Raw genomic sequence first — 477,480 nt, forward strand, 5'->3', positions numbered from 1 at the left:
GGGCTATCTGCGAGGGCAACACCAGGCTCAGGCTTAATCCTGGGTTTGACTGCTTGTGTGCACAGTCTCAATGTGTGGTTGTTACCAGAAGCTTTAAAAAAAGTGTGCTGTAATATATCCAGATTTTTCTGATGCATTCCATGAAATGAACCAGCAAAAGACTGTAATTCTGTACAGATCTTTCTATACTAGAATCCTTCCTAGAACTAAGAAGTATTGTAAAAATTGTTTTTGAAATAAGATAGTAAGTCCAGCTATTGATCAATGGTATTTATTGTGGTGCCAGATGTCATCTGAAGCAACTAGCTATCAACCACAAATCATCAGAAGATTCTGCAATCCTCAGCTCCCTTAACAATCATAAAGGGCTCCTTGATGCAGTCCTTTCATTGATATCTTTCCCCAGATCAGAGAAGCAAGTTTAGCTGTGCTTGCACTAAAGAACACGACATTGAAGAATTGCCTACTTCCATATGATGCTGCCTATTAACATCACCTTTTCAGTCAGGGTCCCTCATCTATAGAAACCCTACTCCAAGCAAATAGGCACCTGCTGTACTACACATAGATGGCAGATAAAGACATTTTCACTCACTCTGCCATTTAATTGTATTTGAGTTTATTGCTGGTTGCAAATCTGTTTTAGTTGGGTGGGGTTTTTTGCGATGTTAGTATACCTATTTGATAAATGTTGGTTCATCATCACCTTGTGAGTATTTGACAGAGATTCAGGATACAAATATTTGCTTACATAAATAGTGACTGGCATCCAGAATAAGTTACTAAATAGTACTTTTCAGGAGGTGTTAAATGACTACTGAATTTGGACGTTTGTTGAACTATTTAGTCAGAATGCCAGCCACTGTACTGACAGCTAGAGTGAGTTCTACCTAAAAGCTCATTAAGCAGAAGTACCACCACTCCTGCAAGGGGGAGGCAGGACTTGCACGGATCTCCCCTAATCGCTGCAGCCCCGTGTAGCCATCAAAAATCTCTCCTAAGGGTTGGGCGGGTAACTGCTAGGAGGCAGTTACAGATACAAAGAACAGAACTTCATGAAATAACGTCTCAGATTATCCTTTCATTGTACATCTCTTCTTCTGAATGTGAATGTACAAACCTTACATACGTCAACAATGGCCAGTTCAAATAATACCGCCCTCAGCACATGTGAACAGAAAGGGGGGCACACCAAAAGCGCTCCCTGTAGTATGCCCCTTGATTGCAAGTGGGGCTGTTTAGTCCAACAGCCCCTAAACACATGCTCCAACTAACTTGCTAAAGAAGGGATGTCCCAATGGGCATACTCTTGGCACACACCCTTTCTGTACAAATAGACCGAGGATGGTACCATTTGAACCAGATCCTTATATACAACGAACAGGGGCTTACTGTTACCTGTTAGGGCAGTGGCCATTTGTATCGTCATCTTTCCAAACATCATTGTTTGCTGCAGTGAAGTTACCCTAGTTTATTCAAGTTACATTTGGAGTTGTGATGAACACACACACTTGTATCCATTTAATCCCACAAAAATCTGTGTTACTGAAGAATACATAGCACAGCATAAAATCAGGCTGCGGTCAGCCCTGCATTGCTTTGGCAAAAAGTTTATTTCAGCTTTCGGAATGAACCCTTAATAACTACACTGTGTGCTTACCCACAAGAAAGACACCAAAACAAAGTGTGCGTTTCATATACATATTTATATATATTTCATGTACAAAGTTACATTCTGAACCCCCAAGGATTCAATAATAAATACTGAAATAACTTCACTGCTATATGAGCTTTCTGGCTCACAGAAAAGAAGCCTCAAGTTTTAAACAGACAGCAAGTTTAACGCTGCAGTATCCATCTCAAGGTTATAGAGCCAAGTAAAATTCAGCGTAAAGTGTCTAGACAACATTTTCAAAAAATTAAAGACCATAAAATGTTTTAAAACATGTTTAAAAGATTGAGAAATGTGCAGCAATGAAGTTTGTTAGAGGGGAGGGAAAATGTTTAGTATATAGAACAACGTTTTGAGGTGCAACATAGGTTGTTACAATATAGCATAACCCTGTTAGGAAAACAAAGTAAGCATCCACAATTCAGTGTGTTTTTCACTCTGTGTCATTTTTAAAATTTAGGATCTTTACAAGTTCCTATATGCACAGGGTCAATTGCAAGAGTGCCAAGTCAGTTTCAATCCTTTGGTAACTTTCATAATACTCACATGGAAATAAATATTCAGTTACATATTATCTTCAAGACACCATGTTCTTTAGAACAGTTAGCATATTAGAAGATTATAAAACATTTCTTAGTTACTAAGGCAGCCTATGATAAAGTGTCTACACTCTGCCAGCTCTAACTGATCCAACGCAGGAAGACCTTACAATAAATGAACATTATGGCAGGATACAGAAATTTCAAATTGACTTTTTACCATGCAAGACACATTTACCCAGACAAATCATGTGCTGCATATTTTTGTGCTCGAAATGCTCTTGAACTATTAACAAAGCTGCTAATCATCAAGAGGTTCATTCCTACTCCTGATTTTAGAACTATGAGGATGTGATACAGAAGACATTCTTAGGATTGGTTTTTCAGGCAGTTGCATGAAGTTTAGCAAGTTTTGCCACCTACCCTTAAAAGTGCTCTGGAACAGGGAGTGTATAAGTCTCAGTGAATGGTGATGACACCCACCTTCTAAACCTACTATTTCTTAAGGACCTTTAATAATTAATAAGGACAGCAAAATATGTGCCAACCCCTCACTTGCACAGACAATAGTGCTGAAGCCGCTGCTGGACTCTTCTCTCTTCCACTGTGAACTGCAGTTGATCCAAAGAGAACAGAATGGCACAGTTTACCCAATACACCTGGCAAGTCATTAACATGCTGACCAGATGCATCTGTCAGAGAGCAGTGAAGCACTTCAGAGCAATAGCTCATTAATCATTTTAAATTAAGTCACAGCTAAAAAAAACCCCTCTTGGATCCATTTTCAAGAACGTGCATGTGACAATGCAACCACCTCAGGAAAAATCTGAAGGAGATTTTTCAAAAAGGCATGCCAAAACACCATTAGGAATTTGGAGGGGCCAACAAAAGGGGTAGGACTCAGAATAATGGGCTCACACAACTATGGAGAGGTAGTGAGCATTTCATTTGGACACCCAACATTACAAGCGGCCTCTACAGCTGATAGGGCAGTGTAGAATCTAAATATCTTGGCAACAATCCTGTGCACCGCACTAGGCACATGCAGTGAAACTTTTGACTAATTTTTCCTCAACACCCTTACCAAATTTGTTTTTAAACAAGCCGATATTGAGAGAAAAGCAAGAGAAAGAGGAAGTTTGCTTTCTCAAAAAACAAAAGCAGTCAAATTTTTATCTCGATTCTTCACAGAACTTTTAGCTTGGGATTCATTCTTAATTTTTTTTAACAGTTCAGTCAAGTTGAATATTTTTAGAGTAAACTGATTACTCGTTGCATTTGGCATATTAGAGGAACAAAAAAAAATCTAATTACCAAGGTATTAGACATTCAATAATTCTTAACCACACATTTCATGGTCTAAATACATACTTACCAGAACTTATCAGTTATGTACAAAATATGTTGCGTAAAAAGTATTTTTACATATAAATCTATAACTGATAGACCTGAATGGAGTTTTACTGATTTTTCTCAGGTAAGATGCACATTTTTTTAAAAGCTGCCTAAATAAATATTTACACAATAGACCTCAGCTTAACATATTTTTAAAAAATTAATATGTATGTATATATGTATATATATATAAATACATGTTTCCTTGACAGATCACAAACTGCTCCTATTGCATAAAAATGTTTAGGCAGTTTTTCAAGACCATTTTTGTTTTTGTTCATGTTTTAAACTCCTCCGTTCTGCCACATAATATCATCTGCTCCCATCTAATGGGAATAGCCCCCATCTCTTGGTGGGTACTAGCTGAATGTTAATGTTTAATTCATACTTTCCAAGAAATGAACTGAAGTTGGGAATGACATAGAAGGAATTAACAATGTAGCATTCAACATAGTTTTGCCATCAACTGGGTAATCTGTAAAAAAGGGGGACATTCTCTCCAGCGCTTACCAAATTGTGTGAAGTTATTTCTCAGTTTCCTCAGGGACAGACTCCCACACTTCATATAATGTGGGAATTATTCAGTTAACATTAATGATGACACCAAACCAAATGATCTGCAATTATCCTACTTATTCAGTCTCCAGGAGAAAAATACCATATATAATTTTACTAGTTGGAAGGGCTAAGAAAAATATTGAGCTTTTAATAGCTATTTAGGGCAGATTCCCCACGCCCACTGCAATCACTTGAGCAGTGAGAGGCTGGTTATCTCCCTGACTGAATCTTCCTACAAAGAGTGCCAGGAATTTGACTAGCTGGGATCTAAGATCCAAGGTGTGCAAAATGTAACCTTACTTGTGCTCAAGGAGCATACAAAGGAGTAGGAATGTGCAGAACTGGTTTGCTTGCGAACCAGACCACCATGAACCAGGCTGGTTCAAGCAGTTCGATTGCAAACTGCTTTGACCTGGTTCATTGAGCTGACTGGCCCAGCCAATGGGTTCGATGAAACAGGTTTGCTTTGGTGCGGTTCAGTCCGAATTCCAACTGAATTCAGACTGAAACACATCCAACAGTCTATGCACACTCCTAACAAGGAGTTTGAAAATCATCCTGTCTAAGAATGTCCTTTGAGATTAATCAAGATGTTCCCAAGTAATCTCAAGTATGGAGTGGGAAAGGATTCTTCCCACAAAATATCACAATTCTCATTATTAAGGGCAGTACTTCTTCTAATCTTTAGTGCTATTAGCAATTAAAAACTTTGATTATCAATGTATTCCTATATAATCTCTTCTTAATCTCAGGGATCTTGATATGAACAACGGAAATCAAATACACCAAGGTAACAAGACTGGTAGAATTTAGAAATGAAAAGGAAATGAACTTGCAGCTTATTTTAGCCCTCACAGAATACACAGAGTGTAACTTGAGTATAATTCATCTGATATTTTTGAGATACTACACAGGAAGTAACTTTGCTGTTTTACTTAAGTGATGTGCAGATGAACTGAAGATGTTCTAACATTTAAACACGTTTTGTGGGAGAAAGTGACAGTGTCAAAGAAAATTAACTCTTCTAAAATCTAGTGGTGGGTACAGGAAGCTGCATTTGGGAGATAACACACAGCATGTGACTAGAGAAACAGATTTCTTGTTACATAGCACTGATGCAGTAAAACAGCACAAGCTAATTCCTGTATTGTCAAGGTTTGTGATATAAAGTCAAGTGGCAAAGAAATGCTCAAACTGTATGTAGTGAAATGGGTTCAAAAAAATAAAAACCAAAACCAAAGACATGCAAAAGCTTTGCAGTCTCAAGCCACTTTCCTGGCAAGTGGGAGTGGGCTATTCACTGCCACACATAACTTGCCACACTATCAGGTGGCTCCTCTCAGCTTTGGCTACAGAAGGCTCAAGTTGCAGTGCCTCTCCAAGGAGTTCAGATTCACCAACTTCATCACCTGGGAAATAAAATATTTTTATGTAAATATTACAAGGAAGGTATGCAATGTTCTATTACAAATTAAAGATGAAGGAGAAATAGCAGTCACTTCTCTTGCAGTCAGGATACAACCAACACTTATAAGACATACTAAAATGCATGCTTTATATATTTATGTAACAGCATGTGCTGTCAGAACATGTTGCCTTCTGCTACCCTCTTTTCTTCCAAGAGTACTACTAAAGGAAGAGACCTAGGAGAGCTTTCAAAAAGCAACAGAAGTTTGCCTCCAGCTCAGGGGGTTTCTTGTTGCAGGGTCTCTTGGCAGTAATCTGCATTAAGAGTGCTGGAGGAAGGTCAGAACAAATGAAAATAGCAAACATCTAGACTAATGTCACACACACAGAGAACAACATTTCACATCAATGGGGAGGGACGATTTTCACCAATTCCTCCTTCCCTCTGTAGCCCATCTGTCCTGCTTGAAAATAGGTCCCTAAGGTTTGTGGGACCCTCAAGGACATAGTTTCAGAAGAAACAGGTGGCTGCCGAGGAGGGGATTAGTTAAAAGCACCCCCTCCTGTGCAAAAATGTTATTCTACAAGTGTCAGCCAGCTCTAACGAGAATCTCTTTAAATTGGGGTGCTATACTTTGGTGGACACCTGGGTGATACACTTTCAGACTCTCTATATGGCCGATCATACCAGTGACATGCCCTTATCTTTCCATTTAGACTCTCTCCCTGTTTGGCCTCCTGTCACCATCCAAGAAACTGTTAGTTTAGTGCCACAGCTAAAGCTGTGTAAGGCCCCAGGAGTGGATCTAATTCTTGTGGAGTTATTAAAAGCAAATTATTGATTGGTAGGCCCTTGTCCTGGCTAATCTTTTTTCCTCTATCAAGCGGGTAGCCTGTATACAGGAGGAATAGGGTACTGCTGTTATTGTCCCTATTTAAAAGAAAGGCCAGCGTTCTGATCCATCAAATTACCCCCCATTAAGCTTGTTGCATATACTTAGTAAAATATATGCCAAACATCTCTGCCACAAGATTATAGATTGGATTGAGCAGAAAATTATTCTTGGGGATGAAAAGGCTAGATTCCAATTGGGATGATTCACTTTGGACTTGCATCTAACTGAAAAGTATTCAAGCAAAGCCTCTTTCCCCCTATATACAGCATGTACTGTATCATTTTTAAAGCCGATTTTTATTCCATCCTCAGGTCGTGACTGTGGAACAAATTGGCCAACACCTCCATAAACCTACAATTACTTCTGCTAATTTGTATGTTATATGACAACACCACGTTGAGAGTGAAGTGTAATAGCAGACACCCTCTGTCTGAATTTATATCTATATGGAAAGGGCTCAAGCAAGGACATACTCTTGCTCCTTTTCTGTGTAATTTTTCGATCAATCTTTTAAATTCTTTCTCTTGGCAATCCCGATTTCTGCCCTCCTATGCTAGCAGGCAGACTCATTTCTATCCTACTTTATGCCGACGATGTGGCCACACTATCAAGGACATTAGTCGCCATGAGGAGAGAGCGCTGTAAAGACACTGCTTTGTGATTAGGAGTCTTTAGTTATAAATACACACAAACAAAACCCCTCTAAGGTTATGGTATTTGCCAAAAGACTGAAGGAACATTAATGGCAAATTAATGGGAGTAGGACTGAGCAGGTCAGGAGTATACTTATAAGTACCTGGGTATCGTTTTTCGAGCTAATGGTGCATGGGGCGCACAATGTGAATAGTCACAAATGCACCAAGGAGTGCATCTACTGTATTAAAAATGGTTCAGGGGGGGGGGTGCATTTTATCCCAGCAGCTACCCTGTTTCCCCGAAAGTAAGACCTAGCAGTAATTTCTGATGTACCGCTAATTGCCCTAGTGCATTTTGGGGGGCTAAAATTAATATAAGACACTGTCTTATTTTGGGGGAAACACGGTATCAAGGTATACCAAGCCAGAGTATTGGCACAATTGTTAGATGGGGTTCTGATCTGTTCCATTTGTAATTACAAACCATGGTAGTGGTTCAATCTAGATTCCTTCGTGCAATATTCCAGGTGTCTAAGTGTGTCTCAAATGTCATTCTATGTTTAGAGGTGGTTTAAACCAGAGTTGAGGCCCAAGGGTGGCTTCACACATTTAGTTACTGGCTTAAACTGCGTGTTTGCCATCAAGGCCTTGTCCCCTGTTATTTTAAGATGAGTTCCACTTCGATTGCTGCAAGGGCCTTTATGACAAATTGGGTAGATATGAACTTTCACCACAGTCTCTACCTCCATTGGGATATGTTGTTGCTAAAGGGACCATTAAACAATGCATAGTGGATATGGAGAAGCAATCCGATTTTAAGTGTCACTGCTTTTAGCAGCATTACAGGTGACCTCTCGGACTACCCCCAGCCAGCCATGCACCTCACAAACCTGACTACTTTAAATCAGAGGAGAGCTTTTCCACTGGGGCGGTTCAATGTCTTGCTGTCTGCCCTTTTGGAAGGCAGATTTAAGAGAATACTCCTCAGGAACTGGTTATGTCCATGTGGCTTGGGTAATATTGAGTCTATTACACATGTCCCTTTATATTGTTTATTTTACAGAGATATTTGCACTGTTATGATTGAACCACTTTCAAAGGATATGCCAGGCATACTGGTTGAGTATTAGGTTTCTTTCCTTTTGGCAGACTTTCCTCAATGCACCAATCACAGCTGGGGTGGCAAGATTTGCGCTGCAGCATGTAAGCTGAGATGGGAGTTAGTTGATTAATTAACAATTGAGACTTCTGCATGTATATGTCTATCACCCAGTTCTTCTGTTTTGATTTTTAATTGCAAGGTGCTGACTGTAATAAAGTTTCATTCATTAATTATTCTACATGCACAATACATTAAAAATGTGGTATTAACTGGAAAGTCAGGGACTACCTGAGTGAGGCAGAAGAGAAAATTGTGTATCATATTTATAAAGAAAGTCAGATTCTGCTTTCTTTCCCTGCCACATTCTAGCACAATGGGAAACAAACCTATGCCGAGTTAAGCAGAAAATGGAACAGGATATTGGATGGGATTGGCTCAGTTCCCAAAATTATTCCCATTCATTTCATAGGACAAAGAAAACTGGATGCAATCTGAGATATAGCTGGAGGATGGAAGAGGAAAGCCAACCCACTTGCTAACTATATTTGGCTGATTTAGCCTGGCTAAATAGTCACTGGTGGATACTTGGCTAAGACTAAGCATACGAAGATGGAATTTAGGAAAATCTCAAAAATCCAACTATGCTTAAAAATCTACTTTCAATTCAATGGATACAGTAAGGAAGGATTAACCATTTCTTGTAGCATTTGACAGAACTACTCAAAGAGGACCATTTGGGAAGTTCCAAGTTCTTACCCATCCTGAAGTCAATGTACCCTTCTCCTCCACTTATCACCAACATCGATTTTAAGGGAGCCTGGCTGTTTGGTTCTTGTGCAGAAAGTGTAGCTCTATCACCTAACAGTTCTGGGCCGCTTCCCGTCTGAGGATAAATAACTTGGCCTAGATATCAGCAAAGAGAATCAATGGCATAATATTCTATTGAAGCAGTTTAAGAACACAAGATTTCCCTCTAACTAGAAGCTTGCAAACTAGCGACAGAAACCAAGCTTCATGTTGCATTTAAAGTGGCAAAAAAAAAAATTGATGGTTGACATGTTGTGCAGCACAATGTGGGCAGTTCAGACCATTGTGAGTGCCTCATACATCCCTTCAGTGCTACGGAACAGCCCTGTTCCACTACTACTTAAAACTGCACAACTGAGATTCTGCAGTGTTAAGTCCATTCTTTCTAACAGATTTGGTATCACACAACTGCGAGTTTTAAGTACATAGGAACATAGGAAGCATCCATATACTGAGTCAGACCATAGGTCCATCTAGCTCAGTATTGTCTACCCAGACTGGCAGCGGCTTCTCCAAGGTTGCAGGCAGGAATATCTCTCTGAGCCCTATCTTGGGGAAGCCAGGGAGGGAACATGGAACCTTCTGCTCTTCCCAGAGTGGCTCCATCCCGAGGGGAATATCTTACAGTGCTCACACATCAAATCTCCCATTCATATGCAACCAGGGTAGACCCTGCTTAACTAAGGAGACAAGTCATGCTTGCTACCACAAGACCAGCTCTCCTCTGTTCCAGTAGTAGGGAACAGGGTTGTTCCACACCACTGATGATGCTTTAATCACTCCCAGTGGCACAGGCAGTGCTGAACCGCCTGCATTATGCTGCACAACATGTCAGCCACTGAGTCTTGCTTCACAGCTAGAGGTGCATTACAATCTTAGTTTCTAACCAGCTTTGCTAAATTAATACCATCTCCCACAAGGTGTGAAAAGAAAGTCATGATTCAAGTTATTCAGCTACAGTGAAAGTTACCATAATACTGGTAACTTTCACTGAAACCAGCCAGAGCAATAATTTGGCAGGTAGAAAAACTAAGGATCAATTTAGACAAAACCCAGTATAGAAGTTGCCATAGCTGTGGTAATCCCATGACACTAAGAATACTGATAGCACTTCTGTTATGGAACAGGACAAACTGTCCAAACTAGGTTTTATCCATGACTTTAGCAACACAGGAGAAACCACAGGGCTATGGTGGTATCTGAAGCAGGCCCGGGTTTTCCCTTCTCATACATTAACCCAGTAGTTGGAGATAGTACTAAATGGCGGGGATTCAAAAGAAGTTTTAGGAGGGTATGAAATTCAGTCCCCTCAGCTGCATCAGTGCTCCACAGCCTTTTGCACCAGCAAGAGGTCATTCACTCAGTTCAGCCGTCTCTGAGCCTTCTGTTGAATGAACAGACAACTCTTGGTTCTCACATACAAGATAAATTAAATTGAATATCTTGCCAGGGCTCTAGCCATTTCTTGTCTAGATTTTGGTAATCCTTCCTTTGCTGGCCTCTCCACTGATTCAGAATACCGTTGTTGTTGTTGTTGTTGTTTACACAGTCAGACAGGTGTTATTGACTGGTTTGTTTTATACACACATCGAATCCTTCCCATGGACCTGGGTTGGCTGGATTTTATTATCAGTGTTGTTGCTGATATTATAGATATCATCGCAGAATATAGGCTGTTCCCAATAAAGTTACTTTTTGTAATTGGCTGATGGTGATTCCTGTGGCCCTGATGGTGTTGAGGTGCTCTTCAAGTTGTTTTGGAATTGCACCTAGAGCACCAATTACCACTGGGATTATTTTGGTCTTCTTCTGCCACAGCCTTTCAATTTCAATTTGTAGATCTTTGTATTTGGTGATTTTTTCTATTTCTTTTTCTTCTATTCAGCTATCCCCTGGTATTGCTATGTCGATTATTTTAACTTGTTTTTCTTTCTTCTCAACTACAGTTATATCTGGTGTTTTGTGTGGCAGATGCTTGTCTGTTTGTAGTCGGAAGTCCCATAATATTTTTACATCTTCATTTTCTTCAACTTTTTCAATTTTATGGTCCCACCCATTTTTGGCTACAGGTAGCTTGTATTTTTTGCAGATGTTCCAGTGTACCATCCCCTGCTACCTTGTCATGCCTTTGTATGTAGTCAGTCTGTGTGATCTTTTTACAACAGCTGATTAGGTGGTCCACTGTTTCATCTGCTTCTTTACAAAGGCAGCACCTGCTGTTTGTTGTTGATTTTTCGACTTTTGCTCTTATTGCATTTGTTCTTAGTGCCTGTTCTTGTGCAGCCAGTATTAAACCCTCTGTTTCTTTCTTCAAGTTGCCATTCTTAAGCCATTGCCAGGTCTTGGTGATGTCTGATTTTCCACTTATATTGTGCAAATATTGACCATGCAGGGGCTTATTTCTCCATTTTTCTGCTCGGTTCTTGACTTGTTCTTTCTTGTAGGCCTGCTTTGTTTCATTGGTGTTGAATAGTTTCTCATTATTGACCATTTGAAGTGCATCTTCTTCACTGTCCTTGATATATTCTTCAAGGCCTCTTTTCTCCTCCTCTGCTGTTTGATGGACTTGCAGCATTCCTCTTCCACCGGAGCTACGAGGGAGGTAGAGCCTATCGACATCACTGCGGGGGTGCAGAGCATGATTGATGGTCATTATTTTCCTGGTCTTACAGTCTAGTGTCTCTAGCTCTGCCTGAGTCCAGTCTATTATTCCTGCAGTGTATCTGATAACAGGTATAGCCCAGGTGTTTATGGCTTGTATGGTGTTCCCGCCATTGAGTTTGGACTTGAGGATTTTTCTAACTCTCCTGATGTATTCACTTCCAATTTTTCTTTTAACTTCAGTGTGTGCAATGTTATCAGCCTGGAGAATGCCCAAGTATTTGTAATGTCTTTTTCTCTTCCAGGTTCTTGATGTTGCTTCCATTGGGCAGTTCTATTCCTTCTGTTTTTCTTATTTTTCCTCTGTTCATTATTAATGCAGCACACTTGTCTAGTCCAAACTCCATTGCTATATCGCTACTGAATATACAGACAGTGTTTAGCAGTGATTCGATTTCTGACTGGGACTTTCCATACAACTTCAGATCATCCATGTACAACAGATAGTTTATTTTTGTTTGGTATCAGAGGCCTGTTCTGTTTAGTATTTTTGAAAGTGGGGTCATGGCGATTACAAACAACAGAGGGGATAGTGAGTCCCCTTGGAAAATGCCTCTTCTAATGCTAACCTGTCCAAGTGTCTCACCATTGATTGTTAACTGTGTACTCCACATGCTCATTGCTTTTTTAATAAATATCTGAATGTTTTTGCTGACACCAGTTGTTTCTAAACATTTTAGTATCCATGTGTGAGGCAATGAGTCGAAGGCCTTCTTGTAGTCAATCCATGCAACACTTAGATTTATTTTTCTTCTCTTGCAATTTTCTAAAATCATTTTCTCAGTCAGCAGCTGGTCTTTTGTGCCTCTGGTGTTCAGGCAATTTCCTTTCTGTTCAACTGGAAGCTGCTTATTAGTTAATAAGTGTTGCATCACTTCATCTGCTATTATTCCAGTTAATAATTTGAACATGGTTGGCAGGCAGGTTATCGGTCTATAATTACTTGGTACTGCACCTTTTGCTGGGTCTTTCACGATAAGATGAGTTTTCCCAGTTGTTAGCCATTGTTCAATATCACCTCCTTGCAAAATGTGATTGAACTGTTTTGAAAGTTGTTTATGGAGGCTTGTTAGGTGTTTAAGCCAAAAGCCGTGCATTCCAATTTTTAATTTTCTTTGCTCTTTCACTTATTAATTCTGGTGTTATTATTAGATCTTGCATTTGTTGGTTATATTTTTCGACCTCTTTCATCCAACCTGCTTTTTTATTATAATCTATTGGATTGTCCCATAGTTTCCCCAAAAGTGCACGGTTTCTTCTTTATTTGGTGTTTCTACGTTTCTTGCAGTTTCTCCTTCTATGCTGTGGTAGAAACGTCTCTGATTTGACTGGAGTTGGAGATTCTGCCTGTGTTGTGTAATTCTAGCTTCGTATCTGCTAATCTTCTTTGACACTGCTGTTATTTGCTGCTTTATTATTTCCGGGACTTCTCTAATTTTCCTTGAATCTAGATGGGGTTTTTTTGGATCAGATACTGTGTGGTGTTTTCATTCTTCAGCTTCTTGTCTTTCATATCTTTCAATTTACTAGCATCCAATCTAAGCCTGGCAATTTTATTTTATAATCTAATCTTCCATTTAGGTGATGTACTACTTTCTTTTTTTACAGGTCCACTGATCTTATATCCAAGCTCTTGTGTTGTTATTGTTGCTGCACTGTACATTAGTTGGTTTGTTTCTTGCAAATTATTGGTTGTTATTTCTGCAAGTGTAGCATTTACATCTTTTAATGCCTGAGCAAGTTGTTTTCTGGCAACTGCTTTTAGAGCTGGAAGTCGAACCCTGGTGGTTGTTTGGTTCATGTGCTCAGTTATTTTTTTGCTTTAGTTCTTGTTGCTTTTCTGTTAAACGGCATTTGGGTTTTTGAAGTGAAGGCAAAGGGGAGGTTGCCTGGTTTTGATTTTGAAACAGTTCAGCAACAATGGCATCCTCTATTTCCAACACCTCCTCCACCTGCGCCTGAGCAACTTCTTCAGTTGGTGGTAATTCTTCTTCCATATCTTGAGCCTGTGTTGCTCTTTGCAATTCTTCCAGCTCAACTCCTGTGAATACTTTATTTCTTATTATGAATCTTCTCTGGTCTGCTAGCCTTTGTTCTGTTATTTCTGTTTCTGGACGCTTTTCTTTCCAAATTTGGTACATTCTTTTTAAATAACCTCTTCTAGTTGAACTAGACTTGTAATAGCAGATCATTATTTCCTTGTTGGCATTTTTCATATATTTTTTCCGGTTAAGCAACGTTTCTTCCAGTAACCCTGCAGTCTCCAGCCCTGGCTGCTCAACTGAAGATCCTGAGTCCTGTTGCCCACTTGCCACCAGATGTCCAGGGACTCCAGCACCTGGCGCGGTCCTTGTTGACCCGGGCAACGACCGATCCGGTATAGATTTATTAAAGTTACATCTCACAATATTGTTGATGGGAGAGGCACTCTTTGTCTGGCTCCTCTGGTGAGATCTGTCCAGTATGGTTGGACCTCTGGCATAGCTCTCACCTTCCTCAGAGCACGCAAGCCCCACAACCACGCCAAGGTAGTTCCTCACTGGGGGCTAAGGTAGTGCCTCACTGGGGGGGATTATTATTACTACTACTACTACTACATTTATATCCCGCTCTTCCTTCAAGGAGCCCAGAGCGGTATACTACATACTTGAGTTTCTCCTCACAACAACCCTGTTAGACTCGACTGTTGCAGTTTTCATGTAATTCCTGTCCTCAAAAGTCTGCACAGGCTTTGAACATCAGCTTCCACCCCCCTTTACTCTTAAAGCAGACATTCTTCTCTAACCAGACTCTCATCCTCACCCCACCAACAACTCTTCTCACTTCTTCCTGCTACCCAACTCTTATTATTGGTTCTGTCTCCACATTTGCCAACCCACAATCTCTCCTCCCACCTGTGCCTTGTCCAGTGTCCAGTTTGGTCGATGACAAAAGGCCTGCCCACAGAGCTTATGTTTTGAGGAACAGAGTTGATGCTAAATAGCAATCAGTTTGAAGTTCCAGATAGAAATTTAGTCTAAATTGCCAAGTTGGGAGAGGCAATGCAGGTGTTGTTGGGAAGGACTGTCTAGTCCTATTTTGGATTCTTTTTCGCTTGTTCAGGTTGAGGAAGTGGACAAGATCCTTGGAAATGTGAGGGGTCTTTACATGCCCCATGACCCTTGCCCAGCCTGGCAGATAAAACTGCCCGGGGGTGGGGTGGGGGTGCGGGGTGGCCAATTGGTTTCAGACTACAATTAATGCCTCATGGAGGGAGGATAAGTTACCAGATCTTCTTAGGCAGGCAGTTTGAAACCTCTGTTGAAGAAGCCCTCCTTCAATCCATCTGTTTATGCAACTATAGGCTGGTTTATAATCTCCCTTCCTGGCCAAGGATATCTTAGCTGCAAAGATCCTGGATGAGACATACTATTTAGATCTGGTCCACCCTGGGTTTGGGACTGTAATTGATGTGGCCACCCTAGCAAATGATCAACCCTTGTGGAGTATGTCCCTGTTGATTCTGCTAGACCTGTCTAGGGGAGTCTATTGATATCCTGAATGGATGGTTGATGGCTCTGAGTAGTTGAGTGTAGGGCTAGCAAGCTGAGACTTAAATAAAGCAGAAGTGCTGGTGGTCAGTAGGACAGCTGATGGACAGGGATTACAACCTATTCAGCTCCCTCTGAAGCAGCAGGTACACAGTATGGGGGTTCCCTTGGAAGGTCAGAGGGTTATTGTGCCAACTATGGCCATTCCTTGTGATGGCAGATCTGGACATGACCTTGTCACGTCCTAATTAGATTACTGCAACACACTATATGAGGCTGCCCTTGAAGAGTATTCAGCAACAACAGACAGTGCAATCAGATTAATGATTATTGACTGGGACCGCTCACTGTGCACATATTACATCTGTCCTGAAGGACCTATGTTGGCTGCTGATCTGTTTCCAAGTGCAATTCAAGGTGCTGGTTATTTCCTTTAAAGCCTTAAAGAGTTTGGGCCCTGGTTATTTGATGGACAATCATCTTCCAACTGAATCTACCCACCTGACAAAACCTGTTGGGAGGGCCTTGCTCCACATGTCCACACCTGTTGCAGCGAGATTGTTGTGAACACAAGATAAGGTATTCTTTGAAATTGTCTCCAAAATATGTAACACGCTCCCAGAAGATATATGAATAGTGCTCTCTCTTCTAGTCTCCCAGAACACCTAAAGACTGTTCTGTTTGGCCAGGAAACATACAACTCCACTCTGCTCTTAATTCTGGTCCTTTCTGATTTGTGTTTGATTACAGCATCTAATTATTGATTGTTTAAAGCGATTTTTATTGTTCTTGTGGTCTGATTTGCTGTACACCACCCTTGACCACTATTTCTGAAGGGCAGTTCAGAAATGTAAACATAAATGAGGAGCGACTCCATTGGGAAGTTCCTTTGAAAGCTTTACAGGTGGGAGGTGGTGTGTGGCTCCACCCCTAAGCTGCCCAGTGACTCACCTCTGCCACAAGCTCCATTCACTCTCCTCAGGTAGAATCAGGAACTGAAACCAACAGTCAGCCAGAAACGGCACAATCCCATACAGCTTGTGACAGACCGGGGGTTATTCTATGCTTTCCTAGGGATCTACCCTCAATAGAGAGATTGCTATGATTCAAATTTAGGAGCACACCACTCCTTTGAGGTAGGAGTCACACCGTCACACATAACTTCTCCAAAGAAAAAATATCAGCCCCACAGACTCACTTCTCCTCTCACGAACACCCACATAAAACTCCTCCTGTTCCCATTCACAAGTTCTTCTAGTTGCAAATGCCTCTGACTTGTGTCTCTTCCTCAAGGAAGGTGGTTTCAAACTATGTGCTGAGCTCCCAGAGGCATCTGGTGGGCCACTGTGGGAAACAGGACACTGAACAGATAGGCCTTGGTCCTGACTTCATGTTCCAACATTGTGCCTCCCCCACACAAAAAAACCTACTCAGCGGAAGGAAAAGAAGAGCACTATTGTGAGGGATTCCAGAATCTGTAAAGACTTTCGCTCTATTTGCATATTATAAAGTAGGAGGCTGTAGTTGTGTATAGTCTCCAAAAGCATGACGGAAGTCCTGCCCAGCATGTCACTCATTCACCTATCCTGGCAGATCATTCATGCTTACAGCGTTTGTCTGAAGAGGTGAACACTATCAGTGTGATGGCAGGTGTTTCCATGATCCCTCCTTTAACACACTTTGCAGTCTCTGCTCTATGTATAGTCCACTTTGTCTGTTTTACCTAAAATCCATCATGAAGAACCCTTTAGGGATTCCATAAATACATCCAAACTATGCAGCAGAATAGCTCTTCTTCTTTTTCCCACTTCTTCCTTTAAAACTTGGACACACGATCTTGCCCAACTGAAATGCTGACGCAACGGGGTCAGGGGCAGGGAAGATAACATGCAAAGCTTACCAGGTACTGCAACAAAGAATTTGACAGCGTCACGATGCCCATGGAAACAAAGCTGTGCATGTGCCATTGAACAGTAAGGTATGAACGTCCCAGGCGTCACTTTGTCACTGTTTTCATCACCATAGACACGTATTACACTGCCTGGACGGTTGCCAGAACCTGCTGCTGCTTTGTTAGCTACAGAGAGAAGAAGAAAACATTTCCCTCTCGAAACTGCTGGTTGCAAAGTTGATGGTTCATTAAGAAATCTTAGGGGACCATCTAGAAGCTAAAGCCAATTCAAATAAATTAAACAGAAGGGGGCAACAATATGCCAATTCAAGACAGAGCTGGAAAGGAATAAGAGACAGCATGCTTCGTTATCTGAAGTACCTCAAGACAAAAAAATGGAGGCGCTTGCTAGTCTAGCATAACTGTCTTTTTTTAAAAGTCTACATTCACAAGGGACAGCCTTTTTCATACTGAAGACACTGAGTTTATCAAGGAGAATGCACAAGTATACAAGATCTAATGGGTTTACATGAAGTTTCAAAAATACTTCTGAGGGGAGTAGATATGTCAGTCTGTTGTAACACACAAACACACAACACAAAATAATAAACTGAATAAATAAAATAAATGAATAAATTGAATAAATAAATAAAATGTTGTGGTCCCTTAAGACTAGCAAATGTACTGTGACATAGGCTTTCATGGACAAATACCCTAGTCCACAAAAGCTTAAGCCACAATAAAGCTAGTCAGCCTAAAAGTCAGCCTACATGACCAGCACTGCACAATTTCAGCCCTCTAGCTGTCGCTAGACTACAGTTATCATCCCCGGCAATTGGCCACTGTGGCTGGGGATGATGGGAACTGCAGTTCAGCAACAGCTGAAGGGCCAAAGTTGTGCAGCCCAGTGACTGTTATGGAAAGGAAGTCTTGCTTAGCACTATGGCTCTTGGATCTGCGAAAGCTGGAGAGAGCGAGCAAGAGGCAATTGTGGGTTCTGAGGAGCCATATCCCGAGTACTTCATTTAACCTCCACAAAGTGATTTTAAAACCTGCAGATCAGCATAGTGCTTCTTGCAATCGTATATGCTAGACACACAAAACCATCTCCATTTCAAACAATATCAAAGAAAGGAAAGAAATGTGATTTTGTAACAAGAGAAAAACGATGCAGATTAATGATGGTTATAAGGTTATGGTATCACAAATGACACTGGAAGAAAAATAAGCAGCTGGCATGAAAAGTTCAACTGCAACAAAAGATGAAGGTATTAAAATGCTGAGCAAGACTGGTGGTCATTTAGCAAACAAACTGCTGCAATGCAGGTAACTGCAAGTGGAAAAAAGGTTTAGGAACATACAGGGGGTGGTAAATTTTTAGAGAAGTGGGAAACAGCCTCAAAGTGGCTATTAGAGAAGCCTGAGGATACAGATCTTTTTTGTTTGTTGGTTTGGGAAAAGCACTTACCCCTCAGCCCCAGTAAACGTCCCTGGTGGAGGATTACAGCTAAAGTAAGAAAGGAGGAAAGGGGAAAATTGATAGGTGTGACAGCAGAGGAGAAGGATTAATGAGAACCCACCACTTGTGTTCTGGTATTCGATATTGGTATTCAATAAGAAAGAGCTGCATAAATTAGCGCCTAACTACAGAGTAAACAATCAAATGAAGCTAATGAATAATGTCTTTCTTCTGAAAAGGTTTTAACTTAAATGGCCAAAGAAAATAGCAGCACTTACTATTGTAAAGTACCAGCAAACTACATTTCCCCTTTCTCTCGTTTCTTTAAAAAGGGACCCTATCAAAGTTGGGAGGACATATTTATGCATTTTGTCCTCTTGTGGGGTGGGGAGTAATCAATCCTAGCAAATGGGCACTACCCTTCCATGTTAGTTTCTGTACTGACAAGACAGGACCAGAATATTCTCTTGTGTGAAGTTGCACTCCAGCAACTGATGGTGACTTGGGTAAGCAAGTGGCTTTTGTCCAAGGCTTCTGTCTCTCAATACCACTACCCCATACTTACCTAGTCCTGTGCAGTTCACAGTGCTACTGATGCTTTCTAAGTGATAAGGATGATGTTACACAAGTTACCATAGGACATTAGAATACCTTCCACTGGGGTATGCAAATATCTCCTCTTTGAAGTTGTGGGCATCCATTGCTAACAACCACCAGGGCGTGTAGGGAGGTGGGGAAGAGAGAGAAGAGAATGAGATCTCTGCCCAGCTCAGCAAACTTTAAGTTCTATCCATTTCTGCAGGATGCTTGCTGCAAGTACAAGCATCCAATTTCTCTTTTCTATCTTATTGAAATGTGTCTGTGCAATTTCTCTCTCTCTAAATGTTAGATAATCTCATGAAAGGAGGTTTACTTAAATTGACTGCAGCTATTTTTCAGAAGCATTTTCACTATTTAAAAACCTGTAGTGATTTACTGAATACACATACTGCAACGCAAAACCAGACATTTAATGGATGAACAATGCAATGGCACAGCATGAAAAACAATGCAAGTGGTCTTCAAAACAATTAAAAAATAAAACCATTCATCTTTAGCAAGTTAATGTATTTCAGGAATTTATACTAGCCAATGATATACCACAGTATTATCCCCACTATGACGCCAATATTGAAAGAGCTACTCGAAAGTTATTTCTTATCTCAGCTGCAAGACAGGACATTTATAGATGGTTAATGTGATTAAGCCAATTGCCATTCAAGAACAGCAGAGAGTTTTGGGCCAAGATTTATTGAATGAAGTGGGCTGGATATTAAAAACAGCATAGCACTTTATAAAGCAGGTTTCCTAACCACACATGCATTTTAGGCAGCTCAAGAAAAACTTCACAGAGAGAATTAGTGCCCCGGCACTTATGTGCTAGGAACAGATACAGGTGGGCCTCATTTCCTGCAGTCCTGACATCCACGGCCGGGCAATGGAGACCTGACCTTGGCATGCATGGTTTACAAAAGGGTTCAAATCCACGGATCCACAGTTACTAGGTAGCCGGAAATGACCTCCAAACTAATTTCCGGCCACCATTTTGCTGAAATAAGCTTTTGTAAAAAAAAAAAAAAAATCCCTGCGATTTTATGCAGGAAGTTGGCCGAATTGCGGTGGGATGGGGGGCGCACTGCTAGACAAATGGCATATTACTTCCTTTCTCTTACTTCTGCCTTTTAGGGGATTTTTTTGCTTTTTTTGGTGTGTCTTCCAGAAACATAATCCCACCCCCATTTCCAATGACTTCAGGTGTCATCTGTGGTTCTAGCAGAGAATGGAACCCACATGGATAACGAGGTCCACCTGTAGTCTTGCCTCTTTTCACCTGTTTTTCAGGCCGCATTCAGGGACACTGGTAGCCAGAGAAAAAAAGTAGTTATCTACAGGGACTATCAGTAAGTTCAGACCAGGTGGAGAGGGAAGAAAGAAGCAGCAGTATGGCTGGGGACCGCTGAAGACAAAAAACTGATAGTGTGGTGGTGGGCGGAAGGGATTATAGGGAGGAAAAAGCTGAGGTGGCAAGAGGTTAGAAAGAAAAGGAGAACTACATTAGGAAGTGTGGAGTGACCTTTGGAAGGGCAAGGAAAATGGCAGCAATATATTGTGGCTCGTGTCCTTAAGAACTTTGGCCACTACATGTAACCAGTATTTCAAGTCCAATCTGTGCATGCTTCAACCCAAACAGGTTTTTAAACAATAAGCTGTTCAGCAATCATACACTGTTCCTACCACAATACTATATTGTATATTAACATATGAAAGAAGCCAATGTTCAGGAACTTTGATAAAGTGATGTCTTTGTAACGGGTCTTGCTCTCACAAATAATCATGTCTTCGCTGAAGAAGGCCATTATTCTTACTAGTATAGTAGTCGCATCATTGCTTAACTAGTTCAGTTTCATGCATATCTATTTGTGATTATTTATGTGAGCCAGCACTATTAACCACATAAAAGGATTCTGCAAGAGCTTAAGAGTCAAAAGATCTAGTTCCTAGAATTTTAAATGCAGACTTACTCCTCATAGGTCCATAACAGGCTGAATAAGGCTGCACACTTGCCTAGGAGTAGGTCCCACTGAACATAGTGGCACTTACTTGCCAAGTAAACATGTACAAGGTCAAGCTGCAAGTTCTTGAATCTCTCATAAGCTACCCTGCAGTTCTACATTCTTGCACCTCATCTGTTTGACTTTCTGTATCTACAGGAATACCATCAAGTCTTGACTAGGTTGCCTTGGTCTTAATATATGGTTGCTGCCAGCCAGAAAAATAGCTGAGGACTCTAAATTTGGCCATGTTTAGGTTTTACACTTGCCAGAGAACACTAGACACTGGCCTGGTTTGTCTTCCATAGTTTCATACTTTCTACAAAATAGATAAAATTATCATTTAACTAGTTTGTTCCTGCTGTACTTACTTTCTGTTAATGGTATGGAAATGATGACACCATTTCCTGTTCCAACCCACAAACGGTTACAGGATACCATAAGAGCTGTAATTCTCACAAATGAAAATCCCAGTTTTCCGGTACCTGAAACAAACACAGCAGCATTTGTTAGACACTGAAGTAAATGTGTGTTTCTTTAGAAACCATCTCTCACATCTCATAAACAAAAAGATGTTTGCACTTGTTAAATTAAGCTGCCATTTTGAAAATAGGATGTTTTCCCCCACTCAACATCTGAAAACCAGAGTTTAAGATCTCATGATTCTGCCAATTATATCTTTGGAGGTTGGGGAGGGCCAACTCCTTCAAATCCCTAGGATCTAGTAAGAAGTTAGGATTACAGTAAAATGAGATAGTGCCCATTCAAACAAGGTATCTAAATTTCCTGCTTGTTTATTCTCCAAATTAGAATATTTCCTCATCTCAAAAAGCTAAGAAAAGATATTTACTCTCTTTGTACTGGGTCTCGGGTCAATGCCCTCTCTACTACCCCTCCCTCAAAAACCTTACTGCTTTCTGTGGGCCCCGCCCGCTCCTTTCCTTTCAGCTTCCTCCTGAATTGAAGAGAGAACTGAATACAAGAAAAAACTGTGCAAAGCTAGACACAGGTGGACTTCCTTACTCACAGATTCATTATCTGCAGTTTCCTGTATCTGCAGTTGGGAAAATGACACCTGACCTCAACATACGTGGGGTGGGGAGAACATGTCACGTATCTACGGGTGGCCAGAAATGACTGTGGAGGTAATTTTGAGCTGCCATTTTAGGAATCAGAGCCACAAAATGGCTCCTGTTGAAAACAAAAAATAAAACGCGATTTTCGGCCAGTTGAAGGGCACAGTGCAACTTGGGGCCGGGGGAGCAGCAGAGACAGGTAAGGAGACGCCCCCCCCCCCCATGAAAATCAGCTGATTTATGTTCAGCCAACCGGGAACCTAACCCCTTAGGAATCAATGATCTGATATTTGCGGTTTCCATATCCGCAGTACAGCCACGAAACAGAACCCATGCAAATATCGAAGTCCACCTGTATAACATTGGCCTTTGCTAGCAAGGCTCAAAAAGCTAATACTGACTAAAGGAAGTTTATTATAAGAATGTTTGAGAATCCCTACCTACACACAAAAGTTATGAAGCAATTCATTTAAACTATTCCCATCTGTAATTCTTATCTGTAAAAGATTACCACCGCTTGTTGCATTTAAGATCAGTGACTTACCTAACATTTTGCTTACATAGGGTTCAATGTCGACATCCTGCAGATGCTGATATGTGTGTGCGTGATAAAGGCGAAGTGTGGAGTCTAAACGAATCGACACCCATACTCCATCTCCCACCCAAGCCAGCTGTCTCACCTGGCTTTCCTTCCTTGGGTGTGCATCAAATGATTTCTAAGATAAATTATAGGTTGATTAAGTTTACCTAAACAGTGCTTTCCTCACAATAATGTATCTTTACGGTGCTAGAAGTTGCCTTTTAAAAGTAGAACACATGCACAGTCAGTAAAAAGCATGTTGGACTCATTGTGATAAGTTTATTCTCTCCATTTGTATTCTCCTTTGGACAGCAGTAATCTTTGTGTGGTTACCCTACTCACTGGTTCAAGAAGGCAGTGGAGGTGGCCCGCTAGTGAGGTGTACCAACGAGGTTGCCTCAGACAACAGATTGGCATGTCCATGTGCTGCCTCTGGTTGCCTCACTCAGCCCCAACAATCTTTTCCAGGGGCAGTGCTGGCTGCCATCCTCAATCTTTCCCACTCCCACTTTAGCTTTTGGAAAGCTAAGCCAGGTTGTGCGAGTGTGAGGGCAGAGTGGAAGTATTTTGAGTCACAAAGCAGAGAATCTCCAATATGCTCTAGGCCAGTACTCCATTTTCCAGTTCCCTGCCACAGCTGGCCAGAGTTAAGAAGTGGGATAGGTACCCAAAACAAAATGCAATCCTGAACAGACAATCAATAAGTCCCTAACAAGTAGTGAAACAGGATATATTATCGATAGAATAGGAATATACATACAACAGTTAAAGACAAAAATGACACAATGTAGGTGATCCTTTTGATAGTAATACAAATAACAAAAAGCTGAGATTATATACATTGAATATGTGAAACTTGAAGCACTAAGATCAAGTTTCAGAAACTTTATCAATCAATGAAATAGAGTCGTCTCTCACCAACCGCAAGGATTCCGTTCCAGGAAAACCTTGCAGTTGGCGAATTCGCGGTTGGGGAGACATTGGGAAACAGGGGGTTAGGGGAATCGCGACTGAAAGAATCCCCTTGATGCCTGAAAATTGCCCCGATGGGGGGGGAGGGAAAGTTAAATCTTTTCCTTATTTTTGCCGCTGCTGCTATGTGGTGGCAGCGCGGCAGGGAAGGTGGCAAGAGCTCTGCCCACCTCCCAAATGGTCGGGCTCTGGCGATGGCAAAAGAGCCCCTTACAAGGGCCCAACTTCCTCCCAAATGCTACAGATCAGGCCATTTTCACGGCCACACCTGATCTGTAGCTTTTGGGAGAAAAGCGGGCCTGTGTAAGGGGCTCCTTTGCCACCTGCAGAACCTGACCTCCTGCCGCCTCCAGCGCCCAACCGTTTGGGAGGCGGGCAGAGCTCTCGCTGCCGTCCTCACTGCTCTGCCGCCACACAGCGGCAGAGGTAAAAGAAAAACAGATCCCCAAACCCTGCCAACCCCCCCCCCCACGAGTTGTTGGTGTTTTGTTTTTTTTAAAACACTCTCCAAACCGTGAATACTCTGGTCGTAATTTACGAGGGCAGTCACAATTTCTCAGTCACAGATACTCAAATCTGTGACCGAGGAACCTGCAATAGGAGAGGGACAACTGTACAATCAATAATCCAGCTACTTATTACATTAATTATAAATACATTCAGGGAAATTATCAATTTAAAAGGGAGCAGGTAGTCTTGAAGTTTTACTCTATAGACAAAGTCTTTCTCAGTCTTCAGATAGGTGGTACTTTCAAATTGTGGAGTCTTAAAAATAAAAAAAGGTACACATCTTAAATACCAATAAAATAAATTCAAAGCCAAAATGACAAAACCATGTATCTGAAGATTGAGAAAGATTTTGTCTATCTATTGGAGTAAAATTTCAAAACTATCTGTTCCCTTTGGATTTATGGGCGACTCTGGAACGTACTTATAATTTACATAACGTGGCTGGATTATTGACTGTATTTCGTTGACTGAGGAAGATTCAAAAACTTGCTCTTAGTGCTACAAGTTTCACATGTTCAATGTATATTTTCCCGGGTTTTTTAAAATCTGTATTACTATCTAAAGGATCAGCTATATTGTGTCATTTTTGTCTTAATTAAGTACTTATTGTCCGTTCAGGACTGCCCTTTCACAGCTGGAACAGAAAAGGTATATGGAGGAGAATGGCAATGGTTTGTGCCACCAGTAAGATAGGTGTTGAGGGAAAAGAGAGACGACTCCTCAGGATGGGGAGGTGGAGGTGATAGCCTTTAAGAATGGAACTTTCTAAGAAAAGTAATTTGAGAGAAATGGACAGTGTATGCTCAAGAGGAGGTTTTGTGTGAGGGCCTGAAAAACCTTGTGAGCTACCACAAGGAGAATTTGTGGATTGTAGGTAGGCACAGCATGTAACACTTCCTCTGACAAGCCCTGGAGTTCCTCTCTAACAGCAGCTGAAACTCAGGAGAAAGTCTGATTTCCTGTTTGTTTGTTTTTAATGTTGATAAGCCTCGGATTCCTTTTCCATCACGACTGGATAAACCAGGGAAGATATGGAGGCAGGGGAGAGAACTGGTCAGGTGCTCCCCCCCCCGGGAGCAGTTCTCCCATGAAGCCCTGGTTCTGCGTGCTCTAAGGTTCTGCCTTAGAGCAAGCAGAACCAGAATTGGGAAGACACCTTCCACACATGAGGACCACAGTAAAGCTAACCTAAATAGCCCTGCCTTCTGGAATGAGGAGGAGGCGCAAACCAGACAAGGATAACATCTTACACAGAAGGAAAAAGACTTGTTTTATTAGGACCAGTGATGCATTATGTATTATAATTTTACTGACCTTGAAATGTTTCTCCCTGCCCCTGGCCAAGGAATCAATACTACTGTTAAAAAGTAAACTATTTTCTAGAATTCATAATCATGTCTAAGTTTGATTATCACAGATATCTCTCTGTACAACACGCAATCTCAATTCCCACTAAGCCTTCCTTCTCCTAAGCCAGTTCTCACCCCAGGCTCTCCCTGACTGAATCCTGGGCCTCACAGCACACAAAAATGGCAGCACTGCAGTGAGCTCTAGAGCTTGGCCATTATCCAAATCAGCAGATTTCTCAAAGGAGACCGGCTCCCAGAATTTTCCTGCTTCCAGTCATCTTTAATTGTTCTCTGCCTACACATTTATCCTCATGGCCAGAAAGGTAGATATGGCCTCTCTGTTCACTTTATAATGCCCATCCTCATCTGGATAGACCAGGTATTTTTCAATCTATTCAGCAGAACAGTGTTCCAACGTAGTAATGTATATGTTTACATATTTGAGGAGTCATCCGGGGTACTTTTATACAAGTACCCTGTTTCCCCGAAAGTAAGACCTAGCAGTAATTTCTGACGTACCGCTAATTGCCCTAGTGCATTTTGGGGGGCTAAAATTAATACAAGACACTGTCTTATTTTCAGGGAAACATGGTACTGAACACCAGGTTGGACAAGTACGGTAGCTAGCATCAGCATCTCTAGTTTAGTAGTTTAAACAGGGATAAAAGGAACAAAAGCATGTTACTAAACACAGTCTGATTAAATGTTTGTTTTAACTTACCTCTATTTTCATGGCTTTTGGCTGAACCACATAAATTTTATTCCTGTAACCACACCAGACTTTATCATGTACCACAGTCATACACCGGATTGAATGGTGAGGTCTGCCCAGATCTAGAAGATGATAGTTGGTCAAATCCCACTGCCCATCTTTTTGAGAGGGAGAGAGAGAGAGGGAAATGGAGGGAGTCAGAAAAACTTGTACACAAATTAACATTTGCCAACACAATGATTTAGTTACATATACTAGTACATTTCTATTTGGTTTTAAAGACCTTTAGACTATTTGCATAACATATCACTCAAATTCATAAAGTATCAATAAACAGATGCCTTACATTCAAGAAATGCTATATTTATGACTATGATGAGTATTTATATAGCACTTTTCAACAAATGTTCTCAAAGCAGTTTACAAAGAAAATTTTTTGAAAAGGATGGTTCTCTGTCCCCAAAGAGCTCAGAATCTAAAAAGGAACACAAGGTATACACCAGCAACAAAACCACTGGAGGGATGTTGTGCAGGGATACAATAGTTGCTCAACCCATAAGAGAATTGCCACTTTAAAAATGGTTCCTCTTTGATCAGTTAGCAAAGTTAGAATACAATAATTGAACTGCTTGGATAGGCAAAACACACCCAAACTAGCAACACAGATAATTAAACACATTTTTAGAGACTATGAAACTGATCTGTAAAGCAGTAGGTTTAAGTCTATGAAGAAGAAGAAATCAAAGGAGATATTAAGCCATTCAGCATGCTCTATGGAGCATCAGTTCCTAGAAGGGAGCTTCCCACAGATCACAGCAGCCTGGGTGGCACCCCCACCAATCTTTCTCCAAACTACATGACCGACAGCAGGAGAAGCAGCAGTACCTGGCTATCCAAAGGACTGCAGGTGTAATGTCTCTCTAGGGTTCACACATTGTAAGGGCAAAGGAAAACAGAAAGTAACAGGAGAAAATCATCCATGACATTCATCTAAAAACCAAGCTCTATGTGAGGAAAAACCCTTGCATTTCTTGGAGACAGAATAAAGCAGAAATGAATACTGACCCCCCCCCCACACCCCCATAAAATGATTTCCTGAGAAGTACAAGATTTCCCATTGGAGCAAACAATCTCTGGAAATAAGGTCTGAAAAGAAAGAACCTTTCAGAGCCAGCGTGGTGTAGTGGTTAGAGTGCTGGACTAGGGCTGGGGTGACCTGAGTTCAACTCCCCATTCAGCCATGATACTTGCTGGGTGACTCTGGGCCAGTCACTTCTCTCTCAGCCTAACCTACTTCACAGGGTTGTTGTGAGGAGAGACTTAAGTATGTAGTACACTGCTCTGGGCTCCTTGGAGGAAGAGCGGGATAGAAAAAAATGTAAAATAAATAAATAATAAAATTCTTAAAAGTGTGTATATACACACACACACACACACACACACACACACACACACACACACACAGTACATACACACATACATGCATGTCCAAACAGAATCCTTACCTATTCCTCTGTGAAATATTGCTAAAGTTCCATCCGCTAGTGCAACTAATACTATTCCTTTTACATGTCTAGATAAAAGAAAAAGGAGGTAAAATGCATACTGTGAGCAAACAGGGAGTGCAGAAGCAGATTGCTGTGCTAATCAAATCCTCCCAGCCCCCCTCACTGCAACTTGGTGCTCTCTTTCCCTCATTTAACAGGATCAGTGCTGCACAGTGCAGGACCTCTGTCCAAGGTGCACATGAGTGGGAGTCAATGAAAAGAGATCAATTATGTGTCTACCCAGAAATAGTCATCACAATGCCTCTTCTCTTAAAAGTAGTTCTTTCCTCTCTTTTTTTGCCCAAGTCCAGAAAGGTTTCAATCTACTGTTTCATGGTGGGCGAATACTTTTTTCAACTTACAATTCTGTATTGCAACGCTCCTGACCACTAACAACACTCTTGGGATCTATAGATTAAGCAATGATCTATTTTATACCACGGAACAGGCCAATAAACTCAACCAAAGAACGGAATATGCATGTAAAGTACAACATGCAATGTAGCACACCCTAGAGACTTTGGTACCCCAAAGTACCATTTGTTGCTTGAGGTAGGAGAGATCTGGGTACTACACCACTCACAGATTTCTTGCACTGGTTGAGATAACTGGATCTCTCTCTCTTAGTAAGGCATATATGAACTTGGATTGTACACTTTTCCTTCTTAGCTTTCAAGAGCTATATCACCTAAAGCAATCCCTAGAAAATACCCTTATGACAGCTTCATGATAGGAAACATACCCTTTGATTTCTTTGCTAATCTAATGCCGGTTCATCATTCTCTTCTTCAACTAGCACTTCACAGAAGGTAAATTTAGTATAATTGTTTTCCACTCAGCAAACTATATTTTAAAATCATGGAAAAATAAATGTCATTTTGTGGTAACTTACACGATACTGAGTATAGAATCTTTAAGTTTAATTGCATGAACACACTTCCTCCACTGGGCCACTGAAGAATGAACATATAAACTGCAATGGAAGTCAGAATTAATTAAAAATCCAGTATTACAAAACCCATGCTAACATCTGAACATATCAGTGCTGGCTGATTAGCTTTAAAAATCACAATGGTAGAAAAAAGAATGTGTGCTAGCTCAAATATTACTGTTTTGTTTCGCTTTATTAAGTCATCCTACCAGCATTTAGTTTTGATCAGCTTTGCTGAGGTCCTCTACCCAGAAACCTATCTTGCTTTTAGTGCTTAATGTATCCTTTAACACAGGTAAATAAATGTGAGTTGTTCTACACCTGGGTGTATGGACAATGCAGCACAAGAGGGAGCAGCTAATGTCCCTGGGCTGCAGGGCGCAAAGTCCTGCCAAGATGCCCCCTCACGCTATAACCCCTTCCGCAGCTGCACTCCCCACCCATCCCCTACTGCTGAGGCAAGGAGCACTACTGTGTGACAGCCACACCCCTTCCTCCTGCATCATCACATCAATGTAGCGGGCGTGACCAGTGATGGGAAGCAACGCATGGCAGCTGCTTGTCCTCTCCAGCTGGCGACGCAAGTCTCTGTTGGCTGGAGATGGCAAGATGCCAGTCACGTCATCATGACTACACAGGGAGAAGGGGCGTGGCTGAGACATAGTAGGGCCTCGGCAGCTTCCCCCAAGGCTGCCAACAACCTTGCTATGCCTCCATTTTTAAAAATCCCATACCATACTATACCATGACAAGACAGACACCTTACTGGCTTCCTTAATTTATACTTTGCCCTTCTAAACAGAAGTGACCTTAAGGTGGCTCACATTCAAATAAAGTTGCAGTACATGAATATAAACTGACAATGCATGTGCGCACACACTCACACACACCTCCAAGCAGATTAAAATAAAATAAAGTACACAAAAAATACCCTTATCTAAATCTCACTTTCAAATTCCAGCTTATCTAGTAGCTAGTTGGGTCTCCCCTCATTATTAATATTATTTATTTAATTTATATACTGCTTGACTTCAAAGGCTCTAAGCGGTTCACAAAAACAAACACTGTAATAAATAATAAATATTATAATAATAATAGTAATAATAATAGTAATAGTAGTAGTAATAATAGTAGTAGTACTACTACTAGTAGTAGTAGTAGTAATAAAGCATTTCTATTTGCAAAACAGTTTTGAAGTTCTCGCTTTACCATCCATTCTGTGCTCCAAGCCACATAGTTGGTAAAAGGCTGCTCATTTTCTGTGCTTCTTCTCTTACAAGATCTTGTTCATTGGGCAATACAGCAACATCTTTATACAAGTCTGATTCATTGCTGAGGGTGGGGAAATCAAACGGTTAAACATTATATGAACCAAGAACATTCAGAATTAAAAGTTACACTGCTTTTACATTCTCATGTGCAGTGTATCGTTTGGCTGCAAAAAGACACAGAACCATACTCCACCTTTTAAGACTCTGTTCTGGCCCTTTTGAAGATCTGTGTGAAGTAACAGCTCATTTTTGTTCTGGCATTTCCACAAGAAGTTTATCTATCTATCTGTCTATCTATCTATCGTTAAATTTATATACAGCCTTTCATTAAAACAATCCCAAGGCTGTTTACAGCAAAATTTAAAGACAAGATTATAAAAATGATACAGTTAAAATATTAAGCTAAAAATATGAGACAAATCTGATTAAAAAATTTAAGACACAAGTATAAAAACAATACAAAATACAAAGTACAAAGAGCAGCAGCAGAGACAATCATATAAAAGCCTGGGTAAAAAGCCAAGATTTAACATGCTTTCTAAAAGCTGAGATGGAGACTGAGGAGCGGATACCCACCGGGTAGCTCTTTGAAGATACCTGAACCTTCTGCCAGAAAGGAGCATTGGTCACTCACCGTGAAGGCTTCTTCCAGCTGCCGAGTGAGGACCTCTCACGTGGGTTATCCTTGCCTGCACGCTCCAGAGACAGGACAATCAATTAAGCGAAGCCTTTAAAAGGCGGGGAAGGATGACCCCTCCCAGTTTTGTTTAGTCTAGCTGAGCTGCTAAGGAAGGTATAGGGAAAGAGTATAGTTAATCAGGTCCCTCAGGAAGAAAATACAGAGAGTGCAGAACCAGTAGCCGTAGACGATCTGGGTGGGTCGAGAGGTCCTCAACACCGGCAGCCAGAAGAAGCCTTCATGGTGAGTGACCAATGCTCCTTTCTCAGCTGCCAGGTGAGGACCTCTCATGTAGAACATGCCACAGCTGAAGACCCTGGGTGGGAGCGTTGTCGGCTACTGGGGCAGAAGAACCTGCTGAAGTACCCTCCTGCCAAAGGCAGCTTGGGCTGATTTGAAGAGGTCTAGTTTATAGTGTTGTGTGAATGTGGACGGGCACAACCAGGTAGCCGCTCTGCATACTTCATCCAGTGGTGCATTGGTTGAAAAGGTTGCAGACGTGGTGGCAGAGCATGTAGAGTGAGCAGTGAGTCTGAGAGGAGGAGGAATGTGTTGCACCTCGTAGGCCAACGCAATACATGCCTTGATCCACCGAGCCAGAGTTGATGAGGAAACCATGGAGGCCAGGAGAAAGGACACAAATAGGGATTCAGAGGACTTGAACGAAGCAGTCCTGGAAATGTAGGTCTTTAGGCATCAACGTACATCGCGTTTGTGCCATGGTTTTTCCTTCCGGTTAAAAGGGTTAGGGCAGAAAGACGGGAGCAGAACATCCTGGGATCTATGGAAGATCGAAGGGACCTTAGGTAGGAAGGACAGGTCGGGAATTAGACGAACAGAGTCCTGAGAGAAAATGCATAGCTGCGGATTGGCAGAGAGGGCTTTGAGTTCCGAGATCCGATGTGTGGAGGTGATTGCCACTAGGAAGATGAGTTTGTACGACAGGATCCGGAGCGGAATGGATTTTATCGGTTCAAAAGGTGGAGCGTGGAGGACTCACAGCACTTTGTGGAGCTCCCAGGATGGGAACCTGTGGACCACAGGTGGGGAGAAAAGAGTGGTGCCCCTCAGGAAGCGACGGAGGTGCGTCTGAGACTGAGAGTCATGCTGAACGGAGGAAGAGAGAAGGGGAAGGAGTGCAGCCGCATGTCTCTTAATAGTATTAGCCTTCAGGCCTTTGTCTAGGCCATCCTGAAGGAAATGGAGTAGTTCTGGCATCCGACATTGGTCGGAAGGAGTGCCAATCTTGTTGCACCAGTGGAGGAATACCCACCAAGTAGATTGGTAAATGCGGTTGGTAGAGGCCCGGTGAGAGGCCAGTATCGTAGACAGGACTTTTTGCGTGTAGCCTCTCTTGATCAGTCAGAGCCGCTCAGCCTCCAGGCGGCAAGCCGGAACCACGTGGGATCTTGGTGGAAGACTGGGCCTTGGCTGAGGAGGTCTGGGGCGGGAGGCAGGAACCAGGGACCTTCCACGGCAAGATGGAGTAACTCTGGGAACCAGGGGCGCCTCGGCCAGAAGGGAGCCACTAGGATTACTTGTGCGTGGAGAAGGCGGACACCCCAGAAAATTTGCTGAGGAGAGGTATTGGAGAAAAGGCACAGAGGAGCTCCCTCAGCCAGGGAGACAAAAGGGAGTCCACTGCCTCTGCTGCGGAGCACGGGAACCGGGAGAAGAATCTCGGGAGCTGAGAGTTTGCTGGGGATGCAAAGAAATCAACTGAGGGATGGCCTAGGCGGCGAGAGAGATGAAGGAAGATCTTGGGTTTGAGTCTCCATTCCGCTGGGTGAAGCTCTTGTCTGCTGAGCCAGTCGGCCTGGGTATTCAGAGAGCCGCTGACGTGATGGGCCAGGATCGACGTAAGGTGTGCTTCCGCCCAAGATAGGAGAAGGACCACCTCTGCATGAAGAGATTTGGACCTGGTGCCCCCCTGGTGGTTCACATGAGCCTTGGCGGTTGTGTTGTCTGTTCAAATCAAGACATCTTGATGTTGAATCTGGTGCTTGAAGGCTAGGAGCACCAGGCCAATGGCCCGGAGCTCGAGCCAATTGATACTGTGATTGGCTTCAGGTGGGGACCAGGAGCCCTGGGCAGAGATATTGATGTACTGCGCCCCCCAGCCTGAGAGGCTGGCATCGGTCATGATGATGGAGTGGGGAGGGTCCAGGAAGGGCCGCCCCTTGGTCAGGTTGGAGTCCAGAAGCCACCAGTTCAGAGAGAGACGTACTGGTGGAGGGAGTTCCACTTTCTTGTGACTCCTCAGGGCGATGGCACCCTGATGTGGAAGCAGGAACCATTGGAGGGAGTGGAGGTGAAGGCGAGCCCAGGGAACAGCTTCCAGGGAGGAGACCATCAGACCTAGGAGTTGTGCCACGGAGAGCAGTTGAGTCGACTTGGAACGAAGGGTTTGGTGAATCAGTGTCTGGATCTTGGTGATCCTGTCCTGGGGAAGGAAGAGGTGATCTGAGAGGGTGTCTATGACCACTCCAAGATGCTGTAGTCTGTTGGAGGGAGTGAGATTGCTTTTGGAGGTGTTCACCAGGAAGCCATGTGCATCGAGGGTGGAGAGGACGTGGTCCAGGTCTGCTTGGGCTGACTGAAGGGAGGGTGACTGGATCAAAATGTCGTCCAAGTACCAAAAGATCCTTATCTTCTGGAGGTGCATGTGTGCTAGTAGAGGAGCGAGGATCTTTGTAAATATTTAGGGGGCGGAGGAGAGACCGAATGGAAAGGCGGTGTATTGGTAGTGGGAGCCGTTGTAGGAGAAACGAAGAAAACGGCGATGATCTGGATGAATTGGGAAGTGCAGGTATGCCTCTGTCAGGTCGACTGAGGCTAGAAAGTCCCCGTGGTGTAAGGCCTCTGAGATGGAATGGACCATCTCCATGCTGAATCTGCAACGTTTGACGAATTTGTTCAAAAATTTTAGATCGAGGACAGCGCGCAGTGAGCCATCCCGCTTGGGGACGGTGAATAAGATGGAATAAATGCCGTGTCCTTGGTGTTCCTTTGGAACCCGTTCTATGGCTGAGATGTGAAGGAGGTGGAGTATCGCCTGCAGCAGAGCTGAATGTTTGCGGTGAGACCGGGAACGAGGGGTTGGAAGGAAGCGACTTCTGGGACGTGAAGTGAATTCAATCTTGCAGCCATTTTGGATGGAGTCCAGTACCCAACGATCGGAGATGGAGGAGTCCCACGTGTGGAAATAATGGGCTAGGCGGCCCCCCACGCGATGGAGCAGTGAGTCAGGAGGTCTGCCGTGGCTTGGGCGGTTGCCTGAACTGCTTGTTGGTTGAACTGTGAGGGTTGAAATGTTGTCGATTCCACTGAGGGTGGGATGTACGGAAATCACAGTCTCTGGGCTTGAAATTCTGGCAAAAGGAACGAAAAGGCTGGAAGTTTTTGCGGTTCTGGCGTTTATCGTCTCTGCGAAAGGAAGAGGGAAGAACCTTCTTTTTGTCCTTTGTGTCGATTAGGATCTCTTGCAGGGCCTCACCGCCAAGTAGTTTGGAAGCCGTAAAGGGCACAGTGATCAGGTTTGTGCGGGAGGTCTGGTTCACTTGCCAGTGTTTGAGCCATAAGGTACGTCGTGCAACTATGTTAGTCACTGTGGCCCTTGCCCCGAAGCACACCAAGTTCAGGGTAGCATCAGCAATAAAGGCCTGGGCCTTCTGGATTTTTAATGCAATCAGGCGGCGCGCTGGTTCGAGGGACGGAGTTTGAAGCAGTTCGTCAGACCACAGGAGGGCTGCCCTGGAAAGAATGGGGGCAGCAACAGAGGCCTTGATGGAGATCGATATGGCGTCAGTGTTCTTGCGCAGCTGCGCTTCAAATTTTCTTTCTGTGGGGTCCTTAAGGGAGGACTCCCCATCTCTTGCCAGAATGGCCCCAGAGGTAAGGGCGGACAGCGGGCCATCGACTGGGGGGGGGGGTCTGAAAAAGGGCTGTTGCTGAAGGAATGAAAGCATACTGCTTAGAGACGATAGCCGCCGTTTTCTTGGAGAAAGCAGGGGCTTGCCGTTTCTGTTTTACTACCTCTGAAAAAAGTCTCAGGAAGAGGAAAAAGAGGTTGGTTAGACGCAGCAGTAGGAAGCACCAAAGATTCTCTAGAAGGAAGAGGAGCTTCCTTAGGAAGGTCTGAATGAAGGCCCAGGGTGTGCAGGGCTTTCAGGAGGAGCTGAGAAAACTCTTCAGGCGGCAGGAGCCTGCAGGAGGATTGGAATGAATCCGGTTGCTGGCCGTCAGACCATTCGCCCTTTTCGCTGGGGGGCAGGGTCCTGAATAGGGATTCCTGAACCCAAGGTGGGTGGTAGTTGAGATGAAGGCCTGGCCAAAGGGGCCTGTAGTGGTAAAGTGGGAGGAAGTTCCACCGGCACTTCCGAGGGGGGAAGGCGAGGGTCTGGGGAATCATAGTCAGAGATATCAGAAGAGTGTGGATTAGAATGGCAGTGGCCACATTTATATGTTCTTTTGGATTTTTTGGCCTTGCTAAGTTTGGATGCCCTCTTTTTCCCTTTAGACCTGTGGGACCGCTTAGGATTACCAGGGGTCTCTGATGAGGAAGAGGAGGAACCCCCAGAAGAAGGGGAAGGCATCTCCTTGCGTTTGCGCTTTTATGCTTTGCATGTTGGGGCTTGAGGCTCTCCAATGATGCATGCATCGCCTCCACAGACCAAGCTTGCCAGGCCATGGGCATATCTTGGGGAAGGTCTAGGCTCACTGGGGCAGAAGGAGCGGAGGGAAGCCTAGCAGGATTGGATGGGCCCAGGAGAGGGGAGCCATGAGGTGCAGGACTCACCAGTCTGGCTGTATGGTGGCTGTTGGCCTCCTCGTGAGTAGGTGCAGCCACTAACTGGTTGACGGTCGCTGCTGAGGCCTGCCGCGTGGGAGGGATCAGCAGGAAAGAGTCAGACTGGCCCGTTGCTACGTGGCTGGCTGGCCACGTCGTGGAGGGGCCGCCTACCGAGGAGCCCAGGACATTGGCGACAGAGGAGACGGGCAGCAGTGTTTCCCTCTCCAGCGGACCCACGGGGGGGGGGGGGGGGCAGCAGGGGGCTCAGCTGGGTGGCAGACGGCCTCGGTGTCTGAGGGGGAAGCCTCCTCCAGCTCCACAATCTGGGCTGCCTGGAGAGCTGGGTCGGGGGAGAGCGGGCAAGAGTACTTCTACGTCCTGGTAAGGAACGTTAGCTGAGTTTCTGCAGCTCTCTTCTGAGTTCCGTGGCCGCCCCGCCCCAAAAGAGAGTCCGGCGCCAGCCACGGGGGCTGCGGCGGATCCCAAGACCCGGCATGGATTTGAGGGACCTGGATGATCCGTTTAGGCTGCATTTGCTGAGTTTTCTTTGCCTTGTGCATGCAAACGTGCAAAATGCCCTGATGGCTCTGCTCCATAAGAAAGGGGAGGAGGAGAGGGAGGGAGGAGACCGAAGAGTAGCCGTTTGAAAGAATAAATCCTTTTTTAAAAAATAGATTAGACAAGAAATAAAGGCAGAATGGACAAGCTGGGAATGGAGAGACTGAGGAAAGAAATAAAAGGAAAAAACGCTCGAGGGTAGAGAGGTAAGAAAGCAGCTAGCTAGGAACGACCTTCTCTGGAGTGAGGCAGGACAAAAAGAACTGGGAGGGGTCATCCTTCCCCGCCTTTTAAAGGCTTCGCTTAATTGATTGTCCTGCCTCTGGAGTGTGCAGGCAAGGATAACCCACGTGAGAGGTCCTCACTCGGCAGCCGAGAAAAGAACCTGGGCCAGTTCAAATGAGCAGCGGCCACTACACACGAAAATGTTGGGGCCACGTCAAAAATGTACCTGCTCTGATATTATCTTGGCACATCCTTTAACTCCAAGTGAGAGACGATTCCAATCAACACCCCCCACATACAATTAAACGACATGCCGAGATCACATTTGCACGCCATTTGGTGATGTCAGGGCAGACACATTCTTGCTGTAGTCTCAACATTAGTGTTTGTAGCAGCTGCTGTTTATTTGAACCAACCCTTTCACCTTAGTTGCTACATCACAACCATCTGCAGAAGTGATAAGCTGAATGAACCCACAAAGGCTTCCCTGTGTAGAATGCACTGTGATCTGATGAACTTGAAAGAAACTCAAGCAACTGGGTAACAGACAAAAACAAGCTGCCTATGAGCAAAGTGGCTCATGCCCCTACTTTTCCATGTCTTTTAAATTAAATCTCCAAGTGCCTGATCAATACCACAAACATAAAACATTTCTCATTAGAAATAGATTGTAATCTATTTCTGTCTTTACCAACTACTAAATGTTGCTCATGCAAAAATGGGCATACCTGGGCTGGTATGCTGGAGAGCTCTCTACAGTATCCTGAACGCCCAAAGGATCCGTGAAGACGTGCTCTGTGTAGACTCCAGTTTGGGCAACATCCACTACTTCTTCCCCTGAGCCAGGATTGACTTCTGTTGCCTCTGTTGCTTCCTCTGCTGTTTGGACATTCTCATCTACTGCATCATTTTCAGCGGCAACATCTGAGGTAAATATTTCAGTTACAGATGAACCTGAAGGATCACTCTGCTCCCTACTGCTAAGAAGCAGGTGTATATGCACATAAGTCATTCTTTGGCTTCTTCCTGCATACCTTTTTGTTGTCTTTACACCATGCACTATGCTACTTTACTTCCAAAGAAGTCAAATTTAAATTGTGAGGAGAAGGGATGCATATAGGAAGCCAAGCAGTGGAATCTACTTGTCTGAAACTCATTTGCTTTGTAATACTACAGTACACATTCTCCATCCTTACAGAAAACAAAACACTCTCTTCTTTAACTCCTCAGCAAGCCGCATTAATAAGTTCAAATGGGTTATAAGCAGGTAGCTATCTGCTGCTAACAGTTTGCCGTTTCAACCTCTGGGTGTACAGGCATATAAAAAAAGCTCCCCGATAGGGATGTGCATCCTTCCGAACCGGTTCGGATGGGCACGGGGGGAGGGGTGTAGCTTCAAGGGCGGGGGGGGTAGTACTCCCCCCCCCCGCTGCTCTTCCCCCTCCAGCGCTGTGACTTTTCCAAAAGTTTCTGGCCCAGTTTCTGGGTCCGGACCGGTTCGGACCTGGCTGGTCCGGTCCAGGTGGAGGGGGTTACTTTAAGGGCGGGGAGGGTTTACTTAACCCTCCCCCTCCCGCCGCTTTGCCCCCTCCAGCGCCCGTATTCTTTGTAGAAATTGGGGCGGCAGGATACCTCCCCGCCGCCCCTTCTTGCTGCTGCTCCTGCTCCATGCAAAAAGGAAGGCTGCAACAAGTCTTCTGCGCATGCGGCGCGCGAGCTTCACGTCTCTCTGACGCGACGGGTAGACTGGGCCTCGAGGCCCGGTCTACCCGTCGCGGGAGCTTCACGTCTCTCTGACGCGACGGGTAGACTGGGCCTCGAGGCCCGGTCTACCCGTCGCGTCAGAGAGACGTGAAGCTCGCGCGCCGTGTGCGCATGCGCAGAAGGCTTGTCGCAGCCTTCCCTTTTGCATGGAGCAGGAGCAGCAGCAAGAAGGGGCGGCGGGGAGGTATCCTGCCGCCCCCATTTCTACAAAGAATACGGGCGCTGGAGGGGGCAAAGCAGCGGGAGGGGTAAGTAAACCCTCCCCGCCCTTAAAGGAACCCCCTCCAAAGTGCCGGACCGCAGCTGTGTGGTTCCATGCACACCTGTACTCCCCGACTAAATCAATAATGGTCTCTTCAGTAATCTACTAGTGAACCTGTAATTTTGTTATTTCATATTATTCTACCCAATTTACTTCTGTTTGGAGGCAAGGGAATAATATGCTTCCAGTTTAGCAACAGTTGTTTACCAATGGAACCCAAGAAACTTGGGTTGCTTACCTGTAACTGGGGTTCTTCTGGTGGTCATCTGTCCATTCACAAAGATGGGCTTCAGCTGGAGAGCGAAGGCCTAATCGGGAGTTTGCAAACTTCCTCTCTCTCTCTCCTGACTGGTAGCTCCTCCCCTCTAGTACCTATGAGGTCACATGGCCAACCTTTACCTCCTCAATTAAAAATTCTTATGAGACACTGTGTCAGTGAAGATGGATGGGTGTGTGAATGAACAGCTGGCCACCAGAAGAACCCCAGTTACAGGTAAGCAACCCAGGTTCTTCTTAGTGGTTTCTGTCCATCACACAGATGGGCGCACTGCAAGCTTTCAGCATTGAAGGCTGGGCAGCAGACACACTCAATGTAATGTCAGGCGATGGAATCGGGAGTTAGGAGAAGATGGGCTGCAAAACCGTATGTTCAGAGTCATAATTCGGAGTAAGCGACTTTTAATTAGATTTATGGTTTTAAATTATTTTAATGTTTAAATTATTTTAATTGTTTAATTGATTTAGTTTTGATTTTAATTGTTTTTATTCTTTGTTTTTTGGAAGGGCAGTATATAAATCAATCAATCAGGCAGATTCCTAGCCCAAAAATCCAAAGCGTAATGAAGGAGCTAGGGGCCCCTGTGGCAGCTCAGCAGATAGAATTCAAGGACAACCCCCTGTCAAAGACTGTAGAGGTAGCTAGAGTAGAATGCGCTTTGACTGGGGTGGGGGTGGGGGTTAACCCCCACCAGGTGCTATGGATTGGATGATCCAGTTGGAGATAGACTGAGAGGAAGCTTGATGCTCCTTTTTCAGTTCCCGGCAGGTGACGAATAGAGAAGGTGACGTTTTTAAGGATGAAGTCCTGTTCATATAAAAGGCCAAAGCTCTGCAGACATCGAGGATATGCCAGGATCTCTCATCGTTGGTGGAGGCAGCAGGAAAGAAGACTGGCAATGTGATCAACTGAGATCTATGAAAAGAGAAGACCATCTTCAGGAGAAAGGTCTTATCTGGATGAAGTGCAACCTTGTCTGGGAGGAAGTTTAGGTAGGGAGGATCACAACGGAGGGCTTGGAGCTCTCCTACTCTTTGTGCAGAGGTTATCACTATGAGGAAAATTGTCTTAAAGGTCAGTAAGCAGATGTCACAGGTAGCCATAGGTTTGAAAGGCTTCCTCATTAGACTGGTGAGGACCTAAGGGAGGTCTCACACTTGTGAGATAGTAGGGGCATCTAGATAAAGGCAGGCCAGGCCCTTCAAGAAGCTTTTTATTTCTGGGAGTGTAAATAAAGTGGCATCAGTAGGACTAGATCAGTGTGCCATGATGGCTGCCAAATTAACTATAATGGACATCATAGAAAGACCAGACTTCTTGAGATCTGAGAGGATTAAGGATATCAGAGCCAGAGTCTGGTTCTGTAACTCATGGCACTGAGTGAACAGCAAGAACCTCTTCTACTTATCTGCATAGGATCTGAGTGTGGACAGTTTGCTGGATGCCAAGAAAGTGGTCACAATTTCAGGCATCCAAACTGACAGATCTTCTAGGTCATTAGGTGCAGGGAAGCGACGTCTGGATGCAGAAAAATGCCTCAGTGTTACATCAGCAAAATTGGGTGGTAATGCAGACAGTGGAAGCACCCCCATGAGAGCTGTAGGAGGCAAGGATTGATCATCAGGGTGCTCTCAATATGCAATGTCATATCTTTTTGATTTTATTTTTTTCAGGACTTGTGGAATTAATGGAATCAGAGGGGAAAGTGTAGTGAGTGTTCCACTGGAGTGTAAAAGCATCTCCCAGGGACCCCTTGTCTAGTCCAGCTCTCGTATAGAACTGCTTGCACTAGTGATTCTCAGAACTCACAAAGAGGTCTGACTATGGTGTTTCCCCACAGCCTAAAGATCTTGTGGAGCACAGCAAGGTTGAGCTTCCACTCGTGCGAGGAGGAGAACTTCCTGCCCAGATCATCTACCAGCACATTCTTGCGACCCTGGATGTGAATTGCAGAAAGATAGGTTCGATCATGAAGAGCCCATTCCCATATCTGCAAAGATAGCAGGAGCAGAGTCAGAGACTCTGTGCCCCCTTGGCGATTTATGTATGCTTTTACAGTTGTATTGTCTGTCATAACATGTACACCATGAGGCCAAACATTCATTGGATATTCCTCGCTCCGTGCAGGGGACTCCTTTGGAAGGAGGTGGCTAAACTTCTATGTGCACCATCCGCTCTGGAGGAAGGTAAATGGTGGGTTGAACAGAGTTGAAAATTGTCCCCAGAAACTTTATGATGTGGGTCAGTTGCAACTGAAACTTTTTGCAGTTGACCAAGAGACCTAAGCTTTGGAGTAAGTGAAAAGCCAGGGCAAGATGCTTACGTAAGGTAGCATGGGATTGCATAACCAAGAGCCAATAATCCAAAAATGAAAATATTTGGATACCGAGTTCTTGAAGGTGGGTAATCACTGCCGCCATGCACTTTGTGTAGAGTCTCAGGTCTCAAGACAAGCCAAAAAGCATGGCTTGGAACTGGAACTTCTGAAAGTTTATCTGAAAACACAGGTATTTTCTGTGTTGTGAGTGGATTGTAATGTGGTAGTATGTGTCTTCCAAGTCTACGGAGACGAACCACATTTCTTTCATGAGCAGAGGGAGAATCTCTGAGATGATGGACATACAAAACCTCTTGTGAGTGATGAAGGTATTCTAACCATGAGAGGATGTAGGCCGCCATCCTTTTTTGGAATGGTAAAGTAGGGGCAAAAGAAATCATCTGTCAGATGGGAAGGGACCGGTTCTATGGTTCCTTCTTTTAGTAAACTGTGAATCTCGTCCCAAAGTACCATGATTGGTTTGGAGGGCGCTCTAGAAACTCTATTCCATAACCAAGACTTATAACAGTGAGAAACCAATTGGCTGTTGTAATGCTCTTCCAAATGTCCAAATATGGACACAATCATGTCTCAGGCTGGAGATAGTAATGCCTTCTTATGGAAGGTCATAGATTTGGGCTTGGATTGGGCCAGGATGTAAAAGCGTTAGAAGGTGCAAAAAGGTTTCTTCCTATACTGGTGGAATCTTTGTTGGTGAAAAGAGTGGTCAGCTTGAGAATGAGGAGGAGTGTTGTGCCTTAAAGGGCTTGTTATATCTGGAAGTCGTAGAAGATGAAGAAGACCTGCTTATAGATCGTGCAATAGTGCAAAGCTTTTGGACCCATTCCATTGTATCATCTTGGATCCAAAAAGGGCTTGCCCATTGAAGGGTAAATCCTCACTCTCGCTTCTGGAGTAAGGCTGGAGGAGCGCAGCTATGCGTCTCTCTTTAAGGCTATAGAGCTGGCCATAGTTCTAGCAGCAGAATCAGGGGTATGTCTAGAGGTGTTACTAAGGTGGAAGGCTTCACGTTGCAAGGCGAGAGCCACATCCTTTTGGTCTGGAGAAAGGGAGTCTAGAACAGGTGAAAGGCACTCCCAAAGGAGATGGATGTATTTTGACATGAAGTCTTGGTAATTTGCGATTTTTGGTAACACAGAGGAAGTAGAATAAAGACGCCTGCCGATGGAGTCCAGCTTCCTGCCTTGCTTATCAATGGGCACAGACAGTTGTGTGTGGTTATGTGACCAGGCTTGCGCTGCTTCCATGGTGATAGAATTTGGTGTTGGATGTTTCTGGAGGAAGGGGCAATCTTCCAATTGTACCCTGTAAAAGTGGTTTGGCAGCAACAATAGTGAATGAGGATGCCATGACGGGCGACAGAGTTGGCAAAGGTGCAGGGTCGAGCAGTGTGCTGGCACTAGTTGATGGAGAGATAATGCGTTGGAAGCAGCCCTTGGCCTGCACTCGCGGCTCAGACATGGAGGGTAGCAGCACCTGTCATACAGCGCATGGCAACTGGAAAGTCAAGTTGCAGAGGGATGATGGCTTAGAGAGCGCGATCTCAAGTGCAATCTGGAGAAAAGGGATCTATTACAAGGAACCAGCATTATGATGTCTGTGTAATGGCCAGCATAATGATGTCTGTGGTGGTTTCCAACATAGTCATAAAGGTCGTAATAGTAACAGTGAGGATCCACAAAGCAAGAGGCGTAACCCTCAGAGGAGCAGGATGAATGCAAGCACGTGTTTGAATAAGTCTCAAAGATGCATCTATCCCAAGGAAGCATTGAACAGTATCGGTCCCAAGAAGGAGAGATCCAGTATTAGTCATGACCGGGGCAAGGGGGGCCCTCCACTTTGGAGAGAACAGGTTCTCTTTGTATAGAGGAACCGAGGGTACTGAAGCCGCATCTGAGAAGGGGGAGAAGGCTTGTCAAGAGAATGAGCTATCCAAGGCTTGTGCAGGTACAGTGGCCGTGGAATATGTCAACCTGAAGGCGGAAGCTAGGGATGTGTAAACAGTTTTGGAACCAAACCAGTTTGGTTCGAAGGCTCAGGGTCAAGCCAGACCACCCCTGGTTCATCTTGATCCCGGTCCAGTCCCGTTTGGGGGGGGGGGTCTGCAGACATTTTACGTTAACCCCCCCCCCAAAAAAACTTACCCCCTCTGGGGGGGTTTCTCTGAGGCAGTGGGGGGGTGTCCGCGGAGGTTCCCCCTTCCCCCGCCAGCTCCCCTGCCCTCCAGTTTTTTTTTTTTTTAAATTAACCTAAAAATGTTCACAAAGCCCTCCGGACTGGACTGGGGGGATGGTTCGAGGGGGTGCCAGACCAAACTGGCCCAGACTGGTTCAGACTCGAACTGAACCGGACCAGCCGGTTCCATGCACACCCCTAGCGGGAGCTGGTGTCAAAATATCAGGTGGCACATGGTGGGGCAGGGATGCATTTTTGAGTGTTTTGGCTGATGCATGGGACTGAGGTTCTTGTGGCAGAGGCGCAGTGCTCGCTGGGGCAGTACTCAGCACCAGAGAAGAAAGTGGCACCTTCTTATAATTTTGAGGTTCCTCCCGAGTTGAGCACAGTTCCTTCTGTTTAGGCTTGGAACACGGAGGTTTTGTGGGCAAGAGCCGAGCCGGGACAGCAGCCACCCATGTGTCAGACGAGAGCGCTGGTCCTGAAGGAACTGGGCTGACATGCTCCAGAGAGAGGGAGCAGTTAGCAGAGCTACCTTTTGTTTTGGAGCTGCCAGGGCATGCTTCGAGGTTCTGCACCTGTTAGCTCCATGGTGGGAAGTGACTCCACAGAGCGTTTGGAACCTGAGGAGTCCATTTCACTAGAGTGAACTCCCCCCACCCCCCGCCGCCAAGCCCGCAGTCTAGCAACCCTGTTACGGTGTGCCTGTCTAGTGAATTTCTAGCAATGCACGTATGACTGCATGATATAGGTTTCTCTGAGGCAGACCAAAGTTGATGACCATCTGAAGAAGGGTATTTCGCCTTGCATTTAAATGTGGCCTTCATGGCCATAAACTAACAGAAAGCCTTCCCAGAGGGAAAGTGAGGCAGACGCCAAAGAAGAGGGAGGGGGGCTAGGGTAAAACCAAAACACAAAAGGAGAAACACAGGGACAAACAACAGAGGGAGGAGAGAAAAATCCCAACAGAGGAAGATAATGTCTGTGGTTTTGTTTTTTAAAAATAGAATATGGATGAAGAAAAAACTCTGATTAGCCTGAGGTTTTAGTCTCTCAGTAGATGACGAAAAACTGAGACAAGGGTTGGCCATGTGACCCCATAGTATTGGTGGGGAAGAGCTACCAATCAGGAGAGAGGAAGTGCAAACTCCCGATTAGGCCTTCACTCTCCAGCTAAAGCCCATCTGAGTAATGGACAGAGATCAACACAGAAGAACCACCATTTCCTCCTTTCAATGCAGTCTCTCATTAAAAGACTATGCCTGTAAACCAGTCATGGGGAATGATTTTCGCATGTCGTCCCTGCCCCAAGAAGTCAAGTAATTCAAATAAATATGTTCCTGAGGGCTGTGCAACCCCTAAGAACATATTTATACAAGTGGGAAAAGCTTTTGGAGGAAAGGGAGAGATGTGAAAATTGCTTCTCCTTCCCCTCCATGTCCAGGTCACTGGACAAAGAAGCCTTCAGTGCAGGGATTCAGAAGGCTTCTTGTGGACCTTCCTTTCATTGCTGGAGGGCTGCAGAGAATGAGCCACTAAGATTATTTTTTAAAGAGAATCACAGGGGAAGAAATACAAGCTTCTCCCTTCTACTCACAATCTAATAGTGTTTTGCGTGTCTTGGCTAGGCATGTAAACAAAGTGTTGACTTGCCATCTCCCCTCCTAAGCTACACACATCCCATCCCAATTAAGGCATTATGACCTGCTGTGCATCATCCTTTGCCAGCCATTAAGACAAAGATCAGCCCTTATTTTTCCACTGGAAATTTTCCATTTCCGATACAGTTCAGGAGTGTGGAATGTCTCCCTTCACATACAAATCAATCCTCAGATTGGAGGAGAGCAGAATTCCAATGGCAGCCAGAAACATTCATGCATGAGAAATGCAAGCAATATTTTCTATTGGTTAATACAATGAACATTGGCAATTTAGTGATCATTCAGCACTTTATTGGGCTACACCAAGCTCAATTTTGAATAAAAATGACAAATGTTTTCATACCTGGTGTTTTATTCGTCTCAGGGGAGGCACCATTGGCACTGTGGGTAGCAGGAGGCCCTGTAATACCCTCTGCAGTACAACCAACCACTGTGATTCCTCCTAAGAGACTGTCTGTTTCTGTTGAGCTGTTACTGTTCACACTGCCACACAAAGATGATTTGTCTACTACACCAGAGTCTGGCTCCTGGGATCCTTCTTCTCCCGTAGGATAGTCAGTTTCCCTAGCACCTAAAACAAAGATAAGATTTCATTCAATTCCTCGGATGCAGTTAGAACATTTCAGTGTTCTTAGAGGGTGGGGAATTATTACAAAACACTTGCAATTTACAGCATAAGAATCACACAATAAAATTTGTTATCTGAACCAAAGTGCTGTATCGTATAGTTTGTCTATTAGACTTCTCAATGAAATATTACAGTCAGAAGTGAATTTGAAAACTGGATATTAAGAAAAGGTAACAGTCACATATGTGGTTGCTTTAATATAAAAGCAACTAAACCTTAGTTTTTGAAGACCCAAAGGGCTATTCCTAATACATTAACTTCACTTCTCTAGTTACTAGGGGCTGTAATGGATTTAGAGTAAAATAACTATGAAGTAACTCCAGAAGCCAAGGATTCAAATGGGGTTAGCTTGCCTCTGACCAACACAGGCTTGCATTTTTGCCCCTTAGAAATAATTCACAGAACTGTTTTAGTGGAATTGGTTCAGCCATATACGATATAAATGGCTCCACACAGAAAAACAACGTAATACCTCCAAGGTTTAGAAAGAGAATCAAGTAGCTCTCCTTGTCTCAGCTACAACAGCAAATTCTTTCTTTAAATAAATAAAAAATCAGTCACTAAATGGGAGGTGTCATGCTTTACTCAGCATCTGATGTGTTACCTAGGAACCTGCAGCAAGATTTGAATTGGCCAGGACAGACACTAAGGACCAATTAATACACTATGGCCATTATATGCCCACCTGAAACGGCTCATTATTCTAGCTGAATCTAATAGGGGTGGGAGGCATTGAGCATCTCCAAGAAAGGCATTAACAACTCCTTGTTGACTCAAAGAACTGATATCCCGAGTCTCTTACCTGGTACGCTAGCTATACAAAGTACATGAGAATTGCAAACAATGAAACTATCTAGGATGTTTCCTGGCTGGTTAGCATCTACAATGATAACTTTTGTAGCGGAGTGGGTACTAGTACAGATCCAAACGAGACTTGATAGCTCTTCCTGATTTCTCAGCTCTTTCTGCTGGTCCTGTATGAGGAAAACCACGGAAGAACAATGTCAATGTATGGGGATAAGCACCACCTATTGAATTGCCAGATGTATTCATTACAGATAGAGCCTAAAATCAGTAGGGGCCAGTGAGGGCAGTGCTGGGAGCAGCAGTGAGAGCCACCTTTAAAAATGAACGAATAGGTGTCTGCCAATGTTCGGGCAGCATCTGCAAGTTGCTTCAAGCAGAGGCGCTCCGCCCAGGATCCCTGCGGGGTGGCAGCATGGACCTGGACTCTGCGCACATGCACAGAGGCCAGGGCCATGCCACCACCCCGCAGGGATGCCGAGGGGGCCACCGCCAACCCACACGGGATCCTGGGTGATGCACCGCTGCTTGAGGCAGCTTGAAGGTGCTGCCCTAATGGTGGCAAACACCTATTAGTTAATTTTTTTTAAGGCGCCTCTCACTGCCGCCCCCAGCACTGCCCTCATCGGCCGCTACTGCCCCAAAGGAGAAAGCACTTACGGAAGTAACCAGAACTTCTGACCAACAGGGGAATTATAAGCAGCTTGTTTAGAATGTTACTTTGCACACATGATTTTCATAACCATGCAAAATGTCAGTCTACGCTTTCATAAACTAAACTGAACAGATAGGGCGTTTAAGAAAATGTTGGCCCACATCTTCATGGTCAGGCAGTGTTATAGAAGCAAGTATTTGTTTTTCTGTCCAAATGAGTGTACCGTGAGCAGCATAAAGGGTTGGACTGACAAAGGTTCTTGTGGAATCCAGAGGCTAACAAGAGCTAATCCAATGCAACAGCATGTTAAGACTGGCAAAAGAGTGTAAGGAAAATGCTGTAAATAAGCTATGATGCCTGCAACACACAGTAGTTGACATCTGGACAGTATGTGTGCAAGCAAAAGGAAGCACATGCACAGCACCAGTGGTCCCAATTCTGTAGTGCAGATGCTTGCACAGGTAGGTGTGTGTGTGTGTGATCCTTGCTGATCCCCTTCCCTGCTGAAGTGTTCTGTGTGACCCAGAAATAGATCCCCGAGGGCTGCATGGCCCTGAGGGACCTACTTCTAGACTGCACAGAGCGCTTCCGGAAGGATGGGGAATTGGCAGACATTCCCTGCCTCTCCACATGAATCCATGCTTCAGAAGCGGAACCCCTAGTGCTGTAGGCGCACAGCATTAGTCAGGATGTTAGTCAATGAATTCCCATGGAAATCAGTGACTCAACAATAAAATACAGGAAGTGATTTTAATAATCTATAGTGCTTTGCAAACTAAATATGATGGCCTCGCAGTTGGTGCATAACAGAAGACTGCCAGGCTCTTCTTGCAATGTTTTGCTGAGGCCTGGGCAGCAAAAGTGTCCGCTGCCTGTTGAATCTGTTTGGCTGAGAAGAGTAAGTGGGCACAGCACTGGCACTTCCTTACCTTTCAGCTACTAGGGATACTCCTGCAGCCCAGTCTTTATAGACCTCAGAACCAATAAAAAGCACAATACAAGCAAAGTTGGAAAGAATCTGGTGCAAGGTATGCTTGAGCCCAACACTGAAATCCTGTGCAACACACTTTGTGCTGAACAGTAAGCTGCTGAGATTTAGTGAAGAGCTGAGAACCAGCAAGCAAGTATGGTGCAAACTTTTTAGAGTTTGTACCATAAACTAAAATACTTGTGTTTTTATGAATTATAAATCTACCCTTACCTTGAGTTCTTGATCTAATCTATCCAAACTACTCTGAGATGCACTTCTCTGTTTGTTGCTGTCTGCATCTAAAGAGGCAACGTCGTTGTAGAACACACTGGCACCAACCACGGAACCTCCATCTCGCGTCTTCCCTCCCGATAAGTTGACTCCTACAGCGCACCACAGCTTCAAAGACAAAAGAACTTTATCAACCCTAACCCTTGATAAAAAACAGAGTATTATGTCTTATTAAAATGTACTATCTATGAGTGTGTTAAATATGTGAGACAAACACATTACTAGTCCCATTCAGATTGCTAAAGGTGCTATGTAGAGCTTTCTAGAAGATGTAACCTATAACAATTCACAGAATAAGGATAGGCAACAATACTTCTGCAGGTGTTTGCAGAAAGAGGCTGTGCTGGTATTTAAGCAGTTAGTTTGTTAAGCAACTTTTTTAAAAAAATCAGTTGTACAGAACTTGTAGAGATCTTTTTGTAGAGGGATATAATTTGCCCATAACCTAACCCAAAGGGTTAGGCGTGATCTAACATTCACAAATGTTTTAAAGAAGCGAACATCTACCTTCATGGATGTATCCTTTTCATCAAGTGGTCTCAAGTAAACAGGCACAGGTAAGTTCTTCATTTTGCTATCACCCTGGCCACCACCATTTATGACCTAAAATACAAACAAGTCTAATTATTTACTTTGCATCAAAAAGCTTCTGGTATTCTACAGGCTTGTTTATTATAGTAAATGTGTTACATTATTCCAAGCACACATCTGTGTTCTGTGGTTTGCCATAGTAAACTCTATGTGAAGATTTCATATGTTCAGTCATGTTAAGGCCACAATTTATTTATAAATAAATAAATATCCAAAGAGATAAAAAGTTTTCTCTTGTGAAAATGTAGAATTGTACTTCCTTTAAACACATTCTAAGAATGAAATGGGGTAATGATGTGGGGTTTACAAAGAAAGGAATACAAAATAATTTGAGGGAAGTGTTTTATTTTAAAATGTGTAGCCTGCCAGCCTAGCCAACAATAGGCTCTTGCAGAACCTAATCAACATAAAATCACAAAGTGTATATGTGCATGCATGAAAACATATAATTAAAAAGAACTGTATGCAAAAAAACCCGCTGCTTTGGACTTAAAGCTACACTTATTTTATGCCACCATCTGCATACTTCTAACAGCAAACAAGATATGCAAGACAGCACACTTTTCTGCAAACTTCAAAATATGTGCAACAAGAACATTCCATTGTAAGTAGTCTGAACATTTGGCCATCCCACTCTCTCTGTAGCTTAGTGACCTTTTGATGCTAGAATTTTTCTTACGTGGTAGTGTGTGTTGAACCGGGGGGGGGGGGGGGAGGGCTGCTTACAAACTGGATACGGAAGCCTAAACTTCCTAACTAGCTATTTTCAGCTTTTATGTTTCAGGTAAACATGACAGCTAATTTCCAGCCACTGTTTCTTACTGCATTTAGGGAAGTCTTTTCAGTTCTTCATCATGACTCCTTCCACATAAAGCATCCTATATATGCATTTTTGTCCATTAAGAACCTCAGATGGGACACTGCTCAATGTTCTCTTGCCACATGAAGCAAAATTTCACAAGAAGCCTTTTAGTTTTAGTAGCAGTTGTATGTTAGTTTTATATAATACTACTTGGTATTAACGGTTGGTTGTGTTTTAGCTTTGAGTATTCATCTGTATAGTCAGGGGTCAAGAAATGTTGGTTCTGTGCACCAGACAGGCAAACATTTTACTCATCGAGCTATATTGGTACATTATTTGTGAAGACTTTTTCCCCCTCACTCGTCAGGCATCATTTTTCACTTGCCACAAGCAAGAAGATTTGTGGAATTCCTGAGTCCTGTGTATAGTGGTGATGCCATTTTGTAACCATACAATTTTGCACACAGGTCTTTAACCACATGTTCTGTATCTAATCCTGTAAGTGAACATGCCTTTGGTGACTAGCTGCCGCAATATCCTCATTCTAAAAGGACACATGAACAATGAGGAACAGGTTTTACCATTGCTTTGCCATGAAGTTAGTGCTTGAAGGATATTATTATTATAAATATTAGGCCTGTGCATTGGACTCTGGCAAATGCACCATCTGCCCGGGCATCACATGGAAGTGGGTGCTCCTGGCTTAAGACAGTACTTGCCATTTCCAGTGTGTGGGAGGAAGATGCCCACTAGAATCAGAGGCTGCAGATGGGATGCTGGGAAGGTACACGAAGACACCTGAGAACTGTAGTTCCTCCCAGTGCTTTTCCCTCCCAAGAGAAAAGAGTCGGAAGGAACTACAGTCCTCAGGTGTTCCAGGCATCCCATTTGCACCCTTCCAACAATCCCACAATTGCCCAGTGTTCCATTTGCTCCCTTCTGGTATCCCATTAACACCCTCTAATACCAGTGAAAAGACCTGCCTCACCCCACCCCTATGCACACCCTCTGGAAATAGCAAGTCCTGCCTGGCAACGGCCACAACTGCCCGAGCACCATGCCAAAGGGATGGTGCATTTCTGTTGGAGATTCCAATGCACAGGCCTAATAAATATTTATAGCACTTTTCAATCAAAACAAAGTTCTCAAAGCAATTTACATGGCAAAATAAATAAATAAAATAAAAATCCAAATATGGTTCCTTGTCCCAGAGTGATGCACAATCTAAAAGGAGAAACAAACAGCCCTCAGAGAGATGCAGTGTTGATTTGATTTAAATCAAATCAATTTAAATCATGATTTAAATAGCTTCACAGAAGGATTCAATTTTAATGATATAAAATCATTAGCCAGGAAGATTCTGTTTAATCATCATTTTCTAGTAAAAGTACATTCTTGTGTCTGACACATTATGAGAAGACCCAGCTCCCTTGAAAAGTCCATAATGCTGGAAAAGGTTGAAGGAAAGAGAAGACGAGGACCACCAGCAGCAAGGTGGATGGACTCAATTACAGCAGCAAAGAATGCACCACTGAGAGACCTTGGAGGCCAAGTTGAAGACAGATCATCCTGGAGAGACTCTATCTATGTGGTCACTAAGAGTCGACACCGACTTGACAGCACTTAATCAATCAATATAACCTTAACATATATTCAGAGAGAGATGCAGGTTTAATTTTAAAAAGGTAGGTATACACTTCTCATAAAGCTGTTTCATCCAGGCAACCTTTTTTGTTGCACTGCTTGCATTTCCCAAATGGGTCTCTTTTTCAGCCTGCTGCCATGATACATGTTTCCCTTCTACAATGGAGGATACACTCCAAAAAAGTTTCCTCGGCATTGCATGAATGTTTTGTTCACTTTTGTTTTTACGTTCTATTCCCCTCCCCTCCCCGTGGATTTTTATCTGACTCCAACTCCTCATTCAGATCTTCTGCATCCCCCCAAATCCTCTATTCATTCATTGACCTTCTTTGTCTTTGCACTTTTGAGGGGCGGTGGCGGGAGCAAGGGCTCCCTTGAAGATTATCATCTCAGAACCATGGTGAACTCTCTGGTAACCTATAGGCTTGACTATTGCAATGCGCTCTACATGGGGCTGCCTTTGTATGTGGTTCAGAAACTTCAGTTGGTCCAAAATGCAGCGGCTAGATTGGTCTCTGGGGTTTCTCAGAGAGACCATATTATGCCTGTTTTAAAACAACTCCATTGGCTGCCTATAGGTTTCCGGACAAAATACAAAGTGCTGGTAATTACCTTTAAAGCCCTAAATAGCTTAGGACCGGGTTACCTAGGAGAGCGCCTTCTTCTGCACAATCCCCACTACACAGGTGGATGTTGCCAGCCCGTCTGGCAGTGACTCGGGAACAGGCCTTCTCTGTAGTCACCCCTGGGCTATGGAATGTGCTCCCTAGAGACGTTATTGGTTTAACATCTTTACCAGCCTTTAAGAGAGCCCTTAAGACACATTCTTTTAGCCAGGCTTTTAGTAATTTTTGTATGTTTTAAATTGTTTTAACAGCTTGTCTAATTAATTAATTGGGCTTCATGTACACCACCTACAGAATAGGATTGATCAGGTCTGTTATCTCTCATCCCCATATACCACTCTTAACATATTCATAGAATATAATTAAAAGTTATGATTAATATTCATGATCATATCTTTGACCTAGGTTCTTTATTTATTTGTTTTTTAAAATTCAAATCCAATTTAAATTTGAAAAATCTGATTTAAACCAAAGAAATTTGATTTAAAATTTCTATTCTGCAGGTGGTGTACATGTAGCATACACACACTCACTCACGCCCTTGCCCTCCCGCCACCCTGTCTAGAGCTGCAAAGACCAAGGTGGTCAATAAATGAGGATTTGAGGAGACTGAGTAGACCTGAGCAAGGAGGAGTCTGGATATCAATTTTTTTTAAATTGATTTAAATAAAGAAATCTGGTTTTTTTAAAAAAATAATTGATTTTTATCAACCCTGGAGAGATGCAATGCTAAGTCAAATAAGGACAGTTGCTCTACCCCTGCTAAATATAAGAGAATCACCACTTATTATCGAAGCATAATACCTGTTTGTATTTCTGAGGAAGACTCCAACCAAAGGCCTGCACTCTACCATCTTCCTTCTGAACATGTGCTTTCACTTGGCGGTACTGTTCTCTCTTCTGCTCTCTGCGCGTGGCAAGACTGGCCTCAGACCTGGGCGGAGGGGGAGGAGTTTTATTCCATGTCATTCTACGTTCTCCAATTCTCATTTGTTCAGAAGTGATTTCCCAACATAACACAGCTGTGGCAGGCTTAAAAAACAACAACCCAAGTACTGCAACAATTGCTTCTGCTAGCATCTGCAATATCCCTTTAAACTACCTTGGTATTCTGCCTCTATAAACACATTATTTAATTGCCAGAGGAACACTTCGAAGCTTTTAGGCAGTATGGTTCTCTGGGATGGCATGCTGGCTCAAGGCTCTATTTAGAAGCGAATCTGGATAAGCAGGGGGCAAGCAATGTATATTGTGGTCTGATGTCCCTACTTGATAATCGGGACTTTAAAAAAACACCACCACCTCACTTTAGCCTGAAGGTGTCAAATACTTAAGCTCTGCAGTCCAAAGATGATTTGACACAATAGGGTGCAATGTAATAGTGGTTGACAGGCCACGTGACCACAGGATGCTGGAATTTCCCATTACATCAGGTTTCCCTCCACTCCTTCGTCTCTCTGGTTCACAGCCCTGGGAATATTTCTGAATGCAAGCTCAAGATATAGTGGCAGTCATATGCTTTCTACCAATATCTCAAGAGAAGATGACAACACTTTTTATATGGCAAAGATTAGTCAAGCTTCTATCACCTAATGACTAGACTACTGCTAAATGCTCTATGTGGTGTTGGCTTTCAAAGCCATACAGATGCTTCACTTAGTGCAGATCCAGAGGACGGACCACTGGAAGCACGTTACACCTCAGTACTCTGAGGACTGCTCACTGTTCTTTTTCAAGGTGTGTTTCAAAGGGCTGCTTACAACCTATACAGCAACACATAGCTTAGATTCAGATTATCTGTCTCTTCTAATATAAAAGCAAGAGAGAACTGGACTGGGGGAAATGCACGGCCTCCAAGCAACTTTCAAAAATGGCATAGATTGTTTGACCAACTATTTCACCAAATGAAGGAATGCAGTTGTGGGGTGGGTGGGAAGGAGTAACGTTCTTCTCCATCTACACTCACAGATGCCAGCCAAGCTCTTGAAAATCCCTCTCCCTCTCTCTCCCTCTCCCTCTCTCACACACTCACACAGACCACCAGAAGGCTGAGTTATCTAGCAGCACACTGCATTTTCCCATTTACAAAATATAATGCATCAACTGCTTGTGACCTGGCTTTTTTAAAAAGCGTGCTACCCAGGTAAAACATATGCTAACTTTTCACTATGAATAGAAACACTGGCTGGCACCCTATCTAACGAAGCACTGGTGCTTGGTGTGTGATGCACCAGTGCTGTGGACAAGATTCCAACAGTTTCTGCAGTGGCAAATGGCACAAAGCACCAGTGCCTCATTTGTTAGGATGTCAGTCACTGTACTTAGAGCACACTATATGGTCATCATGGGACACGTATGTCAAAAAGCAACAAGGATATTGCTTAATCTTGCAAATCAGGATACTTCCATCTGATTGTTGCCATATTGTTATTTAATGGCATGGCAGATATTACTAAGTCATGAAAATCCAGTTGCTGACATCTGACCACCAGCTGTTGTTCTCATAAGTTGGGCCAATCTGGAGCAAAATTTCAAAGCCTTTAATACTATCGCTGTTAGTAAAACTCTGGTATCACTTTTATAATTAATGCTATAATCATATACCTGCACATTTTATTATGGTTCTACAAGCAAAATACATCTTACTCTTCACTGAGGAAGTCAAAGGCTTTCGATTTGTCACTAGGTAGTTGAGATAAAGTGCTGCTTCTTTTCTTGACGGATGGAGTAATGTGTGAGGTTGGAGCATTGTACTTAACATTAACTGGGGGTTCTGGCTTCTTAGCAGTGTTGGCTGATGAGCTGAATAGCCTGCTAAAACTGGAAATAGAAGAAAGCAGAAGCACACACGTCCATAAATACGACAGAAAGCACATAAATACGACAGAAAGCACAGAAAGCACTCCACACATAAAACTCTGCTCCAAGCAGTGAGTAAGGATGAGAAGTGGGAAAGGAATGGGCTCCAAACACAGCGCCATTAACTGCCCAGCACAGCTCTCCCAGTCAGAACACTGGCCTATGTTCAAGTCTCTCTAGCATATCGGAATCACTCCATGCACTACCAAGCCAAGAATGTAGAAAGAGACTAGACATTCATATGCAGGGGCTGGAGGATGACAAGCAGTCTAAAAATTGGTATCAAGGATGTTGACCCCTTTCCACATCCATCCAGGGCTGGTACCAAGAAGGGGTTACTAGCTCCTAGAAATTAGATATTGGCACTTAAGAATTTGAAATGCTGTTCACATTGATTGTAGATTGAGGATTCACTTTTTCTAACATCTTTCACGCACTTTCTGAACATCGGTCTTGAGTTGGTCCAGCTTAGTGGTTCAAAGAATGAGCTATGCACTGTAGGTCATACACCTTAGGGCTCAGGAGATGGCTCTAGGCAAGATGCTCTCTCTCAACCTCACCCAAATGGGCAGGGTGAACATGGACCTATTTGTTCATAAAGTTTATTTATAATAATCCTTATGATTTTCTAAGAATTATTGAAATAGTATGCTCACAGAACTTCACATAATTCAACATCATGTAAATTCCCCCTCAGTGGCATATAGTAGGCTACCAGACCCATGGATCTGTCCAGATATGGTGGGGATGGGGATGGGGATGGGGGGGTCTGCACCTGCTAATACACATCATTTCCCCACAGCAAGAGACAGGGGCAGGTTTTAGCGATCCAGCAGTTTAGCAGGCCAGCCCTGCAAATTCACAAGCCCAGTCTACTTTAATCTGGTAAAAACATGCCAAAACTTCACAGGAAAAGGAAAACAATTCTGAATACACACAGGGCCTGGAGATATTTCTGTGTACAATTTTAGTAATAAGAGTATTAAAACATAATTTAGCACTCCACAGAGTCTCACATGAATAAGGTTTGGAGTACTTAAATTTTATGCAAGTCACACCAAGAGTTACCCAAATTTCATGTTGCTTAATAGTCATAGTAAGCTGATATAAAGCTCTGAATATTTTTAAAGAAATATCATCCCTGTACAATATTTTTAAATATCAGCACAATTAGATAAAGGCAATTATGTTTCTCTGCCCAGTGCACAACCAACTTTGCAAGATGCAGCTTACGATATAATTCATCTTTAAAATCACTCTTACCCAGTTGGCATTCTAGATAGCAAAAAGAAAATAGGTATGCGATTATTGGTCCCTAGAGAAAGGTCAAGCATTATATACATAAAAACCATCTCTCTCTCTCTCTCTCTCTCTCTCACACACACACACACACTCACACACACACGAACGCGCGCACACCCCTGATTATAATTTAATACTTACAATTGCCAAAGGCTTGACCTCTTCTTCTCTTGCATGGCTGGATTTTCTCTTGACGCCCTGAAGTAAAAGAACCAAAAGCTAATTAATTAAGCAATAAGACAGCTGATGATGACCTAGAATACACTATACATCAAGGAAATAAATACCAAGACACCAAGCTATCAAGATGTTTTAGAATAGGAAAAAATGGAAATTTCTTGTATAAAGCAGCCATAATAATTTATTTTCCAAAATGTGCACTCTACTTAGGGATAAGAGATTAGCTTTGTAAGTATGCCCTCTAAAATTACTAGTCCAAAAAAAAAAGAATACTAGCCTACTTGCCCATGAACACCTACCTAAGTTATTGTGGCACATCAACAGCCAGAAACGAAAGAACCCACTCCTGTTTTACAACATAATTTCCTTATCTGCTTGCCTGAAATTCTTATTTGCTTTGGTGAGTAGGCAAGTGGCTACTGACAAGGTTGGATTAAGACAGAACTGTAGATCACTGTATTCGTACATAAAATAGCTTATTATATAACATAACCAGAATGCAGATATATTTATCAGTCCAAGAGAATTGCCAACAGAGAGAGAGAGAGAGAGAGAGAGAGAGAGAGAGAGAGAGAGAGAACTGCTAGTCTATTATAGGGATGTGCACAGAACCACAGAAGCGTGGTCCGGCACTGGGGGGAGTGTCTCTTTAAAGGGGTGGTAGTACTTACCCCCCGCCCGCCGCTCTTCCCCCTCCGGCGCTGGTGCATTTAAAAATCTTCTTGGGGCGGCAGAATTCCTCCCTGCCGCCCCTGCCCCCGATGTTGTCCTTCTAAGCCTTAAATGGAGTACAGCTAGCGGCGCGCATGTGCCCTGCGCAGCATGCGCTCATCTCCGCTGCTGGCGCGTGTGCCGCATGACATATGTGGCGCATGCACGCTAGCGACAGAGACAAGCACGCGCGCCGTGCAGGGCGCATGCATGCCGCTAGCTGTACTCCATTTAAGGCTTAGAACGACAATGACGGGGGCAGGGGCGGCAGGGAGGAACTCTGCTGCCCCAAGAAGATTTTTAAACGCACCAGCGCCGGAGGGGGAAGAGCGGCGGTGGGGGAGTACTACCCCCCATTAAAGAGACACTCCCCCGCACTTCCAAACCTCCGGACCGCCGGACTTCCGAACCGGTCCGGAGGGCTTTTAAATTGTGCCCGAACCAAACCATGCACACTACTAGTCTATTTAAGATCAACAAACACACCAGAGTGGGTGGGGTGACTTCCCATTCCACATGGCTTCTCCCAAGATCGGGCTTTGTGCTTTCAACCTTGGAGAAGCCACTGCCAGTCTATGAAGACAATACTGAGCTAGATAGACCAATGGTCTGACCCAGTATATGTTCCTAAATAATATAATACTGTGATCCTAAATAATATAAGCCACCAGAAAAAGGACACAGCTCACAAGAAATTTAGTTTACTTTGATCACACACACACACACACACACACACACACACACACACACACACACACACACAAGCTTCTACTGGCATTTATTTTAAGCAATTTGTCTTTATATTGCGAAAGAAGTAAACAGAGGGGCGGGGGGGGATCATAAGAACAGCCTTACATAGGGATGATGCTGTAAAAACAGCACATGGGACAACAATGATGGTGTAGTACTCAGTGTTGAACAAGGAATGGAGAGACCCAGGTTCATCAGAGTTGCCAGAACCTAAGGGGTATACTCGTGGGTCAAATGGGCCGTAAGCCAGAATTTTACTTTTTAAAAGCCAAATCTGACCACCTCAGTTCCAATCCGTTCTCAGTCATGATGCTCACTGGCTGTCCTTTGGTCAATCACTTTCGTCCAGGTTAACTTACCTCACAGGGTTGTTCTGGGGATAAAATGGGGGCAGAAAGCAACATGCATGCCACCCTGAGCTCCTTGGAGGAAGGGAATGATACAAATATAACGAACAAACAAGCCTGGCATATTGGGCAGATGGTCTGAGTTTCTTATAAGGTCATCTACTGTTAACATTTTGTACATCGCATGCATACATCATGCGACCAAAGAGTTGTTCCTGTACTGAACCTTAATTTCCTAAGAAGAGCAAATACCCAAACTTATTACTGCTGAGGATATAGTTGCACATGCTAGTAAGTAGGAACCTTTTCTTTGTAGAATGTCATAATAGATCCACCTCATGCAAAATAATAAAATTAGTCACAACAAGATAAACTAATTCTTCTACAATTAACAGATACAATTAAGATGCAGTGATTACATTAGGCCATTAGATGGCAGCAAGATGTGATGTTAATTCTAGGAGTCCCATGGGAAGAAGTTAAAAGGAGCTGAACCAGAGGAGTCTCCTTATTTGGGATGGGGGCGGGTATTGCCCCTCTGCCAGCCCCCCATTCTTTCACCAAACATACAGTCTCTCCCTCTGTGTATCTGTCTCTCCCCAATTTACACTGCTTGCCAGTAGATGGCACTGGCTCTTGCTCTTTTTTCTGAATTCCTTTGTAAAGGCATTTCCTCGCTCTTAGGGTATTCAATGGGATCCGTTGCCACCAAATGACCACACTTAGTCACTACCCAAATTGCATATTTAGTGCCTCAGCACCAATCAGGATGTTCCTTTCTCTTCTCTCCCCCCACCCCCACACCGCACTATGGGTGGGCAGGAGCTAGCCCAGCCCCTAACCAATCAGAATAGCTTATAGGCACCTATTCTGACCAATAACCAGCAAAACAAGAACAGGCCAGTAATTTGATTTCCCAGAGTCCTTCTAGGAAGGCTAATAAGATTTACATGCAAAATGGGAGCACCCAGTCTATAAGCAAATGGAGTTCAGAACAGGAAGGAGCCCTGGCTACCTTTCTCCAGCCTCCCCTTCTCCAGAGGGAAGCCAGCTCTTTTCCCCTCACCCAATACCCCAACCAAGTCCTCAGGAGGCATTGGATTTCTCCAGCATTTGCTGGGAGCTCTTTTCTTTTCCTTTTTGAAATGCCACTGACAAACCTTGGCAAAATACAGAGATCTAGAGAATGAGGGGGAAAGTGGGAGATATGATGTTTCTGACTCTCCTCAGGGTAGTTCTTTTACCAACAAGCAAACAAGCAAGGAGCCCCCTGCCTTCCCTCTTTGGGACTTTAAGTAAAGCCTCGTGCTAGCTCCTTTATCTTATTCTCTCACCTCTCTTGGAGGTGAAGGGGGGGAGCGTTTATCGCTTCCAAATAAAACAGGACATTTTAACTGAAATTACTAATTGGACAACTTCAAACATCCTGTTTGAAATGTGTGTGTCTTATGCAGAAATATGTTTATTTTTTTTAAAAAATTCTGAGATTATTGCCTTCTCTTCACGGGCAACTAAACAGGCACAGCTTGGACACCAGGCCAGCCCAAAATAGTCAAGTAGCTCCATCACTCTATAGTCCTTATGCCAGTTCTTGTCTGTGTGTCTGTCAGTAGTGAAAGGAGAGGTCCTCAGTGTAAATTCTTTGGACAGGTTTTGATTTATATGGCTTAAATTTTCAAATGTGATAAAGGATTCTCGCAATTAAATGTTGCATAGAACTGCAGCCAACTCTATGCCAGATTTCTATGCCAATTAAGTAAAGCCTTAATGAACTCATTGGTTTTTACTCCAAAGTAACTGGTGTGTGCATAGGAATGCAGCCCAAGGACATATCCCACAAATGTTTATATTGTGAGAAAGGGAGAAATAAAGCTTGTTTTTTAAAACTGAAATATGTACAGTGTGTGCACGTTTGTGAGAAGAAAGGAAAACTAGTAGGCTCTGCGTGTGGTCAAATACATTATGGTATTTTCAAGCATTGTGAAATGTTAACTTGTTAGAAGTGAAATCTAAAGCATTGCTATTAGCACTGCAGTAACCTCTTCTGTCCACTAAAAGAAGCATTATCTATATAATTAATTCCTGTAGTAGTCCAGGGGGATGCATGGGGATGTGGCAAGCCACGCCCCCCGAAGCTGCAACCAATGGCGGGCCCAGAGGGGGACACCACCAGCCGGGAGGAGGAGATGGGAGGTGATGGCGGCGAGAAAAAATGGCGGAGGTGGGAGGAGAAGGAGGCAAGAGGCGGGGGGGGAATAATGGTGGCAGCTGGCAGTGGCAGCTACTCCATGAGGGAGCCCAGCGGTGGCGGTGCACCCTGGCAGAGGAGACAGGCGGGCAAAAATGGTGGGGAGGAAGGGAAGGAGCCTGGCAGGGAGAGAAAGAGCTGCCGGGGGACAGGGAGAGAAAGCTGCTGGTGGGTGGGAGGAGGATGGGGACCTCCGGAATGATGGGGAACAAACTGGGGTGGAAGGGAGGAGGGGAGGCGGCGGGGAGAGAAAGCAGCGGAGCCCAGCTGGGCAGAGACAAACTAGCAGTGCAGATGCTATGCGCTGGATCTGCTAGTGAGTTATTAATAGGACTGTCTTGGTCAGTTACAATTTGTTAGAATTGTTTGGTGGTTGTTTGAAGACTGGTGCCTGTTAGGGTATGTTGTTCTACATCTCTCTCTCAAAATGTGATGTTTTGGTTTCTTAATAAATCTTGATTGGTTTTTTATACTCAACCTATGGTCTCCAGATTATCTCTTGGGCTAAACTTTACCAGCAGAGCATCATCTTCTGTGTGAGGACTTTAATGTTTCTCTTCACACACCTCAACAATACCTGCAAATAGGTGCTCAAGATTCAAAATCTCCTCCCGCACTGCACTAAGTTTATCTTCTTAGCCTAGTCCTGCATGGGGTGAGGTGGAGAGGGCTGAGATTGCAAAGAGGGGGAGAAATGGAGGCAATACCGATAGAAATAGGGATGAAGCTACTGAGAGGACGAAGGGGTATGGGGGGGGAGGAGAGAGAGAGAAGACATTGCCACTTTCCACACTGTCACCCACCATGAACAGGATTCCTCTATTCACATCCAGACAAGGGGGTATTTTAGAACTAAATTAGCACTAAATAGCCAGCTGCCATGTGTTGATGTGAATGATAAGAGATTTTGGTCAAGACAAGTAAACAACTTTACAGATGGAGAGAACCATGGGCTGGTGATTCACTTCTTTTTAACTCAGGGTTGCACCTGCTTAATATTAGCCCAGCCTATGGTTACCCCTGACTCCTTCCCCCCTCCCTGCCTCCAGTCCCAAGAAGCAACCACTACCAGAGTGAACTAAATGTAATGGTGGCAGGTCTAGTAAACATCACTCTGCTTCAGTCACACAGGAAGCAGGGTGTTGTGTCTTGACAGCCCATTCTTAACAGCAAAAAACAGCAAATATGGGTAAGTAGCTCAGAACCTCTCCCTGTCCACGGCTTATTTCCTGCAGGTTATCCTCAGGCAACACAGGAAGTGTACTCAGTTTAGGGAAATTGCAAAGCGAGCCTATGGGGACATAAGCAGAGGATTGATGTGGAGGGCCTTCAACTCCTCACCCAAGACCCCTTGTGCTATTAGAAGTTGGACACTGGCACACTGTCTTTCTGAATGATTGGGGCAGATCAGTTATTAAATACACAGATCTGCTGCCATTGTGTTGGGTTTGGCCCTAAGAGAAGCCATTTTAGTTAAGTAGACAGACAGGATCTATAAAAATTACTCTGAAATTCTGAAAGCTATTGGAAGCTTTTATATACACAGAGTGTGTGTCTGCCCATGTGCATGCGTGCACACGGACATACAGCGCATGTGTCAGGGGAGGAAGAAACATTTGAGCCCACTGCTCATGATGACTTCTCACTCTAGAATTGCGAAAACAAAATGACAAGGACTGTCTCCAGAGCTTGGGCTGCCTTACCCTCTGCTCCATCAGCAAGTAGCTACATGCATGCTACGATCTATTTTAATGTGTCGTGGATATGATTTTCAGTGCATCTCCTGCATTTCTTTAGCCATACCAAGCTTAAACCCACAGGCCCTACCCCACACAGATCTGTTAGAGGGGACAGGGGGATTTGTCAAACTTTTTGTACTAACTTTAGATAAAGAATTCAACTGCTACCATGCACCACAAACTAGTCTAACAAGACAGTTATCAGGTTTCTCAATCCCAACCATTTTCAGTTTAAGGTGGTCTAAAACGTGTTGGGAATAATACAAAACTCTCAGGTGGCTGAACTCATGCCAGTGGCTGAATAATACGAGCAATTGTAGACTTAAGCAAGAAGCAGCGGATGGATTGTCACCTAGATACATTAGCTGACATGATTACTAATCTGTAGATCTATCCAGACATCATAGCTCTAACACACCACTGAAAACCCCTATCTGTACTTGCCGTATCATCTCAGTCCATCGCACAGCTTCTTGGAGCTCCATCAGCCTCTCTTTATACTGATTTCTTTCCATAAGGACACGAGCCATCTCCACCCGAGTGAAACGCTTCCTCTGAGCAGTAGGAATATCACTCTGTTGTGTAGCAAGGGGTGAGGGAGAGAAGACAAGCATGCTTATTGTATGGCACCAGCACATATAAAAAGGTTTATAGTTCTGTTTAAGAAAGAATAATCACCAATACTGTTGAACAAACAAGGGACTAATTAAGACAGCTAAATCAAAATACTTCAAGAGGCCTTTATGGTTCAACCCAACGTGCGATAATGGATGGGAAGAAACTGGCCATAAGGCAAAGAAACCCATACAACTCCTTTGTGCCCAAAAAACAAAAGCAAAGAAGCTTAGCCTCTCCCAGAATCCCTGTGCCCTATCTTAACCCACTCTCCAACTGCAAGACAAGTTCCAGGACTGCCACAAAACTAAAGGGAAGCACACCACCCAGGCTAGGAAAAGGCACACCTCTCCTCAATTGTTCCATGGGGAAATTAGGCTATTTAACCCAGATTAAAGCAATATTACACAGAACAGCAGAAGTTTAGATAAAGGCATTGACTGAGCTACATACATCATCCTCTTCCTTTGCTTTTTGCCTTGCTTCTTCTGCTTCCGCTCGGGCTCTAAACAAGATGCAAGAAGTATCAAAGAAGTTAGACACCAAATCTCTTTTAGGATCCTCTCTGCTACATACATACACACACACACACACACACACACACACACACACACACACACACACAGTATTATACTCACTTTCTAAGTTCTTCTTCCAATTCCTTATTCTTCTCTTCAAGCTTTTGTTTAGCTAGCTTTATAGCTTCCAGTTCTCCTTTCAGTACATCCTTCTCACAAGTTAGTTCGTCTACTTTTGCTATTAAATCATTCTTCACCACATTCAAGGCATTTCTAAATAGTAGAGATATTTGCAACAGGTCATTTCGAACAGTATCACAGCAATACAAGCAAAACTTGACTCATCTTTTCTTCTTGCTATGGAAAGTAACTTCATGAAGAATTGTCCCCTCCTTTCCATACTGTGACCGAGCATGTTTCTAAGGGGGATGTAGTTTTTTTAAAAAAATTAGGTTTTCACTTTTAATCTGTTTTATGTTGTTGTAAACAGTCCAGAGATGGAAGTTTGGGGCAGTCTACAAATTTGAAAAATAAAGTAAATATTAGAACTAATTTCCTGTAACCATTTTGCTAAGAGAAATCAAAGTAATGTATACAGTTATTTGATCAGAAAGCTGGTACAATATAGTGGCTAAGAGCATGAAATCCCCAGTTCAAATCTTGCCACCCCAATGAACTTGGGGTCTTAGACAAGCCACCAACCAGCCTCTCAGCTCCACTCCCAGCTGTAAGTGCTCAACTCAAAAAGCTCCGTATAAATTATATTATTTAGATCATGTGCTCTGTTTCTGCTGCAGAGTAGAGTTGTAACCTATACAAAAAATATTTTTCCTATTTGTGAATAGCATCATCTGCCTTCTCAAATCAGAAAGAAGTCCACCTAGTTCAGCAACAGCAATTCACAAGATCCCCTTGGAAGCTCACATTCAAGGCATGATGAAAAGTCATCTCCTACTGTTGTGTGCCACAGCACAACAGTTAGATTTATGCAGCCCCAGAATCTCTGAACTTGAAGACTCAACTTTTTCCTTTAATGACTAAGTGACCATTTTTAAAATGACTATTCCTGGCAGTTAACAACTTCCAAATGAGTAACTATGTTACTCTGTTGCAGCAAACCCATAATCAGTCTTGAGGCCCCACAGAGGTTAATGAATTCATTTTTGCATAAGCTTTTGTGCACTGCAGCCCATCAGATAAAGTGGGCTCTAGCCCATGAAAGCTTATGCTAAAATATATTCATTAGTCTCTAAGGTTCCACAGGACTCTGGTGTTTTGGCACCATTAAGCCTATCCTCCATGGATGGGTCTAATCTATTAGAGTCAGTTTCCCCACAATGGCAACAAACTCCATAAGCAAGCATTACATGAAAGAACACAAATAAATTAAGATTCCTTTTGAGTGTACTGAAGTGACTGAGAGTCAGCTTCACTTAATGAATACAATTCTTGGTGTTCAGAGATTCATGACACCTTTTGTAATTTCAAGGTGACCTCATTAATGTGTACAAGATATTAAAATAGCTTACAAATTTTGCACAAAACAAAAAAATCCCAGTTGTATGCTAACTGATGTGAAGCAAGGAATTGTTCTATCTGTGAGGAGGATGAGGGCTGGTGTTAGGTGAAGGGGGTAGTGTATACAATATACTGGTCACTCAAAGAGTTAATCTCTTCTTGGCAAAAGGCTTGCCCTTTCTCCTCCCTCATGTGTTATCTATTATCTGTTTGCTGCTTTCAGTTCTCAGCTATTGTATTTAAGTGTCTTCAGTTTGCATGCTAAATGGAGCACGGTGGATGATGTATTACACCAAAACATTTGCTCATTAAGGAGGTCATTTTGAAATTTGTCTTTGGAGCAGTGCAATGTGTACTTCATTGCTGGTATATCACCTTTCATAGTTTTAAAAATCTTTCTCTTGTACTAGACAAATACACGCAAGATGATCAAACCAGGCTATTCTAAACGAAACCTTTCATTTTACACGAAGGATCCAAATACTACGCACATCTGAAGCATCAATTAATCTACATATTTTTAAAAATGATAATATACATGGAACAAGTACTTGGAGAACCATTATACAACAGCAACTTCACAGAGCATCATGTTTAATTAAAAAAACACAGACAGAGATGGGAAGACACAATTCCACATTTAAATGCTGAAAAGTGGTTACTCACTTGGTTTCTAGCAGTTGCGTGTTTTCTAAAATAAGGTTTTCAACTTCACGACCCATTCCTTTCAAAGAAAGAGTAGAATGAATGAGAAAATACTGAAAGAACTGCTACAAGTGTTAGAAGTTGTAGTAATTCTACAACTAGTTCCATGTATGCATCAAATTATGCTCCGATACATACATGGAACTATTATGTATGATGCCACATATTTTTCAATTGAGGGAACTGACCTGCACATAAAGGAATATGCATGATGATCAGTTTCGGCCATCGACTTCCGCACAAATGGGAAGGTTCTGAACATTTATTGGAGCATCTTTGCCAATAATTGTATCTTTCAGGCAACCCTTTGCTGAAAGGGTTGTATGGCTTTAGCTCACAGAAAAAATCTTCACTTTGTTTTCCATATAAATAAACTGTATTAATGTTCACATCCATTTAAGAACCACCGAGACACTTACTACATGTTTATATTACATATATTTAATGCTCAAAGTATGTCACATTGCACAGAAGACATGCTAATATGAAAAGTCCAAGGACAATGCAAAGCCCTGCAAATGTTCCCCGAATGAGATGATGCCTTACCAAAGAAATTATGGTCTTTAAAGCCCATGCATCCCAATGAAGAGCAAAAAGAAGAAGAAATATTTCATGAAAGGAGAACAGTATGGGAGAAGCTCAGCATAAGACTGGAGATTTATGAAATGAGCAGTTTCAAAACAAAGCCAGCACTAAACATTAAAAACCAAATGTGTTCTGATGTAAGAAGACTGAAGGCAAGACAGAAACAGTTAAGAGAGTAGTGTCAAAGACAGTTAAGAATAGAAGGCCAAACTAAAGACCCGTTTCAGTCTAGCACCCAGTTTCCAAGAATGGGCAGCCAGACATCTTGCAGGATTATGGAATACAGACAACCATCCTTCCCTTTAGTTTGTCTCTAACAATCAGTATTCAGAGATGCTGGACAAAGAGATTCTATGGAGCCATCATGATAGACCACTAAGTTAATATCAGTGACAAACGCCATATATTTTGTCTCAATGAATTCTCTATGAATTATGCCCTGTGTGAAGATGCTTTTTTTAAAAAAAGTCTCCCTTGGGTTTACTACCCATCAATTTAATTGTGTGACTCTTGAGGTATAGTATTTATGAGTGTGTGGGTATGTGTGTGAGTGAAACTTTTTATCCACTTTCTCTAAACCATGCATCATTTTATAAGTCTCTATCACATCCCCACCTTCAATCGCTCTTGAAACTAAAAATCCTCAAACGCTTTAGCTTTTTCTCACAGGGAAGATTCTGTTTGTCATTTTGGCTGCTCTTTTCTGTACTGCTTCAAGCTCAACGATATTCTTTTTGAGACAGGGCAACCAGAATACTTAACTGGAACAACAAGTATTGCGAACAAGGTTTTAATAACCGATTGTTACCTTTGCCACTTCATATGCAGGAGAAAAATATTTACAATTAAAGTACACTAACAGCTACACGTTTTAGATCTTCAAATAATTTTAAACTTTAACATTTCAAAAACCATATTTTTAGAAAGAAGCAGTATAACAACGGTGGTGTGACACTTTACTTTAGAAGGGAAGCAGTATTTAAACAGGGCTTTCCTACATGTATCTTACAACACAGGCCAAATAAAGATTGGAGGTTTCACAGCAGATCTAGAAAAACTGGCCCCAGATAAACATGTATAAGAGTATGACAGATTTGCTCCTTAGCTTGCAGTACATACTTGCAAACTGAGTCAATTATACCAACTCAAAACAAACACGTATCTTAATGCCCCCTTAACAGGGCAACTGCCCAAATCTAGAGCCCCAGATGAGGAGGCCAGGTTCACATATAAACTTTTTTTTGCACACAAGCAGCTTCACCCTAATTGGGTTAAACAGGTAAGTGATTACAGGGATGCAATGTTCACCCTGTGAATGTTGAAGTCATGCTGGAAATTCATGGAAAAAAGCAAAACTGCTTCTGAAATCTTTGTGCTTACTGAATCTCTTCACCATCTGAATGATAAGCGCCATGTTCTCTTAACACATGTAAAGATGACTGCATCTTGATTAAAGATAACAGAACAAGGTTTTTTACATGCAGCCACTCACACTGTTGCTAAAATGTGATCATCAGACCACCCACTATACACAGAGTCTCATTTCTGCACTTGCAGTGTGGAGGGCAGAAACTCTATGCTCCCATTCTGTCAGGGAGCAGTGCTGCATGGTGTTGTTTACATCCGCCCACTAGTCCCCACTTGCATTTGCATCCTACACCATGTTTGTGTTTAAAGACGAGAAGTGAAGTCCTTTGCCCTACACTCAATTATCAGAATATAATGAAGGTGATTTCAGAAGGGATACTCCAAGCCCTACACTTATTCCCAATCATTTCCCCATATCTACAGGGTTTCCACAGGCAGCACATTTGGGTCAATACCAACATCTGTCGAAGAAAATTGATCTTTTGTTCCTTGAATAACTGCAGCTATTCAAAATAAAATAGTAGAAACCTTTTGACAGACCCTGTTCAGAAAAAGACTACTAGAGTTATTTGCACTACACTTTTAACTGCTGCAATCTCCAAAAAAGCAAGTATCAGGCAAAATAAAAGATACTAGCACGGTTTAAAAAAAAAAAAAGCACAACACACATTATGAGAGCAGCAGCTAAGAACACTGAACTTTAAAGCAATTGCTTTCAAAATATATAAAAAGCATACACACCAGAATATTCCCCTGGGTATGCAGCCCAAGAGAAAGCAGATTAGAGAATTCCAATTAACTAAATATTGTGGAACTATGCACCATAATTAAAATGACATAGCCAATATACAGCATATTAAATGACTAATACATAGCATTTCTTATCAATCTAACATGAGATTAGAGCTGCAGTGCTAGGCACACTTGTTTCAAAGTATGTCATACTGAATTTAGCAGGGATTCTCTAAACAAGATTAGAATTGTGCCGTTAGTTCTGTTTTCACATAACATGTTACCCCAAAACAAGTACTTGCTAGAATTACTAAGAGCTGGTTAAGATTAAATATTGCTCAAATAGTAAAAAGGCCAGAGATTCTCTCTCAAATCCTACATTAGCCATAACAATGATAAAAATAGATATAGTTTTACAAATCTGCTACAGAGCAAATGGTCGATGATGACAATCCCTCTAATATGTTGTCTAAATATTGACTATAACATTTCTGAAGCAGTAGCATGGCCACTACAATTATGCAACATGTGGCTCTAACTGGCCATCGACCTTCTCAGCTGACTTTGCTGCACTTCTCCTCTCACCACCCCCACGCCGTAAGAAGCTGCCTTATACAGAGTCAGATTATTGATCTATCTAGCTTAGTACTGTCTACTGGCCGCGGTTTTCCGGGGTTTCAGACAGCCATTTTCCAGTCCTACTTAGAGATGCCAGGGATTGAACCTGGGACCTTCTACATTCAAAGCAGGTGCTCTTCCATTAAGCTAGAGATCCTTTTCTCTATCTACCACCTCATCTGTGTTCTTACCTTGGGCCCCAGACCTCTCTACAGCTCCTAAACAGTTATAACCCTTCTTTTCAGCCATGTTAATGAAACCAACACCACAGCTGCATACCTGCAACCACTAGGAAGAACGTACTGCCTTTATTATAGCAGCAGCCATTACACTCCACTCTCAACTCAGATCCCTTTGTTTCTGAGGCATGCTGAGGGTGGGATTGGTGTGACAAGCACCAGGAAGTCAATGCTTTTTCCTTAAACAGGGGAAAACAGTGCTATTTCCCTTTGCAGTTCCTAGAGCAGGGCTGCACAACTTTGGCCCTCCAGCTGCTGTTGGACTACAATGCCCATCACATGACTATTGACCACTGTGGCCGGGATGATGGGATCTGTAGTCCAACAACAATGGGAGGGCCAAAATTGTGCAACCCTGTCCTAGAGGAAGAAGCATTTGGGCAGCTCACTCCCAAGTGAAAGGTTACAAGTTTCCCCCGCATGGGACACCATCTAGACTATGTTAGTCATGACTGGGTGCCACTGAAATGAATGGAACCAAATGGAACCTAACTTGCCGTCTTAATTTCATTGGTGCTTAGTCATGACTGGATATTGCCTGTTATTTGTTACCTTCCTCTAAGCTTTCAGATTCTTCTTCACCCACTCACATAAGCAAAACAGTTCAGGACAAGGAGGTAGACAGACACACTTGCAGAAATGCATTGTTTTTAGAGAGCACAGTCAGTATGTTATCCAATATATGTCAAGAGTTATCAAAATGAAAGCTATGCAAAGCAAGTTCTGAATCTTACAAAAACTAGGAAGAAGTCACCATAATAAAAGCATTATCACAGTTACCACTACTATATGCAAACTCCACTACAAGGCTCAAAGACAACCAGAAGACTGATCCATAATAAGAGTTATCAGCACTATGCTTCACCATTTTTGCCAGTGTATGCTCTTTCTTAAACATCAATACCGTGCTTCCCTTCCACTCTAAAGCTATACTAGCTGTATTTGCTCTCTCTCTTAAATAGAAGTTCTAAAGTCAAGCTGAAAGCGCAATCAACTAATGAAGCTGAGGAAAGGACACTGCAAGAGCAGTATCACTTTCAGAGAACTGCCTCTCTATCAGTTAACATAATCCAACATGTATGAAGAAATTAATGCCAAGCTATTTACTTGGGCAGCCAACTAAGTTTCAGATGATCAGGAGGAAAAGATTGATGTCACTCCTTAAGTTACAGATATAACTTCCCTGTTCCCTGACATGAACAGATATGCTTATAATAAGTATAAGGAGAGGAGAGCTGGTCTTGTGGTAGCAAGCATGACTTGTCCCCTTAGCTAAGCATGGTCCACCTAGGTTGCATATGAAAGGGGGACTAGAAGTGTGAGCTCTCTAAGATATTCCCCTTAAGGGTTGGAGCCGCTCTGGGAAGAGCAGAAGATTCCAAGTTCCCTCCCTGGCATCTCCAAGACAGGGCTGAGAGAGATTCCTGCCTGCAGCCTTGGAGAAGCCGCTGCCAGTCTGTGAAGACAATACTGAACTAGATAGACCAATGGTATGACTCAGTATATGGCAGCTTCCTATGTGATCATCAACTTGTTTCCTTTCAAAAAGGTCAACCATATCTTAAATGCCTTATGAAGTGGGTGAATAAAATCCATACTACCAACTACAACAGCAGTTGTCAACTGGGGTACACATAGCTCTAGGGGCACTTGACAAGACTATAGGGTATATCCAGCAAGCCACAGCACGCCCCCTTCCCCAGGCCACTCTTCTCACTACCACCACCACCCCCATCCTCCTCCACTCAGGCTCTCTTTGGCAAAGTCATTGACTGAGGAAGGGAGTGGAAGGGAGTGTATTGAGGGGGACAGAGAGGAGAGTGCTGACCTAGGGCATAGCTGGAGAAGTGTTTCCTTTCTGTCCCTTCCCCAGTCTGCTCCAGAAGACAGGAGTGGAGAGGGAGGAGCACAGCAGTGGCAGGGCGGTGGAGAGCAGCTGCATGGCTGCATGGTGCCCTCTTACCCACAGAGCTGCCCACCTCCACCCCTGCCATCTCACTCTGCTCTGCTCTCCTCCCTGGCACAGCCAGGATCATCTGCTCTTCCCCCTCACCCAGAACAAAAGGACCACTTCCGCCTGCAGGGATCTCGACATGGCCCCAACAGATGCGTCAGGGTGACCCCATCTGCTGGATTTTACTGTAATCTCCGGATGGGCTGGTAGAAGAAACCACTGCAAGGGCCTTGGGTGAAAGAATGCCCATAGAACAGAATCTATGGCTGCCACCATCAGCCCCAGGATTCTGGAAGTGAAAGCAGTGGAAGGGATCTCTGTACTAGGGCCAGTCTCACTTTGTTCTCCAGAGTGATCTTGTGCTCTGGGGATAGGAATAGTTTTTGTTTTTATTTATTTATTTATTTATTGTTAAATTTATATACCGCCCTTCATTAAAACAATCCCAAGGCGGTTCACAGCAAAATTTAAAAACAAGATTGTAAAATAGACAATTAAAATATTAAGCTAAAAATATAAAACAAATCCGATTAAAAATTTCAAACGCAAGCATAAAAGCAATACAAAGTACAAAGAGCAGCAGCAGAGACAATCATATAAAAGTCTGGGTAAAAAGCCATGATTTAACATGCTTTCTAAAAGTTGTGATGGAGACTGAGGAGTGAATAGCCACCGGGAAAGCATTCCAGAGTCTGGGGGCAGCAGGAGAGAAGGCCCTGTCCCGCATACACAACAGCCGAGCCTCCCTCATTGTCGGCACCCAGAGCAGAGCCCCCTCAGATGACCTCATCAAGCAGGCAGCAACCCTTGGAAGCAGGTGGTCCCTCAGGTATCCCAGACCCAAACCGGTAGTTTGTCCCATTGCATGTCTATCAGAACATCCAGATGTAGCAGTTGGTGAGAGATATAGCAGTTGAGGTGAGCTGGATTTTGTCTCTACTAAACAAGAAGCTCTGGTCCAGGAGCACCCAAAGGGTGCTTTGTAGGTTCCTGTGGGCTGTCTGAACAGATTGTACAGATACGCAAATACCCCTAAACCCAGGAGGTGGAGATGTGCTAGCACTGGTGACCAGATTATTATAAATATGTGAGGTGCTGAGGAGAGGCCCGAAGGGAGTGCCTTGTATTGGCAATGCACACCTGCGTAAAGGAAGCGCAGTAGGTGGTGACTGCCCTGATGTATTGGGATGGCAAGTAAGCCTCTTCAGGTCTATTGTGGTTAGACAGTTGAGATGTGGGAAGGCCCCCACGCTTGACCTTAGGGACTCCCAGCAGAATTTCCACTTTTTGTATGTAACGGTTGAAAATTTTAAATCCAACACTGCCCATAGGGGGCTGTCCTTTTTCGGGAACCGTGAACATGATGGAGTAGATGCCTATACCCCGTTGAACTGTTGGGACATGCTCTATGGCCCCTATTGACAAGAGATGCTGAATTGCCCCCGTGAGACCCTTGTGTTTTAAGAGTAGACAGGAGGTTTGGAGTGTGTAGGAAGCAGTGAGGAGGATTTGTATCCCGCTCTTATGGAGTAACCCACCTTGATGGAGGTGTGTACCCAGCGGACCGAGGCAGAACACTCGGAGAGTGTGGAGAGGCAACCACCCAAGGGCACTGCCCACCCCCTGAGTCAGAATAACTGCTTAGACTGCTGATTTTGGGCGTTGAAAGTGGAGTGCTGTGACCTAAAACCTTGATCCCTACCACCAAGGAGGGACGAAGGAGCAAAAAAAGGGCTGAAAACAGTCTCCTCCCCTGTGTCTGCTCCGGTTTACATGTTGCAGAGGGCATAGCTTTCTTTTCATCTTTTGACTCTGAGGATTTCTTTTGAGGCCTCATCCCCAAACAATTTTTCCCCATTGAAGGGTGCTATTGTAAGGGTGTTTTTGGAGCATCAACCTGCCAATATTTTAACCATAAATTACAGCGGCCCACTACTGAAGTCTGCCCATGATGCAAAGCAAATTGCTGCCCATGATGCAAAGCAAAAAGAATCCAGGGTGGAAGCTGAGATAAAGGCCTGCTCCTTATGTACATTTATGAGTGTTTGCCTCATGTGAGTGGTACCAGAGTTTGGTTCTTGTATTAAGTCATCTAGCCAGATGAGTGATGCCCTGGCTACCATAGAGGCAGCTGCAAAAGCTCTCATTGCTAAGGCAGCCGAATCATGAGTGCGCCTCATGGCCCCTTCTAGGCATTTATCGGTGGAGGCTTTTAGGGTGGGTTCCCTGTCGCAGGGGAGGACCAATCTTGAATCATCGCCACCACTGAAGCATCTGTGGAAGAGGGAATACAAAAATCTCTCCCCGCTCTTGTGAAGGAATAGAGTTTATTAGCTATTGCAAAATTCTTTTTATTGGAGGTGGGACTTTTTCATTCCACCTTTGCTGCCTCCACAAAAAATATTTGGAATTGGAAGGGCCATATCATTCACCCTTGGGCTAGAAAATACCAGCGCACTTTTTACTTAGAGACTGGGATTCCAGAGACATGGGTGGATCAAGCCCCAAAGTAGGTAAAGACCTATTCATCAGAGGGGCAAAGTCCATTCCGCTGGTGGAGACAATGGCGGCAGCAGGGAGCTGAGTCATTCCCAGCAGTTGCGTGCTCCACGTGACTTAGGATTGCAGGCGGAGGTGGCAGCACCACTTCTGCTGATGCGGCTCAGGCTGCCCCCATGGCGGGGAGTGGAAGTGAGGCAGCCGCCTGGTCCACTCCCCCAGCTTAGAATCGCCTGTTTTTGTGGGCGTTCAGCCAAACTCACGGTCGGATGGCAGGCGATCGGGATTTCCATGCTCTCTGGAGCTCCAGGGGCTCTCTAGGTAACACGGCCACCTGGGAGGGTTACTGGCTGGCTGAATGGCCTTGCTGGTGCTTTCCCTTCAGAACTCTGCATTTAGCTTGGTCCATGCAGCAAAGGGGGGAAAAGACATCAAGAAAAAGCAGTGGGGAGGGGCGAGGGCAGCAAAACTGAAAGGAAAACTAAAGCTAACGTCTCCCCTTTCTCACTCTCTTCCCCTCCCCGTTTTGTTTCTTTTTTGATAAGATAGAGTTCTAGAAGATCTTTAAACAAAGAAACAAAGCAGACAGTCAAGAAGAATAAATGGAAGAAGGTAAAGAAACAAGGAAGCTATCAGAGAAAACCTGAGAGAGAACTGTCCAGAGCCAAACGCAGGACTAAAACAATTAGGTGGGGCCATGCTCCCGTGGCTCTAAAAGGCTTCAACTTAATTTGCATAGTCCTGCTTTCAAGCCATGTGGAGAGGCATAACCCACACTGAGACATCCTTGGATTATAGCAGCAGATAACCCCTATTACCCATCTCTATTTTGAAAGGTAGGGAACAAAAGGTTGTCTCTTAAGCACTTGGAGAGCAATGGAAGAAGGTAGGTAGGGGTGGGGTAGGTGGGGTGGGAGGAGGTCCCCCCCTTCTGGCAGCCTCCCATGACACCATGCCCCAGAAGGACCCCCAATGCTCAGGAGTAGTTTTTGGAGATCACAGGCAGCTGCAGAGGGAAGAGGAGATTGGAACATAGGAAGCTGCCGTATATTGAATCAGACCATTGGTCTATCTAGTTCAGTATTGTCTTCACAGACTGGCAGTGACTTCTCCAAGGTTGCAGGCAGGAATCTCTCTCAGCCCTATCTTGGAGAAGCCAGGGAGGGAACTTGAAACCTTCTGCTCTTCCCAGAGTGGCTTCATCCCCTGAGGGGAATATCTTGCAGTGCTCACACATCAAGTCTCCCATTCATAGCCAACCAGGGTGGACCCTGCTTAGCTATGGGGACAAGTCATGCTTGCTACCACAAGACCAGCTCTCCTCGCCTGGAGATTGGCAAAAATTCTCAGAAGAAATGTGAGCAGAACTTCTTTTGTTCAAGCTATAAGAATTTAGCCCAGCCGCCACCACACAGAATGGTGCACTGGGCAGAGTTCAATCATCTGGCTCCTTAGTGTGCATGTAAGCACAGTTCAAGCATGTGCACTGAATAAAAAATGGATTGACTAACTGGAAGAATTTTACCTGTACTCAAATTGTGGCAATCAACTCAAACCTCACCCTCTCACCTAGCTAGCCCTGGCAACTGAAGCAGAGGATTCTTGAAAAACAAAGGAATGGCTGGAATTTTTTCTGATCAGTTGGCAAGCCCACACTCTTTGCAACGTAGTTTCATTAGCACAATGTAAGTAGAATTCTCTGTTTATAAGAACCACCTTCTGTTGTCTGAATTAAAAATCTGTAACTAAGTCTTGCCTGTAATTCTGCCAATATAAAACTTCACAGACCCTGATGTCTACTGTGTCTGCAAGCAATCAGAACCTTAAGTTCAATGTCCAAAAGAAAATGTAACACAGGTGAACTCTGGATTTGTCTTGGTTGCAAGTCTTTGGTTTTTGTGACCAAGAGGCAGAAATGCTCTATTTGGGGGGGCATTATGCATTTTAATCCTTATCAAAAGATGCAACCAAGAGCAGAACCCAAAGACCCCTGGATTATTAATTCCATATACCAACAGTACAAAACATTTCTGATAACATCTGCTGACAGACTCAGACTTTGAATTCAGAAACCCATCAAATTAATTGGCCTAAATTCATACCAAATTGAATTCCACAGTCAGATAAGCTGGTTTTTCTTATCCAGAAGTAAAATTAGGCTTTTCTACTTTATCTAGATTTGCCAGTGAAGTCCAAATTCAGGGGGTTGACATCAATCTAGTCTGGATGAGGCCCCTTATATGTCTCAGGACATCATTTCCATGCATCAGAGACTGGAGGCTGTGACCTTGCAGGGGAAATGAAGCCAAACCTGCCAGAGATGGTAGAAATGGTAGTGGGAGCTCCATTAAACAACTGATTTGATATTTGGTAAGTTAAACTAGTTACTCTGGGTTTTCTTGGGCAGATTGGTGGAGGTCCAGCAATCCTCAAATCTACCTTATCTGAAAGCAATTTGATCTACTTGATATCCACCATATATGTAAAGCTTTAGAAATCAGCAACATCGGCAGCTGTGTGTCTTCCTATATTGTTGTGCCCTCTGTGGAGATCTCAGAAATCTTCCCATGGCACAATGCTTCCTTCTTGCCTGGTGGTTGGGCTCAGGTAAGTTCAGTCCCTCTGGACCTGAGCTACGCTTGGAGAGATTTGAACAAACCGGAAGGCTCGTTTTAGCAAAGTTTGAGATCCCTTGTAAGATAGCAAATGTTTTCATCTTTACGTTTAAACAATCTGCATTGTTTAAACAAATAGAATCATTATTATGCATGGAAGAAACATAAGTTTGTTATCTTAGTTCAGTACTTTCCCCAACATCCTTTAAAAACAACAACTCCATAGAACAATTACCTTCATTGTTCTTGAACAAAAAGAATAAATGGAATTTATCAAAAAACTTTTTAAAAATATTCACTTACCCAGCAAATCTGCTCCTTCATCCACATCCCCAATCAGACCCGAGCCAGCAGAGGACAACTCTTCAAAGAGCGATTCTGTATTCCGATCAAATGCTTTGTTCTCTATGCCTTTGGTAGGAGTGCTAGAAAACAGAATTGGAATTTAAGGAGAATGCACCTTTTAAGAGATAAGAGCACTGAGCCATTTCAACATGACAAGTTGTGCAGAATCAAGGCCATTTTACATCTGTAAAAGCGTATGCCACAATAAAATTGGTTAGTCTGAAGTACACAAGCTAGAGGTGACACTTCCCCGCTGTGGTTCTCCTCTGCCCCAACATACACACTCACCAACCCACCAAGCGATTTTCCATCATCCAACTGGTTTTCAACCTTTCCCCCGTCCTACTGCAAATCTAGCCCATTTCTCTTCCATATGGGAAGAAAGCTGGTCTTGTGATAGCAAGCATGACTTGTCCCCTTAGCTAAGCAGGGTCCACCCTGGTTGCATATGAAAGGGAGACTTGATGTGTGAGCACTGGAAGATATTCCCCTCAGGGGATGGAGTCGCTCTGGGAAGAACAGAAGGTTTCAATTTCCCTCCCTGGCAGCATCTCCAAGATAGGGCTGAGAGAGATTCCTGCCTGCAGCCTTGGAGAAGCTGCTGCCAGTCTGTGAAGACAATACTGAGCTAGCTAGACCAATGGTCTGACTCAGTATATGGCAGCTTCCTATGTTCCTCTCCCACCTGGTCCTCTTCTCTAGAGTACCTCTGATCATTGCAGAGAGCTCTAGGAAGTGCAGTCCTTCACTCGAGGCTGAGTGCTCGAGAATCCCTTGGAAACAAGCAAAAATGCCTCCTGCATCACATCAATCTGTGTTTACATGACACTAATTGAACCTTCTTGGTAGCTTAGTGCTCTTTGTGCTGGGCAGCCAAAGGTCAGAGGCAATGCCAAAGACAGTGATCTGACCTTCCTCGGCACCTTGTGCACAAGTGATAAAGGCAGCACCGTCCAGCCACTTATGGATCTCAGGAGGATCCGGATACCTGCTCAAACTCATCTATAGGTTCAACATACTGTAGTAACTTTTGCATTTTCCCAATTCTTCATAGACTAAAATTGTCAGCAAAATACCTTGAACCTTTATATCCACTAAGATCTTTATCCATGTCCAACTCTGGAGTTGATTCAATGATTGCCTGGACTTCCGATTTGTCTTCATTTTCATTAGAACCTTGGGAAAGAAGTAAAAAATGTTTTGTCAAAAGCAAGATATGTTATTAAGAATTAACATGTGATAGTGATAATCTTTTTCAGATCTGTCACAATTATTATTATTATTATTATTATTATTATATTTATATCCCGCTCTTCCTCCAACGAGCCCAGAGCAGTGTACTACATACTTGAGTTTCTCTTTCACAACAACCCTGTGAAGTAGATTAGGCTGAGAGAGAAGTAACTGGCCCAGAGTCACCCAGCTAGTTTCATGGCTGAATGGGGATTTGAACTCGGGTCTCCCCGGTCCCAGTCCAGCACTCTAACCACTACACCACGCTGGCTCTCACAAACACACACATGGCTCCTCTAATAGGCTGGCAAGGCTCTTGGACTGCATAAGACTATTAGTTCCACAACTACAGCACTGGTAGTACTTCTGAATGATCACAGGTTGTGACCCATTACTGTGAATTAATCTGAATACAGATTGGTAGGCTATAATGCTATTTTGTCACAAATGCAAAAGTTCCTTTGAATGACTTTTGCAGCTACCTCTTAAGCCTCTCCAGAAAAAAGCTTTAATGTAGATTCTTTATATCATGTGTGAAAAGGCCTTCAAACTATATCACTGTATCTGGATAGAGTGTGAGTGTGCGAGTGAGTGAACACACACTAACTAACAAGGCGCTTTGTCTAGCAAGCTGGTGAGTCCACCATCACTTACTTTGGTATTGCCCCAATTAGGCTACTGTATTTCTTTTTGCTCTGCTCCAAAGAGTTTGTGCAAACTATTACACATCCCTGTTTCATTTTATGTTCACAGCAATCCACAAAGCAATGACTTGCCTGAGACAACTAGTGAGCTCTAGAACTGAATGAGATTTGAACCAGAATTCCACACAGTCATCCCCAAAACGCTATCCGATAGAATATGGTGGCATCTATTTAAATAGTCAATGAATTGCCCCTTAAAATGTGAGCCACTTCACATGGACCACATTTTTTACATGGAAAGCACCTCTCTGTAGCAAACAAATATTTCACCAGAGTAGCAAGTTCAGTGACCATTGAACACATTTATACTTAATTGAGTGTACACTGAATTAGAAAGCCATACCTATTTCATCTTTCCAGCATGTGTAAAGACACCGAAATGTACTTGTGTGCAAGTGTTATGTGGAGAGTCAGTGCAGCATAGCAGAGTTCACATGGAGGAGACCTGGGCTCAAATCCCCACTGAGACATAAAAAGCTTGCTGGGTGACCACAGGCCAATCCCTAGTTCTCAGCCTAACCCACCTTACAGGATTGTTGCAATAAAGAAAGTTGGGGGTAACTGAACCCCTTAGAGAAAGGGCAGGATAAAACATAACATTAAATCATAGTTTAACAAGTTGAACCATCTTGAAATGAAAATATGTAAGCATCCCAAATATAAATTCATGTTATTCTTCTGGAATGCAACATACAACATTTCACACAATCTGATTTCTTGAGATTTGATATCAAAAATCTATTTGATAGATTTGATGTTTTAAATTGCTCAAAATGTTAACTTGAACGACACAATCTGTTCTAGTAACCTACCGATGGACACGCTTCTTGTTTCTTGAGCTACCTGCACTTCAATGTGCTTGCTTATATCTGATTGTTTGTTCCCTTTATCAGAGTTCTTCATAAGCCCTTCATTATCTTCATTCAGGGGAGTTTCAGCAGGTGCAAGCACATCTGAAGCAGCAGTTGAGGCTGGCGTAGTCGATTTGGAACCTGCTTGGCTAACATCAGAAAGTTCATCCTAAAGCGTAGAGAAGTTTGCAGTAATTACACAATCTTTGTACACAGTCTAACAATGTATTCCCAATCCCTGAATGGATATTAGGCTAGTTGGAGTTGGTTCATATATTGCTTTTTCCAGACAAGTGCTAAATAAGTGCTCACAGAAGTAATCTTAAGTTTAGAGATGTTCTTGTTTGTAGGAGAGGAACTGTGATCCTGTACAATTTAACTATTTTGACATTCCACTGCTCACAAAAATTAGTTAGCATATCTAGTCACCCCCTCCCCGGAGTCTCCTTTCCCTGATACTAAACAATGTCTTCCCTCAGAAGGCCCCGGCCCCCTATGTCCAAGAGCACCACCTCCCTCTTACTCCAGCACAATGCTCTGGTTCCTACCAATGTTGTAACATTACTGCACGGGGGCTATAAGGAAGAAAGAATGCATGAGAAATCACCTAGTACAAAAGCCTTCTCAATTCACTGCACAGAACTGCAAAAGCAAGTCTCAGTGGTGACATTTAAGTCGTCCTTGCCTAGCAATTCTAGCCACATTCCCGCCCCCTGCTCTACCAGCTTTCCCTGCCATGAATAAGTTTTACGTTGGCATAATATACCAGTTTATATATACTTTTCTCAGATCTTACTTCTGCATAAATACGGTTTAAGTTTACATGATGTTGTGGACATCCAAGCTTCCCCCATTTCCAGATTAGCAATTTTTGGTGTACAGTTACATACAAAATGGAATAGTATTTACTGGGATGCAGGGAGTGGGGGAATCCTTCTGGGTAGCTGCACACACTAAGAGCTTAAACTAAAGATGACTGGAGCAGCTATGGTTTATTCTTCATGCATCCACTCCATTCATTGCAGGAGATAGATGGGGTCTGCTCCGTTTTGTTCTACAGCAAAAGCTGAACCCTCTCAGCACACCTCATGGAGCTTTGGCTCATCAAATACTTCTCTCTTCCCAACCCAGTTCACTTCTGGTACTGGAGTTGAGCTGGGAGAAAAACACCATGCAACCATGTGGCACAAGGAGGTAAATACCTTTCGCTGTATGCAGCAGACCCTACCCATCTCATTTTAGATATAAACAAACATGTGATGAACAAATATAATAGTCTCCATCATATCTAGTGGAAAGCCTGGTCTGCATAGAAGCATATAATTTTAGAGCTGAAAGGAACCTTGGGGCATGTTTCGCTCCTATTATATAGGTCTCGTTGACTGATGGAAATTTAAAACTTCCAGTACAGTTGGAAGCAACTAGATACCAAAGTCAGAAGATTCTGTAAGTGCACTAGACTAGCTACCCACTACTAGTGAAGTCAAGGTTCAGATGGTTACTTGGGAATCAAATCAGTTAACAGCCCTGGCACATACCGTTTGGTTATTTTATAGCAGAACAGGATCTACTAAGAATATAATTCAATGGTTCAGAGTAAAATTGCTCTCTTCCAAAATGTATGGGGCTGACACCACAAGCAAAGTAATTCTAAATCCATTACCAGCTTGCTTTATTGAGTTTCTCTCACCCGAAAGAACTTTAAAGGTAGATGCTGCAAAGATACTCTGCCAAGAATGAACAGCAACAGTGCCATGGTACTACTAATGAGCACGTTCAGTTTTTCAAAGAGGCAGGTAGAACCATGATTCCTGGGACAGGATTTTCAGAATGTTGGTCTCTCTTTCCATAATAAAAGAACACTGAAGAACTACTCTTGAAAACAACTTTGATCTCAGAAATGTAACTAGTTGAAATAAATCTGGCAGTGAAGAATTCATTCAAACAAATAGATTACTTTATACATTTATCAGTCAGTCATTTTCAGCTAAAACAGCTCTGAGAGCAACTTGCAAAAAGTGCATTTATGTTCTGTTGGACTGCTCTGCCACAGCCCAACATGAAATGGCTGGTCAGAGTCTGAAAGGCCTGCCCTCCTGGCTCCAATGGAAAATGGTAGAACATAGCTACAGGCCAATCTCCAATCTCCCTTGGTTGGGCAAGGTGATTGAGAGGGTGGTGGCTGACCAGCTCTAGGCAGTCTTGGAGGAAACTGATTATCTAGACCCATTTCAAATTGGCTTTAGAGCTGGCTATGGGGTTGAGACAGCCTTGGTCAGCCTGACGGATGACCTTTACCGAGGAATCGACAGAGGGAGTGTGACTCTGCTGGTTCTTCTGGATCTCTCGGTGGCATTCGATACCATCAACGATGGTATCCTTCTGGATCGCCTGGGGGAGTTGGGGATAGGGGGCACTGCTTTGCAGTGGTTCCATTCCTATCTCTCGGGTAGATTCCAAATGGTGGAGCTTGGTGACAGTTGCTCCTCAAAACAGGAGCTGTTATATGGAGTCCCTCAGGGCTCCATTCTGTCACCAATGCTTTTTAACATCTACATGAAACTGCTGGGTGAAGTCGTCAGTAGGTTTGGTGCTGGGTGTTATCAGTATGCTGATGACACCCAAATCTACTTCTCCTTTTCATCTTCAGGAAATGGCACTCATTCTCTAAATGCCCGCCTACAGGCAGTAATGGGCTGGACGAGGGAGAACAAATTGAAGCTGAATCCAAGCAAGACGGAGGTGCTCATTGTGGGGGCTCAGAATCTGAGGGGTGAGTTAGATCTTCCTGTGCTGGATGGGGTTACACTCCCTCAGAAAGAGCAGGTGCACAGCTTGGGAGTACTCCTGGACCCAGGCCTCACCCTGGTATCTCAGGTGGAGGCCATGGCCAGGAGTGCTTTCTATTGGCTTCTGCTGATTCGACAGCTGCGCCCATTCCTCGAAGAGGATGACCTCAAAACAGTGGTGCACCAGCTGGTAACCTCTTGGCTTGACTGTTGCAATGCACTCTACGTGGGGCTGCCTTTGTACGTAGTCCGGAAACTTCAGTTAGTTCAGAATGTAGCAGCCAGATTGGTCTCTGGGGCAACCCGGAGAGACCACATGATGCCTGTTTTGAAACAGTTACACTGGCTGCTGATGTTTCCGGGCAAAATACAAAGTGCTGGTTATTACCTTTAAAGCCCTGAACGGCTTAGATCCGAGATATCTTAGAGAGCGCCTTCTTTTACATGATCTCCACCGCACGTTAAGGTCATCTGGGGAGGTTCATCTCCAGTTACCACCGGTTCGTTTGGTGGCGACTCAGAGGCAGGCCTTCTCTGTAGCTGCTCCTGGGCTGTGGAATGCATTCCCAGCAGAAATTCATAATCTTAATTCTTTACTGACCTTCAAGAGAGCCCTTAAAACCCATCTGTTTGGCCTGGCCTTTCAGGGTTTTTAATGAGTTTTAATTGTTTTAATGTTAACCTGGTTTTCAGGGTTTTAATTGTTTTGATAGTTTAATTGTTTTTTAAGATGTTTTTAAATTGGTGTTTATATTTGTATTTCTGTTTTAATTGTTTTTAATGATTTCTGTTTTTTAATTGTAAACCGCCCTAAGCCAGCTCGGAAGGGCGGTATAAAAATCAAACAAACAAACAATATTGAGCCACCTGTAGTTTTCACAGCAACAAAGCAATACAGATTCAGATCTCAAATAAGGAGAGCTAAAATTTGATTTTAAACAAGGCAATAGACATGCATCAATATCCAGTGCCAGATAAAGTTACCACCTCCTTAACCTCCAAGTTAGAATCTGCTAACAAAATATGATATGAAATGATTATTTCAGATTAAACAAAGAACAGGGCACACAAACAGGAGTAATGGATCTTCCACATAACTTTCCCTTTTGATGAACTGTGGCTCACTTCTAGTATTTAAGAGATGGTGACCCTGTAGTTCTAAGAACACTTGAAGGCAAGTTCCCTTGAAACAAATTGGATGGACTTCTATACTCAGGGCCAATTGATACTAATGAATCTCTCCATACGTTTGTGTATGTGAGCAGATGCTGACATGGAGGAAGACAAGCATGAACTTGCCAGCAGCGTTCTCAGTGACTGCAACTACTGCCACCCCACCATGTTTAAGCCCTGTTCCCATTTCTCTATTTCTGCTCTTGTAGAAGCACTTCCAGAGGAGATGATCGGAGCAGAGAGAAGGGAAAGTCCTCCCTGCCTGCTCCTTCTCCACTCCCAACTGAAGCAACTTTTCCATTTCAAAAAGGGCTGCCAGCTAGAGCTACATATGTTTGTAAGGTAACATACTGTTTGACTGTTGAGATTCCGTACCAGATAAAGCATTTATAGCCTAGTTTCCAGAAGGCTTATGAGATCACTCGGCATTCCGTGTGTGTGTGTGTGTGTGTGTGTGTGCGCGCGCGCGCACGCGTGATCAACTTTGCAATGCCCAGATCAATATGAACCAAATTGGGTACAGTTGTAGGGACACCTAAACAGCAGAGTTTGTGATTACGTCATCCACCCCAGTTCAAGATGGCAGACGTAAACTTTTGAGATGCAAGTGAGCTAACTTGTAGACCGCCTAACCAATTTGAACCAAATTTGCTACAGCTGCAGGGACACATAGGGATGGCTCAAGGGAGTAGTTTGTAATGTCGTCACCCACCCTGATTCAAGACAGCGAACACGTGAATGTTTGAGGTAAAAGTGGGTACCAATTTGGACCAAATTTGGTACAGTTGTACAGACACATAGGGACACCTCGAACACATAGTTTACAATTATGTCATCTACCCAAATTTAAGATGGTGGACACATGAAAGTTTGAGGGGCAAGTGGGCTAATTTGTGAACTACCTAACCCAGGCATCCCCAAACTGTGGCCCTCCAGATGTTGTTGAACTACAACTCCCAGCATCCCTAGACACAATTTTTTGTGGCTGGGTATGCTGGAAGTTGTAGTTCAGCAACATCTGGAGGGCCGCAGTTTGAGGATGCCTGGCCTAACTGATCTGGACCAAATTTAGTCCAGTTGTAGGGATAGCGAAAGGAAAGTAGGCAGATTTGTTTTTAATAGTACAACTTGTTTTAGTCTTTTATTGCACAGTTCAAAGTAATTTACCAAAAACAGTTCCTTATATAAGACATCACTGGTTGTTATTTTAGGTGACAGAGGAAGTACATCCTTTTTTCCCATACGCTTAATGGTATCAAAGACCTTTTCTATGATTTTTAGTTTTTGTTTTATCTGCTGGCTCAACTATTTTTATTTTGTGAGTTTTTATTATGGCTATATAAATATCAAACTGGATTGTTTTTGCAAAACATTTGTGGCAAAGGGCAGGATATACATTGTATCAAATTTCTATGTTGGTTATTTCAGAAAATTATATAGGCATACCTCGTTACTCGCGGGGGTTCCATTTCTTGCCCATAACTGCGAGTAACATTACGCCTATGAAGATTGGGGGGTTAGGTTCCTGCATGGGAGGGGGAGGCAAAAAACCAGCAAAACACAAAGAAAATAACGCGAAGTCAGTATCATACCATGCTCTTCAGGTCTCCATGTGCCCAGCAATACCCCCCAAAACTGTCCGTTTAGCCAATTTTCTGTAAAAAATTCTTTTTGTTTAAAACAGAGAAGACCCCAAATGGCCCCGTTTCTTAAAATGGCAGCCACAAATTACCTCAGAGTTCTTCTGGCCATCCTAAAACTGTGAATAAGTGAAATTAACTCCTTATTTGCCGGGAGTTAAAAAATACGTTTTTCTCACATATGCTGAGGTTGGGTGTCAATCACCCAACAGTAGATACACGAAACCATGGATAGCGAATCCATGTCTAGCGAGGTCCACCAGTACCAATTCTTTAAGTGAAAAAAATCAAGCAAACTTTGGAATGCTCAGGAGAAAGAATTAACTGTTATCTACAGATAACTGAAGTTTCTTTCCAAAGACTTCAAAGACTTTTCACTTCCAAGGAAAAACGAACAACACAACACAACCAGAACACAGAACTGAATGTTTTTAAAGATCTTTAAGAAGCTAAATAGTGTTTCCTGGTTGAGAAACATTTAACATTCAGTCCCTCATTTAAGGACTGAAAAAATTCAAGCTCAAGAACAAGCTCACACATGCATTTTAGTGTTATCACCTGCACAAATTCTTACATTGTTGCTGCACACTCTTTGCCAACTGATATGATGGAACTTTACAGATGAACCCTGTTATCCACGGGGAGAACCATAGATAAATGAGTCACTGAGTCAATGGGACTTGGGGGAGTTAGGAGGCTCCGAAAATGTAAAGCAGCAAAAAGGGCCCTAGAAACTACCCCAGAAGTGCCCTACCATGGTCCGCGGGTCTCCAGATGTCCCGCAACACCCCTTAAAAGCACCAAATCTGGCATTTTTAGTTAAAAAAAGAAAAACAAATGACCCACAAAATGGTGACCAGTGACCAGATATGACCTCAGAGGTCATTTCCGGCCACCCCGAAACAGTGGATAAGCAAAGTTAACCCTTTGTTAACACACACACCCATGCCAAGGCCAGGTGTCAATTAACCAGCTGTGGATACACAGAACTGCAGGTGTCAGATCATGAATAGTTAGGTTTGCCTGTATTGTGGAAACAGACCTTTCTCAAATGTAAAACACTTGATATTTCACTAACATAAAACAGTGCACTGTCCAACATTGCATTCCAAAGCTTTATAGAAAAATGGCTTTGCATGTACATACATTCAAGTGATATTTATGAACACAAATTTATATTGGCATATGGCAAAGACCCAGAAAGCCTCTGAGGCAAATACAATGTCAAAGTTTGCCCTAAGCTCCTTGGAGGAAGGGCAGGATATAAATGTAACCAGTGTGGGAAACAGGTATATACATTGTTAGCATCATGCAGTGCGTATCTAGATTAATTTTCCACCCAAGAGGATGATCACAGCAACTGAAAAATCGAACTCAAAGACAAACGCAAATGATACATTCCACTAGAGATCAAAATATCATATTACAAATATATACCATAAGACAAATAGATAAAAGTTTAATAGACAGAAATTTCCCCATGTTTCCTGCCCGGTTTAGCAATAGCAATAGCACTTACATTTATATACCGCTCTATAGCCGGAGCTCTCTAAGCGGTTTACAATGATTTAGCATATTGCCCCCAACATTCTGGGTACTCATTTTACCGACCTCGGAAGGATGGAAGGCTGAGTCAACCTTGAGCCCCTGGTCAGGATCGAACTTGTAACCTTCTGGTTACAGGGCGGCAGTTTTACCACTGCGCCACCAGGGGCTCTTGTCCATCAAAAATTACCCTGTCCATCAAAATTTAGCCAAATAGGATGGCTTTAAAATGCACACAAATCCTGGAAAAGTCTGAAAAGAGATAAACTTCTTTTGTTCTAAGATTAGAGGTTTCACACAGTATCTAGTTGCAAATGCATATTTTACCATCACATATACATAAAGCAGGGAATCTTGGTCATGCCCTGCTCCAGTATATGCCCTCATGCGATACAGACTGGTTATTTGGTATAGGATTAAGTGCACATGTATAAACTTGTGCATGTATATATTAAAATCATGATGAAGCGCTATGTAAACCTGTAAGGGTCTCTCTACATGCCCAGATCACTGGGACTTGGGGCACAGATGCTCTGTAAAGACTGATATGGAATTAAGCAAGGCAGTTCTCTCTCAAGCCCAAGGGATTTCTTAACCTTTGGCTGACTGCTAAGAAATTTAAGCCAGTCATTTGTAGTCAGCCATTCATAGTTGACAGTTGTGGAAACTCGACATTACCCATTGCAACTCTAAGATGGGATCCAAAACGCTACCTTAAAGCTAGCCCAAGATCCTGCTGGATTGTTGATATTGTTTGAACCAAGCACACATATACACACAAACACAAATATATAAACTTATAAGAAGAGCAGCAAATTTTAATTTTAATTAAGGAAACAACTTTTTTCAGGAGACACATTATTTATTTATTTTGGTCTTTAAGCAATACGTGCGCGCGCACACATCACCCTGAGTCCCTGTGTCGTAACACAAACTACTTTGGAAATTCCTCTCAGTTTTATACATCTTTTAGCCATGCAGGTGCAGGTTTCTTGAGCCAAAACACACACTTCGAACACACCCTAAAACTCACAGAATCAGTTGAGCACATCATGCAATCCTGGTCTAGGCTGCAACCAGTGTTCCCTCTAACAGGGATTCCCAGATGTCGTTCACTACAACTCTCAGCATTCCAGCTCCAATGGCCTTTGGCTGGGGATTATGGGAGATGTAATCAATAACATCTGGGAATCCCTGTTAGAGGGAACACTGGTTGAAACCCTCTAATGTAGAACTAGTGCTTACCCCACCCCTCGCCCTCCAAAGTACCATTCCAGACTGAAAGATCACAAACCCAAGTGGCTCCCCCATCATGTTCTGTCTGCCTAGCCAAGAAATCCTAGGCTTGCCCATTATCATTCAGTGACATGCCTTCACAGCATGCCTCAGCGAGGCACTTGTAGAAAAGGTTTTTATTGAACTATTTAGGACAACTACCTCCTCCCCAACTCAAACAATTCCTCTCCTGATGTAGTAGGTTTTCCTGCTATGCTCCCACCTGCCCCAAACCCTACCAATGCAGTTCTGCCTCTTGTTGAAAATTTATCCACTAACTAGTCATCACAAAGCGAGAGGAAACTGCCATCGTATCAAGTGGATCTAGAGCTTCCCTGGATAGCTGGGGGGGGGGGGGCGGGGGGGAGAGACTTGGCTTTGTTCAAACATTTCTCAGCCTCTGTATTCCAACTGCATCCAGGAAAGAATGCAACCCAGAGACCACTGATCTTAGCAGACAAAAAGCTCACAACAAATGGCCTAACTGCCAACAGCTAAGGAAAACCTCGGAGCTCAGTTTGATCTGTTTAAACAAATCAAGTGACTAACCCAGTTTTGTAATTACAGTTCTATTGATCTACTGCAATTGTGGCATTTCTGCTTCTGTAGTTGAAATATCAGAATAACCAGACAAATACCCATAGAGGCTTACTCTCAAACCGAGTATGTATTGATGAGACAAGTTACAAATGATATTATATTTTAGTTAAAGAACTTCTGGACCTCTTTATGGTCAAGGAAGAGTTTGAACCCATTTTGAATTGCTGGATTCTCCTCTTCCCCATGCCCATGCAGCTCCTTTCCACTGGAATATCTGGAACTACCATGCAGACAGACAGTTTACTGGGTAGAATATACATACAACGCAACAATATTTCCCTGGGATTTCTCTGTAGGCAGGTTTTGCTAATATCCTTATGTGGGGTTGGGAAGGAATCCCTCTCCCTAATATCATATAGTCTCAGAGTTACAAGGGAGGCTCAAGTAATTTATTTTTTTGATTTTTACAACTGCTTTATTGAAGGTAACATTTCTGTCTGACTGGATATTCTAGCTAACTCCCCTTCACGATCTCTCCCACATTAATATTCACATGTGACACAAAGGGGGAGAATGAGAGACACAAGTGTGCTTCAGTGACTTGCATGAAAACAACTCTCATTATTCCAGAGGTGGTCTTAAGCAGGTTTAATATTGATTTGGGGGATTTTATTGTGACAATGTTAATGTCATTTTAAAAGTGAAGAAAATCTGCATTATAAACCATACGCTCTCTAAAATGTAACTGCACAGTTTACTTTGTCATGAAATCAGACTTCCGTGTTTTCCTCTTATGCAGGCATAACCTTGTTTGGACTTAGGGAGAGCAACTACGGCAGAACTAATATGAGCATGCATCTAATACCGGATCATGGGCTACATTACATAGGGATCTAGGAAAACAGGAAGTTGCCTTATACCGAGTTAGGACACTGGCTCTATATGATCTACACTGTCAGCAGCTCTCCAATGTTTCAGGCAGGAGTCTCTCCCAGCCCTACCCAGAGATGCAAGGGAGCCAACCTGGGATCTCCTGCATGCCAACAGATGTTCTACCGCTAAGCTACAGCCGCATCCCCTAAGAGGAAGATCTTACCGGAGACAGTGCTCACATGTGATCACCCACTCAAAGGCAAACCAGGGCAGACCCTGCTCAACAAAGAGGACAATTCGTGCTCACTACCACAAGACCAGCTCTCTTCCACAATGCCAGAGCTAGAGTAATGGGTACCTTACAGCTGAGTCAAAGGGCAGACAAATCAAAGGAGAAACAATGAGCATACATTTTGAGGTTCTCATTTTTTCTGAGTTTACTTTACAGTCTTTTTAGTCTCAGAGCGTTTCAGTATTCAGGTATGCAGTGTCTTAGAATGCAGAAGATGCCCCTTCACCTTGCACATTACTCACATAGCAGTGTATATAGAAATGGCAAAATTATCAAGGAATGTCACCTTACAATTTGGTTAGTGGATAATCCAAGCCACTTAAGTTGCCTCCACTGTGCCAATTTCAAACTGCATAAAAAACTGTATGCATTTTAAAACTGAAAGAACTTCTGAGTCATCAGATCAATGGGTCTCTGTAAACCATTAAACAACTTAAGACTGCTAGGTGCTTAAGTGTACAAAATAGAAGAAAGAAGCTACCTTAAATGCCTCTAGAGGATACAGTGCTACGGCCTTAACATCAATGCACTCAAGCTGCAACAGCATCTGGATTCTTTTACAAGCACAAAATTGACTTTTCAGATATTTTACTGTAGATGAAAAGGCTCAGCAGCTACCTTATTATCAACCTTACCCCTATGCCCATTAGGTTTTCTAAGAGTCCCTCCCATGTGAAAAAGGTAGCACAAAGCTTTGCTCAGATTAATAATACATCAGAAAAATGCAGCTTGTACTACTAGTTTATTTGTAACGACAAGAAATGCAGGCCTTATAAAGCACTCTATCCATCTAGAAAACTAGCAATTGTGTGTATCTGAGAAACTAGAATCAAGGTTCTGGGGTGACCATAATCCCCAATGTGGCATGAGACTCATTCGTCAAAAACATATAACACAAAGACTCACCTTCAACTCACCTGAAATGACTCATTTAGAAGTCAAGAACTGAAGACAGACAGTTTGGTGTTTAGGTTTCAATCACACACAAGGTATCATAAGAGACCTCTTACCAAGAACTTCTCATATTTGAAAAATAAAGCCACTAGCTCACCTTTAGGCTGGTGTGGGAGCGTGGCTGACTTAATTCATGGAACTTCCAATTATCTGACCCAGGTGTTTCTACTGTTCCCCTCTGAGTATCAGGTGTAAGCAGTGCATCTCCTGGAGGTAGTGGGAAGATGCCCAGTGATATAGGACGTTCCTTTCTGCTGGGAAGCAAAGAATACAAGTTACTTGCTTGAGTCATTTATACTGCACCAACTTTTAAATCTCAGCAAAGAACTAAGATTTTTAGGATAGAAACTACTTTCTTACACAGAGAAATATATAAGTAGATCAAGAAGATCATGTTTAATGGGAGAGCTGACTGAAAAGCATGTTCACTGCACTGTGACTAAGTTTTAGCTTATAGCTATGTGTGGAGGTGGTTTGTCAACTTGCAAGCATAAAGAAAACAGTCTGTACACACACACATCAGATGTACAGAAGCAAATGGAGGAGCTAAACATCCAGTTTGAACAAAGGCAACTAATGAGTAAGAATATAGAACAACATTTGTTTTTTCCAGAAATTAAAGCCAAGTAACTGGATTTCAAATGACTTCAGCTAAGGATGCATAATGAACCAAAATCGAAAACTTTCAGAAAGAAAAAGGAATATCTTGTGCTTGAATATGACCTTTGTACCCTTGGCCATATGTATACTGACTACCTATAAGACAGCAAATATCTACGATACCAATGCTTTTTGCCCCAGGGCACTAGCAATTTTTTTTTAAGTGACTGGCTATTTCTTTATTTATTTAACATATTTTAATACTGCAAACAACATACGTCTCTACACAGGGCAATTGCTGGGGCAGGGCGAATCTGGACTAAGTGCTGGAATAATTGGGGGAACTTTCAGACACCCATTTCCAAAAGCTGAACTGCAATAACCTTTGATGTCTCGGTTCAAGTTTTCACATATGAACTAACCACCACCACCCTGGTTATTTCTTGACTAATAAATTTGCTTGCTTCGAAGAACTAGGTGCTTGAAAAATTGAGTCTGTCCTGAGCCATGTTCTTCCTTCCGTTTCTCTATCCATACAAATTCCTAGCACAATACAGTTTGTCCTCTATAACCTCTGGAAGATTGGTGCCTTGGGGAAGCAATCACTATTTGAGCTATTGCTTTGGTTAATCAATGATTCATATACACACACTAGGCATTTGCACAAATGAATATCTGATTGGATCCGATCAGATTAAAAATAAAGTGTCAGATTTGGGTCTTTAGATCCCTTCAAAACATCAGAGTTAGATGTTCTGTCTGGAAATCCGATATTTAACCAGGTTGGGAGTGAGCTTGGATATACTTTGTCTCCAACCCCACTCCTGACCTTGTTTTTAAGCACCAATTTGGGGTGGGGGGCAAGATAATCTACCAGCAAGCACCCTCTGGACACACTCTCTCTTTCTCTCTCCCCCTCCCTCTTTTGCAGTTAAGTTTACCAATAATCTCAATTCTGGATTGGAATTATATCCAATAGTGGGGATATCAGACTGGATCCGATATTCCTGATCCAATATTGCACAGGACACGGACATTGTCAAATGAGCCGTCAAACCTTGAATTCAAATGAACAGAAAGGACTAATTACAGAAGTTGTCTTCCAGAAGGTTCCAAAGTAGCCCTGCCCAGAAGCATAATGCCAGATCTTACAGAGGTCATACCTCACCACAGTAACTGCAGTCGTCTCTGTTGTAGTACTGACTCCTAGGCACTTGTGACACTTGTCATTGTGAGAACTGCTTTTGTATGGGTTTGTTCACACACAATCCTACTGTGTAGACTATGGTAGTGTATAGGAGCAAGGCTTGAGGTCACTCCTCTTTTTCTACATACACATAACCTTTAATGAGAACTAGCTTCTATGCAAGTTGATACAATCTGGCCCACAAGAAATGATTTAGCCAGTCAAAGGGTTTATTCAGTATTATTGTATTTGTACTATATTTATTTAAATGAGGAGGAGACCAAAAAATCCCCCTCACTTTCTTGCACTATTAATGCCACATTAAAATTCAAAATATTCTAGTATTCCAATAACAGTTTCACTATGCTAAATTTGGGAGATAAATAAAAGGAAACAAGATAAATTTGCAGGAGGAACTCTTCAGTTGACGACTCTCCTTTTTTGGTTCAAAAATGTAGCCTACTTGTTTACTACAAGGCATAATGTTGATATAGGTCAGTGTTTCTCAACCACCGGTCCCTGGACCGCTGCCGGTCCCCGAAGGGTTGAGTGCCGGTCCCTGACTGGGAGTCAACCCCCCCCCCAACTGAAATCAAGGCACTCACTTCCTCAGTTTTGCACATGGCACGGAAGAGGAAGAGTATCACGGAGGCATGGGACCCTTCTTGTGCCTTGCCTCCACTTGCTGCTGAGATCTTCCTACAGCTATCTTATTCCCTATCTTTACAGCTTCAAACTGTATGCGATGCGGGGGCATGGAGGAAAAAGTATGGCAGTGGGCGCCACTTGAAGGGCTGCTGGTTCTTGCATGCTCATTGTTTGCAGCCAAAGATTGGTTGATTGAAACCCAGCTGCCTGTTGTGGTCGAGGCGCCTTGAGAGGGAACGCTGTTTCCCTCTTGCATCAGTGGGGCTTGCTTGTATGTTGTTTTCATTGGCCCCATGTAGCTTTTGAATTTTTCTAATGGCCCAACATCCCCTCTCCATTGAGTAATCACAAGCACCTCCACTGCAGACATACTGGAGACAAATTTGTTCACCCAGGCTTTTAGATTCAGGGGTTCTCAACCTTGGGTACCCAGACGTTGGTGGACTTCTACTCCCATAATCCCCAGCCATAATGGCCAAATGCCATTGTTGTTGGGGGTTATGGGAGTTTAACTGAGGGACCCAAGGTTAAGAACCCCTAATATTCCATGTTTGCAAAAGATTCCAAATTTAATTATTTCAATGCTTATATTATTTTCATTCTAAACTGCCCAGAGATGCAAGTTTTGGGCAGTATAGAAGTCTGATAGATAGATAGACAGACAGACTTGAAACCCCTTTACTAACTGCTGGTCCGGGAAACTGCGCATGAAGAATGTAGCGGTCCTTGAAACTCTGCACGAAGAATTTAGCGGTCCTTGACTCCAAAAAGTTTGAGAAACACTGATATAGGTCACCATCATCTGAAGGACATTTGTTTTCTTGTACAAAGTGCTCCTTAAGAGAATGGACTATTTTTGAAAAGAGATGGGGGCTCTCGAGTGAATAGTGAAACTGAGTGAAGTTTTACTTAAATTAGCCATATCAAAATGTTCTGAAGGAATTCGAGATTGAGAAACATACACTACTTCACACAGTATTAAAAAGTAAATGCAAAGCTCATGGATCCTTTCAATTTATTTTAAAATGAGTTTCCATGTTTATCAGGAAAAAAATCAAAATTCAAAATCTGCTAAAAACATAGAAAACATAATGACCTTGAGAAGATTTTCCAGCCTGGGTGGTGCATAGCTTTGACCTTTCCTATAACTAATTACTAGTCACCTTTTCTACTCCAATCATTTTAATAATCCGAATTCTACAACAATACAAATACTGCAATCAAAAATATTAAAAGTAACCAAATTTATGCCAAACACATCCTTGTGTGGTAACATAAGCGTGGTGTAGTGGTTAGAGTGCTGGACTAGGACCGGGGAGACCCGAGTTCAAATCCCCATTCAGCCATGAAACTAGCTGGGTGACTCTGGGCCAGTCACTTCTCTCTCAGCCTAACCTGCTTCACAGGGTTGTTGTGAAAGAGAAACTCAAATATGTAGTACACTGCTCTGGGCTCCTTGGAGGAAGAGCAGGATATAAATGTAAATAATAATAATAATAATAATAATAATAATAATAATAATAATAATAACAACAACAACAACAACAACAACTATGGGTTGCACAAACTACAGTTTCCTGTATTTGAACACACACCCCACAAAAAACATTTTTCTAAAAAATAATGTTTCCTAGTGTCCTCCCTTCCAAGCATCAAGTGGGACAAGAAGGGAAGGGACAAAAGTGGGACTCTTGCTAGAGCATGTTCCCACCACAGCAAACTATGTTTTTGTGATATCTGAATGAGACCAATATATGGTTGGTTCACCTGTAAAGCTGAACCATGGTTTGCAACTATAGAAACGAGTCCTGTGCTTGTGCATTCCCATCTCTATTCACCAGTTAGGCAGTCCACTTAATCAACTCTTTCCTGGTTTGTGGCAAATTGTAATTTGCCATGATATTCAAAACAGCAAGACTATGGCTTGTACTTGTGCAAACCAGGAGCAGACCCTCATTCACAACCCTGATTTGCAGGACAAACCATAAGTCCTCGTTTGAATATTTGGATGCACCAGCCAATATGATCTGCTGCAAGACATGGTTTTGTGTTACATGAACTGATCTCTCTCTCATCATCATCTGTCAATATTTGACTCATCAATGGGCAACATCCAGACTAAAGCTGTGCTGGCACAACACATGTGGGATGGAAGGGTTGATTTTCAAAGACTGGTTGAGGGAGACCCTCAGGGACATGTTTTTGGGAGGTGTGGATGGCTACAGAAGACATAAAAAAAATTATTCCCCATGACAGAAAACCCATTGTGTCTGTGCATGCTAATTTAGGTGTCAACCAATATGTATCACCTTTTTCTCTTGCTCTTCTTCCTAGGTGCCCTCATTTCATCCTACCCTCTGTAATGTAGGGGAGGGGGAGAGGGAGGGAATGCGAGTATGTGTGTGTGGTGTGTCTGTCTGGTTCATGGTCACCCAGTGAGTTTCATGGCTGAATGGGGATTTGAACTTGGGTCTCCCAAGTCCTTGCCTGTCAAAATGAACAACCAAGACCTACACACATTTGTAATGTTGGTTGCAGTAGCACTAGACCAGGCTTGTAAAGAGACACTCGCCTACTTATGGCAAGTAAGAATTGCCTCCATGTGAGCAAGTAGAAAAGATACTATAAATTGTATGACAATAGAAGGTCTTCCCTCTCCTTCCAGATGTTAGTGTACCACAAATTACTTACACAGGGATGCACAGGCAGGCAGCTAGTAAAACCATATGGGATAGCTACATCTGTGGACTTACAAGATCACACTAGACCAATATAGTGGATTCAGTGACACTATATCCCAGACATCTTGCAATGAAAATGAGTGGAGGTAGCCTTGCCACCAAGGATAGCTGCTTGCTTGTTTTAACCTATCAGCAAACATCCTCCAAAATAGAACGGAAACCTTCAAATACAGGGGGAAAGATGGCAGGAAAAGATGTGAAACCACAGAAAGTGATGTTGCTGGCCTCATCGAAAAGGGTATCAGTGCCCCATCCGGCAATAGCATAATCATGACCCAGACAACAATCCTTACTGCAATCATGCTGTTTGCAAGGCAAGAGAAAAGGAAGTAGGAGATGGATTGAATTTTCTCAGCAACTCAACACTGCCATTTGAGTACAGAGAAAACAGCAATTTGAAGGAATTAATGATCTGGGCAGGAAAAATGTCATCAAGATCATGCTCAGCAACTGGGTGAATAATGGCACATTCTCTGTTGTTGTTTTTAAGTCTGCTTTGATAGGAGAGGGCCCAAGATTAAATGTATATTAACATTAAAGTATATTTAGTTTAGTATACTACCTCCCACATATCTGTAAGGTTGTTTTTTAATATATGTGGCAAGAGGAAAAGCAAAAAGTTCCTTTCATTCTAAAAACGCCATATCAGAAAACAAACCATTGATTCAACACAGTCACACATTCATTGCTAATCCACTAAAGGTAAATATCAGCTACTGAAACATAGCTATGAGATTTGCAGACAAATTATCTGTGTTTTAGGGAAACATAAAATTCCAGTTCTCTGAAGCCACTAAAAACTTTTGAAAGAGCAACTGATATAACCAATATTAAAATTTTACTCAACTTTTTTCTTTAAAGGCATGGTTTGAAGTACAGTACTAAATGTTTATCAAAACATGACATTTAAAAGCAATGTAGGTTCTTCAGAATGGTCAGTCTTCAACAACACAGCATTATAATTATGAAATATTATTTCATAATAAAGTTACTTCATGTTCTCAAAACACTGCGTTTTCCTCGACTGTTAGAATAAATCTAATCAGATTAGGTGCTTCTATTACATTGGTGGTATGGGAGTTGCAGTACCACTGCTTATTGTTACTCCCAGGGTAACATGGGAAGTCCAGAACCATGTGGGAGGAGCCTATGCTGTGGCTTCTCCTCTTGCTAAAGTTAATCAAAGTTCTCATTCTTGGAGAATGGACAATTTTATGGAACATGCCTATTGGGTGTCATGAGCAACTCATTTCACTTTTATTCGAACTGCGGAAGCCAAAATTACGAGTTGTACGGGTGCATCCAATTAAATCATTTAATTTTTAAAATACCTGCCATTTTTCCGAGTACCATAATATATTCCAATATATAAAATTGTAATAAACTGTAATAGTTGCACGCTAATATTTAATTTGATTTAAATGAGCATACGCAAACTCTGTTTCATATTATCACATGTTGGAAGACTGTCCAGTATATCAACAGAACTTTCAAGAAAGCTATGTTATTCAACACAGTTTAACACTGCGTGAACACTTGATTGAAAATAGCATACTAATAAATGCTATGAAATAAATATTAACTGTTCTGTATTTAAATCCTATTTTTCCAGTCTCAAATACTTATAATTACTTTGCATCCCAACAATTAATCTACAAAGCAGTGTAAAAAGGCAATTCGAATAGTTTGTGTTTGAGAGATTACCACTAGCAGATTCTGCAGAATTCTCTCGAGTAAAACACAGACTGAATAAATGGCAGGCCTAAGCTTCCACAGAAGCAAGGCTGCCCAGCATTAGTTAAGCACCTGACAATACAGTGAATGCAAGCTTTGTCCACAATTTTTTCACACAGTATTTTAATGCCATTTACAGTAATAGAAAGAAAGAATGATCACTTTCTCAGGAACACAATTGACTTTGTAAGGCCAAAGAAAGCACAATGAAAAATCTCGTTTTATGTTTTAAATAGATAGCTTTAGGATTTATACAGCCTACGAGGATCAAGTTGAAATTCTGATTTGAAACCAATCAGCATCCCACTGTCTTCGTTCCACCCATCCAAGAATAGGAATAATGGGGAAGCTAAGAACAAAGAATACAAAAAAGACAAAAGACTCAGTGGTCAGAATACCTGAGAATCCTTGGTAGGTTCTGCGTCAGGGCTGGCACGCCAGTGGATATAGAAAAGTGCACAAGCAGCAAAACAGAAAGAGACACTAAAATAGCTGAATTAATGACCACCGCCCCGCCAACGAAGCCAAACACAAATAGCAGCATGCATCCAGGACTCATGGCGCTGCGCTGGCATGGTGAAATGCAAGAACCAAGGCTACACGGGGGACAAGGGAGTATCTTTGTAGTGAAAGTCTGTCATTCAGCCGCTGCCACAAAAACAATGCCATCGGCAGCAGCTTTCCACTCTCTTCCGCAGCAGCTCCAAAGCAAAATGACATCACTTCACTCTCCTCCCCCACCTAGTAAGGAAAAAACCACCATAGAGCGGCTTCTCTTCTCCCCAGCATCTAGGCAGCAACCTAAAGAGACAAGCAAGCTTGTTGGCCGCTTTCTCCCTCCCGGCCACTTCAAACCATTATAGCTCAGCTCCAGTTCATTGGACGGGAAGCGCCGACATCTACATAATGTAGTCACGAAGCTTTCGTTAAGACACGCTGTCTCACAAACATGGGCACAAAAGTACAAATCATGCACACGAGATCCAATTATTTCAAATCCTTTAACTGCCAATTCTTTAACTGCTGCTTGTATGTTAGCTTTGTAAATAAAGTGTGTGTGGGGGGGGGGGAATCTTGCCATACCAGCTCTACAACGAGCATATGCACGAACCTGAAACAGTCATATATATAATTGCATTCAGGCCTTGCATTGACCTAAGAGCAAAACAGTTTTATCTCCAAAGACTTTTACATTCCAATTACACATAAACACATTCCAGTTCAACCAAACTGTCTTTGTTGAAAACAAAGATATATGAGAACAGATCATCATCATCATCATCATCATCATCAAAAAGTCAGTAAAGCTTACCTAATTCTACTGAGCATAATGGGCTCTAGCTGATCACCCCCTGTCAGTTGATGAAGCTTGGCTCTTTCCAAGTGTTCCATATAATTATGAATCATCTGTTATTAAAAAGGGAAAAATAAAACTAAGAATTATTTTAAAAACAATTCCATTCCTATTGTAGTATAATGGAAAGCAATGTAAATACAAGAAAATAATCCTCCTCTCAAGGGATCAAAGACACAAGGCATTCACTTTATGAAATGACTCAAATATCAAAACTTTTTACCATTAAAATTTAAAAATTGCCTTCTCAGTCCAATGCTGTTACTTCCCTCCTCCCCCAATCAGCATAGCAACTACACCTTAGCTTCATTTTTAGAGGGCAATTCACAGGTGCAGTCTTCAAGGTCACTACACCAGTATAAGCCATCAGTTACTGCCCCCTAATTTACACAAATGCTTCGCAGCACAATACAAATACACACACATAAATACAGAATTTGTGACCCAGGTGGAATTGATAGAATAAGCAGGAGTCCAGTGATTGAATAGAAAAGATAACAGTAAACTGAGAAAAATGCAAAACACCGATGCCACCACGCTTTTGTGCACAGAGAGAATTTGACACAATACCATTTATCACATTAGTATGCTGATCTTTTTAGGAATATATCAATAATATATTGGGAACTAAAATGATTTTAACATGTGTGTCTATGCACATTTTCACATAGTTTGGGCATTATATGCATTTTAAAATATTTATGAAACAAAAACCTTATCTAAAATATACTAGTTTGATAACTGACTAAAAGCAAAGCAGATGAGTTAGCAAGGAAAAATCTTCAAAATTTTAATTAATGCTTCTGTAATCAACCTCTAACAGAAATCATAATCCAGAACTATCACAGAACCAACTCAAAATACTTCATTCACTGTTGCTAAAAGCTGGGGGGGGGGGGGATATCCCATTTATAGTCTTTTCAATCTACTGCATTTTCATTTGCTCTGTATCATCCATCAATCATCATCATCAATATTGACTTAACCTTGAATAATCATTCTATATTTATGGCTCAGGTATAGATTAGAGTAGCCATACATAGAACAATATAATTTTGTCACAGCAGAATAGTCATTTACCCTTCTAACCACATCATCAACTATTTAATGAATGCTTAAACCAGCACTCAGGACTGAGATAGCTGGTTCATCCCATCCCCAAAAGTGAACTTTCTACAAATGCTGTATTAGCACAAGATGTGTGGCAGGGGAAGTACAATGAAAAAGAGGGCAGTACCCAAACAGCAAAGAAAATGAGGAAGCAGCCTCCTCCCAATAATGTGTAGGATTCCCACAAATTGGGAAGATCCTGGCAAGTCTATAGCTGGTGCGGGAAGGGGAAGAAATTTGATCAGCCCTGGTCACTTCTATGCTCTGTATAAGCTATACTCTGTATAAAGAGTCTCTGACATGAATGAAATTTTACTATGCTCTACTCTTCCAGCTAACCACATATTCATACATACATAAATGCATACATGCCATGAATGCTGACCTGGTTTAATTCTGGTATCTACTGTTGAATTCCCTGTACCTGCTATTCCTTCCCACCATTTTGAAAGAATGGATTGAATCGTGAGTCTAAGAAGATTGGAGGTACAAATAAATCCAGTGTTGTGAGAGTCCAGATATTTTCTAGCTGCAGAATACAGGGCAAGGGCATATGTAAAGTGAAGACTCATTCCACTCATATAGTAGATATAGTAGCAAGCATTTGACTAGGCTCCTTGTTGCATTTTAAAGCAAAAAGCATGAGGCAAAATAGCAGTTAATTTCTGAACAAGTGATCCGTTTTAATCCCAATGAATTTAGCCAACTGAACATCACTTTGACTGTCATCTTGTCCCAAATCCATTGCTTTCATGTATGACAAGATTAGTCACATTAGACTGCCCCCAGGCCAATTTCATGACACAAGAGTACCCTCTATTTCTAATTATTTTCAGGACACAGAAGTGTACTCTTCGTACGATAATGGCAACTTAGTATTCTTAAAATATGGACAACCAAGTGGACTAAGTAAATATGTAAGTAAAATAAGTTAGAATCAAAGGATACTAGGCTTGGGTCAGAGCAGTATTAAAAATCCAAATTAATTTACTCATCTACATCTCTTTTCAAATGGCTGGAAACAGCACATTATTTACCCACATATTTTAGGTAACATGGCATGTGAAATAGGCTTTAAGTACAGCTGAGATTTTTCTTCTGTGTTCTCAGAAGATGCATGCCAGAAACTTAACCTTTTCATACACTTAGGAGGAAAGGGTCCTGTGAGAAAGAAAGGGCAGATTTCCAACCTTGATGCAGGGCACAAAGATGCACACAAAATGTTACATCTCTAAAGGAATTGGGAATACTGTTATACTGTACCTAGATAACTAGCTTTCTTAAAATGGCTTGAGACTGAATAATCTCAATTATAAAAGTGTAAAAATAATATCAATAAGTGTAAAAAAAACCCTTCTCTCAGCTTCTTTGTAAGACACAACCTTAACATCAATGCACAAATCTTTCAATAGGTAGCACTGGAATACAATCACCTCTGCAGCAGAGCCAGTAAACCAAGCATAACACTGAAACCAGTGCAAATGTATCTTTTTGGACTTCAACTATTTATAGCAGTACATATCATCACATCAGATTATATCACACACTGGTCATGGGAGGTGCCAAAGGACTCTTTTTCCAGCCCCCAGGCCATTTTAGTTTAAGTTCTATGGCACATGAGCTTTGGAACATTATTTGTTCCAAAATGAATATGTGGGGAGCAAAAGGCACATGGATATTTATTTATTTATTTATCTGACATATTTGCATACCACCCAAAACTTATATCTTTTGTACTGACAAAAATAAAAAGGCTAAAAACATTACAAAAATTTATAATTTAAAACCATGCTAAAAAATGACTAAAACTGTATTTATTTTATTTTATTCTATTCTATTTCTATACCGCCCTTCCAAAAAATGGCTCAGGGCGGTTTACACAGAGAAATAATAAATAAATAAGATGGATCCCTGTCCCCAAAAGGCTCACAATCTTGAGTTGGACGGTAGAAGAAGCCGGCGCCCGGCCAGGCAGAAAGCGGTAGGCACTGGGCAAGTGAGAAGAAGCTGGCTGGCCGGCCCACCAGCCAAAAAGCAGCGGGGCGGGGGGAGAAAAAGGCGGCTGGTTGGGGGGGGAGGCAGAGGCGGTGGGTGAGTGGACTGGCCCACTGATGCCCTGCGCCTGACCCAGCTAGTATGTTTTTAATGTCCTGTGTAACATAAACAACAACAACAAAAAAACCCAAACAGATTTTGATTTGTCAGCATCCAGTTTATTTTTTTTTTAACCGAAAAGGGGGGGGGGCTATGACATTTTTTTCCTGCGCAAGGGCTGTCAGGTGAGGTTATTACACAAGTTACGGATTTATTTATTCCATTTATGTTTCACCCTTCTGCCAAATAGGTTCACAAGGTGACTTGCACAAATACAATTGAAACTGTATGTAACTGCATTATGTAAGATTTGTAGCAATTTCTAATTCCTTAAAATCTGTTCAGTCAATATATGATTGGGTTTTAAAGGCACTAAAATGTTCTTCATCATCTTAAATATAAAAACTCTTCTGTCCACAAAGCATCAAAGAGATTTCAACTGTAGCACAGCCACAAATTATTATAATGAAACGTCAAGATGTGCCATTTCAGATCAGTTGTAGAAAGATGGATCTAGCTGCCCAGAACTGAAGGAGCTATATATTTGAAGTCTGATTTCTGGAGGCATAAATATAAAATATTACCTCAGAATTCCTCACATAATGTTGCTCCCTCTCCACCATTTTTCAACTAATATAACTGCACATACCCACTACATTTTACAAACTCGAGCTATTTCCTATTGTTTTTGATGTAAGATTACTACAAGCTATAAAATAAAATTTGCATCAATCCAGCAAGTCAGATCATGCTCTTGCTCCCGTTGTCACAGGCAGGTTTGTCTCAGGACAAACTCTTTCATAATGGATGTTCAGAAGCTTCTTCTCCTGGATCTTGAACTGGTTTTCCTGATTTCCCTGAAGGAGCGTCTACTGAAATCCTTCTAGATGACAGATGTTCTGCAGTATGAAGAAATTGTGCTTTCTACACAGCAAGAAGCTACATATATTAAAGTTCACATTTCAGTCTTCTCAGGTACAGTACATACTGCTGGAATCCTATGGAAGCTGCTGCTTTGCTACTTTCACATTATGAACCCTTCATCTCATTCTGCATTACAGGTACAAACTTTCATTTCACAAAGTGTCAGAAGTGGAACAAGTCTTCCTTTTCATTAGCACTAACTGTACACACAATTGAGCAGAAATATACTTTAAAAGTTCATTCTTATAGAATTAAATAGTACCAATACCCATAATATAATGGTCCCAGCTAACTCACTCAATCAACCAGACTATTTACCAATGTTATCCCAACTCTTTAATTATTGAGCTGCAGAATAGGGATGTGCACGGAAATCTTCGGCGCTGGTGGGGGTAGTGCTTTAAGGGCGGGCCTCCCCCATCGGGCCTCCCCCGCCCCCGTTGGCCGGAAGTGGCCGGAAGTCGCGAGTGCGCGTGTGCCTGTCGTGCGCGCGTGTGCACGCAACAGGCGCAGGCACACATGACTTCCGGCTGACAGGGCAAACGGTGTGGCAGGGAGGAATGCTGCCGCCCCAAGGGGCTTAAAAAACCCAACACGCTGGCAGGGGAAATGCGGCGGGAGGGATGAGTATACCCTCCCCCGCCCTTAAAGCGCTACCCCCGCCGGCGCCGAAACGCCGAAACCGCCCCCAGTGCCGAAACGTTTCAGAGGCCTTCATAATGGCCTCCGAAACATTTCAGGCACATGCCTAGTGCAGAATATTAAATTCAAGATGTTCTCCTTCCAGTAAGCTCTCATTTCATAAGCCATATATTATGCATACTGATTTTATTTCAGAACCTTCCCACCCATACTTTCCCCCCAAAATTTTTAGCATAATGAGTTTCTATGCATTTGCCACAGGGAAAATGCAAATAAAAAGAATTTAACAAGATTCCAAGTGCTTTGAACTACACCATACTTGGCTCACTGCATCTATTCAAGATACAGTTATACAGTATTCTAAAAAAAGATTCTCGTAATACAATACAATTCTTAAATGTTTGCTACATGGTTCCAATTCAAGAGATTCATTGCTCTCTTAATACACTTTGCATGATTCTGTGCTTTGTGGGGAAAGCATTAAATGTTTTTAATAGTTCTACCAGGAACCCAGTAAGCAACATATCAAAAGCATATTCATTCATTCAAATTTGTACACTGCCCCAAAGTCTCTGGGCCATTTACAACATCAGACAAGTTAAAACACAGAAAATAAAATCCTTAAAACAATTTACAATCACAGTCAAATTAAAAAAGCTAGGGTGAAGATAAGTCTTTAGGAACTTTTTAAAAGTTGCCAGAGATGGAGAGGCTCTTATTTCAGCAGGGAGCGCATTCCGGAGTCTTGGGGCAGCAACAGAGAAAGTCTGTCCCCGTGTGGCCACCAGACAAACAGGAGACAACTGTAGATGAACCTCTCCAGATGATCTTAATGGGCAATGGGGCTCATGGTGAAGATGTTTTCTTAAATACCCAGGGCCTAAGCTGTTAAGAGGCGCAGCGGGGGAAATACTTGACTAAAAAGCAGAAGGTTGCTGGTTCGAATCCCTGCTGGTACTATATCAGGTGGCAGTGATATAGGAAGATGCTGAAAGGCATCATCTCATACTGCGCAGGAAGCGGCAATGGTAAACCCCTCCTGTATTCTAGCAAAGACAACCACAGGGCTCTGTGGGTGCCAGGAGTCGAAATCGACTCAATGGCACACTTTACCTTTTAAGCTGTTTATAGGTTATAACCAGCACTTTGTATTTTGCCAGGAAACTTCTCAGCAGCTCTTTTAATATAGGAGTAATATGGTCTCTTCAAGATTATCTGGAGACCAACCTGGCTGCCGCATTCTGTACCAACTGCAGTTTTCAGACTACATACAAATGCAGCCCCACATAGAGCACATTGTGGTAGTCAAGTCTGGAGGATACCAGCAGATGTACCACTGTTCTGAGGTTCATCTCAAGATGGACACAGCTGGCATATCAGCTGAAGCTGATAGAAAGCGTCTCTGGCCACCACCTCAACCTGAGATACCAAGGAGAGGTTTGGATCCAGAAGCACTCTCAGACTGCATACCTGTTCCTCCTTGGGAAGTGTGACCTGATCCAGAACTGGCAGATCAAAATTGTCTCCTGAGTTCTGACCCCGCTCAAGAAGTACCTCTGTCTTATCTGGATTCAGTCTGATGGTTCTCCCTCATCCAGCCCCTTACCACCTCCAGGCAGGCACTTAGGGAGGTAGTGCTTTCTCCTGATAATGTTGACACAGATAAATAGATTTGGGTGTCATCAGCATACTGATAATATGCATGCCAAATCTCCAGATGAGCTCTCCCAGCCATTTCATGTAGACGTTAAAAAGCACTGGAGTCAGTATGGCATCCTGGGGGACATTTTGAAGAGCAACAGTCTCCAAGTGACACCATCTAGAATCTGCTCAAAAGGTGGGAACGAAACTACTGCAAAGCAGTGCCTCCCAGCCTCAATGCTCTTGGACGTTCCAGAAGGATACTATGGTTGATAGTATCAAAAGTCGCTGAAAGATCAAAAAGGACCAACAGAGTCAGTCATCAGACCAACCAAGGGAGTCTCCACCCCATAGTCTGCCCAAAAGCCAGATTGACATGGCTCTAGATAATCAGTTTCCTTCAAGACTGTCTGGAGCTGGGAGGTCACCACCCTCTCAATTACTTTGTCCAACCACAGAAGGTTGGAGTCAGGCCTGTAGTTGCTTAACTCTGAGAGATCCAATGCAGGCTTCTTCTTCAGAAGAAGAAGAAGAAGAAGAAGAATTGCCTCCTTAAGACAAGGGACATCCTGCAACTCTCAGAGAAGCATTTATAATTTCTACCAGGCTTACCAGGAAGCATCTCTCTGCCAGATAGTATAAGCCATGTTGGACAAGGTTCAAGAGAACAGGTGGTAGGCTGCACCACTCCAAGCAGCTTGTCCACATCCTTAGGAGTCACAAACTGGAACTGATCTGGCCTAACCACATAAGAGGAGTTGCTGCACAGCTCTGATTCAGACACTGGAGGAATTTATTTATTTATTGTGAGGTCTGAGTCTATGTCGGACCAAATACGAGATTTTATCCACAAATAACTCATTTTTTAAATTCACAGCAGGTAACTGATGGTTCCAAATTTTGATTCAAGGGACAAGGGGCATGTACTAGCCCCCTCACAACCCTGAACAACTCCGCTAGATGTGAGCTTGTGGACACAATAAGGGCAGAAAAGAATCACTTATTTGCCACATGTATTGCCAGAGCATAGATCTTTAAGCATGCACTGTGTCATAATCTGTCAGATTCCAGTCTAGTCTTTCTCCATTTGCACTCCAGTCTAACTTTGGAGAGGACCCTTAGGAGCGATCATGTCTACTGCCCTGATGAGTTGGCTATTCCAGTTCTCCACCAGGGCATCAACAGGATCACCGGCAGAGCAAACACTAAATTCTTCCAAGGCTTATTGGAATCCTATTGGATCCAATAACCTTTTTGGGCAGACCATTCGAATAGACTCCTCACCCCTGCGGAAGTGGGACATGATCGTGAGTCCAACCTTAACCAGATAGTTGTCCATCCATGGCAATGGGGTAACCACGGGAGCCCCCATTCATGCAACACCACCCTGATCAGAGTAAAAGACCAGATCAAAGGTGAGTCAGTCCCAAGACCACTGGGGATAGGCCCACAGTTGTCATGGCCACTATGAACTCCTGATCTACCCAGACAAATTAGTCCCAAAAGTGAACAATGAAGTGCCCCAGCACCTCAGGTCTCGGAGACTCCAATGCCAAGTTCACAACCAAGTCCATGAGTTCAGTTAGGGACCGATGGGCAGAGGAGCGATTGATACACCAACGGAAGTCCATATCTATCCCTGGTCCCCAAACTTAAGTACACACATTTTATATGGTCAAATACTTCAACAAGGATGCTGGTAAGGGAGATGTTATTCTTATAGACCACAACCTGACTCCACCTCCTGACCCACACCCCCTCACCTGCTCCTCTACAAAGTACCCTGGAGGAAGAAGCTGGGACCAGTCGGGACCACCAGCCTCCCCCAGCCAAGTCTCTGTCATACATACCAGAGGTCAGCCCCTTTGTCCATAATCAGATCATGGGTGATTTCTGGTTAATTCTGGACCTACCTGGTGTTACAAAGGTCTTGGGTCATCAAACCTTTTGGCTATGAAGCAGAAAGATACACTTAATCACATTTTATTGTGACTAACCACAAAGTGGACTTGTTCCCTTCATCAATCAGTCAGTCAGTCAAGTGCTACATCCAGACTAGTGCTGCATGAAGAAACATGCCTCTAGATAGTTTGCGATGCTCTGCAATGCTGCAGAAACACTAGCAGAAAATATCCTATAGGACACATATGAGGTTGTGAACATGTTTCACTACTGCAAGAACTAGTCTGAACCAGAGGCTTCTTGCTTTGTACAAAGTCATAACACTATGTCCTTACACTAGCTCAACACTAGTCTGGATGCAAGCCAGGGTTTTTTGTTTTCAGACATAAAGATGTCCACACAAATTATTTCTATATCTGTTTTATTTATTGATTTTAAATTACACTTAGCTTTTCATAAAAGATATTCCAGAGTGGCTTCCATTAACATGAGGAATTATTTTCGCTGATCTCCCCTCACTTAGCAACCCCTCTTGGCACAATCCCATCCTACCCTGGAGGATCCTTCGAAGCTCCAGAGAACTTTCAAGGGCTACTATGGGGAAGCTCTTGTATGACAACTTCCTTCCTTCTCCTTGCAGGTTAGGATTAGAAGTCAGTCCTTAGTCTTTAAGACAGACACAGACACACACACAGTCTAGGTCAATAGCTAATATTTTCCCATGGAGTAATTTTAAAATATCACTTGTCTTAATTAAACTTTTAGAGCATATTCTTGTGTACATTTTCATGTATACAACAAAGCTTTTCCTCGGGGGAGGGAAATATGTGCCTCTTTTTCTGAAGAGAACAATAATTCTAGAATCTTCATGTTAAATTATATTCATTTTCTGTCTATATCTCTTTTGTGTTTAGAGCAATGTTTTATGGAACTCATTGAAATAGCCAAGGCATCCGATACCGTATCTGCTAAAACGCAAACTGTACACAAGTTTTTAATTATTGATGTTAAACACTGATTATTGTAAGACTGCAGCTCATTTCAATAGAAAGAGCTTAATTACTCCTGCAATAATGTTAAAGCACAGATTACTTTAAGGTCACAATTTTGTTGCAAACACACAGAGATACATTAGATGTATAATGATTCATGCAACACAGGACGTTGCAGCGGCTACCTTTTTCTGCAACATTTTCATAGCAAAACTATCAGCTGGTCTTGCGAAAGATCTCCTTTGTTCCCACTTTTAAAAGTAACTGTTTTACAGATACCTTTACCCACCGACCTCTTTCCCCCACCCCCGACATTCCTTATATGCTTTGTATTAAATCCTGTCAAAGCTCTCTCCAATTGAAACAGCGGCATACTTTTTAGCAACAAAAAGCTGTTATAGCAAGGTAATAGATGATTTCTGAATGGATGTAAAATGATGCCACAACTAGCTTTTGAAAGCTTGGTACCAATCATGCCAGTGATTTAGTTCTTATTGCTGGAATTATACAATAAAGTTATTTTTCATTTTTTTAAAAAACTGTGTGTCACTAATATACAACAGTTCAAGATTGTTTGGAGCATCTGCCTCACAACCTCCCTGCCCAAATTGCTTGAGGTAGTCTCGGATGCAACGTTGAGGACCCCAACACTGTTAATCATGGGGGACTTCAGCATGTGTACCGGGACTGCCTTGTCTGGTGCAGCTCAGGACTTCATGTCCTTCATGACAACCATGAACCTATCTCAACTGATTTCTAGACGTCATAGTGCTGTTGTCGTGGATGGACCACTATCTGTTGAAGGCTGGACTGAGAGTTGACCTAGTGTACCTTTTTAGGGGTAGTGGACCCGTTAGGATGGTCCATCCCCAGAAGCGTATGAATCCTAAAGGATTCCTGGTGGCTCTGGGGGATTTTCCTGCTGAGAGAACAGATGATCCTGTCAATACCCTAGCTTCTCTTTGGAATGAAGAGATTGGTTGAGCAATCAACACAGTCACTTCTAAGCACCCTCTCCTGACCTACCAAACCCAGGTGACACCTGCCGTATACATGAAAGCTACAGGCAATATGAATCAGGCTGGTGGACTGCTTAGGCACTGTTGATGGGAAAGCCAAAGCAAATATGACCAAAGACAAGCTAGAGACTACTCTGTAGCAATGATTGTGGCCAAAAAAAAAGTCGCTTCCAGAGCAACTGTTTATAGAGTTCTTCAGGGACTCCTGAATGATGGCTCCAGGGACCAGACTGAACTCAGTGATCAGTTTGTATTTTGTGATTTATTTATTTATTTAAATCGTTCATACCTACACCAACTTGGACACTAAGATTTTTGTAAAACTAGAACTGAATGCTTACAGTGTGCCATACGGTCCTGTTATATTAGATAAATTTCAGATTGTGTTGCCCAAGGAGATGGACAGGCTGCTTGGAAATCTGAGACTTATCACTTGTGCACTCAACACTTGACCTTCATGGTTGTTGAGGATGGCCAAAGATAGGGTCATGGTTTGCAGAGGAGGTAAGTGACTTCCCAAAAACTGGAAAGATGCTCCCCTTCTGAAGGAGGAAGCCAATAGGTGTCTCCTGGAGATGGGGTCCGTCTCTAGACCTAACTGTCCTGAATAACTTTCAGCCAATCTCCAACTTGAACAAGGCATTGGAGCACATGGTGATGTCTCAGTTCCAAGCTTAACCAAATGAAACAGATTACTTAAAACCTTTCTAGACGGAGACAGAAATCACTTTGTTCACCCTGGTGGATGACTTATGCTGGGGAACAGACAAGGGTAATGTTATCCTGTTGATATTCCTGGACTGTTCAGCAACTTTTGATACCATTGACTATGTTATCCTTCTGGGTCAACTCTCTGGGTTGGGACTTGGGGACACCATTTTATGGTGGTTCTGGCCCTGCCTGGTGTCTGGAGAATGTTCCGGCTTGGGAGAATCCTACTCTATCCCTTGGCCACTGGGGTGCCGCAGGATTCTATTCCATTTCACAAGCTTTTCAGCATAGGCATGAAACCACTAGGATATGTCCTAAATCAGTGTCTGGAGGCTGTTCTGGCTTGGGCAGGTGCAAACAAACTGAAACAATCTAAATAAGACAGAAGTGCTCCGAGTTGGTAAAACCAGTAATCCAAGTAGTGAGATAAATCCGGTCTTATACGGGGGCACACTCTCCCAAGAGACCAAGCTCGTAGCTTGGGGATTTTCCAGGACCCAGTGCCGACCCAGGTGGCAGGGTGCAGGAGTGCCTTTCACCAGCTTCAGTTACCTGGAGGAACCAGATCAGGCTTCAGTTACCCATGCATTGGTTATATCCAGATGGGATTACTGCAATGTACTCTATGTGGGGCTGCCTTTGAAGACAGTTCTGAAGCTTCAAATGGTTCAGAATGCTGTTACAATGAAGCTTTGGGGCACTAGTTGCTACACACCTATCCTTGGCAGCTCCATTGGCTGTCAGTTTCTGGGCCAGATTCAAAGTGCTGACTTTGATTTTCAAAGTCCTACATGGCTTGAGCCTGGCCGGGGATGGGTGGGTGGTTTCTGTTGGACCACATTCACCCATATGAATCTGCTAGGTCCTTCAAACACAGATGTTCAGGCTCTACTATTTCAGAAACAGATTCAGCTGGAAGGGGCAAGATAAAAAATCTTCCACATACATAAAATGTGCAACATCTTTTGCTGATGAACCATAATAAGCACTCACAAAATATACATTGGAATATCACCAGACACAGCATTTCAGCTCCATCGCAGCCTATATAATATCCAACTACCACTAACATACATTTGACTAGTCCTGCTGGTATTTTAATTGCTTCTCTCCAAAAGGCATAGGGCAGTGAAGATTTATCAGCTTCTTAAAATAATCCAGATGACTCAAAGAGAGAAGGTGGGTAACTAAATCAAACTACTTCTATTATATTACAACAAGATTTTAGTATTGTGGTAAAAGTTATCCTTAACAGTCACTGAAGACATATAGATTGATCGATGTGAAGAAATGGTTCACATATTAAGTCGTACTGCATGTCTTTACATTTACAAAGAAGGATGTATAACTGTCAACTCACTTTCCTGAAGAATTAATGCTTCAATTTCACCAACGAATTCAACCTTCACGTCCTTAGAAATAGCTATTCTATTCACAGTGTTACCTAGTTCTTGGCTGCTATCAGATAGGGATATCTATTTCAAGTAGCTTAGAAGTGTTTAATTCCTTTTCATCGCTAATCATTCTTGACTGACAGTCAACATGCTGGTCTCTTGTGGTACATTTAGTCTCTGCCAAGTTTGCAGTGCTGTACTTATAATCTGCACAAACCGACACTGATAAAGCCCACAGAGTCAGTCATCGCAGGCTATAAACTGGTCCTGTCTGTTGATAAGACTTCTCATTAGCACTTGTTTAGGTGCTTAGGTGACAAACCAGCCCCAAAATTTATCACTTCTCCACAAGAACAAGTAGCCATCTTCAGAACATTAGTAAAACTCTTTATTAGTTATTGTTAGTTCAGTTATTTGCTAAAGTATTTGAACCCATTTAGCATACAGTTAGCAACCAGATCTTGCAAAGGGAGCATATGTGATCAAAGTATACAAGTATAGAAGTTAGTTTCCAGTTGCCAGATCAAGGCTGATCTTTTAAGATGCTAATCACATTTATATTTTGCTATTCTATTGTCTGAGAACCCTCAAAAATTAAGATTTACACTTCTCAAAACTTCTGCTGAATATGCTTGCTTTGCATTGATGAAGCTGTTAAATCCTCATAAATGGCAAGTGTTTGTTTTAGGTTATGAAACTCTGTTTAATCGCTGAACAGTATTTCTAAGAGGATACCATATGTAACAGTACAGTAAATAAAAGTCAGCAAGACTATAATATCAAATCACTTGAAACTGCTTTACTGCTAAGCATGTTTTATGGAATTATTATCAGCATATATTGCTTGAGAATATTGGTAAGAACTAACTCTGACATGAGATACTGAATTGATCCATGACAGCTCACCCACGTGTGCAGTCCTTCAACCACTTATTTCAGCCTAATCTGTCAAACAAGCAGAACCTACCAAAACGGCTTTCCCACTAGTAGATTTAAGGTTGTCAAGACTGTTACTCCATACTTGCTTGTTTACTTATGAAGTGCAAGAGCAGTGTAGAAAAATTTGAACTGTAAAACAATATTGATGTGAAGATCATTGAAGACATTACACTATGCATCTCTTGATGCACTGATTGCATCCATCTAGGCCTGGATTGCATCCACCCGGCTTAGTCTGTAATTCAAGAAGCCATGAATCTTGCTACAATAAACCAACATTGCACCTGAAGATCTATTAACAGCTAATGTCCAAGTACAATGACAAACTTGTACTTTATAATTACCTTTAGACTAGTTCTGTGCATAACAATGAAATGCTAAGTTTCTAGCTTCTTTTAGTGCATCAACTCCTAGGACCGTACAAGGAACTGCAATCTTCTTCTTAACAGCTGGTATGATTGTGGATATGATTCCTGTTTTGTAAAAGGTTCTTTTACAGTTTAGATCAGGGCTGCACAACTTTGGACCTCCATGTTGGACTACATGTCCTATAATCCCTCACCCTTAACCACAATAGCAGGCAATGATAGAAGCTGTAGTCCAAAAACAGTTGTGCAGCCCTGCTTTAGATGGTAAGTGTCATTATTAATGTTGTCTGCAGCAACTAGCATCAAATATCTGAGATAAGGCCTGGGAATTTCCAGTACTGTTGGCTACAGATGCACATTTTTCATACATGACAGCCTCACAATATGGTGAACAAAAGTCAAGCACGTTCAAGGGAGAAATAAGGAACTTTGATTCAAACTGACTATGCATTTGTACAGCAAATACCTAATGCATTGGTTCCATAATTCCCTGAGACCTTCTAGTCTACATATTAGCTTGACCTATACTACTTTTGAACAAGTGTCAGTAGGGAAAAGCATGAAGATCAAAATAATGAAGTGAAGGTAAACACATCTCCTATACAGGAGACTTTTTCAAAGATAGGACACACAGCACTAGACTGAAATTAAAGAAAGACTCCGCATTTTTATAAGCCAGCTGCTATTACTAAGTTTTAATGTTCTTCATCAATATTGTAAAATTCAGTCTTGCTGAAATACTCAAGAATATCATGAGCACTTTTTCTAAAACAGTAGATCTTCAAAACCACTTTTAGTACTTATCACATTATTTCCCAGTTGTTCGACAGCTTTTCTTTCAAGTATGGCTGTTCTGGCCTGGATGGAGGCCAATAAGCTGAAACTTAATCCAAATAAGACGGAAGTGCTCTGGGTTGGTAAAACTGATCATCCGAGTAGTGAGGTAAATCTGATCTTCGATGGGGTCACACTCCCTCTGAAAGACAAAGTCCGCTGCTTGGGGGTGTTTCTGGACCCAACACTGTCCTTGGAGGCACAGGTGGAAGCAGTGTGCAGAGTATTTTCTACCAGCTACAGCTCATATGCCAGCTGCAACCCTACTTGGAGAAGTAGTACCTGGCCTTAGTCACTCATGCTTTGGTAACATCCAGATTGGACTATTGCAATGCGCTCTATGAAGTGCTGCCCTTGAAGACTATTTAGAAGCATCAGCTGGTCCAGGATGCTCCTGCAAGGATGCTCATGGGTGCAAGTCACTTCATGAGTTTCACCATCCTGTGGCAGCTTCATTGGTTACCAGTCCACTTCCAGGCTAGATTCAAAGTGCTGGTCTTGACCTTTAAAGCTCTACATGGCTTGGGGTTGAGGTACCTATCCAACTGCATTTGCCCATCTGAACCTGCCAGGGCCCTCCATTCTGCCTTTCAGGCCCTGCTTATGGCCCCGCCACTAACAGAGATCTGGCTGGCAGGGACTTAACGGCAAGAACTTTTCAGTTGTGGACCCTCAGCTTTGGAACACCCTCCCAGAAGAGCTTTGCCATGCTCCCTTCCTCAGTGTTAAAAAACACACACAATGAAAATACCTTTTTAAAGAGGCTTTTTAATGTTTTATCTGTTGCTGATATCTGGTAGATTCTTTAGTTTGTGTATTCCTCAGTTTTTAACTTTCTTAATCTTTTATTTTACATTGCATCTATTTTATTAATATTGTAAGCTGCCCCAAGCAGTAGAGGCACTGGAGGGGTGGAGTATAAATATGTTATACATTAAATATGTAGGCTCCACTGATTATTAAATGACCTTCACATATCAATGAATTGGAAAAAGGACTGAAAGGTGTCACATTAAACATCCAAGTCAAACATTTAAAAATACCTAGTAAAATACAAATATTCAAACACTCTCTGCCCTATTTGCATAAGTTACCAGGGCCACTAGTATCTGGAATACCACTCTGGGCACTAAAGTGAGTCTGAATGGCAATGCTTTAAACCTTTTAGGCAAGAGAAGCAAACATATTTCCTATGGTCTATTTTCTTGCATCATGAACATCTGTCTGAGACAAATGGAGGCAAGAGATTTCTGTTCATTTATGACTGCCACCATGAATTTTCCATCCTGAAGTGGTCCTTTCTGATAAACCCGTAGCTACATTCTCTGTGTCCAAGAAAGGTTGCAGCTTGCCTCCATTCATAGTGAGGGTGAACTTTCTGAGCAAGAGTGAACCAAGTGGTTCTGAATAACTGCTACTGTTACATTTTTCTGCAGAAAAAAATGCATTTCTAGAAACTGTCATTTTTTTAAAAAATCTATTTGATTTACATACTGCCCCTCCAAAGATGGCTCAGGGTGGTTTACATTAAAATAAAAAACCAATTAAACCAATTAAAATAAAAAACCAATTAAAATAAAAAACCAATTAAAAGCAGATTAAAAATTACAATTAAAACTAAAACTAAACATCATTAAAAGCCAGGCTAAAAATGTGTCTTTAAGGCTCTGCTGAAGGCTTCCAATGAAGACAATCCTCTTATATCCATGGGGAGTGCTTTCTACAACCTAGGGACAATAACAGAGAAGCCCCTTTCAAGGTCGCCACCAGATAAACTGGTGGCACCCAAAGACAGACCCCTCCTGATTATCTCAATGAGTGGTGGGTATCTTATAGAGATAGGCGGTCGCTCAGGTAACCAGGACCTAAGCCATTCAGGGCTTTAAAAGGTAATAACCAGCACTTTGTACTTTGCCTGGAAATATATTGGCAGCCAGTGCAACTGTTTGAGAAGAGGCATAATATGGTCTCCCCGGGATATCCCCGAGACCAATCTGGCTGATGCATTTTGAACTACATAGAAAGTTTCCAAACTGCATACAAAGGTAGCCCTACTGCATTACAGTAGTCCAGCCTGGAGATTACCAGCTGGTGCACCACTGCTCTCAGATCATTCTCCTCAATAAACAAGTGGAGTTGTCAAATCAGTCACACCTGGTAAAAAATGCTCCTGGCCACAGCCTCAACTCAAATGAAAAAAGTTAAACATATGTAATTGAATTTCCTAATTCATGTGCTTGCAAAAAGGGAAGCAACGGAACAGTTTGAAGTTTGCAGGATTTCAACTCCAAACAGCTTTCATTTTATTGAATAATGAGCACATATGGTAAATTTAAATCACATGAAATCTGAATCAGAAATATTTTCTGCTTTACTTGAGCATGATGTCCTTTCGGAATATTGATCTGATTGAGTGTTAATCTGTTGCGATAGGTAAAGGTAAAGTGTGCCATCAAGTCGATTTCAACTCCTAGCGCCCACAGAGCCCTATGGTTTTCTTTGGTACAATACAGGAGGGGTTTACCATTGCCATCTCCTACACAGCATGGGATGATGCCTTTCAGCATCTTCCTATATCGTTGCTGACCCATATAGTACCAGCGGGGATTCGAACTGGCAACCTTCTGCTTCTTAGTCAAGCATTTCCCCGCTGAGCCACTAAAATGTTATATTCAGAATTTCTTCTAAAAACTAGCTAAAACCTATTTAAATTTTCCCCAAGTATATTCCAGTAGAAAAAGTAGTAAAGGTAAAGTTGTGCCGTTGAGTCAGTATTGACTCCTGGCAACACATTCAGCTAATTTCAATGGCAGGATTGTATATGCAAAATTTGGTATCTGTCGGTCATCGTTAAGTATGACTTGCATAAACAAGCCAATTATTCAAAATATATAATAGATATTTTCATAAGGCTCGCGGAAAAATACTCAGAATTGTTATTTTCAAGGACTTCATTCTGGCTCAACAAGAAGCAAATTTAATTCAATGCAGCAAAGGTTTTCCATGGACAACATGAACCTGCTCCATGGACGCCAGGTTAAGAATATAAAGGAAGTGCATGTCATTTAATTGCCATGGCTTGAAATGTTTAGAAGTATTCAAAGAAAAATAATTTGAATACAACATTTAAGCTACACTAAATGTGCTTCATTAGGGGAAAAAATAAGTTCAAATACTTTTGGCTATTGGAAAATGTTTAAGATATTTATACAGCTTGTAGAATTAACATGGCAGTCCTTTTTAGTTTTCCTTACTATACATAAATTAAGTAAAGATGCCAAGCCAAATCTCTAATAATTAAGGGCATAGAAGAAGAAAATTTCAGCCATTGTGTGAATTAGATGAGGAAACAAGAAGAACAAGATCTGTTAACTCAGGAAGGGTGGGAGGGGAGAGAGAATGAAGGGGAAGAAAGACAGAGGGGAAGAGCGAGTGGAAGAGAAAGAAAGAGAGAAAAACAAGGGAGGGGGAGAGAGAAAGGAGAAAGGGCGAGGGACGGGTCCAAGCCTGTCAGCAGCCTGAGGGGAACAAGCAGCCATGGTAACGGCAGCAGCAAAGAAGGGCCCAATCAACCACTGGCTGCCAAGGCCATTGGCGGAGGCAGGCAGGCAAGAGACGGGCACAGGCCTGTCAGCGGCCTGAGGGGAACAAGCAGCCTTGGCAGTGGCAGCAGTGAGCAGGGGTCCGGTCAACCACTGCTGCTCCCTTGGGGCAGAACAGGGGCAGGGCTCGGAGGTCTCTGGGGATAGGGGGCTGCAGCTTGGCCATCAGGCTCCAGCAACGCTGCAGTCGCAACCAAGAGGGATGAGGGGAATGGAAGCAACGGGAAGGAGGAGGAGGAGGAGTGTGGCTCAGGTGAGGGGGGCTGTGGCGGTGGGTGAGGGGAGCAGCCAAGTACTAGCATGCAGATGCTAGGCAGGAGAGCAGGTCTTGTAGTAGCAAGCATGACTTGTCCCCTTAGCTAAACAAGGGTCTTCCCTGGTTGCAAATGAAAGGGAGACAGGAAGTGTGAGCACTGTAAGATATTCCCCTTAGGGGATGGAGCCACTCTGGGAAGACCATCTAGGTTTCACGTTCCCTCCCTGGCTTCTCCAAGATAGGGTTGAAAGAGATTCCTGCCTGCAACCTTGGAGAAGCCACTGCCAATCTGTGTAGACAATACTGAGCTAGATGAGCCAATGGTCTGACTCAGTATACGGCAGCTTCCTATGTTCCTATGCTCTGCGTGGGTTAAGTAGGAACGTCTATATTTCTGGACTGTCTAACCGATTTGGACCAAATTTGGTACAGTTGTAGTGAGTGACACACAGGGACACCTCAAGGTGTAGTTTGTAATGATCCACCTCAATCCAAGGTGGCGGACACATGAACATTTGAGCTGCAAGAGATCTAGCTTGTGAACCTCAATTTCAACCAAATCTAGTCCAGTTGTAGAGACAGAGAAAGGAAAGTAGAATGATTAGTTCTTACTAGAACAACTTGTTCTTTTAAGCAAAAATATAGGGCCACTTTATCCTGGCTGCATTCAGATGCGACAAGCCATGGTTTGTAATGAGAATGTCCAACTTGTCATTTTAATTTCAACTAGCTTAACCCACAGAGAGCATCTGTGTGCTGAGAACATCTACTCCCCTCACCTCAGAGTTCCCTCCACCCTCACCTGAGCTGCGCTCCTCCTCCTCCTCCATCCCATTGCTTCCATCCCCTCATCCCCTTACCACTCCTGGTTGCTCCTACATCCTGTTGCTCCATCCCCCTCACCCCTCTTGGTTGCGGCTGCAGCATTACCACGCCAGTTGGCCAAGCCACAGCCCCCTAACCCCAGAAACCTCCCCACCTTCTCCCGAGTCTACTTCTGCTCCTCCCTGCAGAAGGAGCAACGGCAGCTGACTGGGCACCTGCTCATTGCTTCCGCCATGGCTACTCGTTCCCCTCAGGATACTGACAGGCTTGGGCCTGTCCCTTGCCTGCCTCTCTCCACCAATGGTCTCTGTAGCTCCAAGCAGTGGCGACAGTTGACCAGGCCATTCCTCGCTGCTGCCGCCATGGCCACTCATTCCCCTCAGGCCGGTGACAGGCTCAGACCCATCCCTCACCCTTCCTTCTTTCTCTCTCTCCTCCATTTGCTCTTCCCCTCTGCCTTTCTTTCCCCCACCCTTTGCTTTCTCTCTCTCTTCCTTCCTGAGTTCAGATCTTGTTCCCTCATCTAATTCACACAATGGCAGCCTCCTTCTCCTGAAGGGGCTCTTTCCTCCCTCATGACCCCTCTCTTTGCAGACCCCTACCCACGATCCATCGTGGGCAGGGGTCTTGTATTTAGATAGATAGATAGATAGATAGATAGATAGATAGATAGATAGATAGATAGATAGATAGATAGATAGATAGATACTCCTCTCCCCTACAATCTTCCCACCAGTAACAGCTGCATTCCAACTAACCTTAACCATCACAGGCTCCTCTTCCCTATCTGCATATGGAATTCCCATGGCCCAGTCAACAAACTGCTTCAGCTATGTTACCTGCGACTGGTAAAGCACTGTGTGGGCGGGGCTTGTCACACACCATTTGCCACGGATCACCTAAGCCTTTTATATATATACTAGTAACTTTAAGCCCGTTAAAATAACGGGCGCTAGTAGACCTTTGGGGCCAGCTAACTCCGCCTCCTCTGGCCGAGGCCGCTGCTCCGCTGCCGCCTCGGCCACACCGCGTCCTCCTCCACTCAGCCGGGCCCACCGCCTCCTCTGGCCAAGAGTGGGGGCCCTTTTCTGAGAGTACTGCCCCACTCTCCCTCCCTCCCTCCCTCCCTTCTGCCCCACACTCTTGCCTCTCTTCCCCTCCCTCCCACCCCACTCTCTTGTCCTCCCTCCCCCTCCCCCCCACCCCTTTCTCTCACCCTTCCCTCCCTGTCAGCCTCCTGCCCTCCCCCCGCCCCACTCCCTCTTGCCCTTCCCCCTCCCCCTGCCCCAGTCGCTCCTGCCCTCCCCCCGCCCCACTCCCTCTTTCCCTTCCCTTCCCCCTCCCCCAGCCCCACTCCCTCTTGCCCTTCCCCCACTCCCTCTTGCCCTCCCCCCTCCCCCTGACCCACTCCCTCTTGCCCTCCCCCCTGACCCACTCCCTCTTGCCCTTTCCCCTCCCCCACTCCCACTTGCCCCTCCCCCTCCCCCTCTTGCCCCTCCCCCTCCACCCTGCCCCACTCCCTCTTGCCCCTTCCCCTTCCCCCCCCTGCCCCACTCCTCTTTAGGCCGTTATATTAACGGGCTCATACTTTGGGGATGGCTGTTCCCTTCTCTCTTCTGCCCTACTCTCCCTCCCTCCCTTCTGCCCCACACTCTTGCCTCTCTTCCCCTCCCTCCCACCCCACTCTCTTCTCCTCCCACCCCTCTGTCACCCTCCCCTCCCTGTCATTCTCCTGCCCCAGTCCCTCCTGCCCTCCCCACTCCCTCTTGCCTTTCCCTTCCCCCTCCCTCTGCCCCACGCCCTTCCTCCCCCTCCCCCTTTCCCCTCCCCCCTTGCCGTTCCCCTTCCCCCTCCCCCCTGCCCCACTCCCTCTTGCCCTCCCCCCTCCCCCACTCCCTCTTGCCCTTCCCCCTTCCCCCTGCCCCACTCCCTCTTGACCTTCCCCCCTGCCCCACTCCCTCTTGCCCTTCCCCCTCCCCCCCAGCCCCCCCCCAAATCACATCCATAATATACCCATACACACAATGCACGATACACATCAAACAACTCATTCAACCTACCCAGAAAATGACACTGAAGCCAAATATGAAATACTTGATGCAACAGCTGACTTCAGGGCCTTTATAGTGCTTCCCGGACATCCTTGGGGTTCATGAAGACACTTTATTTGCTGCCAGAGTTGGGGGGGGGGACCTGAGGAGCAGTAGCAGCAGCAGCAGATAAAGGATGATGCAGGAGCGAAGAGCCGGGCGAGAGCCGGACTGGCGAGGGCAGATTAGAGGCAGCGCGGGGGAGGGAGCAGGCTGCTTCCCTGCATGGTCGGTTTAACAGCTGTTCAGCGGCGAGCTACCAGGAGAGCGCGCAGGCGGCGAGAACCGGAGATGCAGACGCCAACGCCAAGTCCGCCGCCGGTGCAGACGATGGCGCATTAACGGGTGCTAAAGGAGTGCCGCTGTGGGCGGCCAGGCCGAGAGGGCCGCAGTCGCTGTGGCCGGCCGGGCTGAGAGTTCCGCCACCACCGTCAGGAGTGCTGCCCGCAGACGCCGCCTCTGGCCTCCCGGACAGGCGGAGAGTTCCGCCGCCTCTGCCCTCCCCGCGGCCGCCGCCCCTGCCCTCCCCGCCGCCGCCGCCCCTGCCCTCCCCGCCGCCGCCCTCCCCGCCGCCCTCCCCCCCGCCGCCGCCGCCGCCCTCCCCGCCACCGCCGCCTGCGCCCTCCCCGCCGCCGCCGCCTCCGCCCTCCCCGCCGCCGCCGCCGCCGCCTCCGCCCTCCCCCGCCGCCGCCGCCTCCGCCCTCCCCGCGGCCGCCGCCGCCGCCGCCTCCGCCCTCCCCGCGGCCGCCGCCGCCGCCGCCTCCGCCCTCCCCGCGGCCGCCGCCGCCGCCGCCTCCGCCCTCCCCGCGGCCGCCGCCGCCGCCGCCTCCGCCCTCCCCGCGGCCGCCGCCGCCGCCTCCGCCCTCCCCGCGGCGGCCGCCGCCGCCGCCTCCGCCCTCCCCGCGGCCGCCGCCGCCGCCGCCTCTGCCCTCCCCGCGGCCACCGCCGCCGCCGCCTCTGCCCTCCCCGCGGCCGCCGCCGCCGGCCATCCAGACAACATGGCCACCTGGTGCCTGCAGAGCGCATGCCCAGAACGGCCGAGGGAGACACGGGCGCAGACACTGGAGGACACGGGCGCACACCCAGGCACTTTATTATAGAGGACTAGCTGACCCCACACAGAGCATCTGTGCGCTCTTCGGGGCCGGCGGTGACCTCTTCCCCCCCACCTTCTGCCCCAGTCTCCGCTTCTGGGCCCAGCCACATCTCCTCCCCACTGCCACTTCTGCCCCCCTCCGACACTTTCTCCCCACCCCCCTGGGCCTTGCCTCCGCGGCCGGGCCAGGCCCGCCACCGCCTCTGGCCTCCACGGCCAGGCACGCCGCTGCAGCAACCAATCCTCCTGGGTGCGCCTCAGCCAATCAGGCACATCCATCGCCCAGCCAATCAGCTGGGCACTGGGACGCACATTCCAAGGCACACCCAGGAGAATTATATAGATAGATACTAGGTGGGCCGGGTGCAGCACATCTGAGCCTCTAGTTTCCCCCACCCACTGGCCCCCATTTTCTTCCCCCACCCTCCCTCAAGCCCACCACCATTTTCTTGCCCACCCGCCCCCACTGTTTTCTCACCCTGCCCCACCACCATTTTGTCATCCCCCAACCCCCCATTTTGTTTCCTACCTCACCTCCAGCACCACTTCCTCCTCCCTTGCCGGCAGCTTGCTCATGAACTCTCGTGAGAGCTGCCATGCATGTGATTAGTGACAGGTACGCCTAAGAGAAATATATAGCTAGAAAGGACTACTCTGTGTAATTTGTGTCAAAACTTCTCATTGCAGCAGCTAAGCCTCCCCAATTCATTCCCAAGGTCTTAAATTGAGGACAATTTGCCTATTGTCTCTAAAAACATAAACCAAGCATTCATATTAATATCTTCACCTAGAAGCAAACCCACATGGCTGGGTTTGGAGGAAGTTTGGCTGATGTTTTAGAAAACGTTAACAACTCACACTTAATAGCAAAAGGAGCAAGACACACATATGGGCAGCAGTCAGAACAAAGTTGAATTCCACCCAACAGCAACATTAAGAAAACAGAAAAACACAAGTCCTTTGAGATGCTGGTGCTGGGAGCATTAGGTGAGGTGGAGGAGTTGCCTAACCCTTAGTCATGTGCACGGACCAGTTCGGAGGCCATTCTAAAGGCCTCCAGACCTGTCCGGATATGGGGTGGTTTTGGTTCGGGCAGATGGGGTGGGGGGTTCCAAATAAGGACGGGGGGGCTTTACTCCCAAGAACGGCACCGTATTTAATTGAGCAAGCGGGTGGCATACCTCCCTGCCGCCCGCTTCATTCCCCCTCTCGGCGCGGCACGGCTCCCTCCTTTTGAATTCTGAATCGGGCGGCAGGGTATCTCCCAAAAGGCTTCCTAGAAGCCATTTGCAGCCCAGCCGGCGAAGGGGACGGGGACGGCAGGGGAGTTCTCCTGCCGACCCCTTGCAATGGGAAGGGAAGGGGCAGCAGGGGTCTTGGGGGCTCGAAGGGGGCGGCCTCCAGCCAAGCGGGGGCATTGAAGAGGGCGGCAGGGACTGGGAGATACCCTGCCGCCCAATTCAGAATTCAAAAGGAGGGAGCCGCGCCAAGAGGGAGAATGAAGCGGGCGGCAGGGAGGTATGCCGCCCGCTTGCTCAATGAAATACGGTGCCATTCTTGGGAGGGGTAAGTAAAGCCCCCCCCCCGTCCTTATTTGGAACCCCCCACCCCAGTGCCGGACCGCAGCTCCGCGGTTCCGTGCACACCCCTACTAACCCTTCTCCCACCTTCCCCTTTGCCCCGAAAGTGCTCCTCCAGTTTTTAGTAATTACCCCACCACCACACATACACACATGCAGGGGCGTAACTATAATAGGGCAAGGGGAGACAGTTGTCTGGGGTCCCACTGCCATGGGGGCCCCCCCAGAGGCAAGTCACATGACTGACTCCCCCCGCTGCGCACCCGCCTGGGCTTCCTTCAGTTGTATTCATCCTCTGAAACTGATGTGAGTGTTAAGACCTGGAGCTACCAGAACAGCATGTCTTTCTCTAGTACCATTAAATGACTTCCATCATCCACAATTTACAAAACCTTTTTAAAATAATTTAGGATGATGTTCCATTGTGGCACATAGGTTACAGCCTCATTTAAAATTTCTTTACTTCATGAGCTGAGCTTCAGTGAGGGGGGTCCCATTTTAAAATCTTGTCTCTGGGCCCACTCCAACCTTGCTATACCCCTGCACACATGGGTGCAAAGTGGTTACCAGAGGAGCATCAGTATATGCTGGAGGAATTAAGCATATCTCCCCATCATATCCCACTCATCCCCCGACTTGCCTATTCCCACTACTGTATTCAGTGGTTCAGATCACATATGTCCATATAACTTCTGGTTCTGTTCCTACATGTCCATTTAACCAAGGTTCTTAACACATGTGTAGCGAAAGCCACTTCCAAAAATGTAGGGCAAAAACCCTCAGCAAACTTCAACACAGAACACATATCCTTGATGAAAGATGCATTTACCTTCAGCCAGAGGCACAACAGCCTACAGATTAAAGCAATCAAAGGCAGTTCCCAAGAATATTGATTTACCTACCTCTGTATGTCTTGAATGAAGAGCATTGTATTCCTTCTTCAATTCTGCTTCCCTCTCTTCCAGCCTGCTAACTGAAAGAGACAATTCATTTACTAAAAAATAGACGCAATGCCAACTACAGAAACCGTTCGTTTACATCGGCTCCAGTTTCCACAAATCAAGGCTATTCATCACGAAACGAACTCAGCTCAGTTTTTAGTACGCCGTGCTCTTGCAAGGATTGGGCAGGTGAGTCAGGCTGTGGCCCAAGGCACTTGTAAGGCACCCCAAACCAAGCCCCAGACTCAACACCTAAGGTGTTCTCCCTGCTGCTCTTGCAGCAATCCAACCTGCCCATCAGCAAGAATGGTGATCACTAAAGCCCTCTATGAAACACTGCAGACAAGTATGGGTCTTAAGACAACCATGCCTTACATGGTTTAAGCACCCTGTCCTTTTGCCATCAACAAGGAGGCTGACTACTGACTGGCAATTGCCCAGTGCCTGTCACCACCAATATCCCAGAACCATGCTTGACTGTTTCACCACCTGGACTCCTGTAACGCTAGCGGTGCATTCCCGTGCTTGAAAATTATGAAAGGAAGCGACACTATAAAAGGCAATCAGATCAACAGGTTACTAACATATCATTATCATCTTATACGCATAACATAAGCAAGGGAAAACAGGAGTTCAGAGCAGCTGGAATGTCTGTTACTATGCCACCACCACACACCCTAATTTTAAAATACGTTTGCAATGACTGGAGAATGAATATCTTTATTACGGTACTTGACCGGATTTCAGTATTATAGTACAAAATTAACGTTCAATGCAGTTGGTACAATCCAATGGCTCGAGTGTTATTTCACTAAATTGGAATAGAGGTTTAAGGTTGGACAGCATTCAGGCTTGTACATGGGAAATTTACTTCTGTTATACTAACCATATACATTAAATCAGGGGTTCCCTAACTCTGGTACTCTCAACGTTGTTGAACTACAACTCCAATCATCCCCAGTTGCAATTTGTTGTGGCTGGTGGTGATGAGAGTTGTAGTTCAGCAACATATAGAATACCAAAAGCTGGGAAATCCTGCTTAAAATGACCTTGCATCACCTTTTCCCTCACAAAAGGGTTTTTAACAACCAAATTAAAAAACAGTTATAATAAGTATATTGTTTAAACAAGACCTTAACAGCATCCAAAAAAAGATTCATTTGTGAACATGTTCTCACCCATCACTTAAAGCTACTTTGCCCATACCTCATTAACACCACCAACACAGGAAAGGAGCAGGCAGTAACTACAGACTAATCTTTCCACACTGAGTCATTTTAGTCTCTAGTAGTGAAATGTGACTTTTATTATGGTCTAAGCCATCTGACAACTGTAGCTTCTGCTCCATCTAGTGGCCTAACAATCTGTCAACATACAGACTCATGCAGAATAGAAGCTACCAGTAACTGAGCACACTTTATATAAACATTGAGCCAGAAAGCTTCTCTGCAACTGGGTTGAGATTTCCTACATCCCTACCCCCCACCCCACTTTGGCAGTTAAATTACACCTAATTGCCTAGTGGAGCCCCACTCTCCTCTGAATGTCAACAGTTGTTGGTTGAAAAAGCAACATCTTAACAGTATAGTCCAACCACTGCTATCTCCAGTGCTCTCCAAAACCAGTGATTGTCCTCCATAATTAACATTACAGAATTATAGTATTGGCTGACAATAAATGGTCAGCATCAAGATGTTACACACAACGAGAGAATATTCAAAAGACACGGGTAGGATCTGTGGGAGAACTTTGCTCATGATTTTGTAGGTCTAGGTTTTAATGCTATCTTGGTTAACAAGGAAGAGATCAGGGCATCTGTTACTCTCATTTCCTCAAGAGCCCTAGCATGGTAACAGGTAGATCATGCATATTTCCTTACAAGGCAAAGGCATTATCAGTAGGTCTTTTTTGTTTTCAACTTGTCTGCTTTCAAGCAGAAATGTTGCCCGACAGGGGCACATTGCTTTGAATCTGGTTCTGAAAATATCTATTATGAACTAAGATTTCATGAAAGCATGGCCATTGATATCATTTTTATTTCAGTCCATCGGGGCTGCCCACTAACAAGAAGCTATTGTCTATGACAGGGATTCTCAACCTTCAGTCCCCAATTGCTACTGGTCTTAAACTCCCATAACTCCCAACCAAATGTTATTGGACTTCAACTCCCATAACTCCCAACCAAAGGCCACTGGGGCTGGGGATTATGGGAGTTGAAGTCCAGTAACTTCTGAGGACCCAACGTTAAGAATCCTTGGTCTATGAGACGTAAATAAATGTCATCAGTATGTCAGAAAATATGCTGCTGGAAGGTCATTTACAGTTTATTGACACTTGCTCCAAAAAGCCTAGAGCATAAAGACCATGCGACTAACAATGCCTTTGCCCATATGAACCTCCCCATTCTTTAATATCTTCCGTGGGGGGCCTAACATTGAGAGCTTGCACCAAAAGAAGTGCTATGCAGTTTCTTTCTTTGCTGTGGCTGTGAAGAGCAGTACAGAGGGCACATTTTATTGCTTCCAAATATATGACATTTGAATTTCAGAGAAGAACTGAAAGCCTCTGAGAAATTGAGAGCGTAACAAGGTTCACCTCTTATGGAAACAAATCAAGGTGATCAACAGACTGTGCTTTCCCCAACTTCAAAAGATGAAGAACCGAAAAGCAGACCTTGGGGGTGAGGGGGAGAAACAAGCTGCTGTAAACAACAGAAGTCAACCCAGAAGCATTTGGGCAAGACCCAGCGCTGCTACATTGGGCTTTATGCCAGGGCAGAATCCACCAGACACTAAAGCATACTTCAACAACAGGTTGCTGCTTTCCCCATGACAGAGCTGACAGAGGAGAGATCTCGTCACCTGTCTGAGGAACAAAATCACTGCCGCTTTTCTAAGGAGGAATTGTACTTGTATGTGCAAAAAAGTGATTGTGCACATCGAAGGTTGCTCCTGTGAGTACTGCAGAGATCACACCCACATACTTACTTAACATTATAAAGATGGAAAGACCCACTGGATCTAGTCCATCCTCTCTGAAATACATATAAGGAACCCCTCCCAAAGGACTGTCCCATCCTCATCTAAAAAATATTCAAGGAAGAAGTTGCCATAACCAAATTATCGGAACACTTTTTATCAGCTTCGGCTGATATGCCAATTGCTTCCTACCTGGTCAAAGATAGCTTGGCCACAGTTCTCATGCTCTGGTAACCTCTCACTTAAATTACTGCAATGCACTGTATGTGGAGCTGCCTTGGAAAACGGTCCAGAAACTGCAGCTGGTACAAAATAGGACTGCCACATGCACGCGTGAGCTACTTCCACTTCCTTCCGGTCTGAAGAGCGGACAGGGAGGCAGGGAGTTATGCTGCCGCCCCGCCAGAGTGGTTTTCAAGTGAGCACTGGTTGGGGGAAAGCCGAGCGAGGGGTAAGTGCACCCTCTCCTGCCCTTCAAGTCGTCCCACCCCCACCTTTGAACCCTTCGAACTTCCCATGTCGGACTTGTTTGGAGGCCTGCAAAAGGGCCTCCAAACAGGTTCGTGCACATCCCTGCTGACTCCCAGTCCATTTCTGGGCCCAATTCAAAGTACTGGTTTCAACCTTTAAAGCCCCAAATGGCTTGGGACTGGGTTACCTGAGAGAGTGCCTTGCCCCATATGTCCCAACCCGGACCTTAAGATCTTCTCTGAAGACCCTTCTCCAAGTGCCCCTGCCAAAAGAGGTAAGTGGGTGGCTACTAGAAGATGGCCTTTTCAGTGGTTGCACTCTGTTTATGGAATCGCTTCCCCAGTGAGATTCACCTGACTTCATTTTGTTCTTTTAGACGCCAAGTAAAAACCTTTTTGTTCACTCAGGCCTTTTCCATTTTTATTTTCAAATCAGATTTAACTGATTTTAAAGGAGTTTTAAAATTGCTTTGTATTGTATTTTGTAATTTCTTTTCTCCCCCTTTGGTCTGTTATGATTAAATGTGTTATGTGTTTATATTTCATGTTTTAATGTGGTGTTGTGATCCGCCCCGAGGACAATTTGCTATGGGGCGGCTAACAAATAAAGTGCTTGTTTTAATTATTGTTATTTTATTGCTCAGCTGCTACATTAACCACCTGGCAGCTTAGTCTATTGTTTCAATGTCACCCGATAGGATAAACAATCCCCACCCACCCTGCTTTCTGAGAGTTGTCATATTTTGCAATTGTCAGTTGACATACCAGTAGACACGCACCCCTCTGTGTTAAGAATACCAGAGAGAATGAGGATGTTTCTATAAGGCTAAGGTAAAAGCATAGACGGGTGGTTTGTTTTGGAACAAGCCACTGACTATCTTAACAGGTGGCCCAAGGAAAGCAAGTCAGCAGCCAGAGGCATGAGCAGCTGCCCTGACTCTGCCCACCACCTCTATCAGCCAGCACAACTCCCTCTTAGCCAACAGGGTGTCTTGTGGGTGGCTGCTTCCAGGCAGTGCCAGCAGATGCTAACCATTTGGGAGGGGGGGAAATATTTCCATTTACTCAACAACAGTGATGTAGCTTGATACATTTCTAACACCCATTAATCCAGGAGATATGCAAATGGAACTGGCAAGGCTGGAATTTCAGTCTCTGGAGGCCCTTACCCAGCATCAAACAAAACTAGCAAAGTAACTGCAAGAAGCAGCATGCTGAGAGATCTTTTGGCAACGTTCAGTGAAATGCGAAGGTTTTCAAAATACTCGTTTATAGCAGAAATTCCTCATTTGCATTATGATGCATTATTTATTGAGTATGCATCTTGCAAGCCTGAGAAGAGCAGGTTAAACATTTTCTAAATAAATTATTTAGTATGGCCTCAAGTCTAACAAAGCCTCTCCATTTCAGGCTTAAATATGGCAATAAGCTTACACTGAAAAATTGGACTGGTCAAAGCTTATGTTAATGTTAACAGGATTGTTTTGATTTCAGGTGTTCAGATCCACATTTGAGCAAGGAAGGGAAGAGTGGCCTTATTCCCCCCCCCCACCACCACCACCACTCAAACATTTATGTTGCCCTAAAAATCAAAGCAAACCTGACGAGTATCCTTAAGGTTCAGTACAAGTACACATCACAATTGCCTAACCCTTCCTAGCAACCCCCTCTCAAACAATCTTCATTCAATGTATATTTAGCACTAAAATAAGCAATGGTTTGTAGAGTAATTACAGTCTAATGTTCAGAAATGAAGTTAAAGTTATATTCACAGCAGGCACAGAAGCCAAGTAAACGAATAACCTGATATAAAATAGATGCTTAAGACAGATCAAAAATTCATTATATTTTAATACAATTCTAGAAATACTACAGATGTATGTAAAATCTTGTATTTCCTTTGATCACAAGTGAATGCATAAGGTCTGACTCCAGGTTTCAAGGGGTCCTCTCAGCAAACTGCCCTCCATATGCACCTCCTAGTCCCCGACTAGAAAGGTTAAATTTCTAAAGCAACCTTTTCTCTCTCTCTTTTTTTATTTAGGAAAAAAGAAATATTGGGCAAAGTTGGGAAAGATCCTTATCCGATCTAAACATTGTACTACCTTAATAACATAGAATGCAATGTATATTACTTAGCATGTTTACGAAATTTTACAGTATAAATGCCTTCGGTTCTCCCCCCACAACAACTACAAAGCATCCCTTATTAAAAATGGAGCATTAAGCTGCTGTAGTCGGGTATCTAAACATCTTAGTTCCTGCCAGCTGCAAAAATGGGAGGTAGGATGGAGAGAGTTGAATATACAAACTATCACACTATAGTAAACAAAAGGAAAGATTTATTTATTTTCTGGACTTATAAACCATCTTCCCTCCATTCTGGATAATTTCTGCATTATCCAGAAACAGAAGAAACAGAAAAACCTGCAACACCTGTTTACCAAAGGCAACAGTAGATTCAGTGTGCACATCACAGGCAACCATCCTCCTTTCAAACTGCATCCTGCTCTCTAGAGCATAGGTTTCCAATCTTGTGTCCTCACATGATACTGGGCTATAACTCCCATAATCTCCTGCTATAGTGGTCTTCCATCATTGTGGCTGGGATGGTGTGAGAGTTGTAGTTCAACATCTGGGAACTGGGTCTGGGTCTGCCTCTAGCCTAGAATATGGCTGTGCTGAGAAGTAGGTAAAGGGTGCCGTCAAGTTGGTGTCGACTCCTGGCAACCACAGAGCCCTGTGGTTTTTCTTTAGTAGAATACAGGAGGGGGTTACGATTGCCATCTCCTGCACAGCATGAGATGATGCCTTTCAGCATCTTCCTATATCGCTGTTGCTTGATATAGGTGTTTCCATAGTCTGGGAAACATACAGTTTCCCAGATATAGTGCCAGCAGGGATTCGAACCATCAACCTCATGCTTGCTAGGCAAGTCATTTCCCGCTGCGCCATTAGGTGGCTGCTGAGAAGTAGAGCTCACTCTTAATACTAAGTGAAAGTAAACATAATAGTACTAAACTCCTTGGGAGTATATTATTATTATTAGGAATTTACATCCCTTCCTCCTATTAACAGATCCAAGGAAGCTCATATAATTAAAAACAATATCAATATCTGAATAAAATTATCCACATGAAACCCATATTGTGTCACTTAAACAATTCCTAAGATAGCCTTGAAAAACTCTACTATCTCAAGTTTCTATCTCTAATCAGAATTGGTTTTCTGAAATTCAGCTCTTCTGAACCTTCATTTTTGTCTCCATGGACTTGTGAGCAATGAAGGTTTGTACAGACTGAAAAGCTTCTCTACTATTTCACCAGTTTCTTGATTTGGATTGCAATCCTAAACGCTCTTACTGGTGAGTAAGGCTCACTAAGGACAGTGGGGCTTACTTCTAAGTAAAAAGACATAAGACACTGTTGGGATGCATATTTTCAAATATACACAAGTTTTGTCCACATGCTGCAGAAGATGGAGGAATCTGAAACCTGTAAGAGGATTTGGAGAGCTATACGTACCTACACCATACAGGAACTGTAACTGCTGGTAACTGCAGGTGGTATTATATAGTGCTTATGGATATTTTAAGGAAGTACAACCAAAAACAAAAACTTATGACCTTTCTGATAAAAGGCATTTCACGCATCACTCGTAAGACAGAAACTATTTCATAAGAAAAATAATTTTTTTACAGTGGGTCCCAAGATTTCCAGTATTTCGACTTGGGGAAAAACAGTGGGAAACGCATATTTCCCCCTCCCTGCAATTTTTGCATTTCCAGCCCCAAGAGAGTCACTCCACCACCACCACACAAAGGCTTGGGCCCAGAAGTGGCATCAGGGATCAAACAGTGAGTCCTTCTGAAGACCTTGAGCAGCTGCCCAATCTCTGATCCCAACCCTGAAATGAACAGATGAAATCATTTCTAAAGGCCCCAGTCCTAAGATACATGCATGCAGCAATGGACTGCCAAACAGGTGGCTCTTGCCTACACCTAAAGGTAAAGTGTGCTGTCAAGTTGATTTCGACCCCTGGTGCCCACAGAGCCCTGTGGTTTTCTTTTGGTAGAATACAGGAGGGGTTTGCCATTGCCTCCTCCCATGCAGTATGAGATGATGCCTTTCAACATCTTCCTATATCGCTGTTGACCGATATAGTGCCAGTGGGGATTTGAACCGGCAACCTTCTGCTTGTTAGTCAAGCATTTCTCTGCTGCACCTACCCCTGGTCTAACACCACAATCCCTTTGACTGAAGAGGGGCAAGATGCATTGTGTTACATTTCCATGGGTAACTGGCATTATCAAAATTGAAAATGACAACTATTCAACTGGGGCATCAAACGTGAGATTCCTAGTTTAGCACTGGGAATACAGTGCTACTTACAGAGACCTAAAGAGTAGATATAGCTATCCAGCACTAGGAAGCAGCAAAGGGGTACGCATAAGCAGGCTTGATGGCACATAAGCATCACCCTCGTCATATCAAGATAAGAAGTATACAACTTCCAGCATGGGTTACATAACCTTGTCAGAATTGGAGGAGAACTTAAAGCAACATTTCTTAAACTATATTACTGGAAATCAAAGTAGGCAAGACAGATGGTTCTCTCAAAGTACTAATTGATCAAACTAGGGCTGCACAACTTCGGCCTTCTAGCTGCTATTAGACTACAATTCCCATAATCCTCAGCCACAATGACTAATTATCAATGATTGTGGGAGTTGTAGTCCAACAACAGCTGGAAACCAAAGTTGTTCAGCCTGCTCTAAGCCAAATCTAAGCACCATTACTAGCAAAGTGTCCAATTAATAAAAATCAGGTTTCACTGTCAGCACAAGAAATCTGTTCAACACTAACACTGCAATAAGCCTTCGGAGCAATAGGAACAACTACCTGCCACAGAATACTGCATGTCATCATGGACATTCTACATAATTTTTTGTCCTAGCCAAGCACTTTTTGGAACTTAAGGGCTTGCATAGCACAGCAAAAGCCACATCTTACTTTTTGCTATGTGCCACGTGTCATTTCTGTAACATATAAAATGCATTTGCAAGACCATAATGAACAGCCTCAGCCAACTGTGCATAAATAGGCATAATGGAAAAAGTAATGCTACCATGTTGATATGCAGTTTTCTGTAGATGCATGAGAAAATACTAATTCTGGGCTGCCACAAGCAGCTCTCCAAATGTCTCAAGTTGTAAACATTAGTTCATCACCTATTTATAACTTTGCAAAACAAATAGATAAAGACACAGCCCAAGTGGCATTTTTAGTTAATCCAATGCACAAATTCTAAATACACATAAGAATCTTTCAAAATGCAGCAGAAGAACCCTTATGCAATGTCTCAAAAAGAGCCAACAACTTGTGACAATATGTGAATATGCTGCAGCTGTGTGCTACAAAATCCTTTGTTAAGGACCTTAACATCTGCACTTCCTTTGATAGGATGCCATGAATGCAAATTCTGATAATGTCTACACAGATAATACTTCTTTGTTATTGGAAGCAAGCATAATGGCCAAGATCCAGGAGATCCTCTTTTCTTCAATGGGAGCTGGAAATCAGTTCACACAAGATACACACTGCACCAGTTAGTAGGATTAGTGCCGGTCACTACTGGTTAACAAATAATAGGGTTCCGCAGCCCTGCCTAGGCACTACCCTGATTCCTAAATACACCTATACTAAGCCAAGTGCTCTGTAACATCTCTGGCTTTCACCTGTGGATTCTGCTTACGCCCATTCCTTACCACCACGTCATATTTTCTTATGCTGGCAGGGTAGAAGGTATGTGCAAACCAGGAAGTGGCAAACTTCAATAGGTAGTTATGCTATCTCAAAGAAAATTATGGTTGACATTTGGCTTTCCAGCTCCTTGCCCCATTTTTAAGTACAGTAGTCTTGGCAGACTACTGTACTTAAGGCAAGGAGCTGGACAGTAGTCTGCCAAGAAGTCAACTTAAGTGGCACAGCAGGGAAATGCTTAACTAACAAGCAGAAGGTTGCCAGTTCGAATTCCCACTAGTACTATATTGGGCAACAGTGATTAGGTAGGTGCTGAAAGGCATCATTTCAGACTGCACAGGAGGCGGCAACAGTAAAACCCTCCTTTATTCTACCAGAGAAAACCACAGGGCTCTGTGGGTGCCATGAGTCAAAATAGACTTGACAGCACACTTTCCCTTTAGTCTGCCAAGAACTGCACATTCTGGAACCACATGACTAAGCCATTTGAACACTGTGTATCATCTTGGTGTGTGCTACTGTGATAACTTTTGGTTTGCATTTCACCCATGTATGCAGGTGAATGCTCACTTTGGTGATAAGAGTTTACAAAGTCATGTCACACATTTAAAAAAACAAATTAAATGCACAGCAGTACCAGCAACACAGCAAGACAACATGTATTTAAAGTATTTCTGTACAGACTCTCTTATGTATTATTTATTTATTACATTTATAAACTGCCCCATTCAAAGGCTCTTTTGCACTTCATGATAAGTATTGATCATGAAAAGTGCCAAAGAAATCAAAGTAGAGTACCATGTCCTATATGCACACAAAGACAGGGTTCCTCTATTAAACCAGATGATCACCTCCCCACAACAGCTTACAGATATTCGTACAAGTACAGGGACAGAAGCTAAGCAAAGCTAGTCTACCAGCTGAACTTTTGTGCATGCATTATATCAATTAGTTATGTGCTCTCTCTTTTCAAATGCATGTCCCAGCAATGTGCTGCTAATTTCAGACTGGATTTCAAATTTATCCTGCTAGCCTGGCTCTAACTACTTGTGAAAAAAATAATTCAAATGTGACTGCAACTTCAAACTAACAGATAGCATTACTTACAGCACAGCAAAGTAATACCTTGGCTTGAAATTTTGGGAAAGCTAACCAAGCAGGGCTCAAGCCCTCAAGTTCCACTTTGTAAATAACAACACTCCAGGTATAAAAGGCAGTCCTCTCACAGAATGAAAAACAACTCCCTGCAGTACAAATAGCCTATTCCACTCTTACACCAAGAACTTACTGCATGACAATGTAACTTTCAGTTAGATCAAAATCTACTCTAGTAAATTAACAGGAAATATTCTGATCAAACAGCCACATTTTTGGCTCCAGTCCTGCTCCTGCTCTCTTTATTAAAAGCCAAGCCTCCACTGCCCCCAATAACTTTACCATGCCCACTGAAATAAATGTAAAGAATGCACCTTCTAACAAAACCTTTATATTCAAAGGCCAATAAAGGTAAAGTGTGCCATCGAGTCGGTGTCGACTCCCAACTACCACAGAGCCCTGTGGTTTTTCTTTGATAGAATACAGAAGGGGTTTACCATTGCCTCCTCCCGCACAGTATGAGATGATGCCTTTCAGCATCTTCCTATATCACTGCTGCCCAATACAGGCATTTCCCATAGTTTGTATGGGGAAGTACCAGGAGAAAGTATTCAGGCAAAGAACTACTGTACTGTTTTTAAAAAATCATCGTTCCCATAGTCTGGGAAACATACTAGTGGGGATTCAAACTGGCAACCTCTGTCTTGCTAGTCAAGTCATTTCCCCACTGTGCCATTAGGTGCAAAGGCCAATACACAATCCTAAATAGATCTAACAGCAGCAAATACTGAAAGTGGGCAGGTATAACGTCAATATATACCAAGTGCAGTTTTTGAAGGCACATATTAAGATGTTTTTTAAATCAGCCATAAGGGTGAGCAATCAGATCAAAGAAAAAAGTATTAAACATTGTTCTCAAGTTGGCTAAATTACTTGGATTAGCGTTTTGTTCCCATTATGAAAAGCAATGCACTAATGTTCTGTCCAGACAACTTAAAACTTAAACTATGCTTCTACAAAAAAGTAGCAGGAGAACGTATTCAAGCAAAGAACAACTACTGTACTGTTAAAAAAAATCAAATCATTTTTCACTTCCCATGATTTATACAACTACCACATAACAATGTCTAAGCTACCTCAGAAAGAGGGGCTGGTGTTCCAATTGCTTAATCATGCCTCTGAGGTCACACACACCCTCCCATCACAGTCTTTCCTCTCTAGGACACATATTCCCCCATACCCATCCCTCTGGCCTTAAACTTCCTCTTAAGGTTTACCTCAGTACCAGGGGCAACTATGGTTAACACAAACCATAGTTTGCTCTTGAACAGGATTTGAAACCAGAGTCTGAAGCCAATCAAAAGTCCTAGTTAAGAACAGACGCTGAAGAGCATTAAACATAATGGTTAGAGTGTTTGACTAGGACTGGGGAGAACTGAGTTTAAATCCCCATTCAGCCATAAAGTTCACTAGGTGATTCTGGGCCAGTCATGTACAGTATCTCTCAGCCTAGCCAACCTCACAAGGTTGTTGTGACGATAAACATAACCATGTACACCGCTCTGGGCTCCTTGGCAGAAGGGTAGGAGATAAAAGTGAAAGTAAAACAAATAAGGCTGCCAAGAATTCACATGCAAAAGAGGAGGGAGCGCACAACCCTACAATAAGCCCTGATAGGAAGGCATGAAAGGAAGCACTCAGGCCAGGGGAGAGCATAACATCAGCCCCCATAGAGACCAGCTCTGGCCTGTAAGGACTGTTGGGGCAGCCCCTCCTCCACCTTCCCCAGAGTACGGAAAGACCTGTGTGTGCCCTGAGAGGAAGGCAAGTGAGGAGGCGCCCAGGCCAGGGAGCTCTTGTGCTCGGCTTCTGAAAAGATCAGCAGCCTGAGACAATGTTTTATGAGCATTCTGTAATTTGCTTCTTTTTATATTGTGAACCACTTTAGGCACCTTTGTCAAGGCAGAAAGGCAGTATGAAAATGTAGTTAGTCAGTCAGTCAGTAAATAAATAAATAAATAGGCTCCTTTAACCACTGTTCCCCCTAAGGCATGCGCACGCTCACAAGTTTTCTGATGTCCGCTCAGTTAATTTTAGATCCCACTCAAGCTGGATTACGAAGGCCCCATTCTGAATGCATGTGTGCACACAGTGCCTTGATACTGCCACCCAGAACAAAAGTCATTCTGCACAGAGATGAAAGAAATTAGAGGGACCACTGCCCTTAACCATAGTTAAGGATCTGGCATGTTACATTTGACAAGTCCACAGGGTGACTTTGAGGCTCACATACCACTTTAGGCTCCTTAAAGCAGGGTTTCTCAAATTTGAGTCCCCAAATGATGTTGGACTGCAACTCCCATCATCCTGGCCTGGGCATGATGAGAGTTGTAGTCCAACAACTTCTGGGGATCTAAGTTTGAGAACCCCCTGCCTTAGAAGAAAGGCAAGATAATAATTAAGTGTGATGCAGTTGTAAAGGGAATATGGATGTTAATCTAAGATCCTTGGAAGGAGGAGGGCATAAAATATAACAAAAAAACCCTCATCATCCATGATCAATGCTGAAGTAGCAAAATATTCACCATTAGTTAAATTTTAAAAAGACAAACAACATCAACCAAAATACGAAGAACCATAAAACTAGTTTCATCAGCCCAAAAGACCTTATGTTCCTTTAACTTACTGTGGTCCCAGAATGGGTGAGTCATATGGTTTTTCTGGATATGTAGACCAACCCAACCAGGAATCATTAATAGGTCTCATTTTTTCAAGTGCAATTTTGGAAATATATTGAAGTTTCCTGTAAGATGCAATCAGTACTGTTTCCCAGAGAAACAATTCAAACAGGATACCTGGGGGGTGGCGGGGATCAGTAGATCAATGATTAATGCAAATTAAGTTAAATCAGATGTACACATATCAATAAGGTCAACACACCCCAACTAGTGCATTTTCTTGGTGTAAAGCCCTGAATGAAAAGTTCATGTAAACCCTGTAGCAAAGGCCCAGTTAAAGTCTGTTAATAAATCCCTACTTACTTTGATCAGCGTAGTTTTTTGCTTTCAGTTCAAGCTGCCGTGTTTGTGACTCTAAAGCTTCCACTCTTATCTGCAAATCCTTTTTTTCTTGTTCTTGAGAATCTTCAAATTCAATAAATTTCTGATGAGTCAAAAGAAAAGAGTCAGAGCATACTTAGAATATGTAGTTTATCATAACAATCATGATTTAATACAGGTATTCGCTAACTTGGGTCTCCAGATGTCAGACTACAACTCCCATCATCCCCAGCCACAACGGCCAAAGGCTGGGGATGATGAGAGTAGTTATCCAGCAACAACTGGAGGCCCAAGCTTGAGAACCCAGTTTAGCATTTTCTGAACCTATTTAGCTGCACAAACAGAAGTCACATCATTTCTGTGTATTCTAGGCCCAATGCCAATAATGTTCACTAGGCTTTTGTGTAGGTGTTTGTTCATAGAGTAAGTTAAGCACTCCATTTTGGTCTTAAGGTTCCACCCCCCCCCCCAATCTAATATTATGTTTCTAACCTGCTTATAAACTCTATACTAGGCACAAATGATAGACTGAACACTTACTTGAAGTTATGCAATGCTACATTTAAGAAATCTTGTCATAAATTAAAATAGACAAATTGAGACCAGGTAGTATTTCCTAGCCTGAAACAAAAATCCTGCAACTTAGTTTATATATATATATATATATATATATATATATATATATATATATATATTAGGGATGTGCACGATATTTATCGGCGCCGGCGGGGGTAGGGCTTTAAGGGCGGGGGAGAGTGTACTCACCCCCCCCGCCGCGTTTCCCCCGCCGGCGCTCTCCGAATTTGAAGCCCCTCGGGGCGGCAGCGTTCCTCCTTGCCGCCCCGTTTGCCCCCTCGGCCGGAAGTGGCCGGAAGTTCCAAGCGCGCGTGCGCCCGTCGTGCGCGCGCATGCGCGCTCGGAACTTCCGGCCACTTCCGGCCGAGGGGGCAAACGGGGCGGCAAGGAGGAACGCTGCCGCCCCGAGGGGCTTCAAATTCGGAGAGCGCCGGCGGGGGAAACGCGGCGGGGGGGGTGAGTACACTCTCCCCCGCCCTTAAAGCCCTACCCCCGCCGGCGCCGAATCACCGAATCTGCCCCGACACCCGAAACGTTTCGGCGGCCTTTTCAATGGCTGCCGAAACGTTTCGGGCACAAGCCTAATATATATATATATATACACATATATATATACAATGAAAATGTGAAGTTGCAATACTGAGTAATTCTGTTAAATCACCATTACTGAAGGCACTTGGCATAACATCACTTCTCCAACATAGCTTGTTTTCCTTCCACTGCCTACTTCCCACTTCCCATTGCACGTGAAGTTGCCTTCTACCAAGTCAGACCATTGGTCCATCAAGATCAGTACTGTCTACACCCCTGGTTCCCAACCTGGAGTCCTCCAGATGTTGCTTAACTACAACTCTCAGCATCCCCAGCTAGAATTTATTGTGGCTGAAGATGCTGGGAGTTGTAGTACAACAACATCTGGAGGACCCCCAGGTTGGGAACCACTGATCTACACTGATAGAGAGCTGCTATCAAAGTTTTTAGGCAAAAGTCTTTTCCAGTCCTTCCTGGAGATGCCAGGGATTGAACCTGGAACCTTCTGTATGCAAAGCAGATGCTCTACCACTAAGCTATGGCCCCCACCTCCTAAAGGGAATATCCTACAACAGATAGTACTCACATGTAGTCACCCATCCAAATGCAAACCAAGGTAAACTCTGCTTAGCAGAGAGACAATTTATACTCACTACCACAAGAGTGGCTCTATTCCTTCTGCGTTGCATCACACTGCAAGCCATTCTGACAGATTTTGATACTTTAAACAGCAGTAACAGCATGTTACCATTAAGGCACATTTACACACAATATTATAGTCTGAGAAAGAGTACTTATTTTACTTATCGCAATGCTCTACTCGAGTCAAGCTTAATTTCAGACCTCAACAGGTGAGTTCTTTTTTTCACCATCCTCAATTCCTATTTCAGGACTTAGATTTTCTCTGAATCTATGAGGCAGCCCAAAAAATTAGGAGCGAGAAGGACACATGACAAAATAATCAGACTTGGTGCCGGGGAGGAATATTTAATGGGCTTCTCTTTATCCCCTTTACAACTAAGATACTGAGAACGGAAACAGGGCTGCCTGGGACAAGTAAAGATTTTATTAAATTAAATAACTATCTCTGAATATCCTAGTCTAGATGCCACAGCTCCCTGGCACCTGGGATTTGTCAAACCCTGTTCTATTTAACCAACAGTATGCAAATCCATACCATGATCCAATTCTTTTTTCTTTTCTAGAAAAGTTGCAAGCTAGTGAGAAAGCAGTCTCTCAACTACACAGATCAATCAAGCCAAACATAATCATGCATCTTAACCTTGCTTCTTTGTGAACGCTTATAAAATACACACCCAATGGTAACTATTTAAGCAACCAACTGAGAAAGCCATCAGCAAAAGCTCACAAAAGCAGGAGATACAGGGTCTTTGCCAACAAACCACAAACAGCAGTGGACTTCACTAGCACTAGTTGTTTAGCATAGACTTGTGTGGCTTTGAAGTATCTGTTTCTGACCTATGTTTTTCTGCACTGATAGCATCTAAGAGCCTGGTCCACACACACCATGTTACAGTAGTTCAATACTGAACTTGGTGGAAGAGGGGTAGAGTTTCTGCTTTAACTACCAATGCTTTAAAAACAACAAGGAATAGCCAGACATTGCCACGGCCACCAGTGGGAGGAGCTTGCCATGTTCTTGTTAACCACGTTTGCCATGTGCCAGTTCAAGTAGCAAGAATTGTCTGGTGGGGATCCAGTACATATTGTTCAGTTCTGCAATCTCACAGCCCACAGGATGATGGGGAAAACACATTTTTAAAATGCAAAATGCTTATATCTAAGCACATATGATTTGCAGTGTAAAATATGCATTGCCAAATGCATTTTTAAAAAGAGTAAGGGTCTAGGAGGCACGTTAAAACTACCGAAGCTCAACCATCTCTGGAGTCAGGTTCTCTCTCGCAGAATAAATAAAACATTTGCCGAGGAGGGGGTGGGGGGAAAGGTGGAGTTTCTAAATCAGGATCACTGGTCGGCACAGATAACCAAAGAGCCCCTGGTGGCGCAGTGGTAAAACTGCTGCCCTGTAACCAGAAGGTTACAAGTTCGATCCTGACCAGGGGCTCAAGGTTGACTCAGCCTTCCATCCTTCCGAGGTCGGTAAAATGAGTACCCAGAATGTTGGGGGCAATATGCTAAATCATTGTAAACCGCTTAGAGAGCTCCGGCTATAGAGCGGTATATAAATGTAAGTGCTATTGCTATTGCTAATTAAAAACACAGCAAGCACCACCAATTACCAACGTAAGAAAGCAGCAAGGAAATCTGCAGTATACAGAGATGCACAACTGGACCATATACATGGTCCATATACATGGTCCAGTGTGCTGTAAGAGCCAGTGTAAGTGGTGTAAGAGCCAACATGGTGTAGTGGTTAGAGTGCTGGACTAGAACCGGGGAGACTCAAGTTCAAATCCCCATTCAACAACATACTTGCTGGGTGACTCTGGGCCAGTCACTTCTCTCTCAGCCTAACCTACTTCACAGGGTTGTTGTGAGGAGAAACCTAAGTATGTAGTACACCGCTCTGGGCTCCTTGGAGGAAGAGCGGGATATAAAATGTAAAAAATAAGATAAGAATAACATGGTGTCTGCTCAATTCTTTGTTTTGAAGCATCTGAAATATAAGAACCCTTTTCCAGCTGAAGTTATTTCTCATGTTGCTCATTCTGAAAACACACATTGTTACTTAACAGTCACATGCAAATCACTGGCAGATGATCAAATTCTTCCATTTCCTGAAAATTCATGGTACACTAAACTATAAACCACAGTGTGAAAAGTTCTGCAAGAACATAGTAATGAAAAATCATAATGTGCATTAAAGTATTAGAGAAACAAAACCAATACCTAACCTGGCCTACATTTAGGTATCACCATCAAAGAATCCACATATTTTACCTGCAGTCATCACCACAGACACACACAACAACAGAAATCAATAGGGCAATAAGGAAACTGAGTAAAGAAATTCCATCTATTCAACCAGAGGTTACTGCAAAAACACAAAATCCAACCGTAGTAAATGGTAGTGGTGGCAACCTTCAGAGATGTAAACAAGAAGATATATGGAGCCCAGCAGTATCTACTCTGACTGGCAGAAGCTCTCTCTCTAAAGTCTCAGGCAGAAGTGTTTCCCAGTCCTGCAACTCAAGATGACAGGGATTGAACATAGGGACATTCTGCATGTGATCTATGCATTTTTCTCCCAAGGTAAACAATCAATCACTAATCTTCTTTTTAAATGCTGTACTCCACTAATTCACACAAGCTAGACAAAGCAACACCATCCATCTGCTTAAGATGTTTACATATATATTAATATTCCTTTGCCATTCAGTATATACTCCGTTCAACTTCTCTGCATGAGAGATACTGTACAGTTTTTGAAGTGTGGTTCAATACAAATGGAAAGTGTATGTTGCTCTTTCCCTCTAGCACACATTTTCACATTCAGTGTTGTCAGATGCATGTGCAAGCTGAGTATAAATGAACTTTGTTGCTTCCAAGAGCACTTGAGTCAGGATCTCTGCAGGAAATGAGCATTATATTGACCAGCTCACTTCAAGGGGAATACATAATGGCTTCACAGCTACTGTTCTGGCTTCTACAGGTTAGCTAAAATGCACATAGCATAATGCAACAATAGCAAAACAGTGATAACACACCATATTCTAATAACTGCATCAGTTCATAGACCTCACTGCTATATTGCCTCCTGATGTACATTTGAGGCTTGACACACCAACAGCAATGAGCAAAAATATATAAGGTATCAGAACTTCTCTAGACATGTCAACAAGTATATATGGAACTAGTAATTACCAATAAAATATCTATTTTGATCATAGTTTCAGCTCCATGGAGCATTCTTCACTTTGCTTTAAAGCTTATGAACTGGATTTGTCACACAGAAGAATGTAGCAAGCCAGGAATTCTGCTCCCTCCCCTAACCCTAAAGGGCTGCTCACCTAGCAACAAAGAAATTGTTCCTAAGCGAACAGGTAGAACTTGAAAAGTTGATGCACCACAGTCATAACTTAATTCAGCAAAAAAATTACTAAGAAATGCATTTAGTCTAATTACTTTGATCAAGTTAAGTACATAAGAACAGCCCCGCTGGATCCAAGGGCTATCTAATCCAGCATCCTGTTTCACACAGTGGCCCACCAGATACCTCTGGGGAGCCCACAGGCAAGAGGTATGTGCATGCCCTCCCTCCTGCTGTTGCTCCCCTGCAACTGGTATTGAAAGATATCTTGCCTCTGAGGCTGGAGATGGCCCACAGCCACCAGACTAGTAACCACTGATAGACCTGTCCACCATGAATCTGCCGTTTTAAAGCCATCCAAGCTGGTGGCCATCACCACATCCCATGGCAAAGAATTCCACAGATTAGTTATGTGCTGGGTGAAAAAGTACTTCCGCTTGTCGGTCCTAAATTTCCCGACCTTCAGTTTCATGGGGTGACCCCTGGTTCTGGTGTTGTGAGAGAGGGAGAAAAAGTTCTTTCTGTCCACTATCTCTATTCCAGCATAATTTTATACACCTCGATCAGGTATCCCCTTAATTACCTCTTTTCCATAGTTAAGAGACCCGGATGCTGTAGCTAGGAATGTGCATGGAACCGACGACTGCAGGTTCAAAGTGGGTGGGATAACTTTAAGGACTGGGGAGGGTGCTCTTACCATGCCCCCCCAGCCACATTTTCCCCACCGGTGCTATTTTCAAAAAATGTCCTGCCGGGGCGGCAGCAACAAAGCTCCTTGCCACCCCAGTACGTTGCAGACTGGAAGTGGCCGGAAGTAGCCTCTGCATGTTGCGACATGCGTGCAAGCAAGCATGACATATGCATGTACGGCGGCCACTTCCAGCCCACAATATATGTGGGTGGCAAGGAGTTATGCTGCTGCCCCGGCAGGACTGTTTTTGAGAACAGCGCCAGCGGGGGAAACGCGGGGCGGGGGGAGAACACCCTCCCCAGTCCTTAAAGTTATCCCCCTACACCTTCAAACCAGCCAAACCACCAGTCTTTCTAACCAGTTCAGAGGCAGAACCGGTTCCATGCACATTCCTAGCTGTAGCCTAGACTCATAAGGAAGGTGCTTCAGGCACCTGATCATCTTGGTTGCCCTCTTCTGTACCTTTTCCAGTTCTACAATATCATCTTTAAGATACAGTGACCAAAACTATATGCAGTACTCCAGATGTGGCCACACCACAGATTTGTACAAGGGCATTATAACATTAGCATTTTTCTTTTCAATCCTTTTCCTAATGATCCCTAGCATGGTTTTGGCCTTTTTCACAGCTGCTGTGCACTGAGTTGACACTTTCAATAAGCTGTCCATCACGACCCCAAGATCTCTCTCCTGATCAGTCACCGACAGCTCAGATCCCATCAGTATGTGTAAAGTTGGGGGTTTTGGCCCCAATATGTATCACTTTACACTTGCTTACATTGAACTGCATTTGCCATTTTGTTGCCCACTGCCCCAGTTTGGAGAGATCTTTTTGGAGCTCCTCACAACCTGTTGTGGATTTCACAACCCTAAATAGTTTAGTGTCATCTGCAAATCTGGCCACTTCTCCAATTACCCCAACTTCTAGATCATTTATGAACAAGAGCACTGGTCCCAGTACAGATCCCTGGGGGATCCCACTTCTTACTTCCCTCCATTTGGAAAACTGTCCATTTATTCCTACCTTCCACACATGAACCTGTCCCTTTATCCCATGACTGCTAAGTTTACTCAAGAGCCTTTGGTGGGGAATTTTGTCAGAAGCTTTTTGGAAGTCACCATTCTGGCATATTCTTGCCATCCCATAGCAATCTGCATCCTAACTTGTTTTTATTCCAAGTATCCACCACACCTAAGGCCAGAAATATTTTCTGTTTATAGGGTCAAACATTTCAACAGCAACATCACCAGCTGCCTGGAATTTCCCAGTTCTAATCACAAAAGGAAAGTTTACTATCGTATTTCTTTCATTTTCTAAAGTTTACAGGGAACAAAAACCAACAGCACCACAAATAAAATTACTTCCGCTTTCAGTACTATAAACTGCATTACTAGAAGTAAACATAACACATGTGAATGACAGTTGTACAGAGACCCAGCAGCAGAGATGTTTTAACTAGGCGTGCCAGGAATTGCACCTGGAATTTTCAACAAGTGCTGAATCATTGAGGACCAAACTACACATGATGCTCAGTTTCAGGGTTATTCCTTCTGATCATTTGGGAGAGATATGTGTGCACATGCAATGAAAAGAAGCCACAGACATTAAACTGAGAGCAGAAGACAGAGGGGCTGCTTAATCCTGTCCCTTTCTACAATCTATCTATTCAAAATCCACCAACACCAAGCTGCTTTCCTACCTGCAATGGCAAAAGATACAGGGCTTAACTTATTGAGTACTCTCTTCATACTCAACCATATCATGGTGTCTATTTGATTTCTAGAAAGACTGATACCCACTAAGGGAACAAGTTATCCAAGTAATCTAGAAAACCAGCAATAATGTCCTCTATTTTCACACAGGGTATCCTTATGTGCATGTTGCTCAACTATGAATCATGTAGCAATCACCAATGGATTTGATACTTGGTATATTGAGGGGCAAATGTTTTGTTAGATCACCTGTTACTTAGTTGAAGCTTTCCTCTGTTGGTCCTGAAAACCACCACCAGCTGACTACGAAGTCAGTAGAAACCTTCAGTATCTTAGACAAGCATATGTGTGTGTGTGTTTATGCTTAAGGCTGCATGACTAACATGTGACAACTACCCGCTACAGAAAATATCAGCTCCAGGGAGAGGAGGTGTGGAAGACAAACTGGACCTTTCACTCGTTTCGCCTTGTGCATCAAGAAAAGCGCTGCTGGGTCAAAGCAAGATCCTGGCCAGAATTCTGCCTCCCGAAGGAGCCAGCTAGGTGGCAAGGGACGCTCACGAGCACCTCTGCCTCTACCCAGCAACAGTATTCCTCACCGTTCTGGGGCGCCAAGCTGTCCTAGCGGCTTCACAACCCCTCAAGCAACACGCACCCCGTTAGCCATCTCGGGGTGCATTTTACTCCCTTTGGGCTAGACTTGCGGGCACCATCCTTGCCTTTGGCATTCGCCACTTCTTCCACCCTGCTGAGCATGGGTGCCCGCTGCCGCTGCTTCTTTGTCCCCAAGCCGACACACCCCGACCAGCCTCCGCTTCCTCGTCGCCCTCCCCAAACTTGAACTCAGCCCTGCTAACAACATCCCTCAGTTGGCACATCCCCCGAAGTGCCCTTTTAGCCATCCCAATCCTCCCTCCCACACACGCGCGCGCTCGCATCCAAACGAGACAGGACCGATTCTCCCTCCTGGTCTCCTCCTCCTCCTCCTGGCGGCCCTGCAAAGCGCCGCCGCCGCCTTGGCTTCCCCCACTCACCTCCTCGGCCTGCTTACGCAGCGCCTTCTCCCGCTCGTACTGGGTGAGGAGCTGCTCGTTGTCGTCCCGCAGCAGCTCCAGCTCCACGCTGGTCTCCTGGCTGTGGGCGCAGACGGAGTCCAGGTTCTCCAGCACGGCCACCACCAGCGGCATCAGCTCGGCCACCACCTCCTCGTCATACCGCCCGATGAGCCGCTCAAACTCGCGGTAGATGGAGCCCGCCAGCCCCGACACCCGCTCCGACATCATGGCCGGGCCGGGGCCGCCCGGGTCCTCCTGGTACACCACGCCGTCCGCCAGCTCCATAGCCTCAGAGCACGGGGCAGCACGGACCGGGCGAGCGGGAGGCAGAAGCGCCTTGCAAGAGCAGCGCCTCCTTCTGCAGCGCGGCCTGGATTACAGACCAGCACGAGCGGGAGGGAGAGCCTGGGTTGACAGGCGCGCGGCACTGACCTCACCCACAGCACCGGGGAGGGGACGCGGGGCAGTGACGTTGGCAGAGGGCGGGGCCTCACCGGGGCCCGAGTTGTCGAAGAACCGGCACGGCGGAGGCGGGGCCCAGCCTGACTGACGTAGAGCGGCGACCCAAGGAAGGAAGGAAGGAAGGAAGGAAGAAGAACAGGGTGGGTGGGTGGGAGGGAGGGAGGGAGGGAAGACGCCTGGTGGTGGAGAAGGGTGAGGGCGACCTGGGAGGTGGCCTCAGGCCTGACCTGTTGCATATTTATAGAGAATTTAGTGAGACAATTTCCAAGAAATGTAATAACGATTATTTCCACCTAATAATTATTATTATTATTATGTGTTCCTAAGCATGTTTGCACTGGGTTTATTGGGAGTTACTTCTTGATAAGTTCAGGAATAGCCTCTTGAAAATAAGGAGGGATTTACTTCTGAGTCTCCAAGGGGATCTGGAGAGCAATGTATGACTTGCAGGAACAGGTATTTGTTTAGTAGGAAGATAGGAGTAACAGAAAGGTATGGGCGTGATGAGGCTAAAGGTAAAGGTTTCTAGACTAATTGTGTGAAGACTAATTGCTTTGGTTAAACTGAAGCCTATCAGGGTGTGGATGGGAGAGGTTTAACAGTGCTAATGCTAGTTTCATAATGGTAAGGGAGCAAAACAAACCTAACATTTACTGTTACAATTCTGTTAAGAATCCCAGCTTTCCTGTTGTTTTCAAATATGTTTCAGTCCACGTTATTACTTATCGCAATGCTATTATTGTATTACACAGTAATGTAGTTGTTAGTTTTAGATAGGGCTCTGCCCCAAGGAGCTTGCAATCTGAATTTCAGCACTTGGAGAAGAAGTGACAATAACAAAGGATGGATGTGAACAAATGTATTTGTATCTGTTTAGGCTTCCTTTTGTTTAGGGCTAAAGGGTTATAGAAAAGATGGATAATAGGAAAATGATACAACCTTATATGCCTTAAAATATCAAAGGGCAAACTAGCAAAAAACACAGCGTAGGCAAGACTATGAGGTCGAAGCAGCCTCCTAATCACAAACAAGAAAAAATGACCCTGGGGTGCATATATACTTATAGTCTCTGAAGTAAAAGAAATGGCCTGACAAGGTGGTGAAAGGCTTTAGAGAGAGTTAGTAGGAAAAATCCTTTTCTGCATCTGAAGCTGAGGAGAGAAGTCAGATCCAGATTATGATGTGTCAACTTCTTAAGCAGAAGAAGTGGGATGGTAAGAGCAGTGGCTGGAGAAAGGCTGGGTGAGTCCAAATTAAGTCTTGTGATGTTCTGAGTGAGTTCCAATACCATTGGCATTGCCTATGTCACATGAGCGTGAAGCAATGAGGATGCATGTGGGAAGTTTGCATTGCTGCCAGTTTCTGCTTCTTTATTGCCTTTGTCAGCAACATCCTGTGAAAACTGAAATGGACACTTGGCAAAGACATAACTATTAAAACAATTACAAAAACAAATAATGGGAATTCTGTTTTTGGAGGTATGGCTTAAGATGTGGCAAACCATCCCATCAAATGTGAAATTGCCGACCTCCTTGCTAAAATATATAACTTATCCCTGCAATCGGGCTCTGAACCAGAGGACTGGAAAGTAGCCAATATAACACTGATTTTCAAAAAGGGGTCTGAGGTGATCCAGGAAAATTACAGGCCGGTTAGCTTAACGTCTGCTCCAGGCAAATTGATGGAAAGCATCCTCAAGGATAAAATTGTAAAACACATAGAAGAACAGGCCCTGCTGGGAGTGAACCAGCATAGCTTCCGCAAAGGTAAATCTTGCCTCACCAACCTTTTGGAGTTCTTTGAGAGTGTCAAGCTTTTGACAAAGTTCCTTATCAAAGACTCCTGAGGAAACTTAGTGGTCATGGGATAAGGGGACAAGTACATGTGTGGATTGCTAACAGGTTGAAAGGAAACAGAGGGTAGGTCTAAATGGAGAGTTTTCACAATGGAGGGAAGTAAGAAGTGGGGTCCCCCAGGGATCTGTACTGAGACCGGTGCTTTGTAATTTATTCATAAATGATTTAGAAGTAGGGGTAAGCAGTGAGGAGGCCAAATTTGTTGATGCTAAACTCTTTCGGGTAGTGAAATCCAAAACAGATTGTGATGAGTTCCAAAAGGATCTCTCCAAACTGGGGGAGTGGGCGAAAAAGTGACAAATGCGGTTCAGTGTTGGCAGGTGTAGAGTGATGCACATTGGGGTGAAAAACCCCAAATATACACTGATGGGATCTGAGCTGTCGGTGACTGACCAGGAGAGGGATCTTGGGGTCGTGGTGGACAGCTCGTTGAAAGTGTTGACTCAAATGTGCGGCAGCTGTGAAAAAGGCCAATTCCATGCTAGGGATCATTAGGAAGGGAATTGAAAATAAAATGGCTAATATTATAATGCCCTTATATGGTGTGGCCACACCTGAAGTACTGCGTACAATTCTGGTCACCATATCTTAAGAAGGATATTGTAGAACTGAAAAAGGTGCAGAAGAGGGCAAAACCAAGATTATCAGGGGCCTAGAGCACCTTTCTTATGATGTAAAACTACAACACCTGGGGCTTTTTAGTTTACAAAAAAGACAACTGTGGGGAGACATGACATAGGTCTTTAAAATCATGCATGGTGTGGAGAAAGTGGATAGAGAGAAATTATTCTCCCTCTCACATAACACTAGAACAAGGGGCCATCCCATGAAATTGATTGCCAGGAAATCTAGGACCAACAAACGGAAGTACTTTTTCATACAATGCATAATCAACTTGTGGAATTCTCTGCCACAAGATGTGGTGACAGCCAACAACCTGGATGGCTTTAAGAGGAGTTTGGATAACTTCATGGAGGAGAGGTCTATCATCGGCTACTAGTCGAAGGGCTGTGGGCCGCCTCCAGCCTCAAAGGCAGGATACTTCTGAATACCAGTTGCAGGGGAGTAACAGCAGGAGAGTGGGCATGCCCTCAACTCCTGCCTGTGGCTTCCAACGGCATCTGGTGGGCCACTGTGTGAAACAGGATGCTGGACTAGATGGGCCTTGGGCCTGATCCAACAGGGCTGTTCTTATGTTCTTATCCCTCAAGTCTACCATACATGTTCTTATCCCTCAGGTCTACTGTACATACATTTCCAAACATGTCAGATATCTATTTTTGGATTTTCATTTGGGGTCCAAAATCTTTTAAGGGGAAATCCTACAGCTAGTTTCCTGGGCAAATTATTACTAACACTGAGGCACTGGTGTTAATGGTCAGGATCCCAAGCACAGAGCAGGAACTTCTGAGTGTTTGGCAAGGTTTGATGGCTGCCTTTCTGATCATAGCCTTTGTGCTGCCTATTCTAACAAACTACTTCCAAAACTGATTGGGGGAATGCTTTTTAAGAGCAGCCTTGGATTCAGCACAAGGAATTGCAATCAGGAAAGGCAATTGGGAAAGCCCCAGTTTATTCTCAAGATCATTGGGCTGCCACACATGAGGCTCTTAATTCTGGCCTATATTTCTCAAGTAGCTTTCAGTAAAAAATGGAACTACTAATAGAGGCGAGGGAGAAGAACCCTTGCAAAAGCCAATCTGATAAACTGATTTATTGTGGCTATTGCATTCATTTCCACTAGAGAGCAGTCAAGGCTCATTTAATTGGAATAAAACTCCAAAAGGATGATAATATGCAGAAGAATCTACAGGGCCTCAGATGCAGGTCAACAGGCACGAGGCTGTGCGAGAAAACCATTCAAAGAAGAACACTAGACGTGTTCTACGCCGAAAACCCCAGACAATGTGAAGTCCTGGTCATCATTATTATTATTATTATTATTTGTTAATGTTTAATTCTCAATACTACATGATGTAACTATACAGAAGCTACAGATGTTTAAGAAAGTATTTTTGCTGTATTTCCCAAATATTTTACTCTTTTTTACCCAGTATTGTTATAGGCCTAGACACACAGGGTGAAACTAAAGTTGACCTTAGAACTAGGGGTGTGCATGGACCAATTTTCACAGTTCGCTCTGAATTCGGACTGAACCAGGGTCTGCGAACAGGTTTGGTTGCACTGACAGACTGGGCCAGTCAGATCGGTCAAACCAGCTTGAACTCATTCGAGGACCAGTGAGGGAGGTGCCAGGGGGACAGCAAAAGAGGCACCTTTAACAGTAAATTAGATAGTCTTTACCAGCGGCACAGACACTCCAGGAAGCTTCAATGTGCGGTGGCCATTAAATGACCTCTGTGAGGCCCTGGGTCATGCCAGGGCTCACAGGCATCATTTATGCATGTGCGGCTGTGGCCAGAATGGCCACCGCCACACACTACAGAGGCCTGAACGGGCCAAAAATGATCAATTTCCCAGGCCACAGCAGTGACTTCAGAGGCCGGCGGGGGAAAGGGGAACCCTCACGGACCCCACCCCCGCAGGGGCTAAAGGTACTTTAAATTTATTTTAAAATAACAAATTTAAAAATCGCTAAGTGTCCAGAGGTTCAGTTCTGGTCCGGACAGAAGCGGGGTGTGGGTTCGGTTCAATCCCAAACCTCCAGACCGAACATCCGGACTGCCGGACTGGTCCGCACTTCCCTAGCACAGAGGCTAGGTGAGTGCCATAGCCGTGTGGGCTGCTGGGGGCAGTGCCGCCACTGCATTTGGAAGCTGCCTGGAGGGAGCAGCAGTACCACTGGTAAAGACCATCTAATTTACTCTTAAAGGTGCCTTGCTTGCCAGCCCCCTCCTGTGCCACCCTCACTGCCCTCGAACTGCCGAACCAGTTTGCTTCAATCTTGGACTAGCCCCCTTTTCTGAAGGGCAGTCCAGTTTGGGATTGAACCGCTCGAACTGCCCCGGTTGCGGCATACTGGTTTGGGCCAAATTAGTTCTGACACATCCCTACTTAAGACAAAAATGAGTTATAACGTCAAATTTAAGAAGTTCATTTAATAAATGCTCAGATGTCATATTATAGTGAAATGGAAAGTGTTTCCATTTAAACAATTAGGGTGGGTTCAGACAACCTGCTTATTAAGCAGGAGGGAGCCAGAGGTTCCCGGAAAGTGTGTGCTCCCAGCGCAAGCAGCTAGTTCTGGTTGTTTCTGCGTTGCCTGAACTTGGAAATGTTGGACAGAGAATGTCAGGTTTCTACTGCCACCCAATGTTCCCCTGACTTCTGTAACCAAGAGTTGAAGGTGGCTGGAGAACTTCAGGCAAATGCTGGGGAACGGTGGGAATCCAACATTCTTCTCTGCCCAACATGGTGGTGTCAGATGAACTTAAACTGCGGCTTGCACTAAGAATGCATGCTCCCCAGGAACCCCTGGTTCCCTTCTATTTATTTGCAGTGGGTTGTTTGAACCTGCCTTTACTGTAATTTCTCCTCTACTGTATAGATTTTGGACTACCCATGCAATGGCAATAGGTGAAGGTTCAGGATCAAGGGATCACAGTTCCCTGGGCCATGCAAAAAATGGAAGAGATGACAGTAGCACCCAAACCAGCAGCAACAGAGAAAGGAAATTGACTTCAAAAAGCTGAAAATGATGTGTGGAATTTGTTACAAAATTATTGTCTCTGTGCTCAACACATATCAGCAAATTGCCTTCTTCAAGCTTTGAGTGTTCCTAATTATGGGGCTGGGGGTGGGATCTCTCTTCTGGCACCAACACTGAACTCATAGTGGTGCAAGGGTGGGGCTTCAATTGGTGCTGTAACCATACACAGTATACAATTACAAGAACACCTGGACAGGATTTTAGTGTTATGCGCTTCCAGCAGCAAAATAGAAATCTGAACTATAGGCTGGTTCGATGGGACAAGTGTCCTACCTTGCTTCAGGAGCTGTGCGTGCGCTGAGTTTTTGATCATGTGCAAGAAAAAACCTAGGTAGGAGGAGGGAAAAGTGATTGTGTAGGAGCATTGTACTAGGTAGGATGGCTTTTCCTCCTATCTTGTGAAACAGCTGCATACAGGTGCTAGTGAGGATCTCTATATGGATCCTATACTGGCCTACCCAGAATGAGGGTTCCACACAAACACTTCCCCCTCCAGCTACCTAGGTTTTTACTCATACAATTTTAAAAAATTGACATGCACACAGCACCTTAAGCTGGGTAGGACGCTTGTCCTACCCAGTTTATGGTCACGAGAAAAAGTGGTGTATCTTTAGAAACAACAGCTGCTGTTGTGACATTGGCAGCCATCCTCACAGCATCGTTGAGATTGTTATCGCCTACTAATCACTATCGTTGGCTGATACACCCCCACATTATCCTTGCAGAGAAGACCCTAGTCAATGTGCAACGACAGTGGATACCGTGATGACATCACAGAACCCAGTCCACATATACAGTGATAAGGCACACTCCCAGGAATAGACAGCACTCCATCCCCCCCCCCCACACACACACCCCAAAGTTCTCATAGCCCAGGAGTTAAGAGGCTTCCCAGTTTTTCTGGGAGGTCAGTTCTTCCACATGGACAATGTTAATAGTACTGAATGTGACACGTTTGCACTGGTGTCTGTATGAGGGAAACCAGCACCTTGCAAGGCTGTGGGACTGGAGCCATACACGACAATAGCAAGGTCACGGGAGGAGGTTTGAGCTGGTTGGTAGCTCCATAAGGATAGAGAGGTGCAATCAGAAACAAGAGTCGGAGGTTTAAGTGGTGATGGGGAAACTTCTTGCCAACTCAGAAAATATATTGGTTTATACAAGCCCAATTACTAGCTAAACTAGACCTTTAATGCCCCATGGTGTTACTTGGAGTACAATAGGGTCCAGTCCCAACCTTTCTGGCGAGCCTCCGAATCCTCCCCTCCCATCTGCCCAAGTCTCCTTCCATCTGGCTGCATTGGCAGCACCAGGAGTTTTCACCCACCCCAACAGGAGAACTGGAGTATATGGTGTTCTTTAACACTCCTTACAAATGATGCAGCACACTGGACGTGGTATTCCCGACGTGGTATTCCCAGATCTCCATACAGCTGGTGTGCTGCACAGCAACATACTAAGTGCTAGAGGGGAGGAGAAATCTCCTGCTAAAAATCACCACTAGTGGAGGTAATGGCCAGGTAGGTTAGTAGGAGGGAAGGAACTTGGAAGATTACACATGGGTGAGAGGGAGGAGGTTTAGGTCATGGGAGGAGGGAGGAGTTGAATTCTTCTCCAGCTGTGCTTGTTATGCTCTCCTTGTATCTGAGATGAGCATCGTGACCCCCAAGGTTAATATTTCTAAGCCAATAAATGCAAATCTCAGTAAGATCACCAGGGGTCCTCCCACCTCAAGGAGATGGAAATGTCTCCCTCTTGGATGTCCTGACCACAGCAATCATTTTAGATGTGGAAAATAAAGGCAGCAGGCAGGGGCGTAGCTAGGGGAGTGGGGGCCCGTATTCATCCCTCTCTCTGGCGGCCCCCCAGAGTGAGGGAGATAATGAAGAAAATAAGAAGGGATGGAGCTGGAGGGCCCTCAGGAGCTGGGGGCCCGTGTTCTTTGAACCCTTTCGCTCAATTATAGCTACGCCCCTGGCAGCAGGAATAAAACCCAGGCTTCCCACTCCACAGAGCAGCTCTCTAAGCATACAGTCAGAAGAGAACCACAAAAATTAAGCTTTTGTAGTCTTCAAGACTAGCCTTTCACTTTCCCTGCCCCTGGCCCTATGCATGAAACCCAGGAAGTGGTGTAGTGCAGCAGGGATGCAGTCACAATACGTTTTCCTCTCCAAGGTCTCCTCAGGGACGCAAGGCCTTTAACTTTCTACCCATTTATTTCCATTCTTCCTGTCTTAGGGACATAGGCTGCTGCCTTATACTGCGTCCAAGCCTTGGTCCATCTAGCTCAGTATTGCCTACACTGACTGACAGCAGGTTTCACAGACTCCTGCCTGAAACCTCTCCATGGTTTCAGGCAGGAGTCTTTCCCAGCCCTTCCTGGAGATTCTGCCAGGGATTGAACCTGGGACTGTCAGCGTGCAAGTTCTATGGTGGACTAGTGTCAGGACATCCTAAAGTGAATGGTGGAATGCCCACTGAAATGCACTGATTCATCCTAGTACATTCCCTGGAGTCTACATGATCCTTGACTGCTTGAAACAGAACCTCCCAAATAAATGCATCAATCTAAATAATAAATAATTGTGGTGTGGCCATTGGGATAAAATAAATAATTGCAGTGTGGCCAGTGGGATGGGCATGGCCATGGGATGTGGCTATGGGGACTTTAATGGGCAGTGCCTGCCCTTCTGAATTTGCGACTACATCACTGAACCCAGGTATCCCAGCCATATATAGACCCATACTGAAGGGGTCCTTTGTGGAGTTGTAGCTCAATGGCATAGCATAGGCTTGTGTACAAAATGATCCAAGCCTGAGACTTCCGCTCAAAGAGATCTGACTGCAGTCTTATTCCACCCAGCAGGGACAGGTCACACCCTAATCCACTTTTGCCTGCAGAAACAGAATAAGAAGCAGCTGGCTTTCAAGCAGGAGGAAATAGCAATTAATTGCATTAAGGAAGATTGCCTTCAAAATATGATTCCAGTAGGTTTGTAATGAAATGATTGAAGAAGTGTCTTTCTCCATAAGTAGTGTGAAAGAATTCCCCCCTTCCAAATAGACCACCATATGGCCTTTTCTCTAGTTTTCTACTACCTAATTCATCCATTAAAATAATTATAACACAGCAGGCTTGGACATTAAGAGAGCCATTGCTTAGTTAACCATTGAAGATGGATCTTTGATCTGATTGGAGAAAAGAAGGCTCCTTCCTATTCATTCTTATGACGAATCTGAGTTGGAGTTCAAACGCTGGCAGACCATGGGATCTCACTTCTTTTGCCTGGGGAGGAGGTGGAGTACTTCCCTCTACATGTTTCTTTGGCTTCTTACATGTCACTCCTAGCTCCTGAATTCCACATGAATGGGGAATACAGATGCTAGAAATACAGACAGTACCGTGGCTTGTGTTAGCAGGCTCAGCCACACTGAATTTCTGTTAGCGCTAGTGTGTCCAGGATCACAGTCAGCTAGGGTGTTAGAGGATAAAAGGATCAAGGGCATCCACAGGAGGGGGAGGGGGAGACCAAAGGTTGAAAAGCCAATGAGTGGATTAAAAGTTGAATGGCAAAAGACTGAGGTGTAAATAAAGATCATAAGAAAAGAGTAGTATATGCTATGCTATGCTATGCTATGCTATGCTATGCTATGCTATGCTATGCTATGCTATGCTATGCTGAACGGGGAAAGCAAATAGCATTCAAACATGCTAAAGGAAAAATTAAGAGCTTGGGCAACCAATTTTTTTTTAAAGGACATTTTGGAGAGTTTAACTGGGTGGAATATAAATGCAGATTTGTCCTGTTCCACCACAATAACAGGAAGAAGAGTATTAGTGGAATCTGCATTAATTATTATAATATACTAGTATTTTTAAGCCCGTTATAATAACGGGCGCTAGTAGGCCGCCTCCTCTGGCCGAGAGTGGGGCTCCTTTTCTGAGAGTAGTGCCCCACTCTCCCTCCCTCCCCTCTGCCCCACACTTTTGTCTCTCTTCTCCTGCCTCCCACCCCACTCCCTCTTGCCCCTTCCCCCTGCCCTATTTCTTTTTGCCCTTCCCCCTGCCCCACTCCCTCGCCCTCCCCCTCCCCCCACTCCCTCTTGCCCCTCCCCCTCCCCCTCTTGCTTCGCTGTTCCCTTCTCTCTCCTGTCCCACCCTCCCTCCTGCCCCACACTCTGGCCTCTCTTCCTCCCCCTTCCACCCCACTCTCTCCCTCTCCCTCCCCCTCCCACCCCGCTCTCACCCTCCCCTTCCTGTCAGCCTCCTGCCCCAGTCCCTTCTGCCACCCCACTCCCTCTTGCCCTTCCCTTCCCCCTCCCCCTGCCTAACTCCCTCTTGCCCTTCCCTTCCCCCTCCTGCCCTTTCCCCTCCTCCTGCCCCACTCCCTCTTGCCCTCCCCCCTCCCCCCTGACCCACTCCCTCTTGCCCCACTCCCTCCTGCCCTCCCCCCTCCCTCTTGCCCCTCCCCCCTGCCCCACTCCCTCTTGGCCCTCCCCCCTCCTCCCTGCCCCACTCCCTCTTGCCCTCCCCCTCCCCCCACTCCCTATTGCCCTCTTCCCTGCCCCAGTCCATCTTGCCCTCCCCCCTCCACCCCTCCCCCTTGCCGAGAGAGGAGCTCTTTTCATGAGCTCCTTTTTCCTCGCTCATCTGGGTTGGTTCTTCTTTGGGTAAGGAGGTCTCGGGCAGCTGGGTGGGCGGTTGGCGGCGGCGGCCGCGGAGGCATTTTCCTGGGCCATGTTGGCCCTTGTTCATGTGTGGGGGAGCGGGGAAGGCGGGATCGGGCTCCTGGGAGGGCGGTTGGCGGCCGCCACCATGGAGGCATTTTTCTGGGCCATATTGGCCCTTGTTCAGTTGGGGGGGTGCGGGGAAGTCGAAGGTAAGCGGAGCTTTCCCTTCTCATCCCTTTAGGGTTGGCAGAGCGTGAGCGAAGAGAAGGACCTGCCCCTTTAACTCTGCCCTCGTTGCCCAGCTTCCCCGTCCTTCTTTTTGATTTTCCCCCACTGCCATTGCTCCCAGTGTATTCGGGGCGGCCGCCTCTGGCCGTCTCATTGTTGTCTTGGCCGCGCTGCAGCTAATGGCTGAGGTGGCGGCTCTGCCGCCACCTCGGCCAGTGCTCCCCTCCGCCGCACACCCAGCTTCTTCTGGGCGGCCGTTTCTGGCCGCCCAAGATGTCCGCTGGTGCTGGCGGTCGTGCCTCCATTGCTCTGTTCTGGGCATGCGCTGCGCGCATGCCCAGAACATGCCAGGCAGGCACAAACACACGCTTGGTGTCCATCCACGGACGGACACCAAGCATTTTATTAGAGAGGATATATTAGCATTAGCATTACTGGTGTTATAATTAGGGTATTTGTCTGCTCCATTTTCTATTGTTTGAATCACAGTTACACTCTCCACCCATGAGCGAAATTTCTAGAGAAATTTCTGTTCTCTAGACATGATTGTGGCAAAATAATGAAGGAGATGTAAAGCCAAAAATCAGTCTCTTTGCTTCTTCACTAAACCTCAACGTGCTTTATCAATATCATTAGCCATGTCAATTTTATAATTAGATTTATGGTGAGCATTTAGTCTGGAGTGCAGCAAGAAATTAAATGTACGTGAGATAGTAAAACAACAACTCTCAAAAATCCCATATAAGGGACAGTCCACTTTATTTCTATGAGATTAATGTTCATGAGAAATACATAGCAAACTAGTATTGCCTTGTGGCCTATGTGAAACCTGGGTTCAGGTCCCACTTCAGGCAGGTTCTCATGAGCCTGACAATGCCAGTGAAACAGGAAAGGGGACATTCCTAAGGCAGAATCATAAGAACCTGAACATTTTTGGTTATGCTGGTTTGGCACTATGCTAACCCAACATGTAATGGAGCTCAACAGCCTTGATCAAATCCTAGATTTGAATCTCTGTTAAATGTCCAGTTGGTGTGGTGCCAGCCCGATATTGCCAAAAATTTCAGGAAATCAGGAGCATGCACACCTCAGGAATTTCCCCTTTCCAGTTTCAGCAGCGCGGGGCTTGTGAGTGCTTGAATTAGAAGAGAGCCCTTTATTTTTGTGATTAAGTTCCTTGACTCCATAGATTCCTTAACTTCAGACAAGTAGTCTGACTTCAGACAACTTCAGACAAGTAGACACCCTCAGTTCGCCCTCTGCAAAGTGTGTGTGTTGGATATAGGCATATACCTAAAAGGTAATATTTTAAAAGGGATTCTTACAGCCCAATCCTATTCACGTTTACCTGGGAATTATCCCTGTTGAACTCAGTAGGACTTGCTTCCAGGTAAAAATGTGTAGGGTTTAACTGTTAGTGAAGCAAGAATGTGGACCACAAAAAAATAAACTTATTTAGAGGCTCAGCTCATCAGTTTTATTTGTACCTTGTTTTGATCTTGCATTCTCACCTAATCTTCACCCTGACATTTAGTTTTCTATGATCAGTGACTTGTTGCTTTTTAAAATTTATAAGAGAATGTAGCTTCAGACAATTCTTTGTATGGAGGAGCATGTACTCTCAACTGCAATCTGAAATGGTATATAGTCGAGGCACAAGTTTACCAGCTAAGCCTTTGTCTGTGGGACCTTTACTCCTTTGTTCATAGTTAAAATTATATATTGCCTTCCATACATTATTCCAAATCAGTTTATGATAAAATAAATACAATAAAAACCTTTAAATCACACTTAAATCATCAATAGTACATTAAACGGGGAGACAAAGCAATGAGAGGAAGCAAAAACCCTTATCCCTAAGGGGCAAAGGCCTGAACAGCAAGGTCTATACTTGCTTCTTAAAGGCAGCAAGGGAAGCTAGGGCACAGACATCCAACAGAAAAGCAATCCAGAGTATTTTTCATTTGAGTGCAAGCTTTTGAAGGCATCAGGTGTGCCCGAGACACTGGGGACATGAACTGGTTTCAAGTCTTAGACAGATTAATAGGACATAATAGGCTTTCTGTCCTCTCTATACAGAGTGAGTAGACTCCTTCTATTAAGGAGTATATCAAGCCATATACTGAGTCAGACCATTGATCCATCTCAACATTTGGAACCACCAGCAGCTTTCCAGAGCTTTAAGCAGAGGTCTTTCTCAGTCAGCACCTTCCTCCAGAGCAGCTTGACTGAATCATTTAGACCAATTGAGCTAATTTAGATAAATAAACTGTGGGTTGTGTAACTGCTCATTAGAATGCATAGCTGCTAATTAATGTGCTATGATTTAACAAAGTTATACAACAGAATTGCTTTGCTGGATCAGACTAAGGCTCATCTAATTCATCATGCTGCTTTCAACAACAGCCAGACCTTTCACTAGCAGGGCATAAGGCTGATGGCTACCCTCTGATATTCAGAACTATACTAACTCTACATTAGGAACCAGAAAAGAAACAAGTTGCTCTAGTAAGAACTAATCTGCCTACTTTCCTTTCACTGTCTCTACAACAGGACTAAATTTGGTTCAAATTGAGGTCTACAAGTTAGGTCTCTTGCACCTCAAATGTTCACGTGTCCACCGTCTTGGATCAGGATGGATGACATCATTAAAAACTACACCACTGAGGTGTCCCTGTGTGTCACTCACTACAACTGTACCAAATTTGGTTCAAATCGGTTAGACAGTCCTCAAATTAATGCACTTGCACCTCAAACATTCACATGTCCGCCATCTTGGATTGGGGTGGATGATGTCATCACAGACAACACCAGTGGGGCATCCCTATATGTCCACACAGCTGTAGCAAATTTGGTTCAAATCGGTTAAGCAGTTCACAGGTTATCCCACTTGTGCCTCAGAGGTTTATGCATCCACCATCTTGAATCAGGGTGGTTGACATCATTACAAACCATGGTTCACTTGTGCTTCAAATGTTTACGCACCTGCCATCTTGAATTGAGGTAGATGACATCATTGCAAACTATGCCATTGAGGTGCCCCTATGTGTCCCTACAACTGTACCCAATTTGGTTCATATTGGTCCAGGCATTGCAAAGTTCATAGTGGGGGATATACACACGGACTCATGGACACATGGAATGCCGGGTGATCTCATAAGCCTACTCGAAAGTAGGCTAAAAAGAAACTGATAAACCATCCATGCTGAAGGAAGTGTTGGTGGGGAGGGTTAAAAGGACTCTCAAGGACTGGATTGGATTCAAATATAGTTGCAAGATGGGGTGTACCAGTATAGAGCATGAAAGGGAAGAATGCCGTTCCTGCACAATTTGGAATGGTTGCGGTGACTAAAAGTGGGAGAAACATACATTGTGACTAGTATAAATGGGATTAATTGAAATGAGAGATTCCCAAGAGATCATTAAAGCACTTTGAAATGGACTCCCCAATTTTAGTCATCTAGGCAGGGATCCTCAACATTGGGCCCCCAGATGTTCTTGGACTTCAACTCCCATAATTCCCAGGCCCAGTGGCCTTTGGCTGGGGATTATGGGAGTTGAAGTCCAAGAACATCTGGGGGCCCAACGTTGAGGATCCCTGATTCTAGAGGAGTGATTCCAAACCTGTGGGCCTCCAGATGTTGCTGAACTACAACTCCCATCATCCCCAGCTATAGTACATTGTAACTGAGGATGATGGGAGTTGTAGTTCATCAACATCTGGAGGCCCACAGATCGGGAACCAGTGATCTAGAATGACAGGCCATTTAATCATGTTTTGTAATGTTAGGATTACTTTTTAAATGTTCCTTATTGAAGATTTTAAATCAAGAACATTTATTGAAAAGTAAATTTTACACACAAAAAAAACACCCAAACAAATTTACAAACACTCAAGAACCAAAACTTCTTTACATTATAGATTATACTGTAGATGGTTCCAAGATTAGTTGAAAGATTAGTTTTGTAATTTGAAAGCAAATTCCCTCCTTTCAAATTACAAATAAAGACTGAACTAAGACACAAGAATTTCCTATGTGTTGTCTTTGCTGAGTCCATATATTTAATAAATGGAAACCATGTATTTTGTTTTAACTTGAAACTTTTAAAAAATGGTAATTGAAATGTGGTTTTAGCCTGTTTTTTTTTAACTTTTTATTTATTAATTGTTTATTTTACATTGTATCTGTTTTGTTGATGTTGTGAGTCACCCCAAGTAGTAGTGTACTGGAGGAGCAGGGTATACATATTCATAAACAAACAAACAAACAAACAAACAAGGATATGTTAGGAAAATGTATCGGTAAGGTAGTTATGATGTTTTGCATACTGTTGAGGGCAGGTGAAGTTGCTGCTTCAGGCAAGAGGTTGCCAGAGGGCAACAGATTGCCTGCCATCTGCCTACACTGGCTCACCACCTCCAGCTGCCTCACCTGGCCCACCCCCTAGCCTCACCCCGCAGCAGCGTATGCACCAGCTACCACTGCTCATCTCTCCCTCCCACCCATACACACTTATACTGCCCTCCCTGCCATTGCAGAAGGCAGAGGGTGGTCAGTCTGGAACAGCATGAGTGTCTTTGAATCACTTCCTGCTGGAGGTGAATGGTTTTAGGAGCAGTGGGCTTGATGGAGGTGAGGGGATCAAGCCAAGTGCATGAATGATGGTTGCAGAAGTCAAGGTGAGATATTACCAAGGCACAGACTTGAATATTTGCTGAGGAGGCAGAAAGGAATGCTTGTATTCTTGCAATATTGTAAAGGGAGCAGCAGCATGATTTGACAATAGGAAATAAAGGAAAGGGAGATGTCAACAATAAAGCCAAGGCTTTGGGCCTCCTCAACAGAGTAGATGATGATATTGTAATTCAATGGATAACAAGAGTTCAAGGAGAGGGAGGCTTGGGGAGTTTGGTTATGGAAATATTGATCTTGAGACTACAATGAAGCATCCAAGCGGATGTGTTGCAGGCAGTTAGGGATGTGGGATTGAATAGAGGGAGAAAGTTCTGGGATGGAAAGACAGAACCAAGTATCTTCAGTTATACAGATCAGATGGTACTAAAAACCATGAAATTTGATGAGGTCACCCAGGGACAGGTTGTAGAGAAAGAAGAGTAAGGGGTCAAGAATGGAGCCCTGAGGAGGAACCTGCAGAGGGCAGATGGAAAGAGGCAGAACTACTTCCCCCTGTGGATACCTTGATAGAATTATTAGACAGGTAGGAAGAGAACTGTTTGGGGTTCTCAAAGACCCCTAAAGCATGATGGGAATTGAGCAAGTAATCACTGCATAGACAATAAAGAGGACAAGAAGGATGAGAACAGACTAGAGACTGTTTGATTTGGCAGTGAGGAGATCAGTGGTGATTTTTGTGAGGGCAGGCATAGCAGAGTACAGGAGGCAGAATCTGGAATGGAAAGGGTCAATAGTGAAATTGGAGGAAAGAAAGTCCAGGCAGCAAGAGTAAGCAGCAGCGCAGTCCAAGAATTTGGAGGCAAAGGGTCCCAGTGAGTCTGGATGGTCATTGGAAGATAGGTCAAAGGCTGATCAGTCTGCAGTTGAGTTTATAACCACAGGGATGGTACTGTTGGTCATACTTGTGATGTATAATGCTATGGCCACAAGACTGTATGAGAGAGGATAAGTTGCTGTGGGGAGGGGAGAGCGCCAGCTAGTGTCCCACTACAGGCAGCAGCAACATGTACTTCCAGAAGTCCCACAACTACCCTAAGTTGTGAGAATCCTCTACCATAAAAGCCTTGGGCGTGCGGCCGTGCTGCCCGTGTCTTTTTCACCTGTTCTGGGCATGCGCGGAGCGCATGCCCAGATCGGGCAAAAAAGATACGGCCGCCCAGAGACGGGCGGCCATGTTGGATCAGGCAGTGGCCGCGGCGGAGCAACTGGCTTTGATGGCGGCCGCCGGCGTTACGGCGAGAGGGCCGGGAGGAACAGAAGCGGTGGGCTGAGGAGAAGCGGCCACTGCCAACGGCAGTAGGAGAGTGCGGCCGAGGTGGCGGCGGAGCCGCGGCCTCGGCCAAAGGTAGCAGTGGCCGCGACGGGGCGACTGGCCCCGATGGCGGCGGCCGCGACGCCGGCGAGAGTGCGGGTGAGGCGGTGGCGGGGCGACTAGTCCCGATGGCGGCTGCGGCCTCAGCAAGAGGTGGCGGTAGCCGCCGCGGCCGAACAGGAAAGGACTGGGCCCGCTTGCGGCCGCACTCGGGGGGTGGGGCCGTAAATAAATCTCTTTTCCCCTTAAGGCTAGCGCCCGTTATTACAACGGGCTAAAAATTACTAGTCTCTTTTATAAGCTGGTACTAAACTTCCAGATTAGATCACTGAAACCTGCCTTTATGCAAGGCCAGCCACCCTTAAAAAGCACTCCGTGCAAAACGTGGGTGCACAACTATTAGCCGGGTGTGCACAGTGGGAGCTCCCATTCAAGCTGCACCAGCTTCCTAGCCATTTCTGAGCTCAGTTTCAAGTGTTGGTTTTAACCATTAGAGCCCCCAGCAGCCTAGGAAGTGGGCACTTGAAGGGCTGCCTTTTCCTGTGTGAGCCTCCCCATTTGCATCAGACACTCTGCTTTGGGTGCCTGAACCATCTGAAGTGCAGAAAGCTCCAACAAGGAGCAGGGCCTTATCAGAGGTGATGGTGACTTTTTGGAATGCTCTCCCTGTGGGGATCAGACAGGCCTGCCCCGAGGAGGCTTTTTAATGCTGCTTGATGTTAACATCTTGAAAATTGAATGCTGCTGGAGATCTATTTCTACTGTATTGCAGCTGTTACATGATCATTGTAATGATGATAGCTTTGTTTTGATGTTGTTAGATTATTTATTTATTTATTTATTTATTATTTATAATAAATATAATAAATAAATATCCTGCTCTTCCTCCAAGGAGCCCAGAGCAGTGTACTACATATTTAAGTTTCTCCTCACAACAACCCTGTGAAGTAGGTTAGGCTGAGAGAGAAGTGACTGCCCCAGAGTCACCCGGCTAGTATCATGGCTGAATGGGGATTTGAACTGGGGTCTCCCCGGTCCTAGTCCAGCACTCTAACCACTACACCACGCTGGCTCCTGCAGGAGAAAAGGAAGGTTGCAATTTTAAAGACATTTTAAAAAATATTTATAAACTGCATTGTTAGTTTTTATAGCCCAGGAGATTTCAGCAGACACCAAGTGGAAGGCAAGTCTAAACTCAGTTTACCTGAATCAAAGACTAGTTTTTCTCCCAAGTTATTTGATGTTAAAAATCAGGGGTCGTCTTAAATTAAGAGTTGTCCTGTTCAGGTAAATATGGCAGGGGACTGTTCTTGTTAGTTGGTTGGCTGCAGTCCAAACAAATAACTAAGCTAAACTGTGTTGGGAAAACCCACAGCTATTTGTTGGTGGGGAAATATCCTGTTTTGAGAAAAGAACCCCGGGAATTAGTTGGTCCTGGGAGTTTTGCATGCAATATGCACTGAGGAAAGAAGGTTCCAGGTCTACCCCAGCTCAGTGGACGTGGTGACAGCCAACAACCTGGATGGCTTTAAGAGGGGTTTGGATGACTTCATGGAGGAGAGGTCTATCAATGGCTACTAATCTGAGGGCTATAGGCCACCTCCAGCCTCAGAAGCAGGATGCCTCTGAGTACCAGTTGCAGGGGAGTAACGGCAGGAGAGAGGGCACACCCTCAACTCCTGTCTGTGGCTTCCAGCGGCATCTGGTGGGCCACTGTGCGAAACAGGATGCTGGACTAGATGGGCCTTGGGCCTGATCCAGCAGGGCTGTTCTTATGTTCAGTGGTAGAGTATATGTCTGCATGCAGATCATCCTGGGTTCAATCCCTGGGAAAGACTCCGAGTCCTACATTGGAGAGCTGCTGCCAGTCAGTGTAGGCAATACTGAGCCAGATGGAGCAAGGGTCTGGCTTAGTATAAGGCCATTTCCTATGTTCCTAAATGCTACAGAAGAAGCGGGGACAAACACACATAGAAAGAGCCGTTATTGGTTAGGGCAGGGATTCTCAAAGTTGGGTCCCCAAATGTTATTGGTTAGGGCAGGGATTCTCAAAGTTGGGTCCCCAAATGTTATTGGTTAGGGCAGGGATTCTCAAAGTTGGGTCCCTAAATGTTATTGGACTTCAACTCCCATAATCCCCCAGCCCCAGTGGCCTTTGGTTGGGCATTATGGGAGTTGAAGTACAATAACGTCTGGGGACCCAACGTTGAGAATCCCTGGTTAGGGTATTTTCCATGGAGTATTGGGCAACCTGACGGGCTATAGAGAAGCATGCCAGGTAGGGCTGGAAGCAGACAGCAGAGGGCAGCCACCAGGAGGCTGGCTCGGCTTTGCCAATAAAATATCGACGAAGAGGGGGCAGCTAATGGGCACGGAGGTGGAGACCAGGGGGGCGTGCCTCTCGTCGGAGAAAGCCCTGCGGTGAGGTTGGGCTGTAGCCAGGCTGGGGGCTGCTGTAGCCACAGTGTTGCCCCAGCCGCCCGCACCAGCAGAAGCAGCTCAGCAGCAGCCGCCAGGCAGGTAGGCGCGCGCGCACCTCCACAGGCAGGCGCCGGGGCGAGAGGGAAGTGTGGAGCCGCCGGAGGACGCTTTAAGCTTAAGGGATCTCTAGAGACGCCGCGGGGGCTGCTTGGAGAAGTTGGGCAGCGCGGCTGAGGAAGCACCAAGCCAGGGAAGGGATTCGCGAGGTATTGTGGGGGTGAATGCAGGGATGTGCTCCTGGAGGAGAACCCGTCGAGGACGGAGGGCATCATAGGGCTGCGTGGAGCAGCGATAAGCGAGAAAGGGCGGCTGGAAAGCGGAAAGCGCCTCGGCATTTGTGCACCCTCCGGGCAGGCAGAGGCGATATGATGGTCGAGCTGCCGGAGGGCGTTGCTGTTTGAAACGAAAGGGTACCGAATGAGTGCGTTATAGACTTCGGCGAAAGCGCTTGACAGAATACTTGAGTTTGGAAACTCAAATGGCACAAGAAGAAGCGATGGGTCCCAGCAGGGCATGGCCTGAGGCGAAGCAGATTTAGAGCCCATGTATGCTGCCTTGAGTTTATGAGGAAACAGAAGGATGGGAAATAATTAAATAAACGAATAACTGTTGGGATTAATCTGCATGTAGGTTATAACGAAGAATTACTGATGGCTTCTCTAATGCACACTTGGGGAAAGGTTCCAATCAGAGCAATAGGATGTTCCAAGTACTTTGGTTTAGAAACAGGATGGGAGATTGGTTTGGTCTGGTCTGTGAACTGTGAACATGTATCAAATGCAATATTAAGCCACATTCAAACGTTGGGTCCCATACCATATCTGGTGATTCTGTACTATGTGGGAAATGAAGTGGAAGTAACATGTTTCAAGTTGAACAATTGCAATTAGTAGTTTTCGTCTGAAAAATGTTTCGAGGCAATGACTTTTGATTGATTGATTAAGTGCCGTGTCACAAGAATCTGTTGTATTAAAATATCAGCTATCAAAAGGGACCTATCAAGGGGTTTTGCTTTTGTGTGTGTTACATCTCCATTACTGTGCAGCTTGAAAAGCTGAGCTCTGTAATCTTAATTTGACTAAATTTCTATCTTCTTCATACTTCCAAATGACTGTATATTTTGCCAGCCACTTAGTATTTTTTTGTGTGTTTGCTGCTATGCTTGTTTTGATGTAATGTGAACATTGTGTTTACAGTGTACACTGTTCTTTAAGCCTGATTAATTTAGATGGGTTATCTCTCTACTGCATGGTGTTATGACAGCTGGTGTTTATACCATTTAGACTTCTGTTGTCATTGGATTTGCTTCTGGATTCTACTCTCTCTGTTTGCTTTTCTGCCTGGTAGGACGATGGCTTCTATTGGTGAAAGAACCTTCATTGCCATCAAGCCTGATGGAGTACAGCGGGGCTTGGTGGGAGAAATTATCAAACGATTTGAACAGAAGGGATTCAAACTGGTGGCCATGAAATTCATGCATGTAAGTTTTCTTCTTCCATAATACTTCTGTCAAGGTGCTGGAGGTAAATCGGTAGATGTATCAGTTCTTTTACAAGATAACGGGATATTTTTGGAGTCTCTCCAATATCTAATAGAAGATAAAGCCATCCTGAGTACCCTAATTTTAGTAAGCGGATATCCTTAGTCTGAAAGGTGTGTCCTCAGAGGTATATTTTAAACTTAATGCTACGACTATTCCTAGAGATGTAAAAACTGTTTCAGCACTGAATGAACTTGAGTGAAAAATATCTTGTTAAACAAACTGAAATAAATAATATTTCACATTTGTACTAGCCAAGTAAAGTGGCCCACTAACATAGTGCTGAGACAGTATTTATAAAGAAAGCATGCAATGTAAGGATTAATATTACTCCTGTGGCTAATCTTATGTGACATAAGATGCTCTTAAGTTCTTATGCTAAGCATTTGTTCCTGCAGGCTTCTGAAGATCTTTTGAGAGAACACTACATTGACCTGAAAGACAGGCCATTCTATGCTGGTTTGGTTAAATATATGCACTCGGGACCTGTTGTAGCTATGGTAAGTCTTCAGCAAATTAAGAAGTGAATTGTATGTCATGGACATTTAATGGGAGAAACGTACTCTGGACCACACTTCACCTATAAGTTCTTTTAGCATCCTTAAGATTTAGACACTTTAAAAAAAAAGATGAATTCTTGTGGTTGTGGAGAAAGCTAAGAGAATATGGTGGCTGATAACCAGATTAATGTTGCTGACAGAAGAGGAGTTTTCCATCATGCAAGGGGGCAGGGTAAATTGTTGGCCTCTCCCCCTCCACACACACACACCAGTCATCACTGCCTCTAGAAAATATGTCCCTGAATTCCACAACCCTCAGGGACATACTTTCAGGAGGCACAGAGGGTTGGAGAGGGAATGGAGATAGACAATAATTGCCCTTCCCCATTGCATGGCAGAAAACTTTCTTCTGCCTGTGTGATGTTAGTCTGGATGTTGGCTAATGTGTCTTGAGGCTCAGATGTTAAAGAATAAATATAGAAATAAACCAATAAAATGCCTGAGATCCAGAGAGAAAAGTGTACACATTCTGCCCACAAATGTTGGATAGTGGACAATCTGCACTTTAGTCTTAGAGAGGGAGAACAAACTTACTTCAAATAAAATGGAACTAGCTGGCCCTACGCCCTAGTTCTGTCTCTCACCCCTCCCTGGACAATCAGGCTCCCTGCCTTGCCTTACCCCCCTCCCCTCATCTTAAGCTGCCCCCTACCATCATGGATGGCAGTGGAGGTGGCGAAACCTCCCCCTCGGTGCACTCCTCGGCCGTCCTCCTCGTGAAGAGACTTGGCAGGGTGACAGAGGGTGCTGCTCAGTGTCTCTTCTTTCTTACTTGTTGCTGCAGTGCCACCTCCTCCTCAGCCCTCCCTCCTCCTCATTCTCCCAATCTCTCCCCCTGCATTCGGCTCCTTGTACTGCCTTCCCCCACCCCAGCCACACCCTGCCATTTGGGATGGCAGCAGAGGCAGAAAAACCTCCTTCCTACCCACCTTCCGGCCGTTTCAGCCCCCAGCCCTGCCTTAAGCCACTCCATGGCGGTGGAGAGGACAGGAGACAATGGGGCTTTGGCGGCCATGATGGCAGTGAAAGCTCCTTCCGTGGGCCCGCCTGATTGTATGTGAAAGCCCCACCTCTGCATTTTCATTGGTTGTGGCTGCAGCGGGGGCAGGGCTTGCCACGTAAGACCTTCATGTATTACTGTATATAGACAGATAGTAGGGTCAGATAGGGGCAATTTTTAAAAGGTCACCAAAGTGAAATGGCAAGGATGAGATTGTGTGGCTTGTTATTAATGATGTCACCAGCATTATCCAATGGTGTATCTGTCCATGGTGCTTGTGGAACTGCACACAGAATTGCTAGCTGCAGAGGCCCTGGTAAGCTGAATAAAGAATTGCAAATGAACCTTGGACAAAACGTTTCATAACACTTCCTAAAACAGAAGAGCTTTCTTGAAGATACTTGGATCTGGTGCAACAAATTAGTAGACTTGAAAAATACCCTAATACTAGACATTAAGCCCGTTACATTAATGGGCGCTAGAAGAGTTGTGTAGAGAACAGTCTTTCTTCAAGGGCAAGGGACGTGGACCTCCTTGTGCTTGTTGCCTCAGGTTTAACGGGTTGCTACGCGGACGTACGACGCAGAGACGGTAACTACGCACGCATGCAGTTGTGTGCGTAGTTTCCGTTGGTGCGTCCGCGCGCCACGCATGCGCAGAACACCTGCAAGAGACACGGACGCAGGTTTGCCTCAGGTGTAACGGGTTGCTACGCGGACCTACGATGCAGAGACGGTAACTACGCACGCATGCAGTTGTGTGTGTAGTTTCCGTTGCTGCGTCTGCGCGTGCTACGTATGCGCAGAACACCTGCAAGAGACACGGACGCAGGTACCTTAGGGTTTTATTATATAGGATGAGACCAGGGAATGCAGATCCTAGTCAGTATAGATTGTACTGAATTAGATGAACCAATGGTCTGACAAGGTAGTTTCATATGCCCATATGATCTGTGCTTACACATTTGTTGCTTGATAAACTATCCATAATACAGTGCAGTAATGTGTGCATGTCCTATCAAAATAAATAAGCTTAAGCCTACATAATGCTATGTTGGACCTTGGCCATTGTCTGTAATTTGCACACATTACTCTAACTCACTTTAATCTCCATTTTTTTTGTTGCTAAAGGTATGGGAAGGCCTTAATGTAGTTAAGACTGGTAGAGTGATGCTGGGAGAAACTAATCCTGCAGATTCCAAGCCTGGCACAATTCGTGGAGACTTCTGTGTGCAAGTTGGCAGGTTTGTTCTAAAATGTCCTCCTATATAATTAAATTGCTGACTGGTTTTGGCTGTATGTAACTTTAAGCAAGTGAATATAAATATTATATCTATATGATATGGATCTAATATTTCATATTAGTTAGAGCTACCTGAAGAGATCATATTATACTCATTTTGAAAGAACTATACTGGCTGCCTATAAGTTTCTGGGCGAAATACAAAGTGTTGGTTATTACCTATAAAGCTCTGAACAGCCTGGGTCTATACTAGTATTTAAGAGAACACCACCTTCTTCATGAACCCCGCTGCCTATTAAGTTAATCAGGGGAGGTCCAGTTGCAATTGCCACCACTCAGTTGGTAGCAACTCAAAACTGGGCTTTTTCTAAAGTTGCCCCAGGATTTTGGAACGTGCTTCCTCACCAAATTAGAGCCTCCCCTTCTCTGGATATTTGTAAGCAACATTTGAAAATATACCTGTTTAATCCGGCTTTTAATTTACTAGTTTTGAAATTTTAAGTTTTTGAGCTTTTATCTATATTTTAAATTGTGTTAATGTTTTAAGTGTTTTTTAGACTGTTCACTGCCCAGAGATGTGCATATGGGGCAGTATAGAAATGTGTCAAATACATAAATAAGAAATGTTTTTTATAACATTCAGACACCTGGCGTGTAAAGGAATATACAAGGACTGAGTTGTTGATGCTTCTCAGAAGGAAAGTTAAAATAATATTGGCCCAGTATATGTGAAGAAAGAGGGGTTGCACCGATAGTGTGCCCACTGGAACATGCTCCACGCACATCCCAACCGCCTCCTGGTACATCTCTTGATCGTTTGTGGGAGCTGTTCATCTAAATGGCCACTAAAGACATACTGCAAATATTTGTTTATGCAATAATTGTTTAATAATACCTGGCAACTGTGCCTGGGTGCAGCCCCTCTTTCTTCATATGTGCTGGGTAGTATAATTTGAACCGGCCCATAACCATTATTTTTCAGTATGTGGCCTGCAGACTGTTAACATCAATTGCTTTGGGAGCATCCTGAGTGACAGGCCTAGGGCTTTCATGTCCTGTTTTGTGGGCTACTTGGTAGCAGCTGTTTGTTCACCATGAGAAACACAAAGCTGGACTGGATGGATCTTGGTCTGAACCAGCAGAACTTTTTCTTTTGTTCAAATTGCAACAGACCAAAGGAATCTGACTTTCTTTATCTTGTTATGTTTCTTGGAGGGATGTGCATGAGTACTGATTTGAACAGTGATTCGAAGCACATCTCCCACACCTTTAAAAGGGAGGAGAGCAGGTCCATAATGGCTTCTCTCTTGCTTGTCACAACTTGTTTCGGTGGCGTTCCCTCCAGCTAGCATCATGCGCCGGTGGCTCTTCCCCCAGCTGCCCTTGCATGCACAACCATAGTGACCACGGAAATGGCCATCACACATGCTCAGAGGCCACGTGTGTGTCGGCATCGTGTGAGGACAGCTGGGGGAAGCACCATTGGCTTGTGGTGATAGCTGAGGGGAGTGCTGCCAAAACAGGGTGGCGACAGGTGGCGGAGAAGCAGGTATGGACCTCCGCCGGATTTAAAGGTGCGCGGGATGTGCTGTGAATCACTGTTCAAGTCGTGATTTGTGCACATCCCAAATTACTTGCATTGCCTCAGCACTTAACTGTTGCTAGTAGCTGCTTGTGATTTCTGGATCCATTAAGATACTGCATGTGATGGCCTCAGAGAGCCATAACTGAGGTGGGGGTGGAGGAGGCTATTCTATTCAAAAACTGGAGTACTGTTGGAGCATCTCAGTGTTTCTTTCTCAGGAATAAATTGTGTGATGTTCCCTCCCTTTCTTCCAAATTGTCATAACCTTGTGTAGTAATGTACAATTGCAGATTGTGGTTCGTATTGGGTTTCATAACTTGAATATGGCAAACGGGAATAGAAACATTATGTCCTAGATGGGTGTGAATGAAAACAAATAGATTCTTGTCTCTGACCTCGGACCTTTGAGACACATACTTTAAAGTTTGAATTAGGGATGTGCATGAGCTGTTTGTGCACTCCCTTGGGGGTGGAGAGGGGTACCCTTACGATGCAGATAAGGAGCTCCTTACTTGCTCACTTCCGCCCCGCCACTTCCCCGCTCACTGGCACTCATTTTAGAAATAACTGCATGGGACCTCATTGCTTCTTCCTGTAGCCCCACGTGGCGTCAGCATGCACATGGCTAGGGTGCATGCGCGTTCAGCAATGTCATGTGTGTGTGCTGTTGCTGCATGGGGCTGCAGGAAGTAGCCCTGCATGGCTGTTTCTAAAATGAGTGCCAGCAGAGGAAAAGTGGGGGGAGAGGGGTGAGCAGGTAAGGAGCTCCTTACCTGCATCTTAAAAGGTACCCCTCTCTGCCTGTCAAGCTGCCTTGAATGCTGGCGTTCGAGTTGGTTCGGTGCTTGAAAAAGGAAGCGCTGAACACGCTTCTGTCCATCCCTAGTTTGAATGGCCAATAGCATAACTTTAATCTGTAGGTGAAACAAGGTACTTGTAGGTGTACCGACTACTTTGAAAATGCTTTAATTTCCTTTCAAGAGTTAAATACAATTTCTGAAGAGGAGTTTCCTATTTTTCAGTATATTTGGATACGAAATTTCATTCAACTAGGATTGTACACGAACCAAGTTTCATGCACAGGTTTGGCACTGCCAACAGCAAGTGGGATCTTTAAAAAGGAGGTCAGGTCCTTACCCGTTCTCTGCCACACAATGCAGTTTCCTACTGCGGTAGTGCGCCTCCTAAGAACCTGCATGCAACGCTGGCACACATGGCGCCCATGCATGTGTGGACACCATTTGTGTGGTCAGCATGGTGTTGCTGACCACACAAATGGTGTATTGTTATTATTTCTTGTTTACACAGTCAGACAGGTGTTATTGACTGGTTTGTTTTATCCAGACATCGAGTCCTTCCCAAGGACCTGGGATGGCTGAATTTTATTATCAATGCTGTTGCTGTTATTACAGATCTCATCACAGAATATAGGCTGTTCCAGTAGATTTGCTTTTTGTAATTGGCTGATGGTGAAAACAAAAAGGAACTTTACTGGTAACAGCCTATATTCTGTGACTATATGTTCTTCTTCTTCTTCTATTTTATTATTAATAATTCAATTTCTATTCCGTCCTTCCAAAAATGGCTCAGGGCAGTTTACACAGAGAAATAACAAATAAATACGATGGATCCCTGTCCCCAAAGGGCTCACAATCTAAAAAGAAACATAAGATAGACACCAGCAACAGTCATTGGAGGTACTGTGCTGGGGGTTGATAGGGCCAGTTACTCTCCCCCGCTAAATAAAGAGAAACACCACGTTAAAAGGTGCCTCTTTGCCAGGTTAGCAGGGGTTGCATGCATGTATGCACATGCACAGATGCCATGTGCATGCCAGCACCACGCACAGCTCTTGCAGGAAGCTGCACTGGGTGGCAGAGAGCAGGTAAGGACCTGCTCTCCTTTTAAAAGATCCTGCTCGCTGCCACCCTGCAGTAGCGTCGAACCTCGGTTCGTGCACATCCCTACATTTAACACTCTAGATCAGTGGTTCCCGACCTGGAGGCCTCCAGACGTTGCTGAATTACAACTCCCATCAGCCCGCTACAATTTATTGTGCCTGGGGTTGATGGGAGTGTAGTTCAGCAACATATGGATGGCCTCTAGTTGGGAACCACTGCTTTAGATGATATAATTTGGCAAGAGCTCTTACCATCTGAAAATATAAAAATGTGGTAATGAATAATGAACTCTTTCTCCAAAATACATCAGCTATTAATAGATATTGAAAGGAATTACTTTAAAGCAGAGCTGCACAACTTCAGTCCTCCAGCTGTTTTTGGACTACAACTCCCATCATCCCTAGCCACATGGCCAAAAAATATGATGGAGTTGTAGTCCAACAAATGCAGGAGGGCTGAAGTTGTGCAGCTGTGCTTAAGGTTTACATGAAGTGGGAGAATGATTTCTGTCAAACAATACTAGCTGAAGTTTGGCCCTTTTTGTTTAGAGAAGGCTCTCAGTTTACAGTTAGTTTAACCTTCAGGGAAAATTGTATCAAGATGGCCACTTGATGAAATAAGAATAGCCCTGCTGGATCAGGCCCAAGGCCCATCTAGTTCAGCATCCTGTTTCACACAGTGGCCCACCAGATGCCGCTGGAAGCCTACAGGCAGGAGTTGAGGGCATGCCCTCTCTCCTGCTGCTACTCCTCTGCAACTGGTACTCAGAGGCATCCGGCCTTTGAGGCTGGAGGTGGCCTGTAGCCCTCAGACTAGTAGCCATTGATAGACCTCTCCTAGCCTGACATATAACACTTGTAAAACTTTAAACACATGTAAGTCTGGTAACGGTAACTGTTGGTTTTGTGGGAAGGAAAATGCAGACTTTCTCCATATGTGGCGGCAATGCATGCAGGCAAGAATTTCAGTAATCTTACTCATATGATGTCAATTTTTCTAAAGGTAAAAATACCAAAGGATCCATCCTAATAATGTTCCAGAAGTAGTTACATTTGAATTGTATGGTATTGTCTTAAATTATCTGGTTACAGCACAATTAATATTCACTAGATATTGGAGAACTCAACTAATACCTGCAGTTAATGTACTGTGGGAGATTCTCAGAATTATTAAATTAACTGTATATTTAAAATCTCAAGTAAATACACAAAATATAGGTCCCTGTTGTGCAATTTTATGGACTTTAGAATAAAACTGAAGTTATGAATAAGTAATGTGTATGTCTGTATTGCTTGTTTTTTGTGTGAAACTGGTTTGCTTTGTGGTTGTTCTGAATGATTATGTGTTTAACTTTTTTGTATCTGTTACAGATTATTTGTCCTAATGAGCAATTATCAAAACACAGAGACCTGTACGGGTGCATCAATCAGCTTTTTAAAAAATGTATCTTCATACATATATTCATCTTTGTAGGGCTATGTGCCTAGAGTCTTTGGAAGAGGTTGCATTTAAGAAAATTTTAATAAATAAATAAATATTAAAATGAAGGAAGAAATAGAGGTTGTACACACAATCTCTTTTCCTGTGGCCAGGAAGAAGGCAGTATTGCTCCTGCCTTCCCCCAAACACTCACCACTGTCGCCCCACCTATAAGGCTGTTCACATAAGCCTTTTGTGAACAGCCGGGCTCACAAAAGAGCGCAGCTGTGGTGAGTAGCGTGGCAACAGAGAGGCTGGGGGAAGAATGCCCAGCCTCCACAATGCAGCACACTGCATGTGTGGTGCACTGAAGGCATGCTAGAGGCTAGGGCGCTCCTTCCCCCAGCCTCTATGGTAGTTCAGGGCTGCTGGTAGACTGAACAGGGCTGCCAGCAATCTGTGCTACCACACGACCAGGGACTGAGGTAAGAGAGGGCACGCACACCCTCCTACTTCAGTAAAGGCCCGGGGAGAGGGGGAAACCTGGGCTACCTGGAGGAGCAGTGCTGGGATCAGCCCTGATCCCAGTGCTTCACATGAGCAGACCTACCCTGGTAGGGCTGTGCAAGCCTGGGTAGGGCTGCTCACGTGAAAATCTTTATAGTTTTCTTGTACTGTAATCAAAAAAAGAACAGAAAAGTAACTATTATTTTACCCCATAGCCTTTCACTTCTGTTTACCATAACAAAGTCTAAGTCCCCTTTTTTCCCCTTTAGGAATATCATTCATGGCAGTGATTCTGTAGAAAATGCTGAGACTGAAATTAACCTATGGTTCACTCCTGAAGAATTGGTTGACTACACAAGCTGTGAGGAGCCATGGATCTGAGTAAATACTAGTGTATGTCACTTCCTTATCCCTTGTTCCACTGACTGCTGATCTGGAAACCATTCCTACCTCCACTATCCTCTAGGGCAGGGTTTCTTAACCTTGGGCCCCCAGATGTTGTTGGACTACAACTCCCAGAATCCCCAGACATGGCCTTTGTGGCTGGGGATTCTGGGAGTTGTAGTCCAACAACATCTGGGGCCCCAGAGTTAAAAAACCCTGCTCTAGGGTTCCCCCCTCCCAGTGCACTTTCATGTACATCTGTGAAAATATTTCTTGTGTATTGAAGTATAAATTTAATCAGGTGTTTGTTTTGTGACAGAAGAAAATATGTTATTTATTGCAATGCATTATAATTCCAGTTTGAAAATGTCTTAAGGTGAATGGTGTGAAAGAAAAGCATAATTTTTGCTGCTGAGCACCTATTCATCAGTTGCTCAGGTGCACAAACTTCATTTTATTATCTTAAATGGACTGTATTAAATGGGCTCAATCCAATATTTTAGGTTAAATCTGTGTCTGTTTAAAAGATGGAAATCTCCTGTATGCAAACTATGTTCTTGGCTACAGAATGTGTTATGAGTGATTTGCATAAAGAACATATTATCTAAAATGGATCAGTACAGTGGCTGTTTTGCTGACTTTCATCTTAAGATACTAAGACACAGGTGTTGCTGTGTACACCACTGAACTATGAAATAATTTAAATGCAGCATCAGTCTTTGCATTGATGAAAAAAACTGTAGCAAATATTGGCAAAGTTCAACTTTGTTTTCATTCCCAATCAATATGCATGGGTTACAATTTCACTCCGAAAATAAAGCTTTATACAGATGGTCATTATACGCTTGTTATCTCTCCTTCCCAACCCTATTATTGCTCACTTGTGCCATTTTAGGCAGGATTAGTACGGCTGCTTATGAAATGTGCTTTTATGAGAAAAGGAGATTATGTGAGGGCTGTTCTGTAAGCTCAGCCTCCTGTCACTTATTTCTATCATTTCTGTTTGATAATGGAAAAGAGGGCATTATAGATGAAGCAATTATAGAGTTGCTTCTTCATCCAGCTGAGCTGTCCAGTTTCTTTACTACCTCTACATGCATGCTTCTTTCTCTGGATTACTTGGAACTCTAAAACAAGACACACAAACACACCAAATTATGGTAAAGGAAGCTGCTTGGTGTGATGTCTGAATTGACAAACCATGGTCTGCAATCAGTCAGAAAACCAAAATGTTGGTTTAAAATGGGTTTGCATACTATGGTTTGTGCTAACCATGAACTGACAAACTTCAGCTTTTGCTTTGCCTCTGGAGACGACTGCAGCTAGAGACTGGAATACCGAGCAGATGGAAGATGGAAACAGACAAGCACCTCTAAACCATGATTTGCCTGTACACTTGGAAGGTCAGATAATGGCTTGGGTTCTCTCGGCGTGAAGTCTGAGGATCAAATTACACTTTATGCAGGGCATCCATGATCACATCTCATGACATATTTTTTTTAAGACATAAAAGTTGCACCCCACCCCACCGTCAATAGGATGAAGGCTGCAGTAGTGGGAGATGAGGGTTAACACATCATGCCATATCCCCACTTAAAATTGTCCCCATAAAGGTGCAATTAACCATGGTGTGTGTGTTTGTGTTGTGGGGGGGAGACAGTCACAATATAAAAGTTTTAATAATAAATAAATAATAAATAAAATAATAAATAAATGTGCCTTTCTCCCTCATCATTGCAAACAGAAGCTGGAAAGGGGGACTTTGAGCTGAAAAATGGCACAGGAAAGATTAATCCTTGCATTCCCAGCATCATGGCCCTGAGCCAATTCATAGCTCTTATAGCAGCTTTTAATAAAATGGCAGGAGATCTGATTATATATCTCCAGTGTACCATATATAGAGTTTGGGCCTCAATTGATCTAGTGACTTTTCATGACAGATGATATGGGAATTGTATCCTGTGTTGAAAATGTTGAGTATTCAGTACATGAGGTTGCCAGTTCGAATCCCCGATGGTATGATTCCCAGACTATGGGAAACACCTATATCGGGCAGCAGTGATATAGGAAGAGGCTGAAAGGCATCATCTCATACTGCACAGGAGATGGCAATGGTAAACCCCTCCTGTATTCTACCAAAGAAAAACTACAGGACTCTGTGGGCGACAGGAGTTGAAATTGACTTGATGGCATACTTTTACCTTTACAATAAACTGCTTTAAAATCCTTTACTTGGTTAGCAGTCTTACCAAAGATTCTATATCAAGGCTGTCAACAAATGAAATATTTACCTGATTTAAAATCTGGATGATTAATTGAATAATTAGTCTAAATTGACATATTACCAAAACCAAGGGCCTATCTTGAGGAAACCAAAGGAAGGACATTGTTTCTGTTGGTGTGAGATAAGATTTCTAAAACTGGCTTGCCTATGTTTCTTCAGTAGTCTTGGGAAGACTGGAGGAAGGGGATAAAGATTGCAACAGATTAAGGAAAATTTAAATTTCTTACAAAACTAGCTTGTTAGATAAGCCCATGGATGGAAAATCAGCATACCTGCTTAGGTCCTGGCTGTGTAAACAGATCATAAATTGTTTATCTCTCCTTGGCAGGAAGGCACAAACCTCTGAAGTTTTTATTTGTTTTAAGTTTAGGAATCTCTTCTGTAATCTGTTGCAAAGCCTATTGTGTATTCTCTCTCTCCCTCTCTCTCCATTTGACAATCTTTGGACAGCTGTATCACTTTTGTTCTGGTTAGTAAGCAGTAATTAATTTTACTAGGAGCATGTGCCTTAATAATCTTCAAAGCAGTAAGTAGGGTAAAGTGAGGGGTATGGGACAGGTTTCTGTTCAGTTTTCTAATGAGAAGTAATGATGTAACCTTACTTCAAATAATGGTCTCATGGGTCACATAATTTTCTAGAAAAATTATAATGGAGGTAACAGAAGAAAAAAAGTTTGATTGTTTCAAAACCAAGCCTTTCAGACTCAAGTCAGAATCACAAGAGTACAGATAATTGCAGTATTGCACCAACAAGTGCACCTTTCTGTTTCTGATTGTCATTCACATCTATATTCCACCAAGTAGCTTAGGATGGCATACATAAATGAGGTACCCTTTCTTTACCCTCACAACTCTGTGACATCAGGCTGAGTGAAGGGGACTGGTCCAAGGTCACTCAGTGAGCACTGTGTGACCTAAGTCTGTCTCCACAGACCAAGTCCAATACTCTAACCAGTATACCACACTGGGTTTTCAGCAGGGGTGTAGTGGAGGGGAAATGGAGCGCCAGTACTTCTTGGCTTCTCTGGCTGTCAGGGTGGGCATGACCATGGGGACTATCATGGAGAGTGCCTACACTTCTGAATTTGCAATGACACCACTGGTTTTCAGATCTCTACTTCACTCTCCAATTTTTCTGCTGTGATAATTGGGGCATGTCCACAGATTAGAAGCACAGTGGCACACTTCACATGGCAATAGTTCTGGTTGGGTTTTGGTTAATCAAAGATTTAGTGCATGGTCCTCATACCCAAAATATTTTTCTCAAGAATCACTAACACATCCCACTGTTCTGAATATCTGTTTGAAAGGAGGTGCAACAATTTCAATTACAATTACTGTTCTAGCTTGAACTTTACAAGATCACATCAGAAGACCAGTGGAATTCTTCCAAGAATTGGGAGGGGTTGGGGGGGATTATTAATATGTCCGTCTGTTTGAGGGATCCTGAATTTTTCTAAAACAATTTCCTGTTTTATATAATTGTTTCTATGATGATTCTGTAGGCTAATGTGGTTATACAGCTATGAGACACAAGGCAGAATAGGAGCAGAACCAAGGGTATATAGTCTAATCCTATGCATGTTTACTCAGAAGTGTCCCAAAAGTTCAGTGGGACCTACTTCCTATATATGTGCATAAAACTGGAACACTAGGGACATTTACGTAAGAACAGCCCTGCTGGATCAGACCCAAGATCTATCTAATCCAGCATTCTATTTCACACAGTGGCCCACCAGATGTCTCTGGGGAGCCCACAGGCAAGAGGTGAAGGCATGCCCTCTCTCTTGCTGCTGTTCCCCTGCAACTGGTACTGAGAGGCATCCTGCCTCTTAGGCTGGAGGTGGCCCACAGCCCCTAAGCTAGTAGCCATTGATAGACCTGTCCTCCATGAATCTGTCTAAGCCCCTTTTAAAGCCATCCAAACTAGTGGCCATCACCACATCCCATAGCAAAGAATTCCATCGATTGATTATGCACTGTGTGAAAAAGTACTTCCTTTTGTTGGTCACTACACTATATGTAGGCAACATAACCTCCTTTGGTTTCGATCGCCTTTGAGGCGGGACAATCTATTTCTGTAATATTCAGAAAGGATGTATGCATTTAACGGCCAATTCTGAAACTTGTTTTTTTAGTGTGCGCCATCATCGAGATTCCGGTTGGGTGTCTTTCAACGCAGCGCGCTTGTTGCCGGACTTGAGGATTTCAGTCCACGTGCATGACTGAGTACAGAACTATTCAGTGAGAGTAAAAGGGCACTTGTTGCCCTGCTCGCATCTCTCTCTTTTTCTCTCGCTCCCAAAGGGCCTCCTTTTACACTGACTTCTCTCCTCCCAAATTAAAGGCTCGGGTCTGTGTCTATAGCACTCAGTCAGAGGAGCTGATGAACATTTCTTCTTCTCCCCGAGGAGGACAAAACGGAGCCGGTAGCTCTCTCTGGGACGAATCCTTCCTCTACCTGCGCGGAGGCGAGGGGAGCAAGACCCCCACCCTCCTACCGCGAAGGCGGGGAACGGGGTTTACGCAGCAGGCGGGGAAGAGAAGGAAGGAAGCCCTGCCCATCCCGAAGAAGACCGCCTCCTTTGCCCGCCCGAGCGAGGTGGGGTTCCGTCTCCGGCGGCGTCCGTCAGGCCTTACTCTGCCTCTTCCCCAGGAGGATTTCAGGCAGGCAGCGGCTGCAGCCACGATCTCCGCAGGCCGGACGACACCCTTTAGACCAGCGGTAGGCGACGTTTCCCCTCTCGCCCCCTGGGGATATGCGCGGGGCGGGGGGGCTAGGGGGTTGGAATAGCGAAGCCAAAGCCCCTGGGGAGAAGGCAGCAGGAGAGGGTTGCCGAAGAAAAGGGAAAGAGACCCGGAACCGCCGGAGGGAGGGAGCGAGGGGGGGCATTGTGCCGCGGGGGGTGGGGGTGGGGGGGTCCTTCCTTTGTAAAGCGTTTGCGACAGTCTCGGGGCCGGAGAGATCCCTCCCCCGCGCCTCAGGCTGCTCATAACTCGAGGAGACGGAGGCCCGCTAGGTGGACCCTTTCTCTTGCCGCCGCCAGCGCCACGTGGGCCGGCTGGTTAGTCCGCAGTAGAGGTGCCGGGTTGTCTGGCATGCGAGCTCTGAATGCGAGGCAGGAAGGGCGAGCAAGGGGCCTCCAGAGCAGGAGGGGAGCCTTGCCTGCCTGGAGAGCACTGCCTTTTCTTCTGGAGGGAAAGGGCCTCCTGTCCTTGAAAGCAAGTCTCCTTCCCAAACTCTCCATGAAACATAATAAGCGTAACCCCCGTGCAGAACTCCCTCTTACTTCCAGACCTGTATCAAAATGTGCTGTGGAAAGGTGAGGCACACACGCTGCTCAATACTCTAGAATTATTCGATAGGAACGGATTCAGTGGTTCCGGCCCCGGCCCGGGCAGCCTCCCGTAGTTCCCCTACCAGACTGGCAGTCCTAAAGGTGGGACGGACAGAGTCGTGTTTGTTAAATGCGAATAAAGACTACAGGCCCCTCCTACTATTTCTTCACCTATTAACGATTTCATTGGGTTTTGGTTTTAGTTAATCTTTGGTTTTTCAAAGCACATCTTGTATGGAATCACTTCGTACATTGCTAGCTGTATGATAAAAATGAAATATTTATTTACTTATTTTACAAAAAGAGTGTTACATGGAGTGGAAGTTCTGAAATCTGCCTCCTTAGTTGCTAAGCATAGAGGAGTGGTTTTATTTATTTATTACATTTATATCCTGCTCTTCCTCTGAGGAGCCTGGAGCAGTGTACATAGTTCTCTTTAAACTCACAACAAGCCTGTGAGGTAGGTTAGGGCGAGAGATACAAGACTGGCCCAGAGTCACCCAGTGAGTTTCATGGTTGAATGAGGAGTCAAACTCGGGTCTTCCTGGTCCTAGTCCAACACTCTAACCACTATGCTATGCTGGCTCTCTAGAGGTTTCCCAGTTGGCTCTTTCAGGATTACTATGAGCAGCTTGTTTCTTTAAAACTGATTTAATTTTTCAAAATGAACCTGTTTTGAAGCTTGCACTTTATTGTTGATGAGATTCCCCCTTGATGTTGAACAGCAGTCGCCATAATGAGCAGAAAGTATCTGCATTCCCTTTTGTGTGGTCTGCTTTAAAATCCTGCTAATCTGGTTTGTTGTCTTACGTCTGTTGGCTATCATCCATGGTCACTTTTTCTAATGTGTGGGGAGAATTACAATGCTAGCCTATAATTTGTCTCAATCAATTTATTTTGGTATTTTTCTTGCAGTGGTAAAAATAATGGCTTCCAACACAGAGCGCACTTTCATTGCTGTCAAGCCTGATGGAGTCCAGCGGGGTTTAGTAGGTGAAATCATCAAACGATTTGAACAGAAGGGATTCAGACTGGTGGCTATGAAATTTATGCATGTAAGTTTCATCCTTGTTTCCATAAAGTGTGGTAATTAGGCTTGCTAAACAGGTGCAGACATTTTTGCCATCCTTTAAAACAGTGCTGGGCCATGTGTCAATATTATTTATTATTATTGTTATTATTTACATTTTATATCCCACTCTTCCTACAAGGAGCCCAGAGCAGTGTACTACATATTTAAGTTTCTCCTCACAACAACCCTGTGAAGTAGGTTAGGCTGAGAGAGAAGTGACTGGCCCAGAGTCACCCAGCAGGTATTATGGCTGAATGGGGATTTGAACTCGGGTCTCCCTGAAGTCAGATAACTTCGTGGAGGAGAGGTCTATTGACGGCTACTAGTCGGAGGGCTGTAGGCCACCTTCAGCCTCAGGGGCGGGGTGCCTCTGGGTACCAGTTATAGGGGAGTAACAGCAGGAGAGAGGGCACACCCTCAACTCCTGCCTGTGGCTTCCAGCAGCATCTGGTGGGCCACTGTGCGAAACGGGATGCTGGACTAGATGAGCCTTGGGCCTGATCCAGCAGGGCTGTTCTTATGTTCTTATGTCCCCGGTCCTAGTCCAGCACTGTAACCACTACACCACGCTGACTCTGCAAGTGGGTCATGCGCCACGTTCCACCAGAAAATTGTTTTGTCACTTCATCTATATAGTGAGATAAAGATTTCCATAAATTCACCCCAATTATTTGCAATTTAGTTTTAAAAATGTGCCCTTCCAGTTTCACAAATACCAGTCTAGTCTTCACACTGATCAGTTTAGCTGTCTTCCATTTCTCGAGGCATAGAGAGTTCTATTAAAACTACTTATGTAACCTGATACAGACAAACTTGTGTGACTTTGTCTAGAAGGTTAACTGGATAAGATAATATACATCTTGAACAGCAACAGTATTGCTCTAGGATCCAACTGCCCAAATATAAATGGCCATTGGGTAGCTAAATACAAGCTGTGAGAAAGCTGCATGTGCTTTACTGCTTGCTGTACTCTCTTGGTTATACTGGAGTACTGATAGTGAGTTCCTACTGTGCTGTATACAGTACAGGAAGAAAAACTACTCTTTCATTGGTACCAGAAAGGCTTCAAAAGCAGGGGTGGTTAAGCAGCTGCTTTCTGTAGTTCGGCAGCATTAATTCTTTAATGTTTAATTTTTTGATTTGTGTACCATCTCTCTCTAAAGGCTTCTGAAGATCTTCTGAAGCAACATTACAATGATCTGAAAGACAGGCCATTCTTCCCAGGTTTGGTTAAATATATGAATTCTGGGCCTGTAGTAGCTATGGTAAGCATCCTTACAAGAACGTATAGCCACATAAGGGAGGAATATTGCTTATTTTTAAGTTTTCTAGACCTGAAGTTCCAACCCTTTGTGGGGAGGCAAGGTGAGATAAGTCAGCTCCATCTTGTAACAATATAGCAGTTTTCTTCTGCAACATGAGTATATTCATCCCTCCCATGCACCCATACACAATGCTGCAGGTGCATTGGAGCAGTGGAATGAGTGCTGCAGATAACATTTGTGGGTAGTTGTACCACTTTCTTGGTGTTCAAGGCAGGAGGGGTGGGGTAGCCATTGCACTGCTGTTCACTCTTATTTGCAATCCACTAAGTGTGGCAACCAGTTAAGTGATCACAAAACACCTTCCATCAAGAATTGCCCTGTACCACCAGCATGAATCCATTTTCTTGTATAGAAACTACCACTTACTGGTTTTAGTGGATAGAATAACTAAATGCTAGGCTGTTTCCAAATTAACATCTACTCTTGCAATGTGTTAGGAATATGCTTTGAATTATTGTGCAGGCTGTTCCTAACCATGTTGACTGGGAAATAAATTCTAATGAATTGTAAGGCTTTCCAAATAAACATACTTAGGACTGACCTCTTTCAGTGTGAAAATAGATCCAGTTAGAGGCACGATGCCTCTAAATAACAGTTGCAGGGGAGCAACAGCAGGAGTGAGGGCATGCCCTCACCTCTTGCCTGTGGACTTCCCAGAGGCTTCTGATGGCCACTGTGGGAAACAGTATGCAAATTATCCAAACCTCTCTTAAAACCATCCAGGTTGTTGGCTGTCACCACATCTCGTGGCAGAGAATTCCACAAGTTGATTATGCATTGTGTGAAAAAGTACTTGTGTTTGCTGGTCCTAGATTTCCTGGCAATCAATTTCATGGGATGACCCCTGGTTCAATTGTAATGTGAGAGGGAGAAGATTTTCTCTCTATCCGCTTTCTCCACACCATGCATGATTTTATAGACCTCTATCATATCTCCCTGCAGTCGTCTTTTTTCTAAACTAAATAGCTCCAGGTGTCGTAGCCTAGCCTCATAAGAAAGGTGCTCTGGGCCCTTGATCATCTTGGTTGCCCTCTTCTGCACATTTTCCAGTTCCACAATGTCCTTTTTTAGATGTGGTGACTGGAATTGTACACAGTACTCCAAGTGTGGCTGCACCATAGTTTTGTATAAGGGCATAATAATATTAGCAGTTTTATTTTCAATTCCCTTCCTAATGATCCCTAGCATGGAATTGGCCTTTTTCACAGCTGCCGCAAATTGAGTCGACACTTTCAACGAGCTGTCCACCACGACCCCAAGATCCCTCTCCTGATCAGTCACCGACAGCTCAAATCCCATCAGTATATACTTGAAGTTGGGGTCTTCGTCCCAATGTGCATCACTTTACACTTGCCAGCACTGAACTGCATTTGCCACTTTGTCGCCCACTCACCCAGTTTGGAGAGATCCTTTTGGAGCTCTGCACAATCAGTTATGGATTTCACTACCTGAAAGAGTTTTGTGTTGTCTGCAAATTTGGCCACCTCGCTGCTTACCTCTGCTTCTAGATCATTTATGAATAAATTACAAAGCACCAGTCCCAGTACAGATCCCTGGGGGACCCCACTTCTTACTTCCCTCCATTGTGAAAACTCTCCATTTATACCTACCCTCTGTTTCCTGTCTTTCAACCAGTTAGCAATCCACAGATGTACTTGTCCCCTTATCCCGTGACTGCTAAGTTTCCTCAGGAGTCGTTGATGAGGAACTTTGTCAAAAGCTTTTTGGAAGTCCAGGTATACGATGTCAACTGGATCACCTTGATCCACACACTTGTTGACAATCTCAAAGTGTCCTTGAGCTTTAAATTATTCCCATGGAAGATTATCTCAATAGTGTTTCCATTAGTTCCAGGATGTTAACTTTTAAATCTGCAAGTCATGTCATTAACCCCTTGTGGTTTTAAAACTATATACTATTGAGCTCTTGAGAGTTAACCTTTCCTTTCTTTTTTTGTATTGATCTTAATAAGAAGTTCTGATGTGTGTATAAAATAAAATATAGCCCTCTTCATCTTGCTGAAAACTTTGAGCCAGTTCTTAGGCCAGGAATAAGCAACCTTTGGCACTTCAGCTGTTGTTGAATTACAACTATCATCCCAGGCATGCATAGTAAATTGTGACTAGGAATCATGGGAGTTGTAGTTAAACTGCTGGTCTGCCAGAGGTTACCTGTCACTGACCTAGGTCTTGTCAGGTAGGGTTTGATAACATTCAGAACACTGGAAGTAGTTATCTCCTAGCTTCTAGTTGCTGTTTGTTCATGTGCTAATCTCCCCCTCCAACTTGTTTTGTCCATTGTTCTACACTTCAGTACTCTGTGGAGGAATTACAAAATGCTGGGGGGGCGGGGGGCGTCTGACTAAGCAGGACTTACTGTAAGGAATGCTGGGAACCCAGTTACTGCAACTGAAAGCATAGTTCTTGTTACTATGTTGATGAGTAATAATTTCTAAGAATATATTCTATCCTAAAGACCTTGTCTTTTCCCTCTGATAAAGCACATATTAAGTTTATTTATTTTTGTAGGTTTGGGAAGGACTCAATGTTGTGAAGACAGGCAGAGTAATGTTGGGGGAAACTAACCCAGCAGATTCTAAGCCTGGCACTATTCGTGGTGACTTCTGCATTCAAGTGGGCAGGTTGGTGCTGGAAACTTAACCTTGTGTATGTAGCCAAAGTTTCAGGTTGCTGCTTAAATAATACTAATCATACTGACATGCCTGAAGCAGACATAATGCATTTGAGTTATTGTTTGTTGGGCTAAATTGCTTGTTCAGTGTGGCTTTGGTTATAAATCTGCCTCAAATAGCTGACACATGTTCACTTCTCTTTCAGGTTTTGATTTTTTGTTTTAACACAATTTTGTATAAACAGCTATACTACCATTACAGTTGAGCAGTGACTATTGATTGACTAAAGGTGATGCAAGTTCATATTTGTGTATGTGTGATAGGCTGTAATTGAACCTTGTAGCGTGTGTAGGCTTATAGAAACCTAGACTATCCAAATAATATAGGCTTAGCTGTATACAGTCTATTCTGTATTTGTACCCTCAGAAGGATAGCTAATTCTATACCATTCTTGGTCTCTTCTTAAGGAACATCATTCATGGTAGTGATTCTGTGGAGAGTGCTCAGAAAGAGATCAACCTGTGGTTCAAGCCTACAGAACTCGTGAACTTCAAATCTTGTGCTCATGACTGGATTTATGAATAAATATCCTTTCAGTGAGTTGTCGTCTTCCAACAAACAGCTCATTCCAACCAATAATTTGACCTGGGAACAACTATCACAGTTACCTTTTGTGATTAGTGGCACTAAGAAATAAACATCATGAACTAATGGGTGTACTCTTTATTTTAAAGAAATAAAAAGATGGAAGCTTCCTCTGCTGTATAGCTACTAGGAAGATTAAATATTAAGGCTGTTCTTATGAGCAGCCTGTCCCAGCCTGGTTGGGTGCAGCACTGGGATTGAGGTGGATCCTAGCGCTACCATGGCACCCAACCCAGCGGCTGGGAGGTGCCTAGAGCACCCATCTGATGGGGGAATCTCCCAATTCATCACGCGGTGCATTGTGGGATTCCCAGAGACATTCTTCTGTGCACGGCTGAGCTGCATGACCAGGAGGTGGCTGGGAGGGCAAGAGGATGGGGAGGGTGGGCTAAGTTCAGTGCAGCCTATCCAGCCTCGTCGTGTGAATAGCCATATTTCCTTACAAAACTCAGTGGCAGATTTGCATAAGTCTGTGCCATTTAAGCATTGTTTTCCGCTCCACCAGTTTAGCTGGGTGAGGAGGAAATGGAATATGCACTTAAGTATTAGTGCTGTAGCTTTTAAATGTTTCAAACTCTTGGGAAACCATCATTCTTGCTTGTGTATATGGCAACACATATGGGAAGGGAAGAAGAGTAATTTTTCAAGGGCAAATGCAGCATTTTTCTTCTATTAAATAGCACAGACTTTCATGTGGTCTCCTAATTCACTGTTGAATAATTTTAGGATACTAAGGGTGGCTTCACAGGTAGAGGAAGGTTCCTGGTGGGCATGAGCACCCACTTCTGGAAAGGAGAGCTGGTCTTGTGATAGCAAGCATGACTTGTTCCCTTAGTTAAACAGGGTCCACGCTAGTTGCATATGAATGGGAGACTTGATGTGCAAGGACTGTAACATATTCCCCTTAGGGGATGGAGGTGTTCTGGGAAGACCATCTAGGTTCCAAGTTCCCTCCCTGGCATCTCCAAGGTAGGGCTGAGAGAGATTCCTGCCTGCAACCTTGGAGAAGCCACTGCCAGTCTGGGTAGACAGTACTGAACTAGATTGATATATGGTCTGACTCAGTATATGGCAGCTTCCTGTGTTCCTATGGTCATTTGTGTCATCCAAACCTAGAAATGTTGGGATTCCCTCTGCCACCCAGTATTTTCTGCCCAACTTCAAATGTTGGTTGCAGCTGTGAATGGTGGAGGCAATCCAGCATTGGCAAGCCAACAGTACCAGATTCAGATGACACAGAAATAGCCAGCAGTAGCCGGATGTGGCAGAAGCACATGCTTCCCAAGAACCTCCAGTTCCTTCCACCTTACTTTCAGGGGGTTATGTGAAGCTGCCCATAAATACATATAAGGCGATATTCAAGCCATTCAGTGTTCCTGTCGACCATGCTTTCCATACATCTTATGAGGAAGTTTGGAGAAGGTATACCAAAGAAAAGCTAGCTTTACTAGAAGGCTTCACACTTTGTGTGAGTAAACATGCTTACAATCAGGCTGCAAACCTTTAGTTGTCAAAAGAATAAACTCTGGAGTGATGCAACTGAAGAACAATTTTAGCAATTTGGGGACTTGTATTGAATTTATTCTTTCTGAAAAATCAAGGTTCCGGGAGTATGCAAGCACCAAATTTTACTAGACACACTATCAGAATTTTGTTACTTCAGGGAGTATTACTTATAACAGTTCTATTTACGGGCCAGCTTATGTAGGCAACAGCATACATGATTGAGCCTGCCAATGTACTTTTAGGCAGCACTGAAAAGCAGATTGTACAGTGAACTGAAAGCCATTTAAAGATAAGATTACGACTGACCTAGTCCATTAAAAATGCAGATAAGTTGCTGGTTTCAACCCTCTGCATTGCATTGTTAATCGTAATTGAGAAATATATAGTAAGAATCAGTCTAATGAATTACTGGTACTGATTTCATGAAGATCTTGGGCAGTCTGCAATCTTTGTATTTGACTTTATTTAGCAGAAGTTAGTGCAGCGATTAGTGCCTGCTTTGCACCTAGGGCCACTAGGAACTTGCAAAAAAAAACCCCACACACTCCTGTGTGTACTATTGAGTGGCCCAAAGCATACAGTAAAAGCACAGCCATTTGTTTTCTTGCCTCATTCTTCCACAGATAACCACTCTGCCACCAGCAGTTAATAATCCTGGAGAATAGGTGAGAGGACCAGATTTCACTGTATATTGAAAGCATTTTTATTTAAGTATTTGTAGATCCAAATATCTCATTCTTAGTAGAGAGTGCTCATGTGGGTCTAGGGGCTGTTACTGAGTCCTATGCCCTCAGAACTGATTCCATAGACACAAGGAATCCTTCAAAGTGGGTTTCTGTGTGCTGCCGGGCGGAGAGGTGTGTGATTCTACAAATCAAAGTTGGTATTAAGAATATTCCAGATAGAAGGGGGAAAAGGAAGGAGAAGGGAGAAAAAGTCCAACCAGGTCATGTTACTTGAACATTTTTATTTTGTGTAAAAAAAGGCAAATTTAGTGAATTATTTTCATCTTGTACACAAAGTTATAATTTTAATGCTTTTTCACAGCCATGCTTGAAAATCTGCAGTCTGGTAAAAATGAAAGTAACATTAATTTCTTCAAAAGCATTTTTCACTGAGTTATGTACATTTTATTAGAGGTTTTAAAACGCTCCCATTTGACCACACAAGTTACCAAGAAAATAAAAGATTAAATTTATACAGATATTGGTCTATATATCAAATACATACAGAAATTATGTAAAAACCCTATTCATTTTTTAAAAAAAACTTCTGCCCCAATATGTTTTTCCCAGGGGCAAAAGTTGATGCTTTTTTAAATTTTTTTTTTAATAAATGGCTGAAACGACTTAAATATGAAAATTAAAAAGAAAAAATTCAATTTAATCACAGTTTTTAATCCTTTTCCAATAAAGGATTGTAACCAAATATATTAGCACCATAATACAGATAGATGGGAGAGGGTGTTCACATCACATAAAAATTGACAACAATAAAAAACAAACAAACACTGAAACCCGTGTTAGTATCGATAGAACAAAGAAGCCAATAACTGCTTTCATTTTCAGATTCAGTAAGGAAATTTAAATCAACACAAGAAAGGGTCAGCTGCAAAAAAGAAGGAGCACTTAACAATGTAACCTACCTTGTCTCTGGTGCCGCCTTTTTTGAAAAAATCCTGCCATGTGCCAAATACTGACATTATTAGCTGACCCTTAGTATCAATATATGTCTCAAGCCTCTGACCAACTCCTCTCTGACCAACTCCTCTCGCCACACCAACCCATTTTGTGTTAAATCAGTTCACAGTAAAATAAAATAGAATGTTCTTAGAGCTATGTTATACCAAAATGCATGCATACCAAAGCAATTAAACCTGTACTAAGAAAGCTCACTGTCATCCAATTGTTTGCTGTGTTAAGAGGCCACAAGTCAATGTTGCTCAGAATCAACGATAAAGAAACAAAAATGACTTCTAAGCAACTAATCTGCAACAGGTATTCATTCGAGATAGTTTCATGGCATTTTAAATTAGAAGAAATTGTAAGAATAGGCATTGAGATTCTCTATTTAAGATTCTCTCATATGCATGTATCAGAATGTGAAATCTGGCCCACTGACAGAAATTGAAAAAGTCTAGAAAAAGTGGCAATGCCACCAACATGACACAACACACTGCTACTCACTTTGCACCACAAGGGCCATTTCCTTTTAAATATGCAGAACTACCTACCTCCAAAAACCTGAGGATTAGCAACATAGCACTAATCATGGTTATTTACTCTGAAGCAAAATCCCAGGTCTCAAAGTCCAGCTGGCTATTTGGAGACTTTCAGGTTCACTATTTGGGCTGATGTGGTAAGGATCAAGAATGGTTATGGATTTTCCAAGAGCTGCCATATTCAGAGGTAGAAGCAGGGTTTCCTCCTTTTATTCTGACAAAGGTTCTGTCCCTTAGCAGCTATATGGTTAGCAGAAATTCAGCAGGTGAAAATTTCCATGTATGACTGCAGTAATGGAGAAAACAGCCCTTGTGAAATTTCTTCACATCATGTAGCTGTTAATGATACAAATACCTGCCAGGAAAAAAGTGGAAACCACCTGGAGGGTGTGGGGTGTGTTGGTTCAAGCTTGCTCAGATTTTTTGACCATACACAAATCTATTTATACACAAATCTAAATTCACACACTGGCTTTCTCCTCATGTCAGAAAACTGTTATGGGCCTTGTTCTGTACTTAGTTTTCACATTAAGCAGTATTATGTATGCATGTGGTCCCCACTGAAATCAGAAGAAATACTTGTACAAGGGCTACTCAGTCCTTCAGAATCAGGCTCTATGAGAGCGTATGTATGACACGCTGGCCCTTAAGAACTAGACTTGATTCTACTTCTCCTGCATAGCTTATATATCATTTATTATGTGTGGGCAAGACTGATAGAATCACCCTTCCAAATTGAAAGAATAGTGGATCACTACCATATCTTGGTTACAGTTTCCTCTGGACTCTGCCTGCCTTTTAAGTAATTCCATCCAAAATGCTGGATCATTAGATGACATGGGTCATCTTTTCCTTAGCAGGCACTGGCTTTAAAGAGAGAATTAAGTAAACATAGTAAAAGAGAGAAGAAAGGTAGGAAAAGGAATAAGTTTCTGGCCAAATGGTCTTGACTATGACTTTTGAAAATACTGGTTGTGATCCAGTAAAGCCTGTTTTTGTGTGCGCAATACAGCTTTTTGCTCCCACTGCCCCAAGAACAGCTCCCTTGTGCTGCATTATGAACGGCTGTAAATTGGGCAAGTTTTAAAAAATAGCTGCAATGCAATGTTTGTGGAAGAAAAGGAGGGCAATGTGTCCAGAAATGGGGGGAAATGTCAAACTCAGTCCAGATCTCTCCTCACATTCCTTTGGATCATGTCCATAATCATTTTTAGAGACAAAATCTCATTGCCATTTAATTTTACAAGTATTTGACACCTGATAATCAGTTTTAGAAATATGTATACATGAAGCAGTTGTCAAAAAAAACGATCCAGCTATATGGGGGGAAAAATACTAGAAACAGTTCTCATACTATACAGAAAAAATGTACTTCCAGTAGTTACTACAAAATTTTACACCATTATCCCTTCTTGCATAGAATGTGGTAAACCTTTGCATATCACCAATGATATATACCCAACAATAGAGCAAGATAATTAAGAAAAGAATCAAATTGCTGGTTTTCAACTTTCTATGCGCTTTTAAAATTTCAAAACATTTCTATGCCAAAAAATGTCTCTGGGGCTTTATGGGTTGCTAGTCGTAAAGTGTCAGGCTTAAAGGTTGTAGAGGTTAATCTATAGGATTAATTTTTTCTAAGTCCTAGCCTAGAGTCAAGAATCTGACAAGTCATACTGCTCTAAAGAGGACCTGCTATGACCCAGAAGCACTTACAGAACATAAGCAGTTAATTCCTGAGAGTTTAGTTAATGAACCTTACTGGTAAAAGCAAAACTCTTGACACACATCATCCTGTCACAACACCGCAGAGTGGAAATGTCAACATGTTAAATTCTGTGAATGAAGCCGTCTGTTAATATCCACACAGATTTAACTCTCTGGGGAAAAATTTCAGGCAATTCAGCATTCTTGCCACACCAGTCACTACAAACTCTTGAAAACATTTTGCTCTAAAATGCTCTCAGCAGCCAAGTAAAATAAAATGTGATGCCTAGAGCAAGGCCCAAGCCATCTTTAGGGCCAGCCAATTCAGTCCGTAACAAGTTAAAAAGCTCTTCCAAACAGGTGGGAAAGCAAAATGCTGTGTCCAGAAGTAGATGTCTGTCCTCCTTCTCTGCATTTGTCTCTGTCAGCTGTATCTTTCAACAGGATGGAAAACAAGCTAATTGATGTTTTGGTATAAGAGGGCCTTTCAAGGCTGCCTGCCTTTCCTTGCACAAGGAAAATAGTCCAAGTCTCAAATTCTTCTCCATTTTATAATCTCTGCAGCTGAAACCTTTTGAAGCTTTGCCAATCATTAGCGTGAATATCCAAAGACTTTGAAATGCAAACCAGAATGCAGAGAGCAGAATCCAGTCCAACACTCACCGACCTCAAAAGAGATAGGACCAGAGCTTGAATCTCCCCTGAATCTTAATTCAGTCCTTGATCATTATGTTGTCACTTTCAGGAGCATCTCCTTTCAGATTCAGTTCTTTCAGCCTATTTAGGTATGTTTTCACCACCCTATGACTTGAGTCTCATGATTTCACTATGGAAAAGACAAGGTATGACTAGTGTAGCTTTAAATTCAGATCTCCCAGCTTGTATCAGAAGGTTCACTAGTTACAACAGTTCATTTGTGTTTTCAACTATACTACCACCTCCTCTTCTTCAAAGGGTTTCCTGCAATTCTGCTAATTAAGCTTTTAATTCTTACCAAAAAATTAGAATCTCATTTTTAACAATGCACAATAAATCTGAACTTGAAAATATTACAAAATTCTTTTAAAAGCTTCAAATACAACACAAAAGTGTCAATTTTTTTAATAAATTGAAAAATCTTTTTCACTAAAATAGTTTCCTCATCCTCCAAAAATTCTGAATTGAAATCTTATCTGCAGTTAGCAAAGTGCCCTTAAGTAGAAGCCATCAAACTGCATAATCAGAAAATGAGCATCAGTCTTGAAGAAAGGCTCTTTGTACCATCCTGCCCCACTGCCTTAGGGCTCCTGTTTGATGTAGTGACTGGCAGACCCATTGCTCTCCTGATCAGATGCTCCTTGAAGAAAGCTGTATTCTTCTCCATCTAGCAACTCCTCCTTCATCTGCAGTGAAGATACTAAACATGAAAAGGGAAGTTAAAAACAGAAACCCAGTGAACCTTTGAATACAAAGGGAACACTTGCTTTCAGCTCAGATAGTGTGCACTTCTTAACACCAACTTTTGTTGTTACTTCTGTACACAAAAAAATGTACACTACCCAAATTTAAAACTGAAATGTAATTTGGCAACATTTTTAAAGAAAAGAAAAGTGTGTTCAGGGATACTGTGAAGGGTTCTATGGGATTTTCATCCAGTAGTTCTTGAGAGATTTATTGGATTTCCCTTGCTACAGGATTCATGGCACCAAGTTATTATTTCAACATTTAACTTCATTTTACTATCAGCATGGATTCTTTCTATAGCATTTTTCAGCATTCAAAGTGCTTTATAATCTCTATAGTAAATAGGCTGACAGCTCATCCCTTCTGAATGGGAAATTGAGCCCGAGAGTTATTTCTCTCTCCAAAAACCACCTGTTGAGAACATAGCCAAGATACAACCTTGAACCCAGATCTTATTGGCTATAGGTGGCCAAGCCAAGGTTTCTTTATGCATCTACAGCTAAACTGTATCTATAATACCAATAAACCAATCTGTTAATTGGAGCCATCTCCCAATTAAAGGAACCTTGAGTACTTGCATAAATTTTAATATGTTAAATCTGCATAAATGTGCATATCAAGAAACAAACTGGGTTTGTACACATAATGTACACATCTGTTGTAGCTAGCATCAGCTCAGAAATGCATTCCTCTAACACAGGCATTTCGAACCTGGAGTACTCCAGTTATTGATCAACTACAACTCCCATCATCCCCAGCTATAATTTGTGGCTGATGGTGATGGGAGTTGTAGTTCATCAACATCTGGAGTACCACAGGTTGGGAACCCCTGCTCTAACACATAGGATAAAATACCTCTTTCTAAAATGGCACATACCAACTATTTTGAAATTGCATAACACCTTTGCACACAGCTACATTAAAGCAACTTCATGGCAAAAGAATGTGTAATGGGTTTGCCTTCATCCCATTTTCAAAGATGGGCAAAGTTAAATGCTGGGATGTTAGAGCTGCTAATGAAGGTTCTCTTGGGAATATTGCAAAAATACACATGCAATCCAGATTACCACAATCCCGTGTTCTCACCACAATAATTGTACAGTGTAAGACTCAAAATGACAGTGTCTCACACGCACAGGTTTCCACGAGGCTGAAATCCTGCACATGTTAAATAAGGGTCATGACTAAGCAAATACATTAATTGATAAATGAGTCAAATTTGCATAAACTTTGTTTTATTTGAAGGAAAAATTCTCCCTAGATTTAAGGGGGGAGTACTAAGGGAATGTAGTTTTAACATTCAAAAGCCTAGATTAGCAGAAGTTGGGAACTAGTGATGGGAAATGAAGTTCCTTAATCCAAACTTTTAACGAACATTGATTGGAGAAGTGTCCACAGCCTTATTTTGCACCAAGGTGGTAAACCTGTGTCTAGGCTATATAACTTCAGGCTGCAGCTAGGTTCCCATACAACTTTACTCCTCTATACCAAAAAAACACCCCCACATGCATATAGGCTAGAACCCTTCTCCCTGATATTCTTGTTTCTATGCACATGGAGTTCTATATAGAGGGACATTCAAATTATGTGAGCACCTACCTACACTCTGACAGGGTTACCACCAAGATGCAAAAGGTCTAGGACAGGATACTGAGCTTCGTGGACCTTTGCTCCAGGCCAAACAATACCTCATGATGGGTACTTTGTGACTTGATGAGCAAAATCATGCAGTTGGGATCAGCCACCAAGATCATCCCATCACAGACTCTTCCCACCGCCCCCATTTTCTTTTCTAAAAGACTGCCTTTTATGTATTTTAAAAGACTTCTTCGGTCCCTCCTTAATCAACTTTCTCTTAGTCTATAAACAAACCCAGTCTTTCCTCATATTTATTTTTCTAAACCTTTTCTTGTTACCATTTCTGAATTTTCTCTAAATGTTCTGATAACCTTCTAAAAATGGAATTACCAAAATGTAGCTATCTAGTCATGGCCTCATCCATGTTGAACGGAGCAGCACTATTACTACTACTACTACTAGTAGTAGTAGTATCTTGTACACAATGGCCAGATGCCCAAATTTGCATGTGCAGCCATGGAATATATTTGTATACTCATCAAATATATGACTGATGTATCCTGCTTGAAACAGAGCCAGCACAGATCACTGCATGTCTAGCACTAGGTGCTGCATTAAGGCTTTTGCATTGTAGTTTGCACACAGACCCCCTTCTGCATGTAGGAAATTCAATATAGCAAGGTAATCTGCATGCAGAGATCTATTTCCACCTAGGCTTTCAGTTATTTGGTCAGGACATATGTTTTTAAGAAAGTACCTCCAAATGGAATTTCTCTTTGCCAGATTTATTGCTGCCTTATAAATGTGGAGGGTTTATTGAGCCTCTGGGGGCTGCATTTGGCTCAGTAGTTCATGCAATCTGCAGGCCTGGTGTAGTGGCCCTTCTCCTTCTCTCCCACCTGCCTCCCCAACTATATCATGTCTGCATGTTTAACATTTCAGAGAGAGAAGGTGCTTAGGTTTTTCCTTCCTTGATCAGTGCATGCTGTGATACCTAAGCACTCAAGATTAGTGCACAGTTCAGGTTTAATTTCTTGGCTTGACATGTTTAGATACTCCCCTCTGTAATAGCAGCACTGTAATGGCTCAAGGCTCTACCTTAGCCTTTTCTTTCATGTGCCCATTTGTTTTCTCACACGGATTAGTAGTGAAACATGCACTCCTCTTCTAGTCCAAAGTGGTACACTCCCCCAAAGGCAGCACCAACACAATTCTGAATTGTAGGCTGGTTTTTAGATGAGCAGAGAGTACCCTTCTGATTACACCAAACCACAGGCACTAACCATGGGGGCACAACACAAAGGGTGGTTGATAACTGCCTTACACTTGTGGAACTCACTTTCCTTGGACATGCAGAGCTATATTGCTTTCTAGAAGTGGAATCAAATTTTATCCGTATTTTAAGGGGATGGATTAGAAATCTAAACTGATGACTAAATCTAAGAACATTGGTCAATATTCGAGTAGCGCTTTCAGGAGGCTCCAAATAAGGATATTTAATGTAAGCAGTTCAGTAGATATAGGTTTTGCTAAAGATCTATATCTTGACAATAAAACTGAACTCTCCAGGACCCAGTTGAGAGAACTGCTGCTTAAGGTGATTCATATTGATTACTACAGCAGTAAACCATCAACAAATCTAACACATTTAGATTCAAGAAAATAAACATAGTTCAGATAAGTTTCCAAAATAATCTCTTTTCTGTTTTATAGTATATTTTAAACAAATGGACATATAGACAGCTACATGAAACAAAAAAGTTGAAATTAGTTGTCCAAAGTGGCAGAATAAAACATTGACGTTTAATAAGCATAAATAGCAAAATAAGCCAAAATGAGCGATGATCAAGTAAAAAATAGAAATAATCAGAGGCCCTAGCTGAAAGAAAGGGTGTGTGAGAGAGAGAGAAAACAAATTACACTGTAACAGTTTTTTCTTGTACACTTCTGAAGCAGCAGCCCTCTCGATGACACGGTGGTAAGTTCAGTTTACCTTTGCTTCAGTCCAATATGGCAGCTTGCATTAAACACATTGACATAAATGTCTTTTTAAAAAGTACAAAAGGAGTTTGTTGCATTGTAGTCTCAAAGTACAACCTGTTGCTACTTGGAACCTTACTAAACCATACAGGTAACGTGATTTCTTTTAGCATGGTTCTATCATCTTCCTTGCTGACACACATTCCTCTGCTAAATAAAATTTAGAAAATTCAAGTATTAAAAAGTGATTATACATATTTTACAGAATGCAAATCTAATATTTATTCAATGTAAACTTGTGTTTCTTAAACACACCTATGTGTCTCCCTCTGACATCTCAGACTGAAGCAGACCTCCTGCCTCTTATTTTTGCTTCCTAACAGAGCAATAAATTGCACTAAACTGGTTAAGTCCTTTTGCCATTCTGCTAGGCTGCATAAGTGAAATCCATATCTTGGCTATAGTGTACCAGTTCAGGAATCTGCTTAAAGTCACAAGTCACACAAGGAGAAGAGGAAGGACAAGGCTACTCAACATGAATGGCTGATAATTTTATCACCCCCCACTAAGGGCACAGGATTCAGCGGGAAACTAAGTAAATCTGGTTTAAGTGATTCACCTGACTCATTCTATTCTGTGTGTATCCCAGACAAGAGGCCATTGGACTTCAGGATCACAGTTCAAGGAACCATATGGCTTGTACATCCAATGGGTTAGGGTCACAAATGAGCAACCATTTCCATATCAACTGCAAGTTAATTTGAAACTCAGCAGAAGTTTTTGGGTATGGAACTGACTGGATGGTGCCCTTTCAAAGTGCTGGCAGGGGCTAGAGCAGGAGTGTCAAACTGTGGTCTTCCAGCTGTTGTTGGCCTACAACTCCCATCATCCAGTCACCATGGCCAGTAGCCAGGGATGATGAGAGTTGTAGGCCAACAACAGCTGGAGGGCCGCAATTTGACCCCTCCGGGCGAGGGCATCTAGCTTTTGGATTTTTCAGTTACATCCCACCTGACAGAGCAACAGGGGAAGCTCTTGAAGCTAAAGCTCTTAGGAAAACACATCAGTTGTTAAGTGGACAGTGCTGCCCACTTTAAACACTGGGCAGACACACAACTTCAGGTGGGTTGAATACAAAGTAAGAGTTCATCTGTCAGACAACAAGTTTGCCCAGGACATCAAGGGCACTAACGCATAATCTTCATGACCATTACTGTTAAGGACATGGAAACAGGACCAGTTATTTCACCACCATAGTTTAGCAATTTTGTCCTTCCAGTGAAGGAAGTAACTAGGATGAAATTTTTAAAAAGAACAGGCCTATTTTGAGACAATAAGCACTGCAATTGGTCTTCAAACTCTATCTTTATTTCTCTATTTTTTATTTAAAGATAAAAATACTAGTGACTGATATCTCAAAACAGTATCAGGAGAAAAGAAATATTTTTCTTTCTACTAATGTGATATCAATTGGAGTCAAATTATCCCCAAAGGGAGATGAAGAAAATAACTTGGATGCAGTTACAAAAGTTAATTACTGCTTGGATACGTCATCCATGATAATTAAGTCCTATTAGTTATTAAAATGTTATCGTTCTCAACTGAATCTCATTTAGAGGAAAACATTTTTAACTTCAGTTTCATCTACATCTGTATGGGCAGTTTGGGTTAACAAATCCAGTGAGCACCAATGCCTTTAACAACAGTGCACTAGTACACATAAGAGTTTAGCAAAGAAAGCCTCTCTTACCATCATTACAAGAAAAGCTGCATTTGCCATGAAGCAGCAACCCTGCTGAACCTAAGCAGATCTGAGTCTGGTCAGTGGTAGATGGGAGACCAGCTGGGAACCCTATGTGTGTCACTTTCAACTCCCCAGAGTAAAAGGTAGGCTATAAATCTAAGTAATACATTAAAAACAAATAAATCTAATACGCACAGCAATGTGAAAGGGCAAGTCTACCTGACAGGTATCAAGGGCATAAAAGTTTTCTTCATGCTTGGGGACCACTCCTAATTAATACTACAAAAAGGCCTTTTACAAGGATAGTTTAGAAGAGAAATATAAGGTATGTTGCCATCTGAAATCCATGCTTAAATTGTTTGGCAAATTTAGAAATGCATATTGGAGCATTCCTGTAAGTCTTTCAGATTTAAAGATAGCAGCTATTCTGGATAAACATTCCTGTTACTCTGCATTTTTCTCTTTGTTTCTGGAATACATTTTAAATATATTAGGCTTAAACATGAACATATACTATTAAAGTAAAAGATGGCACCCACCACTTTAATTTCCTTAAAGTAAAGCCCATAATGCTATTTTCAGAAGTACATACTGAAGTTGGATCTCTTCTATGTAAATCCAAGTATTGAAGCTCTTGTGATACTTCTAAGCTGACTTAAGAATCTGTAAGCAGTTCAAAGAACTAGCCAAAGGTACTGGTGGTAGGAACAGTTTTACTTTATCTCTTCCATTAAATGCCTCTTTTGTTCCCCCTCCCTGTTGCTTGGTTTATTTCTGTTATGTAGTAAAACTTCTATAAACAGGTTATCCAAACTACATTAGTTATAAGACTAAGTCCCATTTAAATTAATGGTACTTATGTCAGCCATGACTAACTTGTCTCATTGGATTTCAATGGTGCTCAGTCATGACACACTTAGTCTGGATGCTACCCAATAAGATTTTAAAAACCACTGTTTTCTGCTCTTTCAATATAATTGCTTCAGTGGCATAGAAACAGGTTCTTCAGAATGATTATTTATTTGATTGATTGATTGAATTTTCTTGTATACTGCCTCCTCCCAAGACTCTAGGTGGTGAACAATAACAATATATATATTTTTTAAATTAAAGAGAAAAGCCTGGCAAAAAAGGTAGGTCTTGAGAAGGGCCTTAAAAGCTGCTAAGGATGGGGCTGAATGAATCTGGGGTGGGGGGAGGGTGTTCCAAAGAAGAGGGGTGGCCACAAAGAACGTCCTCTTATGGGCCCAGGAACCACACACTACACCAGGGGCCGGGACACTAAGGAGGATCAACTGAGAAGACCTCACAGGATGGGATACAACTGGCCGAGAGAGGCGATCCCAGAGATATACAGGTGCTAAGCCCATAAGGGTTTTGTAGGTGAGAACCAGCATTTTAAATTGGACCCAGAAGCGAACAGGCAACTAGTACAGCAACCATAAAAAAGGTGTGACACGATCAAATCTATGGCCACCCATAAGGAGGCGAGCCGCTGCATTCTGGACTAGTTGAAGCTTCCAAATAGTTTTCAAAGGCAACCCTAGGTAGATTAGAGAAAGCATGATTCAAAATGGACAGACTTTAAAAAATCAAGTCTAACTCTAGTGCTTTGGTGATTTGGATGAATGTCGGCTTTTGTTTTCCAAAGGAAGCAGACCATAAAAACTTCTTCCTAGTCCTCAAACTCAGTGAACTGCAGAAGGTTCCCACCACCTCACTCTGGAAATTCAGTGCAAGGTGATACCACTATAGTCCAAAGAACAATACATGTTCATTGAGAAGATAAACAGATTGAAAATTGGACTAGTTTGGGGACATTACACATTCTTGAAGCACTCTTGTAAAAACAATTGCCCAAAGGCTATCCATTTTCCATGCTGAAATGCATCACATTTTTATCACTCTTAATATCTTAAATACAAACAAATTCAGCAGCATAAATATACCAGGAAACAAGATCAGCATTTAAAGTAGCAAGATAAATTACCACGGAACAATGCACCCATAGAGATGTTTGAATGACAGAAAAATGATGATGTAGAATGAGCTGGATTAGGTTTCCTGATTAGTATTTTAAGTAGGGCATATGCCTTCAGTTTACTTACTGGAAAAATGGTACTTCATTCTTCTTTTTAGGAATATTTTTATTCCTGTTTTCCTTCATGCATTTCATTAAGGTGTGAGATATTCTCACTTACTCCAGCCAGGATGAGCACATGCTCCAGTAGCTTTAACTATCCAAGAAATAGAGATAGCAAGAACTGGGCGCAGAGAAATTTTATGGGTAAATCAATGTGGCCAAACTGAGTTGCTTTGTAAGACTCCATGGCTCCCCAGTGTCTAGCTGCCTCTATGCACACACCTTCCTTCACTATAAACTGTTCCTCCCTGCAATACGCCTGAATGTCTATGAGGGATTGCAGGGGTTGGGGTGGAGAAGAATATGCTATGCTATTCTATGCCATGCAGGCTGAACCTGTGCAGAGGCCTCTAGGGACTGCGATGCACGCATGTCATCACTGCATGATTGTATGTAGCCTAACTTACTTCACAGGGTTGTTGTGAGGAGAAACTTAAGTATGTAGTACACCGCTCTGGGCTCCTTGGAGGAAGAGCGGGATATAAAATAAAAATAAAATAATAATAATAATAATTAATAATAATAACAAAGTCAACTCTCTGAATACCAAATGGAGCTCCTAGAACAGGATGAAATCCACAATGGATTCCAACTAATGTTTCTACTCTCCACTCTCCCACAAAAATCTGGATCTAGTTCATGACTGCACAACTTCAGCCCCCCTGCAGATGCTGGACTACAACTCTCATCATCCCTGATTGGGGACTGTGGCTGGGGATGATGGGAGCTGTAATATAAAACAGCTGGAGGGCCAAAGTTACGCAGCCCTGATTTGGTTCCATCATCAGGAACTAGCTAGAATTCTGTGTTAGGTGGAATCTGTTAGAAGGGAAGTGCAGTCAGGCAACTACCTTATATCCCCATTGCCTATGTTTGTTCTATGGCCTTTTCAGCAGGAAATTTTGATTAGCCTCAATTCAAATGTTAGCCGAAGAAGTCATTTTAATGTTCAACAATGCACATTTTAAAGCCAAAACAAGGGCTTAAAAAAGAGTCTTTGGAAAAAAATCACAACTCATATCTCTTTGCTCATGTGGAGCTACGCCTTCCCCTAGAATGACTAGGGAAGCACTGATGGGTAGTGGCGATTCTGCATACACAGAGAGAGCCCTGGATTAAACTATAAGCAATAGCTTTCTGCAGTTTGGGGCATGTAGTTGACTACTATCTTCTTGTTTTACTGCTGTTTCTACTTTGATTATATTTTCATTTTATTGTTCTATATATTGCCTTGGTATCCTTTGATAAAGGGCAGGATATACATTTGTGCAATAATATTTTGAACAGAGTAAGCATCCAGCTATGCTAAACACTGTATAGAGTGCCATCCAATTCTCTAACATCTAAAAAGAAGACAAACAAACAATTTGTACTAATCTTGTGAGGTCCAATCCTTTTTATTATGATGTCTCAATACTTCATTTTGAGACATTTTAAAGTATAATTTTCTTCTGTTTGATTTCTCAGAATTATGCATTTTCATTTAATAAATTTAAAAAGGGATTATCTCGGGAGAAAAAAGTGAGACTGTTTTCCTCATTTTCAAATTTGCTTTTGGATTTAAAAAGTTAAGACCACTTTTGCAAAACCAAATGAATACAAAAAGCTTATTTTTAAAGGATTTGCCAAGCACGCTTGCCCTCCTCACAAAGCTTCAGCATACTGCAATCAATTCATTATCTGTTTGAATATGGTGTGTTCAGGCTACAAGCAAAGTAGCTAATTGCTAACCTCAATTTGTTGGCCCTAATTTTGCTTCAATGTATTTTTAAAAGCATTTCTAGTTTTTTTTTCCTTCAGGGAGAAGGAATTTATTTAATTTCAGCACAAGATAGCAACATTATACACAGCTATCAAAAATGCTTGCATGAAGTTCTGAAGCAGCTTTAGAAAGTGATTCAGCACTTATGATTAATTCAATGAGATGGGCAGATGCATATACTGGAGAAAATGAATGTTCTTTCTATTTTAAATGAAAAGTGAGGGCGGCAATGAGTCAGCATGTTTCATGCCTGACCATGCTTGGTCCCCCATCAACTTTGTCCTCCATAAGATGATTTTTTTTTTTTTTAACATGACCCATTACCTGTTTTGAGGCTGGGACTGAACTCTCTGCTAGTCCTTGGAGGCTGGCAGGCCTCCGGGGCTGTCTGTGCTGGAAAGGTTCGATACTGAGGAGGAGTCAACTCTTCATCACCAGAGAAACTCCTCCGTACCCCACCTGTCATGGGGACGCTCGACAAACTGACAGGCTTCTTCCCAACTGGTATCTTCCTCTCTAAACATCAAGTCAAACTAAAGTAAACACTTAGATCAAAGGGCATTAAAGCAACTCAAGACTAATCACTCACTGAGAAAGGCCTCAGCATGATGCTCATCTGACTCCTGGCAACTCTGTGTACGCCCAGACTTCGGACTATTGCCAAGGGAATTCTCCTGGAAGGTAAGGTTGGTGACTGATGGCACAGCTGTTTGATTCTACCAGAACCTCACGCATCAAGTATCTCCCCCACCGATGGCAACACATTTTAAATAATCACCTTAGTTTTACAACTCTCTTACAAATGTGAATCATCTTATTTTAAGAAATGCTTTAATAGTAAGGGTTTTTTTTTAATTAGGAAACTCATTTTATATTATTCTAATTTCTGATTTTACTCCTCTGTAACCACTTAGATATTTAATAATTTGTGTAAAACTTCGAGGTCAATGATATTTCCAGTCACAATAAAGCCATCCCAACTTGGCTGCTAGTTAGCCAAGCAGAGAGGCTCTGCAAGATGTCTGCAAACATTTCTTCCAAGCATATACTTTACCAGCCTTTAGCCATTAATGGTGTAAACATGTGGAACAGCCACACAAAGATCATTAAACAAGTATGTTCATATTCAATAAAGTGAACACAGAACAGTTCTGTGTTTCCTAAGCAGCTCTTGTATGAGTGGAGAGAAAAATATTACCTGAGAATTCCTGTTTCATTAGGTGGCAGAAGAGCATTTTGCTCTATGGGATGCTAGCCCCTTCCCCTTTTTGACTCAGAACGCAGAGTTGATAAGATCTAGATACAGCCCACTGTCTCCCGCAAGCACCTTCAGCAAAGGTGCTTTTGTGGTCCTCCTCACATCAGTCTCTTGAAAAGCTGTTCCAGAGGATTGGGGAACCCCTCAAGAATTGAGTGGGGATGGGGTCAAGGGGACTGCAGAAAGAAATTGCTGAACATTCAAGAGCTTCCATTTCACTTTTATTTATTTATTCATTCAATTTTTATACCGCCCTTCCAAAATTTTCCTCTTGTTAAGATGTTGCTACTAAGAAATATTTTGTAAAGATATAGCATGGAATCTATATATTTAATTCTCTTACGGCCAACCTGGTACAGAACTCTGTGGAGATGTCGAGACACGTCTGGATGCCTACTGGAACTCTCGTGAGGTCCTGCGACAGTTCCAAACATTGCCTTGGGAAGTAACAGGCAGGAACAGGAACATTGCCTGGGGCGGGAGGGTAACGGGTGGTGAGGTGTCTGTTGGAGGCCGATCAGGAGGGGAATGGGCGGCAAGACTAAAAGGGGTGTAGAGGAGGCAGCGGGCAGCTGAGCCGCGCCGCCAAGAAGATCCCGGCTAGGCAGGCGGTGGCGGGTTCCCGAAAATGGCCAGATGGAGGCTGGTGGAGCAAATGGGGCTGTTGTGGCGGGCATGGGGGCTGAGAGGGGGGGAAACAGCAGAGGAGGGAATGGGAAATGGACTGGGGTGGAAGGTGAGGGGGAAGCGGCACAGATGCTGTGCGCCGGGTCTGCTAGTTCATTCTGTTGCTTTAATGAGAATGGAATATGTTTTTTATTATTACTAACAAAATTATGGGTATCTTGCACCTTATAAACCATATATTGATTTAAAGCATCTAAAGGTTTACCTATTAATTACAGATTTTCCTGATGAAAGATCATTTGTGGTACCAAGTGCATTGGCCTTTTATCAATTGCTTTTATGGTGTGCATATTTTATTTTAACACATATTAATAATCATTCTATTATGTTATCACTCAGCTAGGGAATGCATCACACATGTCCAGAAGATCACTGTTGCTGTTCTCCAATATTTGTCTTCTATCATGTACCTGGGAGTACTCATGAACCAGCCCCTTGACATTTATTGTGTTTTAGCACATTGCACCTCACACTCATATCAATGCTCCATGTCCATTTGTCTGTGTAAAAGAGGAAGCAACTCCTCACTGGAAGCAGAGGTGCTCTTACCCCTGTGAAGTTCAGGGCCTTCACAGCCCCTGGGGCCCCCCAAATCCTCTTTAGTACTGTCCTGGGTGGTGTGGTTGCCCGGCAGAGCATGATGATGCCTAATTTTCAGGGGGTGGGGGGGACACTCCAAAAGCCTTTAGGTCCAGGCTCCAAAATTACCTAGGTGCACCTCTGACTGGAAGTTATGTCAGAGTTGATCTGGAATTAGACTGGGCCTTCTCCCCACTTCCCATTTAAACCTGACTATTGGTAACTGTGCTATTGTAAAACCAGGGAAAAACAGGGAACTATTACCTCCTAAACTTGATCACAGATCAGCTCTGCTTTCTTAGCCACATGGGTGAGGAATCTCAAGGACAAAATTCAAAGGCCTATTTCCAGGAAAGTGCTATCTTTGACAATGGTCACAACTAGCGATGTGAGGCCTGGAAAAAACACAACCCACCCCCCCGGAAAATAATGGGAAACCACTGCCCCCCCCATTTTTTTTCCAGTCCCTCATTTCTTTCATCACAATAGGTCTTACATGGTAATAGCATTGCAACACAAAATATTCTCATTGTATGTCCCACTGATTACTACAGATTCATGTTGTCCGCTTTAGAGATGTGGAAGATATAAGCAACAGCCTTCATCATTGGCAATTAGTGTTCTTTTTGGTCAGCGTTATCCACACATGAAGTGCATTGTATTTTGCTGCAACTACTTTAAACAAAATACCATTTGTAACATTTCAGTCTCTTTCTCTCTTTCTTTCTTTATAACTGGCCTTGTTAACCAAGTGCACTTTAAAATTACACTAGTAAGACTGAACTCTTTAATGAAAGAAGTTTGATGTCCATTTAATTTTAAAGCATAATGGAAGACATCCTGACTGATCAAAATGGCGTGCTAGTACACAGCAGCATCCCTTGCGCAATTCCCCTTGTCCTCCTGTGTACTGTTGTGCAATAGGGCTAAGAGGCCAGAGCGCTGCATCTGCTCCTTAAAATTGGAAACATGTCACTGACTCTCTGACACATGTTTACGAACTTACTAAGCACTTCTGGAGCACATGCACCACTCTGGACTCTTAGCCTTCTTGCACAACAGCGTGAACGCAGAACAACTGGAGAAGTTGTCCAAAGGGTGCCACTGCATGCCCACACACCCTACTTATAAGTGCGCTTCGTTAGGATGTCAACCACTGAAACTAATAATTTAGGTACCGAGTCAACTGAAGTAGGAACTTTAGTCTGTTCTTCTGTTAAGAGAGACACACATATTTTGTTTCCATAACAAGACTAATGGACTAGCCATATTTTCTTATAAAGAAAGCAGACGGGTGTTGCAATTCTCTTCAAACTAACTATACGGCTGTTCTCTGTAAAACTTACACAGATGATAATTTAATCTGCAGTGTTCTTTTTTGGGGGAGGGGATTAATGTTTGAAAAGTATTATAGAAGAAGCTAAGTTTGCAGAACAAAGTTAGATATATTACACTTTGTTTGAAATAGAGAGGGACAGATAATGAATCTCTTCACTATTACCAAGGACTATTCATTAAACGCACACACAAACACACCTCAGTTTTGGAAACTATTATTTTGAAATCCTGATGCAGTTGCTACATCCATTACAGACTCTAGCAAAGTACTATGGAAGTATAAACAGATTGCTTATCTGTAACAGGTGATCTTTCGGTGATCCAAGATCATTTACAACATGGGTAATGCACCTGCACAGTAGCCTCCACAGAAAAATTTCACAGCTCCCCACAGTGCGCTGTAGCTCTGCCTTTTGCATGCAAAAAGTGCTTGGTATTTTTGGTGTCAGAATACTATTTGCTCAGTTCTTGAACAACAATAAGTAGACCTGAAGAGTAACATCCGAGTAACTGAGAGGCCAGGTGGGTGTTGTGAATGATCCATGTTCACCCAAAAGTCACCTGTTACAGGGAAGCAATCTGTTTATCTTTCAGGTGATCCAGGATCCTTCCCAACATGGGTGTTTAGTGAGCTCACTGATGAAACGAGGGAGCATGCAAAGATGTTACTTAAAGCACCTTCTCTAGAACAGCCCACCCAAAGTTAGCCACGGCCACTAACCGGATGTCTATAGTTTAATGCTTTATGAATGGCATGTTCAAGGACCAGGTGGTTCACTGCCAATGTCACCCATACTGATCCCAGACATATGCACTGAGGAGGCTGCCATGGCCCTGGTGGAACAGACTCTGATGGCAGTTGGAGATTTGACTCCCTGTTGCTTAGAGCAAAGAAAGATTAGTTCCACCAGCCAGTTTGAGTTTCTTTGCCTGGAAATGGGTCTACCGTTATTCCTGCTTTTAAAAGGCAACAAAAATTCTACAAGACTTCCAAAAATCCTTAGTTCTGTCCATACACAAAAAGAAAGCCAAGGAGATATCCATGGAGTGGAGAGAAAGTTCCAGAGGAGTGGATGGGTTCACATAAAGATGAACAGCAGAACTATGTCTTGGTTGATATGAAAATCAGACACTACTTTTGGAGTAAAGGAAGGATCCACTCTCAAGAGCCCCTTGTCTGGGAAATATTTCATGTAAGGCGAGTTTATCTGCAATGCCATGAGTTCACTGACCCTTCTAGCCAAAGTGATGGCTACTAAAAAGGGGGTCCTTAGGGTAAGCAATTTCAGAGACGTAAATGCTAAAGGTTCAAGTGCTAACTATGTTAACATAGAAACAACCAGGGGGAGACTCCACGGTTCTATGGGTTTCCAGAAGGGAGGGAAAAGGTTTAGGCCCCTAAGGAACATTTTTATGTTGGGATGAGAGAAGAGAGTCTTTGAGTCCCACCCAGCGTGAACTGCCGAGAGAGCAGTCATATGCACCTTAACAGAAGAATTAGGCTGGATTGTTTTAGTGAAGTGAGATAGAACAGAACTTGTTTAATAGTAGATCTGAAAGGATAAAATCCCTTGATTCCAGCATAAGTGGCCAAGCACTTCCAGTTGTGTTCCTGGTGGATGCTTTCCTCTCCTTCAACAATATCCTATTCAGAAGATAAGCTTCCAAGTAATCAGGTTTTGAGTTGGTAGACTGTGGTGGAATACATGACACCCTCTTTGAGACAGAAATTGTGGCATTGAAGCAGGTGAAGATGTTTCCCTGGGACAGACAGAGGAGGGGAAAACCACAGTTGCCTCAGCCACCATGGGGTGAGTATGACGCAGACCATTTTGTTGTCTAGTATCTTGCTCAGGACTCTTGAAAGCAGCGGAAACAGTGCGAAGAGTTGTGACCCTTCCATGGAACCTGGAAGGCATCCCCTAGGCAGTTGTGTTCCACTGAAGCCTGGGAGCAATATTGTTCTCACTTCCTGTTGCTCTAAGGGGTGAAGAGATCCACCCCTGGTGACCCCCACTGGCAAAACAAGTTGGAGAGAACTTCCAGACTGAGCTCCCGCTGTGTTGATGCAGAATGTCAGTCTACCTGCTTAGGGAGTTGTCTGACCCCTTTATGTGGAGTGCTGAAGGGAGGATCAGTCCCAAAGTCAGACTGCTAAATTGCAAAGCTACCTGGATACTGTTAGCCTCCAATGAACTGATATAGGCAATTGCTATAGTGTTGTCCAGGGTGAGTTGAACAGTTTGATAATTAGTTGCAGAAAGTCTTTGAGAGCCAGGAAAGCCACAAGAAGCTCCATAAAGTTGATATGGAGAACATATTGATGAGAACTCCACAGGCCCTGAGCGTGAAAACCTGTGCAATGAGCTCCCCAGCCTGACAGACACCTCAGTCGAGATCATTATCATGGTTGTGGGAAGTTGAAAGGGAGCCCCTTCTAGGAGTTTCTCTGGGAGAGTCCACCAGCCAAGTGATTTGAGCACTGATTGTGGGAGGACTAACCACATGGATAGGCTGCCTATATTCAGCCTGAACGCTGTCAGAAACCATGTTGGAGGCGTCTCATCTGGAGACAGGTATACCTTACTGGGGCTGTACAGGATGCCACTAAACGTAAGACCATTTGAATTGCCTAAGTCTGCTGAGTCTAATCTCCCTCTAGCAGGGGGAGAACAACTGGCCCTATCTAACCCCAGCACAGCATCCCTCCAGTGGCTGTTGCTGGTGCTTACCTTATGTTTCTTTTTAGATTGTGCACCCTTTGGGGACACGGGACCATCTTATTTATGTATTTATTTTTCTATGTAAACCACTTTGAGAATTTTGTTGAAGAGTGGTATATAAGTATTCTTCTTCGTCATCGTAGTATGCAAGGGCTCTGGAGCACCTTTCATGTCCTTCTTCAGTGATCCCAGATGGAATACAGGTCATGTAATTTGTATTTTAATTGCGAGGCAAGAACCTGCACCTCAAGACATTCAATTTTCTTCCCCCTTTTTCTAGCAAGAGCAGAATGCTTCTTCCCAATTTCCTTCCAATGGTGCAGTCCACTACTAAGACGTTCGGGGGTGAGTGTTTGAAAAGGAAGGGGCGGTCATCGTCCTGAACTCTAGTTTCCCCCCAGACATTTAGAAGTGGAGGTGGTGGCTGTAGGGGCTTCCCAAGCTGACTTAGTTGAGTTGATTCGAACTGGCAGCATGGGGAGTGCTGCTAGTTAAGTCACAGAGAAGGATGACCAAGTCATATACAGGTTCTTCGACTTTGTGAGTTGTGGACTTTAGCTCCAGTCCCAGAACTCTGGCCATTTACATTACTTGCACGCGGTAAGACTTGATCTCCTCCTTAGAGAATTGTAGGGAAATCCATCCCGAAATAGATCACCATAGCAGAGCTCTGCATCATGTGGGATGTAGAGGCAAGAACCATGGGAAACAGTCAATACTGGAGCACAGTGTTCCTTCTAATTTTTTTCATCTTTATGTGGAATGAGTTTTGTTCTGAGTGGCAGCATCAAGGCAGTGTTTGTGCACGTACATTCAGAGTGGGGCCTTCCTGATTCAGCCTGAGCAGAAACTAAAATTAACTGAGCCAACATTTAAAAATGTATTGTGTATTGTGAGGCAATACTGCTGAAGCAGTAGAAAACTTCAAAGGCACCAGTGAAGGGCAACCCAAAGTCAAAGGTTGAGTTGATGTCACAGTTACCATCAGTGTCGACACTGAAGTCAACAAAGGCATCATCAACAGTACCAAAGGTTGTGCCAGTATTGACACCGGGGTCTATGCCTGTGCTGACAACAGTGCCAAAGTCAAGGGAAGTTCTTCAGAAATTATAGTAACTCCGTCAAGGAAGAGGGCAAAGATCTCGATGCAGTTGGTGTGATGTGTTGGACCACAGGAGAGGGAGTGTGGTGTTGAGCTTGAGAAGTTATAGCTGCCAGAACCATGCCTGACAAAAGTGATCAGGAGGACAACGGAGTAGTTGATGGATGGGTTTTGCCTTCAATAGTCGTCAATCTCGATTGATGAGCAGACTCCAGCATCAATGTGCATGACATCAATGCCCATGTTAAAGAGGAGGTCTTACAATGCTTGGAAGCTGAACAGAATGCTAAGTCATCCTCTTGGTGTTTCCGCTTTTTCTGGTGTTTATGGTGACCGTCCATAGAAGGTTCACACGGCTTCTTAAAAACCTCTTTAGAGTGCTCCGATTCATGATGTTTGGTATAGGAGACTCTCTCTGTTAACAGTTTAAGACACTGACATCTACTGGACATGTCGATGGTAGGTCAATACTGATGGGGCCGTTGCTAAGAGAACACAGCATGTGAGTAGGGGGGTGCAAAGCAGTTTCATACAAGGCAGCCCTCAGTCATAACTCCCTACTTTTTCAAGTCTGCTTAGAGAAGGAAAGACAGATGCTATATGTATGAACATTGTGGTACTCTAAGCTCAAGAGACATCATTTGTGTCTATCGGATGACGGGAGAGTATTGCCAGATGAAGTACACTTCTGGAAGGTTTTCTGAGTCAATTAGGCAAAAAAACCACTAACCAACGAAGAAACCTTAAAACAGTCTGAGTCAAAAGCCAAAGTGATCGAAACAAACCTTTTCTCTTCCTCAGAACCAAGTTCGAAAGAGAAGCAAACCTTCAGTGGGGTGCATGTACTGGTGGTTGACAAGGAACTGAGCAAATGCTGCTCTGCCTCAAAATACCAAGCACGCCTTGTGCACCAAAGGTAGAGCTACAGAGCACTTTGGAGAGCTGTGAAATCCTCCTCTGATGGCTACTGCACAGGCACATAACCCATGTTGGGAATCATCCTGGATCACCTCAAAGATCACACATACCTGAATAATTGTCAGATCCCCGCAGCAAGCCAGGCCACCATACTAAGACACTGAGATTTCCTTTACAGTTTAAGTGTTCAAAAGAGAAGCTACAGTTCTTTATTAATCCAAGGGCCTTGGTTTGCAACTTCTGAAATTTTATAGAAAAATAAGAATAACAGTTATATAAGATTTTTGTATTGGTTCTACTTTAATAGCCAAGGCACTCCCTGAATTATGAGTGTCTACCCATCTGATTGCTAGTTCAAAAGAGATTTATAAGCAAATTCTTTACGTCTTCTGATGGACACCACCACTTTATTAAGCCTTCAAAATTTTGCTGCTTGATACACTCAAAGCCAAGCTGTATTTTTCCAGAGAGATTAAAAAGACTGCCAATATCTTCCAATAGATAATAAGTATCTATGTTCAGCCCAATTTAAAAATAAGGCTATTTTTGCAACTTCAGTTATGGAAGTGAGATAAATAAATTTCAAATAGGGACTAACAGTTTACATAGCAAATCACATTTTCAGATAATGGGTTATTTGCCATTCCTTTTCAAAGCAGTTTAACAGAACAAAAATATTTGACTTGGACAATACCAACAGAGTTAGAACAAGCCATTCTACATTAGGACTAGTCAGGCTAGGTGCTTCCATCTTTTAGCATTCAGCTGGAAAGCCATTATAGTAAAAGCTCCACTTTAGATGGAGAATTTTTGCTTCAAATTGGACTTCAGTAACATGAGTTCAAAGAGGCCACATACAATGGAGCAAGTACACTATGTTACCCAAGCCTCATATGCTAACAAAAGTTGGTCAAGACAACTGTAATACAACATAGCAAGACAAACCATAAAGTAAAGCATCATATGAACTCATCAAGAAACTTGCTGCATTAGAGAGTAAGGATGAGTCTGCACCAGTGTTCCCTCTAACAGGGATTCCCAGATGTTACTGACTATGATCCCAGAATCCCCAAGCAAAAGACATTGCAGCAGGGGATTCTGAGAGCTGCAGGCAAAAACATAGGGGAATCCCTGTTAGAGGGAACACTGGAATAGAGTATCTGGCTCAGTTTTCTTCTACTTCCCTTTCTGTTCCTAAGTTACAAATACTTCCTAGGTTTTCTGTTGTTAGTGATCTTGTTACAGCAGTTCCTTTCAAACTTGTCTGGTTTTTTCAATGTAACGTAACAGAAGAGTCAAAGAAATGCTTCACAGCATATACCACTGGTTTCCAAACTGGGGGCCTCCAGATGTTGCTGAACTACAACTCCCATCAACCCCAGCTACAGTTTATTGTGGCTGGTGATGATGGGAGCTTGTCATGGCTCAGACTTTTGACTCAGAAGAGTCAGAGCAGGAATGGGAGGATTCGCCTGCTAGTGAGGGCTCAGAGGCATAGCAACAGGAGTTGGCAGGGAGACCATACTCTGGAGCTGAGGATTCGCAACAGCTGCCTGACATGATTTCTGATGGGGAGGAGCCTGGGATTTCCCCTGTCTTGAGAAGATGGCTCAAGAGGGAGGCTCAGTGGAGGTCACACAGGCACAGGAGATCACTAGAGAGGAAGCCAAAGTGCTGACTCAGGGAAGCCTGATTGACTGCTGGTTCTCTTGAGCCATATATATTTGGCAGTTTCTCAATTGCTCAGGTGCTGTTTGCAACTTTCGCTGGTCTGCAAACAGTGTGCTATTGAATTCCAAAACTTTGTCTGAGTTCCAGTTTGCCTTGTTTATACTTGCTTCTGTTGTCCTTCGCTATTTTCATTCCTTGCTCTGTGTTTTCCTTTCACTTATTACTCAGTTATTGTTAGAGGGGGGTACCTAGTTCAATTCAGGGGACTTAATTCATTTACTGTTTTTCTTTGTGACCCTTTTATTTTTCACTCATGCAATTCTGCTGCCGCTTTCTGTTAACTCATCGGGCAATGCTGAAGGGGGTTGTAAATCCTGATGGGTTAGCCGAGTTAACAGATTTACGACAGAGCTGTAGTTGAGCAACATTTGGAGGCTCCCAGTTTGGGAACCACTGGCATATACTCACCTCTTCATTAAGTTTCTACAGAAAAATTACAGGAAGGCAATAGGATACTGGACAAGGATTTTGATGCATCTCTCTCTGAGCCAGGATAAATTTTTATTATTGTAAATTTTCCTTGATAGGACCACTTTGAAATAAACTCTCCCCTAGAAGCATTTTAGCCTGGATGCCATGTATCTGGCACAGAATGATCTAACTAAGCAAACTTTCAATCTCTTTTGTTAAATACTATGACGACTATAAAGAGATAGTAAATGCTTATATAGCATTTAGCATATAATACATCATAACCACTCACCCTCAGGGACAGAAGTGGCAAAATACTGTGAGATTGGACAATTTGTTTTGTTTTTAAAGAGAAGTAGTCTACAAATTTTCTACTACAAGAGCCCAGGTAATAGTCAAGTCTGATGACAATGCTGCTGCAATATGGAACATTACTATGGCTATTATTGTTGATTAAGCAAAAGCTGGATGAAGTGCAGACAACTTTAAATTTCTTACAAAATCTTTGCTTCGCACAAAGCTATAAGAAATATCAAATAATTATAGGCACAATTTGACACTGCTCAGATGCAACATTAAACGTGGTTTATTGCTACAAGAGCAAGCCTAAGGGAATTGGGGGCTTGTGACTTCCTGTTCTCATGTATGCAAGATGGAATGTGCAATCTTTCACTTGGTTTATTTTTAAAGTTCCTCATCACATACAAACCCAAAGGAGTATTCTTGTTAGAACAAGTCAGGATATCAGACAACAGTTTTATCCTAGCTTTTTCTTAATGCAACTGCAGGTTGCTGATGAGGAACTGCAGTTTGTTCTGCTTTCACTCTTCTCTTGTGCACAAGAGAGGGAAGTGCACAACCCTGCAGCTCCTAGCTCATTTATGTAATGCTGAATCATGGCTTAGTGTTACTTCTGAACTGGGCCTGTGTCTTTTAACACTTTGGTTTAATGCATAATAAACAATATTGCCTGAAACTAGAGACTTAAATGCCACGAAGACTGAGCTATTATGTAGAGTTGCATGGCCCTACCCTACCATGTGCCTATACAAAAACTGAAGCTTTTACATTAAATTTTCATTTGACTATCTAGCATCTATTTCACAACATTTCTTACAAGCAGGTCCTCCCAATCTTCTTCAGACCCTTCACAGCTGTTACTCTATATAGTAGCCTTTTAGTCAACTAAAAGTACCACAAAAATACTATGCAGTATACCAACACAAAGATCAACTAGTGCAAAACATAAGAAAATGCCAAACTTCACAATTATAGTAGCCAATACAGGCAGAAAATTCACCTTGACATTCTTTTCTAGCCACCTCTAAGTCAGTTCTCCCTGCTAATTTCCACTATACAAGCTGGACATCTTTTAAGGTAAAAAAGGTAAAGTGTGCCGTCGAGTTGGTGCCGATTCCTGGCGACCACAGAAAGAGCCCTGTGGTTGTCTTTGGTAGAATACAGGAGGGGTTTACCATCGCCGCCTCCTGCACAGTATGAGATGATGCCTTTCAGCATCTTCCTATATCACTGCTGCCCGATACAGGAGTTTCCCATAGTCTGGGAAACATACCATTGGGGATTCCAACTGGCAACTTCTGGCTTGCTGGTCAAGTCATTTCCCCACTGTGCCATTGGGTGGCTTTGACATCTTTTAGAAATGTATTATTCTGCTTCAACTTCAAGGCAGCTATGTGAAACTAAAAGGTTAGCAGTACATTTTATAACTCTATGAACAAGAGGGCTCAGTGAAATATATCTTACTTATTTTGTTAATCAAGACAGTATCGAACTATTCACTCTGCTAATTTTGTTAGCAAAAATTTGTATAAAAATGCCTAAAACCAACCACCATGGTATGACGTGAGTGCAAACTGCCAGAGGTTACTAAAGGTGTTACAACTTAAAATGTACTTTATTTTACTCCTCACTACAAAAATATATTTCTCAGTTACAAAGGTCTCCTTTTTGCTGTAGTACATTATAAGCTTGAGAAACACTTTGCCTAAAAGCAGCATTTGCAGTTCCAACAAGCACTAACACAAAACTGCATCACTTTCAAATAGGAGAGTAAAAGTATAAACTATTTTGTTACCCACTTTTCTTGTGTCCTTTGTACTGCTGTGACTTAGACTTTTTCTTCTGCTTTGATGAACTTGACTGGCTCTCTCTCGATGCTGAAACATATTTTTGAAAATAAAATTCTTCTTTAACGTTGCTCCTCATTAATGAGGTGTTTTTTAAAACTGAATTGTAAAAAAGATACTGAATTTTTAAAAAAGGATATTGAACCAGCCTTCCATCAAGGAATAATGATAGAATCTAACTTATATTACGTTTGTGGAGATGAAGCCTCTGACACCAACTGCCTGAGCTGGTAAAATGGCATGGAACGTTCATGGGCACTCCGATGGAACAAAGGTAACAGAATATTCATTGTCCAGTTTCTGTGAGAAAAAAGGAAAGCTGCCTATTGGACAGAGAGGCCCTAGGGATAGCAGTAGCTTTGTAGGGTGTATAATCCAGAACAGGGTAAAGGTAAAGTGTGCTGTTGAGTCAGTATGGGCTCCTGGCAACCATAAAGCCCTGTGGTTGTCTTTCGTAGAATATGGGAGGGGTTTACCATTGCCATCTCCCACGCAGTATGAGATGCCTTTCAGCATCTTCCTATATTGCTGCTGCCCGATACAGGAGTTTCCCATAGTCTGGGAAACATACCAGTGGGGATTCGAACAGGCAACGGCTGGCTTGCAGGAATCTGTGGAGAAGATAGGTGAATGAAGGAGGACATAGGCTCAAGGAAAGGAAACTGAGGTGAGAAAGGGCCAGAAGAAGAAAAGACTAAAAAAAAGTCAAACCTTCGAAGGCTTTTAAAATATTTCAAGTCAAGAGGTACTGTTTGCTACTGGGGGGTGGCGATAGGGGGAGTGTTGCAGTCACTGGCCAAGAGGGACGGGGGAGCAAAAACATGACAAAGCTGAATCAAGAAGAAAGCAGGACTTCAACTCATGTTGTACCTAGAGATAGAAAGGCTGTGCAGTGTACTGTCATCAGGAAGCAGTAGACCAAAAAGGAAAAAGAGTTGAGGAACTGTGGGCTAGAAAGCCAAGAAGATAGAAGGGTGCCCTTTATCTGGTATCTAAACCCTAAAACCTGACAATATGGCTGTACTATTAGCAGATGCAGAAACACGGTACCCTGCTTTTTATAACGTCTGTCAACTGTAACACTGTAAATTTGGTAATCCAAAGAGGGCAACAGGGGTTAAAAAAAAAACCCAGAGGACTAAATTTCATTTTACAGTTTTGAACTAATCTGACAACTCTTTGGCTGCAGATTTAAGTATGTATGATCAGTACAGGAGAACCCTGTTATTTGTGGGGATTCCGTTCTGTGGGGGGCCCACAGATAGCAAATCTGTGAATAACAGGGCATTAAAGTGAATGTAAATTGGGGAGTTAGGTTCCTGCACAGCCTCAAATCTCTCCCCAAATGACATAACAGGCCAAATCAAGTGCCCTACCATGCTCCACTGCCCTTAAGGAATCCAAGGATGTCCCCCACGAGCAAACTCACCCCAAATCAGCCAAAAATTGTGTCCCCATCCCCGGGTTTTTTCCCCTTTGTTTTTTAAAGAGCCATAAAATTGCTCCCGAACTCAAAATGGTGACCAGGACATTTCTGGCCACCCCAGACCCATGGATACGCTTGTTTAACCCTTTTTCTGCCCCCCTAAAATCATGAATACTGAGGTCAGGTGTCCATTACCTGATTGCGGATACGTGAAAACATGAGTGCTGGACCCATGATTAATGAGGTTTTCTCATATAGTGTTTTAATTGTATTAAAGCTATGATACATTATATGCTGCTGATCTCTTTATATGAGATACTTTGTATTCCGTTACAGGCAAGCCTAATTTTTAGCAATGCAAATCCAGGACACTACCAGTAGTCTAGAGCAGGGATTCTCAACATGTGGGTCCCCCGATGTAACTGGACTTCAACTCCCATAATTCCCAACCAAAGGCCACTGGGGCTGGGGATTATGGAAGTTGAATTTCAGTAACATCTGGGGACTTCTACGTTGAGAAACCCTGGTCTAGAGTACATGGCTATAAAATCGCATTCCCGTAAGGCGCTAATTACACTAATCCAGCAGCTGGCATTTATGTTTTTTACCTGTCATGCTATGTAGGAAAATTGCTAGCTGGTCTACATTTATAGACATGTATAGTCAGTAGAGTTGTGGGTTTTCTGAATAAAAAAATTCCCATGTAAACTCCCTCCCTATTTGCATGAAAATTAAAAAAAAATTTCTCAAAGCAAGTTTCTATACAAATTTTCCAGATGTCCTAAACGGATTGTGATCTGATTTGGGATGTTATTCGGCCTATTTATACAATATATAAACAACAAAAGAACACTTCCACCATATTAACTTACCCTCACTGTATCTCAAAAGTGTTTCAAGTGGTTAAACAGAAATTTTAGAAATTGAGATTTTTTTCCCCACAGAAAAAAGCAAGTATGGAAAAAATTTCTATCCCACATCTCTGGTTGTCAGATGCTTTTGAATTCTACATATGTATTAATGGGAAGAATGGCTGCTTCCTTTCCACCCCCCCCCCTCCAAATTTCTGTGGGTGTTAGGGACAGAATTAGACTACAGTCACAAAATGCCTGGAAACATGAAGTTGACTACAAAGTAGAAAAAATTAAACCTGTAAGGCTTTGGAATTTTAAGCAAAGGTTTGCTTTGTTTTTGAGCCAGCTAACCTGACACAAATGAATGAAAATCTAACACGCTGATCACAAGGATGTTTCTGCTATAGAAGGTTCCCAGAGAAATATTTACAAATCCAAGGCTACTTACATTGTGATGCAGGAGGCTGTAGTTGGTATCCAGTTAACTGACACCACCCTACAGGATAGAGGTCAGGAGATTCACAGTCCACCCATTGATCATATTCATCTTCCCAGCCATCAAAATGTATCCTCAGCAGGCGATGGATAATGCGAGTTACTGTGGCTACACATACTAGCCGAGGTTCCATGAGATCCACAGCCTCCAGTTTCATTGCAACATGGAACCCATGGTTTGGAACTTCCTGGAAACGAAAGCATGAGAATCACAATTTCTCATCACAATATAAAGATCTGCTATATATTAGAATAGGTCTTTCTCAAGTCCCATCTGTATAAATATTTGTCTTCTGAAGTATTAGGGGAGCAAATTTTAGGCTTGTGGGCAAACTCATCCTAACAACCCCAGATAGGCAGTAACGTATTAACCCATTCTTGTGCTGCATCATCAATATGTGTGATCACCCAAAACCTGCTATCTATATCCATATCTCAAACTGGATATAGATAGCAGGTTCAACAAGATTCCAAGTATTTTTATTTATTTATTTAAATGAAATTTACATTTACATTGTATACTGCGCCAAACTGACTCTGGGCAGTTTACAACAACAAAACAAATTGTGACAAACTTTAAAACAATTAAAAAGCACAATTCTAGTTACAATGCTTGGGTGAACTAATACATCTTTAAAGGACTTTTAAAAGCTGTCAGAGATGGGGAGGCCCTTATTTAGCAGGGAGCACATTCCAAAGTCTTGGGATGGCCACAAAGAAGACCTGTCCCTGTGTAGCCATCTGACGAGCTGCTGGCAACTGCAGATGGAGTTCATAGTGAAGGAGAAGTTCTCTTAAATACCCTGGGCCTAAGCTGTAGAGGGATTTATAGGTTATAATTAGCGCTTTGTATTTTACCTGGAAACATATTGGTGGCCAGTGTAGTTCTTTAAATGTAGGGGTAATATGGTCTCTTTGAGAGGACCCAAAGACCAATGTGGCTGCCGCATTCTGCACCAGTCGCAGTTTCCCAACTATGTACAAGGGCAGCCTCACAGAGCACATTGCAGTAGTCAAGTCTGGCATTTACCAGCATACGTACTACTGTTTTGAGATCATTTATCTCAAGAAACCAATGCAGCTGGCATATCAGCAGGAACTGAAATGAAAGGTATTGTAACCTTGATGTGGGAAGCACACTTCTCTTGGTTCGTCTTGATCTCTCAGCAGCCTTGGATACCTTTGACCATGCTATCCTTCTGGAGCGCTTAAGTGCGTAGGGCCTTGGGGGCACTGTTCTTCAGTGGTTCCGATCCTATCTCACTGGGCGATTCCAGTTGGTGTAGATTGCGGGTGAGTGTTCTTGTCCGCAATCTGGCCACCTGGTAGGGAAGTCTAAGATGATAGTTCACAAAAGACCAGTATGGGTTGCAGAAATGAAACACGGCTCGGAAATCTCTCTCTCTGGCTCAGGCTGAAGGCTGCCGGCACTAGAGATGACGTACGTTGTCTTCCAGCGGCTAACTGCAAGCTGTAGATGTGCTTTATAGTCCAAGCTGCAAGAGGCGTTTACTCCTCCTGATAGTTTCCAGCTATGCTCTTCGCCTTGTGACACGCCTTTGCTGTGGAGTCAGTGGGGGCTGCCTGCACAGCTCATCTTCTAGTTTATCCGTCGCTGTCTCTGCTGCCTCAGACTGCTGTGCCTGCTCTGAAACATCAGCCAGACCTTCCTCAGCCATCTCTTGGGAACTGACAGCCGGGCTCTGCCCCTCAGGCACCCCTGCATTGGCTGAAAGGCTGTCAGCTTCCCCTTCCTCCTCACTATCTGAGATCAAGGGCGTGACACTGGTCTTTTCTCTATCCCTGTCCATACTCATGAGCTGTGGGTGGGGTTTTTTTGGTTTTTGGTTTTTTTTACAGTTCCGAGTTTCCAAATCCGTTGGGGAAGAAAGTAGAGAAGTTGTCTGTTCCATGGTCTTGCGAAGGTCCGAGTAAATTTCCTTATCCGTGGGTGTTCTGAGGAACGTCCATTTCCGTGCCAAAGGTCATTGCCAGAAGTATTTATCAACTTTAAAATCTAAAGAAATTATGTTCTCTGAGGAGCAACTGTTCTGAGGACTGATCGCTATGGTGGTCAGCAAGAAACTGAATGTGCCTGCTACCTTGTGACCTGTCTCTGCTGTGGAGTCAGTGGGGGTTGACTGCATAGCTCATCCTCCGGTTCGTCAGTCCCTGTTTCTACTGCCTCAGACTGCCATGCCTGCTCTGAGACATCAGCCGGACCTGCCTCAGCCGTCTCTTGGGAACTGACAGCCGGGCTCTGCCCCTCAGGAACCCCTACATCGGCTGAAGGGCTGACAGCATCCTCTTCCTCCTCACTATCTGAGAGTGAGGGCATGACAGTTCTGTGCCTTGGCCCCTTTCTTGTGGGTTCCACAAGGCTTGGTTCTTGCTCCCATTCTCTTTAATGTCTACATGAAGCTCCTGGGCCTAGTCATCTGTCTGTTTGGATCAATATGCTCATGATACTCAGCTTTATATCTCTACCCCTGGCCAAACAGGTGATGCCGTTCATGTGCTGGCTCAGTGCCTAGAGGCGTCAGGACCTGGATCGGCCAAAACAATTCCTCCAAGACTGAGTTACTCTTGTTCAGTTTGCGATCTGGCCAATTGCCGTGTGTGAGTTTACCTCTTGATGGGGTTGTGCTTCCTTTGAGAGTGATAGTTCGTGATCTGGAGGTCCTCCTGGACTCACAGCTCCTGCTTGAACAGCAGGCGGAGGCCGTGGCCAGGGGTGCCTTTGCCCAGCTTCGGCTGGTTCGCCAGTTACAGACTTTCCTTGACCAGCAAGCCCAGGCAACAGTAACTCATGGCTTTGTTACCTCTCATTTGGATTACTACCTAGGGTTGCCTTTGAAAATGATTCAGAAGCTTCAACTAGTCCAGAATGCAGCGGCCCGCCTCCTTATGGGTGGCTATAGATCTGATAGTGTCACACCTCTTTTACAGTCACTGCACTGGTAGACTGTTCACTTCCAGGTCCAATTCAAAGTGCTGGTTCTCACCTACAAAACCCTTATGTGCTTAGCACCTGTATATCACTGGGATCGCCTCTCTCAGCTAGTTGTATCCTGGCCTGTGAGGTCTTATCAGTTGGCCCTCCTTAGTGTCCTGGCCCCTGGTGTAGTGCGTGGTGCCTGAGCTCATAGGAGGACCTTCTCTGTAGCCACCCCTCTTCTTTGGAACACTCTTCCAGATTCGTTCAGCCCCCTCCCTGGCTGCTTTTAAGGCCCTTCTTAAGACCAACCTGTTTGGCCAGGTGTTTGTCCTTTAATAATAATAATAATAATAATACTTTAAAAAAAATTGTTATTGGTATTGTTCACCACCTAGAGTCTTTGGAGGAGGCAGTATATAAGAAAATTTTAACAAATAAACACAGAGAGATACCAACATTTTTATCATTTTAACTGATATTATTTCTTGTTCCCACACAAGTATTCTAATAGCATTCAAGTGGCATTATTTATGTATCAATATGACTCAACTGCAATGCTAGATTTTAGGCATAGATTCAAAGTTTTAATCCATTTTCCCTCCTTAATCACATTTCACAGCAGTATTCCCTCTAAGCTGTGCACATGTGTGTGCGCACACAGGTCTTTTGATGTCCGCTCAGTTGATTTTAGATTCCACTCAGGTTGAATTAGGAAGACCCCATTCTGAATGTATGTGCGCACACACTGCCTTGATACTACCGCCCAGAACAAAACTCATTCTTAGCACTGATGAAAAAAATTAGAGGGAACACTGTTTCACAGCCTGAAATTTAGGTGTTAAATCTATACAGAAAAAGAATTGCCATATAGCCATCACCTCCACCATTTTTATTTAAGATAAATAATCCATAAGTTCAGCCACAAGCAATTTCCATAATATCAATAATTTAGTCACGAGATGGCATTTTCTAGATCCGAAAGGGCAACAAAGGAATTAAGAACACATGATTTAAAAAACAAACACTGGTCTGCAAGCTAGCCTACCTTGTTAAAGAGCTTCACAGGGGCTGCTACTGAACCCATTTCCCTGAGGTAGTCAAACCATTTGAAAGGTAGTTTTGCATAACCTGCAAATTGTTCATCACAGAATTATTAGCATTAAAAAAATATGTCCGTCACATATATAATAAACACATGGAACTCCCATAACCCAAGTGAGACCATTTGTCCATCAAGCCCAGTCTTGCCTACTGCAACTGGCAGTAGCTCTCTATAGTTTCAAAAGAGAGCTTCTGCAGCCCTAAGGTCCATTTTTAGCAGAGATGCCCAGGGATGGACATAGAGCCTTCTGATTGCAAAGCAGTATGCTCTGGCACTGAGCTATGGACCCTCCTTATACAAAAGTTACAGGATGAACAGAGAAACCTCAAGTTCTCTGTATACACAGTACTGAATGAAAAGCAGCCACCCCATTCACATCAATATTGGGGAAAGCTTTCATGCACACTCCCTATTATGTGTGTAGAATGTTCTGTCAGCCAGTAGCTGTCAGTCAGTAGTGCTCCGGAGTGCACACATAACTCAGCACATAATTTTGGATTGTGGCCACTAGCTGACAGCTATACAAGTGCTGCATTCGTGCAATGAGAGAAACTACATGCATTTAAGAAGTCTGGAGCGCTCTGAGAATTTGCAGTGCTCTGTGATGCTGCACAACTGCTACTGGAAGACCTTCTCCAGGATACATACAAGGTTGTGCACCATGTCAACTTATTCTGGTAGTGCAAGAACCAGACTGGAACTGATATTCCTTTCTTTGCACATCATTGCACTAGTGCAACAGCATTATAACTAATGCACTAGTAGTCTGGATATAGGCCAGTACCCATTCTAAAGTCCTACTAAATTAGCATTCTATTGCAGCTCGAGATCAAGCATAGCTGCTCCTTTCATGCTAAACTTTTCATCCTTAAATGCTAAGTTGCCTAGCAGGGCTCACCTTGATTAAAAAAGATGAAATAGGTTTTTAACAATACAGAAGTTGCATTGTATAAGCTGCTGTCTATTACTTTTCCCAGCTTGAGTCAGGATAAAGAGAGAACAATTCTGGGAATTTCAATCCTCAAAAGTTCTCCAGCAATCCAGCTTTGCGTTTGTTTGAGAGAGGTGCTGTCTGCTCCTAAAAGAACCCTCCTCAATACAAAAAACTTAGGAGAGCTAAGCATAGAGGTATAGAAGAGGCTTTATTTCTTAATATGTTTGGATCACTGAGCAACACAAGCTTGTTTTCTAAGTGGTTGATAACTATTTACTGAAGAAAGGAAAAGCATCCAGTCCAGTGTTATTCTCTTACAGACGTGTGTCCTATCGATTAGTTTTCGATCACTAATTTAATATGACACTGGAGCAGAAGCTGGAAACTATTTTGGACAACAGCCACAGCAAGGTGGTGGTTAACAATGATTGGTCAAATCAGTTCATAGTGACCCCACAGTCTCTGTGCTCATGCTCGTCAGTGCCACCTTTCCTCCATCAAACCACCTTCAGTATGTGCTCATTCTTCTTTCAATTCATCTGCCTGGCCCCTTCCTGTGCACTCAATTCACACCTTTTGGCAACTGCCCCATTTCAATCAGGTGCAATTTATGAAGGGAAGGAGAGAGGGAATGCCCCTTCCTCCCCCAACCTAGTAGTTCCAGTTGGCTGTGAGTTTAAGTCACAGGAAGCAGCCAACAAGGGAGAAGATATAATGTTACTGGGTCAATTTGGCTTAGGAAATTAAGAGGAAGAGTCATTTTGAGGAGAAAATATGTAAGGAAGAAAAGACTGCGACAGTAGTGCACCTAGCCCAGTTCTCCAAATCCATACTAGTTCAGCAATACACAGAAGCAGTGTGACAATCCCCACACTCTCTTTAGTCCCAACTAGTCTAGCTGGATTGCACTGCTACTGACTGAAAAGGAATGAGGGGAAATGAGACAGAGGAAGGAAATGCTGCATGTGAAGGACACAGCTCAAATCCAGCCTAAGGGACACAGTCAAGCAGCAATAATGAAGCCCTGTTTTCTGCTAACAGCTACTAACTGAACAACTTCAGACTAGTGTCTGAACAGAGGCGTGCAGAAAACGATACACATTTTGCAAACAGGCTTAAGGAAGAGAACTGGATTACTTTGCACAATACTGCTGGTAAATTATTTAATACTTTTGTGGAGAGGAATACACAAATACCTCGGGGTGGAGTTAGTTCTATCATGTTAATTTCACAGAAACCAACTGGGAATATAGAAGGGGAGGTGGCATGGTAACAAAACCAGTCAGACCCATCTGCTGCCTCAGAGCCATCAATTCCAATCATAAGATATCCATCAGCTAATACCTTGATAATGAAAATTTAAAAAAAGAGTTAAGATGTATACCAGCTAGAAGTTAAACACAAGAAAATGCAAAAGAGAATAAGGCAGAAAATGCAGAGTAATAAGCAAAAGTTCAAGAGCAATTCGGCTGCACAGGGCTGCCAAATGCAACCACTATTTTTCTTAATGCAAACAAAGAAATGTTCCATATAGTTTGTGAATGTATTATAATTTATAACAGTGTGTCAGGACTAGGACCACATGTCTTCTGTGGCCTTAAACATGTCTTAAACATCCACCAGAAGTGGACCCTAATGTCATGCACTCTTTCTCCTCCACTGGTGTAAGTTCCTTCCCATTCGCTTTCATCATGGTTAATAATAACTACAGTTTGATTTTAAACAGGGTTTAAAAATAAACGTTTGAAGCTCATTTCAAATCCTAGTTAATCTTAGTTAGCAATAACCATGGTTAAGGGTTGCTGCTGACAATCTTTAATCATTGTTACGATGGCAAGAGAAGGGTAGGGCCAACGGCAGCGGAGAAGGAAGAACATGTACAATTTGCCAGCACAACCCCAATTTTTAAACTTTGACTAAGGGATCAGGAGTGTTACATGTGTACCGGACTTCACTAGGGATCTGTAGCCTTGAGTGCCTATGAAGTTACTCATTATATTTTAGTGTTATTAGCCAAAGAGTAAAACTCTAGGCTTCATTTAAGAGTTGCTCTCAAACATAGGTATGACATAATTACACTTTCAAAGGTGGCTCTGGATTGCCCTTTGCAGGGGTGTGTGAATAATTCTGCTTGAATTAGCATCTGCTAACATACTATGCAACTGACCCAGCACAACTTTGTATATGTATCAGTCTAGGGCCACATTTGTAATATAGAACATGAAAATGAAGTAGTCTTAGATGCTAGGCAGTATGCTGGCATTTCTCTTATTTAAACAAACTGGACTCTGAACCAATTTGTTTGTTTTAGGATGCAATGCAAGTGTAGGGAGAAAAATGGCTACGCAGACTTCCCCCTTCCAAAGTTAATGCCTTTACCTTTCTAATTGTTGCCACACATATTGCAGAAAGGTTTAACGGATCTATGGCTTCCAATTTCATTCCCTCCTTGAACCATTCTCCACTTGAATCAGCTTCTTTTACCTAAAGAAACCATAGCAGACATCCTTCTGAGGCAAAGTAGGAGCATTACAAAGCCATATAATATGTACTGAATAATTATTATCTACAGCAAATGTAGAGTAAAAATCTTTAAGCTTTATTTTTTGTATATGTCTCCCAATGCCTAATTTTTATTTATTTTTTTAACAAGTATCGCATGGTAGAAGAGCATCTCTCTCAATGCTGAAGGACTGCAACATTGCTTCTCATATGTCAATACTGATGAAAAATTCTGTTTTAAATAAAAGTTCAATTCTTTATAAAATTATCTTACCTTAGCAAATAGATGTGGGGGCGCATCAAAATGAGAATCCTGCTTCTTGGCAATATCTGTGAAGATTAAAAATGTAGATCATTAGTAGGATACTGTGAAAAGAGTGGCACTTCTATTTTATTACTTCAAATATATAATCCCAAACAAACAAACAAACAAACAAACAAAATATTTTATAAACAGACAGCCCAATGCATCCAAGAAAATATATCAAAACACAAGCAGTTAATCCCAGTCTCATATCCTAAGAGTTATGGTGAACAAAGTGGGCAGGAATATTCGTGTTATTTGGGGAAGTGGGCATACTATCTATTAAAATATGCCCATATTTAAGTTCACTTTATCCAAAAGCCTAACTACCATGCTATTCAATTCTGTACCATCTTTGCCAGATGAGCTTACCAGATCTTTTGAACCGATGTCCTATACTTCGAGACCAACCAATGGGATGGATGAGTGGGCTGTACATATGGCACCAGAAATCATCTGTTTTGTCTTCGCTTTCTTCATATACCAATCTTAACCGGCCTCCAATTACGCTGTCTACAATTGCTACCCGTGTTCGGCAGAGATGCGTTTTATCCACAACTTCTACTCTCATAGAAGGTTTGAAAGGATATTGCATACTTTCTGACACCTGAAAACATGGAAATATGTAGTATTAGCACATGTCCTAAAAGGTCTTGGTCTAGGTTTGTTAGGAAACCATCTCTTAGCATACAAGGCCCCTGTAATTAGCCCCTTCCTTACTAATCCTCGATCTCTATTGAAGACTTTTCTTTTTCGCCAGGCTTTTGTCCTGTAGTTTACTTATTTGTGTTTTTGTGTGTGTGTGTTAGTTAGTTTAGTTTTTAATTTAGAATGTAATTTTAAATGTTGCCTTGTTTTGCATGTTTTTGTGCACCGTCCAGAGTCTTTGGAGGAGGCGGTATATTAAAAGTTCCTAATAAACAAACAAACAAACAAAAAACCTTCCCTTGTTTCAGGCTGTCCATGGTCATTCAAAAGAGAGTGGAAAGAGGCATACTGAAGCTGTGTCCTCAGGAGAGGCAGGAGAAAGACTAGCTCCAGAAAGGGAGTACCTCCTTACCCAGATCTGAGCAAGTCTTTCCTCAGAACAATCTGCCTCCTAGTGGATGGATTGGAAGCGCCTCCAAAGCCATGAATCACTAAAAAGTGATAACGAATATTTCGTATGAATCTCTCTCATAACTCTGCACTAAGATCAGAAGGGGCCCTGCTCCAAACCCATTTTTTATCTGAAGTTACACTGATGGGAACGAGGAGCAGGATCTTCTCAGTGTTGGTACCCTCACTATAGAACTCTCCCCAAAGCAGCTTGTCAAAATAGCTTTAACAAGATAGCAAAACCCTTTGTACTTTAGTAGGCTTGAGTAATGGGGAGAAGCTTTTTAATGAGCTAACCTTATTTTCAGCAAACACTTATCAAACTCATGAATTTAAATATGTTTAATCTGCTGTTGAGATGCTGTTTTCTGATTTAATTTGGGGACTGTAGTTTTAACCAATTACTTTTTAGTGACTGTTTTTCTGTTATACTGTAATCTGCTCTGAGGGCTCTGCAGAACTCTGTGGCAGCATATACAGTTTTTAAAAAGCATATAGCCCACTGTCTATGTAGTAATCCACAGAAAACTCTACATAAGCAAGGCATGCATGTACACATCACATTTTTGGTCAAGATGTCAGTCATCTGTAAAGGCGGCTCACTTTTAGTTTTTCAATACCACACACAGGCCATTCTTTTATCTACAGTCATACATTGCATCAGATATATCTATGTTCATCACAGCTTAAATTCCTACTTCATGCAAACTTCCTTCTAGAGCATCTAAAATATTGTTGAAAGTTTACAAGGAAGATCCAATCAGGATGTGCAGTGGAGGATAAGGAGCTATCAAATAGATGGTAATTTAGACCTTTAATTTACTGAGGATCTGAGGAAGCACATTTCCCCTTACTTCACTCCCCTTCGTGCAGGCTTTTCCAATGAAGTCTTGATCCCGGTGCCATCACTTTCAGATGTTAGATTGACCATTGAATTATGTAATTATCTCTTGTGAGACTAGAATGACTGTTCTTTTGTCTGTTTTCAGAAATGGGTGAAAAGACTAGCTATTCTGCCAACCTTTAGAAACTGAGGTTTGAGTTTTCAGTTGGATTTTTGCTGTTTTGTCAGCTTTAAGATGTCAGTTTTTAATTCTGATTTTAAAATACTGGATAACACCCAAACAAACATTGCACAAATGCAATAAGGAAGGAAAGAATTTTGCCGACCACCCTACTTGCTTCTGCAGTCCTCTATACCTCCCAATAATTTATCCCAGCGTAGGGATGTGCAAGAACCAAGGTTTGTGCACCCGTTTGGCTCAAAACCAGTTTGACAAGTTCCAAAACAGATCGGTGCTGCAGGGTGGTGAGCAGCGAGCAGGATCTTTAAGCAAGAGGAGAACAGGTCTGAGCCCTGCCTACACGCCTTCAGCGTACTATTTAAAGGTGGCCCAGGAGCCTGTTCTTCAGTTCTTGGATTACCGCTGTGGAGAACGATCATTTGGCATCAGGAGAATTTATCATCAAAGGCGAATAGCTTGCACACTCAACAACAAATATTTATATTAAAATGTTTTAATAAATAAATAAAATAAATAAAATATACCGCTTTCCAACAAAAGTTTCCAAAGCAGTTTACATAGAGAAATAATAAATAAATAAGATGGCTCCCTGTCCCCAAAGGGCTCACAATCCAAAAAGAACCATAAAGACAGACATCAGCAACAGTCACTGAAAGTACTGTGCTGGGGTGGATAGGGCCAATTACTCTCCCCCTGCTAAATAAAGAGAAACATCACATTTAAAAGGTGCATCTTTGTCTAGTTAGCAAGGGAGACATAGCGTCAATACAAACATAACATAGCACTATTGCGGAGGGGTGGTCCGGGAAGGTCTTATGGATATCAAAGGATCTCTACCAGATCAATAGTTACAGGTGAGCAACCTGTTTATCTGGATCCAGATTCGTCAGATGTCACCCGGATGTCTTAAAGATAGTGCTGCTAGATGCACTTTTAGAGACACATTAGCCAATCTCTGCGATTTTAGATCAGTTAGGTACAAGATCATGTCCCTCATTGAGGCCTGGTCAGGTTGAAAACCATGCTTTCTTGAGAAAAATAGAATTTCTTCAAATTCTTCATAGAATTTGAAGCTGAGCCATTTGGTCCTGTAATTGCATCTGGTGGAAGATTTCCTTTGGTTAAGGAGGATCTTATTCAGGAGTTGATTCACCATGCTGTTTGGCGGAGTGCGAGAATGTCTGGATGTAGTACACTGCCATTGTCTAAAGTCAGGAGATCTACCGCTTGTGGTAGACTTTGGTAGTGGTTCTTTCACCGTTTGAGTACCTGTGGAAACCATGGTTGCCTTGGCCACCATGGAGTCACCAGGATACACGATGTAGGAGCAACCAGAAAGCAGGCAACTACTCGGATGATCAGTGGTCGCAGTGGAAACATATTTTATTTATTTATTTAAAATATAAGGGATCTGCTGCCAGTCCAGCTGCAAGGCATCGCCCAGTAATCATGGGTCATGTCCTCCCCGGAGCAGAAACGCATGAACTTTGTGTTCTCCACGGTGGCAAAGAGATCTATGGTCGGCTGCAACCAGCCCGTGAAGAGAGGTGCAACGTATTCTGTCTTGATTTCCCACTTGTGCTGATGTTGTGGGAAAACTTGGCTCAAGTCGTCCACCCAAATGCTGTCTAGACCATATGTATGGCCATTGGATAGATTTGCTGTCTGATGCACCAGTGCCATCGCTGTAGGCTGAGTGTACAAAGACTCTGAGACACTGTCCCTCGCTGACAATTGATATAGGCCAGGGCTGTGGTACTGTCTGACTGCACCTGTATAATTTTTTCCTGTAGAAGTGGTAGGAAGGCTTTTACTGCTTTGAAGACAGCCAGACGCCCCAGGAAGTTGATATGTAATTTTTTGTTGTTGAAGTGTCCACTTGCCCTGTATTTCATGTGCTCCACAGTGGGGCCCACAGCCTAGTAGAGAGGTATTTGTTTTCAGTCAGATAGAAAGAGTTATCATTTGAAAAACAACTCCTTCCAGCAGATTCCTGCTCATTGACCACCAGGAAAGTGAGCGTAGAATTTGATCTGGGATCACCAAACATAGATCCTGATGATCCACATTCGAGTGGAAGACCGACAGAAAGCAAAGTTGCAACTTGTGCATCTTTAACCGGGCATATCGTACCACTGTGTTACAGGATGCCATGAGACCTAAGAGTCTTTGAACGAATCTGGCTAGTTGAGATGGATGCTGCTAGACATAGAGAACCAAGCCTCTCCTCCAGGACATGGAGAACCAAGTCTTGGAGAAGAGATAGTATGAATTTCGTCTGAGAACATAACTCTTCTCTGTCTTTAGAAGTCAGCGAAGTTCAGATGCCGTTCCAATTTGAAAATAACACCAGTGAAGTTTGAGAGCCGTTCCAGTCAAAAACCCAATAAATCAGTCTGGTATTTTGATCTCGTAGATAAACTCAGAAAGAAGAACTTAACTGGCGAAGAGCAACAGCCCGAGGACTGAACGCAATGGTGGTCAGAAAAAAACCTGAAGAACAGGCGCCCAGCCCGCCTTTAAATAGCACGCTGAAAGCATGTGGGCGGGGCACGGTCAGCTCGACAAGCTGCGGCATGCTACCACAAAGGTCCTGCGCAGGCGCATTACCCATTCCTATGGATCTCAATCCCGATCCTATGTATGGCACTGGTGTGCACATAGCGTCCGTGCACACGCAGGCCCCATTTGCGTGGTCAGCATGGTGTCACACACAGGTTCTTGGATGCAAATGTGGCAGCAGAGAGCAGTTAAGGACTTGCTCTTCTCTTTCTTAAAGATCGCACTTACCACTCCCCTCCCCACAGCGCCGAACCAGTGCACAAACCTTAGTTCGTGTACATTCCTATCCCTGGGGATCCTGAAGTCCTCAGGGATATAATTACAGGAAGCACAAAAGGCTGCAGAAGGGGAGGGGGGCTGTCAGCAAAAATCACCCCTTCCCCATTACGCATGTGCAACATTATTTGGAGTGTGCAATGTGAGTCTAGATCAGAGATTCTCGATGTTGGGTCCCCAGATGTTATTGGACTTCAACTCCCATAATCCCCAACCAAATGCCACTGGGGCTGGGGATTATGGGAGTTGAAGTCCAATAACATCTGGAGAGCCAACGTTGAGAATCCCTGGTCTAGATGTTACTGTAGTTCACAGTGTTTAGCCTTTTGATACAAGTCACTTTGATAATATTCCTGCAGAATAATGGAATTATCAGTAAGGTTTTTTAAAAAGCCAAGTTCTTATTGTAATCAGCCTTACCTTCTGAGCGAAGTCAGCAGGAAGAGTTTTGGCACCAGTGAGTCGTTTCACCAGAAAAGCTTTCCAGTTTGTGTATTTGTGTTGAATGGCTGTTACCATTCAGGAAGAGAGAAAAAACCCATGAGTTGATCATTAAACTAAGTTTTGAAAAGATTTGTACTTTGAAACATCTGTGAGTGAGAGAGGTGAGAATATCCTATCTTCACACTTTCCTAGTATAGCCCAGATCCATTATCTGTTGTACAAGTATCTTAACAATTTTGATAACTACATGATAAAATATACATATAAATATACATATACATATTTATGAAGCGTTATAAAAATTAGAATCTTGCCACTTCAGGCTCATATTTAGTAACATACTTAATGTTTAATAATAAGGATTTTCAGTACATGTTCAGTACAGAGATGAGATGAATTACTGTTACATACTTCGAGGTGGCACTAGAGGTTTTCCACTGGTTGCACACCAACCAACTGGATGGATATCAGGACCACAGACATTACACCAGAAGTCAAGACTTGAATCACCTTCAAAGCCTTCATATCTTAGTAAAGCATTGTAACCTGAAAGAAAAAAAATACGCATGTTGATTCATATTATTTTTCTGATGGAACTCTTGAAGCAAACCCCCTCCATTTGTAAAAGCTTCCAAATGAAGGAAGCTAATGCAGAAAATTCCTCCTAGCTGCCATCACCTATATTGACTTGCTTGGTAAGGCAATTGTCAAGCAACCAATAATAGATATAAACAGACCAAACAATCTAGCCACAGCATCCAACTGCATTAAAATCTGAAGACAGGAGCATAATACAGAGCCATCAACCTATGCTGCCTTGTTTACAATCCCTAGTCATCGCAGAGCCTTAACGATGGCGAGGTTTGATATTCTCCTTTCAAAAGTGCTCGAGGAATGAATTTAAAATACCATATAATGAATGTGTCTGCCCATGTAGTGTGGAGGAGGATTGGATCCTTAGGGCACATTTTACTTTATTGCCCATTTTATAGTGATCTTAGATGGTCCTTTCCTTAATTACTCCCCTAATCTGGCTTCTTTCTGATAAATATCTAGGAATCACATAACACTGCAAAATTCTGTGCTGCCATATGGAAAAGACAAATTGAGCGAATTAAGGATAAATAAGGATTGCACTGGACAAAGACTGTATGCACCTTGTTGTATTTGTACTTTTATTGTATTGTATGTATAAGGTTGTGAAGCTGGTCAGAGACCAAAATAAAGATGAGATGAATATTGACCTGCTGAAGGCTCCTCCCTTATTTTTGATGTGAATGTACTCACTGACTTATAGGCAAAAGTCTTACAATATTACCCCACTACACCTAATGAAGCAGCAGGGAAGTAACTTGCCTAGCAAGCAAGAGGTTGCTGGTTCGAATCCCCGCAGGTAGGTTTCCCAGACTATGGGAAACACCTATATTGGGCAGCAGTAATATAGAAAGATACTGGAAGGCATCATCTCATACTGTGCGGGAGATGGCAGTGGTAAACCCCTCCTGTATTCTACCAAAGAAAACCATATGGCTCTGTGGTCGCCAGGAGTCGACACCAGCTCCCGGTCTATTTTGGTACCAGGGGCATAGCAAGGTTGTAGTGGGCCCAGAGACAAAATTTTAAAATGGGCCCCCCTCACTGAAGCTCAGCTCATGAAGTAAAGAAATCTTAAATGAGGCTGAATAGTGGTAACAAAAAGCATAATAAAATATCTCTCTCTCTTCTCCCCCACCCCTCTCTATATATAACCTATGTGCCACAATAGAACATCATCCTAAATTATTTTTTAAAAGGTTTTGTAAATTGTGGATGATGCAAGTCATTTAGAGAAAGATGTGCTGGTAGCTCCAGGTCTTAACATTCACATCAATTTCGGAGGATGAATACAACTGAAGGAAGCCTGGGCGGGTGCGCGGCTGGGGGAGTCAGTCATGTAACTTACCTCTAGGGGCTCCCCAAGGCAGTGGGCCCCCAGACAACTGTCTCCCCTTGCCCTATTATAGTTACGCTCCTGTTTGGTACCCTAATTGCTATCCCAAGGTAAGCATGGCATGGGGGGAGGTGGAGGGAGAGAGAAGAGTCAAAATCATTACCTGCTACAAATATCCATAGTGTCTTGCTATGGTTTGCTACGTGCTGAACATGAAATAAACTTCTCATAAGAAAATTTTTAGAGAAACAATAAGCAGTAACTCAACACCACATTCTAGGAGCCATCAGAAATGAAGCAACCACACAGAAATAGTCCTACAAACTCCTGGAGTTGCATTTGTGTGCACACGGCCCATTCTCAATGGAGTCAAACACCATGAAGACATCTAATAAAAGCAACATATGCCCCGCTTTAGAAAGAAGTAATTGTATCAAGGGCTTTGGGTAACTATCTTCATGCCATTCATTACTCCAGATGCCAATGAGGCAGGCTTTTAAAGCCTGTATTAACACTGCTTACAGTCAGGGTTTCAGAGACCTCTGCTGTAGTAATTATTAAGGAGTAACATTGACCTTGGACAGCTCTAAGGGTGAAGAGTCAGAAGCTCAGTATTGAGTAGGATCATATAAGCTGGGTATGATTACGTTAACAAAATGTTGCTCCAATGGCTTCTTAGAGCTATCTGCCAGCTTTTATGGCTATTTTCCAGGCAGAATGACCTGGCCCTTCCTCAACCCTTGGAAAGTATCTGTTAAAGGGGCCTTGCTCTATTATGTAAGCACTGGCTCCAGCAACGCTGGGGAACGTGGGGGCTTCTGTCAATACTGATAGGTCCTCAGGGGACTCTGACTGAGGATGAAAGCAGAACTGTGAATCAAGGAGGTGTTAGTCTGGGTTCCCACAATGCTTCTGCTGTGTGTGTGTGTGCGTGTGTGTGTGTGTGTGGTGGTGTTCCAGCAGCAGAAGATCACTTGGGATCCAGATAAGAGTTTCTTCCTACCCCTCTCATCCCTTGAGCTGTCCATCACATTTCCCAAGTGCAAGGGTCCTGAATCCAGGGTCATGACAAATTTTTACACAGTTATGCTTTAAACTCATGACAAAAAACTAGTAACCTGCTAATTTCACAATCCCAGCAATCCAGAAGACTTTGGTAGGTAGGCTGCAGTCTGTGTTAGGGACTTCTACACGCACACCCTCTGAGATATCACCCCAGCAAGTCCCCATGGGTGCCTGCAATGCAAGTCCGAAAAATGTTACATTAACAATATAGTTGGCTTGTACAAATACAAAGAATAAGAAATACAATGTACACCCTTAAAAAAGAAAATAGACAGCTCCTTCCACAGATGACGCCTATGGCTTACAGAATTGACAGTTAAACAGGTTGCTTACCTGTAACTGATGATCTGGTAGAGATCCGTCGATATCCATAAGAATGGGTTCTGCGCCTGCGCAGGAGTCACGCGGTAGCCATGCCTGAGCTTGTCGAAGCGCCGAAGCCACGCCCCCACGCTGAGCGTTCTATATAAGGCGTGTCTTTGGCGCGAAGTCCCTCAGTTCTTGGACGACCGCCGTGGAGGACGACCATCCAGAAGACGAAGGTGAGTTCATCCAAGGTAAGTGCTCAATAAAGGACGTTGCAAAGGGCTGCACACCGCAATGCACATAAAGGTAGTCCTACTGCAGAGGGGAGGTCGGGAGGGTCTTATGGATATCGACGGATCTCTACCAGATCATCAGTTACAGGTAAGCAACCTGTTTATCTGGATCGAGATCCGTCGATACCCATAAGAATGGGTGTCTAGCGAGCTCCAAAAAAGGAGGAGGGGAGCAGTAGGAATTAAGGCAGCACCCTTTTCAAGATGCTTCTCCCGAATGAAGCCTCTGCAGCAGAACGTACATCTATGGCATAGTGTTTGATAAACGGGGACTCAGAGGACCATGTAGCTGCTTTGCAGATGTCCGTGAAAGAAACCCCTGCTAGGTGTGCAGCCGAGGAAGCGTGGGCTCTAATGGAGTGGGCCCGTATAGCTTCTGGAGGTGCTTTGTTTTGTAGTTTGTATGTGAACAATATCACCTGCACCAACCATCTCGACAGTCGTTGTCTGGAGACTGGGGAACCTTTGGAAGAGCCTTGGTAAGACACGAAGAGACGTTTGGAGGCTCTAAAGTCTTGTGTTCTGGACATATAGAACAGCAGAGCACGGCGTACATCCATAGTGTGCAAGGATCTCTCCAAGGAAGTGGAAGGAAGTCTGAAAAACGTAGGCAGGATTATATCCTGATTGAGGTGGAAGGAAGACACTACTTTAGGTAAAAAAGAAGGATCCAGACGCATTCGGACTTTGTCTGGATAAAAGATAGTATAAGGGGAGTCTACTCTGAGTGCTGTGAGTTCACTGACTCGTCTAGCAGTAGTAATTGCTATCAAAAAAGCAGTCTTCCAGGAGACCAGTTTCAATGAACATGTGGCCATGGGCTCGAAAGGAGGCTGAGTGAGGGATGAAAGAACCAGAGATAGGCTCCATGGTTCTACAGGAGGCTTAACTGGCGGGTACACATTCGAGAGACCTTTTAGAAAGGCCTTACTCAACGGATGGGAAAACAAAGTCTTTCCATCACTGCCCGGGTGTTGTGCGGAGAGAGCAGCCAGATGGACCTTAAGGGAGACATTTGCAAGACCTTGAGTTTTTAGTATCGTTAGGTAACGTAAGACTTCCTTGATCGAAGCCTGCTTGGGTAAAAACCCTCTAGACCTTGCATATATTTTAAAACGGTGCCATTTGCTCTGATAATTCTTACGAGTGGATGCCTTCCGTTGGTTGAGCAAAATTCGTCTTAGGAGAGTATCCGCCAGGCGGTCAGATGAAGGGTGAGAACGTCTGGGTGCAAGATCTGGCCGTCGTCTTGTGTCAGCAGATCTAGGCACTGAGGTAAGTGGTGGTAACAGTTCTTGGACAGTCTGCGTAGCCGCGGAAACCAAGGTTGTCTTGGCCACCAAGGGGTAATCAAGATCCCGTCGGTCGGTTGAGACAGCAGACGTGCCACTACCCTGGGTATCAGTGGGAGTGGGGAAAACATGTACGGAGTCTCTTCGGACCAGTTCAGCTGAAAAGCATCCCCTAGAGAACGAGCATTGTGGCCCGCTCTCGAGCAGTAACGGGAACATTTTGTATTCGTGGAGCAAGCAAAGAGATCTATGGAGGGAAACATCCATTGGTCGAAGAGCGGGGTCAAGACTTCTGAATGTAGTTCCCATTCGTGTTGGTGATCTTTCAAAAAGACCCGACTGAGGTCGTCGGCTAATACATTCTCCAGGCCTTTGATGTGTACTGCTGCAGGGGCAATCTGGTGTTGGATGCACCAGTGCCACAGCTGGACGCTGAGGGCACACAGGCTCCAGGACACCGTTCCGCCCTGACGGTTGATGTATGCTTGTGCAGTTGTGTTGTCGAGCTGGACTTGAACAATCTGGCCTTGTATGATTGGAAGAAAAGCTCGCAGAGCCAGAAAAACTGCTAGTAGCTCTAGGAAATTTATGTGTAGTAGGGCTTGTTGAGGAGACCACCTGCCTTGGATCTTGTGCCTGTTGCAATGTGCACCCCAACCCTGTAGAGATGCATCTGTGGTCAGCCAGACAGTAGGGGAGGGATTTTGAAAGGGGACCCCACTGAGCAGATTGTTTCGGCGCGTCCACCACGTTAGAGAACGAAGGACTTGAGGAGGCATTAGTAAGCGTTTGTCTTGATTGTCCCTGCATGGGTGAAAGACAGAAAGAAACCATAGTTGAAGCTTGCGCATTTTTAGGCGAGCGAAGTGTATAATCGCATTGCACGAAGCCATCAGCCCTAAGAGGCGTTGGACGGCAAGGGCTGGTTGGGTTGGTTGTTGCTGGAAGAGACGAATCAGGTCTCCAATACAGTTGAACCTGTCCTCTGGTAAGAACGCTTTCTGCACTCTGGTGTCCAAAACTGCTCCTATGTAGGAGATAACCGGAACCGGTTGTAGATATGACTTTTTCCAATTGATTTGAACACCTAGGTCGTGGAGAAGATCTATCACATAACGGATATGCGAAAGTAACTCTTCTTTGGTCTTTGCTGCCAGAAGCCAGTCGTCTAGGTATGGATAGATAGCAATCCCTCTGGTATGTAGGTGTGCAATCACCACAGCCATGCATTTTGTAAAAACCCTCGGTGCGGTAGACAGTCCGAAGGGCAATACATTGTATTGGTACACTTCCCGTCCGACGGTGAAACGTAAGTACTTTCGGTGGCAAGGTCGAATACTTATATGAAAATAGGCGTCCTTGAGGTCCAGCGTTGCAAGCCACTCTTCTCCCTGAAGGAGAGGTAGGATGTGCTGTAACGCCATCATGCGGAATTTTCGGACGTGAATGAATTTGTTCAGGCGACGGAGATCCATAATGGGTCGTATACCCCCATCCCGTTTGGGAATTTGGAAGTAACGGGAGTAGAACCCGTCTAGCCTGTCTGCCCATGACACCGGGGATATTGCCCCTTTGCAAAGAAGATCCTTCACCTCTTCCCTCAGGAGATCCGATGCAGGAGTGAGCTTCATCCCCATAAACCGAGGAATGGTCTTGAATTCGAGTGCATAGCCTGAGCTCACAATCTTCAGGACCCATTTGTCTGATGTTATGTGGTGCCATGCGGGGACATGGCTGGCCAGCCTGATGGTTGGCTGGGACAGAATAGTCGGTGGTGAGGACGGTACCCGCGCTGGCTGGGAAAGGGAGAGAGGAGGAGGTGTCAATGGGCAATTGCAATTTTCAAAGACGCTTTTGGTTGTCCTGCGTCTTGGAACGCTGGGGTTGAGAAGCTTTATGCCTCTGCTGGTAGGCTCGCTTTTGATATGGGGTATATGGCTTTCTGAAATCCCGGCGATCTTGGGTTCGATAGTTGGGCCTGTATTTTCCATAATTGGGTCGGTATCTTGATGACTGCCCGGAGGATGATTGGGCAGCGGTGAAGGTTTTTGCCGTGAACTTGGATTTTTTTAACTGTTCCATTGTGGTGTCTGTGGTGGTGCTGAAAAGACCGGAGCCATCGAAAGGGAGGCCTTCGATCTTTTCCTTCATGTCCATCTGGAGATTAGTGGACCGCAACCAAGCATGCCTGCGTAGAGTGATAGCTGCTGTCATGGCCCTGGACTCACTTTCCGCTAGGTGTTTAGAAATGCTTAGCTGGCGACGAGTCAAATCCCCAGTGTTTTCCAAGGTCTGGCGGAACTTAGCCCTAAACTCATGTATAGGCAAAGATTCCAGGTCTTTTTCCAAAAGTTCCCAGAGGCCATGTGTGTATTTGGCCGTGCAGGCCGCATAGTTGGCCACTTTGATTGAAAGGCACGAAGTTGAATACACCTTCCTGCCTAAAAGGTCTAGTTTTCTGCCCTCTTTATCCGGAGGAACTGTATGGCGTTTGCCTGACTTAGAAGAAGTGGCGCAATCAATAACAAGAGAATTGGGCGCCGGATGCTTCAACAAATATTCATTGTCCTTATCTTGTACCCGGTAGAGGCTCTCAAGTTTCTTGGAAGTTGGTGTGGAGGTGTGGAGTACTTCCCAAGCGCACTTAGCCGCCCTAGTGATCACTGGTAGCATAGGGAGTGCCACTGGAGCGGTAGATTGAGACTGAAGCATAAAGTTGTATACCGGATCATCTATTGTCGCCAAAGGAGAGCGAATGTCCAGCCCCAGGGAATCCGCCATCGCACGAATGTGCTTGTGGTAAGCTTTTAGCTCATCATTCGGAGATACATACGTGGGTGGAGCCACATCCACTGGAGGATCCGCAATATTACTGTCCTCATCCGAATCCGACTCAAAATCGGACGAACCATAATGTTCAGAGGGGGAGCAAGGAGACGGTTCATTTACATTAGTTTGAGCAATGGTTTGTGTCTCTTCAGTGCTGACAGATGAGTGTGGCAGGACATCTGTCTGAATGGAGGCAGATCTTGTGCTCATAGGAAAAGTCTGTGAAGCGCGGTGAAATAGTTCTGGGCACTGCGTCTGGGTAGATACAGTAGACACAGAACGCAGTGGCAATCGTTGAGACCCGGTGTCATCAAACACATATGGTTCTCCAGGTGAAGTTGTACCCATGGGATCCTGGGGTTATTCACAGGTGTGCCATGTTAGCGGGGAGCGTCCTTGGCTGGCGGATTGAGGTCTGGAGGAGTGTGCTGTGGAGACTGAAGGTTGAGATGGGCCTGCATCTGTTGGCAAGAAACCCTTAAAGGTAGAGGTTGTCCGTCTACTCGACGTTGAGTCCAATAGCGAAAGCAGTGAGCGAGTCGCTGATGGTAGAATATCCTCGGCATCGACGTCTATGATCTCGAAAGCAGGAGGTGGGCAGCGTGGCGTCACCTGAGAAGTGAGGACCGGGGTGTGCAGTACAGTATCTAGAAGACCGACCGACGGTGTAGATGGCGAAGCCGAGTGTAGTGGGGTCGGAGCTGGCGATAGAGCTCGAGCAATCGGCATCGAAATCGACGTCAAGGCAAGCACCGGTTGAACAGCAGGAGTCAATATCGAGGCAACTGTAGATGCTGAAGGAGCCGTCGACATCCAAGGATTTGTCGGCATCGACTGAGCTGTCGACATCGAGGGAGCAGGTAGCGCCGACTGATCAGTCGTCATTGGTGGCACTGCAGTGGTCGATGGAATCCCCGATGTTGATGGTAAAGCTGACGACTTCGATACTCTTGGTGGAGATGGAGTACGAGGAGGCAGGTCTGGGGATCTTCGACGTTTTCTAGGTGGAGAACTATGCCGATCTGTGTTTCGACGCCCAGAAGGAGAGTCGTTATGTCCACTTGAACGAAGATCCGGTCTCGATGGGGAAGACGAAGAAGATGTACACGGCGTCGATGTTGACTTTACCGGTTTCGATGTCGATGTGGATAACTTGGATACACGCGAAGGAGCTGGAGATTCCTTCGACTTAGAATGTTTCTTCGGCATCGAAGTAGGCTTCGAAGAATCAACTTTCTTCGATGCTGAGGAAGACTTTCGGTGGCGGCTCGACGTTGATGGAGGCGCCGACTCCGCCCTCGGGGGCAATTTTGAAGACGAAGTTGATGTCGAGGGACGAGGAGTACCCGGAGTGGAGGGGCTCAGAACCTCGTCATAAATAGCGGCCCGAAGGCGTAGCGCTCGGTTTTTTCTCATTTGCTTCGAGAAAGAGAGGCAAATCTTGCAGGAGGCGACATTATGTTCCTCACCGAGGCATAATAAGCAAAGGTCGTGAAGGTCCTTGGAGGGGAGTTTCGCCCTGCAGCCTTCACACCATTTAAAAGATCTTTTCTCCTCAGTCATATTCTCACTCGTAGTGGAGTCCGTTCCGAGGTCGAAGAGCCGGGATCGTCGTCAGTCAGTCCGCGTCGAGAACCGGGAAAAACCGAGAAGTCACTCCGAGTCAAATTCCAAACAAAGGTCGCTTTCCAGTCCGTCGTCAAAACCAAAAATCAGTCAGTAAAGGATGAACTCGTTCTTAATGTAGAGAGGAACTTTTCCAACAGCTGAGGTGGCAGACCGAGGTCCAAACGCAAAGGCGGTCGGAAAAGAACTGAGGGACTTCGCGCCAAAGACACGCCTTATATAGAACGCTCAGCGTGGGGGCGTGGCTTCGGCGCTTCGACAAGCTCAGGCATGGCTACCGCGTGACTCCTGCGCAGGCGCAGAACCCATTCTTATGGGTATCGACGGATCTCGATCCAGATCATGGCTTACCTTTGTTGAGGACACTGAATCTCTGTTGCTAGTGGAAATGTTTTACTTTTCTCCCCCAATAAATGCACAGTTAAAAACTTTAAATCTTATATTTTGGTGGTCCTTTGCTGTTTGAGGGGAAAATACAGCCTAAAAGTGATGGCTGAAGAAAACAGGTGGCACAGTTACTCTTTGCTAGCAATGACCAATTGCGGGGATTATTTGTTAACAGTTATCTTCTATTTTTATTTATTTTTTAATTAACTACGATCTTAAAATAAGTCAGTAAACCAGAAATTACTATGAATTAACTCCCTGATTATTGTAACTACAGCTTAAAACAAACATTATGTTGTTAACCAAAAGCGATATCGGACCAAACAGGAAGTTAGCAGACTACCTAAGGGTGCGTTATATCATGAATGAATTTAAATCAGGATGGACTGATAAAATATACTCTGTGATTTAATGAATGTTTTGGATAGTGGTATTGTAAAAATGCCTTAAGAAAATGTCCATGTGTGCTGCAAAACCACAAATCGGACAAAATACAAAGTGCTAGTTATAACTTATAAAGTCCTAAACGGCTTATGCCCTGGGTATCTAAGAAAGCATCTTCTTCACTATGAGCCCCACCACCCATTGAGGTCATCTGAGGAGGTCTGTCTCTAGTTACCGCCAACTCGTTTGGTGGCTATACAGAGACGGGCCTTCTCGGTCGCTGCCCCAAGATTGCAGAATGCGCTCCCTGCTGAGATACAATCCTCCCCATCTCTGGCAATTTTCAAAAAACACCTGAAAACTCATTTTTTTGCCAAGCTTTCTCAGCTTCCTAAATTCGTTGGGTTTTAATCTCTTGTTTATTTTTAAATCATTAAGTTGTTTTAAGTTTTTTGTATATATTTCTAACTGGTTTTATGCTATTGTAAACCGCCCAGAGATGAAAGTTTGAGGCGGTGTACAAATTTGATAAATAAAATAAAATAAAATAAAATAAATAAAAATCAGTTATGATTAACTTCAAAAGTAAGGAACACAACACAAGTGCCTAAATTTATTCTTAGGAATCTACAAAAATAAAGCAGACTGCTTGAAGCTAACAGACGTATTACTTTGGGGTGTTTTAGAAATATTCCATTTCTACTAAATATTTGTGTCAACCATCTGGAAGTTCTTTCACACAAGGTTTTAAAGCCTTCTAGCTCATGTCTCCTCCAGAATAGAGGGTGTGCGTTCACATATTAACTATTATTTTACATTTATATTCCGCTCTTCCTCCAAGGAGCCCAGAGCGGAGCTATCAGGGAGCACTTTACACACAATTTGAGTTTTTCACTGCATGTTAGGATGCAGCCCAATTTATATCAAAGGTTTTAAAAAATCCACTTTTTGCGTCAGATTTTTGAGGTAACTTTTGAGTTCGCAGTCAAGCCTCGCAGAAAACTTGCGGCAAAGCCTGCTGTATGGAGAACTTCCTGGAGAACATATAAGTCAGGAGAGGACAAAATTGGTAGCAATTGCAGATAATCAATTTTGTTATCCAAATTAAGAGTGCAATCCTAGATATGCTTACTAGAGAATAAGCTAAAATGTATGCAGTGGGAATTATTTCAGAGTAAAACTGTTTAGGATCGGGCTGCAAGATCTTGGCTATCTAGAAGACTGGGCTGACAAAAGAATTTCTGAGACAAATATACAGTAGGACATAAAATAAATGCATCTGTTGAACAATGCACTATCCCTAGAACGAATCTGATTCATTTGTGAATACGACTATTCTGGTTTGAATTTATTCTGGCTTTAATCAACATCTGACCATCAGAGTTCCTAAAGAATCCTAGGAATAAAATTTCCATGATCCTTAGCTCAAAGACATCTGGGAGAAACACTAAGCTAGTTCAGAGTACTATGGGTATATATGAGGGTGTGTGTGTGTGTGTGTGTGTGTGTGTGTGTGTGTGTGTGTATACACACACACACACCACACACACTGCATCTCTTCTCTAAATACTTCACAGCTGAAGTACAGCAGTAGGTGCCATATTTGCAAAAAGGAGGTATGCTCTGTCACTAAGGGAAAAACACAGCTTACTTAAAAAGCTGCCATAAAGGAGGGAAATTGTTTTTGGATAAAAGAGGGGGGGGAAGCAGCAACATGCTAAGTTTAAGAAAGAGAGGCTAAATAAAAACATTCTTGACAGCAAAACACAGATTTTCTATCTTTCACTGCCAGTCTTTAAGAACAGAATAAATAGTGATCTGTGCAAGAACAGCAAATGTACAGTAGAAAGTTTACCTCAGCACAGGGAATGAATTAAAGTAAGCTTTAGGGCCCATTACAGTAAAATAATGTAATAATTTGTAATAATGTAAAAGCTACCCCTGCTAACTTGGCAAAGAAGCATGCAGGGGAGAGTAACTGGCCCTATCCACCCCCAGCACAGTACTTCCAGTGACTGTTGCTGGTATCTATCTTATGTTTCTTTTTAGATTGTGAGCCCTTTGGGAACAGGGTTCCATCTTATTTTGTTTGTTATTTCTCTGTGTAAACTGCCCTGAGCCATTTTTGGAAGGGCGGTATAGAAATTGAATAAATAAATACATACATACATACATACATACATACATACACACATAAAATAATTGAGTGTGATCAATATTGAGGCAAGATTACTTTTATGAAGGTATCCAGAGGGCGGGAAAGTTAACGTTAGCTGAGTAGGCAAATACTATGTAACAAAAATTTGGGAGGACACAGCAGAAGACTAATATTTGGATTCATTGCATAAATAAAGAGAAAATTTCCAAATTTTCATGGTACATGGTTAAACTTGATAGCAAGTTGCAATAAATTTGTTTTTTGTTTCTACACACACAATGCTGCCCTCTAACTTATGTTAATCATGACTAACACTGCACTCCTATGCACATTTACCTGGGAATAAGTCCCACTGAACTCAGTAATGACTAACAAGTGGCATTGCTTTCAGTGGGATTTAGTCACAGTTAATTGTAGCTGAAATGTGGCCAATAAATTTTTAACAAACCCAACTAAAGCTAGAAATTATTCAGAGAACAATACACAAATAAGAATGGCCAAGTCTAGCGCAACTTGTTCCCCATTATTTTTACGGCTTAAATATCAGAGAGGAGTTAAGTTCACTATTTAGTGGGGCAGATGCACTGATTCAACATATCCCCAAGCCAATATGTCAGTCAGATCGCAAACTACAAAGGTCTACAATCTATTTAAGTTACTAAGAACCACTGTAGATTGCACATGCTGCCAGACATTGGTTCCTGTCACTGCAGTGGTTACATGGGGCAAGTGCGGGGGGAGGTACCTGTGCTTTATTTTCCTCCATTCAATTGACACCAGAGCTTGAAACAGACTTGAAGAATGTGGATTGGTATAGGGGTACAGCAGAAAGTTAAACTTGTCCTTGTCTGTGAAAATAGTGGTTCTGCTAGTTCCTCCTACACCAATCCATACGGCTTTCACTTCTGAAGAAAGCAAGCCATAAAAGGGTATGGATCTCATGGCCTTGAAATTATGGTATGCAGCAGAGCAGTGCAACTTCAGCCCTCCAGCTGTTGTTCAACTATAACCCCCATCTTCCCGGTTAACTGGCCACTGCAGTTGAGGATGATGGGAGCTGTAGTCCAACAACAGCTAGAGGGGCTAAAAACATGCAGCCCTGGTGTACAGTGTATCAGTATACTATCCTCTCTTGCATGTTACGTTCACTAGCAGAACCATAAGCATACAGATAAGAACAAGTTTACCTTTCAGACTCATGAAGAAGGCATCCACCTCTGGCTACTTCCCAATAAAGGAAGGTCTGCCTGGCCACCACTTTGATCCAACGCGCACTCTGGAGGAATTATCTGTGAGGGACAGCCGCCTTCCCTGCAAGGTAAGTTGCAATCAGGAAGGTCTTGGTGGGTGAGGTCCAGATTTAAGTAAGTGGGCTTCCCAACCCAAAAAAAGGCTGACCCTATAGTTATCTGCCTGGAACAGCTAAGGAGTACTCCTTGATCTCAAAGTGTACTTTAAAAAACAAAAAACCTAGCACAAGTATTTCTGAAGCCTACTGTGGCTTCAAGAGTATGCTACAAATAGAACTTCTGTGCAGAAATCTTGCCTCGGCCAGGAGAGGCAGACAAATGATGTCCATGATGACAAGGTTTGCTTATCTTGTGCCTGTGCAGTGATCATGATCCAGAGTACATGTACAATATATACCTTTCATTATCCAAGAGCAGCCACTCCCAAGCCTCCTGAATTTTCCAAGGCTCACTTAAGTGAGCTTGGGGAAGTCTAAAGAGCTGCTTATGATGATTGTGATGAGAAGCTGCTGCTTGGAGTCAAACAGAAAAACCCCACTGCACATGCAGAACTATTCATGCACTTATCTGGACTAATGGCAGTATTTGCATCATTTTGGGGAAAGGTGCTAGTGAACTGGTGAAAGCCTATCAGTGCCATCTAGTGCAAGAGGTGAGAATATCTATGTTCTGTAACTCTGTACAGTTTACAACTATTGTAAGTAGAACATGAAAACCAATTTAGCACAGCAACACTTTGAATACAATTATGACCATCAATGAAAAGGTGCATGATATACTTTAGAGAACAATGCTAGCAACTTTCATATATGCTTGTGTAATGGTCCGGTTAGCACACTGAGCAAAGCGTGATCAAGTTCTTGTTGGTACTTCAGAAATCCAAATCCAATACATTTTCCATCTAATGAACAATTTAATACCTATACAAGTGTTCCAACCAACAACAAAAATTAGCAAGGAATCCTGTATAACAAAAGGAGACTTCCCAGAGGATATCCACGCTAAGTATGAGCACAAGCTTGTTTGGTGCTTCCTTTTTCAAACACCAGCTCGATGAGTGGGGAGGGGTACCTTTAAAATGCAGGTAAGGAGCTCCTTACCTGCTCACCCCTGCCCCATAGCTTTTCCCATGCCGGCACTCATTTTAGAAACAGCTGCATGGGGCTGCAGCGCTGCTTCCTGGGTGCATGTGTGCCGGCCATTTGCATGGTCAGCATTGTGTTGCTGACCACACAAATGGTCAGAATACATGTGCCCCGGCCATGTTTGTGCTAATGCCATGAGGGGCTGCAGGAAGTGGCATGCTGCAGCCCTGTGTGGCTATTTCTAAAAACAAGCGCCGACGAGGGAAAGCAAGTAAAGAGCTCCTTGCCAGCAACTTCAAAACGTTCCCCTCCCCACCCCACAAGGGAGTGCACAAACAGCTTGTGCACATCCCTAATCCAAACCCTCTCCCAGCTTAAAGGGATAAAGACAGGCTGCTTACCTGTAACAGGTGATCTGGTAGTGGTTCCATACCGATGGGTTCTGCGCCTGCGCAGATCAGCTTCAGTTGGAATTCGTTAGCAACTCACAACTCCGGCAACTGCCAGATGCACGTGACGGTAGTATTCCCTTGTGGTGGTTGGGCGTCCTTACATTCAGTTTCTTGATGGCCGACCATGGCATACAGGTGATTAGTATGGCACGAGCTCGTGATGCTGACGACGGAACAGGTGACGCAGTAGCCAGCTAGCCACACACTTTGCGGGGACCAACAGATGGGTTTTATGAATGTATGGAATCACTACCAGATCACCTGTTACACATAAGCAACCTGTTTATCTGGATAGTGGTTCCAGACATTCATAACTGATGGGTGAATCATGAGCTGCACGTATGGAGGTGGATAAACTCTGAAGCTACTGCAGCACCCTCTTCAGAACTGCCCATCCAAATTCTGCTGCAGCCGCCGCTCATAGGTCTAAGGCATAATATTTTACAAAGGTGTGTTGAGATGCCCAGGTGGCTGTGGTACAGATGTCATTAAACCTGATACCCGCCAGATGCGCAGCTGAGGTGGCATAGGCCCTAGTGGAGTGTGCATGTATCGAGGCCGGTGGGTTGACACCCTGTTGGCTATATGCCAACCTAATAAGTTTCACCAACCAATACGAGAGTCTCTGACAGGAGAACAAACAACCCCTCTGTCTCCCCTTCAGGCACACAAACAAATGTTCCATAGTCCAGATAGGCCAAGTATCCTTCAGATAATACAGCAAGGCCCTATGAACATCCAGCAAATGCACTGCACGTTCCAGACGCATAGTTGGGATACAGGAAAAGGTGGGAAGTACTATTTCCGTGTTCAGGTGGAAGTCAGTAATTATCTTAGGTTTGAAATCTGGATCTAAGCACATGACCACATGATCCGGATAGAACCTCGTGTAATGTTCGTCATTTCAAAGCGCCCTAAGCTCACTTACCCACCGTGCTGATGTGATTGCCACTAGAAATAAGGTCTTTAAAGATGTGTGCTGAAAGGTGCAGACCCCATAGGCTCAAAAGGTGCCTCTGTCAGAGAGGAAAGCACCAGGGAGAGGCTCCATTTTTCCATTGGCGTTCTCACGGGAGAGTATAGGTTATTTATTCCTCTCAGAAATCCTTGCATCTTGGGTGGGAGAAGACCATCTTGCCATCCCACCAGTCATGACAGGAGGATATGGCCGCCATATGTACCTTGATGGAAACATTTGCAAGTCCACTCCCTTTCAGGTTAGTCAGGTACAAGAGCACTGCTTTCAGGCTAGCTCCCTTCGGGTCATAACCATGAGCCACTGAGTGTGCACAGAATCTGCGCCATTTGGCCCTGTAGTTGTGTCTAGTAGTTGACTTGTGCATATTAAGAAGGATTCATTTTAGAAGCCTATCTTCCACGCCGTTAGATTGAGCACCATCAGGTTTGGGTGCAGAACGCAGCCATGGTCCTTAGTTATCAGATCTGCCTAGTGAGGGAGTCTCTTATATGTGCCATTGGTTTGAGTAGTTGCGTGAACCATGGTTGCCTTGGCCACCATGGTGCAATCAAAATTGCTCTCATTCCATCCTGCAGTAACTTGTCCACTACCCTGGACAGTAACGAGGTCAGTGGATAGGTGCAGAATGTGCCCTGGCTCCACTGATGTTGAAAAGCATCGCCCTTGGAGCGAGCACCCACTCCCACCCTGGAGCAATAAAGGAAGCATTTCCTGTTTCCCTTCGTTGCAAACAGATCCACTTTTGGTTGACCCCACAAACTGAACAGCTGTGTCAGGGTGTCTGGGTTTAGCTCCCATTCGTGCTCTGGAAGAACCTGGTCCCTGCTCAGGGAATCTGCCAGACAGTTTTGAACGCCTTTGATGTGGATGGCTATCGGATAGATTTGACGCAGAATACACTAGTGCCAAACCTGCAGACTGAGGTTGCATAGGGACCTGGACAGGGTCCCGACCCGCTTGTTGACCGTTTTGTTGACGATCTGTAGCTGAATGACCTGGCCGACCACCTGGTTTTAGAAGGCTAAATGGGCCTTGTATGTTGCCAAAAGTTCCAGATAGTTGATGTACAGCTGTGCCTCTTGCGGTGTCCAACAGCCTTGGACTCTGTACCCCGCCAGATGTGCACCCCAGCCCAGCATTGAGGCATCTGAAGTTACCGCCAAGGTGGGCACTGGTACGAGGAAGGGCACGCCCCTCAGCAGGTTTGATTCCTTTGTCCACCAGTGTAAGGAGGACAACACCCTGTCCGGAATCACAACCCCCTTGGACTGTGGTTCAGTTCACGGATGCAAGGCGCACAGAAACCACATCTGCAGTCTGCGCATGTGTATTTTTGCAAATGGTACTGTCGTTGTGCACGAGGACATCAGGCCCAGCAGAACCTGTATAATCTTTACTCCCTGATGTGAACGGGCTTGGATTGTTTGCACCTTTATGTACATGAAGTACCTTTATGCATACGAAACGGTCCTCGGACAGATAAGCCATCTGCTCTGCCATATCCAGCTGCGCCCCAATATACTGTAGCCGTCTTGTTGGTACTAAGAATGACTTCTTCCAATTGATCTGGACCCCGAGGTCCCGTAGCAGCGTTGTCACAATGTCTATGTGTTCCAACAATTGTTGGCATGTCCTGGCAGTAAGAAGCCAGTCGTTCAAGAACGGGTACACTGACAGGCCTTGTGTCTTGAGACAGGCAATTATCACTGCCATGCACTTTATGAATACCCATGGGGCGGTGACGAGGCCGAAGGTTAACACATTGTACTGATAAATCTCTGACCCCAAGGTGAACCGGAGATACTTGCGGTGACTTTCTTGTATCCCGACACGGAAGTACGCATCCTTGAGGTCGAGCGTTGCAATCCAGCACGCCTGATGGTGAAGCGGAAGGATGGCTTGAAATGTTGCCATATGGAACTTCCATACTTCGATGTACAGATTCAGGGCCCACAAATCCATTATTGGCCGTATTCCCCCGTCTCGTTTGGGTATTTGGAAATACCTGGAGTAGACTCCTCTTAGGCTGTGAGCCCACTGCACTGGCGATATGGTTTTCTTCAGCAGCAGCTGCTAAACCTCCTCTTAATATTGGTGTTTTGGGAGTAAACTTCATGCCCGTGAATGGAGGATATTTCTCAAACTTCAGCGCACAGCCCGTTGTAATTATGCAGAGGACCCACTGGTCTGATGTTATACGGTGTCATGCTTGGGCATGGCTTGCCAGTTTGATGGTTGTTCTGGCTTGCGGTAAGGTGATGGTATCCCTTGTGCTGAGATTTATTTGTGGTGTGCTGTTGATGTGGGTGGGAAGCGTGTTGCAGTGTGCTGGTGGGCTCTGAACCAGATCAAAGTTGCTGTTTTGATTGCTGGGGTGGCTTATTATGGCCAGCCTGACCTGATTTGTTCCTGGGGTAGAATGGTTTCCTATTAGTATTATAGTATGGCCACCGGAAGTCTCTGCGGTCAGACCGGTGATAACTAGGTTGATGTTTTTGATAATTTTGTTGAAATGGTTGATATCTCAGATTGGAGTACCTTGGGTGTGTAAAAGAACATGCAGTGATCTTAGATTTCTTCCACTGCTCCATAGTTCCATCAGTTTTGTCTGAGAACAGCCCTTTCCCTTTGAAGGGAAGGGATTCTATGTGGTCTTTCATGTCTTGCTGCACATCCATCGTCCTCAGCCAGGCACCTCTCCTCAAAATTATGGAGGAGGTCAGAATGTGGGACTCTGATTCGGCTAAATGTCTGGCATTTGCCAGTTGCTGTCGAGTCGCTGTAGTTGTCTTATTAAAGGTCATTTCAAACTTTTTCAGGAATTCTGCTGGCTCTAATGTTGCCCATTGATCATAGAGTTGTTCCCAAAGTGAATGAGTATATTTAGCTTGGCATGCTATGTAATTCGCAATTTAAATTGATAGAGATGCAGTTGAATATGTGCGCCTGCCTAGGACATCCAGTTTACATCCAGTTTCTTTGTCTGCAGGTGTAGTATGTATTTTGTCTCCTTTTGATGTCGTACCGCAATCCACCACCAAGGAGTTTGGTGTTGGATGGCGTAGCAGGTACCCATTTTCATCCTCCTGTATGTGATATAATGTTTCCAGCCGCTTGGAGGTGGGCGTTGAGGTTTGAATTACGTCCCACGCTAATTTTGCTGTGCGAGAAATATGTGGAGGCATAGAGATATAGACAGGTTGTAACCCAGTAGCAATACTCATCATATTGTACACAGGGTCATCTAACCCTGTCATCTTCTGTTTCAGGTTCAGACTGAATACATGAGCCACATCCACCACTTGGAGATGATATCCCTTCATTTCCTCCATGGGGAGTTTGACAGGACGGGTGCCACATCAGGAATGGGGCCCGGAAGTACCAGTTCCTCTCCATCTGGTTCTGTAGAGTCAGATTCATAATTGTCTTCCCCGTCATCATCAGAAGACGGCGCAACTGGGGAAGCTGGGGGTGTCGCCAGTGGCAGCTGAATGTAAGTAGTACTTGCAGTCTGAGTGCCAGCCTGACACAACCTGCGCAGCGGTGGTTCTGGTGTTTGGGGTTTAGGTGGGATATTAGCCTGTAAAGAAACAGATCTCTGTCCTGTGTGTATTGGTGTGGTCAAGATGGCGCATTCCATCCTACGCCCTGCCATAGGAGCCGTGGTCACCCTTTCTCTTTTTCATTGAATGCAGAGAGTGTACTCCTCTGGGGTGATGGTATGGTTTTCTTCTGTGGAATGGGTGGCTTCTCACCCTCCCTGGGGCAAGACAGCTCTTAGGGAAGGTGCACTTTCATTGAAGGATGGTGTTCTCAGGATCGTTGTGTCTCTGCCTCTGTGAGTTGGGCATGGAACCCAGTGAAGGTCCCCGTGGAAGGAGTACTCTCTTCTGAGTGCAGCAGACGGAAAAGTTTTGAAACGGTTCCTTGTTCCTACATGTTGATTCCCTTCCTCATTGTCAAGAAGTTCAACACCGTCAGTAATCAGGTCATGCTCGAGGTCGGGCTCGGCATTGAGCTCGGTGTCACATATCACTGCAAGTGGCATCTCATTCTGCCTAGATGTTGATGTCGACGTTGAAGGGAGGTGTTGTGGTTTTGATGTTGACATCAATGTAGTGGATTGCTTTGACGTCAACTTTGATGTCGAAGAGGAGTGTTTCGGTAATTCTCTCGACGCCTAAGGAAATGCTTGTCCCATCGGAGCTGTGGAAGGTGTGGGAGGAGATTGCCGAGGCGCTGGCGCCAAGGATAGAGAAACTTCTTAATGCCAAGGGCTTTGAACCGACTGTAGACCAGAAGGGGAGGGGAAGGCACTCGCTGCACCATCGCGGTCCCACACATGGTGACTCTTGTGCTTTTTCAGCTTAGGCTCCTTCACCATCCCCCCGCCCTTTCTTTTCGGGCTGCATACTAGACTGCCTGGCTTCTTGGCTGGAGCCTTGCCCTTCGGCGCCAAAGCGGTTGATGTTGAGGCTAGAGTCGGCGCATTCGAGACTTTAGACTGCACAGTTTTAGCAGGTCTCTGCGCCACAGGAGAAGTCTTTTGCCTCAGAAGTAAAGCCTCCTCCATTAAGGCTACTTTTAGCCTAGTGGCTCGGTTTTTCAATGTCTGCTTACTGAAAGTGGAGCAGACAGAACAGCCAGCTGTATTGTGGGACTCTCTGAGGCAGAACAAACAGAGTTCGTGCCCATCAGTGGAGGGGAGCTTACCGCGACCATTGCAGCACCTCTTGAAGGTGGTTTTTTCCCTACCCCTGTCCATACTCATGAGAGATGGGTGGGTTTGTTGTTGTTGTTGTTGTTTTACAGTTCCGAGTTTCCAAATCCGTTGGGGAAGGAAGTAGAGAAGTTGTCCGTTCTGTGGTCTTGCGAAGGTCCAAGTAAATTTCCTTATCCGTGGGTGTTCTGAGGAACGTCTGTTTCTGTGCCAAAGGTCGTTGCCAGAAGTATTTATCAACTTTTAAATCTAAAGAAATTATGTTATCTGAGGAGCAACTGTTCCGAGAACTGATCACTATGGTGGTCAGCAAGAAACTGAATGTAAGGACGCCCAACCGCCACAAGGGGGTACTACAGTCATGTGCATCTGGCAGTTGCTGACGTCACGAGGAGCTAACGAATTCCAACAGAAGCCGATCCGTGCAGGCGCAGAACCCATCAGTTATGAATGTCTGGAACCACTATCCAGATGAGGTCATGCTGTTTGATATGCAAAACATTTAAAACTTGGATGGTAAAAAAAGTTTACAATTTTTTTCCATTCTCAAAACAAGAAATAAAACTTGTTTTCCAATCTTCTGCAGCTCCATGTTCCAGATAAGCCTGAATCGTAATGAGGTTAGATGCCCTGTGATGATCAGTTCCCCAACCCTGTGAAAAACTGCTGTTGGTCTAAAATAAAGCTGCAAGATTATTAACTGGGGCTGGGCATTTTAATTGGATCATGCCAGTGCTTCGTTAGCTGCACTGGCTCCCAGTCAGTTTCAGTGCTGGTTTTAACCTTTAAAACCCTAAATGGCTTAAGACCAGGTTACTTAAGAGAATACTTTGCCCAATATGTCCCAACTCAGACCTTAAGAACTTAGACAGAGGGCCTTTTCAGTGGTGGCACCCCATCTACAGAATTGCCTCCCAAGTGAGGTTTGCCTTTGTTCTTTTAGACACCCGGTGAACAACTTTGTGTTCACTCAGGCCTTTTAAAAAGTTTTTTTAATGTATTCTATTTTGTATTTTATATTATAATTTGCCTGTCCTGTTTTCTTTGTTTTTATTGGACTTTTTAACCATTGTATTATTGGGAACCACCCAGAACTGTGTTATTTGTGAACCCAAATTGTAATGGGGTGGCTAACAAAGTTGTTTATTATTATTATTATTATTATTATTAGACCATTTTAAAATTGCAGTTTATACTTTGATGAATTTGGGGATATATTCTATTCCTATTGAATACCTTGGGAAACAAGGTATTATACACTCACCATGCTAGGGGCTAAAGATACCCCACAATGTGCTCTTTTACTAATTTAATACTCCGTATTGATATTTAATTGATTTATATTTAGAGCAGAATCTTGTCTTTCCAGTTATGAGAAAGGTGCACATTTGTTTTATTTAGTACGTTTGTATACTGCACCATACAAAAAAGTCCCTGGGTGGTGCACAATATTAAAAAATCAGATCATGCCACATTGCCTTGACAATATTAGTTCTTCATTCATTTTGTGTACTGTACAAAAATATCACTGGAAGATGGTACATATTTATTAGAATCAATAGGTAGAGTAAATAACGCCCCAACAATCAAGTAACACCTATACAAATATGAATTGTAGTTGTGTAAAGGAGGCTTCTGGTTGCCCATGTTTCACTCCAAAACTTTCAGAGATGATAGAGGCAGCAAGTGTCTCTGTCTGGGAGGAAAGGTAACAACTATGACTGACATCTAGCAAGTACTCTGAGGGAGAAGGTATTACAAAATCTTCACACCTATAGGTTGAGTGAGTGGCCTGACTAAAGCAGGGTGGAGAACACAATCTCCTGTAGGGTAGTACGAAGTCTGAGGTGATGAAGAAAGGTTTTGTGAGAAAGATCCCTAGCTTAAAATCAGTACTAGAAGTAGATTTAACTGTTTTATTTTTACCTTCTTTGCCTCTCATTTTCCCTCTTTACCTTTGAATTCCCTGTTCCCGTTTAGTATCCAACAAACTGGAAGGTTTTAATTGTTAAATGGGAGTGTGCTGGTGTTGTCTAAGCACTCTGAGGAGAAACTCTCCCCCTCTTGCCCACCACTCAAACACATTATCCTCCACACACCCAAACGGTGGGATAAGTCAGGGGTGGCTTGAATCTATACGTGACACAAGTCCTCCCAATAGAAGGAGGTAGTGGCAGCAAAGTGAGAAAATAATTGAAATGGGGTATGTGGGGGCTTTTAGGAGCTAAAGTTCATACACACCATTTCTCAACAGTAGTCATATGTTTTTAGCTGACTTTTGTTAAGGAAAATAAGATCACCCAGATTCTGTGCCTGTGCCCACGCGGCCCCTATCAATTTCACAATGCCTGGACTAATATGAACCAAACTGGGTACAGTTGTAGGGACACAAAGGGATACCTCACCACGTAATTTGTGATATCATCCACCCCAATTCAAGCTGGTGGACCCATGAATGTTTGAGGTGCAAGTGGGAACCGATTTGTACCAAATTTGGTAGAGTTATAGTATTAGGGTAACCCTAGCCATAAGCCTAACCCTACAACTGTAACTAATTTGGTCCAAATCAGTTCCCACTTGCACCTCAAACATTCATGGGTCCACCAGCTTGAATTGGGGTGGATGACCTCATCACAAACTATGCCTTTGAGGTGTCCCTATGTGTCTCTACTGCTGCAGCAAATGTGATTAAAATCAGTTAGGCCATTAGGGTTATAACTAAATTGTGAGGTGCCTAACCAATCTGGACCAGATTTAGCCCAGTTGTAGGGATAGTGAAAGGAAAGAGGTAGACTAGTTCTTACCCATACTTCTTGTTATTACTCAAAATCTTCTTGGAGATCAAAACTGTTTTCTTCAACATAGCTATTTACAGAATTTATATTGAACAATATTTATTCTGTTTTGAGAGATTATTTTGACCTCAAACGTTTGCAAGGAACTTGTAGCCTCACTAGATGGCCAGATTTAATGGCACCTCTCTATCAAGAACCATATGATCCTTACAACTTGTTCACATACATATTATCTCTAGACAGAGTGCCTGGATGAAAGTGCCCTGTGTAGGTCACTAAAGTCAACTTGACTACAGAACAGAAACTACCTGGTTAGAATGAACTGGAAGGGGCATGTCATAGCTTATTTGAAGAAAACACACACACAAACTAATTTCTACAGTGAGTCATAGATATAAACACAGGTGGACTGGCTGCTTCTTCCATATTCCTGCTGTTATTGCTGCTACTCTTGCATTTACCTTTGGCACTTGACGAGCAAAATAAACATTACAGGAAATCTTGCCAGAGAAGAACTTGCCTAAATATTATTGGAAGATAGTTCTGAATAAAATTATGGGGGGTGGGGGGCATATTTTAGTGACCTGACTGCATCTGAAGAAAAGCAGATGAAGCCATCTACAAACGTGACCAGAAATCATAGTAGTGCTATGCTTCTTGTCAGCTTTCTATATGCTAAAGTCATGCAATGGTGAAGCATGATATTGATTGCAGGCATGGTTTGGAGGCATATTTTAGAATATAAAACGATATGTATAAATGGCCTCAGGCATGCAATCTGGAGCTAAAAATCATGACTAGTTGATTGGCACAATCCATCAAGTAGTTTAATCAATAGCAGATTCAAGACATGTAATTTAATCAGAACTGTGTTGCAAATTGTTCAGTGCTGACTACATAGTTGTTATCAACACACAGATCTTCATTTAGGGGGCCCTTAAAATTAGTTTCCAAATGCACAGTTCATCCTCATTAAGCTACTTTTGACAGTCTCAAAAATTCTCCAGTATTTTTGATGTGGCAGTAGTTATTTTGAAACCCAGTGAATTCAAACCTGCACATCTATCATGAAAGCTGCTACCTACTAAAATCCTTCATGGAAGATTCAAATTCTATCTGCAAGGAAGCATATTACTAACATACAACATGTTGCTAGTGCACCGGGTCCATCTGAGGGACAGACATCACCGTTTGTGGAAAGAATATGATCCTCATCATTGCACAGTTCAACTGGAGGAGTGAATCTGTAAACAGGATGAGATTTTTGAGGCATGTGGCTATCTGACCATACTGGACTAAACTGAAATGGAGCAGGATTGCCACTCAGAGGTAATGCTATGCGTTCAAATTGTGACATCTACAGGTAGGGCTGGGAAAGTCTTCTGCTTGAAACCCAAGAGTGCCACTGTCAGTCAGTGAGCTAGTATATAATTAGATGGGTCAGTGGTCTGACTTAGTTCTCTTTCAATCATATGGGAACATATGTAGCTGTCTAATACTAACAAAATTCATGGTGTTACTGACATGCAACAACATGCACAACTAAGCTGCCAAAAAGGTTGCCGATTCTCCCTCTCCCTATGCATGGGCAACTACTTCTATGATTAATCCAATATACATTAAAACATGTTTCAAAATGATTCCAATTCATCAAGAGCAAAATGCTAACAAAAGTCACTAAAGTTGCCACTTACCTACCTACTGTGGCAAGTAGTAATTGCTCCTTGGTGAGCATTCAAAAACCAAAAAGCACTTGCCCACCCTTCTACTACTACCACAGAACTATATGCCATATTTTCCTAGCTAGGGCAAACACAGAGCAGTACATTAGCAGCTACATTCATGGCTCTCACTCATCTGCCCTTTTTCATATTTAAGTGGGGGTTGGGAGCACACAGTGGCTGCCCACAGAGCGACGGCTTCTACCCACTTGAGAAGAGACAGCAAAACTGCATTGCCTGCATATGTCCCTCTTCAGCTAAATATTTGGAGATGGCAATGGCTGGCGATAGCCAGCAACCATAACAAGCCACTGTTACACTGGTTGGGAAAACCAGCAACGCATGGGCACCTGTATACCTCCCTGCGCATCACAGAGAGAGAGATTACCAATTGTCATAGCTTCATTGAGGCCAAAGGAGAGTGAGTCAATGAGAATACAAAGATATCCAAGTTAGACAAACATAATGTTGTGCTAAAACGGCATGAGAGGAAGAACTGAAGGCTGGCAAACAGAAGCCGGTTGACATAGTATACTTGGAAAAAGCTTTTGACAAAGTTCTCCACCAAAGGCTCTTGAGTAAACTTAGCAGCCATGGGATAAGGGGACAGGTTCATGTGTTGATCAGTAACTGGCTGAAGGACAGGAAACAGAGGGTAGGAATAAATTGACAGTTTTAACAATGGAGGCGAGTGGGCTCCCCCAGGGGTCTGTACTGGGACTAGTGCTCTTTAACCTGTTCATAAATTATCTAGAAGCTGATAAACAGAAGTTGCCAAATTTGCAGATGACACTAAACTATTCAGAGTAGTGTAATCTACAACAGATTGTGAGGAGCTCCAAAAAAATCTCTCCAAACTGGAGGAGTGGGTGACAAAATGGCAAATGCGGTTCAATGTAAGCAAGTGTAAAGTGATGCATATTGGGGCAAACACACTCAGTTTCACATATACGCTGATGGGATTTGAGCCGTCAGTGACTGACCAGGAGAGAGATCTTGGCGTCGTGGTGGACAGCTTGTTGAAAGTGTTAACTCAGTGTGTGGCAGCAGTAAAAAAAGGCAAATTCCATGCTAGAAGTCATTAGGAAGGGGACTGAAAATAAAAATGCTAATAATATAATGCCCTTATACAAATCTATGGTGTGGCCACATCTTGAGTACTGCGTACAGTTCTGGTTACCATATCTTAAAAGGAGGATATTGTAGAACTGGATAAGGTGCAGAAGAGGGAAATGATCAGGTGCCTGGAGCACCCTCCTTATGAGGCAAAGCTACAGCATCAGGGGCTGTTTAATTTGGAAAAGGAGACAACTAAGGGGAGACATGATCGAGGTGTATAAAATTATGCATCAAGTAGAGAGAGAAATTTTTCTTTCACAATACTAGAATCAGGAGTCATCCCATGAAAATGAAGGTCGGGACATTTAGGACTGACAAGAGGAAGCACTTTTTCTTCTTGTCACAGCACACAATTGATCTATGGAATTCTTTTCCTGGGATGTGGTAATGGCCACTAGCTTGGACTGCTTTAAATGACAAATTCATCGAGAACAAGTCTATCAATGGCTACTAGTCTGGTGGCTATGGGCCACCTCCAGCCTCAGAGGCACAATGCCTCTCAATACCAGTTGCAGGGGAGCAAAAGCAAGAGTGAGGGCATGCCCTCAACTGTTGCCTGCGGGCTCCCCAGAGACATCTGGTGGGCTGCTGTGTGAAACAGTATGCTGGATTAGGATACAGCAGGGCTGTTCTTATGAACCTAAGGTACCTAAACACATTTGAAAAGCCATCTGAAAAGTAGGGTAATCTTTAAAACAGTCTATATTACTATTATTTCAAAAGAAGCCTAGAACATAACCAGGCAACATTACTAGCATTGTTAGCAGTTCCACAGACACCCATCCAAAGTGGTCAAGATACTCAAAGACCTACATAATAAAACACAACACACTATGCTACAGCATACATAAGATCTGGGTTGTGATCCATTGAATCCATTAGAATGGGTTCTGCGCTTGCGCAGAAGCCTCTTGGTCTCGAGTTCTACAGCTCCTTTTCGGTGCCTGCACCCCGTCCCACATGACCACGTGGCTATTTAAGGCGGAAGGAAGCACAGGCACCTTAGTTCCTTTGCGACCACCGTGGAGATCGGTTCACTCGGTTTCTACGGCTCCTCATTCTGGTTCCTTAATTTTTTAAAAAAAGTTCTACTATTCTTTTTCGACTTCTCTGGCTTCTGACCTTGGATCTCCTGTTAAACCCTTCTGCCTTGCGATTCTGTTTTGCCGCCTGATCGGACTGTTTTTTCTGGCTATAAGACCCTGGATTGCTTAGCGTTTCTGTCTACTCTTGAAAGATTTTGTTTGACGAATTGATTGGACTGCTGCCTGGCTTTGACCTTGGACTGCTGCCTGGCTTTGACCTTGGACTGCTGCCTGGCTTTGACCTTGGACTGCTGCCTGGCTTTGACCTTGGACTGCTGCCTGGCTTTGACCTTGGACTGCCTAACAACCAAGTATTTGTGAGTAACGAACTGTCTTGTAGATATGGATACCCCAAAGGGAAAAAAGACTTTTAAACGCTGTGAGAAATGCAAGGCAAAATTGCCCTCACAAGATGCTCATAATTTATGTTTGCTCTGTCTGGGTGAGGCGCACGTTACGTCCTCCTGTACAATTTGCCAATTGTTCTCTAAACAAACTTGGAGAAATCGAGAACTCCGTTTGAGGGCAGCGATCTACGATGATGTTCTGGCAGCGCCTTCATCTGCGTCAAAAAAATCGCCTCAGGCACATGGCTCAGGGGCCCTGGTTTCCACCCAGTCTAAAACCCCGTTGCCCTCCGTGAAAACCCATAAGTCCTTGAAAAGATCCAGTGAAAAGATGGCGGCTGTTCGAGAACCCGCCGCAAAAACACGGAAGCTGTCGACATCGAGCTCAACTCCATTGCCAAAGTCCGCTCAAGATGTGGTCTTCATGTTGATATCGAAGCCCTTGACGTCGACCACTCTGCCAGCATTGATGACAGCTAAGCAGACAGAACCCTTGACACCAAAGCCTCCACCACGGTCGACAACAAGAGAACCCTCGGCATCGAGCCCATTGTTCGTGGCATTGTTATCAACCTCGACGTCGAAGAAGGCTCTGACATCGAGTCAACCTCAAAGCATTGCGATGATTTCAACATCGACAGTTGCAGGAGTGCCAGCTACACCAATATCAACATTTTTGGTGCCGAGACTGTGGGATTTGCAGCCGACGCTGACCCCGATACAGTCCCCTTCGACATCAGGGGATGGAGCACAGCCTTCGACGTTAAATACACCGATGAATATTACCACTGTTACGCCTCGATTCCGGGCACCCCTGACGTTTGCAATGGAAGAGTCTGATCTTTCTGATACGGAGGAGACTTCCTTGGACCTGGGAACAACACAGTCTCTCCTTACGATGTTAGACTCCGAGGCTAACACTCCATCTACATTCCAAGGTTTTCCACGGTCGGAAGAGGATGCTCCGCAATCCAACCCCCAACAGCTATTGACTACTGAACAACTTACAACCACTGCGCCGTGGCACACGTGTGAGTCATAAAGTATGCCCATCAAAAGAAACTGCGTTACCAGGTGCGACTTCACCAGGTATGGCAACATTCAATGTCGTCAGCCGCTATGCCTCAGGTTACAACTGCACCACCACTCCATTCACTCTCTGTGGGAAGAGACCCTCTGGCTCTGAAGAAAGTACTCTCTAACACCTCGACTCAAACTTTGCTGTCTACATCTACGAGATCAACACAGACTACAATACAGGTCACTGCGATAGCAATCCAGACGGAGGACCCACCTTTGACTGCTCTCCCATGTGTGGACTCACCAGGCGGAGGACCCTCGCACCACTCTCCTTCCGATCCTGCGTTGGATGACAGCCACCATGGCTCTTCTGATTTTGAATCGGACGCAGAGACTATAGAACCTGACCCGTCACCAGATGTGGCTACACCTGCACACGTCTCGCCGACAGAAGAATTAAAGGCGTATCATTCTCATGTAAAACAGATGGCTTCCACCTTGGGATTAGATTTATCTGCACAAGTCAAAACCACTGATGACCTAGTCTACAATTTTATGGCCCGGTCTCAGACGGTGCAACCGGTGGCTCTGCCCCTCCTACCCATCATCTCGAATGCTGCACAGTGTGCTTGGCAAATCCCACACACATCCACACCAACATCAAAAAGATTGGAGGGTCTTTACAGGGTACAGGAACAAGATAATATCTACTTGTTCAAACCCCCTGTCCCAAACTCTCTGGTCATTGATTGTGCTACTACTTTGAGGTCGGGGAAACGACACACCACCCCTGCAGATAAAGAAGGCAGGAAATTGAACGTTATGGGGAGGAAGTTATACTCCACCTCTTGCCTCTCTGTCAAAGTGGCTAATTAATCGGCCTGCATGGCTAAACAGAGCTACTGCATCTGGGAGAATTTCGAAAAGGACCTTGATACATTGTCTCCTGAGGAACTCAAAGTTCAGTTCCGAAAAACTCTACAAAAAGCGGGTGATCTCACATGTCAGCAATTGAGCACCACAAAACACTTAGCGGAGTCAGAATCTAGGTCTATTACCACTACAATTACCTTACGTTGTCATGCTTGGCTGCGGTCTGCAGCCCTACAGCAGGACATGAAGGACAAGATAGAAGGCCTACCTTTTGATGGTAAGGGCCTTTTCTCGGAAGAGACAGATACAACAGTGGAAAAAATGAAGAAATCAAAATTCACAGCAAAAACGTTCACCTCTTCAGCAATGTCAACATCCTATTCTAACAAACAACAGACCTACTACTGTCCCCATACCTCCTACAGACCACAGGAGAGACAGGACTACCATAAGAGTTAACAACCCTTCAATAAGCGACCTGGACAACAAAAGGGAAAATATGCCTCTATGCAACGCGGAAAACAGGCAGAGGGCAACAAGCAGCAACTCTGAGGTACAGGACAGCCTGTCGCACCCTCCCGCTCTATTGCTCTGTCAACTTTCCTCTCCCTCTCAAAACATTAGGGAGATCGACGACCCGGCCTACACCATCAACCAGCCAGTCCCCTTAGCCAACAACAACATGAGATTGGCAAGTCATGTGCAAGCATGGCGCCACATAACATCAGACCAGTGGGTCTTGAAGATTATCACATCAGGCTACGCAATAGAATTCAAAACACTCCCATGATTCAGGGGCCTTCGCTTTACAAGAGCAACACCTGCCTTACCCCAGGAAATGCGGGAACTCCTGCACAAGAAAGCAATAGTCAACGACAACGACAGGAGAAATTTTACTCCCGTTATTTCCAAATCCCGAAGAAAGATGGCGGGATAAGACCAATCATGCGTCTCAGACATCTCAACAAGTTTGTCCAAGTGAAAAGGTATCGAATAATGACGTTACAGGACATCCTACTGCTGCTACTTCGGGAGCGGTGGCTTGTGACGTTAGACTTAAAGGATGCCTACTTTCATATAGGGATTTGGCCATCCCACCAAAAGTACCTAAAGTTCACAATGGGAACATCGATATATCAATATCAGGTCCTTCCGTTCGGTCTCTGCACTGCCCCGCGTGTATTTACCAAGTGCATGGAGGTGGTAGTGGCTCACTTAAGGACAAAGGGCTTAAAGCTGTATCCCTATCTAGACAACTGGCTGCTGACATCCAGATTTGCTGGTCGAATGACTGTAACAATAAAGATTTGATTTGATTTGATTTGTTGACATCCAGAGACAAAAGAGAGTTACTTTTGCAGATTCAGTACCTGTTGAACCTTCTCCAGGACCTAGGGATACAGGTCAACTGGAAGAAGTCTCACCTGACCCCAATATCCACCATATCTTACATTGGCGCAGTGCTGGATGCCGAAGTGGGAAGAGGTTTCTTGCCAGAGGAACGCTACCGGACCATCACACTCATGGTCCATCAATTTCAGAACAATTCCTTACAGACAGCGCGTCAAATACAACGCTTGCTGGGCTTGATGGCCTCCTGCAAATTGACTGTACGCTACACCCGGTTGAAAATGCGGAAACTTCAGCTGTCTTCGTTTTGCCTAAACAGGGACAGCCCAACAGAACAGCTACGTGTGCCTCTACCGATCCCGCGATCCCTATCTTGGTGGACACAATGGCTCAACCTTCGTAGGGGAATACCTTTTCAAGCTCAAGCCCCAACAGTGTGGGTCACCACAGATGCTTCACTCCAAGGTTGGGGTGGACATTGCAATGCCACGGTGATGCAAGGTCTCTGGACCCGCACCCAACGTCATTTCCATATAAACTTCCTGGAACTATTGGCAGTTTTCCAAACCCCAAAAGCCTTCCTCCTGATGCTGAAAGGAAGGGTAGTACAACTGCACTTGGACAACACTACCACCATCACCTACCTCAACAGGCAAGGCAGGACAGTCTCCAGGTCCTTGTGTTCCCTGAGCATTCAGATCTGGCATTGGTGTATCAAGAACAGCATTATCCCAGTGGCCATCCACATCAAAAGGCACGGACAGCGTTCTGGTGGATGGCCTCAGTTGCTCATTCTCGACAGAACTCCAACACGAGTGGGAACTGAACAACACTTACCTGCACAGGATCTTCGATCTCTGGGATCACCCAGAGATTGACTTATTTGCTACAGCACAGAACACAAAATGCAAGCTGTTCTGCTCAAGAGTGGACCACGACCCCCTATCTTTGGGGGATGCCTTCCAGATGGACTGGTCGGAACACTGGACCTACGTTTCCCCCTTTACCTCTTGTGAGTAGAGTTGTGGCGTGAATACTAACAGGCCATGTGAAGTGCATCCTGATCACGCCTTGGTGGCCCTGCCAGGCATGGTTTCCACATCTACTCAAACTAGCTTCGAACACTTTTCAGAGGCTTCCAAACTGTCCAGATCTCCTGATTCAGGAAAACAGGCACCTTCTAAATTCAAAAGTGCTCACTCTACAACTAACAGCGTGGAAGATTGACTGCTGAAATGGATCATGCTGAATCAATGTAAACCATCTACAAGGAGAAACTATGCTAGCAAGTGGAAGAGATTTGCTGTCTACGCTTCTCGCCATGCTTTCCGCCCTAAGGAGACCAGCATCTGTGAAATCCTACTTTATTTGACCTCCCTAAAAAAAGGCAAAGCTTTCAAATGTGTCAATCAAAGTCCACCTGGAAGCACTGTCGTCAAGGCACCCAGGATGGGATGGGAAAATGGTGTTCTCCCATCCCTCATGCAAAAGTTTCTTGAAAGGCCTCACTAATCTGTATCCTCCTAACTGTAAGCCTCTTGAGCAATGGAGTATCTCGCTGGTCCTCTCTGCCCTGACCGAGGTGCCTTTCGAGATGCATTTCGCAACATTCATTCATTCATTCGATTTCTATATTGCCCTTCCAAAAATGGCTGAGGGCAGTTTACACAGTTAAATAAAAAATAAATAAGATGGATCCCTGTCCCCAAAGGGCTCACAGTCTAAAAAGAAACATCAGATAGACACCAGCAACAGTCACTGGAAGTACTGTGCTGGGGGTGGATAGGGACAGTTACTCTCCCCCTGCTAAATAAAGAGAATCACCACATTAAAAGGTGCCTCTTTGCAAAGTTAGCAAGGGTGTTAGCAACACTGAAGCTAGCGTCCTTGAAGACTGCCTTCTTGGTGGCTATCACCACTGCTTGCAGGGTGAGTGAACTTACGGCTCTCCGAATGGATGTCCCTTATGCCCGTTTCTACCCAGACAAGGTTCTCCTGCAGCTGGACATCACCTTTTCACCAAAAATTGTGACTGATTTCCACATCAATCAGGACATTGTGCTGCCCACCTTCTTCAAGTCACCAACCACACCACTGGAGAAAGCTCTGCGTTCCTTGGATGTTCGCAGAGCGCTGCTCTATTACCTTTCAAAGACTAAGCCTTTCCAGTTGTCAAAGAAACTATTTGTCTTCTTTCCCTTTAAATTGTTAACACTTCAAAGGGTATGTTGAGGAAGCTATCTTATGACAATGAGGCATATATCAACTTTACAGTCTGATCCTATGCATATTTACTCAGAAGTAAGTGTTACTGGCCAACATGAGGGAAATGACCCAAAGTAGTCCCAATGAAATTGAAATTCAGCAATGCCCAGCTTGTCTTTTTAGTTTCAGTGGGACTACTATGGGTAATTTTCCTAAACTTGTCAGCCACTGTGTTTAATGGCGTTTACACCCAAGCAAGCCTGAATAGGATTATAACCTTATAATTTTGCAGCCCCCTGACTTGTCAATCACTTCCACATATTACTTTTTAAAGTTAAAGTTGAAAACCAAAGTAACCAGGAAGGCAGCCACACCGTCTCTCACACATGCTGTAAAGCACAGTGGCTACACTGGTTCCTTTGGTTGCAGGCAAATTTCTCCTATTGCTGACACAGATAATTTCTCCCTTTGCTGCAGCCACACCCTCACAGCTTGCTTAGTTTGTCTTGTTTTTTTTTCAGTATGCCTGAAGACACACCAACAATGCATGATAGAAGAGGAGTGAATTGGACAGAGAGAAAAAGTAAATACGTAGGTGGCAACAGCAATAAACGATTACAAGCAAAAGAAGAGATTCAAAGCTGAAAATAGGTATCTTTTGCTCTATTTTATTTCCCCACTTCCTCCTCTCACTTAAGTTTGCTTCTCCTCCTGATCCAGCAACCACAATGTGCTGCAGGGTTGGAGCAGGCTTGTTTTTAAAATGTTATGTCGCGAAAAAGAAGAACAAGGACAGAGCAAGGTGCCATCCCCTACTCTGATAATGCCCTATAGTGTCAGCTCACTTAATGTTAAAGCAGACCATATATGCAGCGCAAAACAAATATTGAACTCTTGCAAGTAAGACTTTTTAGAATCACTTGTATCAAATTCCAAATGCAACATTACTATGGCTGTATCAGCTACTTTTCTACTAAAGCAATTTTATTCTTTATCTCTAAAATAGAAGGAACTCTTAGTATACAATGCATCTTACCAATGACCAAATATCTTATGGCAAGTTGCTTCTTGTGAAATCAACCTGAAAAACATGCTTGTTCTGAACTCCACTTGCACAGAAATAATGCAGATTTGCTACACAGAAGGTCCTCAGGGAATTTAGAGTCCAATAAAGCAAGTTACTGAGCAGAGCTCTCCACCCAAACCTGGTATGATCCCAATAGACAAACCGAGCTTCAATCAAGGGGGTTTATGTTAGCAACTTTAGCTGGGATTGGAAGATGATGTGCATGTGCAAGCAAGAGCCACATCCACAACTTGCTATGACGTTTGTCACAGTTCTGACTAAACACTGAATAGCAGGGTGTCTCCTTGGGGTGGCAGCTCCCTGGATTATAGCCTTTGGTTGCTTGCAAGGGTGGGGGGCAGAAACAATAACTCTCTCCAAAATAAGTAACAGGGATGATAGTTTTCCATTTCAAAAGGGAATGTGCAAACATGGTGCTGGCAAAGTATACATTGTAATTATTTCACAATCTATTGAAAAGGTAGTAAGTAAATTTATTCTTGTAACTACAGGTCACAGTTCTGACTAAATACTGAATATTTAGTCAGTAAATATTTAGTCAATATTTATTTAATATTCATTATATTTATAATATTTAATATTTATAATATTAAATAAATATTTATAATATTTATTTAATATGTGAAAAACATTAAAACATAATAAAACATTAAAGCTAACCATGCTTAAAGAAAAACATAAGTCATAATAAGACAGTAAAACACACAACTAACTAAACATGCTTGAAAATAAAAAGATATACAATTCCAAATCCCTAACTGTGTTTACAATTCTGATGGGTACAACTTGAATAAGAGAATTAGTCCTGGAATTACAGCTTAGCCAGATGTGTAGCAGGGCTAGTAGATAAAGTTATCTTCCTAATTTTAAAGGACAATAAAGCAAAAATGGCCGCTTGATAAATAATATAAAGAAACACATTCACCAGCAAGTAATTAACACATTCTGTTTCAGAACCCGTAAGTTTATCAATGATCTGATCCAGTGTTTTTTTCTCTTATTATTCCATAAAAGAAGCAGTGTAAGATGTAATGTTTAATGTCCTCCACTTAAAAAGTAGTAAAATAAGTATACTTACATGTTTGAAACAGTTAACAGGAGCTGCTGAGAAACTATTGCTGTTGATGTAGTTGCCCCAGCTGAAACCTTCCAATGGAACCGGAGCTGGGAAAAGAGATGTTTTGCATAAACAATCTGTTATGTTTATTTAATATTAAGAAATATGGTTCCTGTCTATTGAAAAAATAGAAAAGGAGAGTTGGAGGAAAAACTTCAAAGGGCCTGCAGCAGTAATCCTCTGTATTGAGGCATAACTGACCATATTTGGGGGTGTGTGTGCTCTGATTCTCTAGCAGATTCACTCATTCAAACAAAAGCACAAAGCTTTTGATGAAAACTAATTAACATGGCCCCAAAACAGATAAGTGCACCTATCACTTATATTAGAACCTATCTAATAACCTTTCAGAGAACACCCACAAGCCCCACACCCGCTCCTTCCCTTCTGCCTAACAACTGTCAAACACTCGTTTTCAAATTTATAAATATGTGCTTTGTGTGTGCGTGTGTGTGTGCGCATGCTGTCAAGTCGATTTCAACTCCTGGCGCCCACAGAGCCCTGTTTTCTTTGGTAGAATACCGGAGGGGTTTACCATTGTGTCCTCCCGTACAGTATGAGACAATGCCTTTCAGCATCTTCCTATATTGCTGCGGCCTGACATAGTACTAGCGGGGAGTCAAACCGGCAACCTTCTGCTTGTTAGTCAAGCATTTCTCCACTGCTCCACTTAAGGTGACAAATATGCACTTTACAGTACAAAATCAATATGTATTTCAACTGTTCTGTCTTGTCAACAGCTAGCAGTTAAAACCAGTGGATTGATACCATCAGTGCACACACGACAAATTGCTAGAGCCAAACAGCCAAAATAACATCGGAAAGAACACCTCTGTCTTCACCAATCAATGTGATTAATATAGTTAAAAAGCTACAAGAAAAGCCCACTAGTTACATTTCTCAGGATGTCTTTTTCCTTTGCATGTTATCATAGGATCACCCTATAGAGTGTCCAGCTCAACTGGAGCTATTCCTAATCTGAATATCTGAACACCTTCAGTTTAAACTGATACTTAAGGGGAGTGTTATTTTTGCTTCTGGTATACAATGTATAGAAATTCAAACTTAAATTAGTCTGCTACAGTTCACACACAGTAGCAGTAGCCATGCTACTGTTCATGCACTCTCAATATTGCCCTTCCTTTAAAAATTATCCTCTATCCAGCCACACTTTGCTTCCTCTTTCCAGATTCATCTCAGTAGAAAGAGCAATACCCAAAAATTCAACACACATATTTTCACTAATCACCATTATGTATACAAAGTTATTATTGAAAGCGTATACATTGAATTCTACCTCTTTCTGCTGACATGAATCTGAGCATAAAAGAAGGTGGCAAAATGTGGCTAGATAAAGGCTAATTTTTAAAAAGAGAATAATACATAAAGAGTTTGTGAAGTGTATATGATGATATAAGACTGAAGGGAAGACTACCACATTCAATTGGAATTTCCACCCTTTGTAAACTATGAGCAGAAGTAAACCTTAAACCAAAGGTTTTTAGTTATTTAAACTTCCTTGTTTTTTAAAAATGTGGAAGGAGGTTGCAAGAGTGCTTGGGGAGAAGGAAGAGGGAGGGACTGGAAGGAAGGCAACAGGAGACTGCTAAGAAGGCCAAGATTAAACTTGAAAGTTATTGTCAGGAATGGGAGGGGGTTGCAAGGGATCGTGGTGGGTAGGGAGGCTAGGAGAGTGTACTCAGTTGCATTAAACGTGTTGGTAAGGTTTGGACTGCTCCTGGCTTCAGCAGTAGTTATGATTGTAATCATGTGCAGAGTTCTTGCCTCTCCCCAGAAGTTTTATTTTCTAAACTGGTGGCAGCTTTAGATTTTTAAAAGACTTACATTTTGCAATCTGTCTCAGATGTACTTTGTTCTTGGAGCCCTGGTTTTAGCTAATATTGCAGAAATATTAATGAAGAGGGAAGGGAGACTCCACCCAACCAATGTATGTAGCAACAAATCAGGTGCAACTGACAGAGGTGCCATTTTTGGTGTGGGCAGAAGTATCACATGACACACCTCAGGGTTTACTGCTGCACTGCAATGCATACCCAAAGTTAAACAGGGTCTTCAAAAAGAACTGAACAAATCTGAAAAAAATTCCCTTTAAGAAACCTCAAAGGTCTTAGCAGGTGATGGACTTGAATTCTGGATAAAAGAGTAAGTAAAAAACAGAAAGAAAAGAGAGAATATTATGTAAAATCTATGCAATTTTAGGTTGCTATTATAGAAGAATTTTTAACACACTATATTTTTGGCACTTTGGGACCAATCTTGAAGACTGAGTCTTCACCACTTCTAGACTATGGATGTGAGAACAGTTTGGGAGTAGTTCTGGTTCTACGTTTTTTGGTTTGACGGTTCTGGGGTAGAACCAAATCACCCCCGTTCGGTCCGACCCCAGACCAACCCCCCCCCCGACGATTCGGGGGGTCTGCGATTAATTTTTTTTTTAAAAAAAGTTTCTTCTACCTTTAGCCCCTTTGGGGGGCTTCATCTAGGCTGCCAGGGCAGGGGAGGTCCGTGAACGTTCCCCCTCCTCCACCGGCCTTGGTCATCACCGCCGTGGCCCGTTCAGTTGCTTTTTGGGCCTCTGTAGACTCACGCAGTGGCTGTTTTGTCCACCGCCGTGCATGTGCAAATGACCTCTGCGAGGCCTGGCATGGCCCAGGGCCTCGCACAGGACAATTGTGCATGTGTGGTGGTTGCCGCGCATGCGCAAATGCCAGGCCTCGCAGAGCCCATTTGCGCATGTGTGGCAGCAGACAAAATGGCCACGGTGCGAGTCAATGGAGGCCTGAACAGGCCATGGCGGTGATGACCGAAGCCAGCGGGGGGAGGGGGAATCTTTGCAGACACTTCCCGCCCCTCCCACCGGCGGCCTAGAGGAAGCCCTCCAAAGGGGCTAAAGATAGAAGAATTATTTATTTATTTACTTATTTATTTACCTATTTATTTATTTATTTATTAGAAATCACAAACCGAACTGGGGGCGGGGACTAAGGGATGCCAGACTAAACCAGGCCAGCTGGTTCTGTGCACATCCCTAGTCTAGACACTAGTCCTTGTTACCTACTTGATGTGCACTACATTTGATGCAAACTGACAAGTGTTGTCAATTTTACTAATTATAGAACATGGAAATTTTGAGAGAAATGTACATGGGGAAATGGGCTGATTTTGTTCTCACCTAAAATATAGACGCATTAACATCCTCCTACAATGCTTTAAATGAAGACCACTCCCGCATATTCACAAAATATACAGAAACACCTCCTGTTCTTAACTTGCAGAACTTCTTCTAAAATGCATGCTTCTCTGTTGAAAAACTGGTCATCAGCAATATGGTAACTCAGAGACGCTTAATGCCCATGTTACCTGTTTTAGTCTTTGATTGGTTCTGTACCGTTGCTTGGTATTGAGCATATGCAGCTAGTTTAGCAACTAAAGGTTGTTTCTGTAGCACTTTAGCCTTCTTAGTTGGAGGTTTTCCCTAAAACAACAAGAGCTAAATAAGGTCCTTTCCAAATCCACATCAGAAACTTTACCACTAGCAACTTCTGTCACTAATTACATAAAACAGTGCAATGCTGTATAGTTGTGCAAACAAAATTTATCAGGAAGCAAATACATTTTTTTAAACAGACTTAAAAAGCAAATAACATCTTCCAGTGAAGTATAACTGAAAAGCAGCATCTCAAATTCACAGGCAGGGGATGATTATGAGTTGACCCAATTTTCTGTATAAAACCAATCTGTCTCTATCAGACCATTTGCCTAACATTCTAGCCAGCTGCTCTTTTGCCATCCATTTGAGTTTAAAGAAGATCAATCTACTGCAGTCAGGTAGCAATTGTATAATACCATAAATGGTAATACCATATGGGGGGAAAGCACAGGTTTTCTGCACATAATACACAGCTCATCTGAGGAATTCTATCACAAGACATGGTGATAATAATACAATTTGTTTTAGGAAGAGAACTAAAACTAATAGAAGTTGATCAAAACTACCAAGGCACAGCATCATCTTGTTTAGAATTTGGTTCAATTATCAGCTATAGGAAGGTAGCAAAAAACGGGGGGGAATGTTGCTCAATAGAAAAACTCATGATTCTGAGCTTTTTTTATTTAGGGTAGTACAACGCATTCCAAAACCACTTACTGTATAACCCATCCTCATAATTCAAAACTCCAAATTAGTTATCCAGTGGCCAAACAATTTAGGCCTTTAAAAGAAGGTTACCACCAAATCAGGAGAAAAACAGGTTGCTTACCTGTAACTAATGATCTGGTAGTGATCCATTGAGCTCTATTAGAAATGGGTTCTACACCTACACAGAATTCCTTGGTGTGGAGTACTACAGCTCCTCATGGCATTTCAACCCCGCTCCATGTGACTGCTATTTAAGGCAGGAAGAAACACCACTCCCACAGTTCCTGGATGACTGCTGGAGCAGGCGGCCATCACTGCAGCAAGCAACAGGTGAGTTCTATTACAGAGATTTGAACTACTGCAGTGGGGATGTTTGGGAGGGTCTAATGGATGTCAACGGATCACCGCCAGTTCATTTGTTACAGGTAAGCAACCTGTTTATCTGGATTGGGATCCATTGAGCTCCATTAGAAATGGGTGCTTAGCTCATCTAGGAAGAGAGAGCAGTAGTTACTGTAGTTCCCTTTTTAGTACACCTCTCCCAAGATTTACCTCCGCTGCAGAGCACAAGTCAATGACAGAATGTTTCACAAAGGGCAACTCAGATGACCACGTTGCTGCCTTGCATATATATGTCTTTGGAGAATATGCCAAATAAATGGGCTGCTGAGGCCCATTGTTGAATGCGCTTTTGATTTAGGTGGGTCTGCTTTTTGATACTTGTAGGTTAGTAGAAGAAGCTCCACCAGCCAGTGTGACAGGCACTGCCTTTAGTCTTTCCCTTATATATGAGACAAAAGTCTTTGTGTTTTGTGGAAAGACTTAGTTTCTGCTAGATAGAATAGCAAACACCTCCTAACGTCTAGGCAGTGAAGTGCCTTCTCTAGTGAGGTGGCAGGTGCTTTAAAGAAGTAGTAGTACAATGTCCTGGTTCAGCTGAAAATCTGTTACCACCTTAGATAGAAAAGTTTTGTCAGGTCGCACGAGAACTTTATCTGTTAATTATTATTATTTTTACATTTATATCCCGCTCTTCCTCCAAGGAGCCCAGAGCGGTGTACTACATACTTGAGTTTCTCTTTCACAACAACCCTGTGAAGTAGGTTAGGCTGAGAGAGAAGTGACTGGCCCAGAGTCACCCAGCTAGTTTCATGGCTGAATGGGAATTTGAACTCGGGTCTTCCTGGTCCTAGTCCAGCACTCTAACCACTACACCGCACTGGCTCTTAAGGACCTTGTGTACAGCTTGTCCATATGCAGTGCTGTAAACTCATTCACCCTTCGGGCCATCGTGACTGCTCCTGAAAAGCAGGCTTTAAGGTGATTAATTTTAGGCTTGTCATAAATAGAGGCTCAAATGGCTTTTCAGTTAATGCTGAGAGAACCAAAGAGATGCTCCACTCTTCTAATGGTTGTCTGATTGGTGGGTAAAAGTTAGTGAGGCTAACTTGCTACTTGGATGGGAGAAAACTGATTTCCCATCCCAACCTGGATGCATCGCTGAAAACGATACTAGATGTACCTTGATGGAAATGTTAGACAGTCCTTCAGTGATGTTAAGTATAGTAGAATCTGTCTAACTGATACCCTTAAATGATGGAAACTGTGAGAGGATGCAAAGGATTTGAACCTTTTCCACTTCCTTGTGTAGTTCTTCTGAATGGATGGCTTCCCTTGGTTTAGTATGTGATCTAGAAGCCTATCCGTCACACTGCTAGTTTCAAGGCAGCTATGTCAGGATGCAGTACCTGTCCGCCTTCTACTGACACAACATCTGAGCACTGTGGAAGTCTTCTGTACTTGTGGGGACAGTCTGAGTACTAGTGGAAACCAAGACTGCCTTGGCCACCACAGTGTTATCAGAATGCATGCTGCTGGATAAACTAGATCACCACCCTTCCTATGAGCAGAAGTGAAGGGTATATGTATGAGAGTTCTCTGGTCTGGTCCAGTCCATCTGGAATGAGTCTCCTAAGGTCATTGGATCATGTCCCACCCTGGAACAGAAGTTCCTGCATTTGGTATTGAGTGACATCACGAACAGGTCTATCTGAGGCCAATCTCAGGCTCTGAATATTGGAGTCCGTCTCATGTGCACTTCCCACTCATGTTGATTCCTGTGTAGAAATGTGTGGCTCAAGTTAACTGCTAATACATTGCCCACCCCTTTTATAAATTGCTTGAGGACAGATGTGATTGCGGATGCACTTGTGGCAGAGTTAGATGCTTGGGACACACAGAGATCTCAAGTCAGTCCCTCCTTGCCTGATCAGAAATGCAATTGCAGTGGTATTGTCTAGCTAGCCTTATACTGTTTGACCCTGCAGCATAGGTGAAAAGGTTTTCATTGCTTGAAAAATTGCCAAAAGGGGTCATGGGCTTCCATTTGCCCGCCCCTGGGCTATATAGGAGACTGCCAGTGGCTGGGACTGTAGCTGCCTGCTGCCTGTTCTCTGTGCCCAGCAGAGGAGGAAGACCATACACCAGCAAGAGGCACAGGGTGAGTGCCTGTGCTGGGTGTGGCTCCTCTGCTATTTGTCATCTGCTGCTGCCTGCCTGTGGGACTTCTGCCTGCCAGCTCTGTTACAGCTGAGTATTGGCAGGACTGGGGTCCTGGGCTTCCATCTGCCCGCCCTGGGTTACATAGGAGACTGCCAGTGGCTGGGACTGTAGCTGCCTGCTGCCTGTTCTCTGTGCCCAGCAGAGGGGGAAGACCATACACCAGCAAGAGGCACAGGGTGAGTGCCTGTGCTGGGTGTGGCTCCTCTGCTGTTTGTCATCTGCTGCTGCCTGCCTGTGGGACTTCTGCCTGCCAGCTCTGTTACAGCTGAGTGTTGGCAGGACTGGGGTCCTGGGCTTCCATCTGCCCGCCCCGGGATACATAGGAGAATGCCAATGGTGGCCGGACTACCACCGGCGGGGCCGCCACCGAAGGGGCGGCACCAAAGGGGGTCGACCCTTTGGGGAGCCATGAGGGCGAGGGACATCCCCCTGCTTCAGTATTTTTAGGGTTGGGGGGTGGCTGAGATGAGACTTGGGTAGGATTTGCTTTGAATGTTTTGGAACCTGTCTGGAGATGGGGAGATCGGAGGGCGTGTCCATTGGTCTCAGTGCGGCTATTCCAGCGGTGGTGGGGAATAGAAGAAGTTACGTTGGCAAGTCAGCAGGCTGTTGCAGAGGAATGGAAATCAGAAACTTAATAGCTGTTTCCCCTTCCGGCTGCCCTGTCAGCTCTTTGACCTTGGGGAGCAGTGCCAACAACCCTTGCACTGCTCCTTTGTAATGCCAGGTCAGTCCAAAACAAATCTGAAGTAATCCATGACTTGATCAGGGATGAAGAGGCTGACCTGGTGTGTATCACAGAGACTTGGTTAGGGGAGGCTGGGGGCCCAGTCTGGGCCCAGCTTCTTCCACCAGGGTACTCTGTAGAGGAGCAGGTAAGGGAGTGTGGGCGGGGAGGTGGAGTGGCTGTGGTCCTTAAGGATAATATCTCCCTTACCAGGATCCCTATCAGAGTGTCTGATCATATTGAATGTTTGTACGTATGTTTGGGGACCAGGGATAGATTGGGACTTCTGTTGGTGTACCGATCACCTCACTGCCCAACAGAGTCCCTAACTGAGCTTGAGGACTTGGTCTTGGGTTTGGTGTTGGAGTCCCCCAGGCTTATGGTGCTGGGGGACTTCAATACCCACTTTGGGACCGGGTTGTCTGGTGCAGCTCAGGAGTTCATAGCGGCCATGACAACTATGGGCCTATCCCAAGTGGTCTCTGGACCGACACATGTTGCTGGTCATACTCTTGATCTGATCCTTCATTCTGATCAGGGTGGTGTTCTGTGGGTGGGGACTCCTGTGATCTCCCCATTGTCATGGACAGACCACCATCTGGTTAAGGTCGGACTCACAGTTGCGTCCCGCCTCTGCAGGGGTGAGGGACCTATTAGAATGGTCCGTCCAAAAAGGTTATTGGATCCAACAGGATTCCAAGAAGCCTTGGAAGGATTTAATGTTGGCCCTGCCGGCGATCCGGTTGATGCCCTGGTGGAGAATTGGAATAATCAGCTCACCAGGGCAGATCGCTCTTAAGCGTCCTCTCTGACCCGTTTCAAAAATGGCTCCTTGGTATACGGAAGATATATGGGAGCTGAAGTGGCAAGGCAGATGACTGGAGCGCAAGTGGAGGAAGACTCGACTCAAATCCGACAGATTACGACAGAGCACATTTAAAGATCTATGCTCTGGCTATACGTGCAGCAAAGAAGTGTTTCTATTCTGCCCATATTGCTTCTGCAGGCTCTCGTCCAGCGGAGCTATTCAGGGTTGTGAGGGGGCTAGTAGGGCCCCTTGCTCCCCTGAATCAGAGTTTGGAACCATCAGTTGCCCGCTATGACATTTTTAATGAGTTTTTTGTGGACAAAGTCTCTCGTATTCGAGTCGATCTAGATTTAGACTGAACTGTTGGCACTTACCTGAATGGTCATTCTCCTCAGACGTATGGATTGTATCCGAGCATCATGGGTTGTCACCACCTATTGCTCCAAGACAGGGCCAATCTGAAAATATCTTGCTAGCAGAAGGAAGGGACAACCCCCTCGCCTCCTCAGTCGATAACATAGCGCTTCGCAGCTCCATAAAAGGCTAGAAACAGAAAACACTGCAGAACCAGAACAACAGACAGAGCACACGCAAAGAACAATTCCCCCCCACCCCATTCAGAGGAAAAAGAGAGGAAGAACGGCATATGTGCCAACAGACCTAACTCAATAACCCTTCTGTAGAAAAACCACACTGAATAGGAAAACACCACCCCACAGAAATACGGGGGACAGCAGGAGATGGATGAAAGAGGGGAATAGGATCAGACACACAATCGGGTGGGTCGGATACAATCCATACGTCTGAGGAGAATGACCATTCAGGTAAGTGCCAACGATTCATTCTCCCTCAGACGAGGATTGTATCCGAGCATCATGGGACATACCCAAGCTGTTACCCAATGTGGGAGGGCAGAAAGGCAGAAGGTCTGATCCTAGGTCGGAACCACCCACTGTAACACACGGCGGCCAAAAGATGCGTCCGCAGCGGCCCAATCGTGTATTTTATAATGTTTGACAAAGGTAGAAAGGGAAGCTCAGGTGGCGGCCCTACAAATGTCCGCTAGGGGCGCCAAGGTGGCAAGCGCCGCAGAGGATGCCGCGCTCCAAGTAGAGTGAGCTGTGATGCCCTCAGGAGCGACTTCCCCCGCAGTAGCCTATGCCAGCTGGATGGCCTGACAGATCCAGCGTGACAAGGAGAAGTTAGAAACCTTCCTACCCAGTGAGCAGGCGCGAAAAGAGATGAAAAAGGATTCAGAGACCCGAATGGTTTTTGTTCTCCTCAAATAGATGCGAATAGCCCGCTGGACGTCCAACTTGTGCCAGTCCCTCTCCTTGGGGGAAGAAGGATTGGGGCAAAAGGAGGGAAGCATCAGTTCCTGTGCCCTATGGAACACCGAGTTGACTTTAGGGAGGTAAGTCGGATCAGTGCGAAGTACCACATGGTCAGGGAAGACCAAACATAACTCTTTTCAAACCGACAAGGCACCCAGGTCGGAGACACGACGAGCCGACGTGATGGCTACCAGAAACAACACCTTCAGGGTAAGGATACGCAAGGAGACAGTGCGCAGAGGCTCAAAAGGAGCCTTGGTCATGACCCTGAGCACCAGGTTGAGATCCCAAGTGGGAAAACGGTGGACAGGCGGAGGTTTTAATATAGCCGCCCCTTTCAGGAAGCGTTGAATGTGGGGGTGCCCGGCCAGGGAAGGGAACGCTGGGACCTGCAGGACGGACACTATAGAGAACATTTGGCGGCGTAGGGTATTGGGGCGAAGACCCTTGTCCAACCCCCTCTGTAAGAACCCCAAGACCTGTGTCACAGAAGCTGTCTTGGGGTCCGTCCCACACCCTCGGCACCACTGCGAGAACGCCTGCCACGTTGACTGAAAAATATGGGCTGTGGAAGGGCGCCTGGAAGCCATGATGGTATCTAGGACTGCCGGGGAATAACTGCAGAGCGCTAAGGAGTCCCGCTCAATCTCCAGGCGTGAAGATTGATCCACTCTGGGTCGGGATGGAGAGCAGGCCCCTGATGCAGAAGATGGGCCCGAATCCCCAAGGAAAGGGGAGGCTCCACCGAGAGAGCCACCAGGTCCGAAAACCACGGCCGTCGTGGCCAACGAGGGGCCACAAGAACGATCTCCGCCTTCTGATGTCTGATTCTTCTCACCGTCCGGGACAGCACAGCAAAAGGAGGAAAAGCATACAGAAGCCCCTGGGGCCAGGGAGACAGCAGGGCATCTACTCCCTCCGCCCCCGGAGATGGATACCTTGAGAAGAACCTGGGCACCTTGGTGTTCGCTGGGGTCGCAAAGAGGTCGACCAGGGGAACACCGAACTTGTGGGTGATGCCCCTGAAGACCTGATCGTCCAGAACCCATTCCCCCTGATCCAGATGGGACCGACTCAACCAGTCCGCCAGTGTGTTGTCCACTCCACTGACATGGTCGGCCTCCAGAGAACACAGGTTCCTCTCCGCCCAGGTCAGGAGGAGATCCGCCTCGCGCATCAATGCCCCAGACTTCGTCCCTCCCTGGCGGTTGAGGCGGTGGCGTTGTCGGTGCGAACCAGTACGTGCCGGTTGCGAATCTCAGGGAGGAACCGCATGAGAGCCAGCCGAATGGCCCGGAGTTCCAGCCAGTTTATGGACTGACTCTGCTCGGCCTCTGACCATAGACCCTGGACCATAAGTTGCCCGCAATGACCTCCCCAACCTGTGAGACAAGCGTCGGTGGTGACCACCACGCGATCCACTGGCAGGAAGCTTACCCCCTCGCCAAGAGCCCGAGATGTCCACCACCGGAGAGACAGGCGTACCTGAGGAGTGAGGATCACCTTGATCCTTGACCTGCTGGCGACTAGCTCCTGAAGAGGAAGAAGAAGCCATTGTAAGGGGTGAGAGTGGAACCGCGCCCAAGGCACGATTCCGATCGCAGAGACCATCAGACCCTGTAACTGAGACAGAAAAAGAATGCTCGCTTGAGAACGGCCCAGCAGACCGCGACAAGCAGAGTGTAGCTTCTGCCTGTGTTCGTTGGACAAGTACACCGACCCCTGAATCGAGTCGATGATCACCCCCAAGTGTTGGATCCTAGTCTGAGGGACAAAGGAGCTCTTTTTGATGTTTACCAGGAAACCGTGGGCTGCCAGGACCGCCAGGGTCTCCCTGACATCCAACCGTGCCTTCTCCCAAGATGGCGACCTTATTAAAAGGTCGTCCAAATAAGGGTAGAGGTGTACCCCCCTGGTCCTCAAGTGCGCCACGAGTGCCACCACGATCTTGGTGAACACCTGCGGCGCAGTCGAGAGACCAAAGGGGAGGGCTCGGTACTGATAGTGCGCCCCCGCATAGGCGAATCGCAGGAATTTCCTGTCCAGGGGATGTATGGGGACATGGAGGCAGGCCTCCTTTAGATCTATAGAGGCCAAGAAATCCCCTTCCTGGAGAGCCATCAAAATCAAACGTAGTGTCTCCATCCTGAACCTTCTCCCCCTGAGAAACTGGTTGACAAACTTCAAGTCCAGGATGGCCCTCCACTCCACATTCTTCTTTGGCACCAAGAAGAGAACAGAATAGACTCCATATCCCCTTTCCTCTGGAGGAACCCGCTCAATGGCCTTGATGTTGATCAGGTGTTGAATGGCGCTGACCATCAGGGAACGCTTGTGTGGGTTGCTGGACTGAGGGGAGAGCAGGAACCGAGTCGGAGGACGCGACAGAAACTCCAGGCTGTACCCCAGAGAGACAGTACATAGGACCCAGGTGTCTGTACACGTCCTGGCCCACTGCTGGGCGAAGGAGATCAGCCGGCCTCCCACTTGCTGCCCCCCCTCCGAGTCACTGTGGGGCGGCTCGCTTGAATCCCGACTTGGGGAACTGTCCTGACTGCTGAAGCTTCTGTTGCGCGCAATCCCGGGCAAAACCCTGGTTTCTGGGCCAAGACGGCTTGTCTTGTTTGCCCTGGCGGGGACGAAAATTAGATCGAAACCCCCTGTTCCCCCCGCTGTTAGAGGAATAGGAAGAAGAAGAAGAAGCGGCGTTAGAAAAAGCCCTGCGATCCTGGCGCTGTGCTGAGGAGGGCATGGCCTTTTTCCTGTCCTTGGTCTCTATTAGAACCGGTTCCAGCGCCTCTCCAAATAATTTCCCCCTCCTTGAAGGAGGAGTTGACTAGGTTGCTCCTCGATTTCTGGTCAACCCTCCAGTTTTTAAGCCATAGGTGTCTCCTGACTGTTATGTCAGAGGCCATGGCTCAGGCGGACAGTTGCACTGTATCAAGAGAGCTATCAGCTATAAAGGCGGAAGCCTTTCCCAGTTTATTAAGCCCCTGCCTGAGGGTCACCAATTCGGGCGGGACTAGGGGCAGAAGGTCCCTCACCCAGAGGACAAAAGCCCGAGCAAAAATGGAGGAGGCTACAGAGGCCCTTACGGCGAGTGCGGAGGCCTCGTGGGACCGTCGCAATAAAGTGTCACACTTCCTATCCTCCACTTTACGGAGGACCTCGTCCCCATCCCTAGGGAGGACCGCCCCAGTCACCAGAGCGGCAACTTCCTTGTCCACAGGTGGGACCTGGAGCTTGTCCATAGCAGCCTTGGGGACAGTATACAAACGCTTCACCCCAGGTGGAGGGCCCTTGCTCTCCAAAGGCCGGTCCCACTCACCTTGGATAATATCCATGAAGAGCTGGGGGCAGGGAACTGCCACCTCTGGTGCTTTCAATGAGGGCAACACTGCTGGGTCCCCCTCTGAAGAAGCCTGGGAGGTAAGCATGACTCCCTCCAAGCGCAGCGACTTACAAGCCTTATGGAGGAGGACTGGGAAATCCGCCTGATTAAAAAGCCTATAGGGGGCCTGGGAAGATGGCAAGGTTTCCTCCTCGTCCCCAGACAGTTCCCCCTCCTCCCTGCAGGAGTCCGAGTCGTCCGAGCACTCCCTGTCCTCCTCTGGGAACAGGACAGGCGCTGCCAAGCCAGGGCCTTGGGCCGGAAGGCGACTTGGGGCACAAGGAGACAAATTAGGAGGTCCCAAAGGCACTCTCGGGGCCCTAGAGGAGGGCAGCCGCGGTTGTGACTCGACATGCTCCCCCGCCCCCTGCGGAGCTAAAATGGCGGCCGGAGCGTTGATGGCGGGAAAACAGGGCTGCAAAGCGGCATCTTCCCCCAGCTCCCAAGAACCCAAAATGGCGGCCGGAGCAGGGAGGACGGGAATCTGTCGCGCCAGATCGGGCACGATCCTCCCGAACTCCTCCGCCACCACACGCCTGAGGAGAGCAGCAAAGCTAGCCGGGATCTCTTCCTCAGCTCCTCCAGGTTGCGCCCGCTCCCGATCAGAAGGAGAAAGGCATGGGCGTTTGGCGGGCGGCTCGCCCTGCAACGGGGACCCCAGCGTTCCTACCTGGGAGACCCCGGGCGCTGGGGAGCCCTCCTGGGCAGACACGGCCCCTTGCAGCGGCGGCAGAGAGCGGATTCCCCCGTCGGCTTCCCCCTCAGCCTGACTCACAAGCTCTGGCTGAGTAACTGCAGCCGGTTGTGGTGTGCTGCGCGTGCTGCCGCTTTTTGCTCCTTTGAGAGCTTCTTCAATTTTTTGGCCTTGGGGGGCTGAGAGACGGGAGCGGGAGAGGTAGCCACGTCCCACTCAGCACGGCACGCCGTGGGTGCCACTGAGTCCTCCAAGAGGGAGGGAGAAGCCTCCCTCTCACAGCGCGAGACTTGGGCCTCCATAGACCCTGATATCCGCCACGAAAGGACAGAGCGAAACGTGGATGGAGCGCTAGGACTGCCTGTTCCCTAAAATCCTGACTAGCCCCAACACAGAAGGACGAACAGAAGGGAGCAAGCAGAAACCAGGAGCGAAGCGAAGAGCACCTGCTTGGAGCAAGACAGGGCAAACGACTGAGGAGGCGAGGGGGTTGTCCCTCCCTTCTGCTAGCAAGATCTTTTCTGATTGGCCCTGTCTCGGAGCAGTAGGTGGTGACAACCCATGATGCTCGGATACAATCCTCGTCTGAGGGAGAATCCACAGTTATCGCAGTGTCAGATGCAGAGGTATCCAGCAACTCCTCTTGTGTGGTTAGACTGGATCAATTTCAGTTTGTGACTCCTGAGCATGTGGACAAGCTGCTTGGAACAGTGCGTCCTACCACCTGTCTGCTTGATCCTTGCCCAACGTGGCTTATACTATCTGGCAAGGGGGTTGTTGTGGAGAGCCTGGTGGCAATTATAAATACCTCTCTGAGGGAGGGCAGGATGTCCCCTTGTTTAAAGGAGGCAATTATTAGTCCTATTCTTAAGAACCTCCCTTCGATCCCTCGGATTTTAGTAGCTACAGGCCTGTCTCCAATCTCCCATGGTTGGGCAAGGTGATTGAGAGGGTAGTGGCCTCCCAGCTCCAGGCGGTCTTGGAGGAAACTGACTGTCTAGACCCATTTCAAACTGGTTTTCAAGCAGGCTATGGGGTGGAAACTGCCTTGGTGGGCCTGATGGATGATCTCCAATTGGGAATTGACTGAGGAAGTGTGACTCTGTTGGTCCTTTTGGACCTCTCGGCGGCTTTCGATACTTATTACCATAGTATCCTTCTGGAATGTCTGAGGGAGTTGGGGATGGGAGGCACTGCTTTGCAGTGGTTCCACTCCTACCTTTCTGGCAGATTCCAGATGGTGTCACTTGGAGACTGTTGCTCTTCAACGTATGAGCTTTTATATGGGGTCCCTCAGGGCTCCATACGGTCTCCAATGCTTTTTAATATCTACATGAAACCATTGGGAAAGATCATCCGGAGATTTGGTGCTGGGTGTTACCAGTATGCTGATGCCACCCAAATCTATTTCTTCATGCCAGCATCATCAGGAGAAGGCATATCCTCCCTGAATGCTTGCTTGGAAGCAGTAATGGGCTAGAATGAGGGATAACAAACTGAGACTGAATCCAGAAAAGACGGAGGTACTTATTGTGCATGGTCGTCACTCAGGAAACGATATTGATTTACCTGTTCTAGATGGGGTCACACTTCCTCAGAACGAACAAGTACGCAATCTGGGAATGCTTCTGGATTCACACCTTTCCCTGGTTTCCCAGGTTGAGGCAGTGGCCAGAAGCGCTTCTTATCAGCTTCGGTTGATACACCAGCTGCGTCCGTTTCTTGAGGTTCATGATCTCACAACAATAGTACACTTGCTGGTATCCTCCAGACTTGATTACTGCAATGCGCTCTATGTGGGGCTGCCTTTGTACATAGTCCGGAAACTACAATTAATACAAAATGCGGCAGCCAGGTTGGTCTTCGGGTCATCTCGAAGAGACCATATTACTCCTATATTACAGGAGTTGCACTGGCTGTCGATAAGTTTCCGGGCAAAATACAAAGTGCTGGTTATAACCTATAAAGCCCTAAACAGCTTAGGCCCACGGTATTTAAGGGAGCGTCTTCTTCTGCATGATCCCCATCGTCCACTACGTACATCAGCCATTGTCTGTGGCTACCTTCATGTCGTTTGGTGGCCACCCAGAGACGGGCCTTCTCTGTTGTCACCCCGAGACTTTGGAATGTGCTTCCTGTGGGTATAAGAGTTTCCCCATCTCTAGCGGCTTTTTAAAATTGTCTGAAGACTCATCTTTTTACCCAGGCCTTTTAGCTTTTTAACTTTGTAGCTTTTAACTTTTTAACTTTTTAACTTTTGACTGTTTATTATTTGTTTTAAATTGTTTTTAGTATTTGTTGTGAACTGCCCTGAGACCTTGGGTTAGGGAGGTATAAAAATGTGCTAAATAAATAAATAAATAGCTCCAAGAAATTGATATGAAGCTGTCTTTGGTGATAGCTCCACTGCCCCTACGCTTTTTTGCCGTTGCAGTGACCTCAATAACCTGTCATGGAAGCATCTGTCGTCACCCACATAGTAGGCATTTTTGATTGGAATGGGACACTGTGCAATAGGTTTTCTGGCCAAGTCCACCAACATAGTGATTGAATGACTTGTGGAGTGATTGTAAGTATCCTCAGAGGGCTGTCCACATTTGGATAGAATATGAAGAGACACCATAGCTCAAGTTTCCTCATTTTCAAGGAAGTATAATGTACTCTTGATTTGCAGGATGCCATCAGGCCTAAGAGGCACTGAATCTTCCAAACCTGTTGAGTTGGTTGCACAATAAAAACCTGGATTAGTTACTTGATGGTTTGGAGCCTTTCCCGAGCTAAGAATGCCCTTTCTGTTTGAGTACCTAGGATTTCTCCTATATAGGCTATCGTCACTGGTTCTAGGTGGGATTTCTTCCAATTCGCATCTATGCCCAGTTCTTGGCGAAGCTGCAACAGATATATCTGAGAATTAGAGGAGAGCTGGTCCTGTGGTAGCAAGCATGACTTGTCCCCTTAGCTAAGCAGAGTCGACCCTGGTTGCCTATGAATGAGAGACTAGCATTGTGAAAATAAGCATCTTTTAGGTCTAGCGTCACAAGCCACTGTTCCTGATGCAAGAGTGGTAGAATGTCCTGCAACGCCATCATTCACATTTTTTTCACATCAACAAATTTGTTTCAATGTCTCATGTCCATAATTGGTTGAATTCCACCACCCCCACTTGGGGATCTGGAAGTAGTGTGAGCAGAATCCTTCCCATCTGTGCACCCACCACACCAGGACTATAGCCCCTTCTGCTAACAAAAGCTCTTTCACCTCTTCCAGCAGAGCCGGTGTTGTGCTCATGAACTGTACACCTTTTAACACTAGCCTTGGCTTCAACTATATGGCATAACCTGCCGATATTATCTTCAGGACCCAGCAGTTCAATGTTATGCGGTGCCATGCAAATGCATGGCTTGCCAGCTTGATGGTATTGGCATTGGCAATTGTTGATGGTATTGGTGCTGCAAGGATGGAACTGGCAACTATCTGTGATGAGGCTGAGATTGGAATCTGCTTCGTCTTGAGTGAGGTATGAGTAAGTTAGCTTGCATGGTGGGCTGGATCAGTCTTCAAACGATACTGCTTTGGGGCCTTAGCCTGTTTACTATGTTGGTTCCGATTTCCTTTTTTTTTTTTTTTGGCTTGATGGGGTGCTTGTTGTAAGGCTGAAAGGACTTTCTGTAATCTCTCCTATCTTGTTGTTTGTAACATGATTGTGGTCTCTTGTAATTTGTGTTAGAAGATGTAGATGCCGAAGTAAAGGTCTTAGTGGTAAACTTCTATTTCTTTAACTTTTCCATGGTGGAATCAGTTTCCTCTGAAAAGAGACCCTTCCCATTGAAGGGAAGTCCTATCTTCTGCTTCATGTCTGTTTGAAGGGTGGCTGATCTAAACCAGGCATGACGCCTCCTGGTGATAGCCAGAGCCATTGCCCTGGACTCTGATTCAGCCAGATACTTTGCCATACTTAACTGCTGACAAGTAAGCACTGTGGATTTTACTCAAGTCTGCTTAAAATGAGCTTTAAGCTCTTCAGCTTGTCTAAATCCTAGAGTGTCCCAACGTGTATGATTTTATTTTGCCATGCAGGCAAAGTAGTTGGTTATCTTAACCAAAAGGCAGGCCATAGAATACAAATTCCTGCCCACCACGTCTAACATCCTGCCCTCTTTGTCCACAGGGTGTGTGTGTCGTCTTCTGGATTTTGATGTGGTTGCGCAATCTATAACCAGTGAATTAGGGAGTGGATGTTTCTGCAGTTAAGCGTTGTCACTCTCTTGAACCCTGTATAATCCCTCTATCCTTTTTTATGTTGGGGTTGAAGTGTGTATTACCTCCCAAGTACTTTGTGCAGCTCTAGAATTAATTGGAAGAACTGGGAGGACTACTGGTTGTGCAGAGAGAGATTTAGCCATAAAGTTGTAGACTGGATTGATCGTCACAGTCTATGTCTTTAGATCTAAACCCAAGGCCTCAGCCATCTCTTTGATTTGCAGGTGGGTAAGCCTTCATTTCCTCTGTCCGAGAAACATGAGAGGTGGTAGCCATGTCTGGAGACAGGTCTTGTAAAATCCCTAATGTATCGTCATCTGATTAGAAATCGGAAGATCCATCATGGCTTTCCAAATGAGCAGGAGAAGAACCTGGCACTGGGTCTTGTGGTGGTAGCAACCTTAGTGGTGGAGATTGGGGTGTTGGGGTTTGAGCCTCAATACAAGTAGCTTGGCTGGGTCCAGTCTGAATTTGTGTCATTTGTTTGGTTCTTGTCTGAGTCTTGATGGTGTTTGAGGTCATCACAGGCTTGACTACCTCTAGCAGTGCCAGTGGAAGCGTTTGTTTAGCCACTGCTGGAAGTCATCACCTTTTCCCTTGGTAAGGAGGAAGCAGCTTCCCCTGCCGCCAACCTTCAAACCAACACTCCTCGCGCTAAGGCAGATGTTAAAGGGTTTTGTCTGTCAAAGTTGGAAGCTCTCCAAGATCTGCCTATAGCCTCCTTCGGTCGCTGTTCAGCCAGTTTTCGGCCTTCTGCCCTTGGTGTGGTGGCCATTTTGGGGGCCGTGCGCCTGAGTGATTGGCCTCCAAAATGACCACCGCACCGAGGGCAAAAGGCCAAAAACTGGCTGAAGGGACCATAGGGAGAGCCGGTGGGGGGAGAGGGAACCCCCCCACACACTGCCTCCAGGAACTCCCCCAAGGGAGAATAAGGTAATTTTTTAAAAACAAGAAAAATGGTCTGCAACCCTCCCTGGACTGGACCGAGAATGGGGGGTTCGAGGGGGTGCCAGATCGAACTGGCCCAGTCGGGTTCAAGTCCAGTCTCAAACCAAACTTGGCCAACCGGTTCCATGCACATCCCTTAAGTGGAACTGCCATGTTCAGAGACAGTATACCACTGAAACACAACAGAGAAGAGCAATTGCCTTCATGCCCTGCTTCAGTTGGCCACTGCTGGAAACCAAGTACCTGAGTAGATGGACATTTAGTCTGATCCAGCAGGGCTTTTATATTCTTAGGAAGTCATGGTCGACATCCAGACTAGTCTTGTGCCAACATACCAGCATTTTCTGTTGCATGAGCGGATCCTACAATTTTTGACAATGCCCCCTTCCCTCTGTAGCCAACCTGTGCTTTGCAAAACTATGACACTGAAGATTCCCCAACCCGCAGGAACTGCAGATATCCAGTTTGGGCTTGCTGTCAGCCTTTAAGAGAGCCCTAAAACTTACTTGTTTGGCCTGGCCTTCCAAGGTTTGTAAATTGTTTTTGTGTTTTTAAAAGTATTTTAATTAGTTTCAAATGGTCTTTAATGTTTTTTATATTGTTTTTAGCACTGTGTTTTAAATGGTGTGTGTTTCTGTGTCTTTTTAAATTTGTTGTACACTGTCCAGAGCCTTTGGATGGGGCGTTTTATAAATGTGATAAATAAATAATAAAGTTTCAGGAGGTACAGGTAGCTGTAGAGCGAAGAAGAAATCACTGGGGAGGGGGGAATCACACACACCCTTCCCATGAAATGGAAAACCCTGGCACTTCAACACACAGTTAGTCTGAATGTCAGTCTGTTTATTTAAAGGCAACCATTTTTTAAAAGCATGCATTAATATGTGTTTGAACAAATGTTTCAAGTATTATCTATATAATAAAGAATAAAATTGTGACTGTACCGTTACCTGAAGTCTGGCCAGAATGCTGGCCTTCTTAGAGTTCGATGAGTAACTTCGTGAGCAAGAAACACTGCAGAAACGTTTGGTTTTGGAGTAGAAGGCATCTCTGACACCAACCATCCCACACATTTCACAGGTAGCTAATCAGGAGAAAAAGATGCCAACTATGTTAAAACCATGATATAAGAAGAATCACATTATCATAGTTATAATTTTTCCTTAGTTTTACATGGACAACATTATAGCTGAAGACTAAATCATCATATGCAAGGTTGTCTTTGCACAAGGGTATGTGCAAAGGTTGCTTTTGAATTTTCAAAACTGTTTATTTATCTGGACATAATGCCTATTATACTCTCTTCTGAATGCTGTGATATATCATGCTTGCTATACCGTATGGTCAAAATGCTGAAACATTATTTTATGTTTTATTATTTAACACATTTCTATACTGACCAAAACTCACATCTCTTGGCAGTTTACAACAAGAAAACAAACAAAAAGTTAAAACATTAGTTAAAATAAATGACATGGTAAAAATTAAAACATTACAACCATTTAAATTTTAACATGATGTTAAAACAATATTTAGTTAAAAGCCTGGGTGAATAGGTGTGTCTTTAAAGGCTTTTTAAAAGTTGTCAGAGATGGGGAGACTCTTATTTCAGCAGGGAGCACATTCCAAAGTTCTGGGGCAGCAGCGAAGGCCCATCCCTGAGTAGCCACCATGGCAACTGCAGACAGACCTCTCTTGAGGATCTCAATGGGTGGTGGGGTTGATAATGAAAAAGATGTTCTCTTAAATACCCAGGGACCAAGCCATTTAGGGCTTTATAACCAGCACCTTGTATTTTGCCTGGAAACTTATCGGCAGCCAGTATAGATCTGACAGTAAGGGAGTAATATGGTCTCTCCGAGATGACCCAGACACCAACCTGGCTGCCGCATTCTGAACCAGCTGTAGTTCCCGGACTACATACAAGGGCAGCCCCACATAGAGCGCATTGCAGTAATCCAGTCTGAAGGTTACCAGCATATGTAACACTGTTCTGAGGTAGTTTATCTTAAGAAATGAATGCAGCTGGCTTATCAGCCGAAGCTGATAAAAGGCACCACTGGCCACCACCTCAACCTGGGAGACCATGGAGAGGCTCGGATCCAGAAACACCCTCAGACTGCGTACCTGTTCATTCTGGGGAAATGTGACCCCATCCAGAACATGCAGATCAAACTAATCTCCCGAGTTTTGACCTTGCACAATGAGTACCTCCATCTTATCTGGATTCAGTCTCAGTTTGTTATCCCTCATCCAGCCCATTATCGCCTCCAGGCAGGCATTTAAGGAGGTTATGCTCTCTCCCGATGATGTTGACATGGAGAAGTAGATTTGGGTGTCATTAGCATACTGATAGCACCCTGCACCAAATCCCCTGATGATTGCTCCCAGTAGTTTCATGTAGATGTTAAACAACATTGGAGACAGTACAGAGCCCTGAAGGACACCATACAAAAGTTCAGATTTTGAAGAACAATAGTCTTCAAGAGACACTATCTGGAATCTGCCCGAGAGGTAGGAGCGGAACCACCACAAAGCAGTGCCTCCCACTCCCGACCCCCTCAGACGTTCCAGAAGGATACTATGGTCAATAGTATCAAAAGCAGCCGAGCGGTCCAAAAGGACCAACAGAGTCACACTCCCTCCGTCAATTCCCAATTGGAGATCATCCATCAGGGCGACCAAGGCAGTCTCCACCCCATAGAAACATGACAGCAAGCAGCTAGACTGAAGAACATGGTTGTTCTTCAGCCCTTATTGTGGCGTGGATTCATATTGCCCAAGAAGTACTATACATTATGAGCAGTCTGTTCCAACATTTACTTTACTGCCCTCTTGGCCTGTTACTCTCTCTCTTTAAATTTAATTTTTATTAATCAGTTTTGCATATCTTTTTAAAAAGAAAAAAAATCAGCAAAGCAGTTTCACAAACAGAAAGCAGTAATAATGCAGCAAGATGCTAACATTACAGGAAATATTAGATACACAGCGATCAGCAAAATAAAATTTAAAAGGGACTATTTTTATTTCAGAGAGAAAGAGATGCAATTTTTTTATTTTCAGAGATTAGTCCAAAATATAAAACCATGGAAGACATCTGGATGTTTGCCTGTGTATGATATAGTCCAAGAGCCCATGAATAGGAAGTTTGTACTGAGGTTGCATGTTAATTGTTTTCAATATTTTTATGATAAACACAAATATTAAAATGTGTATTCTTGTAGCAAAAACACACCTTTGTGTATGTACTTTAAATAGTTATATCCCACCCCTCCAGTGTAATACTGCTTGGGATGGCTCACAAAATTAGCAAAATATAAAACAAAACAGGTAAAATTAATCATAACTAAAATCAGACCTAGCTAAAACCAAATTTAAAAGCTGGATGTTAGAAAATTAAAAGCCCACCAGATATAAGCTGTATTTGACTATTGCTAAGCGTTCATACTTTCAGAAGTGTGTATATTTCTAGATCAGTACAATGGAAGCTCTCAGCCCACTCAATCCCTTCCCTGTCCCGCCTTTTCTCCTCACAGACATTCTAGCCGACTTGAACATGCTTCAGCACAGTGGAAGCAGTTATGGCCCCAAACACATTAAATGGTCTGATCTGGGATTGGCCCCACATAAAGCCATCTGATTGTACATTTTGAGATGTAGGAAAGCAGGGCCGGATTAAAGGCAACTGATGCCCTAAGCATAGTCCAACAATGGTGCCCCCCTCGGCCCCCTCAATTGCTTAACTGACAAGATATTAAGACTCAAGCAAATTCTATACTTATACCTTAACATTTATTTAAATTTTAAAAAGTTTTCTTCTAGATTTTTTAAGGTAAAACAAAACAGTTCCACTGCCTATAATTTCTTATAAATAGCCACAACAGGAAGAATGATTGAGAAAAATATTTCATCTTCAAGGTCAGACATCATAACATACGACCATCTTTTACGTGAAGCTTTATCGATATTTTGTACTGCTCTTTACAGTAATCTTTCGCAAATCAATGATTTTTTACTTCAGATATATAGTTTAGTAGTTTCTCAAAACTTTAGTTGCTCACCGAGCCAAAGAAAACATTTTTTTAACAATGCAGAGTAAAGTCGAACACGGCAGATAAAAACAATTACAACAAATCGACTGAAGTTGAGTGTGGCAGTGAAATGCAAGGTGGCAAAAGAAATTCAAGGTGACAATAAGGGAGAAAAGAGAGTTTGAGGAACATTTACCTAGAAGTATCAAGGGGAATAATAAAAACTTCTTTAAATACATAAGAAGCAGGAAACCTGCCAGGGAGGCTGTTGGACCATTAGACAATGCGGGAGTGAAAGAGATTTTTAAGGAGGATATGGAGATTGCAGAGAGGCTAAATGAGTTCTTTGTGTCCATCTTCACAGCAGAGGATACAGAGCATATACCTGTTCCTGAACCAGACTTTTCAGGGATGGAGGCTAAAGAACTGAGTCAGACAGAAGTGACAAGAGATGGTGTTCTAAACTGTCTGAAAAAACTGAAAACTAACAAATTGCCAGGGCCAGATAGCATCCATCCAAAAGTCCTCAAAGAACTCAATTGTGAAATTGCAGGCCTCCTTGCCAAAATATATAACTTATCCCTGCAATCAGACTCTGTACCGGAGGACTGGAAAGTAGCAAATGTAACACCGATTTTCAAAAAGGGATCCAGGGGCAATCTGGGAAATTACAGGCCGGTTAGCTTAACATCCGTTCCAGGCAAATTGATGGAAAGCATCCTCAAGGAAAAAATTGAAAAGCACATAGAAGAACAGGCCTTGCTGGGGGAGAACCAGCATGGCTTCCACAAAGGTAAATCTTGCATCACAAACCTTTTGGAGATCTAGAAGCAGGGGTAAGCAGCGAGCTGGCCAAGTTTGCAGATGATACCAAACTCTTTCGGGTAGTGAAATCCAAAATGGATTGTGAGGAGCTCCAAAGGGATCTCTCCAAACTGGGGCAGTGGGTGACAAATGGCAAATGTGGTTCAATGTTGGCAAGTGTAAAGTGATGCACATTGGGATGAAAAACCCCAACTTCAAGTATACGCTGATGGGGATCTGAGCTGTTGGTGACTGACCAGGAGAGGTATCTTGGAGTCATGATGGACAGCTTGTTGAAAGTGTTGACTCAATGTGTGGCAGCTGTGAAAAAGGCCAGTTCCATTCTAGGGATCATTAGGAAGGGGATTGAAAAGAAAACTGCCAATATTATAATGCCCTTATACAAAACCACGGTGCGGCCACACCTGGAGTACTGCGTACAATTCTGGTCACCACATCTAAAAAAGGAAATTGTAGAACTGGAAAAGGTGCGGAAGGGGGCAACCAAGATGATCAGGGGCCTAGAGCCACCTTTCTTATAAGGCAAGGCTACACCTGTGGCTTTTTAGTATAGAAAAAAGACTACTGCGGGGAGACATGATTTTATAGACATGAGGTCTATAAAATCATGCATGGTGTGGAGAAAGTGGATAGAGAGAAATTCTTCTCCCTCTCCCATAACACTAGAACCGGGGTCATCCCATGAAATTGATTGCCGGGAAATCTAGGACTAACAAACAGAAGTACTTTTTCACACAACACATAGTCAACTTGTGTAATTCTCTGCCACAAGATGTGGTGACGGCCAACAACTTGGATGGCTTTAAGAGGGGTTTGGATAACATGGAGGAGAGGTCTATCATCGGCTGCTAGTTGGAGAGCTACAGGTCACCTCCAGCCTCAAAGGCAGGATGCCTCTGAGTACCAGTTGCAGGGGAGTAACAGCAGGAGAGAGGGCATACCCTCAACTCCTGCCTATGGCTCTCAGTGGCATCTGGTGGGCCACTGTGTGAAACAGGATGCTGCACTAGATCGGCCTTGGGCCTGATCGAGCAGGGCTGTTTTTATGTTCAGTGAAAGAGTTAAGGGCATGATGGCTAGGGGGAAAACTCTGTGGTGCCCCCCCTTCCCTTGATGCCCTAAGCACATGCTTGTTTTGCCTTATGGTTAATCCAGGGCTGTAGGTAAGTAATCTCTACCAAATGGTATCAGTTTCAGCCATGTGCCTTCTGATGTAACTCATGGCCACTGTTGCCCCCTTTTCAGAGCAATCTGAAAGGGGGTAAGCCCCAAAGTCAGATTGGACAGTTTGGAATTAAGTGCTTTCTTCCCCAATGGATAATGCTTGTTTCATCCATGTACCTTATGATATACGTAATGGCCCCAAGAAGGCCTTTTGGGGGGCTCACACCCCCAAATGCCTCAGCAGCTACTCATAAGACTGGTGCTTTTGGAAATACCAGAACTAGTTTAACAATTCTAGATGGTCAAACCTTTTGTACCCTGTCATGCAAGTTTTTTGACACGGGCTCTTGGACTATATAAGAAGATACCAACAATATACCAGCCAGATGTTTCCACAAAGCCCCAAAGCAGGACACATTGGCAATTAAGTCTGCCATGCTGTTGCTCCCGAGAAACTGGTATTCAGAGGCATCAGTAGCATCCAGATTAATTCCATCTGTGCAAGGGGTAGTAATTTCCACCAGTTCCCCCTCTGGGACTGGAGACCCTCAGGGACTTTGCAGGGGGGGGCTAAGCGTTGCAGAGGGAAAGGTGGTGGGGCAGAATCAGCAAAAATCCCCCTTGCATAAGTGAAACATTCTTGTGCAAGGAGGAATACGAGACTGGATGCTGCCCATGCTGCCTCGGAACTTGAAGGTACAAATGGTCATTGTGACTAGTAGGTATTGCTGCTTAAAGAGCAGCCACACCATATTTTTTAATAGGAGTTTTTTTATACAATATCCCTATGTGTGGACAGTAAGTGCAACCTAATCATTTGTCATGGCACTTAAATAATAAATAAAACAAATTTCATTAATCAAATTCGTACAGTGCCCCGACCTTTCGTCTCTGGGTGGTTTACAGCAACATACAATAGGTTAACAAATTAAAACCAGAGTCAAATTAAAAAGCTTGGGTGAAGAGAAGTCTGCAATTGCTTTTAAAAAGTTGTCAGAGATGGGGATGCTTGTACTTCAGTAGAGAATGCATTCCAACACCTCGGGGCAGCAAGAGAGTAGGCCCATCCCTGTGTGGCCACCAGAAGGGCCGGTGGCAACTGGAGACGAACCTCTCCGGATGATCTCAATGGACGATGGGGCTCATGGTGAAGACGATGTTCTCTTAGATACCCAAGGCCTAAGCTGTTAAGGGCTTTATAGGTTCTAACCAGCACCTTGTATTTTGCCTGGAAACTTATCGACAGCTAGTGTAGCTCTTTCAACACAGGAGTAACGTGGTCTCTCCGAGATGACCCAGAGACCAAGCTGGCTGCTGCGTTCTGTGCCAACTGCAGTTTCTGGACTATGTACAGAGATAGCCCCAGATAGAGGACATTGCAAAAGTCATGTCTGGACGTTACCAGCATATGTACCACCATTCTGAGGGCGTTCATCTCAATAAATGGACGCAACTGGCGTACCAGCCGAAGCTGATAGAAAGCACCTCTGGCCACTACTTCAATCTGCGATACCAGGAAGATGTGTGGGTCCAGAAGCATTCCCAGACTGCATACCTGTTCCTTTTGGGGAAGTATGACCCCATCTAGAACAAGCAGATCAAAACTGTCTCTGGAGTTCTGACCCTACACAATAAGTAACTCCGTCTTATCTGGATTCAGTTTATTATCCTTTATCCAGCTCATTACCGCCTCCAGACAGGCATTTAAGGAGGTTCTCCTGATGATGCTAACATGGAGAAATATATCTGGGTATCATCAGCATACTGATAACACCCCACACCAAATCTCCTGATGATCTCCCCCAGTGGTTTCATGTAGATGTTAAAAAGCACTTGACACAGTATGGAGCCCTGGGGAATGTCATACATAAGCTCACTTTTTGAAGAGCAAGAGTTTCCAAGCGACACCATATGGAATCTGTCTGAGAGGTAGGAGCGGAACCATACAAAGAAGTGCCTCCTATACCCAACACACTTAGATGTTCCATAAGGATACTATGGTCAATAGCAATGTTCCCTCTAATTTTTTTCATCTCTGTGCAGAATGAGTTTTGTTCTGGGTGGCAGTATCAAGGCACTGTGTGCACACATGCATTCAGAGTGGGGCCTTCCTAATTCAACCTGAGCAGGATCTAAAATTAACTGAGCAGACATCAGAAAACATGTGAGCGTGCACGCCTTATAGGGAACAGTGGTCAATAGTATCGAAAGCGGCCAAGAAAACCAACAGGACCAACAGAGACAAACTTCCTCTGTACATTCCCAATTGGAGATCATCCACCAGGCCAACCAAGGAAGTCTCCACCCCATAGCCCACCCAAAAACCAGTTTGAAATGGGTCTAGATAATCAGTTTCATCCAAGACTGTCTGGAACTGGGAGGCTACCACGTTGACATTTCAGTTTGCAGCAACAGGGTTCAATTAATATGTAAAAATAAAACTAGGAAGAAAGTTATCTGAACTGGCTGTGACCGTCCAGGAAATATATTTGCTACATTTATAAACTGCTTTTTGTCCTAAGACCTCAAGGTAGTATACAAGAATGTAGCATGTAGCCTAGAAAGGGCTTTTAAAAACACTTAAATTACAAAAAAAGATAGCTAAGCTAACCTAGATTTTTAAGAATGGAATTAACTCCCATCATCTCAGACCTTAGGTTGCTCTTTGTTTTGCTTCCTTCTTTTCAAATTGGGATCAAAGCCACTTGTATATCAATCTATGTTTATTTTCCATGCAAGTATGCATGCACATGTCCAGAAAAAATCTCGATTGTGGTTGGAAAAAACTGTAGCAAAAGTGGTGAATAGTCTGACTTCCTAGGTAGAAGCGAGCATGAACCATCTCAACAACTCTGTTCTCAAGTGCATACTATAACTTCCTCGCTCCGACCCACCTCCTGAATGTAAATTTTGACTCGACAGAATTACCCTAAAGTTATGTTTATATTGTATGTAAATACAAAATGTCTTTTCTGTAAGACAACTACATTAAATGCACACTTCAGTAGATGTGCATACCTGCATTTAATTCCAGTTCACTGGCAAAAGGAATTTTCAAGTAGAAGTCTGTTGTTTTAAAGAGAAAGCTAGATGCACGTCAACTTTCGGCCTCTGAGCCAATATCCCAGTAAGAGAGAGGCATAGCAGGCCATTTCATTTCACATTCAATTGAAGATCTAATCTGTACTCACCCATGCCAGACTTGCCATCTGGGTATGTGTAGACCTGTCCATTGTTCTTTATAATTGGGAGACTGGAGGGTAAGGGAGCAACTTCCTCTTCACTCTCATCAGAGCTGGAACTACTACTGGTATCCTCACTGCAGCTATCATAACCATCAAACATCCCGAATGAATCACGTCTTTTCCTTTCTGACCGTGAAGAATGTTCAGTCTAAAAGAAAAAGCCAGAACACTGGAACTTTCGAATATAAAGATCTGAAAGAGATATTTTAGCATTTTACAAGTGTCTATCGAGTCTATATATCACAATCTGTAGACAATCTCAGTTTTATAGACCTAGACAAATATTGAAATCCCACACACCTAGACAGTCAGAAGATCAGACAAAATGAAGTGCTGTTTGCAGAAGTGACTAATGTATGAATTAATAGACTTTGTCTTATACACAAGCAATATTAAGCATGAGTTTACAATGAACTTAGCTTTGACATAATTTTAAAATGCCAATATGTATTTCTTTTATATGCAGAAAGGAACATTGGTACTTACCGTGAAGGCTTCTTTTCCCCTATGTCTGGAGCTCCTCATTAATGGGTTGTGCAGTTAACATGCTCGAGACAGGACTGGAATTTTAAGACTTGCTTCCTGTCACCAGTGGGTGCCCAACCCCAGTTCCAGGACTGAAGCAAAGAGTGGCACTATAGAAAGCATGAAAAAACAGGCCTAGACAGCAGGAAAACACACCATCTACGAGGACATCAACAAAAGCAAACATTGTAAAAGCAGAGAATCGAAGGTAATCCTAAATATCAGGAACCCCAGAAGCTGACTCCACCCAAAGATAATGCCACCCATACCCCACTATAACCTCCAACTAGAACAAAACAACAACTATACATCTGGGTGGGCGTGAGGAGCTCCAAACACAGGGGGAAAGAACCCTTCACGGTAAGTACCAATGTTCCTTTTCTCCCTGTGCTGGAGCACTTTCATTAATGGGACATGCCCAAGTGGAATGATATTAGAGGGAGGCAAGATGTACTCACACCACCTGCTGCAGAGCCTTACAGCCAAAGGCTGCTTCGTCAGCAGAATAAGATGATATTTTATAATGCTGAATGAATGAAGTAATTGACACCCACGTAGCTGCCTTGCAAATGTCCACCAGAGGGGTGTGAGCAGAGAATGCTGCCGAGGCTGTTGTGCTGTATGTAGAATGTGCCGAAACCTGTCCTGGCACTAGAATATTAAGTACATAGTACGCCAGAATGATGGAGGATCTAAACCATCGAGCAAGTGTTGCCTTAGAGACCCTGTGACCCAATGAGGCCAGACAAAAGGAAACGAACATTGAATCCAACTTGTGAATTCCTTCCGTGCATCTGAGGTATATCCGCAGATCCCTGCGGACATCCAGCTTGTGCCAAAGCTTCTCCTTAGACAGGCGAAATGAGGGTAGAACGATATCTTGGGAGCAATGAAAAGCCGTATTCACTTGAGGGATAAAGGTAGGGTCCAACTTAAGGACCACAGAATCCTGCTGAATACAGAACTCTTTGCACGCCAAGAGAGCCCCTAACTCGGACACTCTTCAGGTTGATGTAACAGTGACCAAAAACAAAACCTTGTAAGAAAGAAGTTTCAAGCTAACCGATGCTAGCAGCTCAAAGGGGGGGCTGCGTCATGGCATTTAGCACTTTGTTTAAACTCCATGAAGGGAAATGCTGGATTGGGGGAGGTGTCAAATGGGTAGCTCCTCTCAGGAATCTTGATACAAGGATGAAGAGAGGAGGAGACCCCCTCTGAAATGTTTAGTACAGATGCTAACGTGGAAGCCTGCCTTCAAAGTGTGCTAGGGAGTAGGCGAAGGTCCAGCTCATCTTGAAGAAAAGCCAAAACTTCCAGTACACCTGAAGATTGTGGGTCCAGATGTTTGCATGCAGACCACCTAGAGTCAATGATCCAAGTGAACTGATAGATCCTTTGAGTTGATGGGAATCATGAAGCTAGGATAGTATCTTGCACTGGTTTCAGATATCCCTTCATTATGAGGCTTGCATGCTCAACATCAAAGCACAGAACAGGAACCACTCTGGCTCTTGATATGGCAAGGGACCCTGTGACAAGAGATCTCTGTGGAGAGGGAGATGCCACAGGGGTCTGATGGAGAAGTGAACTAGCTCTGAGAACCATGGCCTCCTTGGCAAGTGTGGAGCCATCAGTATCACCTGCGCCTGGTTCTGCCACCATCTTCCAGACAACTTGGCGATAACAGCTGTTGGAGAAAAGGCAAAGAGTAGACCTCCAGGCCAGGGAGCAGTGTGAGCGCTGATCGCTTTAACCATCTGCTGGAACACCTGTGGGTGAAGAAACCATTCCGCAGGGTCCACCACTTGCCAGCTGAACCAATCTGCTTGTGTGTTGTCCACCCCACTGGGGTGTTCCACGGAGATGGAGTTCAGATATTCTTCTGCCCATAATATCAGATTGTCTGTCTCCGCCATCTGTAGCCTCCATTGTGTGCCGCCTTGACGGTGATATTGTCTGCGCAGAGCAAAACATGGTGACCCCGCAGAAGGAGATGGAATTCCTTGATTGCCAAGTTGGCTGCTTGAAGCGCTAGCCAATTGATGCTCCTGTTCTTTTCTTCCTTGGACCAAAGTCCTTGAGCCATCTGGTTCTGACAGTAAGCTCCCCACCCCAACAGGTTGGCGTCCATCGTGATGATCGCACTCTGAGGGTTAGTCAGAGGTAGCCTCCTGTCCATCACCAGAGACAGCCACCACAGGAAAGAGTCCTTGACTCATTGAGGAAGTGGAATCTGCTGGTGGGATCCTGCCATGATAAGATCTTGATGTGGAAGAAGCCACGGCAGTGGGTGGGAATGCCATCTCGCCCACAGCGTACAATCCATGCAGACCACCATAGATCCCAGAACCTATGCCAAAGACATTAGGTCTGCCAAAGGGGACTGTAGGAGAGGACGTAACAGGCGGAGATCTTCACCTTGCGTTCCTCTGGAAGAGATATCAACCCCTGGGCTGCACTGAACACTGCTCCCAGGTGTTGGAGAACCTGTGATGAATACAGATGACTCTTGTCAGAGTTTACTACAGACCTGTGACCCTCTAGGCACTGTAGAGTACGACTCACTGCTGGGAGGACCTGAGTGAGAGATAGAGCTTGGATCAGCAAATCATCTAAATATGGATTTATACGCACACCCCGAAGATGTGCAGAGTAATCATGATTTTAATTAAGGTCCATGGGGCCGATGACAGGCCAAATGTAAGAGCTTGGTAGTGATAGGTAAGACCGCCATAAGTTAACTGAAGGAACTTCCTGTGGTACGGTGTAATCAGGATGTGCAAATATGCTCCGGCTAAGTCCACCGAAGCCAGGAAATCCCCTAGGCAGACTACCTCCTTGATGGTTTGCAAAGACTCCATTCTGAACTTTATTTTCTTTATGTATTTGTTCAGGCATCTGAGGTACAACACTGCTCTCCAAGAACCATCCTTTGTGGGAACAAGGAATAACAGTGAATAGACTCCACGACCCAAGTCTATCAAATGCACCGGCTCTATTGCCTGAACAATGGTCCCTCTAATTTTTTTCATCTCTGTGCAGAATGAGTTTTGTTCTGGGCGGCAGTATGTGAGTGAGCACATGCATTCAGAAAGGGGCCTTCCTGATTAAACCTGAGCAGGATCTAAAATGAACTGAGTGGATATCCAAAAACTCGTGAGTATGCGCGCATGCAAACGCCTTAGAGGGACAGTGATCCCGAATCTGTTCTAGATGACAAACAGCTTGCATCATTCTCAGATGTGTCTCTGGTTTATTTGATTTTGGGGATGCTTAAAAAAAAAAAGTTGGGAGGAGTGGCAGTAAGATCTAAAGAATAGCCGTTGGTAATCGTATCTGGCACCCAGAAGTCTTGGGTGGTGGACATCCAGGTGGGAGCAAAGTCTAGAAGCCTGTCCCCAACCAGGACCGCATCATTGCTTCTTAGGGAACTGGGCATTGGGGATGAAGGACCTAAATCCCTGTGCCCTAGTGGGACCCCCATATTGCAGTCTCCACTGCAGTCGACCTGATGCCCGGAAACCGTTGTTACCCCGGAAGTCCCTGCCTTGGTAAAAGGACTTTCCCTGGTATTGTCTGTGGGAACAAAAGAAAGAAGAGTAGGGATGAAAAGGCCTCCGAAAATCTTTTCTGGTAGAAGGCATGGCCTTCTTATCTTTCATTTCAACCAAAACTGGTTCCAGAGCCAGGCCGAACAAATTAGTTCCCATAAAGGGAGAGGCAGTGAGAGCCATTTTGAACTTAGCATCCACCTGCCACATCTTAAGCCAAAGAGACTGCTGAACAGCGACCCCAGCTGCCATAGACCTGGACGCCTGCTGAATCCAGTCAAGGCTCGAATCTGCCATCAAAGCCACAGCTTTGGCCATTTTGTTTTTGCCCTGTCATAGCTTAACATTCTCTGGAGGCACAAGGGTGACAAGCTACTTGGCCCACAGAATGGAGGCACATGGAAAAAATCAAATTGGTAGTGGCTGCCTTAATAACTGTTGCTGAGACTTAATGAACCTTCCTGAGTAAGACATCACATTTCCTGTCTTCAAGAAATTTCCATTGCTCGACCTTCCACGTTTAAAATAGAACCCGATACCATTTGCGCCACTGGTGCATTAACGTGGGGAATAGCTAACTGTGAGTTGACATAGTGCTTCCTAGGATGGTTCCCCACTGGCTTGGAGGAAACTGGGTGTGCTTTGCATGACCTCTGAAGGTTCCACATCATTAATAGCACTCTTTGCCTTAGAGAGTAACATTTCAAAGTCTGCAGATGTGAACAAGTGAGCTGAAATGGGGGCGTGGGCAGCTATTTCCTCCCCAGACAGTTCTCCCTCCTCATCAGATTCAATGGGCTGGAGGGGCCCCGGTGAAGCAGGGTTTGATTTAGAATCTGAAATAGGCCTACAGAGACCTGCCAGTTCTTTGAGTGGATGGGAAGGGCCTGGCAAAGAAGGTGGAAGAGGTAACCCAGGTGAAGGTAATACAGGACATGCCGGCAAAACTGGCAGGGTCATAACAGGGCAAGGCAATGCAGGCGGAGGTACCAATGGAGGCAAAACGGGGTGGGGGTGCCCTCCTGAGCTGGTGTCAGGGTGGTGGTGATCCTGAAGAGGAAGAATAATTGTCCTGCCTTTTGCCCAAGTCTTTTAGTGACAAAAAGGCCCCATTTAGATGAGGAATAGCCCTCATGCTAGGGCTGGAATCGGAAGAGGAGGAAGATAATGCGACCTTGCATCATGGAGGCCTCAGAACAGGCAAGGCAGGACCCACAGGGGACACTTGTATAGGCTACATTTTGAAGCAGCAAGTATTCCCACCTGAAAAATGCCTGCTGCCATATTGGGGGAATTGAGGAGGCTAGCCCCTGAGAAACAAATACCTCATTATTCACAGGCTCTGGTCTATTAGACACCAGTTCTGAAGGAACTTCAGCAGGCTGGCCATTCAACTCCACTGGCTCAGGCAGCAAGTCTCACAATGGTGCCTTGTTCGTAATCGCTGTCAGTCTGCCATTCACAGGGATCGGGTGAGGTGCAGGGGGGACTGCGCGGACCAACAGGTTCCCCCTCGACGCCCATCGCCACCAGCCTAAGTGGCACAGATGCCAAGAAATCACCCACCATGCACTGGTCGTCCTTAACAGGAGTGCAGTCCTCCGGAGAAGTAGGCTTGTGCCGCAGCTTGGTTTTGCAGCACACATCTTTTATAAGGAGGCACTCGGCTAAGGCGCACAGAGAGCTGCAATCTTTTTCTTTTTAAGCGGTTCAGCTTGCACCGTCAGGTGCTTGGTCTTTTTCGCCGCTTTCCTTGGAGCCGGTAGGGCCTCCGAAGCTAAGGAGACAAAAATTGTGGGAACGGAGCACTGAGGCAGAGAAGCCGACTGCGCCTGTAACAGAGAAACTCCTGCTGACCCAATCTTAGGGGTTGTGTGAGGCCCCTCCGAAAGGTAACCTCTTAAAAGTTATTCCGTGTGAGCCCGCTCCATTAGGAGAATGGGTCGAGCAGAGCAAATTACCAAACAAGAATCAGCTAATGTAAACAAAAAGGTCAATCAAAATGGTTGACTTTAGAATGGAAACGGAAAATACAGCTTTGAATTGTGAAGAAAAGAAAACACAAAAAACCTAAGGCAGCTCCCTTCCCACACTTGCACAATCAAGGGAGGGGAAGAATAATAACAATATACAAGGACAGAAAAGTAAAGATGAAGCTAGCCTGAAAATAGCCAAATTTCACTGGAAATCTGAGGAGCCCTTTCTGTGTCCTGCAAGCTCAAGCAGACAGGACCGGAACTGGGGTTGGGCACCCTCCGGCGGCAGGAAGCAAGCCTTACAAATTCCAGTCCTGTCTTGAGCATGCTAACTGCACAACTAACGAGGAGCTCTAACACAGAGGGGGGGAAGCCTTGCTTTTTCATAGACTTAGGAGCTAAACAAAGAGTCAGTATTTTTTCACCAGTTTCTCTCCAGAGTTCACAGATCCTGAAGTTCAGTTCACATGTGAAAGTCTTCAATGGTTTTTGCAGAGTGCAAGGCTGTTGGTTTCACCTGTTGGTGCACCTGACATAATCTGTAAACTGTTTATCTGTTTTTGTTAACAAAAGCTAACATATTTTACTTAGTACATTTCACTCAAGAGATTTCAAAGCAGCTCCCAAAAAAGAGATACAGCCCTCATTTGAGTTCATAGGCTAGTAGTAATCTGTTTAGCAACATGGAGGTGCAGCTTTAGTTAAAGCTTCATGAACTTGCCATTTTCAACTTCATTCAGAAAACAATGGATCATTCCCATTACTGACTAGATTGGGGCTATTCCCAATTCAGAACAAAGCTACAGAAAAGTCACATGTAGGAATGTACTACTGATGTTTTTTTACAAGCCTCTGGGCCCCCTTTCGTTAGCCATAGAATATAGTCAATCCCTTATGTTTCCCTTTCACTGATTTTCTGTACTGGAAGTGAACTATTCCCATAAAGTTAGAGAGAAACACTTCCATGGCAACCGACAGACGGAATGAAACATGAAAGCATCACAAGAATTAGAATGTTGTATGTATACTTTTGCTATACGTTAGAGCAGCACTTTGTGCAACCACAGCCAATCTCAAAATACCATAAATAACTGTATAATGATAAACAGTTACTGTATTCACTAATGCCTTACAGATAGAGATTATTAACTAGGCAGACTATAGCACAACTAAGGAAACAATCTTGAGTTCCTATCAAAATTGTAAACAGGCTCTACTTTCCTTTTGTGAAAATTCAGTTTGGTTATCACTCATCAAACCCATCATACATTCAAGCAACTGTTAAAGGAACTCACTGCTACTTCAAAAACTACTGAAAGGGGAAATTATTTTGATTGCAACACCATCGTTATCATTTCAGACAATCCCAGACAGCAGGTGAGTGCAAATATTGGCTATAATTTGGCTTGAATATTTCCTAGTAAAGGATGGGCTGGTCAGCATGTGAGGTGCCTTGTTCTCTAAAGTCATGCAACTTCTTTTCTAAATATTTTCACAAACTCTTTGAAGCTTGGGTCAAATAGTTTGGTTATCAGGAGTGAAAACCTCCCAATGCCAAGCCTAGATGTAACTAGATGTATGTATGTATGTATTGGTTTATTTTGGCCCAAGGCCGATGTTACATGAGAATTCTGAGATTGCAATTCCCCATGTCTTTTTCCTTTTCAAAATGCAGCCATTTATGGGCAGGGTCTTTTTGGATTGGGGATGCAGGGTGGAGGGGTTGTAACCCTTTGCCCACGCTAACTCTCCTGTTTATATTCCCCCTCCTAAGCTAGATAGTGGCACTTCCTTGAAGGCTTTAAACCTTAACACAGGCCCTGCCTCGTTCCTCAGTACCGGGATCCTCAGAGAGAGACCCGGTCAAGGTTTCCCCCACCAGAGAGCTCTCCATAGCGAGAGCAAAGGGAAAATCTAGAAAGCCAAATAAGGTTTGTCTGGTTATTTTGTTGTTTTTTAGGGAAGGAAACAAGAAAGGTTCAGCTCACCAACAAATGAAGGGAAGAAGGAAAAACAGGAGCAGAATGAAGAAGACTAGATAGCAACTGGAGCAGGAGCCCCAAGATACATCTGATCAGGTGCAAAACAGGAAAGGAATTGGGGATCCTATTCCCAGGGCCTGTTGGGAGAAAGGAATATTGGGTCTTACCTGTGAAGGGTCCTTTTTCACCATAACCGGAGCCCATCCAGTAGTTAGGGTATTTCCCACATGCCTCAGCATCGACAGGAAGTTTAAACAGCAAAGATTTACTGAATGACTAGGCAGCTCCCAGATCCCCAGTTCCGACTGTCTGGCAGAAGGATGCTGCAAATTTTATCTATAAGTGGGAGAGAGCTCTTGTTCTGGAATTATAAAAACGGTTGCAGGGTTAGGGTACAAGTAAAGTTAGGTACCAAGGGGATCGCAGATGGAGTCGCGAGTCCACTGCTGCAACACCTCCGCCCATTATCTATATATCTTAGCCAACAAATTCCTTTAAAAAAATTATAATTGTTATAATTATAATCCCGTTTAGGTTTTCTGGACTTCGTCCTGCTCGTGACTTCTACTGAGTGGGGCAGATGGGCTCTGATTACAGTGAAAAAGGACCCTTCACAGATAAGACCCAATGTTCCTTTTCCCTCCAGAAAGAGCCCATCTAGTAGTTAGGGACGTACCAAAGCTCTGGCATGCACAGCCCCAGGTGGGATGAGGAAGAGTTCTATACTAGTCTACTTGTTGGAGCACTGTGCAGCCTAGGGCCGCCTGCTCTGAATGGAAGGCAGAGATCTTGTAGCACTTTATGAATGGGGAGACTGAGGATCAGGTCGCTGCTTGACAGATGGCCTGTAGAGATGTCCTGGCCAAGAATACCGCTGATGTAGACACACGTTTTGTCGAGTGGGCTGTGATGCCCCGCGGGACAGGGATCTCCACTGTCTTGTAGGCTAAGATGATGGTGTCCCATATCCATCTTGACAGTGTGACCTTCGTCACCTTGTTTCCTCATGTTGCGTGGCTGAAAGACACGAATAGGGCTTCCAATTTTCTGAACGGCTTGGTCCTTCATATATATATGCATAAGTCCCTTCTCATGTCCAAGGAGTACCACGTCTTCTCCTTTGGGCGAGTCAGCTTGGGGCAAACAGAGGGTAATACCACCGGCTGTGCGGGGCTGAAGATAGAGTTAACCTTGCATATGAACGTCGGGTCCAGGTACAGAATCACCACTTCCTCCTGAAACATGCACAGCTCCTTTCAGACCGATAGAGCCCCCAGTTCGGAGATCCTGCAAGCGGAGGTGACTGCTATGAGAAACAGCACCTTGCCCGTGAGGACTCTGAGTGGGGCCTCTTTAAGGGGTTCAAACGGAGATTTGATGAGAGCATTAAGGACCTTGTTCGAGTCTCATGATGGGAACCTGTGAACTGGTGTGAGAGCCAGGTTGGTGGCTCCCTTCAAGAAGTGTCTAATATGTGGGTGGAGAAGTGTTGATCCGTTTGAATTTAACTCGAGTATGGATGCGAGGGCTGGTGTCTGTCTCCGCAGGGTGCTCGGCCGGAGATCCTGGTCGAGACTATCTTGAAGGAAGAGAAGGACATCCTGGACTTTAGCCATCGTTGGTCGGATATCTTTCCTCTTGTTTCATTGTGAGAAAGCCATCCAGGTGGTTTGGTAGATCCTGTTCGTAGATGGTCTCCTGGTGGATAGGATCATCTACTGCACCTTGATTTCATATCCAACTTTGGCTAATATTTCCTGCTCAACATCCAGACGTTCAGTTGGAGCCAGTCCGGGTAGAGCACCAGTCCCTGTGACAGTAGATCCAGGTGCCTGGGAAGGGGCTAGCAGATTGGTGAGCCATGGTCGCCATGGCCACCGTGGTGCAATTAGAATGGTAGTTGCTCCCTCCTAGCATATTTTCTGAATCACTCTGGCAGGTATCGCTGTGGGAGAGAAAGCATACAGAAGGCCCGCTGGCCAGTTGTTGGGGAACGCGTCGGTCCCCTCCGCCTGTGGATGGTAGAACCGTGACATGAACCTTGGTACTTTTCTGTTTTCCAGAGTAGCGAAGAGGTCGACCCATGGACGTCCCGACATCTTGATAACCATCTCTAATATCTCCAGGTTCAGGGACCACTCTCCCGTATTGACCTGTTTTCTGCTGAGCCAGTCTGCTCTATGGTTGAACTGCCACTCAAGTGTTCCGCTGTTCAAGACAGTAGGTTCTTTTCTGCCCACGTGAACAGCCTGGCCGCTTCTCACATGAGCGCCCTTGATCTCGTCCCTCCTTGGTTGTTCACACGTGCCTTCGCTGAGGTATTGTCCATGCTGACCCGTACGTGGTGGTGTCTGATGTATGGTAGGAAGTGAATCAGTGCTACGCGTATGGCTCTGAGTTCTAGTAGATTGATAGACTCCTTCTGCTCTCTTGGGTGCCATTTCCCCTGCACAAAGTGATGGCGGAGGCGGGCTCCCCAGCCCCCAAGGTTTGCATCTGTGTTTATTGTGACCTGGGATGGTACACTGAGAGGGAGACCCTGTGATAGGGCCCTGGATCTCCACCAGTGAAGGGAGACCCATACCTTGAGAGGAACCTGGAGGCGTATTTACTCGCACATTGAGATCTCATCCTAGTATGGAAGCAGAAACCACTGTAAGGTTCGAGAGTGCTACCTGGCCTGTGGTGTGCACTCTATGCATGCTATCATGCAACCCAGAAGCGTGACTAGGGTCATTAGGGGGGCTGAGCCTTTTCTCAGCACTGTATTGGACAGTAGGGATATTTTTTCCCTCCGTTCCGGAGACAGAGTGATGGTTCCCCGTGCTGTGTCAAAGACTGCCCCCAGATGCAGCAGTCTCTGCGTGGGGGTCAGGTGGCTCTTTTGGTGGTTCACCACAAAACCGTGGGCTTGGAGGACAGCCAGTATCTGTTGCACATCTCTTTGGGCCCTTGCTAGTGATTGCGATCAGATGAGCAGATCATCTACATAAGGATGGAGGCAGATTCCTTGGGTTCTGATGTGAGCAATCAGCGCTATCATGATCTTCATGAAGACCCTGGGGGCTGATGAGAGGCTGAAAGGCATAGCTCGATACTGGTAGTGTTGTCTGCTGAATGAGAACCTGAGAAAACAGCGCTGTTCTGGGTGGATTGGGATGGGTAGGCAGGCCTCTGACAGATCTACCAATGCTAGAAACTCCCAACTCCTTAGTGACTCCATTCTGAAGGAGCGTTTCCTGATGTGGCGGTTCAGGGGTTTGAGGTTTAGTACCATCCACCAACTTCCATCCTTCTTTGACACCAAAAATAGCAGTGAGTATACGCCATGCCCTGTCTCGGTCATAGGCACTCTCTCTATTGCGTTGATCTGTAGGAGGTGCTGGATAGCCTGTGTCATCTGTTTCCTTTTTTCCAGTGACCTGGGCACAGGCATGGTGAGGAATCTGTCCAGGGGGGGATGAGAACTCAGGAGACAGCCCCCCCACCAGACCGTCTGGAGTACCCATTGGTCAGAGGTGGCCGCTGACCAGGCTGCCCTGAAGAGCAAGAGCTGACCTCTGACCGAGGCAGTGTTACTGCTTCCTTTGTTGGAAGGGAGGCTGGAATTGCTTGTTGAAGGATTGGCTGTCTGAGCCCCGAGGTTGTTGCTGCCAGTGGTTGAGTCTTCCTTGTCTTTGGTTAGAAGACCTGTAGTCATGAAATGAACCGCTGGGAGAGTAATTGGGATGTCTGAATGAGGTGCAAAAATTTCCTGGAGGAAGCCCCATTTCTAAAAGCCCTGGGTGTCTCTGTCCTAGAGGTTGGCATTGCCTTTTTCTTGTCCCTAGTTTCCACCAGTACTGGTTCCAGGGACTCTCGAAACAGCTTGGAGCCCTTAAAGGGAGCTGAAGCTAGATTCAATTTGGACTTGGAGTCCACTTTCCAGTGCTTCAGCCAGAGGCAGCGCCTGACCACTACTGCCGAGGACATAGCCCTAGAGGCCTGTTGGATGCAATCCAGGCTGGAGTTTGTCATGAATGCCGCCGCACTGGCCATCTTGTTGATTCCTTGACACAGCTTGGGGTTCTCGGGCGGGACCAACTGTGCTAGTTCTTTCATCCAGGGTATTGTTGCCCTGGCAAAGATAGAGTTTCGAATTTTGATCGAGCTTGAGCTCGGAACTCACTGCCTTCTGCAGCCAGGGTAGGAAGAAGGGCCTTGAATTCTCTGGCAATAAACCCCCCTCAGCCACTCTGCCCCACTTCCCAAAATTGGAGGGTCTGCCATGCCCTGCCTGCCCACGGGGCTACCCACAGTTATGCTGTCCTCCTGCTGTAGCCCAGAGGCAGTAGTTGTGGTAGGTAAGGGAGGGACCTGATTGCCCCCATTCCCCACAAGCGCAGCACCAGCAGGGTCAGAGGTCGAAAAAATGGCGCCTGTCACTGCATACCCTGTCTCGCTGTCATGTGCGTCCCTCACCGCATCACAAGTCTCCCCGATCTCTCCCTGGTGATCTAGCAGCCTTGGAGATGGGATACGGTGGGGCTGCCATTGTTGGCAGGTCGCCTTAAGGAGCAGGCACTCACCGAGTCTTTTGACTGGCTTTCGTGGTTTGTGGCAGCCCCGGTTCCGCTTGGAGTTGAGCGTAGCACGGTTTTCCTTTCGTTTTGCCTTTTTGGTTTTTTTCTGTGGTGTGGCTCTCGCCCCCTCAAGGGGGGTGCTGGCTGTTCTTTCAGAAGCGTGGGTCTCCGCCCATGGTTTGCCCTCTGATAAAGAGCCCATGCAGGCTTCAGTCGTGTGGGCGTGCTCCATGCGCAAACAGCTGGGAGGGGAGGCAGGGGAGTGAGTATCGGGCGGGGGGGGAATTAGATAATAGAGCACAGAGGCTTGAAATAAAAAGGCTCAGAGTTAGGGAAGGCACAGAGTTTAAGAAGGGCTCAGAGTTGGAAGTTAAAAGGACAAAGGGGATCTAAAAGAAAAACAAGAGAAATTGGAGGAGCTCTCTCCCAAGCTGCCGATCCTGAGGCGACAGGAAAAGGAACTGGGTATCTGGGAGCTCCCTAGTCATTCAGGTAATCTTTGCTGTTTAAAGTTCCTGTTGATGCTGAGGCATATGGGAAATACCCTAACTACTGGATCGGCTCCGATTACAGCGGGAAAAGGCTGGACTTCCTGTTACCAGATACCTGAAACTATCCTGTCTACCAGAAGAAGTGGTGGAAGTTAACCTTTTGTGAATGATGACCTACTCTGAGGGAGAAAGTGAAGAGTTCCAATAATGGATCAACGTTATTATCTGGCCCAGAGAGGCACTTGCTTGTACTACAAAGTAATTGGAGTGAGGGTCATGGTGCCCAAAGGAGGACAAGTAAAAGCTCACTTTTGCCAGTTTAAGAAGCAACGGGGCCTACCAGGTCTTGGGGCAACAACAGTTTCAGAAAATTGCTTGAGTAGTCACTTTTTTGCAAAGAACATCCAAAGTGACAACTCTCAACCAAAAATGATACCTGAAAACACACACAGCCTGAACACTGCCCTCTAACCTAGAGGTAAAAGTTGTGCCCTCAAGTCAGTATCGACTCCTGGAAACCACAGAGCCATGTGGGTTGTCTTTGGTAGAATACAGAGGGGTTTACCATTGCCATCTCCCACATAGTGTGAGATGATGCCTTTCAGCACCTTCCTATATCGCTGCTGCCCAATATAGGTGTTACCAACGGGGATTCGAACCAGCAACTTCTTGCTCACTAGTCAAGTCATTTCTCTGCTGTGCCATTAGGTGGCGCCCTCTAACCTAGATAGATAGAAAATTCAGAATGAGTATGGTTGACTATACGGCATGATGCAGTGCGTCAGGAATATATTGTAGAAGCTTGTTAGAGAGTACTGTATTTTGTGGGGAAAAGCGGTATAACGGAATTTATTTATTTGGCCTATTCAGAACTGCTGAATGTCAACAGATGCCAGATGCTGTCCATAAAAAGCCATCTCCATCAGAAAGAATCAATACTAGAAAATCTCTAAAGTCTTCCTTACAGAGCATAAACAAGTACAATTGCTACACATTGAACTTCCAACTGCTGCTCAAAGCATGCAATATTACATACATTTGTAAAAATGGCAGTAACTTGGAAGTTATAATTACCATCCTCTACACTGTGGAAGATTTGGCATCCCAAATACGTCTAACCAACAACACCATTTTTAAACAGTATCTCTCAAAGGCAAAAGAGCCAAGATGTATCAAACCAGTGTCCCTTCTAGGACAAGAAATCCTATTATTAAATCAAGCACACAGATGGTCCAAAAAGCCTTTTTCTACGTGTTTTAGACCACCAGATATACCTTCTGTAAATCTGTATGTAACTGCATACCCTCAGGGATTTCTGAAGATTACACTGCAAAGGCCACATTGAAATCCACTGATCATCATTAAAAAGAAAAATTGTACTGCATACAGTTCTGGTCACCACATCTAAAAAAGGACATTGTAGAACTGGAAAAGGGCAGAAGAGGGCAACCAAGATGATCAGGGGCCTAGAGCACCTTTCTTATGAGGCAAGGCTACAACACCTGGGGCTTTTTAGTTTAGAAAAAAGATGACTGTGGGAAGACATGCTAGAGGTCTATAAAATCATGCATTGTGTGGAGAAAGTGGATAGAGAGAAATTCTTCTCCCTCTCCCATGACACTAGAACCAGGGGTCATGCCATGAAATTGATTGCCAGGAAATCTAGGACCAACAAACGGAAGTACTTTTTCACACAACACATAGTCAACGTGTGTAATTCTCTGCCACAAGATGTGGTGACGGCCAACAACCTGGATGGCTTTAAGAAGGGTTTGGATCACTTCATGGAGGAGAGGTCTATCAATGGCTACTAGTTGGAGGGCTGTGGGCCACCTCCAGCCTCAAAGACAGGATGCCTCTGAGTACCAGTTGTAGGGGAGTAACAACAGGAGAGAGGGCATGCCCTCAACTCCTGCCTGTGGCTTCCCGCAGCATCTGGTAGGCCACTGTGTGAAACAGGATGCTGGACTAGATGGGCCTTGGGCCTGATCCAGCAGGGCTGTTCTTATGTGTTTCTTCTTTTATAAGAAACAGCTGCAGGGGTCCTGAGCTGGACTGAGACTGTAGCATGGGGGGCAGATTAAGCCTTTCCCACTAAAAATCACCCTCCCCCTAGCTATTTGCCCCAATTGTTAAAATACACACATTTTTACCAACTAGAACAAACAGAGAGGCAAGTTTCAGTGGGGAAATTATGAGGAGAAGAAGCAATCCTGATATAGATCAGAGCTCCCCACAGCCACTTTTTGCCAAAAACAAAAAACAAACAAACAAAAAAAATGCAGTGAGTCCCTGTCACAAGATTCTAACATGCTCTTAATGTAACTTCTACTTTCGCCTTAATAGAGCTATGCATTTAGAATGTGCTGCATAAATACATGCTGCACCAATGGTTCACAACTCTAAAGTATTTAATTTGTATTATATTCTTTGTGGCCACAGGGACTAGAACTGTTTTTAAACTTCAAGCTGAATGTGTCAAGAACCTAAAAAGTACTGGGTGAGAAGAGAAAGATGCACACTGCTCATTCTGGTTCACAAGCAGAAAGAAACCCTCATCCCAAGGAGTTCGTAATCTAAAATTCAACCAAGAAGGAAGTTAGATAAGGCAATAAGAACAGACATTTTAAACATTAACTACCTCATCTTATAGACATGTACAACTGTGAAGATGGGCAAAATTGTTTGCCTTAAGGCAGTGACAGCAGTGTGTCGCTTGTTCATCCTAATTTGCTACCTTTCAACTGCAGCCCCCACAAAAAGCGGTTCCTGCCAAATGGTATGCTTATAGCGTTCCATCAAGAGCAAGAGCTTCATAATAACGAAAAAGATTTGGGATGCCACCTAGGCAAGCCGTTTCCAGTGGTGTTACTTTCATGTTTCGTTTCAGCCCAGTTCATGTCACACATCATCTTTGTACAATGACACTTGGCCTATGTCAATGACCACTGTTTTTGGCATATTCACATCAATCAACTGCAGCGTCAGAGAGATAAAAAGCTAGGAAATTGCCTTATATCACATCAGACCACTGGCACATCCAGCTCAGTATTGTCTACAGTGACTGGCAGCAGTTCTCCCAAGGTTTCAGGAAGAAGCCCTATCTGGATATGCCAGGGACTGAACTTGAGGCTGTCTGCATGCAGAGCACATACTGTACCACTGAACTGCGGTCCCATCCCTAGCTCACAATCACAGCTAATTATCACAGATTATAATGATACATTTGCACAGTAATCACTGTTGCCCATCCTGAACACTTCTGTTAGTGCAAGAGGTTGCAGAAATATGCCACAAGATAAATCACACACATAGCTGTGCATTGTCTTGTCACTTTCATTACTATTTAAAATGCACATGGAACACACAGTGTATAGCATGCAGACCAATCACATGATCCAGTTGGCTTAAGTGCAACTTAGGTCAGTGGTTTTCAAAACCTCTACCTTCAGCAAAGTATTTCCACATCAACTCATTTGCTCAGGAACCCCCTGCGTGTCTGTCAAAGAACTGGAATACGTTACAAAAAGATTCAGAGACTGTTCTAAACTGCATATTTGCTTCATTCAGGGCAGTGGCCAGGGTATGTTGGGCATAACCATTGCCCCACATGAACTGATAACAGAACAGCAACACCACATAAAATAATCTTCTGTGGATATTCATTTGCAAGAGAATAGTAAGCCATTTTTCAGGAAGCTGCTATATGATCCTCTTACTGGAGTATCCCAGGGTTTCCTGGCACATAGTTTGAAAACTACTGAGCGGATGGGAGGGTGATAGGAGGACCTGTCAAAGACTAACAGGAAAAGCACTGCTAGAGAAGTTGGACTTGAGCAGGGGCTTTTAGCTTTGCTATAACTGTAAGAAAGCAAAATCAAGAATGGATTTTCTTTCAGCTGTAAGCTTTTTCTGAGGAAGATATGCAAGACAAGTGTCCCCACATTAAAAAATCCCATGCAAAATAGGCAGAATGGAGAGTGGACACATTAATGGGTCAGGAGACCTTGAAGTAAATTAGAATGGATGAAGTTTAAGAATGCAGGTAAATGCACACTAACCTATTATAGTGAAAGGTAGGACAGCCTTGAAGGAGTTCACACTAGGTACATAATGGAAAGGAAAGGAAAGAAAGACTTGGTAGGCTTGTAGAGTCTTGCAGCACCTTAAAGACTAATACATTTATTGAACATAAGTTTTAACCACAAGCTTATGACACAATAAATCTGTTAGATTTTTAAAGTACCATAAGACTCTCTGTTTTTGCTCCAACAGACTAGCAGGGCTGCCTCTCTGGTAGCAACAGTATAAATATAAAGCTATATTGTCCCAAGTACTAAAGACTTTTAAAGAATTACTTAACACAAAACAAAACTAACATAGGGTCCAGTATTTACATCTATCTGTTTATTTTCACAGTGGAGCAACTAACATTTTATTTATTTCTATCTATGTAAACCACTTTTGGAACTTTTTGTTGAAAAGCGGTATATAAATACTTGTCGGCATGGCCATCACCATCAGGAAAGCTGCCTTTAACAAATTAAAAATGTGAACTTCAGTATTAAGCACATCACTAGTAAACAAAATGCAGAAATTGCAATATAAAATGCATTACAGATTCCTTTATGATTAAAACTACGTATACACCTTATATAGCTTACACAGCACAACTGCCTTATCAGCATTCCATAACTGACAGTTTTGCTTTATAGCTCTTATTTTCACATTAATTTTTAAAGCCTTCACTGCCTGAAAAGAAAACAAAAGGTGTTTGTAAACATGAATCGAGACAAGTGTGAAATATGAGTCAAGTCAGCACCATTCATTTTCTGCTCCTGGATGTCTGTATGCAACAAAGCTAGTCGCAGAAGTGTTAGGAAAGTAGGACCAGAAGAGAAACAACACTGGCAAGGCAACAGTAGACTTCTCTAATTGCTAGTTGTCTCTTCTCCTAATGAAGGAATTTCTAGAAATACTCACAAACCTAAAGCCCTTTATACTTCAGACACACTCTGCCCAATTAGGATGGACAAATGAAACACACTGCAAAAAGGTCTTGATTGGATATTATTTGTTCAGTGCCACACTGCACATCTTTCCACAAAATGTGTGTGCTGTTTACTTGAAATGCTACATAAAGGGGAAAAAGAGTTCAAATACTTTTTAAGATGCCCACATTTCGCTTTTCTGGCCATAAACTAAGGCAAGCCCTGAAGAAAGCAGGAGGTGCCAAAGTTCCCGGTAGAATACAAATGGTATGGGAAGCTGCAATGGGAGATAGAAAGGGGTCTGGAAGCATCCAGTACACATGCATGAGTCTCTCCTGATGCACAAAAGGCAGGAGAACTTCTCCAGGTCCCCCACCACTTCTCACACAGTGCACTGAGGCGCGGGGCGAAGGGGGAAGAGAAGATTCGTTAGCTAGCTAGCTTGGTTTTTTAAAACCACGTAACATCTCCTCTTCTCCCTGGCCCTAGTTGCTTTGTGGCCCCCGCCCGGAACAGAGGAGCTCTGCTGCCAACTTCCCTCCCACTCTACACACTGGACGGCGCTGAGCTCCTAAAACTCCAGGGCTGTTGCTCTGCCTACTTTCTTTCTCTCAGGGAGATAAGGACCCGGAGACTGAAGCGGTGGGAAGCCCCCTGCAGCCTCTCAGGGCAGCCAGTCCGGCCCGGGTTCCCCTCCACCCCGCAGCCTCCCCACGGGGGTTGCTCTGCTCTACTCACCAGGTCCTTTGTGTTTTCCATCAGGCCCTCATGGGCAGGGGATGCCTCCTGGCGCTGCTCGCTGCCACCCCCGCCCCTCCCCCCTCCCGCCCCCTTGGCTCAGCCCCCTCCCCCCGGGCTCTCCCCCCTCCCCTTTCCGAGGGGCAGGGCCAGGTTGGAGAACGAAGAAAGTTCAGCCTCTCAGTTTGGCGAGGGAGAGAAAAGACATTCAACTCCAAGCCCCAGAATATCAACAACATTAGCATAACCGCACTGCGCACGCGCACAACGGCTCCAGTCCACGGCGCGCTCTGATTGGCCCCCCTTGCTGTTTGGCTCAGCCTTACTCGCCGTAAGCTGCTGGTGGCCGAAACGATGATGCGGAAGGAAGCAGGCGATTGGGCTGAAGGGACGGAGAAAGCTGCGGCGTTAAAAGGACCGCCGTGATTGGCTCGGCCGCTTGGGCAATGAGTCTCTGAGACCCCCTTTTCAAGTCTACATTTCAACTGAGCCATTTGTGGTCATTATAAAAAAATAATCGGTCTTCACCCACAATACGAATAGTGGAATAGCTCACCTCAGAGAACGGTACTTATGAGGAAAAAAGGAGGGAAAGAGAAATGAAATTGAAAAATTGGGTCATGTAAAAGAGAGGGGGGGGGGACACGTGATACCTCTCAAGGGAAACAAAGTGGAGTAGCGTACAGTCCTTTCCGGTTTCTGTTTAATCGCCTCTTTGTGGGGCGCTCTACCCACGTGGGTCTCTATGGTGTTCTATCTTGTTTCTTTGCGGTGGTTGCTCCTCCGGTTCGTTTGGGAACCAGTCGTGTACTGCGTTTCATAGTGTCTCTCTAAAGCTGATTCTCTATGGCCCTGAGTGGGACAGAAGGTTCCGGATCACGTGAAAGGAAGAGCGGCCGTACTTTCCGGTTTGAGAGCTGCTGGCATGGAGGCGGTGGTTGTGGCTCGTCGCCACGCGCAAAAGCGGGCTCGGCTGGAAAAGGGGCGACGGGAAGGTGAGGTGGGGCGCGGAACCCTTGACCACGATGATGGTGGCCATCGCGTGGTGCCCGCGGAGGAAGAGAACCGTCGCGCTCAGCACTTGGCTTTACTGGCAGAGAAGCCCGGGCCGGAGGAGCGTGGCCTGGAGGAGCTGGTCTTCGGGGCCGCAGAGGAGGGCGAAGATTTACTGCGACGACTGCAAGGCTCGTCCGCACAGGTACTGGCTGGCACCCAGGAGAGCAGAGCTGGTCTTGTGGTAGGAAGCATGACTTGTCCCCATAGCTAAGCAGGGTCTGCCCTGGTTGCATCTGAATGGGAGACTTGATGTGTGAGCACTGCAAGATATTCCCCTCAGGGGATGGAGCCACTCTGAGGAGCAGAAGGTTCAAAGTTCCCTCTCTGGCTTCTCCAAGATAGGGCTGAGAGATTCCTGCCTGCAACCTTGGAGAAGCCGCTGCCAGTCTGTGAAGACAATACTGAGCTAGATAGACCAATGGTCTGACTCAGTATATGGCAGTTTCCTATGTTCCTAACCACTCTGGCCCATGGTCTTCTAGACTGCTTGTTGTTGCTTAACTATGATGGATTCAATCAGACAGCTGAGGTGGTAAAGTCTCTACTTGGAGGTGATATTTGGTCTTAGTGCTTCATGCAGGGGTAACGAGGCTGGAGTGGACCCAGAGACAAAATTTTAAAATGGGCCCCTCGCTGATACACACACACTCACTTCACATGTGACTTGCCTCTGGGGGGCCCCTCCAGGCGTGAATTACTTGTGTTGATTTCAGTATAAACTGTAAATGCCTGCAAATGCAATGAACTATAAATAATTAAGGGAACCACGATGCTCAGATCTTGGACATGGGCAACTTGTTTGGGGGCGGTAGAAGAATTTTCAAGAAAATTGAACGTTTCTGACTACTGTGGACTCAGAGGAAGCTTGTGCAATAAAGGCAGCTTGCAGGCACAAACTGATGAAAACATTGTCCTTATTTAAACACTGGGAACTATTATATGGGCATAACATAGCAATACTATATAATACTTCATCAGATTTGTGGTTCCTAATAAGGGAGAGTTATGTTCCACCCCTTATTTCCTTGGGAGTAAACTCTATGATTACAAATGTGGCTGCTTTTTTTTTTTTTTTTTTAAGTCTGATAATGTGGTCAGTGGAAACCTTCTTGAGGAGTCTGACTCAGAAGCAGAGAGTGAAACTGAGGACAATTTTATTCCGTCCAAAAAGCCGGCATGGGTAGATGAGGATGACGAAGCTGAAGAAGTGTAAGTAATGCTCCAGGGAAACTGAGTTGTTAATTAAATGCTGTAAACTAAGACTGTAGTTGTTGTTAGAAGCAACAAGACTTAAATACATGTTTAGAATGGTGGTGTAAGTCTTAAATCCAGCATTTTAGCTTTTAGTTATTACAGGATGAATATTTTCAACTGCATACTACACATTTCAAAAAAAATAATTTGCTGTCCTTTTTAAAAGATCTTCGGAACTACTGAAACCGTGTTGCTTATACAATAAAAATTTTGTGTGAACTGAATAGAAATGTTGACAGCTACCTGCAAAATAATCTGAGTGAAAGGCACAATATGGTCTACATGTCTCGGTACTACAAAATGAAACCATCTCTTAAAGTGATCAAATGAAAGTGATCAAATGAATTATTTAGCGATTTGTGCATATGCCTTGGTTCTAGGGTTGATATGACCCATCGATATCGTAAAAATATGATGAAAAGTGATGCAGAAAGAAAGCTTACGAAAGAAAAACTTCAAAGACGGCTTCAAGAACAGTAAGTTTTCAGTTTTATCATATGAACAGGATATATATCTGTGAAGATGTTTTTGACATATGATCTCAAATACCTGGTTAAATGTAAAAAAATACTTATATACTATCTACCCACTTCAGAAGCAGTCTTTCTCATTTATTTTTGTAACAGGCAATGTGTAAACTTAATCAGTTCTCTTTCAAAACTTTTCAAATGAAATTTCATACATAATAAAAATACAAACACTTCCAAGTTATTTATTTCTGTATGCTGTTAGAAGCTAATGTTTGGCATCCACAGTGGTACTTGTAAAATGGTGGTAGCACAGGCCAAATTCCCTGCCCCCTTCACTGCAGCTGCCAACAGTGCTCGCTCCAAAAACTGTTTCCGGGGAATAAGGGAATAAGCCATTCCTAAGGTCTGTTGGATGTGACATGGGTGGAGATGTCCAAGAACAGGTGGAATCATCTACTGCAAACAGAGCTGATGGGCTCTCCAGCTGGTTTCTGGGCATTCTCCAAAAAAGAATTATTTAAATATTTGTTCCCATTTTATCTTTTCTCTGTGAGGTAACAGGTTAGGCTGAGAGGTAGTAATTAGCCCAAGATTACCCAGTGCCCAGGGCTGTACATGGAACTGCTCTGTGGGGTGGAGAGCCTCTGCCAGCCAGCCATGGTGTGTAAGGTGATTTCCCACCTGCCCTTTTTCAAGCCTGTAAGGTTCCCCCTTTGCTAGTAAAGGGGAATCCTTGCTTCCCCTTTGCAAGCATGCAAAACCAATCAGACTGGGATGAACCAATTCAATCTGAACCAGGCCCAGTTCAGCTTGGACTGGCCCCCCTTTAGGGGAGTCAATCTGGTTCGAGCTCGAACTGTTTCCACACATCCCTACCAGTGCCCTTCATGTCTGAGCAGAGGTTTGAACCTGGGTGTCCCCAGTCTTAGTTCAACCACTATGCCATGTTGGTTCTGAAAAATAAAAATAGGTTTGTTTAATCACTTGAATAAATTCTTTTTAAAAAGAAACAGCAGGAGAGATTGCTGCTGTTGTCTTACTCATGGCTGCAAGCAAATAAAGTTAAGACTCGAGCTCTTTCCTAAATCCTTTGCATGTATTAGTGAGCTTGGGAGGGATATTGATTTTATTTTGGCTTGCTCCAAGGTTTGAGGAAAGTGGGTGGGGGTGGGGGGACAACAGCAGTGTCTTCTTTTTCTTTGCTTTATGCAAACCTCTACAAACGAAAGAAATCTCTGCATCTCTCCAAAGCATTTTACACATGCCAGAGGACAATGCAGTTATTTGTAGAAGCCAGCATGGATTTGATAGCAACGAGTCCTGCCAGGACTATTCCGTGTGTGTGTGTGTGTGTGTGTGTGTGTGTGTCTCTTTAAATTGGATTGCTCGCTTAGTGGATTTTGGGAATGCTGTTGCTGTGCATGTAATTTATCTTGAAACAAATGACCCAAGCTGCTGCCCATGGACTACTTATCCTGTACCCCTCTTCAGTAGCTGCTTAATGCTGACCTCCTCCTTCTCACCCTTCAGATTTGACAGCAATGTGGCTGCTACTTGTTATGTGTTTTTGCTTGCCTATAATTCTAGGAAAACTATATTATTTTACATTTCTTAACTGCCCCATGCAAAAAATACCTGGTTGGTTCACACTCTAAAAACCTTTAAAACATTGACACAATTAAAACAATTTAAAAATACAAATTAAAAACTCTAAAACCCAAAGCTTTGAAACTTATAAACTAAAAGCTTGGCTATTGTCTTCTTTCTTAGATTTCAGTGTGCTATGGGAGGAGCCCCTTCTTGGGCACAAAGGGAGAGGAAGAAGAAAATCAGAAAAACAAAAAATGATGGTAAATATGAGCTTTCTAGACTATGACTTTAATAGTGAGGAAGTTGAAGGCTGCAATTCTATGGTACACTCCCTCCTTATGAAGTTCTACTGGATTCAGTAGGACTTGCTTCTGAGTAAACATACCTAGCCTTGCAGTACATGTAGCACAAGCTGATTGGCACTGAATATGCGCCCAGCCATTTTAGGTTGCCACTTCTTTGGTTAATATTGCTTGTTAACGTTTCTAAACACAAATCAAATGCGTAATATTCAATAGAATGTTTCTTGCTTTAAGATGTAAGCGAGGATGAAGAGGAAGATGATCTGTTACGTAAGACAGGCAATTTTGTGACCATGTCAGACTCATTACCAAGAGGCATTTTACAGGTAAAATATTTGTTTTTCACATTTGTAGTTTGCCCTAAACTTAAGTCTCCGGGTGGTTTGCAACAATATACAGCAAGTTAAAAATGAAATTCTGAAAACAATTTAAAACCAATATTGTGATGTTTTCAGGAGCACAATAGGTAGCAGCCACAGAAGCACATGTAGAACAGTGAATAAGTGATGCCACACCAGGGACAGCAGTAGGAGGGGGATAATTCAAGAAACTGTGTGGAGATGGCAGTTGCTTCTTGATCATACTTCTTCTGCAGCCACTAGTACAGCATCCCATGCAGTGTGTCAGGTTTCCTTGACCACCAGAAATGGCTTTTCCAGCAGCTCTGGGGGCTATAGAGAAGAGGGGAGAAAAAGAGTAGATTCCATGCTCCTTGGCATTCAGTTGAGAACACTTTTATATCTTAAAGACTTGGCCATCAAAATATTTAATTATGGGAGAAATAGTTATATGCCACGTCAAAAGTAAAAGAAAAATCTGAAAATAGAAACTCAGGAAACGGATCTACAATTTTTTTTTTTTTTTTTGCTTTGCCTGACACACTGATCATATAGTATTTGGCTACTATATGTAGGGATGGGACAGAAATGTAAATGTGGAAACTTCAGCTCAAGTATATCCAGAATGTCCACTGAATTCTCAAATCCTAAGTTTTGGAATGCGCTTCCCACAGAAAATCGGAGGGTAAGCAACACTACTGGCCTTTAAGACAGCTCTTGAGACACACTTACATAGTTTGTTCTTCCAGGGGTTTTAGATGGCTTTAAATTGTTAATTTTCATTTTAATTGTTTGTAAAATTGTGTTTTATTTTTTGTAAACCACCCAGATCTTTTAAGATGGGCCATTATAAAAATATAATAGTAATTTTAGGATCTCAAGGCACACAGTCTATGGATATTTAATTCAATGCATCAGGATCAGTAGTACATTTCAAACTACAAAATGGGGGCAATGTCTGCATTGTGTACTCTAAGATACTGCTTGTCCAATCAAATTAATTTGTGTGCAAGAATAAAACTATATCAGATCTGCCAACATGACAGCCTACAAACCGTAGGTCTTGTATTTTGAGCTGGTGCTGTGCATATTAGTCTCAACATTAACTGGGATATATAGCAGTAATGCTACATATGACCTGCTAACTGAGCAAAGATGCACCTGATGGCGCTCTCATATTTAACAGGCAGAGAACAACTGTCCCTAGTCTCCCTCCTAGTGGTTATTGCTGGTATCTCCCATTTGTTGCTTTTTAGACTGTGAGCCCCTTTTGGAGCAGAGATCCATATTTTTATTCTTTTAAAATAACCGATTTGCAAACATTTTTTGTTTAAAGAGCGGTATATGAACATTATTAATAATAATAAAAATAATGCAGTAATCCAATAACTTGGTCCTGCTGAATTGATTATTTATTTATTTATAAATTATGTTCTTTAGCAGTGGTTCAGATTCATACTGACCTTGTACATTCTTATTCTGCTTATCAGATGAAGAACTGCTTGCATGCCAATAATGAACGTCTGTCAGATGCAAAACTGACAACTGTGCAGTTTCATCCTTCTGCTCAAGTTGTTATGACAGCTGGGCTAGATCAGTCTATATCACTGTTCCAGGTGAGGAGCTAATGAATACATCAGTGTCTTTTTCTAAAATTCTAAGGGAATTAAATATGAAATTGCTTTAAAATCATATGGAGAGTGATCATTTCTGTATTGCTTTCCCCCTTTTTTTTACTACTGTAGGAACTGGGTGTGTGAAAACATGCTTTGCTATGATACCTACATGTGTGGGGTAAAAGCGGCATGTGAGATATCAAACTTTTAAGGACTGGCAACAATCCAGAGCACATTGAGGCAAGGCTTCCCCGAAGCAGGACAGGTCCTGTGCTCTTGTGGAGTGCCATCTGCAGTAGCAGACAATAGCAGTCACAAATATTTGCATCTTAAAATCATACAATATGCACAAACTCAGGTGAAAAGCTGAAAGCATTTTTCTTTTTCAAGGTGGATGGTAATACAAATCCAAAAATACAAAGTATTCATTTGGAAAGCTTTCCGGTCTACAAGGCACATTTCAGTGCAGATGGAGAGCAGGTTATAGCTACTACAACACGTGATAAGCTGTTTTACATCTATGACATGATAGGTGGAAAAGTTATTCCTGTAAATCATATTAGAGGTAAGATTTTTAACTGGTTATTTATTTATTTTTTACACACTGACTTTTAAAATCAGATCAATATGTTGTCTGAAGATTCAAGAATATAACTTTACTTTTTGAACTATATAGAAGAGGCTTGGCAAATATTGTGTGTTGTACTTAATACTACTTATATTTAGGCCAGGCTTCACCCCAGACCTCTTTGGATATTGTACTCAATGGCAGTGGCAAGTGGTTAGATGGAATTATTCAAGACAGGACTGCAGGAGGGGGCTTTCTGTGATGGAGGCATCTGCATTGTTCATGAGAGGTGTATGATCAGAGTAGATTGGTCTCTCCCCACTGCCCCTCTTCCACCCATCCTTTTTGGTGCTTTGGACTGCATTGGCCTGGTAAATAGCCTGAGAGAACTAGATGCTGAATCTAAGCAGGTGTTGGTTTAATCAGTCATCTGACTGGAGCACTGGGAACTTTATGGAAGAGTAGGATGTATGTATAATTTTTTAAAGCCAGCAGGCCAGTTTATTTGTTGATTAGAGCGATACAGAGATGCCTCTATCACTCTAGCAGTAGTGTCAAATTTTCTTCCATGTGTTTAGTTCTGGTTAAGAGTGAGTCGATAGAGGAGGCTCTTTCCTCCAGAGAGGGGAAACAGCAGATCTGGTAGTGGAATTCCACATCTTGTGGAATTCTCTGCTACAAGATGTGCTGACAGCCACCAGCCTGGATGGCTTTTAAAAGTGCTTAGATAAATTTATGGAGGACAAGTCTGTCAATGGCTACTAGTTTGAGGACTATAGGCCATCTCCAGCCTAAAAGGCAAGATGCCTCTCGATAACAGTTGCATTGAGAGAGGGCTTGCCCTCAGCTCTTGCCTGTGGGCTTCCCAGAGACATCTGGTAGGCCACTGTATGGAAGAGGATGCTGAACTAGATAGGCCTTGGACCTGATCCAGTATGACTGTTCATATGTTTATCTTTCTAAAACCATTTTGGTAACTAGGAAGTCCAAGCAGCCATATTAACCTGTAGCTTTTAATCAGTATATATAACAAATACCACTCTTGTCATGCTCTTAGGCCAAGTAGATTTGAGAAGGTGGTGGAGCTTGGAACAATACATAAAGTACAGCAACATATCTTTTCTTTTTAATTTAAGGATTAGAGGAGAAATTTGTCCGAAAATTTGAAGTATCACCAGATGGAACATTGCTACTCCTTAGTGGGTCATCAGGCTATCTGCATTTGATCTCAATGAAGGTAGAACTTTGTAAACCAGTTATAATTATCATTAAACAAATCTGAATTAATAAACTAAGAAAAGGTGAAGATTGTAAAAGGGTCTGTTTAAGTTGCCTAGTGAGACCAAGCTGTTCTACTTAAGCAGTTTTTTAATAACAATGTTGATGTGCAATATGTCTCTATCCTAGACAAGAGAGCTTGTTGGCAACATGAAAATAAATGGGAGGGCTGTTGCATCATCCTTCTCTCCAGATGGCAGCAAAATTTTTACCCACTCTGGTAAGGCTTTCAGATTTCATGACATACAAAATTCTTGTGCATTGTTCAGTGAAATAATTACTTAGTCTGACCTCTGCTTGCCATTGTAGTAGTATTTATAGGATATTTTTCTGTTTAAAAAAATACCCAGTATAGCAAATGTTGAGGACCCCCCCCCCCAAAAACCAACAACAACTGTGCCATAACATTCACACAACCCAGGAAAATCTCCCCGTAAAACGTTTAGCCAAATGAAGAGGCAGGCATGCCTTGCCCATTTAGACGATAAAGCTTAACAAGTAAGTGTACTTGCCTAGGGAACGAGGCTGTCAGTTCAAATCCCCGCTGGTATGTTTCCCAGACTATGGGAAACACCTATATTGGGCAGCAGCGATATAGGACGGTGCTGAAAGGCATCATCTTATACTGCGTGGGAGGAGGCAGTGGCAAATCCTGTATTGTACCAAGAAAACCACATGGCTCTGTGGTTGCCAGGAGTCACCATCAACTTGACGGCACAATCTTTCCCTTTCCTTATAGTAGGGTACATATATTGCTTTTACTGACATCTGTCTTTTGTGTCTACCAGTTGAGGGTGAAGTCTTCATATGGGATGTGAAAAGTAGGCAGTGTCTGAATAGGTTTACTGATGAAGGTTGTCTGAGTGGTACAAGTATTGCAGTCTCAAAAAACAGCCAATATGTGGCATGTGGGTAAGTGAAAGCAAAGGCAACATTAAATTATTTGTTTATCAAATTTGTTTGTTTATCAGATTTGTACATTGCCCCAAACTTTCGTCTCTGGGTGGTTAACAATAGCATAAAACCAGTTTAAAACTTTGTTTGTTTGTTTATTTGATTTATATACCGCCCTTCCAAAATGGCTCAGGGCAGTTCACAACATGATAAAAACAATTAAAACAAATTAACTATTAAAACACAATAAAACCAATAAAACAGCTAAAAGCCCTGAAAATCAGGGCAACAGTTTAAAACAGTTAATCATTTAAAACTCTGGAAGGCCAGGCCAAATAGGTAAGTTTTATATACAAAAAACTTAAAAACAATTTAAAAATTTAAAAATAAACCAGAAATTAAAACCCCAAAATTTTAGGAAGCTGAGAAAGCTTGGGCGAAAAGATGGGTTTTCAGGTGTGGTTTTTTTTTAATTGCCAGAGATGGGGAGGATCGTATCTCAGCAGGGAGCGCATTCCACAATCTCGGGGCAGCAACCGAGAAGGCCCGTCTCTGTGTAGCCACCAAACAAGTTGGCGGTAACTGGAAACAAACCAGTTATGATGCTCTTTTGAGTCATGCAGGCAGGTGTCTCTGGTATACAGTATGTTGTTTGGCTCTGGAGTTGTTTTCAGGTGACTTCAGGTAAAGCCAGACTTCAGGTAAAGCCAAGCTAGAAATCATTTAGTGAGTCATCTCTCAGTAAGCTACTAGAAAAACCTTCCCAAAACATGAGGTAAATGGATGGAAAATACTTGAATTTCAGTTCCAAACTTTATAAAAGGTCCTATAGAAATAAAAGTATTTCACTTTTAATCAAAATAAGTTTTTAATCAATTTCATTAATACCTTTTTATTAAGACTAACCACAGAGACAAGATCTTAAGCAAGCTCCAGAATTTGGTGATACTTGGACATGGTGCAATAGTCTGCAGTTTTTAACATTCTTAAGGCGGAGTACAGGAAAAGTTAAGCAGACCCAACACTAATTGTGGATGGAACAGATTAACTGCTAGATTTTTTTGCAGCTGCCATTATTGTCTCTTCTTCATCCCACTAGTCCTGAGTGCAGCCTTAGATAATTGTATAGTACATGGTGAGGCTAATGAACATCGAGTCTGCTTAATTATTGTACTCCATCATAAGACAGTTGAAAACTTCAGATTTCTAAAGCTATTACACCTTGCCCTTCTACCATCCCTCACCTCTTTTTTTTCCTTTGCTGCACATCCAGCTTGATGACGAGTTCTGAAAAATTCACAGTCTTGCTTAAGATTGTGTGAAACTTCTGCCCAAATAAAGGAATTTCTAAAACTGTGGTACTTGGAGCAACATGGCTATCTATGACTTCATTTTTAATCAGTGGTTGCTGGACACAGAGGATTAGCCTGATCTGAAGACTAATTGAATATTGAGCACCCTTTTGCAGCGATAGGTAACTTTTAACCCAGCTCCACTGTGTAGAGCTGCATTCGGGCTAGCCTTGATTAATTCCACTCATCGTAAAAATGGAACTACTGACCTGTGGGGGTAATCTTCTTGTGATGTGTGTACCAGAGAGCAGAACATAGCCTAGAAAGAATATCTTTGTCTCCATGTCTGTTTACCTCTGGCATAAAGGCTTAATTTAAGCCAGGGTTCAGTCCCAGAACTGGTTTTCAAGAAATACATATGGAATTGATAAATATGGAGGAATATAGTACTTTCCCGTCACCACTAAGTAAGTGCAATCATTCTTTGGAGGGCACTACTTCCAGTCATGGACACCTTCATTTCTTCATTTCACCTTCATGGACACCTTCATTAAAAGCTACCAAGTGTGATGTTGCAACACACATGAATATAATCAGACACAGTGTGTAGAGGATCTCTCTATATAATTAATTCCCGTAGATGGGATGCATGGGGACGTGGCAGAAAGGAGGCGGTTGGCTGACAGAGGGGGAGACACGTGTGGTGGAGGGTTCTGAGACATGCAGCCGGGAGAAATGGCAGCGGGTGGTGGCGAGCTGGGTCGCAAGACAGGAGGCAGCCAGGGCCAAAAGCTGCAGCGGGCAAAGTCCCACCAGCCTTTGGAAGCAGCCAGCTGGCAGGGAAAGCCCCACCGGCCTGAAGAGGCGGCTGACCAGCGTGCAAAGCCCTGCCAGCCTTCGGAAGTGGCGGTGGGCAAGGAGAACCCAAGGGAGAGCACACTAGCCCAGAAGGTTGTGGGGTGGGTAGAGAAACCTGGCCGCCAAGGGAGGGGCAGACGTCTGGTGAGGAGGAGAATGAGGCAGAAGGCTTCCAGGGGAGAGCAAGCCCCAAGGCGAGCAGGCGGGTGCTTCGGGAAGCCCCAAGGAGTTTGCCACAGAGAAGTTTGGCAGCTTAGGCGGCAGTCATGGGCCCTGTCCTGAAGCACCAGGGAGCTTGGAGGCAGGGAGTGGTGGGGGGCACCTCAGAACACACCATGGAGTTTAGGGGCTGGGTCGGCATGAGGAAGCTTCACAAGGGAAGGAGGAGTTGGGCCGCTTGGGAAGGGCTGTGCGAGACAGGAGGCAGTTGGCCGGATGAGTGTGGCAGGGAGGTCGTTGGTGGCTGGCACAGCCGCAGGGGCGGAAGGAGGCGGCTGGCCATGCCCAGGCGGGCGGCAGGGAGGAATATGGAGCCCTGACAGTGCAAGGGGAAGCAAGCGTTGGAGGAATCCTCGCCATGGTGGCTGCGACTGGGGCCAGCGGCGACTGCAGGAGGTTCTGGGGGAGCGGCAGATGTGTGACCATGAGACAATGAAGGATGGAGAGAGAGCAAATCACAGGAGAGAGAGAGGGAGAAAGACGGAGGACAGAGAGAGAAGAACTGAGGACAGAGAGAGAGAGAGAGACTGAGGATGGGGGGGGCGAGCAAGAGGTAGTGACGAGTGGCCAAATGGGTGCCAGAGGAGACAGCTGGGCAACAGCGGCAGGCAGAAGAAGGTGGGTGACAGGTGAGCGAGAGAAGAGAAAGTGGCAGTGCCGACAAAGCAGCTGGGCCCAACTAGTGCACAGATGCTCTGTGCAGGGTCAGCCAGTCCTCTTTGTAAAAGAAGTTACTAACTTATTGGAGGAGTGCTCACAGCTCTGTAAGAGTTGTGGGCCAAATCTGAAAATAGTTTCAAATCTCCCGATTTCCTCCCCCATGAGAAGCAAGTATAAAATGCATAGCATTAACATCTTAGTTTCAATGCACTTCTCTTTGGCAGTTTAGTAAAACCGTTTTTTAAAAAAGCAAATGTGAGTGTTTAGTAACCACCACAGATCATTTTGAAGACATTCGATTAAATCTCACTAGCTGAACCGGCACACAGCATCTACACCACTAGTCTCGGCCACTTCCCTCCTCCCTTCCACCCCAGTCCACTCCCCGTCATTTTCACCTGCAGGCCACCTCCTCTGCCAGGGCCTGCCGCTGCCTCCTCACTTGCCACCCGCCTCCTCTGCCACTCTACCCCCTCCCAGGCCCGCCACAACAGCCCCAGTTACTGCACCAGCCTCCGCCTGGCCGTTTTCGGAAGCCTGCTGCCACACCCACGCAGCCGGGCTCCTCTCGGCAGCGCAGCTCAGCCTTCAGTCGCCTCTCCTCTCGCCACCCTTGCTAGCCGCCAGAGCGCCTCGGCCTCCCCCAACCCCCAGCCATACCCCTGCTAACTTGGCAAAGGGGCACCTTTGTACGTGGTGATTCTCTTTATTTAGCAGGGGGAGAGTAACTGGCCCTATCCACCCCCCAGCACAGTACCTCCAGTGACTGTAGCTGGTGTCTCTCTGATGTTTCTTTTTAGATTGTGAGCCCTTTGAGGACAGGGATCCATCTTATTTATTTATTATTTCTCTGTGTAAACCACCTTGAGCCATTTTTGGAAGGGCGGTATAGAAATCGAGTTAATAATAATAATAACAACCGACGTTTCCCTCAGTCCCAGACTCTTGCAGCGTGTCGCGAGAATTCTGCCGCCAAATCCTGGGCACATGCTGGCTAAGAGAATTAGATAGATAGACAGACAGACAGACAGATAGATAGTGCTGGAATGTTTTTCTTTCCTATCATTAAACACAAAAATTGTCTTTGTATAGGGAATAGTAATCAACAGCACTCAGTATAGTGGGATGGTGTGTGTAAATTGTGGATTTGTTTCTGTTATTCTTAACCTTATAGCCTGTGGCCCATTCTTTCTTCTAGTTCCAGTTCTGGAGTTGTGAATGTGTATGCCCATGACAACTGTCTCAGAGAAACTAATCCTAAACCTCTTAAAGCTATAATGAATCTGGTCACAGCTGCTACATCACTATCCTTCAATCCCACCACTGAAATACTGGCAGTAGCTTCCAATAAAGTTGACGACGCGGTGAGAATGGTAAGAATTTTTAGCAAGGAAATGTTACAGGTTAAAGTTCATGCACTTATGATAGGGTTGGCTTGACATGTGCAAAATACTTTCTCTTTTCCTGTTGCTGTTGTACTGCTTTTCAGGAAAAAAAGTTCACAAAGCAATTTTCATAACAGGAGGAATGAGAAGATGGCTCCCTGTCCCAGATGGGTTCACATTCTAAAAAAGAACACCAAGGGGGAGATCCAGCAGTAGCAGTGGGAGAGATGCTATACTGGGATGAATATATGTGTTTTACACTTATAGTAACTACATACACTTATAGTAACTACATGCCAATGCACCATCTGGTCTTGTTATATTAGATGGTTTTCAGACTGTGTTGCCTGAGGAAGTGGACAGGCTCCTTGGAAGGTTGAGGCCTTCCATGTGCATTCTCAACCTTTGCCCTTCATGGTTGGTGAAAGCTTCTAGAGAGGGACTAGGTCCATGGGTGGCGGGGATGGTGAATGCCTCTCTAGAGCAGGGGGTGGTTTGCCCCTCACCTGAAGGAGGCAGTCATTAGGTTCCTCCTTTTAAAAAAAAAAAAAGCCCTCATTGGACTCAGATGACTTAAATAGCTTTCAACCAGTTTCAAACCTCCGTTTCTTGGGCAAGGTGTTGGAGAGCGTGGTGGTGTTTCAGCTCCAGACAATGACAATTTGCAATGAAAGTAATATGAACCTGCCAGGGCCCTCAGCCCATTGTCTCAGGCCCTGCCACTAACAGAGATCTGGTTGGTGGAGACTAGAGACAGGGCCTTTTCAGTTGTGATCCCACTACTTTGGAATGCCCTCCCTGAAGAGCTTCGCCATGCTCTCTCCCTCAGTGTTTTAAAAAACTAAAAACACATCTTTTTAAAGAGGCTTTTAAATGCTCCATCTTTGGTTATATCTGGTAGTTTTTTTAGTTCTTATAATTCTCAATTTTTAGCTTTTAAAATAACTTTTAATTTGAAACTTAATACTGATTGTGGTTTTTAACCTGATTTCTAACTTGTTTACCTAATTTGGTTAATGTTATTACTTTCATTGCAAATTGTATCTATTTTATTGTTGTGAGCCACCCCACGCAGGAGTGGGGTGTAAATGTGTTAAACAAAATAAATAAACAATAATACATGCTACTATTATCCCTAAGTTTAGATAATTCTTTTAGGAAATGACCAAGAACATCACAATCACGGATTGAAATATGGCTGTGGCAGACTTGTCTCACCTTAATGAGACTGTATGGGGAATGTTTTTGCTATGAAGCTCACAAGCTGCTTAAGATCTACATTTGTATTTTCCTTTCCTATTTCTAGTGTGTTACATAGGGTTGGGTTCCAGTTTAGCACTCTGAATGAAGCTTTTTCTATGAGGAGATTTGTGCACATGTGAGAACTCCTTCTGTGAGTGCAACTCACACTCTATGAACAGCAATAACATCTGTGAACAGAGTAGTAAATTATGATCCAACCCACAGGCATCTTGACAGATAGCTTCTGAAATTTGGGGCACTTCAAAAATAACTTTCAGCAGTGTGGGCAGCTGTGGGCAGGGCAACAAGAACATTATGCTGCGCAAACCTTTGTATAAGGAGCTCTTAATATTAGGGCCATAGTTGGAAGAATAATTGTAGAGATTGGTGGTTTGAACAGTTTTTAAACCTAACATACTTTTGAATGAGACTTTTGTCAGCATTTTATGACACTTGAATACACTTTACCTATTTTTCACTGCTTGGTTTCATTCTTAACAGGTCCACATTGCTTCACTTACTGTGTTCTCAAATTTTCCGGTGCTCGGAAGAAAACTAATACGCTCTGTTCGATCTATGGACTTCTCGCCTAGAAGTGGGTATTTTTCTCTAGCTAATGACAAAGGCAAAGCGTTATTGTATAGGTATGTATCATATTAAGCTAATGGAGCCATGATGCTACTTTTAATCCATAGATGCCAGAAATGTGAGGCATGCTGTTGACTTTCTCTCTAATACTTGAGATCTAACCCAGCCATAACAAAGCAGATGTTACCATTTCACTGGCCTAGACAAATTTCCTCATTGATGGGGAGGAAAAAAAAAAGCAAAACTCCCTGTCACTTCCAGACTCTTCTATATATTTATATAGCTAAATGTGCAGAGTACCAAGTTATCCAGTTTCTTTATCTGTGAAGTTAAGGCTATTTTTGTTGGTCATCAGTAGAGTCTGGATACTGTTATAGGAAACTTTAGGAGGAAAGAGAAATGTTCTTTGCTTCTTAGTTTTTTAAAAAAGAAAGAAATCATAGCAAAATCTCAGTGTACATAGGTTTTTTTGTACAAGTCATGTAATGTAAATTAAATTGGGTATGATGCAAAAAGAAAAACAAATTGAGCTGTTCAAACTCTGAGGAAAGTTTAAGACTGAAAAACAAATGTTTATCGAAACACCAGGCATGATTCAACTCACATTAAGAAATTTGTCCCATTTGATTTTATTGGGATGATTAAACATGCTTAAATCACTTCCATTTAAATGAACATCCACAAAATTTAAGCACACCTAAACCTAGTGAAAGCCGTGTGCTTAAGCACTCTGTACTGCCTAGGAAAGCAGCCAAGAACAGCTTATTCTGGCTGGATTGTAACCATTGTGTGAGAAAGAACCATTGGTATATTTACTGTGAGGAGTTCTGTTTCAAAGTATAGGGAGGTCGTCCTCAACGTGACAGTTTATCAGCCTCTGCATGCTCCGAGACAGGACCAATCAAATTTCAGGCAGGCTAGTAGCTAGGTTAGGTAGCTATCACTCAATCTCCAGTTCCAGGACTGTATAGCATAGTAAAACTTAGAAAAAAGAACTCAACATGAACATAAACAGATAAAAATGAGCCAGAACAGTAGCAGTAAAGAGACAGGTAAACTGTAACCATGGGAGTCGACCCATCTCCCTGAAACATGGTCCAAGAGGACTGAAACCTATTTTATAGTCCTGTAAACCGCCCAGAGAACTTGTGTTCTGGGCAGTATAGAAATATGCTATAAATAAATAAGCCCCCAATCTACGGGTGGGCTAGATGACCTCCCTATACCTTGGAAAAAAATTCTTCACGATAAATCTACCAGTGTTTCTTTTTCCATGCTATAGGGAGGTCATCCTCAACGTGATGGGACGTACCCAAGCAAAAAAAGAATAGGGAGGGCAGTGGATGGTTAAACCACCTGCTGTAAAGCAGTCTGTCCTACAGCTGCATGAAAAGATGGAATTTTATGTTTCACAAATGGTGGCACTGAATGGTGGCCACCTTGCAAATTTCGTCTAATGGTGCTGAAAAAGCAGCTGAAGTGCTAGCACTCCTAGTGGAATGGGCTGTGATCCCCTGAGGAACGGACAAGTGGAGGGATTCGTAAGCAAGGGCAATTGCCGCTCTAATCCACCAGCCCAGTGAAGTCTTGGTGACCTTAGACCCCATAGAAGAAGGCTGGAAAGACACAGAGAATCATTTCTACGAAAAGGTTTGGTTGTTTTTATATATACTCTGAGTGCCTTTCGCACATCTAGGGTGTGCCAGACCTTCTCCTTTGGATGAGAAGGTTTTGGACAGAAGGATGGCAAAACTAATCCCTGACCCCTATGAAAAACTGAATTAATTTTTGGCATAAGTTGAATCCAGTTTTAGAACTACAGAGTCCTTTTGCAAGACTCACTGATCTTTGCGCACAAAGCAGCCAGCTCAGACACTCTCCTAGCAGGTGTAATTGCCACGAGGAAGAGGACTTTGAAAGATAACAGCTTCTGTGAAACCGAGTGGAGAGGCACAAAGGGAGCCCTAGTGAGAGCATTTAACACTTTGTTCAGGTCCCAAGATGGGAACTTATGCACAGATGGAGGAGTGATGTTGGTAGCTCCCTGCAAAAAATGGTGAATGTGTGGATGCAAGGCTGAGCAGCCTGGAACTGAAATATCCAGAACTTAGGACAAGGCCTAAGTCTGGCGCTTCAAGGTGTTTGGACAGAGACCCATCTTGAGGCCTGACTGGAGGAACCCCAGAACTTCTGAAACGCCTGCCGAGGAAGGCTGGATGATGTTTTCGCCCCCAGCTACAGAAAGCCAACCAGGTGGCTTGGTAAATACAAGAGGTAGAAGACCTCCTCGAGGCAAGAATTGTGTTCTGGACTTGCCATGAATATCCTCTGTCTGCTAGTAACCTGTGCTCAACCTCCAAGCGTGTAGGTGTAACCACACTGGATCTGGATGGAACGGGGACCCTGTGATTAGAGATCCATTCGGAGAGGAAAGTGCCATGGAGGACGAAGTGACAGGGACAGAATGTCCAAAAACCAAGGACAGCATAGCCAGTAAAGTGCCACCAGGACGATTTCTGACAGAAGCTTCCTGATGACAGACCTGAGGCTTTGTGACAGGTGGAAAAGCGCAAAGAAGCCCAAGCAGCCATGGTGATGTGAGAGCATCTTATCTGTTCCGCCTGGTAACACTGGAACCTCGTGAAAAACTTGGGAAGTTGAGCTTTGCTCTGAGATGCAAACAGGTCCAGTTTGGGAAAACCCATCACCTCCACAATCTGAGCAAAGACCTCTGGATTCAGAGGCCATTCTGTGGGATCTATCCATTGTCGACTCAGCCAGTCTGCCTGCAGATTTGCTGAACCACTTAGGTGCTCTGCTGATACTGAATGAAAATGAACCTCCACCCAAGCAAAGAGTAGCTTGGTCTCTCTCTCATAAGGGCCCGTGATCTTGTGCTCCCTTGATGGCTGACATGGGACCTGGCTGTCACTTTGTCAGTCCTTATCAGGACATGCTTTCCCAGAAGTAGGTCTTGACACTGAAGCAAGGCCAGACGAACTGTCTTCAGCTATAAGCAGTGGGCTCCCCAGCCGGAGAGGCTTGCATCAATGGTGACCACCAGCTTGAGTGGATTTTCGAGGGGAAGATTCTCCTCCATGGCTGGAGATAACCACCAGATGAGGAATTCTTTGACCTTGCAAGAGAGTTGCACCATCAAGTGCCTCTTTTCCATGATGGCTGACTGAAAAGGCAGGATGGTCCATTGAAGCAGTCTGGAGTGCCACCTTGCCCAAGAGGTGCACTCCAAACAAGCGATCATCGACCCCATAAGCTGAGCCAGAGTCATTGGATCTGCCCTGCGTCTGGACAACAGGGGTACGATTGAGGCAGCAATCTTCTGCCAGCATTCCAATGGAAGGGAGACAGTAGCCATCTGCGTATCAAATAGATGCTGGAGGTGCTGTGATGGATGTAAATGGCTCTTCAGAAGGTTGATGACGAAGCCATGTTCCTTGAGTATCTGGACTGTCTGCTGCACATAGCTGGAGGCTTGTTGGGAAGACAAGTGAATCAACAGGTCGTCGAGGGTGGGCACGAATGCCCTGGAGACAGACATAGGCAATCATTGCCACCATCAACTTGGTAAAAACCCGAGGCACTGATCAAAACCCGAAGGGCAGAGCCTTATACTGGTACTGTTGATGGTTGTAAGAAAAGCTCAGGCAATGGTGAAAGGAGGGGTGAATAGGCACATGTAGGTAAGCTTCTGATCGGTACATTTATGCCTGGACTTCGCTGGGCTGGACTGCATCCTTGATCGACCTGAGGAAGATTCCATACACAACGACCTTTTCATCAGATACCTGTTGAGCTGTTTTAGGTCACCAGGACCCATCCTTCTTTGGCATCAGAAAGAGCAAAGAATAGATGCCTGAACATGATGTGGTCAGTGGAACTGGCTCTATGGCCTGAATGTCCAACAAATGTTGAACGGCCTGTTCCACCAACTTTTGGATTTTACCCTGGTTAAGGGAGTTATTGGGTGAAAATCGGTGATGGGGGGAGAAACAAAATCTATCCAATATCCCTCCCGTACAGTCTGTAGCACCCAGCGATGGGCAGTGCTGTTTGCTCAGGCCTCTGAGAAAAGGACGAGCCTGCCCCCTACTGGGAGTGGGTCATTGCTTACTATTTTCCTGGGCTGAAGAAGAAGGAAAAGGTCTGTCTTGCTGGTTTCTGGAAGCACCTCTAGCTCGATTGCTCCAGGGCTGTCGCCAGGCTGGCTTGAAGTTCGGTGTTTGTCCCCAAAGTTGTTGCTTAATTGGTTGGCTGGAGCCTAGTTGAAAGTTCTGCAAGGACGATAGGAAGACTGGTAGGACGTGTTCCCCCCCACCCAAGGGCCTATGAAGCTCTCTGTGTCCAGCTAACATGGCCTTCTTTTTATCTTGAGTTGCAACCAACAGTCCTAAAGATCCTCTAAACAGTCCCCCCCCCAGGAAGTGAGTAGCAGTCAAAGTAACCTTTGATTTAGTATTGACATGCCAATTCTTTAACCATAACACTCTGAGCACTGCCATTCTAGACACCATCGCTCGCGAGGCATGCTAGATACAATCCAGACTCAAAACAGCCATAAGAGTGACTGCCCTAGCTAACTTGTTGACACACTGGTGCAATTTAACATTCTCCGGAGGAATGTATTGCACCAACTCCTTAGAGTTTGTGGCGGCTGCTATGATGACAGTAACAGACGGATCATGGGAAGAGAGCTGGTCTTGTGGTAGCAAGCATGACTTGTCCCCTTAAGCTAAGCAGGATCTGCCCTGGTTGCATATGAAAGGGAGACTAGAAGTGTGAGCGCTGTAAGATATTCCCCTTGGGGGATGGAGCCGCTCTGGGAAGAGCAGAAGGTTCCAAGTTCCTTCCCTGGCATCTCCAAGATAGGCCTGAGAGAGATTCCTGCCTGCAACCTTGGAGACGCCGCTGCCAGTCTGTGTAGACAAGGGATTCTCAACGTTGGGTCCCCAGATGTCAGTGGACTTCAACTCCCATAATCCCCAGCCCCAGTGGCCTTTGGTTGGGGATTATGGGAGTTGAAGTCCAATAACATCTGGGGACCCAACCTTGAGAATCCCTGGTGTAGACAATACTGAGTGAGATGGACCTATGGTCTGACTCAGTATATGGCAGCTTCCTATATTCCTATGACCTCTTCTGAGCAGATGGTCTGCTTTCCTGTCCTCTGGTGACCTCCGTTGTTCATCCCCCCTTTTATTAATCAGCACTCCTGACACAAGCTGAGTCACAGGAGCAACGACTAGAGGTACTGCTAATAGAGACATAATATCATTAGGCAGGCTATAAAGCTTTTTTGGGAAACCCAGCACAGGTTTGGAAGCAACTGGTGCACCCTATTCAGCCAGCATGATGTCCTTAAACAGAGCAGGAAAAGGCACAGTAGCAGCAGCTGCTGCAGTTGATGCAAGTACCTTCTGATCCAGGCCTGACACAGTGGTGAAACCAGTTTCCTGAGCCACATCCTTAAAAACCGTTTTGGCCTTGGCCAATCACACTTCAGTTTCAGCTATAGTGAGCAAGCATGTAGAATTAGGCCTTTAAGCAGGGGCCTGTTCATCGGACAATTCCTCCCACTCTTTCTTAGACTCTGATAATTGAGTATCTGGAAACAGTGGCACTGAAGAAGGCTGCTGGCCTCAAGGTGGTGCCAGTTGGCAAAGAAGGGCAGGTACAGGCTGCTGGCCTATAGATAGAGCTGGCTGTCCAGGGAGTCCAGGCCTAGAAATTACAGGTCCAGGCACCTCAGGAATAATTTCAGAAACACAAACATTTGTACGTTTAGCAACTCTGGGCCCCTCAGATGAGGATGGTGAAGAGGAAAATGTCACCCTTTTTAGCATGACAGTCTCCTCCATTTTGACTATTTTTCCCTTTTCCACCCATGGAATAGCCTGTCTGGCGGGGCTAGAGTCTGGGGATGAAGAAAAAGGACTGCCAGGACATCTAGGTAGCACAGGGTCAGGCAGTTGCGACCCAGGAGTAGCAGGAATGGCAGGGAGAGAAGAAGAGTCAGGCAGGACGGACTGGCGGCAGGGAGGGGGCAATGAGGGAAGAAACAATGGCACAGCACTGTTTTACAATAAACTCTTCCAGCCACTTAGAAATATCAGGTGGAAGCACAGATGGCACCAACAAGGCAGGAACAGTACACATGTCCCCTGTCCCAGGATAGCAGTAGTGATGGTGCTGCGGGCAGTGGCAGAATCAGACCCTGAGGGGGGTCATGCGGCAAAATTGGGCCACCGGGGGGGGTGTCATGCAGTGAAACGGCCAATGCAGGCTCTGCATTTCTGACTGGCGCCATGGTTACACTCACGGCAGGAGTATCAGCTCTCAAAATGGAGGCCACAGCACAGCTGATGGGTAAAACTGTAGATCAAAATGGCTAATGGAGCTTCAGTGGGAATGAAGAAGGCTGCTGCTTGCAAACTGCCTGAATTTGCAGCTTCTCACTCAGAGCCCCCCCTACCCTGAGGTGCATATAGCCTTCCTTTTCTTTTTATTTCCCTCTGCCTCCTTTAGATGTTTGGTGGTTCTTGCTGCTTTTCTTTTTCTCTTTTGTGCAGCTTGACAGAAAAATAGCAGTAATAATCGTGTGGTTAGAAGCCCCAGCCTCTTCAGTCAGTGTGCCAGGCATGTGATCGCACTGAGGAGAAACCAAACGGGGTCTCTTGGGGACTGAGGAGATCACCCTCTTGGGGTCTCTGTCCCTTGATTCTGAAAAAGGTTCCTCAGAAAGGGCACTTTTCAGCATGTTGCCTAAGTGGGAGGCCTGCCTGATAGTGATCAACAGAGCCAATTTCCAAGAAACTAAAAGATAACACAAATTTTTACCTCACCGATTAGTAAATTAAAAATCACTTTAGTAAATTCCAATTCAAACAATAAAGGAAAGAACTAGCCTGAAAATAGCGAGTAGAACAAGAGCTCAAACCAAGAGCTGTCTAACGGAACGAGACAGGACCAGAACTGGGGATTGAGTGACACCTACCTAACCTAGCTACTAGCCTGCCTGAAACTTGATTGGTCCTTTCTCGAAGCATGCAGAGGCTGATAATCCATCATGTTGAGGATTACCTCCCTATATGATGGAAAACGAATGCCTGTGCACACTTACCTGAAAGTAAGCCCTGTTGAACCCGGTAGGATCTGCTTCTATGTAAACAAGCATAGTATTGTGAAAACTATGAGTGTTATATGAGTATTTGTACATGTTTCTTGATTTCCTCTTAGCTTTTAAAAGAGAAGTGTATCCATTTGATTCTAGCTAGCCTGTTCCTGTTCAGGTTTTTGTCATAAAATAATTTAGGATACTGTGGTATAGCTTTTATTAAGGTACTACAAACTGGCTTGTAGCATTGTTGAGTAGGAATAGCACCTAGATTATTGAATTTGACTCTGTTTAAATTTTACAGGTTGAAACACTACTCAGATTTCTAAACTGGCTACTTCGAATGAGGTAATTTATTATTATTTATTTATTTATTACATTTATAAACTGCCCCATCCAGAGGCTCTGGGCGATGTACAATAACTTTTTTAAAAGACATAAAACCCACAAATCAAACACAATGCTAAAAACAATATAAAAACAATTAAAACTATTTAAAGCCAATTAAAATACTTTTAACAACAACAACACTTATAAGCCTTGGAAGGCCAGGCCAAATAAATAGGTTTTTAGGGCTCTCTTAAAGGCCGACAGCGAGCCTAAAATGCAGATATCTGCCGGGAGTGCATTCCATAGACCAGGAGCAGCTGCAGAAAAGGCCCAGTTCCGAGTTGCCATCAGACGTACAGGTGGCAACTGGAGACGGACCTCTCCAGATGACCTTAACAAGCGATGGGAATCATACCGAAGAAGGAGCTCTCTAAGGTAACCCGGACCCAAGGCATTCAGAGCTTTAAAGGTAATAACCAGCACTTTGTATTTCACCCAGAAATATAGCAGCAGCCAGTGCAGCTGTTTTTAGACAGGCATAATATGGTCTCTCCGGGTTACTCCAGAGACCAATCTGGCTGCTGCATTTTGGACTAACTGAAGTTTCTGAACTATGTACAAAGGCAGCCCCACATAGAGCGCATTGCAGTAGTCAAGCCTGGAGGTTACCAGCTGATGTACCACTGTTTTGAGATCGTTCTTTTCAAGGAATGGACGCAGCTGTTGGATCAGCCAAAGCTGATAGAAAGCGCTCCTGGCGATAGCCTCCACCTGAGAGACCATGGTGAGGTCAGGATCCAAGAGTACTCCCAAGCTGCGTACCTGTTCTTTCTGGGGGAGTGTAACCCCATCCAGCACAGGAAGATCTAACTCATCCCTTAAATTCCAATCTTCCACAATGAGCACCTCCATCTTGCTTGGATTCAGCTTCAATTTGTTCTCCCTCATCCAGCCCATTACTGCCTGTAGGCAGGCATTTAGAGAATGAATGCCATTTCCTGATGATGGAGATGATGATAAGGAGAAATAGATTTGGGTGTCATCAGCATACTAATAACACCCTGCACCAAATCTCCTGATGACCTCACCCAGTGGTTTCATGTAAATATTAAAAAGCATTGGTGACAAAATGGAGCCCTGAGGGACTCCATATAATAGCTCCCATTTTAAAGAGGAACTGTCACCAAGCTCCACCATCTGGAATCTGCCTGAGATATAGGAGCGGAACCACTGCAAAGCAGTGCCTCTTATCCCCAATTCGCCCTGGCAATCCAGAAGGATACCATGGTCGATGGTATCAAATGCTGCCGAGAGATCCAAAAGAACCAACAGTCACACTCCCTCTGTCTATTCCCCGGTAAAGATCATCCATCAGGCCGACCAAGGCGGACTCAACCCCATAGCCTGCTCTAAAACCAGTTTGAAATGGGTCTAGATAATCGGTTTCCTCCCAAGCCGCCTGGAGCTGGTTAGCCACCACTCTCTTAATCACCTTACCCAACCATGGGAGATTGGAGACTGGCCTATAACTGTCCATCACTGAGGGATCTAGGGAAGGCTTCTTAAGAAGTGGTCTAATAATTGCCTCCTTCAAACAAGGAGGCATCCTACCCTCTCTCAGCGATGAGTTAATGATATTAACTAAGCCATCCCCAACAATCTCCCTGCTAGATAAAAGCAGCCAAGTTGGGCAAGGATCCAGAGAACAAGCAGCTTGTCCACGTCATCAGGCATCACAGATTGAAACTGATCCAATCTAGATAGATAGATAGATAGATAGATAGATCTTTATTGTCATTGTCCTGTGCAGAACAACGAGATTGAAAAGAATCTACAACCACTACTACAGGACCTAACAAGAATAATCTAAACATATACCCATACGCCCCCCTCCCATCAACCCACTAAAAACCCACTAAAAAACTCTTAAAAACTAAATACAAAAAACCCCTCAGAAGCTGTGTTTTACTGCGTTCAAAGCTGAGACCGCTTTTGGGTAGAAGCTACTCCTCAAGAGGCTGGTCCTGGTCTTTAAGACCCTATACCTCCTTCTCGAAGGCAGAAGCTGAAAAAGATCATTTCCAGGGTGCGTGGGATCCTGCACTATCTCTACAGTTTTATTATAACACCTGGTGGCATAAATTTGATATAAGGTAGGGAGAGTACACCCAATTATTTTCTCCGCAGTCTTAACAACCTTGGACAGCAGTGTTCTTTCTCTGGCTGTACAACTCCCAAACCACACACAGATCCCATAAATCAACACTCTCTCTATAGCACAGCGATAAAACACCAACAATAGATTACTTGAGAGATTAGTCCTCCGGAGAACTCTCAAGAAGTATAATCTCTGCTGTGCTCTCTTCACCAGATCTTTGGTGTTTGCTCCCCATGTCAGGTCATCTCTCAGCTCTATTCCCAGAAATCTAAACACCGAAACCCGTTCCACACAAATCCCTTCAATAATGAGTGGCTGGAAATCCAATTTGCATTTTCTGAAATCCACAATGATCTCCTTTGTTTTCTTTAAATTGAGGAATAAGTTATTCTCCCTACACCACTCTGTCAGCCTCTCCACCTCCTTCCTATAGGCCGACTCCCCCTCTCCAGCAGTCTAATACTGCAAGAGGGATTGCTGGACACCACCTTAATAGACTCTGCAGAAACTGGAGTCCAAGTCGGCCCGAATACAGGAGATTTTGTCCACAAAGAACCCATTAAAAGCATCACAGCAGAACAAAGTCCCCGGGGATTGGTTTGAATTGGAAGGAGCCTGAATCAAACTCCTTACAACCCAGGACAGCTCTGCTGGATGCCAACCTGCAGAAGCAATGTGCGCAGACCAGAATTTTTTTTTTGCCGCATGCACTGCCTCCGCATAAACCTTCAAATGGGCTCTATGCTGTATCCTGTCACATTCAAGCTGAGTTCTCCTCTATTTGTGCTCCAGTTGCCTACCTTGCTGCTTCAGACCCCGTAACTCCTCTGTCTACCAAGGGGCCACTTTTAAAGCAGATTGGAAAGGACGCTTAGGAGTGATCCTGTCTACTGCCCTGGTGATTTCCCTGTTGCAGGTTCCAACCAGGGCATCGACAGAGTTGCTGGCAGGACCAGCATCAAAATCCTCCAAGGCTTTTTGGAATCCTACTGGATCCAACAGCCTTCTCGGGCGGACCATCTTAATAGGTCCTCCACCCCTGCAGGGTTGGGTTATGGCTGTGAGACCAACCTTAACCAGGTAGTGGTCCGTCCATGACAGTGGGGAAACCACAGGATCCCCCACCCCCCTGATCCGAACAAAAGACCAAATCAAGTGTGTGTCCGGCAACATGAGTTGGTCCTGAAACTGATTGGGATAAGCCCATAGTTGTCATGGCCACTATGAACTCCTGTGCCACACCAGACAAGTCAGCCTCACAATGGATATTGAAGTCACCCAGAACCAAAAGTCTGGGTGACTCCAACACCAACTCCGAGACCAGCTCCATCAGCTCAGTTAGGGAGTCAGTTGGGCAGCGGGGTGGATGGTACACCAACAGAATCCCCAATCTATCCCTAGTTGCCAGCCTTAGAAAGACACACTCAATGTAAGTCAGCTGTCGCACAGGGCCCTGGTAAGGGAAATGGTATCCCTATGGACAACAGCCACTCCACCACCACCCCCGCCCACATCCCCTAGCCTGCTCCACAACAGTAGCCTGGTGGAAGAAGCTGGGCCCAAACTAGGCCACTAGCTTCCCCCATCCAGGTCTCAGTTATACAAGCCAGGTCAGCTCCCTCATCCATGATCAAGTCATGGATGATTTCGGTCTTATTCTGAACCGACCTGGCATTACAAAGGAGCAAGACTAGGTTCTGTGCGAAGTTGGAACTGCTCCCCAAAGCCAGAGAGCTGACAGGGCAGCCGGAAGTGGAAACAGCTACTAAATTACTGGTTTCCCTTCCCCTGTAATAGCCAGCTGCTCTGCCAACGCCAATTCTTCTATTCCCCACCACAACAGTAATAATAGCTGCCCCAGAGCCACTGTACACACACCCAGCATCATTCTGCCCAAGAGAACCCAAACACATGATAACAGAAGGCCTGGCACAACCCAATAAAAGGGAGGACTAACAACAAACAACCCAGACCTCCAACCCCACCTTATAACCACCACCCCAGACCTCAGTCCCACACCAAAGGCCCAGCACCAAAGGCCGGCCCCCTTTGGCTGCTGGCTTCAGCGGCCGCCTACAGGCGGGCCGTCTGCTACGCCTCTGGCATGCCTCCCTCTAATATATGCTGCCAAGGACACCAGAAATCTCTCATCTCACAAGAGTTCTCTGGTCCTTGGGGACAGGTGAAACAAGTCAAGCACTCAGATAGAAGGCACAGGTGGAATAGGGCAGCAATCCCAAGCCAGTCCATTTTATCACCTAAAATGGAAATGCTACTGGGGAATTGCCAGTTACATAGCTTAACTTCTCACTAAAAAATTAAAGGGAGGGATTTCTGTCAATGGGAGTCTGGTATGCATAACAGTGTTGACTTCTTATCCATGTGTCAAGTTAGTCTCTAGTTCTATCAATATGTTTCTAAACTAAAATTACACTTCTGCAAATTCCTGTGAGGATGTACAAATTAGCCTAGTACTGACATGGGTTCACTTAATTATATAAACCTGGAAACACAAAAATAAGCAGCCATTTGAGGACATAGAGGTGTTTCTGGGGTTAACTAGTGGCTTAAATATACATTTTATTCTGATTTGAGTGGCTTTGAGTAGCTTTGTAGAAAAGATGAAATATAGCTTCCTAACTTGCTTTCAATAGACATATAGCATTGCTTAAATATCTTCCCGATATCACTGTTGTGCTATACCAGCAGTGACAAAAACGGTTCTTTCTGTAATTACATTTTTTTTGTTTACATGTCCTGATTGGCTGTTTTGTACTTTTTCTTTCTACAGATGGTGTAATCTGTGATTCAAAGAATGTGGATTTATTGTTCAGTGCCTCAGTGTTTTCATATGTATGTACATGAGAAACAATATACAGCTTTTTTGGTAACTTTCACAAACTGGTGTCTGACTCTTTTCATCACATCACCAATGTATTTAAAAGATTACATTACATGGAAGTAAGGACTGATCCAAACATATGAGCAATTCTGTATGGCAGTTTTCCAGAGTTCACAAAACCTGGGTAAGAGAGGTGGAATAAAAATAGATAAAAGAAAGGTATTATATAAAAAGGGGAAATACCATAGGGTAGGTTTGGGGAGAAAGGAAGCAGAGGAAGGAGAACTACTAGTTGATTGGAGAGAAGGGTTTTAGCCTAGTCTAATTTCTGACATGCTGCTCTTCTGTGTGCTGAGCCTCCCCCCACACCCGACCCCCCTGGACAGAATTCAAATATTCAATCCCCATTTGCAGTCCGAAGTAGTTGATTTCATTATAGGAACATAGGAAGCTGCCTTATACCAAGTCAGACTATTGGTCCATCTAGTTCAGTATTGTCTACAATGACTGGCAGCAGCTCTCAGAGTTTCAGGCAGAGTCTTTCCCATCCCTACCAGCACATGCCAGAGACTGAACTTGGGACCTTCTGCTTACAAATGAAATGCTCTATCACTGAGCTACTGTCCCATTATAACTTCAGTGTGTTTGAATGGTAAGGAGAGAATGGAAAACAAGATATATTTTTGTCCCCCTCTTTATATATAAAAAAAGGCTAGAGCTTAGATTTGCCTAATTAAGTTTACTGGCAAATAGATTCACGACATGCAAAGGGAAGTACTACTTCACACAATAGATGCTCATGAAAGTGCTAACAATGGCACTTAGATATATTTTTTGGATTAGACAAATTAATGGATTGGCCTATAGCTGTTACCCATGATAGTTAAACTGAACCTCTGTGTTCAGAAACTCTATACCTATGAGTACCAGTTGCTAGGGTAAAATGGTCATAATCAGTGTTGGAAACGGAATGCTAGATGAAACTCTGGCCTAATGGGGCAAGGCAATTCCTATGGTTGGGTTTTAATACCTGATCTCTCTCATGAGATGCACATCTCAGCCATCTGAGTTTATTTTCCATAAACCGATTAATTCCAGGGTAGTAATTTGCACCACTATAGCCACCTAATGGCTCAGCAGGGAAATGACTTGACTAGCAAGCCAGAGGTTGCCGCTTTGAATCCCCACTGGCATGTTTCCCAGACTATGGGAAACACCTATATCAGGCAGCAACAATATAAGAAGATGCTAAAAGGCATAATCTCATACTGTGTGGGAGATAGCAATGCTAAACCCCTCCTGTATTCTACCAAAGACAATCACAGGGCTCTGTAGTCGCCAGGAGTCGGCACCGACTTGACAGCACACTTAATTTGCACCATGGACATTGTAAGGTATTGAATGTATTTAGTTTCAAGGTGACTGCAAATGCTCAGTAAATAGTTGTGTAATACTGGCCCCAAGTGGTCACTAGTGGATACTGTATTTGTTATTAGCTTCTTTGTGTTAAAGCATTCAAAAAATCCAACCAACCAACCAGCATTTGAAAAACAGGTTATGTAAACGGTATCTAAGGGTCACATGGAAGCAAACGTTCCAGTAGTAGTCTGCTGAATTATAACCAATCATTATACAACTCAAAGTTGTCTGTTAGCATATGATTCCAGTATGTATATTATTAAAAGATTGAGTGAATAATTTTATTTATTCAGTTTTTATACCGCCTTTCATAATGCATCTCAAGGTGGCTTACAGAAGTTAAAATACCAAAAAAATTCCATCAAAGTTGCTTCGAAAACCTTAAAATCAGTGAAACCATAAAACAGCAAAAAAAAAAAAAAAAAATTAAAGAGAAACAAACAGGAAATCTGAGGTACCTGGCAACCCCTAAGGGGTAAAAGCCTGAACAAATAAAAGGGTCTTAAGTTGGTTTTTTTTTTTTAAAAAGCCAGAGATTGAATAATCACAATTAGTTTATCTCACACAAAACTATGGGTTGCATTCAAACCCAGCCTTCTTGTGCAAGATGGGGTGTGCAGTTTTCAATTCTCCCTTCCACCTCTTCAAAATCTGCTCCAACAGGAACAGATTCTCAAAAAATACAGAGGACTGCAGAAATAAGGGGGAACTGGTTAATATTCCCTTGTCCCTTGTGTGAACATTAGGGCAAAAAGCAGTGTTTGGACACAACCCAAAGGGTGTAAATTATTCAATGTCAAAGTTGATTCTTCTAATGTTTACTTATGAAATATATTATTCTCTTATTTCCAAAGGAGGAACAAAAGATAGGATTTATTTGCAACATGGTACTGGTATACTTGAATAGATATCTGCATTGTGTATATACTTAAAGTGCCAAACCAAGTCCAGGCTCCACAAAATGGTAGCTTCACATGATCTTTGCACTATTTACCCTCCCTACAAAAAGAGATTGAGTTAATACTTCATAATGCTTATCATGTCCGGAAATAATGCTACATGTCAATCATCAATATGTATATAACTTCACATACAGATGAGCTGAGCTATACCTACACACAAAACTGAAGTAAAACATTGCCTCTTAATATGAAAACCTACTATGGCTTGTCTGTCTATGACCAGGCAAAAGCAATATAAAGAACAAATTAAGTATTGTAAATTCATCATTGCAATAAGCAATAGCTAGTGTATGGAAATTGTAGTTTTGTTCTGATTGTACATAAGATCCTTTTTTTATATATACTATGAGCCAATATAGATTTGTCCAAAAAAAAAAAAAAGTCATGCCAGACTAATCCTGCCTTGCTTCTTTTATATATATATATATATATAAACAAGAATTACAGTAGTGGTTTAGTAGATCATGGGAATGATGTGGGCATAGTATATATTGATTGATCAGTAAAGTATTTGCGTCTTCCATGATATTCTTGCTGACAAGATGGTAAAATGTGAGCTAGATAATACTCCTGTTTAACAACTGTACCCAGAAGGTGCACATTAATGGCTTCATGTCAACTTGTAGGGAGATCGCTCACTCCTTAGAAAATAGAATAAAGATTCAAAGTGATCTTGACAAGCTCAAAAACTGGCCAAAACCAACAAGATGACAAAATAAGAGAGACAACAAGAGACAAATATAAACTCGTGTATTTAGGTAAGAAAAAACAAATGTACAAGTATAGGATGGGTGGACCTGGCTTGTACATGGGGAAAGGATATAGAAGGGTCAATGGTTCATAAGTTGAACACATGTCTGCAGTGTGATGCATCTGTTAAAAGAGGGAATGCAGTTTGGGGGTGCATTAACAGAAGCATAGTGTTCAGATCATGAGGAAATAGTTGCACTTTATTCTGTTCAATCAGACCTCACGTGGAATGACCAAATACCGTGAGGAATAGCTAAAGGAGCGGGGTATGTTTAGCTTGAGTAGGGAAGATTCAAGGAATATGATGGCTGTCTTCAAATATCTGAAGGATTGTAGCAGGAGCAGGCTTTATCTTTGTAGCTCCTGAGGGCAGGACTAGAACTAATCTGCTTGAAATCACAAGGAAGCAGATTCAGGCTAGGCATTAGGAAGGAATTTACTAACTGTAACAACTGTTTGACAGTCAGTCTGTCTACCTTGTGCAGTGGTACAATTTCTTTCTCTAGAAGTTTTCAAACAGAGGGTGGACACAGTCTGTCAGGGATGCTGTAGCAGTTCCATGCAGTGACTAAGATCTCCCAACATTCATTCCAACTCTAAAGTTTCTATAATTAAATTGAAATTATTTTTTAGGTTAAACTGTACACCCATTTTTGACATTTGAATATTATAGTTAATTGATATTACTCAATATAGACATGAGCTATATATACTGTGAAATAGCAGTTCTTAAAGGATCTCAAAACTGAGACAACTTAAAAGACTGTCTCCTAGCACATGACCTATTAGGTCAGCCGAAGGCCATAGCTGACCTAAGTGAAAGGGCAGGATCTGAGGAGCATTCTGTGTCCCACCATCAACTGAGGTGTGGTTGGTGGGACTCATGAAACAGCCTTGTGTCCAGATTGTGGAACTCCCTACCCTGGGAAATACAATTTGTCCTCTCCCTTGTTGATAATCAGCTACCAGCTGAATTCTTGTTGTTCTGGCAGGCCTTTGATCTGACCAGTGTTCTGATGTATTATGCCTGGTATTATCTCACCACAACTGGTTTTCATTGCTGATATTTCCTGTCTTGGGCATTTAAACTGAAACTGAAAGGAAGGCTATAGATATCTTAAATGCCCAGTAAATTTGGTAGCATAAGAACAATATTTTTACTGAGAGGCCTATAAATATTCTTATGAAGTATCCTTTGCCTAATTCTAGATGGTACATAGGAAGCTTTTAGGGATATAATGGAGTTAGCAAATCCTTGTTGACTTCTCTCTTTACAATGTTTAAGTAACATTGAGCTTGATACATTCTTTATCTATCTTGGCTACTAGTTGTGGTTATGTCACCTTAATTCTCTAATTACATATCTATAACTGAGTTATAAAATATATATTCAAATGATTAGCTTGTTCCATTTTCTGGGAGCAGCACAGCTGATTTTTGAAAGTAAAAATCTAATAAATCTGAACCTATATTAATGTACCATTAATAATCCCCTCCTCTCCTTATACTAATTTACTGGAATTTGGATTATGCCCAAACAATTTTAAAGTCAGATTCAACTATCAGGATGGGACTATTTTGCTAGCACCAAATCTGATTGTCAGACATGTGCCAATGGGAAGCCTCTTAACCAGGCCTGCTCAACTTAGGGCCTGCCACCAGCTGTTTTTGGACTACAGTTGCAAAAATCCCCAGCCACAGTGGACAATAGACGGAAGTTTGGGGCAGTGTACAAATCTGACAAATAAATAAATAGCTAGCCAGGGATTATGGGAGTTGTAGGCCAACATCTTGCCGAAACTGAGCAACCTTGTGTTGCACGGCACACTGTTTTCAGCCACAGGCCCTCTGAAGAGACTGCTTTGATTTGAGGATTGACACTTCTCCCTGGAGGGAAAATGAGACAGTTTTTGTTCTCGCCTATGGTTTCATTTGTTCATTTTTGAACGTCTACCAAATTGAAACAGGTAACTGCTAAAAGAGAAACGGCCCCCTGAGAAACTTTCAAATTAATAGTGCGAGCAGCCACGGAATACGCTCTCGTCACTTTCTCTTTCAATTTACGTTTGTGAGAGAATATTGTAATACTGCTTGCAGGGTTGCATACTCAGGAGAATATAGAAACCTCCCCTATCTCTCTGCTCTACGCAAGGGCTGACGCCCGCCCTCAAACGCAACGGCTGAACCTTGCCTCCCGCTCCAAAGCTTGCTGAAAGATCTCTGCCCGGCGCCTTCTTCCCTCCACCACCCGGGCCGGCTCCCGTCCTGTCGCTGAGCGCTCGCGACAGTCGTCCCGTGGTTGTCATGGAGACCGGGCTCCTCTGGGCCTCACAATCTCGCCATACCGCCCTACTCCTGCCCCTTAACCCAGCTTCCCGTCGATGATCCTCCTCCGCCTCAGGCTCCGCCCGCTGTTGCCAAGGAAGTGAGGTCACATAATATGGCGGCTCGGACTTAGCTGCGCTGGGGGAGGATCCGGGTTTCGGGGAATCGGCGTCCATCCTCCCCACCCGGGCTGTGTTGTCGCCCCTGAGCCCCTCCGGCGTCGAGAGGCCGGGCTGAGGGCCGCGATGGTAGCAGGAGTTCCCGTGCTCTGAGTCTGGGTCCTCGCAACCGGGTTGGGTCCAACCGAGCCGCCTCGATGGAGCTGCGAGTCGGGAACCGGTACCGGCTTGGCCGGAAGATCGGGAGTGGCTCCTTCGGGGACATTTACCTCGGTGAGGAGGCGCTGCTGTGGCACAAACCGGGCGGGCGCGGGAGCCCAGGGCGGCGCCGGCGCCGGGGGCTCCTGGAGGAAAGGGGGTACTTCTCTGGGGGAGGAGAGGTGGTGGGCAGCCTCCTGCCTCGGTGTCCTCCTGGGCCTCTCGGGCGGGTTGGCTCTGTTGCTTGCGAGGTGACGGAGGAACGCCGAAGAGCCGCAGCAGCGCCGTCATGGGCAGAAACAGCCGCCGCTCTCTGCTCGGCCAGCTCGGTTATAATCCTGTTTATTCCGAAGTCAGACCCGTTCATTTTAGTGGGACGTACTTCCAAGTAAATGCTTGTTGGATCCGTCTTAATTCTCAGTGGGCAAGTGAAGTCTGGGGGCCAGGGTGGCGCCCAGTAACTTGCCTTGTGACCTTGGACTTTCTGCCTCTTCTCTCCCCGCCGCTCTCGGCTGCCCAGCTGGGGTGGGAAGTCTTGCCTGTAACTTGCTATTGAGCCGAACGGTTCTGACAACGAAATCTGAGTCTCTGGAGCATAACCAGCTGTTCAGGGGCAAAAAACAACAACCGGAAAAAGGTCGGATTGAGCTGTGTTTGCTGTGAGGCGTCCAGGAAGTAGTCTAGTTCTAAAGAGACAGCTGTTTAGCTATGATTCTTTCTGGCTCCTTGTGTTGCTTGTTATGCCCACAGTGATCAGTCTCCCTTAAAAGGCAAATTGTAGCTTGGAAAGGTGCACCTTTTTGTGTTACTTTCTGCAAGAAAATGGTGCCTGCTTATTTTCATATTAGCCACCTAGTTTTGATTACTATAAATTGTGACTCTAAGCCAGAGGCCTACTAGCTTACATCTTTGGTAATGAATCTTTAATAGACCCTAAGGGATGATGTGGATTTTCTCTTGCATTTTTTGTGTTGTAAGCTAGTCTGGGTGTCTCCTTTCAAATTGATAGGCTTTATGCAAGGGTAAGCCAGAAAAATATCTGATGGTTGAAACGGATGCTGGCAAATAGTTCAGGGTTCAGTCCTGCAAAGGTTTGTGGCTGTGCATTGCACTATGCATTGAGTGGCTGTAATGGGATTGCTGACTATGCATACTGCTGCGCGAAGGTGTAAGTCAATCCGCATCTGTGTTTCTGTTTAAAAATACACTAATATATGCATGTCAGTAGTAGTGAGTCCATCTGTGAAGTCGCTTAACTCTTAAGATTAAAATATCCTGCCTTGCAGGTTGCCCTATTTCATTGTGATCTTTTGTATTAGAATGCTTATCAATTATTACATTGCATATGTACTTAGCTGTGGGTTAGAATGACTACCTTATCCAGATTCAGAAGACTTGATCAGAATACTGTGAAAATATAGTGTCCCTAGAATCCATTCTGGGTGCTAGAATCCATTCTGGGTGGAGTCTTTGGTGCTGGTTGTGACCTATAAACCCTAAACCACTTTAGAATTGCTTTAAGAGATTTCTCTTACTCTATCCCACACTCCATTATTATTCATTTATGAGGTAGTACTTCTAGAGCTATATATAAGCGCCCCTCCACACACAAAGAATTGTCACTCTTTTTTGTTGCAGCTCCACCTATTGGAGCAGGAGTTAAAGCTGTTGTGCAGGTTGGGAAAGGTAGTATGACAACCAAGAGAAGTTTTATTAGTCTTGTTCCTATTAAAATCGGCCATCTGGCTGACAAGTCTCAGACAGAAGCTTAACTTCTAGTTTATTTAAGGGATAGCTGCTTCTTTTGACTCTTTTCTGTTATGCTACATACACCTTCACTCTTGAACATATGTGTGAAGATGGTTTAGCAATGTTAGAATAGGGTGTGTGTGTGTGTGTGTGTGTGTGTGTGTGTGTGTGTGTGTATTTGAATGAATAAAAGTAACACCACTTGGTCACACATAAGTTATAAATTACTTAATATGAAGAATTAGACCAGTTTGCAATTTTGACACTTGTGAAGCTACACAGAATAGCACAAAACATAGCTCTGAAGATATCTAAATGTTTTAACCATTGCACTACTTTAAGAAAAATCATCCAAAGTTGGAAATGTGGCATTCTCCTAACATGAGTCTTTAGTGCTTGTAGGGTGTGTAAACTTGATACTGGAGTGTTTAACAGTTGTTGATTCAGAGAATATTTGCAGGTTGAAATTTTCATGAGATTGCCCACGAGTTCCACTTGCATTTGCAGGTATTCTGACCTCCTTCCCTTTTTGCATACTTCCAAACTGTAGAACGAAGTGCTAAAATATCAGAGATCTTTTTCTCCAGTAAAAATAATAGTCTGACATTGACTTTTTACCTCCCTTGGTCATCTTGGGGCTACTTTCTGCTTCTTTAAAACAACTTTGTTTCATTAATATAATTAAAGCTTTTCCTCTTTGTTACTGCAAAGTAAGAAATTTGGTATCCTAAATGGTTAACACTTTCTAAAGGAGCTATTAATAAGTTCATTATAAATGAGTTTCATTGGCTGACATTCAGACTAAATGACTCGTGAGTAGTCCCGTTGACATTGGGACAGGTTATGATTAAGTGATCCCATTAATTTCAGTGGGACTATTCATAAGTAACTTAGCCTGGGGGAAGCCATTTACCGGGGGGGGGGGATTAGAAACTCTTTAATCTTAGGAAGCTTTTGTCACCTCTTTTAAAAAAAAAAAAGAATCTTGCATTCATATGATAGTACATGTTCTAGCCTCATATATTTAAAAGATTTATGCCCTATCTTTTCATCAGGTTAAGCCATCTAATGATGCAGCAGGGAAGCAACCTGCCTAGAGAGCAGGAGGCTGTTGGTTCGAGTCCCCGCTGGTGTGTTTCCCAGAATATGGGAAACTCCTATATCAGGCAGCAGCAATATAGGAAGATGCTGAAAGGCATCATCTCATACTGTGTGGGAGGAGGCAATGGTAAACCCATCCTGTATTCTACCAAGAAAACCCCATGGCTCTGTGGTCACCAGAAGTCGACACTGACTCAACAGCACAACCTTTCCTTTTCCTTTCCTTTCCATTGGGTTACAAACACTGGCAAACACTATGGCTTGAATCCAAAGACAGCTTCTTCCACTCACAGAAGAGCTGTTTCTGATTTAATGGAAGAGCTTTTATGAGGAGAAGTTATCCCAAATCCAGAGGAATGTTTTCTGTTTGTACAAGCTCTTTTCGGGACCTTTTTATGGCCTGCTAGAACTTATTATAACCTGTTTTGTTTTTTTTAGTTCACTGACTTTTCTTGTATTATAACACAACCCTTGATGCTCTATGGCAGGGGAAGACAACCTTGGTTCTTCCACTGTTGAACTGCAACCCCAGCCACAATTTATTGTAGCTGGGGATGATGTAAATTATAGTTCAAAAGCAGCAGAAGAGCCAAGATTGCCTACCCCTGTTCTGTGGCATTGTTCTGGGAAAACAATGCCATAGAACAACTCTAGCACTTGTGCAAGAGTTGACAACATTCATACATTTTGCCCCTTCTGCTCAAGTTTCTTTTGGATCCAAATCTAAGGTTGCAATCCTATAATACAGTTACTGGGAATAAGCCTAGTTGAACACAGTGAGATTACTTCTGAGTTAAATATAGGATTGCCCTGTAAGTTATAGAATAAGCTTCTTGCTCTGCTAGAACTTCTGCATCAAATCAAAAGTCGGCCCTGGGATCCTTCTGTTGAAATCTTGAATTTGTTAAGTATACAACTGTAGCTTGTCCTGTCAATGCCCAACTGCTGCATCAGCTGGCATAAGACTATGTACATGTTTATCTTAGTACACTTCTGTAGATCAGCTGACCTTGGTTACTTAGTTTGAGGAGAGGGATGAGTTCTTCCAGAAAATTAATTGCAAAGTTCTGGCTCTAAAAATGAAAATTGTAGCCTTTTCCCAGCAGAAATGCTTCTGCTGGTGAAGATTTGATAGGACTATCTTGAAGCTTGTATTCAAATGGGTAGCATTTAGAACAGAGTTCTTCTCATGGAAAGTGTGTCTGCCTGGTGTCTGGGAATCACTCTCACCACATCACATGCTGTTGCTGAGGGATCCCTCAAGGAGCTTGGGGCTGCAGTGATGAAGAAGGGGTGGGGGAAATGGCTTGTGGTGTTGTGCGAGTGCTGCTTGGGATGTTACCTGATGTCTGACAGAACACATTGGAAAGCTATTGCTGTTTGTTTTGTTAATTCTCAGTATTTTCAAGCTAGAGTAATCCCTAGTCTTTACCTAAACCTGTACAGTAATCCAATTTTTGGATGGTATCGACACATGGAAAACATTAATCTAGAAGTAACTTTTACCATTTTCTGGTAAGGTGTTGATATCTTACTGCTACTGTTAAAAAAAACCCTGTGAATCTCATGATACACCAACATTATGCATTAATTTCAAAAGGTAGCCAACAGTATCATTTAAACATGGAAAACTTGATTCTGCTATTTCTGGTACTTGCCACCAAACTACCTCTGTGTTTCCCAAAACTTGACCTCTAGCCAACTTGTGTTGTTACTGGGTTTTTAAAAAATATATGTAATTATGAAAAGCTGCCCAGTCACTAGAAACCTTTGTTGGCAGAAAATAATGCTTACCTAAGAGGGGTTTTCTTTCTTTGCTATACCCAATTGTGTACAGTTGCAGTTGCTCCTTTATTAAATGAATAAAGAATCCACTATTTACGTCCTGTGGTTTTCTTTGGTGGACTTAATATTTTATGTGCCATATCGCAGAGATTTGGGTTAAAATTGCTGATCTTTTAAACAACCAGCCCCTTTCTTCCTGTCCTGTGTAGCTATGTTTATGTACAAGACTGATGTTTTTGTGTTTGTATATTATATATTTTAAATCCAATTTGTTTTCATATTTTTAGCTTAATACTTTTAACTGTCATTTTTATTATATGTGTTTTAACTTTTGTAAACCGCCTTAGGGTTGTTTTTAATGAAAGGCAGTATATGAATTTAACAATAAATAAATAAAAAAAATATGGAGAGTGCCAAAACCTACTCCGTTACAAATACACACCCCGGATGACAATCCTTGTATATTTAAAGAACGCTGGAACCAAATTTATGACTCCAACTCCATTCCCTTTGGGGTGAAATATGGTTTAAAGTCCCTTACTTATCTTGATCAGCCCCATGTGCAGTGGCTTAAGCAAGAGTAGTTTATCTATAGTTAAACATTGAGATTACCTCTGAGAGCCTCCCAAAGAATATCATGCTGATGGAGAGACGCAGATGAGCCAAGGGAGCCATAGCCTCATGCACTCACTCTCCTCTTGCATGCAAGAGAAGAAAAATGAACACTTCATAATTTGCTTTGAGATCAAACCATAGTTCTGCATTACCTATAAACTCAGTACTGCCACTGCAGTTTAACTGACTAGAGTTAGAACAAGCCAGGATAGCAAACCTTAATCCTACATTGATTGACTTGTTCTGACTGTGACCAATTAACATATGACAGTTTCTGGAATTTGTATCTAACATGAAACTGTGGCTGGTTCCTAAAATGAATGCAGAAGTTCTTCTTTTCCTCCTCCTGTGAGTGATGTCATCTTAAGAGGTGACTCTGCTGAATCAAGGCCTGAATGTAAGGCAGACAGTTCATATTTCCTATATTGGTGCCTGGGTGCACTAATGGGTTGGATGAGGGTGAACAACTTGAGACTCAATCCAGACAAGACAGAAGTACAGCTGGTCGGTGGTTCCTCTGCCCAGGTGAATGATGGTCAGCCTGTTCTAGATGGGGTTGCACTCCCCCTGAAGGACCAGGTTCGCAGTTTGGGGGTGCTTATCGATCCAGCACTGTCACTAGAGGCTCAAGTGGCCTCTCTGGCTTGGAGCGCCTTTTATCAGCTTCGGCTGATATGACAACTGTGACCTTACCTGGACAGAGATAGCTTGACCACAGTTATTTGTGCTCTCATAACCTCTCACTTGGATTACTGCAATGCATTGTATGTGGGGCTGCCTTTGAAAACGGTCCGGAAACTGCAACTAGTACAAAATAGGGCTACAAGATGATTAACTGGGACTGGACTGAGCATATTACGTCAGTGCTTCGTCAGCTGCACTGGCTCCTAGTCTGTTTCCAGGCCCAATTCAAAGTGCTGGTTTTAACCTTTAAAGCCCTAAATGGCTTAAGACCTGGTTTCCCAAGAGAGCACCTTGCCCCTTATGTCCCAACCCAGACCTTAAGATCTTCGTCAAAGGCCCTTCTCCGAGTGCCCCGCCAAAAGAGGTGAGGTGGGTGGCTACTAGGAAGAGAGCCTTTTCGGTGATTGCACCTTGTTTATGGAATCACCTCCCCAGTGAAGTTTGCCCGGACACACACACAGAAAGCCGGGTCATCTCGTAAGCCTCCTGGAGAGTAGGCTAAAAATAATATACCATTGGGTGGATCTCAAGCTGCTGCTCTTTGGAACCTCGCCATTGTGTTTTCTTGCAAATCAATCCACGACAAGCCTCACTGCATCAAAGCTTTTTGCTCAAGTGGAAGCATAATTCTGAAGCTTTCAGCTATCCTTGTTTTTCAGCAGCTTCAGGTTTCTATCACGGGAACCTTAACAGTCAAATACTTAGGCCAGGATCCAAAGAGTTGTCAAACTAGTTCTTTGGACCCAGGGGGGCTTTAGACTTGTTTTTCTTAAAGCACAAGCTCCTCATGTAGCATGGCAAACTGCTTATGAAACAGAGGGGAGTTACAAGACGAGGGTTTGAGATGGCATATGAATCTGTTGTTCAAAGTATCCCAAATTCTGCTGGTTAAGCCTAAGCACTTATTTGGATCTTGACTTAAATAGTTAAATTAAAAACCAAAACAGTTAATTTTAATATCTGTGGTTCAAGAATACATCTTAGAAACCTGGTATTTTAAAATATCTTATAAGGCTATAATAGTGTTTAACTTATGCTCTTCATGGACACATTTAAAATGTCAGTTACGAAATGTTGTCATTTATTATATTAATAGCAACTTTATTTGTTGGCCACCCCATAACAGTTGTTCTCTGGGTTGCTCACAAAGCTCTATTAAGCCATGTATAGCTCTGTAAGAAAAGTAGATCGTTTTCTTAACTTGTTCAGATAGATAGATAGATTTTTAAAAGTTGAATTTATTTGACTTTACTGCTCTAAACAAAACTAAAAATCATTAATCCAGTCAAATTGTACAACAAATTCCAGATAAGATGCTACACTGAAAAGCATATAGTACAAAATATACAGGCAAGGTATACTAAAACAAATAAAGTACAAAAAGGAATAATAAACTTAATTCATTAGTTTTGGCTCAAACCAGAAAAAGTTTCAACAATTTCATTTTTTATCTGTATACTTGACACTTTCAGTAACCACTGCAGATTGACTGATCAGTCTTGTGTCTGTTCTCAAGCTGTAAGGCTCACTCTAGGTCAGGCATCCCCAAACTGCGGCCCTCCAGATGTTGCTGAACTACAATTCCCATCACCCCCAGCTACAATGTATTGTGGCTGGGATGATGGGAATTGTAGTTCAGCAACATCTGGAGGGCTGCAGTTTGGGGATGCCTGCTCTAGGTCCTATGAAGTATATGATGCAACCAATTTGATGTTGCATTCTAGGCTAGTTAAGCTACTGGCCAGACCAATTATTTGATCTGTATTGAATTTTGACTAAGTTCTATTCTTTCTTTTAGGAACTGACATTGCTGCTGGAGAAGAGGTTGCCATCAAATTGGAATGTGTGAAAACCAAACATCCTCAACTCCACATAGAGAGCAAAATTTACAAAATGATGCAAGGTGGAGGTAAGCATCTTTGCTGATCAATTGTATAGAGCATTAATGTCCCAGTTCTAGATTGAGGAAGGAAGATTGTACAGGAAATTGGTTTGAGTGATGGTGTAGTTGCTTTCTTTACGTCAAATTAGGGAGTTGCTGTGAAATACTTCCAACTTGCAAAATGCATTACCTCATGATATCCTTTGTGTGGTTACTTGAACTAAGTTTGAAGGAGTTCCGTAGGTCATACTCTTAAGTAAGGGTGGATAGGATAGCAGCCTTAGACTTTGTTCTCAGTAGCACTGTAAAGTAGGTTACTCTCTGGGTTCTTTACCCATGGGATTTTGAGGCTAAGAAATGATTGTTTGACTTGAGACACTCTGTGAAACCATGGCTGTCATGGAATCTGAATGAGATTCAGGCGCAACACTACTAGCTATACCACACTGGCTATTTGTACAGCCCACCAGAGAAAAGCTGCACTCCTCTGGCCTGAGAATGCTGCCCAGTCTTCACCTAAGTTGGCTGTCCTTGGTATCAGGGGACTTAACTAATCATATATTGCTCTGTTGTCCCATATTACAACTTGTAGCTATCTGTCTGGTCAATACTTCATGCAGACCCAATTGCTGGTATTTTTTCCTTGGTATGGGGAGGGCATCCTAACGTGACAGGTTATCAAGCTCTGCATGCTCCGAGACAGGACCAATCAAAATTCAGGTCGATCATATGTATCCAGACAGCTGTCACTCATCCCCAGTTCCAGTCCTGTCTCGCTCCGCAGACAGAGCTTGAGTATTGCTGTGAGGAAAAATTTCACAGCCTTTCTCCTTTTTTATTTTAATAGTTGAATCTGAGAAACTGTACAGCTCCTAGTATTAAAAACAAAGAGCTGTGGACTTACGAGTTCTTCAGTGTTACAGGAAACAACATTATAGTTTTTGGCTGCATAGATATGGTATGTTTTCTTGAAACAGTTTGCTATTGATTTTAGTCCTAGGTTGACATTCTTAAAACAAGACTGGACAAACACCTTTACTTAAGTCACAGTCCTTCATTAAGAAATCCCACAGGCAAGGTATCACTCAGTCTTGTGAATTTTTTAAAGAAGCTTCTTAGTTTGGGCCTGTAAGGGTTTTTTGCCGTGACTCCAAACCTCTTTTTTTATGGTCTAGAAAGCACAAGATTCATTAGCTTTGGGTTTGTCGAGTCTAGGGCTGTGCATGTCTTAATTGATATCAGCTATGTGACTGCCTGATCTTGCAAGCCCTGTATAATTTGCTGCTCAACTGAGGTGTGAGTTTGCCCAGGGAGCACACCTGAGTGATTCTGTGCCTGTCCCAAGTCAAGGCACATGTGCACTCTGAAGAGTCACCTTTGCAGCCCTACATTGTGTGTAGCAGCGGCATATACAAGCTTATTTCTAGCCTTGCATTGCTGCTAGATCTTGAAATTAGAAGGGAGAGAACTCCAAGCTGTGCGTGTTGTCCTATCTCGGTACTGCTCTTCGCTGCTTAGCACTGAACCACCTGCAAGAGCTGGGTTTTCTTCTAGCCTTGAAGATCCAGTAGGCTTCTAGCAGGATGGTTATGCAGCGTCATGGTGACATGGTAGGGAAGGGGCAACTTTGCTTGAGGCAAGCCATAGCCAAGTCTGTACCAAAACGTATGGAGCGCACACAGTTCTGCACCCGTAGTAAATAGTATAGACTGAAGACAAACACGTACAAATATGCCACGGCATCATTTTGGAATGTTAAGCATGCAGATGCCGGTGTTGCACTCATAGCGCCTAAACTCTGGCTCACATCCTGACTGATGAAACATGTCCATTAGTAGGGTCTGTGGGGACACAACAGGAGCCCTCGCAGAGCTCCTCCATCCTCTCTTGTTGACCCACCCTCAGGAAGTGCTCTGTAGGAGCGGAAACACGTTACCGAGAGTCAGCAACGTGTTTCCGCCCTTCCAGAGCATGGGCAGCACTTAGAAGCTCTTGCTCAAGAGGACTGGCTGGGGAAGCTGTGCAAGGGCTCCCACAGGCTCGACTAATGCATATGCATCATTAGGATGCTGGTCACTGTCCTAATGTCTAATTTGACTGCTGATATTCTTACAATCAGTCTTTTATTATGGTGTTTGACAAGCCAAGATATTCTTATCTGAACTGAATCAGTGTTAATATTACAGTGATTTTACTGCCCCCACTCTGTAACCTCCTGATTGAGTGTTTCTAGATGGCTGAAAGAAAGATCATTTGTAACTGTAGGAACATATCCATACAGGGTGCCCCAATATCTACTTCCAATTCAAAATATATTATCCTCAAAAATACATTAACAAGAAAGATTTGCTGTCGTCATAGGAACATAGGAAGCTGCCATATACCGAGTCAGACCATTGGTCTATCTAGCACAATATTGTCTTCACAGACTGGCAGCGGCTTCTCCAAGGTTGCAGGCAGAAATCTCTCTCAGCCCTATCTTGGAGATGGAGCAAGGGAATGTGGAACCTTCTGATGCTCTTCCCAGAGCAGCTCCATCCACTGAGGAGAATATCTTACAGTGCTCACACTTCTAGTCTCCCATTCATTTGTAACTGGCGCAGACCCTGCTTAGCTAAGGAGACAAGTCATGATTGCTACCACAAGACCAGATCTCCTCCAATGACAGTGCCAACTGTCAACTGCCGTGTGCCAACTATACCCCACTCCCACCCGCAAGACAGTAGGGTACTACTCAGCGTACATTCCAGGATCCCTTCCAAGTGTTTAGGCTCTTTGGTGTCCAATAACCTTACCTCATAATGAATCCTCATGAGGATTCATTACATACCAAAGAGTCTAAACACCCCCCAAAATGTTCAGAACAAAAACTGAGTACCCAGTGGGTTGGGCGGTAGATGGAATGGCACTAATTCACCACCCCTACCTGCAAAGCAGTGGGGTCAAAATGAACAGAAGAAATGAAGGTGTGTAATGAAGACACCAAAGAATCTAAACACTTCAAAAATACCTGAAAAATAAACTGAGGACCCTAGTGTGTGTATGTGTGTGTAGTCAAGGAAGCTACCTGTGGAGACATCTAAACTATTCCTTGCATGCATCTGATATGTAATAAAATGTGTTCTCAAAATCTTGTTGTTAATAATAGTAATAAACTTGATTTGTTAACCGCCCCATAAAAAATTGTTCTCTGGGCGGCTTACAACACAACATTAAAACATGAAATAAAAACATACAACACATTAAATCATAAGACCAAAGGGAGAAGAAAATACAAAACAAAGCAATTTAAAAACTCCTTAAAAATCAAAATTAAACAGACATGAGTGAACAAAAAGATCCTGACCTGACATCTAAAAGAACAAAGTGATGAAGCCAGGTGATCCTCACTGGGCAGGCAATTCCATAAACAGGGTGCAATCACTGAAAAGGCCCTCTCCCTAGTAGCCACCCACCTCGCCTCTTTTAGCAGGGGCACTCGGAGAAGGGCCTTTGAAGAAGATCTTAAAGGTCTGGGTTGGGACATAAGGGGCAAGGTGCTGTCTTGGGAAACCAGGTCTTAAGCCATTTAGGGCTTTAAAGGTTAAAACCAGCACTGCCTTTAGAATGTGTGTCCCGGCGCCCAGCTGATTGGCTGGGTGGCGGAGGTGCCTGATAGGCTGAGGCAGCGGGAGCTCACGCGTGGCAGGAGGCCATTGAGCAGCTGCCAGGGGAAATGACGGCAGCCACAGCGAGGAGGCAGTGGCCGCTGCTCCAGCCACAATGAGGCAGCAGCCTGCACACCCAACAGGGTCAGGAGGCGGTGGCAGGAGGCAGGAGAAACCACGAGCGGGGCGTGGAGAGGGGCAGGTGTGCAGGCATCAGAGATGCCTGCTGGAAGACAGGGAGAAGGGGCTGAAGAACGGGGAGAGAGTCAAACTAGGGGCGCAGATACTATGTGCTCGGTCAGCTAGTGTATATATATAATTCCGGTAGGCAGTCCATATGCAGCACGTTCCAATGTGAGGCAGGGAGAGTTCTACAGCAAGCAGATTGGCTGGGCGGAGGCTGGCGCAGCAAGCAGATTGGCTGCACAAGCCTCCAAGGACAGAGAATGAACTGGGACTGTTGTGGCTGGGGGCTGGGAGTGGGGAGAGCGGTGGAGGAGGCGGAGGTGGCAGGCCCTGGAGAGGAGGCGGGTGGTCAGTTGGGTGAAAATGGCGGGGAGGGAGCCCAGCGGGGAGAGAAAGCGCTGCCGGTGGGTGAGGAGGGAAAGCTGCCAGTGGTGGGAGGAGGACGGGGACCTCCGGAACGACGGAGAATGCACTGGGGCAGAAGGGGGGAAACGCCGGGGAATGGACTGGGGTGGAAGTGGGGGGGAAGAGGTGAGGAACGGACTGGGGCAGAAGGGAGTGGGGAAGCAGTGGGGAGGGACAAGAGGCGCAGATGCTGTGCACCAGGTCTGCTAGTTATGAATAATTAGTTTCCCCTTGTTCTAGTGGGTATTCCCACAATCAAATGGTGTGGTGCCGAAGGAGATTACAATGTAATGGTGATGGAGTTGTTGGGACCAAGCCTTGAAGACCTCTTCAACTTCTGTTCAAGGAAATTCAGCCTCAAGACAGTCCTTCTACTTGCTGATCAAATGGTATTAAAATCTTTGAACTTCTTGAGTATTGGATATAAAGGGTTTGCTTTGTGTGTTTTTTTAAAAATGTCCTCTACTTATACGATATGTGCTTACTATAATTGTTTTACATAGTATTAAAAACAGGGGCTGATATCCTGACCAAATTACTTGACAGAAGTCCCATTGAAGTTTGTTATATGCTGGACAGGGGCATGGGGGCTAAACAAATGCCAAACATCAGATTATAGAGACTCTGCAAGTTTATCTTCCTAAGAAACAGATAAGGAATGCAAACCTAAAATCCTATGAATGGGCAAGTGCTTTAGAGTCTGCCTCATGACCATTTCAACCCCCTACCTACCAACCCTGCAAATAATCTGTTTTGGAAAAAACACATATTTTGAAGGGGGCACACAGATGTTTTTCACTGCAGCTACATGTTGAGATTCATATTGGCAAGAAGCAACACAGAGCATTCTTTATACTGCATTACTAGACATGCTCATTGAGATGTGAAAAGAATGGCTTAAGTTGCAGTCTTTGTCACTGCCCTCTATAGGAAGTGATTCCCTGACCTACATCCTGACTAAATTACTTGATGGAAGACCTATTGAAATTAATAGGACAAGTTGTCATGTCCTATTAATTTCAGTGTGTTCTAATGTAATGATGTTCAGTCTTGTTCAAATAGCAGAGTCTTTACAGATCCAGCATTTGCCTTTCTGACTAGATAAGCTAGAACAGGGGTATCAAACTCAAATCACATAGTGGGCCAGATTTGATTCCTGTGCACCTCCAGGGGGCCACACCTGCCTTGCACCGCTTCGTGCAATCTTCTCACTCCCACCTCATGCCTTCTGTCTTCCTCCTCCACCCTCTTCCTTTCTTCCTCCCTCTCTCCGCTCTTTACACCGCAGTATGGTCAGGGGAGAGTTGTTGGTTTGTTCTTTAAGAAAGTTTAAATAACATACCCATGACCTGCAGATACCAACTTTTGCATGGACAGTCCTGCCACTTCAGTTAGCTGGATGCACCACCTTTTACAGCATAATATGCTTAAAAGAGGGTTCATTTTTTTAAAAAAAAATTCTGAATCACATACTTACCTATGACCTGCAGATACCTCAGCCAGCCAGCTCTCCATCCCCACCCTCCTCTCAAATCTTCTTGCCCCAGCTGTTTCTTTCCTGGTGGAGCTCAGAGATCAGAAGTGATCCTTCTCCATGTTCCGGGCGTGCCTCAACCAGTGAGCCTCTGCTTCCACTTTTGAAGGCAGTGCCAGAGACCTTGGAAGCCTTGGACTGCTGCAGCTTCAGAGTGTGGGGGGCACAGGGGTGAAGAAGTGCTGCAACAGGGATAAGTGTGGTGGGGGGCAAGGAGCAGTGTGGGGAATAGGAGGAGCACGGTGGGTTAGAGGGCGAAGAAGTACCACAGTGGGGAGAAGATGTGCATGGGCGTGTGTGTAAAGAGCACCATAGCAGTGGGGGGAAGTGCAGCCATTTCTCTCCTGTGGTAGCTGGGCCAGCTTCTTGCCTTCCTCACCAGCCCACTGCCAGCTTCTGAAGCTTCTCCGCAGCAGGAGAAATGGCCACTTTTCGACCACAGCAACTTCTTGCTGCCCTTGCCAACCCGTCACTGGCCTCTGAAGTTTTGCGGCAGAAATGGCTCAGCGCTCAGGGATGGGAGAATGCAGCTTCACGGGCTGGATCTGGCCTGTGGGCCGGGACTTTGACAGCCCTGAACTCAGTTCTTTTTGTTGAGAGAGAGAGAGAGCGAGCACAATGCAAAATAGATATGGTGGTCCTACCCTTGAACATCTGGCCCAGGCTTTTAAAGCACTTTCTCAGCTGGGGCACTACTTCTGTGTAGGCAGTTTTCTTGCCTTATTTAACTAGGCAGCCCATTTCAATTTGGGGCATCACACAGCAAATGCTTCAGTTTTAACTTTTGATACTGCTTGCTTCCAAAACATTGTACCTTAAAGTATAAAGACCCATGAGGGAAGCAAGTTAAACTGGCAGGTATTATTTTCAGATGTGAGTTCAGCAAGTTAAAATAAGCAGGTAGAGCTTTAGCAAAATAGGATTTTAATGCTAGAGCACAGTATAAAGAAACATAACTGAGTGTTTTTATTAAGGAAGGCTGCATGTTCAGTAATTCTGAAATTGTTTTTCTGCCATTAGATTAGCCGAATAGAATATATTCATTCAAAGAACTTCATCCACCGAGATGTAAAGCCTGATAACTTCCTGATGGGGCTAGGCAAGAAAGGCAATCTTGTCTACATCATAGATTTTGGGCTGGCCAAGAAATATCGGGATGCTCGAACCCATCAGCACATTCCATATCGTGAAAATAAAAACTTAACAGGAACTGCCCGCTATGCCTCCATCAACACACATCTTGGAATTGGTGAGCTGGTAGCAGATTACTTTTGTACAAGCGTTCATAAAATAAGAAACCTGAAACTATTTATTCTGGCTACAGTGTTATTGGTGAAGTTATGCGGGGAAAGTGCTGAATTCACTTGAGACGACTAGAGTAGTCTTAGTGTATCAATGAAAGAATTGGGTCTCAGCTCTCTGAAGTATCAGACTGCTTCCAACAGAAGGTTGGGTGGTATGTCTTGTCCAGTATGCTTCATTGGGATGACTTGATAGCTGTATTTGTTGCAAGGTGAGACACTACCATATTTGGGGTAAAGACAAAATTTTCTGCCAAGTCAGTCTGGCAAAAGTGATCCTAGGAGTTATTTGCCTTCCATTGCATCTAAAACTTACCTTACTTAGACCCTCTTTGCAGTAGCACAAGAAGAAGAATCTCTTGGTCATAGGAAAATTGAGGGGGGTGGGGGCGCTGGAGAGTGCCTGTTTTTTCACTCCAGGCTATATTTTGCATAAATTTAATTTATCAGTCATAGTTTGTGCACTGCCCAGAGCCTTTGGATGAGGCACTTTATAAATGTAATAAATAAATAATAGCAGGAGCTCTCCTTGTCCAGGCAACTGAGGGCAAAGAAAGGAGGAAGAGAAACAAGTCCAGGTTTGATGGTGTGTGTATGACCAGTGGAAACAATGATTTTCTTCCACTTCCTTCTAAAAGTTAGCGCTGCACAAAATAAATGGTGGCATATTATAATTTGAAAATTACATAGTGGTAGTAATCCAAGTCAACATTTATGGGCCCTGGTGGGTGTGGATGAATGAACCTGCTTCTCTAGGAATTTGAACTAATGGTATTTTGGCTCTTTCCAGCGCTATGGGAAACAATTTTTTTCCTACTGATCTATTGACAAGCTTAGTAATCTTTAGCAATGTAGTAATGTTTTTCTTTCAGGTAAGATTTTTGCTAAGTGTACTGTATTGCATTAAATATATTTGTACCACTTCATCAGATGATAGACCCTAATGGCGCCACTCTTATACTCTTGTAGAACAATCTCGCAGAGATGACTTGGAGTCCTTGGGCTATGTACTCATGTATTTTAACCTGGGCTCCCTCCCCTGGCAGGGACTGAAGGCAGCCACAAAAAGACAGAAATATGAACGCATCAGTGAAAAGAAAATGTCTACACCAATTGAGGTTTTGTGTAAAGGATACCCTTGTAAGTTTACTCTCTAGAATAAATTGCTTCTCTATTGATTTCAAGGCTAACTTTCAGTGAAGCTTGACATTATAACTTTTATGTTATCTTCACCTCTCACAAAAGTGTCAGAGTAATTTTTATATAATAAATCCATATTAGGCTAAATGAATGTGTTGTGTCTGGATATTATGTAGATAACTTTCTTTGTCACTCTTTTCATCCTTCATATAGTCACATTTGTTCAGTGTATGGATTTTCCCCTGCCTGCAGTGTGTGTTCTTTATGACAAACTGCTTTGTAAATATCTTAGGAAAATAATTTGCATGTTCACTCAGCAACTGTGCACATATGCATCATAATTTGTCTATAGTTACCAAGTCTATTTGAATAGGCAGGGGCCGTTGTGTTTAGTGAATGCTCAGCAATCATTTTCATTGTGGCTTATGTTCGCCCTTTAAATTGAGTGACTGAAAATTCTCAGTTAAGTGTAGACGGTTGCATCATTTACTGTTATTATATGTTAATGCCCTGTTTCTTTTCCAAGAGAGCAGCAAGACTATGCTCTCCTCCATAAAGACAACGATATCCCCATATAACTTGTTCTGGGGCTGACTAGAGCAAGGTCTTCAGCATTTCTCTGTAGAGAGCCCCTGACTACCATAAAAGCCTACTAAAGGTCCAGGTGATGCTGTAGTGGCCATCACAGAGGAGCATCTGATATGTGAAGAAAGCATCACCTTTTCATTATCGGGGCAAAACTGATCACTTGAAGCAGTGCGAGGTTTTGTCTCCTCAGTTGCTATACAGTTGGGAAGGTGAATGCTACAGCACTCCGGAGAAAGTTAGAAAAGGAATGAGCTGAAGAACTTGTGCTCACCCTCTTTGTTTGCTCTGACTTGTGGTAATATGGTCAGGATTTCTCGTTTCAGCTGAGTTTGCTACATACCTGAATTTCTGCCGCTCGCTGCGCTTTGATGACAAACCAGATTATTCTTATCTAAGACAATTATTCAGAAACCTCTTCCACAGACAAGGCTTCTCCTATGACTATGTATTTGACTGGAATATGCTCAAATTTGTAAGTACTCAGTACTGCTAGCTTAGCTTTGCCAAGGTTGGGAGGCACTGGGAATGCTTTGTGTGCATGAGCCAGGGAACTGGATCACTTATGAATCTATGAAGCTGCCTTAGGAAGGCTGCCAAGAGTGGGGTTTTGAATTAAGTGTGGGGTAAAACAGGGCTTTGTTACCCTAGAGGCTAGGCGTCCTGTTTTCCTGATGTTGAACTTAATATTGGATGTGTAAGGGCAGGGGCTCAAATAGAGAACTATGCCCGCTGAACAAAGAATCTATGCAACCATGACCTCCCTGGACAGTTCCTTGAGCGCCCCCCAAAGCCCTTGCAAGACTTTCAGCAATGCCGTGGGGTGCGGTACGGGCAGCTGCAGGGGCCGGGTTGGGAGAACATGGGAACCAGGCAAAGCTCCATAAGTGGAGCCGATCTTTTCACTCAACTCCCTGCCCACCCAGTTGCCAGCAGTTGCTCAGTCCTTGCAAGGGCTTTTGCCCAGACTGTCTTGCATTTTCCAGAGTGGAGAGGGTTGTGTCAACTCTGCGTTCTGCGGAGCATCTTGCCGTATGTGAACCAGGTACTCCAGAATGCTGCTGCTTGTCTGTTGCAAATAATAAATGGGGATGAGGATCCACAAGCACTGAGATTGCAACCAGTATTATCTCCATGTAGGTTTAGTGGGTAACATTCGGCCTGATTCTATGCATGTTTGTTTACTTCCGGGGAAGTCCCACTGTGTTCAATAGAGCTTGCTCCCAAATAAGTGTGCAGAGGATTATAGCCTAAATCCCTGAAGAAGTCTGACGGTGAGTATTTGAATGGTATCTGTAACTTATCCAACTGTTAATAACTCTCTCATTGGTTTGAGAGTTCAGAGTTGATCTGGTATGGTAACTACCACATTGTTTTTTTTTGGCAGTGTGCCTTTGCCATAATTCATCACTCCAGTGGACCAAATAGCTCTGGTCTAGGTGTTGCCTTGGAGCCTTTTCCTCTTTAGAGAGCAGTGAGGGAGTTTGAAGAATATCAGGAAGCGACTAGTAGGCATGGAACTGTAGGGTGACTTGTTTCAATGATTTTAACATCCTTTATTGTTTAACTGCAAAAGCTATTACATTTTATATCCCGCTCTTCCTCCAAGTAGCTCAGAGCGGTGCACTACATACTTAGGCTTCTCCTCCACAACAACCCTGTGAAGTAGGTTAGGCTGAGAGAGAAATGAATGGCCCAGAGTCACCCAGCAAGTCTCATGGCTGAATGGGGATTTGAACCCGGGTCTCCCCAGTCCTAGTCCAGCACTCTAACCACTACACCACACTGGAGTAGCATGAGATCACTTAAAATTTTGCAAGCATACCAATCAGTCTTTGATTCCTGGGCATTCATCCTGTAAGACAGAAGCCCATCTATGCCTGGAATCCTCTCTAGCCTATACCACAGCTGTTGCATCACGGTGCTCTCACATTTTTTTTTGGGGGGGGGATATGTCATTTGATCCCTCATTTATACCTCCATCATCCAATACCTCTGTGAAACTGCTAATTTTTTTGTCTGCAAGTGTTGCCTAACAGTCTCGTAGCAGGCATGATGGCTGAGTTTTCTGTCTCCTTTGGCAGTTCATCTAGTAATGATGACTCTGTTCTGTTACAGTCATGGCCCATGCTGCCTTTCTGCAGCTGCTGTATTAGCTTCTGAAAAGATTTGATTTTAATCATTTGATGGGCAGGATAGATTTAACTGCTGGTTTCTCTGGCACTGAATTTAGTATAGCTTTCTGGGCTCTGTTACACCATCCCTTTTGATTTCAAGGTCTTCATTTCTAATCCAAATTTCTCACCATTCTTCCTCCCGCTGCTGCACTTTCCTCTTCAGTTCCACTGTTCTTGGTAGCAGCGTTAGGCAGTTGTTGGCAAGAAGTCAATGTATTGGATATTCACTGTCAATGTTGATTTCATCCTCCTCAGTTTATTTTAATGAATCATGATTCCAGAACTGCCATATGTTTCAGACCAGATGTTCAGGGAAAAGGTCACTTTGCCTTACTCCTTATGGATCACTGAATAGCATGATCTCTGCAGTACAGTCCATTTCTTCAAGCAAGTCAGTATGCATCTGGTCAGCTCTGGTGTGATGAGGATAGCACTAAAATGTCCGACACTTTCTTGTGGTCAGCAAAGCCATAGCAAAGTGGGACATGATTTTCCTCTCCTTTTTGGCTAGTTGCTGGACTGAAATGTATATATGGTCAGTACTTGAGAATTGTGAATGAAAACTTGCTTGTTTTTTGCTGATGTGCACTTTAAGATTGTTCTTCACTGTCATACTAGACCATTTTAAGACGTTTATCTCAAATATATAGATTGTTATAGGATGGTAATTCCACCTCAGGGTTGCCTTTTATTTGGCAGTATTGTCTCTGTATTTCCCCCCATGCTACCAATGATCAGTATACTTAATGTGTTTAGTGAAATGTTGTGCAAGAGTCCTGAACAAATATGTTCTTGCTGTTGTGATATTCTGGCCGAATATTGGACATTGGACATTTTCCACATTGGAAAATGTCGTGGACACTTTTCACGTATATAACAGGGTCATAACTTCCACTTATTCCCACATCACTATGGGAATTTCTTCTGAGTCCACTCTGGGTGGGTCCCGTTTCGCAATGATGTTTGATGTATAGTTTTAAAGTTGGTACAAGTGAGAGTTAATGCAGATTTTATCTGTTGTGCTCTATTTTAAGCTTTACTTAATATGAAACAAACCCTTGAGAATTGCCAAGCTTCTGTGTGTCTAGTGCTCAGAAGCTACCTGCTTGTTTCTGAGTGTTTTCTGATGTTAGTTGCTGTCATCTAGAATCTAGAAACATTGTGCAAGGCCATTTATAGAGATAGCTGTGTTCTACTTTAAAAAGCAGTTAAAAGTGGGGTGGTTGTTGTGGGCTGTATGCTTTTTAGCCTAGAACAGTTTCCTTTTGCTGGCATTTGAGACTTAATTTCCTAACTATTTATCTGTGTTTGGATTGCATAGCCACTAGGCAAATCTCTTAAAATCTATTGAGTCTTCTTCCTTCTTAGCTAGTTGCCCAGTGAAAATTGTTATCTTTAATCAGGTATGCATTTGAAAAGTTTTTTATAAAATACTCAGACTTGTGAATACTAACTGCTAACTTGGCAATGAGGCACATTTTAACATGGTGATTCTCTTTTATTTAGCGGGGGGCGGGGGGAGTAACTGGCCCTATCCACCCCAGCACAGAACCTCCAGTGACTGTTGCTGGTGTCTTAAGTTTCTTTTTAGATTGTGAGCTCTTTAGGGACAGGGATACATCTTATTTATTATTTCTGCCCTGCACTCTTTTTGGAAGGGTGGTATAGAAATCAAATAAATAAATAAATAAAGATGGTTCCTAAGAATTCTGAACAGAGTACTGCTCGTAGAATGGAGCTTTCCTTACTGTATCCCCCACTGAACTAATTCCCCACAAAGTGGCATCTGATGTTCAGAGGACACCCAGGAACAGCATGGGATGTGGCACAGAGAAGGGAAATTGTGGTACTGAGTAGTGGGGGGACACTCTCTTCTCCTCCGCCCACCACCACCACCAGCCTGCACAATCACCTTCTGCTTGTACAAGCAGCCCTCTGGATTCAGGCCATAGTATGCCCTTATCTTGAGGGCGACTGACATTTCTTCCAATTTATTAGTCATCAGAGTATGAGATTACCATTAGCTCCTCATTGTGGGGTGGGGGAATAAGTTTGAGAGCAGCTTGCCCAAAGCAATCTCCTAAATTGGTGTCTGGTTTGGACTCCATGGGTAGTAAGCTTTATCTGCTGGATCACACTTCCATAGTGCAGCTATAATAGGCCTGTGCTTCACTGACCATGCAGTTCTGGTACAAGGGGACCTCCTTTATGAGAAGTCAAGCTCCAGGCACAAAAGGACGACTCATCCCAGTATGCCCCCTGCATGCTGTCCCAGGTGCTCCTGGGGTGGTACAAGGCTTGGCTTCCTGTAAAGGATGTCTGCTGCATGATGAAGCTGTATGATAGTACATGGAGGCGGCCATGCTGGGATCACGTCCTCCTGGTACCGAGGGAAGGCTGCAATGTATTCAGCTTTGGCTATGCTTTCAGTAGTGCAGCTAAGCTCAGCACTGGAGCTTGGAATCGACAACAGAGAATACATGTTTTTAACAAGGCAGTGATCTGAAATTCAGTATAGTGCATTGACATTGATGAAAACTCATTTTGTTCATTATAAATGTAGGCCGTTACCAATAGTAGATGTGGTTACTGATTCTTTGTTGCAATGTGTGGGCTGCACCGTACTACATCCAATACCTCAGCTGCATTGTTTTTGTAATCTTGTAGGGTGCAAACCGAGCAGTTGAAGATGCTGAACGTGAAAGGAGGGAGAGAGAAGAGAGACTAAGACACACACGAAATCCAGCTGTTCGTGGTTTACCTTCCACTGCCTCAGGCAGGCTGAGGGGGACACAAGATGTCGCGCCTCCTACCCCTCTTACCCCAACCTCACATACTGGTAAGCAGAGTGCTCTGAGGCAGACTGCCTCTTAATGACAGGAAATGAAAATCCAGTGGCTCGTTTTTATTTAAGTGTAGGCCTAACTCTTGCTAAGCATATATGCAGCACTGAGCTATAAAGATACCATTAGAAGGGGGTGGGGGTGGGGGGAGAGAATACTTTACATGAAGCCCTGTTTTGCATGATGAAGCAACTGTTCTTGTTGCAAATCTGAAAAATGACTTCCTTTTTTAAAACAAAAACAAAACAAAACCAGGGCTTCTGGCTCTTACAAATGCAGAGGAAAAGGGTTGATGTTCTGTGTCATGGGAAGGTTGGTTCTAAATAGGCTAGCAGAAAATGCAATGGTCCAGGTATGCAGCATTGTGCAGGTGTTTCCAATTAGTCTGCGCTGCTACGGACATCGCGGGAAGTACTGTTGGCCTTGCACAGGTTCACAAGTACTTACAGTTGCACACCAGCACTTCAGGAGCCCAATGTACATTGTTGTGCTCCCAAACGTTAAGAATCTCTGCTTTAGAAGAGCCCCTGGTGGCGCAGTGGTAAAACTGCCACCCTGTAACCAGAGGGTTACAAGTTCGATCCTGACCAGGGGCTCAAGGTTGACTCAGCCTTCCATCCTTCCGAGGTCGGTAAAATGAGTACCCAGAATGTTGGGGGCAATATGCTAAAATCATTGTAAACCTCTTAGAGAGCTCCGGCTATAGAGCAGTATATAAATGTAAGTGCTATTGCTATTGCTATTGCTATTATCCACTGTACCTCTGTAGCATCAACGTTGTCACCTGCATACAGCAAATTGGTTAGGGTTATTTGTGGCTTCTTGGCCTAGTAACTTTGAGCAAAAAAGCCACATCCGTGCTGATGGATAATTGAAACTGTTACAAAGCTGTTGTCAGACTGGCGATGTGTGTAAAAAAAAAAAAAGCTTCGCTTTGTTCATGCTCAGTATAACTGGTGGTGTCGAGGCCCATGTTGTCTAATTTGCTTGCACACTCATTCTGCTGCATGGCATCTTGCATACCATTCATGGCCCTATGTAGAATCTTTTTCAAGGTCTCTCCACTAGCTGGAATACCCTGACTCAGAGCCAGAGAGCAACTTCAACCCATCTAAGAGCTTCAGCATGAGTTTAGTGGGATTTTGTACCCTTCCCCCTCCACTTAAATAGCTAGCCCCTATATCATATTTTTCACTGCTTTTGAAAGTATCTTCCATTTCAAAAGAGGTTTGCCATGCAGCACACAGGAAGGTGCTGTTTTTAAAAGCAGATGTCCCCCTGGGCATACAGAGCACTCCTGGGCATACAGAGCTAGCCATTTGTTTCTTTGGATCTAGGCATGCCAGGGGTATTTCCCCCTCATATTTATTTATTTATTTATTCATTCATTCATTCAATTTCTATACCGCCCTTCCAAACTGGAAGTAAACTGGCTCAGGACGGTTTACACAGAGAAACATCAAATAAATAAGATGAGACTGGGTGTGTGCTGGTAATGTCGGGATGAACTACTACATTAATTCTCAGTTGTTCAAACTTTTCTTAGAAACCCTGGAACACTCCAAGGCATGTTTAGCAAGTATTTTGTGGTATAGACAAGTTTTTAAAATTCTTTCACACAATCAAGCTAACTGTAAGCTTCTTTGTCAGCAAACACTTCTCCTCGGCCGGTGTCTGGAATGGAGCGAGAACGGAAAGTGAGTATGCGATTGCATCGTGGTGCCCCAGTCAACATCTCCTCGTCTGATTTAACAGGCCGACAAGATACCTCGCGCATGTCAACCTCACAGGTACAAGGAAGATTTTTTAATTATTTATTGATTTATCGTATTTCCATACTGCCTGATATAGACATCTCTAAGCGGTATACAGGTTACTGATTATTTTTATGGGGAAGGGGTAGGTGTTTGATAGCTTTCCTTCTCATGAAAGTTTAGAGTAAAAATACTCTAAGTGTGCATCACAGATGTTATATTTAGAAATGCAATTCTCTAAACTTCTTTGAATCAACAGAAGAATTGCTACTTTGAGAAAGCCCCAACTCTTTGATCTTGAGGTTTAGATGTAAAGCAGGATATCCTATAAGTGACCAAAATCTAGGGTTGGGTACCTCCCTTGTTTAATGCCTCCTGGGTGTTTGTCTGTTTGCAGGGTACAGACTCTTAGCAGCCACAGAAATTTCAGTGTCTTTTGCATTATTGTGTGAATTGTCAACTGACTTAAAGGCCACTTTCCCCCCCTAACACTGCAGATCTCGGAAGCCTTGTGCAGATGAATGAATACTACTTGTATTTGTTACATTTCATGGTGAAGATGGATCAATAAGTGCTCTCCTTTTATCCTTGGTACAGAATATATTTGTCCAGTATTCAAGATGGATGATATAAACCATAGCCTTGGTCATCCATCCATCATTCATTCTTTAGTGACTAATTGCAAAACTGTACCCACCTGGAGATTGTGATAAGGCTGCATTCCCAAGTAAATTGCCATTTATGGGAAATAGTTACCAGCTTCTGCTTGGTATAAACAATTGACTGCGATCATATCCCAAATAAGAGAATTGTACTTAAAGCATTCATAGCACTGAAATTGTTATGCACAGCAAAATAAGAGGTTTAAGATGAATAATTTCATTTTATCTGTATTGCATCATTTGTGTTAGGTGGTAATAACTGTGTTCATACAACTATTGATTTTCTTAGCGCCTCTAGAACATTAGCATCCTTTAACATTAGTGAAGTAAAAATGGTTTCCAAACCAGCTTTGGACGTGCGTCTTTGTCAACAGTACAAAGCTAAACTAGCTTAATTGTTTGGAATGGATCTTTACCTATCTTCTCTGTCATAAGAAGATTTCTTAGTGTTCATAGTGTCTATCATTACTGATACTTGGACTTGTAAAAATGTGAATTGCTGCATTTCCCATGCAGTATGCACTATTTTAGTTAAGTGTGTGTCACATGCTCAAAATACTATTAAATACTTATCATAGGCTATAAATGCTATTGTATACAGACAGGAGTATTTTTGGAAGATAAATAGAATAGACTCAGAATTTTAGAGTTGGGAGGAACCTTGACAGTCTTCTAGTCCATTCCCATAGTCACTATCTCATATGGTTGTGAAGCAGGATGACAGTTCTCCATTTTATTTGTCACTTCTTTGTTTGAATTTCTGAAGGAAGGAAAACATTGTCATTTTGGTGCCAGAAGAGAGCTGCTAATGGTAGCTAAAAACATTTCTACTTCCTTGTGGAATCTCCTGCTTCTCTTCAGATATATGTGGCATGCAGATCCCACAGGTCCCTAATGCAGGTCGCCTTAATATGTTCCGAAAGCAGGCCTCCTGGGAGCTGTCGTTAGGGATGTGCCTGAAGCGCAGTTAGAGCAGGTCCTTACCTGCTCTCTGCCACCCCGTGCAGCTTCCTGCGGAGGGGTGCTTGACTCACGTATCCCTGCATGCTGCCAGCACACATGCTGGTGCCATGCAGGGCTACTTGGGCTGAGCACCCTCCCAGCAGGAAGTTGCATGGGGGCCGTGGAGAGGAGGTAAGGCCCTGCTCTCCTCTTTCCTAAAGCCCCTCTGCCCTGCTTTCAAACCGTGCTCAAACCGTGATTTGAAACGCAGTTCGGGCGCGTCCCTAGCTGTAGTAAGGGCATACAGACCTCAAGAAGCAACTCTTTTGGATTACATATTACCTTCCAGGTCTAAAATGGTAGCCTGAAAAACAGTTGTGAATGTAGAAGCAATAACTTAATTGTCGATTTGAGTTTGATGCCATTTCAGAGTGGGATTAGATGGGCCTAAAAGCTCAGGGAAAGCCAGATCGTATGTGACTGGTCTGTGGTTAGATGTCAGATGAAGACATGCCAAAGGAGCAAAAGGTTCTCCTGTTGAACAGGACATAAATGTGCATGCTGCCGTTACAAAGAACAATGTTCAGAGTACCACACATCAGAAAGCAGCAAGTGAGGACTGCTAAATCATGTCCACAGTTAAGGAGGGAAGTGATATAGAGCAAATGAAGCCTGAATTAAGGCTACAGTTCTAAACACATGAAAATGCTCTGTGAGATTGTTTTCTAGCAAAAGTGAGTAAAAACTTTACTTTTTGTTGATGCCATGTGAAAACGTCACATATTAAAGTTTTGCTTATGACCAGTAGTCATGATGAAGTGATGTAATCCAAAGCATCTATATCAAAGGTGCATGTTACCCATTAGAGTCCCATAAAGTGGTCTCTGATGCAAAAAATCAACACTGACAGCAGTCAATAATGTAGAAGAATGTGGATATTTGTGGCTTCAGCTCCACTGAAACATGCATTCTGTCACCAGTGCAAGTGTTTGTAATAATGTGCCAAAGGTGGTGATGTTGATATAATTGTATGTTGTTGTACCTGAGAGGAGAAAGTAAAGCATTTAGACCTTTAAATGGCACGGATAAAGTTTTCTGCCAGTCCATATCCTGTACTTCAGAGTTATTATTTATCATGTTAACTTTATAAATCCACTCTTTTGCCATTATCTTGCTTCCCTTAAGATCCATAGCTTGCTTTGTGTTTAGATTAATTGGTAGCTTTTGAGTAATTCTCTGAACTTTGTGATCATAACCGGGATATGAAGTAACATCCACAGTAGGAAATGAGGAAGAGTCCTATAAAAGCCTCTTTAAAACTTGTTCACTTGGCCCTAAACCAAAGACCCTCAGCTTGCATGCTGGATGGAGCAAGTAAAGATGTTGCTATCTCAGGTTTGCATGAGTGTGTCCTGTGGGTGTATATATAGAGGCTTACTAATTTTTAAGACCGTGAGCCTCTTGAGGTTTTGAGACTCTCTCTTTTATCCTTCCACCTGTAAAGCCAAGCTTCTGCAGACCTTGAAGGAAGAGGAAAGAAGTGCATATTTTACCCACTTAAATTACCTGAAATAAAGCACTTTTGGACTCTGAATGTAATTACTTGCTTTCCTTTACATCAGGGCCACTGAAGTTCAGCAAGCTATGCTATGCTGAATATCTGCCAATCTTCTCATGTTGGTCACTGGATATGGAAGGCACTAAATGTCCAACCAGTTTTTTTCTAAACTAATGTGTCTTTCCTGAATTCTCCTGTTATATGATAAAAGGTTACACTGCATGCTTGGGAGGAACAGAAAGCAAACCATAGTTTAATCTAGTTACTACTTCCAAAATTGCTACCTTAAAATCTTGACATAGAATATGAAGATTTTCTTAGCTGCATTTAGTATGTAAAATGCAAATGATTATCTGTATAAAGTACAACTGGGCAAGGGAGACTTTTTGCATGATCCATACTTGTGTTAAGAGATTGGTTACCTGTGTCAAAGATTTTAGCCCTCTACATGGAAAAAACTCTGTCCCAAGGAGCAGTATTCCTCATATGCACAAAAGCTCAAGACTTTCATAACACAATTCTGTATTTTTCCTGATGAAAACAACCTTAGTAATGTCATAACCTGGACATATACACTCGCAGTAATCTAGGAGTATCTAATGGTGCTAACAGCTTATGAATTTAGCATATGTAAGTATTCTATCTTTATAATTGGTTGGTTGCAAGCCCTCTTACATTGGTTGACAGTCATATTGTAAACCAACTGCATTAATATAATTCAGACTGACAGGACTGCATTTTAAGTTCACTGTGCTTGGCTTTGGGTTTCAGTGGGACAGCCTCTTTCCAAAAGGTATTTCTGATAGCTGGCCAAATAAGGCTAAATGTTTATTAATTTATCTTCTGAAATAAATGGAACATCAAATGGAAACTAGCTAAGGTGGAGAAATACAGCTAGCGAAAATAAAAGTTCATAAATTCTGAACTGGTAGCCCTTCTAAGAGGCTACATGCCTTTCAAGCTCCTCTGCTCTTCCTTGGACTCCAGCCCTCTGTCCATTCATGTGAGAAGCAGTTGTTCCCCATGGTAGGGGTGTGCACGGACCATTTGGCATGGTTCAGTTCGGATTCGGATTGAACCGAGCCAAAGCGAACTGGTCAAACCAGTTCTGCACCTCCCTACCCCATGGACTCTCTGTCACGGTGAGTCTGTCATTGTTGAAATCAAACCAGAAAGGATCCACTCCCTATGTCTTCAAACTTGGTAGGCAGTGATCCAGGATATGCACCGAAGTTCCTTGGTAGATTTATTCTATCTGCTACAAAATGGTCTACATTTTAGTATATGAGCCCCATCACAGTTACCCAGTTCTTTTTAACTAGTAGAGCATGTTTCACAGGAAAATTTCTAACAGCCTTTTGTTTAACAGCTACTTCACATCGCTATTTAATTTGAAATGATTATGCATTTTATTATGTGGTGCACATTGTTCTACATATATGATAAAAAATGCCCCTTTCATAGTACACAGATGAGAATTTTTGTCAGGCACATTCATTTCTGTTCTTCAAACTTATTGCATAAGGGAATAATGATGAAAAATCTGAAATTGGCACGTGGGGCAGGCGGGTTGGCGGGATTGGTCAGCCATGTTGCTTTTAAAAGCTATTTTGTAGCAGTAAAATACAGAGCATCAAGGTAAGCTGAAGGGAATGTTTAGGCAGTTGCACTTGGGAGTAACTAGCCAAGTCTTTGAAACTGATCACTTTCCTAGGATGAGTGGCAATTGCCCCACGCTAACTACCAAGTAGCAAATGGCACCAACTCAGATTTCCTTTGCCATTATAATGCTGATCTGCACTGACCCCACCAGGAGAACAGCATAGTGCTAGAGTGGCTATGCTCATGCCTGATCTGCCCTCAGAGGTACTGTGGCAACTACCACAATGTAGTGCTGTGCCTGGTAACCACGGAGTGGGGAAAATGAGCATTGAGGCCAGCAAGTGGAGCAGAGATTGGATAACTCACACACCCCTAAAAATATGGGTTGGCCAGACCTTAGGAAAACTGAGTTCTACAAATGTATGGTTTTTGCATGTACTAACACTGCAAGATTAAATGTCTCACTGCCTTACTCCCTTTGTAGGGCAACTTTGACTCAAAGAGTGCTAAGGGAAAAACCTTTGCTACTATTGTAAGTGCTGTCCTCAATCTGGAAGTTGTTGTTTTGATGGGAAGTCATGGCTTTTGGTGTGGACAAAAGACAGCCTGCTTGCTGTATTGCCAGCATCTCAGTGAGGGATTCTTAGCATATATTTTGTATTAATGTCATTGTAACCCAACCAAGTGGCCTCTTCTAGAGGACTTCCAACTTAATTCAGTTGTGTAGATTGTTACTCTGGCACCCCAGGTAATATTTGTTCTATCAGCATTAGATCCTAGTAATGACATCTTATGGTCAACATTAACTATTTCCTTGGTGACCACTCTAGCAGGTACACCAGGGGATGGGGTGTGAGTGGAGCCTGCGGGGAGCTGAGAACTTGAAGTTGCTACAAAGAAAGAAGTGCAGAAGGAAGAGCAAATGATATACAAGCAGAAGATGATGATGATGAAGAAAGAAGAGTTTATAAAGAGCAGTGAAGTGGATTAAAAGGGACATTTTGCTTCTGACGTGTTGAATACTACTGTGCAGTAATTAATAAAACTGCTTAACTTGTAGGTCCTTCTACATTGGCCAGAGTCTTGCTTTGGCCGCTGCTGAAATTTCCTTCCAGTACAAATAGATGACTGTGGATCAAGTGAAACCAACTTACATTTATGTATTAGCCATGTCAGGGATCAGAGGGAATGCCACCAGAGACTAGTGCTGTGGTTCATGTAGAGTTTGTGTAGTCAAGGAGTCATCATATAGAAGGGGATTAGAGCATTCTGTAGTGGTATCGAGGGCAAACCAAAAACTGCAGTCAGCTGCCTTCCATCCTCTGGGATTGTACTTGGGGGCATAGTGTTGTTGGTCAAAGGCAAGCACAGGGACAAAGTCTGGCCAAAGTGCACTATTGGGAATGGAGCCGGTTGTGTCAAGGGATCAAACAGAGTGAACCCACAAGGTAGGTCTAGAAGTACAAGAAATGGGGATGCCTTTGGGTGGTTGCCATCCTGACTTAAAACTCTCCGTAACATTTGGTAGTCTCCAGTTGCCCAAAGACAAGGTAGTAGGTTAGACTTGAGTTATGTGATTAAGGCCCCATTCTCACTATAGTGATTAACCTCTTAACTTTAATCACAACCTTGTTGTGAGCGCAGTGTGCTCCCACATGGTCTTCCCTGCTCCGCAGACCACTCTGAGGCTGGGACTTGTTACCCAGCCTCCAAGCATCCCACGGTGTACTGCAGGATTCCCCCCAAAGACAGGTGCTCTAGGCACCCTAGATGTGCAAGCAGCTCACACTGACACATGGCCCAGCACTAAAAGGACATTTTTGCCCTTAACCTCGGCTACAAGCTGAGGTTTGGCACCACCGGGATAAAGCATTTGGCAACTTGCAGTTCTGACTCATAGTCTCAATACTGCTCTGTCTTAAATACTTCAACCAACTTTTATTGGCTGTTCAGTACTCATGGTACTATATTATTTAGGGCTGAACCTGTTTACTTATGTAAGTTCCCTTTATCTTGTACGTTCTTATAAAAATTTGAGCCAAACTTAAAGGAGGCACCATTTAATTTCCTAGATTTGTTATGATCTTCCTTGATAATTACATACAGGGTTTTTTCAAGTACATATTTCAGAAGTTCTTTTCTGTTCCTTAGGATTTCTTAATAGAATAGGTGTGTGGAGTCTTGTTGGCAGGAACCAGTAAGAAAACCAAGCCAGTTTATTTCCATATCCACCTTATTGTCATTGGTATAGTACTGTGGCTTTTGTAAGCTACTTGGTGTTCAGACTTAGTTATCTCTGCAGGCTAGGAAATGCTGGTCTGTTCTTTCTTGGGAAAGGAACTAGAATACCTTCCCAGCACTTGGAAGCCAGGCTGGCATTGACTGCTGTGTGGAGGAGGCTTTTCAGGCTTAAGCATTGTCTTTCTTCCTCTGATGTAGCAATAAAGAAGTGATTGACTAGTTGACGCTGTAGGAGAGGAGAACAGTTGGTTTTGCTGAGCTAAGCTTTCCCTCTTGCTAGTAGGAAAACGCATTAATAAGTTTGCACATCTGTGTTGTCTGCTGCTACATACATAAATGGAAAGAGCATTGAGAATCAGTGGGTGAAGGAATTGACTCCATCAGGGAATGATAATCATGTAGACCCCACCAAACTGGGTGAAAACAGTATATTTAGCATTACACATATATATTCTTCATTAAACTGGTTACATTGGGATTGTGAGATCCTTCTGAGTCTTAAGGGATTCCTCTCCCTCCACCCACCCACCCTTTCTGTGAGTGTGATTTAGGTTAATGCTGCAAGATTATCTAGGGTGTGTGTGTGGGTGTGTGCGCGTGTGCTGTTTTCAGCCATATAGTTAGAGGGCTGGAGATTGAGTTTGTACAGATTTGTTAGTGCTAATAAGATGGGTGTCCGACTGCAGTGCTCCAGCTGTTTTTGGCTTGCAACTCCCATCATCCCTGGCTACTGGCCACTGTGACTGGGGATGATGGGAGTTGTAGGCCAAAAGGAACTGGTGGCCACAGCTGGACACCCCTGTAATACGAGATGTAGGTTATCTTCAGGTTGTAAAGGGGTTAAAATACTCTACAAGGCAGTCACTATGTGACAAAAGGAAAATGTTTTTTTGAATCGGTGGCCAGTGCTGGCAATAAACAGTTCAAGTGACGATGAACCTCTTTTGAATGGAGAGAGATAGGAACCCAAAGCACTTCCAGTGCTGTTGGTTGCCACCAGCTGCTGAAGCAATGATTCTTCATACATGAACCATCAAACACATTCCTTCAAGCCCTGAAGTTGTCAACTTTGTGAGGGTTTTTAATAATGAAGAAATGAAGTCTGTGAGGCATCGGAAATGGACACCATTCCAAATTTCAGTGCAGCTTCTTCCATTAGAATCGTAGCTTGAAATTCTATATTGGCCCGTGGAATTGTTATCAATGGCTGTCTTTTCCCCCCCACCTCAGAATAGCATTCCCTTCGAACACCATGGCAAGTAGCTGCTCGTCTCCTTCTCGTTGGAAAGCAGCACTGGGTGAGTCCCTTCTCGCTAGACACCAACTTGGCGGGTGGCTTTGGATTAACCCGTTGGGACATCAAATTGGGTGGCGCTTTATGCTAAGTCTAGATTCTGTTTCCTTCTGCCTTGCAGATGAAGTAATATTAGGTGTGCTTCAAATTAATAAAAATAACTTTTCCTGAAGGTTCTTGGGACTTCTCCAGAACTGCTCCATTAGAGTGTTCATCAGAGAAACTTGGTGGTGTATATTACTACCAAAGCACAGGGTAACCAACAAGATGGTAATGGAACACTTCGAATGCTTCACGTGGCATTTTTCTTTCACAGAGATTATCTTACTGAAAGACAAGTATATGCATTACTTATCCATGTGTCTATTCTGCTTCCATATCACTCACTGAGCAATCTATGTAGGAAAAATGCCACACCTGAAGTGTGCTTGAAAGTTTTCTTATCACGGGATTGCTACATGTTTGCTATAGGTACTTCCCAGTTAGAAGCTGCACATGGTCAGTTAACAGCAGGCTTGCATATTAGGCCTGTCTGTCAGAAAATCGGGAATTACAGGCTGCCACCACCAGGAGGCATCAAAGCACAGAGCAAGTGCCCTGTGTAGTGTGATGGTTGCCCTTTAACTGGCCCCCCAGCACTGGTGCGGGGGTGGCTGAGTGGCGCAGCGATGTTCGGGAGTGACACTGCGCACCTTGGGAAGCCCACACAGCTGCTGGGAGGATGCGCAGGCTTCTGAGTGAGACTACAACCCCAGAAGCTCACATGTCTTCCCAGAAGCCATGCAGCTTCCCAGTGTGTGCAGCATTCCTCCCTGCCCACCCCACCCTGAACATTGCTGAGCTTCTCCCACGCCAGTGGTGGCCAATTAAAGTAGCGGACCACCAGTTGGGCTACCTGGGGCACTTGCCCCACACTCTGATGCCTCCTGGTGGTGGGGATCGGGAATTCTATGTCAAAATTTCTGATTTTCTGACTTGCACAGGCCTATTGCATATTCTACATAGCCTGTGTTTCCAGAGCAAATTATTCTAGAGTTGATTATCACAGAACACACAGGCATTCCTCTATGGTTGCACATAAAAACACAAGGAATGTTTGTTGCAGAATCTGAACATTAAGTAGCATGCCTCCCAGGACCACAAGGCTACAAACCTATAAATAACTTGTGATTGCTGGATAAGGTAATACAACTATCATCCATGAGTATCCAGTATTGTGAAAAGTTATGCTAGGGTCATCAAAATTGCCTGATGTGACTACCTCTTAACATAAGTAGAGCAGACGATTAATGCAGCCTTTTATTCTCTTCCCTTTCCTACAAGCAGCCAAAGATTAAAAAAACATTTTCAAACTGATAATGAAGCTGGAAATTGTGCCTCTGAACTCTTACGGGAGACTCCTAAACACCTGTAATGATAGACAATGAAAAATGAATGCCTGTGATAGCAGCAGTTGATGTTCTTTTTTCCTTGACAGTGGCTAGGATTTTACCAGAGCTATATGAAGTGTGTGTTTGGCTTGGGGGGGGGGGGCAGTCTGTAGCTTGCTGCCAAGTCTTTTAGTATCTGTTCCTCTGCTTCTTCATTTAGACTGAGAAGTCTTGTTCCTTTGGTTCTGTTAACAGGCACTGTCCCTTCCCTCACCATTGATAAAGCTCTATATTATACTAATCTCTTCTGCTGGTGTAGAAGCCCTTTTATGTCTCTTCTCCCTGCTGCTTTTGTGTTTGTCTGTTTAGACTCCACAGCCCTTTACTTTGTTAATTACATTAGCAAACTGATTATCCACATGGGTCAGATCATCTGGATAATCCAGCTGTTGGTAATTTCAGCTGAATAGGAGAACTTACTTCTGAACCACCTTGTACACAGGGCACACACTGGGCCATGCTGGGCAGATGCTTCCTGATGCTTGTATGAGAACCTCCTAAACCAGGGAGAGCCTGTCTGTGCTCTGGGGACGACTAGGGCAGGAAGCACTGCATGCAGATTGCCAGGCACAGACATTCAGTTAATGTGCTTTCAGCTAGCTTGTCCCATCTGAATTCCACACCCACCCCATTATTTTGGTGAGAAGTAAACTGAAACAGGTGGAGGTGAAGATCTTGAGTACCTGAGGTGGGTACTGATCAAAGCAGTGCATAAATTGCCGCTAGTGGTGTTGGGACACCCGCTTTAAACAATTCCCACTGGAAACCAATGGAAATTTTGAGGAAAGAACTGCCAGATCCAATCTATCAAGGTCCTTGTCTGTGTAATTATTAACATCTTGTTGCATGCCAGAACATTGTCGCTACTGCAGTTTGACTTAAAACCAGAACCCCGTGAACTGTGCATCAAAAGAACTGTCCCAATTCTTTAACAAGGAGAGAAACTGCTCAAGTAAGCTGTTTGACTTCAGTTCAGACACCAGACAAAACTAACTGACATGACATTGGCTATTGGAGTATCTCCTCAATACAGAGTTGCAACTCCATCAGCAAGGATTAAGCTAGGGATGGGTGCTCTAGTGCTCCATTCTCCACCCTCCACTCTCCATATCCCCCCAGGTTGGCAAAAGTGTCACTGAAGCTTTATGGAAACCTGCTTAGCACTATTCCTATGCCCCTAGTATTGCTTAGGGGTGGTACTTCTTATTCTTGTTGCATTGCTTCACAGTCCATTTATTTAAAAATTAAGGAGTGATTTCTCGGCCATGTCTTTTAAGAAAGGAGGCAATGGTAAATTTCAGTCCAGGTCATAGGAAGCAAAGGCAGGGACACCAGTTTGAACTAAGAATCTGGAGGATCTTCACAGAATGTGTAAGGCGGTTTGGTGGTAGATAAGGATTGAAGGATAGCCTTCAGATAAAACTTAATTTTCTAACTAAGTTCAGAGGAGAGCTGGTCTTGTGGTAGCAAGCATGACTTGTCCCCATAGCTAAGCAGGGTCTGCCCTGGTTGCATTTGAGTGGGAGACTTGATGTGTGAGCACTGCAGGATATTCTCCTCAGGGGATGGAGCCGCCATGGGAAGAGCAGAATGTTCCAGGTTCCCTCCCTGGCGGCATCTCCAAGATAGGGCTGAGAGAGATTCCTGCCTGCAGCCCTGGAGAAGCTGCTGCCAGTCTGTGTAGACAATACTGAGCTAGATAGAGCATTGGTCCGACTCAGTATATGGCAGCTTCCTGTGTTCCTAACGCAATTATTCAAACATGGTTGCTACATACCCAAGTCTCCAAAGACCCAGGGTGGTGGTGATTACTAGATCCTAGAGCCCACCCTAATCCTTGTCACTGTCAGCATCTTGGTAGGATTTGATAACCTGAACCTGCCAGATTTGGCACACATTTCTGATAGCGGAGTTCACGGGTCTTGCTTAACACTGGCGTGTGCTGTGGACAGAATATTGTAGAACATATTCAGTGTAGTATTGCTGCTTAAAAGACAACTCTTTTTTAGGTAACCCTTGCATTGATCATCTTGCCTCTTGATTTGGGTTTCATTAATGATTCAAAAGCTCACCTGAGTCATCGGAGCTATTCCTTTTTGCCAGCATGTGCTTTTTCTCTTGATCCTCATACTGTTCCTCCTTGCTCATGAAGTGCCGTTCCTTGCCTTAACGCTAAACAGAAATGCCATTCATTTCATGGGTGCTGCAGGTGGGTGCAACATTGCTTCTGTTAGAAGATAAGATTTCCACATTCTCATTTCATCCGTCTGAACTGGAGGAGTCTGCTTAGTTGTATATTGTTAGAAGGGGCCGAGACGCCTTGAGTGGCTTCCTGATTGCAGTCTCTGTAGGGTGGGCTGATAATGATCCACTGTTCCTTGGCTTCACTAGATTCCTGCTCTGGCGACGACCAGCGTTCTCCAGTCTGCGGTGCATCGGTGAAATCACACGTTGCCATTGAGGGGCAGATAATGCATGGCTGATCTCCTATGTTACCAATGGCTTTTACTAGCAAAACTTCCCCAAACTAGAGCAGAAGAAATATTACAACTCGATCTCTCCTTGCCACTTACTAAAGATACTCCCAGGAACATGGACAGAATCCAGCAGCTGCCACTACAAGAGGCTTTGGCCAGAAACCTGATAACCTTATGTGAACTCTAGCAACAGGGCTGGAAAAGGAAGAGATGGTTTACAGCATTAACCGCCTGTTACTTAATAGCCATTTCAGTTCTCCCTCCACAGGCGGCAGCCTTTACCCCCTTTTTATTGTTCTACTGTAACTATAAATCTTTTACTTGGTTTAAAAAAGTTTTGTATTCATTTTGCTAAGATTATTGGCTTAAATTTCTCTGTAAAGAATTCTGTCTCGCTTTTGTCTGATTTTGAAACCTATGTAGAAATGTGAACAATCCTGAAGTTTAAAACATAACAAGACTTGAAACTTCTTGTAAACTTGAGTCAGGCAGGGAATGTGTAAATGAACAGTCTGCTTTTATTTTACTCTGTTTACTTTTTGTATGGTCCCGTTCTAAAGAGGAGAAGGGGTGCTCTCAAGGTTTGTTTGTTTGTTTTTAGTTTTGCTTTTGGCTGTCTTGTTCTTCCAGATTTTTAAAAAAGCTAGTGTACATGTAGTGTGGAAACATTTTTAAATGTTTGTTTCTGGTACTGTCCAAGAAAGAGCGGAAGATGTTTTGAAGGGAGATAGCCGTACCCACTAGAGGTGATCAGATCACTTCATATAGACTGAGGAACAAAAGTCAAAACCTCTGTGATCATCAATCTGGGAAGGCTTTAATGTTTGAATGTACATTCAATGTGTGCACTGTATAGAGGTGGAGTTAATATGGAGCCTTAGGGACAAGATCCACTGTTCCTGTCTGGGTTTTGGTACCGAGGCCAATACAATCTGAATGCTGCCACTGCAGTGTGAGCAGTGTTTGTAGTTGGTGTGCTTCTCTTGAGTGCGTGGAGAACAGCAAGTGCTTACAGCCTCCTGCATTATGCCAAGGCTCAGAGCTATAAACAAAATGTTCCTGCTGCAGGATGCCAAGATTTGAGAACATTCAAGCCTGTTGAATTCTTTAATATTAAAGTGTGCAAGTCTGGAACAGCTGGCCTTCAGCTGAAGATATACTTATATAATGGCCAAAACACTTATCTTAGCAAGTGAGTGTGCCAGCTATCAATATGGAAGAATCTTTGTTTTCATGAGCAATATATTTTATCCCTCTGTAATCTGGGAGAGTAGAAGGCATGTGAGTCATACCAAATACCACTCAAGGTAATGTCAATCCCATCTTGGGAATGAAGGTGCAATACATAATGTGTTGTTACTACTTTTTAATTAACAAATGTGAGATTCTTGCCTCATAATACAACTCCATAGTTTCCTTTTACTGTTCATTTGCAAGCATTTTTAATTGTTCCAAAGTTCTGTCAGTTTCTTTTAGTTTTGTGGATTATTGGAAATGAACAAGCTTGTTATTTTTCTTTCGCTGCTTTAGATCATTAACCAAGTGCTTATTTGTACGTTCAGGGTCTGATTTGATTCTACAATTTGGGGGAGTGCAATGGGAATGTTTTTAAATGTTGGTCCATGGAGAATTTTGCATAACTGTATCACTCGGTTACTGTAGATGTTGGTTCTTCGGGCATGTGCACTTCCATTTGTACAGTTCTACACTTCCGTGTGCTTTCTTTGTAAATACTTGTGGTCAATGATGTTATGTTAGAGACTTATAAAGGCAGCCTCTTCTCTCTATATATCTGGAACCTTAAATTGCTGTACTATACTTAAAAGGTTGACTGATGCAAATTTCTAGACTTGTACTTGGTTGTGGGCAGTCCTTGCCCTTCCATTATAGTTAAATCCCACCATCACCTACTGAAAATATAGTTAGAATGTCTCTCTAGACCTGTGTACTGGTAACTGGTAACCAATATCTCAGAACACCTCATTTGTATTACCACTGTATTTGTGTACTTTAATAATTGTGTAAATAAATTCATAAGGACTTCTAATATTTTTGTGTGGTCATATTTATGTGTGGAACATTCTTTTCATATAAAATAAGATAGTTATTCAGTAACAGCTGTTAAGTACTTAAGATAAGGCAGTTTGATTTCTGAAAATCATCACAGAGTGTTTAAAAAGTGGTGGGTTTTGTAGTTTGTTTTGTAACTAAAAGCTCTTTTCCTGCACTTCTCTCTTCTGTCCTCATGAGTTTAGTAGCCAAGATAATATTTAGATCAGGTAACTGCTATGAAGACAGCAGCATTCATTCTTTAGGGATAGGGGTGAGGCAGAGTATTCTCAAATAGGCTTGAGCCCGAAATGGCTCCGCCACATTTTGGGGGCGGCGGGGGAGGGTGCACTCACCCCTCCTGCCACATTTTCCCCCGCCGGTCCTCCGTTATTGAAAAGCCCCTCAGTGCAGCAGCGTTCCTCCCTGCCACCCTGTTGCCTTCATCAGCCAGAAGTACTGGGCATGCATGCGCCCGTCTACCGACGGGCAAAATGAGCATATGAGAGTGGATTCATGGTTTGACATTGAAAATCTCATATGCTACCAGATAATCTACACTCAGAACACCTCAGAAACAACAAAACCCTGTACCCCATGGGCTTGTGGGTATGGGGGGTGGTTGGCACCCTATGTGCACTACACCGCCACTCGCTCTGGGCCACCCTGGTGCCCCCCAAGTGCAATTATGGAGCTGCTGAAACCCCCATTATTCCCTATGGGGGAAAATCTTAAAGATGTGTAAACTTCAAAAAAGCCCTTTGCCCAATTCCTTTGAAATATAGGTGGTGGCAGGCACCCATTTGGGCACTACCACCCAACCCACTCTTCTGCCCCCAAAGCCCCCTTTCTGCCCCAAAGAACATTAACAGCACACATCAACAACAGCAGAGCTTTGCAAAGAACCAGGTTTCCAAAGCAAGCATGATATCACGGATGCAGCAGACTGGGGGCCAACAACAGCATCAAGTGTGCCCTGCCCTCCTCCCCCCCCCCAGCATTTTTTGTCTACAAGCAACAGAGACACAGTAACATCTGTGGCACCCAGCCATAAAAGTGGGTTAAATAAGGATGCAAAACGGCATTCTGCCAGTGGAACAATGAGGCTTGCCCCCCGCTCCCGCCTACACAAGTAGAAGAGTGATGACGACAACAATGGCACACAAATTTTTGGTGCATTTTCTTTGACATTTCTGCAGTGGATCAGAGCCTGTGGCATGAGCACAACCTATTGTAGATGCAAGCAATCTTTGAATAAAAATGCTGATGATGCTACAGCTCACAATATGACCCAATCTTCATTGCAAACAAGTCCAGAGAGAGAGAGAACACCTGTCCTTTGCCCACCCATGAGGTCCCTCAAAACATAGGCACAACAACAAACCAAGGCATTTGAATTGCAATATGCTGGACTTGAGATTATATGTGGCGGGGGTGGGGGGAGACAAAACCAATAGTATACCTGTGCATGCGTGCTCTGCGAAAGGGTTAGTGGGTTTAGGGGTAAAATTTTGGCCATCGCCTCAGAATGCTATGTGCTCTTAAGTCTGTGCAAGACAGACATTTGTGAGGGCACCAGCAGCAAGCTCATCCTTGGCTATGGCTGTTGCGGGGGGTAGGTAGATGGGTGCATGCGCTGCTGCTCACAGTCCTTCCATGGGTGGAAAAAAGCAAAGCAAAGTCTCAGACAATAAACATTAAAGAGGCAAATGGAAGCAAGCCACATTACATAACAGAAATGCATAAACAACAACTCATCCTCATCATCACAGCATCATATATATAAAATGGCATTGACATTCATCATTTTCATTTTGGCATCAATTCAAAATGGTCAATGAAAGCAATTCTTTCATATCAGCATGCATCTTCCAAAAGCCCCCCTCCTGCCTCCCCCCCCCCCGCAACCAACCACAGCCTCTGTGGAAGGGTGGCGCTGCTGTTGCTCTCTGCATGGCTGCAGTTGGCGTGGGTGGTGGCGCTGGCTGGAATGCCCAGTCACTCACTCACTCACTCAGTGGTGCCTGCCTATAGGGGCTGCCAGTAGAACAAAGATAGATAATATACAGGCTAGGGATTCAGGGTATTTGTTTATAACCAGAATCAGATACAAAAGGGAACAATGTGTCAATACTAGGAGGACAGATGGATAGAAGATACAATGTCAATAACAAACAGTAGCAGCCAAATACAATGTAACTAGGGATTGTGAGCGTACATATTGATACAATTAGGGAACTACCCTGTTTCCCCGAAAGTAAGACCTACCCCGAAAGTAAGACCTAGCAGTAATTTCTGATGTACCGCTAATTGCCCTAGTGCATTTTTGGGGGGCTAAAATTAATATAAGACACTATCTTATTTTCGGGGAAACACGGTAGGGATTAGGGAACAAGATACAAAATATCTTGGCTAGGCTAGAGCAGCAATGAGCAGAGAAGAAGAAGAAGAAATATACTACTGCTCTATAAAATGGGCACAGAGGACCGATGGATGGATGGATGGGGAGGCAGGCTTCTGTTTTTTTTAAATAATAACAAAAAGTGTGTGTCCACTGCAGAACCTAGGCTGCTGGGCAGAGAATACACATGTGGACAAATGTGTTGGTGGTACTCCATGAAAAAAAGAACCACCCACAATTGTCTCTGAAATAACTTGAAACTGACAAACGTAATTGACACCCATCATTGTTTATTCTTCATTTTACAAAAATCAAACTTTGCTTTAGAGTTTTGATGCAACAGAATATTTCAAATAATAACACAAATGAAAATGGCATGGACAAAAATGATGGGACCCTTAACCTAATATTTTTGTTGTACAACCTTTAGAGGCAATCACTGCAAACAAGCGAGTCCCATAGCTCTCAATGAGACTTCTGCACCTGTCAACAGGTAGTTGGGCCCGCTCTTCCTGAGCAAACTGCTCCAGCTGTGTCAGGTTTGAAGGGTGCCTTCTCCAGACTGCATGTTTCAGTTCTTTCCATAGATGTTTGATAGGATTCAAATCAGGGCTCATAGAAGGCCACTTCAGAATAGTCCAGTGTTTTGTTCTTAGCCATTCTTGGGTGCTTTTAGCTGTGTGCTTTGGGTCATTATCCTGTTGAAGGATCCATGACCTGCGACTGAGACAGAGCTTTCTGACACTGGGCAGTATGTTTCACTCCACAATGTCTTGATAGTCTTGAGATTTCATTGTTCCCTGCACAGACTCAAGGCACCTCGTGCCAAACACAGCAAAGCAGCCCCAAAACATAACCGAGCCTCCTTCGTGTTTCACAGTAGGTATGGTGTTCTTTTCTTGGAAAGCTTCATTTTTTTCATCTGTGGACATAGAGCTGATGTGACTTTGCCAAAAAGCTCCAGTTTTGTTTCATCTGTCCAAAGGGCATTCTCCCAGAAGCATTGTAGCTTGTCAATATGCATTTTAGCGAATTCCAGTCTGGCTTTTTAAAATGTTTTTCTTTCAACAGTGGAGTCCTCCTAGGTCTTCTTCCACTGAGCCCACTGTCACTCAAAAAGCGACGGATGGTGCGATCAGACACTGATGGACCTTGACCTTGGAGTTCAGCTTGTATCTCTTTGGAAGTTGTCCTTGGCTTTTTGTCTACTATTCTCACTATCCTTCTGCCCATTCTGGGGTCGATTTTCCTCTTGCGGCCGCGTCCAGGGAGGTTGGCTACAATTCCATGGACTTTGAACTTCTTGATAATATTTTAACTGTTTGTTTATTTATGTATTTATTTTACATATATCTATACCACCCAAAACTTATGTCTCTGGGCGGTTGTCATGAACTATTGTCACATCAAACTGCTTGGAGATGGTCTTATATCTTTTGCCTTTAACATGCTTGTCTATAATTTTCTTTCTGATCGCTTCAGACAACTCTCTCCTTTGTTTTCTCTGGTCCATGTTCATTGTGGGACACATGATGATACCAAACAGCAGAGTGACTACTTTTCTCCATTTCAAATAGGCATGATTGCATGATTGGAGACATGTGTGATACTAATTAAAGAAAACAGCTAATTTGAAAAATCACTCTAATCCAATTATTTATTATCTTTTCTAGGGGTACCAACAAATGCGTCCAGGCCACTTTAAAATATCTTTGTAGAATACGCAATACTTTATCTCTTTTCACACTTGCTTTGTTTTACTCAGTGACATATCAAAGGCATGCAGGTATACATGGGACAATTACTTTTCATTTAATCGCTTTTCAGGAGGCATAAAACACTTTTTCAATGAGCATTAAGGGTACCAACAAATTTGTCCACATGTGTAGCAATATTAATACTATATATTAGGACATGGGAGGACAGGCTTCTTTAAAAAAAATAGCAAAAAAAAAAATGTTTGGAAGGGTAAAAGAGAGAATTAGAAGCTGATGGTACTCCGCTGTATATTGCCATCCCAGACCATTCTGGGGATGCTGTTTCTGTGCTTACTCGATGCCTGAAAGCTGTTAAGGTCTGGATGAATCAAAATAAGCTCAGACTGAATCCTACTAAAACTGAACTACGTTTACTCAGCCCTCGTACCAGCCAACAGCTGGATGTGAACCTTGTTCTAGATGGAGTGGCACTGCCCCCAAAGGAGCTTGCTCATGATTTGGGGGTCCTTTTGGACTCGCGCCTCCTACTGAACAGCAGGTGGAGGCTGCGCCCAGAAGTGCTTTTGACAGCTTCATCTAATTCGCCAATTACACCCTTACCTTGATCGGCAGGCATTAATGACAGTGACTCATGCCCTTGTTATCTCCCGCTTAGATTATTGTATTGTTCTCTATCTAGGGCTACCTTTGAGGATGAATGGGAAACTACAATGGGTCCAGAATGCAGTGGCTCGCCTACTCATGGGTGTCAGAAAATATGACAGGGTAACACCTCTCCTGCAGTCATTGCACTGGTTGCCTATTCACTTCCGAGTTCAATTTAAGGGCCTGGTTCTGGCCTTCAGAGCTTTGCGGGGTTTGGCGCCTGTCTCCCTACAGACCAGTCTCTTCCATCCAGTTACATCCCGTCCGGTCAGATCTTCTCAGATGGCCCTTCTGTTGGTCCCTGATTTCCGAGAGGTTTGGGGTGCTAGGACCCATGAAAGGGCCTTTTCGGTTGCTGCTCTACTTCTCTGGAACATCCTTCCCCTTCAGATTCATTTAGCTCCCTTCAGATTCATTTAGCTCCTTCCTTACTGATTTTTAAATATCTGTTGAAGACTTTTCTTTTTCACCAGGCTTTTGCCCTATAGTTTACCTATTTGGTTTTTTTTCTTTTTTGTTAGTTACTTTAGTGTTTAATTTAGAATGTAATTTTAATGCTGTCTTGCTTTGCATATTTTTGTACACCGCCCAGAGTCTTCAGAGTGGGTGGTATATTAAATGTTTCAAATAAGTAAATAAATAAAATTTTAAACCACAAGGCTACGCTACCCGCTACCCTCTACCCACCTAACTAGCTAATGGGGAATCCCTATTTAAACTCAAAAGCTTAACAGAACCCCTATTTAAACTTATTCTAAATAGCACACAACTTTTTAAATTCAGTGGCAAACAAAACCTCTCTCCAAACGGGGGGAGGGGGGGGAACGACCCAAGAATCCACAATTCACAAATACATGGGTGTGGTGTGTGTGTATTAAAAAATAAATGGGTACTTACTCACTCGGTCTTCTCCAACATTGGATCTAGTAGTCCACTTCTGTGTGGGTCTGGTCAGTCTTTCTTCTTCACTCTTCTTTGGAGTAAAAAAGCTTCAAAACTTTGAAAAATCTGAGGGAGGTGGCTGCTGGCTGGCCACAGGTGGGGCTGTGTGTGGCTGCTTGCACAGGCAGGCAGCAGTGGTCCTCTCAGCAGCAGGAAGAAGTAAATAAAAATAATAATAATAAATCAAAAAAGTATATTTTCTTCCAGTTCTCTTTTTCTCAAAAAATGCAGGAGAGTATCCACCCCAGGATGACATAGGTAGCAGGCTGGCAGCAAAGCAGAACAATGGGTTTGTTTTTGTTTGTTTGTTTGTTTTTTAAAGGGATTATTTTCTTCTCTCCCAATTCTCTTTTTCTTTTAAAAAAAAAAAAAGCCAAAAATGCAGGAGAAAAGGCAGACTGGCAGCAAGGCTAAACAATAAGGCAAAAGCTCTCTCTTCTCCCACATGAGTCAGCAGAAAGGAAGAAATGGTGCCTGCTGCCCCTTTAAATACCCTGCAAAACCCCTCTGAAAATCCCCCCACCCTTGCCACTTCTTTGACCTCCCCCTGGCCAATGGGGGTGAATTTTACTCTTGGAAGACTTAGAAGAGCCAACCAGGAAGAAGGAGACAATTGACTGCAGATCAGCCTATGCTTTGATATACCAATACAAAGGCTGGAAGGGTGGGAAATTCAAATCGGTTTCAAGCAAAATGGAGACTGACTCAGAGATCGCCACAAAATGGAGGTCCAAAATAACAAAACCTTTGTAGCCGAAACAGAGATTATTCGTTTTGTATACACAATTTTTGGAAAGTGCTAAAGGGCAATTTGTTTTGGCTACAAAACACTCGAAATGGGCTGTTTCAGTTACGGATCATTCTGTACCTGAAACATTTCACACATCCCTAGAAAGTATAGAGCAACTCCGATGGACAGAAGAGTTGCAACCAGGGGGACAAGGAGAAGTTGCTAGAAGTAGTGCTTGAATTCCAAGGCATCTTCAGCAACAGTCCTGGATGAACAGAACAGACACTGAATAGACATCGGTTATGCGACACCCATCAGGTGCAACCATTTAAGGTAAACGGGAAAGTATTGGAAGTCATTCAGGAGGAGGTCAAAGAAATGCAGGACTTGAGGTTTATCAGACCATCTCTAAGTCGTGGGCAACACCTGTCATATTGGTTAACAAGCTGGACAACACCATTCGATTTTGTGTAGACTATTGTCGGGTGGACAAGATCACACAGCCTGATTCTTACCCAATGCCCAGAGTGGACACTTTAATAGAGAACCTGGGAGCTCCATTATGACATGGATACCTGCTTCCTCTAACAGGTAAGGCAGCTTGACATGCACCCATTTTGTGTGAGGTACAGTGACCACTTACAAGAATGGCAGGTTGCTTACCTGTAATGGTAGTTCTTCTGGTGGTCAACTCGAACTTCACACACCTGCCCGTCCTTCCCTCTTCAGGTGGACGGTAAGTTAGGTACACGGTGAACTCCAGAACTGAAAGGGAGGGAATAGCCTCGCTTTCGTGCTGCATAGGGGGCAGGCTACCACCAAAACAAGCTTGGAATGTTCCCAATTGGGCTTCCACACATATGTGAATCCTTTTTGTGTGAAGATACAGTTGACCACCAGAAGAACTACCGTTACAGGTAAGCAACCTACCATTCCCTCTCAACCACTGATTAAGAAATTTCTTCGAGGTCTCTTGCATTCCCCTTCAATCTGGTATAAGCCTTTGGATAGTGTAAACGTGGTTCTTCAAGTACCTAATTTCTGTATTGGCTTTTTAATTCTATATTCCTCACATCAACCAATGCAATGTTGACCGGATCACCTCTATCCACCTGCCTGTTGACGCTCCCAAAGAGCTCTATAAAAGTTCAGCAAGGCGCAACTTACCTATGCAGAAGTCATGCTGATTCTCCTTCAGCAAAGCTTGCGCTTCTAAACTCTAACTGGAAACTCTCAATGAAGTGGTAAACTTGATGGGAGCTCATTCATAAAAATTCCCTATATACCAAAAACTAAGACGTGAAAGAGAAAGCTAGGCTAGAACTCTTTCCCCTGATATCCTTTTTTCTGTGTGTAGGGAATTTTTGTATGTGAAAAAGCACACAAATCATGTGAGCCTCCACCTATAGGCTAAAGTAGCATAGCCCAGAAAGAGGTATTCTACGTCAGGAGGAACTAGGCTGAGAAAATGAGGTTATAGCATCTCAATTCCCCAAGTTTTAAGGGGGAAATGAACCATCTAAGAAAATCGACCCCAATTCAAGATGGCAGACATGTAAACATTTGACGCACAAGTGGGCTAACTTGTGAACCACCTAACTGATTTGAGCCAAATTTGCTACAGCTGTAGGAGCATATGGGGAAACTTCAATGGCACAGTTAGTGATGATGTCATCTACCCCAGTCCCAAGATGGTGGATGCATGAATGTTTGAGGCACAAGTGGGCTAACTTGGGGACTGTCTAACTGATTTGAACCAAATTAAGTACATTTGTAGTGAGTGACATACAGGGACACCTCAATGGCATAGTTTGTGATTATGTCATCCACCCTGATTCAAGATGGCAGATGTGTAAACTTTTGAGGCACAAGTGGGATAACTTGTGAACCACCTAACCGATTTGAACCGAATTTGCTACAACTATAGGGACACATAGACACCTTAACTATGTAGTTTGTGATGATGTCATCCACCCCGATACAAGATGGATGCGTAAACATTTGAGGTCCAAGTGGGCTAACTTGTGAACAACCTAACCAATTTGAACCAAATTTGCTACAGCTGTAGGGGCACATGGGAGAACTTCAGTGGCATAGTTTGTGATGATGTCATCTACCCCAATCCATGATGGCAGATGCATGAATATCTGAGGTGCAATTGGGCTAACTTGTGGACTGTTTAACAGGTTTGAACCAAATTAAGTACATTTGTAGTGAGTGACATACAGGGACACCTCAATGGCATAGTTTGTGATGATGTCATCCACCCTGATTCAAGTTGGCAGATGCATAAACATCTGAGGCACAAGTGGGCTAACTTGTGAACTGCTTAATCGATTTGAACCAAATTTGCTACAGCTTTAGGGACACATAGGGACACCTCAACTGTGTAGTTTGTGATGTCATCCACCCCAATTCAAGATGGCTGACATGTAAATTTTGAGACACAAGAGATATAACTTGTGGACCTCAATTTGAACCTAATTTAGTCCAGTTGTAGAGAAAGTGAAAGGAAAATAGGAAGATTAGTTCTTACTAGAACAACTTGTGTTTTTTGCTCCAGTGTTGTTACTTCTTTAAAAAAAAAAAACCTTTTTAAATTTTTTTAAAAATTTCCTCACTCAGCAGGATTCTCATGCACATTTGTAAGGGAAGCCTCTTTTATTCTGATATCAACGTTAATCCTAGGTCAGTGAGGAGAGCACCTTAGCACCACCACCACCCATTCCCTGCTACTGCATCAGTTGAAAAAGATGCTGCTGTACATATGGAACTGTAATTAGTATATGGACATACACCCTGAATGCTCTTGTGTTGGTATCATAACTTCAGTACAAGCTCCTCTGTGTTGTAACTCATTTCAGCAGTGAAACATGCTTATATCCTGTTCTTGTACTCTACCATTTACCATCTCTGAATGTTCAAACACCAAAATATTAAATCGTACATCCCCATCTATGTAGCTTGTTAGCACATAGGTACCGTGTTTCCCTGAAAATAAGACAATGTCTTATATTAATTTTAGCCCCAAAATATGCACTAGCGGTACATCAGGCAATTAGCGGTACATCAGAAATTACTGCTAGGTCTTACTTTCGGGGTAGGTCTTACTTTCGGGGAAACAGGGTACAGGAAATTGGGAAGTTTCTTGTTGCTGAGAAGAAAAACACACATTTTTGTCAAAGGCTAACTGAGTAGTAGAGATGACATCCTGTAAAAGGATATATAAGTTGTCATCATACATTCTTGTGCCCATGGCCTCACTATGAACACAATTGTATCCTTGCAAATAACCTGGAGGATGTATATTTTAAAATGATAATCACAAGGTCAAATAGTGCAGTTAATATAGGAATGCATTTATGTGGAGCAAGGAAAAAGCTGCACCTAGTTTTAGTAGCAAGGGAATTTGAAAACCGAAATATATATATTAGGTGGTTTCACATTTTGGTTGAATGGCATGGCATTACATGTGTAACAAGCACCTTCTTCTCTCTCCCTAAGGTGTGTTGTATTAACCATTGGGAGAATACATTCTATTGAAGGTTCTGCTTTTCAAAATGGTAGCAGTTTGGAACTGAATGGACATAGCACTCAACACCCACATCTACACAGAAGCTGCCCCACATATTCCTAGAAATATACATTTATTCTTTTTTTTATTTACTACATTTATAGCCTGCTCTTCCTCCAAAGAGCCCAGAATGGTGTACATGTTTATAGTTATCCTCACAACAACCCTGTAAATTAGATTATGCCAAGAGATACAGTAAGTGACTGGCCCTGAGTCACCCAGTGAGTTTCATGGCTGAATGAGTGGGGATTTGAACTTGGTCCCGGTCCTAGTCCAACACTCTTAAAGACAACCTCAAGCTTGTCTAGGTTGTTGACAGATGTGCTTCTATTAGCAGACTGACTCTCTGGGCACAGAACACTACTACTATGGTGAATGTTTGTGAACCGCTTTTCAACAAAAGTTCCCAAAGCAGTTTACATCAATAAATATATATATATAATAAACATGGCTCCATCCTATTTCTAGGAGTACATGGGGCAGCCTCTGTGTAGGTGCGGGTGTTGAGTGATATGTCCACTCAAATCCAAACTGCAACCATTTTGAAAAACAGCACCATAGATCCCCGAGTACAGTGCGGCTAGGGAGAGGAGCCCTTCTGTAGCAACAGGTTGCCTCTCTGCTGCCTGCACAGTGCATTGTGGGATGCAGGAGCACTTCCTCCTCCCAAACCCTCTTCAGCCATCCACTGCCTCACTGGTTGTGACAGCACATGGACGGTGGGGCCCCGAAGAGGCCGCAGTTGTTGGGGGAAGGCAAGTAGGCTCCTGCCTTCCCCAGCCCCAGTGAGTTTGGTCATGAGATTGACCTCTATTCTATCATGATATGCTAGCCCCCTAGCTGTCTTCAAATGTTTTTTTTTTTTAAATTAAGCTATAGACTCTAAAGAGCACAGCTGGTTTTGGAAGCTTTTTATATTGATCCAATCATAATGGCCCAGTTTTACACATGCTTATCCTTTTGTGCCCTCTAACACTGATAGGCACTAGTGCTCCTCACTTGGCTTCAATGCAGTGTAAGAGGCTTAGTCACAAGGGCAGCCCTTCCAGGAGGCAGGAAAGGTGGTTGCCTCGGGCTTAGGTGTTGGGCAGGGTGCAGGTGGCAGCACTGCCCTTTCTTGCCCCACTAGGGCATGCTATTAATTTCCCACAGGGATTGGGAACACTTCCTCTTTCCCCTCCTCACCAACTTGAGCTAGGAACACCACTTCCTGTCTTGGTGACACAGTCTGAGAATCTTTGCTACTACCTAAGCGACATGGTCTGAGAAAGCTGGACACCCATACCTGCAGATGGGTGTAGGTGTGGTTGGCTGTGTGAGAGGGAGAGGGGGAGAGAAAGAGATTGTCCTTTACTGTCGGGTATGTCCAAGAGGTGCAAACATCTGTTTCTTCATAAGAAAGAGCTTGTTCTTGCATGTAATAAATTGTATGTTTCACAAGCACTTGCCAAATACAGGATGTTACTCAGTCACCTTAAGTGAAGCAGTGGGGAAATGCTTGACTAACAAGCATAGGAAACATAGGAAACTGCCATATAGTGAGTCAGACCATTGGTCTATCTAGCTCAGTATTGTCTTCACAGACTGGCAGCAGCTTCTCCAAGGTTGCAGGCAGGGAGCTCTCTCAGCTCTATCTTGAAGAAGCCAGGGAGGGAACTTGAAACCTTCTGCTCTTCCCAGAGCGGCTTCATCCCCTGAGGGGAATATCTTGCAATGCTCACACATCAAGTCTCCCATTCAGATGCAACCAGGGCAGACCCTGCTTAGCTATGGGGACAAGTCATGCTTGCTACCACAAGACCAGCTCTCCATTTGAATGTTGCCAGTTCGAATCCCCACTGCTACTATATCAGGCAGCAGCGATATAGGAAGATACTGAAAGGCATCATCTCATACTGCGCAGGAGGAAGCAATGGTAAACCCCTCCTGTATCCTACCAAAGAAAACCACAGGGCTCTGTGGGCGCCAGGAGTCAATATCGACTTGATGGCACACTTTTTACTTTACTTACTCAGCTACAGTTCAAACCACTGCTTATCTCCAGAGTTACAACTCAGACCAATAAATGTCCTTGAAATGGCCTTTACTGGAGAGTGTCCTGTGAAGTTTTGCTATAGAATATGTATCACCAGTACAGGGACCTGCATTCTAAACATGCAGTTCTGGATATATATTTGAATATTGTTTAAAACTTAGCAAAAATGTTTCTCCAGAAGATACACAGATAAAAAAATAAAACGCATTGACTAAGATTGCTGAAGCTCCATGTTATTTTGCCTGAAATTAATGTGCCTGTGTGTGTTTCTTTTTCTCATTATTTGGGTTGTACAGAAGATATTACCATCTGCCTTCTTTCATCTAATTCACACTCATTCAGTATTTAGCCATCACATTGCAAAGCCTGACTGTCATTTTGTCCTAATAGTATTCTACCATATGGTCAGCTGCTCAAAATAAACAAAAACAAAGAAAAAGCTAGATTTAACCTAGTTTTAGGATTCAGTAATCCTAAGGTTTTAATTCTGCATCAGAAACTAGTTTCTAGATTTTCCATGCATCACATATTTAGAAATGGATTGTTCTGCTTTTAAATTTGTTTAGCAATCGATATTGCTAAACTCTTGCTATTTGTCTTATATTGTCTTTAGAAGACCTGTAAATATTGTCTTTTAAATGGTATACTTGAATATGATGTGATTCACCTTTGGATTTGTGGTCCCTGAACAAACTCTTAGAGAAAGGGACAGATAAACTGAAGGACAGGACAGACATTTTGCTGCCTGGGACAAAGGGCAATATACAACCAATACAACAAATATTTATATACCGCTTTTTAACAAAAGTTCCCAAAGCGGCTTACATAGATATGAATAAATAAATAAAATGGCTCCATTTATAAGATAAGGATGCTCTTCTTGGGATGGATAGGACCAGTTGCTCTCCCCCGGCTAAATAAAGGGAATCACCACTTTTTAAAAGTGCCTCTTTGCTCAGTTAGCAGGGGACATTATTCTCCAATGAAGCTCAGCTCAGGGGTGTTCCTAGCTTGCGCTGGGGGGTGGGGTGGGGGTAGCGGGGATGCCAGGAGGCATATCCCACAGGGCATAATGTTTTATTCACAGAAAGAAAAGTGGAGTCTTTCTGATGTGAAAACTCTGGGAGGAACAAATTCAGGTAGAAGAGGGCAAAAGTGGTTTTAAAACAGGAATGGAAAGCTCCTATTTCTGACCATTCAATGCTTTTCTCAGTTGTTCGCAATTACCACATGAACATGTTCCAACTTTTGGATAACATATGTTCATTGTTATATGTGTGTACACCCACATCTGGGACCCCTGGAGTTTTAAGATGGAGGCTGCAGTGATGGGAAGGATTTAAGGGAAGACTAGGCCTCACTTAGAGTAACTGCTGTGAGGGTGGGCCTTTCCTAATCAGTTTCAAAGATTGGGGGTGGATTCTGAGCAGAGTGGTGCTTGGTTTAATTTTGACCCCCTTCAAACTATCCTGGCTTATATCAGTCGATGAACCATATATTATGTGAGAAGAGAAACAGCTCTCTATAGCAGCTAGAACATCAGCTACTTAACAGTTACTAGGTTAATACTAGCTCCTTAAACTTTACCTGGAAACCAACTGAAGGCTGCTATGCAGAATGTGTGTCTAAAGTTCTACCTTTAGAAAGCACTATGAAGTGAATCAGTGAATTACCAGCATTGGTGTGTGGTGCTGTGTAAAATCTGTTCCTGTACTCCAACTGAAAGTTGCAAGACGTGTATCATTGTTTTGGAGTTTCTTCAAGCTAAAAAGTATAAAAATCAGCATGTCTGAACTCAGGGTTAAAGTTTGGGGGTGGGGGCGCATTTTCCCTGCATGCAGAAGTCCAGGGGCCTTCTGCATGCAGAAATCTGGTTAGCATGAGAGAAAAAATGGAAGACAGACTGTTTATCTTGCTTGAGGTTGTTTATGCAAACTCATTTTGCTGTACTTGTAAGGGGTGTCCACATCTGGTGCTGGGACCACTTGGAAGCAGTGTTAGAGCAGAACAAGCAATATTCTGAGCAGTTGGCCTAGGCCTTCTGCCAAAACAGAAAGTATGTTTGTGTGAGCTTGTATAGGAAACGCTACGACTTGTTGTTTAACAGAAAGTACTGTGTCGCCTTGTGTGACATGCTCTTTCAAGAACTACAAGTCCTAGAGTTCCTACTGATCGTTCCTTGGCACAGCCAGGAGAAACCAAGAAGTGTGGCATCCACTTGTCAGCAGAAGAGAGGAATAAGAAGGCTAATGATCAGGGGCACTGGGAGCCTAGGATGAGATCCAGAGAGTAGGAGCAATACTGCTGATATGATTTACGGGTCCCAAGACTTACAGGAGTAAATGAGCTCAGCCTCTGGTCTTCACAGAAGAACGGTCACTAGATCTCAGGGACAGGAAACTGCTAAAAAGCATTTGTTGCTTGTGTATAATTAACATGCACATATATACCACATTGGCTATAAAAATAAATCAGGGAACTAGAAATGTAAGGAGTCCAAAGAAGGACCCCAAAGAAGTTAAAGGACCCTAAAAAGGTTAAGTTACACCAAACCTATGACTTTTCAAAACAAACACTTTTTTTCCTAGTGAGATGGAGGCTCACTTAAGCCCTGTTCACACGTTATGTTCAATGCATGTAAAATCTGTGTACAGTGTACACAGGTGCAGATCTGTATGCACCTACAGTTATTCACATGTTACATTCAATGTGCATACAATAGTATATTTCCTATCTATAGCCTGTAGGGGACCTGTATTCAGGTGTGCCTTTAAAGTAAATACATTTACAGTCAGTCACACAAGAACATGTACATACTGTATGTATGGCCATCTGTCTGCATATACAATATTATGTCTTCGTACGTCACAAGAATTCAATATCATCTAGGACTGGTTTGGATGAGCAGCCCCTGGCACCTTTGAGTATAAAGAGGCTGCACTGGATGCATACCCACTGGGATGTCTGCAGGCATCCTGACACCCTCTTGGCATGTCACTTTATCACATCTTGGGGGGTGGGGCGTTCTGTTCATCTGAATAGCACTTATACACATATGTATATATGGAAATACATGTATGTGTATATACTCCAGGGACTTGTTTACACAAGTACTTGGAGCATATATATGCGGGCTGTTCAAATGAATAGCACATTCCCCGGTGATAAAGAGATGCACTGGGAGGTTATTGGATGGGTGTGCTGTCAGCCCTTTCCCTTCATGATATCATGTGTTGGAGGCTATATCACTGGAACGGGCTCATTGAAGATTTCCATCCAAAGTTGACTTTAATGGCTCCAAAGCAGTCTGATAACCTTGCTAACTGAGGAAAAAGGTACTTTTCCCCATTGGTTGCTTTCTTATATTTAGCAAGGAGAGCACAGCTGTCCCTATTCAACCCGGCACATAACGTTCCTCCCATTGGCTGTTTCCGGTATCTCCCTTTGGGTATTTTTGTTTTTAAGATTGTCGCCTGCTAACTAGGCAAAGAGGCAGCTTTCAAAGTGCTGACTCTCTTCTAGTTAGCAGAGGGAGAACCACTAGCCCTGTCCAATCGCAGCACAGCATTGCTCTTGCTGGTGTCTCCCTTGTGTTTCTTCTTAGACTGTGAGCACTCTAGGGACAAGGAACCACTTCATTCTTCTTTTCCTCTGTAAACCGCTCTGAGGACTTTTAGTTGAAAAGCAGTATATAAATAGTCATAGATTGTGAGACTCTTAGGGAACAATTTTCACATTCCTTTTGCTACATAAACCACTTTGAGATTTATTTATTTATTTTTAATGAAAAGCAGTATAAAAATATTCTTAATAATGGTTGAAGCATTCCAATGCAAAGAACTCCGTGTGTGTGTGTGTGTGTGTGTGTGTGTGTGTGTTGGAATGCCGCAGCTCAAATTTGGCCCACCACTAACGGAGAGAAGTCTTTCCTCCTAATTCCAAATGTGAGAACACTAAAGTCATTTCTTCATGAGAGAAAGGCACTCTGTTTTTCACTTCATCCTTTTGAGGTTTGAGGTGCTGCATGGAAGAAGGTTCCCAAGCAGAGGCTGGAGCCTACTTTTACTGTGCCCAAGCCCCAGAATCCATGAAAGGAATGGAACAACTAATTTTGTATGCCATTATTCCTGATATGACAATATTGACAACAGAATAAATAACTTTATTCACTATGGTTGCAACAGTTCACTAGAAAAGCATAAATCCAAATTACATCAACAACCACATATTACATTAAAGTGCATTTACATGAAAGCAGGGACAAAAATTACTTCACTTGCCTCAAATCTGTCACAAGCACACTCATACACTGGCATGTTTTTACACACAGAGAGACACCCACACCCACACCCAGCCAATTGAAACAGACAAAATCTGCACGTAATTATGTCCATAGCATACAAGAGCTTTGTTCTCCTGGAAACCCTCCATCATCACTGCCTTTCAGTCCTTGCACTGGGCCACAGTATCAGCTGTGCTTGGAGAATGAAGAAGGCAAACATTTTGTGTGTGTTATGTGGTGATAATGGTTGGAGGTGACTAGTTTTGTTACCCTAAGAAAAGAATTGCATAGACTCTCTGGATAAAGCAATGTGTAAGGATGGAGTTGATGTCTATGAATCTCCATGAGCCCCAGAATTTATCAGTCCTACATATGTTGAACATTTCCCGCTGCCTCCCCCCTCCCCCCGCCGCCCACAACTTAGGCAGTGAGTTAAGTTGCCAGTTAACTATGATTGAGTTAACTGTGTATTGAGGGGAAAGAAACAAGGCTCTTGATCACTATTTAAAGATCAGTTGCATCCTTTAAATATATTTGGTTCAATTGCATTCACTCATGCTCTAAATGGATAAAAATATATCTTTTATATCATGTATTTAAAAAGAGAATAAAAATAATTTAGTAAATTTTGAATAAAAATAATTTAGTAATTTTGCTTTACGCTGGAGGAAATCAGAGAACCCATGCCGGTTCTTTGCCTGTTACTGGAAATCCAAATGCCCAGATCCAGTGATCTGTGCTTGGGAACTTCAATGGACACACAGAGCTCCCCCAGCTCAGAATGCCTTCCCCATTCATTTCCGGAGGCGATGCTGATTTATGCATCCTTTCCGTACGTTTGGATTGGCTGCATCCTCCAAAATGAATGTGGAGCTTGGTCCACGCAAGAGATCTTTGATTATACTTGAGCATGTACAGATCTTCTCTGGATTAAAGTGTATTTAAGCTACTGCAGCTCATTTTTGTTTGTGAATGCATATGTGTTGTACTACATTAACATCTGTGCACACATTGCACTCACATGTCCATATTTACATACATTCCTTATATAAAAACTGCTGAAGGGAACACAAGAAAAGAGAATAAAAAATTAGAATAATCAGCTGTCACTTGGTAGCACACAAGTTACGCCATATACAAAGTAAAGATCAGTATTGGAACTTGCTGTACCAAGAGATAGTGATTTTATTCCTCACGGTTATCAAATAAAATTGTTTTTTAAAAAAGGTTAATTGTCATTATGCATAGATTTTTGTAACAATAGTTCCACGTGTCAAGTGTTTGACCTAAGAGAAGAGATGCAAAATAGGCAAGATATAAGCCATAATGGAAACGATGCTTATTAAGCGGACAAAAATAGATAAGGAGGCTTCTGCCTTGAGAAAAAAAATTGTGAAGCTGAAATACATGCACTTCCAGAAACTATCCCAGTAAAAGCTCTCACCTTGCTTCCTTTGTTTCTATGATTTCTGAGATACTTTGCTCCACAATCTAGTTAAGTCTGTGTTGGGAATTACGAACTTCAACCAGAGGAAGCTTTGAGATAGAGAGATAAATGGAACAATATTTATCCTGTGCGTGCTTGTTCATAACTATGGTTTTTGAAGTTTTGGAAAGTATACTATTGATCCAGCTCCCCAGCTCCCATCTTCTTTCTCTGTCTGATTGTCCTTTTATCTTATTTTCTAAAGGTGTAGGCTGTGATCGAGAGGGCTACTAAGCTGAGCTCCACTTCTGAGTGTTATGGACAGCACTCCGTTTTTAATGGGCATCCTTTTCTTTTATTAGTAGCAGCCTTAGGCACTGCTTAACAAACAGCTTTTGAAACATGGGGCTTTTTTTAGGCCTTTGCTTTATCCTACACACCTTACCAGTAAAAGCAGCAAATTGCTCTCCAGGAATAGAAGTCAATTTTGAACTAGTGTCTAATAATTCAGAGAAAAACATTTGCTGCGGGCATGAGATTAAGGGGTTCTCCCACCCCTCAGCATGATTCAGAAGCAGATGTATGGCCTTGAAAAGCTCTATGGTTACCTGCAGGAGTCAGAGTAATGGAGCACATATTGTCCAACAGCCTTAAAACCAAGACAAACAGCAAATTAAAATAGCCACAGCTGGAAGAAGGCAGGGATCCTGGTCTTCACTAATAATGTGCTAGGCTGTCAAATAAATAAATAATGCATGTATTTCTAGAAAAAAATACCAAATTAAAAGAACTGTTTGAAAAGTTTGGCCTGTGTTTTGAAATATACTTTAATTCAATTAACTTAAGCATATTTAGCATTCAGTTCTCAGTTGTCAAACACTTTACTAAGGAATATACAAATGAAATGGTGAGGATTCATCTAGTGTCATTTAGCTTGATCATTTTCTTTAGGAACTATAGCTGCCGGTTTCCTGAAAGCCACTAGCAAATGAGCCCTCCTTTTCATACGGTGACTCTGGATCTTGACCTACCATTTTTGAATCAGTGCACTTTGGTCATCAAACTGGCATCTAATTTTTCTATTTAGTGCAATCATTTCCTTTTAAAATGTACACTTTGCCTATCTCTGCATCTTAGTATCTATATCCAAAAGGCCATACACTCCAAACCAAGCTTGACAGCTTTTGTGGTGTGTTTTGTGCCTAGCTTTGACCATATACCTTATCAGTAAATGCAGAATAAAGGTTTCTGACAAATATAACATCATCAAAATAAATATGCATATTTCCTCTTTGGTTAAACATTATGAGTAAAATTGATCAGAACTATTTTGTAGGCATCGACAATGCCTACAATTTTTTCATGTTCTTTTTTAAAAATTCAGAAAATAATACAACAATTTTATTTTGGCTAGTAGTGCATAAACTGACATGTTTATCATTTCTTAATTCAGCTCTGTAACAAATACCTGAAGAAGCGTAAAAGTCAGAACTACTAAAATGTACTCAAAGGTCAGAACTGGTTCATGTGTTACAGATTTTCTGAACAGAAAATGCTTCCGTATAGGAAATAGCATGAAACCTATGTGCAGATCAAACATGATGATCTTCCATACATGTATACTGCATGTTTCTACACTGGGAAACAATTGGCACCGGCTTCACAAAACAAGAATGATGTATGTATACTCACCAATACTCAGATATCTGCAAATGTCACATCTGTTTATGTGGCTTCACAATATTTCTAGCATGGAAGCATTTTTCATGTAGGAAATCCACTAAATGTGAAGCAGCCTTGCACTGAAATGGATATCTACAACCAACTATTTGGTTTTTAGTATCTTATGGGCAATATCAGTGACAGTTAGACACTTTTTAAAAATCTCATTGGTTTCAAAGGGAGAAATGTCAGTATGTACTTAGCTCTCTATGATTTAAATCAAGGGGACTTACATGTGATTAACTTTGAATTGTGGCTTCAGGGGTTCCCAATGTGTGGTACTCCAGATATTGCTCAACTACTACTCCCATCATACCCAGCTACAATTTATTGTGGTTCAGGATGCTGGGAGTTGTAGTTCAGCAACATCTGGAGCACCACAGGTTAGGAACTCCTGCATAGCTCATATTTGCATCTTTGGGCAGTTTACAGTTAAAATAATTTAAAACATCAAATCAATTGACAATTAAAATCATTTAAAACATTAAAATATTTAAAACCCAGTATTAATTTTTTAAAAACTATGAATCTAATTAAAAGCCTGGGTGAATAAATGTGTCTTCGGTGCCTCTTTAAAAGTTGCCAGAGATGGGGAGGCTCTTATTTCAACAGGGAGCACATTCCAAAGACCAGGGGCAGCAATGGAGAAGGCCCGTTTCCAAGTAGCCACCAGACGAGTTGGTGGCAGCCGCAGATGAACCTCTCCAGATGATCTTAACAGGCGGTGGGGCTCATGGTGAAGCAGACGTTCTCAAATACCCAGGGCCTAAGCTGTTTAAGGCTTTATAGGTAATAACTAGCACCTTGTATTTTGCCCGGAAACGTATCGGCAGCCAGTGTAGTTCTTTCAACACAAGAGTAATATGGTCTCTCCTAGATGACCCAGAGACCAACCTGGTTGCCATATTCTGGACCAACTGCAGTTTCCGGACCATACAAAGGCAGCCCCACAGAGAGTGCATTGCAGTAATCCAGCCTAGAGGTTACCAGTGTACGTACCACTGTTTTGAGGTCATTCAGCTCAAGAAATGGATGCAGCTGGCATATCTGCCAAAGCCAATTAAAAACACCTCTGGCCACCGCCTCAACCTGGGACATCAGGGAGAGGTTCAGATCCAGAAACACCCCCAGACTGTGTACCTGTTCCTTCCGGGGGAGTGTAACCCCATCTAGAACTGGCAGATCAAAATCATCTCCTGAGTTATGACCCCACACAATAAGTACCTCCGTCTTATCTGGATTCAGTCTCAGCTTGTTACATCTCATCCAGCCCATCCCTGCCTCCAGGCAGGCATTTAGGGAGGTTATGCCTTCTCCCAATGAGGCTGACATGGAGAAATAGATTTGGTTGTCACCAGCATACTGATAACACCCTGCACCAAATCTCCTGATGATCTCTTTCAGCGGTTTCATGTAGATGTTAAACAACATCAGACACTATGGCGCCCTGAGGGACACCATACGAAAGTTCAGATTTTGAACAACAGTCTCCAAGAGACATAATCTGGAATCTGCCTGTGAGGTAGGAGAGGAACCAGTGAAAAGCAATGCCTCCTACGTGCAATTCCCTCAGACATTCCATGAGGATGCTATGGTCAATAGTATCGAAAGACACCAAGGGATCCAAAAGGACCAAGAGAGTCACACTTCCTCTGTCAATTCCCAATTGAAGATCATCCATCAGGCCGACCAAGTCACCCCATAGCTGCCCGAAAGCCAGTTTGATGATCAGTTTCCTCCAAGACCACCTGGAGCTGGGAGGCCATCACCTTGCCCAGCCATGGAAAGTTGGAGACTGGCCTGTTATATTGCTTAACTCTGAGGGATCCAAGGCAGGCTTCTTCAGAAGTGGTCTAATGATTGCCTCCTTAAGACAAGGAGGCATCCTGCCCTCCCCCAGAGAAGCATTTATGATCTTTACCAGGCCCTCTACAACAGCCTCCCTGCCAGATAGTATAAGCCATGTAGGACAAGGATCAAGAGGGCTGGTGGTAGGCCACTCCATTCCAAGCAACTTGTCCACATCCTCAGGAGTCACAAACCGAAACTGATCCAGTGTCATCACATAAGAGGAACTGCTGGACACCTCTGCATCAGATTCTGTAATAATTGTGGAGTTTGAATCTAAGTCGGCCCGAATACAAGAGATTTTGTCCACACACACAACTCATTAAAAAGATCACAGTGAGTAATTGTTGGTTCCAAGTACTGATTCAAGGGGGAAGGGGCACACATCAGCCCCTTCACAACTCTGAACAACTCCGCTGGATGTAAATTTGCAGAAATGATACGGGGATATTTGATTTGTATTTGCCATATTTTGCACTGTCAAGTTCTTCCACTTTATGTCTTAATATATAACTGCATTTTTAGGGAAAGATCTACTATATTATATTTGACAACTGCCCAGGGAACTACTACTTTGGGTTTGAGTGGATGAAAATAAATGAAATAAGATTAACATGAGATATTATTACAGAGGAGTTGCCTGCAAGTGCAGAACCTAGCAAAAAGTGGCCTGTAATAGTTTACAGCAGGGTTTCTTAACCTTGGGCCCCCAGATGTTTTTGGACTATAACTCCCATCATCCTCAGCCACAAAGGCCATGTCTGGGGATGATGGGAGTTATAGCCCAACAACATCTGGGGGCCCAAGTTTAGGAAACCCTGGTTTACAGGGCTCACTGGTAAATTCAAAAGTTCTTGACACACATTTCTTTTATCCTGATGCAAGTGATTGTGTAAACAAATGACAACCAACTTTCTAACTCAGTTAGACCACATGCATACCTGGACAAACTGGCTATGCTGTTAGACCTTATGTAGCTGTGACATTTCGGCTGGAGTTATGAGAGGGAGACATAAGACAATAAGTTACTTGTCTTCCTTTTCTAAGAAGCACATGCTGATCCCCCCTTCTACACAGAAAGGCTATTCTCACAAGCAGCCTAACACAGGCTAGGGCAGCCCAGCCTGGGTTAGGCTGCTCATGTGCAGTGCCGGGATCTGCAAGGATCCCAGAGCTGCCCACGTGCCTAACCCCACTTTGAAGCCCAACCTTTAGCCCATCTTAATAGTGCCCATCACACTGGGGTATCCCCCAATGCACCACGCTCATTGCACGGTGCATTGTGGGATATCCGGAGGCCAGGACACGTCAATTTTATACAAATAAAGTTGTATGGATGCAAAACTTGCACACCAAAGACAAGCAGAGCGATCATCTGGTGGGGCGGGGGGAGGTAGTTGAACCCTGCCTTCTCCCCCACCCCAGAACTGGTCGTGAGAACAACCTTAGAGATTGGCAGCTCATGTATACATAGTATAAACGATAGTGCAGGGCTGCACAACTTCAGCTCTCTTGCTGTTTTGGACTACAGTTCCCATCACCTCCAGCCACATTGGCCAATAGTTTGGGCTTGTGGGAGTTGTAGTCCATCATCTGCAGGAGGGCTGAAGTTGTGTAGCCCTGGGATAGTGCAAGAGCAGAAGAGGAAGCCAAGACACATTTGCCCTGATGTTCTGCCAGTTGGTCACTGCTCATCTAAACCACAGTAGGGTTACTATAACTGGCACAGAGTCCTCTGAAAACACATAGGGACCTGTGAAATACTCGAGATGATGGCCAAAGTTATACATAAACTCCATAAACATATCTTTGGTCACTCAGGATTAACATGAGACATCCAAAAGAAGCTCAGTGCCTCTCATTATGCAAACAAGCCCTTAGAACTGGGGTGCACAACATAAGGCCCAAGGCCACCAAGACATTTTGTTCAGCCGGCCAGGACCCCCAAGAGTCATGCTGCTGAGCACACATGAGGAAGAGAAGGCTGTGGGGTGAAATACCTGTCTGGCAAAGGAAGCGTGGGGGGGAGGGGGGAGGTCTTCATTTCTCCTTGGAAGGAGATGCCTCCTTTCACTTTTCTCCCTGCAAAAAAGCAAACACACCTCCTCTTTTCCATCCCCATTATCCAAGCAAGGGCAGGACTCTGTGCACAGAGGAAGAGTTGAGCTGTGAGCTGAGGGGCAGAATTTGTACTCGGGGAATAGAAATATAGGAAGCTGCCTTATACTGAGTCAGACCACTGGTCCATCTAACTCAGTATTGTCCACAGCGACTGGCAGCGGCTCTCCAAGGTCTCAGGCAGGAGTCTTTCCCAGCCCTACCTGCAGATGCCAGGAATTGAACCTGGGACCTTCTGCATGCCAAGCAGCTGCTCTACCACTGAGCTATGGCCCCATCCCCATAAAGAGTGGGGGAGGCACAAAGAGAGCAGGAGGGGGACTGATTGTGTTTTGCAGGGAGTTGTGCAGGTGGCTGCTGCTCTGATCTCCCTGTTGGTGCTGGAGGAGATGTTAATTGGAGCACTGGGGGTGAGTGGAGGAGGAGACTCCTATTTATTTTTTATTTTTTATTTTATTTTATTAAAACATTTTTATACCGCCCAAAACTTATGTCTCTGGGCGGTTTACAACAGAATAAAAACAAAGTAAAACATTTGTTAAGACAAAAAATTCATGTGCCTATGCACAGTGCTGGCATGATAAGGTAGGTGCAACAGGGGAAGAGGTGTGAAAAACTGAATCAGAGAGAGCACCAACAATGGCAAGAAAAGGAGTGCAAAGCAAATGTACAGTATTATATTTTTAATAACAATTTTTTTTAAAGAAAAATCTGCTGCATCAGAATAAAGAGGCAAGGGAGCTTTTCAGTTCTCCAGAACTCTTCATCAGACTGATTGTCAAGGAGTGAGGTTAGTTAGGTGCAGTGTGATAGCCCCAAAGTCTGCACCTTATAACTAACTTTAAATTGATTTGACCATCAGGAGGAACATGACTGCACCCAAGATTTTGAAAAACAAGCTCTTGAGTTCTCCAGGCTCCTCATCAGGCTGGATACCAAGCAAAGCAGAAAAAGGAAAGGTGGGACCATTTATGTTTGTGGTGTAACAAATGAGACACATATTTTTTGAAAACTAAGTAGCTGAGCAAAGAAGAGTAGCATTTCAAAGTAGTGCCCAGCATAGCAGCCGCTGCCTCCTTTTTGTTTTCTTTTTCTGGTGTGAGTGCTTTGGGGGCAGGGAGCAATTTTCTCATTCTCCTTGCTATGTTAACAGCTTTAAGAATTTTGATCTATAATTGATAATCATGGCCAACATCCTGACCAAAGCAATATGCAGATATGTCCCTAAGGACAGCCCTTAAGGAGATGACTGCATGTTCTTCTTCGCACTTCTGGGAGAAACATGAAAATCTGCTCCCTTCCCCCCAGCCCCAGGGACTAGTGCCTGTACTTCAGAAGTGGACACAATCCGTGCAGGCAGGCATCCTTTTGCAACACGTACAGAGCTTTAGTCAGGATGTCAGCCAGCAATAATAATGATCTCTAACATAGCCTCCTCTCTTGAAGTTAGCTTAAAAGAGGATTTTACAATTTAGAAAAAGTGATCATGATCACTTTTATTCATTCTGCTGTGCTGTATATCCGCATGGTCATGGGACTTTCTTTTTTAGTGGCCCACTTAGTTCAAGTCAAGGTTGATTCCAGCCTGCATGAACATTTGAATTGTGCACCCCTGCCTTAGAATCACCAGTCTACCTTTTTATTTTTCATATTTATTTATCATATTTACTTTTGTAGGTTCTTTGGCAAAGTACAAAAATCCTATCAATTTACCAACTTGCTTATGAAAAAGAATGAAAAATCAGTTCAGGGATAACCAACATGCAGCATGTAATGCTATGAATCCCAGGACTCCACATCCACTGTTCCATAGCCTGACTATTCCTTTTAAGAAGTGAAAAGTCTTGAGTTATTTTATCCTGTGCTGTATTTCCAAATGAATTTTATTCCATACTTTATTTCCAAAGAAACCCCTCACACCCTTGCTATTGACTTCAACACAGCGACCACACTTCTGCTCCCAAAGTTGTCTTTTGCCATAACATCACTTCCCCTGCCGATATGAAGTCAAAGCAGGAAAGAGGAGAGATGGATCACCAGATATTTCATTCAGAAGAATGTGAATGGCAGGAGATAAACTGCCTCCCTTGCCCTACGCTTCTTCCCATAAGCCGTGCCATTGAGTAACAGAGCTGACAACTCTTTCAGTGTCTCATAATGTTTGAATAGTGGGGCTGGGGCAATACTATTTTATAATACTTTGAGGTCATTCACATGTCTGGGCAGGGTGGGGGCAAAAGGCTGGTTAAACACCTTCCCCCCCAGACAAGCGATCACATGTCTGGGAGCACAGACCGCACACCCAGACAAGCAGCACTGTGTGGCACAGCAGGCAGCTACGAAGGCCAGGGTACATTGGCCTGGTCTCCAGATATCCCACTGTGCACTGTACAATATGTGCGATGCATTGGGGGATTACCCCAGGAGAAGGGCACTGAGATTAGCCCTAATTCGCACATGAGCAGCAAGCTCGGGTTAAGGGAGCACTTGCTCCCTTAACCTCAGCTAAAAGCCAGGCTAGGTGGTGCTGCCCAGCCAAGATCAGGCTCGATCCTGTGACTCTCATGTGCAAGCTAACCCAGGTTGGGCTTCCCTAGCCTGGGTTAGGTTGCACATGAGAACAGCCTCTTTATTCTATACAAATTTATTAATTAGCACCTTTTATAATGGATTTTTACACCTGACAACACAAGGCGATTCTCCCCCTCCTCTGATTTAACCCGGAGCCCACAAATGTTGGACACTCACTTCCAGCTGTTTTGGGAAGGGCTTCTCAAGTGAAATAAATCTATCCAAGTCATTAATGCAAGGCATGTTTTGAAGGAGCTGTACTTAAAGCTGAGGTCAACAAGCCCCTTGCTTTCTCTACAGTCCAGGTGGGATTAAACACAACCTTTACTTTGTGTTTACACCATTTGGGAACAGCAGTTGTGAGGTTTCCCAGGAAGAATTTCAGTACCTGTCTTGGTACCTGAATAATATTTCAGGAAAAAGGTCCATTAAAACTAAAAACTCATAAAAAGACAATAACAAACCAAAAGTCATTGAAAATTGTATATATCAACATTAGATTAGGGCTGAGCCAAATGATCTCAAATTATTTGGAAAAGTATAGTTTTAAAAATCTACTGGAGACTACCAAGACCCTGAGATTTCTCCTTGCTAAGCCATTCCTCCTAAAGCACACACAGACATGGAAGATACATTGAGGTGCACCACACACATAAAAACAAATGAGTATTTCATCTGTATTACAGGAAAGTATATGTATAATTCCTCTCTAGTTAAAAGACATTTTAATTCCAAGTGAGAATTTTCTGGTGATGCGTAGCGGGGACCTCTACACGTGTTTAAAAGGCCATTTGTTTACTTTACAGCAGTAGTTATGCCCAAGCAGCTTAACTTGAAGTTCAATCCCACTTTAAGTGGAAAGAAAGATTTTCTGACAGGTCAGCTTCCAAAGAGTGATTTCATGAGCTCGTTGGCCTCTAGTTCCCAAACAGATGGCCCAGCCCTAAGCTAGTCCTATGCCTAAAAAAAACCCCAAGAGGGCGAGAATTCTTGAATTCACTCCCTCCATATATGGCATTCATCCCTGTCACACTCACACAGATGTTTCTGGGTTAGTTACAACTTCCCCATTTTTCTCATCTTTCAGAAAGTGTTCAACCTCAAGAGAGTCCACCTTAGAGTCTGCAGATGTTTTGGCCTGTAGTTTGTTTAACTCCTCTCCTTCACTTTCTTTGTGTTCTGGTTTGTTTAGCTCCTCTCTTTCTGCTGCATCTTCTTTGTGTTCTGTTTTTTTCTTAATGCAGCAGGCATTTCCTACAGCCAGTACCACAGAAGAGGTAACAACTTCAACACCAGCCATAAGGAAAACAAATGCATATTTGTGTGTGGCGTCCAAGAGTTTGCCTAGAAGAAAAGAAATCACAAGTAATAAACCATCTGTGGTACGATGAAGATAATGACAACACATTCAATCAACTTCATTTTCTAAGTTAATGTTAACATTATCATATGTTCAAAGAGACATTGCCAGTGTGAAGAGAGAGGTTTTTTTATATCCAATTAGAAGCAAAGGTTCTTGTAACTATTTTCCAAAGATACAAAGAGACGTATATTATAAGCTTTAATGCAAAGCTTTTCTTTCTAAATATTTAGGGACAAAATATTATGACGACAGCACAGGCCTCTTTTACCATGTGCTCTTTATATTTGTAATAGATGTCCTGTGCTCTATATTTTATTATATTTATTTACACAGTCAGACAGGTGTTATTGACTGGTTTGTTTTATCCAGACATCAAGTCCTTCCCAAGGAAAACCAAAGAAACTCCATGTTTGCCCAGAATACCTCATTCTAACTTAAAGTAACCCCAGCCCAGCTCAGGGACATCACTGCCTCTCATGATCAACGTCATTATCTCTCTCTACTACACTGTATCTATGAAACTTGGTTCTCACAAGGTTCTCACTGTTTTTCACTGACAGGATTTAACCAAAAAAGGAATAATCACCAGATGAACAATGAATCATTCGCATGCATACTAGATACTTAGACCAACATTTTATTTTCACGTATACTATGTCTAGGGTGTCAGCATCATTCAGATTGTTTGTAGAAATGTAAGATGCACCTGTAACCAAACTGTAATCAGTTTGAGAGCGTGAGCCTATTGATTACCTATTGCTAAACTGCAGTAGCAATAAAGCCTCTAAAATGATTCCCACTGAGTCTGTTTGATTGACTAAGAGGCGGACCCAGGGACGAACCATGTTCACATCAATTTGGTGCCGTGACTCGGATGTGACTTCTGGGTGGATGGTCTGACCCATCACGGGACAATAAAATCCAGCGCGCCCCACAGCCTTTGTCTGTGGAGGATTCTCAAAGGCCCGAGATGTGCCAGTCATTACAAACACGCCACATCTGGGGATCGAGGCAAGAGTGAATGAACGTGTGAGTGAGACGGAGAGAATGAAGACTCCTGGGTGGTTGCTCAACCCATCATGGAAAAACCCCGCTACCCCAGCCGGCCCTCTGCTGATTTAGCAAAAGGGGTCTCAGGAAACCAGAATGCGCCGTTCACCACAACATGCCACATCTGGGAATCGAGGCAAGAGTGAATGGACGTGTGAATGGAGAGAGTGAGTGAGACGGAGAGAGTGAAATCCAGAGACGTCTCTTGGTGAGTACCCAGTCCACGCAGGGGCGAGGGGAAAAATAAAGTCCGTGTAGGGACGAAATACAGTCCACGAAGGGACAAACTAAAGTCCGTGCAGGGACGCTGCTATGGAGAACAAGGGAACTCTCTTAGTCTGTGAAGAAAGGGAGGGGTCTGAAGAAAGTATTAAAGAGGAAAGAATGATTGCCTTTTGCTAAAATCATGCTGTCTGTGTTCTGTTTCCAAGCTCAAACAGCTGCTTGCTGCCCTTGGGTATGTATGTATGTGTTTGTTTATTTCGGCCCAAGGCCAGCATAGCTGCCCTTGTGTTGCAAACAGTCTAATTTCTTGCTGCTACTGTCCCGTTGTAACCAAGCCAAAAGATAACACTGTTCTTGCTGCAAAAAGTTTCTCGAACAAAAGGCTGCTTTTGTTCTCTTTTTCTTTTCTCTCTCTCTTCAACTGCTTGCAGTTGGAAAAGAGGAAAGAAAATGGAGTTTGAAGGAATGCGTATGTTGAAGTTCTGTGCAGGGAATTGCAGAGAAAAGACTAGAAGGAGACGTGAAAGGATTTTGGTTGGAAGTTGTTAAAAAAACCAAAACTGATTGAAAAGCACCTGTAAGTTGTAAGTTGTGATGTGGAAAGGTAATATGGAATTACAGATTGTTTTATGGATGACTGTGATAAGTTTGTTCTTTTTTGAGCTACTTTCTTAACTGAGTTTTATGGCTAGTTTCTTAACTGAGTTTTATGGCTACTTTCTTAACTGAGTTTTATGGCTAACATATTTAAAATGTTATAAAATCCTTTGTGACTCATATGAAATTTCTTTTGTTTCGTCCTTTGTTCTGTTAAATACACAAGACAACCCTCTGTGTGTGTGTGCGCGCGCATGTTTCTGAGCAGGAGCCCAAAGCTCTGGTTCTGTGTAGGAATCCAACCCCCATCAATCTTATAACTCATCTCTGTGAAGATGAGGTTTCCATTGTATTTGTGAATGTATTTATTCTAGTGACATGTTGGGTTTTTTTTGTAAACTGTTCCAGACCAAACTTGCTCTGACATTGAATTCCAAAATTAGCAGTTATTATATTAATTAAACATAAAATTGGTCATGGCCTGAGCAACAGGGGGAACTTTCAGCAGTCCCAGCTGGCCAACTGGGGTGCTGAAGTTTTCCTTCTTTGTGAGTCTTCCCACCTCTTCAAAAGGGAAATGCTGCTTATGGCTGGCTAAATGCGTTAGGCATAAGGGCAAGCTCTATTTCATTCATTCTTATATCAAGTTGATTGTGATATTTCTGCGACTACTGAGTGTCATAAGCCTTTTTATGTTATGTTTACTGATTTCCTTGACATGGTCTATCTTACCTATTTTCTGTGAGCTCAAAACTTTTCTCTAAACCGGAAGTTTCCCTTTCAATTCTTTCTCACAACTGAAAGCTGATCTCTGATGAACAATGATAGTCTCCGCCCATTTCCAGATGGGAGTGGGAAGGAGGTTCTCTGCAAAGCAGTTTGTGTTCCAGCCAGTTAATTGTGGGTGAGAAGGAAAAAAAGGATTTTAAAGATAAATTAGTCTAATTGTATTACTGTAATGTTTTTGCAAAGTCTATGCAATATTTCTGCTAACTGATTTTGATGTAAACTGAGAGCTAATAATCAAATGGTCTAAAGTTTACATTTTAAATTTGTCTCATCCACTAGCCCTGCTTTGCCTTCACAGTAGCTGAATCTTAAAATTCCAGATCCCAGACATGAGATTTGATCAAAGGAATTTTGTTTTGCCACTCCTGCAAGTGGAAGGGAGTTCCAAAGTACTGATTTGCATTTTACCTAGAAGACTTCCCAGTTTAAAAGGATCAAGCTTTGTGTGTTACTGTGAAACCCATACCCTGTTTTCACAGCTCCTGATGAGAGACTTGACTTTATTATCACAGGTTTCACCCCTCTGCAAGATTATGGACAATTTTTCTGATAATACCTTTTGCAAAAGAGGCCTGTAAAAAGGGACATTTTAATTTGCTTCATGAGACATTAGGCCTCGTCCAGAAGTCTCAGTCCTATTTCATCAAGGTATAGTATTTTGCCTGGGGGCATGGACTGTTTCTTTCTTATATAGGTTTTTTCCAAGAAGATATTGTTACCCTACAAAGATGTCAAAACCCAAACCCTTACTCATTGGTCACTTGCTAAGTTATGAGGCTAAAGATGGAGAGTTGGAACACCACAACTATCTACATGTGACCTAGATGAAGATCCCAAAGCCAGATGTTACTGACGAATCACCCCTTTATGGAGAATGAAGTCAGGTATACTGGATGGAGATTGATTGCCCTGACAAAGGCCTGTAAGTATGATTGTCAGCCAATGTGGTGCAGTAGTTAGAGTGCTGGACTAGGACCGGGGAAACCTGAGTCCAAACCCTCATTCAGCCATGACACTTGCTGGGTGACACAGAGCCAGCCACTCAAATGGTTTGGCCTGCCTCACAGGGTTGTTGTAAGGAGGAAGAACAGGATACAGAAGAGAATGTGAGATGCCACATGGAAACAGGACTTTGTTAGCAGTTATACCCAAAGGGCCTTGGTGAAATTCAAGCGCTGAAGTTTTATGTTGCAGCCTCTTGAGTGATAAGACTATGTTTGACCTGTTAGGCTTTAATGCCTCCTCAAAACCCCAAACTCACGAGGGGTGTGTGTGTGAAAATGTGAATGCCTTTTTCTTTTTGACTTTATTGCTTTGCCTTTTGCCCAGGATCGCCGTTTTGTTCTCGTGATCAGAAACCAGCCTACAACACAAGCCACCAAGCCCTAAATGAGGACATCATCCCCTGTTCTGGACTTCGGGGGAAGAGGGGCCCAGGGCAAGCAGGGAAACAAAAACATAAATTGAAAAAATGCCAAAAGACCAAACTGAAAATAGCCTCAGGTCTTATCCATCCATTGTATTATTTGCCTTGAAAACTTGACTTTTCCTTTTGTGCTGATGGTTGGTCAGAATGCTGTCCCTACATGGGGGGAGGGAATTGGCAACTCACTTGCCTGTCTTTCTCTCAAGTAAACAGGTTTGCAACCAACAGTGCCTTGAACTGTCTTTCCAAGAAGGACTGGTCCTCCCCAGATTGAAGGAGTACCATGCATACAATCGCCAGAATGTGATCCCAAGGGAGTCTCCAGAGGACATCAACACTGACCCAGGAGAACTAACCATCAGCAGCAGCAGCTACACGAGGGGAGTCCCTATCTGCATTTCTAATCCAACCCAATGGTGACAGAACGTCCATCTGCTACCCTGTCCTGCGTTCGAGGAAGAGGGCCTAATGCAAAGTTCATCTTCCTGCTCCTAAGTGCTATAGGAGAGGGATATACAATAAATGCCTGAAGACTGCCTGATAACAAACAGGCAAGCCAATTTGTTCACTTTTCGCTGGAGTCATATGTGCAACAGTATCTCCCCAAAGCTGTGAAACCCTGGAACCATCCTACCCAGGTAAGATACCTTGCCAAAGACACTATTTCAAATTCTGCCAAAGACACTATATCAAATTGCCCACAAGTGGAGCGGGAATCAAGGATCCCAAACACATGAACATTCGAGCTTATCTATGGACACTAGCCAAACAAGCCAAAACAACATGGATCAGAAAACATCCAGGATAGCCAAAATCCTGCAATGTTGTACAAGAGCATTTGGTTCTCAACTGAAGGACTAAAATATTTTTTCTTACCAAGAACTCTTAGTTTTTTTGAATTTTAGAGCTCTCCATAGCTTCCTTTTTGGCCATGGCAGACTCTAAAGGACACCAAGGGGGGTGGGAGTTGATGATTTACACCACTTTCTTACATTACTTTCTTGTAGTGACTGTGTGCTATCATTATGTTGAAAACCCTGCTATCTCCTGTGCTGTAAGGACATGGACCTCACATGCTTGCTCTCCGGTCATTTCCTTACTTGCTTCCCTGACATATTGTGCCAATCATCTCACTGTTTCACCCAGAGCATTTACCTGCAAGTCTGCACCTATCCCCAAGTTACTGGTTCTTTTGCACTCTAAAGACATTAAGCTAGCCCAAGCTTTAGCTGCTAATTTTATAGACACCTGTATTTAATCAATGTGATTGTACATGACGTCATTGCTATCACTTTCCACGAGCTGATAATCCATTAATCGCCAGAAGCACCTGGTTCCACAATGCAAGACTGTTATTGATACTTTATTTGGGATGAAGATGGGTTAAAACAATGTTGCTTGCTATAAGTTGTATGATCTTTATATGTACACCTTGCTGCTATGTGTAAAACTTTTTATCTATATCAAATCATGCCAGATATGGGTGGTTAAGAATATGTGTGTTGATTTATAGAATTATACTAATTATGTTTGTAGCTCTAGGATGTTGTATGCAATGTATCTAGTTTTATTGCCATATGTAAAGCCCATTTAGCACCTACCATATCTGTAAAATCTATGCTTAAGGCATCACAAGTACTTAAGACATCCCAAAACAACATATGTCCCAAATCCTTTAGCCACAAAAAATACAGAACTATATTTCCAAGATTAGAAGTTTATGCGTTAGAAAGAGCTATTATTAATATTTCCAAACAGTTAGAACTTTCATTTAACTAATATGGAGAGCCTATGGATTTATGGGCAAAGAAGATAATTCTAGTTATAGCATGTATTTTCTTTGTATTGATAATCACATGTTGCTGCTTATAATGCATTCCAGCTTTAATCCAAATGTTTATGAGAACCTTTAAACCTCGCCATAATGTAAGACCCATACATACAACTGTACCTTTACAAACCCATATATACTGAAGACATCCTGAAGATTCAGGATGATCCAGTTTTTCAGGGGGAAATTGATGTGTTTAGAAAGCCAAAGAAACTCCATGTTTGCCCAGAATACCTCATTCTAACTTAAAGTAACCCCAGCCCAGCTCAGGGACATCACTGCCTCTCATGATCAATGTCATTATCTCTCTCTACTACATTGTATCTATGAAACTTGGTTCTCACAAGGTTCTCACTGTTTTTCACTGACAGGATTTAACCAAAAAAGGAATAATCACCAGATGAACAATGAATCATTCGCATGCGTACTAGATACTTAAGACCACCATTTTACTGTCACGCATACTATGTCTAGGGTGTCAGCATCATTCAGATTGTTTGTAGAAATGTAAGATGCACCTGTAACCAAACTGTAATCAGTTTGAGAGCGTGAGCCTATTGATTACCTATTGCTAAACTGCAGTAGCAATAAAGCCTCTAAAATGATTCCCACTGAGTCTGTTTGATTGACTAAGAGGCGGACCCAGGGATGAACCATGTTCACATCACAGACATCGAGTCCTTCCCAAGGACCTGGGATGGCTGGATTTTATTGTCAATGTTGTTGCTGTTGTTATAGATATCGTCATACAATATAGGCTGTTCCCAGTAAAGCTGCTTTTTGTAATTGGCTGATGGTGATTTCTGTGGCCCCTATGGTGTTGAGGTGCTCTTCAAGGTCTTTTGGAACTGCACCCAGGGCGCCAATGACCACTGGGATTATTTTGGTCTTTTTCTGCCACAGCCTTTCAATTTCAATCTGTAGATCTTTGTATTTGGTGATTTTTTCTATTTCTTTTTATTCTATTCTGCTATCCCCTGGTATTGCTGCTATTATTATTATTATTATTATTATTATTATTATTATTATTATTAACATTTATATCCCGCTCTTCCTCCAAGGAGCCCAGAGTGGTATACTACATACTTGAGTTTCTCTTTCACAACAACCCTGTGAAGTAGGTTAGGCTGAGAGAGAAGTGACTGGCCCAGAGTCACCCAGCTAGTTTCATGGCTGAATGGGGATTTGAACTCGGGTCTCCCCGGTCCTAGTCCAGCACTCTAACCACTACACCACGCTGGCTCTCACATTTGATTGTGTTCGCCTCCTAGTTTTAGCTGAGAGAATGGTGAGGCAAAAGTATTTAAAGTAAATAAGATAAACTTGAAAATTAAAATATCTCAAACACATCTGACACTATTTTCCTTAAGAAATATTTTCATACAAAGCTAAACATCCCAGGAAGTGGCACATAGCGGAATTCCAGTTCAAAATGTGTTCCAGCTGGGAAAATGCTGATATCTCACTATATCCTCTAATTCAGAAAAGGGATAATAGAAGGATCTACCTTGCTTTTTATTAGAACCCCATGACCCACCAACTAGAATTAACTGCAAAGAGGGAGGGAGAGAGTGCTCGGAGGGAGCAAACGTACACTTCAGGAATAAAATGTCCTTAGGCATATAATCAGCTCAGAAAGTTGTTTTCAGTACTAGAAGGAAGATCTACTTCCTGCTCTCTCTCTCACACACACACACCACCCTTTGTTTATTTCAATAGCCTAATCTTGGGCTGGGGGAGCCTTTCTTTGGTTGCTAAACAAAAGCTGGAGTCCAAAAAATTTCTGATCAACTCTAAATTGCCAGAGATCTACCAGTCAATCCTCATCTACCTTCTGCCCACTCTCGATTCAGAAATCTTAATTTTTTTAAAAATTCAGTATATTATGCAAGGGTTCTGCTTCATGGGTGATTCATATGAGTAGCATGTGACCACACACCCTGTCTGCACTCTTTAGCCCCTGCTCTTCACACAGCTTTTTGCTTTTTTGCTCTTGCAGGCTTGGAGGTAGGAGTTTGTTCTCCCCTGACACGGTATCTCATTCAAGCCGTTCCTTCCATTTCTCTTTGTGCTCCCAGGGTCTTAGATTGAGGTGGCCTTCTGCTTGATTTGGTACTGTATACTGAAGGTAAACTTCCTTGATGTAACAGATTATTCCAATTCTTGCCAGGAAGATGAGATAACAAATCCACCTCTACAGAGCTGGAACTAGGAGAAGTGGGATGGAGGACAATAGGACAGGAGCATTACATGTGTGGGAGGCTTCAGAAAGATGACTGTCATCCAAGAGCCCCTGGTGGCGCAGTGCTAAAACTGCCGCCCTGTAACCAGAAGGTTACAAGTTCGATCCTGACCAGGGGCTCAAGGTTGACTCAGCCTTCCATCCTTCCGAGGTCGGTAAAATGAGTACCCAGAATGTTGGGGGCAATATGCTAAATCATTGTAAACCGCTTAGAGAGCTTCGGCTATAGAGCGGTATATAAATGTAAGTGCTATTGCTATTGCTATTGCTATCTACCTCATAAAATATAAGACAGAACCTGTCAAATGCCCTCCATAATGAACAAGAGTCAATTAAGAATGGAACACTTACCTGCTGAAGGTGGTCCAATTAGGACAGCCATTGCTTCAGCCAGAAGAACTAAGCCAATGGCACTGGAAAACTTCTGTGTACCAACAATAGCCATGAGGACTTCAAACTGCAGAGCACCAACCATTCCATAAGAGATGCCAAAGAAAATGCAGAAGACCACTAAGCCACCATAATTGTAGGACATGGACCCCATGAGATCAGTAAAACCATTAAAGAACATTGCAAAACTAAAGAGGTAGACACAGCGGGGCCTAACCCACTCCAAGCCAGCCACTACTCCACAAATAGGCCGAGCAAAGATATCGATGAATCCGAGAATAGTCAGAAGGAAAGCGGATTTGGTATCCTCATAATGCAGATCCTTAGCATAGCTCACCACAAAGACGGGGGGCACAAATAAGCCCAGCACCATGATGGATGCAGCAATTGTATAGATTAGGAAGCCACGATCTCTGAAGACACTGAAATCCAGTAGCTTTTTATGGGGTTGTTTCTCAAGAGCCTCTTTGGACACTTCAAGTTTTTTAGGAGGCTTCAAAGGTCTCATCAGAGCTCCACAAACACAGCAGTTCAAAAGCAATCCACCCAAGATGAGAAATCCCCCTCGCCATCCATATTCATGTTGCAGTATCTGCCCCAAGGGCGAAAGAGCACAAAGAAATACAGGGCTTCCAGCTGCAGCCAGCCCATTGGCCAAAGGCCGACGTTTGTCGAAGTAGCGATTTAGCATGATGAGTGACGGCTGAAAGTTGAGTGCCAGACCCAAACCTAAGAAACAAAAAATGCCCAAGTTTTAAAAACAAACAGGATTAGGCATCTGTAGCACCGGGGCAAAGCATTCAGTGCAGGGGCGGCTTCCCCATGGGGCAAGGTGAAGCAACATGGGGCAGTGAATGTGGGCACCCTCCTCCCCCACTGTGGGCTAGGGATGTGCATGAACTCATTTGGCGGTCTTTTTCCAGACAACTGAACCGGTTTGGAGGTCCGGCATTCAGACAGGGTCAGTGGCGGGGGTGGGGTACCTATAAGGAGCATGGAGGGTGCCCTTACCCCCCTGCTGCATTTCCCCTGCCAGCATGGCCACCAAAACCGTTGGTGCAGGGCTGCTGCATATCTCCTTGCAGCCCCCATCAACATCAAACTGGAAGTGTCTGATGCACATGCACACGCATGCATGTCGGGCACTTCTGGTTTGACACTGACTGGGGCTGCAAGGAGATATGTAGCAGCCCTGCACCTATGGTTTTGGCAGCCGTGCTGGCAGAGGAAACACAGCAGGGGGGCGTAGGGGCACCCTCCATGCTCCTTAAAGGTAAAAACCCCAGCTGCCGAACCATGCGACTGATAATTCATGCACATCCCTACTGTGGGCATCACTCACTTACCTGCTGCTGCTGCCCCAGTCTCACCTCCACTGCCACTCTGTCCTGGTCCACCTTGTGTTACTCATACTGGTCTGCCCCTTCCTCACTGGCCCTGTTCTATAGGTCAGAGACTGGCACGGATGTTGCCACTCCCCCCCCTCACTTTCCAGGTGCAAACTGACCTCTGAGTTTCACTGCAGCACGCTTTCCCCAGCTCCAAAATTGGACAAGCTGGAAACCGGAAGAAATGAGGAGGCAGCAAGACACACACTGCTTGCTCCTTGCTGCACATTGCTTGATAAAAACAGGTTGCTCGCCGATAACTTATAATCTGGAAGTGATCCACAGACATTCATAAGCCTGGGTTCTGTGCCTGGCAGGACCTCACACATGGAATATCCAGGCTCCTCGCAGTACTCAGGCACCGCCCCTCAGGCCTTGCACAACCATTAATTCTGGTGGTTGACATTCCCTTCCTTTGGTTCCTGGATGACAGCCTCCATATGACAATCATCCCACAAAGTCTTCCACAGAGGTAAGTTATTGATCTATTCACTTACTGCTGCAGGGAGGATGGGAGGGTCTTATGAATGGCTATGGATCACTTACTGATCATAAAGTACAGGTGATCAACCTGTTTATTTGTAGCATGATCCATAGGACATTCATAAGCCTGGGTGTTCAGCGAGCTTTCCCAGGAGGAGGGAGCAGTAAGCTATTGCAAAATGCTCTTCAAGATTCCCTTCCAAAATTAGCCTCTGCAGCAGAATGTATGTCAATTCCATAGTGTGTTACAAAGGGTAGTTCGGACTACCATGTTGCCGCCTTACAGACATCTTCCATTTGGATCCCTGAGAGATGTGCCACTCTTGTTGCATAAGCCCTAGGAGAGTGAGCTATAATTGTGCGTGGTGATTCTACCTTCTGAACCTTGTATGCTAAAGAGATTAGTTGTACCAGCCAATGGGACAGACGTTGCCTTGATGTAGGATGGCCCATTGATCTACCTTATAGGCTACAAACAGTTGTTTACTCTTACGATAGCCCTTAGTCCTGTCTAAGTAAAATAAGAGTGAGCTCTGAACAACCAATGCATGTGAACATGTCTCTAGAGCAGTGGTTCCCAAACTGGGAGCCTCCAGATGTTGTTTAACTACAACTCCCATCATCCCCAGCCACAATACATTGTAGCTGGGGCTGATGGGAGTTGTAGTTCAGCAACATCTGGAGACTCCCAGTTTGGGAACCACTGCTCCAGAGGCTGTGTAGGGTTTCTGGAAAATGTAGATTGCACAATATCCTGATTCAGGAGAAAATCTGATACCACCTTAGGATGGAACAAAGGATCCATCTGCACATGAGCACCTTGTCAGGGTAATATTTTGTATATGGCAAGTCAACTCTTAGTGCTGTTAACTCACTAACTCTCTTTGCAGTAGTTATGGCTTCTAGAAAAGCAGTTTTCAACTAAAGTGATTTCAAAGCAATTGTAGCCATTGTTGGCTCAAAAGGTGACTCAGAGCCGAAAGAACCAATGAAAGGCTCCACTGTTCAATTGGTTGTCTAACTGGTGGTTATAAATTATTTAACCCCTTCAGGAATCTTTTGCAATGTGGATAAGAAATCGCAGTCCTGCCATCCCATCCCTTATGTTTTGAAGATATTGCTGCCAAAAGGATATGTTTCCTTCAGGGAAATATTAACCAAACCACTGCTTTTTAAATTTGTCAAATATACAGTAAAAGTACTTGTCTAATAGCCACATCCTCAGGAGTAAAACCCTGTACACCTGCATATGACTTAAAGCTCTTCCACTTGTAAGCATAAGTACACCTAGTGGAGACCTTCCTTTTGTTTAAAAGTCTCTGGTTCAACAGTGCAGGCAGCTGCAGATGAGCAATTTTCAGCCCCAGGATATGACTAGCCCAGGTGGGTCTTTCGTATAGTCATGGCCATGTTACATCAGCATGCAACTGTGGGCTGTGTCCTATTGTCTAAACCTATGCAGGAAGAGACATAGGACTGCCTGAGTCAAGCTAAGAAAGGACCTATACATCCGTGTTGCAGGGGAAATGATCAGTTGCTTATAGCTGCTCTTTTAACCAAACACACACACCGCACAGGTATGTTCCCTATTTTAAGTGTAACAAACATTCTGCTCTCCAGAAAAACAAGAAATCTAAAAGGGTTCTATAATAACCACATCAATATTTGAAAGATCTTATCTGATTTCATTTTTTATTCTTGCTGCTTTAAGGGCCAAACTAGGCTAAAGATAAAAACAGCACCAGTGTAGGGGCCCAGTACAGACTGGGATCATGGCATGGAGGTAGCAGGCATTTAACCTTTTACTTCTGGGTCATTCCCCCACTGAAATTCTGTACGAATCTGCTATGGGTTCCCAAAAGTGCCACTCAGCTTTTGGAGGGGCAGGCGGCTGGTAGGAAAACAGCATGGAAGTAAAGGCATAAACACCCCCTAGTTCATGGTTCCAATCCAGACTGGGGCAGGGGCTCTGCACAGCTGCTATTTTTACTTTGAACTAAACCCGCAACAGGACAATGACACATTTTCCAGCTCACCTAGTTTGGTCCTAAGTGACTGGCAAAATAACATTAGATGGCAAAGCTTCTGAGGAATCAGAGACAGTCCTGGGAACCAAGACTAATGGTGGAATCTGTCTATTTGTCTCCTTTCCCACTTGTAGCTAAATGTGGGCAATTGTAAGTGAGCAACAGCAGCAACGGTGCCAGCTGGACATCTCAGTGACCTGGTAGAGAAACAAATAGGGGTAACTGGTGCATGATTGTGGAGGCAAGAGGAAGAGAGAAGAAGCCTTTCACCAATTTGTGGGATGAATGGGTGGGGAAAGAGGGATTGTATTTGAAGATCAAGGAACATATGTGACAGGGAGAGTGCTGTGAATGAAGGAGCTAATTTTACTCAAGAACACATTACATAGGCCACCTGAGACAACCCCACTTTAGAATGTGGTTGGGGGAATCAGTGCTCTCTGACTAGCTCAACAAGGAGAAGCTACACCACATACTTTCCCACCTGGATGTGTAGATTCCTTCCACAGCAAGAAGTAGCATTGCTAAGAGTAATGGCTAGTCTACTGGCTGATTCTTTCACAGTCTTTTGCTAGTACTTACCAGTAATGACACCAACAGTCAGATAGATCTGAATGATGTTAGTGCAGAAGGAAGCAATGATCATCCCCGCTGAAGCGAAGAGGCCTCCCACCAGCATAACAGGGCGGCAACCAAAGCGATTGACACACATACTACACAAGGGACCTGAGCAAAAGAGACAATAGTTAGATTTGTTCTTGTAATTGCTCAGTGTTTTGTATTTCTTCTCATTAAGTTGTGCAGAGAATTGGAGCTTGAGGTCAGGAGTATCTGGAGAAGGCCCCACACTTTTTTATCTGGCTTGGGACATGCTATGTCAGGGCTTTCTGAATTAGGGATGTGCCCGAAACGTTTCGGCACTGGGGGCGTTTCGGCATTTCGTTGCCGACAGGGGGTAGCGCTTTAAGCACGGGGGAGGGTGTACTCACCCCTCCCGCCACATTTCCCCCGCTGGCGCGCTGTCATTTTGAAGCCCCTCGGGGCGGCAGCGTTCCTCCCTGCCGCCCCGTTTGCCCCGTCGGCCGGAAGTGGCTGGAAGTCACGAGCGCGCATGTGCCCGTCGTGCGTGCACGGTCACATGGCAGAAGGGCACGCGCGCACGTACGGAGGGCGCACGCGCGCATGCGACTTCCGGCCACTTCCGGCCGACGGGGCAAACGGGGTGGCAGGGAGGAACGCTGCCGCCCCGAGGGGCTTCAAAATGACAGCGCGCCAGTGGGGGAAATGTGGCGGGAGGGGTGAGTACACCCTCCCCCGCGCTTAAAGCGCTACCCCCCGTCGGCATCGACGATCTTCGTGCACATCCCTGCTCTGAATGTCTGGTCATGATGTGGGACTGGCTGTGGCGGAACTGACCCAGTAAAGACTTAAGTAATAATGGTCAGCAGGTCTTCTGACTTGGATGAGGAAGTATAATAGAGGGAAATAGACAGCAAAGACTGTATTTCTGGCACCACACCAGAAATACTGACAGGAAAAGAAGGAATGATATAATGGGTCAATTAGTCTAACAAGTCCCCAATCCTTTGGAAATAAACCATTATACCATTCCTTCTTTTCATAATAGTTGGAGTCCTTTAGTGGTTTGAGCCCTTGGGCACTACATACTATTGAGACTCTTCTGTTCCAAGTCTTTGAGATCCAAGTTCAAACAAGAAGTACATGTACTACTACTATTACGAATATTTATATACTGCTTATCAAAGTTCTCAATGCGGTTTACATAGAAAAAACAATAAGACTGTTTTTCTGCCCCAAAAGAGCTCATAGTCTAAAAGAAACACAAGGCAAAAACCAACAACAGCCACTGGTGGGATGCTGTGCTAGGGGTGAATTGGGTTGTTCTCGCCCTGCTAAATATAAGAGAATTTAAAAGGTGCCTCTTTGCTCAGTTAACAGAGATTCTCAGGGGCTGCCCCACAGTTATGCAACTCCCTTGGTTAAGAGATCTGCTGAAATCAGAGCCTGAGTGCCTTCTGGAAGCACTATAAGACTTTCCTGTTTTGGTTTATTTTTATGGATGTGATTAAGCAGGTATATCTACTACTACTACTACATGACTGCAATTACATTTTTAATTATTTCTCTTTTCCTCTTTAAATTCTCATTACCTATGTCAAGCCCTTGGAGTGAACAGAATCTGAAATAAATAGTCTAACTAAACTACCCTTTGTTACTGTCCCAGCCAAACTACAGGACCATTCCCTTGTCTTATTACAACTCTAGTTTATTTTATTTATTTATTAAATTTATGTACCACTCCAAACATGCATCTCTGGGTGGTTTAAAATAAAGTAAAGTCTGCCATCGAGTCAGTGTCGACTCCTGGCGACCACAGAGCCCTGTGGTTGTCTGGTAGAATACAGGAGGGGTTTACCATTACCTCCTCCTGCTCAGTATGAGATGATGCCTTTCAGTATCTTCCTATATCGCTGCTGGCTGATATAGGGGTTTCCCATAACATGTTTCCCAGGAAACATATCAGCGGGGATTCGAACCAGCAACCTCTGGCTTGGTAGTCAAGCCATTTCCCCACTGTGCCATTAGGTGGCTCTGGGTGGTTTACAACAACATAAAACAAATTAAAACAAAAATTAAACATTAAAGCAATTAAAAATTAAAACAATTAAAAACCACAATTCTAGTTAAAAGCCTAGGTGAATAAATGTGTCTTTAAAGACTTTTTAAAAGCTGTCAGAAATAGGGAGGCTCTTATTTCAGCAGGGAGCACATTCCGGGAGTCTTGGAGCAGGAAGAGAACTTCCAAAGTTGTCACCCCAAGTTGCACTTTTGAAAGCTACTGATTATTATTATTATTTTTTTTACATTTTCTATCCCGCTCTTCCTCCAAGGAGCTCAGAGCGGTGTACTACATACTGAAGTTTCTCCTCACAACAACCCTGTGAAGTAGGCTAGGCTGAGAGAGACGTGACTGGCCCAGAGTCACCCAGCTAGTATCATGGCTGAATGGGGATTTGAACTCGGGTCTCCCCAGTCCTAGTCCAGCACTCTAACCACTACACCACGCTGGCTCTCTTGATGCATTACTAGTTGTGCCAGAAGATGGAGGAGAGTGCAAATATGAATGTGTATGCCACTGAAAGCAATGCAATGTGTGCACAGACATCACGGATACTTGGATGCACGTTCCAGTGTGCATTTGGACGCAAGCCAGATTTACCCACATGGTTCCTGATCCAGTAAGTGGCACATAAAAGGAAAACTCTTGATGTGCATGCATCTCCCAGGCTAAACTGGGGCACCTTGTTTTATTGCTTGCACGTACATTAGACAGGAGTCAAATAGCCTCTCTCTCTTGCTACCTAATCTCCCACCAGGTGCGTCAACAAGTATCCACAGAAAAGAAAAAAAGAAAGAAGAAAAGAAAAGAAAGAAAGAAGAAAACAAATTCTTTCTCTCCCACTTCTGTTCCAACAAAACTGCATTGTCTGATGCTGATAGACTGCCTCTGAGTACGTCCACACATACTCAGAGGCAGTGAAGAAGTTGGTTGGAAAACCCATCCTTGCTATTATTACGACTGGAAGGAAATACTTTGAACCCAACTTCCTGCAATAAATGTGCTCCTGTGGCAGTGAAAGATAAGACCAGAAATGGTCTGAAGTTATGTCTGATTATGTATGTTTAAATAAATAAATAAATAACAGCTACTCTACATTTACACATGCATGCATTGATATGCCACCTCATAGGTCCTCAGGGCAGCTCAGGGCAGCTTTTTATTTTTAAAAACAATTAGACCCCCACATATAAGGCCCGGATACCTCAGTCACCTAGGTCTTTACAAGCCAATATTCTCGCAAACCAACCTTAGCAGTATTTTTGTACCTGCATTTGTGTTTTTGGTCCACTGAACTTTATATAGCACCATCAGGGCAGATGGCACTTTACAGCACATAAGAGGACAAGTCCCTGCCTTCAGGAGCTTACAGGCTAAAGTTTTACACAAGGAAGACTGTGGAGGAAGGGGAGAGAAGTGGAGACATGGGTAGACAACAAAATAATAAGTGTCTACAGCCAAAATAAGAGCTGGATGTGGGGAAATATTTCACATATGTAGTGGGGAGAGAGGTGATTTTTGGCTATTCCTTCTTCCCTCTACAGCCATCTGTGTCTGTCAAAAATGTCCCTGAGGGTTCCACAACCCTCAGGGACATATTTTCAGGAAGCACAGGCAGCTGTAGAGGGAAGAAGGGATCACCAAAAATCACCCCAAAGAAACATTCCTCATGTGCAACGTTAGTTTGGATGTAGGCCAATGATGATTCGGTTACACATAGTTAGGTTTAGTTAAGTAGAGTATAGGTACTACAGAACTGTACCAAAAACTTCACAAAAAGGTGGGCTTTGAAGGATTTGAAGGCAGGGGAGAAGAAAGGATGCATCAGACAGGCATTCTTAGAGGCCGTTCTAAGCAATGGAGAAAAGGCACCGTTGTTTAAAACAGGGATTCTCAATCTTGGGCCCCCAGATGTTATTGGACTACATCTCCACAATGGCAATCCTTTTAAAGGCAGGGAGAGCTGCTCCCAGACATGCTGTGGATGTGGCACTGGCCAGATTTTGCTTGCAAATGGGAGGAGGGCATTTGCAAGCAAAACCACGTCCCCTGCATCTGAGGTCAGATGCAGAGGGCAGGGGCGTGGCTAGGGCACAAGGCACAGCCCCTGAGCATAGCGGCCGGGGTTCTTTGAACCCATTCACATTATGGTGGCTCTGCCCCTGGCTCCTACCCAAAAGACAGTTCAGTTTTTGAAATGATCAGATCAATCCTTTTCATTCAAGGCAGTAAAACTAATCAGTTAAAATATAAACATAGGATCAGGAGTTATTTCAGTATTTTGGGGTTATTACATTGACACAGGGTACAGTGGCTGGCATACTGTGGTGTTATGCACACAGTGGAACTTAATGGCTGCACGGTTGTGCTAGTGCAAAAATTGTACTTGCAAATATATAATGGCCACATTGCTATGCAACTCAAGACACACACATTTTGTGCTTGCACAACTGTACAAACATTATGTTCCACCACATGTATAACATGTGATGGAACAGTGGCAAGGTGGCTCACATGAACATTCTGACACCAGGCCTCTGTTTAAAAGGTTCTGTGTGAAGCCATTAACATTAACAGAGGGTATAATTCTTTTAAATTTTCTAAATACCAAGAAGACAATGTTGAGTGACCTGAAGCTCCAGATTCTATTAAGAAAATAAAGAGAAGTTGTGTTTGGAATTACACTGACAACCATTTTGGCAGTTTTTATATTCTCACAGAATCTGGAGCTTCACATTATTTGGGTTCTTCATAGAGAATTTTAGACCCTCCATTAACTACATCAAGTCGATTTTAACGTAATGCCATCTAGATTTATGCTAGTATGAAAAGCTTCTTTGATTTATTTACTTCTACTATTTTAAAAAATAGAAACTACTTACCTGTTCCATAAAGCATAGCCAACAGAATAGAGGAGATCCATGCTGTGTCACTATATCCAATGTGAAATTCCCGGATAAGTTCCTTAAAGAAGACGCTCATGGCCTTTGGGAAGGCATAGGAAAATCCAGTGATGACAAAGCACCCAAAGAGAACGGCCCAGCCCCAGCCGCCATCTGGGGCTTTGACTCCAGACGGGCCATCATCCATCGCCACACCTCCCATGATGAGACTTTATACGTTTCCTAAGACATAGGGGGGGGGGAGTGTTACATTGTCCATGTGTACCAGGAGAAATAATAAATTAAATTGTATACGCAATGAAGAACTGTTGTATAGCAGCCTCAAAAGAAGCAAAGTAACCCAGGGAAACAAAACTAGCCCTTTTTATAATAGGGTGTTCTCTTACATAAAGGTTGTCGAGACCTGCCCTACTTCCAGATTATTTGCCATAGTGCTTGGAGAGTAGAAAGAAAGTGGGAGATCAGAAGGGATCCTTTTAAGTGAAACAAACAAAGGTGTCTCCAAAGACAATAATTCAAATGGGATGCATTTTATGTGCCAAATGTTCATTCTCCTTTCTCTTATCCAGAGCTTCTGCTTTTGCAACGATACAAAATGTGTGTGCACAAAGCAGTGAATGAAATAACATGGAAAATGAGAGGAGGTATTTAGTAATTTGGTTTTGTTTTCAAACACATTTATTGACTGATATTTCTCTGTTAGATCACGTGATCCAAAAGGGTTCAAATCTGCTGTTTAGCGAATAACAAAACCAGAGGAAAGCCCTCACATACTGGCAATAAAAAAACAAAGGCAGTAAATACAGTTATCAGATGTCTATCTCTAAGAAGTTCCTCTTTTTCACAAGACAATAACAAACATTGGGATTGCCACGCATTATTTGCTTTTTGCTTGGCTTCTGTGATAAAGTATTCTGTAAGACCTGTGCAGCTATGAAGTCAGAAATGGAGCCAACTTGCTGTCTAGACAGCAGAGGGCTGAACATGATCATTCAGTCCTTTCCGTGACATTTAGGTCCATCAGTCTGCGGCATGGATGAAACAATTTCACATTCAGGCTCCAGAAATAAACCTGGCAGAACCTACCAGAGGAGATCTATTGCATGGAGCTGCACTTTCAGAAGGAAAAGATCCAAATGCCTTTCCTTCATCATCTCTTGATGTCAGCTAGAAGATTCGGTTACAATAAATACACAGGCTGCCTGAACCACATAAGGATAGCACATGAAACAAGCACACAAGCTTCAGCAGTGTGTAAAGGACAAGATCCAATGAATAGTGCCACCAGTTCCATACACTCAAAGGAGGTTTTGGCCTTATGTTTCTCAAGCAGCTGCCCCTCCTCCCCCATGCCACCTTACAAACTATTTCTGAATTGGAGAGACTTTCAGAAGCAGCTCATAATATCACATGGGTGTCTGCTGTTTAAAGGGGGTGGAGAGCCAAAGCTCTCACTGGGCATGCCTAAAAGTACTTATTTAGATCTCAGCTAACCTTTCTCCACAAAAGTGAACAGATTCTTTAGATGTCCACATTTTGGTCTGTGCTGGGAGTAAAGTTATTGCATGAAATGATTATTCAAAATAAGCTTTTTTTCCGGGGGGGGGGGGAGGAATCATACTGCTGCTTATCATTAAACATTGATGTGTTTAACAGTCCATCTGGCTACTTGAGCATTTTGCAGATGGATATTTGACTGACATGAACATGAATTGTGTTGAGTTGCAGAGGGATGAACCTTAGATAACCTTTACTGTAAATTCACCAGAAGCGGCTCTGGGAATACATGTTAGAGAAGCTGGAAATGACATTGAGATGTGCCGGTGCCGGAAAAGGTGATTTATTATAAGTTGGGTAAGAAGATAAAGGATATGGGGAAAGACAAACATTTTATTCTTGTTAGTAACACTAATGATTGTAATAAGCTATTCTTAGTTACAAGAAGCAGAACAATGGTGCAAATAAGTGAATCAATGTCTAAACCCATCATCTGAGCTCCTGCTTTTGTTAAGAGATGCTGTTTCAAACCGTAAGAGCTCTGAGGTGTATAAAGAGCACGGTTCTCACAGAAAGAAACCACGGACTTTCTCACATGTACAGCATGCCTAGCAATCAAATTACCTGGCAACTAATCATCGTATGGCTCATGGGTTTCAGCTCTGAAAGCCAGCATTACACAACACTCTGTGTTCAAAACTTGTACAACGAGTGTACAGTGTGGACAGGTACAGATCTGTACGTGGTATCTTACTGGGTTTAATGTGTGTATGCAAGTGCAGGGGATAATCATTTTGCTATTTCCCATGGATATATTTTCAAGAAATAGCAGATGCATATTGATATTACCTCCAGATAGCTTTACTGAAGATAAACAAAAGCCCTCACTACCCATAAGATATACAGTCTTGTTGCAAGAGACCTTCATGCCCTCTACTCCTCTTTCTCTAAACCAGGCATTGTACTGGAGGAAAGAAGCCATCCGTGGTCCCCATAGAAACATGCAGTTATCCATGCATACATTTACATGCAGCCAGCTGTTCATTTCAGGCCTAAAGTCATTCTTCTCCCAGTAAGTCAGGCAGAAGCCAAACAACCAGAACGGTTTATTGTGCAAATATAGCATATGCAAAACATTTGATATTCGTCACCACTTAGGTCATTGTTTGGTAGCAGAGTTTTGTCCCCCAACCGTTTTCTGTTTCCAAAATATGGTCTTCTGTCTGCGCTAACAGTGAAACATGGTACCAAGCTGACTAATCTAGGTAGAGGGTTACCCTCAACAAGACACTGCACATATTGTCATCTTAACTTCTGTCTCCATGATGCCGATGAAAAGAGAGCCTCTTACTTCCAAGACCCTCTAGCCAGCTTTCTCTGGAGTCTGGCTCTGTCTGATCCGTAGCAATGCTGCAAGGTGACTATCTCCACAGAAAGGCAGCTACAGACCTGTTTTTGGTCACTATTTGGTCACTATTACACATTGTGTCCTTGCTTTCCTCTTCAGGTACACAGTAGCACCATATTATAGAGGGAGACGAGCTGATCTTGTGCTAGGAAGCATGAACTGTCCCCTTTGCTAAGCAGGGTCTACCCTGGTTTGCATTTGAATGGGAATCTACATGTGTAAGCATATTCCCCTTAGGGGATGGGGCTGCTCTGGAAAGAGCATCATGCAGAAGGTTCCAAGTTCCCTCCCTGGCATGTCCAGACAGAGCTGAGAGAGACTCCTTCCTGTAACCTTGGAGGAGCACTGACAGTCTGTGTAGTGTAGGGAAGCTGGCGGTGGCCTGTGTGCGGCCGCCACTGCAGCCCCCTAATCCCACCCCCCCATGTCTGTCATCAGACGCAGGGGCCCGGCTAGTCACGCTCCCGTGTCTGATGCCAGGAGCAAATGGTGCTACGCGGCCCCGTTTGGAAGGGAGAGTGGCCTGCGCTGCGTTGGGCAGCATGGGCTGGAGCGAGCCATGCCAATGCAGTGTGGGCCTATCTGTCTCCTAAACCGGGCCACACAGCCCCATTTGAGAGAGAGATCGATCAGCCCCACTGTGTTGGCAGCGAAACCTCTAAGGCAGGGAGAGTCACTCTGGCTGCGCTGCCAACGCAGCACGGGCCAATTTCAGCTCCAAATGGGGCCACGCAGCCCCATATGGGACCGAAATAACACCCCCGCATCTGATAACAGACACGGGGAGCTCATCTGGGGCCGTACTCACAGCCCGATTGGTGGTGGACCAGGTTATTTGAACCCATTCACCCAATGGTGGCTGCACCCCTGTAGACAATACTGAGCTAGATGGACCAATGGTCTGACTCAGTAGAAGACAACTTCCTATTTTCCAGTAGTTGGCCACTGGTGGGTGAGTGGCCAGACTTTCAAAATAGAAGAAAACATAGCACCTCCTACCATTGGGGAGGTTAAGGGCAATGGGTGTTTTTTGAGTGTGTGACAGACTGGGTGGAGGGTTAATGTAGATTTTCCTGGGATTTACCCTCAGTAGAGTTACTCTGATCTCATTTTAGGTGCACACAGCTCCTACAAGGTAGGCTGCCACCAATTAAAGACTGATCTAGAGTCACTGACCAGACTCAGTCATGGCTTCAGCATCCCTAGAACTGTCCGGCTTGGGACATATTGGCACTTTGCAACCAGAGTCCTCAGAACCCAGCTCTAGACAAACAGTATATTATCCTAAAACCAAAGCATTCATGTGACCTTTACAAGGCACATGAGTAAGTTTTACAGTAACCATTTAGGACTTTTAAAAACCAGACTGAAGCCCACTTCTAAGTATATAAAATTAATTTAAAAAATAAGCATTGCACATAGAATATGGAATGGAGAAGAATGGAGGAAATGGGAATAAAGAAATAAACAAAGGAGTTGCAAATAAAATACAAAAACTTTAACTGAGTTCTTCCTTAGTTCAATTGTTAGGTAGGTCCCTGGCTGAAAGAGCATTAATCTCTATAGCATCTCCATTTCTGGACACTACTAGCAAATGGGAAATTCCCACCTGGAAACTCGTGACAAAATGGCTAGGCCCGTGGCCACTATATTTATTGTAATTAAAGACGGGGGAGAAGACTTTCCTACTCTTCCAGGGAGACAGCTCTTGAATCCAATGAGAAGTGTTGGTGTATTTCTGATGTAATGCCAGACTGGGATGAAGCGAGGGTTAAGGTTTTCCCTCCAAATTTGATGTCCCTCCTGTTTAACGGGTATTAACTTACATGACTAGAACCAGTTTCCTATTGTGAAAAAATTAAGGCTGTATCCTAATAGTTGAGTGCAAGAGGCAAAGATTACACTAATTCAATAACAAGAGAGGAATGTCCCCCACTCAGAGCATTTAGGGCGGAGTGGAAGTGTTAGACTTGAACTAAGATTATCTGCACGTGCGCAGAGGCCTGAAATCAGCCCAAACTGTCTCATTTGGGAGGAAGGCGGGTCCAGGGGAGGAGCTTCTTCGCAGCTGTCTCTCAATCTGAGTCTGCCTGCCAGCACGCTCACCCACCTACCACGACCTCACCTGGGCTGTCAGAGCACAGAGCTCTCACCCACCATCCCCACTGTGCCATCGCTGCACAGCGGCTTTAAAAATAAAAGTTAAAAAACAGGAGAAATGGAGTCCTGAAAGGGACGAGGATTTCTCCCCAGGAAATAGGGACATCTTGCACAATGCAGGACAGTTGGCAACCCTACTTTTGCTTGGTTACCCATCTTCTACTTTAAGATTTCCCCATTCTTCAAGTGCTTCTTTGCTCCCTCTTGCATCCTGTTTCCTCTCAAATTCTACCTTTTAAAATCAGAATTTTTTCTTCCTTCTCATACAATCAGTTCATTCCTCCTATCTCTTTGTCATCTTTAAACACATTTTCTCCTCTTCCCTCCTGATTAGTGAAACACTGAATGTCCTCTATGGTCATGAGTGTGGGGTGAAATCTTTTCCCTCAACTCTTGTGTCAGTACACTGTGGCTGTCCACTCCTGCTCACCTTCACCTCTAAATCACACTAATATTACACTGATCTTTCCTTCACTTTGTTATACTAAGGCACGTGCATGAGGAAATAAACGAAACTGTTTGATTTATTTAAACACATTAAATGAAAATAAATTTTAGGCTTGCATCTCTATCTTAATGGGGAAAAACTGATGTCATTTCTCAGTTCAGGGTTTCCTGTTCCTTTTTTTTTTTAAATTAATTTTTATTAATTTTTAACAATAATCATAACATCCATAATAAACACAATTGGACTTCCCGCGCACCTCTTTTTGTGAAATAAAAACTTTAAAGTTTACCTTATAATATTAATTAAAAAAACACAAATTTAAAGCTTAAAGAAAAAAGAAAAAACCATTAGTCTACCCAACCTGCATTTCAAACTTCAAATCCAGCTGTAAGGTCCATATTAGGAAAATAATTCTTTAAGTACAACAAAAAAGGTTTCCAATCTTCCCTGAAACGTTCTAAGCTTTGATCTTTTATCAGTGTTGTAAGTTTTGCCATCTCTGCATATTCCAAAGTTTTTATCAGCCTATCTTCTTTTGAAGGCAATTCATTAGTCTTCCATTTCTGTGCATATGTTATTCTAGCCGCCATAGAAGCATACAGGAAAAAAGTTAAGTTATTTGTAGAAATTTCTCCTTGTGTTATTCCTAGCAGGAAGGATTCTGGCTTCTTAGGAAATGTCACTTTAAATATTTTCTTTAATTCATTATATATCATGTCCCAATAGGCCTTGGCCTTCCCACAAGTCCACCACATGTGAAAAAAAGTACCTTCAGAATCCCCACACTTCCAACATTTGTTTGAAACATTTTTATACATTAATAGCACTTAGCAATAGCACTTACATTTATATACCGCTCTATAGCCGGAGCTCTCTAAGCAGTTTACAATGATTTAGCATTGCCAGTTTTTTTGGTGTCAAATACCATCTGTACATCATTTTATAATAATTTTCCTTCAAAGTATAACAAGCAGTGAATTTTAAATCATTCTTCCATAACTTTTCCCAGGCTGCCATTTCTATAAGGGTTTCCTGTTCCTAAGAGAGTTTAATTCCTGGAAACACTTTTAAAGAGCAACTACATATAAGGCTTGACTTAATCCAAAACTAAAACAATTCTGTGTCTCCTTGTATTTGCTACCCATCCAGATACCATCATCTCAGGACATTCCTTGCCATTGCCAGAATTTTATTTTATTTTTAATTACTTCTCTCCAGACCTTTTTAATTGTGTAAATTAAAACACAGAAAGAGGGAATTGCAACAAAGAACAGACATTTCAACGTGTATATATATATATGCCAGCTTCAGTATTCTATATCTTACTGTTTAAAATCCACACTTATATCCAAGACTTTCCCCCAATCTAATTAAACACCTGGGTAATACATAACAAATGGGGGAGGAGAAAGGAGGAAAAAGTTGATGGCTCACAGCTATGCCGCAAATCCCGCCCCCCCGTCGGCGTCGGTTTTTCAAGCAGTCCATCGGGTGGCAGTATACCTCCCTGCCGCCCCGTTGCCCTCCTTTTCCGGATATGACCAGAAGTTGCTGATGCACCTGCACGCACTGGCACCCAAAGGCACGCCAGCAACTTCTGGTCATATCCAGAAAAGGAGGGCAATGGGGCAGCAGGGAGATACGCTGTCGCTGCTGCCCCAATGGGCTGCTTAAAAAACCAGCCGGCAAGGGAAAAGCGGTGGGAGGGGTAAGTGCACCCTCCCCCCACTCTTAAAGGGAGACCCCCACCACCTTCGAACTGGCAGAACTGTCGGTTCCATGCACATCCCTAACCCCAAGATCACCTAAAGAGCTTCATAGCTGAATAGGGACATAAATCCCTCTCCCGGGCAGTGTTTGCTCTAACAGGGATTCCCAGACGTTGTTGATTACAACTCCCAGAATCCCCAGCTGCAATGGCTTTTCCTTGGGGATTATGGGAGTTGTAGTCAATAACATCTGGGAATCCCTGTTAGAGAGAATACTGCTCTCTGGTCAAGTTCAACATTCAGGCTACTCACCACTGACAATCCATCATATTTTATGGAGCTGTGATTTTTTTTATTTATCATATTTATATATCACCTGATCTCTTTCTCTTTCTAGGCAGTGTACAACAATTAAAACACTTTCACAGAATAAAAACATTAAAAATAATACAAAGAACAATTAAAACAATTTCAGAGAGTAAAACAATTAAACAGTTTAAAATTAATTTAAATTAAAAGCCTGATAAAACTGGCTTTTCCCCCTTAAGGGTCTTTTTAAAAGCAAGCAGAGATGGAGAAGCTCTTATTTTGACAAACAGTACATTCCAAAGCCCTGGGGCAGCCACAGAGAAGGCCTGGCCTCGAGTTGCCACCAGAGGAGCTGAGCTGGAGTAACTATAACCAGACCTCCCCACATGATCTTAAGTAGCGGCGGGGTTCATAAAAAAGAAAACCCTGGACCTAAGTCATTAATGGCTTTTTAGGCAATGACCAGCACTTTGTATTTCACTTGGAAACATATCAGCAGCCAGTGCAATTCTTTCAAAATCAGTGTTATATGGTCCCTTTGTGTTGTCCCAGAGACCAACCTGGATGCCACATTCTGTACCAGTTGTAGTTTCAGAACTATGTACAAAGGAGGCAGTAGACAAGCCTGGCGGTTACTAACACACGTATCACTGTTTTAAGGTCATTTACCTCCAGAAATGGGTGTAGATGACATATCAGCTGAAGCTGATAAAAAGTGCTCCTGGCCACTGCCTCAACCAGAGAAACCAGAGAGATTTGGATCCAGGAGCACTCCCAAGCTATGTACTGATCCTCCAGTGGGAGTGTAACTCCATCAAGAGCAGGAAGATCTAAACCACCTCTCAGGTCTTGACCCCACAATCAGTACCTCTGTCTTATTTGGATTCAATTTCAGTTTGTTTATGTATTTGATTTATATACCGCCCTTCCAAAATGGCTCAGAGCAGTTTACAACAAAATAAAAACAATTAAAACCAGTTAACAATTAAAATCAAAACTATAAAAACAGAATAAAACCAATTAAACATTCAAACAGCGAAAAACCCTGGAAAACCAAGGCAACCATTTAAAACAATGTAAAACAGTTTACAACAGTTTAAAAACCCTGGAAGGCCAGGCCAAACAGACAGGTTTTAAGGGCTCTCCTGAAAGACAGTAATGAACTCAAATTACCTTATCCTTCATTCAGCCCATTGCCGCTACCAGGCAGGCATTAGCACCAAATCTGCTGATGATCTCTCCCTGTGGTTTCATGTAGATGTTAAAGAGCATTGGAGACAGTATGGAGCCTTCTGGAACTCCATACAGCAACTATGGCTTTGCAGAGCAGCAGTCTCCAGATGGCACCATTTGGAATCTACCAGAGAGGTAGGAATGGAACCACTGTAAAACAGTGCCACCTAATCCCACCTCCCTCAGGCAACCCAGAAGGATACCATGTCAATGGTATCAAATGCCAAAAGGATCAGCAGTGTCACACTCCCTCTATCAATACCTAATTGGAGATCACCCACCAGGCCAACTAAGGCAGGATTAAGACTTAGCCAGCTCAAAAGCCAGTTTGAAATGGGTCTAGAGATAACCAGTTACTAGACACAATTACACATACATATGAAAGCAAGCAAGGTTCTATAATTTATGTACCGTAAGCAGCATACCTGCCACCAGCATAACAGATATATTAAACAGTAGGAAGAATAGGACTACTTTTAGCAGAAAACCCAGGCAAGCCATATTTCTGATCTGCTGGACAGAAGAATTATAAGTGACAGTGGTGGGCTGATACAGAGCTAGAGAGACCAGATTAAGAAAAAGAGCATCGGCTATGGTTGGAGGATGTTTACGTGGTTCTCATTACAATAATCTTTTTGACATCTTTTCATTTTTTAAAAAAAATTATTTGTAGAGCGTCCCAAACTAACGTCTCTGAGTGGTTTACAACAACCATAAAACAAATTATGTAAAGCAAAGCTGAAAAGGCAGGAGTGCGGTGGCCGCAAGCGCTGGGGTGGGTGGGGCTACAACGCGGAAGCTGCTTCCGCCTCTCCCCTCCCCCCCCCGGGGGGGTGCCTTCCCAGACTTCGTGACAGACAGCTACAGAGAACAAAGATGGGTCCCCAGGTCAGCATTTACGAGGGGGAAGTGGGCCAAAGCTCGTCTTGGGGCCGCCTCTGACGGCACAGGAGGCGGCAGCACTGTCTGGGAAGCCTTTTCTCCCACCCTCGGGAAAGCCCCCGCACGCCTCCGAGCCCCGGCCGCAACCACGCGGGTAGCCGACGCACAGAGGAGAGCCTTTCTGCAGGCAGACGTGAAGGACGTGACAGAGAGACGGGCGGGGTCGGAGGTGGCGCTAGCGTGAGCGATACACGCGCCTCACCTCGCGGGCGAGTCAGTTACCGTAATACTCAGAGGCGGCGCGCCTAAACAACTCCCTCCCCTCTCTGCGCCTGCACGGAACGTGTGAAAAGGGACCGTTTCTGTGATGCGTTTCTCTTTGCAACTCGTTTACTACTGTGTACAACAGATCGCATCTCTTCTCTTGGAGGAATCCGAAAGTAGGCTGCTAGCCTAGGTCTCTCTCAACGGAAGACTCGCTCCAGATCTGATGGCAACAGCAACGAAATAAACACACATTCTCCCCTTAAGCCGATTTTAGTATTATTCTCTAGCTAGAGCAATACCTGGTCCAGAGTAAGCAGCAGACACGCACACGGAAGCAGCGTATGGCCAGATATAGCAGGATGGAGTTTTAAAAGCCACCCTGATTTACTGGGGGGGGGAGGGGCCGCGAGGGGCGGTTAAAGTCTGGTCCTCAGCTAAGCCGTTAGTTGGAGTTGGACAGGGATAGGGGAAAAAGGAGCCAGAAAAAATAGGATATTCCTTCAGTCATCCGTGGAGATGCTCAAATCTATCCAAGCGAACTTAAAAATAAAAAAATAAAAAATCAGGAACAAAATAATCAGACCCTGAAAATTTGTACGATACACGCTTGCAGTCAGACCCATGCGTTATCTAATTTGCGACTCGAGAACAATAACGTCACACCTAAATTTAAATACTATATAACTGCTCCAGTTGGGTAAGTATGGGGAGATAGGTCCTAATTTAATTCATGTCCTTACATAAACATGAAAAACTGAACTCACTCACTGCAATTATCTGGACTCTCTTAAGGAAAATAACTTCACAGAGGGCGCTGCTGAAGAGAGAAACTTCCACCAAAGTCCCTCCACGTTGGTAGAATAGGATGATTGCCCTGGATCAGATTTACTGAATACAAACACCTCCGTTTTGGGCAAGAGACAACCGTCCCTGTCCATTCCATACGACACAAAGAACGAGCCCCAAACTGCCAAGTCGGGTGTGTCTTAGTTTTCAAACGCTGATCTGGCAACCGCGTTTCTCGCTGGCAATATCCAGCCCTGCTGCCTCGTTGCTCCTCGTTGTTACAACTAAAGGTCGGACCAGTTATTACTTTAAGAATAAAACATTTGTGCCAACAAAGACCTGTCCTACTGGAATTAGAGAAAGAGACACCACAAAACCCCTGAAAACGAGTTAATGATTCCTTTGAAGGACATTTTCACATCCATGTTTTGCATTGCATTTGTATAGAAACCAAATAAATAAATAAATAAATAATTTTCCTTACTGTTATTTGAATGTAAAACCCACACCTGCTAGACTGTACATTTAGTTTTAAAATGTGCTTACCCCCCTTTCCATCCCATTTTAATAATACTCACATCCCAGCCTAAATGCCACTTTTACTTTACACACAAACATGACACACACACACCTCTGACATTTTCTAGATGTAAACATGATCATAGACAGATTACAGCTAGCAAAATGATCACCTGGATTAATCCAGCCAAGCAGATCCTATTACTCCAAATCATCACCTACTACCACATGTCCACACACACACAACACATTAATATTTATGGTAACCTTACCTATTTCAACAGAAAAAAGAGCAGCCCCAAAAGTGTGCTTCTGCTTCCTAAGCTATTTTAGAAACCAAGGAAGTAACAATGAGGGAAGATAGGCATTTACTGTACTTCATGTGTTGATGCAGTTCTGTGGGAGTTTCTGTGGGTGTGTTTGATGCTGGCTACCTATTCAACCCATAAAGCACATAAACCAGCACAGACCCACTGTTTTCAAGAATGTACGTGCAAGTACATCAGTATAAGTAGCTTGTGGTTCACACTCTGTGTATGTTAAAAACAAAAAAGCTATGACACAAGCACATGTCTTAAGCGAAGGTGTTTAGGAAACTGAAACTTTGTTCATTTACTTCTCACCCTTGTTCATTTACTTCCTGCCTGTGCAGTACAGTATACGGAAGTAAAGGTTACAGTCCTATTAATTTTTAATTTAAAAGAGACAGAGAAAGCATTCTCATTATTGCTTATGATTCAGATTCAAAGATGTTGCTGCACAAGTAGATTCCTTGCAAGTGGGGGCAGGTTTTCAGCCATTCCTCCTTTGTGTTATAGCCTCCCATGCCACTTGCCATTATTTTCCAGAGGTTCCTTCCTCCTCCCCACCAACCCTCAAGAGCAGATCTGAGTGGGGTGCACGGGATTATGGTTGGGAGGTAGGAAACTCCCAGTCAGCAAACAGAACTGACCTGACCTGGTTGGTTTCCCATTAGATAAGGTGAGGCTAGATGAGGCAAGATTCATCTGGAGGACCTCAAAGAGTTCTGAGGGACCACGGTGACCCAACAGAGGCCAGCTACAACTGAACCCTTTTTATATCTCTTGACCCTGACTACTTCCCTCAGGCTCCATCCTTTTCCTGCAGTGTGGATTCTTAAAATAGCAGTCCCCAGACTTGGAGCTAAGCATTCTGTTGTCCCTCTGTCATCTCTCACCTGATGTGTTACCTGTGTTGGCTAGTGGGCACTGAAGAGGGGAAGTTCCTGATACGTGTGGACATGACCCTTCAAGTGAATCCAGCTCAAGTGGGACCATCTCTGAGGAAGTGTGTTTGGGTCTTGAGGGTTGTCTGGCTTATCCTCACCATTGGGGCCTGAGGCCGGCATTCCAGCAGCTGGTGTTCATATTGAGGATTTGCCTGGCTCTTCTCCCTTGGGATCTGAGTCCTGGCTATCACTTGAGACCATGGTATGACAAGAACTATGTTCCATTTATGGAGCAGAAGTTAGGATCCAAGCAATTATATGCATTACAGCAATACCACTTGTGATCAGGACCTTGGCCTACTTGGTAATACACTGAAACGATAGGTAAGCAATATGTCTGTTCTAAAGAAGGTGCTTTAGAAATAGAAAATGCAAGACAGGACATATTCTAAGCTTCCTTTTAATCTGGTTTTGCTCACAGACTAAAGTTGAGAACTGTAAGTGCTATACAGTACTGAGAGATGTGTTTGCCCAAGCTTACGCTGGAAGGCTACGATAGAAACCAGCAGGTGGTTTTTTATCACAGCACTAACCAGCTACTCTCACCCTTGTTCATTTTCTCTATTGGTCATGGGCAGAATAGGTGGTATAAAAATGTAGCAAACAAATAAATAATAAATAAACTGTAGCAACAGATAGTGCTTATTGAATTAATTCATACGGGGTGGCTTGAGAGCCGTTCTACACATTATACATACAGAATGAGGTAGTAGAATTCTGGATTGTACCACTTCAGATACCAGGTGGGTGCTGCCTGCTTTTTAAAAAATGTGTGCGGATGGGGGGGGGGGGGAGAGAGAGAGAGAGAGAGAGAGAGAGAAATATCCAGTAGTGGCCGGTGCGGGTGCCTCCAAGGTGGTGGCGAGAGGCACCTTTACACATAAATCAGAAGGTGCTTACCTCCACTCCAGCAGCACCTGTAAGCTGCTCCAAGCTGAAGCACACGGCCCAGCACTCCCTGCAGCAGGGGATTGTCTCCGCCACTCACTTGGCTTCCTCAGAGCCAATCCCCTGCCAGTGGCCAGGTGAGTAGCGGAGCCGATCCCCCACTGCAGGAAGTGCTGGGTGGTGCACTGCTGCTCTGAGCAGCTTGCAGGTGCTGCCAGAGAGTGGAGGTAAGCACCTTCTAATTTATACATAAAGGTGCCTCTCGTTGTGTCCCCCCCTCCAGGCCCTGCTGGTAGCATCAACACTAGCCACTACTGCATATATCTCCTAGACCCTGAATATATGAAGCCAGCACATCAGGAAGAAAAGTTTGACACAGACTTTTCACTAAGGTCCTAATATACTACATGGAAGATAATTCAAATATACCACCCCTTCTCTACCTAGAGTCTGAAGTTATAAAGTCCAAAATTCTATCACTCTAGTCTACCATCTCAATCTGTTTGTGTAGAATGGCTCTTTCTCTTGTCTTCAAGAATGCAGGTTAGCAATAGCAATAGCAATAGCACTTACATTTATATACCACTCTATAGCCGGAGCTCTCTAAGCGGTTTACAATGATTTAGCATATTGCCCCCCAACATTCTGGGTACTCATTTTACCGACCTCAGAAGGATGGAAGGCTGAGTCAACCTTGAGCCCCTGGTCAGGATCAAACTTGCAACCTTCTGGTTACAGGGCAGCAGTTTTACCACTGCGCCACCAGGGGCTCACCACTGCGCCTCAGGTTCTAAGGATATAATTAGAAGGGCAGTTTGGGAGAACCCAAATCTTAAAACTAAATACAGTTTCTCATTGATAGGGCTTTCCCGTAGAATTTTATAAAATATTTGCAAATTATTTTCTAATTATTTTGACTAACTTGTTTAAATGCATCTTCCTGTTTCTTGGATACATACAGCAAGTAAAAACTCTTCTGATTCATATCATTCAACATCTCATGTTTTAAATAAAGATTTCCACCACCCCATTTGCTAAAAGATTAAGCACAATAGTAGCTCAATACATCATGGTCAAATTTGGTTTATAACATGGGGCCTGCTTCAGATAAAAGAAAAAGAATATAATCAGTATATGTGGTTTAAAGAAGTAAGAGATGGTTTTTATGTGCCTTAGTGCTGAAAAGGCTTTAGATTGAGTAGGAAGTCAATTTTTATTTACTTAGCACTTCAGAATATGCAATTAATTTGGAATTTCAAAACTCTATTAAAACCACATGTAGAAAACAATTGACTATCATGTCAATTCATCTACAGCGGGACTGCTCAACTTCAGCCCTCCAGCTATTTTTGGACTACAGTTCCCATAATCCCCAACCACACAGTGGCCAACAGTTAGGGATTATGGGAGTTGTAGGCCAGCATCTGCAAGAGGGCCAAAGTTGAGCAGCCCTGATCAACAGAATTCAGAAGCAATACATCTGCAGCAAATAACTGAAAAGTTTCTGCATTGTTACTCACATATGAAAAACCTTTTCCAATCCTAATGACATTCTATGAAAGAGGAGGGGGAATAGAGGCCTGGTTCACACAGTCATTCAAATCTAGGCTTAATGTAGGTTACCAACACTAGTGTGGCTGTGTGAACCCACACCAGGATGGTAATCTCAGATTCATCTTGAGCTATAAGCTACATTGACATGGGTTCACACAACCACACTAATGCTGATAGCCCACATTAAACCTAGATACAAATGACTGTATGAACCAGGCCAGAGTCTTACAATCTTTATAATTCAATATATTACGATCTTGTAGGGATGAAAAAAAAATTTGCAAGAATGGGATAAAATAAATAAAATTAAACAAAAAAAAACCTCTAGTTGTGTCATTAACATCAGTTTTTTAATATAAGTAAAAATGCTGAAAATATATTTTTAAAAATTTATACACAGCTTCAAGATGTGTCACCTTGTGGAAACAGCTTGTGTTAACAGAAGATAGCAAACAAAATGGGAGATGATCAGTCTCAGTAATTTCAATATTTTCAGTTAAGAAAGTTAGGGCGGGTTCACACAAAATGTGGCAAGTAATGCTGTTGCGAACCTTTGGTTCCCCATGAGCATCTGCTCCTGGTGAGAACTACTACTTTCATCCCAGTTGCATCACCAAACCCAGAAATGTTGTCTTATCTTGCAGCACTTCCCTTCAGCAACCCAGTGTCTGTAACCAACTTCAAAGCTAGGTTACAGATGTCAGGTTGTGGGAGGTGCTGCAGAATAAGCCAGAATTTCCGGGTTCAGATAACACAACTGTCACAGAATGAGTGGGTTACACCAGGAGCGCAAGCTCGATGGGTATACAGTTAGAATTAGAATTACAATATGTACAAATCATCTGTACAAACCTGCCGTAATGTGTAAAATGTAATATTTTAATGATCTGAAAAGTTAATATTAAAAGCCCTGCATATAAATAGCTTGTCAGGGAGAAACCTAGGCAAGCATTCTTCTTCCTGAAATGATCATTTTGCTCATATGAGACTGCTGCTGCTGTTGTTTTAATATGAAAAATTATTCAACCATTCAGTATCCCACCAACAGCCTAAAATGGTACACCCAGCACCAGGTATATAATTTGAAACTGCTGAAGCATTGCCTTCACTTCTCCCCACCCAAGACCATCTTTCGGGTCAATTGTGTAAAGGGGAACCACCTCACATGCATGTTATTGCATTGCATACAAAAACAGACAAATATAACAGTAACAATCAGCATCCTTAAGACATGGCTTGCATTCTGCAGGAGTGCTGACTGTTAATATGATGCACACATTTCATCACACATCTATTGATCTAATTTCTATATCGCCTGATATGTACATTTCGAGGTGGTGTACTTTTCAATATGCGAAAGTCGCTTAGCCCGAGCAAACATGGGGCAACTATTACTCAAGGTCAGTATAACAAGTGAATGCAAGGTGTATTCAGAGATGGAAGCTGCCTGAGCAGACGCTGAGTTAAGGAGATAGCCTATTTCTCAAGAGAATAGTAAAACTCCCTTTTTGATATCATTTCTAATTGTCTTCACAGGAACTCGGAAAAGGCGGAGCACTCCCACCCCACTATCGCTGCACTAATGGCCTGGCATGGACCAGAGGGAAAAGTCAATGGTATCAAAGGAATTATTATCTCCCCACCTGGAAGATCTTCCTGGTGTGCCAGATAACCTTTGAGCTTGCTCATTCACTTCAGCCCATACAATTTGTTCAATTTTTTTTTTTACTTTATTGTTCATCAAGATCACACCTACCAGTGATCAAATCAAGCAATATGAATTCTTTTTTCAACCATGGATGTCAGCCCCAATAGCAAGGAGGTGTGACCCTTATGATTTTGCCTATTTCTAGCCCAAATGCCAACAAACATTGTGCTTTGGCTTTAGCTATACCATCAGCTACAGCTTTTGCTCCAACCTTGATTCCAGCTTGGATTCCAGCCTCCTGTTTGGGCCTGTCTCCAGACCCAAACCATGCACTACACTTGGCTGCCAAAGAATTGGCTCCAAAGAATTGGACCCTAGAGACCCAGCCACCTCCAGACTTTGCTTGGAATCAGATGCCATCCTGGTTTCCTGGCTAGTGAGTGGCATGTTTATCTCTTCTTTTCCCTGCCTTCACACCTTGACCCTACGAGGAGATCAACCAAAGCACATTACCCTACAATTACTAATTGCCTATCTTCCTTAATCTCCTCGTCCCCTTTTCTTTTCTCTTTAATTCTAAAGCTGCTCTTCAGGCCCTTTCTCAGGCCAGCCCTGAGCTGATTCTGTAAAAGCCAAAATACCTCTTCGTGAGATTCCAAATTTGCATCATTAGTTAATTTTATTGCCTTCTTGCCTGCTTAATCTATTTTTCTCTTCCTGTACCCCTATCCCCTAAATAAATCTTCTTGTACCATATCTCTTTCTCTCTCATCATTTCCAGACCAAAACTTTGTACAAATTTATTCTGCAACAGACTATTCATTATAGTCTTACTAATTCCCCCACAGAAGCCCAAAAGTAATCTCAGGGTGTTCCACCAATGCTCCGGAACAGTTCTCTTAACAGTTGTCCTAGTTTCTGAGAATCCCAGAATGCATCGCGCACGGAGTGCAGTGCACTGGGGGATTCCTCCAGGGGACGGGCACTCTAGATGCCCATCTCTGTGTCAGCGCGAACTGACACATAATCCCAGAGCTGAGGTTAAGGGCATGTTTGCACCCTTAACCTTGCCTTTGAGCCAGACTATGGCACTGGGTTTAGCGCCACAGCGCTGCCAGGATCCATGAGGATCCCGCTTAAGCTTGGGCTTGGCTGCCCATGAGAACAACCCCAACTTGTTCTGTCAACCCACTCAGTTTCCCTCTCTCCTCTCGACATCCACAGCATATCCTCAGGCTTTTACATTTCAATAGCCATGTAAGATGTGTCGCCGCCACCACCGCCGCCGCCACCCCCCTCATTATCCTCATATTGCAGATGAAGGACTGAGAGGGGGTGGCTTATCTAAGGAGACCCAGTAACTTTATGGCTGACTTAAAATAATAAATATTTTCTAATCCACCAAGACACCTGGAATATAAAGAATAGTGGTTGTGTATCAGGGAAGGCAGGTAATCAGGTTCTGGACAGCACCACCAAAATCACCACTGCTGTCTTAACTTTTCAGACCCTAAATAAGGGGCTTGAATGTGCAATGCAAAGGGCTTTCACAAGCCACTGCCAAAGTCTCCCTAACTCTTCCTCCAAAAGCCCATCGACAATTATTGCCATTTCTGTCTTCCTGGAGAAAAGTGGGAGATTATTAATCAGAACAAACTTCTAAAGACACAATTCAAGAAGAGTCATTGACTCTTGACTATCGATGAACAACCATTCCATACATGTGTGTTAGAGCCAGGTTGCACATTATGCTAAGCATGCCATTGGCCCCTGTATGCTTGGTTTATTCCACTTTAAGTAGCAGTCACAAAGTGGAGGGATCAGAAACATGGCCTAGGAGGAGAGGGGAGTTGTAACCCCTGGTCCTTGGCATTGTCCCAATCCAGCCTGTGGCTGTTATTTGCCTCGGCAAGAAGCTACAACTGGTGCCAATAATGTGTTTGACATGGCACAGTTTGGCCTTTATATCACAACATAATATTGTGCTGTTGCCTAACTGCCAGGCCCACCACCTCAGATTCAGCCTGGAACTGACAGTCAGGCTGTCTCCTATTTTCTGACTACATGAATAATTGACTGCAGGCTTTTCTGTTCCCATGGAGGGAGGGAGGGAGATTGCCTGTCAAAGGCTACTAGGAGTGAGTGCCCAGTTCTGCTGCAGATGCACCAGATTCAATAGAATGCAATGCCTTCTTTTGCTAGTTTTGCTTTGTTGGTGTATTGATTTAAAGCCTTCCAGAAGTTGTAACGGCTATATATTTCATGATATAAAAAATGAACTCATGCTTTTAGCTCTAGAGATTAAAGAGTCAATCCGTCCCTGATGCTGTGATCTGGTAATAAGCAAGTCATTTAATAGTTTAAATGGAAGGCTCTGCTGCCTGCTACACACATCCATGCAGATGAGTAACTGGTAGGCATGCAGTGATCACTCTGAACTGGAGGGTGCTGCAAATGAAGCTCAGGTTACTCACGTGCACAAATATTTGCCTGATCCGAAATCAAGTCATGGGAAGAACTGAATGCCCCGCAAGAAGATCTGTTGAGTGAGGGTGTCATTTTACAGTCACTTCACAGAGCAGAGCTGCACTTTAGACTGTGTCCCAAGCTATGCCAAAGTACATCTTGAGAATTTACCCTTCAGCAGGAGCAGTCTGTGTCAAGGAAGGTGAGGAGTCACACTCCTAGCATCCCAAACCTGGTGTGTCCTAGACATGAGATCCTTCTGTATGCCATCAAAGCAAGAGCAGTCTATTCCAGCATCACCCTCGTAACCAATTAATCCACACGTTTACAATTTTTGGGTTTTTTTTTGTTGTTCTCCTTCATTTCTATTTTTATTTATTGTTATTATAGATAATTAACAGTCTTAATAATAAACAACTACCTCAAAAATATGTTAATTCATAGGCTCTCCATAAGATTTTCAAATGGCTTCTTTGCAATTCCACAGTAATTACACCACACACTTATTTGCATGGAACCCCTATGGAACTCAATGAGATGTCCAAGTAAACATACACAGGAGGACGAGGCGGCTGCAATCTAATTAGTTGTAATATAGAGCTAAAAAGCAATCTAATATCAGCTATACTCACTGAAGAAGAAGAAAAGCATCAACACAGATGTCAGACTGAATGTTCCTTAATAAGCAAGCATCAGTGCTACAGCTCGAGACAAAATAAGATGAAAATCCAAAGAAGAGACAGACAGCCTTTAAACATTAATACTTGCTTAGATTCTTTTTTAAAGACCAGTGCACGGAAGAAACAAAATAAGAATTAAGAAATTAACTTCAGTTCATGGTTGATGCCCCTAACATTTGTTTATAAAGCTAGTGCCCAGGAAGATATTTCAAATCTGAGCAAATGTCCTAGATCCGTCAAAAAACATTGGATTAAATGAGGTCATTAACAAAGATCTGAGCACTAGCTGGAGCAAATGAATCAGGCCCAAGTTGAGTAAAGAGACAGACTAAAACAAAAAAGTCAAATGACTACAAACCATTTAGGTTTGAACTTTTTAAAAAACCATAGTTCAGGCTGTGTATACAGCAGAACAACAACAACTGTTTTTTTCATTTGTACTAGGGGATAATCTTGCCATTTTATTAGTCTTGCTCTCTCAGATCTTGGATTTCCAAAGATCTGGAGTGGATCCTCGCACAGCTGAATGACAGTATGAGAGGATCTAAGGGTCATCACCAAAATGTTATCTGTACTAAGGCTCAGTCCTGAAACGCTTAATGCCAGGGTTCAGCTCAGAAGCAGCAGTACACACAAGGCTCTGAGCACATGTAAAGTGCTTCTCTCACCACTGGCTCTTCCATGAGAGGAGGTGAGGTGGTCACCGCAGGTAGCAGATTCTTGGGGTGCCAGCATAGTGGCAAGACACTCTCCTTCTCCCATTTAAAAATGGGAAAGAGGGGGAGGAAGGTAAGCACAAGGGGGTTGGTGTTTGATGCCCCACCTCAGGTACACAGCGGTCTGCCTGAGGAGCACACTGCCACTGAGGCGAATACTGTGAGGAGAGGCTTCCAGGATATGACTTTCAAGAAGGTTTGAGCAAAGCCCCTGGCATATCTGTTCCACATTAAACCCCAGTTGTTCAGTTCTCCCTTTGCCTGCCTTTCCCCACAGCCTAGGTCACACATACAAGAGATTGCTTGTGCCCCAGCTTCTACCCTCACCATCACCCACTCCTTTCTTTTGGGCCCTTCCAGACTTTAAATCCCAATGAAGTGTAAGGTGGGGGGTGGGAGTGGGAAGCTAGATGAGCCCTTGATCTCATGTGAGAGCCGCCCTTCTCATTCTGGAACACAGATATCTGGCATGACCATGATCTGCAACATATTGAACCCCTGAGCACCACAGTCTACAAAGGCCTTTCTGGAGATCTTCAAAGAGGCCGGGACACACCTGGAGGCACGATCTCAGCAGCAGACTGAGAGGACGCCCCACTAGAAGCGACGGAACCCTAGCCTCCCAGTCCGTCTAGACAGGTAGACAGACAGACAGACAGAACAACAACAGATGAGAAAGCGCAGTGGTCCAAACTCAGCTTCTCCAAAGCAGATCAAACTTGGCCAGGGGCGCGCGGGTGAATAATGGATGGATGAATTAGGAGAGGAGAAGACGCGTCAGCCAGCCCGGCATAGTCGCGATGCCCAGAGCTAGTAGGGGCCGCGCCGGAGGAGCCCCCGGGGGTCACCAGAACCAGTCGCTTGGCGCCATGGTCACTGTGACATTGGCTGGGAGGGGGGCGGGCGGCGCACTGGGAGAGAGCAGAGGCGGCGGATCATCATCACGGAGATGATGGCGATGACGACGACTGCACGAGAGCGTGGACGACGGACGTCGTGTGCAGCACAGAGTACTAGATGGGGCTGAAAGGGCGCTGCGCTGCGCTTGGACGCCGACAATGATGCGCGCCGAGCTCTTCGGCTCCCCCTGAGCCCGCCGCCCGCTGTTTCTCGGAGGCAGCAGCCAGCCTCCATCCATCGTCCTCCTCTCAGCATCACTTAGAGAGGCTGAGGCGGAGACGGAGAGCCCTTGCTCGGGAGTATCTTTGGAAGGCAGCAGCCAGTTGGGGAGGCGGGAGGGGGACAAGGGGGCGGGGTCCGTCCAGCCCCCCTCATTCCTACCCTGCTGCTTCGCGCACTTACTTTCAAAGCGCGTGAGACAGTCTCTCTCCCTCCCTTCCTCCTTCCCGTCCCCACGTTCCCTCTCCAAAGGGCCAAAGCCCGCCAAGAGGAGCTCCACGGCGCGCTCAGTAGTCGCATCTGGCTGGCGCCCCGATTCCCGGGAGGAGTCCGCCCAGAGCCAAGCAGGTGGCGGCCACCGCCCTGGGGCCCGCCGAGCCCCCTCACCCGCCAGCAGAGCCCCGACCTGCGCGAGTTCCCCGGGCGAGGTTCCGACCCAGCCAGCGCCAAAGCGACGAGGAGCGACCGGCATCTGCATCTTCCCGCCGCGGGCGGCGGACAGCTCCGCCTTGCTTCGGTACCTGGGAGTCCCGGGCGGTGTGGATCTGCGCTGCGACACCGGCTGCGCCCGGCTCCGGCCGACGGTTCGGCTCTCAGGCAGTCGCCGCGGGAGGCGGTGGTGGGTCCTGTGGCGGCTCCCGTGCTGGGGGGCGATTTACCGCCTGTAGCTCCCGAGCCGCGTAGCCAGCTCGTCCGTAGACCACGTCAGAGACAGGCAGAAAGAGCCAAGGAGAAGAGTCGCGACGCTGGGGCCAGACGGGGTCCTAGCGCCTCCTCGGCAGAGCGCGCGAGTCGAGGATAGACGGAGCACGTGGGCAGGCGGGCAGCCCGGCGATCGGAACAGCAGAGCCAGACCCGACAAATAGCTTTGGGCACTGGGCCAGGGAAGCCACAAGGCGAGGAAGAAGTGGACTCCAAACAGCCAGGACAGGAGTGGAGGGCTGGTGGCCGAGTTGTCTGTTCTGGAGAACTAGATGGGATGCAGTGTGTGTGTGTGTGAGTGTGTGTGAAACCAGCCAGGTGCCGTCGGGACACTGGACTGGGGAGGAGGAATCAGAGGAGTCGCGGGCGGGGGGCGGGGGTGGGGTCAGAAGAGCCGCTGGGACCGGAGAAAGAGGACAAGGGGTGGGCACAAGATTAGATCAGCAGCACTAGGAAAGCCATGCGGCAGGGAGGGGATATGATCAGAACAAGGGCCAGGGAGGGACAAAAAAACTAGTCTAGGGATAGACCGTATTGGGGAGAGCCGATGGCAGCCGGCCATGGAGCAAGGATTCTGAATCAACAGCTAGGATCAGGGAGGCTCTAGGACTGGGTGGGCATTTGGGAAGCCATGCAGAAAACGGAGCTGTAAAACACGCACGGATTCCATCAGGATGATGAGAGGCGCTGTGGGCCAAGGAAGTGGACAGAATGCTGGGCATTGGATTGGATCAGAGCCAGAGCCAGAGCCCATGAGTTGCAAAACTGGATTTGAACAACTAAAGCCTCAGATCTCTGTGGCAGCTAGACTAAAGATGAAGCCTACAAGTAAGAACCAGAAACAGAATAGACAAGGAAGAAAAGCAGAGCAGGAAGGAGGGCGTCCAGGCCAGAACTAAGCTCAGTTCAGTACTAAGGAGATGCCTCATAATAATTAGAGCAGCAGGACCTATACTGCGCTAGGACTAGACCTACCTCAATCACTAGTGTAGTTTCAGAATCAGAAACTATTTGCCCAGTTTGCCCACAGACGAAAGGAATGCAGAACCATCATCGCCCATTAGCCAAAAGCAAGATGAAACGCAAAATTTAACAGTGAGGGAACTTTGAACCTTCTGCATGCAAGTTTGCAGATGCTCTTTCCAGAGTGGCCCCATCCCCTGAGGGGAATATCTTACAGTGCTCACATGTGGTCTCCCATTCCAATGTAAGCAGACTGGACCCTGGTTAGCAAAGGGGACAATTAATGCTTGCACCACAAGACCAGCTCTCTTCCCTTAGATCGGCTTTCCTCCTGAGCAGGTTAATCTCCAAAAAGCATGGCCACCCTAGGCATTGGTTGCCTAGTACGCATCCCTGGGGGCGGCGGGGGGGGGGAGATTCTTAATATGCAACTTTTCTTCAGCTTTTTGTCCATCTTAGTGCTAAAATCAAGCACCAGTGAGTCATTCCAGTTCCACTGCATTTTCAGAAGCTTGTCTGTGAGTGTCACCTAAGACAGCACTAGGCCCTTCCCAGTACTATGTCACTTTGCCCTCTTGTGCCCTCAAAGGCTTTTTTGGATGGCATTACAAGCTTTCATCTCTTGTCACTGCTCACCTCTTAATAGCACCCTTATGCATAACAGCCAAGGATGCCATTCTCTTTTCTCCTTTTCTTACACCTCCCTTGGCCAATTACAGCTATTCAGCATTCTTCCTCAGTCAGCTGCCTCTGACTCCTAGGAGCAAGCAGACATAAACCAGAGACACCAAACTGCAAGGGTAAAATTCCCTACCCAGCAGATACCTAGGGGCTATATATCCATAGTTTGTTGAGGAAAATGTCAGTTCCATTCAGTACCAAAACATCAATTCCAGTCAACAAGTGTTGACTTTTGCATCTGGAGACACACATACATTTTATCTATCTATCTATCTATCTATCTATCTATCAAATTTGTACACTGCCCCAAACTTTCATCTCTGAAAATAAAATTGCAGCATATAGCCCCTCCCATTTGCATCTGGAAGCACACATACATTTTGATTGATTGATTGATTGATTGATTGTTGAATATATATATTGCTTTTCATTAAAACAATCCCAAGGTGGTTCACACCGAAAAATTGAGAGACTATAAAAATTGCACAATTAAAATATTAAGCTAAAACATAAAAACATAGATCTGACTAAAAAGTTTTAAAATACAGGCACTATATAACAATTCAAAATACAAAGCAGCAGCTGTAGAGTTAATTATATAAAAGCCTGGGTAATAAGCCAGGATTTCACGAGCTTTCTAAGAACTGTGATGGAGACTGAGGAGTGAATAGCCACTGGGACAGCATTCCAGAGTCTGGGGGCAGCAACAGAGAAGGCCCTGTCCCGCGCGCACAACACCCAAGCCTCCCTCATTGTCGGCACCCAGAGCAGAGCCCCCTCACAGTTCAAATAAAATTGTGGCATATTGCCCCTCCCAACACAGATACACCTCTCCCTCCCTCCCTCACCCCCCTTTCCTTTCCTCCTCTAGCCTAGTGTCCCTCTGGCACATAAGGGATCAAGTCAGCTCCAAAACCAGGAAATTTAAATCTCATATGGAGAGATTTAACTCTTTGGTTTTTAGATAACTTTAAACTTTTTGCTGCATGTACTTCAGAGGAAGTTGTGTAGCATACATTGGCCAGTGTCTCTGGAAACACTGAATTAGACATTACACTGAAACAAATGGGAATTATTCCTCCAGCTTTGGCAGTGTTTCTTAAATATTTGGAACATGAATATAATATTAAAAAACCAATTGGACCTTTTGGTCCAATAAGATAATTGACTTAATAATGTGACACCCACAGTGGGTTGCATTGCAACCAACAGCACCATATTTAACCCAACCAAATGCCTCTTCAGGACTGGAAAATCAATTATCTTATTGGACCAAAAGGGCCAATTGGTTTTTTAATATTATGTTTGTTTGTTTTTAATATTATGTTTATATTATGGGCCAATTGGTTTTTTAATATTATGTCACATTATGTTTGTGACACCCTGATTAAAACTTTGCTAAGAATTAAACCGTCTCTTCTAATGACTGCTGTTAATTAATTGCTGATTGATTTACGATGTCATAAAACAGCCTGTTTTCCTACAATTCTCTTTTGTTAAGAAGTCTTTTCATCCATCCTGGCATTTGGTGTTGGTATGCTGATCTCCACACTGTTTCAGTGACATAGTGTGCAAGACTTGCCAGGTAATTCAGTAAGCAAGGGTCATTATCTGATGGGCAAGGGACTTTCAGTACTGCAACCAGTGGTCTTGAGAAAGCTCTCAGCTGCTCTTCTCTTTGAGCTCTTAGGAACTGCAGGTCAGAGTGGATATTAATAACATATGACACCAATGTGCTTAGGAAGGAGGGCTCACATTCTGATAATCTTGACTGCTTCCATGGATGTCTTGGAAAGTGCTCTGTATCTTCTGCTTGCTTCTGTTTTTACCAGTTGCTTCCTGTCTGCAGGCCTCTCTGGAGTAGTTGCATCTTGCCTCTCCTGCTCCTGTCTTATGGCACTGCTACCCTGGATGTTTCTATGGTGCAGCCACATTTGGAGTACTGCAGAGGCGTAACTAGGGAAAATGGCGCCCGGGGCAAGCACTGAAATTGCGCCCCCCCGCTGCCGCCCCCAGCATACATCTGACTGACACACATGTGTTTTTTCCTCACAACAACCCTGTGAAGTTGGCTTATATCTCAAACAACAGAATTATGATGCAATGATGATACACACCACATTATACTTAGGTTTTTCCTCACAAACAACAACCCTGTGGAGTTGGCTTGTATCTCAAACAACAGAATTATGATGCAATGATTGATGATACACACCACATTATACTTTCCTCACAAGCAAGAGAATATCTCCAAAGGTCCTGGCATATAACCCCCTCCCCCATTTTTCTTGCCAAACTTTGTGTCTTTAGCAGGATACCACAGGCACTTGTTAAAGCTAACACTGCAGGTTTTTCTGAGATGGAGCTGTTATAGGAGCACTTCAGCATAAACTGAGATCACAAGGCAAGCTTTCACAGTGCAAAAACGAGCATGCCAGCAAGCAGAACTCATGGTAAAACTCTCTTGAAACACCTTGTAACAATGCACAGGCAGCTATGTTACACTGCTTGAGTCAACTCACACTGCTGTACTACCCAGGCTGTGGGAATTGACTCTCAGTTCCATATACATGCATGCATTTAAGATTGAGTGCCAAAGAATCTTTATGATTGTTTTTCTTTCTTTTGGGGCGGAGAGAGGAGCATATAATGCAAACATTAACACCTGTTAGGCACCTGAGACCATAGTTGGGCAGCTAAATAAAAGCCTGATTATTTAATATGTTTTTTCCCCCACATGTGGCTTCTGTAGTTTTTGCAACTCATTCAGTTTCTCACCCTGACACTTGGTCTGCTGCTTCTACCCGCCCGCCGCTAAATCCTTTCTTCCGTGCAGGTGTCCGTGTATGTCCTCGTCGTCCTGCCTGCGCCTGCTGCAATGCAGCCCCAGCCCCAGCAACCACACTTTCCTCCGCGACGGCGACCGCGCCACCACGTGCAGGCGAACAGAGGAGTACGTACGCACGGCACGCCGTCCGAGTCGCGCGTGCGTGCGTCACTGACTAGAGACCCTCTGGCTGGCAAGCCACTAGAGGGCCTCTTTCTGGCTGTTCCAGACTAAGCGAGCGACGGAGCAAGCGAACCTCAGCCAAGGGTAGGCGCAGTGAGCAGCATGAAAGGCGCCCGCCGCCAAGCCAGGCCACTGACTGGCCACCAGCAAAGCAATGGGGGGGCGCGGGCGGCGCGGAAGGGACCGCTTGTGGGGGAGGGGGCGCCGACGCGCTCCCTTGACTGCTGCAGCGCTGCTGCACTGAGCAGGAGAAATTTGTATTAAAAAAAAATGGGTCATGGCGGCGCCCCCCACGTAACCCAAAAAGATGGCACCTGGGGCACGTCCCCCCCCTGCCCCCCTATAGTTACGCCTCTGGAGTACTGTGTACAGTTCTGGTCACCATACCTCAAAAAGGACATTATAGAACTGGAGAAGGCAGGCAACCAAGATGATCAGGGGCCTAGTGCACCTTCCTTACTAGGCAAGGCTACAACTCCTAGAAAAAAGACAACTGAGGGGAGACATGATAGAGGTCTATAATATCATGCATGGTGTAGAGCAGGGCTGCTCAACTTCAGCCCTCCTGCAGATGTTGGCCTACAACTCCCATAATCCCTGGCTATGGGCCACTGTGGCGGGGGATGATGGGAGTTGTAGTCCAAAAACAGCTGGGGGGCTGAAGTTGAACAGCCATGGTGGAGAGAGAGAACTCTTTCTCCCTCTCTCATAACACTAGAATCAGGGGTGATCCCATGAAACTGAGTGCCAAGCAATTTAGGCCCAACAAAAGGAAGTACTTTTTCACACAACACATCATTAACCTATGGAATTCTCTGCCACAATATGACAGTTACCAGACTGGATGGCTTAAAGAAGGGATTGGATGCATTCATGGAGGACAGGTCTATCAATGGCTGCTAGTCTGAGGGCTATAGACCACCTCCAGCCTCAGAGGCAAGATGCCTCTAAATACCAGTTGCAGGGAAGTAACATGCCTTCATCTATTGAAGATGAAGATCTATTGAGAGGGGGCATGCCTTCATCTATTGCCTGTGGGCTTCCCAAAGGCATCTGATGGCCCACTGTGTGAAACAAGATGCTGGACTAGATAGGCCTTGGGCCTGATCCAGCAGGACTCTTCTTATGTTCTTATCTGTGTTCTGTTACTGGATTACTCTTGTATGGATGCTCTGGGTATGGGGAATTCTGCCTCAGGCTAAGAGAGGCAAAAAGGCCTTTTTAAACTTTTTAAAAATTGTGAAACTAAGCAGTGTGGTCAACAAGCAAGTTATGACTTAATAATTGTATCTAAAATGATTGTTTGCAGTGGGACTGAAATAAGTCTAAAAAAGAAGTATTCCAGTATAACTAGCTTGTAGACTGAGTTAAGAGCCCGTGAAATTACAAACAATAGTTCTGTATTTTTTAAAAGCCCCTTGGTCATCTGTTGTCTCAGTTGTTCCTGCCTTTTTTCATGAGTCATGTGCATTTCTGACTCTGCGTTAATCTTAGAGGTCATTTTGTGATATCTAACATCAGTAAATTTATACAATTTCAAGCACACTTGGATGAAACTGATTATTTGAATGCATTTCAGTCTGGATTGTTTTTCAGGCCTCGTTATGGCACAGAAACTGCCTTGGTCATTCTGCTCACTTAGGTTCACATGCCAATAGAAGCTCAGGGGAGTGTGACACTACTAATTCTGATGTATCTCTCAGCAGCTTTCAATGTTGTCAGCCATCACATAAGAGGAGGACTGGAACTGGAGATACACCTAGGTAATTTTGGAGCCTGGACCTAAAGGCCTTTGGAGCCCCTCACCCCCACCCCCCACTGCATCATTTTTTAACACATACTGTAGGTTCTTGAGGGCACAAACTACACCACCCAGGACAGACTAAAGAGGATTTGGGGGCTCACAGGGGCAGAGGTAATTTTGGTAATTACCTAGGTAATTTTGGAACCTGGGCCTAAAGGCCTTTGGAGGCCCCCCCACCCACCGCGGCAAGGTAAGAACCATCCCCCTACACACACACATTGTGACACACGCAGTATTTTCTTTACAGATGGGTTCTTGAGGGCACAAACAGCAACTGAACTCACAAGAATGTAAGAATATAAACCTGGTATATTTATGCAAATATGCTTTAGCAGAATCATTTCAACATACAATTTAACATATTCCCATCCCACATATTTCTTCCCCCACTCCCCACTCTGTCTCTAAAGCACCCAGCATAGGTCATAATCACACTTGGCCGCCCAGCACAGTGCAGGCCAACAATGTCCACACCACCCAGGACAGACTAAAGAGGATTTGGGGGCCCCGGGGATATGGAGGCCCTGGACCTCGGCCCCAAAGGCCAGGGGTAAGAGCGCCTCTGATTACAAGCAAACAGATTCAGGTGAGATGCAAGCAAGAATTTCCTAAGGATCCGAGCTAGGGGCATATTGGGCTTGGCAGCAGCCACGCTAGCCATGTCCCCTGTGTTGGCATCCTATACACACTGAGCAGGGGGCATGGCCAATACCGGGAAGGAGAGGTAAACGGCCCTTTGCCCACTCCCAGCCAGCACTTCATTTGCTGGCTGAGTGCTTTCTTTCCCATGCTTGTAGTGAGGGTGAGAAAGAAAGCACCCAGCCAGCAAAGAGTGGCCAGTGACTCAGAGGAAGACTGCAATTTTTGGATTGTATCTCACCTGTTTTGGTCTGGCTCCCATCTCCATCCCCTGCCCAGCCTGCCAGAAGTGCACTGTTCCCTCTTGTTTACATTTCGGCAAGCTGGCCCCAGGTATAAATGTGTCTGGATGCGCCAGTTCTGATATCCTGACACCTGACAACACTCTCTTTAATGTATTCTTTCATGCATACAGCTGTTTGCCTTAAGGAATGTTGTACCTGGATACTTTATATCAGAGAACAGCATGCCAGGATCCTCCCTCCCCATCCCCACAATCATTAAAATACACACAATTAAAATACAGACATTTCTTGCCATATCTGCGCAATGGAATAAGTGCCTTTCTGTATGCTTATGTCTTTGTGCAATAAATATGATTTTGGAGGAGATCCAGTTTTTAAACTTCCGGATTGTATTTGTGCTGCACTTCACTTGCACTTTCCAAATACTCTAACCACAATTTTTATCTCCATGCTGTAAATGTCCAGCAGTGTTTAACCAACATAACTATCAAAGCTCCTGGGAATCCTGGGAATTGTAGTTTGGCGAGGATGTTTCTCTCTCTTCCTTTGTAAATGTTGGTGTTTGATACCTTCTGTGGAAGAACAGTGAGTTAAAACCTCTCTTCCAGCTTATGCTCAGTTCTTTCATTTTAAAGGAACAAAGCAGAAAACAACAAAGGAGGAGTAAGTGAATGAATGAGTTTTCTGCTTGAACCTGAAGCCAGAAGATTAACATTGGTTGTTATACAGTAACCTTGGCAACCATAGTAATCTAACCTGGCCTGCAAATGCTGTAACAATGAAATAGGTGGCTTCAAATTCAGGAGCATACCTAGCGGTCTAGCCCATGTTTACCCCTCTCCCCGGCAGCCCCACAGAGTGAGGGAGATAATGAAGAAAATAGGAAAGGGTGCATCTGGGTGGCCCTCAGGGATTGGGGACCCCAACATTCTTTGAATCCATCTGCTCAATTATAGCTACACCCCTGTTCAAAATACTTCGTGTATGAGCAAATCCTTTCTCAATATTTCTTTCACATCTTCCCAAACCATATAATAACCACCTTCTCAGAATCCTTGCCAGAAGGAAACCATTTTACTATCACATGTGAAAAGTGTGTGTGAGTCACATTAAGCTGCTGAATTAATCATGCCTTTTGTTAGGTAAGTTGCTGGTTAATCACACTGACTAATGATAGCTAATAGTTGGGAGATTCTGTATTTTAATGAGAGTATCTATCTGAGCTTGGGAAAGGTGACACCTTGCTCCCCTAACCTAAGGGAAGGGGAAAGATGTAAGGGGTATGTGTGAGAGAAGAAACAGCAGTTTTTAGCTTGGAACCGACAGAGGCAGGGAGAGTGCTGGGAGTTTCTGAAGGCATCTTGAAGGTGCAGGTCCTCTCTCTGGGATCTGGTGTGGAGTTAGGAGATCTTATGCCTTGCAGAAATTCCTGCTGTTTGCCTCTACTTTTTGTATGTTGGTAGATAAATCAAATACTACAACAAGGCTTTAGAGATCTCTGGTTTCCAAAGGCAACGAGACCCAGGAAGCACTTCCAAACTTCCAGGTAGCAGCAAACCAAGGGGCTTCTCTCACCACTCAGGGAAGTGGGAAGTGTGCTACAATAACTTTGATCTTCCAGCAGTCAGTTTATTTTAGGTCTCCTACATAACAAGTGTGTTTTCCAGTCCAAAAGCAAGTAAATGCATGCTTTTTGTGCAATAAGACACAATTTGCACTCTAGCAGTGACAATGTGAATCTGTCTGCCCTCAAAAAGTTCAACCAGCAACTTCAAGGCACTGCTTCAGCCTCCAGGGATAGATAGATAGGTAACTTTATTTCGGTCATCAACCAGAACAAAAGATCATCATAAAAAAGCAGTACGAGATTTACAGAAAATATAGCAAAACTTGGCCACCGGATTAGTACTCATAGCATTAAAATTAGACAGCAATAGATCAAGATAAAATTCATCTGAGTGGCCAGGAAAAGACTTCAAAAAAGGTGAGATAAGATTTAATCTGTAAAGGTCACAATATAAACAACATGGGTGGTGGACTCAATACGCCTGAGCCACAAGGGCATAGGCGGGAAGAATATGGAATCCCTTTAAACTTTCCCTCAAGTACAGCAGTGGGGAGTGCATTAAGACGCGCAAGAGATAATGCACGTCTAAATTTGGGGAATGTTATACTGCTTAAGTAATCAGCAGGTTCCAAATTAAAAAGCTGATTACCTACAAACTGGAGAAAAAATGATAAGGAAAGAAACCGTGCAAAAAGTGGATACTCAGGGACCATGAAAATTGCCAATAGTCGCAGAAACACAGCTAGTACTGCATGAATAGCCAGAAATCTGTATGGAGGAAAAAGGCAAGACACATATGTCCATATAACAATCCTTGAGATGCTATATTAGGGTAATGAATAACCATACCAATCAGTAGTCTAGAGAAACTAGAAGTAGCAGCAACAATCTAGCAGATAAATCTGCACATGCATATAACCAAATATTACAACTCATTGAAAAAGATCAAATGTCATAACAAGGAATGAATATACATAAGAACAGGCACATGGATATTGCAAAAAAACAGCCTGAATGTATAAAAAATGTATACTAGTCCATATGAAGAATAATGAAAAAATGAGAAAACTCTGACAATGATGAAAATTCCTAAATGAGTGACAGTAACACTAATATTGTAGATAGTGTCTAAGTATGCATGTTGAGGAATATAGCATTACAAAAAAGGACAGGAACTTCTTCTTAAGTGAAAATGAAGTCTTGCCAAGCTGGAAAATGTCCTATGAAAGAGTCCTTATAGGCTAACCCGGGATTCTTTTGAAATTTAAATTTTTATTAATTTTTAACAATAATCATAACATCCATAATAAACACAATTGGACTTCCTGCGCACCTCTTTTTGTGAAATAAAAACTATAAAGTTTACCTTATTATAATATTAATTAAAAAAACACAAATTTAAAGCTTAAAGAAAAAAGAAAAAACCATTAGTCTACCCAACCTGCATTTCAAACTTCAAATCCAGCTGTAAGGTCCATATTAGGAAAATAATTATTTAAGTACAACAAAAAAGGTTTCCAATCTTCCCTGAAACGTTCTAAGCTTTGATCTTTTATCAGTGTTGTAAGTTTTGCCATCTCTGCATATTCCAAAGTTTTTATCAGCCTATCTTCTTTTGAAGGCAATTCATTAGTCTTCCATTTCTGTGCATATGTTATTCTAGCCGCCGTAGAAGCATACAGGAAAAAAGTTAAGTTATTTGTAGAAATTTCTCCTTGTGTTATTCCTAGCAGGAAGGATTCTGGCTTCTTAGCAAATGTCACTTTAAATATTTTCTTTAATTCATTATATATCATGTCCCAATAGGCCTTGGCCTTCCCACAAGTCCACCACATGTGAAAAAAGTACCTTCAGAATCCCCACACTTCCAACATTTGTTTGAAACATTTTTATACATTAATGCCAGTTTTTTTGGTGTCAAATACCATCTGTACATCATTTTATAATAATTTTCCTTCAAAGTATAACAAGCAGTGAATTTTAAATCATTCTTCCATAACTTTTCCCAGGCTGCCATTTCTATATTATGTCCAACATCTTGAGCCCAATTTATCATAGTTGTTTTAACCAATTCCTCTCGTCTCCTCTAAAAGTAACAATTTATACATTTTAGAAATTAATTTTTCATCATCTTGACATGGTTCCTTCTCAAAATTCAAAATCTGATCCTCAAATCCAACTTTAAGGTCTTTCTTATAAATCTCATTTAACTGATAGTACTGAAACCAATCTCTTACCACATTTTGTATTTCATTTAAAGTTTTTAACTTACAATCCTTTCCATGAAAATGCAACAGATCTCTATAAATACCCCCAGACACCTGCATATTTACTTCTTTACGTGATAAAGCTTCATTCGGAGATATCCATAACGGAGTTTTTGGTTCTAACCAATTTTTATATTTTAACCATACCCTCATTAAACTCCTTCTTACATAGTGGTTTAAAAAATCTTTATGTACTTTACTTTTTTTCATATCATAAGTAAGCAAGCCATCCAAACCTTCTGTCAAATCCCTCACGGGATTCTTGAGCCCATTTCATCAGAGAACACAACCATTCTGTAACAATAAAACAAACACTAGCGAGTCTCCTGACTAAGGACTTACATAGATAATCATAATAATGTTAATAACATCCTCCACCTTGTACACAAACTGATACATACCACCTTTCCTCCTCTCTGAGCTTAAATAGCAATAATAGCTCAAAAATCAATCTTTATAGAGGCAACCTTTCCTCTTATATTTTTTTTTGGGGGGGGGCTTACTAACTGCCAAGCCTCAAGGCTTGAGAATATATAGTCTGGCATCAATTAAGATGCTTCTAATCAGGTGGAACCACCTACAAATTGGTCTCCCAAGAGAATGATGAAAACATTAAGGCACCAGCTGTATACTATCACCACATTCATTAAAGATGCAGCTTTATCTTGCTTTTCAAATTGTTGACACTATCATCCTGCTAAAACTGCCAAAGCAGTGAGCTGAAGGACGCAACTTGTTTTACTTTTCAGATCGTTGATATATCATGCTGTTGAAACAGTGTTAACAGTTAACTATATAAATTGCAAAAACCACTATCTGCAATAACAATTCTAAAATGAATTATTTCAAATGTTGTAAATTACAACGACGCATATAATATATAACATATAACATCTTCTTCCTAATTGTAGGTCAAAAAGCTCCCATATATAGATGATAAATGTGAACCAAATTCATATCAGTAAAGCTGATATATACAGCCAACCTTCTACAGTAGTTATATAGCAAGATGAAAAAATTACAAGACCCCTGACATATCATATGCCAAATTAAGCCCATATGGGATAACAGTGTTCAATCTGTATACAAAAGTGGATTCCATTCTTAGCAGTAATTGGTCTACATTCTCATGCCCAAATTTCCGTGGTTGGTATTTGTAAATTACACTGAATCTGATGTCTTCAGGAGAATGTTGGAAACTCCTGAAATGTTCCATCAGAGGTGCTTCCAAAACCATATGTTTAATTCTGGAGCGATGTTCAAGAATTCTAGTCCTCACTGCCCGAGTGCTTTTGCCCACATATTTTAAACCACAGGGACATGTGATCATATAAATGATGTTTTTACTGCTGCAATTGGCAAAGAATAATAATTTGACCATCCGTTTCTCCCTGGAAATATATATTTCATCAATTTCCACAGCCAAAGAACAAGCGGCACAATGGCCACAACGATAAAACCCTAGTGGAGACACATGCGATGCTGGAGTAACACACATATCAGCTTTAACCAAATGGTCTCTAATATTTTTAGTTCTTCTGAAAGCAAAAATTGGTGGTAATGAGCAACCTGGAATATCTTTAACAATGCGCCATTCCTGGCGAATAATGTTTTTGATCTTAAAACTCAGAGGTGTAAAGTCTGAGGACCATATAAGGCGGTTCGTTTTTCCTTTATTATAAGGTCTCTCTTCCAACAGCCTACCCCTTCTTTTTTGTGTTTGCCAATCCCCCCCAGGAGCAGTATCATTAACTGGTGTCAATTGCCTGACCTGGATATGTGTAACTGCAGATGTTGGGGCTGTGAATGGTGAGCTTTGCTTGTATTGATCTGATTACTGAGTGTTAAAAATCTGTTGAGAAAAATAACAGATAAAATATTATGGTTAATTTAGAATTTCTGCTATTTTAAAACACTTATGTAAATGTGCTCCCAAGCATATTCTGGTGTAAAATGTAGTGCATTCAGCTAACTTAAGTGGCAAGATTGTTCATGCAAAATTTGTTATATGTAGGTAATTGGGAAGTATGATATTCAGAATTTCTTCTAGAAACTACAAAAAATATTTAAATTTTCACCTACCATATTTCAGTGTACAAAGTAGGGCATTCATCTAATTTCAGTGGCAGGATTGTGTATGCAAGATTTGGTATCTGTAGGTAATTGGGAAGTATGACTTTATTTCACACCAACAAACAACACACACACACACACACACACACACACACACACACACAGAGTCTTCAATATATATGTAAACAGTTTTAGAAATGTGCCTTGACAAAGAGCTGAGATCTCCATGAAAGCACCCTTTCTCCTCTTAGGACAACCTTGAAAGAAATATAAAATAGCAACTGTATTAATCACTGAGACACTTTGCATATAATTTAGCCACTTAACAGTACAACTCCAAGATCTAATTTATGTCGGAATCTAAAGCTTGCAATGTTTAAATATCCTTCCTGTATATTTTTGCATACTTTGAAATCATACTATGGTTTCAGGATGCCCTGCGCACCAATATCAGAAACAAAGTACTGCTTTTTTTTTTCTTTAGTTGATCTGGAATTTGATAATGTGGTGTTCATGGTTAATCCAAGCCAGTTTTGGAATGGGGCTTTAGTTACTTTTATTCTAGTCCTGGAGTAGAGGCAGGTCTAACAAACAGCCAGCAGCAAGAGCATGGAAAAGCAGTCTGCACTTGCCTCTCTGTACATAATACCTATTTCATTAAACTATTAATGATTACTGATTCCACCCCACTGCCTTGTCCTTGCATACCACAACACTGTCCCTTGGATTCTACAGATAACTGCAAGAAAAAGACAAAAACAGCCTTTTTTTCTCCATTACCTTGGAACTCTCTAATGTACTCATAATGCTTTTTAATGTACTTTTTCTGCAGCCACTAAGCAAATGAACAAAATATCTGTGAGAACGTGAGCATCTGGGAGAGGTTCAATTAACCGTGCAGTTTACTGCAGGTTCTAAATGTAGTCCTTGAAATTTCCTGTCTCTTGGTTATAAGACAGAACTGGACTGGCCTACTATGCTGTAAATATTGGACCCTGGACCTAATGAGCTTATACCCTCTGCTTCTGATCTGCTTCAAAATCAATACATAGAGTCCTGATAATGTAGTCTACACCTGTGAAAACTTTTAGAGCTCTAGCTCAATCCCTTCTGGAAATATAAAAGAATCCCTCTTTTCCATTGGGGAAAATCATAGGGCCCTCTAGGAGATTGGGCACATGCACCTGGGCCCCCCAGGCCCATGCCAAATGGCACCCCTGTCCATATATTTATATTATAAAGATATTATCTAGTGCCACAAGCAGATCAAAGTGCACCATACTAGAGATCAGGCATATCTAAGAGATAATTCATGTGCTTTGGTGTGCTCTAACTATGGATTAAATGAATTTGTGCAGCAGGCTTAGTACTATGTAGTGATCATGTCATTCCTTCTCCATGTTAGTGGCCCACTTGCAACTCAATTGACATTCTCAATGCACCAGTCAACATGATTGTTGCCCCTGGTGGCGCAGTGGTAAAACTGCCGCCCTGTAACCAGAAGGTTACAAGTTCAGTCCTGACCAGGGGCTCAAGGTTGACTTAGCCTTCCATCCTTCCGAGGTCGGTAAAATGAGTACCCAGAATGTTGGGGGCAATATGCTAAAAATCATTGTAAACCGCTTAGAGGTTTACAGAAGTTTACATTGTAAACCGCTTAGAATGTTGGGGGTAATATGCTAAATCATTGTAAACCGCTTAGAGAGCTCCGGCTATAGAGCGGTATATAAACGTAAGTGCTATTGCTAAGTGCTATTGTTGGTCATTTTGTTGCGGTGTGATATGATCATTGTGTGGTGAGCTGTAAGTCAAGTCTTGAGTCTCCAATGTTTAACCTTGGATATATTTTGCAAGTGCTACAATATATGTTTTATTAGGATAGGATTTTATTTTTTATGTTTTATTAGGATAGCCTTTTAATAGACATGATTAATCGGATATGGAGCAATTGTAATGCTGACATGGTATTTTAGTGTTTCAAAGATATTTTATTGCTGGTTTTTTTCGTGTTGGATTTTGACGTTGCTACACAATCTGAGTCCCTGGGATGGGATGAGTCAAAAACCTAACAATAAGAAGTGAATGAAAGTTGAGCAGCTGCAAAGCAACTGCACAATAGTTTCAGTGCATGCTGAAGGCTGCAGATCCACTCAACCAACTGGCATTACTGTATATCCACAGGTCATGTGAACTGGACCTACCAACAGAAGTATTTGCTCTGCTGCCAGCCAGAGGACCAAATGCTACCTCACCAATCTAGGGAATGAGGACTGGACTCCTGTATATTCAATGGTGGTACAGGAGGGCATTCTGATGGATGAAGCTTGTCATCCAAGGATGAGAAAAGTTTTACAGGCAGTCCTCAGACTTACAACTGTTTTTTGAAAACAGTCTCTTAAGTAAAAACATAACAGAATTAAATTGAATCCCGGTTTAATGTGGGCTATCGACATTAGCATGATTATGTGAACCCATGCCAAGATGGTTTGCATCCGAGATTCCCGCTTTGATGTGGGTTCACAGAATTATGCTAAATCTGGCAACCCACATTAAACCTAGATGCAAACGAGTGTGTGAACCAGGCCAGAGTTACAAATGGGGATTTGGTTCCTGTACCAAAGTCAGATACCCATTCTTTTTCTCCTGCTGCTGTCAAAGCTAATGGTGTGTCTCTTAGATATGCAGCAGATAAGTCAATGGCGAAGAATCAGAAGTTGCTCATCCTTGCCATCTACACCCTTTCCAGCTACTTCCTGGCTCTTTCTTACTTTTCTATGGAAGGAAGGAAGGCAAATGAATAACTCACCTCCATCATCTCCAGTTCCTCCTGGGCAACAGTTAGGGAAGGAAAGAGGGCCAGCAGGAAGTAGCACATGGGCTGGGCATAGGCTTCGTGCTTTCCTTCTCACTGTCACAGCACAGCAGCTGAGCCTGGAGGAGGAGGAGCCAAAGAAGCAGCCATGGCAGCAGCAGGGGGGAAACATCTTGGACTGGCGAGTCAATCAACCTCTTTCCAGTCTCATAGACAACAGCAGCAGCAGTTGTCACCAGGACTGCCAGTCTCGATGACAACATGGGCCTGTGCCATCATTATCAGCTCCTCCTTCTCTAGCCCTTGCACCTGCATCTATCTAGCAGAGCCTCCCCTCCTGCAGTGAATGCTGGACAGTTGAAACAAGGTGGCAGTTTACAATAGTCTTAAGTGCCATTTGTCTTAACTTGGAGCATCTTAAATCATGGACTTCCTCCTATGTTTGTCAACGTCCCCTCTTCTACACCGCCATGGATGCTGCAGGAGCCTCCTCTGCCCTAAGTCACCCTGCCCAACAAGCTCCCAAGCTAGGTCCTGTTCATAGCTGCCATTTCCTGCTGATTCATTCATGATGGAAGGAAAAATGCCTGGCACACTGATAAGGAAAGACAGGAAAGGGGAGGGGGAGAGGAATGGGGAGGGAGGAATTACCCTTGTTAGTAGGCACAGCAGCAGTCATTAACAGTGTTTGTTGTATTAATCAGGAATAAATGTGTATTCTTAGTTATCTCAAGAGTAGACTACTGTAACACACTCTATGTGTGGCTACCTTTGAATAGTACCTGTAAACATCCATGGGTGCAAAAATGCTGCAAGAAAGGTTCTCATCAGGAATTGTCCTTTGGAGATTGTGACTCCCTTGGCTGCTTCAGTTGTACTACCTACCACCAGCCCATTTATGGGCTCACTTCAAAGTGCTAGTTATCACCTCTGAAGTTCTAAATGACTTGGGGCCAAAGTGTTAGACTATCTTCACCCATATAATCATTCCCAGCAAAGCTCTCTTGCACAACTTGCCTTTATCTGATATGTCACACCACAGTTATGGAAATCTCTGCCCAAGAAAACTTGCCAGGCTCACCCTCCCTATTGTCCTCTGCCATCAGATAAAAACCTTTGTTTTTGCACAAGCCTTTTGCCCTATAGGGCTTTTAGCCCCTCCTCTTCCCAGCTGGTAGTTGTTTGTAATTTTGGTGTTTGGATTGTTTCATCTGCTGCCGCCCCTGCCTGTTATCTATTAAGTGATTTAGAATAATTTTATTGTTTGAATTATATGCCGATATTGGAAGTTGACTTAAGTTTTTGCAATAAAAGGTGAGGTATACATTTTTAAAATAGAAATATAAATTGTATAGACATACAGAAGCAGCTCTGTAGTGGCAGTGCCCATTGGGCAGCTACTAGTCTGGAGGATGCAGGGCTTAGGGGGGCCAGGCTGGCAAGAGCTAGGGACAAAAGGACAAGCTAGGTGGTCAGTCAGGAATTAAGGACGGCAATCCAGGAGTCAGAAGCAAGCATGAGTTCACACCAAGCAGTCTAACATGAGACATCACCAGAATCAAGTGGTACTCTTAAAGCAAGGCCGGTTTCAGGTAGGTAGTTCTTAGTCAATGACTGACCTTGTTGGGCAGGGCCATGTTAAGGCTTTAAGAACTCCAGGGCTGCCGCAGATAGTGACTTGCCACAAGGGGCAGCGGTATATGGTGTGTACACTTGGGCAGAATCTGATGGTGTTCTCCTTGCTGTTTTTCTGAACATGACTAGCTGATTTTCAGTAATTTTGGGATTGTTTTTATGCTTCCTGGTTATGTTTAAACTGGTTTTAATTTTGTCAGTCTGGGGGCTTGTAGAAGCAGAAAGGTATCCAAATTATTTTATAAATAAAATAAAAATAAATCTCTGTTATTTAGGTAAACAATTGAACATTTTGAACTGAACTTTTATTTAATAATTTACTAATAATATTTTAGAAATGCCTAGGACACTGGGCAATGCTCTTAAAAATTCATCTGTCTTAGTATTCACGTAAGAAATGTTCCTGGAACCGTGGCCCTGCCCTTACGGTCACCCCCTCTGTGCTCCTGAATTCACATTTATCAGAAGCACATTTTCCTAGCATGTCGACTTACTCAGACTTGTGCTAACGTAACAGTGAACAATCACTTCAGGAAATTAGTCATGTAACTTCCAGACAAGTTAGTGAGCTGTTGCCCAAGTGTCACGTAGACCACCACGGAATAAATTATGCCAGTATACATGTGCCTGAATCCCAGTAAAAAAAGTTTAACAACCCCATTTTTTTTACCATGTTAGGAATGCAAATGTTTAAAAGAGTTTCTCAATCTAGGAAATATGCCCCTCCCTACCCTGCTTTTTCACCAGTGTTTCCGCATTCAAAACAGAACTGGTTTGCTCTGGTTCCTTCAATGTTTCTTTACTGCAGTGTTTTCTAAGACAGAGTGGAAGAGAGTGAGAAGGCATTGATGTATAGATTAATGTAGGATGTTTCCAAATCCTAATTTTGAACTTTTGGTGGGTGGTAGATGAGAGTAAATAGCTGTTGATGAATGTGCAACTATTTTTTTTAGCATCTTGATCTTTTATCTTTATAAATGTTCTAAATTGAAGTTTACCTTTTGTGAAGCACCTAGTATTTCCATAATGAGCACTATCTAGACAAAGTTAACTTCTTTTAAATTGAATGGATGTTAAGCATCAATGCATTTGTATGAAACTGATCAGGTACTTCCATAACAGATAGAAAGCTACACACATTTATACACTTTAACCAGCCTTTATAGGGAGAGTGGAAATTATCACTGTCAGACACACACACACACACACACACACACACACACACACACACACACACTTCAAGCTGTATTTACTAAGAAAGAAATAAGTGCAAATGTAATATTGCAAAGCATATTTTTCAAGGATTGCTATTGATATAATGAAATGAATGGTATCTGTAAAGTGGTTTTTTAATCATATGAAATGTCCCCTATCTGGTGCATTTGGCAAATGCTATACAGTATATGCACACTCATCTTTATCCCCTTCTGGCTGTTTTGCATATCTTAATGAAATACTTATTCGTTCACCCACTCATGCACCCAGCCATTCACATTCATCCAGCCCTCCACAAGCAATGCAAAACAGGCAGTGATGAGTTATATGTCTCTCCCCAAATTATTGATGATTGTGGTGCTGTACTGAAAGCATGTAATCTCTCTGTTTGACTCTACTCCATCCTTTGTTGTCCATCCTTCCTGTCCTGGCACCTCCACAGTGAGACTGAAGGCCACCAAGGAAGAATCAGAAGCTCAGATTCCTGCACTACTCCCAGCATGGCAAATGCTCACTCCGAAAAATTGGTAATTGATACATGTACCTATTTTCCCTGGTATATGACTCATGGCATCATAGTGGGAGGAAAAGCAGTCCATTGAAGGGTATGCAGAACATTCATGACCTGGTTTATTCATTCCATTTATACACTGCCCTTCCCAAAATGGCTCAAGGTGGTTTACCTTAAAATAAAAAACACACAAATCTATTAAAATCAGAAAACATTTAAACCAGATTAAAACTCATTAAAATCGAATTAGAAATCATTAAAAGCCAGGCTAAAAAGATAGGTCTTTAAGACTCTCCTGAAGGCCTCACCACCAGATGAACTGGTGGCACCTGAAGGTGGACCCCTCCTGATTATCTTAATCAGTGGTGGGGATCTTGCAGAGAAAGGCGTTCTCTTAGGTAACCCAAACCATTTAGGGCTTTAAAGGTAATAACTAGTGCCCGGAAATATATCGGCAGCCAGTGAAACTGTTTAAGAACAGATATAATGTGGTCTCTTTGAGATACCACAGAGACCAATCTGGCTGCAGCATTTTAAACTGAAGTTTCCAAACTACGTACAGAGGCAGCCCTACATAGAGCACATTGCAGTAGTCCAACCTAGAGGTTATCAGGGGTTATCAGGTTATCAATCAATCGTAGCTGGCAAAACCTGCTCCTGGCCACAGCCTCAACCTGAAATACCAGGGTGAGACCTGGGTCCCAGAGCATTCCCAGACTATGAACCTGTTCTTTATGGGGGAGTGTAACCTCATTGTAGTGATCAGTCACTCCTCCTCCTAAAGAGTTAACAGGGAGTGAACCCTTATCTTGACTGACACGCTGGTGAACTCCAGGACAGCCAATCAGTACACCAGGTGGGTGGGACCAAGAGAGTGCTGGGGAATTCTGGGAACAAGAAGGGCAGGTCTTTTTATTTTATTTTAAGGAAGAGCAGGACATGTGGCCATGGAGGATGGCGGCAGGAAAATGACTCTGCAGGCCCTGGAAAGACCCGTCAGGTCTTTCCAGGACCTGACATGAAGTTTGAACTCTCATCCAAGGTTTGGTGAGTTCAAGGAAAAGGAAGCCTGGGCTTTAGCTTTTGGAAATTTAATCTAGGGGAAAGTTTGTTTAGTCAGACTTTGCATTATAATTTTTGTTTCTTTGGTGTGTGCTTTGTATATCTCTGATCTAGTACTGATTACCTGAAATGTAATTAAAATAAGCACTAGCCTACACCCATTCTCCCTAGGGTGTTGCAAAAGACTCTATAAACATTTAAATGTGCATTAAGGCAACCTATTTTTGTGATCCTACTAAGTTGCTTAACTGTATTGAAGAAAGCTAGAAGACTCAGATGGAAGCAGTCTCTAGTAATGGAATAAAACTGGTTTTTTTTAGTTCTTTTCTTTTTACAAGCCTCTCCAAGTTGACTCAGGAAAAGTGGGGGTGAAAGGGGTTTACTCTGGTGCAAGCATGTCCTCAGACGTTCATCAACTACCAGTTTTTCTCATCTCATGTAGGTATACACATGGAAGGTGTTTTGGTTTTTTGTATTTGCCCAATACCTAGTGACAGAGGGACCTTGGATTAAAGCAACTCAATCCAGGTCCAGTTCTCTGCAAGAGTTTGGGTGCTAGGTGGCAGCCTTTTGAACCTACTGATAATTACAGAATAGTTCTAGGAGAAGCCTTGCCTGAAAGCTCAGCAGGGATGATTCAGCATTTCTTTCCCTCACATGAGCTTGCTCTGAGACAAAGGCTTTAAATCTGCTACATCTGTCCAGAACAGAAAGTTCAATTCCGTCTTGCAGATTATTTATTTTATTTATTACACTTTTATACCACCCCAACTCGTGTCTCTGGGCGGTTCACAATGATAAAACAGTTAAAAACACATATAAAAACACATAAGAACAATTAAAAGCTAACAATTTAAAAGTCTATCACATAATTAAAAGCCTATTAAAAAGCTGAAAAAGCCTGAGTAAAAATATGGGTTTTAAAGTTTTTTTTAAAGATGTCAGAGATGGGGAGGATCATATTTCAATAGGGAGCGCATTCTGTAGTCCCGGGGCAGCAACCGAGAAGGCCCGTCTCCGTGTGGCCACCATACGAACTGACAGCAACTGGAGACTGACTTCCATGGACGACCGCAATGGACGGTGGGGCTCATAATGAAGAAGACGTTCTTTCAAATACCCAGGGCCCAAGCCATTTAGGGCTTTATAAGTTATAACTAGCACTTTGGATTTTGCCTGGAAACCTATAGTTTCCAGGCAAAATATGAGTGCTGGGGAATTTGGGGAATTCATTTTCTGGGCAAAATATGACCCCCAACAATGAGCATCTCTGCCTTGCTTGGATTCAGCTTCAGTTTATTATCCTTTATCCAGCCCATTACTGCCTGTAGGCAGGCAAAATCTGACCTTTTACTGAATATTTGTACATTCAGCAAAAGCTTAGAAGTCAGATCCACATGCACAGGCTTGGGGGCAATTGCCCCAGGCTTCAAGCTGGGAGAGGTATTGGCAAATAATACTCTGCAACTGAAGGGAGAGATAAGACATGGATACAAAGTGCAGTGAGGAGAGAGTGCTCATACAATTGGCCCACGGACCTCTTGGAGTAAAAAAGGGCCTGACTACAAGCAAACACAACTAACTGGGACCAATGCTGGGTGGCTGTTTTTTAAAATAAAAAGCAGCATTGGAAGAGAGTTATTTAGAGTGGAAAAGCTATGGGAAACATGGTGCATAACTGTTTTCCTTCCTGACATTTCTCTGCTCCAAATTGCCCCTCCAACTAGCTCTTCCCCTGCACTTTCTGGTTTTCCAAAAGTGCATTTATGATACAGAAAAGCAGGCTTAGATATTGCCAGTGTATAGATATGATAATATGAGGAGGACTCGAATTGGTCCCCCATACAATGCCCCCCCCCCCCCCCCGCGCCCTTAAAGAAGCACACAGTCTGGACCTGCTTGCCCACAGGAGAGTCTGGGAGTTACAGTGTTTATCACTGTCACTGGGAGCGGCCTAGGGAGCGAGCCAAGAGAGGAGAATAATGCCTGTGGTAAGGACCAACAAGCTTGGTTAGGAGATATTTCCTTGGATCTATTTTTCACCATGTAAAGTGGCACAGCAGGGAAAAGCTTGACTAACAAGCAGAAGGTTGCCGGTTCTAATCCCCGCTGGTACTGTGTTGGGCAGCGGTGATATAGGAAGATTCTGAAAAGCATTGTCTCAGACTGCGCAGGAGGAGGCAATGGCAAACCCCTCCTGTATTCTACCAAAGAAAACCACAGTGCTCTGTGGGCACCAGGAGTTGAAATCGACTTGACTGCACACTTTACTTAAAGGCAGTGAAGGCAGTCAACTCCTCCCCTGGTTTTAAAAAGGTAGCACCCATATGGATCACCAATCCTGCATAATCTGTCTAGACTGCAAGCTTCCTTTAGACAGAAATTCAACATGCAATAAGCAACTCATTTCAGGCTAGCACTTTCTAGACTAGACTGCCATCCCATTGGCGTGTAGGGCAAAGCCCAGGGAACAAGCTCCAGCCAGGTGTCGAGACCCCAAGAAGTGTGTTCTCTGTGTAGGTGATCCCGAGACCCCAAGAAGTGTGTTCTCTGTGTAGGTGATCCCAGTTCCTCCCCCTCCGGTTCTCTCCTCCCTTCCACCCAGTTAACCCCAGCAGCTTTGAACCTGTTTGTCATTTTGCCTGTGGCAGTCCCCAACAAAACCAGGAACCGTCTCTTTCTCAGATTTCACTTCCCGATTCCCAGCAACCTCCCAACATTTGCATTATGTTGGACCCTAAAGCCTGTTTCTCTTATCAGCTCATCCTTCTTTCACTCTCCAGGCTTTCCTCAGTCCCACTCTGATCGCTGGTTCCATCCCAGGCAGTCTCTTTCTCTTCTTGGGGTCTCGACTTCTCCCTCCCCTGCTCTATCCTCCAGCCCATTGTGAAAAGAGTGCATCTTTTCCCAGATCCCTCTTGGGACCTGCCCTTCTTTACCCTCAGACTAAGACTCTCTCCTCTCCTTTGCCAGCTCTTTACTTTAACCAGGCTTTTCTCTCTCATCTTTTCCAGTCCCTCCTCCCTTTCACCTCTCTCTGTCCCCAGGCTTCTTTTTCAAGTAGACTACATCACCACCCCTCCCCGTCTCCTACTTTTATATATATATATTTGGGTTTTCACCCCTGTGGTTGTGACTTTTTCTCGGGTTTCTGCCTGCTTTATAATCTCACTTACAAGATCCTGCAATGGGTCAAAAGGTACCCCTTGTAACAGTAGGAAAGCTACACGTGCACATTTTTAAAAAATAGATTGGTGAATAGTGTTGACTAAAGTGAAAATGAAAGGTATGACAATAAAAGTGACTGTGGAGGTAAAGGGACTGAAGAAGTATAAACAGCAGAGTGCTAGGATTCTTATGGAATTTGTAGAGGACAAATGAATGCCATTTAATTGGCAAGTGAGGGATTTAGGAGTGCAGCCAAGTGCAAAAATGAATGGAGTTACAAAACGCATATATTGATGATTATTTGTGGAGGATGGATGTCAATAAGGCGGGGATTATTAATTAGTAACTTGATCAGTGAAGTAATCATAGGATTCAAAAGCTAGCAGGCACGTGGGTTAATTGTAAAAGAATGCACTTGGTGAGCACTTTTTATGGATGTGTGAGAGTGGATTGAGAAAAACATATGAAGGATTTGTGTGACAATTACATACAGGGATGACCAGTGGGGTGGGAGCCAGGGCCCAGCAGTCTGGAAGGGGGTTCGGGATCCAACTATGTTTCAGATGTTTTTGTCTTGCCTCCTGCTGCCGCTGCCATGAGACTGAACCGCCGATCTTTAAAATAATTCTAGCTGCCATGTGCATGGCCAGGGGTGGGGGATGAGCCAAGTACCCCCACCCACCTGTGGTGGCGGGCAGAGCAGGAGCGACCACTGAACCTGACCATCTGGCCCAGCGTTGATGCTCTTTTCAAACTGCACAGGAGCACTGGAGCGCCTTGCAGTTCTCAAGGGCCACATATGGCAGCTAGAATTATTTTAAAGATTGGCAGTTCGGCCTTGTGGCGGTGGCAGCGGCAGGGGGGAGACCTTGTGGTGGAGGCAGGCTCACGGTGGGGGTGGCCTCACGGCGGTGGCCTGAAAAAAAATTCCACCAGGGTCCAAACCCACTTTCAGCAGCCCTGATCACATATAGTATCATGCAGGCAAGTGAGGCCTGTTAAGTCTGCTGCCAACAAAACCAGCGAGTTTTGTGGCACCTTAAAGAAGGGGCTGAATGAGTTTATTGTTAGAGGTTGTTAATTTTTACCCCAATGGGCAAAACAGCAGAGCACTAAGGAATGGGCACACACTCCAGTTACAGAGTGGGCAGCAGAGGATGGTTTGGATATTGCAGCTATTTTGAGAAATCACGTGGAGATCCTTGTAGAACTAAATACTAAGTATTTC

At 43.7% G+C, this 477,480-nt stretch overlaps 7 protein-coding genes, 2 long non-coding RNA genes and 1 other non-coding gene across 52 annotated transcripts; 5 read left to right on the forward strand and 5 right to left on the reverse strand.

Annotated features, from left to right (window-relative positions):
• Window positions 1-1,687: 1,687 nt before the first annotated feature.
• SPAG9 (sperm associated antigen 9) lies at window positions 1,688-145,883 on the reverse strand. 16 transcript variants are annotated; one of them, XM_053290956.1, is made up of 32 exons: window positions 145,297-145,881; window positions 136,719-136,839; window positions 123,334-123,404; window positions 98,371-98,465; window positions 90,247-90,400; window positions 79,030-79,237; window positions 77,357-77,456; window positions 76,239-76,360; window positions 68,020-68,031; window positions 65,872-65,886; window positions 65,287-65,344; window positions 63,223-63,375; window positions 63,038-63,089; window positions 62,414-62,544; window positions 56,136-56,192; window positions 54,480-54,653; window positions 52,638-52,767; window positions 48,678-48,773; window positions 48,111-48,278; window positions 46,253-46,424; window positions 45,166-45,393; window positions 37,074-37,269; window positions 30,030-30,152; window positions 28,782-28,862; window positions 27,848-27,915; window positions 26,352-26,500; window positions 22,764-22,935; window positions 21,515-21,628; window positions 18,562-18,600; window positions 17,103-17,279; window positions 8,961-9,107; window positions 1,688-5,573 (listed from the first exon to the last, which is right to left on the reverse strand). In XM_053290956.1, exons 1-32 carry the CDS (start codon window positions 145,600-145,602, stop codon window positions 5,458-5,460), a joined length of 4,005 nt encoding a protein of 1,334 aa, XP_053146931.1. In that variant the 5' UTR covers window positions 145,603-145,881; the 3' UTR covers window positions 1,688-5,457. The 16 variants fall into 16 exon arrangements, 15 of the variants coding, with proteins under 15 accessions (XP_053146931.1, XP_053146930.1, XP_053146933.1 ...); XM_053290955.1 differs by having other exon boundaries at window positions 90,247-90,403; XM_053290958.1 differs by lacking the exon at window positions 65,872-65,886 and having other exon boundaries at window positions 90,247-90,403.
• Window positions 145,884-145,903: 20 nt separating this feature from the next.
• Window positions 145,904-175,669, forward strand: NME1 (NME/NM23 nucleoside diphosphate kinase 1). Of its 6 annotated transcripts, none has more exons than XM_053290981.1 (5): window positions 145,904-145,919; window positions 166,042-166,174; window positions 166,633-166,734; window positions 168,925-169,037; window positions 174,718-175,669. In XM_053290981.1, the coding sequence occupies exons 2-5, from the start codon at window positions 166,046-166,048 to the stop codon at window positions 174,827-174,829; spliced, it is 456 nt and encodes a 151-aa protein (XP_053146956.1). In that variant the 5' UTR covers window positions 145,904-145,919; window positions 166,042-166,045; the 3' UTR covers window positions 174,830-175,669. The 6 variants fall into 6 exon arrangements, with proteins under 6 accessions (XP_053146956.1, XP_053146955.1, XP_053146954.1 ...); XM_053290980.1 differs by lacking the exon at window positions 145,904-145,919 and adding an exon at window positions 164,386-164,491; XM_053290979.1 differs by lacking the exon at window positions 145,904-145,919 and adding an exon at window positions 164,547-164,729.
• Window positions 175,670-179,673: 4,004 nt separating this feature from the next.
• LOC128342890 (nucleoside diphosphate kinase) lies at window positions 179,674-186,194 on the forward strand. 2 transcript variants are annotated; one of them, XM_053290973.1, is made up of 5 exons: window positions 179,674-179,841; window positions 181,370-181,509; window positions 182,690-182,791; window positions 185,380-185,492; window positions 185,951-186,194. In XM_053290973.1, exons 2-5 carry the CDS (start codon window positions 181,381-181,383, stop codon window positions 186,066-186,068), a joined length of 462 nt encoding a protein of 153 aa, XP_053146948.1. In that variant the 5' UTR covers window positions 179,674-179,841; window positions 181,370-181,380; the 3' UTR covers window positions 186,069-186,194. The 2 variants fall into 2 exon arrangements, with proteins under 2 accessions (XP_053146948.1, XP_053146949.1); XM_053290974.1 differs by lacking the exon at window positions 179,674-179,841 and adding an exon at window positions 180,236-180,439.
• Window positions 186,195-188,586: 2,392 nt separating this feature from the next.
• MBTD1 (mbt domain containing 1) lies at window positions 188,587-313,582 on the reverse strand. 13 transcript variants are annotated; one of them, XR_008318062.1, is made up of 18 exons: window positions 295,176-295,297; window positions 294,636-294,837; window positions 286,369-286,508; window positions 269,923-270,037; window positions 266,503-266,588; window positions 234,115-234,232; window positions 231,478-231,612; window positions 231,043-231,131; window positions 226,034-226,268; window positions 225,632-225,687; window positions 225,235-225,339; window positions 224,052-224,199; window positions 221,865-221,947; window positions 217,835-218,069; window positions 215,059-215,136; window positions 202,537-202,728; window positions 196,577-196,773; window positions 192,851-192,958 (listed from the first exon to the last, which is right to left on the reverse strand). XR_008318062.1 is itself a non-coding variant. In XM_053304126.1 (17 exons), the coding sequence occupies exons 1-17, from the start codon at window positions 313,524-313,526 to the stop codon at window positions 192,840-192,842; spliced, it is 2,157 nt and encodes a 718-aa protein (XP_053160101.1). In that variant the 5' UTR covers window positions 313,527-313,582; the 3' UTR covers window positions 188,587-192,839. The 13 variants fall into 13 exon arrangements, 12 of the variants coding, with proteins under 12 accessions (XP_053160101.1, XP_053160105.1, XP_053160104.1 ...); XM_053304126.1 differs by lacking the exons at window positions 196,577-196,773; window positions 295,176-295,297 and adding an exon at window positions 313,506-313,582 and having other exon boundaries at window positions 188,587-192,958; XM_053304130.1 differs by lacking the exons at window positions 196,577-196,773; window positions 295,176-295,297 and adding an exon at window positions 313,506-313,576 and having other exon boundaries at window positions 188,587-192,958; window positions 294,636-294,881.
• LOC128348302 (uncharacterized) lies at window positions 301,775-309,089 on the forward strand. The gene is made up of 3 exons (XR_008318065.1): window positions 301,775-302,118; window positions 302,702-302,819; window positions 308,647-309,089. It is a non-coding gene; the product is annotated as an uncharacterized LOC128348302 (long non-coding RNA).
• Window positions 313,583-313,840: 258 nt separating the features above from the next.
• On the forward strand, window positions 313,841-341,636 carry UTP18 (UTP18 small subunit processome component). The gene is made up of 14 exons (XM_053304137.1): window positions 313,841-314,703; window positions 315,643-315,770; window positions 316,196-316,291; window positions 318,056-318,135; window positions 318,412-318,503; window positions 320,006-320,131; window positions 320,522-320,696; window positions 321,836-321,936; window positions 322,107-322,197; window positions 322,766-322,889; window positions 327,099-327,273; window positions 329,029-329,171; window positions 336,552-336,595; window positions 341,527-341,636. Exons 1-13 carry the CDS (start codon window positions 314,431-314,433, stop codon window positions 336,574-336,576), a joined length of 1,629 nt encoding a protein of 542 aa, XP_053160112.1. The 5' UTR covers window positions 313,841-314,430; the 3' UTR covers window positions 336,577-336,595; window positions 341,527-341,636.
• Window positions 318,510-347,026, reverse strand: LOC128348303 (uncharacterized). The gene is made up of 4 exons (XR_008318066.1): window positions 346,816-347,026; window positions 345,185-345,313; window positions 319,979-320,172; window positions 318,510-318,848 (listed from the first exon to the last, which is right to left on the reverse strand). It is a non-coding gene; the product is annotated as an uncharacterized LOC128348303 (long non-coding RNA).
• A 266-nt stretch (window positions 347,027-347,292) lies between these two features.
• CSNK1D (casein kinase 1 delta) lies at window positions 347,293-384,991 on the forward strand. Of its 4 annotated transcripts, XM_053304147.1 has the most exons (10): window positions 347,293-347,425; window positions 355,083-355,193; window positions 359,645-359,793; window positions 361,959-362,187; window positions 363,209-363,379; window positions 364,291-364,439; window positions 368,809-368,980; window positions 370,635-370,774; window positions 378,974-379,041; window positions 382,859-384,991. In XM_053304147.1, exons 1-9 carry the CDS (start codon window positions 347,350-347,352, stop codon window positions 379,004-379,006), a joined length of 1,230 nt encoding a protein of 409 aa, XP_053160122.1. In that variant the 5' UTR covers window positions 347,293-347,349; the 3' UTR covers window positions 379,007-379,041; window positions 382,859-384,991. The 4 variants fall into 4 exon arrangements, with proteins under 4 accessions (XP_053160122.1, XP_053160121.1, XP_053160120.1 ...); XM_053304146.1 differs by lacking the exon at window positions 378,974-379,041; XM_053304145.1 differs by lacking the exons at window positions 378,974-379,041; window positions 382,859-384,991 and adding an exon at window positions 376,333-376,565.
• Window positions 384,992-401,179: 16,188 nt separating this feature from the next.
• On the reverse strand, window positions 401,180-452,668 carry SLC16A3 (solute carrier family 16 member 3). 7 transcript variants are annotated; one of them, XR_008318064.1, is made up of 6 exons: window positions 441,042-441,332; window positions 430,340-430,582; window positions 425,399-425,542; window positions 420,880-421,647; window positions 407,134-412,349; window positions 401,180-407,016 (listed from the first exon to the last, which is right to left on the reverse strand). XR_008318064.1 is itself a non-coding variant. In XM_053304144.1 (6 exons), the coding sequence occupies exons 2-5, from the start codon at window positions 430,560-430,562 to the stop codon at window positions 415,001-415,003; spliced, it is 1,242 nt and encodes a 413-aa protein (XP_053160119.1). In that variant the 5' UTR covers window positions 430,563-430,582; window positions 441,042-441,349; the 3' UTR covers window positions 412,221-412,349; window positions 414,973-415,000. The 7 variants fall into 7 exon arrangements, 6 of the variants coding, with proteins under 6 accessions (XP_053160114.1, XP_053160116.1, XP_053160115.1 ...); XM_053304144.1 differs by lacking the exon at window positions 401,180-407,016 and adding an exon at window positions 414,973-415,107 and having other exon boundaries at window positions 412,221-412,349; window positions 441,042-441,349; XM_053304139.1 differs by lacking the exon at window positions 441,042-441,332 and adding an exon at window positions 452,420-452,668 and having other exon boundaries at window positions 401,180-412,349.
• TRNAA-GGC (transfer RNA alanine (anticodon GGC)) lies at window positions 408,639-408,707 on the reverse strand. Its single transcript has one exon. It is a non-coding gene; the product is annotated as a tRNA-Ala (tRNA).
• Window positions 452,669-477,480: the final 24,812 nt, after the last annotated feature.

This window comes from Hemicordylus capensis, chromosome 2, assembly GCF_027244095.1.
Source record: "Hemicordylus capensis ecotype Gifberg chromosome 2, rHemCap1.1.pri, whole genome shotgun sequence".
Lineage (NCBI taxonomy): Eukaryota > Metazoa > Chordata > Lepidosauria > Squamata > Cordylidae > Hemicordylus > Hemicordylus capensis.

Bases quoted from the DNA above. Each gene is read 5' to 3' on its own strand.
- CSNK1D (XM_053304145.1), top strand. From the start codon at position 347,350: ATGGAGCTGCGAGTCGGGAACCGGTACCGGCTTGGCCGGAAGATCGGG. The intron at 355,194-359,644 runs GTAAGCATCTTT...CCCTTGTTCTAG, and splicing joins CAAAATGATGCAAGGTGGAG to TGGGTATTCCCACAATCAAA. The intron at 362,188-363,208 runs GTGAGCTGGTAG...ATACTCTTGTAG, and splicing joins CAACACACATCTTGGAATTG to AACAATCTCGCAGAGATGAC.
- SLC16A3 (XM_053304139.1), bottom strand. From the start codon at position 430,562: ATGGGAGGTGTGGCGATGGATGATGGCCCGTCTGGAGTCAAAGCCCCA. The intron at 421,648-425,398 runs GTAAGTACTAGC...TTTGTTTCTTAG, and splicing joins GACTGTTGGTGTCATTACTG to GTTTGGGTCTGGCACTCAAC. The intron at 412,350-420,879 runs GTAAGTGTTCCA...CTTTTCTTCTAG, and splicing joins AATTGGACCACCTTCAGCAG to GCAAACTCTTGGACGCCACA.
- NME1 (XM_053290975.1), top strand. The intron at 166,735-168,924 runs GTAAGTCTTCAG...TTGTTGCTAAAG, and splicing joins CGGGACCTGTTGTAGCTATG to GTATGGGAAGGCCTTAATGT. The intron at 169,038-174,717 runs GTTTGTTCTAAA...TTTCCCCTTTAG, and splicing joins TTCTGTGTGCAAGTTGGCAG to GAATATCATTCATGGCAGTG.
- MBTD1 (XM_053304124.1), bottom strand. From the start codon at position 295,214: ATGAGGAGCTCCAGACATAGGGGAAAAGAAGCCTTCACG. The intron at 286,509-294,635 runs GTGAGTACAGAT...TCTCCTGATTAG, and splicing joins AGATGGCAAGTCTGGCATGG to CTACCTGTGAAATGTGTGGG. The intron at 226,269-231,042 runs GTAAGGCTGATT...CCATGTTTTCAG, and splicing joins CTGCTGACTTCGCTCAGAAG to GTGTCAGAAAGTATGCAATA.
- LOC128342890 (XM_053290973.1), top strand. From the start codon at position 181,381: ATGGCTTCCAACACAGAGCGCACTTTCATTGCTGTCAAGCCTGATGGA. The intron at 181,510-182,689 runs GTAAGTTTCATC...CTCTCTCTAAAG, and splicing joins TGGCTATGAAATTTATGCAT to GCTTCTGAAGATCTTCTGAA. The intron at 185,493-185,950 runs GTTGGTGCTGGA...TCTCTTCTTAAG, and splicing joins TTCTGCATTCAAGTGGGCAG to GAACATCATTCATGGTAGTG.
- UTP18 (XM_053304137.1), top strand. From the start codon at position 314,431: ATGGAGGCGGTGGTTGTGGCTCGTCGCCACGCGCAAAAGCGGGCTCGG. The intron at 327,274-329,028 runs GTAAGAATTTTT...CATTCTTAACAG, and splicing joins TTGACGACGCGGTGAGAATG to GTCCACATTGCTTCACTTAC. The intron at 329,172-336,551 runs GTATGTATCATA...TAAATTTTACAG, and splicing joins GGCAAAGCGTTATTGTATAG to GTTGAAACACTACTCAGATT.
- SPAG9 (XM_053290955.1), bottom strand. From the start codon at position 145,602: ATGGAGCTGGCGGACGGCGTGGTGTACCAGGAGGACCCGGGCGGCCCC. The intron at 27,916-28,781 runs GTAAGTTACCAC...TCTTTTATCTAG, and splicing joins GATTCTATACTCAGTATCGT to ACATGTAAAAGGAATAGTAT. The intron at 17,280-18,561 runs GTAAGTGCTTTT...TTCTCTCTGTAG, and splicing joins ACGTTTACTGGGGCTGAGGG to CTAACAAAGCAGCAGCAGGT.